The 576,716-nt window shown below is 34.8% G+C and overlaps 20 protein-coding genes, 2 long non-coding RNA genes, 2 other non-coding genes and 1 pseudogene across 39 annotated transcripts in view; 19 read left to right on the top strand and 6 right to left on the bottom strand.

Moving 5' to 3' along the window:
* Positions 1-17,197: 17,197 nt before the first annotated feature.
* Positions 17,198-83,664, top strand: LOC149906880 (uncharacterized). Of its 5 annotated transcripts, none has more exons than XM_090103934.1 (15): positions 17,198-17,284; positions 17,436-17,532; positions 61,296-61,408; positions 65,459-65,599; positions 71,525-72,000; positions 72,694-72,901; positions 73,847-74,483; positions 75,109-75,285; positions 75,950-76,112; positions 76,512-76,675; positions 78,083-79,931; positions 80,483-80,600; positions 80,957-81,111; positions 81,524-81,668; positions 82,116-83,664. In XM_090103934.1, the coding sequence occupies exons 1-15, from the start codon at positions 17,222-17,224 to the stop codon at positions 82,308-82,310; spliced, it is 4,701 nt and encodes a 1,566-aa protein (XP_089960060.1). In that variant the 5' UTR covers positions 17,198-17,221; the 3' UTR covers positions 82,311-83,664. The 5 variants fall into 5 exon arrangements, with proteins under 5 accessions (XP_089960060.1, XP_089960061.1, XP_089960058.1 ...); XM_090103932.1 differs by lacking the exons at positions 17,198-17,284; positions 17,436-17,532 and adding exons at positions 29,271-29,417; positions 37,038-37,638; XM_090103933.1 differs by lacking the exons at positions 17,198-17,284; positions 17,436-17,532 and adding exons at positions 29,278-29,421; positions 37,038-37,638.
* A 6,977-nt stretch (positions 83,665-90,641) lies between these two features.
* LOC149906879 (MD-2-related lipid-recognition protein-like) lies at positions 90,642-94,666 on the top strand. The gene is made up of 4 exons (XM_090103715.1): positions 90,642-90,759; positions 93,378-93,491; positions 93,974-94,152; positions 94,561-94,666. The coding sequence occupies exons 1-4, from the start codon at positions 90,681-90,683 to the stop codon at positions 94,648-94,650; spliced, it is 462 nt and encodes a 153-aa protein (XP_089959841.1). The 5' UTR covers positions 90,642-90,680; the 3' UTR covers positions 94,651-94,666.
* Positions 94,667-95,854: 1,188 nt separating this feature from the next.
* On the top strand, positions 95,855-98,393 carry LOC149906878 (MD-2-related lipid-recognition protein-like). The gene is made up of 4 exons (XM_090103818.1): positions 95,855-95,977; positions 97,253-97,369; positions 97,750-97,922; positions 98,255-98,393. Exons 1-4 carry the CDS (start codon positions 95,896-95,898, stop codon positions 98,342-98,344), a joined length of 462 nt encoding a protein of 153 aa, XP_089959944.1. The 5' UTR covers positions 95,855-95,895; the 3' UTR covers positions 98,345-98,393.
* Positions 98,394-114,232: 15,839 nt separating this feature from the next.
* Positions 114,233-192,600, top strand: LOC149906876 (echinoderm microtubule-associated protein-like 2). The gene is made up of 20 exons (XM_090103946.1): positions 114,233-114,499; positions 130,040-130,133; positions 165,302-165,490; positions 165,770-165,881; positions 168,100-168,237; positions 169,235-169,348; positions 169,897-169,968; positions 175,273-175,437; positions 179,632-179,842; positions 180,214-180,417; positions 181,125-181,311; positions 181,856-182,064; positions 183,886-184,012; positions 184,551-184,681; positions 185,491-185,612; positions 186,233-186,365; positions 188,302-188,389; positions 189,405-189,549; positions 190,466-190,547; positions 190,950-192,600. Exons 2-20 carry the CDS (start codon positions 130,070-130,072, stop codon positions 191,073-191,075), a joined length of 2,619 nt encoding a protein of 872 aa, XP_089960072.1. The 5' UTR covers positions 114,233-114,499; positions 130,040-130,069; the 3' UTR covers positions 191,076-192,600.
* Positions 170,898-172,406, top strand: LOC149906877 (uncharacterized). Its single transcript, XR_016456947.1, has 2 exons — positions 170,898-171,110; positions 171,667-172,406. It is a non-coding gene; the product is annotated as an uncharacterized LOC149906877 (long non-coding RNA).
* A 2,250-nt stretch (positions 192,601-194,850) lies between the features above and the next one.
* Positions 194,851-205,125, bottom strand: LOC149906875 (mitochondrial import inner membrane translocase subunit TIM44). Its single transcript, XM_090103924.1, has 7 exons — positions 204,977-205,125; positions 204,802-204,897; positions 204,419-204,722; positions 197,602-197,708; positions 196,931-197,020; positions 196,353-196,475; positions 194,851-195,794 (listed from the first exon to the last, which is right to left on the bottom strand). Exons 1-7 carry the CDS (start codon positions 204,977-204,979, stop codon positions 195,207-195,209), a joined length of 1,311 nt encoding a protein of 436 aa, XP_089960050.1. The 5' UTR covers positions 204,980-205,125; the 3' UTR covers positions 194,851-195,206.
* A 479-nt stretch (positions 205,126-205,604) lies between these two features.
* On the top strand, positions 205,605-242,319 carry eIF5 (eukaryotic translation initiation factor 5). 11 transcript variants are annotated; one of them, XM_090103917.1, is made up of 14 exons: positions 205,605-205,796; positions 206,005-206,128; positions 227,028-227,133; positions 227,563-227,714; positions 228,706-228,946; positions 230,879-230,996; positions 231,905-232,091; positions 232,180-232,275; positions 232,709-232,856; positions 238,434-238,593; positions 238,804-239,011; positions 239,292-239,462; positions 240,959-241,087; positions 241,178-242,319. In XM_090103917.1, exons 5-13 carry the CDS (start codon positions 228,790-228,792, stop codon positions 241,073-241,075), a joined length of 1,362 nt encoding a protein of 453 aa, XP_089960043.1. In that variant the 5' UTR covers positions 205,605-205,796; positions 206,005-206,128; positions 227,028-227,133; positions 227,563-227,714; positions 228,706-228,789; the 3' UTR covers positions 241,076-241,087; positions 241,178-242,319. The 11 variants fall into 11 exon arrangements, 10 of the variants coding, with proteins under 10 accessions (XP_089960043.1, XP_089960048.1, XP_089960045.1 ...); XR_016456946.1 differs by having other exon boundaries at positions 205,606-205,796; positions 240,959-241,208; positions 241,240-242,319; XM_090103922.1 differs by having other exon boundaries at positions 205,606-205,796; positions 227,602-227,714; positions 240,959-242,319.
* Positions 212,962-214,204, bottom strand: LOC149906874 (uncharacterized). The gene is made up of 3 exons (XR_016456937.1): positions 214,078-214,204; positions 213,786-213,924; positions 212,962-213,432 (listed from the first exon to the last, which is right to left on the bottom strand). It is a non-coding gene; the product is annotated as an uncharacterized LOC149906874 (long non-coding RNA).
* Positions 242,320-250,714: 8,395 nt separating the features above from the next.
* Positions 250,715-265,964, bottom strand: LOC149906871 (uncharacterized). The gene is made up of 8 exons (XM_090103913.1): positions 265,630-265,964; positions 262,869-262,873; positions 257,184-257,255; positions 255,339-255,455; positions 254,156-254,272; positions 252,071-252,138; positions 251,639-251,812; positions 250,715-251,028 (listed from the first exon to the last, which is right to left on the bottom strand). The coding sequence occupies exons 1-8, from the start codon at positions 265,791-265,793 to the stop codon at positions 250,828-250,830; spliced, it is 918 nt and encodes a 305-aa protein (XP_089960039.1). The 5' UTR covers positions 265,794-265,964; the 3' UTR covers positions 250,715-250,827.
* Positions 255,847-256,190, top strand: LOC149906872 (cytochrome b-c1 complex subunit 7 pseudogene; annotated as a pseudogene).
* A 14,046-nt stretch (positions 265,965-280,010) lies between the features above and the next one.
* LOC149906870 (23 kDa integral membrane protein-like) lies at positions 280,011-285,850 on the top strand. Its single transcript, XM_090103911.1, has 5 exons — positions 280,011-280,242; positions 283,653-283,844; positions 284,457-284,609; positions 284,964-285,149; positions 285,583-285,850. The coding sequence occupies exons 1-5, from the start codon at positions 280,183-280,185 to the stop codon at positions 285,652-285,654; spliced, it is 663 nt and encodes a 220-aa protein (XP_089960037.1). The 5' UTR covers positions 280,011-280,182; the 3' UTR covers positions 285,655-285,850.
* Positions 285,851-288,549: 2,699 nt separating this feature from the next.
* Positions 288,550-295,526, top strand: LOC149906869 (tetraspanin-18-like). Its single transcript, XM_090103811.1, has 5 exons — positions 288,550-288,675; positions 293,701-293,889; positions 294,225-294,383; positions 294,709-294,954; positions 295,388-295,526. The coding sequence occupies exons 1-5, from the start codon at positions 288,610-288,612 to the stop codon at positions 295,448-295,450; spliced, it is 723 nt and encodes a 240-aa protein (XP_089959937.1). The 5' UTR covers positions 288,550-288,609; the 3' UTR covers positions 295,451-295,526.
* Positions 295,527-296,600: 1,074 nt separating this feature from the next.
* LOC149906868 (leukocyte surface antigen CD53-like) lies at positions 296,601-299,225 on the top strand. Its single transcript, XM_090103813.1, has 5 exons — positions 296,601-296,719; positions 297,299-297,487; positions 298,102-298,260; positions 298,565-298,768; positions 299,150-299,225. Exons 1-5 carry the CDS (start codon positions 296,669-296,671, stop codon positions 299,216-299,218), a joined length of 672 nt encoding a protein of 223 aa, XP_089959939.1. The 5' UTR covers positions 296,601-296,668; the 3' UTR covers positions 299,219-299,225.
* Positions 299,226-307,758: 8,533 nt separating this feature from the next.
* Positions 307,759-311,161, top strand: LOC149906867 (uncharacterized). Its single transcript, XM_090103910.1, has 2 exons — positions 307,759-309,460; positions 310,938-311,161. Exons 1-2 carry the CDS (start codon positions 307,783-307,785, stop codon positions 311,075-311,077), a joined length of 1,818 nt encoding a protein of 605 aa, XP_089960036.1. The 5' UTR covers positions 307,759-307,782; the 3' UTR covers positions 311,078-311,161.
* Positions 311,162-312,744: 1,583 nt separating this feature from the next.
* Positions 312,745-342,613, top strand: THADA (Thyroid adenoma-associated protein homolog). Its single transcript, XM_090103841.1, has 27 exons — positions 312,745-312,902; positions 313,254-313,431; positions 313,971-314,204; positions 314,678-314,930; positions 315,357-315,532; positions 315,931-316,148; positions 316,390-316,574; positions 317,380-317,564; positions 318,963-319,137; positions 319,732-319,887; positions 320,401-320,594; positions 321,010-321,124; positions 321,814-321,944; positions 322,721-322,891; positions 323,431-323,589; positions 324,581-324,656; positions 324,895-325,076; positions 333,914-334,052; positions 334,582-335,004; positions 335,848-335,994; positions 336,698-336,817; positions 337,552-337,655; positions 338,442-338,526; positions 339,033-339,205; positions 339,576-340,261; positions 340,925-341,358; positions 342,047-342,613. The coding sequence occupies exons 1-27, from the start codon at positions 312,800-312,802 to the stop codon at positions 342,320-342,322; spliced, it is 5,478 nt and encodes a 1,825-aa protein (XP_089959967.1). The 5' UTR covers positions 312,745-312,799; the 3' UTR covers positions 342,323-342,613.
* A 7,936-nt stretch (positions 342,614-350,549) lies between these two features.
* On the bottom strand, positions 350,550-394,135 carry LOC149906865 (poly(A) RNA polymerase, mitochondrial-like). The gene is made up of 7 exons (XM_090103909.1): positions 393,994-394,135; positions 393,751-393,926; positions 391,721-392,041; positions 391,044-391,172; positions 389,523-389,734; positions 386,809-387,041; positions 350,550-351,315 (listed from the first exon to the last, which is right to left on the bottom strand). Exons 1-7 carry the CDS (start codon positions 394,085-394,087, stop codon positions 350,660-350,662), a joined length of 1,821 nt encoding a protein of 606 aa, XP_089960035.1. The 5' UTR covers positions 394,088-394,135; the 3' UTR covers positions 350,550-350,659.
* Positions 394,136-394,441: 306 nt separating this feature from the next.
* Positions 394,442-395,410, top strand: mRRF1 (mitochondrial ribosome recycling factor 1). Its single transcript, XM_090103726.1, has one exon. It carries the CDS (start codon positions 394,545-394,547, stop codon positions 395,298-395,300), a length of 756 nt encoding a protein of 251 aa, XP_089959852.1. The 5' UTR covers positions 394,442-394,544; the 3' UTR covers positions 395,301-395,410.
* A 662-nt stretch (positions 395,411-396,072) lies between these two features.
* On the top strand, positions 396,073-503,655 carry LOC149906860 (uncharacterized). The gene is made up of 5 exons (XM_090103906.1): positions 396,073-396,570; positions 396,801-396,933; positions 398,191-398,212; positions 500,510-500,603; positions 500,720-503,655. Exons 1-5 carry the CDS (start codon positions 396,127-396,129, stop codon positions 503,267-503,269), a joined length of 3,243 nt encoding a protein of 1,080 aa, XP_089960032.1. The 5' UTR covers positions 396,073-396,126; the 3' UTR covers positions 503,270-503,655.
* TRNAF-GAA (transfer RNA phenylalanine (anticodon GAA)) lies at positions 397,769-397,841 on the top strand. The gene has a single exon. It is a non-coding gene; the product is annotated as a tRNA-Phe (tRNA).
* On the top strand, positions 398,315-398,386 carry TRNAT-CGU (transfer RNA threonine (anticodon CGU)). The gene has a single exon. It is a non-coding gene; the product is annotated as a tRNA-Thr (tRNA).
* Pits (Protein interacting with Ttk69 and Sin3A) lies at positions 492,836-498,917 on the top strand. The gene is made up of 4 exons (XM_090103907.1): positions 492,836-493,700; positions 495,531-495,764; positions 496,177-496,418; positions 496,529-498,917. Exons 1-4 carry the CDS (start codon positions 493,034-493,036, stop codon positions 496,652-496,654), a joined length of 1,269 nt encoding a protein of 422 aa, XP_089960033.1. The 5' UTR covers positions 492,836-493,033; the 3' UTR covers positions 496,655-498,917.
* A 7,851-nt stretch (positions 503,656-511,506) lies between the features above and the next one.
* Positions 511,507-520,084, top strand: LOC149906859 (uncharacterized). The gene is made up of 7 exons (XM_090103839.1): positions 511,507-511,515; positions 512,889-512,924; positions 513,265-513,749; positions 513,933-514,190; positions 517,772-517,885; positions 518,788-518,898; positions 519,948-520,084. Exons 1-7 carry the CDS (start codon positions 511,507-511,509, stop codon positions 520,060-520,062), a joined length of 1,128 nt encoding a protein of 375 aa, XP_089959965.1. The 3' UTR covers positions 520,063-520,084.
* A 6,068-nt stretch (positions 520,085-526,152) lies between these two features.
* LOC149906858 (uncharacterized) lies at positions 526,153-550,101 on the top strand. The gene is made up of 3 exons (XM_090103908.1): positions 526,153-526,362; positions 543,292-545,825; positions 549,347-550,101. The coding sequence occupies exons 2-3, from the start codon at positions 543,292-543,294 to the stop codon at positions 549,456-549,458; spliced, it is 2,646 nt and encodes an 881-aa protein (XP_089960034.1). The 5' UTR covers positions 526,153-526,362; the 3' UTR covers positions 549,459-550,101.
* A 1,833-nt stretch (positions 550,102-551,934) lies between these two features.
* Positions 551,935-566,951, bottom strand: LOC149906857 (uncharacterized). The gene is made up of 17 exons (XM_090103838.1): positions 565,999-566,951; positions 565,643-565,682; positions 565,531-565,563; positions 565,415-565,441; positions 564,817-565,004; positions 561,286-561,432; positions 560,360-560,562; positions 559,674-559,780; positions 557,265-557,377; positions 556,853-556,949; positions 555,996-556,108; positions 555,719-555,796; positions 555,216-555,338; positions 554,097-554,240; positions 553,225-553,439; positions 552,498-552,627; positions 551,935-552,111 (listed from the first exon to the last, which is right to left on the bottom strand). The coding sequence occupies exons 1-17, from the start codon at positions 566,914-566,916 to the stop codon at positions 551,935-551,937; spliced, it is 2,853 nt and encodes a 950-aa protein (XP_089959964.1). The 5' UTR covers positions 566,917-566,951.
* Positions 566,952-568,270: 1,319 nt separating this feature from the next.
* Positions 568,271-576,716, bottom strand: part of LOC149906856 (V-type proton ATPase catalytic subunit A) — a 12,378-nt gene continuing 3,932 nt past the window's right edge. For both annotated transcript variants that reach the window (XM_090103903.1, XM_090103904.1), the window contains exons 5-14: positions 576,318-576,455; positions 575,826-575,977; positions 574,557-574,681; positions 573,906-574,052; positions 573,011-573,226; positions 572,153-572,312; positions 571,564-571,633; positions 570,754-570,890; positions 569,706-569,895; positions 568,271-568,810 (exon numbers count right to left, since the gene is read on the bottom strand). In XM_090103903.1, the coding sequence (XP_089960029.1) occupies positions 568,718-568,810; positions 569,706-569,895; positions 570,754-570,890; positions 571,564-571,633; positions 572,153-572,312; positions 573,011-573,226; positions 573,906-574,052; positions 574,557-574,681; positions 575,826-575,977; positions 576,318-576,455 (1,428 nt within the window). In that variant the 3' untranslated portion in view covers positions 568,271-568,717. The remainder of the gene's footprint in view (positions 568,811-569,705; positions 569,896-570,753; positions 570,891-571,563; positions 571,634-572,152; positions 572,313-573,010; positions 573,227-573,905; positions 574,053-574,556; positions 574,682-575,825; positions 575,978-576,317; positions 576,456-576,716) is intronic.

The raw sequence follows: 576,716 nt of genomic DNA, 5'->3' as shown, positions 1-576,716 counted from the left end.
ACTTTAGGTTAGAGTTGTATATAAAGGGTACAGAGATCAACTGAATAGGTGTAAAATATATTATTGTCAGGAAATATTATTACGTCTTCACATATTGTTTTACCCAGATATACCTTGCTTTTTAAGTTAGGTATAAGTATTTTCTGTTATTTAATGTACTGAATCATTTTTTGGGAATAAATGTGTTCTATTCTATTCTATTCTATTCTAAATAAATATGTTTAGTAAGGTATATGTTAAGTATATTTTGTACAAATAAATGTGTATTCATAATTGTGTAGATCACATACAAAAAAGTGCATTAAAAATAAATCACGTACCTACGAGTACAACGATGAAGAAAAAAAATGCATCGATAGTTATCACACTGTAATCCTTTCAATGTAATTAAATGTCCGAACAAATAATTCTTCTTTAATATGGTTTTATTACGGAATTGTATCTCTTCTTTTTAAAGTTTTTTACAGAACTCATTTTAATTCCTTCTTAGGAGAAGGATATAGGTATCGGAGTGGCTTTACAAAAGATGCACTAAGTTTGATTGAATCATTTATTTAAATGCAATTATTTTATCCGAATGAAATTATTGGAAAAAACGTTTACGAATAAAGGATCAGCGCAAAATTGCAGTCTACAAATCCGTGATAAAATTTGGCTGGATTAGTATTGTATTTTTATATTGGATTTCGTTTTTAAATGAAAACGTTTTAAACAGATTTACGAAGAGATCTGATCATTGCGATTACCTTCTATATTTTGTTGTTTTAAACATAATATTTTATTAGTCACCTATATGTAGTGAATATACGATAAATTAATGGGTGTGGAGAGCTTTTCGCTCAAGTATATATTTTTGTATAATATAAAATTGTGCAGTGTAAAATTCTTGATGAATTGCACATTCAGTATAATTTGATTCATGTGATAGCGACACAGGTAATGATATACATATTATAAAATTAAAATAGCAAATATTGGGTACCAAACATGGTATTACCAACCAATTTACTTGAAGCTTTTTACTTACCTATTCTACCACATAAAGTAAAAAAAAAATATAACACTATGGCAGTGCCGTACTAATTCAATTTCTAACTTAGTCAATTTTGTTGCACCTTTTGTACCCTATGAAACATAAATCATAATACCAAGTTCTCTATCTCTACATAGTAAAAAATCTCTTCCAAACTCAAGAAGCTCTAAAAACAGTCTAGCCGTATGCTCCACTCGATTGACTCACGTATCCTTTTTCGTCAATACGTTACATATTAATACCGAGTCCTCATTCCAACAACTTAATCAACAATGTACAAAAAATGGCGGAATATTTGGAAACTATGTCGCATGCCGCGGTGTTTCGTACCAATTGCGTGTTCGTAAAAACACACGACACCACTTACGGAGAAAAGTAATTAAAATACAATATATTATAATACGAAAACCGCGGGTTCGTAGAAGCCTTCGGTTATAGTAATAGGCCGAGAGCTGCTGTATAATTCGTTCAGGGATAATAAAACTTATTATAAACCGTGTGCCAAAAGCGCGGCGCGGCGTCACATCATTTAAAAGCTTTATATTTATTAGCAAATTTTGTTCTTATAAGTATTTAAATCTTTTTGTATTTTTTTCTCACTTTTGTTATCGTCTCACTGTCTTATTTTGAGTTTCACACGACACAAACAACTCTGATCATTTTATAAACATCACTAATCAGCATCATTTAATTAAGAAGAATACAAATCTCACGGTTTATTTCCTTGCTTAACTGTTTAAAGTCCAATTAACTTTTAATTGTGATATTTTTGTATGTTTTATACAATTTCTAAATGTATATTTACAGTTAAGTCGTAACCAGATGAACATTTTGGCCATTCTTAACATTCAAGTTTATTTATTTAATCCATCAGTCCTCGGAATCACAGACACAATAGAAAATCTATTGTGTCGCGCCCCGATCGGGCCTTACGGTGGTCAATGGGTTAATACTAAAAGTGCTTAAATAGCAATGATGTCAGTTGCATTGAAAACGAAATAATAAAAATGAAAACTAGAATAAATTCTTATATTTTAATTTATTCCTACACGTTGGGTAAAAAACGTTTGATTTTGAGTGTTGAGTACTTAAACTTTTATATACTATACCATATACCTACGTTATATTGTATTGTATACAAACTAACTTTCAAATCAATTTATATATACACAATACAATGTATGTAGAAACTAACTTTATAAATAAAATTTAATGAAGAATACAATTATTAACATGAACAATATTTGATAATTGTTTAAGTGTACAAGACTAACTTCATAAATATGTACAATTTAATAAAGAATACAATTAATATCATGAACAAAATTGTATTTGATTAACGACTTAAACTTGATAAGATTATAATAAAGCTCTTAGTCCAAAAGCCCATTGAACACATCACAGTGAGCGAAGTGCGATCGCCGGCCGCGCACGCCTTCTCCGAACTGCGCGCGCGCACCCGTGACATGAATAAGTGTGTGTGTGATCTAGGATAGTGTGTGTGTTGGATATTTGTGTGTGGGTGAGTTTTGGACTTTTGGGGTTTGTTTAATAGGTTTTTGAAAATGTAGAGCTATTTTTTTTTTCACCTATTATAATATTTAATTAAGAAATTGTGTTTCGTATTTGAAAATTCTTGAAAATTACTAACGATATTCAACTTAACTTTGGAAAGGTTTGTCCGATTATAATTTTTAAGGATTTTTAATTTGAAATTGTGTTTCATATTTGAAATTTGAATATTCTTGAAAATACTTATGATATTAAATTTAAGTTAGGAAAGAAAAAGTTGTTAGAAACGATGTTAACAAAGCATTGTAAAAAAAGCTATTTTAGTCCTCTTCTCTATTTTAATTAAACAATCCGCATCAGTTATTAGTATTTATCTGCATCATTTACTTCTTAATAGAGCTATACCTATTACTTTAAGTGTAATATTTGTTAAGAAGACATACAGCTTTCGCTTTATTTCCGGCCGCAAGCTATCTCCCCAGCAAACTTTTATAAATATCGGTGCAGTAGTTTTTGCGTTCCCAACAGCTTTACATCCGTCCTTATTCATTATCATACACAATAGCTATATCATAAGGATTCATTTGCATTACTTTTTGTTATTTTTCTCACAAAAGCTTCAAGTTATTAAGCTTAATTATAAGCTGTGTATGATTCATAACTTAAAATGAAAGAATGCATTAAGTTGCTTAAGTAATTTCCTGCCTTTCCTCTTACAAACTTTCAACATTTCGATACTTACATTACTCATTGTTACTTCGTCTGTTTGTAACGTTAACATCTGTAACGCTGTACAAATTTGAATAAAATTTTACGTATAGATAGAGTAGAGTAGATGCTTTAGGAAAGGACATTTTATTTGCCAAATCCAATTTTACGAATTCAAATTGGACATACATAAACGACACATTATTTAATTATAATAACAAGCACGAACACAAAGGAAGCCGCAAGCAAAAACTAGTCTAAGTTCAAAATATACATAAGATCGTACGTGATAACTCCACGTAAGCAACACCGCAGGCAAAATATATAGAACTAATTTACATCCCTTATCAATCATTTTTGTCAGTCCCTCCTGTAAACCCTTATCTGTTCCAGCTGTTAAAACTTTCTTTACGTAACACTAGTAGCTTGCCCCGGATTCGCATGGACTTGAAAATCTCGTCTCTCATTGGATGAATTCTAAAACGTATGCGGGAACCCTCTGAAAACAGACAAACAGACAATTTATTATATATTGCAAAACTTAATACGGGATCTTAATATATAAAAATACGTTAAAACATTATTTATATATCTACTAGCGGTCCGCCCCGGCTTCGCTCGTGGTACATATGAAAAATAGATGTTGGCCGATTCTCAGACTTACCCGATATGCACAGAAAATTTCATAAGAATCGGTCCACCCGTTTCGGAGGAGTATGCAGACTAACATTGTGACACGAGAATTTTATATATGTATAAGATAAGATTATTATGACAAACTAACATACAGAATTACATATGTATAATAACTGTTTAATAATAGGTGTACCTATCTACAAAAAAATGTTGTATTACTTCGTCATTGTATATAATTATTGACAAAATCGGTTATTTTACCGTCTTCATAACGCAGCAACTCTCTCTATTCTCTATCTAACGGTGCATTACCATCAAACGAGCGAATGCTCATTCTAACCCCACTATGTTAAATTCTCTTAGTGTAAACAGGCTTTTTTTTGTGTGGTGTCTCTCAATGTTAGCCAGAAGGGCTTCTACATTATAACGCGGACGCGGGGGTGAACTGAAGGTTCACCGTGGTAGCGACATGCACAAGGGCGTCCCCCCCTTAACGGGGACCACGAACCTCGGCTTGAGCTGTCGCTTGAGTGGAGGAGGCCAGAAGGGCCCTAATCGGACGGGCGCTCACCCGGGTGGGCGCGGGAACGCGGAACAAGGGACCTCGTCTTCGCCGGCGAAGACGGTGTACGTTTTCTGCTGTGGTGATAAACAGGCGTAGAGCGTTCGTTGTTCGTAGTGCGTTCGAAAACATTCTATGCAATGTTTTAATACTGAACTACACTGAATACGAGTTTTCGTTTACACTACAAGATCACGAAAGAATGCTCAGATTGCTCTTGCTCTAGCTCTATGTTCGTTTGATGTAAATGCACGGTTACACCTTACATTAGAACGAGACAGGAAATAGATTGTCAAATTGAAAATGACAAACAAGGATACAAAATGCAAATAAATATATAAATAATTATATAAAAAAACTAGGTTAACCGGATAGTAGAGCCTCAATAATTTTTTTGTTATTATATTGATATCAAATCTACCGTTATTGGATGGCCTCATTTTTAACATCAAAAAGGAAGTTCTCAATTCGATTGTATGTTTTTTATTTAATTTGTTAGTTAGCAATTCTTTCGCCAATTACGAATTGGCGTTGATTATTATTTTGTTTGTAAGGTCTTGTTTGAGGAGATGTTCAATATAAAATTTATCAACATTTTTTCAAAAAATATATGTCTAAAGTTTTGGTGTTGAATATGTGTTTCTTCTGTTTTTTTTTTTATTGAAATGTTATACCATACACTGCTTTTATTAAATAATAAGTACCTAATAACTTTATTTGAACTCTCCTCAAGGACGTAAGCGTCCTTCAAAAGCCCTGGAGGTACTCATATTATTTTCCTTGAAAATTAAGATAAACACTCGTCCATTAAGACTCACCAAATGAATGAACCAATTCCAGGAAAGCAGGAAATTATTATATGTTTGTTTGTTTGCTCATAAAACGTTATAAAGGCCTAAAGAACGTACATACGAAGTTTGCTTGAAAGAATATTTATTTATCAACAATTTATCTCATTAAGAAAGTGATGATGATGTTTAATGAAAATTTAAGATAATAGACAAAACAAAGAGATAACGAAATTATTTTAAATTGTCTTTCTATAAGTTACCACTTCCACATGCTTGAACTATACAGTATTATTTAATATTTTGATATAACCAATTACATAACATAATACTTATTGCTTCTTTTTAATAGATATCGACTTAAATTCCATTGATCTATAAGTATAAGCCTTCCAATATAACCTCAAAACCGTACAAAACCAATACAAAATCTTTACATCAACAATGAATGAATAAAAATAAAATCTACACAGCAAGTAGAACAAAATAGTGAATGTCCACGCCACTCTTCCGCGGAGGTTCATACATTTGCGCGTGCGCAGACTGCCGATGGAGCTGATTTAAATTCGTACTCATTGTAACACAGGCACGGCTCGGGGCCTCCGGAATTTGTGGCCTCTTAATGTTGTGTAGATAATAGAATCTATACTAATATAATCCACATATTGGTATACTAAATAAGTACCGGACATATGACTGATAATAATAAGTATTTAAAAGGGAAGCAAGGTGTCAATATACCAATAATAAAGAGACAAACTAATAACGTTGAATGATTATAAAAATTATTATATCAGAATGGTTGAGCATTATATAAAAATATAAGCAACACTTTTACCTGCTAATATAATAAAAATTCACTAATCAATCTCTCGTTCTCGTTAAAAATTAAATACCTATATAATTATACTGAAATTTTGTAAATAATTTTCATAATATTTAAGAAACCTACGAATATCAGTCTACTTATGTCTAAGAATAAGCATCTGCTTATTCTTGCTTGCAAGCAAGCTCTCTTCTCTCCTCTTTAAATCATTATGAATATAAATATCTTCATGTTTACATTATAAAACAAAAACGAATATAAGATTATATTCTATACTCCGAAAAAAAAACTTATAACCACGGGGCCTGAAATTAAAACATTAATGAATACACACATCAAATCCGGCCCCTTTTATAACGAATGTAAAAATCCGAACACATAGATAACTAGCTATGTTTATAGTGCTTATCTGCTATTTTGGCTGCATACTCTATTAGGATACAGGTTCAAGGATAAATATACAGGATAATGCTTACAATATTGGGATTAGAAACGGTTTAATATTAAGGTATTGTTAAGTAATACAAGGGTTGAGTAAACAAAAGTCGATTAACAATCATAGACACAGTCATAGAGATTTAGATTTTTTAATGTGTGGTTCAAGTGTGGTTCTATATCAATTTTAAATTGAAAGCAGTACACTAGGCAGCACAAAGTAACGGTCACAATCAGTTCATTGTTTCAGAGAAAAACATACTAATATTACTGCGTTTTTACAAGTTAGTATTTTGATAAGCTCTGGCTGTCAAATTTCCATTAATTTCTTCATGAAATTTTATTTTCCTTTTATAAAGATGTTATTATTACAAGAATATAAAAATGAATCGCAAAATGTGTTGGTAAGCGCATAACTCGAGAACGGCTGAACCGATTTCGATAATTCTTTTTTTATTATATTCCTTGAAGTACGAGGATGGTTCTTATGTAGAGAAAACGTAAACATGTACCACGGGCGAAGCCGGGGCGGACCGCTAGTTACAAGATAATGATAATTCCAAAATAATACCATTTACACGAGGCTTATGTAAATGAGCAAAGTTAAGCTTGAAGAAGCCACGGTAGCTATTATTAATCTCTAGGGTCGTTACTCAATTATTGCTTCGTTTAAATTATCCTACATTGTAGTAATTGCGAAGCAATTTTCAGTAATAGCGATGAAGGAATGTTGTTATAAATGAATAAATCAAGGAATAAGTGTTGAAAAAGTATGCGGTTTTTTTTTAATTTTGTAATTTCCCCTATTGAATTTTGTCCACCAGATTTTTTATTTTGACATACAGGATCACTCTCACATTTAAAAGAAATGTAAATACAGCTTTCGTGCTAAATTTCAAATTGCTCAAACATTTAAAATAACTACTACAATAAACTTTTAAAACAAAACTCTACTTATACGAGATAGGTATGTACTTATTATACGAGAGTAACAGTAATCTATACTAATATTATAAAGCTGAAGAGTTTGTTTGTTTGTTTGAACGCGCTAATCTCGGGAACTACTGGTATGGTCCGATTTAAAAAATTATTTCGGTGTTTGATAGCCCATTTATCGAGGAAGGCTATATAATTATCATCACGCTAAGATCAACAGGAGCTGAGCAATGTGAAACCGCGCGGAACAGCTAGTATTTAAATAAAAGCTACAGCTACATCGTTTCCACTACAGAATTAACGAAAGCTCGCTTCCAGCTTTCAAACCATTTTTTTTTAATTTGTGATTGTTAAACCTATAGACTAGAGTAGATAATTTTTGAAACAAAAAAAAATCGCAGTCGGATGAAACCCATTAGAAAAGGAGGGGAATATGATAAAAATGTAAGGAAAAATAAATAACGGTCAATCCGAGTTCGGGAAGCGGGAGGGGGGAAGTTTTTAAGAGAAAAAAATGGTTTCTCTCGATTTCTGACAAAACTACAAGTCCTATAGAAAAATGTTCAATGGCAAAGTTGTAGGTAATTAAAAGTTCTACAACTTTTGTATTCACAATTTTTTCACATAACCTAAAAATTTAGGTGAAAAATTCAAAAAACCAAGTTTTTGGTCTTTTATTTCTATCTACTTCAAAATTTATTTTTTTTCTACGAAATTTGGTGGAAACTTACATTATTATGTCCCAAATACACTGTAATTTATTTGATTGAAAATATTTATTTTTTTGCCTTATTTTGAATTAATACCAAAAAAACAACCTAATTTTCAATCGAAAAGTCACCCGTCAAAATATCAGCTTTTTTCAAAAACTTGGGGTGCCTTTTATTCATTGAAATCTCTACTTTCATATGGTGTAAAAAAAATAAACACCACTATAGTAAATGTTCTCAGGAAATGCATACAAACAGTGTGATAATGAGCTTTTACTAAATCAGGCACACTTCTTGAACTCTATATCTTCTCTTGTATCGGCTTTTCGGTAATATTTCAAAAGAAAAATAATTATCTGTTCTAAGTTTAATATTTTACAGCATATTCAAAAGCAAAACGATGTCGATAAAAACATTTCAGGTAGTTCGAAGACCAAAAACTTGGTTTTTTGAATTTTTCACCTAAATTTTTAGGTTATGTGAAAAAATTGTGAATACAAAAGTTGTAGAACTTTTAATTACCTACAACTTTGCCATTGAACATTTTTCTATAGGACTTGTAGTTTTGTCGGAAATCGAGAGAAACCATTTTTTTCTCTTAAAAGCTCCCCCCTCCCGCTTCCCGAACTTGGATTGACCGTAATTTATTTTTCCTTACATTTTTATCATATTCCTCTCCTTTTCTAATGGGTTTCATCCGACTGCGATTTTTTTTATCTTTTCATTATTTTCAAAGGCTTCTACCCCAGTCTACTAACCTTCTTTTGCCACTGATTTGTTTTATAATTCTTCTTTGACATGATTTTTCTAAGTAGACATTGTAAACTAAATAGAAGGAAATAATTGTAGATATTGGCTGCTTTTTACCGCAAGCACCTCCATTCCCACGGAAGCGGTACCGCCCCGGCTAACTAGTGCTCGAATACATTATAAAATTGTTATTTTTAAACAGCACTTGTCATTCCGTTGCTTTAAACACTCGACAAACTAAACAAGATGCTACAGGACCACATGAGAACCACGCAAGGACTTTAAAAGCTCTCATTGTCAAATGTGTGTGTTTAATTATATAAAAAAGGAATGTTGTTATTTATTAAGATCCGTAAATAAAATGACTTTTCTATTAGGGCTGATTTTTCAATGCTTGGATAAAACTTATCCGTCCAATAAAGTTACACGATAATATTAAAATGTAAAGTAAACTGTCAAATACGGGCAATTAGAATACGTTTTTAAAATGGTATTTTTATACATTACTAGAGGTCCGCCCCGGCTTCGCCCGTGGTACATATTTCGCAATAAAAGGTAGCCTATGTCCTTTCTCGGGTATCAAAATATCTCCATACCGAATTTCATGCAAATTGGTTCAGTAGTTTAGGCGTGATTGAGTAACAGACAGACAGACAGACAGAGTTACTTTCGCATTTATAATATTAGTATGGATTCGACGAATAAGATTGATCCAAGCATTGAAAAATCGGCCCTAAATGTAATTTTATTTCAATTGATCCAGTATGATGATGATGGTTTTAATTATAGTTTTTTTACGTCCTCTTTTGGCGATATTAATAATTAAGTTGAAAAAAAAAAAGTTTAAGTCTACTAATTTCAAGACAAAAATTTATTTTCATAGTCACTCATTAAAAAGTCGGTGTTCTATAGACTGAAAGATCTAGAACTGTCATCATAACCTCCATTGAAGTTCAATCTCAATTATAACTCCCACGCCACTTAATACTTATAATCTTAGCTTATAATAAAGAGCTAAAAACGATGTATCCCGTTCTAGAGCGTGGGCAAACAAATATATTGAGAAAATATGAAAATAACAATGATTCTCTCCTAAGTAACTCTCATATAAAGTTCACGAAACACAAGTTTATCTATACCAATAATAAAATTGGAGTGTCTGTTTGTAATATTAAAATAATCGCTTTTACTAAAATATGTAAGGATTTATATACGGAACACATCTTCTTCTCTTATATATAAAAATGAATCGCAAAATGTGTTGGTAAGCGCATAACTCGAGAACGGCTGAACCGATTTCGATAATTCTTTTTTTATTATATTCCTTGAAGTACGAGGATGGTTTTTATGTAGAGAAAACGTAAATATGTACCACGGGCGAAGCAGGGGCGGACCGCTAGTACCAAAATAGTAATTTTTAAATTTTTGTCTGTCTGTCTGTTCAGGCTAATTTCGGGAATTTTTGAAGGATTTTCACTGACACATAGCTGATGTAATAACGAGTAACTTGGCTTATTTTAAATCTGATATTTCATATGGATTAGGAAGATTAGGATTAAAAGGAAAAACTCATTTACGCGGGTGAAACCGCGGGACGTAGCTAGTAGAAAATGTAATCCATTCCTTCACAAAAACAATAAAGAAGTGCATTCACACGACTTATAAACTATGACGTTACGTAAAACAAAAGCTCGTTCCACAAGGTCATGGGTTTGAGTACGATCGTATGTAAAAAACACTTCAATTATCTCATAGTGCCCATTAAACGGAGATTAAAATTTAACCGAACCAGACTTTAACTGCTAGCACGAACGGGTTAAGGACCGTTTACATGATCAGCTACGCATGTGAGGAAATTTTGGAAATGTTAGCTTGATAAATCGGGAATTAGCTTATTCTGATAAATTAAGAATGTAATATAAATTGGGACTATAATTATTACAGACTAAAGTCAGTAGCTTTATCAAATTTATAAGATACTAGATTTCCGCCCGCGGCTTCACCCGCGTTTTCAAAGGAAAACCCGCATAGTTCCCGTTCCCGTGGGATTTCCGAGATAAAACCTATCCTATGTGTTAATCTAAGTTACCCTATATATGTGTGCTAAATTTCATTGTAATCGGTTCAGTAGTTTTTACGTGAAAGAGTAACAAACATCCATACATCCATACTTACAAACTTTCGCCTTTATAATTATTTATATATATTATTTCGTATTAAGATTAAGATTTTTCTTAAAGAACATTTTTTCGATGCATACACCTACACTAGTTTTTATAATATAAAAACATATTATATATACAAAAAGATAAAAAACGGTTTTATTCAAGGAAATAAAAAGCCTGTAGGTACACTAATAATTGTCAAATGTGTTTCCTATCTCGTGAATTTTTGATGTCACCAACTTCCTAGTTCCTAACTTAAACAGAATGTGTTGACCATCTGTTAGGAGATGTGCAAAACTTTTTGTGACCATAACAGTGACCGTTAAATAATGGACCATTTATAACGTAACTTCGAACTTTGTAACGCTCAATCAGTAGTAACAATTGTTATGTGGAACTAATTTCTGGAAAATCCATTTTAGACAATATTTTTTGTTAACCGACATTTCGAAAAATATATATTTTTTATATAATTTATAACTTTTACAATTTTATTGTTTTAAACCTTAAAATAGGTACAGACGGATTGATAATAATAAGTAAAAAATCTACATGAGTATGATTATTGGCTATTGAAAATCCATCACTAATTGTGCTATTAAACAAATCAACGGATATTTAATATGCCTACTTTGTTTGATATTGGCATAGCAAAACAATAAAAAAAGGAAATGACTTCTGAAATTTAGTTCTACATTAAGAAGATCTTCTCAAAGACTCACACATTATGGATAAAGTAAAATACACATACAGTTTCGCTCAAAGTGAAAGAAATGGAAAGATTTAACGTTGGTAAGCTTATTGGCTTTATGCAAAGCCTCACGGAAACCACAAAGTTCATTTTCCTGACGTTTATTGCTATTTTTGGGAGCAAAATATGTACTTATTGAGATTTATATGAATTTAATTAAATTCTCAATCTTATTCCTTACGGTATCCTCAAATCTTTTCTTATTACATGAATATGAAATAACTTATATACTTATAGTGTTGACTAAATGTTCTATTTTCTCTTACGAACCTCTAAAAATGAAATTCTATGGCATAATAAATATTCCACGGATATATAAACTGCATACTTAAATTTGAATAGATACTTAGTAAACAAGATTTATGTAAGGATGCGTTATCAGTCTCCATTAGATGAAACAGCGGTCAAATGTTAAATTGAAATTGATTGAAAAGAAAAAAATACATCAGAGGCATAAGAGAATATAGTGATAAGGATAATAATGAAAAACATAATGTATGTGAATTAAAGTTAAGAATTAAGATATAAAATCAGAATATCAATCGTTATTTCAGTAAAATTTCGTAAAAATCAGCGGTCTGTTTCTTAAAAAGATAGTGATTTGTGACCAATCATGCAAAAAAGAGTACATTATTAATCTAATTCAATTATGTTCAACCTTTAGTTATATTGTTCTATAAAAGGGAAATAAAGTTACAACGGGTCCCTAACCCAACCATATCATCATCATTGGCCTATACGTCTATTACAGACGGTTTATGGTGCTATGCCTGAGCAATGCTTTTGGTGTCCAAACAATCCGATGCGAGATCGACATACTTTTCCGCAGGTCGGACAGGGGAAGTTTGCTGGAACAGGTTCGTTTTCGGCTTGGTGACGTTTCATCCTTTTGCTTGCGAGTACTCTGAACCACGCTTCGTCACAGAATCTGCAGCCCTCGGAAACAAGTTTGCGCCAATCAGATCGATCATTAGCGAGTTTCTCCCAGTTTTTATAATCAATATTGAAAGAAGCCATGTCGCGTTTTGCACAGTCCTTGAAGCGGAGCAGGGGTCTCCCGATGTCTCTCTTTGCATCGGCGAACCAACCCAACCCAACCATATAACAACAGATAATATATAACTAAAACACCGCATCAAAAAGCGCGTTCCACTAGCTCATAGTAAACGGAGCTTAACCAATCTTTCGAATAGCGTGGCGTAGGTAGTTGAATGGGATATAATTGGCCCAGAGGCGAAGTTAACCCGTCCGAGCCATCCGATAATATTGTTACGGGTTAATTTGTATGATTTGGAACACGCTCGATTCAGCGGTGGATTAGTTAAGCCGTGGTTTTGGTTTTTATTGGCTACTTATTAATGGGTATTATTAGGTATTAGGGCTTTGATTCGACCGACATACAAAGGTAGCCTATGTCACTCGGTAAAGATGTAGGGTCCTAATAACAATATCGTAAAGTTGTAGAGTAGGTATGTTTATTTGGTTGAACGCGCTTGTCTCAGGATCTACTGGTTCGAATTGAAAAATTATTTAGTGTTGAACTATCCATTTATCGACGAAGACTATTAATAATAGAGGCTATTATAACAGTATACGACCCATAGAAGTAGAGCAATATCCTAAAATTATCGCGTTTAACCAAACAAATAAAAAGTGCAGCTTCATAATATGTATAAGTGTAGAGTAAATTAACTTTAATATTTAGAATAATGTTACGCCCTTACGCGCAGATATTATTATTTATATAGGTATTATCTATTTTTGTGCTATCTATTAATTTGATAAGTTTCTCATTGAACTTGCAAACAATTACCATCAATTCAAACAGAACAATAAACAAACAAAATACATCAAAAACATAGAATCCACACATGTTCACCTCAAATAATAAAACCACATCACCTGTCGACGAGAAGCCATAATGGAGCTTTTATCAATACACCATGAATGAATGACCATTTCATTCAAAAGCCCATCATAATGTGCACAGGAAATACTGAGAGGCATTCCCACAAACTTACAGCGGGTCAATTTAATCTTACTTATTTGAGATCGCTTGTTTTAATGATGGTAATCAAATTTTATGTGCTCATTATTTGACATTTATATGTCATAATTGATGATTTTTGTTCGTCTTGATTTGGGACAAAATAATTTAAAAATTTTTAATTAGATATGAGATTAAGAAACTGTTACCGTACTTAACCACTTGTGTTTCTTCATTGCCAAATTCATTTTTGGAATTCAAATTGTCTGAAATAAGTTGTAAATACGGTCAATCTAAACATATTACATAGGAACTCAGCCCTCAGGTTACCCTTTAGTCATCTGTTACATGGTAGTCTTTTGTTTAAATCTTCAATTTCCAAAAACAAATGTATTCAAGTACCTACCTAAAATCGAACACAAGGTACGTCACAGGCATATAGTATATTTATATTTAAATCCGATGGGAACAACAATCGTAAGCGACGGAAGTGGCCTGTGGTTGAGGTCCAATCGATCCAGTGTCCCCTCTTCCTAACTTGGTTACACTGTTGGGTGTAAAATCGATATTTCCACAATAAAAATAAAGTATAATTTAACAACGTTATTGATAGTTAATATTTACGCAAGTCAAATTACCTACTCAAATATTGGTGGTTGAGGTTCAATCGCTCCAGTGTCCCCTCTTCTTAACACAGACGTGTAACAAAATGGAAATCTATGGAATACAATATACCTATTGTAATATTAAAAGAAAAAGTTATCTAAATATGACGAGTTAACGTTCAATCGACTCAGTGTCCCCTCACAGCAGCATACAATTTTACCTAAAATCAATATTTATAGAATAAAGAATACAGATAAATACGGAAATAAGAGACTGTAACGGGTCTGTATTATCGAAGTTAAAATTTCAATACAGTGTAAAATAAATACCTAGTCTTATAGCACAGATAAATAGTTACTACCGCACTGCCCCATAAGTATAGGTAGTATAGTAATATCGACACGTACTTGACCGTCTATAATCCCTTCCCTACTATATACGTATAATATTATTATAAAAGCTAAAGTAACTCTGTCTGTCTGTCTTGTTACGCTTTCCCGCTTAAACCTCGATTTTGATGAAATTTGGCACAGACAATCTTTAGACCCTGAGAAAGAACATAGGCTACCTTTTATCAAAACACCACGCGGGCGAAGCCGTGGGCGGAAGCTAGTTAATAATAAATCCTACAGTGAACATTCTAACGGTTATCGAGTTTGTAATACATATAATCGGAAGGTCCTAGATACGACTCCCAGTGGAAAAAAGAAAGTCTACCTGGGGAGTGGGGACTGATGACCTAACAGAAATTGTTATAGTCCTTTGGGACTTAATTGTTTTAGTAATAGAATTTATTATTTAAACTAATTTGTAATTTAGGTTTGTGTGTTTCGATTTTATACCAAAAGAGTTCAATACCGACGATTTTAAGTAACTTATACAAATATACAGAATTAGGTCTGCAAATATTTTCAATCTAAATTTCATCCAAATCGCTGTAACGATCCTGCAATCCATGTTATCATAACAAACAGACAGACTTTAACATTTACATTAAAATTAGTATCTATGAATATAATATTTTCTTTACCATACTCTTCACTCTCAATCAAGTCAAAACTTCATAACTCCTTTGAAAATAGCACCTTTAACAAATTCAAATTTCAAATCAAGAGGAAAGCAATTCAAATGGAGATTGGATAAAGTTGAAATAAGCTTTACGAACTCTTGATATAACCAAGTTTAATAAACTTCATATTGGCTCGGTGATTTTATTAAGTAATTTCATAGAATCATCCTTATGAAAAGGAAATTTGGTATTTCGATATAGCGGTGTGTTTAGGTATCTATTTCAATTTCATGGAAATAATTTGCTTATTAATATTGTTATTTTGTTGAATAAACAGTTTTACGAAGTAGTTTATAGGATTCTGAATACAGTCTATGTATACCTACGATCTAATAATTGAAATTTGAATACACCACAACAATGACAACATGTACATATCAATAATAATGTACCGTCATATCCTCCAACATTGCCTTTCCAGCCTATCTTTGCCCAAATAGAAATTTTAACTTTCCCGAGTGTTTATGTGGAGTAGCATGACATTTAAGACTTGTTTTGTTTTTTGGTAGAAAATGAAAGTCTTTTCTCGCAACACTGATTAGATAGCATATGTATAACGTCAATCAGTCTGCTGCTACATGTCGACAAAGAAGGAGGTGTTTTGGTGGTGCCAAATTTTTCTAAAAAAACTTGTCTCTGATCACTGGGAATCAATTAGAATACGTGAATATTTCTTATTATTTATTAAACTAGCATATAAAAAAGGAGGTTATTTGTTATTTCCAAGCAAAAATACGTAGTATTATAGGAGTTTTGTCGCTGGGCAATGTTAGGTTAATAAACGTAGTGTGACCTATCCCAACATTGCCCAACCGTTTTGAGGTGCTAGGGCTGACACATTTTTAACAGACTTCTCAAATAGGTAGCAAGGTAATTTTTTTTAGGTATAAATTAAGTACACAGCATGTTTTTTCTTTTAGGTACCTAGGTATGATTGTACGAGTATGTATGCCTACCAAGGTACTTTTTAAATGTTTAGTAGAAGTAACGTATAGGTACATAAATATTCATAATTTCAGTTTCATTTTAAAGATATACCTAGAAACAGTACGAACGCAATATTATTGCATGTGTACCTACCTATTACTTGTTACCCACCTACATATTTTATTAAACTTAATTTTTTCATCCTTTACCTAGTTGATTTTTTTGTGACAACCCTAAACCCTAAAGATTTTTGTATGAAGATAGTGAGAAAATTACACCTAACTTTGCCCATACAATTTAATGAAGATCTACTTAATTTGGATCATTTTTTGTAAGAGATTCGGCATCTTTGCCTTGTCTTGTACTTTGTCTCTTAAAAACAGCTACGTAAGTCTTAAAATGGCTGAAATATTAAAGGTGGGCAAAGTTGTATACTTTTCCACCTTACTTCGCCCACCTCTTTCTTCCTTATTTTTAGAGAAACTATTAAGAATATGATTATTTCAAGTATATCTATTCATTCTATATTCAATTCCCTACTCAAATAACAGCATCAATTCTGTCCATATTTTGTTTTTTCTTGTATATGATCAAAACACTGTGAAAAGCGGGCAATGTTGGAGGATATGACGGTAATCAAATCGATTAAATATATCGCAACTAGAAATTCACACTTACCTTATAATTGTGGGTGGATTGTAATCATGTAGGTACCTTAGGTAGGTACCTACTTACATGAAAAAATAATTATGAATATTGTTTTTATAAACTTCAATATTTTATTTTCATTCTTTCAGGTGTTCCTGTGAAAATAAAGAAAATGCAAACAAAAAACATAAACCTGACTCAGGAGCAAAGGAATCAAGACAGCTGCGATCTTGATGTAAGTAAATTACCGCCATCTATTAGTTCTATTGCGAAACACGTCGTTCTATTCGAGCGGCGAATTTATGAAATCATAATTTCATGCTAGTGTCAGCGTGATCCGCTAGATGGCGCTAAACACAAAAGTTGAAAGTGAAACCTTGTTACAGAAAATGTGCCGGCAAGATATCTCTCCTATCGAAACGCCTGGAAGTCACTGTTTTCAGAACCAAGTCACGGGCGCCACGGTCGGTTCTACGTATTACGGTCAGTATGCAATATGAAATTAAATTCAAATGAGCATCGGTTATTTCTCACGTGGCCACTTCTTTGAATACTTGGACAGTTAGAGATAACATCTAGTGACATTTTGACTTATTTTGCGCCAAGACGTGAAACTGGCCTTAAAATTCAATACACATTTTTGTATTGACGTTTTATTTTTTATTTGGTGCAAATTCAGTACCTACTAACTTTACAACCTACTAATAATAATTATCTGGGCTGTATCAATAAAACGTATTGTATTGTTTGATTAAATCAAGATAAGCATCATGTTTACCTGCAGAATATATTTTTTTTGTTTTGCGTTTAAATTTAATATTCCTAGCTCTTTTCCCAGCTACACAAATGGCCAATATCTAAAAAATGAATCGCTAAATGTGTTGGTGAGCGCCACAGAGCGCAAAACTCGAGAACAAACGTTGATTATTTTTTTATAATATCCCTTGAAGTACGAGGATGGTTCCTATGGTGAGAAAACGTAAACATGTACTAAGTGTCCGATTTGTAAAATGCTTTCGGTGTTAGATAGCCCATTTATCGAGGAAGGCTATACCTATGTATATAATATAATCATCACGCTTTAGACCAACAGGAGTGGAGCACTGCGGGTAAAACTGCAGGGCACAGCTAGTAAACTATAAAAACTTAAAAAGTATAGTTTACCATAAGTAGGTACTTACTTACCTATAATTTATGTGTCTGTGTGATGTCCGAAAACGCCGATTTTGCATATTTTACCATGTGGTAAATCGGCGTTATAAATGTTTACCTGAATATCTGTATCCAAAGATCAATTTAATAACATAATAATGTTCTATCTTGTAATTTAGGTAAGTAATAAGATCTTACATAAAGATGAAGCATATCATTTTTACTTAAAAATTGTATTTTTTATTCTGCTTTAGCGTGTTTAATTGTTTAATTAAAAGCATAATCATTATTTACTTACCGCAAACTTTGAAGTATTTCATAATTATTAACAATTCCAATACAATTCTGTACCGATAGCGTAGCTGAACTAAACGAACGCTAAAAACGAATAAATTTCAATAATTCGCGCATTATAAGTAACGCACGAGAAATTCCACATTTCCTTCCTGCTTACCGCGTGGAACAGTGTGTAGGCTGCTGAAGATTTTATTTACCACAGAGTATAAAATTTAAAGTATAACGTCACAGATAACGAAAAAAATACATGTGAAAATTTGCGCGCCAAAAGTGACATAAGAAGTTATGCATAATCTGTGAAAGTGAAAGTGTCAAAAATGGATCCCCGAAGAAGAGCCATTGTTGGCTCGCCACTTTTATATTCCATGCTTGGTAAATATTTATTTTTATTTATTGAAACGTATCAATTAATTTGAATAGTTTATTTTTTGACGAAAAGTAACTTAACTAATAGGTGATTATGATACAATAATTAGGTAATTTGTTTTTAATAATATTTGAAAATCATCATGTATATTTTTGTAAGAAAAATTAGTTATATTAACATTAAGAAATTAACATAATAAAGCCGTAGTAAAAAGCGAATATAAATATAAAAATAGAATTTCAATACAAGTTAGAATATGTAGAAACATCTTCATAGGAAGATAAATTGCTGAATTTAAATTGAAGAAGTATCATTAAATTTAAAGTCACTGTAGTAAGATAATATAATAGAAGAATATTAACTAGGTTTAGATAAAAAGTAATATAATATTTTCCACTTGCGTGATTTTAAAGAATCAGCTTGCGTGCTATTGTCGAAGGCTTAGTTTTTACCTGACCCTTTCTGTAATGACTGCATTTTATGTTACGTTTAAAGTTTATTAAACTGTCAATACACAGAACGCCTAAAAACAAAAATTAACTGAGGAAATGTTCAGTAGTCTTGTGTAAACTGAATAATATGTCATTACAATTAAAGTATTTATTTTAATGATATGCTAACTTTGTTTATTTGTTTGTAGAAAAAAGATAATAGGTAGGTAACGTTGAAGCACACCCCGGACACTCCATACAAAATTATCGTTTTGACAGTCACACTGTAGAGACTGCAAATGTGTGTGTTAACGCTTTATGGTTGTTACTTGGTTGTTACCTGTGGTTGGCACATTTGTGACTAGCGTAATCACAAATCCAAAATAATAAAATTACTTTAAGTCAATTTGATTAATGTTGTCAATCTTCGTTACGTCGGTGGTATCGTCCTTGAAGAAAATGTGGCCCATTTTAATCACGATCGCGCGGGGTGAGGTAAGTGTTTAATTTTGGCGGGAGGCGGAGAGTGTCCGTTCTGTAGCGTTTAGCTACTATTATGTATTCTGTGGTTGAAGAAAACAATGCGACATTTAACTTTCTATTAAATTAAATATGTTATATGACAACTTCACGACATTCAAAACTGTTTATATTTCAGCATATTATGTCAAGAATTCCTATACAATTTGCCCTAAAAGGACTGAAGGTCTTAAAAATGTCATGCTATTTATAATCATTATTTCTATTGCAACATGTGTAGATAATTTTTACTGCATTATTACGCAGGATAAACAAGCTAGCATTTTATCAGATCTGCATTTTCGTATGTAGGTGTGTCCGTACCTCGTTTCTGAGAACTGATGGGAACAGACCTATTAGCGTATAATGATGGTTTGAATGCAAATTTATAAACAAGTTGCTTTTGTAAGATTACAACTTGCAATTTTCTATGGATTTGATATCATTGTTACCAAAAAGAAAAAATAATCTCTAGGAAAAATAATCTTCTTATATATAAAAATGAATCGCAAAATCTGTTGGTAAGCGCATAACTCGAGAACGGCTGAACCGATTTCGATAATTCTTTTTTTATTATATTCCTTGAAGTACGAGGATGGTTTTTATGTAGAGAAAACGTAAATATGTACCACGGGCGAAGAATTAACCCGTTAATTGCATTATAGAATTTATAGAGGCAAAATTTTTCATTTCATTATTTAAATAATTTTTTTGCTTTTAAGATTAAAACAATGTCATAAACAACATGTTTACAAGAAACAAGGAAACAAACTTAAAAAATAACTGGCCCCAATGCTTTTAATGAGCATTAAAAATGCTATGCTACATGATGCGAATATTTTGCAAGCAATAAAGATGATAAATTTAAAAACCTTTTCAATCTACGTTTTCGTAATAAACTATGACCTAGTGCCAGTTACATGATTCAGATTAAAGATAAACCTAAGATTTCTGAACGATTTTTAGGATTCGATATACCTACGCATATTACGTGAACAAAGACGGGCAGAATCTAACTATTACGTGATTTAATAATTTTAAACTAAAAATATTGAGTCATTATTATGCAAAATTACAACAAAGACCATCACGACCATATTTTAGCCATTGGTCATCGCTCATGAATCCCAAATGTATCAAGAAGAATATCAAAAACAGAACGTCCTATTACATCTCAAAATAATATAAATAGTTAAAAAAAAGACGGGTTGCACTCCGGGAGTGCCGGAAGAAGTGAAAACTTGATTATTAACGTTGAGCATGTTTGATATTTTGGAATGGTATCCGTCTTACGCTTTTTCGATCAGGTCACGTGTCCTGAGTCCTGACGCGAGTTTAAGATTTTATACCCATTACAGAAAAAGTGCTCAACGCCGCTAAAGAAGTTTTCACTTCAAAAATAAAATTACATTAAAACTCATAAAATTATTGTATTACCTATCAGTTGAGGTGTGTACGTTTGTTTAAAATTGGTCTAAATAGATTTTAAAGTAGTATGTTACATAGAAACATACTATAAATTTACATGTGAAGCTAATTTAATCGTGATAAGAACACTGAACAGAGAGTATAACATGTAAAAATATATTAGCTTTTTCACGTGTGCAACCGGCCTATAACTAGTACATTTTTCCAAGGTCACCATTAATCTTAGGCAACAGATTATGTAGGCGTCGTCGAATTAACTCTTATAGATCAAATGCAGGCAGAGCCGCGTCAAGGAAGTGTCATTTCGTTCAACAATTTATAATTTTGTCCGCCCACAAGCTGTCATATCAAGACATATCAAGTATTGGGAATAAATTGAACGAATTAAAAGTAATTTGTATTTACTTGGCGAATGTCTTTATTAGGTTACTGGTTCTTTAATTTGCTGATATTTTTATTTAGATATCTCATAGTACGTAAACTGGTTCAGTATAGTAAGACTTGTATCAAAATAGAGGAGAATAATACCAGAAATGTTTTAAGTTTTTAGTATGATTGAGATATAAACCCAAATTGGTTCTAGAAAATACTAGATATACGGAATGTATAAATTTTAACACCGTGGACTACACATTTATTTCATAATAATATTATCTGATCAAACAATCTAGGTAATAATGGGATAATCGAAAATATGCTTCTTTTAATATTTTTATAACATATTTTGTAACCTAAAACTATTTCTAATCATATAAAATACTAAAACACGGCCAAGTGCGAATAAGAATTACCTAAGTACTAGTTTTGTTAACACGCTGTTATCATTAAAAGCTAAATAAAAAAAATCATTTATAATATTGCCCTCAGGGTTCAATTGACCTTAAATTCACTATTAAACGTTTCTCTGTCTACGCTATTAATTAGGGTGCACTCACACACATCAGTCACCGTCACGGCACGTCACCGGACAGGATTAAAAAAAAATATGTATCAATAGTTCTAGTATGACTCTGTTCCCACACGACAGTCGCCGGCACGAAATCTATCAGTGACGTCACCGGTCAGGCACGTCAAATAATCTTTCCATACATGTATCATACTTTTATCCCCACTCACCCGGTGCCGTCACGTCTCAGTTCAGTCAGCGTCGTGCTACCGTCAATAATTGCTACATGTTCTCTAGCGTGACACACGTCTAATCACTGACTAACCTGATGTATGTGTTCAATGATTCAGTCAAACCGGCGACGTGACTGACGGACAACATGACGGTGACTGGTGTTTGTGGATACGTACACAAACCGTCACCGATCAGTCATCGGTGCCGTGACGGTGACTGATGTGTGTGAGTGCACCCTAAATGTCACATTGTCCATCACATCTATTTATGTATAATCAGCAGCAATAAAGGGTTAAAATAATGCGTGCTATAAAATGTATCAAATGTCAATTTTAATATTACCTTTTGTCTATTTTTTTTTAACACTGCAGTATTAAGTCATATAGTTTATACTTTATGGTGCACAACCTCTTTGATGATACATTGCGTTATCTGTGGTTCGTCTTTTTGGCGGAAACATGTTATTTTTTTTTTTGTATAATAATATGTCAAATATACAACTTATTTTTGAGTATCATTTAAATATCTTAAAATACGATTTTCCTATCCTTTTTTTAACGTAACATCACAGGTTTAGGAACATCAAAACAAATACTATTATTACCTGACTGTTAGGCACCTGCCTGCCGGCTGAGGTCACAAATACAGGGACCCTGGTGGGGTAACACCTGTATTAACTTAGGGTTGATTGGGCTAAGAAAAACGCGATTTTAAGGTAGGTACATAGATAAACATGTTTGCGGGTTTTGAAATGATTAGGTAATAGGTATACATATTGAATTTAAATAGAAGAGAAGGTATGTATTTAAGTAGGTAAATATTAAAAATGCCTTAATTAATAAGGGTAAATAAACCCTTATTAATTAAGGCATTTTTAATACTTAATACTACTACGCAAATTTCAAAGATTTTGCTATTTTATCGCCGTCCGCGTCGTAGGACGTCGCGGTCGTCGACGGTCGTCGTTTTAATTTCATTGTTCAGCACAAGTTCAGCACACACTGGGATAGATATTTATATTTTATAACATTATTTTTATCACTCTTACATAATTCATAATTTAAAAATCGCCCTTTTCATAGCTTTACGTAAAAGCAGTGACGGTTAGGGTTGATTGGACGTATGCAATCTATTTTATTTTACAACGCGAATATCTTTAACGAGGGCACATGGCCATCTTCGATGACACCATTAAGCGCGTCACACACGGTGAAGATACTATAATATTTTATCTTAAGATACTGTTATATTTTATATTACAGTATCTTAACGCATCCGGTATCAGCGTTCGGACCATCATTTTTCTTTTTGTCATTGCGTACTAAGACCCCTGTAGAAGAATATTTTTTCTTTGAACAAATTTATTTTCAAAAGTATATCAAGGGTAAAAATATAGACGACATACCAGCATGAAGTAGTAACAACATAAGTATTTTTTGCACATTCATCTAATGCAAACCTATTATTTGAACATTTCAATTTTATTCATGTACATTACATGCTAGATAGGTAGTATCACTTACAAATTTCAACACAACTAAACCAAGGTTAAGTTTAACTAAAGATTTATTCTAATCGTAATAACAGGGTTAGCAGCCTTGGTGTGGATTCAATGATTGATGTTTATTAACCGTTCAATAACAATCTAAACGACATTTCAAACGCAATATCTCTATTCGATAATTATACAGCAACTAATTATTCTAAACTCTTAATGTATTTTTAATCGCAGTTTATTTTAACACAAAGCTTTTTGGTCTTTGTAAATTATAATGTAAGAGATATTCATGTCAATCAATCAATATAAAAAATTCATTGAATTGTTAAAACAAATGTTGTATAAAACATTTATTTATGTTGTATTTTTATAAAATGTTGAACAAAATTTATAGACGTAGATACTTGATAAAATCAATCAATTTGATACATGTAAAGTAATGATAATAATATTTATTATATACTAGCGGACCGCCCCGGCTTCGCCCGTGGTACATATTTACGTTTTCTCTACATAAAAACCATCCTCGTACTTCAAGGAATATAATAAAAAAAGAATTATCGAAATCGGTTCAGCCGTTCTCGAGTTATGCGCTTACCAACACATTTTGCGATTCATTTTTATATACAGGGTGTAATCGTTAAGTGTGCACAGGCGATTTTTCCGTAAGTATTACAGATAACAAAAAACGTTAAACTGATATTGAAAGTACATAACCTAATGAGTAAAATGACCGTAATAAATTTTTAAAAAGAAATCGAGAAATATCAAAAAAATTATCTTTAAACCCTCCCATACATTAAGTATGAAATATGAATATCCCATATACATTTAATATGAAAGATATTAGCTTTCTTTTTCTTTTTTTGGTTTTTTCACATGTTGACAAAACATGACATTTTCCACGTTTTTCCGGACATTTTCGGACACGCATTTTCCGGGAATTTTCCGGACATTTCCCAGGCATTTTCCAGGCATTTTCACGCATTTTTCGGACATTTTCACGCATTTTCCGGGTATTTTCCAAATATTTTCCAGGCATTTTCCGGACATTTCCCTGACATAGGCTGTAAATGTCTGGAAAATGTCCGGGAAATTCTCGGAAAATCCCCGGAAAATACCTGGGAAATTCCCGGAAAATAACCGGAAAATGCCTGGAAAATGTCTGGAAAATATCCGGAAAATGCGTGGAAATTTCCGGAAAACCCGTGGAAAATGCCTGGAAGATCCCTGGAAAATGCCAGGAAAATATCCGGAAAATGCGTGAAGATGTCCGGAAAATATCCGGAAAATGCATGAGAATGTCCGGGAGGAGCGTGGAAAATGCCTGGAAATCCCCGAAAGATGCAAGGGAAATGTCCGGAAAATGTCTGGAAAACATCCGGAAAATCCCCGGGAAATGCTCGGAAAATCCACGAAAAATGCCTGGGAAATTCCCGGAAAATAACCGGAAAATGCGTGGGAAATGCTCGGAAAATGTCTGGAAAATATCCGGAAAATGCGTGGAAATTTCCGGAAAACCCCTGGAAAATGCCTGGAAAATATCCGGAAAATGCGTGAAAATGTCCGGAAAATATCCGGTAAATGCGTGGAAATGTCCGGAAAATGCCTGGAAAATCCCCGGAAAATGCCCGAGAAATGTCCGGAAAATGTCTGGGAAATGCGTGGAAAATGCGTGGAAAAATCCCCGGAAAATGCCAGGGAAACGTCTGGAAAATGTCTGGAAAACATCCGGAAAATCCCAGGGAAATGCTCGGAAAATCCCCGGATAATGCCTGGGAAATTCCCGGAAAATGCCTGGCAAAATCCCGGAAAATGCGTGAAAATGTCCGAAAAAAGCGTGGAAAATGCCATTTCATTTCATTTCAAAAGCAGAAAACCAAAAAAGAAAAAGAAAGCTAAAATCTTTCATATTAAATGTATATGGGATATTCATATTTCATACTTAATGTATGGGAGGGTTTAAAGATAATTTTTTTGATATTTCTCGATTTATTTTTAAAAATTTATTACGGCCATTTTACTCATTAGGTTAAGTACTTTCGATATCAGTTTAAAGTTTTTTGTTATCTGTAATACTTACGGAAAAATCGCCTGTGCACACTTAACGATTACACCCTGTATAAGATTTATTACGGCTAGAAACTTATTTCAAAAGTATACAGGTGTCCCACTATTTTTATACTAAGCGCGAAGGGATTTGGAGTTTTTTATGCACTGATCACGTAAAAAATACTTAAACAACAAAATTACGTCAAAATTTTTTGCTAAACTTTTCCTGAAAATCCATGTTTTCTTCTCTAGCTTCGCGCAGCCGGCCGCGGCATATACCGCTTCTCTAATGTGAGCATTTTGTCTATGAAAACATAATCTTAAACGATAGCTCACGTGCTGATGGCAAAGTTGGGCGGGTTGCTTGTTGTTATTTGAAAAAAATGCGTCGGGAATTTTATAAGTAGGTATTTTTTACGTACTCAGCGTATGCAAAACTATAACCTCCTTTGAGCTTAGTATACCAACAGTGGGACACCCTGTATAGGTATTATCTGTGTAGTTAATAATAATGGATCTATCTATGACCCTTCTTTATATATCTCAAGATGACTTGATAACATTTTCTTATAGCTACAGCGAAACTGAAAAATCAACATAATTTAAGCACGATCTAGCCTCGAACCCCTAATATTTTAACCTCCATATAATTCTAAGCCACTGGTACATACACATCAAACACTGATTATTAATTAAATTACAATGTATTATAAAACTATACATATATGAACGCAATCGCGAGTTTGAACGTAAGACGTTATTACGCCACGACACGCTCCGCAGTGCGTGGCGAGCTTCTTGTAAGCTTTTATTTAAAAATACAATATGAGTAGGTATAGTGTGGTGTTAATGTTGATGAAATAATGTGTATTTGATGATATTTTTCAAGTTAATGTCTAAAGATAAAGGCAGTTTTCAGAGGCATATGACCGGTTCCTGAATTGAGAATTGATTTTATTGAAGGCTTATAAAAAGTTAAACAACTTAGTATGTCACATACAAGAAAAAAATCAAGCAGCATTGAATTATGGTTTTAGACATTATACGATACGATACGATAGCCTCTATATTAACTCTTACGGGAGTAAATAGATGGAACTTTGATCTATTTTTCATTGGGAAATACAACCTTGATACAGAAGTATTTTATAAGCCCACTTAATTTTAATGTCTTAAAGTTTTATGTCTTACATATTAATATAATCAATAGTTGTCGGTAATAAAAACCGAAAATTTGGATATGTAGGTGTTTATTGCTTTTCAAACAAAAAACGAAACGCGGATATTTGGTATCCAAATATATCATGACCTAGAAAAAAAATTACGAGTATCTGATTTCCGCTGTACAAACTTTCCATGGTTTAAAGATATGGAAATCTTACCGGCCACTGAAATCTTCCAAGAAATAAACTGATCAGCAAGAGACTCTTCATTCACGAGCATAGAAAATGACACTAAATCGACGCACTAAAAATCATCATCATCAGCTCATTATGTTCCCACTGCTGGGACACGGGAGGCCAAAATCCACCATTCTGGCCATGTGCGGGTTTGCAGATGTCACATGTCGTCGAATATTCTTCGACATGTCGGTTTCCTCACGATGTTTTTTCTTCACCGCTCAAGAAGTGATGATGTTTTAATGAGCAGAAAATTGAAAATTCTCTTTATTATAATATCAGTAAGCCATTATTGACAACAAGAAATAACCCAGATTTATCAAACACTAGCTGTAACCGCGGTTTCACCCGCATTGCTCTGCTCCTGTTGGTCTTAGGGTGATGATATATAGCCTATACCTTCCTCGATAAATAGGCTATCTAATACCGAAAGAATTTTCACCAAATCAAACCAGTCGGTTTCAAATCGGACCAGTAGTTCCTGAGATTATCGCATTCAGGCAAACAAACTCTTCAGCTTTATAATATTAAGTACAGATTCGTGGGCAGCACTCAAAACATAACAATGTCTTCAAAAATACATAACCGTGTGTAATTACGTCCATGTAACAATTACAAGCTATTCTTTATTAATAATTATCCACTGTAATGTGGAGCGTGCGAGTTTTTGCAATCACTCGATGAGGAAATACTTATAGCATTATGTGGATTACTTTTTGTTCATCTAGGAAGTTTTGTTGTCTATACTTTCATAGATCTTTAAAAGAATTTATTTTTTAAGGAAAATTAGATTGAAATAAATATGGAGAAATACATTATTCAATGAAGTTGTTATATCAATGCTAATGTAAATTGAATGTAATTAAGTAATTATATCGTTTAAAATGCACAAATTTATTATAAAAAATAGTGTCTGTAAAAGAATATGGCATGCAGCCTAGCAATCTCTTCCTATCTGATAAAAATAATAAATAATGCAAGATAAATACTGTGAATTAAACCAAAACCAATTAAAGAATACCAATAATAAATTATCATTTATTCACCTTCAAATCTTTCTGTAAGAAACAATGCATCTACCCCAAACCCCACAAGAGGATACGGGAATTCAATTTTAAAACCTTCTAGAACCTTCTACTACATGGGTATATAGCAGTATTTGACGATACAAAAAGCGCTTCTATACGAAGTCTGGTTGAATAAATAAATGTTTGAATTATCTGTGGTATCAAGAAATCACAAAGAACCCCAGATATAAACCTCATAACTCCCCCAAGTGACCACTGGACCCAGACCTCAACTCATTATATGGAGCAGCCACGTGTGACAGACGGTACTGCACTGTTTGAGTGATTTTTTACAGAGCTACGTAGATTTAGAACTTCCATTTTATTATTGAAAAGGAATTATTTCACTTGAAGTCTGTTCTTGAGTCTTGCCTAGAATTATTAAGCTTCACTTCTGGGGAGAACGCTGAATAGCAATTGATTTTATAATATTTCGCTTTGTAATTTTGAATGAATTAAATGCCTTTAAAAATATGTAATAAGATAAATAATACTTAAATATTATTCGAAAACATATTGTGGTGATCAAATTAAATGAATCTAGGACCTATGTAATATATTAACAATCTTATCAAAATATATTATTCTTTTGAAACAAAAAACTACAGATTTTAAAAGCATTTTTACCTTACAATAACAGTTACTCAACTAAAAAAATACTTAAAATAGCCGCTTAATTGGCACTTAAAAAGTTTAATTCGCAATTTAATACAATAACATCACAAATGAACAATGACTGAAATAACTTCTTAATTAGCTCTATCTTAAAATTTAAATTAATTATAATATGGTCCCGTTGTTATTACTCAATTGTTTCCAATGTCGCGTCTATTTTTCTCAACTCTTCACGTCACAGTATGGGACTACGAAAGTTGTGGTTTGAAAGACGCTCAGTGTTATTTCTGCGCTTGCGACTCTATGTCCGCCAATCAAGTGCAGTTCCAAATTCAAATTTTAATTCTTTTTTAACTTTTCCGCCAATCAAATGCAGTTCCAAATTCGAATTTTGTTTTTTTTTAACAGTGCAATGTAGTGATGTGCGTATGTGATTTGTGTAATGTAGTGATGTAATCAATTGTGTTGGATTTTTATAGAGGCTTTTAAATTTAAACGTTTTTATTTTTTAATAATAAAATACATATAATGGTGTTTAAATTAAGGACAACGGTATTATTATTAGATGATGCTACGATAAACTTATATAGAGCATTAAATCACCAAGCTAAACCAATTTTGAAACTCCACCCTCATTTTTTTATAATAGGATAAATCATAGACGCGTAGTCAATTATTTTAATAGTTATCTTATAATAGAAACATAAATACCTTTTATTTTTAATGGTAAGGTACCAGTTTTGATACGAAAAAGTTTTTATAAAACAATTATAAATATGATTATACAGTAAAGAATATAATATATTTTTGAGGTATAAAATGTTTTGTATACTTATTAAAAAAATATATGAATATTATAATGTAAACCTGCTTAATCTTTAAAGAGTAACATAAACAACGTCACGCGCTAAAACTAGTTAGGAGATTAATCAATCGGATGTCACATCAACGCGACGCATTAAACTTTTAATTTTTAAATATTCAAGTTTTTACAAATGTTTGCTCTATACTTGACACACAAACAGACATAATGAATATTCAATGCTATATATTTATTTTTCTTGGCTTTAAATATGCGACGAAATTGCTTAAAAAATGCTAATAAATAATTTTTTATCACTTAACTACCTTAACCATAAATCACAGAAGCGGAAATAACCTGCTTAACCACTTTTGATGAATAATTTTACTTTAGATATAGATCTTGAGAATATGGGCTTCTGTTATTATTATCTTATATACATAATACATATATGTAATAATACTATTAAAAAGAAAATATCAACAACTGTAAGTCGACGCAAGTAGGTACAATTGGTTTTGTCTGTCTATCTGTCTGTGAGATTGTCATGGCTAAACGCCTAAACCTAAATAGATTTAACGAAATTTAGCATTATGATAGTTGTAGAACAGTGAGACAAAAGCTTATAATCTGTTATAAGTGAAAATGATAAAACATAGCACGAGCTTAGTTATGACATGTTACACGCATGTGAAAAGAACACAATAATTACCTCTAATAATTTTTAATTACAAAAGCACTTTGGCAACATAAACTAGATTTATGTGATGAAATAGATAATATTTTCTAAAGATCAGTGCATCCGCTCCTTACTTAAGAGTCCGTTTATGGCACCCAGCGAAGCCTGTCGTTACGTTAGCTATGTAAGAATTACGCTGTTATATGTTGCAATATTACGTACGAATATTTGCATATCTTCTTATTCAATGCAATATAAAAAAGGTGTTTGTTTCTTCATTAAAATAGATGAGTCTTACTTATGAAAGGACTATGTCTAATGACTAAACCTTAGTAGCTTTTATTAGACAAATGTTTGCCATGCAACATACACATTTCTACTTATATGCATCATATTTTACTGTTTTTCAAAACATCGATGTCAATTCAGGCTGACTTACATAACCCTAAAATACGAAACGAAACAGAATTTCAAACAAAAGTTGCAATATAATATTGCACCACACATATGGAGATTACCATAATCTAGAACAAAAGAACGCTTAAGAAATCTGCAATATGTTTAACGGACACTTGCTAATTAGGACACCTACCGTTGCACGTCTACGTGAGGCCAATATTTGTTCTATACTTCTGTATACCACATACGTTTATAAGTATTCCAGTATTGTGTGATTGAACGGTATTCTTATTTATTTTTACCTAAAGTTCCGGATCCGTAAAGTAGAGCATCAGTAGTTAGCAGTCGTTGGCAGTTAGCATCAGATTCGAATAAATTTCCTCAGTAAAATACAAAATTATGTTACAACTAGCGGTCCGCCCCGGCTTCGCCCGTGGTACATATGAAAAATAGATGTTGGCCGATTCTCGGACTTACCCGATATGCACAGAAAATTTCATGAGAATCGGTCCACCCGTTTCGGAGGAGTATACAGACTAACATTGTGACACGAGAATTTTATATATAAGATATGTTTGTAATTGTGTTCAATTCAATAGAAAAAAGCTATCCCCGGTTTTTAAAAGAACTGTCCTCATAAATTTTCCTTAAACCTTCAATAGGTTCAGATAGTCTGTGTTACATTTTAATTTTTAACATAAATATTTGATATATTATTACTTAAAACAAGAGGAAGTTAAATATTGTATAGCTGAAGAGCAATCTATACTAATATTATAAAGCTGAAGAGTTTGTTTGTTTGTTTGTTTGTTTGTTTGTTTGAACGCGCTAATCTCGGGAACTACTGGTCCGATTTGAAAAATTATTTCGGTGTTAGATAGCTCATTTATCGAGGAAGGCTATAGGCTATATACCATCACGCTACGACCAACAGGAGAGGAGCCACGGGGGTGAAACCGCGCGGAGCGGCTAGTTATTAAATAAAGCACGCAACTCACAAGAAAATATTATGTTCCTGTTATTCTACAACGCACATAGTAACAATAAACATCAATCAAAAGTTAATATAACAATATACAGTTATAATATTATGAATTGAGTTCTAGATTCTAGTTAAATCAATAGGTATTGTTTTATTCCCAAGGTTCAGCATGACAAAGTGACAAAGTGACATATGACAATGGTTCTTACGCCTTTTATAGTCAAGCATAATTCGAGGTCATGACATAATAATCTTATATATAAAATTCTCGTGTCACAATGTTAGTCTGCATACTCCTCCGAAACGGGTGGACCGATTCTCATGAAATTTTCTGTGCATATCGGGTAAGTCTGAGAATCGGCCAACATCTATTTTTCATATGTACCACGGGCGAAGCCGGGGCGGACCGCTAGTAATTTATATAAATGCTATTCCTCTCTATAATATAATTTAAATCCTGTATTTAGCCATGTCATTGATTCTTATTTTCATAAACTGACTAACGCCTGAAGAAATATCCGATATACTACGGTATAAGTTACTAGAGCCCTTTGTTTTTTTCTTGTTTTAATTGATGTACGATCGATTATCGAATATATAAATAAAAGCAATAAACCTTTTAAAAGAACCATTATTCCTTTTAACTTTAGTCATGCGTCATATAAACAAAGCTATGAGATTCTTATACATATAAGATACGTTAGAAATCGCGTGCTGTCTCTCCATTAATTGTTATTTACGTTAAACCGTCTTCTAGATCAAGAAGCAAACATATAAAAAGCTTTTTATACATCAGAGTAACAGAAACAAGTAGATCAACTATACAACTAAACTGTATAAACAGATTTTAACTAAAGCTCAAACCTTTATTACTCGATCATGCATTTTTGTAGAAAATAAAAACTTTTATTTATTTACACTATTTACTTATTATCTATATTATTAGATTCTTTATTCACAAAAAAATGAAATAAAACGCACCTTTTTACGCTTCTTATAAGGTCAAGTCTTGTAATTGCAACTATCTCTTAAATAATGCCTTCTAGGATTGCTGTTCTGCACAACAACAGGCGTGATATTGTTCTGCTAGTAAAAATATTAATAAAAAAATATATATGGCGCTCATCGGTCAAGAATTGTGTGAGTGACAGGGCTTTTTGTCATTCCACCATTTTGTTAGTGCCAGCGCTGAATGCACGCGGTGCGTAATTTGATCAAAAATACTGTTTTTTGTGGTTTTTCGCCGGTTTTTTTACAAGGAGTGTATTAATCAACCACGGTAAGTCGTTTTGTACGTGCTTGTTTTATTCTACGATGCTTCTACTCCGAATTTTCTGTGCAGTTACATTTACCAGACCAAATATGAAAAGTCTTATTAATGCAACTATTTTTTTATTTTTAGGTTAGTTGCAATTATCTGACAGTTTTTGTATGAAGTATGAAAATGTTAGTGATGTGACAGTGGACATAAATATGTCGATGAGGTCGATACAACCCAATGATATTAAACTTAAATTATAAAACGCCTGATTGCTATTTTTCGATGATTGTTACTCAGTGACTTATTGATATAAGTATTTCCATTATAGAAAAAGAAGATGTGATCTCACGATTACCCGATGCTGTGATAAATGAAGAAGACATGGTAATCTTTCCTTACAAGGTAGAGATATTTGAATGTAAGTAAACAAGTACTTGGAGTTCTTCTGTTGGGAAATTTGATTAGGTATTCTGATTGAGATTTAATTATTCTAATTAATTAAAATGAAGCTAGGTAAAATAGTAAAGAGTTCAAAGGAAGAGTAAAATAAGACTGTTTGATAACTAAAAGGCTTTTAGTGTGTTTCAAATAAAGTTAAAAAATAGTGTAGAATTTAGAAATAAGAGTAAAAACAGACTTTTTCATTACTAAATAATTGTTAAGTACCTACTGTGTTTAAATGTTTCGTTAATTTAAATAAATTAAGAATTTGTTATGTGATTAGATAATATCTAATCACATAACATAGAATATATTATATTCTAATTAAAATATATATAAAACAGTTATATCCCTGAGTTTTAATTCTGCTACCATGGCAGTCGATAAAATTACGATAAGGTTCCCATCACTATTTTTGAGAAAATAGTTGCAATATCCCGCCCCACAGCTAAAAAGTATTTTTTTGCGAAATTGGTCTTTATTTCAAGAGCCTAGATGTCATAATCCTATGAATATGTTTCAAAGCTTGTTATTAAAATACACGCGCAGAAAACACACATAGAAAAATAAGTAAAACAAGCAATTAGTTGCAATTACCCGCCAGGACGGGTAATTGCAACTATTGCTGTCTTTTTAAGAACTTTTGGAAATACTTTTTTATTCTTCACAGTTTTTCGTGATTATGACGGTGAAATAATATCCGCATTAAATTTACTTATTCACAAATTTTTAAGAAATATTTTTTTCCGTATATTTATAGAATTATGTTGAGATGAAGTAATGACTCCAATATTTTTAGTTGCAATTACAAGACTCCACCTTACCTACCTGTACCTACCTATAAAGTTTGTACATCGAATGCTTTTTGGTCCAATTAAGAAAGTCCAAGAAAACGTTAATTGTTAAGGCGATTGTATTCACTTTACTACGGTATAGTGCCATTGTTAAGTTCCTAATAATTAATTGCAGATCAACACATTGTTCTAAACTGGTTGACCGGAGTTCCGCTCGTGTTTCGGTCAACGCCTTTGCTGATATATTTAAACAGTTATATAAGAATGAGGTAATTTTGGATATATTAAGGTGCTAATTACTGGTCATAGACAGAAGAAAGGGAATATTTTCGGCGTGTATTTTATATTGATTTTATCTTGAACTAGCTGCTCCACGCGGTTTCACCCCCGTGGGTCCACTCAGTCGTAGCGTGATAATATATAGCCTATAATCTTCTTCGATAAATGGACTATCTAACACTGAAAGAAATTTCAAATCGGACCAGTATTTTCCGAGATTAGCGCGTTCAAACAAACAAACCAATTTTTGATAGCGATAAACTTTCATTTATGATAGCGTAGATTCAATTTCCGATGTAAATCAAGATTTCAAAGTAAAACATGTAACAAATTGATTATCAACTATTTCGATGTTTCATACTTACTTTTTATAAGGGAGTTTTCCATTTTACATTACAATACAACCTTAAATATAAAATACAACATTATTATACGGATAGGGAAAAACGTGAACTAGGTAATAAATTTAGGTGTTAAGTTGAAGTAGGTACCTACTTACTTATAATTTATTTGTTGTTTTTATTATAAAATCTCAAATCTTATGTTAAATAATAAATAGTATCGTAGTTAGAGTGAAAATGCAAGTTTTAATAAATTAATTGCACTCGACTCTCGATGTGAAGTAATTATAGCAGAAATCAAGATGGCCAAGATTCCATGTTACTTAAGTGTCATTAAACATACCGTACCTAATTCCAATACTGTGAAACGATTCGCTTTTCTTTCGAACTCTAATTAAGACATTGCAAGATTTTATAAAAAAATTGCTAATGCTTTGAATAAACTCAGAGTTAGTGGACCCTTTTTTTAGCAAACCTCGCGATACTCTACTTAAATACCTTAATGTAATATAAACTAAAGTACATAATAATACTTAGAAACTAAATATATTTTTTTTCAAAATAAATATAAGCTTATCTAAATTATAAAACATAACTTCGCCTTAAGTTCGCCCCATACTTGGTACAGTAATAAATTCAAGGCGACACGTTATTTGGTAACTGTCTGAAACTCGATCTAGTCACCTAGGCTACACTAATAATCATGGCCTTAAATGCTAGATTTAAAGTTTAAATGTTAATTGCCGAATGAAAGGGAAATTGGTAATTAGTAATTACATACTTACATAAGTTTTAAGCAGGTAGGTATATCATGTGGGTCAGCGTTTAATTTCCGGAAAAATTATTTTATTTTATTTCAACGAAAAAAAATATATAATAATAGGTACCTATATTGAATACAACTAAAATTATAGGTAAACAATTTTTGAAATTCGAACACTAAAAATTTATAAAGAACTGCGTTTTTTCAATGTGACACACCTACTCAGACCTTATTTTTATCCCCATTCGTGCCAGATAGACTTTTTCTTGTCTGTGGTCTAAAGAAACACTTTTTAACAGTCACTATTATCTATGCACCTATCAATTGCAACACCTTATATCTACATCAAACAATAGACCAACACATGTAATATTTCGCCAAACAAGGCGACAATGGCTTGTTATACCTTTGTTAGTACAATTCAATTCAATTTCGTCACAAAGATATGAAGAAAAATGATATACACACGAATATACAACTACCTATACATATGTCGTAACTCGTAATTCCTTTTGATTTTGTCATTGTATGAATAATAGCGTACCTACCTGGGTAAGTGGGTACCTATCTATAGGATGTCCCACTATTTGTATACTAAGCGCGAAGGGACTTGTAGTTTAGCATACACTGATCACGTAAAAAATACTTAAACAACATAATAACGTCAAAAATTTTTTGCTAAATTTTTCCTGAAAATCCATGTTTTCTTCTCTATCTTCGCGCAGCCGGCATATACCGCTTCGCTAATGTGAGCATTTTGTCTATGAAAACATAATCTTAAACGATAGCTCACGTGCTGGTGGCAAAGTTGCGGGGGTTGCATGTTATGAGTGTACACATAAAGTTTTAATAAATCATCTATTTAAAAAAAATGCGTCTGGAATTTTATAAGTTATTTTTTTACGTATTCAGCACTTTGATAATTGATTATATTCAAAGATTCAGCATAATTTGCAAAACTATAACCTCCTTTGAGCTTATTATAACAACAGTGGGACACCCTGTATAATTGGCTATGCTATGGCCAATTATACAGGGTCACAAAGCTTTTCATTTAAGCTGTAAGAACTCAGATTAAGTAGGTAAATTTCTAACTTTCAAAGCTACAAAATAATATAAACAAATGAGAAACTAGGTAATTGGAATGGAACCGTAAAGCCGGGACTCCGGACTAGTAATTAAACTGTACAGCCTATACCTATTAAACAAGTATTAAACCCAATTTGTTTTACGTTTCAATTTAAAAGCCTCAATAAAATGTAAATTACGGCCATTTATTTTTTTTATCCAATTACCTATAGAGCTAAACTAAAATAGACATTGAAAATGAAAACAATAAAAACGCGTAACAATTTTACAAGAATGTCATGGCTAAAACGGTCAGAAAAGTGAAACGTGGTAAAGCGAAGGAAAATATCAAACCACCAGCAATAATAGTCACATCACCGGACAATACAGAGATGACAGTTAAAGCAATCGACACAGAAAAAGCTAACGACCTAACTACAAAACCATTTATAGACGACAACAACAAAAACATGGAATTCAACGTGAATCAACTCATCGCTGAACTATCGGAGAATTCGCGAGCTTCTAAAGGAGAGATAGAGCACATACAAAAGAAGCTCTTGCAACAAGCAAATGAGTTTTTAAAAGTGAACGCATTCGCAAACCAATCTGAGCCCAGGGTAATCAGCACGATGCAAAAATACCCAGTGTATGGCGTGCCAAACGGAGCCTCGAATTGTGTTCAAGAGGCTCAATTAGTTCCAGAGAAGTTAACAAATAATTCTAGTGCAATGATAAGCACGCAAAGGGTCACAAGCGAGGCGGGAAGAAGTTTTTTCTCGGAAACAGGTTTCGCCGCGCGCGTCGCCAGTCAGCCCGCCGCGTCCATGCGAGGTGAATGTCTAACGTTTTATTCGGTTCATTAATTGTAGAAAAATGTGTGTTATTTGTTAAGTGTTACCGTGGATTGTTCAAATACGACGCTACGTTTGGGTATGTATTCTTTTTTGTATATCCTTGATTGAATCACATAATATATTATCTTCTACTCGGTGATCAGTTGCAGATCAGACATTCAGGTTTTCTTTTAGATGTGAGAGAATTTTACGATATGATTGTGTAATCGATCTAGCTATCGATTAAGGTGTTTGGATCCGCTGATTTTGTTTATTAATATGTTCGTCAATTTCACCACACCAATTTGTAAAGTTCTTGTATTATTTTCTTACGTCTTTGTTGTAAGTTATCGTTTATTTGAATATGGAACGTAAGGTTCAAAATGTGGAACTTAACGACTTTACAAAGAGGGACGTATTAAGAGGTTTTATTATGACACACCTAATGTACGTAAATGGAACTCACGTTTTTATTATAAGTATTATATGTGAAAAATATAGTTTCCATTGACCACCTGTTTTGTGGTTAGCATTGCTACCGCGAGGGCTCGAATTGTATTCCTGTTTGAGGATACAACTTTACGCTGATAACTGATCGTCAGACAAGTGATGAAATATATTTTATTAGCTTTTGAATTTATATATCTTGAATTTAAACACGTGTAAAAGCCTTTAAATTTTGAGTAGGTGTAAGCTAGAAAGTTGACATGTATTATGTATTATATGTGAGTGTTAAATTCAGATTATCTTATCTTACCTTCTACAATTCTCACCATCTATGAGCCAGTCTTTCCACGATTACAACGATAAGAATTTTCACATGGAAATTGAACAAAAGGGCAGTATACTATCACAGTATTACCACAGTATTACCATCCTACAGTATGGCGACGAATGTACTTGTGCAGAGAAACGGAGGGGAACTGGCGGGGGGTCGGGCGACGCGGGCCGCTTAATGCAATCACGCTGAGTTTGCATTAACTATCGCGAAAGGACGACGCAGTCGTATTTTTTGTGTAATAATTTTATTATACATAGGTACTTACATATTCTATTATGACGCGCAAAAACTGTTCCGTTTACGTATGTAAATCTACATTGAAATCCCAGAAGGAAACAATATTTCAGAAAGATTGTATTAATTGTATCTGTTGAATTAAAATCAAAGCTATGTATATGTTGTCCTCATTATTTTCTAATCAGATTGTACATCCCAATGCGAATGCATTACTTAGTTAAATGGTATAATATACAATTAAGAACATCCAAAAATAAAGTGTCCACGTAAATAATATTTAGCAGTGCAATATCTGTAATTATATATTTATGAACAAATAATTACATCAGATTTAATAATCGCAATTATTTTGAATGTACATATGAATAAATGATTTCATCATTTAAATATTAATAATCAAAATTGTTTTATTTCCCATTTGTTGCAACCCTAGCGTATTTTCGTGTGGCAGCGTAAGTACCTACGCTGGCGGCGGCATCGCGCGACATCAAAGGCGATTCCTTACTGTAGGAAATAATATTGTAATACTGTGGTATTACCATTATTTCCTACAGTAAGGAATCGCCTTTGATGTCGCGCGATGCCGCCGCCAGCGTAGGTACTTACGCTGCCACACGAAAATACGCTAGGGTTGCAACAAATGGGAAATAAAACAATTGTGATTATTAATATTATGATGAAATCTTTATTCATATGTACATTCAAAATAATTGCGATTATTAAATCTGATGTAATTATTTGTTCATAAATATATAATTACAGATATTGCACTGCTAAATATTATTTACGTGGACACTTTATTTTTGGATGTTCTTAATTGTATATTATAACATTTAACTAAGTAATGCATTCGCATTGGGATGTACAATCTGATTATAAAATAATGAGGACAACATATACATAGCTATGATTTTAATTCAACAGATAAAATTAATACAATCTTTCTGAAATATTGTTTCCTTCTGGGATTTCAATGTAGATTTACATCCGTAATAGACTACAAGCCCGCATATGAAAAAAATATGGGTCAAATGAACCACCAGGGGTCATATCTAGAACGAAAGAAGAGCAAAAAATAATAAGATTCATCACTATGCCGTCACTTGTAAGCTGTCCAACTGAGTGCAGATGAGAATTGAAAAGTACAGGTAGACTCGGTAAATTTTGGTCATATATTTTTGTACGACATTCTTAACCATCGATAGATCCATTAAAAATAATAAGAAACCGCTCAGTGCCGTATAAAAATGTTGGTCCACCAAGTCGGAATTTTTATTTAATTTCCGAGAGTTACCGGGGGTAAATTTGGTCATTTGACCATGTACGGCATCTGTGTCATACTATTGCTATACTGCTTTTAATCCATTATTCCGCAACACCGTACAAAAATCATGGGGACAAGGGGAAAAAATCGAGAGTTGCAATCCCCTCTCTTTCCCCACTCCATGGGGTCATTTGACACAACACGAAATAAATTTATTTTTAAAGTATTTTATGCATAGATAATATTTTTTCATGTGCCGTACATTTTCGTTGGTTCAAAGGGGAAAAATCTGAAAAAGAAAAAATCCATATAACGAAATGTTTGCTTTATATTTTGATAATAAAATATAAATATACATTAATATTAAGAAGCTCGAGGTGGTTAATTATCACCTTGGAAAGTCGGAGTCAAGTGGAATGGACTCCGTTAAATTGATGAACTAATAAAAAAGCTATGAACGAAAAGATGTGAATTATATATATGCGGGCTTGTAGTCTATAAACCGAACAGTTTGTGCGCGCCAAAACAGAATATGTAAGTACCTATGTATAATAAAATTATTACACAAAAAATACGACTGCGTCATCCTTTCGCGCTAGGTAAAGCAAACTAAGCGTGTTTGCTTTACGCGGCCCGCGTCGCCCGACCCCCGCAAGTTCCCCTCCGTTTCTCTGCACAAGTACATTCGTCGCACTACTGTAGGAAATAATGGTAATACTGTGATACTATCATGTAATGTAGGTACCTATATTATCTGTGCCGGGGCTGAATACCTACCTACATGTGTAAAAAATGTATCGAAACTAGAAATATCACTAAAATCTAATAGGTGTACCTAAATGGAGCTATTGTCTACTTATTGTAAAAATAATCTAGGCACCTTCGTGTTCGAATGCGATAATTTTCAAGCAAAAGTTTTCCACTTACAATCTTTATAAAGAGGTCAATATCCGCGCTTAATTTATAGCGATCTTAATCCTTCATCGCGTAATTAATGTCTTTGACGCCATGATTTATTGAATAAATAGCCGACTAGCTTTTTCTGCCCTCAATAGGTACCTATATTTTCCCATTCTTGTAACTTTTTTCTTCAATCTTCGTTTCTGTTAGCCGAAGCGTGATGTTTTTATCATTCCTCGACAAATGCTACCTACCAATACCAAAAAACAACTGTATCAACTTCCTGATAACACTATCACACAAAGAAGATATCTTCAGATTATACTAGCTTCCGCCCACGACTTTGTACGTGCATCCCCGTTTTTCCCTGTTCCCGCAATAATTTCGGGAAATCCTTTCTTAGCGGATGCCTACATCCTAACATCTACCTGCATGCCAAATTTCAGCCCGATACGTCCAGCGGTTTGGGCTGTGCGTTGATAGATCACTATATCAGTCACCTTTGAGTTTTATATAATACCTAGGTACTAGCTTTCCGCCCGCGGCTTCGCCCGCGTTTTCAAAGAAAAACCTGTTCCCGTAGGATTTCCAGGATAAAACCTATCCTATGTCCTTTCTCGGGTATCAAAATATCTCTATATCGGGAAATCCTTTCTTAGCGGATGCCTACGTGTCCTAACATCTACCTGCATGCCAAATTTCAGCCCGATACGTCCAGTGGTTTGGGCTGTACGTTGATAGATCACTATATCAGTCACCTTTGAGTTTTATATATGTATATAGATATATATAGATGTTTAACTACCCTTTAGTTATAAACTTTTAGTGCTTTCAAAATATTAAAAACTAGCTTTTCGACCGCGACTTCGCCCTATTTGACTAAAACCTAATTAATGTACATAAGTTACCTACCTATATTATGTTAATGCTAACCTTCCTCTTCAAATCAAGAGTAGGTAATTGCGTAATTTTAAAGATCAAAGCATACACATCACATAGACGACAAAAAGGGACTTTGTTTTATACTAGTTAAGTAGTGATATAATAGTTAGATTATAATATGCATACGTTTAAAATAAACCAAAGGCGTGTTTATCAAGAAAATTGAAAACACAAATAATAATATGTAAATAATCATGTTTATATTCAACTCAGAAAATTCCAAGAAAGAATTGCATAGGAATGTATTCAATAATATAAATAGTGTAAACACATTTGTATATGGATTTACTTTTGCATTAAATTGTGAATTTCTTCGAACCGCTCTTGTGTGACACTTGATAATAAACAAACGGAGATACAATCTTGTTTAATATTAACAAGATATTCATATCTACTGATATTAAATTGCTCTATGATATTCGGAGAATTGTCTCTATTGGTATGGTACATTATCATCACTACATAGTATAAAACAAAGTCGCTTTCTCTGTCCCTATGTTCCTTTGTATGCTTAAATCTTTAAAACTACGCAACGGATTTGGATGCGGTTTTTTAATAGATAGATTGATTCAAGAGGAAGGTTTTAGTATATAGTTTATTGGGTTTTAGACAACGCGGGCGGTAAGCTAGTTATATTAGACATCGAAGAATAACATATTTACATAGCTATACCTTTCGTAAATTACATCTTTTTCTCTCCGAAAATATATTAGCACTTACATACCAACTCCACCCTACACCTTTATATTTTTACACACACATGAAAGCTAAGGAACATTCAGCCATCATATTGTAATCTATACTAATATTATAAAGCCGAAGAGTTTGTTTGTTTGAACGCGCTAATCTCGGGAACTACTGGTCCGATTCGAAAAATTCTTTCGGTGTTAGATAGCTTATTTATCGAGGAAGGCTAAAGGCCCATCATCACGCTACGACCAACAGGAGTGAAGCCACGGGGGTGAAACCACGCGGAGCAGCTAGTATTCTATGTTTCCCGTAGGCCAAATTTCGGGCTCTATAATAAATTTGGTTTATGAACCGCTGCTATCTTTAGGGCCTAATTTTTTTCAGCAAAATGCAATTAAAATTACCCATTGTAAATGGGCATTTATAATCTCAAAGACAACATTTTGTCATTGCAATAAAGCAAAACCATTCAAGCCAGTACGATAAATCAAGATTTTTATAACTTTCACGTTCGAAGAGTGATTTTTCGCGAAAACATTCATTATTCAATGTCATCTTTCTATGCAAAGATTATGCAAATTGGCCTATTAAAAAACATACGAGTGCGAGTTTTAGAGTGGGAGTCGAGCATTGCTTCGGCACGAAATGGGTCAAGCTCGCACCGGGGAAGTTACCACACCCTCACAGAAAACCGGCGTGAAATGGTGGCATATTAACAGTATGCTACCGTGTTTCGTACGGTGAGTGAGGGGTCCGGTGGCCCAAAAACTACCCCCAAATATGAACGCGGTATTATCAGGCAGAATACCCCAGGAGGGTACCGGCACCTGCGGTGCCGGAGAATCCCTCCCGCAGCGCCTGCGCTGCGGCAGCCCGTCGTATTCTGGGGCGGGCATAATTCCGCTCGGTCATGTGCCAAGGGGTTCGCAGAGCAAGCGAAGAAAATCACCCCCCTCCACTCTCACGGTGGACTTTTGTAACATCCGGGGGCTGCACACTAATTTAAACGCCGTCCACTACCATCTTGAGACGGCTAAGCCGGCCTTGCTCTTCCTGACTGAGACTCAGATATCAACTCCGGCCGACGTATCTTATCTCACATACCCTGGTTTTAAGCTGGAGCATACTTTTGCACCGCGTGCCGGGGTATGCGCATACGTTAGGGAGGATATCTGTTGTCGACGTCTTGGCACCCTTGAAGGTGAGGATCTGTCCATTATCTGGCTGCATATTGACTGCGGCGACCACCCTCGCGTCTATGCTTGCCTGTACAGATCCCACAGCGGGAATACTGGTACCGACCGTTTATTTGAGCACATCCAAGAGATGATCGACACTTTGCTTGTACAGTTCCCTTCTGCAGAGCTTGTGGTTTTAGGCGATTTCAATGCCCACCACGTTGAATGGCTCGGGTCGCGTACAACTGACCACGCGGGACGAACTGTGCACGATTTTGCTCTAGCCTATGGCCTAACACAGCTGGTTTCATCGCCTACGCGAATACCGGATGTGGAGGGCCATACTCCCTCTCTTCTGGATCTTCTGCTGACCACACACCCCGAAAACTATCAGGTCTCCGTCGTGGCCCCTCTGGGGTCATCAGACCATTGCCTGATACGGAGTATGGTGCCACTTATGGGTTCGAAACAGCAGACACCTGCAGCTCGACGCCGTGTGTGGCACTACAGGTCGGCAGACTGGGACGGAATGCGTGGTTTTTTCGCTTCCTACCCATGGGGGCCTGTTTGCCTCTCCTCGGAAGATCCCAACGCTTGTGCTGAGTCTGTCACTGACGTGGTGCTGCAGGGTATGGAACTTTTTGTGCCATACTCTGTTGTGCCCGTCGGTGGCAGATCCAAGCCTTGGTTTGGACGTTCCTGTAACATGGCGTCTCGCCAGAAACAGGAACTTTTTCAAGCCTGGGTTGCAGCAACGGCGTGTCGCGATCCAAGCGTTGGTCTCATCAGGAAGAAGTACAACTCTGCCTCCAGATCCTACAAGAGAGAAATCGCTAGGGCTAAATCTAGTTACATTGGTGCACTTGGCGATAGACTGACGCGACTTCCTTCGGGAACACGGGCGTTTTGGTCCCTCGCCAAGGCCATCCAAGGTAACTTCTGTCGTTCATCCTTTCCACCTTTGCACAAGGACGAAGACTCTCTGGCCCATTCCGCTAAAGAGAAAGCCGAACTCTTGGGCGCTCTCTTTGCTAGGAACTCGACTCTTGATGACAGGGGAAAGACACCGCCGACCATCCCGCGGTGCAACCATTCAATGGCAGATATACGTTTCACACAACGTGCCGTTCGAAATGCTCTCTTTTCCCTTGACATCCATAAGTCGACAGGGCCGGATGGAGTCTCCCCTATTGTGCTCAGGACATGTGCTCCTGAGTTGGCACCGGTTGTAACGCGTCTTTTTCGGCTTTCTTACGCCAAAGGCATTGTTCCGAATTCGTGGAAGACTGCTCTTGTCCACCCAATCCCTAAAAAAGGCGATCGCTCAAATCCGTCTAACTACAGACCGATCGCCATCACTTCTTTACTCTCCAAAATAATGGAATCCATTATTAACTGCCAGCTCATGAGGTACCTGGAGGAGAACCAGCTGTTAAGCGACCGGCAATACGGTTTCCGTAGTGGTCGCTCGACTGGTGATCTTTTGGTGTACCTCACTCACAGATGGGCGGAGGCGGTTGAGAGTAAAGGGGAGGCATTGGCTGTAAGTTTGGATGTAGCGAAAGCCTTCGATCGGGTCTGGCACAAGGCACTTCTAGCGAAATTACCATCTTTCGGACTTCCTGCGAGGTTATGCGATTGGGTTGCCAGCTTCCTGGAAGAGAGGAGCATTAAGGTCGTTATCGACGGTTCTTGCTCTAAGCCTCTTCATGTGAATGCTGGTGTCCCACAAGGCTGCGTGCTATCTCCTACACTGTTTCTTCTGCATATCAATGATTTGTTACAAATCAGTAACATTCATTGCTATGCAGACGACAGTACGGGGGATGCTCTTTATCCCGGCCGTGCAAACACCTCAAAGGAAAGCCTCAATGAGAGTCGAAACAAACTTGTGTCTGAAGTCGAGTCTTCTCTCCAAGAAGTCTCGGATTGGGGCGAACTTAATCTTGTCGAGTTCAATCCCCTAAAGACACAGGTTTGCGCGTTCACCGCTAAAAAGACCCCATTTGTCGTAGAACCTCGGTTTAAGAGTACTCCCCTTAGTATATCGCCGAAAATCGGAATCCTCGGAGTCGAAATCTCGAGTGACGTTCAATTCCGCAGTCATTTGGAAGCGAAGGCTAAATTAGCCTCGAAAAAACTTGGTGTGCTCAGTAGATCGAGACAGTACTTCAAGCCGGCCCACCGACTTCAGCTTTACAAGGCTCAGGTGCGACCGCATATGGAGTACTGTTCTCATCTCTGGGCCGGAGCCCCACAGTATCAACTCCTTCCTCTTGACCGCATCCAACGTCGAGCAGCTCGAATTGTCGATGACCGTAGGCTTTCCGATAGGCTCGATCCTCTGTCAGTGCGAAGAGACGTTGCGTCTCTCTGTATACTGTACAGAATCTACTATGGGGAGTGCTCTGAGGAATTGTTCCACCTACTACCAGCCGCACAGTTCCACCACCGGACCACACGCCGTAAAAACCAGTTCCATCCGCACCATCTGGATGGTTGGCGCTCCACCACTGTCCGCTTCACCCGCAACTTCCTTCCGCGTACGGTGAAACTGTGGAACGATTTGCCACCTGCGGTGTTCCCGAACAACTACGACATTGGGGCCTTCAAGAAAAGAGCTTATTTGTCCATGAAAGGCCGGCAAAGCACCTGTAACACTCCTAGTGTTACAAGTGTTTATGGGCGGTGGTGACCACTTAACATCAGGTGGCCCATCTGCTCCTTTGCTTGCTCTAACATAAAAAAAAAAAAAAAAAAAAAAAAATACGAATATTTGTCACTTTGCTTTTAACAAATTCGATTCAGAAGCTGGTTTTAGGTTATTTACAAACTATGCGGGCACACGCCAAAAGATTTATGTTCAAGTTTTCTTAAGTGTTAAACATATTATTCCCAATTGTAGATAATATAGCATAGTATATGTGAAGTTGTGAAGAGATAAGATTTCCGTTTTAAATTACAATTTTATAAATATTAAATTATATTAGGTAGGTACTTTCAAACCCGGTCCCTTTTAAAAATGAATCCGAATCCAATTGTACATCTCTTATTTGAAATATTAGTTTGTCTCTAACAAAAAATAATTTAAGATTGAAAACTCAGAACTTTTTAATTTGTGTAAAATTTAAAAACGTTCTTGTATAAAAGCTTAACATTGGTTTAAATCGCTTTATTAATAAAAAAAATACATAAATACTAAGCCGCTTAGTGAAATGTTGAGCCAGTTTAAAAGCACAATTGTTTATTTATGATATACATATAATACACATTTATGGCTCTATAAAATGATTTCAATAATTTGTTAATAATATAATTTTAAAGCTGAGTAGGTAGGTAGTCGTAAATTTAAATTTTAAACGAAAGCGTTCTGGGTGAAAATTTGTAAAATCCATACTAATATTATAAATGCGAAAGTAACTCTGTCTGTCTGTCTGTTACTCAATCACGCCTTAACTACTGAACCAATTTACATGAAATTTGGTATAGAGATACTTTGATACCCGAGAAAGGACATAGGCTACTTTTTATCCCGGGACCTAGGATAGGTTTTATCCCCGAAATCCCACGGGAACGGGACCTATCACCTATGCGGGTTTTTATTTGACTGCGCGGGCAAAGTCGCGGGCGGAAAGCTAGTTTCCAATATTTTTATTAGTTGTTTTGTTCTTTATCACATGTTTATTGGTAGATATTTATAAATAGTTAGCTGTTAACTTAGACGTTTGTGTTATGATTTTATCCCCATACGGATTCAATCATAATCTAAAGAATGCACAATTTTTTCAAGCCAAGTCTGTACTATTAACTATTCTTTGGCCAAGTCAATCGTTAACTTTTTATATATCTTCTAGACGAAGCTGACATTTCACAAATACATTGACGAAATAACGTACCAAATGATCATTGAAAACATTCATTATTTGTATGTTTTGTTAGTCTTGTGTGTTTATCTCGGTGTGCCACAAAAATATTGCGGTACCTGCTACGGTAGATGTACGGTGTTTGTATGCTAATGCAGTAAATACTTACTTCAATTTAACTTATTTATCTAAATGCTAATAAAGTAATGTTTATCAGGGCATGCTTAATGTCTCAAAAATGCAAGCTTGAAGCTCTAATTTGACAAATTTAAAAAAAATATTTTTTACATAGACAAGTAAGTACAATTTACTTACAATTCATCGTTTTTTAATAAAAAAATGTGTACAGAAACTAATAAGAAAAAAATAAGAACATAATACATAATATGAGTAAAGATATACTCCTACTTTCTTGTTTAAATCATTGGAATAGTTTTTACGTATTTGCGTATTCCACAAACTTTCTTAAAATATTTTATTAACTGCCGTTAAAAAGTTAAACCTAATCCTCAAATCTTTGTCTGCAGTCTATATTATTCTGAACTTTCTCCGATATGAGCTATAAGTAAACACTATACATTCTACAGTAAATGTAAGAGGACAGGTGCACGGTATGGTATAGTATGTCGGATATTCGATACGATTTGAGAGCACTGACGCTCCTAGCGCTCGTAAAGTGTTGAGCTAGAATAGAGGTAATATGTACCTAGTATATTATTATTAGTCTGTGTATGTACGTACATATAATATACTAGTTGCTCCGCGCGGTTTCACCCCCGTGGCTCCACCCCTGTTGGTCGTAGCGTGATGATATATAGCCTATAACCTTCCTCGATAAATGGACTATCTAACACCGAAAGAATTTTTCAAATCGGACCAGTAGTTCCCGAGATTAGCGCGTTCAAACAAACAAACAAACAAACTCTTCAGCTTTATAATATTAAGTACTAGCGACCCGCCCCGGCTTCGCACGGGTGCAATGCTGATACTAAATACACTACAGAAAAACTGTGAACGTTGTATATAAAAACATAGCGGCCCGCTCCGGCTTCACGGGTATAAAATAGATAACCGGGCGGCCGGTCGGTACCCACCGCAAACGCTACGTCCCGCAATTTTTAAATCTGTAATATCTTCGAAAATATTCACTTAAATCATACGGTGTAAAAGGCCATATAGATCTATATTAAATGAACAATGTTTTCAAGGTATTTAATTGGTTAAGGATTAATGCTGTATTGGTTAAATCGCTTCGAAAATTAGCCATTAATTGTCATAAAAGGTAAATGACAAAAAAAAGTTATTGTGGGTTATCCATAAGAGATAGACATACCATCGCGGAATTTTCTGTGGACCTTTTCAATGTGTATAATACTTAGTACATTATTTTGATAAAACTCGTAGGGTTCAGCCTGCGTTTGCAATGTAAGCGGAAAAAATGTAATTTTTTACGACATCACATTAGAAACCTCAAAAATAACAGTACTTCTCCACTATTTAATGGATGTTATTATACGTGATAGGTATAAACCTTCCTCTTGAATCACTCTATCTATTAAAAAAAACCGCATCAAAATCCGTTGCGTAGTTTCAAAGATTTAAGCGTACAAAGGGACATAAGGACAGGGAAAGCGACTTTGTTTTATACTATGTAGTGAAGTATAGATTAAAATTTTTAAAGAGGAGGCAATGGAGTAAAGACCTCACCTGATGGGTTAGTTTACCAATCACGCAAAGGACGTAAAATTTGTGGTGTTAGCTAATGCGCGTTGAGATTAAAATTTCAAGGTCATGTCAATACCGTCACGTCATTGAATAATGCGAGGATCTTTGAATTTTTTCAAAGAAGTTTCACTTCTGACACGTGTGCTCGGCACACACGCTCTTTTTTTATTTATTTCATCATCACAATAAAATGTGAATGATCTTTTTTTTAAGAGTTTTTATGTCAGTAATAAAACTTTATCTGTTGAGTAGCGGCGTAGCTTTGGCAAGAAAAAGACCAGAATCATATTTGAATCAAGTGTATCTTTCTTTTTCTGATTTCCACCACACATAATATAAGAAGTGAAATTACCAATATTTAGAACAACGAAATTGAAGATGTTTTGACTGAGACTATTGCTAAAAAGCCTATTTTAAATCCGTTAAAAGTTTCTACCAAGTAAATATACAGACGAACTATTTGAAAAATGAAGTAAACAGACAGATGTCGGTTACAGGTAGTATTCGAACAAAAAAATGGTATAAACATCTGCTGTCACTCCTTCATGGGAAATTAACTTTAACCTGCTTACGTTAGAGTCTCATTTCATTTAACAATGGAGCCCTTTCTTTATTGTGATTTCGCAAAAACATAACCTATGTGTATACCGTTAAGGTTAACATTCGTATAAAGTTATGTAACGGAAGTTCCATGGCTTAAGGACTTCTTTGTTTTGTTTCGATTATATTGAGCCTATTATAATAATACTAGTGGTTCGCCTTGACTTGGATCGGGTGGAAATTTTGAATATCCATACAAATGTGCTCTAAGAGCGTATACGCACTATGCGGCTAGCCGCATTGCGGGTAGCCGTCCGGCTGACCGCAAGCACAATTATGTACGTATTCATTTCTATGCGCACTGCGATGCGGCTACCGCAGACCGTACAGTGCGCATAGAAATGAATATTCCGTACATAATTGTGCTTGCGGTCAGCCGGACGGCTACCCGCAATGCGGCTACCCGCATAGTGCGTATACGCTCTAAAACTTAGAATTTTATGAAAAAGCTTCTGTGAAACTTTTCGCTAAGCTATCAGAGAAAAAAACATCAACATAGGTACTTCATAATTTTTTATCCAAACTAATTAAAAAAAGTATTTATTAGTTATTTCGAATAACGTCTCTTTATTTCACACGACTGAAAAAAAAAACATGTTTGTACCTCTGTCTATCTTATCTCAATCTCCGAAACGGGTGTTCCAATTTTGATGTGACTTGGCCTTTTCTTGTTCAATTTCTTTAAATATCCTTGACCCAAAATACCAAGAAGAAAATACTAAGAAAAAAGCTAATGACCGTAATAATTGCAATCTAGTATAATGACTAAGTATTATTCGGCATTTCTTACTGTACATTTTTTGTTGAAAATAAGTGCTGTGTCACCGTAGTCATCAGCTGTTTTATTCGTTAAGAAGTAAGTCTATATTTAGACACACATTTTGTTGAGAAAATTACAAAAAAAATTACCAGAAACTTACGTAGATATGTATAGAAAAGTGTTGTCTATTGGTCGTTTCCTCTTTTATTAATAATAATAATAAAAAAATCTTTTTTAATTTGTAATTAATGTGTATGTTATACGTATTGTAAATGTGCTAAAATTATATATTACATTGTAATAAGTTATAACTAATAACAGAGTTTCTGCATTATGGAATAAATTTCGCAAAATGTAAGGTACCAAAAACCAATACATATAGGTATACAAAACGAAAAAAAAACAAGTTCATATAAAATAAATTCTCGTCCAAATTCATAAGACAAAGCGATAAGAATCTAGAAGTCTAATACCTATTTCTACAAGAAACTGATCACTAAAGCGTCTTCGCAAATTGTCTAATGAAGACATCAACTCCTTAAAATTCCATACAAAATATAAATATTCATAATGCTCTAAAATAGAGCATCGTTAAATGTTTTATTTTACGAGTCTAGTCTAAAACTGATAAAAACAGAACTGTCTGCTGTCATAGGAAACAACACTTTAATGAGCTGTGAAAGCTTTATATCTTTATTCTTTACAATATAAATCTTCATCATCATTCTAGACTGAGAATAGGGTTGCCACCTGTGCTAAAAACTGAATAGAAATTGTGAATACATAAAAAAATACTCCGTCAAATTGAGAACCTCCTCCTTTTTTTGAAGTCGGTTAAAAATGCTACAAAGGTTTTAAATAATGTAAGGAGATTCATATTTTTAATTCTTTTTTTTTATAAAATAAATAAAAATTAAATTTAACAAATAAAAAACAGCGTGTGTGCCGAGTACACGTCAGAAGTAAAACTTCTTTGGCAAGATTCAAAAATACCAAAATCGTCGCCATACTTCATGACGTGACGGTATTTCAATGACGCGACCTTGAAATTTTACTCTCTACGCGCGTAAAGAAATTTCACTTCATGTGATGTTTAATCCTACTACATTATAAAATTATTTGTCGTGCAATAAATCGCTTGGGTGGCAACCCTGTCTGCGACACATAATATCTCTAACAATTTAAGAAGCTTTTAGAAAGTAAACATTATAAGTAATAACAATATTTTCCAATACATCTTCGTCTAAATAATTACTTCTTTATTTCAATTATCGTGCAATAAGATTACTTTAATAAAAGCTCTTTAACGCTTCTTTCTCTCAGAAGTGTAGTCATTCCTCTTTATAACGAAAAATATATTAAAATGATTTAAAAAATAAAATCACACTTAGATTTTTCGTGAATACAATATGTACGTAGATATCTTTCTCTTATTTACATAATACATGATGTTCTTACGTTTTTAACTTGTAAATCAGTCGTTTAGATAATGTCGAACATAATACAAGGTCTATTTTTATAAAACAAGAATTTGTAACTACTGTAACTCGTTCCGATGTATGGTATTTTGCATTGAAGTGAGATGGATGGATGACAAACGCATGAAATTATTGAAAAGGTTAATAAACGTTAAGTACAACATTCATTCATTCTTTTCATTTACTGAAAAGACAAAATAAACCTCAAGGAACCGTTTGATTTAGGACTTTTTTTAATAAATGTTAAAAGAAGTTCGTATAACTTTTTGAAGTGAAACTTCTTTATCGGGGTTGGAAAAAAATTTAGTGTAACATTTTTTCGTTACGCGTGACATTTTTCCGTTACGCGCCATCTTTTTCTTATCCCTACCACGCGTGATTCGACGTATTTCTGTAAAGTTGCATATAGTAAATTATTTGTTGAAAAATAAGGTCATAAAGAAGTTTCACTTCTTACGTACACTAGTACTCGCACACATTTTTTATTTTTTTATCTTTCATAAAAAATAATGCAAAACGTCTCGTATTTTTTTTGTATCTGTGATGTTATTGTCATCTGTCTTCTAAATAACATAGAAATGGAAATAAGTGTGATTAGGTAATAAAAAATGGAATCGCGAATTCTTATTTATTACCTACGTGATCATAATCGATTTTCTAAATACTTACATCACACAGTGATTATAAAAGGTGACGTTAAAATATGAGCTTAATTGATCAAAATCAAGATGTATTTCTATTGTGACTTGAGATGAATGATAGATGATTATAATAATATCTCTATTGGCGGGTCATAAATAATACTATAATTATATAAGCTGCAACGAGTTGAGATTTCTATTTGATTTTATGTATAAGTGTGAAAAAGTGAAGTCCCGTGTCCCCTAGTGGGGTAAGGGGCATATGCATTATTCGTATATAATACATCTGCCCCTTACCCAACTAGGGGACATGGGACTTCACTATGATTACTACTCTATGGCAATTTGTAAGGACAAGCTTGTATTGATGATGTAAGAACTAGATTAAGTATTAACCTTATTTATGTGTTTAAATAAATATTTCTCTATGAATCCAGAATTGTTGCCCAAATTAGTCCATTGAATGAATCCCTCCAAGGGGGGTCTAGAGTGCGTGAGTTAGTAACGTAAGATGTTTCTTCGGAAACATGTCAAGAGTCCCTAGGTAATAAACATACTAAAACCCCGGGACACTAGGAGGAGCCCCGGAGTGGGGGGAGGGGGGAAATGGGTCCATTTTTTCATTTTTCGCTTAAATCTCAAAAACGGTACATGTTAGAGAAAAACTTTCAAGGAAAAGTTGAAAGGCCATAAAATTATCTACAAGTTGTACCTAAATCATTTTTTCCTATATCCTACCGTTTCTGAGTTATACGCAGTAAAAAATGATTTGAAAAAATGATTTGGAAGAAAAAAATAAAAAGATCAAGTTCAGTAACTACCCTAATCAAAATTCAATTCCCCGTAAACGCCTCCGTGGTGGAATCTGGTATTTTAATCAATGATAGACCTAATTATGAGCAATCTATCTGTACCGGTCATAAGTTGCACTTTTGAGTTTTTTGGAAGAAAAAAATAAAAATAATTTGGAAAATCCAAAAGTGCACGCCTCATAATTTTTTTTTAATAAATATTTATTAATTATTATTTTTGTTTATTTAATAACAATTAAACCACATCGAATCAGACCCTGAAAAATGAAAGGGTTCTATTCCTGAGCATACTCAAGCGTAAGAGAAAAAAAAAGACTCGATTAGTAAAGTATTTCGGTCGCTATCGTGTTAACAAGAAAAAGGATCCGCACATACAGACACACGGACGTCCAAGACAGAACTTTTTTAAACTGTTTTTTAACTAGTTTAAATAACAAAAATGACATCAAAAATATCATGAACGTTAAAAATAGTGTTTTTTCTTAATATGTGTGTGTATGTATTATCTTACAAGTGCAATGCAAAATACATAAAGACATTTTAAGTTTGAAAAATCAGATGTTTTGCGCGAAGTGACAGTAGTACCCACCTCAACGCTTCGCTTATGAGGCGTGCAAAATTTGGAAAATCCAAAAGTGCACGCCTCATAATTTTTTTTTAATAAATATTTATTAATTATTATTTTTGTTTATTTAATAACAATTAAACCACATCGAATCAGACCCTGAAAAATGAAAGGGTTCTATTCCTGAGCATACTCAAGCGTAAGAGAAAAAAAAAGACTCGATTAGTAAAGTATTTCGGTCGCTATCGTGTTAACAAGAAAAAGGATCCGCACATACAGACACACGGACGTCCAAGACAGAACTTTTTTAAACTGTTTTTTAACTAGTTTAAATAACAAAAATGACATCAAAAATATCATGAACGTTAAAAATAGTGTTTTTTCTTAATATGTGTGTGTATGTATTATCTTACAAGTGCAATGCAAAATACATAAAGACATTTTAAGTTTGAAAAATCAGATGTTTTGCGCGAAGTGACAGTAGTACCCACCTCAACGCTTCGCTTATGAGGCGTGCAATATCAAGTTCAGTAACTCAAACTACCTTAATATAATATTTTGACAATCGATTCCTCCTAAAGGCTTCCATGGAGGAATGTGTTTATTTTACCAATGGAGAATGTTCACTAATTTTGATTATTAGCACTCCATATTCTCTGTCAAAAATAAAAAATACTAGTGAAAAAATTACTTCGATACGTCAATTAGTTTCCGATTTAGAAGTAAAACAAGTTGTAAACGCCCGGTGATGGTGTGACGTCACACCACAACACGCTCAATCTGGCTCACTCAGTCCGCTAGCGATCGCGCGCCCGTGCCGTCGAAATTATAATTAAATACTTTTAAAAATGTCCAATCCAAATACCAGAAAATCATGTGTTGTTCCTAAATGTAAAAATACAACTACCAATTCGCTGGATAATTTGTTTTTTATAGTAGCAAAGGACGTAAACAAAAAATGGTCAGAGGTGTAAAACCTTTGGTGTCAGAATTTTCCGTGTTCTTACATAGTACTACATATTATAATAACATATTACAAATCTGCGTAGGAGAAGTAGCCTGTTCAGAACTTCTTAGCTTAATAAATTATCGCATCCCATCCAGATCAACACGCTCAAAAGACTTATTTCATATACCAACCGCCAGAACCAATATGGGTCTTCGTGTGCCTCTTCACAGAATGTCTAGTTTTTATAATACCTATATGAATGATCTTGATATGTTTTCTTGTTCCTCTTCGTCTAACAAAATGAATGTAAAAAAATTGCTATTGAACATATAAGAATGTTAATATGTAAAGATTTTGCAAATACGTAGACCTATTTACCTCCGTCTTTATGTACGCATGAAAATATTAATCAACGATTGTCTTTTGTGGTTTTTTCCTTGTCTAATATTATATGTTCACAGTGAAAACACTATAAGGAGGCATTTTCATGTATTTTTAGTTAATAAGATTTTTTTTTGTTTTATATATCTCTGTCTTTGTCTCTGTATGTTTTCCAATAAAGAAAATAAAATAAAAAGTATTTTGAGAACATTGCAGCTGTTTTGCGTTATCCTTTGTTTTCTATACAAGTTTTAATATACAGGGTTACAGGTTAAGTCGACCTATTCCTGTTAAGAGCGTATAGTAGGGGTCAAAACAAACTGATTTGATCATATAATACCATATCCAAAAGTTAGCCGTTGAAGAGTTATTGCAATTTTAATTTTTTTCTTGAAAATGCCACTTTATCTTCGCATTAAGCGTTTAATTTTTTATTTTACTTATTTGGTCTGGGTTTTTTTGAGATTTTATGTAAAGGTTGAGTTAAACAATAATTCTCAGCAATAAAAATCCATATCGCTGCAAACAATACAAAGAAATGGCTTTTAAACTAAAAATAATAACATTAAAGTAATTAAGTTAACTCGTTTTAAACAAAAATATTGAAAAAAATCTCTATGAAAATGTGTCTGCAGATGTTTTTAAAAACATTTGCATGTTCTTAGCTATGTAAAAAGGTATGATAATCTCAGGTAGCATTCGTAGATTCCAAGAAATCGGGGATAAACATGGGACAGTGTTAGTAAAGTACAACATCAGAATAAATTTTGTCATAATTTATTTTTCTTAAAAACTTAATGCCGGGTCCAGACTGGTGAAACGTAACATGCAATGTAACATTCTGCCTTTCATTGCATGTTCGCTGCTGGTGTGGACGCATAGCGCGCTCATAACGCGCATTCACTACGAACATCCCGCGTTCGTCTGTTTCCGCCATTCTGCCGCGAACACGGCCCTTCGATACACGTTTTTTTCGTGCGCGTCAAACCGGTAGATCACACGAAGCATGGAGTCCGAAGACCACGTTCTTGCTATGACGATTATCAGTACTTCATTATTAATAATACATCAACTCATGAAAACACGCCGAAGACCCTTTCTTTTGCTCATTCCACGCAGTCTCGTCCTCCATGTTCGTTGCGTTCTCAAACGACCGTCCACATTGGCTGCTCCGCGCACGCTACGCGCCCCTTTGTGTTCGTCGAAAAACCGACAAATTTCGGATCGCTCCGCGCGCGGCTTGTAATGCTCGTAGCATGCGCGTGTAATGCACAATTCGCGCGCGCAAGACGTCCAAACTATGAGAAATTGTTACAAAGTGTGTTACCTTTCATGATACATTGCAGCAATGTGGACGGTGAATTCTTTCATTGCATGTTACATTGCATGTTACGTTTCACCAGTCTGGACCCGGCATTACAGTTCCTGCTCAACATGTCTTCCTCTATTGCGAACACATATTCGAAACCTTTTCCGCAGAGAACTCTTGACTACCCCAGTTGTTAATTGGTTCCTCATTTTATTGGCTGCATCGATAATTTTTTGTCGTAAAATATCAACAGATGGAATCGGGTTCGGCTCATAACTCATTGTACACCAGACTCTTCATATGCCCCCATACGTAAAAGTCCATGGGGGTTAGGTCTGGACTTCTAGCCGGCCATGGTATGGGCCCACCTCTTCCGATCCATCTGTTTGGATGATGTCTAACCATTCTCTAACACTTCTTCTGTAATGTGCAGGGCAGCCATCATGTTGGAACCACATGTCTCTTAACAAAGTCAGGGGTATGTCTTCAAGTAGGTCGCTTAAATGTTGGCGCAGAAAGGTCTCATAATTTTCACCATTTAGGTTGTCCGGAAGGAAGTATGGTCCAATTAATTTATTTGAAATTATCCCCATCCACACATTAAGACTGAATCGTCTTTGTGATTTTTTTGGTTTCTTCTTGTTAGGATTGCCACGTGCTTTCGGAGCCCAATAGTGAGCGTTATGGTAGTTTGTGATACCGTCTTGATCAAATTTGGACTCATCTGTCCATAAATTTTTTTTGAAAAACGAGGGGTTTTCCAGATCCGCATTCAACATGAATCTACAAAAATCTAGTCTTCTTAAAGGATCTCCTTCTTCCATCACGTGCACGGGCGTGTAGTGATATGGGTAATATCCTGAAGTGTTCATTGTGAACCATACTTTCCACTGAGACAGACCAAGTTCTCGGGCAACAATGTTTGTTGATGTCGTGGGATCCATTCGGAAAAATCGCTTAATTTCATTTTCCTCTTCGTCTTCCTCATCCCGGACAGATGGCCGACCAACGTCTGTTCGTCGTCTTAGAATCGAACCAGTTTCTCTAAGGCGACGATAGGTCCCTTCGAAGACACTAACATCTGGTGCACGACGGTCAGGATAGCGGGTCATGTATTCCGCACGAGCATGTGCAGATACACCTTGACAAAACCCGTAACACATCAAAATGTCAGCATATTCTTAGTTAGTATACGAACTCATATTGAAAATTCAAATCGCAAGCAAAAATCAAAGTCCAGTTTCGAGCCACGGTCACAGAATCGGAAGAAAATCAGTCCAAAAAGAAAGCCAAGTCTCGTTGTCAATACACAGAGGAGCACAGAAATCGCATCTACTACGGACGAATCACATCAGCAGACTAAAAAATACAAAGCGGCATCCTTCGCCCCATACAGCTTCGTCCATCACCTTGCTCGCTCTCTCCAGTAGGTGGAAGCGAGATAGTTGCAGCGTGTGAGTGAGACATCATAATCACGCGGCACAACCCTTTATTATTCGCATAGGCAGATAATAACTAGACCGATGTTAATGAGCTATTCTAAGAATTATTTCCCCATACCAAGTTTATCCCCGATTTCTTGGAATCTACGAATGCTACCTGAGGTTATCATACCTTTTTACATAGCTAAGAACATGCACATGTTTTTAAAAACATCTGCAGACACATTTTCATAGAGATTTTTTTCAATATCTTTGTTTAAAACGAGTTAACTTAATTATTTTAATGTTATCATTTTTAGTTTAAAAGCCATATCTTTGAATTGTTTGCAGCGATATGGATTTTTATTGCTGAGAATTATTGTTTAACTCAACCTTTACATAAAAACTCAAAAAAACCCAGACCAAATAAATAAAATAAAAAATTAAACGCTAAATGCGAAGATAAAGTGGCATTTTCAAGAAAAAAATTAAAATTGCAATAACTCTTCAACGGCTAACTTTTGGATATGGTATTATATGATCAAATCAGTTTGTTTTGACCCCTACTACACGCTCTTAACAGGAATAGGTCGACTTAACCTGTAACCCTGTATACTAGACTGTGCTTCTGCTCTGCTCGTATGGGCTAGTATAGGTAGATGGCTAGTAAGATTTTTTCTTGTTTTAAGTTGAGAATGATATGGAGAACTATACTAAAATATAAGTTGGTCGGGGGAAGAATTAAACAAAAACAGGGTATAGTTCCACACAAATTCAAATGTCAGCAGGAAAATGAAGATAAACGTCAGAGATCAGCAGTGCAAAAACGCAATCGTATAGAATATTTTGAGAAACTATTAAATAAAGATGAAACTTTGGCATGACTGTTATTTTATTAAACGAATAATAATTACTATTATTGGACTATTAACGAAATTTGCGGACGAAAACCCATCAAAATACTGCGCAAGCAATATAACACCTACTACAGCGACCGACTTGATACTAAGCGCGGGAGCGCGGCCGCGCGGCGCGTTGTGACGTGACGTCACAAGCGGTCACGTGACTTTAGCGGGACTCGATATTTTTCGAAACTTTGAATGCGTATAAAATCAAAACTACTTGGTATTTTTGAATACGACAAAAACTAGTGTATTTGTATACATACAGGCTTTACTGAGACACAATTTCAAGGGATTTGGCATACCTAGTAACATTCTTCATTTAGGCCTAATTAAGAGCAATCTATCAGTACCGGTCACAAGTTGCACATTTGAGTTTTTTGGAAGAAAGAAATATTTTTTGATCGATTGATGTGTAGTATGGGGAAATTGTTTGGGCGAAAATCATTTTTTACTGCGTATAACTCAGAAACGGTAGGATATAGGAAAAAATGATTTAGGTACAACTTGTAGATAATTTTATGGCCTTTCAACTTTTCCTTGAAAGTTTTTCTCTAACATGTACCGTTTTTGAGATTTAAGCGAAAAATGAAAAAATGGACCCATTTCCCCCCTCCCCCCACTCCGGGGCTCCTCCTAGTGTCCCGGGGTTTTAGTATGTTTATTACCTAGGGACTCTTGACATGTTTCCGAAAAAATATCTTACGTTACTAACTCACGCACTCTAGAACTTTTTATTCAATGGACTAAATCTATTGGTAGGTACCATCTTTCAAGAAAAGGATATATTAAAGGGGTTTTCACTATATATTTCACAAGTATAGTTTATATAGAGATCTCTTTCAAGATCTACTTAAAAACATAGGATGAACTTTTAAATGCAAAAATAATTGCGAAATTGACAGATGACCAACGGAAATAATTAAAGAACATGTGTAACATAATCCATACTAATATTATAAATGCGAAAGTAACTCTGTCTGTCTGTCTGTTCACGCATCACGCCTAAACTACTGAACCAATTTGCATGAAATTTGGTATGGAGATAATATTTTGATACCCGAGAAAGGACATAGGCTACCTTTTGTTGCGAAATATGTACCACGGGCGAAGCCGGGGCGGACCCCTAGTATATAATAATTTATGGTTATGAATTGCAGATTTGCGTATGTATGTCGTAAGTTCCTTTCTCATACATTTAGAATAATCAAATTAATTGTAACAGTGGAAGTAGGCTTCCGTTATGGCATTAAATGAGAGCAGATGTTAGAGATATTATTTTCCGTTATATTCTTTAAGTATAGGAATTAATGATGCGATTGTCTTTTAATGTATTGGCAAATTCAAATTTGATTTGATCAATTTGATTGAATTTGATCATAAGATGAACTATAGCAGTGTTGTGCATGAGGCCATGAAGGTTTCCGAGTTGTTAGGATCAATCTTCGAAATTGTACCTACCACAGGCAAAGCCGGGTTCACAGCTTATCTAATACCTATATACAATTTTCGTGTCATGGTGTTTGAAGTTAAACTCCTCCGAAACGGCTTGACCGATTATCATGAAATTATGTGTGCATATCGGGTTGGTCTGAGAATCGAACAACATCTATTTTCGACAGACGTGCTAGTTGCCTATAAAAAGTGATTATAACATCTTATTAAAATATAAATTAGTTCTCGGACTACAGTTCTTGATACTCCGTTTAAAACGAGACATATACGAGCCTAATTACTTTTTTCGTATTAAAATGTCCATTATATATATGTCATAAAAAGGGGTGATTACAAAAGCATGCGTCTTCCTAGGAAGCCATCTTTATATAAGTATGTAGTAACCACTTTATTGGATGGAACTAATGTCTAATATAATATGTGAGGAAAAACTTAATTATGATGTACGGAAGTTCTTTTAAAAGCAATACTTCATCGGGTTACCGATTTTCTGTTTTTATTTTGTTTACTTGCTGAGGTTGTTTACGAGCAGAATAAGATTTTTTCCTCGCTTTCTTAATGATATGCCTATGATAAAATGAAAATCATTTTAATTTTGAACTACTTTATTTTAGTAGCAATATCCTTTCAGACTTATATATTTTTTGCCTGTAGTTTTAAACTTATTGCCTGAATAATGACCAGAAAATCAATTTAACATTACGGGTTTCCCTGAGTTGTATTCTATTTCTGTAAGAAGTAATTTTTCCTCTGTGTACAAATGTATTTAAGTGTTAAATAATAATAAATCTTAACATTACAGGTACAATAGAATCAGTGCCACCATACAGAATGCCGCCCGCGCCTGAGGCCGCGCTGCCCGGCGCGCCCGCACCTTCCCTGCCAGCTATACACACACACTCTGCTAAATTTCCCGTGAGTTACATACCTTTCAGTTCTAGTAATAGAGAATTAAGATACTTAAGGCGTTACCCGGCAATTTCGACTATGTTCAACCTCTATAAAGTCTGGTACAACATAAAGCACAATACCGAAAAAAATATATAAAATAGGATGGTCTTTGATCTTTAATTGCTCGCGAGGACTTTTTTCCAAAGTTAATAGATTTTTAGAAAAAAAATGTGCCGTGGTCATCGATTTTTCCGCAAATACTCTATAAACTTCGTAACCTGCTGAATTAGAGCTCTGAAAATTTTATGTTTAATGAATTATCAGTTACACAACAGTCCCTGACGAGGATATTTTGTTTCACTGATTAGTATCTTTTTAAATACAAAATGCGAGGAAAAAAGAAGGTGCAGCGGGAGAGGTTTGAGATCCGTCAAGTATGGTCAAGGTTATTAGCGCATGTAAAAGCCTTAATAGATCAATTTTTGGCGTACGTCTCACACGTCGTAACATCTGACCAAGCTAATTAATATCCTCGGGAATCTATTTTGTAATTGCTTTGATTGTGTCAGATTTAATTTCAACGTGTTAATCTGCTTCTATAGGGAATAAGCCGTAGAAATAAACATTTCCGTTAATTATTCTGAAGACATGTTGTTTATTCGTTAATTAGATGCTGTGTTTATTTAAGATCAATTATCACTTTATTTCTTAAATCATGGTAACAAAAACAGAAGGTGAAAATAAAAGTCCTCTAAACTTTAGTTTACTATAAGACTGACTCAATGTAGTCTTCAACTTGGCTAGTTACTATATTGGCTGCTAATAAGAAAACCCTGGTCAATAATCATAACTCATGAACAATGTGTGCTCGTCCGTGCGTGTTGTCATTAATACAGTAGCGAGTAGCGACACGGTAGGCTGAGGTCAATGGCGTTGGTAATGAGTAACCTTACAGCTTTTGTTTTATGGTCTCATATATGTATGTAGAAGAAAATCGTCTAACCTTAAAGCCTTTTGTTTTAAGGTCTCATATTAATGTAGAAGAAAATTCATGGTCCAACCTTATAGATGCTTATACTGTTTTAAGGTCTGAGTAGAAAAAATTCCAAAGATTCTAAGCTAGTAACGAAAGTGTCTAAGTAATTAGGGATGTATGAATCGTTTTGACGATAAAAATAAAAGTGTAATTTCGTTATGTAAGAAATGTAACCGTTGCATATTTTAATGACTTCCTATTTCTACACATTTATTACATTTTAATTGAACGTCGAAAATAAAATCAAACCAAATCTCCATTTTACATATACTTGTGAATTACACTCTTTCCTCTTGTTCAATTTTGATTTAGGAAAAAATTCTTTGGTGTGATTGTAGTAACCTTTAAAAAAGCGTTATTATTATTTCTTCGAATTATTATAGAGCTTTTCTTTAGCATATAATTTTGTAACATTTACTATGTACTTACAACAAGTTACAACATAACAAAATCAGCCAATATTATTCGCACAATAACCCGCAGACGTTGTGCTTTCAGTTCATTTGCCTTTCATCAATCATCATGTCACAACGCCGGTACTGTTAGCCAAAAGTCCCCATTCTCTGATTATGACTAACCGAATCTTGGTGTTGCTATTAAAGGCTTATTGCATATTTTAACACCTTGCCTTTCTGTGATTCAAATTGTTCTTGATTTGTCTTCGATCTTTGTATTGTGATTATTTTAACGCTTTTTACTTAGAGAAAATGACTGCAACTTTGAACTACTAATCGCCGTAGTTTTTTGGCTTTAGGAATCTGTGCATCAAATTTTATACTTTTTTTTACTTGTTCGAAGGACACATGTTTTCCGTTATTCTATTTCCTAATAGCGTAAGAGGCTAACGAATTTCATATTGTTTCTTTAAGTTATGAATTGTAAATACTATCTGTGTTAAAGTCTTACTTTTATCTGTTTAAAATTTCTTTAGTAGGTAGGTAATCAACATTGGAATGTTTATCAATGCCTTATTAGTTATTTTCTTTTATAATCATAATTAACATTCCTTAAAATAAAAAGAAGATGGGCAAATCAAAAACAACTGATCAAGCGCTAATTGTATCCTCATAAAATATACCTAGACAACGAATAATTATTTTATCTGTTACATGTTCTTACTGCACAATCGTATATACCTTTTCTACAGTATCCCTTTTTAACTTTCTTATCCTCTTTAGCAACAAAAACCTGTTAATATCCAATATAAAAGTACTTATCCCAGTGCAACGGACTGTGTCAGGCGAGCGCAATTAGCTTCCCCATGATAGGTGACAATCCGCACCTGCGTTTTGCAACGTCTTTATAACATTCAGTTTTATTGCAGCAGTGGTTAATAACGCTTTTATTTCTTGCAGTGGAGTGTTTGCTTTATCTATATTATATGGCATTTTTTTTACATTTTCTATTATATTTGAGTCTTCGATCAGAATAAGATTTGGAGCAAGGTAAATGTGCAGTTCGTTAACGTTTTGTGGAAAGGAATAAAGGTGTGATTGTGACGTATCTTATTGTGTTTATGTATGTTGTAACTGGAATATCAGTGGTATTATCTTCGTGAAACACACAGGTGATAAAATTTGTTACATGACTTATTAATGAAAACTTTCGTTTAGAAAAAGATGTAAGAACTTTCAAGAGCATGTTTTATTTCTATAAATAGGCAAAATATAATTTACAATATTCCCCTTATTAACCTTAGTTTACAAGCAGCAATATAATATACGAAGGTATTCTGAGCCTAAAAAGAAGTTCTTAGGCTCAGATCTTATAATCTGGATATCCTTTATAATTGGAAAATTTAGGATTGCTTTGAGCATCAACCTTTCTTTTTCACACACAGCAACCTTTCTTTTTCACACACAATTCTTATGAATATAATATTTCTACAGTTCACCAAAGTTCACTTAACATATGCAGAATCATGTAGTTTCTCCAATCACAAGCTTTTTGTAGGCTTCTACGTAATGGTCGTAGATTTCTAGAGAAAGTGTTCATTGTTCCAACATTTATCGGTTTGGTGTGTCGTGTTGTTTAATGTGTTAATTATTCTATTCATAAATATTATTAAAAGTGAATAAAAAGTTTTTCTGTTTGAGTATATTGGTGATTAATTATTATTAGTGAAAAGTTTGGTAGACTGATTTATTAGTGTATAAATTACCATAAATGTTTTCTTAAATAATGAAACAGTGAGTAACGGTTTAGATATCACACATATACACACATATATATAAACTCACTAAAACTCACTAACGAGCTACAAATACAAAAAGCCCAACAACAAATAATATATATAAATAATATATATTCATAAATTTGCCACTAAAATATTGCGTCCATTATTTTACAGAGGTGCCATATTTTATCGCCTTTAAAATGTTTTAACAATTTATCACTGAAAGCAAAATATCATTTGTATTTTTCACCACCAACAAAAAATGTAAATATTATCATTTATAAGTTTCCTAAAATAGAAGTTTATTATACTTAGATCCTTCCACATAACCTTTACCAAGTAAGCGTGAAGTTTCGAAGGTCTATCTAGCACTAATCCGTAACAAAAGTAAGGTGACTCATATAAATTCTTCATTGTAAAGCATTCTGCACTTTTCATAATTTATGTCGATAAATCTGTATGACAAAAGCTTAACGGTCGAAGTCCGCAACTCCTTAGATTCGTACGCTATAACTAATTAACCAACTTATTAAAACTATTGTTTTAACCAACTCATTTTGAGTATCTAATATTTCAATGAAATAAAAAACATATTTGTTATAGAAGCCTTTACCGGTTCAAAGGCTTAAGCTTCTATAATATTTGAAATATGAGACACATACAAACCTACGACAATTCCAAAAAAATCAAAAATCTATCCTTAAGCACGGTACAACTAACGCTACTTTGCAACTTTGTTTCATAACTAAGATTTTGATTTAAAATGATTTTTCCATTATGACTTCACGGCTCATATCATAAATTTCAAACATATGAGCAATTTATAAAGAAAATCTTAACCGACAAGGCGTATCTGTTACAGATAGAGCGCGAAGTGATCCTGTCATCAGGCGACAAGAACTCCAAAGTGCCGATCCTGCAGGAGGCCAAAAAGCGCGGGAGACTGGGCGCTGTCGCCCCTGATACTCCCCCTAAAGCGCTGTCTGCTTGGACTCATGCTGAGGTGAGAGAAATATAAAACTACAATATATCCCACTAATATAAATGCGAAAGTTTGTTTGTTTATTGGTTAGTCCTGCGCTGAACCGATTTTCATGAAATGGCACGCACATAAAAGGTAATTTGGTTTAACACATAGGATAGTTTTGATCCCGAAAATCTTACGGGAACGGGAACTATACGGGTTTTTCTTTGACTATGCGGGCGAAGCTGCGAGCGAAAAGCTAGTACGTCATATTAATTATGAATTTTTGAAATCGGTCCAGTAGTTCAAGAGATTAGCGCGATTATATTAATTACACCATAAGTACGTATATTTTGGTGTAAAATTTAGCCATGTTGAAATGAAATAGAACAAAAGTACTATTTATTAACTTATTTATTTAAAGAAATTAGGTATCATAAAGTAAGTTTACATAAGAGCTTAAAACCTAAATATAAAATCTAACAACTTCAAATTAGATACTAAAGTCTATGCTATTTATTTAACTAAAAATCTACTTCAAGTTACTGTCTATGCGTATAATAATACGTATGTCCTTAATGTTATTATATATACAAAGCAATTTAATTTTTAAGACATTTCTCTATTTACAAAATTCACAGAGCATAACGCAGAAGATACCTAGCATCTTATACAATTCTAGCTCTTATATCAGCTATTGAAGCAAGACCCACATTACCATACTCAACATAATTTACTTATGTAAGGTACACTAAGGCAATTACTTTATAGTTTATATAAATTGTGGGTAATGTAGCCTGTATTTTCAATTACCTAGAGACATAAATGCACGTAGAAAATCAAGTCAAATATTAAGTGGATCAAAACTTAATTTTAAATTCAGTTGGTGTTTGTATCCAAACAGCGGGAAAACCACAATTAGGAGGCCAAAGAATAAATTTAGCACAAGAAGCTAACAAAATATAAACGAAATTTGTAAGTTATAAATTTAAAATACACAAAATTGCAAAGGAAAACATAAAATACGGTTATTACACAGATACATTATAATCTGGATTGGCAAATATTAGGCATCATAGAGTATGATGATGATTGATGATAGGATATGTAATGAACTCTACCTCTAGACCCGATTTGTTTTAAAAATTAACAAACATGTATCCAAATTCACAAATTATCCATAAAAAAAACTTTTTGGTATAATACTCGTAATATAAATATTTTTTAGTGGACAATAACTATGACTTATTCTTAATTTGTATCTTTACTCCTTATACGACTCTTTTCCCGTTTAAATACAAACCTAACCTTATTCTACCAGAATACCATGCGTTCAAACTTCAAAGCCTTGATGATACACGTTGTGGCAGTGCCTTCCTGCGTAACAACCGTGACGACGAGTCAGGCATAACTATCCAGTTCTTTGCCCTTGCGAGACTATTTTATAGGCGTTCATAATTTTATTGACCCATTTATAATGTGGTTCGGGCCAATTTGTTGCTGCCTTTGGTTCTTTGAAAACAAAGGTTGTTGTGGTGAATGATTTGAAATTAGGTTGGAAATTTTTAATATTGTAAATTTTCAATTCCTTATTCAAATTCCATGTAGTAAAATAGAATTTAGGAAAAGAGTTTAAACTTAAATGGTAATTGAAAAAATTTATTTAACTTAGGTTTTGAAAAAAGCTATAAGAGACATACTATTCTGTATATTTCGTCTGTGATTATGTCAGCTATCACTATCCAAAAATTTGCAAAATTGATAATTTCGAATTTCCATTGCCTATAATAATTATCATCAATTTATTTAAACAATAAATAGCATGTGCGCTGCCAAGTAACATCAATATTTGGTATTCATACCGCGCTAGCACGGCTAAACGGTTGTTGATCCACGCGCGACCCATTTAGGACAATTATTATTACATACATTTCCTTACACGTTTAGTTCCATTATGGTATGCATCGGTTTTCCCACTTTTTCTAGTTCGTTTGCCCAGGCTTCGTCCGCGTGATACGGAATGAAAACAACAATAATATATATCCTAGGTGTGTCGCAAAAAATAAGTATTCTACTGGTGAAGGAATTTTCAATTTTATCTCTCTCAATATTATCTGAATACTTTGTGATAAAATACAGCAAAATAATATTGAATCCTATCTTGGCATTCATAAGAAATTTATTTATGTGACAAACAATTTGGCCATCAACCTTTCATCAACCTATATTTATCACTCGTCTCCCTTTAGATCTCCCACGAGCAAATCCAGTGAAAGTAGTAATTTCTGTCGTATCGAATCTTAAATTAATTTATCGTTTGTGCGTGATTGAAAACGTGATCATTCGTCTTAATTGTGAGTGCTCTCTCACCTTGCTTTCAGCTTTCATTGATGTTATAGATTTTCCTTTACATCATCATAAACAGTTTTATGTTTTGCTTCAATTATGTCTTCTCATATTTTACTATCGTCACTAACATTATCATTTACTGTTTGATGTTTTGCTTTATAGACTAGAGTAGATAATTTTTGAAACAAAAAAAAATCGCAGTCGGATGAAACCCATTAGAAAAGGAGGGGAATATGATAAAAATGTAAGGAAAAATAAATTACGGTCAATCCGAGTTCGGGAAACGGGAGGGGGGAGCTTTTAAGAGAAAAAAATGGTTTCTCTCGATTTCCGACAAAACTACAAGTCCTATAGAAAAAAGTTCAATGGCAAAGTTGTAGGTAATTAAAAGTTCTACAACTTTTGTATTCACAATTTTTTCACATAACCTAAAAATTTAGGTGAAAAATTCAAAAAAACAAGTTTTTGGTCTTTTATTTCTATCTACTTCAAAATTTATTTTTTTTCTACGAAATTTGGTGGAAACTTACTTTATTATGTCCCAAATACACTGTAATTTATTTGATTGAAAATATTTATTTTTTCGCCTTATTTTGAATGAATACCAAAAAAACAACCTAATTTTCAATCGAAAAGTCACCCGTCAAAATATCAGCTTTTTTCAAAAACTTGGGGTGCCTTTTATTCATTGAAATCTCTACTTTCATATGGTGTAAAAAAAATAAACACCACCATAGTAAATGTTCTCAGGAAATGCATACAAACAGTCTGAAAATTAGCTTTTACTAAATCAGGCACACTTCTCGAACTACCTGAAATGTTTTTATCGACATCATTTTGCTTTTTAATATGCTGTAAAATATTAAACTTAGAACAGATAATTATTTTTCTTTTGAAATATTACCGAAAAGCCGATACAAGAGAAGATATAGAGTTCAAGAAGTGTGCCTGATTTAGTAAAAGCTCATTATCACACTGTTTGTATGCATTTCCTGAGAACATTTAAGTACTATGGTGGTGTCTATTTTTTTTTACACCATATAAAAGTAGAGATTTCAATGAATAAAAGGCACCCCAAGTTTTTGAAAAAAGCTGATATTTTGACGGGTGACTTTTCGATTGAAAATTAGGTTGTTTTTTTGGTATTAATTCAAAATAAGGCGAAAAAATAAATATTTTCAATCAAATAAATTACAGTGTATTTGGGACATAATAAAGTAAGTTTCCACCAAATTTCGTAGAAAAAAAATAAATTTTGAAGTAGATAGAAATAAAAGGCCAAAAACTTGGTTTTTTGAATTTTTCACCTAAATTTTTAGGTTATGTGAAAAAATTGTGAATACAAAAGTTGTAGAACTTTTAATTACCTACAACTTTGCCATTGAACTTTTTTCTATAGGACTTGTAGTTTTGTCAGAAATCGAGAGAAACCATTTTTTTCTCTTAAAAGCTCCCCCCTCCCGCTTCCCGAACTCGGATTGACCGTAATTTATTTTTCCTTACATTTTTATCATATTCCCCTCCTTTTCTAATGGGTTTCATCCGACTGCGATTTTTTTTATCTTTTCATTATTTTCAAAGGCTTCTACCCCAGTCTATTAAGTCTATCTGTGTTTTCTATCTTGATTTATTTTATACATTCGAGATTACCTTTAGTTAAATTAAAAATATTTCTTACTTACTTTATATTTACTACAGTGGCGCAGGGACACAAAGAGGGTCTTTCGACAATAAGAGCCAAATAAATATTTCTTGCATGGATAAATTAATCCTGTCCTAATACTTAGTGAACATTTAAGTATATAAACTCTTGCATATAAAAACAGCTGATCGTTTAATAGAATCTAAGAAATATAAATAATAGTCTTGATTAGCACTTAAGTTTTTAAACAAGTAACAACGTGAATGAAGTCGCGGGCGCCAATGAGTATTAAATTCTTCATAAGTACCGTTTTTCCTAACCACCGGAACACAATTAGCAAGTAAAAATCTATGTTGATTAAGCGCTTATGCTAAAATTTCTTAAATTAACATACGACCACACAGAAGACAAAATTAACAAACACATTCATGTCATTGCATTGCCTGGCTTATTAGGGGGCTTCCATAAATTACGTGAGATGTTTTGAGGGGGGATGGGGGGTCGAGTTAAATATATTATATAACATAACGTTGGGGAGAAGGGAGAAGAGGATCTCGGTAAATATCACGCAATTTTTTAAGATCTCACGACATCTCACCGGGGGGGGATACCTATAGGGAAAAAAAATTGAAAATAAAACACCCCACGTAATTTATGGACGCCTGATCAAACATAATCCTATTAGGAACTTTATTTGCAAATTAACGATTTATCGTCTACAGCCAAACCATTTTGGTTACTACTTGCATAGATATAAATTATAAACAACGGAGTCAATTTAACGATATAAATTCATATTCATAGTAACGTCGTCACGTTATTGCGCCGGCACGGTCGGGCGAGGTAGCATGCGCCTGCGCATCCGGTGACGCGTTCTTAGTAACTTATTGTGTTTGTTTTCGTGTTTTTATTCTGTTTTATAGGGATTAGTAAATAATACTTATTGTGTTTGTTTTTTATTCTTTTTATAATAGAGTGAGGTGAAGGATTGTGACGATGTGATTTTTGGATTGATCGTGACTGTGATTTAATTTAAGATGGTCGAATTTGCTTTGGAAAATGTACGTATTTCTTTGTGTTACATTTAAAAATAATTTGAAAACAAGAATCTGAAATCTTAATAGGTACTCTATCTTAAAATTTCCAATTAATTGATTTCCATGAAAATAGAGCAACAAAATATTTAATTTCTACATAAATGTATTCCTTTTTTTATTTTTAAATTAATTACATAGTTCCCTAATTAAGATGACTTTTATTTACATAACAGATGGAGACAAATTAATAATTATTTCTTTATTTTGTGCTATTTTATTACCATGTCATAAATCTAACTGCAAATACAATTTAAGTAACAGTAAAAAACATATCAAACATTCAAAACAATTCCAAACAAACCCGCAGTATGTACTAGTGAGGCCTTTCATGCCTCGCCTTTGTTCCGCCGTTCCCACCGTAATACATTGTCTTATTAACGTATCTCTCACCTGTACTTGTAATTATGGTACCAGAGTTTGATTCCCATGTCAAACAATAAGGGACATTAACGCTGGTTGCACAACAGATACAAGCTTCTAAGATTTACTATTTATTATTTACTAATTATAATTAAATACACCTTAAGACGCCTTCGACAATACTCATTTTAGTAGCCAAAATAACTGTCTTTAACCCATTGAGCCACGAACGGCCCGATCGGTCCACGTCACAATAGATTTTCTATTGTGTCTGTGATTCCGGGGCCTGAGTTAATAAGAAATTAGTATTATCATTGGAACATTAAAAAAAACTTTTTAAAGATAATTCAACACTAATTCCTAATAATGAATCGGTAAATCCCGCATAATGGTTAAAAATTAATATATTTTTTAAGCCTAGTTTAAGCCTAGAACTTACTTCACAGTGCTGTATGCAAACAAACTAAAAATAAATGCGCATACAATAAAATCGGCGTAACAAAACATTCCTTACAGAACCAGCAAGCCGGCACATCAGGTGACTTCAGACAATACCACGAGCAGTACAGCTACGCTATCCACCAAGCACAGAACCTACCTCGCAATCAAAACTACGACTCCCCAAAACCACCGATACCCGCTAAAAATGCCTACAAAACTGACACACCAAATAACTCACACATGGTAACAGTAGTAGAAACAGGCAAGGACAGTACAAGAGACGCGCCTAAAAGTACCAAGTCCGTCAGCAAAACATACCACACCTTAAAGGACATGATCTCAAGTAGATTTAAGGGTAAAGAAACCAACGAAGGCGAGAAAGAAGAAGCTAGTTTAAATAATATTGAGGAACGGAAACGGGAACCTGAACAAACTCCGCCGAAGGAAGTGAGAAAGGAAGGGATATATGGACGGCCGATGCAACGACCGGAAATGCAGTATAACCACGGGATGACAAATAATATGGCGTACCCAAGCCCATCGCCACACAGGTAAATAAATTAGCTAAAAGTTAAAACTATGATTAAAATAGATAAAGATTGATAAATTATCTAAAAAATAAATGTATAAAAAGTTAATTAACTGTATTAGTATTCCTAAGTAGGCAATTTCTTTCACCAATAAACATTCTAATTTATTTATTATTCTACGTCCGATAACTCTTTCATTTAAACATACTCATAAAATAATATAAAATAACTTATTATAATTAAGATTTTCTTCAATAATTATAAAAAATGCATGATTATATGTCACGTACGAAGCTCTAATTTCAACGAAATGCATCAAACTCCGAGACACAAACATTCGCTTTTTATCAATCATAAATCCTAGAAACATGAGGTGAATGCAAGTCTCAAGCACACGATACAATTCACGGCTATAAAAGTGTGTTAAATAACGTATTGTAACGGTTCAATACCGTCGGCTGTGTTAACCTGAATTTAGTTGTAATTGCACTTCATATTTCAATAGAAAAAAATCTTTATTGACATAATTACATAGGTCAAAGTAATAAATCCTTCGGCTCCCGAACTAGTTTAATACTGTGTCTCAGGAGCCAGAGGCTTCTCCCATTATTGATCATAATATTATGTCTATAAACTAAACTAAAAGCTCTAAAATAACAAAATTAATGAAGAGGTAAGTTAAATTATTAAATGACAAAGGCAATCTCTTCACAGGCAGTTAATGCAACAGCAGATGCAGCATCAGATGATGAACCAAGCAAGGTCACAAGAGATGTTAGCGCATAGACCACAAGCGTTAGGGGCAGATGCTCTTTACCAACAATATGGTCCGCCTGGAAGACGAAGCGCAATGTACCAACGGGATCTTGATGTTAGGTCTATGGCTAATTTTACGTCTCTTAAAACTGGCCCGCAAGCTCAGGTGAGTTTATTTAACTAGCTTTCCGTGCGGTTTCGTTTGCGTTACCTAAAATGTGACATAATTTGTGCATGTTGACAACGAACGAGTCATTTGATTACTGAAAAGTGAATGAAAATCGGTGCAATAGTTATTGAGTTTATCACAGAGAGAAAGACATGCGGCGGATGTCTTTGTTTTATAATATGTAGTGATGTTTCATTTTTCTAAATGAAGTGTATAATCGTCATATCTAGATGTTTTAATTATGTGATGTTATCTAAAGCTGATCTTTTCCTAGAATGTTTCATTAAGTTAATTGCATTTTATGTCACAAATGATACATTTTATCTCTGTTAAATACACGAAATAGCTAACAAACGACCTCAAAAAACAACCCAGTGGCGCCTTTCTACAGACAGTTGTTCTTAGATTCCCAAGAATAAAATCTTCCCACGAAAATGTACAATTAAAATAATGGGCGCTTGTTTCTGAAACCGTGTTGTGGAATAAAATTGTATCGCTTTGTCCGCTACATAATGGATTTATTGGATCATTGTTTTAGTGCTAATCGAAAAATCCTTAATGATGATGTAATCCTTATCTATTTCATTTTTGCTAACATACTATAGAATGAAAAGAGTTCAATTGAGAATACGGGTTTCTAGAAAGCTGTGACTTTTTATATAATTAAATCAATTGCTCGCAAGAAAGACGGACTTCGTTCACTCCTATGGAGTGTTATACGCGTATGTCGTGACAACTAACTGTAGCATACAGCTATTGCCCATAAAATAAACGCTCTTCGAATCCAATTACATTGTATGCCACATAAAGTCCATAAAGACTTTTACATAAATGTATCAGGTAATAAAACTTCACTGACGACTTCATTCTCGTCGCAAACGCATCTTAGCCGTTAAATATTTACTGCGTGTGGATTGAATTGACATATAATATTTTTTGCAGTTTGACAACTCACATTCGCGACCTGATTTGAGAAGTCCGCAACAGTTAGAACGGGAGATTATTCAACAGCGAAGGTTTATAGAAGGAAGACGTGCGTCGTCTCATCCACATTTACTGGACGAACCTCAGAGGCCAGAAGTGAAACCTCAAGTGTACGATCGGTCAAGAAGGAATTCACACGGAAATTTATTAGACGGGATGCCAAATGAAAACGGCCCGCCCAGAAGTAATGATGACAGGGAGTCAGATGATGGAGGATTTAGAATGCGATTAGCTGCCCAGGGTCGATCAAGCTTCGAGCGCATAAGAACAAGCGGGAGATCTGTAGAATCAAGAACACCAGAGGAATATAGAAGAACCCCAGACAGTCATAGAGAACGTAGAACACCAGATAGCCATAGAGAAAGAAGAACACCAGATTCTGTTAATCAAAGACAAATTGAAGAGACACCAAATGAAAATGAAGCGGAGAGAAATGATGAAAACATAAGTCAAAAGTCGGCAGATAGTGTTTATAATTCTAGCAAAACAGAGGCTTATAATCCACAACCGTCGTCGTCGAGACAGACTCCAAATAGGATAGAAGATTTGAAAGCGAGCGGAAAGAAAGGCGCTGGCGGATCTGCTGCGAGTTCAGGTATGTCAATTAATAGTTATTTAAATCATCTTTCTGAGTTACAAATAATACTTTTAAATAGTTATTGCATGTACTTGTAACAAAAATAGTTTTTTTTTAAAGAACATAATCAATTTTAATAGGACAGTTTCTTTATCAAATAAGTATATTATTATGTTGATTGTTTACCGTATACTCGAATTGTAACGAAATAACCAACTTATGAATAGAAAATTTACATTTCTACTAATAGTAATTAATTTTGAAAACATTCATCAGCAGTAACAAACATAATTATCGAGTGTCTCAGGCTATCTTTTTTTAAATTTTTCATCCCAATTAAACTCAATATACAAATAGCGACATTATAACGATGTCAAAAGTAAACATCACTGTTAAATATACTATAATGATAGTATAAAATATCATATAATAAGGGCCGATTTTTCAATGCTTGGATAAAACTCGTCGAATAATGTATAAAACTACCATTTTAAAAACGTATTCTAATTGCCCGTATTTGACAGTTTACGTGACATTTTAATATTATCGTGTAATACTTTATTGGACGGATAAGTTTTATCCAAGCATTGAAAAATCGGCCCTTAATGTACAAATTAAATTCAAATAGCAAAACGACTTCCAGACTACGACAAAAACGGTGGCCAATCATCTAACGTGGACTCCGGCAGAGGCAGCGTCGCCTACTCGAGTGGGCGACGAGCTGATGCCAGTCTACATGATACATCAGCAGACTCTGATGGCGCTACCAGAGATAGAGCACAGCCTCAACCTGGTACCAGTCAACAGAACCCGCAACCTTGTGAGTATAGACTTAGAGTTCAAAATTGCATATTCATTTACTCTGTTGTTATACAAAATAATAAGTTTCTATGTTTGGATGAATATTCGTTATTATATCAAAATGAATATCACTATAGTATAAAACAAAGACGCTGTCTCTGTCCCTATGTCTTGATTCTTGATCTATGATTGTTTAAGTATATAATTTATTAGGTTTTAGACAAAGGGGGTGAGGCCGCGGGCGGTAAGCTAGTGTATCTATAATTAAACTCAAAATTGACAGTGTTATAGGTTATGTACTAGAATTAAACATAAGCTTTAGAAAAACTAGCTTTTGTGCGCGGAAATTTGTCTTACAATTACATTTATTAGTAAAAAATATTAAAGAAAATATTTATTAAATAATAAAATATGTCTTACTGCCTTACACTAATTATACATAATATACTGGATATATGATACTAGCGGTCCGCCCCGGCTTCGCCCGTGGTACTTATTTCGCAATAAAAGGTAGCCTATGTTATTTCTCAGGGTCTAAAGATCTGTCTGTCTGTGCCAAATTTCATCAAAATCGGTCCAGTAGTTTATGCGTGAAAACCATACATACATACATATATAATTACAAACCTTTCCTCTTTATAATATAAGTATAGATAAATAAACATAATTATCCCTTATTCCAGCAGGTGAAAACGAATGGGCCGATCTCGTAGAATGCGAACTCCGACAGATCTTAGAACCCAAACTGTCCAACATGCGGCTCGACAGCTCCGACAGTTCAGACAGTTCGATCACACCCCCCCTGCCCCCACTATCGCCATCTTCTGATCTGCATAAACGGAACAGGTACGTTTTAAATAAAAAAAAATTGGTTGTCTGTAAAGTCGGTTTACTGACGATAGTTCAACGTGACAACGTCCGATTGTGCTTCTTTGTCGCTCGTTCCGCGCTCTCGCTTGCACTTCAAGCCTTACATGGAACGCCTCAGAGCGAGGTAACGCCGCATGAGTCATGTTTTGTCGTGCGGGCTTTATCGAATTATAAGACCCGGGGCAAATATTTGCGTGATGAACATAGATGTTTGCTCTGTGTCTGGGTGTTAATTATCTATATTAAGTATTTATTTAAAATTATATATGTATGTTTATCAGTCATCCATAACACAAGCGACAGCTTAGTATGGGATCAGATGGTGCCGTGTGTGAAAATTGTCCTGAAATATTTATTTATTTATATTGATTCCAGTCTACCCGGCCGTTCCTCCGAGTACCCGGAGGAGCGTCGTCGCGGGCGCGAGTCCCCGCGCTGGCACACGCACTCGCACTCGCACGCGCACTCGCACGCGCACTCGCACGCGCACTCGCACAAGAAGCACTCCACCAAACGGGACCAGCATTATAAGAAACATTGTGAGTGCAGTTATTGTTCAAGTTAAAAATAAAATAAATAAATTATTAAGCTATTGCATAGCTTCTATCGCGGGCCTTGAGCGCGGGGACCGAATTCAGAAATTGCGTAACGAAAAACCTCACGCTCCCCACTCCGACGGGTGCGGAGGTGTGGCTTGAAGGCATAGCATGCAATAGCTTTACCGCGGCAGTCCCCGAGTGCCACACGTCTTTTTATTTATTGACACCACTAGCGGTCCGCCCCGGCTTCGCCCGTGGTACATGTTTACGTTTTCTCTACATAAGAACCATTCTCGTACTTCAAGGAATATAATAAAAAAAGAATTATCGAAATCGGTTCAGCCGTTCTCGAGTTATGCGTTTACCAACACATTTTGCGATTCATTTTTATATATAAGAAGATTATAATATGTTACAAACATTTAATGACCCAGGTTCCTAATATATGTTCGAGTATCGAACAAACATAATATTATATTATTTTAACCATTTGTAACTTATACGTACAATATAGTTATAAACTGTTTTTCAGGAGCCTGTGTTCATACTAATTTATAGTATAATTAGTTTAACGTAGCGTAATAGGCCCATAACATCTTGTCAACACATTCCAGTGTTCGGTCTGGACACCTCCGATATGACATCGACTTTTCCAAACCAAACAAAGTTATGCCCGGTATACATTATTCCAGTCCAGTACTGGATTGCTTACTGAAAAAATGTAAACTGGCACTGGAATGAACTTAATCCAGTAAGCATTCCAGTCTAGTAACTGGTTTCGCGGTCTATTAATAACTGGAATAATGACGTAGACGTTACAGACAGCACTGGACTGGAATCTCGCTAGATCACTCGACTGGAATAATATAAACCGGGCATTAGCGTATAGACCAGTGCCGATAATTTTTGAAACAAAAAAAAATCGCAGTAGGATGAAACCCATTAGAAAAGGAGGAAAATATGATAAATATGTAAGGAAAAATAAATTACGGTCAATCCGAGTTCGGGAAGTGGGACCCCTCCCACTTCCCGAACTTTTTACGAGAAAAAAATGGTCTCTCTCTATTTCCGACAAAACTACAAGTCCTACGGAAAAAAGTTCAGTGGCAATGTTGTAGGTAATAAAAAGATCTACAACTTTTGTATTAACAATTTTTTCACATAACCTCAAAATTTAGGTGAAAAATTCAAAAAAACCAAGATTTTGGTTTACGGTTCGGGAAGTGGGAGGGGTCCCCCCCTCGAATTCGGATTGACCGTAATTTATTTTTCCTTACATTTTTATCATATTTTCCTCCTTTTCTAATGGGTTTCATCCTACTGCGATTTTTTTTTCACTTTTTATTATTTTTAAAGGCTTCTACCCTGGTCTAGTAATAAGTTCAACATCTTGTCAACTCATTCCAGTGTTCGGGCTGGACACGACCGACATGACGTCCACGACCACGCGCAGCCTGGACCTGTCGTCGCTGCTGGACGCGCGCACCGACAGCGACGCGTCCAGCGGCGACGCGCGGGCCATCCGCCGGCAGCTGCGCGGGCTCGAGACCATGTACGCCGAGGTGCTGCAGCTGCTCGGCGTGCGCAAGCCCCCCCTCAAGCAGCCCGCGTGGGAGCCCAGGTGTGTACATCCGCCGGCAGCTGCGCGGGCTCGAGACCATGTACGCCGAGGTGCTGCAGCTGCTCGGCGTGCGCAAGCCCCCCCTCAAGCAGCCCGCGTGGGAGCCCAGGTGTGTACATCCGCCGGCAGCTGCGCGGGCTCGAGACCATGTACGCCGAGGTGCTGCAGCTGCTCGGCGTGCGCAAGCCCCCCCTCAAGCAGCCCGCGTGGGAGCCCAGGTGTGTACATCCGCCGGCAGCTGCGCGGGCTCGAGACCATGTACGCCGAGGTGCTGCAGCTGCTCGGCGTGCGCAAGCCCCCCCTCAAGCAGCCCGCGTGGGAGCCCAGGTGTGTACATCCGCCGGCAGCTGCGCGGGCTCGAGACCATGTACGCCGAGGTGCTGCAGCTGCTCGGCGTGCGCAAGCCCCCCCTCAAGCAGCCCGCGTGGGAGCCCAGGTGTGTACATCCGCCGGCAGCTGCGCGGGCTCGAGACCATGTACGCCGAGGTGCTGCAGCTGCTCGGCGTGCGCAAGCCCCCCCTCAAGCAGCCCGCGTGGGAGCCCAGGTGTGTACATCCGCCGGCAGCTGCGCGGGCTCGAGACCATGTACGCCGAGGTGCTGCAGCTGCTCGGCGTGCGCAAGCCCCCCCTCAAGCAGCCCGCGTGGGAGCCCAGGTGTGTACATCCGCCGGCAGCTGCGCGGGCTCGAGACCATGTACGCCGAGGTGCTGCAGCTGCTCGGCGTGCGCAAGCCCCCCCTCAAGCAGCCCGCGTGGGAGCCCAGGTGTGTACATCCGCCGGCAGCTGCGCGGGCTCGAGACCATGTACGCCGAGGTGCTGCAGCTGCTCGGCGTGCGCAAGCCCCCCCTCAAGCAGCCCGCGTGGGAGCCCAGGTGTGTACATCCGCCGGCAGCTGCGCGGGCTCGAGACCATGTACGCCGAGGTGCTGCAGCTGCTCGGCGTGCGCAAGCCCCCCCTCAAGCAGCCCGCGTGGGAGCCCAGGTGTGTACATCCGCCGGCAGCTGCGCGGGCTCGAGACCATGTACGCCGAGGTGCTGCAGCTGCTCGGCGTGCGCAAGCCCCCCCTCAAGCAGCCCGCGTGGGAGCCCAGGTGTGTACATCCGCCGGCAGCTGCGCGGGCTCGAGACCATGTACGCCGAGGTGCTGCAGCTGCTCGGCGTGCGCAAGCCCCCCCTCAAGCAGCCCGCGTGGGAGCCCAGGTGTGTACATCCGCCGGCAGCTGCGCGGGCTCGAGACCATGTACGCCGAGGTGCTGCAGCTGCTCGGCGTGCGCAAGCCCCCCCTCAAGCAGCCCGCGTGGGAGCCCAGGTGTGTACATCCGCCGGCAGCTGCGCGGGCTCGAGACCATGTACGCCGAGGTGCTGCAGCTGCTCGGCGTGCGCAAGCCCCCCCTCAAGCAGCCCGCGTGGGAGCCCAGGTGTGTACATCCGCCGGCAGCTGCGCGGGCTCGAGACCATGTACGCCGAGGTGCTGCAGCTGCTCGGCGTGCGCAAGCCCCCCCTCAAGCAGCCCGCGTGGGAGCCCAGGTGTGTACATCCGCCGGCAGCTGCGCGGGCTCGAGACCATGTACGCCGAGGTGCTGCAGCTGCTCGGCGTGCGCAAGCCCCCCCTCAAGCAGCCCGCGTGGGAGCCCAGGTGTGTACATCCGCCGGCAGCTGCGCGGGCTCGAGACCATGTACGCCGAGGTGCTGCAGCTGCTCGGCGTGCGCAAGCCCCCCCTCAAGCAGCCTGCGTGGGAGCCCAGGTGTGTGTAGTAATTAATTAATAGATTCAACAGAGTACAAGAAGGAATAAATCGACGTGGTCACAGATACGTGGGACAGGACGCAGATTCAAGAAGGTCTTCAACTTGTATCACACACACGTATCCGAATAGAAAAAAAAATGTGTCCGTGTACTAGTGTACACACGTAAGAAGTGAAACTTCTTTATGACCTTATTTTTCAAAAAATAATTTAATATATGCAACTTTACAGAAATACGTCGAATCACGCGTGGTAGGGATAAGAAAAAGATGGCGCGTAACGGAAAAATGTCACGCGTAAAGAAAAAATGTTACACTAAATGTTTTTCCAACCCCGATAAAGAAGTTTCACTTCAAAAATATTCCAAATGGGGAACAAAACCTTTAACTTCTATCAGACACAAATTAGAACAATTTCATCAAACCTATAATACTATTCTAGGTTATCATCAAAGCGTCGTTACGGCAGCATGTCGTCCCTCCCGTCCAGTTCCGTGAGCAGCCGCCCGCAACGGGACAAACGACGCTCTTCCGACCATCGGAAGAAACATGACATCAAGGTATGTATTGAAATTCTCTATTATTTTTGTTAACAATTACTAAAAATTATTTGTAATTCTTGCTTTCATTCATTTCTTTGTTTTCTCAATTTAAAAATAACTTTTAACTATTCTTTTCATTTTTAGCTTAAATTTGACGATAATCTTTTTGCCATTGATGTTATACCATTTACATTTGCTTGCACGCGTACATGCACGCACTTGCTGCTTTTGTGCTATTTCCATACCCACCCACCCACGCACTTACACATACACGTACTTTCACATAAGTTGCGAAAATTTCCTCAATTCTGAACTCATTTTTGCGACCCATTCATACCAACATTCCACTTTATACAAACTTACCTCCACTCCAGGGCATCAACAAGCGGTTCCAACGTCTGGAATCACACGTGGTAACGTTAGCACGCTCCGTAGCGCATCTGTCCAGTGAGATGCGCACACAGCATCTCGTTATGCAAGAGATGGACAACATCCGCGCGGAGATCGCGGCGCTCAGACATATGTACAAGTGAGTAGGGTTAAGAGAGAAATAACACGAGATTCCCTTGGAGAAATGATCATTTTTCTGAATTTCTACTATTTATAAAATACCTAATAATCTTAAGTAAGTTCCGAGCTTTCGCCATCCTTGACCTCTGTAGTCAAACAAGACATAACCACAGAATACATAATAGTAGCTAAACGCTAACATAACCACTATTGTAATATAAAAAAGTGTGTGCGCCGAGCACACTTGTCAGAAGTGAAACTGCTTTAGCAAGATTCAAAGATACCAAAATCGGTACCTTAATCTATCACTTGACAGTATTGCCATCAATAAAAGTATGCCAACATTTGTAAATTTTAATTCTATGCCAGTATTTTTTTAAATTTCTGCCAAATTTGTGCCAATTTCCTCAATTTACCCTATTTTCCCCCAGATCGCAGCAGTACATAAGATCAGGGCATTCCCGACACTTGGACCCATACTCGTTCAGCAACCCCGACCGGGTCAAACGGCTCACCAAGTTCTTTGGGGACGAGCCACCGCTCATGCGGCTGTTCTTGAAGAAACTGGGTTATGAGGTAGGGAAATATATATCTGATTATCGTCTTTGAGTACTAAAAATTATTGATTGATTGATTTTTATGTCAGGACAAGAAATTTTAAGTGCCATGTAGAATTGAATAAAATATGAGACACAATAATTATGTGATTGTAGTATTTGAGTAACAAATACTGAATTTCAAGGACAGGAAAGGAAATTTTTATTTCCATGTAGAATTTCATACTGAATTGAGGAAATGTTGACCTTGAAAATAATTTTGTTTTGTTGTTGTTTCTCAAATCTGTGTGTGAATTTAAAAAATATGTTAAATTCACACACAATCTAAATTTTACAATGAAAACGGTCTATGAAAATACTACCCTAAACCAGTGACTAATCGAGCCCATAATAACTTGTCTCTCTATTCTTAAATTCAACTTCACCCTAATTTAACCCCTTATTAATCATCCATATACATTTTCAGAAATACGCAGCACTGTTAGAAAAAGAAAAAGTAGGAGCAGCAGAACTACCTTATGTCGGTGAAGACAAGTTAAGATCCCTCGGGGTACCTCTTGGACCTCGAATGAGAATATTGAAAGAAGCCGGCATTCATCATGACATACATTTTCCTAGAGACGACCCTAATACCACTACAACTACTTTGGCTATAGTTTAATTGTTAGTGTTGTTAATAATAGCGCCATCTAGTTCTAAATTATGTGAACTTAGTTAATTTATAGCATCAAAGTTAGTATTCATGACACATTTTCCTAGAGAATAACCTTATGTAATTCTGGCTTTTTGTTAATATCTATTTCTGAATGATATAAACTGAATTGTTAATAATAGCACCTGAATGATTAAAAATACAGTTAGTCCACTTAAACTTGCAGTTAATAAAAACATGTTTGAAATTTAGAAAAAAGAAACAAAAATGCTATCATGACATACACTTTCCGAGGGACGACCCTAATACTGCTTACAACTTTTTCTATAGTTTAAGAAAAACATTATTGGTACATAGCGCCATCTAGTTGTAAACTTAGCAAACAAAAATATTGAAAAAAATAAAACGACAAAAAATCAAGATGAAAAAACTTAAAAAACCTTGTACAAATCACAAAATCTTTCTAAATTTCATCTTTTATTATGTTACATACAGAAAAGGTCTGATAAATACAAAAAAAATTAACTCATTTAAAACTCTTGACTGAGATGTAGGCTATATTGAAGCTAACAAATTTGTAAATATAAATAATTATGAATTTAAGACAAGTCTTACTTCGTGTTCAATTATGTACTTAGAATAAAAAGAGGCACATGCATTTACAATACTGCGTAAATAAATGTTTATATAATATAAAGTATAAACCAATGTTAACTTTGAAAAAATCTAAAAAAAACGATTTTCAAGTTTTATTTTACTTTTTACCCACTTAGAAAAAATTTGATTGTTACACATTTTTATTATCAAACATGATTTTTTAAAAAGAATACTTAATTTTAATCGTAATTACGCTTCTATATTATAAATGTATGAGCCTAATTAGTTTTAAAACGACTGTTGATTGTTTATAATTTTCAATAAATAAGCAAATTTCTTATATGTATCTAATTTCAATCTTACATCATGAAATACAATCGTAATATTTAATTGAAAATATATTTTATCTGTAAAGTAAGAAAGAGAGAGCAGACAAATAATTTGTTTTGATATCTTATTATAAATTATTTTTAATCTTGACTTATATAAAATGCACGCATGATTTATCATATATTTTTATGTAAATCTTCATATTATATTTTATTGTATATCGTTGAATACTCATACAAATCTCAATTAAAATAAATGTATACTTAAGATTAGTTAATTGTTATCTTCTCTATGGTATGCCAAAGACAGAAAGCGGCATAATTTAATGTATATAGCTGTATATAAGTAATAAACACAGGTAATAAACAACGAATTACAACTCAACTTGTTATTAGATGTATTTTTATATTTTTGTAAATAAACACTCTTATACTGATTTATGTTGTTTTATTCCCGAATACCTCCTACTGATATCAGGAATCAAACCGAAACCGTTTTTTTTAACTATTTCATATATTATATTGAAATATTTCACAGAGTTTAAATACTTTAAAATAGTGCTTATTCTCAAATAAATCGAGCTAAATTGTTGCATTTGTCAGAGTATGGCTGTATATGAAAGTTCCAAAATTACTATTTATTTAGTAAATTGCCATTATATGCCTTACGTCCGTTAGACTCCAAAACTAACGATCCGATTTTAATGATCAGTTAAATCCAACGAGAATGATAGAATACTTTATATTTAAATTCTGATATAATATAATGGGACTACCCAGTCACAAGTTTACAGAATGTTCTATTATATACTAAAAAATGAAATGATAAGTAAATAAGAAGATATACAGTTCAATATTTTATTTTATTTAATATCATTAATCAATTTATTTTAATCAATTTATTTTATTATATTTAATATCATTTTAACGTCACTTAAACCGTCAATTAACAGTAATAAAGGATGTAACTGTTTGCAAGTCGCCTGAATAACAAGTCATTATTGATACCTCGAACCAACTCGCATAAACTAACAAATATCACTTGTATGTTCGTTCATAAATGGGATTTTTAAAGTGTATTGGAATACTGACTGCTGACTAAATTACCTTGCAAAACGAACTTTATAACTGAATTTAATAACCTATCTACATGCAGTTGTTTGTCTTCTCGTATAGAAAAATACCGACAGAATGTTACTTAATACTTTATAAAGTGTGTGGCGTTGCCACTTTTGTTATCTATGTTTTTTTTGTCTGTGGCGTTCCGAAGCGGGACGCACTTGACAGAGTTTCAAACGGCTTCGACCGTTAATTTTCTTAGTTAAGACGCGATAGCCACTTCGCGGTAGATACGTAAGCTATTTTGATTGTCTCAACGCTTGCTTGTGATTTGTCTCCTATAACTAGACTCTTTGGTGAAACATTCGTATAGATTTAAATAATATTGTAACAGTGAAAGGTTGAATAAATGTTTAATACAATTTACTACTTTCATTCTACGTGGGTAACAAAACCCCATATTGGTGACCCCGACGTGATCGTCGAAAGCAATCTATACGTTTCACCATCAGTCACCTCGTGCTTTCTTCACGGCCTGCTTTTCGGTTGAGCACTAACGAGCTCCCGAGAGGTGGTCTACAGAATCTGTTGCTACGCAATCTTCACGTCGCTAACTGTCGACCTGCTGTCGACACATTGCTGCGCATATTCGAGCGTGCCTTGCCTGCTTGCTGCCTGCCTGGTGCCACTGCTTGTGGCTGGGTCCAGGCCCCTGCCTACGTGGTGCATCTCCAAGTTGTGTTCAGTGTTGTGTTATTGTGTGGTGCTTATCATGAGTGAGAGGCAACTTATATTAGACTAATAACATGAAGCTTATGGGTTTGGAATTTCAATTCTATTAATACTACTATACTTCTTACTTTTAAATAACAATAATTTCAATATAACATCTAACTGTCATTATTAACTATTAATTGCATAGGTATTTAACATTGAATAATTAGTTGTGCATTAAACTAACATTGCATATTCTTTCTTATTTGTTGATCATATGTTAAAACTTACCTTTGTTAGATTTAGTTAACATGCTTGTATACTAACTGTTATTATGTCATAATTTCTTGTTATAATTTTAAAACTTACATTATATTGTGTGCATTATTTGTTTTTAAAAAAAAATCTACAAATATATGTGTTGTTGTATTGCTCTTATGTGGCATGAATAATGTTTAACTTTGTGTTTATTGTAAAATTTTATATACAATTGTTGTAGCTAATCTAAGTATAGAAAAACTTATTTTTAATTTTATCTGATGTTTGTGCTTATGAATGTTAGTTTTTAATATTGTTTAGGTTTTTATACAAGCACTACATTAAGATAGTATTTTGATATTTACAAATAATTGATTATATTTACACCCATCCTTCAACGGTTTAAATTTTTAAGTATTTCCTAATTTCACTCTGTCTGTCTGGCTGTTACCATGGCTGATGAGAAAGCTCAAATTGAGCAGCTCAAAGCTGATAATGCTGCTTTGCAGTTACAGCTTGCTCAGGGAACTCAAACGTCTCAAATTTATAAAGTTTCCGCTAAAATACCACCATTTTGGCCTCATAAGCCTGCGGTCTGGTTCGCTACAGTGGAAGCACAATTTGAAATAGCTGGTATAGTGACGGATAGCACAAGATATAGTTACCTTGTAGGTCACCTCGACCAAAGGTATGCTCAAGAAGTGGAGGACATAATTACCAGGCCTCCGCCAGCTGGTCAACGGTATGAAATATTAAAAAGAGAACTTATTAGAAGACTTTCCATGTCAGAAGAAGAACGAGTGAGGCAGCTTATATCTGATGAGGAGCTGGGTGACCGTCGTCCCTCCCAATTCCTCCGGCATCTGCGTTCGTTAGCTGGAACTACGCTTACAGATGAAAGCATTGTGCGCCAATTATGGATGCGCCGCTTACCTCAACAGGTACAAGCTATTCTAGCATCACAACAAGAACTTGCTCTGGATAAATTGGCAGAATTAGCTGACAAGGTCGCAGATGTAATTAGCCCGAAACAGGTATTCACATCTTCTGCTCCGAATCCTTCCGAACCTTCAGACTTGGATAAATTGACACAGCGGGTAGAGGAGCTGTCGAGACAGGTTTGTGCTTTATTATCCTCTCGCCCCACTACACGTTCTCGATCTTCATCTTCTAGACGGTCACATAGTTCCACACCTTCTCAAGAGAGAGTTTGTTGGTATCACAAGAAATTTAAGAACAAGGCCAACAAGTGCATCAAGCCTTGCAACTGGAAGGCGGAAAACTAGAAAAACAATCAGTAGAGGCGGCATCTGATTGTTTCTCTCCCGGCCGCCGCTTATTTGTCACCGACCCAAATTCTAAGAATAAATTTCTTATTGATACGGGTTCGGATCTATGTTGTTTCCCTCGACGCCTATTAAAGGGTCCACTCTCTTCAGCAGACTATGAACTCAGCGCAGCGAACGGGAGCAACATCAAGACATACGGTAATATTCCCCTCCATCTCAATTTAGGGTTACGCCGGGATTTTCGCTGGAATTTCGTCATCGCTGACGTCAGCACGCCCATCATTGGCTCCGACTTTTTAAGTTATTACAACTTGTTGCCGGACTGCAGACGCAAGCGATTGATTGATGGAAACACCAGCCTATCTGTATGCGCTTCCATCGCACAATCTCAGCAGGACAGCGTGAAAGCTGTGTCTACTGCACACTCGCCGTTCGCTGAAGTCCTTGCTGAGTTTCCTGATACAACCCGTCCACCAGGGTTGCCCAGGGTCGTGAAACACGATACGGTCCACTACATAAAGACCACAGAAGGACCACCCGTGTCGTGCCGCCCTCGTCGTTTGGCTCCTCATAAACTGGCTGCTGCAAAGCGAGAGTTCGAGGATATGGTGCATTGCGGTACGGCTCGTCCCTCTAAAAGTTCATGGGCATCTCCTCTGCACATGACAACAAAGAAAGACGACACCTGGCGTCCATGTGGCGATTACCGCGCCCTGAATGCCAGAACTATTCCGGATAGATATCCTGTGCGGCACATTAATGACTTTGCCAACAGTCTTGCTGGAGCTAAGGTTTTCAGCACAGTCGACCTTGTGCGCGCCTATCATCAAATACCAGTATTTGAAAGTGATATTTCGAAGACGGCAATCGTTACGCCGTTTGGCCTCTTCGAATTCCCATTCATGACATTCGGTCTGCGCAACGCGGGACAAACCTTCCAACGTTTTATCGATGAGGTCACACGAGGTCTCGATTTCGTTTTCCCGTACATCGATGACGTGCTGGTGTTCTCACTTAATGAAGAACAGCATAAAGAACATCTTCGCATTCTTTTCCGACGTTTTCAGGAATATGGAGTTGTAATAAACCCCTCTAAATGCGTGTTTGGTGTTGGCGAGGTCGTTTTTCTGGGATATCTCATCAATGCCGAAGGCACACGTCCGCCACAGGATCGGATTCAAAACCTGCTAAATTTCCCGCCGCCAGAAACCGTGCAAGGGATGCGGCGATTTCTTGGAATGATAAACTTTTATCGCCGCTTCATCCCACAAGCTGCACGGTTTCAGGCCCCATTAATAACGGCGATTGTGGATACTAAGGGTAAAGGCGCAAAGCCTTTCCCTTGGTCCCCTCAGCTGTTGGAACAATTCGAGGCATGCAAAAGAAGTTTATGTGATGCCACGCTTCTTCAGCACCCCATCGCTGGTGCGGCACTTGGGCTTTTCACCGATGCCTCTAGCGTGCATATCGGCGCCTGTTTGCACCAACAAGACAAAGGCGAGTGGGTTCCTCTAGCTTTCTTTAGCAAGAAACTCACTCCGCCACAGTCGCAATGGCCTGCTTACTATAGAGAACTCCTAGCGGTGTACGAAAGCGTACAACACTTCCGCCATATTTTAGAAGTTCAGCACTGTACTATTTTTACAGATCATAAGCCCTTGTTGTACGCGTTCGTACAGCGCCGGGAGAAGCTTCCTCCTTCGCAACTGAACCAGCTGACTTTCATTAGTCAATTCACAACAGACATTAAACACGTTAAGGGTGAGGACAACGTCGTGGCCGATGCTATGTCGCGGATCGATGCCATATCCCTAGATCAGGAATATCAACGCCTGGTACAATCACAAAAAGGTGATTCTGAGTTGGCAGACCTTCTTCAGTCTGGTTCTTCCAACCTTAAACTGCAAGAAGTGTCTGTCCCGGGCACTGATATGGCATTGGTTTGCGACATTTCCACCGGAAAAGCTCGTCCTTACGTGCCCCCTGACTTACGACGTATAATTTTCACAAAATTTCATAGTTTAAGCCATCCCAGTGGTAGAGCCACTGTCAGACTCATCACCGAGCGGTACGTCTGGCCTTCTGTTAATAAAGACTGCAAGGAGTGGGCTCGCACTTGCGAGGCATGTCAACGTGCCAAAGTGTCGCGCCACAATTCTGCTCCACTTGGAGATTTTAATCTTCCACCTGGTCGGTTCCGCCACGTCCATATCGACATTATCGGCCCCTTAACAACATGTGACGGGTATCGATATTGTTTAACGGCAATTGATAGAGTCACCAGGTGGCCAGAGGTCTGGCCAATGCGTACCATAACGGCGGATGAGGTTGTCGAGACCTTCACGAGAGAATGGGTGTCGCGTTTTGGTGTCCCTTCCATCATCACGACGGATCAAGGAACGCAATTTGAGTCCGATCTTTTTCGTCGGCTGATGCAGCGATTCGCCACAGAACGCATAAGAACAACAGCCTACCATCCTTGTGCTAACGGCATGATTGAGCGAGTTCACAGGCAACTTAAGGCTTCTCTTATGTGCCACAGTGACACATGGGTCCGCTCTCTACCGTTGGTTCTTTTAGGCATGCGTGCCGCGTTTAAGGAAGATATAGGAGCCACTGCAGCCGAAATGCTGTATGGCGAACCTCTGCGTCTTCCTGGCGAGCTTCTTATGCCAGCTGCCGATACTGACACCATATTTGATGCTGCTGATTTTGTTTCACAATTTAAACAAAGAATGGCCAATTTACGCCCGATCGCAGCCTCTCGTCACACGCAAACCCCTAGTTTCGTTTTCAAAGACATGAAAACAACGTCACATGTTTTTCTACGAGATGACAGCGTAAGACGCCCTTTGCAACCGCCTTACTCGGGTCCATTCCAGGTAGTTGATCGAGCCAGTGATGGCAAGACGATTACTCTGGAAATAAAGGGCAAACGCACAACCGTCAGCATCAACCGCGTGAAACCGGCATACATAGAATCTGCTCCAGTGGAGCAACCTGCCGAGATACCTACGGCAAGAAATTCTCCTCAATCACCTCCGCAGCTTCCCGCGCCCATTCCATCCTCACAACCTTATGTCACAAGGTCAGGTAGACGAGTGAAATTTAAGCATCCGTAAAAATTAGTTAATTGATTTGTTTTATTGCTTACTTATTATTATTTTAATTATTTTTTTTTTTTTCTCTCACCGTAGCCTATTTCTCTCCGTAGGGGGGTGGTGTGGCGTTGCCACTTTTGTTATCTATGTTTTTTTTGTCTGTGGCGTTCCGAAGCGGGACGCACTTGACAGAGTTTCAAACGGCTTCGACCGTTAATTTTCTTAGTTAAGACGCGATAGCCACTTCGCGGTAGATACGTAAGCTATTTTGATTGTCTCAACGCTTGCTTGTGATTTGTCTCCTATAACTAGACTCTTTGGTGAAACATTCGTATAGATTTAAATAATATTGTAACAGTGAAAGGTTGAATAAATGTTTAATACAATTTACTACTTTCATTCTACGTGGGTAACAAAACCCCATAAGTGTATACATTGGCAATTGACTGTATGTAATTTATATAATATGCTTCATAATATTTTGTACACTAGGGAACACTAGCGACTTACGTAGGTAGTAACTAATACTTAATCTGTACTAGCGACAGGCGAAGCCAGGAAAAGCGGATAGTTTTTAGAATTTCAATTTATTACACATTTTTAATGATTCTTAAAATTTCTAAAATGAAATATGTATTCAATTTCATTTTAGTAATTTTGTATTCATTTATGTACTATGTACCTATTCATTTCACAAAACAATTCCTTGGCTTCAACAATTCCTTCTCATTAAATTAAAATCGTATCAGACGTAAACAACATTATTATAGGAAACATTCATAATAAATAAAACTTTAGCAATTAATCATCATTTGCAAAGCCAGCTGTAAAAACAAACACGAACAAACAATATCATTAAGCTGCTATTAAAACTTCGTTTAAACAAAGCCGGGTTGCACGCATAGCGCGTAAAGTTCTCAATTAAAAACAATTTCTGGAGAGCTCATTATAGATAAATCAAAGGTCGCATGTCAAGTGATAAATTTGATCATTGGCCATCAGTGCATAGTGCGTGTACGACTGTTCTTCAAAATGGTCAAGTACGTGGTACTTCTGGCGCTCCTGGGCCTTGCGGCCGCTGAAATAGCTGAGTTTAAGAAATGCACTGAATGTGAGTAACTATTATATTTTCAGTTATTATTAATTCATACTAATATTATAAATGCGAAAGTAACTCTGTCTGTCTGTCTGTTACTCAATCACGCCTTAACTACTGAACCAATTTGCATGAAATTTGGTATACAGATATTTTGATACTCGAGAAAGGACATAGGATAGGTTTTATCCCGGAAATCCTACGGGAACGGGTTTTTCTTTGAAAACGCGGGCGAAGCCGCGGGCGGAAAGCTAGTTTAATATAAATAGATATATGCAAATTATAATTTATTGAATAAAACTCTAATTATACTTTATTGAATAAAACTTTATTAAGTTTAAGACTGCGTTATTCCTGTATTTTGTTTTGTTCTTTTAATATCGTTTTCGAGCAAGTTTCCACTACTTACATATTCTTCGAGGTTTTTTCATGAAAGAGTAGTATTTATGTTATAGTCAAAGTCCGATACACAGTCTCTTCGCGGAAGGACTGGTTTATCCTAGGTTTGGCCAAAGCCATCAGGCAATCCCCGAAATACATTTCAATTTCGCCCTTTGCCTGAAGTATTTTTAGTCAAACCCAGGAGCTCCTAACTTTTCAGTCAAACGTCGAAAGTAAATTATTCTGTTTCGGTTTTGGCCTAGTCAATCCTAGAAGCGACTGCAATTCTCGGTCAAACGTTGATCTGAACTAAGAAATTATTAAAACAATTAACATTAATGCCTCACGGCTCACCATGTCAAAAAAATGATTAATTTTTCATTTTAATTACTTAAGAAATTATTAAAACAATAAACATCAAAATTTTAAAAATGTTATTTTTTTATACTTAATCTTTTACAAACTAACCTCCGTATATTCCAAAGCATTTATTTATTTATTTTATACTTTATTGCACATCGTACAAAAGGCGGGCCTAATGCCACACGGCATTCTCTCAAAGCATCTCAAATATAAAAGTGAAAATCATGTAAGCTGACCAATCAGGTGTCAGAACTGGCAGAGTTAAGACTTGAAAGCTGCTTAAATGATAAAATGCTTCCAAATATACGAAGATAAGACACTTCATAGGTCTATATCGGAGTTTGACTCGTCAAACCCCGATTTAATAAAATTGTGTTTTGACGTTTGCCTGACCAAATTAGTCTCTCCCAGGTTTGACGAAAATTGTTTAGTCAAAGGCCGAAAATTTACATTTGTTTGGGCTTTGACTAAGTCATTCAGTCTGACCTGAGGATTGACCAGTCCAACCTAGGAGCGCCGGAGCTTCGGAGTTTGCCTATAACATTTATACTTCTCCTTGTTCCTGATAGATATTGGCTAGATCTATATATTATTATTTTTATAAAATTTATTATTTTTTAGTATTTTTAATTCACTTTCATAGTATTAGTTACTAAGCTACGGAATATGGACGTAAAATCGTAACCAATTTACTAATGTCTGTCTCGGTGCGTTTTAAGTTCAATCATACTCTTTGAACCGAGATCATTGTCTTATAATATCTTATCATCTATTGTTTCTACAAATTATAAGAATTCATGCACCCAAAGTACTGACAGCGATTAAACATTAGAGGGTCAAATGGTTCATCGTATAGTCTCGAATGATAATGCTTAAAATCCGGTTCATTTGTTATAATTATGAAAATGACCTCTTTGATATAAAAAACGTCAAAAAAAATTAAAATTTTCCAAAATGCAGTCTACATCGATTTTTTTAATTATTTAACTGCAATTTTGGTAGATCTGGGAAAAATTTAAAAGTAAAAGTAAAACACTAAAATTGAAAGTTTGAAGTAACTTTGATCCAATTTTTGGTTGTATGACCATTGACCATCCTTTCTTGCTCTGGGACAAAATATTCGCAAGCTTTTCGTTGTACTGACAAAAATAATTGAATAAGAACACGTTTTTTTTATTAATTTTATCACTATATATATTTCTGGTTGTTCAATTGAAACTGGTGCTAAATAATCCATACTAATATTATAAATGCGAAAGTAACTCTGTCTGTCTGTCTGTTACTCAATCACGCCTTAACAACTGAACCAATTTGAATGAAATTTGGTATAGAGATATTTTGATACCCGAGAAAGGACATAGGCTACTTTTTACCCCGGGAAATAGGATAGCGTTTTATCCCGGAAATCCCACGGGAACGGGAACTTTGCGGGTTTTTCTTTGACTGCGCGGGCGAAGCTGCGGGTGGAAAGCTAGTTTAAAATAAAACTCATAAAATGTTTGCATATTTTATTAATACTTCGTTGCAATCTCAGGTACAGAAAATATTTGCGACATCTCTTACAGTAAAATTTTCCTTTTACCCGACTACAAAAAAAGAGGGTTGTATTTTTATATATCTATGTATGTTACATAGAAAACCTATATGTTTATCAATTTATGTATATGTATGTATATTCTGTGCAATTTTTAGAGAATAGAAAATAATCGATCATGAGGCGAACCCGCGTCTTTCTATAACCTTTCCGGGACGAAGCCTATTTCGATTTTTCTATGCTATAATTTTTTTCATTTATTATTATGTAATTGAATAAGTATAGTAGGTATATATCATAAGTATTTGAATGTTATAAAATTTGATATCAAGTTCTTCATTCTTATTACTTTCAGCTCCAGAGGATGTGTGCGTCATCAACGAGGTCCGTATAACCCCATGCAAGAAACCAAGCTCGTGCAAGCTGAAGCTGGGGACTGTGTCTACCATCAGCTTTGATATGACACCCGGTAATATAACTTGTGATAACAGTAAAATATCTCATAGGGGCTACTCTATTAATTGTATATTTGAAGACTCTTTCAGAGCTTATCCCTAAAAGATAAGTCCAATTCTTTCATAAATCTAAAACACTAAATGAAGTGTAACAAAATCTTGATAGGTTCACTGTAGTAAGCTCCTAATGTCCAATCCTATCATATTCATAGTTCCTTTATCATCCTAAATAAAATAATCAAATCACAAGTAATATATTAACAAAATATACGTATGTACCTACTGATACTTACTTACTATGTATAACATACCTACCTACCTACGAAACACAAATTATTTTTAGCATGATTTTTTTATTAACGGGGCATTCGTTGTCACCTTACTTATAAATGATCTAAGTTGTCACCACATGAAATATAAAATTCTCGCGTAAAATCAGACACAAGAATGTAACACCGTGTAAATCTTGTTTCTAACATATTCATTCTGTTTCCAGGATTCTCAGCAACAAAACTGAAGACCGGTCTCTTCTTGGCGAAGGAAGGCGAGGGCCAGGATGTGCCGTTCCCCGAACTGTATGAAGCTGACGCCTGTCAGTACACCGGCTGTCCTATGGAAGCCGGCAAGAAGCAGACTTTGGATTACAGCTTGCGGCTGGGCAAGAAATTACCTTCTGTAAGTATCAGTCAAGGTTTCACGACTACCTGATAATCTAGAAATTACCATATGTGAGCAAAGAATAAACTTTGAAATAAATGCTGATAATTGTGCTTAGTGACTAAAAAAAAACGCTTTTTTGAAACAAACGTACCCTTGTTGAGCTTCACTTAGTTTGGATAGATGGCGTTGTATAAAATTTAGAGAAACCATACTCTCTGATTGCTTGAAGAGAGCAAAAGCACATTTGCACCTTAATTTCCAAATTTCATAATTTATATTTTTAAATTCTTATCTACATTCTAATTCATTTTCACGACAAAGATTAGAAAAGTCTTTTTCTATTTTGGATACCTCTACTGTAGAGTCACACTTTTCAACAAATGTTATATGCAATGCTAAACTATTATTATTATTTGTTTCCAGGGTAAATTCCCCTTCAAATTCAAGGTTTGGGATGAGGAAGACAAAACCAAGAATTGCTGCTTCAGAACCAATGTTGAACTTAGAAAATAAATACATTTCATAATGATTTGTTTCTTTTATTTTATAGTATCCTAGCTAACCTTTTGTCACTTTTATTTTACTTCTTTAAATTCATGATTTGTTTTACATATTTGTTTATGAATAAAATTGGATAGGAACGTGTGCTTTTTACGACTATGCAGTTAATTTATGATATGTTATAAAAAAAATTGTTTACGACGAGTTAATATTATAGGGATACGTCTTTTTAAAACCTCTTTAAAATCTGCTTAATTATTGCTTCATAATATTGGAGGTCTTGTAGAAAAGCATAGGTACTTAGCAAATGCTGTGAATCTTCTAATGGATATAGTATGTATAGAATGAAAAATATTGTTAAAAAAAGCATGCTTTTATGAGATAAACTCATGAAATTATTCTATTGTCATCGATCTTTGACAACTCACAACTGTACAGTAAAGTTTGAATTAAATATGTCCATTTGAAGTGGGCCAAAGTAAACTCTCAGCTAGATACAAACAAACAGGCTAATACATAATATAATATTCGTGTGAATTAAACTGTTCTAATATACCTACACGAGCTAGATTTTATTAGCTATATACCTACTTTAAAGTTGAGTCTGTAAGTACTTAGGTACTTCGATCTACAGTCCAAAATCCAAATACCTAATAACTATAGGTCATTAATAATTATTAAGCTATAATTTCTAAGCATAAAGATTCATTGTACAACGAGGATCCTAATCTAAAAATAAAGAAAAATAATATAAATATAAATTTATTACTAACTGCTCTACAAAAGCTAAAGCTAAAATTCTACAACGAATAAGCTTAAATTTGGACCCGTCAAATATTGTTTTCACATAACTTAACACGTTTTCCCATATTTTAACATGCTTTTAAAAGCTTCATCTGTATGTTTGAATGTAACTGATTTGAACGCCCTTTAGACTCGATTTCGACTCACTTAAAACGGACAGATTTAATTCAAACTTTGTACTTATAAAGGATCGATGACCATATAATAATTTCATGATATGAGCAATGAGCATGTGAAATGTGAAAAATCACATTAATTCAACCATAATGTACCACAGTGCAACATGGCCGGGTACTTCCAGCTATTACTGTATATTTACTTACACATAAATTACTCTGTAAATCCTGGTTCATTGTAATATTAATTCGTATCACGTGTGATATAAATGTTTTGGTCTATTAATATACAAATAAACACAAAGATACGGCTATTTGCAGTCGATCCGCATCAACCATGGACGCGCGTCTATTTTTATTGTATTTGTTTGTTTCTGTTGTAAGTTCAGAATTAGTGAGAAAGAAGATATGTAAAGGGGGTAAGTATTTTTTTTATTATTATTTGTTCTTATTCCATTCGATATAACTGTGTAATGGCTGGGTCAATGTGTAGTACCTAACTTCTTCTTCCTTGGTGATTAGTTCTAAACATGTTTGAAAAGAGATCATAACTAACTAGGTTAAATATCAAATGTTACCTAATGGTACAGAAATAATCAGCAGATCCTCGTTCTCCCTCAGATCCTATCCATCTTGCACGATTGCTCCCTCTGTTGCAGCATCGAAAATTACGAATCACGTTATAATGAATGTTCAATGTATTAAGTTTCCGTCTGTTAAATGTTAGATATTTAAAAAAATGTTAATAATTGTTAGATGTTCTCGATATACACCTGTAGCTAAAATTGCTCTTTTTAATGTTTTTACAAGGAATCCTTATGCTGCTTTTAAATTATTGCAATTCATTTCAACATAGAAACACAAGATAAAGCCCTGGCCCTGTAGACAAAGTAACAATTGAAAAACGATAACGAAGTTAGAAAAGGAAAAATATATGGGATTGACATTAGATAGACCACGTGATCTGACGCGGCGTATGTCAATCCCATACATTTTTCCTTTTCTAACTTCGTTATCGTTTTTTAATTGTTACTTTGTCTAAGGCCCCTGGTTATTTAAACATTTCGATAATTTAATTATTTTAGGAATTAAACTTTGGAGCTTTGATAACCTTATTCTGGGGTGTTTGAACTATCAAATAGGAGCTATAAAGATAGTGTTTGGATGATAATATGAGGCCTAAATGCTTGTTGTAATTGCTTAAGAAATGAACATTAATAGATATAGGTACCTTATATCTACACTCGACAAATATAAGATAACTTCCGGTGGATTGCAAGAAATGAAAGGAGCCAGTTCGATTTCAGGTGCAAATGAATTTTTCAAATTCAGAAAATCTTTAAATGCAGCTCTATTTCTTTTTGAAATTCAGCAAAATTTGCTATCCCCAGTATTTTAATTAGTTACACCAGGGCTATAAAAACATTAGACACTGTATGTTTTATCTTACAGGCTTCGGATATTAGTGCCAATGATTATTTTTCAATTAGAAACTTAATTTCCTAAAAATTAAAATTAGCTTATTCCAACAAGCTTTTCGGCATAGTCTCGCAATCATAGATTTTTTTAACACGTAAATTGTTAAAATATATATGTAAATAACACAAGTATAATCTATATAATTATCTAATATCTACGTTTAGATCATTCATATTTTATTAGCAATACATTAAAATACTTATTTTTCAATACAGTTGAGACGCCAACGTGTAACATCCATAACGTACATTTAGACCCTTGTCCTGAAGGACCTGCCTTCTGTCTCATCAGACGAAACAAGCTTTACCAAGTCACTGTGGATTTCACTCCGCGTAAGTATAAATATTTTTAGGATTGTTATAAATATTAAAAGAAAGAGATGGCGGCCATCAGCGCAGTTTAGGTATGCACACAGGGTATGCATATTGCATAGGTTTATGTCTGTAATTATTATGATAAAGGGCGTTGGTTTGATCTCAACGTGCTAAGACAAGGCAATAACTATTTATGTATATGAATTAACAAAAATTGATTGTTTAGTTTAAATGTGTGTAAAATTTAGAGTCATGTAGCGTTGAATACATTCACGGTAAAATTTTATATTTTAATGGTTTATAAATTTTAGTGTATTAATATCTGCAATTCTTAACAAACCCTTCAACATAAACCTCTGGAGTAAAATGTTAATCTTTTACCTCTTCCCATTTGGTAGAATTTTCATCAAGCAACCTGAAACTGGCAATAAATGGAGACAGTGCGAAAGACGCTTCCTTCAGCACTGCCATACTCCCCCCCACCAGAGGGTGTGACGTCATCACTTGCCCCCTACAGAAAGACACGCGGCAAAGCTTCAATACAACAATATCTTTGAATAAAAGGAGCCGGGTAAGTTTAGTGTAGTTGGTATAAAAAGGGAAAAAACATGTAGGTAAAATACAAAAATACTCATTACTGTTGAAGATTAATGTGTACATGGGTACTTACATTTGTTATTTCATTTCCAACTCTAAACGGTGAAACAATTTCAGAATAGACCTTGGTGATAGACACAGAATAGAACATGGTATTTTGTCGTCACCTGATATTTTAATTCAATTAATATTTATCTATACCTAATTTATATAAATTACAAATAATGAAAAAGTGTCCTCTTTTTCCACGGTACAGTTTCCATTTAAACTTTTAAACCAATAAAAGCTTATGAATTTTATTTTCAGGGCAAATTTCCAATACAAGTAAAACTTTGGAATGAGGACAACAGCGCCGACGTGTGCTGTGTTACATTTAATGTTAGAGTTTTGAAATAAGTTAAATAATATGTACCTAAGCTCATTGATAATAAATAAAAATTTAATTATAAAATACTCATATTTTTTTTTTACTATACAACACGTGCTTTAAAAAAAGGTGTATTAATTTGTTAAAGGCGTTAGTAGATTTAGGTACAATGAATGCGCCTATGACATAAAAATAGCAAAAAGTTCACTAATGTTTTTCGATTAACTTTTAAGTAATAAATCATCCAAGTACCTATCTCTATATACTTATAAATAGTTAAATGCTGTTATTTTATTTATTTCAATCAACAGAGACCTCAAGGAACATCCTATATTATCTATGCGGTATGCCGAATTCGAGCTTTGCTTTCGTTCGCTTGTAGTCCGGAAATTAAAACAATCATTAATAACTATTACAGAGTTTGCATAAACGGTATTTTCAGATAACCTTTCTATAAATAAACTATCAATTATTGCTAAATGTGTATCTTTTACCTTTAACGCGGAATAAACAGCAGTTCAATGTACATATTAATATGCTATTTTATTCGCTTGCCAGTTTATAACTAGTTAAACCGCAAAATACCATTTACAGGCGACTAGAAAATTACAAGGTGCGCTTAAAGTTTGATGGTATCTTACCTAGGGCAGATCGTGCTTTAAATCGGCTTTATCATTTCAGGATTTATTGTCTTGTATTTTGTGATAATACGTTTCTCAGTTTTATAACTATCACGGATGTGTGGAAGGGGTAATTGTTCTAGATTTGTGAAAAGCACCTTGCAGATAATGGGTTTCAATTTATTTGATAGACTTTCTTTACTTTTAATTTTATTTATAAGTGTTGTGTGTAAATTAATAGTTGAGTAGAACCATTCACAAAATATTATTTTATAGTTACAATCATTTACAATTTCAAATCTCTTACACAACATTATATTATTTCTATCAATACATAGCTAAGCCTATTTTACCCGCGGGCAAAATCAAGTACCTATTCCAATAGCTCGTGTATTATTTTGATGGTATGTAGTTACTATACCTATATTCCTGTAAGTTTCATCCAAATCAGTTCAGTACTTTTTCCGTGAAAAAGAAACAAACATACATACATCCATCCGTCCTCGCAAACTTTCGTTATGATGTATCATACCGGCCGCCGCACAACAAATGGAAAGATATAATTAAGGCTGATCGGATACCAAATGAATGAATGATTGAATGAAAATGCTTTATTGCTTTAAAAATATATAAAAGAAAGACAAGACTACAGAAACAGCAAAGGATGGCCTTATCGCTAGGTAGCGATCTCTACCAGGCAACTCAACAATCAGAGGAAAAATAACAATATGTTGTGGGTAAGCCAAAATAAGGCAATACTTGTAAGTTGTAACACATTGGTAAAATGTCCAAAATAAACATATAAGTATACAATAAACCACCAAACCGCTGAGAGTATTTAAAACCAATAAGGTTTTAAATCAGTAAGCCTTTCTATAAGTAGGTATATAAATGAAACATTACAAACAATACACATTTCTCTTCACAACCGCTCACCGGATACATTACACCACTTTTTGCAATAATGATAAACTGTGGGAAATACGATTGTGCTGTTGAAACGTATTGTAATTTGTACTCTACTGTCGCGAACAATTAAACGTTTAGAAACAGTGTCGGAGTTAGAAACGTTGATTATTGTTACTGCATATTTAAAGTTTATATTTATATTTTATTATTATAATTAAAACGGTATTACACCAATAATTACATTAATTATAAAAAATTAAGTACATAAATTATATTACAATATGAACAAAAAAATAAAATTAAATCAGATTACAAATTATATGTATATTAAAAAAAACCAATAAATTAATATAATTAATTATTTCTGTTCCCAACACCAGCAATAAAATATATTAAGTTCAACTGTTTGGGCAGTATAGAGGCCGTATTATGACCTCTTATTTCCAGACAGATTACGCCGTGAATTAAACTGACTGGCAATTTCATATTATGATCGCAATAACCAGCCATGGTTATTATGGTATTATACGAGTTTGCCAGTCAGTTCAATTCACGGCGTAAACTGACTGGGAATAAGGTAAGGTAATTAATACGGCCCCAACCATGAAAAAGATACGTACGCAACGCGAAAGTACGCAGTACTATTTGTATACGTAGTAAACTCAAACTCAAAACTCAAACATTTATTTATTCAATTAGACTTCTTAAAGAAGCACTTTTGAAACGTCATTACATATTTTAAAATTTACCACCGATTCGGAAAGCAGTATCTACGGAGAAGAACCGGCAAGAAACTCCATAGTTGCTCTTTTAAATCATGTCAGTTTTACAATTTTACAAAATACATATGTAACAACATATAAGTATTGTAATAACATGCCAAAGAACTGTCCTGTGGTTTTTACGCGACAACCCTCCATGGGTTTTTATCGTCCATATATTCCTGAATACTGTAGTACGCTCTCTGAACTAGTACATTTTTTATATAAGTTTTAAATTTAGAACTACTAAACTCTTTAATATTATGAGGAATTCTATTGTAAAAGCGTATACCTTGACCCATAAATGAATTTTTAACTTTAGCTAATCGGAAAAATGGCATTTCAATTCTATTTCTGTTCCTTGTGCCATAACAGTGTCTATCTCCTACTCTTGTGTGTAAGTCGGCGTTTTTGTGTACATGCAAAATATTATTAAATATATACTGTGATGGTACAGTAAGGATACCAGTATTCTTAAAGAGATCTCTTAGTGAGTCCCGAGCAGTATATTATTATTAGTCTGTGGTACTATTATGTATTCTGTGATTCAAGATTGATTTGCTTGATCGATGAGTGTAAAACTAACTATAATTATATACATTTTAACAAACAAGCTACGTAGGCATCTACAACAGCCAGCAGGTGAAACAGCACGGTGCGGCCAGTTCAATGAATGAATAAAATAACGTTTGAATTTGAAAAAAAATCGCACCTGTAGGTAAACATTATTCTACTCAATGACATTCTAGAAACACCTATAATTACAATAATAAAATGGCGGAGGAAAGTCAGTGGGCGCGGCGCAAAAACAATAAAGTTTCACATCTAACACTAGGCTGTAAACCGGGACCTAACAGGCTGGTCCGGAATGTGTGAGGTTACCATGATTTGAGAGATTCGTGAGACTATTTTTATTTTCTATATATACATACATAATAATAATTGTTACTACTGTAATTACTGATTGAGTTTCTACACTATATTTTGATTAGAATAGCGTGATGAGTACCTAACTATTTTAAATTATTTTAATATTATATTCACAAAATACATTTTTACTTACCTCAAGTATCCACCTCATATTATACGTAAATAATAATAAACTAGGTACATCTCTACCCGATTATTACCTAAGAACTAACCACGATACAAATCTACTATCTGCAATTTAATTTAGTAGTTATCTATAATTTATTATAAATTTATAAGACATGGACACAAAGCAGCAATCCCTAAAAGAAATATAATGAATATTCTTATCGCTAAATAGCAAATATATTAATTATATTGCTATTTTAGTATTATAGCATTAAAATTTAAAATGTTTTATAAACTATATAAATAAGTCTTAATTTCTTAAGACGTGTGGACACCACAGAGGGCTAATAACCTCTCCTGCCCTGTCCAGTGACGTCCAGTTAGCGAAGGACTTTCTAGCCATAAATGAGGGTAAAATATCAACTTGACAGATTAATTTAAAAATGTTGCTTTCTTTCTAATTTTAATATAATCGACAAAAGCAACTTATAGATTTGTTAAAAACTAAAATTGCAAATAATTTAAGTATAAAAATGATACAAAATTTGATTATGATTATTTATTTTTTTAATGAATTGGAAAGTGTTATCATTAAAATTTAAAATAGCAAACCCGATAGTTTTATAGATAATTTTACATAGGTATTATTTGCAAGATGTCTATACAGGGTGTCCCACTGTTGGTATACTAAGCTCAAAGGAGGTTATAGTTTTGCATACGCTGAGTACGTAAAAAATACTTAAAAAATCCCAGACGCATTTTTTTTTCAATTAGATGAATTTTAAAAACTCTATGTGTACACTCCTAACAAGCAACCCGCCCATTTTTGCCACCAGAACGTGAGCTATCGTTTAAGATTATGTTTTCATAGACAAAATGCTCACATTAGAGAAGCGGTATATGCCGGCTGCGCGAAGCTAGAGAAGAAAACATGGATTTTCAGGAAAAATTTAGCAAAAAATTTTTGACGTAATTTTGTTGTTTAAGTATTTTTTACGTGATCAGTGTATGCAAAACTACAAGTCCCTTCGCGCTTAGTATACCAATGTACGGACACCCTGTATAGCTAACAATAACATAAAGACAGGGTCACATTTAATTTTATCCTTGCTTTGCCGCTTTTGTAATCCATTCGATGAAGTCAAATCTGTGGTCAAATATAGACAATGGACTCTATGCCTTACTTACAGAAATCACCTTTTTAGAACACGAAAACCTTATTGAGAACCGAGAGTTCCTAAATTCTAATATATGGACGTAGGTACTACAGATAATATTATAATAATTTGTCTACTAATGATATAGGTAGCAGTGCAATCCAGATCATTCCCTACTTGCAAAAATTCTTCTATGTTTTGATTGAGTACGTTCCTATTCATAGCTGAATCCACAGAGTAGGTATGTAATATTGGATCGCATACTTGCCAATTCATCGCCAACTTGCCTGTAAAGAAAACCAACCACACAAAAATCCCATACCCACTAAAGAACGGGGCTGCTGGCTGCACTACATTAAGATCACAAAGAAAAAGTGAAACCATCTCATCCCACAAACGTAACTATATTACTTTCACACTCATCCGTTCGTCAAAAATACTCTCTCTAGATTATATTACGATTCTAGAGTTACATTATATGTTGATTCCGATTCCGCGTTTAAATTGAAAGGCAAGTTAATCATATTAAACTATCGGTTTTATTAATATTATGTAAGAGATATTGTGCGTAAACGGACTTATTGTTCTACTTTAAAATTGGCATATTATGCTCGTAATATATACAAAAATACATAAAATTGTGTGTTTGAATTTAAAGTGTCGAAGTAACAGCTATTTCTTCTTACGGTGCATTAAAGACGGTAGCGGGCGACCAAACGAATATAGAGCTAGAGCTCAGCTAGGGAATTCTCTACGCTAGAGCGTTTACACTAAAAGAATTTGACATATTTTATTAGTGGAGGTAGAATGAGCATTCGCTCGTTTGATCTAAATGCATGGATGCATGGATCTAATTTCTAAAACACTAACACATTTCTGTTTCCAGCTTTTTATAAATTTTAAACAAGGTCGTTGAATTAAGTATCAAAAACTTTCATCCTATTAAAGATTTAATGCTATTCAAACCGATCAATTACCTATTTACCTACCTACTAAAGTCTAAACAATTTACATAAATGAATATATATGTTGGTTTATTCTAAGTTTAAACATAGCTAGATAATATTATAAAGAGTTTTCTAACTATCTTATACGACTATATTTACCTAATAATACAATTTTTTTGAAAAATTGCAATCTAAACGTGTAAAGTCGATGTTGTCAGCTTTCACAGCTTTTGCTCATATACTTTATGTTGACTTTATGCTTAATCAAACACTTAGAAATTTCAAATTTCATCATAATTTTTTTACATCAAAAGTACTTTTATCTTTATGTTTAAATCTTAGGTTAAAATATTGACATTGTTAACACATATGCCATAGGTAATGTCTTTCATCTCTCAACAATCCACATATAAAAACTTACCATGTTTTACATCCATACAAAGGTATATGAATCACAGAGGTCGGTGGGTCCCACAATTGGACAAAGGCCACGCTGTGTATGGGCACCGTTATTGGATGGTCATATTTGGCACAGATTGTGCTAGATCGTGGGCTTTGATAGGTACAATAGAATATACAGATAAGGGGTATAGTATTATATTCTCTGTGAATAAGGGTCAGTACCACGTCAAAATTACAAATCTTATATATAAAAATGAATCGCAAAATGTGTTGGTAAGCGCATAACTCGAGAACGGCTGAACCGATTTCGATAATTCTTTTTTATTATATTTCTTGAAGTACGAGGATGGTTCTTATGTAGAGAAAACGTAAATATTATGTACCATAAAAAATTTGTTGGTAAGCGCATAACTCGAGAACGGCTGAACCGATTTCGATAATTCTTTTTTTATTATATTCCTTGAAGTACGAGGATGGTTCTTATGTAGAGAAAACGTAAATATTATGTACCACGGGCGAAGCCGGGGCGGACCGCTACGCTATCTGTGTATTTGTAATGTTCCGTATAAAAGCCAAAATTGAGTTAATTTTAATGCATTAACCTATTAATAGCACCTATGAAATAAGTATTTACCAAAATAGACTTAAAACCATTTGAATATTGATAAGGCCTTTTTTAAGTGGGGAAATCTTGCATGTAGATACCCATATTATGTCGGATTCCTACTAACCAAAACCCCAGTGTTCCGTCCACCGCTTCAATGTTGGTAGAATTCGTCCGCGACCTTATCCGCGACCCTATCAACATATTGAGACAGCAATGTAATTACGTGAATTACACGCGTGTGAAGTCACGGGAGAAAGCTAGTATAATATAGTTCGCAGCTTAGTCAAGGTAAGCAAGTGCGCGATCTATTTGATAACTAGTTAGTGAATGTTCACACATTCGGTACTTGATTTTGTCAAATCTAGGTTGATTTATTTAGTAAGTACTAGGTAATACTTACTACTTGCCCATTACCTGAGGGCTGAAGCATCTTAAATATTGATTAGCCCATCCTACTACCTAATAGGCTATTTTTTACTGTTGTTTAATTTATATTCACCTTACTTACTGCAGACGCATTGTCAAAAAAAATGCGTGGTTCCCCTTTGAGTAGTAGGTATGTTTATCACTAAAATGTATTGTATTCTCTTATTATTTCTACTCTATTCTAAAAATATGTTTTTATTTTGTCGGACAACATTTTGCGCCTCTTTGCCTTTCTCCCCGTGGTTGCCTGGCAGAGATCACTGCATAGTGATAAGGCCGCCCTTTGTGCTTTTTAATCTTATTTTTGTAACCTTTATGTATATTTTGTTTTTTTGCACAATAAAGTGTTAAATGAATAAAATAAATAAATAAAATTCGCACTATATCCACAGTATTACCATCCTACAGTATGGCGACGAATGTACTTGTGCAGAGAAACGGAGGGGAACTGGCGGGGGGTCGGGCGACGCGGGCCGCTTAATGCAATCACGCTGAGTTTGCATTAACTATCGCGAAAGGATGACGCAGTCGTATTTTTTGTGTAATAATTTTATTATACATAGGTACTTACATATTCTATTATGACGCGCAAAAACTGTTCCGTTTACGGATGTAAATCTACATTGAAATCCCAGAAGGAAACAATATTTCAGAAAGATTGTATTAATTGTATCTGTTGAATTAAAATCAAAGCTATGTATATGTTGTCCTCATTATTTTCTAATCAGATTGTACATCCCAATGCGAATGCATTACTTAGTTAAATGGTATAATATACAATTAAGAACATCCAAAAATAAAGTGTCCACGTAAATAATATTTAGCAGTGCAATATCTGTAATTAAGTATATATTTATGAACAAATAATTACATCAGATTTAATAATCGCAATTATTTTGAATGTACATATGAATAAATGATTTCATCATAACATTAATAATCAAAATTGTTTTATTTCCCATTTGTTGCAACCCTAGCGTATTTTCGTGTGGCAGCGTAAGTACCTACGCTGGCGGCGGCATCGCGCGACATCAAAGGCGATTCCTTACTGTAGGAAATAATATTGTAATACTGTGCTATATCTTATGCCAATGTAAAGCCTTCGGCAATCAGCCGTAGGCTCTGCACAACGGATGGAAAGTTAACAATATAATAGAAAGGTTAACGTTGCTTTGATTGATCCAATTAGTTTATGGGATTGTGGTCCACTGTGTACTATAATATAAACATAAAGCTTAGTTAGTTAACTGAAGTCTGAACCACATGGCATTTAACACCGTGTATTTTCAATATTCTATCCTATTACTAGCGGTCCGCCCCGGCTTCGCCCGTGGTACATATTTACGTTTTCTCTACATAAAAACCATCCTCATACTTCAAGGAATATAATAAAAAAAGAATTATCGAAATCGGTTCAGCCGTTCTCGAGTTATGCGCTTACCAACACATTTTGCGATTCATTTTTATATATAAGAAGATTGTTACATACTGCTTCGGTATCTAAAGTATCTTCATCTTTTATTTATTTCCATAAAAATTATATTTTACCTATTCTCGAATTATAAAATGTAGATCATTCAATACCTTGCTTCATTTGTCGGTTATATCCTTAAAAATCGGAATAATTAAGAATGAAAACAAGTTGAGATTACATTCACCTTCAATAAAAGTTCACGCATGACGTACCCTGTTCCAACATTGCTGAATTTTTTGTTGAATTTGGTGATTGTTGTTAAAATATGCTTCAGGTGTGTCCTTACTGTTTATTTGTCAATCATTTTTAACTTTCTTGAGCTATTTTTTATACCTTCCACTATAATTACAAATATAATAGCAGTACATACTACATACTATAAAAGAAAAGAAGCCCAGAAGAGGGATTACGGAATTTAGGTATTCAACGGATAAACATAGGTATGCAGTATGCTAGAGGCTAGAGCCGCTGACTGTAGTGCAGTTGATGAAACCTGTAAAAAAGTCATTGGTCAAATCAAGTCATATCAAAAGTATTTTTTATTATGCATTAGTTATATCTATATATTCTCTTTTATTGGATTCGAAGCTTAGTAAAAAATTTGATGGTTATCAATGAGTAGAGTTGTCGAAATATTTTATAATTGTTTATTTCATCTGTTATTTAAATAATAAAACGTCGTATAAAAATATAGCTAAGATAGTTATCAGTTATCACTAACTAATAGCTATATAACGAACTAGCTGTGTCCCGCAGTGCTCCGCTCCTGTTGGTCTCAGCATTATGATAATACTAGCTATCCGCCCGCGGCTTCGCCCGCGTTTTCAAAGATAAACCCGCATAGTTCCCGTTCCCGTGGGATTGCCGGGATAAAACCTATCCTATGTGTTAATCCAAGTTACCCTCTATATGTGTGCTAAAATTCATTGTAATCGGTTCAGTAGTTTTTGCGTGAAAGAGTAACAAACATCCATACAAACTTTCACATTTATAATATTAATAGGATATAGCCTAGCCTTCCTCATTAAATGGGCTATCTAACACCGATATAATTTTTCAAATCAGACCAGTAGTTTCTGAGATTAGCGCGTTCAAACAAACCAACTCTTCCGCTCTACAATAGTAAGTATAGATATTAGCACAGATTAATAATAATATACTACGTATATATTAGTATAGATAAATAAAAGATTTTATGCAAATCGGACTTATTGTGTAAAATGAAAGTAAGGAGAGTTTTTAACATTTATTCTTTATAACAGTTTTATCCGAATATCTTACTAGAAATATTTGCACACCATTAATCAGTGAGTAATTTTTATAAATGGTGTGATTTACTGTCATAAATATTAATGAGTCATTAATATGTTAGAAGCATCGATAGTTTTTCACTTTCAATATTGTAGAAAGTACTTTTTTTATTGGTATGCAGTCATGTCATGATTTTTGGTTTTCTAATTTTTTCTCAATAATTATCGTTTTGAATATTCATCAAAATTAACACAATTTTGTCGATATATTTATTCATTGCTTACTGATGCTTATGTTTATAATGCACTAATATAAACTAATTGCTTTGTTGAATAATTTAGATGGTGAAAACTGTCAAATTCATTTGCATGTTTCTGTAGAATAAACAAATAACAGTCTAATAATTTATTATTAACCTAGATACACAAAATATGTGTTACAATCTGAAATTAAAACCATCTAAAACTTACAAAAGCCTTAAATTTAACAGAACAGAAGAGAACAAAAGAAATACAAGTCATTATACTGAAAGATAATCTATGTAAAATTATCTAGATGTTTTCCTAAGAATTGCAACACTTTCAAGAACAAATATTAGCATACGTAAGTCGTGATTGTCACACTGTATCCATTACCTAGTCTATTATCGTAAGTATCTGCTTTTGTTATAATCCATCGCTTTTCAAAGTGTGCAAAGTTTATTTTATTTTAATTTATATTTATATGATAATTTTGATACAGATTACAGAGGCTAAAATTGGCTAAGTATTAAAAATATATTAGGTATTTATTCGTTAAATATATTGACATAATGCTGCATAAAATGGTTAATTAATAATTAAATACTTACACACTTTTAATGTTGATGTTGATGTGGCCGAGGTCATTCATCGCCACGCTGGCTGGCAATGGAAGCGAATTCAAATCCCGCATTTTATACTACTTAATTAGAATTTAGATAAGTTTTAGAAGCACTGACTCATTCTTACCACAAGACCTTGGAATCGTGTTACTAAAACGCTAGGAAATCCGATCAATTGTCCAACTATTGAAGCGGTGGCTGAAACAATGGATTTCGATTTGAGTTATGTACCTAATAATAGTACAATTGCAGTAGGTACTCATTTCTCTGGCCAAGGCTTTATTTTGTAAAAATATTTGTAGTATTTTAAAGGAAATTTTAAATGACAAGTTGTTTACGTCATAACTTCTATATTTTTTTATAACTACATAATAGCAAGGCAGATAAGTCGGTGACCAATGTTGAACATATTTATGTTAATTTAATAATAAAATAATGAATGTGAGGAATTAAAAATATACTTGATTAATTACCTACCTACTTATTACTACTACTATATTGTACTATACATTAATCTACTATTATATTATTTGAACTTGAATAAAAGTTCATTTATAAACTAACAAAAAATTCTAAACTTATTTTTTCTACTTTAAAATAAAAAAATAAAATAACATTTATTTGCCAAAAACATGGTACAGAGAGGTGTGAAGAGATAATTGTTCAACATGTTTCGCTTTGTATAAAGCATGCAAATATATGCGTAAAGCAGATAGGTACTAGATCTAATACACTACACATGCATATTATACAATCGATTTAGCAATTATCATTTAAGGTCAAAAAATTCTTTTAGGCTATAAAAACAATTAATAATCAGCCATTTCTTTAACTTATTTTTAAACACATTCAATGTTTGGTTTCTTATGTATTTAGGAACATGGTTAAATATTTTTATAAGCATAATAGGTCCACTTTTAGAGAAAAGCGCAGTTTTACAACGAGGCATAATTAGTTTGTCAGGATCTCGAGAGGGAACAATACTCACGTCAGCCGCTTTTGTGAAATATTGGGGGTGTTTTTTAACAAAGACACAACACTCCAGTATGTACATAGAGGTCAGTGTCAGAATATTTAATTTTCGGAATAGTGGGCGACAGCTTTCTAGCGGCCCAACCCCGCAAATAGCTCTTATACATTTTTTTTGTGCCAAGAATGCTCTATTCATACTTGTTGAATTGCCCCATAATATAAGTCCGTATCTTAGTAGGTATAGATGACACATAGCCGTGGTATGCGGTAAGAGCAATTTTTTCTGAACTTATGGTCCTTAAACGGCGTAAGGCGAACACAAATTTGTTTATACGCGAACAGAGATGATTAATATGTGATTTCCAATTACAATTGCTGTCCAATATAATGCCTAAAAATTTTATTTCATCAACTTCTTCCAATATAATGTCTTTATAAATTAAATTAATGTCACATTTTCTTTGTTTGTAATTATGGAACTGCATTACTTTCCATATCAAAAAGGAATAAGTAAACAATCTTGTATTGATGTATTTCGTTGTTACGTTGAAATAATTATGTGAATATCTGGTTTAGTAGGTACCTACCTAGTTTAAATATAAGTTTTAACCCAAAAATGTAGTAAACAGTTAATATCGTTATTTTACTCTGCAATCTATAAATAAGTTGAACACTAGGAAATGCTATCCACCTTGCATTTAAATTTTAAAGCCTTATTTCATACATGGGCAAATTCTTGTCTTTTTACATTCATGGTGAACCCGTCGGCGCGCGTCTTTCTCATTTTTTGTCGCATCCTGTTTTAAGGTGAATGAATGCGATAGCTATCTTGATGTTTTACACGGGTTGGTTTTGCCTCCTGTACATTACAGACATAAATTATTCAATAAAAAATTACTTTTACCTGTTAAAATGGAATAAATCCGTCCGTCTCCTTTATTTAGTAGGTAAGTAAGAATTCTAACTTAAAAAAATAGGGTGAAAATTGTGTTTTTTTTATCAACTGCACTGCTCTACGCTGCTCTACATTGAATATACATATATGTATCTAAAAAAAAATTGTTTTGCCTATTTGTTCTAACTTTTAGCAGAAAACTCATGTGATTTATGATGTAAGAAGAAATAATTTTTAATAATACATCGAAAAATAGATGCCCGAACCATTAATTAATTCATAATCAAGTCAAAATCACCCCCTGTGAAACCGAAATGCCCTTATAGAGGTATTACAGGTGAGCTCTAAAAAACTGCACTACAGCAGATGCCATCTCATGTCATGTGTTCGATCGACATGTGTTGGTACACATGTTGTTTAGCACGTGATGCTAGAATGACCTATCGATATATTTTAATTTAGAATTATAGGTAAAGATGATAAGAAAAGTCTTAGAGAAGAGTCAAGAGTTCTATGTGTAGGTGGAGTATTAGCACAGATTATCTACTATTACTAAACAGTTATTACGTAAGCAGAAGCCACAGATAATATAGTACAAACTATACTAGTAGCAGAAACATTAAAATATTGATCTTATTTTTTTTCAATTCCTGTAATACTGGAGTATTTACCGTGAGATGACTATAAAAAGACGTGTGGCACTCGGGGACTGCCGCGGTAAAGCTATTGCATAGCATGCCTTCAAGCCACACCTCCGAGCCCGTTGGAGTGGGGAGCGTGAGGTTTTTTCGTTACGGAATTTCCTGGAATTAAAAACGTAACTCGGTAAAGATAGGTAAAGATATTAGATATTTTAAATTTTATGTTTTTTTCATTTTTTTTAAAACGAGTAGGTAACCAAAGTTCTTGAAATCGATTTGGTGCAATCTTTCGTCCTTATAATATTCGATTGTATCATTGTATGGACCTACACATATTAGGTATCATAAAGAATACCTATACCTAGCATATTAATAATGTCAGAGCGTCAGAGTGTATCTTCTGAGTTCTGATGTTTGGTAAAAGCACAGAATAATAAGTGTTAATAACTACCTAGGTAGTAGCTTGGTAAAAGACACATAGATACATTTTTAATACCTAACATGACTTGTACCTAATTTTTAAGCACTAACTGTAATATTATATTACTTATATTGTGTCTGTTTAATATAATCGAAAAGTAATATGCAAAAAGTAGCGTAATTATCTCTATTGTAAACTAATGATGTTTTTAGTCGTAAACTAATTAGAAATGTGAAAGTTTGAAATCTTTTATTAGTGTATTGACATCACGAAACGGTTAAACGGATAGAAATGAAATCTATACTAATACATATTATAAAGCTGAAGAGTTTGTTTGTTTGTTTGTTTGAACGCGCTAATCTCGAGAACTACTGGTCCGATTTGAAAAATTCTTTCGGTGTTAGATAGCTCATTTATCGAGGAAGGCTATAGGCTATATACAATCACGCTACGACCAACAGGAGAGGAGCCAGGGGGGTGAAACCGCGTGGAGCGGCTAGTGTAACATAAAGATAGACTTCCTATTAGTTAGGTATTTACAATATTTTAAAATTACAACCTACTAGGTATGTAGTTATACGGTTTTGATTAAAATAAAGGAACTGGAGCTAATCCTACTCATATTTGCGAAAGTTTGGGGGGATGTGTATGTGTGTGTTTGTTACTCTTTCACGCAAATACTACCTACTGAACCGATTACAATGAAATTTAGCACACATACATATGTATAGAGGGTAACTTGGATTAACACATAGGATAGGTTTTATCCCGGAAATCCCACAGGAACGGAAACTATGCGGGTGTTTTCATTGAAAATGCGGGGGAAACCGCGGGCGGAAAGCTAGTATTAAAATATATTATTTATTTATTTTCCCCCAATTGCACTCCCGAAGTAAAAATATAATTTCACAATTAGTAATAAATACAAGCAAAACATCGAACCCACTTCCCGACTGTACCACTAAGACAATATTATAATATGAAAAAGGTCACCCGCCTCAGTAACTACCTGTTCTTCCAGTTTTTAGTCAAAAAAATTGGGCTCTTTTCAAGTTTAGGACACTGTTTAGACGTCAGCAAAACAGTCATTAGTCAATTATTATTTTTAATGTTATTTAAATTACATCTAAAACTTACTGTAATGATTTGGTTATTCCCAACATGAAACCTAAGAAGTAAGAACTAATAAACCAATAAGATGTTAAAATAAATAACATCTTTCATTTTCATCATCATAAACTTAAAAATACATTAATCGAAATTGCAAGCGAATCGTATAGATCTAGCAAAAAAATAATGAATCAGCTTTGACCACAAATTAGCGACTTGCCAATGCGGATTTTTTTATTACGTCAAACATTAGTTCCAGTTTACAATGAAAGTGAGTTTTGTATAAAAACTGATGTAAAAAGTTTCGAGTACTGTTTTTGTGATGCGAGCTGTAAAAACAACAAGCACAAAGAACTAAGAAGCCAGTTTCATGAATGTCATTAGAACTGAGAATTTATAATATAACTAGTAGTTCACGAGATTAGTGCGTTCAAACAAACAAACAAACAAACAAACAAACTCTTCTGCTTTATAATATTAGTATAGATCTTAATAGCATGTAGAAATATATGTGTATTTCTAGAACTAAGAATAGTTCTTTGTGATGATACTACTAGTTATGCCCTGCTACATTACTGTAGAAGTGTAGAACATTTTTCATTAGATAACGTAAAAAAGAATTGATAATCTAAAACAATGGCACAAATGACATAGGTATTAAATAATAAAATGTTCAAATTAAATGAGAGAACTTACCCATAAACATATATAGACATAGGTACTAAGCGAAATTATTTCGCGTTCTATAAAGTCCTTTTCATATTACATTCATGTTTATTTCAAGGTTTTCTTTCCCACTCACTACAGAACGTTGGCATTTAGTAATAACACTAATCTACATGTAAAGTGCTCAACTTTTTAAAATAGTCAAATAAAATGGACTCATTTAAAACCTACGTACACCCGGAAATCTTTAAAAGGATTGCTCTTCGAAGTTCGAACCAGGAACTCCAGTGAGTTGTTTTAAATACCGCGGCGCGACCGGTATGTTGTGAGCACTGGCCACTGAGCAAAGTACTATCCTGAAAAAAAAATTGCTAGTATTTATCTTAATATAAAATGTTTAAAAAATACATTATTAAAACGTGTTATTTTATCAAACACCATTACCATTAAAATAGTAATATTGAAAGTATGTAATTATTAAAATATTATTTAAGTAATATTTTTTAATAATTATTGATGGCCGTATAAAAAAAGAAAATAAAAAAATGAATTTTAAATTTGCGCGGACCGGTTCTACACACGTTCCTTTTTTAAAATTTCAGTTATTCACGTTACACAGGCCCTTAGGTGATAAATGATAATACCGTAATCTAATTATTTTGACAGCAATAAACATCGTAAAGATAAGTTTGCAAAATGTTTATGTTGACCTTACGCAAGTCGACAGGTTGACGAGTTTCCCAATACTGCCGCGGTTAATTCAACTGTCGCCAGTGTCGTTCTAATCGCTAGCGAAGGTGGTTGTGTTCGTTTATTGCAATCCCATTCAAAACTCTTTACGTAAAACGTATAGATACTTTGAATGATGAAAGGACAAAGTGCATGTATGTGATTAGTGAATTATAGTGCATGAATCAAGTGTCTATACTATTTAAGTGTAATATAACAGTTTTCTCGCGATTTTCATGGTAAAATCGCAAGCAATACGTAAACGGAACTGAAACTTGGATTTTCTGTATTTTCTGGTAAGTTAGTTTAGATTAAAATGAACACAATAATCAACTAAAACAAAACAGCGTTAATTAAATTCAAATAACAGGATCGAATTTGAAAATTTACGTTACCAACGGTCGCTTTAAATTTGAATTTTGCGTCACAACAACCTATTTTGAATTCACAATAGAATAAACATTAATGAAACACATTAATCCACGTCATCAATTGATTGGAAACATAATATTGTATCGGAAAGCAAGACTTCAAGGCCATCAGCATCATCTGCCTGACGTCACAACTCACATATGGCGTCGACAAAACCTGATAATATTTGTAAATCTTATATTATAATAAATGTCAAGAATATTTATTTGAGACGTACTTACATAAACTACTAGTTAGCTACCTATAATAGCTACAGTCTAAGCTAGCCGCTAGGCTTAGGGCCGATTTTTTAAACCCTGGTTAAAACTTATCCGTCCAATAAAGTATTAACTACACGATAATATTATTAAAATGTCACCTGTAAACTGTCAATTGCGGGCAATAAGAATACATTTTGAAATGGTAGTTTTATACGATATTCGACGAATAAGTTTTAACCAAGGATTGAAAAAATAGCCCTTAGTGTATTTTATAGTTACCTACAAGTTCTGAACATAAATTTACACTGTACCTACATACGTTCTAAAATACAATATAAAAATATTGGTTCTTACCTTGATCAATGGTTCTTACTTACAAATCAACCAATGTTAGAACTTATCTAGCATGTAGAATAGGTACCTATTCAATTGAATGTCGTCATTGAATGAACGCGCTAGTCATTCAGTCAAATAGCAGATTTAACCAGATGACGGCGCGGCGACATGTCCATAGGATAGAGATATTAGCCAAGTAAGCATGTAAAAGTAAATAAATACTTGGGCTTTTCATTTTTCAGCGGCGCGGCAGCCTGGCAATACCAATCATATCGTATTTTAAAATACAGCAGACCAAACCTATTTATAATATTGTTAATATTGTTTTAAAAATGTAAATTGAATATTTTTATCATTAATTCTATTCGTATACGAGGAAGTTTGAGTAATTGATATGCAAAAATGCTGATAATAATAATTATAGTTGTAGGAATAAATTTTATACTCGTGTTCTTACAAAGAATTTTTAATATTATCTAAAACCATAGGTACCTAGGTACCTATATGATAATAAAATGAAGATATTTTCAATCTTGACTGACTCCCGACGTGATCCACACGACGTGATTACGCTTGCTGAAAAGTTTTGGAATTAAAAAATACTTCCAGTTTAAAAAAATATACTCAACTAATTAACCATTAACACGTATCTATAATTCTATATACACATTCACAATCTTTCCTCATGGTTAGGGAGCCAGGTGCAAATTTGGTTCATTATTTCCTCTCAAGAGATAATTCGTCAGACGCATGAGAGTATAGTATTATAAAGCCTCGTGAACGTCAGCTGGCGCTCGGTTGGGGGGGTGAGCGGTTGTAGCCTCCCACGCACATAGGAAAAAAAATACATTCATTCATTCATTTCCTCTCAGCTAAAAATTTGTCAAATTGTAGCTAACCCAATATCTCAACGAAAAAAAATAGTCAGCTGGTTACAACATGGTGTATTATACGTCAGCTGGTGTCTCGAACATGAAAGTTAAATTTAAAGAAAAATTTATTTTCCGTTATTTCCTCTCAAACAAAAATTTACCTGATGATAGCTTATATGTAACTGTGGATAAATATATATGTCAGCTGGCTGTATCTTGGTGGAAAAACCGTCAGCTGATACGGGAGGCTACAACCGCTCTTCCCCCCAACCGAGCTCCAGCTGACGTTCACGAGGCTTCATAATACTATACTTTGATGCATTTTACTAATTACCGCTTGAGAGGAACTTGGTCATAAAATCTGCTGCTGGCTCCCGGACCATCATTGTATCTGTCACATCTTTATAGATACCTATTCCCTACTTCGTAAAATTTAAGAATACCTACCTCTCGACGAAAAATAGGTAGGTACGTCAGGAAACTATTACCAAAAATATTACATATTAATAATTGTGTAGATCTATTCATTTCTTTGCATATAGAAGCTAAATTGTACAAATTGTTCACATCACACATATTTTAAACCAATTTTAAAGTAAATCATGCAAAAATGCGGTTTGTTAAAGCCTTGCGGGGCGGTGACCTCTGCGCAGGTATCCTAGGCTAACCGCTCGCATGAGGACACGCCGTGAATAACCTTAGAGAGGACATTTATAGCTATAAAAGTTATGTAATGGAATCCTACTGCATATAAAAGTCTTTATAAAATAAGTTACTTGCTACTAATCCTTGTTTGTTAAAAATCTATGTTTAGATGAGCCGAAAACGTTGGAATTACCTACCTACTCCTTCTGTAAATATTTTTACCCTGTATTTTTAGTCTTCTGTATAATAATAGAAACCAATTATGACGAGTTTTCCACTGTAATAAATGTAACGTAGACTGCTAGACTGTAAGACTGCTTCTATTTTGCAAAAAATTGGCTTAACTACAAAACACACTCAACTAATGCCTGTTAAATTAAATCCGTTAAACGATGACTTGTGATTGAAAAAGCATTAAATATTCGCCAGTAAAATGTGTTCTAGACGTGAAATTTCCACACTGAGATCACCACATTACACCATACAGTATTCAGAATACATTAAACAATGGAACCATAACCATAACGCCATAAACTAGAAGTAAAACAGACTAAAAAATCACATATAACGAGACAGAGGTCACTGACCCGTAATCACGAGGTTAATCTCAGTGAAAGTATGTTTAGATGCACCTCTTGACCAATTTTCTTGTGGAATGTTACCTCTACTAGTTTTAGCCCGCGGTTCATATTATTTTCCCACACCTCTCTAATTTAGTCACATTAGATATACAAGCAAGTGTTACATGGAAAAAAGTATAATATTATGTAGGTATACAAATAAAATTTATAGTCATTGTATAAATTCAATCTTACATTTTCGAAGCAAATGTACATAATATGTTATAAATTGTGAACGGTATTCGTTCTTTTGAATATCATGCAATACAATGCTATAATTTTATGTAACGTACCTATTAATATATTTTTATACGGGCACTATAAATTACGTAAAGCTAAAAATTAAGTAATGTAGGTAATTAAATTCAATAACGTAATACATATTTATTTTTACACAATATGTAGGCAATACTCTTGTATATCATTACAGCAACAATTATCATTATGATAACTATGTTCATCAATACATCGATTTAAATTTAGAATTTCAATTATTCAAGGAAATGACGTCATCTGTAATTTACGCTCCGAATACTCGTGTATTGGTTAGATAAGATAATGATATCGATTAGTTTCTGTTTACAATTAATTTAGTAGATATATATTATCTATACCCGTGTGGGAAACACTGGGAAATAAGGAAAAGTAAAAGTATGATAATGTCGATATTGAAGGATTCTCAATGAAAAATACATCCATCAAAATCGATGTATCGATTCATTTCAGTTCAAATTTACAAATATAGGCAAGTAGATATGAAGATTTTGCAAATTATGAATAAAGATTTATCTAGTAAAAAAATTAATCTCTTAATTGAGATTGGAATACATAAAATAAGGTACATACTTCTGTTTTGTTTATACCCTAAAAATAGACCAAGTATAATAACCTAATTTTTTGCGTAAACAGTTTCATGTTATCAATACCCTGATAACGCTTATCAATTGATAATTCTGACAGGAATACAATATGGCGAAGTATGTAGATACCTATCATTTAAATTTGCTGTTTTTAAAGCTTCACCTTTGACTTTAAAAAACCAGAAGGCAGAAATAACAAGCAGGTCAGTAATTATTATCGTCATTAAAATATTCTTGATATAATTTACTTTCAAAAGCTACTTTCATAGGAACTTTAAATCTAAACCAATACCTATAACATATTATAAAAAAATAAACTTCGTTATTTAAATTATAGGTAATTCTGATAAAATAAACAACAACGAATATCAGCATATTTTATTACATATTGCACGCCTCATAAGCGAAGCGTTGAGGTGGGTACTACTGTCACTTCGCGCAAAACATCTGATTTTTCAAACTTAAAATTAGGGATGTAACGATACCGATACCGATACCGATATATCGGCCGATATATCGGCAAGCCGATATATCGGTATCGCCGATAATAAATCAGCCGATACCGATATTTTTTTATTAAATTCTTTCTTTTCTTTTATGTTTTTGCATTGTATTCATTCATATTGTTTTATTTCTGTTTCTGTAATAGTGTTAAGGAAGAGCGGAACCTACTGACACAAGCATTTTATTTGCTTACTAGGAGTGCTCCAATCACAAATTTGTTTATGTAAAGGAAATATATAATAGTCCGGGATACATCGCCCATTTTTGCAAGTGATTACTATCAAGCTAATTTTTCGTGAGTAGCTTTATTTTGATGAGATGCCCAATAATTTCATGTACAAAACTCTCGATTGTGGTACCTACCAGAGGAAACAAGGATAAAATATTTTGATTTGATGGTTCTCAAATATTAATTACTAACTGAATGTTTTTTTTGTTCAATCTCAAGATAATTATCTAAATTATTCGAAAAAATATTTGTCCTACAAAATCTATGGTTTGATCAAAGAGTCCCCCTTTCAGAAGAGTATCGATAACGAAGTCATCATAAATGATTACTAACCAGCTGATTTTTTTATTTTCACTTATTTAATACTTATATAATTCAACAGACATATTGTCCTACAAATTGCGTAATAAATATTTGAGAACCGTCAAATCAAAAATTTTTATCCTTGTTACCTCTGTAAGCTACCAAAATCGAGAGTTTCGTACATGAATTTATTGCGCATCTCATCAAAATAAAGCTACTCACGAAAAATTAGCTTGATAGTAATCACTTGCAAAATTGGGCGATGTATCCCGGACTATAAATAATTTTGAATAATTTTGAATATTTTTAACGTGATAACGTTTTTAAAATCGTTTTAGTCGGGTGACATGTTCATAAACTTGTGTCACACCAAAACCTCACGAGCGCGATCGCAGGTATAACGAGAGAGAGACGGACCAATCTCCCGTTTCATCTCGAGCGCTGCCACTGCATTATGTTATCACGTAAACAGCTCGATCGTAAACCTACTTTACAAACAACCAATTTTTTTGATATCAAATAATTCAAAAACCCGCGCCCAATGAACGATGCGGGAGGCCGCCCGCGCGTGCGCACTTTGTTTTCTGAAAAAACTCTACCAATAGTAAACTTTTATTAGGTACTGATTGTATGTGTATTACTTAAAGTTTAACTGAATTCGTAAAATAATAATCTATACTTATAATAAATCTGTAGAGAGGCCAATTCTGTACATGAAATATGTTTAAAAAAAACTATGAAGGGGTGATAAGGGATCGCTACTGATGCCAAAAATGCAATCAGTAAAATTTTTGTGTCTGTCTGTCTGTATATTCGTTATAGAAACAAAAACTACACGACGGATTTTAACCAAATTTGGCACAATTATTCTTCATACTCCTGGGCAGGTTATAGTAAAAGAATCATGTAAATCGGTGTAGAAACACCAAAGTTATACATGAAATACGCTATAAGTCATCGCGCGTGAATACAGAATCATGCCATAAGGATTATTTTTGTGTATCAGTTGCCGCGTTCGACGCGTTTCGCGTTGTCACGGCATCACGTGTGAACGGCTGAACCGATTTCGATAATTCTTTTCTATTATATTCCTTGAAGTACGAGGATGGTTCTTATGTAGAGAAAACGTAAATATGTACCACGGGCGAAGCCGGGGCGGACCGCTAGTACTAAAATAAATGGTTTTGTTGTTTTTTGATTTGGCATTTTTATTTTAAAGAATACGATTAACAGTTGTCTCTGTTAAATGTTGGTAACTTTTTATGCATAATTCACTATTTATTTTTCTACCAAGCCATCAATATCGGTATCGGTATCGGTATCGCCGATACATTACTACAAATATCGGTATCGGTATCGTATCGGCAAAATCATGTATCGTTACATCCCTACTTAAAATGTCTTTATGTATCATACATTGCACTTGTAAGATAATACATACACACACATATTAAGAAAAAACACTATTTTTAACGTTCATGATATTTTTGATGTCATTTTTGTTATTTAAACTAGTTAAAAAACAGTTTAAAAAAGTTCTGTCTTGGACGTCCGTGTGTCTGTATGTGCGGATCCTTTTTCTTGTTAACACGATAGCGACCGAAATACTTTACTAATCGAGTCTTTTTTTTTCTCTTACGCTTGAGTATGCTCAGGAATAGAACCCTTTCATTTTTCAGGGTCTGATTCGATGTGGTTTAATTGTTATTAAATATTTATTGTTTATATTTGAATGTTTCTGTTTTATAATTACAATGTTGTAGTTATGTAAGGCAAAAATATCCGTTGAGTGCGAGTTGGACTCGCGAAACTAAGGGTTCCGTACAAGCGATATAGAAAGCAACTGCAAAAAATTGTTCATACAATTTATGACTTGATCTAGATCGAACTTTTGTAACCTACAAATGAGTGCTAAAATGTTAATCACCTGTGCCCCAAGGTAGAAAGGGCACTTGCAACACTTGCGAGTTGCCGGTTCGATTCTCGCGCCATTCACACTTTCGTTTTCATCTGCATACAATGCTGTGAACGATCGCAATTTGAGATAAGGCGTTTTTATTCAATACTATTTAGATGGTCTAGTTCTTCACACACGTAAATTGGCCAAGAGTGAGATGTTTAAAAATTTAAAATATACAGAAAAATCAAAGAGTATTTAAAATATGGAATTTATGTTAATTTAAACGTCATCAACCTTTAGCAAAAACAAAAATTTTAATACAAGAAAAAAAAACGCACAAAAGCAAGTTTTCAAAACACTTTTTAAATTAATATTTCATCGACCTTTGCGAAATTTTTAACAACTGTATATACTACTAGATTTCCGCCCGCGTCTTCGCCCGCGTTTTCAAAGAAAAACGCGCATAGTTCCCGTTCCCGTGGGATTTCCGGGATAAAACCTATCCTATGTGTTAATCCAAGTTACCCACAAATTATAGGTGTGCTAAATTTCATTGTAATCGGTTCAGTAGTATATTCGTGAAAGAGTAACAAACACACACACATCCTCACAAACTTTCTCATTTATAATATTAGTTGGATAGTAGGAAGTAGGATATTAGAAGAAAACGAGAAGAACTTAATTGCATAAGTACCCACCTAATAAAATAAAATTAAATGTTAAAGAATTCACGCTCTCAAAAACACAACGATACAAACAGACGGTTATTAACACAGTTTCAGGTTGAGACAACAAAATTATCTGCTCGTTATCTATATCTTAAGTCTTAACTGATAAACTTATTTGGTTAATATTTAACAGTTTCTTAGCATTTCCTGTTTTATATTAAACTAGCGATCCGCCCCGGCTTCGCCCGTGGTACATATTTCGCAATAAAAGGTAGCCTATGTTCTTTCTCAGGGTCTAAAGATTGTCTGTGCCAAATTTCATCAAAATCGGTTAAGAGGTTCATGCGTGAAAACAATACATACATACATAATTACAAACTTTTCCTCTTTATAATACACATATACATATATACATATTAGTATAGATATATGTATAGATAGATATATGTATATTATAATAGATAACCTATTAACGCAATTAGGTATAGCTACATAAAAATTATATTATTATAAGATAATGTCTTATGTTTACAAGTTACAACCCGCTAAAGCCAGTTTTAGAAAATAACAGCGACCATAGAAAATAATTAACTAATTAAAATACAATTATGCTAGCAGCCTATCTTGTCGTCCAGAATTCGCGAAAAAAGTTCAATCGCTAACAGATTTCGCAATCTAGTTAATTAATTATATTCATATTATCATATTAAATAGGGTCATTGCGCCTGTTCGCGTCCACTTAGTGCAGTTGGAAAGTTTGAAGGAGAAAATAAAAATGTTCCAGAACAAATTTCAACGCAAAATTTATGTAACGTGTTCATTACATAGTCTATTTTAAGATTTACTTTCAATTGTGTTGGAAAAATCATGTGGTTTTTATTTATCTAGACAAATAGCAGAATTAGGCGTTTTACCCAGTTCGCGTCCAAAAATTCCAGTTTGCGTCCACCCGTGGACCAGTTCGCGTCCACCAGGTTAGAAAAGGAATTAAGAGTGTATTGGGTGATATTTTATCAGATAAATGCAAATAAAAATTAGATTTTAATAAATTATTTATTTACGAATATAGTTATTTAATAAAAACCGGACAAATGCGAGTGGGACTCGCACAGCGAAAGTTCCGTATTAACCTGTTTTTTTTCATATGTTTTAACTGTAAATGATTATTTTTTCAACGTTTCCCTTATTTGTGCTATAAGACGTTGCTTCGTACCAAACTTCAAGTGTTTGTGTTCACGTAAAGTACCCTGTAGGTTTTGATTCCCTTGCGAATGTCGAAGTTTGCGAAAATTTGCAGCATAAACGGCTGTATCTTTTGATTGCTTTAGCTTATAAGTTTGATTTTTTCACTGCTTCAAGGGACCGTAGACTTGAGTATTCAATATAAATTTGAGCTTTATACCTCCACGCGTTACGGAGAAAAAGGGTCTTGACAGAAAGACAGACCGGCAGACGGACATACAGACGGACGGATATAAAAGGATTCCGGTTTTTCCTTTTGACGTTCGGAACCCTAAAATCAACATTATTATTAATATAATTCACTTTAAGGGAACTGGAAAAACTTATTTAGGTATATTTATCTTCTCATCATTAATAGATCTAAAAATTAACAAAACACAAAGTTACGTAATGTAAATAAATAATAATCAGTTCTATTAAGATTACCTACCTACCCTATTTTTTAGTTTCTAATGAATTAAATTTCTTTTTTGTTTATATTATTTCCGTTTTCTAAACCACAGACTTATTGACTCTCATTCTCAAAGATAGTCTCATTCTTAGAATACCCATTTTAAAATGAAAAAATAGCATAAAAATTTGCTAATATGAATGAATATAAAATTATCAACTTGTAGTCTTAGTCAAAAATTTACAATCTATTTTAAATTACATATTTTAACAAACAATTCATTAATACGTAATGAAAAACAATGTGGACGCAATATGTTCTATTGTTATGCACTATAGGTATAGTTTGCGCCCACCTCGGACGCAAAATGGAAGTTGTACAAATTCGGTGTAGTAATTCGCGTCCACCTTATTTTAGCTATTAATTGTAAAAGAAATAAGCTGATTTATAATCCATACTATTCCATGTTTCGTTAGCAAAGTAAAGAAACAGTTACATATTCAAAAATTCACATTTAACAATAAGATACTAACCGTCAAACGCGACGCTACGCACTATTTTTTTCTTAAAATCCCGCGCGTTTTAGCTCTCTCGTTTAATAGCCAAAATTAAATATTTTTTTTAAATAGGATAGGCGGTTCGCAGGCATACTTTGAATATGTGTGCATGTCTCTTATATATTGAGGTATTATCGGAAATTTTTCTTATTACAATTTTACTTAAAGTATACTTATTTTCGTGAAATTTCTAAAAGATATCCGCAAAATGGACGCGAATAGGCATGTGGACGCGAACAGGCGCAATTACCCTAATCTATATAATATATAAAAAACTCAAAGGTGACTGATATAGTGATCTATCAACACACAGCCCAAACCACTGGACGTATCGGGCTGAAATTTGGCATGCAGGTAGATGTTAGGACGTAGGTATCCACTAAGAAAGGATTTCCCGAAATTCTTGCGGGAACGGGGGAAAACGGGGATGCACGTACAAAGTCGTGGGCGGAAGCTAGTACTAAATAAGTGAATACGAGCTAACGCTGGCAAAAGGCATTTTTCCAATACATTTTAAATAACTATAGTTTTTTGTCCTAACCTTGTACCATAACATGATAATAAATAATGTTCAGTCGCAAAAACAGTCATTACAATATAATGGATATTGTCCCGTGTAAGGACCTAGGCGCCATGTTTTTTTTAAATTCCGCATAGCTCAATGCACTGCGCCCGCGCCGACGCTACTGCCTACATCGCCATCTCGATATAGGGTTGCCATAAAGATACTTGTTAATATTTACATATTATTATTTAAATATGTATCATCTTTATTTTGAGGAAATATATTTTTTGTAGATGAATGTATTTAAATTTGCACATGAATCATATCATAATAGACGATCTAAATTCCCAGAAATTCCTCGCGATTTTTATAGTGTTGGTGTTGAAGTATTTTTTTTTCTCAAAAATTATTCGATTGATTAAAAATGTTACCGGGGCAAACAGCTTAAAAATTATATGATCTAAAAAATATTCATAACAAAAAAAAAATATGACTATAAAATCCAGAAATTGTGTAATATAAGATAAAAAATAATTTTTATCGCAACGACCTTGTGAAAGCTATCTGCCTTTTTTATCAATCAATACAACAATATATACGTATTATAATAAAAAAATGTAAATTCATTGTCGTTTACAAATTGCAAATACAAATAGACTAACATTGAAAAATATTTAATAATAGGTACATGCCTATTGCACGCCTCATAAGCGAAGCGTTGAGGTGGGTACTACTGTCACTTCGCGCAAAACATCTGATTTTTCAAACTTAAAATGTCTTTATGTATCATACATTGCACTTGTAAGATAATACATACACACACATATTAAGAAAAAACACTATTTTTAACGTTCATGATATTTTTGATGTCATTTTTGTTATTTAAACTAGTTAAAAAACAGTTTAAAAAAGTTCTGTCTTGGACGTCCGTGTGTCTGTACCTATGTGCGGATCCTTTTTCTTGTTAACACGATAGCGACCGAAATACTTTACTAATCGAGTCTTTTTTTTTCTCTTACGCTTGAGTATGCTCAGGAATAGAACCCTTTCATTTTTCAGGGTCTGATTCGATGTGGTTTAATTGTTATTAAATAAACAAAAATAATAATTAATAAATATTTATTAAAAAAAAAATATGAGGCGTGCACTTTTGGATTTTCCAAATTATTTTAATTTTATTTATGTTTTATCTTATCACATATCGCCGTATTAGAAGTTTTATTTCGCCGCAATACGTTTCAATAGTTTTGTTTTATTATTATAAGTATTTCTCAGAATTAGTTTCCTAAACTATTTATGATGTTAACATCATATCAATCTTTTTGTAATTAATATTTGTTTCTAAAAATTGCCACACCTGCTTGACTAACATATTTTCTTTTTACATTTTTAAATATTATAAATTATAATCTTCACGGGATTCACGAATCAACACATCTCGAATGCATCGGAATATAAACAGTTCTTTAAATAGCTAGTAAATAATAACTTCCTTGTCATAAAAAATAGGTACATAAATCACTATCACTACATAGTATAAAACAAAGTCGCTTTCTCTGTCCCTATGTCCCTATGTCCCTTTGTACGCTTAAATCTTTGAAACTACGCAACGGATTTTGATGCGGTTTTTTTTAATAGATAGAGTGATTCAAGAGGAAGGTTTATATGTATAATAACATCCATTAAATAGTGGAGAAGTACTGTTATTTTTGAGATTTCTAATGTGATGTCGTATAAAATTACATTTTTTCCGCTTACATTGCAAACGCAGGCTGAACCCTACGAGTTTTATCAAAATAATGTACTAAGTATTATACACATTGAAAAGGTCTACAGAAAAGTCCGCGATGGTATATGTCTATCTCTTATGGATAACCCACAATAACTTTTTTTGTCATTTACTTTTTACGACAAATAATGGCTAATTTTCGAAGCGATTTTCACCAATACAGCATTAATCCTTAACCAATTAAATACCTTGAATACATTGTTCATTTAATATAGATCTATATGTTCCTTTACACCGTATGATTTAAGTAAATATTTTCGAAGATATTACAGATTTAAAAATTGCGGGACGTAGCGTTTGCGGCGGTACCGGCCGGCCGCTCGGCTATATATTTTATACCCGTGCGAAGCCGGAGCAGGCATGGGCGTTGAATCAACGGACTAGTTAAATTAACCGTCTATGTACACTCAACGATTCGACTAGTCCATCGTTCATCAACGGACTAGTTGAATTCAACGACTAAACAAAAGAATCGAAACGCTCGTCAACGCGTCCGCGACGGTTAACTCTTCGACGTGGCCGTATAATAGTCCACCGTAGACGGCTAAACGACTCGTCGTAGACGGCTCGTCAGTCGACACGTTTGTATCAACTACCGTTGATAGTTCAATATTTTTAACGTTAATTCCCTTTGACTTTTAATGAGATTAATATGATCAATGCTCGAAATATTGAAAAAAAAAGGAGATTAATTTGTATTAATTTGATATAATTGAATTGTCTTAAAAATCTAAGATATTTTTTTTATTCAGTTAATTTATTACTATCATAAGGATTACCTACCTATAATAATATATTGAATAATGTTAAAATATCGACTATAACTAACGACTTAAAACGACAAGTTAAAACATAAACAAAAACTTGGTATATAATTCGTAATAACTTCGTGGTAAGAATGTGGAATTTTACATGTAGAGTGTAGACCTGTTCAAGGTAACGAACGTTCGATTACCAATACCGTCGCGCGTCGGTCCACCGTGTTAATTCGTTTCAGTTTACACATCGACTAGTCGAAGATTTTAACTAGTTGATCGACTAGTTGATGAACGACATTTAACGGTCTAGTCTCGTTGATGAAAAATGCGTCGACGACCCATTCCTAAGCCGGAGCGGGCCGCTATGTTTTTATATACAACGTTCACAGTTTTTCTGTAGTGTATTTAGTATCAGCATTGCACCCGTGCGAAGCCGGGGCGGGTCGCTATTCGTATATAAAAATGACTAAATGGAAAGATTCAGGTGGAATTATTATGAAATATTTTTTATAATTTACATTATTTTAAAGAAATATAAGTTTATCTAAACGAGTTTAACGAGAATTGTAAACTACAACTGTAAAACTAATCACTACATAGTATAAAACAAAGTCGCTTTCTCTGTCCCTATGTCCCTATGTCCCTATGTCCCTTTGTACGCTTAAATCTTTGAAACTACGCAACGGATTTTGATGCGGTTTTTTTTAATAGATAGAGTGATTCAAGAGGAAGGTTTATATGTATAATAATATCCATTAAATAGTGGAGAAGTACTGTTATTTTTGAGGTTTCTAATGTGATGTCGTAAATAATTACATTTTTTCCGCTTACATTGCAAACGCAGGCTGAACCCTACGAGTTTTATCAAAATAATGTACTAAGTATTGTACACATTGAAAAGGTCTACAGAAAAGTCCGCGATGGTATATGTCTATCTCTTATGGATAACCCACAATATCTTTTTATTTGTCATTTACTTTTTACGACAAATAATGGCTAATTTTCGAAGCGATTTTAACCAATAAAGCATTAATCCTTAACCAATTAAATACCTTGAATACATTGTTCATTTAATATAGATCTATATGGCCCTTTACACCGTATGATTTAAGTGAATATTTTCGAAGATATTACAGATTTAAAAATTGCGGGACGTAGCGTTTGCGGCGGTACCGGCCGGCCGCCCGGCTATAGGTATATTTTATAACCGTGCGAAGCCGGAGCGGGCCGCTATGTTTTTATACCAACGTTCACAGTTTTTCTGTAGTGTATTTAGTATCAGCATTGCACCCGTGCGAAGCCGGGGCGGGTCGCTAGTATTCATATAAATACAATTCGAACAACCCTATATCCAACACTTGTTTTTGGCTATAGTGGGCGTTGTAATGTAGGCTTCTACCGAGTAATTATTACGATACACGTATTATTATACAATGAGCTTAATTTATGTATGTAGGTATGCATTAAATACAATTGTATTATATTGGCAATGTATGTTAAGCGCCGTGTAACCATAGGTGGTATGGCAGATACATTTTTAGGGTCTTCTGTAATTTGTAAGTCTGAAACATATAGGTAGTGTGTTTACCTAATCATCTCTGGGGTTTGAACCCGTAATTTTTCTTTAGTATTTTTGTGATGAAATAAGCCCATAAACCAATACATACATACTTATTACATTAACATACCTATGATGTTAGAAATGTGAGTCTATCTTATAACTTACATGTTTTATAAGATAGACTGATATGAAAGTCATATCAGTCTATCTTATAAAACATGTAAGTTGTAGAACAGTATTGTTAATAGCGAACTGCGAAAGGTATTTGTTAATGATACAACGACTATTGCTTGTATTGTATGTCTCAAACATAATACGAAGCTCTTCATGGTCTCATAAGAGTAAAACCGCGGGCCTCATCCATTTTTTTTTAATTGCTTACACTACTACTTGTCTAAAAAATTAAAAATAATAGTTAGATATTTAACAATTACTATTACAAAAGTTGCACATCAAATCGTTTTTAAGATTACGCGAACTAATTTTTCGCGAATCGTAAGCATAAACTTTCATTTAAACAATGACAGTATTGTAACTTGTGAGTTGCAGTGTGCTGTGACCTAGTAATCATGTATTTCCGCTGAGGTAAACAAGTAGATTGGAACGTGAGGCTGCATATCAGCATGTGCAATTTATGATATTGCAAAAACTGCAAAAGAAAATCATTGATCTGGTGCTTGAAACTTCTTTTGGTTTAGGTAGGATCATAGAGAATGGTATGCCTCTCGAAAACTATAAAATAAATGAAAACAAAAAATACGATACAATCTACGCAGCATTTTGATATTTTTATTAATTTCATTCCAATCTTTACATTACTTCTCAATGCTAAGTCTCAATAGATGAGTATTTGAATATGCGTGCATTCAAGTAGATGGTAGGGACCTATATGTCTTTATTCAACCAATTATATCTACTGCCTTAATTGTTCGTCTTTAAATTAAGTGTAAGTTTATGGGATACAGCAGAGTAAGGTTAAAAATAATATAATATTTTCTGTATTTCGAGATTATTTTCGAAATTCTTCATGTAATTCTAGCACATAACAATATTCCATTAGCGGTGCTAATTGCAGATCCGTTATTGTAAATGTCTGAACGGTTTGTAACATCACCGCTATCCAATTTGGGACTGCTGTTTTACTTTTGAGATGCAACTGAATTTTTGGCAATGTGTGTTATCCTTATAAAGTAATAGGCGAACATCAGTACTAAACGTTTTGCTGTACAAAATAGAAACTTTACAAAAAAAGTATTATTTTTATTCGTAGTTAATAAAATTCATTAATATAATTATTTGTATAATTATGAATATGATTTGCGTTGTCTCATTGTTTAATTTATGTATATTGTAAGAAAGAAATATTTCTTACCAAGAAATGATTGGGGCAAAAAAATACTTTTATACGTAGCAGCATATAATAATTTTAAACAGAGGTCTCTTATTTATATGTTTTGTTTCCAGCAAGTCGCAATGCGGTGCTGACAAGCCGTGATGATGAGGCTCGAGGCGACCGACAAGCATCGCTACCACAATCTGCTAGATGACGACCATGCTAGTGAGTATAATTTAAATAAATATCTTTATTTCTTGATTTGAAAAGGTTCGACATTTGATAGATAGTAAATACAATGTGTACAATGTGTAATCTATATATATAAAACGCAAAGGTGACTGATATAGTGATCTATCAACGCACAGCCCAAACCACTGGACGTATCGGGCTGAAATTTGGCATGCAGGTAGATGTTAGGACGTAGGCATCCGCTAAGAAAGGATTTCCCGAAATTCTTGCGGGAACGGGGAAAAACGGGGATGCACGTACAAAGTCGTGGGCGGAAGCTAGTACAGACTATAATCCTGTACATTTCATACAGATCCGATCAACTGTTTTTGCGTAAGAGTAAAAAACTCAAAATTATTATTAACAGGTAGACAGGCTACTAGCGATCTGGGAGCGGCACATTGAAATGTGGCTAATTTAATCAGGATTTACACGTCTCTTTTTAATATCGAAATTGTAGTAGAAAGGATCTCGGTTTGCAATAAGAAGGTATATAGTAAACATAAGTTACGATAAATTATGATATTATCTGCACGCAAGTTACAATATAACTATGGGAACCTAAGTTTAGATTATGTTGTCTTCTTTAGCAATTTGTATATGTATGTAATAGCTCATACTGTCTCATTACGGTCCCGATTATTTTATGGGTTAATTAATGTACTTTACCAGACATAGAAATTGTTAAGTTTTTTCGTGAACGAACAAAGAAACTTACCATTTTAGGAATTAGCAACATTTAGGAAAATCATTAGCATGAATAATATGTTCACAAATATATTAGTTATTATAACCAAGTAGTTTTCTGATTATATTTATGTAAACAATATAACTAATTATCCATTTAAAACCAGTAACAAGGCTAGTACAAGTTCTCATGGGAACCAACGCACGCCTTCGCTTGCGAAATACGAGAATATGGGAATAAAGTCTTTGTGCATTTGTTATGAGAATAGATAGGGAAGGATAAGCAAATGTAGTTTTATTTGTTTACTGGCCCATGTCCAGTTCGCTGGGCGACAAAATTTAATGATTTTGACATTCATATTGAAGAGAGTTTGCTGCAAACTTATACCTGTTTTTAAGGAAAATTTCCAATCAAGTTATTTGTTACCAAAAATTTTCATTGTTAGTGCTAGTGTTTTTATAGGTATGTTTTTAAAATATTCTCCTATAGATGGTATTATTTGTTGACAAAAAACAATATGTCTTACACCAAAAAACTTTAGACAGGGTTTAACTTTAAGCGCGGGTTCTGGTTTTGTCGTATTTCACATAGTTAGACAACTATTAAAGTGACAGATCCCTGGTTTAAAGTTAGATTGTGTTTAAATTGTTTTGTGGTGAAAAGACCAAATATTTTTTTATTTATATCTACTATTGATACTTATATAGATAGTATATTAGTATTGCTATAGAGAAAGACCTGCTCCGCCACCCCGCTGAGTCACTAGTGCGTGACGTTGCGGGTTCGCTTCCCGCGCACAAAACACCGGATACGCTGACCGGAAACAGGTGTGCCGTATCATGGACCAATCAAATTAATGGCTAAATTAAACTGTAGCCACAGAGCGATATTCGCGAAGCAATTGCTGCGCGAAGCAGCTCCATGAATCTGCTTTTCCCGACGAGTACTATTCAAACTCAAACATTTATTTATTCAATTAGACTTCTTCTAGAAGCACTTTTGTCTTAACTGTTTTAACATTTACCACCGATTCGGAAAGCAGTATCTATGGAGAAGAACCTGCAAGAAACTCAATAGTTGCTCTTTTAATGGCTTATGGCTCAATCCATATTGTGAACGTGTACCTTCTGGGGAAGCGCGTTCCATCTTAAAGCCACATCTTAGCTTACCATTAGATCGTGGTCCAGCGCTTCCCTATCGATAGTAAAAAGCTGAGTCAGTGTGGATCTAGGCTTGGCCAAAAAAGCGGAGGCAGCGCCTATTGATGAATCATAAAATAAGACATTATAATGGTTGATTTATGCCCATCAAAGAGATCAGCTGATTAGAGGGTATTAGTATTTGAATGGTGTTGATAATGAAACTTTTTTTTATTTGATAAGATTGGCCTTTTCGTAATTTGACATTTTGTTTTTACAATCTGTATAAAATCGATTTTAAGGTTGATTTATTACATAATATATAAAAATCCCTATTACTCTCAATTAAAAATGACTGTTTACGGAAACAATAGTAAGGTAGATAAGTGAAGGCGTCTGTTACACTATTTTAGAAAAAATAATTAAGTCAGTATCTAGTCAAATTCCATCTTTTACGCTAAATTCCATGTTCTAGAACTCGTATCGTGGCACTTTCATATTAAGTTATCAGTCATTCAACTTTGCCGCTAGCTTACAAGACGATCCATTTTTAATGTTTGTTCCTATTCCTATTATTAATAGACTACAAGCCCGCATAGGACAAAAATATGGGTCAAATGAACCACCAGGGGACATATCTAGAACGATAGCAGAGCAAAAAATAATAAGATTCATCACTATGCCGTCACTTGTAAGCTGTCCAACTGAGTGCAGATGAGAATTGAAAAGTACAGGTAGACTCGGTAAATTTTGGTCATATATTTTTGTACGGCATTCTTAACCATCGATAGATCCATTAAAAATAATAAGAAACCGCTCAGTGCCGTACAAAAATGGTGGTTCTTGAAGTCGGAATTTTTATTTAATTTCTGAGAGTTACCGGGGGTAAATTTGGTCATTTGACCATGTACGGCATCTGTGTCATACTATTGCTATACTGCTTTTAATCCATTATTCCGCAACGCCGTACAAAAATCATGGGGACAAGGGGAAAAAATCGAGAGATGCAATCCCCTCTCTTTCCCCACTCCAGGGGGTCATTTGACTAAGTACGGCTTCGGTTCCAAAACATTATCTAGCACTCAAAAGTACTATTAAAAGCAATGCCGTCAAAAAATAATTGTTCTTTTAAATGTATACCAATAATCATCTTAATTTCATCGAATTCTTGATATAAAGAGCTGTAAGGTCATTTGACCCTGTACGGGAACTTTTTTTTTAACATGATATTGTAAAATTCAATTGTTGTATAGTATTGCCGTTCAAAAGAAACCGTTCTAAAAAAAGTTATAGAGAAATGCAAAACCAGAAATTTTGTTAAAGTTTAAACATCGTAGATTAATGAAATATAATAGTTTTCTACACTTTATCCGTTGTTTTAAATAGTATTAACATAGATAAATTAGGAAAAAACGATGCCGTACATTTTTGTGCAGACCACATCTTTTAGGCTGATGAAAGCGACGAAAGCTACAATTTTAAGAGTGCTTTATGGCCATTTGATACAGTACGGCATTAACATATTGCCGTATAACGGAGGGTTATGGTTGTTTACAGGTCATGTATGTATGTTCATCTATTCCCTCGTAACTTCTTAACTACTTATCAGAATTCGACAAATGACATATCATTAGAGGCGTCGGAATTGTTCACTGGATAACCAACGACCAGCTAGCTAAAGGCTATATGGGGTTTCACAAAATCTAATGTGGCGCCCTGTAGCGGACAAAACATACAGAGTAAAAAAATAAAGTTAAGATAAATATGCAGTGTTTGGTATCATTTGAAAGCGCTTTACTTGTACATTTTGAATATGTATATATTACTAGCATTTGCTTGTGACTTTACCTGTATTCATGGACTGATTGCATATAATTCACATCTTTTCGTTCATAGCTTTTTTATTAGTTCATCAATTTAACGGAGTCCATTCCACCTGACTCCGACTTTCCAAGGTGATAATTAACCACCTCGAGCTTCTTAATATTAATGTATATTTATATTTTATTATAAAAATATAAAGCAAACATTTCGTTATATGGATTTTTTTCTTTTTCAGATTTTTCCCCTTTGAACCAACGAAAATGTACGGCACATGAAAAAATATTATCTATGCATAAAATACTTTAAAAATAAATTTATTTCGTGTTGTGTCAAATGACCCCCTAGAGTGGGGAAAGAGAGGGGATTACAACTCTCGATTTTTTCCCCTTGTCCCCATGATTTTTGTACGGCGTTGCGGAATAATGGATTAAAAGCAGTATAGCAATAGTATGACACAGATGCCGTACATGGTCAAATGACCAAATTTACCCCCGGTAACTCTCGGAAATTAAATAAAAATTCCGACTTGGTGGACCACCATTTTTGTACGGCACTGAGCGGTTTCTTATTATTTTTAATGGATCTATCGATGGTTAAGAATGCCGTACAAAAATATATGACCAAAATTTACCGAGTCTACCTGTACTTTTCAATTCTCATCTGCACTCAGTTGGACAGCTTACAAGTGACGGCATAGTGATGAATCTTATTATTTTTTGCTCTGCTATCGTTCTAGATAATATGTCCCGTGGTGGTTCATTTGACCCATATTTTTGTCCTATGCGGGCTTGTAGTCTATAAATATAGTTTTCATAAATAATAGATGTCTACCTACGCAAATAATTGCGTTCTTGAATTTTTATGTTTTTCAGAGACAACCAACAAAACAGAAGCTAACTCACAGTGTAAAAAGCTCAGATATGTATTATTGGTATACAATAAAATAAATCTAAATTCCAGGGATAAGATTGCGATCCTACTTCTGAATACAATCAGCATGACTAGCCTACAAATGAGCATAACCTACATAACACAGACGGATTATGCAATCGGTATTGTACCAAAGAACCACGTTTGTCAGATGCATTCTTTAGCGTATAGGTATATTAAGAAGAGCTGGAACGTCAACACATTTACACATTGCACATGTTAGGCCGGGAGATACTGACACAAAATTTCGGGCCATTTGTAACAGGATGGCGGTCTAGAGGGGTCTTAGTACGCAATGACAAAAAGAAAAATGATGGTCAGAACGCTGGTACCGGCGGACTAGTCGCGTGGGCGTTAGTCACACTCGTCGGATAAATAGCGAAAGTCCAACGATTTGTAACACAAAAATTTTAGAATTTACCGATAGCCCTTAAAAAAGATGTAGGCGGAAGTGTCATGCCATACAGTTACGATGTGACTTACAGTCCGCCATTTTTCTTTTAGTCATTGCGTAATAAGACCTCTGTAGAACCGCCATTCTGTTACAAATGACCCGAAATTTTGTGTCAGTATCTCCCGGCCTATGTATATGTCATTTTTTGCAATTGTTTATAAATACAGGATGATGTAATTGGTGTAGTACGAATATCTAAAAATCTATGAAGAATTTTGTGATACAGTAAATGGAAGAATTATAGACTATTTTACAGTATTTAATAAAATCATTTAATTTTTTGTTCATTTTCATTAGAAATGTCAATTTTTCTCACCAAGGTGGAAATTTGGATGATAAGGATCTTGTTAGAGAAATATAAATTTTGACTAAAATCGGCATTTTTTTTTTCAAAAATCAAATAACTAATTAATAATCAGAGTTATCACATTATTAAAAAAAATAAGCCAAACTATACACAATTTTTACCTACTTGATGCAATCCTCAAAGATCATGGACATAGTGTATTGCGCCTTCAACCATACCATCCAGAACTCAACCCATAATTAAAGGGAAAGTAGCATCACAAAATGTGAACTTTAACTTGAAAACTGTGGAAGAATTATTTAGAAAGGAAGCAAATGCTATTAGTCTGGATATGTTTAGTGACGTTTGGAGAAAGACGCGAGAACATGAGGAAAAATATATTCAATTAGAACCAAAAGTAGATAATTACACTGACTCATTTATAATAACATTAAGAAATTCCGACAACGAAACATCGAGTTCTTCGAGCTCGAGCGATGAAAGTTACAGTGAAGTAGAAGATTACGATTATGATTAAATAGATTCTTCTTCTTCTCTATAGATACTGCTTTCTGAATTGGTGGTAAATGTTAAAACTGTTAAACTGTTATGACGATTCAAAAGTGCTTCTAGAAGAAGTCTAATTGTATAAATGTTTGAGTTTGAGTTTAAAACCAATAGTGTGAAAATCTATACTTACATATAATAAAATCGTAGGGAAGTCAAAACTGTACATTGAATATTTTTTTAAAAGAATACATAATCCATGATCTATAATCGATATAGAAGCCAAAAACATAGTTTTTAGAATTTTTGTCTGTTTGTCTGTTTGTCTGTTTGTCTGTTTGTCTGTATGTTTGTCCAGGCTAATCTCGAAAAGTACTGCATAGATTGACTTCAAATTTTGCATGAATATTACTAACAGGTCGAGTGAGGCTTTTTTAAACATATTATCATGCTATCACCTCCGGGGGAGGAGCTGTGAACCTTTTTTTTTTCTTACGTATTCCGTGTATTACGACAGCGTACAATCTAAAGACTCATGTTTAAATGTTGGTTTCGGGTAAGCCATGCTATTATCTAGCTTTACACAATAAAAACTATGTCATTTACGTAATTTGGGCAGAGAATCAGTTTAATGAATTTATTAGTAAACAAATTTGAAACAGCGCCATCTATGAGATTTCGTAAAAATCAAATCAATTTACATGTTAACACTACTGGACACAATGTTAAAAATTAATAATTTAAATATAATTATGTTATTTATTTATTTAACTCTTTAACCCTTAACTTCCCTTCCCTATAAGGTGCGCTTATAATTCGTGTGAACTGTGAATATACTACATTTTTAAAAGTGAGGGTAGATGTTTATTATTTTAAGTCAAACTAGACACCATTACAGTTAATCTAATATTGATTGTGTTCATTGGTTACATTTTTAAAAATCTTCGTGTTTTAAAAATTCGATAACGAGGCGGGACTCGAACCAGCATTCTTTAGTGGTCGAATTTTTTCTATTCTTTATAAATTTATTGTTTATGAATTTATATTTATAAACAATAATACAAAAAGGTTAGTTCGTTGATAATTATTATTCCTTCATCATTTACATGTTGTAAGTAAAAATATACTTTGACTGTTAATACTTTTGTTCAGTATTTACCTGTATGATTATTGCTTGGTAATTAATATAATATTTTCATGTCGTATACCTAATTAAAAACATAAGTTTGATGTGAAACTAGCTGGATTTATTTTTACACACTCACAGTCTTATATTTTGTGTGAATGTTAAAATAGTATTAATAGTGTAAATCATAATATTTTTTCACAATTAAAAATATTTCCTTTTTTTGATGGTGTTGGCATCGAATTAAACCGCGCTGTCGTTTCGTTCACAAAAAGTGAAGTTATGAGGACCGAATATGTAGCCGCCTCAACTTACGGAAACGAGAGTAACCTGCGTTGTCTGTTAGTTATTGTATAGTCGAATTTAACGTTACATGGAAATTGGAATCTAATTATATGTATACTTATATACTTATATTAAATCTGTAGAGGTCAATTCTGTACATGAAATATATTTCCTAAATAACTATCACGAGGTGATTAGGGATCGACACTGACGCCAAAAATTTTTCCATCTGTCTGTCTGTATAACCGTTATAGAAACAAAAACTACTCGACGGATTTAAACGAAACTTGGTACAATTATTTTTCATATTCGTGAGCAGAGCAGTAACTCCATTTTTAAGCTTTCGTCGCGTGTGCAACCTACGGGTTAAAGCTACACAGAAATCAAGTATGAAAGAAATGTTCTCCATATTATATAAAATATATCTCCTGACATCATAAATGTCTATCTTTTATGGTTGAGCTTAGGAGTTCAAAGCTTTCTGATTATATTTGTCTACTAGCTGTGCCCGCGACTTCGTCCGCGTGGAATAGTGACTATGGGACCTATGACCATGGGCTCAGGGTGGGGCAAGAATAATTGTTTTTATTTTCATGCTTCCACTCCCACGCCCACTCCCAGGCCCACGCCAACGCCCACGCCCACTCTTCCTACACTTCACAATTGGTACCTACCAGATCAAAGCCAGGGTAAGCGCCCCACCCAGCCCCACCGTGGCTACGCCCATGCTGAATTACTACTTAACATACAATTATTGAGTAAATACGTACTACCATAAATAATTAAAAGAATTGTTATTAAAGTTTCTTACTAAACTGAGCTAAAAAACTTACGTACCAACTTATTAAAGAAAATCAAGAAATGAAATGCCTAACCTATACCAAATAGTTACTACATAATATTGTAATTAAAAATTATGATTAGTATATAATATCGAAAATCAAAAAAGAAATGCCTAACTAATTCTACGAAAAATTTATTTTAAATTATGTCATATTATTTTTTAGGAACCAGGGGGGGGGGGGGGCAATTCTATTTCCTTCCTTTCTTAAATGGATGTTTTTAATAATGTATGGTGTAGCCACTGATCAGCTTAATCGATACTCAATTTTTATCAAATCCAGCAACAAATCCAAATTAGATGTTTCCTGTCTCACGCACGTAACTAAAGGCTGAAGAGAGAGAGAGGGAGCACGTAACTAAACCGTTTAATCGAAGAAAAGTGTATAGAAAAAGGAATAAATAATTTCATAAACTTCCCGACGATCTTTAAAAATAAATTATTATATCATTTTTTTCATTCCCACTTTTACCCCTATGTAGGTATAATAAGTGGATGAACCGATTTTGATACAATTTATCTAAGAACCAGCGTCGGAAAATATGCTGCCTAACAAAAAAAAAGCCGCATCTAATTCGGTTTACCTGTTAGCCAGCTACGGTGCCATAGACAGACACACACACACACACACAGAAATACATAGTCAAACACATAACACCCGTCTTTTTGCGTCGGGGGTTAAAAATATAATACGACATAATTTAAAGGACATTTTATGTGGAAAATTTACCTATTAGAAGTAACCATAATGTTAATTTGACCCCGCCCCCCCCTACTACCTCAGCTTACCCCCAAACCCTTGGGGAATTTTGATATGATCATCTGGACATGTAAAGGATAACTAATAACTGTAGCGTATAACAGATAAATTACGTTTTATCGTACACTGTACAGTGTACAATAGAATGCCTTAGCAAATGTTCGCCGTGATTACTTATAAATTGTCATAACTTTTTTATTTATGAACCGATTGACATGAATTAAACACTAAATGTTAAATGAAGATTACCACAATACATTAGTGAAAACCGCATCTAAATCAGATAAGCCGTTTCTGAGATTAGCGTGCACAAACATACATACAAACAGACAAAAAATTTTTTAACTACAGTTTTGGGTTCAAGATCGATTTAATAATAACACCTGCTAATTTTTTTCTACATATTTTCATTGTACAGACATCGCTTTTCCACAATTTTATTATATGTATTGATGATGATGATGATTGATGATTATAACACTCTCAGTCCGTTTCAACTTAATTTTTATTCACTCGCATCAGTGCCACCTAAAAAATCTTTATATCGAAATTCGAGCAAAGCTAAGAAAATGAGAAATAAGAGTTCTCAAGGATCGTTAGAGGTAAGAGGCTTACTATTGACCGAAAACAACATGTGTTATGCCGAGAACCTGAAACCGCTTCACAACGAGAATTGCGGCTCACAGCTGACCGCAAATGGCATATTTTATCTCGATAATCTGAAACTTTTACTCAATATGAAGACCGTTTGACAAATGATAGGGTGCACCATAATATTATTCGATCTCTTGAAGATGAACATGAGCATAAGCAATGACTAGAGTAAGGACGCGAATATTACCATTATTTGAGACAAGTACGATTAATAAGTTTGTTTAATGAAAGATTAAGAATTGAAACTATTTGGTCTCTTGAAACGGACGAATAGCGAGAGGCCCGTCTTACTGTAGACAGATTTCGAGTCTTAATGACTTAGAGGTAAACATAGAAGATCAATCTACGAATTCGGTGGTGTGGTCCGACAAATATAAAAGTGGGTTTGCTTATAACCTCACAATTGATTACAGATCATCTTCTGTATAGGCGATATTAACGTAGTATGTTCTTTTTGTAATGCTTTAAAGAGGAGTAAGGAGTCGGCTTTCGTTTGAAGATACACCAGAACCTTTGAAATCACTACTTTTAGAGGAACATGTGCAATCTAAACAGTTCTTAGACAATATTCGCTCTTATAGTAGTGCGTTTTAAATGATCCTTTTGTGCTCAACAATTATCAGAGGATCCTTTCATGCTTACTTTTAAGATACAAGGTCAAGTTTATCATTTGATAGTATCCCTTTTGCCTGAAGGCCAACCTAAGTTTCTTCAAATATATTTTGTATTCGACTACAACGAATAGTCGAATACAAGAAATCAATATTTCTCGAATTTAAAATATTACAATTTTTCCCACGGTAGGGCGACGAATATAATATTTTTGCATAGTAACGGAGGGGAACTCACGGGGGGGTCGAGTGACGCGGGCCACCACCACCACAAACATGCTTAGTTTGTTGTACCGAGCGCGAAAGAAAGTCATCGTGTTTTTAGTAAAATTACTATGTAAACTAACGTAATTTAATACTTAGGTACATATTATATAATGATGCGCTCAAACTGTTAATCTACATTTAATTTAGATTATTATTTGAATTACTAAGTAATATAGAATTTAAATCAAATTCACTCATGTTTTCCTCAGATTTTCGATGTCCTCCGATTTTAAGATTTTCTTATCAGAGTATTCAATTTTAATGTAGTTAATTTTTATAAGAGACAATTAAGAACACTCAAAAATAAAGTGTCACGTATTTTTTTAAACGACGAATGACGAAAAACGACGTAATCGCGGACGAAGTCGCGGGCAACAGCTAGTTATACAATAAACATGTAACACATATTTGTTAGCGCGTATTGGTAGGTATTACGTACTTACTACAAATATAATATTTCTTAGATATCTTTACTCGACCAAAGTCAGGAATTTAATTATTATTTGATAATTGAATGATTATTAATACTTTTATCCAATTGATTATTATTAGAATAAATAATTAACTTCATCAATTGATTTACTTTTAAATTATAATTTTACAGGTAAATTATGGGAGCTTTCATAAGTAATTATATTTGCATATACATATCTACAACGCACCCATTTTACAATTCAAGTCTAAAATGAAACTAGAGTCGCATTTATTTTTGAACATACTGTAAGTGAAATTGCATAAGTGTGAGTACTGTGAACATGCCAGCTTTCCCTAATTGACCGATACTGATAATTTTGAATAAATGACGATGAAACTAGTAACAATGTCTTCTAGTAATCATTAGGCACCGACGTCGGGTCTTTCATTAAGTCAATTTATTGTAAACTCAAAACTCAAACATTTATTTATTCAATTAGAATGTTAGTTACTAGGTTTTTTGAATCGTCATTATATAGTTTTGCCAGTTATCACCGGTACGGAAATCAGGTTCTACAGAAAAGAACCGACATGGAACCATATCTGCAATTAATAAACATAATATTATTATTTTTATGAGTATCTAGATGGTGTTGACCCGTCACAAACTTAGGTCACAAACCTCATAAGTCGACGCTATACGCCAATATTTCTACAAAAACTTCATATTCACATAAACAAAATTTTCAAACATCCGCACTCATATATTGTACCTATAATAACAAACGTAGGTACGTGCAATTACATATTCATTAGCCATTCTAGAAGCGTCCACCATTAAGAGAACAGATAAACATCGTCCAAAGCCCGGCTTTGCTAATTATTTACCTTATGGAGGTGCAATAAGGCACGTGATTCGAATCTTAAATTTAATAGATGAACTTGATAACGATGGCGCCAGATTTCATCTTACTGCGTGTTTATGTTTAAACATCTCGGAAGTACTTGCTTTTCTATGTGAATCTGCGTTTTAGAATAATAAAGATTTTAAAATTGAATTGAGAAAATTACAAAAATACATACAATGTTCATTGTAGATATTGATACAATGAACATAGAAGATGATTATATTTTTGGCAAAAGAAAAACTCTAAAGGTGGTAAAAGAAGAAAATATAGCATACTAGTGGTCCGCCCCGGCTTCGCCCGTGGTACATATTTCGCAATAAAAAGTAGCCTATGTCCTTTCTCGGGTATCAAAATATCTCCATACCAAATTTCATGCAAATTGGTTCAGTAGTTTAGGCGTGATTGAGTAACAGACAGACAGACAGACAGAGTTACTTTCGCATTTATAATATTAGTATGGATGACGAAATAGGAAATGTTTGCGAACGAACCTGGAGTAAACTGTAAAATACTAATTTCATTTTTACACGCTTTATATGTATTAGCTTCACCTGTATGTTTGTAACCGACTTCTTTGGGCGCGATTTTGACCCACTTTAAACGGCCAGATTTCGTTCAAACTTTGTAGATTTATTGAGGACCGATGACAATACACTAATTTGATAAAATAAATAATAGTTTAAAAAAATAAAAAACACGTTTTTTATAGAAAACCGAACTAAAAGCGTGTTTTTTAGGTTTTTTTAAACTATTATTATTATTGGAATCAAATAACAATATTTAACCTCGACAAATCACGTAATCTACCCCAACTATAAGGAAGTAATTTTTTATTTAGACGTAAAACTATTATTCCGCCTTACGTGCTGGCCACGAACAATTCGCTATAGCGAAAATTCGCGCGGCGCGACTGGCGGCGCGTCTTGCGAATGAATCAAATGTATGGAAATGTACTGGGCATGCCACGCGCAGCGGCGACCAGCGAGACGACCGGCGAATTTCCCCGAGCGAATCGCGCGGCACGACTAGCGATCGAAACAAATGTATGCAGTATGAGTTATTACGGCGCAGGCCACGGAGTCGAGCGGCAGACGCGGCGACTACTCCCGGAGCGAACTTAATTTAAAATAGTTTGTTTTTTTTTTCGCGAAAATGGAGACGGAAGCTTTTATTGCAGAAATTCTAGCTAGACCAGCTATTTGGAAGTCTAGCCACCCGCAACATAATTTTTCATCGTGCCTATATTTTTCATATTTTTGGTGGAATTCTCCGTCTGTAACACGATTTCTATTTAATTCGTGTACTCCACTATATCTTCCAAACATTAAATCTTGAGCAAAAAAGCTGCTACTCTCCAAACAACGTCGAGCTAACTTTGATAAAGCCATCTCGTCTCCTCGTCTACACTGGTCGCGGCGGCGAACGCAACTGCCCGTGGCGTGCTTACCGCGCCGCGCGAATTGCCGCCCCGCCCGTCGCGCCGTCGGTCGCGCCGCCGGTGTCCGTGGCCAAGGTGTTAGTCACACTAATAATTAATTAATACTGAAGATATTATGAAAGTGAAATCAATTGTGTTGAGTCATCGTCGAGATCAGAGGAATTTATCGTGAGCCAATAATCCAGTTTGTTGGCTCATAACATTGAATTGTAATGACTATCAGTTTTGTACTAGTTCATAACAGTATTTAGATTGTATGACTATGATCTACTTTTGTTTTATGATCTGTTTTTGTTAGTTATTCAGTAATCATAACATTCATAACAGCAATCCATGCATGAAATTTGGTATGGAGATATTTTGATACCCGAGAAAGGACATTAGGCTACCTTTTATTGAGAAATATGCACCACGGGCGAAGCCGGGGCGGACCACTACGACCACGGGCGGCCGTTTTTGTTAGTATAATTAAATAAATAACAAAATTATTAATTTAATAAGAATGTTTTTACAATATTGGACTTATAATCATGATTATTAATCCATTAAAATTCTTAATTACATACTTTTATAAGATATTTTTACAATAAAAATAAATATAGAATGAAAAAGTGTACTGCGTGTGGAAAGTTTACGTCACCAACAGATGGCGTAAAATGTAGTGATTGTTCTGGCTTCTATGATAAGGTATGCGTAAAGCTTCCTAAATCTGCACGATGTCCCCCTGACTGGTTATGTCCGGCGTGCGTGAGCAAAGCTCCGCGTCGGGACAATACCGAAACTCCTGTAAAAGGATGTTCATCATCGCCCATAGATTATTTGAATTTAGATGTTTTGGAAGAATTAAAGAAATTTCGTACTGAAATGGGACAGGAAATAGGAGAAGTTAAAGCGGGAATTTCCAACTTATCCACCAGAATGAATAAGCTTTTCGAAACTGTTGAAAGTCTATCGTTGAGGTTGGATACTGTTGAACAAAAGGTATCCATGCTGGAGGAACAGCGTGCAGCATATTGTTTGTCAGAGGGCACAGATTTATCGGATACGGTAGCGTTATTAAAAACTCAATTAAATGATAGAGATCAAGAATTACTCATGACAGATATTGAAATCAGTGGATTACCCGAATGTGAAAATGAAAATTTAACTCATGTATTAACTCTCATCGGCACTAAATTGGGCGTTGTGGTGAGCGAGAACGACGTTGTAAATATTCATCGTGTTGGCCCACCGCGTTCAAAAAGTCCCGGAGATCCTGGACCATCCTCGCGTGCAGTGTCCGTTCGTCTCACGCGGCGTTCATTACGGGACCAGCTATTAAAAAGTGCTCGTGTACGCCGAGGTCTAGATACAACGAATTTAATGATTCCAGGCCCTATCCGAAGACTTTATCTGAACGAACGCTTAACGAGAACGAACAGGCAAATTTTTCGAAAAGCACGAGAAGAAGGTAATCGACTGCATTGGCGTTATGTCTGGACGCGAGATGGGCGAATATACGCCCGGCAACAATCCGGTACAACTGCGATAAGGATTCGATCAGAAGCAGACCTGACTAAGGTTTTTGGAGGTATATAAATTCGTCACTTCATAGTAAGGAAACCGCCTGTATAGTCCATATTGTATTTTTATTTATAGAAAAAATGCATATTTTTATACAAAGTTTTTATTCATATTCTATAGTTTCAAGCCACGGTGTAAGTGTAGTATTGTATTTATTTTTAATCTATAGATGCCTAAAAAACTTGCGAAAGTGTTGTTTAATTTCACACGTTATAAAATACACTGTAACGGAATATCAAAAATCTTACATTCATAAGCTGTTTTATATTCTGTACACGATTGAAGCTAAAATATATAGTTTTAGGTTTAATTTATTGTCTAGCACACTCCTTAAATATGGTCAAACTGTATTATGTGAATACTTTTTAATATTTCGCATGAGGAATGATGGATCTATCAAATGTATAATTTTAAGTAATAATCTTTTTCTGGAACTCTTCCGAAAGCATTACACTTATATCTGGCATGTACAGAGTTTATCATTGTGTCTATCATATTATTTATACTGTGCTCATATGCATCAGGAATTCACCTACCGTAAAATAATTTTTGAATCACAAAATTTGTATCGCATATGCAATTTCAACGCTTTTTTTCACAAATTTACTTTATTTATATCAATATACCATATAATCTGTTTTATATCTTTGCGATTTATATTTAAAATAAATTATAATGATTACTACTATAAAATTAAAATCCTATACATATACGCTGATCTATGGAGCAACCAAGTTGATAATATATACTTAATAACGATAGACATGCAATATATATTTTTACTTTTATTAAATGAATAGCATAAATACTAAAAAATTTGTCCTGGGGTTGCTAAATGTACAATCGCTAAATACGGGCTGTGACGAATTACAAGTAACCATAGAAAAATATGCTCCAGATATATTGGCACTAAATGAAACTTGGACGAAGGAGGGAATGGAGAAACTGTCACCAGTGATGCCTGGATATAAATTTATAAACAATCCCCGACCGCACGGGGCTCGTGGGGGTGGTGTGGGTTTTTATGTAAACGAGCGCTTACGAGTGCGAATTCGGCCACACCCACATTCAGAGCTAGAGCAGATGTGGATCGAACTAACACTATCACATGTAGGCCCAATTGCAATCGGAACCGCTTACCGGCCTGAAACTACTAAGGTCGGAGTGGCCATAGACGCACTCAGTGAATCTGTCAGTACTTTTGGGTATTGTAAACATATTTTTATATTAACAGATTTCAACATAAATATGTTAAAGTTGGACAAAAACCCAGCGTCTGAATTTCGTTCCTTTCTGTTGCAACAAAATCTGCACCAACTAGTGAAAGAACCGACACGCATATACAAATCATCACAGACCCTTTTAGATCTATTCATCACAGATTCACCAGAAATTTGCGGAAACATCAAAATCGTCCATAATCCCTCCTTAAGTGATCATGGCCTCGTTGTATGTGAATGTCATATAAAGAAAATTAGCAAGAGCTCACAATATAGGTACGCGCGTTTGCTAAAAAATATAGACCCAGAAGCTTTTGACAAAGATTTAAAAGCTTTACCATGGAATAGTGTACAGCTAGAAACGAACGTCAATGAAATGGCGAATAATTTCAATCAGTTGCTAATTTCCCTCTTCGATAAATACGCACCGTTAAAGAAAATTAAAATTACTGACACACCACGTCCCTGGATTACTGGTACAATAGTAACTATGATGGATCTTCGAAACAAAGCACTAGAAAAAGCACAACGTAAGAAAAATGACACTTGCTATCGGTATTACAAAGACCTCAAAAATCTCGTAACAAGCGCTATCAAACGTGAAAAAACTGCATTTTTCACTTATTACATTAACAATAACGTTGATAAACCATCTATTATGTGGAAATATTTAAGAAAAATAGCGATAACTGGTAATGCAGCTAAAAGATACACCATTCCACAGCATCTGAATAATGCAAATAAAATTCAAGATTCTTTCATCACAATAGATGGCTATAGTTCAGCGGACAGGAACTTGATTAATTACTATAATAGTGAATGTTGTAGCAACCGTGAATTTAATATACAGCCATGTGAAATTGATGATGTTCGCAAAATAATCAACGGGATATCCACAAACGCTGCTGGACACGATACGTTGACAATTGAAATGATACGAATGACCCTATCAGTTACACTGCCCGTTATCACTTCAATGATTAACGTGTCTATTTCTGAGGGTATTTTCCCGGACTGCTGGAAAGTTGCAAGAATTACACCATTACCTAAAAAAGATATAGTCAACGATTTCAAAGACCTACGGGCCATTAGTATTTTACCTGTAATGTCAAAAATAATAGAGCGTATAGTGTGTAATCAACTTACAAAGTTCATTGAAAAGGAAAATATCCTACCTCTTGTCCAGTCAGGGTTCCGAAAAGGACATGGAACGGCAACAGCTTTAGCACAAGTCACAGATGATATAATATCCAACAGTGACGAAGGCAATGGCAGTCTCTTGGTTCTTTTAGATTTCACAAGAGCATTCGATTGTATAGACGTGGAGATGATGGTGGCAAAGCTCAAATACTATGGGGTCAGTACGAATGCATGTAAATGGTTTCAGTCCTATTTAATGTATAGAAAACAGTACGTTATTATACAAAATGGCGACAACTCCGAGAGATCGGTCGATAGAACACTGTCCCGTGGATGTCCCCAAGGTTCTATACTAAGTCCTCTTTTATTCTCTATATACACAGCAGATTTGGCTAAACAAATAAAAAATGGCAAGATTCATTTATACGCTGATGATACTCAAATTTATTATCCTATAAACACGAAAGATCCGAAATGTTTAGAATTGCAAGTAAATAACGACCTGGAAGTAATTAATGTGTGGGCCAAAAGAAATGCGTTATTACTTAATCTCAGTAAAACGAAATTAATGATATTGGGCACTAAAACCCAATGCCAAAAAATAAAAAAACATGATTTAAAAATTGGGTTAGGCAATATACAAATAGCGCGGGTGGATTCAGCTAGAAATCTAGGTGTTTTGATGGATGAAGAACTCCGATATGAGGATCACATTAATCTATTGGTGAGGAATGCTTTTTATAAACTCAAAGTTTTTTACCAATTTCGAGAGCATCTTACGGAGAAAGCCAGGGTAACACTTACAGAATCACTGGTGCTATCAGCCCTCAACTATTGCGATACGGTGTACGGGCCGCGACTCTACGGTAAAACCGAGCGCGCCATCCAACGCGTCCAAAATGCTTGTGCCCGCTTCTGTTTTGGTATACCGAGACGCGAACATATTACACCGTACCTCAATAAAAAGGGCATCTTAAAGATGAAGGGAAGACGAGAGCTTCATCTAGCGGGCCTAGTGTTTAAGATTATTAGAACTGGTAAGCCTGTTTACCTGTATGAGAAACTGTCGTGGGCTAAAGATTCGCATGAACTAAATACACGAAGTAAAGCAGATAATAAACTGACCATTCCAAAACACCGATCCACAGGTTTCAGAGGAGGGTTTAAGTTTTCTGCCACTAAAATCTGGAATGATCTCCCTCCCCCACTAAGATTAGATATGGCATATGTAACTTTTAAAAAAAAACTCAAGATCTTTTTAATAAAAAAACAGATTAGTGGTGATAATTAAAAACTCAACCTCTTTAGCGTTGAATATGTATTATGTATAATATGTGAACGTAACATAGTAGTGAACTGACGATTCCTTTTTATTGTATTGTTTTTCCGTTGTTATAATATATATATATATATAAGTATATAGTAGATTTATTACGTAGGCAGATTGTTGGCGGCGAACCTCAACTCCAAGGCCAGACTGAAAATCAGCGCTGTAGTAAGTACTCTCGAGTCAAACAGCATAGCTGAGTCTGGGCCTTTTGCCACAAAAATACTTTTTTTTTATTTTCTTATTTTTGTTTATTTTTATTTTCAATTTTGTTATTAGGTTAAGTAGATTTTAAGTTTTTTTTGTATCCAAATTATTGTGGCAATAAATACATTTCATTTCATTTCATTTCATTTCATATCAAATATTGGAGTTTATATAAATCTCCCAAGGGAAATTAACTAAAAATTTAGACGAGCGACTTTTCAAACATACAAATAACAATAACATTTTTATTTATAAATTACGATAATATCAAATGGATTCAGTCTACAGTGCTCTTATATTACAGACTACAGTACTTGCAAGGTCGTCCACTGCAACGGATATAAATAGACGCTAATATCTATTGTCTAATCCATTTGTATCACTTTATGTAAGAAATAAGCCTATCCATTATCTACTAATCCTGTCTATTTACATTACAGTTGTGAAAATTTTTATATTTTTACCAGCCATCTGGTTTCCATAACACAAGCGAAAGCTTAGTATGGGATCAGATCGTGTCGTATGTGAAAATTGTTCTGAAATTATTTATACTAAATTTATTTATACTATCCTACACGTGTTAATTAATTTGCATAAGCTCATCCAATTTAATGCAGAAGCCTTGTAAAATTCTCAATGCGAGTAAGAGAAATAAGCATATTATATGTAATTATTATTCAATTAACAGCACTTTCCAAGTGTTAACTCTTATAAAAACAAGACAAGCTTCGGAAGTCAATAAAAACAAAACAGTTACATTATGAGTAATTACTAGTTACAATTATCATGTTAACTATCGGATAACGGTTTGTCTTTAAAACCGGGTCTGATCATTTCTTCACTACTACAAGATTAGCCCTTGGCTTGCGTTCTAACTTCTAATACTTCTTACAGTTTCACTATGGTTTCACGATTATTTATTTTGTGACATAATATGACTGTGACGAAAGCTAGACTTGCTAACTAATTTGTACATGATTTAGGTTCTATTGTTGTGTTTTTCGTATGTGTTACACACGAAATTATTTGTAAAACGGTGGGATGATTTTAAACGAAAATAATTTTGCTTTGCTGTATTATTCTGTAATTTTAAATGAGTAAGAATATCACTAATTGTGTTAAATATGTACTTACAAGATATAAAATACGGTAAATAACAGGTTTTGTTGTGATGATGTAAAGACTATAGAGTATTATAGACCATCATTCATGTATCTGTCAAGTGCTATTGCGTAATCTTGGATATTATTATAATCTCAGGTTGTAATATTTAAAAGCATTGCTCAGAAACATTTTGTACAATGTCTCAAAGTTAATTTTAAACAAATGTTCCGAGTCAGGAATGCAATAGACAGAATCTCACGCCACACTGGCGAATGTACAGACTACAGACTCATATAACAGATAAAGTGAACTTCCCGTGTAAGTTATAATTACCCATTGGAAAACCGTTGTCGTGGAAGGATCAATATTATAAACGTAGCGAGTTCAACAATGTAATCTTATGACAAAACATTCAATTTAAAATTGCCAATTTGTTCAGTTAAGAATTTATCCAATTCAAATTAACGAAACAAGGCGGATGATAAATTAGATCAATTTAATGTGCCCAATTTCGAACAACTTGAGATAAGACCCTAGTTAGTGTAATTGACAAACAGTCGACTATCCGTCTAATTGCTAATCGATGCCGTTGGGAATTGATCCAATTAAGAACCCTTTTAATCGCCGAAATAGTCCGTTCATTACCGGCAATTGTTAATCTATCCCTTTGGAATGAAGCCTCACAATATCACTATAAATAGCTTTCTAGACCAGCACGTGGAATGTTGACTATTTATTGTCTGAGACGCCATCTTGAGATAAAAGGGATTTAAGTATAATTGCAGCAGACCTAGAAACGTAGCGATAAGACGCGTTTCATTCATTGTATTGGTACTTATGATAATGAGGTGTCTATTACGTCGTGATCTGTCTCTTGATAAGGAAACCTTAGAGATAGCAGATCGTTTGGTAATGTTCAATATTCGTGACAAACTAAGTTAAAACCTTCTCGTACCAATTTAATTTGCAAGTACAAATCAAAACCAATGTTGGAAAATTTTCCATATTTTCTGCGCATTGGAGCCGGATTAGCATTTTTTGTAAAGGAACGTACGCTTCTTTAACCAGCTTATATGGTAACGTATTTATTAGCATTGATAAATCTTCTTATATCACTGGTTTATAAAAAATATAATACGTTGATGTAATATTTATTATTAGATATTGGACAATGCTGGCCTGCGTTATAAGATTACTTATGTATCTGATAAATCGCTCAGTTTGCTTCGTATCTTGACAACTCATGGATACTTTTGGCACGGAACTGCGAAGGGCAAATAAACAAATATTTTGATTCCTATAATTGCAAATTTTGACCTCATCCCAGAAGGAAATATACCTGAAACATTACTACAAAATGCAACGAACCCAGATAGAATACTTAGGTGCAGTTATATAATCCAGGGAAGCAAATGTTTTGCCAAATATATTACGTAGGTACGACTCAAGGCTCTTCATCTTATTTGGTATTCTTTTGTTGTCCGTTTGTGTAATTTCCGACCTAGATAACCTGAAGGATGCTCGCGAATTTGTTTTCGACAGTGTTACATGTAATGATAAGGATTTTATTGTCTTATAGGTTCCTGAATTCTAATGATTCATAAATTTGCATAACCTGATTGGGTGTATTTTGTTTCATTACATTAATGTTTTACAAATCACAATTACACAGTACATGAATAACATTTTTATTCTTTTGTTAGGTATATGTATTTATTTCATGCAAATCGAAAATCTTGGATCGAATTGTGTAGTTTTTTATCTACTGATGATGTAGATTGTTTCTATCTGATTATTTACCTGAATGGATTACTATTACATACTAATGTTTGTAATTTGTTCGACAAAATATACTAAAATTATAATTTGAATTGTAATTAAATAAAGCAAGATCTGACTCACAAAATATTAACGCTATCGACACAGTCAACCGTTTATTAATTCAGGTGTTTTTTTCTATTTACTGATCATTGAAAATTTCAAAACCATGCAACTACACGCAGCACGCACGCGTAATTTACAGTTGCCCAAATTTATACGCTATTGTAAGCAGACAAAGTCCATTTTCCACATTTAGGGCTTCAATTCGGAAACCCCAGGGTTCATCACGCATGCGTGCCATCTTCTTTCCCGGAACTAAGCCGCAGCTTTTCTCCGCGCACAAATAGAGATCTTAATTATAAGTTAATACGGTTTGTTTTAAATCCTCATTTTCGTACAATATTTGATCAGCTGTCCGGCGTGACAGTAATTCAGTTAGCTATGCAACGTCTACCGGCTTACCTGAGCCTGGGTTTTTATCAGTTTTTCATGTAATGTTAAGTCGAATCAGTTCTTATTGTGCTTGTCGTGTTGTTTTATGGTATCGTCGTAAACTGTGATCTTGTTAGCAATGTTTTGAGGTTATACAGCGTTGTTAGAGCAACTAATTTTCGCAGTACCTTGGTTACCATGTTTTTGTATCTACTGCGTCAATAGGTGCATTCAGTTTTAAGGATATCTGTAAAATTTTCCATTGATTGTTTATAAAATTACGTTTTATGTAATGTAAACATTTATGTTTTTAGAATTTTTCATAAATAACGCGTAGATGTGAGATGTAAATCTTTTATCATCTTTGAATCGCAAAATGTGTTGGTAAGCGCATAACTCGAGAACGGCTGAACCGATTTCGATAATTCTTTTTTTATTATATTCCTTGAAGTACGAGGATGGTTTTTGTGTAGAGAAAACGTAAATATGTACCACGGGCGAAGCCGGGGCGGACCGCTAGTTATTAACAGAGGCGGCTCGCCCTAAGGAGCGCTGGTGCAGTGAACTCCCATAAATAATTATAATAAAATCATAGTCCTTAATTTAATTATTACCATTAATTATTACTATTTAAAATCAATCGTAATCTTTAAAACTACTGTTAATACCAATGAATATATCCATCATTCCATCATCCCATACACCTGTATAATACCTACTGTATTAATGTAACGCGCGAAGCGGTGCGCTCACGATTGCGATCCAATGAAAAAAGATTTAGTACATTTCCTAATACGAAATCCAATAGGAGTGAAAGAGAGGGTTTTGCCAAAGCCCTGCGCGTGAAACAAAAGATTTTCTATGGAAAAGTAGCAAAATTCGGAGCGGCGCACCCGCAAACGTTGCCGGTTCGTTTTTACCGCCCGGCAGGACAGCGATAGCGCGCGCGGCGCGGCGCGACGTTGCCAGTTACCACTTCTATTAATATAAACAAACACTCGAGTCAACTTCAATGCACGCGCGCGATTCATGCAATTTTCTAATTAAAATTATAAAATACGTGTTGAAATAGCCTGTAGTTATCAGTATTACTTGTGAGTGTTAAAATGAACAATAATTATAATGTGGCGTTCATTAAAAAGTGTGATAAAACGTTACAAATTCGGCTTGAATGTAAAGCTAATGGACCGCCACGGCCTGAACTTGATCTTACGCAAAATGTACGACAAAAACGAAAACATATACGCGTGTGTTTAAATCTGAACAATATGTGAAAACACCGTGGTTGTGTGGTTGTGATGAAAGCAACAAACTATTTTGTTTTCCATGTCTTTTATTTAAAGCGGGCGCGGCCGGCGGAGGTGAGAGTGCTTGGACTGAAACGGGCGTTGACGACTTAGCTCATCTTTCAATCAAGATGAAAAAACATTCACAATCTCGGTACCATATTTTGTTGAATGAACTGCAATTGGCGTCTATCGGTCTTGTCGCTTTAGGTTATAGATATTTTTGCACACCAAAAAGAAAGACGTATCACGTATGCATTTTCTTTATAGTTAAGTAATTTTTTTGATAAATTGTACTGCTTTACACCATGTATTTTCAGTGTTTTATTTCAAGTGAACACCCATAAAATTTTGTCACGAGCCGCCTCTGGTTATTAATATGAATGACTCTGTGTTGTTGTTTAGTATTCCTTACGTTAACATCATTTATATCTCATGCATGTTGTTTTGTATCATGCCATCTAACACGTTTATAGATATATTTCCTTCCGTATTAATTTGAATGAATTATGGATAACCTTTTAAAATATGCGAGAGATTAATAATAATTTAACATAAGACCTCGATCAGGAAATGCGTCATGAAATGCGTCTGAAGCGTTATAATCTATGCAAGCGAAGTCCCGTTTTTCTGTGCAGGGTGCGAATACATTTAACATAATTTTTGTATGGTAAACTCCAACTCCACTCGATTTTACTTTCTTGCCTTTTGTTTACGTCTGAAATATATCTATTTGGATACCTGGACCTCGTGTTTTAGTGCCCATACGACTATCAAGGCGTGTTTCATGAAACTAGTCAACATATTATCATCTAAAATAAATTTTTTGATTTTATTTTTACTTTAAATTCTGACCTAATACTACGAAGGGTTCTTACTTCTTAATAATGAAAATTTTAAATCACTAGTCTTAGGAATATAGCTGTTTCAATATCTCGTTCGTTAAAAGCATGTCTACAATTACATCTCTTAACTAGCCACAATCGGATTTTAGCACAAGCTCTGTATTAAAAAAGTATTCCTTACACCCGTCATATTACATAGTATTATTTTATCTGTGATATTACATAAAATATATAGGTACATTTCCATGTCTATTATCGATAAAAACCTCTTATAACGTGTCCTGCAGTCACGCAATTTGACCGGCCACACCTGATTGCCACATTAGCTAAATTTAGACTCCACGTATTTCTATTATTGCCTAATAAGTTAAAAAGTTACGGTAGCTTAGTGTTTCAATTCAGACAAGTCCTTGGTACGAAATTTAATATATGAATGGTACCTAATTGCTCTGTACCATTCGAAAAGGATTCTAAAAGAACTTAGGTTTACCAAGTAATGTTTGAGATGAAGGTATGAGTAGATGATTTTTGATTAATTTATCAGTTTATATAATCAATTATTTTTTAACTGCCATCAATTCGGAACGTTTCTTGTACGATAAGAATTTCAATATATTTTTCTTTTTTTTCAAAGTTACTTGGTCCATTTAGTAAACTAAAATAGGATTTATTTTCATTCTCTCTTATTTCATTCTCATTCATTAACAATGTCTTTGTATACTTCATTTATCATACCTCGTGCATCATTAATTCACATGAATTAATTTAAAAGGAAAAAGATGTCAGTTATATAAGTTAAGAATACGATCTAGGCACTAAGGTGACCTCAATGACGGAGTCTAATAGCCTCTATTGTCAATGATTTATGGTCAATGTTGTATGCAATTGTTTCCATATTATTACATACTACATACAATAAACTTGGTGATTAGCTAATGTAAGAAAAATGAAGCAAAAACAGAATGAATGGAAATGATTTTGGAATTAGATGCGCCCGTGATTTCGACCCCGTTAATGATAGTTTTTGTGGGCAACACTATATTTAGCAATTTCATGAATAGCCGGAATCAGTAGTACTTACATTTATGATGTAACATATATTAATCTATTATTACATAAGAACGTAGTTTATTCAAATACCAACATACGAGGTCTTATGAACTATTTATCTTCGTTTCGTTACTACAATATTAATGCTAATTAACCATTGTGACAACTTTCTTTCATTACGCGATTAAGTGCTATCACGCCGTTCCCAACTATGTTCTAATCTAGACGTGAAATCATACTACGATGCCCTTGATAACCCACTAAGTAAATATTATATAACCATTGCGTAAATCTGAGCCAGAACGTGAAACTAATATTTGCATTTCAATTGACAGATCAAATACATGTCCAGGGACATGCGCATGACATCACCGTATTGTCCATGTTTCAATGCATGACAATATATGCGCGTTTGAAGAATAAATATTATTGTTTATCTTGTCCAATTTGTTTTACGTTCCATTGTGTTTAATGAATAGATTGTTATGAGCACTGGAGAAGTGAAAACTAATGCTGCAAAGTTGATAGCTATTCTATGTTGATAATACTTTCGAATTGGAGCCTGGTGGTATGTATTTAGACTATTTTGTTTTGCGTATTGCATTGGTCGTCTTGTATGTATTTAAGTGTACTCAATTCGTAACACTCGTTGTCTATATTATGAATTATGTTGATTGTATATTGAGATTTAACGAATATAGGTAAGTATATCGTGAGCTGATAAACAATATTCGCGGTCTCGCAACTAAATGCACTCCGGTTGGAGCATATCAGAGTTTAATTATTTATAGTCCACTGTGTACTGCCTAGTGGCTATAGTAGGAGTCCGACCCAACATAGGGACCTTTCGAAAGATTTTTGAGGCTCTAGGAATGCGAAATCGCATTCTCCATTAAAAGAAGTGGAACACAGGTTCGGGTCTTTTAAATAAGACGGTCGCATATCAACTCGCGTTATCTATTCGCATTACACATTATTGTGTACCTACATCGACTACATCTACATGCTTATTTTACGAATAAGGTAACTAGTCTAATCAGCGCTTTAGTTATAAGATCTGGGTCGTGCTGAGCTGATAAAAGCTCACAGGTATGGTGATAAGTACATTCCTTGCATACATTGAAACTTGAAAGTCCTCGAATCCCGCGTCAGGGTATTTATTAGTCTAACATTCTTTAGCATTTTGCAACTAAAAGTATTCACCTCAGAAATGTTTCAGGTACGTTTTGAATAGCTAGGTACCTAATTGTCGAAATTCACTTACCATTTCGATCACGTGGCTTGATTCATGCAATGTCGCCGATGTAGATGCGTGTTGCATACTGATGGCCTGACGCTCGTCAGTACCTGTGACGTCACGTCCGGTCACGGTCAGTGTTAGAGAACCAAAATAATAGGATTTGTGGAATGATAGGAAGTGTGGTAATAGTAAATGATTAAGTGGATGGGTTCCGCTGGGTCGGTTAAGGCTTTGTGTCATTCATAGTTGGTTACAAAACAGTAACGATTTTAATGAAATGCGTAGTTATTATGCGTCTGGAACTACATTGTAGTTACTATCGTAAATCTTGTTAGTAATTACATATTGTATCGATAAATCCCATACAAATCACGCGCAATCAATAGCGTTGAAAAGCGATAACAAATACTAAGTCATGAAAGTTTTTGTTTATCATTTCTCTAAGAATTTTCACACGAACTTTCCCAAACGTGAGAACATCGCCCATCCCTCTCGGATGGGTGCCGTGGGAGGGAGATATAATGGTCGTGATTTATCTTCACTGCAATCAGCTGTTTGTCGAAATTGCGGTACCTACATCCGTTGTTGCTTTACTTTTATATGCATTGTTATAACATGTGTTAGGTAATTGTGATGATTCGGCGATGATAAGTTGGTCTTTTTCATTATTTAAAATTTAAATTGAACATCCAAGAACGAAGGATAAAACATAACAGTACCTACATACATATTTTTATGAATCTGCATTGTAATACAATTAAAAATATTCTAAAATAATTACATGAAGAGGATATACCTACTACGTATTAAAAAATCGGATTAATTTTATTTTAAAGAAAAATAGTTCAGAATATACCTTTAACTATTATAATTGTTATTTCTTTTTGCATATAAAAAAACCGTTCAAACAAATACCACATACAACGGTAATTACGAATTAACTGTTTAAAGAGCTTTCGAACTTCCTGTATTATGTGGTCTCAGCCCTCAGGTGCAAAAATAATTAATATTTTTTATGGTTATGTCGTGTTTAATGTAGCGGTTCACAGAAGTTTTGTTTTTAATGCACTTTGTATGTACAGAAGAGCACTACATTTCTCTTAATTGTCGTAATGTTTAAAATTTCAAGCATTTAAGGTAAAATAAAAAATTTTATTTTTTTAATGAAAAAGGCACTAAGTAAATATAAAATGCAATTAAAACATAATTAAAATATCGTTTATTACTCCAATACAATTATACTAATGAGAACGTAATATAAAAATACTTTTAATTTTATTATTCTAAATATTGCATAATCTGTGGTCGCAACTATGTTGCATATTTAGTATTTACGCAGTGGAGTATGACACGACATAAGATCTGCCCTACTAATAACATCTCAAAGGCTTCGTTAATCTTATCTCTTATATATAAAAATGAATCGCAAAATGTGTTGGTAAGCGCATAACTCGAGAACGGCTGAACCGATTTCAATAATTCTTTTTTTATTATATTCCTTGAAGTACCAGGATGGTTCTTATGTAGAGAAAACGTAAACATGTACCACGGGCGAAGCCGGGGCGGACCGCTAGTGTTTTAATAAATACATATTATGAAATAAACATTGTTTAGTCGAGAGTCGAGACATGCGAAATCAGAAAAGTGCGATATTTTCTTATGTCGATAAATTATAAATTGCTACAATTGTTAACTGCGATTGAGAAGATCAATGCCATTACAATGTACATTGTACTAATTATAATTAAAATTTGTATTTCAATTCCACTATTATAAAATAAAACCGAGTACCTACTTTTTCTCTTCCTTTTTTTTAAGACCAATGTGACAACTAATATTGAAAAGTAACATCGTTAGTATTTCAAACAGCACCTCACTAGACACTAAGGATAAACCGTTACCATCCAGTTTAGTTCTAAACGATTCCGTTATTTTACAATCTCGGAAAATAACCTGCGAGTTCCTGACTGGTTAAGGAAAAAGAGAAAAATACTTAAAGCATTATTAGCTTTAACAAGTGTGTTTGTATAGGCAATTTATTCTACATATTCAATTGATACCAAACTAATCAATCGTTAATAAATAAAAGTAGTAAAAAAGGGTATTTATTTATAAGATGCACCAATAATGGCTCAATTACTTCGACGAATGACGAGTACAATATGGAGGTCTTCAAGCGTAGAGTGAACAGCCCCCCTATGCAAGTGGCTTTCTGTTAGCGTAGCGTTCAATAGAATAGACTACAAATGTATGAGATTGACGTAAGCTGTAGATAAACGTATCAACAGCTTACGTCAATCTCATACATTCGTAGTCTATTCTATTGAACGCTACGCTAACAGAAAGCCACTTGCATAGGGGGGCAGGTACCTTCTAGGGAAGCGCGTTCCATCTTAGACCACATCTCAGCTTAACATCAGGCGAGATTGTGGTCAAGCGCTTCCCTATACCCAATAAAAGAAATACTACAATTCACATGAAGCAGGCGCAAACAACATTGATAACAGTAACTCGAAAATCTGTCTAAGCATATACCACACATACCTGCTTATGTAATCAATACGTAGTATAAAACAAAGTCGCTTTCCCTGTCCCTATGTCCCTATGTCCCTTTGTACGCTTAAATCTTTGAAACTACGCAACGGATTTTGATGCGGTTTTTTTTAATAGATAGAGTGATTCAAGAGGAAGGTTTATATGTATAATAAGATCCATTAAGTAGTGGAGAAGTACTGTTATTTTTTAGGTTTCTAATGTGATGTCGTAAAAAATTACATTTTTTCCGCTTACATTGCAAACGCAGGCTGAACCCTACGAGTTTTATCAAAATAATGTACTAAGTATTATACACATTGAAAAGGTCTACAGAAAAGTCCGCGATGGTATATGTCTATCTCTTATGGATAACCCACAATAACTTTTTTTTGTCATTTACTTTTTACGACAAATAATGGCTAATTTTCGAAGCGATTTTAACCAATACAGCATTAATCCTTAACCAATTAAATACCATGGATACATTGTTCATTTAATATAGATCTATATGGCCCTTTACACCGTATGATTTAAGTGAATATTTTCGAAGATATTACAGATTTAAAAATTGCAGGACATAGCGTTTGCGGCCGCCCGGCTATGTATTTTATACCCGTGCGATGCCGGAGGCCGGAGCGGGCCGCTATATTTTTATACCTATACAACGTTCACAATTTTTCTGTAGTGTATTTAGCTGTGGTATTTAGTATCAGCATTGCACCCGTGCGAAGCCGGGGCGGGTCGCTAGTTAGAATATAAAATAATTTCGCAAGTGACATTATAAAGCGATTACGAACATAATTGAGTCAGAATGACTCTTGGAATGACTTATTTCGTGACATCTCTTCGCCAATTAAACTGCAGTGGAGTTCAAGGAAATGGCATTTACATTTAAATACCACGGGGTTACAAGGTTTAGTCGGTTCTAGACTTTTAATGGCCTTATTCACTGTTATATAATGAAAACGACGGTATATTTTGTACTAGACTCGCTCGGAAGTCGAAATTCGACATTCTTACACGAACGACTATCTGTGTACCACTGCATGTACCGCGATCAGCAATACTTGGCAGATTACTGTGTAGTAGGAATTGCATTTTAAAAACTATAACTACATATTTTTAAACGTATTTTTTTACATTTTTTATAGTATGTATTTGCAATTACCTACAACCTACATAATTAAGTGTATCAAGGTTAACATTACTCAAACAGAGGTTTGGCACACGCCAATCCCTCAGACCAACCCTACCCTTCAGGTTATCAAGGTTAGCTCGTAGATATTGTCCAATTTATCATCATTATGTGTACGACCTTAATATGCCAAAAATATGTTATACCTTTGGCACAGATTAAGTTACTACGTAACCTTTGGTAGGAAATAAGTAATAATAATTCTTATTTTTTGCACAATATACCTAAACTATTTTCATACATCGATCGATATAATATTATGATCGAGATATTATGAATTATGATCATTCCGCAAATGACTTCTGTAAACAGAAGAAAATAAAATTTGACCTGGAATTCTTATCTTAACTCGTACGTGTGAACTCTCACTTTATCCTATCAGATTCAGAGTATTATAGACTTCCGTATTACACTTTATTCATTGTCATCCTACGGAATCGGGAACTTGTCGATTGTCGTCGCTACCGACCATCGATATTTAAAAGAGGACTTTTGTAAATTTTAGTAACTTATAAATGATGTACTTACTAAATGAATTAATTCATACCCAAATAAAAATAATTTTTATTCCTAAATTTTAAATTATTTGAACGATTGTACTTATTAAATTTCAACGTAAGTTCTAACACGTTCTGGATTACTAGGTGTCTCCTTTATCGATATTTAAAAGAGGACTTTTGTAAATTTTAGTAACTTATAAATGATGTACTTACTAAATGAATTAATTCACACCCAAATAAAAAGAATTTTTATTCCTAAATTATTTGAACGATTGTATTTAACTTCAACGAAAGTTCTAACACGTTCTGGATTACTAGGCCTCTTCTTATTAATATTTTATTTGTTGCTATTACATTATGCCATTAACACGATGAAAATTACATTACATTATCTTTCTAAACTGTATATTATTAATTGACCCTTATTAATTAAAAACTATATAAATAATTCGTTAAACATCATTTCCTAAAACATGACACGGTGTCCAAGAATTTGACCTAAAGTACAGTTACGTATGCACATGGGAACTGTTGAAATGCTAAACTCGACACAAATCGGACCGTTATACGGAATTCTCTTGAGTATAGAACTAATGCTTATGGCCAATTCGAATGCCTTGCATTTGTAAGCGGTTAATTCTTAAAACACAGAATTTACCGGTCAAGTAACGCTTTTTTCAAATGAAGTTAATAAAAAGAACATAATAATTTAACTATGTAGTAGAGTTTTTTATTTAGGGCATAGGCTATGCTTGCTCATATTTAAAGAAAATTATAAGCGAAATACTCTTCCCTACGAACCCATGTGCTTATCTTAGGACGTGGGTTTTATTATATGTGTCAGGTCAATCTCTACTTATCCACTTTTTAGATTAAATACTAGTATGTATTTACTATTTAGTAATTTTAGTATCGCAACGAACGATATAATTGCACAAACGACAATTTAATTATTCAGTAAAAACCGTAATTAAAATAAAACAAAGCACCAAATAACTGGAACATATGTTTCGTAAATACCAATTTGCCGTAATGTTTCTTTAAGTATCGTTTTTTGAGTTAAGGAAAACCTGAACATGTTAACAATGTAATTCTTTTAACTTCAAAATATGAATGCTTTGGATGCATACATTAAAAGTTAGTCGAAATAATTTTTATTGCAAGATTATTATAAGCTAATATGTATTTACAATATACAGTATGTTAGTATGTAATATAGGGCCGATTTTTCAATGCTTGGATAAAACTTATCCGTCTAATAAAGTATTACACGATAATATTAAAATGTCACGTAAACTGTCAAATACGGGCAATTAGAATACGTTTTTAAAATGGTAGTTACATTATTCGACGAATAAGTTTTATCCAAGCATTGAAAAATCGGCCCTTAGTCTTTAATAAATCTAACAATCAAAATATAGGTAATGTCGCTATTTTGTAATGAGAGGCATTCATATTAATTTCTCTAATTTGTAATCCTATCATGCACAGAAAATATTTGTGCTATGTATTATTTTAGGCTAAGTGGTTAAGTATTCTGTGTGTGTTCGCTACGAATTAATGACTCATTCGTTATAGGTACAGACTACAGACGATAAAAATAAAATTAATAAACTCTATGTACATAAAGGAACCTGTTACATAATCAATGTATGAAATCATTAAAAATGTTTGTATTCAATTGTAAATCCCCTTAAATCCCTCGTAAAAATAATAAAAAAGGTCCTCAAATTACATGAAAGTTGCTGCGTTACTTTTGGTACCTATTCTCTAATATTTTTCATACTTATTCAAATATTCACGGACATAGATCTAAATACTGTATTCCATCATAGAATATCTGCGAAAATTAGTTGCTCTATTTTTATTTTCCCTATTTTCTCTACGTTTACGTAAAGCTTAACCTATACCGATAATATATACCCATATATTATGAGTGTATAAGTGCCAAAAACCATGGATAGCCACGAATCAAGAAGTTCTAGGGCGAGCGAATCGCCAGGAGACACCATGAACGACGTCTATGCGGCTTGGCGTAAGTTCAAATTTGGCAGCCATCTTGAAACAAAGGATTCTATTGTTGTGTAACTTTTGAGATCTTATAACTTTAGTTTTAGTTCTTACCTACATAATTTTTTAAACATTTTCTAGAGAATTGTGGAATCCATTTTTAACTCAAAATGTTCAACGAAATCAATACATTTAAATCGATTAAGGTACTCAGAAGAATATATTATAATAGCTACATTTTCGTAATTGCTCACTGAAGTTAAAATTATTGACTGATTATCAGTCAATTTAAATATTGTTTGATGTGTCATATTCAGCTTGATTGATGATCAGCATTGTTGACAACAACTACCACGTCCACTTTAAAAGATTAATAATGTAAATATATTTCAGAATATAATATTATGTCGATTATATTGAAATATTTTCAAGCATGCATCTATTGATTATTATTAGTTAAATTGGTGCAAATTAAATAGAAGATCTTATTTGGGCTTTAGTACTTATTTTATATTAATGTTAAATAGCATTTATTAAATACCTAAATACTTACAGAGTTAGATAAACAATTGTACTTTTTAGCAAGACATATTAATATAAAATTACATACGTTTAATATGTTATTAGATTTTGCACAACCTTCACGTACTATTGCAATGTTGTCACATGTGTTGGCAAATTTGCAATTGATACAAGGCTGTTGGCTAACTTTGTGAAATATCTTTATTATTTTAGACTGCGCAATTAAATCCTCCTACTGATTATAGGATAATAATCTTTTCTTTTATCGTCCTTTGATGTACGTTGATATTTTCTTTTTGTTATAAATTATATTTTATAGAAGATATTTTTGTTCTACTGTGATTTCTACTTATTTGTTGTTTGTATACTTATTAGTTATTACTTATACCTACCCATAGTATGATAAATATTTATCTTATATACTATTCAATTCGAATCACATCATCATTACCTCAGAGGTTATTATTTTGTATTTGTGTACCTGTGTACCTACATAATATTATGTAACTACGTACATATACTACGAAGACTTCCACTAATTCTACAATTCGCAATTAATCAGCAATTTTTATTTTTAGATGAACTAAAAATAAAAATTGCTGATTAATGATTAATGATCAAGTGGGAAAAAACACCGGTAGTGCGTAACAAGTATGACTAGCCCATATGAGGCATTTCCTCAACTTACACTTTCGATATTATATCACATGTGACCAAGGATTTCCTTTTAGTTTAAATTAACACGTCATTAAAACGAAGTAACAAGTTTTCGAATAATTAAATGTATCAGTAATTGGTTGTTAAAATTTGTCACAATATAATATGTATGTGAATATTATTCCAGTCTCGGTGCCTTATCTGTATCTTTAAAATACAGAATTTCATATATTTTTATTTTTAATTAACATTACGAAAACATTATGTAGCTACTTAGGTATTTATTTCCAAAATGCCTCAAAATATTCCACTTGTAAAACTAATAAGGCATGATAGAAAGTTTAGGTACATTTTCAATGCCATCAATAAAACTTTTAAATTCCACTTGTTTATAAAATGTTTTTCTATGGGCCTCATACACGTGATGTATATTTTAATGTTTAAAAAACCGGTCAGTCGTAACGAGGGACACTATTAATATTCGTAATAGCCGAAATACTGATAAAACCTATTAATATGATAAGCACGGTGTGTTTCATGTTTCGTTTGAATTAAATACTGATTGAGATAAATAAGAATGTACTAATAGTGTAGTATTATATTATGTAAGTATCTGTTATATGTTTTGAACGCATTCATATCACAACGAAATTAACAAATATTACAGGCATAAAAATTCAGAAAGAATCAATTTTATTGAAAAAGCTGCTTATTAAAATAAATAAAATATATAAAAGATCGTCGTCGTTTCTATAAGCACATTGTATTGACTTATTCCTAATTTTTAAACTTATCTACGCATACAAACTAACGACTATAGAATATAGTCACAATAATATAAATTACAATAAGAACAAGCTGAACAACATAAAAGGAATATGTTTAAGTGTAAATTAGTCGTGCCTTCCATGAAAGGATACATATTATGTTACATACTTTAATTTGGAAATTCCAAAACGAGGATAGTGAAATTATGACTTAGGTTTTAACAGGTGTGAGGCGATATAATAATAATTAATAAGTATCATTCTTATTTGTACGTGATAATCACAAGATATTAATTATTTTTTTCTGTGAACCGTAAAGTAAAGTTATCTCTATTTGTTATTCAATTTACTTTGGAAAGAAATTATACTAAATCGATGACCTAAAATGATAACTTGATGCCCTTATTAATAAATGTTAGGATATATGAATTTAATAATAGTGACATCAAGTGTGAATGAAGGAAGAGCACGTATATAATTATCTCTTCCATTTATTTAGTCACGTGCATAAACAAGACTGTGAAACCATTAGGCTTTAATCATACATGCTGAAATTTATGTTACATGGAAATTATATACCTAATAACAATCAAAATCTCTTTATTCCAGATGAAATGCTAGAGAGCGAAGGGGCCGGGCTGGCCGCGCGGGTGGCCGAGCTAGAAGTGCGGTGTTCCCGCCAGGCGGAGGAACTACTCTGCCTCCGCTCCACATTGGCCGATGCTCTACGAAGGTTGAACGCGCTGGAGGGCCGCGCGCCGGCTACAGCAAGCGCACCTAGAAACGGCACATATACTGGTAAATATATTTAACTGCTTGTGCTTAAATTAAATAAGTATAATAATTTTATTAAATTATATGAAAACAACATGCGATCTAACTAATAATATGATCGACTCAGCGTCGTTTTATGATGTCGTACATATTATTTAAAACGAATTAATAATTTTAATTTATCCAAATTTTTGCACTTTATGATGTCATGCAAACACCGTCATAAAAAGGTCATTTCTTTCCCCTTAACCCGGTACATAATTTCGTTTACAATTCAATTAACAAGCTATATCTAAATTCCAGGATCAACAGGCACCCCCACACGAGAGCTGCGCATCACAAGACAGTCCACATACCGGGAGACAGCGAAACGCAGTTCCAGCTATGGATCCAGTGCATCATCATTACCTCAGAGGTTATTAGCACTTCATATTACAGACAAAGTTCTCCATCAAGTCTGTCTGTCTATTCGCGATTTAATCAAAAACTACTACATCCATTTACATTCCGTTTTCGCCAATGAATAGTGTAATTTTCGAGGAAAGTTTTACTTATAGACTTTCTTAAGTAATAGACAACATGGGCAAAGCCGCGAGTTAAAAGCGTTTCACCGAGATTAAAAGTAGCCTATGTCACTCTGTAGCCTCCTAAATATCTCCGGCCAAAAAAAAATCGCACCGTCGGGATATCAAAGAGACACAAACACACTTTCGTATATTATAAATAATCAGTAAGGAAAGGATTTATAAGCAGAAGAAATAAAAATATACGAGAAATCTATCTCGTATAGAAATCTTAACTATCATCAGCATAAAGGTTTTGTTGATAATACACCACATAGTATCAAACTGGTTTAAGGACATTATCTAGTTTTATTTTTAACTAACATGATGTTTTTGATAATGATGTCATACAAAATGAGCGGTATAGAGTATACACATGAGAATAGTATCATAGTGAGAATCTAATGCTTTTCAAGATCCGGATAAAGATTAACAAGCTTGTTCAATAAACCGCATCATATACATAAAACTCCGACACAACACACATACTATATACAATTTCCTATTTCCTGCAAATATTTTAAATGCGAAAGTTTGTGAGAATGTGTGTGTGTTTGTTACTCTTTCACGAAAATACTATTGAACCGGTTACAATGAAATTTAGCACACATATAGAGGGTAACTTGGATTAACACATAGGGTAGGTTTTATCCCGGAAATCCCATGGGAACGGGAATAATGCTGGTTTTCCTTTGAAAACTCGAGCGAAGCCGCGGGCGGAAATCTAGTACGCTATAAATCTACTGTATTTTTTGGTCTGAGTCAAATTTATTTCATACGAATGCATTTAATAAATTAAGAAACCAATATTAAACTGAAATAAAGTAGGTTTGTTGAGACGATGTAATGCTTACAATCTAAAGTAACCCACTTTTCGTCTGGATATCGGATATCCACGTTGCGAATAGATGAAACATAATATGATTTTTTTTATTTTATTTGGGAAACAAACACTGGAAATTGTAATCCTTAGTTATGAATAATAAGAAAATTTGTTTTTATATTTTATAATTATTTGTCAATAATTTTTTTTAGATTCCTCACATCGTAGACTATCAGAATATATCCCGATTGTTTGTTATCGGATCAAAAATTGAAATCAAAACATTTCATTCTAATGGGAAGATCCATACCATGATTATGTTCGTATTTGTATCACTTCGAAAGTAATTTCGATAGATGGCGCTGCGCTGGCTTATATTTTTGACCACGCTAAATCGGGCGCAAATCTAGAAAGATGGTCGGTTTTAAAACAAAAATAAATAATCTAAAGTATATTTGTAGGAATAGGACAGAATTTTAATCGTTCATCGGTTATACTGCGAGTGTTAACTTAACAATTACTGTTACATTTTAAATTAAACAATGGTGAACTAAACGGAGAACAGTTCTGAGCAGTGGAGGCTCGGAATTCTTCGATGTTCAAATGACGTGTCGTTTCTCTGGCGCGGCTCCACGAGCTAGGCTCTGTTGAAGTAAAGTTGAAGTACGTACCATGAATCAACCGTCAATTTCACTGTAATGACGGTGCTGCCACCTACGTTAGAAATCCATACTAATGACCGTCTTCAAAAGCGTGTTTTGAGTCAAATAAACTTAATTTTATTCATTGAGTTACTATGTACTACGTACTAGAGAGGCCATCGCTACTACACTATTTGTAACACGAGTTAGAGTCAATCGTCTCCAAACAATTTTCTTTTGTTATATTGATTGGTTTAAATTGATAAGTTTATTCATATTTTTTTAATAATATAAACAATATTTATTTGTTACATTGATTGGTTTTAATTTATAAGTAACTAGATTTCCGCCCGCGGCTTCGCCCGCGTTTGCAAAGGAAAACCCGCATAGTTCCCGTTCCCGTGGGATTTCCGGGATAAAACCTATCCTATGTGTTAAGTCCAAGTAAATCCAAGTTATCCTCTATATGTGTGCTAAATTTCATTGTACAATCGGTTCAGTAGTTTTAACGTGAATGAGTAACAAACATCCATACATCCATACTTACAAACTTTCGCCTTTATAATAGTATTTATGTATTATTATTTTTTATTGTATCTTCCCCAGACGCGGCCCGCAGCACCAATCAACGGGCTCCCTGCAGTCGGACTCGCCCGCGTCCTCCTCGTCCCTCTCCCCCGCGCCGTCCCCCTCGCCCCGCGCGACCCCCGCACCGCACCACGTGCCCGCACCACAGCCATATAGGTAAATATTGAATGTAGATATAGTAGAATAGAGATATATAGTAAACTACCAAACCGGGCGAACTCCGTTTCGCCACCAGAGACACCTTTTCTTTGCTATAAACCTCACGGAGCCCGAGACCTTTCCAACGAATGCAAAACCGAGGAAATCGGTTCATGTGTTCTGGGGTCAGGAAGGAAAACCCGACTTATTTTTATATAGTAGATATGTAAACTTAGATATATGTAGTATAGTCCGGGATACATCGCCCATTTTTGCAAGTGATTACTATCAAGCTAATTTTTCGTGAGTAGCTTTATTTTGATGAGATGCCGAATAATTTCATGTATGAAACTCTCGATTGTGGTAGCTACCAGAGGAAACAAGGATAAAATATTTTGATTTGATGGTTCTCGGTCCATATTAGAGATGCTTTTAGATTCTTATCGCCTCTATTATTTTTTATTATTTTTTACATGTATTATTTAGTTGCTAAGTATAATTATTATTTAGATGCTGATTGCAAATAGTTTTTAGTTTTCAAAACTGTACTATGACGTTTTTTTATTCAATTAAAGACTATTATCAATTATTGAATATTCTAACAATTGTGCGACAGAAGTAGCGATGATTATTTTGCATTTTTATATCTTTCTGCTGAAATTTAATATACGATTTTTATTATTAAGAAGAGTTATTCCTACGCAGAAAAGTGTAATTCTTTGCATGTTTTTGAAACGATAATCAGTTATGACAAAATTCCTTTAAAAATGTAATAGAAAGTACTTTTTAAACTTCGTATCAAATTTTATCTCAATCGTTCCAATATGAATAAAATAAAACCATCACCGCCTAAAAAATACAAATTTCTGTTCAAGAATTTTTAATTTTTTGACCATCAGACATGACTGTTATTTTTTATACTGATGAAATCTGAAAAAACGTAATAGCCACAGTAAAAAAAGTCAGTATATAAAAAAACGTCATAGCCCAGTCAAACACGCTAGTACACCCGTAGATCGCGCAATAGCTCGACGTCCAGCAACCAAAGCCCATCACCAGGGGCGACCCTCACCAAGCGATGGAACTCCACCGGCGACTTCACGGCGCAAGGACTGCTGCCGAATGCGAGGTATGTATGGAAAATAGGAAGAATGTTTCAGTATATGAAAAATAGGAAAAATATTGCTAGTAAGGTGAATTGCGTGACAAAAATGAAAAAAAAAAAAAATTTTTTTTTGAAGTTATGAAGGTAATCGATTTTTGGACGCGTGTATTGTGGTTACGAAAACTAAGAGATTAGATGCTGATTTTAAAAATCCCATGTAAATATACTTAGCATTTTATTTCATACTTGTTTTTTTATGCATTTAAATTTTTTACATTAGTGTTAGCTATATTGCACTGCACAATTATTTCTCTTTTGTTTTATTTCGTTCGAAGGTGTCCAAATATTTACAAATAGGCAGCCTTTATTATATTTTCAATATGGTTGCTTAAAAATTGATACGTTATTAATGACTCTCATTAAACTTGGTCAATATTAATCCCAAAAAGGTTCTGATACATAGTTTGTTAAGTCTTGTTTTTTTTCGCTTATCGTATGCTATAATTAGAGCGCCTGATTTCTCCTGTTTTGCACTTTTTCTTTACGCTGTGTGTTTTTTGTTGATCCCTTAGGTTTACAACAACCAAGTCGTTGCTAAATTTGTATTCTAAGCCGTCGCAGAACGGGCCTATTTTAAAACACGGGTAAGTTATATTTTCTAAGGTTGTGGCTTCGTGGTTAAGGGTTTTTGCATTGATAATGCTGCTTACTAATATGTATTATATTTACTAATAAAACGGTGTATAGTTGTTTATTCAATTTAATGAAAACACAAAAATGTAGGCAAGTAAATTAACTCATAATTCTAATCATTAATATAGAATATAAATAACTCACAAACCATTGACATTAATAATTAAAGTAATAAAAACAACAATTGTTGTCTGTAAGGCAAATATCATAAAAAGACGTACTTTTTAATTTTTGGGTTATATTGACCGTTCTATTTTATTCAATGTTGCATTTTCCAACACCAAAATGTTGTGTATTGTACCTATTTATGTACATGTATTGTGAGTGACATAATTCTGCAAACAAACGCAAACAGGTCGATATTCGTTATCAGCTGATAAGGATAGTTTTTTGTATATGGGTGTGTAATAATACTCATGAGGTACCTATATAGATTAGAGCTCTAGTTTTCGGTTGGGACTTAGTCCGTGTAAATTTGTTATTTTGTGGGCAGGATCGATTCATTATATATTATGGAAATGATATAGAGTATAACCCTTCCGAAGGGCTTCTTTAACTTTAAACTGCCTTATATTATGTAACTCAATAATTTTAACAATAACAGTCAAATTAATCAAAAGTCAAAACAACCTAAGTTGAAAATAAACAACAAAACCGGCCGCGGCGATTGACTTAAAATTAATGATTTAACTTTTGATATAAAAATCCATAGATAATGTAATTTAATGTTAATAAAATCATCCATTCACACCATAAACACAGTTTTCCATCTCAATATTGTACGGTAAATACTAAATAATCTGAAAAATCTAATTGCGTTACAAACTTACTTTCCTAGCAAAAAATCCCGGTCAGAGACATTGAGATAATATTGATATGGAGTCGATACCGCCTACACCACTTATGTTCCACTCAACATACGTCATGTGGCGTAACTGCACTCAGTCGCTTGCTCGCTCATTGGCGCGAACGTCACGCTCATTTTTTATTTGTTTTAAAGTGAAACGCATCAAATATGCCTACGTGTGTGTTACGATATTGCACAAATAATACAAATAATACGGAAGAGTGCAAAGGAATAACTTTTCAATCAGTAAGTAACTAGATTATAATTTTTAAAACTTAGTTAGAACAAAATTTTTGGCGGGCGACATTTTGCGTCATTTGTCATAGATTAAAAATTTAAGATATGACATTGGGCATGAAATAAGTGTTGTTAGTAATATTTGCTGGCGTATATTTTTATAGTATAAAATAATAATTTTACATATTTAGAAAAGCATAGACTGGTTGTTAATTGAAAAAAGGTGAAATCATGAAATATGAAAATCAATTACTTAATCACCAATTTTTTTTTGTTAATTGATTTTAATCAATTTTAATTGATATTGTATAAGCTACTGACTTGAACGTATAATTGAATTATTATTTATTTATCTGCACTAATATTATAAAGAGGAAAACTTTGTTTGTTTGTTTGATTGTAATAAATAGGCTCATAAACTATTGGACCGATTTTGATGAAATTTGGCACAGACAATCTTTAGACCCTGAGAAAAAACATAGGCTACTTTTTATTGCGAAATATGTACCACGGGCGAAGCCGGGGCGGACCGCTAGTTCAGAGATTAATATTTTTTCTATTCAAGGTTTCCATGGGCCGTGAAGAAAGGGAAAAATGGGTAAAATTTGTCCAAAACAACCGCAGTGAAGAAACCTGGTTACCATCCGATAGAACTTGCGTCTGTTCATTGCATTTTCGCGATGAGGATAAATATACCACAAAAGCGGGAAGGCGTATTCTAAAGAAGTCTGCTGTTCCTTGTATTGATGTTAGTAATAATAATAAAATTTTACGGATTTGTATAACAAATAAAATATTATTTTAGCCATCACTAACATTATTATTATTATATTTATTTTAGCCGAAGGTGTGCTACAATAGTACTGGAACAATACAAGCAATTTCTGAGCCGGGAACATGTTCTGAGGATGATGAACTAAATATAAATAAACACAATTTTTACACGGCTTTTATTTTTTTTCTAAAAAAGGCCCAATTTGTAAGGAATAAAACTTCCCATAGCCCTGACTGAACCTCCTCATCCTATATTATATGCCAGATATTGTTAGCCCCGCGTAGTAAAGTCAGTTTATATCTAAAATAAATATTAAGTAAGTACAAAGAAAATTTCAAGTCAACGTGCATGTAAGGAGTGGCACCCAATAAAATAGACAGAAAGAAACAAAGTGTCGCCTCTATAGCGGTGAGTCAGTGACATCGCATAATCTATGACTGTCTAGCCGTCATTCGCGCGCCCCGCGCCGCCATCTTGGCGCACAGATTTTGTTCGTGGTGTCTGCTCCATATCAATATTATCTCAATGGTCAGAGAAAGGAAAAGTTAATGAAAGCCGTTCACGCGACAGTTATTTAATAATATTATTTTCTTGTCATTCCACTTGCACAATTGTTACGCAGATTATATAACTGTTATAATCTACCAAAATCTACCACGGTCTACCATGACCGTATCAACATTTCAAATGTCATATTTTACACATTTTATTAACTTTGTCGTTTTATCAATAAGTGCTACATGTTGCGGTTTATGCAAGTTTAATTTATATATATATTTCTTATCCATTTTGTAATTTTGCACTTAATTAAAATATAAAACAATAAATAATATTCAACAAACATTTCCTACTTTTCGGTAGTTTTAAATAACAATTGACCTCCCTCAAGGTTACTCATATAAGTAACACTACATTAAAACCACACATAATTATCAATCACCTACTGTGTTCTTCAAAAGGTATTTAGTTTCATAACATGTTAATTTTTTTCCTCTCATGAGCATTAAATTTATAAATAATATCAAAATCAATTAACAGTGCTCTTTTGGTCTAGCCACTAAAGACATTTATAAGGCTAAATTGAATCTAAATGATCTGCTTCTACATGACCATAATCACCCAATCTAAAACAATTGACATTGACCTTCTAGTTACTACACACCTACATCAATACAAACAATGTACGGCTAAAATCCGCAATTTTCTTACATCTTGTTTTGTTACTGACGAAACGTCATGATTCACTATACTAAGGATAGATAGCAATTTCGCTACACTCCCACAACCAAGCAACTGGTAAAAGAACATCTATTCGAATTACATTGCGCAATTCAGTTGAAGCTAAATCGCCAATGAACGCTTCAGCCCGCAATGGTCAATTCACATTGTGATACTATTGCTGTAGCTATAAATAAACTGGTTATAATACAAGTTGCCGGTTCACGCGCAGTCTGTTGATGTTCCTCTGAGATACTGGTTGTATCATTGCTTAAACCGGTTTACACAATTCGCTAGTCTGTGCCCATTTTTGGAATTAAAAAATCAAGTGACATAATTTTGCGCGCCATGGATGACAGGTATCATTTGTTTTGATTTATCTGTGGTCATTTTTAAACTATTTTTTATTTATTTATATCGATCTTGCTTTTATAAATTTTAGATCACTTGCATAAATGCTTTGGGAGCTTTCATCGTTGGTTTTATTTTGGAATAAGGCTGTCCTGTGATTCTTGAGCTACAGAATTTAAAACCGTTAAAAGATGTCGTTCACCTCTATGTAAGTTATACGATAAGAATACTGAGAAATACGCCTGTTGTTTATAACATGTGCCTTAGAATTTAGATTTTATTTCATTCATTCTCCGAAAACAAAAAAAATCGGGTTGATAGATGTAGTGGCAAAAAAACTGGCTTATTTAATCTGCATGAGATTTTTTTTAAACTGCCTTTACGATACTAATTAACATATCTACTTAGACCATTGCTATGTTCATTGTTTCTCACGATACAATAGTTTTACCTACTTATCAGTACCTTCACGTATTCATTGAACAAATTAAATATTTACCTTGTATTATGATTCATAAAAGAAAGTACGTATTACGAATCCATGATAGGACCAAATATAGCCTTCGAAATAAGAATGACTTTATATGGTATTGAAACGAAAAACGTTTCAACATTTTTAGTCTTTCATGTGTTACTATAAATATTGAAATACAAAATTTATATAGTTAGGTACATACTAAAAATGATTAGGTTCATATTTACAGGTAGGGCGCCAAACGGTCTCATTTGAATAAACGCGATATTAAAAATTATGTAGATATAGACAATTACACAATAGCTGTAAGGTATATTAGTAGAAAAATACAATTAACATAAATATAACAAGGTCAACAAACAACTAAAACAAAAAAAAATACTGAAGTAGATACTAAAACAATAGTATAAAGAGAACAAGTAGGCCGTCTCCAAGCGATGTACCTCTGTTCCTAGAAAACTTACTTGCTCTCTTTAAACTATGCTAAAACTTAGCATTATATCAATGTTTGAATCTTAACGAATTAACATATGTGTGTATTTATACTAACCTCATAACCACAGGATGTAAATAATTGTTTAATCGTTTGCTATTAACTATTAATTGGTGCATGATTAACAAGTACTTACTTACATACTTTATTTTTATTGAATTTATCTGTACCTAGATTATTTTTTTTAATTGTGTGCTAAAAAAATGTTGATTTATTTCAGACAATATTATATTACTCGTATGTCCTTACGATCGCATCCTTTTGTTTGATTAGCCTTTACGAAATAGATTAATTTGACCATCGAACAAATATTTCAATACATCAACTATATCATAGACCATGAACACATAAAAAATATTGTGGTTGTAACTTGACTAAAATGTTGTGGTTAATATTAAATTTCATAGCGCAATTAGCTTCATAGTTTTTATGCGCTGGACCAGTAATGGAAGGCTGCGCCGGCGCCGTTCTAATAAACACGTTGAATGATAATCCGCATCAGATAATTTAGTTGATGTCAAAAGCCTCTCATGTGCATTACTGGAAAATTGGACGTATGTGCGATTGTAGTAAAAAGTTTGAAGTATCAGCAATGTTTAAATTAGGTACTGACAAAATATGAGGTCTATCTGCGTAAACATTTTCGAATGTTAGAAAAATTTTAATCAGTTCTTTTTTAATAACGAAAACAATTCTAATTCTACAATGAATATGACATTAGGCACGAAACGATTCTGTTTTAAAATTTCAAAGTTTCAGCAACTTTTTGCGATATATTGGCCACTATGTTGTTGCCATTCAATTTGTAGATGGCAAAAGACACCTTGTTAACGCATTCTAAATCTCATAACCCTTCCAGCACGCACACCTGTCAATACAATGAGGAAGATGGCTCCATACGGATGTACCTCCGCGGTAGACCCGTGGTGCTGTACGGGCCGAGTGAGCACGATACCCTGGACCCCGCGAAGGTGGCCCCGCCGCCGCAGAACAAACTCAAGCTCGAGTGGGTTTATGGGTATAGGTAAGTTATGAATGAATGAATGAATAAATACTTTATTTGCACCAGAAACAAAATAATAACAAAAAACACAGACAATAGAAAAACGTACAAAAAGGCGGCCTTATCGCTAATACAGCGATCTCTTCCAAGCAACTTTAGGTCAAGGATCATGAGAATTACAATTACGTCATATATTGAGTTATCTCTGGCTCCATAGGCTTATCCTGCATGGTAGACACGTGGTGCTGTACTGCCCTATTGCCACTTTATCATATTTTGACTCCATATGAACTTGTGCCTTAGCAAAAACGTAAAAAAAATTGTCGTATTGTTCGATCCGTTCTCAACTTTTATTTTTAGCACATGGCAATTGTACCAATATAACTTCTTATTTGTTTAAATTTTGAATTGTACTAAAATTACTTGCCTACAAGGTCTTAGGTCCTAAGTCCTAAAAAATGTACAGATGGTCTTTGACAATTTTGGCCTTTTAAAGTGAAACTTTTATTACATCGTCTCAAACTTTTTGGTCTGTGTAGCGCATGTCGCGTGTATCGCGGCTGCCGAGTAGGTATACCTACTCGGCAGCCGACCGCCACGCGACATGCGCTACACAAAGCAGTGTTCGGAACCGTTCGAACAGTTTCACTTTTACCGTGGTTTCATAAAACCACACAACATTTTTTTTTCAATTTGAACGGAATTTTTTACTGTAATTTTGATGGGATTAATACCCCAATTCCACTAAATGTTCAACTCAGTATGCAAAATTCATAAACGTAAATTGCATTACAGAATAAATAATAAAGTTGTATTGATTTAGTTTATCACAAGGTCATCTATTATATCAATTTCATTAATGACACCATATGCTACGAGTATTATGTACATAGATTTTTATCAAAACTCAATTTATATAATTAGTACACTTTATTATGCCGTTACATTATAATGAAACACTATTATCCGTTATCACGTTATTATTTCGTCCTTTGTAATATTAGTTTCCAAACATATTTGTAGTACTAGGTTTCCGCCCGCGGCTTCACCCGCGTAATCAAAGAAAAACCCGCATAGTTCCCGTTCCCGTGGGATTTTCGGGATTGCGTCATTTTCCCGGGATAAAAAGTAGCCTATGTCCTTTCTCGGGTATCAAAATATTTCCATACCAAATTTCATGAAAATTGGTTCAGTAGTTTAGGCGTCATTGAGTAACAGACAGACAGACAGAGTTACTTTCGCATTTATAATATTAGTATGGATTTTAGGTTGATTAGTTAGGAGATTAATCTTACTTTTTTGTAGAATTATCGTCAGAAAATTATTTTATTCACCTTAATAAATTCTACGCGAATCGAAACCATCAAAATCTATGACATCAATAAATTCTAGACAGCAGTTATTAATTTTAGACACCTACCGCAGACCTTAACTAGTATATTATTATTAGTCTGTGCCTTAACTTATCTAGACGTCTATTTCTAAGAAATAAATAGACGCTATAATCACTTCACTACATAGTATAAAACAAAGTCGCTTTCCCTGTCCCTATGTCCCTATGTCCCTTTGTACGCTTAAATCTTTGAAACTACGCAACGGATTTTGATGCGGTTTTTTTTAATAGAAAGAGTGATTCAAGAGGAAGGTTTATATGTATAATAAGATCCATTAAGTAGTGGAAAAGTACTGTTATTTTTGAGGTTTCTAATGTGATGTCGTAAAAAATTACATTTATTCCGCTTACATTGCAAACGCAGGCTGAACCCTACGAGTTTTATCAAAATAATGTACTAAGTATTATACACATTGAAAAGGTCTACAGAAAAGTCCGCGATGGTATATGTCTATCTCTTATGGATAACCCACAATAACTTTTTTTTGTCATTTACTTTTTACGACAAATAATGGCTAATTTTCGAAGCGATTTTAACCAATACAGCATTAATCCTTAACCAATTAAATACCATGGATACATTGTTCATTTAATATAGATCTATATGGCCCTTTACACCGTATGATTTAAGTGAATATTTTCGAAGATATTACAGATTTAAAAATTGCGGGACGTAGCGTTTGCGGCCGCCCGGCTATGTATTTTATACCCGTGCGATGCCGGAGCGGGCCGCTATATTTTTTTATACCTATACAACGTTCACAATTTTTCTGTAGTGTATTTAGTATCAGCATTGCACCCGTGCGAAGCCGGGGCGGGTCGCTAGTAATATTAATAAATTGTAAAGCACCTACGTATACGGTAGATGAATTTTACGCATTGCAATGTACGCCTACATATGCGCCAGAGAGGTTCTTGAACTTACCTGCAAAAAATACTTCGGAGGTGTAATAATATAATGCTATTTTTATCGCAAAATGAATTCAAATTAGAGAGATACGTGTAAATAATGAATTTCTTTAAAAAGTTGTTATCTTACAGACTCCATACAATCTCCTTGTCGGAAGACTTATTTAATTTTTTTTTTAATTATTGTACCTATTTTGTTATTCTCTGCCTGGTATATATGTACAATAAAGTATAAATAAATAAATAAATAAATAAATAATTTAACGGTAATTATGCAAAAGATCGCTTCAGATAAACACCATAATTAACATCACTAACAGTAATTATTTAATGGAAAACATATGTACACATTACGCAACATGCAACACTCAAGAATAATACTTAGATTCGAGTGAGAAAATAGCATATGAATATAAGAACGCCCTTTTTATTTGCTTGAAATGTTTGCAGTTTTATATCGATACCATCATATTTACCTTCTTTGCTTAGACCGAGGACAGGTAAGCAGATTATACAAAAAATAAAAACATGCAAGCACACCCTCAGTTTATAACCTAAGTTGACGACATGTTCATTTGTCCTAAATACAAAGATTACACTCCTCTAATTACTTAATTGTCTCTACCAAGGTTAACCATTCACGAAAGGTCAAACAATTGCCACATAATATTAAACTAATTTGTTAAAAACCCTTTAAAATAATTACCATAATGTGTACCAAGGGAGCCATAATGTAATATGCTACCACTTTACCAATTGACTAAATTTTGGACAATTACCACCCACATAAGTGGACAGTGTCATAAACATTATTGTTTTGTTCCTTAAAGATGTACCACAAGGTTACAAAACCAATACATGTAATTATTACCTTTCAAACAGTGACTATACAGTTTAGAGTAAATGACCGGTTAGGAAATTCCATAATCAACTATAAAAACCAATATGCTACCGTTGACCGTATGCGGATGACGGCAAATGTAAAAGGAAACTAAACCACTAAGCACATATTTGTGCACATTTCTGACCACCTATAATATCTATTTCACTCTTACTATATTGTATATTGTGAGGACTCAGTAAATCCGAGATTTGCTTTACTAGATAATGACGTTTCAAAATTATCATACCTTTTGCATCATCCTAGAATACTTAATGTAATCAGATGACCAATGTCTTTTGTATTGTCGTTAATTTGACTATTGCTTAGTTATTTTTTCAAGTTTATTACAACGAAATTATTGCAGTCCAAGGCTAATGCAGTTTGTAAATAAAACTGTATCTTTATTTTTTAGTGCTTTGTCGAATCTGGAACATGTTAACTCATTTTTTTTTATTAATTTACTTCCTAGGACAATCTCAATATCCCAATACCTGAAAATTCCTGAAGCTTACAGCCATTGTTTTGTTGCTTATAAAACAGGCAATTTGCATACAAGTCCAAAAACGACTTAACAAAATTGAGGATCAATAATGACAAATGCAAATAATCCTCTCAGTATTATTCATTATGGCTGCAAAAACGTAATTTCCGTTGTACACAAAAGCAAGGCCACCGTTTCGCTCTAATGGTTGACTGGTGATGAGAAAGGTTCATTCTAATAAGTTAAAAACGGTTATTTCAATAAACCTTTCTCATTATTTTCCATTTTTACTATAAAATTATTATCATTAATCATATTTGTATGAAAAATTTGATGAATTTGAATGAAATTTGAATTTACATAAAGGAAGGAAATATATATTGCATTATTCATTCAATACTTGGAATTGACACAAATAGGCTTACAAACTATTTACTAAAAACATTTGTGGTGTAATTTCTAGCAAATCATTCACCTGAAATTCTATAGATAACATCTTATTTTAGCCATTTCCGTGAAGTAAAAACTGATTAAACCCTCCACTTCTAGAGGCAAAGACTGCCGCAGCAACCTCTACCTCCTCCCAACCGGGGAGATAGTGTACTTCGTGGCTGCTGTAGTTGTTCTCTTTAACGTGGAGGAACAATGCCAGAGACACTACACTGGGCACACTGATGACGTCAAGTGTATCGCTATACACCCCAATAAGTTGATCATTGCTAGTGGTCAGTGTGCGGGACATGATCGGGTTGATGCTAGGGTGAGTTTTGTTTCAAATTAAATAATGCATTTTTTTATGTACCCCCAATTAACTATAAGTGGATACGGTGAAATGTCATGGCTTTTGAAGATTAGGTACATCGTACAATATTTTATTATGATATGTATTTTCCTTAGTCGATTATTAGAATCCATACTCGTAATCACTTTTAGTTTAATCAAACATATTGCAATCCCATAGCTGCAAAACGTAGTATCAAGCAACGCTGGTGACGCTTTCACAATTATTACGTTTTAATTTTTATAATTAGAGTGGTCAAAATTGTAATAGACGAGTATTTGGCTGGATGTTATGTCAAATACATCTTTAACTTGAAATTATTTACTTAATAGACTATTACCAATTCACAGCCACACATCCGCGTCTGGAACTCCGTCTCCCTAGCTACCCTAGCAGTCCTTGGTGCTGGTCAACTAGACCGTGCAGTCTCCTGCCTTACCTTCTCTAGAGCGGACGGTGGAACGTTATTAGCTGCTGTGGACGATGGACCCGACCATGCGATCAGTGTGTGGGACTGGCAGAGACCGGATAGACCGTGCTTGGCTGAGACTAAGGTAAGTGACGTCATCAGTGATAGCAACATTGCTTCATAATCATGAAGGGCGGGTCGACTTTACCGCGCAGTCTCCTGCCTTACCTTCTCTAGAGCGGACGGTGGAACGTTATTAGCTGCTGTGGACGATGGACCCGACCATGCGATCAGTGTGTGGGACTGGCAGAGGCCGGATAGACCGTGCTTGGCTGAGACTAAGGTAAGTTACTTCTTGAGGGATAGTAAAACGATCCATTGCTTCAAATCACATGCAACATGTTTATAATCGTTATGTTGATCATCAAATTAATAATAATTATTAGCATTAAAATCATAGTAATCATCTTTTTCATCATTATAAGAATCGTTATTACAATCAAAATCGTTATCATCACCATCAACACTTTTTTTACCTTCTGCATCATCTTATAATCGTAGTCATCATCAAATTAATAATCGTTGATATGACTATCATCCTTATTAGCGAGATCGTTATCATCCGCCTAATTTTCTCTAACTACAAACAGACACTTATGAAAGTAGAAACTTTGTTTATAATGCATCGTGCAAATCACTTAGTACTATTTTAATAATAAAAACGACGAAAGTGATCAAATCAGTCAGTACGTAAATGAAATTATAGTAGTTCAGTTATTTTTACACAATTACATTATTCTCCGATATAGTAACACTTTTCTCTGTAGATAACGCAAAAATCTCCCATTCCAGTGTTCAGTAGACACAGTGATAGCAGCTGAATTCCACCCGCTAGACAAAAACCAAATAGTGACCTGCGGCAAAGGTCACATAGCGTTCTGGACACTGGACGCGTCCAATGTGCTCTTCAAGAAGATGGGCATCTTCGAGACACGAGATAAACCTAAATACGTTACCTGCCTGGGATTTAATCATAATGGTGAGTTTGAATTTTTAATGTGTTGTATTGGCAAGTAAAATTATTTTTGTTTGTTATAATTTTGTGGGTAGAATAAGGATGCTTAAAGTTGCTAAAGTTAGTCTTTGGAAGATCTAATTTAATTGTTGAGAACAAAGTTAGAAAAAATTATAAATTTTGTCAATCGATAATATGTCATTAATGTTATAAATTAAAAACAAAAGTGGTCCCGGTGTACTGCCTTGAGGTACACTGAATTTGTTAACAATATAGTTAGATTGATACGCTCGGTTTTCATTATTGTTTTTTTGTTTTTGTGATTGTAATGTGTTGTTTAGTATATAATTAAAATACTGGATACTTCTTATTTTATGTAGTTTCTTCATTTATTCGTGAGTGAGTCGTGTATAACGTACTCAAATGCTCTACTCATGTCGAAAAATAAAGTTTTATTTTTAATACAATTTATCAGGGTTCTGCTATTATTTTATGAATTCAATATAGCTAGTAACTTCAACATGGATCCGTCGTCGTCTGCATCATTACCCGGTATATTTGTTTTCAGGCGACGTAATATCGGGCGACAGCAACGGCAACCTAATCGTGTGGGGCCGCGGCACGAACACGATCAGCAAGCTCGTGCGCGGCGTGCACTCCGGCGCCGTGTTCAGCGTGTGCGCGCGCAAGGACGGCGCCCTGCTGTCTGCGGGCGGGCGGGACGGGCGGCTCGTGCTGCTGGACGCGCTGCTGCAGCCCGCCGGCACCGAGCGCGTGGTGAGTGTGCTGCTCTCCGCCGGCGGGCGGGACGGGCGGCTCGTGCTGCTGGACGCGCTGCTGCAGCCCGCCGGCACCGAGCGCGTGGTGAGTGTGCTGCTCTCCGCCGGCGGGCGGGACGGGCGGCTCGTGCTGCTGGACGCGCTGCTGCAGCCCGCCGGCACCGAGCGCGTGGTGAGTGTGCTGCTCTCCGCCGGCGGGCGGGACGGGCGGCTCGTGCTGCTGGACGCGCTGCTGCAGCCCGCCGGCACCGAGCGCGTGGTGAGTGTGCTGCTCTCCGCCGGCGGGCGGGACGGGCGGCTCGTGCTGCTGGACGCGCTGCTGCAGCCCGCCGGCACCGAGCGCGTGGTGAGTGTGCTGCTCTCCGCCGGCGGGCGGGACGGGCGGCTCGTGCTGCTGGACGCGCTGCTGCAGCCCGCCGGCACCGAGCGCGTGGTGAGTGTGCTGCTCTCCGCCGGCGGGCGGGACGGGCGGCTCGTGCTGCTGGACGCGCTGCTGCAGCCCGCCGGCACCGAGCGCGTGGTGAGTGTGCTGCTCTCCGCCGGCGGGCGGGACGGGCGGCTCGTGCTGCTGGACGCGCTGCTGCAGCCCGCCGGCACCGAGCGCGTGGTGAGTGTGCTGCTCTCCGCCGGCGGGCGGGACGGGCGGCTCGTGCTGCTGGACGCGCTGCTGCAGCCCGCCGGCACCGAGCGCGTGGTGAGTGTGCTGCTCTCCGCCGGCGGGCGGGACGGGCGGCTCGTGCTGCTGGACGCGCTGCTGCAGCCCGCCGGCACCGAGCGCGTGGTGAGTGTGCTGCTCTCCGCCGGCGGGCGGGACGGGCGGCTCGTGCTGCTGGACGCGCTGCTGCAGCCCGCCGGCACCGAGCGCGTGGTGAGTGTGCTGCTCTCCGCCGGCGGGCGGGACGGGCGGCTCGTGCTGCTGGACGCGCTGCTGCAGCCCGCCGGCACCGAGCGCGTGGTGAGTGTGCTGCTCTCCGCCGGCGGGCGGGACGGGCGGCTCGTGCTGCTGGACGCGCTGCTGCAGCCCGCCGGCACCGAGCGCGTGGTGAGTGTGCTGCTCTCCGCCGGCGGGCGGGACGGGCGGCTCGTGCTGCTGGACGCGCTGCTGCAGCCCGCCGGCACCGAGCGCGTGGTGAGTGTGCTGCTCTCCGCCGGCGGGCGGGACGGGCGGCTCGTGCTGCTGGACGCGCTGCTGCAGCCCGCCGGCACCGAGCGCGTGGTGAGTGTGCTGCTCTCCGCCGGCGGGCGGGACGGGCGGCTCGTGCTGCTGGACGCGCTGCTGCAGCCCGCCGGCACCGAGCGCGTGGTGAGTGTGCTGCTCTCCGCCGGCGGGCACGTCTTTTTTTTTTGAATCCATAAAAAAAAGACGTGTGGCACTCGGGGACTGCCGCGGTAAAGCTATTTCATGCTATGCCTCCAAGCCACACCTCCGTGCCCGTCGGAGTGGGGAGCGTGAAGTTTTTTCGTTACGGAATTTCTCGATTCGGTCCCCGCGCTCAAGGCCCGCGATAGAAACTATGCAATAGCTTAAAAATTGGTTACAGCAATCAATCTTGGTGAAGCAGTCTCTAACAACGTAAGAAGCATAATAGATAAGTATACGTGCAAAATAAATTTCCTCACTCGTTTTCTAATGAAAAAAAGCATAAACAACAACACACATCCATAACATTATGAATTAATACAAGGTAAGTTATAAAAAGTAATAAAAACATAAATTAATGTCTCTTTACGTGCATCAATTCTATGATAATACATAAAACATCACTTCAACTTAAAACTGCACAAAAAAGTAGATTCTCACATAAAATTTTCTCAATAGATCGAAGGCCACTACGGCGGTATACGCGTGATAGCGGAAGGTCGCGGATCGCAGCTATATATCGGCACTACACGAAACTGTATCTTGCATGGGGATTTGGAACTCGGCTTCACACCTGCTGTGCTTGGTGAGATATAAAAAGACAAACACAAAAAATAAGAATATTATAAATAATTGAAAATAAGTCAAATCAGATCCTACTCGAAGGACCATTATGTTTAAGCTCGTGAAATACACTTAAACAAATGTGTCATAATTTATACCGCACGGTGATCTCGGCTAATAGCCCGCTGTATTCGGTACGATCTAACCATACTTATGTTATATATTATATAACATAAGTATGGTTAGATCCGGCTCGAAGGACCATTCTGCAACGATCCTTCGAGCCGGATTTGCTTTAGTTAGAACTTACAATAATCGATGGTGTTATAGGAGAAATTTATTGTAAACTAACAAGTGGATTGACTAATTTTAAAAAAATTGAAATATTTTATTTTCAAAGATTCAAAGCTGAAGATCCATTTAAAATTAAAGTTCTTGTTACACTACACTTAATTTATGTGAAACATTTTAAAATTGAAAAAAATACGAGAGAAATCTGTCTGCAAGTAATTTTTCCTTAAACGACAACATTATTTTGAAGTATATTATTTATATTACAGGCCACGTAGACGAAGTATGGGGTCTAGCCGCTCATCCAACATTACCCCAATTCGTGTCGGGCGGTTGGGACAAACTACTTCAATTATGGGACGGGCTTAGCCATTCTACTGTCTGGAGTAAGGATATTGAGGTATATAACATTTCAGTATTAAAAATTGTATAGGAAATGTCTGTATTTAAGTGGTGTGCCACAAGGTTCTGTTATGGGTCCATTGCTATTTGTATTGTATGATCCATACTAATATTATAAATGCGAAAGTAACTCTGTCTGTCTGTCTGTCTGTTACTCAATCACGCCTTAACTACTGAACCAATTTGCATGAAATTTGGTATAGAGATATTTTGATACCCGAGAAAGGACATAGGATAGGTTTTATCCCGGAAATCCTACGGGAACGGGTTTTTCTTTGAAAATGCGGGCGAAGTCGCGGGCGGAAAGCTAGTATTGAATAATTTAACATATAGGTGCAAAATGCAAGTGAAACGTTATTTAGTTAGACAACATACAAAATATCAATATGATTTGTTACGGTTTGAAAATGCATTTGTAAATGAACCAAAGAATATAAATTATGTATTAGATTTTATAAAGGATAACTTCATTAAAATAGACACAATTCACAATTTATAACCTGACCTTTTCTCATAAATTTTCTGCGTGTTTTTTCAAATAATACAGAAACCTGCTTTATTTACTTTTTGAAGTGAAAACTTCTTTAGCGGCGTTGAGCACTTTTTCTGTAATGGGTATAAAATCTTAAACTCGCGTCAGGACACGTGACCTGATCGAAAAAGCGTAAGACGGATGGATATCAAACATGCTCAACGTTAATAATCAAGTTTTCACTTCTGCCGGCACTCCCCCAGTGCAACCCGTCTTTTTTTTTAATTCTATACTCTGATAAAAAACCGCTTTATTTATTAATATAATGTATACAGGAGCGTGCTCAAAGTTGCGCTTGGTCATCTGACGGTAGTGTGATCGCAGTGGGCTGTACGAGCGGGAAATGGCTCGTTTTTGACCCACTCTCTAGGGATTTAGTTTCACAGCATCAGGATGGGTTAGTATTTGCTTTAGAATCATTGATAATGTAGTGTTTATCAACAAAACGCTCATTCATATTGTTAATGTTTGAACTATTTTTTGTCAGTATAGTATTTTTGTTAGTATAGTATTTTTGTTACAATCATGTCCGACATTATTTCCAAAATATCTATCATCAAGCTCAATCACTATATTACTTATGAATAATATTTTTTAATCTAATACTTTTGTTATTCTATTTTTTGTGCATAAGTACATATATTATAATGATTTTGACATTTCACATTCTTCATTCAGATTTATAAAAGTATTTCGAACCACTTTCCCTGTTTCTCTTATGTCACTACAATGAATTAGTTTTTGAAGTGAAACTTCTTTATCGGGGTTGGAAAAAAATTTAGTGTAACATTTTTTCGTTACGCGTGACATTTTTCCGTTACGCGCCATCTTTTTCTTATCCCTACCACGCGTGATTCGACGTATTTCTGTAAAGTTGCATATAGTAAATTATTTTTTGAAAAAATAAGGTCATAAAGAAGTTTCACTTCTTACGTGATTACACTTGTACACGCAAACATTTTTTAATTCTCTCTAAATGCTAAATAACCGAAATTTAAATAATATTACTATTTCCAGCACGGAGCCAATCCAGACCATCCAATATTCACCAGACAACAAGCTGGTGGCCATCGGCTCGAGAGATAACTTCATTTATATTTATCAAGTTGATGACGATTGTACGAGATATTCCAGACTTGGCAAGTGCTTGGTGAGTGAGTTAGTTAATTAGTGAGTGAGCTATTGAATAAGTGAGTTGGTGCGTTTGTGCGGCAGTTGGTGGGTTCGTGAGGGATCTATTTAATGTGTAAGCGAGTGAGTGAGTGGGTTGGTAAGTGAGTGAGTAAATGATTGTTGTTTGGCTTATATTTTGAAAATGTGTATGCTTTAATGATAAACCAACTGATATCAAATAGTTTTAACGTTGAGATTGGCTGATGTCGTTGTACTAAATAATTAATCTAACAACCGTAATTTTTACCTTCATCTCTAAAGTAAAAGATTAAATTACTAAATACATCGAGAATATTTATTTTGCAAGTGTAAACGTAAAAATAACACTCAAAAATAGAAAAGCTAATGATATTTAATATTGTAGCGTGTGATAGAAAATGTATTTTACATTAATATTGAATTTCACGCCACACTAGTGCACGGAGAGAAAGCGTAGACGGGTAAACTTATAGATGTATAGTGTAGGCAGAATACACACAACATATTGACATGTTATTTAATTATTGTTTAAATCGACTTTAAAAATCGATTTGGTAAAGTACGTTTTTGTCCAAATATATACAGGGTTACTTGTAAAACAGCAGCAACCTCGCAGGACAAGATAGCTAACATCATATGTAACAACATTTGTTCTACGACTATTGGCATAACGCAATAAATTACTTTTAATGATTTTTTAAGCTTTTATTGTACTCTCCAAACATTTGTAAGTCTATGTTCTATAAATTTCGGGATTCGAACCCGCATCCTTTCGCGCCATTCCGGGGCGGATGCCTAACCAACTCAGCCACTCGTGACCCGCCAGAGCAATCGAATTTATTCTATTCTTTATAAATTTATATTTATAAAGCATTTGAATGCCTTAACCAAAAAATATCAGTCTATGTTCTGTTCATTATCGAAAGGATGATATACCCCTCTCGTTCGCTTCTTGTTTACGTAATTTAAATGAATACAGTAAAAGTTCCTTATTCGCGGGTAATAGGTTCCGTAAATGTGCCGCGAATAGAGAAACCGTGAATATGGAATGGTAATTTGTATGGGGTTATAGGGGATACGTTCTTAGGTGACGAAATAAAAAAGCAATTACATAAAGAAAACAGTTTAATTTAACCAAACATATTTATTAATTACCATTTAATTAGGTATTATCTTCAGGTTTAGGCAATTGCTTGTCACTTTTTACTCGTTTTTCATTTTTTTTAGTCGACATTATAAATTCGTAGTTGTAGTTCAAGCGTTTACTAAGGATAACGAATGGTTTTTATTTAGGTAAATACATATATGTATGTACCGATGTACCGATTCGATCCGCGAATAAAGAATTTTAGGCCGCGAATACAGGATTTAGGTCGCATTTTTTCCATCCGCGAATAGTGAAACCGCGAATGAAGGAAGCGCGAATAAGGAACTTTTACTGTATTTATTTTTGTATGAAAAAAAATCTACCAAATTATTAAAAGTCGTAGAATAAATGTTGTTACTTATGATGTTAGCTATCTTGTCCTGCGAGGTTGCTGGTGTTTTACAAGTATCCCTGTATATTTATACGATTGATACGCGAGTGTATGTAGTTGCTACAATATACTATTAATTTTAAGTTTATATGTCATTATGTTATGTGTGAGTTAGCAAAGCTTAGTGCATTATTATTTATTTTAATATTATAAACTTAGTAGAACATAGAAAACATAGCTTAGGCAATAATAACATATTTTGCTTGTAGTGTAGATAGATGTAGACTAGAACTTTAGATGAAAATGTATTATGAAAAGTAGAAAGATACATTTTTAAATACTGTTTCATTTTCTTTGTAGTTCCATCTATATAGCTAAGTTATATTACGGCTTTGACGATACTAGTTATAAATTATATTAAATAAATTTATAATTTTAATTAATTAAACTTAACAGGGTCACTCCAGCTTTATAACCCACCTGGATTGGTCTGAAGACAGTCAGTACATCAGAAGTAACTCTGGAGACTATGAATTACTTTATTGTAAGTATATATCTTATTATAATGTAATTTAAGTTACATTTGTAATAATCAAGTTGCATGTTTTTGTATACTCAGGAAAAACGATAGTACATATTATGCTTTCCAAATATTCATGTACAAGTATCATTTGTTTGGCATACATTTGGAAAATTTTTAATGAATTTACCGGTATTAGAGATTTGTGCAACGCATTAATTGTAATCCATCTTTTATTATTCGTATTTTATATTAAAACTACGTTTCTTATAACTTTGTTTATACGGGTTGATTAGACCACCGGTGGCTCGTGTTTGGTCCCATTTAACCTATTTCTGACACTTTGAAATCTTTAAGTTTTTTGTTATTAAATAAATAAATATTCCCGGACAATTTTCACACACGGCATGATCTGATACCATACTAAGCTTTCGCTTGTGTTACGGAAACCAGATGGCTGATAAACATACATATATAATTTAAATAAATACTTACATAGATAATTAACACCCAGACACAGCAAACATCTATGTTCATCACGCAAATATTTGCCCCGGGTGGTAATCGAACCCACGACCTCTGGCTTGGAAGGCAGGGCCACTACTAACCAAGCCAACCGGTCAGTCAAGTTAATAATTATGTTATCGCCTATTTTTTTTTTAAGCTATTGCATAGCTTCTATCGCGGGCCTTGAGCGCGGGGACCGAATCGAGAAATTCCGTAACGAAAAAACCTCACAGTCCCCACTCCAACGGGCACGGAGGTGTGGCTTGAAGGCATTTTTTTTTTTTTTTTTTTTAAGTGGGGAAATCTTGCATAGATACCCACGGCCTCCGGGGAAGGGGCCGTGGGTTATGTCGGATTCCTACCGACCAAAACCCCACTGTGTTCCGTCAAGCCGCATCAACGACGGGGCCACGGGTATGGTAGAATTCTTCCGTGACGTGGCTTGAAGGCATAGCATGCAATAGCTTTACCGCGGCAGACCCCGAGTGACACACGTCTTTTTTTTGTCTTAAGTACCATTTTTGTCTCCCAGGGAACGCCACCACGTGTCGCCAGATCCCCACTCCCACATCAATGCGGGACGTGGTGTGGGCCAGCGCCACTTGCCCCATCACCTTCCACTCGGTCGGCGTGTGGCCTGATAACGCGGACGGCACTGATGTCAACTCGTGTGTGAGGTGAGACATACACATACATATCGGTGACGGCTGGATTTTAAAACTATGTGGGCTGGTTATATCCTCTACATTGGGCGTCTTGGGTAACTTCGAGCATCAAAAGACATAAACGGAATCTAACACTCATAATCACTAATGAACTGAAATGAATACTTTGTATAGCGAATCTAAACTCAAACTATTATAGAGACTGATATAGACTCGAACAGACAAGTCCGCTCGGCACGAGCTCCAACACTTGAATGCCCGTCCGCTACCACGGCCATGTCCAAGTGCACTTCGTGAGTCATGCGCTTGCGTTCGGTAATATCAGCCCCCCCCCCCCCTGATATTACCGAACATCCGACATACATAATAACTACACAAAAAAAAACGTGAGGTGTCATGGGCTGAAACGAAGTTCTATGAGAGAAAGAGAGACAGACACAAAAACACGCCCACACCGCACGACTCACAACTATAGTAAAAATGTCGTTAGAACTTTTCGTCTTAATTTTTTCATCTAGCCTCCTTTCGCAACGCGCGTTAAGGAACTTTGTTCCAATAAAACCAAACATATTATGTACCATCGCCACACTATAACCATCTAAATTCTAAACCAACCAACCAACGACCCTTAGAGATTAACACACACACATAAAAACCACTACAGTAACCATCACCGCACTATAACCACAGATACACAACAATGCTGACAAAGATAACCGCTCCCATACAATAACTACCCCAAATGTTCGCACAATCACCACCCGACACACGACAACCCATATAATAACAACCACACATTAACTCCCTCACAAGCACATACACACACGAGGTCTAAGAGCTTAACATCAACAAAGTAAACAAAAATATTGGATAAAAAATATTTATCTTCTATCACGAGACAAACAATATTTTATTCTTATATTTTCAGATCCCATGATGGCCGTCTGGCCGCAACGGGCGATGACTTCGGCAAAGTGAAACTCTACGCCTATCCTGTAACACAACCTAAGGTGACATAACATTTATTATATTAATCCATAACCATTATTAGTCGCTTTATGTAATGTCGATTTATCGATTGATCTTTATATTATCTTGACCAAAGGTGCCTATAATTATTTTAGCAGTTTTCCATTACAAACAAAAAAAATAATATTGCTTTTAATGAGACATGCTAATGTTATAAAATCTCGTTTATGACTGCTACTTTTTATATTAAATCCTTCTCAAATAAGAGTATCTCAATAATATTATTTATTTACTATTAACTTTATTCTTATCAACCGATTGAACAGTTTGAAAACTACTGCCTTCCGGTTGGTTTTATTTAAACTTTGTCCAGTTCTCTCGATTTAAAGGTCATTTTTTTTAATATTAATTCTATAAATTAATAGTCAATCCTATTTTTCCAGTCGCTATGTCACCAATACGGCGGCCATTCCTCCCACGTGACAAGCGTGCGGTTCTTACCCGATGATTCAAGACTTATTTCCGGCGGAGGACTCGATACGAGCATCATGCAATGGATCGTTGATTAAGTGTTGCCAGCTTCTTCATAATCAACTGCCATACAATAATAACTGGCAACTTTAAGAATTAGCAACATTGATTACACTGTAGCTGGAAACTTCTCGGATTGACTGAACAAAACTAGCAACATCGCCAACAATGAAAATGAGAAACGATGTATTTCAATTTTATGTGTTTAGAAAATGTTACCAAAAAATAAAAATAATTGGCAACAATCGACATTATGTTAGTCAATATACTGTATGGGCAACATTATGTGCTGCCAGAATAAAAATATAAAGCTATAATTCATTGATTGTAATCTTATTTTAAAGCAGCACTTCAATTAGAAACATAATTATCACGGAAAGTCAATTGTATCGCAAAATGCTAAAATAAAAAGCATTTCAATGTATGAAAATCAATATTGAACAAATTAACTTAAATCAAATTTTATAATGGAATCATTCATACAATAAGATGAATGTGATTGTACCAAAACCGCATTTTACCCCAATTTGATATTTATTTTACCTTCTGGACCAATATTCAAAGTTTGTACTAAACAACACTAAATAAAATTTATGCACATACTTTGACATTGAAATTCAATTTTAGATTAATATTCCTTGTAATCGATATTTGTTATTTATATGCGTACAAAGAAGTTAATGTAATCAAATAATAAATCGGTGTTAATCGGAAAATAGTTAATCTATGAATAATCGGTCTAAATATTCTTTATATTCTTAATAATTGGTGTTTATCTCGATGTAATAAGGTAATAAAAACGCTTCAGAGCTTATTATGTATAAAATTTGCAAGAGATCATTTGTATTTAAGATTTGTGTATTATTTTCACTTAAATTTCGTAAAATAACTTATTATATTTTTATGTTGACGGTACTGCGAACCGTATTTATTACTAACAATTTGTTTTTATTGAATATTGGAATAGTACAGTTAGCATATTAATTTCGAGTACAAATTATTTTTTTGTCTGTTTTGTGGTTGTGAATATGTTTCGTATGTTTCTCGCAAAGGATATTCCGTCGAATTGATTTCCTACAAATAGAAAATTATTTACATTAGCAACACTGAATTAATATAGTATTTTTACACTTGCAACACTACGAATATTGTCAATTGTGATTTGAGCTTTTTGAGTGTATTTTTCTTGATGCATAATATTTGTGGCACTTTTATCTGTATTATTTAGAATAAGATTTACAAATTAGGTTATTATTATTTGTATTAAGTTTTATGTGATTTATGGAAAACGTTGGTGTAGAATTATTGGCGTTAATAATGATTTAAAAGTTATTTATTTTTAAGTTTTCCATGGATCAGGTTTTAAGATAGTAAAGTGGCAACATTCCTTATTTTTAGCATTTCTTTGTAACCTAGTCACGGTTGGTTCATTTCATTTTAATTATTTTAACTCTCATCGCGTAGCGTAAGCACTAATATTGTATTTTTCTGTATATACAAATATATACGATGGATATGTCCGTCTTTTGAATGTGCCTCTAATAAATACAATGTTTACTGAAATTTTGTTTTATTTATCTTCACACAACGCATAATGGGCTCAACATTTACAAAGAACCCTTTTTTTATTAAAAATTGTATTATTGACGTAAGACAAAAGAAAGGAAATGAGTGGTTTAACAAGCCTTCTGACAAAAAAAAATTGAACCTACAAAATTATTAAAATCAAATTTTATGTTCTCATTGATTTCATAATATATGTAATTAGATCAGTAATATTAATGGTAGTAGTATGGAAAGTGTTTATAACATATTTATCTATTGCAACTTGTAACTTAGACGTTGCTTAATTCTTAAAAATAAAAACACAACTAGGTATGTCATCCACGGTCCAGCTTAATGCTACTGATTTTTTTTTCAAAACAGTCATATCTGTATATTTTAGGTATATTATTGTAGAAAATACAGGAATCATACGAATAAGTTTCAATTATGCATAAGTACATAAGGACTAAGACATATAAACGCACTAGAAAATACGTCCGAAAGACTGGTCACAAAAAACTCTTCCTGAAATAGGCTATCTTACCCCGCTTTATTAAAATTAAAACTAACCAAGATATAATAAAATTCGAGCTACTAGTAGCAAAGTTTGGTGGGTAAAACGTTTTCTTGGGAATTGGGAATGAAACTTATAAACTTATAATCGCATAAAACCAAATTTATGTTAGCATCCCTATGTGGCTATTTTCATTCGAAATTAACTAGTAAATTACTTTAACCAATTCAAAACCTAGTAAATTTCTGCACATACCTACTTACTAGGTTTTAAAATGGTCGGTACACCTTAGAAAATAGCCAAGCATACGAAAGCAGAGAAGGGATGGGCGCAAACCTGCAGGCTGCAGCTATAACTTACAACTTATTTTGCTTTAAATATATTTCTATCGTACTGTGTAGTATTGTTTGTATTCTGCGGTTTGATTAACAATATGTAAATATTTAACATTCATTTTGTGTTTTTGTGATATTAATAAAATTATTCATTAAATTACTCCTTATTTTATTTACCTAACCGATTGCCTATAATCTAAAACTAAGACAAAGAGATAGACGAGTAGGTAGGTAGAGATTGTCTAATTTAAAAATGAACGCCCCTCCACTAAACTTAATTGTTTCAATGTGTGAGGACAAATAATTATTGAACCACTTTATATGTGTGCGCGCGTCGACTCTACTGCAAACTTTGACACTCGCGCACTGATTTGTCAACTAATCGGGCGATCAGTTCAGGTGCCTAGCATTGTATGGCGGGGAGAGCGCGCTATGTACGGAATGACACGTCCGTTCTGTCGTGCATCGCGTCATTTATGCACTAGTTGGCCAACTGGTCCTGTCGTTCGGGCATGGACGGGACTGGAGGACTGAACGACCAATGAGGCAGACCAATTTGTGTGTATTGCGTCTATACACGTACTTTGAATGTGAGCGTAAACACAGTGGAGGGGCGTTCATTTTTAGATTAGACAATCTTTACCATGTTCATGTTTAAAATAACATACACACATTACTATATGTATTATATTATATCTCTTGTGTATACATACTGTGTATTCACTTTTTTGTTTTTTTCAAGCAATAGAATTTATAATAAAATTTCTTGTAGTTTAACTGTTTAATGTTAAAAAAATTTAAAATATTTGTTAAATTATGTTTATTTAAAAATTTAAACGAAATTTAATACTGATAATACTAATGAAAGTTAATACTGATAAAACCATAAGAGGTGATAGACAGCAAATATATTCAATTTCTGTATGTGATTAGTGATAGGTTTTGATTTCCTTGCGAATTGCGAAATTTGCAAATAACTTATCACCATTTACGGCTGTATCTTTTGATTGCGTTGGTTTATAAGTTTGATTTTTTCAATTTCATCTTGATACCTCCACTCGTTCCTGGGTGAACAAGGGTGTTGACAGACAAACAGACGGAAAACAAAGTGATCCTATAAGAGTTCCGTTTTTTCCTTTTATATTTCGGAACCCTTAAAATGACGTAAACACAAAAGTTAACATGAATGAAAAAGTTTTGATTTTGAATTTAATTCACAGTTTGTTTTGTACTAAAGAACGGTAAGGTAATAGCCAATAGGTACGAAATATTCAATATAACGTATAGAGATAAAAGTATGATGTGTTTTTATAATTCTTGATCTAGCTCATGTTTCGAAATCAATGTTGATATTATTTAATTTATGTATGAAGGGGATAGCGGGAAAATCCAAACACATTTATAACCAAAACAATTTATTAACAGAAAATACATATAAAATGAATAGTTTATAAATATAAACATAAATTGTTTTACTAAACATTGCATCGGTAGGTTGGGCTTTATATGATGTTTTTACATGAAAATATACATATTCACGTACGTGAAATCTTTCGTACGTGCTTTAGGTCAATTTATTAAGATTTTTACAGCATTATGGCATTTGTACACTTATTCGATCCTTCTTAATCTTACAGCAACTGCCGTTTACAGTATTCGTGTGCCGATCTAAAATTTCTTCAACTATAATAAATTATTTCTCGGTAAACCAGCAACACAGAGGAAATAAGTTTGTATCGATAGCAACACAGTTCTACTAGTCTATCAACGGTCTACTATATCAATTGTTCTACACTATTGGCGGACAGTTCGAGCAGTCTCCAGGCCGCTTTGGGGTTGAGTTCCTGCGGGTCTCTGCACAGCACCCACACGTAATTTACCCTCATCACTTTATCTGGACTTCCTTCTATCACATTATTCTTCCCGTCTCTCACGCACATGATCTGCTGCGACTGGAATGTCAGAACTAGAACGGGCCCTTGGTCCATCATCTTGCCCATGACCAACTCAATGTTTTCAATGTCTAGAATTTTCGAGTCTAGTCTATATCCGAGCTGCTTGCATTGATTTATGGGTGTTGCTAGGATATTGTAGACTCCTTCGTAACACCAGTCTTTTAGAATCTCCAAGTCACCTCGGACCATGGCTTCCAGTATGTTCGGTATGATGTCGTTCGCGCAGTCTTCGAGGAACTTCTGTGCGGTGAAGGTGGGATCGATTTTGCATATTTCCGTTAATGTTTTCGATAATTCGGTCTTTTCGAAGAGGTTTCCGAAGAGGTTGCCAACCTTTTCAGTGACGAAACGTGCGCCGCGTACCATGGGGTTTTCGGATTCTTCGTAACGAATTTTCCAGTCTAATACCTGAAATGATGAATAAAGTTGTTAATAAATAATTTATACACATAAATTGCTGTTGTGGCTGAGTTATTAACTAAACTAACAGATTCATTATTTTCGAACTTATTTATTATTATTATTGAAGTGAAACTTCTTTATCGGGGTTGGACAAAAATTTAGTGTAACATTTTTGCGTTACGCCGTACGCGTGACATGAAGTTTCACTTCTTACGTGTGTACACGCATACATTTTTTTTATTTTATAAGAGACATTTAAAATCAGATCTTAAGCAGTACGAAAATACTGCTTAAGTCGTTCAACGAGTGTGTAGTGTGTAACGTATCATGTATGTTTTGTATGTGTGCGTCATACTATATAGTCCGTTTAAGAGCAGTTGTAATAGCAGTTGAATACATTATTATACACCCTACAGTCTACTAAAGTGTTTCATTACCACCAACCATTGCAAGTGTACAGTGAGAACCATTATCAATGATTGGGCCAAATACATAATAACATATAGAGTATTTGCTTAAGTGCGCAAACTTATTTATTTAAAGTATAACATATAAAAATTATACCTTATTAACATACTGGTTGTTGTTCTTGAAGTCCTCCCACTGCTGGTAGAACTTGGAGTCCTTGTGCAGTTCCACGCCGAGCGTTTCCGTGTCCGGGGCAAATGTGCGCTCTTCTTCTGCGACCTGAACAATAAATTAAGTATTAAACGTACTCAAATTCAAAAAAAATCAGACTTATTTCGAAAACACTTCTGAATATTCATAATGTGCGTACATATATTACAATCAAAAAACTCATTGCCGATAGAAATCACTTTTGACAATTCAGTCAGAAAAGTTTTTGACCAGTTTTTGATAAGAAACGTATGAAATTTGATTATTTAAATTATTATATTGAATTCGCACAAATGCTACTTTATACCCACGATAGACGATTGGTACCGAGCGATTGACATCGCAGGCTCTAGCTAGTTTGTCTTGTTTTTTCTTCTTTATATTTCAAGAGACTTGTAGTCCCGTGAGATCCATTTACAATAAATCAACACTTAAATATAATAATATTAATGCATGTTATAATTTAAACAAGCCAATCATTGTTAACTGTATAATAGATTTATAGGCTAAATGAATGATCTCACCTCAACACGTTTCCTGAGCGACAAGGGCGACGTGTAGACGCGCCCCTCGAGACCTCGCGGGGACATTTCATTCTTCACAACCTCGGTAGCCTGCCAAATTATAACAATATGTAATATATGCCACCAATAATATAAACACGAAATTTTGAAGAATGTATGGATGTAACTAGGTTTGTTTGTATTTTACGTTAAAACTTTTGATGATAATTAAGAATTGTATTTTAATGAATTCTAGGTTTGTGGCCTATTTGTTCGGTTGAGCTTGAGTTTGATACATATGTTTGTTTGTCCTCAATGGACTCCTAATCCACTTAACCGATTGTAATAAAATTCGCACACCAAGTGCAGTTCGATCCAACTTGAGAGATAGGATATTTTAAAAATGTAAGTACCACGGGCGAATCCGGGGCGGACCGCTAGTATTTATATATATCAAACTCAAGCTCAACCGAATAGCTAGTTAAAAATTACTAAACGAACCTCAATAAGAAACTACGTTATGTATTTCTGCAGATTTTTTATTAATGCCTCAGCCCCCGGAAGCTATGTAAAAATGAAACATATCTAAGAAATCTTAATTTTCCACGTACTTTTTAAGTACGTGGAAAATTAAGATTTAAGTGTCATACTTATTTATTACCAAACTAAGGTGAATTGTACGAATTTATTACCTGTGAAATAGTCCTAAAAGCAGTAGTCTGTCCAAGCTTTTGACTTTTGTCGGCAATGCTCTCCGCAGCATCTTTCGCTGTCTTCGAAATGTCTTCTGTTAGCTTTCCTGTAAGAATAATAGTCATATTAAAAGTATAGTAAAAAAATAAATGTTAAATAAATGAAAACACGCTTAATAGACTACAGGCCCATGTTGAAAAAGTTATGGGTCATTTGAACCACCAGGTGAACTATCTAGAACGATATAAGAGCATAAAATAATAAGATTCAGCACTATGCCGTCACTTGTAAGCTGTCCAACTGAGTGCAGATGAGAATTCGAAAGTACCGGTAGAGTACATTTTGGTCACATATTTTTGTACGCACTTGACCGGTTTATTATTTTGATATAATATACACATAGTGTTATTTAATTACAAATACTACCGAAAAATCAATGACTGTATCATCGTCACTTGGATGTAAAAAAGATTAAATTTAAAAGAAATTTAATATTTATACAGTACCTGTATGATAAGAAAATAAAAATTTATCATGTAGCAAATGTAACTTTGTACCTTTAAATGTAAAAAAAACAAACGGTCGACTCTATAATTCAAAGTTATCGCCAGTTCCCTACAAAATCTCTTGATATATCGAACTATACCTATTCATACATTTTTATACACTCGGTTATTCGAACGAAAAAATCATTAAGTAAATTCAAATTACAGACATACAAATAAATAAATAAATAAATAAATATTATAGGACATTATTACACAAATCGACCTAGTCCCACAGTAAGCTCAATTAAGGCTTGTGTTGTGGGTACTAGGCGACGATAAATATAATATTTAATAAATACATATATAGATAATAACACCCAGACCCAAGAACAAATAATTGAGTTCATCACACAAATATTTGCCCTGACCGGGGATCGAACCCGGGACCGTCGGCTCAGTAGGCAGTTACTTTACCACTGCGCCAACCGCGTCGTCACGTCGCGTCGACAAATGTACCTCTAAAGTCTAAACGTTTATCATTGTTATAAAATAGGAGTTAATAGTTATTACATAAATAATAATTGATGAACACTTAATAATTCGATGTTTTATTTATTTACTCTAACAAATTTCGAACCATTTGATATTTCTAACATTCGATAATTCGAAATATTTTAAGAGTCCCTCGAGATTCGAATTAACGAGTCGACTGTATGATGTATAATAATTCATAACGAAACCCTAATACAAGGCTGAGTCGACGGTTCGCACGGGAACGACCATTGATAGCGAATTCCTTTGGCGTAATTTTAAGTTTTCATTTTAATTACTTTTACATTAAAACATTAATTATTATAAGCACTTGCCTCGTGCAAGACCTATTGCAATTATTAGAATTAAAGTATGTATATACCTAGGTATAAGTAAAGATTTAAGTGTTAAAACAATATTCTATTGAAAATAACTGGTCTGTTTCATGGGCGGCATTCGCCACAAAATCAACGCAGTCTACGAAATAACTTAAAATAATCGCGACGTATAATTATTATTTAAGTAAGTATAATTATTATACCTAATAATTATTAACAATAACGTATAGCAAATCCATACTAATATTATAAATGCGAAAGTAACTCTGTCTGTCTGTCTGTTACTCAATCACGCCTTAACTACTGAACCAATTTGGATGAAATTTGGTATAGAGATATTTTGATTTTTATTGCGAAATATATGTACAATAATATCAAATAGTAGTTAATAATAATATCAATTTTTTTTTAATTTCTTACCTTTCCGTTTTTGAAGTCGGTTGTTTTTAACGCAGTTATTTTTATTTATTACTTTTTAGTGTATTTTCAACACGAACCAAACGAGCCCAAACTCGATAAAGTTGAGTCAATATATTACTGAGTTCCTATGGCCACCTTCCGATTCCATCATCAAATCAGCTTCATGTCATGATAATGTTTCATCGCTATCAAATTTTTCCTAACCTACGTATACAAAATTTCAATCGGTTACCGGGAAGTGAATCAAAGTTACTTGCTACATATCAACTTAGTCATCGAGTACAGACAAAAATGCTCATAAAATAAAAACTACTGGGCCTATCCGAAAAAAAAAATTTATGGGACCAATTCGACACTATCCCGCATCGAACAAAAAAAGAATCACGTAAATCGGTTCAGAAACCTCGGAGTAATCGGTGTGCAATGTGCATACATAAAAAAAAAATTTACCGGCCGAATTGATAACCGCACAAAATCGCATGGAGAGCTTAATTTTCATTAAAGGCTCTAATCACACGGAAAGCTAAATTTTCACAAAAAAGCTCTAATCGCACGGAGAGCTTAATTTTCACAAAAAACTCTCATCGCACCGAGAGCTTAATTTTCAGAAAAAGCTTTAATCGCACGGAAAGCTTAATTTTCACAAAAAGCTCTAATCGCACGGAGAGCTTAATCCATAGAAATCTAAATAACAAGACACATAGAAGTGCTATAATGTCATAATTCGTATGAAAACCGCTGTCGCCAAAATCAACACATTCAAACCGAAAGCTAAACAGTACACACAAGTAAACTATGCCTTTTATTGGACAGCTTGATTTTAGTGAAAACTAACTTAACTATTAAATTAAGCTTTTGAATATGTATCCTAACGCACGAATTTACGGTTTATTTTAGAATAACATCCCTAAGTATATGAGACTTTTTGCTCCAATACGAACAAACGTGATAATAAGAATGGTCGACTGTGTCATTCATTGTTATTTCGATTACTATGGTGACACTCGTAATACTTGCAAATATTCTATAATTTTAAGGAAAAACGGCATTATTTCTAAAAAAAAATATTTTCCGATGAAATATTATTCCTTTATAAGTATAATTACAACTTGTGGAAGAATTTCCGCAATGGGAATTGCTGAAACACACCATGTATACACTCATACGTCTCCAGAGCAACTGAACAGTGACGAATGCACTGGTGATGTGCAAATCACCTGAGTGGCGACAAGGTCACGCACGCTTACGACTTCTAGTGTCTTGTTATTTAGATTTCTATGGCTTAATCGCACGGAGAGCTTAATTTTCGCTAAAAGCTCTAATCACACAGAAAGCTTAATTTTCATAAAAAGCTCTAATCGCACGGAAAGCTTAATATTCACTAAAAACTAATCGCATGGAGAGCTTAATTTTCATTAAAGGCTCTAATCGCTCGGAGCTTAATTTTCACAAAAAGCTCTAATCGCATGGAGAGCTTAATTTTCACAAAAAGCTCTTATCGCACGGAATGCTTAATTTTCACAAAAAGCTCTAATCGCACGGAGAGCTTAATTTTCACAAAAAGCTCTAATCGCATGGAGAGCTTAATTTTCACAAAAAACTCATCGCACGGAAAGCTAAATTTTCACAAAAAAGCTCTTATCGCACGGAGAGCTTAATTTTCACAAAAAGCTCTAATCACACGGAGTTTAATTTTCACAAAAAGCTCTAATCGTACGGAGAGCTTAATTTTCACAAAAAGCTCTAATCGCACGGGGAGTTTAATTTTCACAAAAAGCTCTAATCGTACGGAGAGCTTAATTTTCACAAAAAGCTCTAATCGCACGGGGAGCTTAATTTTCACAAAAAGCTCTAATCGCATGGAGAGCTTTATTTTCACAAAAAGCTCTAATCGCATGAAGAGCCTAATTTTCACAAAAAACTCATCGCACGGAGAGCTTAATTTTCACAAAAAGCTCTAATCACACGGAGAGCTTAATTTTCACAAGAAGCTCATATCACACGGAGAGCTTAATTTTCATAAAAAGCTCTAATCGCACGGGAAGCTTAATATTCACTAATAAAAATAACTACGTTAAAAACAACCGACTTCAAAAACGGAAAAGTAAGAAATAAAAAAGATTTGACATTATTATTTACTACATATTATTTATATGTGCTATTTATTAAAAAGGTTTGATGTCGGAACTTCAAACCTATTTAATAAATAGCACATCCATACTAATATTATAAATGCGAAAGTAACTCTGTCTGTCTGTTACTCAATCACGCCTCTACTTCAGTAGTAACCAATTTGCATGAAATTTGGTATAGAGATATTTTGATACCCGAGAAAGGACATAGGCCACTTTTTATTGCGAAATATGTACCACGGGCGAAGCCGGGGGGACCGCTAGTATAATTACAATTAGATAAACATTTATTCAACATACAACAAGTGGGAGTTATAAAAGCAATAAAATAGTGTAGTAACTTTAGCTTTAATAATTTTTACAATACATCAATCCCGCATAATACAGGTTATAGCGCCCTTCAATATAGTAGGGGAATGTATAAATACAGTGTTATCTCACTAATCCGGCACGTCAATACACCGACACGGTCATTAAACCGGCACCCTCCGCCCGCGTCCCCTCTTTACTGACTACTCACACGCGCCCGGCGCCGTCATTTTGCAGTCCAACCTCAAAACTTGTCACGTGCGCACGTATTTAACTGTTTATTTTTCAAGTGATTGTTGAGAGTTGTCGAGTGAGTGAATAGTTTGTAGTTTAAAATGTCAAATAAACGGAAACACAAGACACTACATTTAAGAGATAAATTGGACATTATAAAAAAGTTAGACAGTGGAGAAAACATTTGCAAATTGGCTAAAGAATATGGTATTGGACGTACTACTGTACACGACCTTAAGAAAAAGAGGCAAAAGATACTTGACCACGTGAAAACGATGGGAGTTGAAGCAGGAAAGCGAAAAACATTACGAGCTGGTGCTTGTCCAAAGATGGAAAAGGCTCTCTACACGTGGTTCAAGCAACATCATTCTAAAGACACTCCTATAACTGGAGAAAACCTAAAAGAAAAAGCAATGGAATTTTACAGAAAAATCACGAATAAATATGATTTTCGCGCCAGCGATGGATGGCTGGAGAATTTTAAAAAGCGATTCAGTATCCGTTTGTTAAACGTATCAGATGACAAATTTTCAAGTGACGAACCTGCAGAGCAGCCATCTATTCAAAATTTGATTGAAAAAATAGAGGATCTGGGTCTCGTTCCTGACCAAATCTATACCGCAACTGCGAGTGATTTGTTCTGGAAACTGTTGCCTAATAAAATATTTGTATCCTCTAAAAAACGGGGCAGACCAGCTCTTAAAGAGAGTAAAGATTTAATCAAATTTATGCCATGTTCTAATGCTTCTGGAACGCACAAATTGGATTTGTTAGTGATCGGTAAAGATAAAAATCCCAGCGCTTTCAAGAACATTTGTATGCCAGTTTGCTTCAAGAAACAATTGAAAAATTTAATCACAAGTAAGGTATTTAGCGAATGGTTTCATAACGACTTTGTTCCAGAAGTGTATAAATTTATGACGAAATCAAACTTGCCTGTAAAAGCTTTACTTGTACTTGACAACACAATAGGCTACCCATATGAACAAGAAATTAAATCAAGTGATGGGAACATTGAAACTATCTTCCTACCCCCAAACAGCACACCATTAATTCAGCAGATGAATCTAAATGTGATCCAAAGAATACATTGCTCATACAAAAATAAATTGCTGATCCATATTATATCACAAGATGGTGACATAGCGCAGATCATTGAAGAATTTAATTTGAAGGATGCTGTATTCTCTCTCGCTCAGGCTTGGGAGTCTATTTCATCTTATTTAATACAAACTTTATGGAGAGAGTTATGGCCCACTATGAATGCTGTATCAAAAGTGGAACATTGGGAACCTGAAGAAAATATTCCTACTGCATATTGGTTGGAAAATCTATCAAAAAGAGGATTGGAGACGAGTGAAGAAAAATTAAATTCTTGGTTTGAAGGGACTGAAGTAAAACCGGAAGAAATATGTGAAGAAGTAATGGAAGAAGATACGGAGCCTTCTACAAAAGTTAAAACAGAAACAGTATTTAATTGTTTCAATACTTGCATCACTTGGGCAGAAGAAAATGGCATATCTGCCAAAGATATTATACTTCTTCGCAAGATGCGTGAAAAGGCTTTTAAACAAGGACTACAAGCTGGACCAAGGCAGACCTCTATCAAGGATTATTTTAAAACTATATAATTACACTAGCGGTCCGCCCCGGCTTCGCCCGTGGTACATATGAAAAATAGATGTTGGCCGATTCTCAGACTTACCCGATATGCACAGAAAATTTCATGAGAATCGGTCCACCCGTTTCGGAGGAGTATGCAGACTAACATTGTGACACGAGAATTTTATATATAAGATGTTAATTTTGAGATATTTTACAGTTATGAATAAGTGATATTTGGAATAAGAATAAATAAATAAATAATTTTCTAATAAATGCTTTATTTTACTTATTATTGTTTTTCGTCTATAATCCAGTTATCTGTACTTGAACTAATCCAGCATTCTCTGGATTTTAAAAGTGTCGGATAATTGAGATTTTACTTACTTTTAATAAAATATTTATTATTAACATGGTTAGGAAGGTAATAAAAATATTACTAGTATTCTTTAATTATGCTTAGAATAACTATTCTTAAATTTAAGGATTTATTTCTACTATCATGATGTTTCATACACCTTGCAGCGAGCATGGTCAAGGAGAGTCTAAATGTGTGTAAAATCCAACACAAAAACTAATTAGAACATACAGATTGTTCTTCTTATTATCAGCTACAGCCTGGTCAAAGTACCATCAAAATTAGTCCAAAGCAGTAAATAACAGCAAATAACAACAGAAAATTTATGTTTGTCACATAAATTATGATTAGAAACTTCAATTGTTCTTATTTTTATAGATAAACGAAAATATTGACGCACTTACCAGCTTTTTTGGCGATGTCAGTTTTGCCAGCCTCTTCCAATACATGTCCAACCTTTCCTTTAATTCCTTCCAAGGTCTCTTTCAACACTTCAGAACTTTTAGAAGCCTCTGACTCCACAGCATGAAACTTCTTTCTCGCCGCCTGCAAAGCTTCTGAATTTTCCAACTTCTGAGCCTCTTCCCTGAATTTTTTAATATTCTCCTTCATTTCCTTGTTTTTCGCTATGTCTTCCTTTATGTTTTCTATGATTGACGAGAAAAATCCTTTCCGTGCTGAGTAGTGGCGGCATTCTTGAACCGTATACTATAATAATACAGCAAAATATGAGGAAATTTTAGACCTAAGATGATGGTAAAGATTAAGTTTTGTTGTGAAAATATACCTGGTCTGATTTAACACTAAGTACAACTGGCTTAAGATGAACTGGTACTGCGCTTTTCCAACGTGCAGGACTATATAATACTTGCCGACATGCATGCTGTAATACAAAAAACAAATTGAACTTCTATCCATAACCTCCATCTGGATAATAATTAATTTATTCGTAAGAATATTACCATGGTTGAGCTTTTTGTTTATCTGTTTCTGAACGAACAATTACAGTTTCTCGATAACTCTTCCTTTTAATATAGTCAGGAAATAAAAACACAATAAATTCATACGGGCTCCATAAAACCAAATTTTTATAACCTGACAAACTGCTGATAACCGAAATGACATAAAGTGACATATGACATTTAAAATTTGACGTCTCTAGATATTGTCTCTGTACACGTTTTAAATCACTGAAATGGATTATAATGTATACGTCGGAAAAAAGATTCATTTACATTTAAATTGGTTCATTTAGTAAAATCACTCATTTTTGTTCTATCAATTACTGCAAATTAATATTTTTATTAATATGTCCTTTTTATTTCACAGCATAATGAAAAGAAAAAAATATAAATTTGTACACATAGACAATACAAAGTTTGAAAGCTTCCGGTTATCATTTTTATTTTTAATTGTTGTTTAAAATACTTAACTTTGTAAAATTTTTCTGTATATTCCCTGCAAGACTTTCGAAATCCAAAAAATTAGCAATGTTAAATAGATTTTATCAAAATTATTCAGTAATAAAATATGTGATGTTATTTGTTTCCAATTCAAATAAGTATTCATTTCCGGTGTGAATGTAGTTTCAGAAACATATGAAAGTGTGCATTTTCATTTATTTTCTGTCGTCATTTTTAGCCACGGTATCGTGTGCGCGTTTGTAAAATTGAAGATTCGTTTTATGTTCGTTCATAACTGATTCCGAACCGTGGTGTACACACGCGTTTCGTGACTATTACGTGGATTCAGGACTTGCCAGGCGCATCGTCATAGGGGAAGGTATATAACTACATAATATCGAATATCTTCAGGCCATATTTAAGTACTTATATAGGTACATAGGTGTTAGGAAGTAGATACCACGTTTTCGCCAGCTGGTGCGTACGTTTCGGCTTAATAGTTTAGTTGAAATAGCCTACAATTGACGTAGTACTGTGATAGAATTGTGCTGAGAGTGTACGGTGAAGTAAATATTGCATTGTGGCAGGTTGGTGTGGCCGACTCGCATTTTCCTGGTGCAAGTTTCGCCGAAGGATCAACAATTAATCCCATCAGTGAGCTCTCGTCCAGTGGGGCGCTACCGTTTTATATGACTTTAGCAAGATTCACAGGTGAGCTATTTTATTAATTTGACAATCAATATTTTCAGGTTATTTTTGGCCAACTTTTAACCCAATGGTCCCGTGTTTCCAAGTAAAAGTTTAAAATTTTGCGTCAAATTTAACATCTTTTATTGAGAGATGTCTGTGTTCAATAAAAATTTATAAAATCATTATCACTCATTAATAACCAGTAACAATGTTTTGAATATAGTAATTACTGCATTACAATATTGCATTAAGTATTTGCACTGATAATCCTGCACAGTCATTTTGCCCTCTTATTAATGATTATTAAAACGTGAAGAATGAATGCAGAATATATTATCTCTATAATCAAAATCCTTTTATCATTTACTTGAGTAGATTTTATATACTTAAATAAACAAGAGTATATAAATAAATTAATAATGTTCAAAGGAACAAAATATTCACTCCCAAGTGAACTACACGAGTCTTTGCTACTTACTTATAAAAAGTATCTGATTTGATTAAAAAATGATCTATCAAACTGCAATGTATAATTATCTACAATCTGAAAAACAACAATATGTAACAATACTAAATATGCTGAATGATAATGCTTTTAGCAGTAATTCAAAATACTCTTAATGCAATGTAAAAAAAGTCAAGTTTTCAAGCGATAAACATCACACCTTCACAATATACATAAACATAAGTATTTTCCCTCAACACGAAGCACTTGTGAAAGACTTCATCCATTGCCAAAATGTTCTTTAAGATGCAACAAAAAAAGCTATTATTTCTAAACAAATAAGTTGGTATTCTGGATGTTTCTGGAACAATTCCGGTCCCTACTTGTATAACTCATTATAGAGAGTATTGCTCAATCTGCTTGGGGCTCTTTGTTACATGTGATTTCCTACTAATGCTCATTATATTTGAATGTCTTTATCGGCATTGAAATATATAATTTTTACACATATTTCTTGTATAACAAAATAGTTCAATTTTGATTTTGATATTCAAAGATTTTGGTTAAATATTCTTACAAGTTGTTTAAAATCTCACTAAGGTATATCATTTTAGTAAATATGTTTGTTTCCCATACATTAAAAGTGAATACAATATATATTTTAAGTGTTGGTGCTTTATCTATAAGCCCACTTAACATTCTTCATTATAATTGACACATTTTGTTAAAATATTAACTGTTTGGAATTTTGATAAAATTGGAATATTGTTATTAATAAGTTAACAAAATTTGATTTGTTGTTTTAACAAGATCCTCATTTAGTTTATTGAATCAGTTTAATATGTGTTGGTCTATTAACTCATTTTACCTCACTATATAAAAATAAGTCGGGTTTTCCTTCCTGACGCTATAACTCCAGAACACACAAACCGATTTCCACGGTTTTGCATTGGAAAGGTCTCGGGCTCCGTGAGGATTATAGCAAAGAAAATGTGTCTCTGGTGGCGAAACGGAGTTCGCCCGGTTTGCTAGTTGTTCTATAAATTTGATTGATCTTAATTTCTAAAGTAATATTACAAAGTATGTATCTTTCTGAGGCCTATGTCCAGCAGTGGAATAACATGGGCTGATAATGATGATGATGATGATGTATCTTTGCTAAAAACCAAAACTACTGGACTTATTTAAAAAATTCTTTCACTTTTAGATAAGTATGTGATCCGGGATCCCCATGTTATATGGGGACCTGTGTACCGCAGGCTTTATGTAGCAGGATGGAACAGCATTAACATATAAAACTGGCTAAGTTTCGGCTACTAGAATGAATTGAATCCAGATATTTCTAGTATAATTTCTTCTCTTCTAGTACATTTATTGCATTTAAATATCAACCTAATGTTTCCCATAATAGTCCCAATGTTTATTTTTACCTATTTGTAGTCAAAGATAAAACGACTGCCTCCTTGGTATAATGGGAAATGAGTGAGCGTAGAACATAGGGATTCTGGGTTCGCAAGCAAATTGAAATTACATGTACATGATTGTACATTCCCTAGTGGCTTATAGAAAACAAAAGTTTTGAGACATCTGTGCCAAAAAGACACTCGTCTTCTAATTCAAGTTAGAATCTACCAATCTCTTAACTACGAGGCCGTAAAATTAAACACCTCTGACTGCGCCAACCAAGCCAAACTTGCTAGAAACAAAATTACGTTTTTCGCCACCATCCAAGTACCATATTAAAATTACTCAAACGGTACATTGTCGATTGTCGCAATGCGGATTATTTTGTTACAGCGTAACATACTAGCGGTTATACCCGTATTTTTTCGCTCCTATTTGGTCTTAGTGCAATAATATAATGCCTGTAGCATTCGTCGATAAAAAGGCTATGCAACGCTGAAATAATTTTTCATTTCGAACCCGTAGTTCCTGAGATTATCGCGTTCAAGCAAACGAACTCTTCAGCTTATAATATTAGAATAGATAGATAGATAAAATAGCTGTATATTTTCCTGTATTATTTATTACGCGATTCAACTTTCATAATATTACGTGTAAGCCCTTTAAACCCACGTCGACTTCCTTCCTTGTTATAAGAACTTTGTCTTGGAATTACTTATGATTTACTTGCTTTAATGACGTATCCATCGTAATGTAAAAACTTTTTCCAATAAATATTCGTATTTGAATTTTCTGTTTTTTTGAGTGGAGACAAATTTAGAAATTACTAAATGGAAAAACGTGATTCGGATTGCATTTTTATCCAAGTTTTAATAATATGTGCTAGTTTTAATCAAAACAGCCGCATACCCCGATAAGGCATTTATTGGAAACTAATCTGAAATTAATTATGCTCTTTGACCACTCGTCACGGCTCGTTTAATGAAGGTGCAGTCATTAATGGATATATCGAGATTTTTCCACTATAAACTTTATGGAAAAAGAGTACATTTTTTCGTATGTCAAGCGGTTGCTTTTTGGGTTGCTTTGTATGATCGTAAACACGACTGTAGCTTAATTTGAGACATTGAGCCTAAATTACATTAAGTTTGTGAATACACCTTGATTGTATAAAAAAAATACAACTATTAAGAAATGCGGCAAGAAACTAATACAATTTCATGTACATTTTTATTTTTCAAATAAGCTTGCCACTGGGGAACACGATGATATTAAATTCACGTACATTTTGTAAGTTGGTACATTTTGTAACTGTATTCAGATAGAAAAGAAATTGCATCACTAAAAAGATGTAAAAAATTATAAACTAAATTTTAAATTCACTCATTTCTTTATCGACACATACTTTAAGTACTTAAAACTAAGCATAGTTAGTACACATCTGAAATCCTGCCTAAAGATCGGCAGGATTTCAGATGTGTACTATCATACTCCAACATTCAAAGTGTTAGATTTAAATATAATACATAGAACGTTTTGCAGTCTGGCTGTGTAAGGCAGATTACAGGCTCTACGGCGATCGATAGTCATTTCACACCGAGTTGCGATATGGGATTACCTCTTCCATTAGGCCGCCTTGGAGTGGAAATTCTTTATTGAATCGACCATCCAGCCCCAGAGATTTCATTTTGTCATCTAGATAGAGGATGATTGATTTTGTATTATGTTTCTACATAAATATATCGCGTACTTCTAGGATTATAGATGGTAGGTACTAGGTAGTGTAGTCGTATTTTAAACTAGCTGTTCCTCGCGGTTTCACCCGCATTGCTCCGCTCCTGTTGGTCTTAGCGTGTTGATATATATAGCCTATAGCCTTCCTCGATAAATGGGCTATCTAACACCGAAAGAATTTTTCAAATCGTACCAGTAGTTCCCGAGATTAGCGCGTTCAAACAAACAAACAAACAAACTCTTCAGCTTAATAATATTAGTATAGATTTATTATAAACTTTCTAATTTGTATATTTGAAGCATTGCACATATGCATATATTATTATTTGTAATTATGCAGAATATGACGGTTCAACGAGTGATAAACATTATATAATCGGTATAATATCCTAGAACTAAGTTTATCTTTCAACCTATCTATGGTACTTAACGAGTAAATAGATTAACTGCCAGCCTAAAAGTAAATAAAACTAGTTGAAGGCAAAAGTTCTGTAGTTTCTTGTAGTCTGAAATAGTGTTAAATATGAAATACAAAAACCACTTTTATACTCATTTCAGTTATTCAGAACAAAAGCGTAGTTAATTTAAACACGCGCACCTCTAAAATAAAATGTTATCATCATCATCAATTATAAAGTTACGTTCACAAACATGTTTGATGAAAAAACGACGTCAACAACTTTGTTCGTAAAAATTTTTTTCAATGTTGATTTTCTAACATTTTTTAACATACGAGTTGCAGTCTGCGTTGGCCACATTTATTTTTAGCCTTGTTTCTTATCACGGTTCGTGTGGCTGGACGGTTCGTCATTCGATTATTTTCAACGGCTACCGTAAAATTAGTTTGATCTTTCTATTATCATTGGGGGAAATATTACAATGCGTTTTTCACTTTCTAAGTATAGGGGAGCTTGATGGTTACTCTAGAACTAAATTATTCTTTGCTTAATCATGTATCTTGGTATCACTACAAAGATCAAAGTAGTCCTATCCTTATTCTGGGTCATAACCTACCTAGCTACCTATATCGATGTAAAACTTAGCGATCGATTTAAAAGATTTTCTTTGTGGAACAAATAAAGATATCCTGGTAGTTAGGGTGCTATTGCTAATTTGTTGGTAATTGATGTGCAGTCAAAACTGAGAATATTGATCACCAATTCAAAAATGTGTCAAAGTTCATACATTTTAATAATAGGCCATTAGGCCTAACTGAATATAGTTGCGGATGTAACGTACCTATCCACATATTATCAAACTTTTTTTGGCTTCCTGTCCTAGTTGGATTTATTGACAAAAAGATACAAAAGCATTTTACCGACCAGGGTTACTTTGAAACTAACCAGGCCCTATTTACTCTTCTGTAAGAAATTCTCATAATGAAATTATCATAATGAAGACCCTTGCCAATCTGAAAGGGCGTATACTGCCCCACGTTGTTGTAGCTGACCTAATTCAAAGCATCTCGAATCGTCCTTTACTCTGAAGCTCACAATTACAAGACCCATACTAGATAGTAGATACTATCGCAACATCGCTGCCACCAATGTTGCGAGTGTATTTCGCCGAAACATGTTATGTCACAGAGGTCAACGCACTCGCCTTTCTCGTCTAGCACACAAACCTCATTCCCTCCCTCCCCCCTCCCCTCGCGGATGATTGATCGACGGACGCTGGCCATTTTTCATTACAAGAATCGTACTCGTTATTACCTGGTAGCGATAAGATGTTCTGGATAGGACGAGGAACAAAGTGACTTGATCGGGTTCAATCCAATTTTGAGGAGGATAAATTTTATTAGTTGCAATTACCATAATTTTAGACTTGGACTACTTCTCCTACGGATGTTACGAGTATACGGACTTGGGTAGATTATTTGTAATGACCCATTTATCCAGTCTTTGAAATTGTACCTGCAGCTCGTCTGTGTGTGCTAATTTTGATGGAAAAACGCTTCCAATGGTCCTTGATGATAAAGGCTTATCTAGATATCCAATAAATTAATTCACATGAAACCGTATAGCAATGCCTGAACATGACACCGAGAGTAGGAATTCACGCACTTGCAAATCTGCGATTCTGAACACTTGATAGTAAGGATGAATATAAGTATTATGTAGTAATGTCCGATAACATTTGATAACACTAAGCAAATGTTCGGACACGATGACGCGGCACTTAGACGTTTTCTTGTGTGGACTGGGGGGTAACCGGCATCTCTTATAGCAAGCTTATTATAACATTACTATGTCTTTTCGTACCGTGACACCCTTAACGCAAGCTTGTTGCAGCGTTAAACTGATTTTGTTTTTCTAGCAATTTTGACGACGTCACTCGTAATAGTTCACTCAATTATTGGGACCGGTGCGAACTGCGATCTATTTGACAATTTGACAGTTATCAGATAATAATAGAACTTTACATCGGCTTGTTCGAAGAAAAGGCTTCAAACCTTTTGATTTAAAAAGAATCGTGTACCTAAATAGTAAACAAGTGCGTAATCATCACGAGTCCCTATGAGATATGGGGGCATCATATGAACAATTTGAAAATACAATATAACCTACAGATTTATCTGTGTAAGATAAAAGTAATGTAAGTACCATACCCAATGCAAATCTATTTAAAAATACGTCTGTATAAGTACACATTCTCCACTTGTTATTTCTCTGTATAATAAAATGCAACTCTACTTATTCCCTAAACATAAATATTATCTAGTTAATACTTAATGTAAATCTATAAAAGATTGTTTATTATTTCTTCATGATTCAATATATTTTATCATGTTATTATTTACCTATAGGTATAGAATATAAGACTATAAAAGTAAATCTACACTCAAATATTATACTTGTGTAGTCTGTTGTTAAGGATCTCATTTAATTTTGAGAAATAAAACCATTATTTATTTCCAGATTCTACAATCAATTCCGAGCACAAGGAATAAGATTACCCAGAGTAACCACATGGAAGCATTGATAGTATTCAAGAAGCTATAAAGTGCCAGCGCAACATGAATATATTTTTTTCAATAGGAAGCAATATCATACTTTAAATGTTTAAGTGCAATAAAAAACATTTATAAATCCAAAATCTTTATTTAGTTCTTTTTATTTATTTATTGACAAATCATTTGCTCCTTTACTTCTCTTGATATCATTTATATAAAAAAAAGTGATAAAACATGGAAGTATTCGAAATTAGATTCAATTCTATTTAGCTTAAATATTTATTAAAAACAATTAGGTATATATTACTCAAATCCAAATTTGTAAGTAAATAGCATATTAAAAACACCCTTGATTAAAAAAATTAAGTTTTATTTATAGTATCAGCCTTTAAAACTTAAAATGCAATAAACAAAAACTTTATATTTACATCACAATGAATAATTCCTACACTAATAGATTAATGGTATTTATATTTTTATTTTAAATTTAAATCAATTATTGTATTTGCATATAAATAAAGAGTAGATAAATAATTTAAAAACTTGCAGTACTTATGTATACTTTTAATTTCATTTTTATTAAACTTAAAATGAAAACAATGTAGGTACTATATTAAGGTACAATTAAATTTTTACATTTTCAGATGTATGATACAAATATGAATATTTTAAGTGTAGACTGTAGACATGGTGGCGCCTCCCCCAACTTGAAGTTCTCACTACCACATGATCATCTCCCAAGCCGGTACTTCCTTGTTCAATGTTTGGGCAAGCCGGCAATCAACACAACTGTGAAAGATAAATTGGACTTAAACTGATTCTTTGTTGCTTTAAAATTTATAATTAATTTATAATAAGTACTTACATTTAATATGTTTACTTTTATTATTAAAGGGCTTGTCATGGTGTATGTAAACGTCTAAAAAGAAGTTTTTTAAACAATGTCGGTATGGTTTGTTAAATACCTTATTTGTTAATCATTTTTCAAGTATTTCAACGTTTTAGTTGTTTATCTTGCAATTCTTAATATTGTATTAAAATAAACTTAAATGTGTAGGTACAATGCCTTAGAAAACTTTTAATATAAGTAGCTTCTAACCAAACATAGATAGGTTTGCTTATAAATTAATATAAATATTTACTTTTGACCAGCTGCTCTAGTTTTTGTGAACTCCCAAATCATTTGCACTTATACTTTCAGAGAATTCTATCAACTTCGTCTCAGCATAACTTTTAACTCGTTGGGAGTTATTTTCTTCGCGCACTCTGCACAATGTTCTGCTGCAAGTTAAATAAAAATTACTTCAATTAACAATAATCAAAACAGACGAAATCATGCAAAAACCAATACTTTATTCGTAAAAATATATCTGTGTTATCATAAATCGTCCAAGGTTTTAGATATATTTATTACCTACTCATATATTATCTTACCTTGCTATTTCAATTGCTCTTTCATGCCTCTTTCATGCATTCTTTAATGCATATTACGTATCTTTCGCAATTTTTCAATTTGATTTATCCAAATTTTAGATAATAATACGAGGACAGTGATTACGACATTTGGATTTTTGACGTTTAATTTTCAATCACCGCCATTTTTATAATAACAACCTTGTTTTGTTGAGTTCACAAAATAATCTTACTTTATTTTGGTACCGGGAGCATTTTCAACATGATTACTATACGATTGCCTACAATGTCCAATGACCGAATGAATTCCGAAGTTTTGTCTATTTTTTTAAGATTAATGGCTTGGCTACGAGGCTTTTAGGCCAAGTCGTAATGATTTGTATCGAACATTAAACGTCAAAAATCAAAATGTCATGTCACTGTCCTCATAATTCATATTATTATCTAAAATTTCAGATAAACTTAAACTTAAATATGTGAATCTCATCTCTGGATAAATGAGAAAGTGCGAAAAAGCAATATTGAAATAGCAAGGTAAGATAAAGTACGAGTTAGGACGATTTATGATAACAGACTACAGAGATATATTTTTACGAATAAAGTTTTGGTTTTTGCATGATTTCGTCTGTTTTGATTATTGTTACTTAATTGAAGTAATTTTTATTTAACTTACAGCAGAACATTGTGCAGAGTGCGCGAAGCTCCCTGACCCCGAAATTACAAAGACAAAGATAGGTACATGAATACTCCCAACGAGGTAAAAGTTATGATGAGACGAAGTTGATAGAATTCTCTGCTGAAAGTTTAAGTGCAAATGATTTGGGAGTTCACAAAAACTAGAGCAGCTGGTCAAAAGTAAATATTTATATTAATTTATAAGCAAACCTATCTATGTTTGGTTAGAAGCTACTTATATTACTTAACAGTTTTGTAAGGAATTACACACCTATACATTTAACTTTTTTTTTAATACGATATTAAGAATTGCAAGATAAACAACTAAAATGTTAAAATACTTGAAAAATGATTAACAAGTAAAGTATTTATTATTTAACAAACTATACCGACATTGTATAAAAAACATACACCATGACAAGCCCTTTAATAATAAAAGTAAACATATTAAATGTACTTATTAAATTTTAAAGCAACAAAGAATCAGTTTAAATCCAATTTATCTTTCACAGTTGTGTTGATTGCCCAAACATTGAACAAGGAAGTAACGGCTTGGGAGATGATCATGTGGTAGTGAGAACTTCAAGTTGGGGGAGGCGCCACCATGTCTACACTTAAAATATTCAAAGAAAATGTAAAAATTTAATTGTACCTTAATATAGTACATACATTGTTTTCATTTTAAGTTTAATAAAAATGAAATTAAAAGTATACATAAGTACTGCAAGTTTTTGAATTATTTATCTAGGGTAATTCCGGGGTAGATGGCCATACAGGAGAGATGGCCTATCGAAATATTTCAGGGATTCATTCACAAGATGTCACTATTTAACGCATAGTTCGCTGCGCGTAGTGTGTGAGGGCAAACGTACGCCAAAAAATTAAGCGAAAAACAAAGAAAAAGTAAGTAAATCCTTTGTTTTTTTATTCGAATAACATGAATATTTTTTAGATGTCAACTGTTTTTCACAACTGTGGTGTTAGTTTCTTAAAATAATGGTGATATTTGTATTTGTATTAAAGTATACGAACAGTGTTACGTTTTAACCTCAAAATTATTTGTTTCATGTCATTACTTGTTTTAGTTTTTGATGTGGCCATCTCTTCCGGAATATAAGGACAGATGGCCAATTCTAGTCGGTATATGATGGCCATAGTGACATGATATATAAATTATGTTTTGTACAAATAATTGATTTATTTTTATATTTGTTTTAGATGCCTAGTAAATACAAGAGAAAGGCCTATGCCTAGTAAATACAAGTGGTTGTGAGAGGTCGGAAGAATCGTAAAAAAGCTATTAATGCTCTAATGAAGCTTATCCGCACGCGCGGCAGGGCTCCAGTACCAAATACCTAGAAAAACATTAGAATGAAGAATAAAAATAAAAAGAGCGTGTGAGCCGAGCACACGTGTCACAAGTGAAACTTCTTTGGCAAGATTCAAAGATACCGAAATCATCGCCTTACTCTATTACATGACGGTATTATCGTGATGCGACCTTGAAATTTTACTCTCAACGTGCTTGAAGAAGTTTCACTTCAAAAATAATGTCAAGAAAGGACCAATGGGACCTACTTCATTTGGATAAGAAAACGAAAATAAATTTGTTACTTCTATCAAAACAATGCAAGCTAAAGGCCTTGCTTTAACGATGGATGACGTGAGATAAATAGCTTACGAATTAGCCAAACAGTTAAATAAGAAGTAAATGCATAATTTCAACTACTTGAATGCGTCCTTATCCAAGACAGTGAGATATTATCTCCTAACTGCCTCTTTAATATGGATGAATCTGGATTACAGCTAAACAGTCGTCCGGGACACGTGCTTGTTAAAACGATCACTTAAAACTACAAAATGGGACTAAAAAGTAATCGAAAGCCTATAATTGAGTTATGGCCATCTTACCTCTAGTGCCATGGCCATCACGCCCGGACACCTCGGGAGAGATGGCCAATTGTGATTTTTTAAAAACTTAAATTAATAAGGTGATCAGATTAGAAATTATTACTTTTATGTTTAGAATAACATAGTTGAATCTTTAAAGTTTAAGAATAAATAAAAACAATCACAAAAACAAGAGTATTTCATTTCTGATAGAGCTTAGAAAAAACTATGGCCAACTACCCCGGACTTACCCTACTCTATATTATGCAAATACAATAATTGATTTAAATTTAAAATAAAAATATAAATAAGTACCATTAAACTGTTAGTGCAGGAATTATTCATTGTGATGTAAATATAAAGTTTTTGTTTATTGCATTTTAAGTTTAAAGGCTGATACTATAAATAAAACTTAATTTTTTTAATCAAGGGTGTTTTTAATATGCTATTTACTTACAAATTTGGATTTGAGTAATATATACCTAATTGTTTTTAATAAATATTTAAGCTAAATAGAATTGAATCTAATTTCGAATACTTCCATGTTTTATCAGTTTTTTTTATATAAATGATATCAAGAGAAGTAAAGGAGCAAATGATTTGTCAATAAATAAATAAAAAGGACTAAATAAAGATTTTGGATTTATAAATGTTTTTTATTGCACTTAAACATTTAAAGTATGATATTGCTTCCTATTGAAAAAAATATATTCATGTTGCGCTGGCACTTTATAGCTTCTTGAATACTATCAATGCTTCCATGTGGTTACGCTGGGTAATCTTATCCCTAGTGCTCGGAATTGATTGTAGAATCTGGAAATAAATAATGGTATTACTTCTCACAATTAAATGAGATCCCTAACATAAGTATAATATGGGTAGTGCATTTGAGTGTAATTTACTTTTAATTGTTTTATTATATAAATAATGTAACATGATAAAATATATTGAATCAAGAAGAAATAATAAAGAATCTTTTATAGATTTACATTGAGTAGGTATTAGCTAAAATTTATGTATAGAGAATAAGTAGGGTTGCATTTTATTATATAGAGAAATAACAAGTTGAGAATGTGTACATAAACAAACGTATTTTTAAATATACTCTTAAGATTTGCATTGGGTAGGTATGGTACTTACATTACTTTTATCTTACACACATAAATCTGTAGGTTATAATTGTATTTTAAGATTGTTCATATGATGCCCCCATATCTCATAGAGACTCGTGATGATTGCGCACTTCGCAATAATAAATTATTTACACGATTCTTCTTAAATCAAAAGGTTTGAAGCCTTTTCTTGGAACAACCCGATGTAGTTATGTTAATTTTGCATTTTTAATATAATAAATGTATTATCTTCTTTAAAAGCTTCATTTATTAAATAGATTTCCAACTACATACGTTTCACTTAAATTTGATGTGTATTCTTTTAATAATATTCAAAATAATGTTATAAAAGTTCCATATTTACAACTTCACTAAAATTGCTTAAAACTGTCATTATTGACATTATAACAAGAATGCTAAATGTCAAAGAGAGCGTGCCGGTTCCAATTTTTCGATTGACGTCTCGAAACCGCTCGAAACAGTCTTGTTGCAATTGGTTTTCATATGTTTTAGAAGGTCCCGGTGCCAAAAAAGTAAGATTATTTTGTGAACGCAACAAAACGTACCCATAATAAGACTGTTATTCTAAAGGTGCCGGTTACCCCCCTGTAGATTGTAGGTACATTCTCTTGCTATGTAACACACTTGGCATTTATGTAATATGTACGGTCTGTGCGAGGTGACAACATAAAACAGAAAACTTTTAACAGAGATCAAATATTAAAAGTTAGGTTGGTCATTTTAATGACTAAAATTGTTGTATTTAGTTTTTGACCTACAAGGTGGAATGGACGTCTAAGTACCTATACCAAAAATATGCTGTACAAGCTAAATAAATATGCCAGTCAAGTACTTCAATTAAGAAACTATAATGTTAAAACTATCAACAATTTAACAAGTGTGACGACTTACGAACATAATCATACAAAACATCGCAAATGTTGTAACTAGTAACATAATGTTTCAATGTTGTTTCTGATATGAATTATCAGTGGAGTATTTGCCTCGAGTAGCTACAATATTGTCAACGATGTTTGTATAAAATATAAATTGTTATCAAGAAAAAAAAGAAAAGGTCTGGGTAATTAACATTCATTTTTCCTGTTTACGTTTTAATTTTTTGACATCCTAATATTTGGTTCACGAGTGAAAATAAGACCATAGATATTTTTCCGGTACAGGCTTTTAAAAAATATACACATCAATACGTCCGGTGATATAGCTATAAACAGATTCGATTTAACAAAATAATCATCCGAATGTTTTTACTTTTTAATATGATAAAGCAAATTTGAATAAACACTGCAGAACCAAGTGTATGACTTTCCTTATAGATTTGAGCGGATTTAGTAAGTTTAATCTGATTTTCTAGAGATACAATAAAATCTTTGGATTAAGTAATTATTGTTCTTACAGAACATTCATTATGGGGTAATATAATAATTGCGTGGGATTTCTTTCCACGTGACTCAGCTAAAGTTTCCGCAATGATTGATTGTTTCCGTCCATCATAAATCTACTATTAGCTCTGGTGGTCAGCCATTAGACTAAGTTCCAAATGAACGCGATACTCTGCTGAAAAGTTTCAAGCAAATTGCTGAGGAAAAATATAAATCTAAATATTCTAGAGTATTAACTATTAATAAAAATATCAAAGGTATTTTCTGAAAAAATGAACATGAAAGAGACTCGAGAGTCTCGATGCATTGTATTTGTATAGGTCCCTATTTTGTTACTTGAAGTGTAAAAAAATTAAACTCTGCTAAAGTTTTCTATGAAAAAGTATAATGCACGAAGAATGACGCTATTTCCTGAAAAAGATAAACAGAATCCAAAATAGCTACAAGTCTGAGCACAGCTAGTTTAACAAATAAATCTTCAGAAGTTGCAATAAGCTGATCTTTTTACCTTCTTTATCCATTTCTTGCTCGCGTCTGATGAATCATTATTCATTACACAATTAAACTAGACTCGATGGCCGCGTTGTTTGAACCATCTGTAATTTAGATTAATTTTCATTAGGCCACTGTAAAATCTGGCCACGAAAATATTGCATTCGGTTTAGTAGAGCAGAATTGAGTACGCGACCCATTTGACCCTACCGACCGTAACTTTGCGATTCGCGCACGGTTCAACGACCTTTGCTTTCCAATGCTGTGCTTGTTTATTATTATATTTGTAAAGTATTGCATCTAGTACTTTGTAATGCCCTCATCTAAAAGAAAACTACTATCAAATCTCAAATGTACCCTGGATACTACTGTCGAGCTTACTTAGTTTGACCGATCGAATCTAGACCAGTACCAATATACATATATTTTAGATGTATTATCTACTAGCGGTCCGCCCCGGCTTCGCCCGTGGTACATATTTACGTTTTCTCTACATAAAAACCATCCTCGTACTTCAAGGAATATAATAAAAAAAGAATTATCGAATTCGGTTCAGCCGTTCTCGAGTTATGCGCTTACCAACACATTTTGCGATTCATTTTTATATATAAGAGAAGATGCATCATGTTAGTCTTCCTTTTTAAACGATATTTTGTCTTAAAACAGTTAATAAGATCTAAAATCTGTTACTTAAGCTGGAAACTAAAATATGCCATCATTCACATTTTTGGTTAAAAAGTCCCTTTTTGTGCAACAAACTCGTGAACGCAGTTGCCTTGCATGGCAATGCAACTATCAGCAAGATCTAACCATTTTGCATCTTCTCACTGGCTGACTCACTTGGGAAAAACTTGAAGGCCGCACAATGCAGCTTTATAATGGATCTTCTGCATACACATGTAGATATGGCCTAATTGTCTTCCGCTTTCTTATCGTCCTTTAGAAACGGACCTCATTTATTTTGCCCAATTTTATATACGATAAATAAAGTTTCGTGCCATTGAACTAATCGACAAAGACAAAGCTATACACCAAAGATATACGAAAAGCGATAAGGTTACAACTTATAATTACTTAGAGCGTATACGCACTATGCGGGTAGCCGTCCGGCTGACCGCAAGCACAATTATGTACGGAATATTCATTTCTATGCGCACTGTGCGGTCTGCGGTAGCCGCATCGCAGTGCGCATAGAAATGAATATTACGTACATAATTGTGCTTGCGGTCAGCCGGACGGCTACCCGCATAGTGCGTATACGCTCTTACGATGCCAATAAAATTACTTTTGTGACAAGAAGTTCAATATAGGGCTGTTCACACTCGTGCAAATGCGCAATTTCCTTGGAAATTTAATACCGAAGTAGGTATGTTTAATTTATTACGTACGACGTCACAAATAAAAACCACTAATAGATACTCTTAATTACATAATATAGATACGTTCATTTGCTATTGTAATAGTGGAACTTCTAAGAAGTAAATGTACAAAGGGCAAAGAACTGAGAAGCAATATTCTCTCTAGGAAAAAAAGTATTTTTCGCATAGGCTAACCTAACAAAATGATCTAGGGAAGCTCTCCGTGGAATGTTTACTATTTGCTAAAAAAACTTCCGATCAAACAAGGCGTAGGAGCTGCAATGAGTTCGGAAAATGATCAAGTTCATGAATACTGTACGACTTCAATAGCGTGTACGAAATATAACTCGTCGTACGGAGTTCAAACTAAATGAACGTTTTAAAATGTACGGATTATAAATTTGTAAAAAAGGGCTGATAGCTTAGAATTGTTAATGACTGATTGGAAATATATTCATCATTCGAAAAATTTAACTTTTGCAACAATTTTCATACTAAATTATGGACATAGTTTCCAAGAATTTGATCACATATCAAAATAATTCAATATACGTCGAACTTTTAATAAATTGGAAAGGTCCTTACACCTTGTTAGGTACCTAGACCTATACAGCCATTTCTCGAATCGTCACTCGCCTGTAAGGCTCTAGCGCCGATCGATAGCACGGCGCATGCGCGGTCGCCTACGCTAACCTAACCCTTCTCCCGTCTCCCCTCTCCTTTCTCCCTTCCCGGCTAGCGTGTCCTGGGGAGCCTGGATGACATCGACGTGTTCGATTTTTAGAAAATTCTCGAAGCTTCCGCTATGTATTTCTCTGTACAATGATTGTCTTATCGTGACCCAGAATGGTTAATGATCTACAAATATGTAATTGTATTTTTAGTATGTTTTAATTTGGTAATGATGTTGTTATGTTCGTTTGAATAATATAATATGTTCTTTTTGATAATATGATATTGGTCCGGGAGCCAGCAGCAGATTTTATGACGAAGTTCCTCTCAAGCGGTAATTAGTAAAATGCATCAAAGTATAGTATTATGAAGCCTCGTGAACGTCAGCTGGAGCTCGGTTGGGGGGAAGAGCGGTTGTAGCCTCCCGTATCAGCTGACGGTTTTTCCACCAAGATACAGCCAGCTGACATATATATTTATCCACAGTTACATATAAGCTATCATCAGGTAAATTTTTGTTTGAGAGGAAATAACGGAAAATAAATTTTTCTTTAAATTTAACTTTCATGTTCGAGACACCAGCTGACGTATAATACACCATGTTGTAACCAGCTGACTATTTTTTTTCGTTGAGATATTGGGTTAGCTACAATTTGACAAATTTTTAGCTGAGAGGAAATGAATGAATGAATGTATTTTTTTTCCTATGTGCGTGGGAGGCTCACCCCCCAACCGAGCGCCAGCTGACGTTCACGAGGCTTTATAATACTATACTCTCATGCGTCTGACGAATTATCTCTTGAGAGGAAATAGTTAACCAAATTTGCACCTGGCTCCCTAACCACAATAAAGAAATAGTATTTTTTTAAATTTATAGAAATAAATAAAGAGGAGGTTTTCAAATCTCAATTTGACTAGGTATATTTTCCTTTCTTTTTGTGTTTGTTACTTCAAAACTTTGTGCTGAGTGAACCGATCTTGGAGATTATTTTTTTATTTGAAAGCTAGTACATCTCGAATTTTAAATTTGGTCTAGTTCTGATTAATTGAGGGCGTTTTAGTTTTGTATTAAAAATAACTATTAATGAGCATGATGGTGCACTTATATCGTACATTATCATATTATCGGTGTCTCGTATTGTTTTATTTACGTTCGCGTTATCGGAACGGTTTTTAATAAAAAAAGCAGCGAAGAATATTTTCACTATAATTGATTAGCGTGAAATCGATTCGTGGTGATGTGATTTCTTTAGTAACGGTAATATTTTTGTGTTATCGCATGTCGCGTGTTGCACACATTAGAGTCTAGCCGTTTTTAAATGTGGTTGAAGAAGTTCTTTATACTCAAATATTGGATATCGACTGTATGGCGCTCATTTAGACGCAAATGTTATTTTTATACTATCTATTTATTAAAAAGCAAGTAATGTTAACATGTACTTTAATACTACGTTTTCAAAAACCATGAAAAATGAAACATATCTATGACAGAAAGTTGCACTATTCAAAAGTGGGGCTTTTTTCTAATCCCTGGTCAATCCGTTCAAAACCGGGGCAAAATCATACTTGTAACTGCTACTGTATTTGGCGATTGTTTTAACGTCGCTGCTTCGTTTACCTGCGTTGGTAGACGTGTTAAAAGGGCAATTAGGTGATTCTAATGAAGCGCGTGGACCTTGACTCGTGTGACGCGTCGCCCGACGTCGTGGTGTTAACCTGCGGCTGTCGATCACGATTCGCGACTCGTTATCTTTGTGACACTGATAGTAGGAACGATAGCGAAGTAATGCTTCAATAGTTTTATAGACGATGCTTGTCGTTCGATAGTTTCGCAAATAAACGATTGGGAGCATAGAGAGTTCTCCGGAGAATCTCTGAAGCAAGGAAAACGATGGAAGCACTTTTCATATATTCAATTTGAGTTCTGTTTTCTGTTTGTTTTTGGTTGTGGTCTTGTACCAACATTGCGACTTGCGTACTGTATCATACGCATATCGTAGCAACAAATAATACAACATGGATTTAGGCTTTTATGAAAACCTTTCTCTTTAGGCTTAATTTCATGCGAATTTGCACGATTCCTATTCAGAATTCAGTCGGTTAAATATCAACAATAACATGCTTTGAGCCTACAACACACACAGTTAACAAAAGTGGTACATATTACATATGTATATTGTTCGTACGCTGACAATGGAAATTATAAGCAAGCCGTGTATTGTCAATAATGTGTATCTAACGGAAGCCGATGGCAGGAGTGGGCCGGATGTTGGTGTACTCGTAAAGTTAATATCGGTAGACAATGATGACATCGACGTGGTTGAAGATGGAAAATAGCCGAAAATCTGATTATAGTAGTAAAACCACATATTTCGCAAAACTGGGATTTGTCAGCTATTTATTAAAGACTAGATTTCCGACCGCTGCTTTATCCGAGGTTTCAAAGAAACCAGCATAGTTCCCGTTCCTGTAGGATTTCCGGGATAAAAAGTAGCCTTAGATGTCTTTTTCTGGGTCTTCAGTTACCTATATACCAAATTTCATTGGTATCGGTTCAGTCGTTTTTACGAAAAAAAATAACAAACATCCTTCCATCCATCCATCCATCCATCCATCCATCCTCACAGACTTTCGCATTTATAATATTACAGTAGTTAATAGCACACGTTTTACTTGCTTCTACAGTAGTTAAATTGTGTAATGTAGGTATTACAAAATATTCAAACTATTATCAATGTAAAAAATGTTATAAAAAGCTTTGCATCACAAATAGATAAAGAGTGTAACGATAGTGAGTAGATTGTACAATATATTTTTATAGTTTGACTGCTCTTTATTATTATCATATACTAGTACATATGTATAACTTTTAAATAGAGCGTTATTTTTTATCTGAATAAAATAAACGTTAGGTACTAACTTGTAATATATTATCTCATTCTCTTTAGATTTTAGAACTTTGAAATTAAGAAAAGAAAGTCAAAGCTTAATTTAGACACATTTTAGTGAACGTTATTGTAGTCTGATATGCAAACAAGTCCCTAACGTGTACTATGAAATAATGAAAAGTATGGCATCAATGGAATTCTGCAACAAGATCACAGTTGCATTGTTTTACCACTGCGGAGTGCGGAGACTTCCTGTAGCAATGATGTTGTATAATTGTATGTAATACGTCGGATAGTGTTGCATACATAGTTGGAATGCACTGTAGTAATGAGATGTTTGGGAAACGAGCGGATATTGTAGGTACATACTATGTTTGGTCACCGTCATACGACACCTACTCACAAAGTGTCGTCTGACGACGATCGTGAATGAAAGATTGATAAAATAATGCTACACAATAACAATAATATACACTGAATGAATGATGATTGTATGTTTTGATGATGCTCGTAGTGTGCAATGTTACTATTAATCTTAGGTATAATAGAAGCTATTCCAATTTACGTAAGAGTGTAGATGGTGATAGGCGATCATTATTTTAGCCTTTTTAGTAACTTAATAATTGAGTTATATTAAATGGAAATGTGTCAATGGTTAACAAAGTTACAGTTCTTCTTAAAATAATAAAAGTCTTCAATAGATTCTACAATTTATTCGAATAAACGTTGGATTACCGTTTTTTCAGCGTGATTTACTCGCTCCCGAGTCCCGACATGTTAAAATAATCTGTTTCATGTGCGCTGCATACAAAGTAGTGGGACCCCTGCATTGGCCGTTTATTTAACGTTTTGTCGCAAAATAGGCAATGTGACCGCATTGCGGCAACCCCTAGACGCGAGGTCATCATGTCACCACTCCGCTCGAGTGTTCTTTGTATTTAAAGTTTAAACTTAACCCCTGTTATCCGAGAAACTATTTTCTTTTTTATCACAATCGGCGATAGGTGGCCTCTTGAAAATATGTATGTAGTTTTATATGATAGTTACTCTGACCTGACGGAGATGTACTTAATTAATGTCTAAATAAAACAGTTCTCCTCCTAGTTGAAAACATTTCATTCATAAATTACGGCAAGGCTTGTTTTGTATCAACTATCAAGCTCCTTCCATTTACTCGTCATATTATGACGGTGTCGGTGACGTATTTGCTAATAAAAAGCTCGGCGTATACTGACGTCATTGAAGCAATTTACACTACATTATCCGCCTCCATGTTAGAATACTGCTTACGTATGCTCTGCTCACATTTCAACTTGGTTTAGTTAATCCATACAATGTTCAAAGGAATCATTTACAGTACACCAGACTCGTAATCTACACCCAACATACTAACGAAGTGTAACACAGCATTAGCTACACAGACTGTATGCGGAAGATATAAATCTTCAACTCTGAATGCGGCAACCGAAAGTAATATACCATTTTACGACAATACCACTACATGTGTGTGTTGTACATTCACATTGGCCAATGAAACACACGCGTTCCAAGGACGCTATTATGTGCGCAATCTTCGCCGATGTGTTTGCGATTTTTTTCACGGCAATTTCAATTTTACCGGTTTTGGATTAAGCGCCGAATTGCCTGTATGCTTATCGATATGGTAGTTACACGTGGTGTTGTTGTGAACTTCAAGTTAAGGTTTTTCATGGCCAGTTTAAATTGACCACTTGCGACATGCGTGAGCGATAGTGACGGAGTGGATTTTGAGTAAGTCTGTGTTAATATTTTGGCGCGATCACGTGGCCCTGACATTTGATACGTACGAGGTACGCGACGTTTGCTTGCATCGTATATTAAAGCAGATTAAGCGTGGCTATAGAATAGAACGCTCACTAAAATTAAATGTTATCGGGGAAGCACGACGAATACAGCGTTGTAAAATGAAGCCGTACAAATTAAATTTAATGGAAAACATGTGAGATGATATGCTAGATTTAATGTTCTATTGTATCTAGGTAATTGTTATCAAACATAATTTTTAGGTTTTATACCAGATATGATATGATGAAAATTTAAGATCCAAGTAAAAAGAAGAGACGCTTATAGTGTAACAATTTTGATGAACCAAAACAATTTACAAACGTTACATATTGGCTTATTCGTATAAAAGTAATAAATCGTGATAACTTCTATTTGCGGGTATTATTATGATTACGTCAATTTGGAGAGTGATAAAATGGTTACCAAACTTGAAATAGATAAAGCTACTACTTACACTATTTCATTTTAATATTTTTAGTAAATAATGATGAGTAAATCCTTTCAAACTAGACATTTTGATCAATAATGGCACACAAGTTCAAATTGCCCTATTGTTTTTACCAGAAATGTATGAATTCTTAGTACTTAGATTGAACGAGAATGAGGCTGTCACCAACCTAATTAGGTTTACTATTGACCGTATGTGTTATCTCGTTGCAGAGACTACAGTACAGTGCGAGGAGAGTGGTCGGTGTGTCGTCGCGAGCAAGGCCGGCTGTCGACGAGCGTGCATGACGCTTCACATAACGAGCAATACCGCCCGCAGGTTAGATACGTAAGCAGAACATGTCCGTATGGTTTATAGCTCCCACCCACTCCAAACAGCTACGAAATTATCATTAGAAACCCCTGACCCCTCTACATCTACATGTTTTTTTCCTTCTTATCTTACCGGTAGCAATTATTAATAATGGCAACTCGATAAAGTGCATAATGCAGTTGCGGGTTTTATGACTAAATAATTCTAATAAAAATATATATAAAAATAAAATAAACCGTTAAAGTGTTGCTGCTGATAAGAATGTTATCAAACTTTTATTCTACACGAATCACGATTTCAAAATAATAATTATGGTTCGATTTTCCAAAACTTCTATATGCTAAAGATCGTTTGAGATAAAAAAAATTAAAAGTAGAAAAAAAAAAGGTTGTAAAGTAGTAAAACGCGCGGGTTATCGCCGGTTGCGTCGAGTAGCCGCGACGCTATATGTTGCAGAAGAACAAAGTTTTGCAGTAACAGACATCGGAAGCTGCTGCCGCTGCGGCAAACGTGACTGGCGCGCGCCGCGGGTGCACTCGGCCCGCATGCCGTTGTAGACGCGAGCAGCTCGCGCGAACACGCTGCCGGTGAGTGGCCGTCGGTAGGCGCTTGGGGAAGATGCATAGTCACTTGTAGACACTACGTAGTCACCTGTGGTGAAACTGTAATCGTAGTCTCTTGTAGTGAAGCTATGTTGGGGAAGATGCATAGTCACTTGGGATAGCTACGTAGTCACTTGTAGATACTACCTAGTCACCTGTGGTGAAACTGTAATGTGGCTAGTCACTTGTAGAGACTATGTAGTCACTTGTAAAAAGACCTCGACACATAGTGACTTTTAGAGCGTATACGCACTATGCGGGTAGCCGCATTGCGGGTACGCTCTTAGAAGTCGCAAGTAGAGAGACTGCGTGGTCGCACGTATTTGCTAATAGAGAGACTATGTAAGTTCTTTGTAGTCGCTCCCAGAGAGACGACGTAGTTAGATTATATTTTGATATATGTATACTACATAGTCACTTGTAGAGAGATTACATAGTCGCGTGTAAATCTGGGAAGTACCTTATTGTTGTAGATAGTTGACCTTTAGTTGAACAAGTAGTCACTTAGATAGAATTCACACAGTATCATATTATGTGTCTTGTACACACAAATCGTCACTTCTTCACACCTAAAATTAATTTAGGTATAATTAGGTTACAAAAATAGGCAAATATTTTATTTTGGTTGCTTTATTATTATATTCTTTGCCACATAGTACATCAACCGCCTACATACGCTTTTATATATTTACTGATTCCTAGATCGACATGACAACACACCCCGGTGCGCGCTGGTCATCTGAATTTTTCGTTATTTTTCTCTATTTTTTTTTGTTAATGCACTGTAGTAATACTAGAGCAGCACTATAGTTATTTTTATTATTGTTTTCCATGATTCAAGTGGTTACCATGTCACCGTCACCTTTTTTTTAATCAAAGAAAATGTAAATTAGTTAATCATTCCACAACCCATTCCTAATCATTAATTTACAATAACATTATACTATAAACTGTTAAAAATGTTATTTTTTTCCAGATCCAGTGTCAAAAAAAAACCACCCCTGGAATAATTAGTTAGTGTTACCGTTATATAAGTGAGAGTAAATAGCAATAATCAACCATGGGGTCCGTGAACGTGAACCGCAACGTGGCGGACGCGTTCTACCGCTACAAGATGCCGCGCATCTGCGCCAAGGTGGAGGGCAAGGGGAACGGCATCAAGACGGTCATCGTCAACATGCCCGAGGTGGCCAAGGCGTTGGGCAGACCGGCTACGTGTGAGTGTCGTACATATAATCGTCGTATAAATAATTATTTTGCCGTTTAAGGGCCGATTTTTCAATGCTTGGTTAAAATTTGTCCGTCCAATAAAGTATTACACGAACATTTTAAAATGTCACCTGTAAACTGTCAAATACGCACAATTACAATACATTTTTGAAATGGTAGTTTAATACGTTATTCGATGAATAAGTTTTAACCAAGGATTAAAAAATCAGCCCTAAGCATAGTAAAAAGAGAGAAGTAGGCCAACTCCCGCCGTTTAAGAGCGCACGGTACCTAAACTCGCGAGGCGTCACTTGTCACATATATTATGATATTGTATTTTCAGGGCTCCGTCTTGTCGCCCCTCCTATTCGCGCTATACACTAGCGACATCCCAAAGCACGATAAAGTGCAACTATCCCTCTTCGCGGACGACACGGCACTCTACGTGTCGAGTCCACACCGCAAAAGAATAGCTCCACTCCTACAATCCGCGACCGATGCATTAGGCAAATGGTTTCGCAAATGGGGTATCACTGTGAACCCCGACAAGAGCGCCGCCGTGCTCTTCAGGCGCGGCGGCCCCGAGGCCATAGATAGTGTCAAACTCTATGGCCAAGTCATTCCGTGGCAAAAGCACACCAAATTCTTAGGCGTCACTCTAGACGCGCACATGTCATTTAAAGACCACATTAAGGCAGTCCGTAAGAAAGCCAGCTATGTTCTTAGCCGGCTCTATTACCTTATTAACAGTCGCAGTAAAATGTCCCTTAGAAATAAGGTGACACTTTACAAAACGGTGGTCCGTCCAATCCTCACTTATAGTAGTGTAGTTTTCGCGCATTGCGCCCCCAGCTCCATACACAAGCTCCAGACGATTCAGTCGCGGTTCATGAGAACGGCGACTGGAGCGCCCTGGTTCGTGCGTAACGTGGACCTACATAGGGACCTAGAACTCCCCACTATAGCCCAATGGATGAAGCAAGCGTCTAAGCGCTACTTCGACAAGGCTAAAAACCACCCCAACCCATTGGTGACAAAGGCCATCGCATACGTCGCGAATCCCGATCCCACTCGTCGTCGCAGGCGGCCGAGACACGTCTTGGACGACTCCGACGACGACATTACCAAAGCTAACGCACGGCTAGACGCGGCGATTGAAGCCCAACGTCGAAACAACCGCGACACCGCACACACCACAGCAGAAAGCGTACACCGTCTTCGCCGGCGAAGACGAGGTCCCTTGTTCCGCGTTCCCGCGCCCACCCGGGTGAGCGCCCGTCCGATTAGGGCCCTTCTGGCCTCCTCCACTCAAGCGACAGCTCAAGCCGAGGTTCGTGGTCCCCGTCAAGGGGGGACGCCCTTGTGCATGTCGCTACCAGGGTGAACCTTCAGTTCACCCCCGCGTCCGCGTTAAAATGTAGAAGCCCTTCTGGCTAACATTGAGAGACACCACAAAAAAAAAAAAAAAAAAAAGATAAGTATTGTATTTTAGATATTTTTAGACTGGCCACTGTGAGTGTGATCACAAAATATAAAGAAATTTATATAGTTGGTTCACCCAGTTGAAAGAACTGCAGGGTTTTGTCACTTACGATAAATGGCACGAACGATCGATTCGCTTAATTTTGATTGGTCCGATCCGACAATCCGTCAGTCATTAATAACTTTCAAATAGCCAAATTTAAGCGAAATGTTTCGAGCCATGTGTCAAAGGAAATACTAACCCTGCTGAACTCAAAAGATAAAAAGTAATTGAGAACCCCTAAAATCGAAATAAAATAATTTTCTCAATGTTGCTCAATTGCGATAGTAAATTGAAACTTAAAACTTGATATTAAATGTTACGTAAAAATGATCACTGTTGACTACCGGAATGCTGTCAAGAAACTGCAGTTGCTCTTTCCTAAAGGACAATATATTAATCGAAACAATTTTTTCAGATCCAACAAAGTATTTTGGCTGTGAATTGGGAGCTCAAACGCAATTCGATTTTAAGAATGAGCGCTTTATAGTTAATGGAAGCCACGATTCGGCTAAGTTGCAAGATCTGCTAGATGGGTAAGACATATTCCATATTCATTAAGGTCAAATAGAATTACTAGTGTAAGTTAAAATATCTTGTTAAAAATGTTAATAAGATCTTGTTCTTGTATATTGAAATTGATCTACACTAATATTAAACAGAGGAAAGATTGTTTGTATGTATTGAAAAGGCTCCAAAAGTTGTAGACTTTTTGTATGTTCGACGTTGAAATGTCGGTGGATATTCAAATTTAAATGAAATGTGTTTTATTTATAATTATTTTTTCTACTATAATTTTGTAATGGGATCTAGTGTCGTGTGGTATAATATTGTTTATTGTAATTTATAATATACTAGCGGTCCGCCCCGGCTTCGCCCGTGGTACACATTTCGCAATAAAAGTTAGCATATGTTCTTTCTCAGGGTCTAAAGATTATCTGTGCCAAATTTCATCAAAATCGGTCCAGTAGTTTATGCGTGAAAACCATACATACATACATACATACATACATACATACATACATACATACATACATACATACATACATACAAACCTTTCCTCTTTATAATATTAGTATAGATTTGCACGCTCAAATACGAGCCAGAATGTTTAAGAATTTATGTAAACGTAATCTGTATCATCTCAATAGATGGCACACGGTGTGTCCCTTAGACACATAAAACTGAAAGAATAGAATAAATTCGATTGCTCTGGCGGGTCACGAGTGGCTGAATTGGTCAGGCATCCATCCGCCCCGGTTAGGCGCGAAAGGATGCGGGTTCGAGTCCCGCTTCGTGATCGAATTTTTTCTATTCTTTATGAATGTATATCTTTGTAATTCTACATTCTGCAAATAAAGAAATTTGAATTCGGTGGATACTGTTTTGTTTCCCGGCTCTTGCAAGGGTGTAGCGTGAATCATGCTCTATCGTTCGTTGACAGCTTCATCCGCAAGTTCGTGCTGTGCCCCGAGTGCGACAACCCGGAGACTGACCTGATCGTGTCGACCAAGCGCAACACGATATCGCAGGGCTGCAAGGCGTGCGGCTACCACGGACAGCTCGACTTCATACACAAGCTCAACACGTTTATATTGAAGAACCCGCCCGCTGCGGACCCTGCCATGCAGGTGACAATATATATAAGTTTAGAATTAAGTTTAATATATGTGTGGTTTGGCATATGCCGTAAATAAATAAATAAATAAACGTTTGCAGGGCTCGTCGCTGACGGAGGGCAACCGCGGCAAGCGGTCCAAGCGCAGTGGACCGGCCGCTAACGGGAACCACGATGGTGATAGCGAGGCTAAGACCGTGAGTACTTAGTATTAGAACACAAATTGTGTTAAATGAGGTGGAGATTGTAGGTGGTGATAGTTGGCTTCTCGTAACATTAAAGGAGAGTCAAATTTAAATAGAATCAATCGCTCTATTGACCAGTTACGTGCCTCGGTAACAAAAAATAATTATAAAATAGGGCATTACCATCACACAGAACCACACTGGTTACCATTTTTACTGTATTTTATTTCTTGTGTGGTAAATAAACCCTTTCTTTCTTTTCTTCTTCATTTTAAAATTGTTGAAATTATTAGCCAATTATCCTCCTTATTTATTTTACATATGATATGACGTGAAGAACTTTAAAGTTTGGTAGAATAAAGGACTAAGCAATTTCCAAGACCGAGCCAAACAGAATCGAACTGAAAATCTGAATAAAAAGTAAAAATTTGTATGTATGTTCCAGGAGAGCGACGCGCCCATAACGCCCACGACGCCGAACGCCAAGAGCGTTAAGAAGGAAAAAGATAAGAAGCGCGGCGACGACGACGACGACGACGATTGCAGTTGGACCGTGGACGTTAGCGAGGCCGCAGTGCGGGCAAGGATGCAAGGTGATTATCTATTTTTATTATTGAAGTGAAAACTTCTTTAGCGGCGTTGAGCACTTTTTCTGTAATGGGTATAAAATCTTAAACTCGCGTCAGGACACGTGACCTGATCGAAAAAGCGTAAGACGGATAGATATCAAACATGCTCAACGTTAATAATCAAGTTTTCGGCACTCCCGGAGTGCAACCCGTCTTTTTTTATTTTTGGTATGATGGTGGCCACATGATGACAAGTGGTCATTGAAGCTTGTGGCAATTATGGAAGAGTTATATGTCAGTTGTGAAACAAGCAAATTGTTATTTTTGTATTTAATACATAAAATACGCAGTAATAAAACTGTTCTTTTTGTTAACAAAATGATATGAATAAAATAAAAGATGGAAGTGTGGATATGAGACTGCGTGTGAGCGAGTGAGACTGCGTGTGAACACGTTGGGTATCATCAGAATTGTTCTATTATTTATAAATTTATATTTATAAAGCACTAGCTGCTCCGCGTGGTTTCACCCCCGTGGCTCCACCCCTGTTGGTCGTAGCGTGATGATATATAACCTTCCTCGATAAATGGGCTATCTAACACCGAAAGAATTTTTCAAATCGGACCAGTAGTTCCCGAGATTAGCGCGCTCAAACAAACAAACAAACTCTTCAGCTTTATAATATTAGTGTAGATTTAAATGCCATAAAATAATAAATATCAATTTCAACAAAAAAGGTCGTGCTCCATCGTTACAATATTGTATTCACTGAAAAGTGTTTCATATTGGTTGAGATGGTTGTTAATCATCTCAATAGATAGCGCGCGGTGTGTCCCTTAGACACATAAAACTGAAACTGCCTCCAGATCCTACAAGAGAGAAATCGCTAGGGCTAAATCTAGTTACATTGGTGCACTTGGCGATAGACTGACGCGACTTCCTTCGGGAACACGGGCGTTTTGGTCCCTCGCCAAGGCCATCCAAGGTAACTTCTGTCGTTCATCCTTTCCACCTTTGCACAAGGACGAAGACTCTCTGGCCCATTCCGCTAAAGAGAAAGCCGAACTCTTGGGCGCTCTCTTTGCTAGGAACTCGACTCTTGATGACAGGGGAAAGACACCGCCGACCATCCCGCGGTGTAACCATTCAATGGCGGATATACGTTTCACACAACGTGCCGTTCGAAATGCTCTCCTTTCCCTTGACATCCATAAGTCGTCAGGGCCGGATGGAGTCTCCCCTATTGTGCTTAGGACATGTGCTCCTGAGTTGGCACCGGTTGTAACGCGTCTTTTTCGGCTTTCTTACGCCAAAGGCATTGTTCCGAATTCGTGGAAGACTGCTCTTGTCCACCCAATCCCTAAAAAAGGCGATCGCTCAAATCCGTCTAACTACAGACCGATCGCCATCACTTCTTTACTCTCCAAAATAATGGAATCCATTATTAACTGCCAGCTCATGAGGTACCTGGAGGAGAACCAGCTGTTAAGCGACCGGCAATACGGTTTCCGTAGTGGTCGCTCGACTGGTGATCTTTTGGTGTACCTCACTCACAGATGGGCGGAGGCGGTTGAGAGTAAAGGGGAGGCATTGGCTGTAAGTTTGGATGTAGCGAAAGCCTTCGATCGGGTCTGGCACAAGGCACTTCTAGCGAAATTACCATCTTTCGGACTTCCTGCGAGGTTATGCGATTGGGTTGCCAGCTTCCTGGAAGAGAGGAGCATTAAGGTCGTTATCGACGGTTCTTGCTCTAAGCCTCTTCATGTGAATGCTGGTGTCCCACAAGGCTGCGTGCTATCTCCTACACTGTTTCTTCTGCATATCAATGATTTGTTACAAATCAGTAATATTCATTGCTATGCGGACGACAGTACGGGGGATGCTCTTTATCCCGGCCGTGCAAACACCTCAAAGGAAAGCCTCAATGAGAGTCGAAACAAACTTGTGTCTGAAGTCGAGTCTTCTCTCCAAGAAGTCTCGGATTGGGGCGAACTTAATCTTGTCGAGTTCAATCCCCTAAAGACACAGGTTTGCGCGTTCACCGCTAAAAAGACCCCATTTGTCGTAGAACCTCGGTTTAAGAGTACTCCCCTTAGTATATCGCCGAAAATCGGAATCCTCGGAGTCGAAATCTCGAGTGACGTTCAATTCCGCAGTCATTTGGAAGCGAAGGCTAAATTAGCCTCGAAAAAACTTGGTGTGCTCAGTAGATCGAGACAGTACTTCAAGCCGGCCCACCGACTTCAGCTGTACAAGGCTCAGGTGCGACCGCATATGGAGTACTGTTCTCATCTCTGGGCCGGAGCCCCACAGTATCAACTCCTTCCTCTTGACCGCATCCAACGTCGAGCAGCTCGAATTGTCGATGACCGTAGGCTTTCCGATAGGCTCGATCCTCTGTCAGTGCGAAGAGACGTTGCGTCTCTCTGTATACTGTACAGAATCTACTATGGGGAGTGCTCTGAGGAATTGTTCCACCTACTACCAGCCGCACAGTTCCACCACCGGACCACACGCCGTAAAAACCAGTTCCATCCGCACCATCTGGATGGTTGGCGCTCCACCACTGTCCGCTTCACCCGCAACTTCCTTCCGCGTACGGTGAAACTGTGGAACGATTTGCCACCTGCGGTGTTCCCGAACAACTACGACATTGGGGCCTTCAAGAAAAGAGCTTATTTGTCCATAAAAGGCCGGCAAAGCACCTGTAACACTCCTAGTGTTACAAGTGTTTATGGGCGGTGGTGACCACTTAACATCAGGTGGCCCATCTGCTCCTTTGCTTGCTCTGACATAAAAAAAAAAAAAAAAAAAAAAAAATTCGATTGCTCTGGCGGGTCACGAGTGGCTGAATTGGTCAGGCTTCGAGTCTCGCCTCGTGATCGAATTTTTTCTATTTTTTCTATTCTTTATAAATTTATATTTATAAAGCATTTAAATGCCATAAAATAATAAATATCAATTTCAACGTTGGGTATCATTAGAATTGTAGCGATGCCAATTCTTAAACATATACAGATCGCGCGGCGAGAGTTTGGCTTTGACCTTCGCGTGGAAGGGATTACTGCGCAATGCACACAATACTTTTCCCCGCCCCGCACCCCGCTAATTGCCCGTTGATACCCAATTTCTGAGGTACGTAAAGCTGGCGATGAAAAATTAGCGAAATTAAAAAAAAACAACACCAGAATTTGTTGCTTATTTGTTGCTAATTAGTTGCTATAATGACGATTTTGTTGCTCAACCCGTTCGCTGAAAATCAGCAACAGTTCTAGCTTAACGTTAAGGTAGCGTGAAGAAATCGGAAAAAGGGATGGATCGTTGCAAAAATGCAGGTGAATTTGTTGCTAATTTGTTGCTGCATAAAAACAGTGAAAATTTTGAATTTTTTTCATTGGCGCCAAAAATAACACAGGCCACGTCAACTTAATTGTCGATTTTCGGTAGTGAAACATAAAAAAAAATTTGTTGCTCCTCACATCGTTCACTGGCACAGTGTACAGAGCCAGCAACAAAATAGAAACCGGAAGTAGAGTTAATTTTGAAACCAGTTTGCTAGAAAATCGTCCACGCCAGCTTAACTGTCAATTTTCGGTAGTGAAACATAAAAAAAAATTTGTTGCTCCTCACATCGTTCACTGGCACAGTGTACAGAGCCAGCAACAAAATAGAAACCGGAAGTAGAGTTAATTTTGAAACCGGTTTGCTAGAAAATCGTCCACGCCAGCTTAACTGTCGATTTTCGGTAGTGAAACATAAAAAAAAAATTTGTTGCTCCTCACATCGTTCACTGGCACAGTGTACAGAGCCAGCAACAAAATAGAAACCGGAAGTAGAGTTAATTTTGAAACCGGTTTGCTAGAAAATCGTCCACGCCAGCTTAACTGTCGATTTTCTCTAGTGAAACATAAAAAAAAAATTGTTGCTCCTCACATCGTTCACTGGCACAGTGTACAGAGCCAGCAACAAAATAGAAACCGGAAGTAGAGTTAATTTTGAAACCGGTTTGCTAGAAAATCGTCCACGCCAGCTTAACTGTCGATTTTCGGTAGAGAAACATAAAAAAAAATTTTTTTGCTCCTCACATCGTTCGCTGGCACAGTGTACAGAGCCAGCAACAAAATAAAAACCGGAAGTAGAGTTAATAAATTGACGAATTTCTAGCAAACCGGTTTCAAAATTAACTCTTCTTCCGGTTTCTATTTTGTTGCTGGCTCTGTACACTGTGCCGGTGAACGATGTGAGGAGCAACAAATTTTTTTTTTATGTTTCACTACCGAAAATCGACAGTTAAACTGGCGTGGACGATTTTCTAGCAAACCGGTTTCAAAATTAACTCTACTTTCGGTTTCTATTTTGTTGCTGGCTCTGTACACTGTGCTAGTGAACGATGTGAGGGGCAACAATTTTTTTTTTATGTTTCACTACCGAAAATCGACAGTTAAGCTGGCGTGGACGATATTCTAGCAAACCGGTTTCAAAATTAACTCTACTTCCGGTTTCTATTTTGTTGCTGGCTCTGTACACTGTGCCGGTGAACGATGTGAGGAGCAACAAATTTTTTTTTTATGGTTCACTACCGAAAATCGACAGTTAAGCTGGCATGGACGATTTTCTAGCAAACCGGTTTCAAAATTTACTCTACTTCCGGTTTCTATTTTGTTGCTGGCTCTGTACACTGTGCTAGTGAACGATGTGAGGAGCAACAATTTTTTTTTTATGTTTCACTACCGAAAATCGACAGTTAAGCTGGCGTGGACGATATTCTAGCAAACCGGTTTCAAAATTAACTCTACTTCCGGTTTCTTTTTTGTTGCTGGCTCTGTACACTGTGCCGATGAACGATGTGAGGAGCAACAAATTTTTTTTTTATGTTTCACTACCGAAAATCGACAGTTAAGCTGGCGTGGACGATTTTCGAGCAAACCGGTTTCAAAATTAACTCTACTTCCGGTTTCGATTTTGTTGCTGGCTCTGTATACTGTGCCAGTGAACGATGTGAGGAGCAACAAATTTTTTTTTATGTTTCACTACCGAAAATCGACAGTTAAGCTGGCGTGGACGATTTTCTAGCAAACCGGTTTCAAAATTAACTCTACTTCCGGTTTCTATTTTGTTGCTGGCTCTGTACACTGTGCCAGTAAACGATGTGAGGAGCAACAAATTTTTTTTTATGTTTCACTACCGAAAATCGACAATTAAGTTGACGTGGCCTGTGTTATTTTTGGCGCCAATGAAAAAAATTCAAAATTTTCACTGTTTTTATGCAGCAACAAATTAGCAACAAATTCACCTGCATTTTTGCAACGATCCATCCCTTTTTCCAATTTCTTCACGCTACCTTAACGTTAAGCTAGAACTGTTGCTGATTTTCAGCGAACGGGTTGAGCAACAAAATCGTCATTATAGCAACTAATTAGCAACAAATAAGCAACAAATTCTGGTGTTGTTTTTTTTTAATTTCGCTAATTTTTCATCGCCAGCTTTACGTACCTCAATTTCTGATTTCTGCGCAATAACGGTCAAAGCCAAACTCTTGCCGCGCGATTTGTACTTATTTAAAGTGATCGCAAGAGTAATGCGATATGGTGCGGTACGCAGATCTGACGGAGGGCGCGAAGAGCATGACGGTGTCGGAGGACAGCGAGAAGAACGAGAAGCAGCGTATGGACCTGTTCTACTCGTTCCTCAAGCAGAAGGCCGACGCGGACGACGTCAGCGGCACAAGGGCTGTCAACGAGATCGTGCACGAGGCGGAGCGGTGAGTTACATATTGTTTGTTACTTTTTTGTCATATTCTTGTTTTAGGGGTGTTTTGGTGGGGATTAAACAATTATAGTGGATTCTTTAAGTCATTTACTACTTACATATTAAGTCATTTACTAGTTACGTATTAATTGCATTTACCCCTTAATTCGGAATTACACTTTATGGGAATCCGTCAATCAATTAGTTATTTTCTCTTGTGCAGTCTGGACGTGAAGTCGAAGGCGCTGCTGGTGGCGTTCGAGATCCTGGTGCGAGCCAACGCGCTGGCGGTGGACGTGCGCAAGCACCGCGCGCTGCTGCTGCGCCTGGCGCGGCTCGACCCCCGCGCGCCACGCGCCGCGCTGCACGCGCTCACCGCGCTCGCCGCGCACCACCCCGTGCTGCTGGCGCGCGTGCCCGCCGGGCTCAAGGTGCGCCACACCCCGGACACTCCATACAAAATCATCGTTTTGACAGTCACACTGTAGAGACTGCAAATGTGTGTGTTAACGCTTTATGGTTGGCACATTTGTGATTAGCGTAAAAAAAATTCGCGTTTTTCTGATGAAATACATCCGTAAACGGCACAATATCTAACCATTTTCTACGAAAGACGATAATCACAAATAAAAAAAACGTTATCACGTTAAAAGTTGACAACCCGACCCTACCCCGCTCTAACCCACACTAATCCACCCCCCACTGTTGCAGCTGCTGTACGACCTGGACATAGTGGAGGAGAAGACGATACTAGAGTGGGCCGCGAAGCCGTCCCGCAAGTACGCGCCCAAGGACGTGGTGCAGGAGGTGGTGCGGCGGGCGCAGCCCTTCATCGACTGGCTGCAGCAGGCCGAGGAGGACTCTAGCGAGGAGGACATTGAGGTGGGAGGATTAATTTTTTGACGTGACAACGTCTTATAATTCGATAGAGCGGGTTGCACGCACGAAAAAACATGACTCATGCGGCGTTACCTCGCTCTGAGGCGTTCCATGTAAGGCTTGAAGTGCGAGTGAAAGCGCGGAACGAGCGACAAAGAAGCACAATCGGACGTTGTCACGTTCAACTATCGTCAGTAAACCGACTTTACAACCAATTTTTTTTAATTATTTATGTCTAGCTTACCGCCCGCGGCTTCACCCGCTTTGTCTAAAACCTAATAGTCCGGGATACATCGCCCATTTTTGCAAGTGATTACTATCAAGCTAATTTTTCGTGAGTAGCTTTATTTTGATGAGATGCCCAATAATTTCATGTACAAAACTCTCGATTGTGGTAGCTTACAGAGGTAACAAGGATAAAAATTTTTGATTTGACGGTTCTCAAATATTTATTACGCAATTTGTAGGACAATATGTCTGTTGAATTATATAAGTATTAAATAAGTGAAAATAAAAAAATCAGCTGGTTAGTAATCATTTATGATGACTTCGTTATCGATACACATTGGAAAGGGGGACTCTTTGATCAAACCATAGATTTTGTAGGACAAATATTTTTTCGAATAATTTAGATAATTATCTTGAGATTGAACAAAAAAAAAACATTCAGTTAGTAATTAATATTTGAGAACCATCAAATCAAAATATTTTATCCTTGTTTCCTCTGGTAGCTACCACAATCGAGAGTTTTGTACATGAAATTATTGGGCATCTCATCAAAATAAAGCTACTCACGAAAAATTAGCTTGATAGTAATCACTTGCAAAAATGGGCGATGTATCCCGGACTATAATAAATTATATACTAAAACCTTCCTCTTGAATCACTCTATCTATTAAAAGAAACCGCATCAAAATCCGTTGCGTAGTTTTAAAGATTTAAGCATACAAAGGGACATGGGGACAGAGAAAGCGACTTTGTTTTATACTATGTAGTGATAATCGTTAACTATGATTGGTTGTTCTTGTTAAAAAGACTTCAAAAATAATAGCAATGTGATGATTTAAATGGCGAAGCCACTCAAAATACTATGTTATGAAGATTTGCTTGACATAAAACTGGATTTAAATCTACAAACGTCGCAACTTTATTTTGCACTAGTTGCTCGTTCCGGCTCTGCCATAGCTTCGGGATATAAACGACAAAAAATAGCCTAGATTCACACAAAATAGGCGCTTGACGTCGATTTGCGGAGATATGCCCGTTATTATTGTTTTTAGCCTATGTTGCTTCCTCATTTTCATTGTGAAAAAAATCATTAAAATAGGCCCAGTACTTTTGCAGCATATTCAATATTAACAACAAAAAAAAAATTTCTTTTCCCTTTTTACAATCTATAAAATCTTTCCTCTTTATATTACTGTAGACTATGTATTGATATAATTTATCAATCATATTATGTACAGCAATGTACAAGATGACACTATCTCGGGTTACAGATCGAGTACGACGACCGTGCGGCGGCGACGCCGATCAAGGCGGTCAGCACAGCGCCGCCCGCACGGCCCAAGCACGACGACGAGCCCGATATTGATGTGGACATCGATGCGATATAGACAGACATACACGCAACATATACACGCAGGCTGATATACACGCATACACACGCAGGCTGATATACACACACACAAGATTGATATACACGCATACACACGTAGACAGACATACACGCAGCATATACACACGCAGGCAGATAAACACGCAGCATATACACACGCAGGCTGATATATACACGCAAACATACACAACACGCAATAAGACATACACACTTAAAGACGGACACAAGCACTCAGACACAAACAGATACAGAAACACGCAAGCATACGACCAAAATACACGCAGATATACGATATCAGTTGTGTAGTATCTATATAAAGTAAAATGGCGCGACGCACACGTGCCCGCGTAGCTAATACACATATAAATACTACACTACACTACACTACACTACACATCAAAAGAAACTGGCACTTCACACACAACTACCTACACCGTGTATGTCTACACACACACACACACACCTACATCAAATACTTACACAACACACACAACGATGTCGCGTGGGCACACTTACAAATTGATACTTACAGTGCGATGGATCGTTGCAGCGATGTGTGCTCAGTCGAGTGACGTCACAATTATATGTATACTGCTCACGCAAATGCAATAATCTTCACAAAATCAACACTTTGGAAAATAGCGCACGCATTCTTGAAATTAGTGTTAAAATTGCGTATAAAGTGGTCCCAAGATTATAATGCAGCAAAGACAAATATATTGCAGTAGACCATGCAAACTACGTGCTGGCAGGTCACTCATGCGGCATGACAATTCACGTAAACGCATGTCATGCTTGCATTACCGTCTAGGGGCTACTTTAAAATAATAAAAAAATGTAGAACTCGCCTAGTGACGTCACTGCGACTGATTGCCACCCGGAACGGGCCCCATGCTAATTGAAACGTTAGAATTTTTCTACAAGTCATTAAATTTATACGTGTAAAGATTATTATATTTAACCGAGCGCTTCTTTAGGATCTTAGATTATAAAATTTTCAATACGCTAAGTCTAAAATGAAATTGCATCTCTAATATAAAATAATATTCGTCTCGAGTTTTAGATTCCGCTCAGACATTTTTAATCGAATATACTTTATTAAATATTACTTTGTGTATAGCAAACCATTTTAAAAAATATGGATTCAACTGTGAATCAATAATGTAATTAAAATTGGTTCCCCAGCATTTAACTTGGTGATTTTATTCGAGTTTTGGATATAAATATTTATTTAATAATTTCTATTAAGTATATTAAACCCACGCGTTCAAGATTCGCTAAAATGTTAAATCGCACGTGATCTCTTTTGTTTTGTCACAAATGTGACCTTTTTACCGATACCGATATTGTATCTGTTTGTATGAGTTTTTTTTGTTAAAGCCAATTTCACTACTTTTAGATGTGTTCTGTTAGCCTATCTGTCAGTTAAAATGAATTTGAGAATATACGTCGTAAAATAATTGTAAATTGGCTAGCAGTTTATCAGGGAGTGGTAAAAGTGGCTCTTGATTTTTAAATATTTAATTGTAAATCGGGTATGCTCATAGTTTTTTGTATGGCAATTTTTTATATTTCAGAACACGAGGTATATCGTATCTAGAAAGTTTTTTGCGTACACTGGCATTTGTTTTGAATCTGGTATTAAAATGTTGCCATATGATTTGCTTTTGATTTTATAATTATTTAATATTATATAAGTGGAGACGCGTGCGCGGGTTGTATTTAGGGGATGCGTTCATGCAACTGATACTATAATTAATGGATTATTTTGAAATGGCCACCTTTATTAGATTTGTTTTTTATTCAATACATTTGAAGTCTGAAAGTGTTGTTTTATTTATTGATACCCATGTCACAGAATATATACTACGTACAGAAGGTTCACTCCCTAACAAAAGTCAACTTTAGGCATAAATAATAGCTCGCTGTCATCTCGCTGTATAGCTATAATAGATTAGGGTTGGTTCTCGCCGCCGATTTATCATAAGTACGCGAACACACGTCACGCGACCATCGCAGTCGGCAACGGCACGAAAAAAACCTAAACTTCGGAGTGAAACCCTCCTGCCCATGTTCAAATAGGAGATGGAATATGATCATAATATGATAGATAATATAATATGAGCAAGATTATTTGCACGATTTTGTCTAAAACAAAATCGTACCACAAGGCTCGAGTGTTGAGTGAAGTTTTTAGAAAAAAATCATAATTCATAATTCTTTATTTACGTTAAACATGGTATTTTTAGATGTTACATTTTTACTTATAGTAGGTACTTACAACATGTTTAGCCGTCATTAAAAAACAGCATGCAAATTTTTAATAGACCGGACTCTCAGTGGAGTTTCGTTTGCAAAAATCGCGGACCTAAATCTGACTTCTGATATATATTGTATAGATCCCAGACATCCTATAGACAGATGTTGCCAACCAGTTTTGTGGTCCCCCTGCCCGCACCCCGGTAATTAAATATGGCATACAAAGAAAAAAATAAAAATTTCCAAAACATGCCGTGTGGGGTATCAAATGAAAGAGCTTATTGAGTAGATCACGAATATATAGCATACTATATACATTTCTTACACTTTCTCTAAGATTTTTTAGAAAATTTACGAAAATGGTCCATTTTTGAGTTAACTTTAAACCACTATTTATTTATTTATTTATTTACGGCATACGCCAAACCATACATATATTAAACTTAATTCTAAACTTATCACTATGTTCTTAGTTCTAGGTACCTCTTACATTCTTCACCTATCATTCCCATCCCTGACACAAACAAATCATATACTGGTGCAGAATTGAGGATTGAGTTCAGCAGTGAAAGCATGCGAGGCACCGGAGACTGCTGGCGTTGAACCGTGCGTGTGCGCCAAGCAGCTAACAGTCGGTGGCTACGAGCCCGTGTATAATTGTCAGGCACATTAAGCCGTAAGAGCATTTCTACTAAATCATTAGAATCTATTTTATTGTATAAAACGTTAAGAGCAAATTTAACAGTTGATAGACTTCTACGAAGTTCCAGCGAGTTATAACCCAAACTACCCAGCAAGAATTTTGTGGGATACAGATATGGGTAATAATTAAAATTTCTCGCATACAAGTACCTTAAGAACTTCTTTTGGACCTGCTCCAACATAAGGACATATTTTTTCTCGTAGGGACTCCAGACAATGGAATTAGTCTCTAGAATACTCCTAACAAGTGCCGAGTAGAGAACTCTAATAGCGCTATCTGAAAGTCCGACAGAGTTGCGCAGTAAGAATCCTAAACGTTTGTATGCAGCGTTAGAAACATTGTGAATATGCTCATGAAACGAAAGATGAGGCACGAATGTGATACCTAAGTCGCGTACTTTATTCACACGTGATATTCGATCCTGTCCCAAACTATAAACATAGTTCCGTATATAGGCTGAACGACTAAATGTCATAAATTCACACTTGTCAATATTAAAGTGTAGTTTGTTCTCCACACTCCACATATAAACTGCATCTACGTCTGTTTGCAAGCGGCAGTAATCTTCATCCGATTTAATGACCTTAAATATTTTAACATCATCGGCAAAGAGTAAGATATCCGACTTTTCAATTACATCCGGTAAATCGTTTATCAGTAATAAAAACAGCAAAGGACCAAGATTTGATCCTTGACTTATACCAGATCGAGTAGAATAAGAATCTGAAATATACGGGCCATATTTTACAAATTGTTTCCGATCCCTAAGATAACTAGAAAACAGCTTGAGCAAAGTCGGGCCACATCCATGATCTGCTAACTTCAACAACAGTACATCATTATCAACACGGTCAAAAGCTTTGCGGAAATCGAGATAAATAACATCGACTTGATTCTGCTTATCCATTTCACGTGATAATGTCTCAACAAGTGAAATGAGATTTGTAGCGACCGACCTGCGTGGTAAAAAGGCATGCTGAAAAGGAGAGATGTATGGCTTGCATTCATGTAGCATTTGAGAATGCAAACACATCTCAAATACCTTGGCTAGTGAACATAAAATCGCCACTGGTCTATAATTTTCAACTTTGGTTCTACTGCCAGATTTAGGAATCGGTATAACTCGCGACTTCTTCCATAGTGTAGGGTATACACCTTTCATCAGAATAAGATTGAATATGTGCATTATAGGTTCAATTAGGTATTCCACAAGACCCTTAATGATATAAGCAGGTATCATGTCAGGTCCAGGAGAAGCGTTAGATTTTAATTTTTTTATACATCGAGTGATTATATCTTTATTTAACACCTTTATATCGAAGAAACGTGAACTGGACCTAGCCTTAGAATTAGCAGAGTCAAAGTCCAGTTTTGGTGAATTAGTTAAAAACACTGATTTGAAATGCTTAGCAAACGCTTCTGCCATGTCCTTACCCCGGTACTCAGTATCATCAAAAGTCACCATTGTTTCTGTATTATTTCCTTTGCGCAGTGAATTAACATATTGCCAAAATTGTGTTGGTGTATCAACTAAATTTGTAGATATTTTATCTAAGAAATCCTTATGTGCTTTATTAATATCATTTTTAATTTTTGACCTTAAAAATTTAAATTCATCATAAGCTCCACGGTTATTAAGAAATTTCCACTGCCAGTGTAATTGAGCTTTGATTTTTAAATTGTGTATGATTTCATTATTATAATATACTGGATAAATACGACGATTCGTCCTAGGTTTTTTATTCGGAATACATTGATCAAAAAATTCATAAATAGTACAGTTAAAGTATTCAAGTGAATCATCTACCTCAGGAATATTATAAATCTCTTTCCAATCAAAATTTTTAACATTGTAATGTAACGATAAGTAATTCCCTTTACTAAAATCCCAGTTTCTAGAGGTTTCTGTAACAATAGGCTCTAATGTTGGGCTCCGAGAGAAAATTTTATAAATTATACTCACGTTTAATGGAGGATGATGGCCATCAATCCTAGATAATTCCTCACCTGGATTCACGGCTGACACACAAACATTATGCACACTCAATTCTGCATCAGTAAGAACTGCATCTAACACTCTTCCATTCTTATTCACAATGTTATTGCATTGACTCAAATTACATTCAACTAAAAAGCTATTAAAACTCAACATAACATTTTCACTACAACTATAAAAATTAAGATCGCCCATAATTAACAATCGTTCACTGTTAAGTTTCTTATATATACTAGACACATTATTGAACCAATTCAAATACATATTATCTGAGGCAGAAGGTGGAATATACGCAACACAAACATAAATAAAATGTCCATGTAACTGAAATCGCGCCCATAAGTCCTCTACCTCTTGACTTTCATATTCGGGTAATCGTAAAAGCGTTAAAGGTGCCTTAGCCAACAACATCACGCCACCACCAGCACGCCCACGATCTCTTCGAGCAACAGACCAGTCACCAGCAATGATTTCTGAGTCTTCTACAGATTTATCGAGATTAGTTTCCGTTATAGCAATCAGATTAATGTTCATAGTAGTAACCAAATTCGTCCTCCAGTCATATAACTTAGTTTTGAGCCCTCTTACATTCTGATAGTATGCATTAAAAGTTATCTTTTTGCCGTCTCTACGTTGTAATTTATTAGGATTCTTTCTTTTCGAATTTACCACGAAAAAGAGACTTCCAAGGTTTAATGCATATTTCAGCAGCCCAGTTATCTTCGATCAGAACCTTACTGCTCAATTTATCGGGGACTCCAATCTTGAACGAAGCATAGTTACCACGTGACTTTAATGCTTCCACTGAACAATTATTGGTAGCACAGATATTAGCCAAGTGCATCCGAACCTGATCTTCTGTTGTACCATACTTAACATAAAACAGATGGAAGAACTTTACTTTCTCAGATGCCTCCAAATTTGAAATTCCCGGTTTAGCCGTTCCTCTAATAATATCAGCTGATTTATAACGACGGACACTCTTACGTTTCACTTCAGTCCAGCGTGACTCTGTTCTCGGATTATTGTCGGTCGTCACCAGGGATTGATTCTTATATGATATCTCTTTATTGTCACATTGAAGATCTGGCACCTTTACAGTCTCAGGCGCCGGCTGGCAAACTGAAGCTCGTACTTGTTTACGTTTAAGTCTCTTAGACAATTTTTTCGTAATAGGAGGCTTTGGTGCCGGCTCTGGATCTGATATATTAGGTAAAGGTTTTGCACTTACGGTTGAGTTACTTTGTGGGTTTGAAATCGGTACCTTTTCCGCAAGTATTCTTTCCTCTAGAGCAGTTAACCGGTCACTAAGAATGTGAAATGAATTACTCCATAAACGCGTCAAACTATCAGTTAACTCACGTATAGCATTTCGCATCTCATGTGCCATTACTTCTCTAATTATTTGTCTTATCTCAGAAGTTGAAGGAGATAAAGGGCTTAATATTTCCTCCCGGCGATGTTGTCGAAATGTTATGTTATCGACAGAATGACTGCGTTCAGTTTTATTCAAACTTTCAACCGAGTTTTGTTCAAATTCTTCAATTAATGTACGTATCGGCGTGTTATTCTGAGTATTAAGTTGATTTCCCTTGCATCCCGGACACATCCAAGAACGCTCAGGGTCAAATTCGTGACCTCTAAAATAAGCCGAGGTCATATTTAAACAACGAAAATGGTATTTTCTCTGACAAGTTTTACATCCCAGTAACTCATTTAAATCAACAATTTTATCGTTGCATTCGTAACAATTCATTTTATAGTTCAAAATTGCCGTTAACAAATCTTCTAATTATAAAAAAACTATGCAGGTAATCCAGTAATCGTATTTGTAATCTTCGTATTTGTTCAACGTTAGATCACTTCACAGCTGTGAGAAGAAGGTCGTAAGCGCCATGCAAATCACGTCGCTTACGCGTTTTTACAAAACACACAATTGGACCTCGATAGAAATGTAAAAATCCACACAACTTTCTTTAGTTTATTAATTATTCGTTATAATATTGATAATTGCGATAAGATATTATTCACTTTTAGTCTCATTCACATTCAACAAAGTTTTAACACAAATTAAACACTTATTAATCAGTGGATAAAGAGATAACAATTATTTCACTTATTCGATCAACGCGCACGCACTCGCGGTTGATGGAGCAGTAAGTAGAAGAAGAGTAGATTGAAAACTCATGAATATATTTTTTAAATTATTATTTTAAATAATTAACAATAGTCCATTGTTTACGATTCAATATTTCGTACAGTGAAATAGTTGCATGGGGGAGTGGGGGGAGCATTCAAAGATGGCGAGTATATTTTCAAGTTCATATAGTATATAGTTATTTTCATCAAATCCACCACATAGCTCACTTATATTATATTACGAACTATTGAATCATAAACAATGGACTATTGTTAATTATTTAAAATAATAATTTAAAAAATATATTCATGAGTTTTCAATCTATAGTGGTTTAAAGTTAACTCAAATATGGACCATTTTCGTAAATTTTCTAAAAAATCTTAGAGAAAGTGTAAGAAATGTATATAGTATGCTATATATTCGTGATCTACTCAATAAGTTCTTTCATTTGATACCCCACACGGCATGTTTTGGAAATTTTTATTTTTTTCTTTGTATGCCATATTTAATTACCGGGGTGCGGGCAGGGGGACCACAAAACTGGTTGGTAACATCTGTCTATAGGATGTCTGGGACCTATACAATATATATCAGAAGTCAGATTTAGGTCCGCTATTTTTGCAAACGAACATCTCCTTGGAGCCTGCTCTATAACCCATTGACCACCGAACGCCCCGATCGGGGCGCGACACAATAGATTATCTATTGTGTCTGTGATTCCGGGGACTGATGGATAAAAAAATAATAAAAATCACATTTCCTGCCTATTAGAAAATCAACGTAATCTATTCAGTACCTACACTTTTACTTACCGAAAATACTTTTTTTTATTTTATTAATTTACACATAGAACTAACTATCATTACAGGTTAACCTAATTCGACAGAGTTCTTTTATAAATTACTATATTATATCTTATCATTTTATAATCTTATAGACGTAATATAATATGTACAACTTCTTATTGCATTGAATTATGGATGGCTTATCAAACGAGTGCGTCTAGGCGCAAGCAACAAAAGTACAATAGTACCATTGAGTTACCATGTAAATGCTCGGCAGAGACTAAATGAGTTTGTGACATTCGCCTCTAACTCGTGTTACAAAGAGTGTAGTAGCGATGCCCTCTCTAGTACGTAGTACTTGTATACGTAGTATGTATATTATTATTAGTCTGTGGTAGTACATAGTACTAAATGAATAGTACCCAGAACATTCGCAACTAATGCCTTGTAAATTGTCATTAATGTGAGGTGCGATCACCATTTGCCCCTATTTGAATTTTGAGTACTATACATATTTCAATATTAAATAGCTTTCTATCTTACGTAATCATTAGGTACTTCATCGCTCGTGCGCTACAATAGCTGAACAAAATTAAGTAGTTTCCTGTACATGCTAAGACCAGCTAAAAACGCCTTTTTGTACATTCTGTAGCTGCAGTAATAGGTACTGACTACTGAATAAAACTTATCGTTAAACTAATGGCACACCAATAATCATAATTGATTCACAATTATTGTGTATTCTGTTTGTATGTAATACAACATTAATTTATGGTAGAAACATAGGTCGTCAGACGTGAAATAAAATTAAAAAACAGTGTAGTATTTACAAAATATTTATTCATAAATAAATTCATCTCTCAGAAAATACAATAACTAAGTAATAAAACATTAAATTAGATTATTATAGGTACACCTTACATAACTACAATGTTTTACATAATAGAGATTCTTAAGTACACTAGCTATAACTTATGTAATAGTAAATGCGAATTAAACAGTCTGGTTTCAATAAAAAGATTCTTACAGTTGAGATTTCGAGGTAAATATATTCGATATTGAGCATTTTTAAAAATTATTAATAATATATCCTAATAAAAGGAAACTACAATACGAGCCAACTAAGATAAGGATCGACTCGGCGCCATTTTTCATACCTGTTAATACAAACGAATTAATAATCTGTTATCGATATGCAAATGGATTTTTTTTTAAATAAACGATAAAAGGTCTTTGACGTCCTTATTCTTAGTTCAATCGTATTCTACTTTTTACAGTATAATTACATTACATCGCAAATTCAGATGCGTGTGCAATGTGCATCAGGATAATCGGCTTAAATTTCCAAACGACGATATTATCAAACAAGATAATCCGCATATTAGCACTGAATTTTTTTGGTGATTGTAATTTTTAATTAGAGATTCAAAATAATTAACTGAGAAATACCAACTATTATCCGTAACTTAATAAAACAGTAGCACCATACATTCCTTCAATGCCTCATACACTGATTTTTGCCGACTAGTTAGAATATCTTTTCACTGCTATACACTTTTAACATATTATGACAATCCATCTTATCAACCTTATTAAATACTAGCAGTCCACTCCGGTTTCTCCCGTATTACATATTATAATATAGGTAGCTTATCTGCCTATAGGACTGAGGGACCACGAACAAATCTAACGGTTGAAGAATTTTTTTAAATAGGTTCAGGAGTTCCAGAGATCCCTTTCGAACACACAATTATTTTAAGTAATGGAGCAAGTATTTTAAGCAATAGTTCTTATAGATTTTTAATTTTGCCGCCATTTTTGACAATTACGTCAAACCGAGATTCGAATTAAGCTTTGCCTACACAGTCTATCCGCCTTGTTGAACGGTCGCTTGCGGTATCGTCGCCGTTGGAGAGGCCACACTGAATGAAGTTATAAACACATTGACTATTGTTACAAGAAATACGCCCAAAACTGTGAAATTGTTTATCTTGTCCGCTTTGCAGATGTCCTTATCGTCTTTAACATTATACCGACTGTTCATTATTAAACCAACGCCAACTCCGATCTGAAAAAAATAGTGGTTATAAAATAAAGATCTCTCATAAATATGATTTTACACATACATATTAGACCTTTCCGTGGGAAGCTAGCACTTAAACAGCTGTCTCCAGATACAAAAATCATAAAATAAAATAGTTCCATTATGACGCGTAAAATAGACAAACAAACACATTTTCACAGTTGTGGTATATGGTATATATAGGACTAGGTTTCCGCCCGCGGCTTCGCCCGCGCAGTCAAAGAAAAACCCGCATAGTTCCCGTTCCCGTGGGATTTCCGGGATTGCGTCATTTTCCCGGGATAAAAAGTAGTCTATGTCCTTTATCGGGTATCAAAATATCTCCATACCAAATTTCATGAAAATTGGTTCAGTAGTTTAGGTATGATTGTGTAACAGACAGACAGACAGAGTTACTTTCGCATTTATAATACATATTATATAGTATGGATTACTGTTTAGGATTCACGATTTTCTGATAAGGTGAATGATGATAATATTCGGTTATATTTATAGATACTAATTTAATCGACACACGCAATTTTGCTTAGCCAAGGAAAAAAAATTCTGTATGGTTGCCATTAGCAACGGTGGTAAAACATCAAATTTTACGTACCTGTAACACAATACTTAAAGCGATGAAAGTCAAGCTAGGATAGTAGTATGGATGAGATGAGGCAGACTCCAGGACATATCTTAGTTGGTTAGCATTCGCTGATAATAAGGCCAAGTCCATCATGCCTTGAGCTAGATTTTTCTTCTGTTGGTATGTGTTGACATCTGGGATCGACTGCAAAAAAAAATTAACGTAAAACTTTTTGGAATAAAATATCACTATGTTTTTTTTTTTCAGTTTATATTTACCAGTCTAATATTTTAATATTATTTATAATGTTTGAATAATATAATTTAAGTAGGTACATTTTTTCTGTTAGAAAAAGGTTAATTAGAAAAGCTTTGTCTGGGTTGAATAAAAAAAATGTCAAGGAAAATAATACTTACTTACAGTTAAATAATTCTATAATAGGGATATTAAAAAAAAACTTACCCCAGGTATCATAGGCGAAATGGGCCGATCGTCCATACCGAATCTATACCCAAAACCGTTTGCTGCATCTAAAATAACATGACAATATTTATTATTAAAAAAACTATCAATTAATGATAAAATAGCGCGAATTTATCCTGCAAATTAAATTTTTAAATAAACTGAAAAACAATGAACACATTTTTTTATTATGGTTGTAAGGATCTATGCAAAACACCACTTAAAAATCGAGATCGGCTTGCATTTAAATTGTTTTTGGTTTGCTGGATTTGTATCCGTCTGGATGGATGGATAAATATATGTTTTGATTAATCACCAATAACAAAACATAGTTCTTATCCAACAATTGAATGAATATCTATAGTTAAAAATCTAATCATAAATTATCATTTAATATTTTACAATAAGATGACCTATATAGGTACTTAGGTACTTTCATTGAATACCCTAAGTAACACAATGAATGCATAATTTTATCAATGCTAAGCAGGTACTTCATTGTGCATACGATGTTTATCATTTCAATATAAATTATTTATCAATGTGTAGGTATTATTTGTCAGGATAAGGGCTTAGCTATATCTTGAAGATGGTACGTACGTTCCAATTTCTTAGAATTCAATATAAAAAGAGATAATGAGATTCTAAATCATGTTATAAAAATGTGATAGTAACTCTGTCTGTCTGTCTCTTCTGCCTCAACCACTGAACCGATTTGGATTAAAATTTGGTACAGACTACAGAGATAGCTAAATAATTTTTAATGAATTTTATTCTACTTATGACCTTTTAAAAATAATTAACATATACCTACTTAATAATACTGTAAAAATGTTTATGTTTATAACGTAGGTACACAAATAAAATAATAAACATATATGTAGGTACAATGGATAAAATGCATTTTAAAGCGTAGGTAATATTATACATAAGTGCATAATTATTAAGGCTAATTAGAAAATTGTATCAAGCATAATATGTAAATATTTAATATATAAATGATAATACATATTATAAGAATAAGTGTATAATATAATTACTTATACCGGTGCGTTTACATCAAACGAGCGAATGCTCATTCTAACCACTATGTCATACTTTCGTTGTTCTTAGTGCGTTCGAAAATATTCAATGCAATGTTCTAATACTGAACAACAATACGATTCGTTTACACTAAATGACTAAAAGATCACGAAAGAATCATCTTGTTCTAGCTCTATGTTCGTTTGATGTAAATGCACCGTAATATGTACATACATGCATCATGCAATAATAATGTTTCTGAGACTAAGTATAAGTAATTAATAAAACTTCATGCATAGATTTGCTAGATATTTGAATGGAAGAAATAAATCGATTTAGTTATTTTAATTCATTCGTTAAATTATATGTTTTGTGTTAAGGAAAATACATAATTGATTAATGTAGTGTAATTATAGTATTAAATATATCTATTATTCATATACAAATACTTGAATAAATAATATAAATAACTTAATTAGTAATAGTACAGTTACTACCTACATAATAAACATATATAAGTAATATATTATGATAATATTCTTTAAAAAATTTAAAAACTCAAAACATAATATTATATGCAAATCGTACTGCATATAATTATGTCTACAGTTGCCTACTAATTATTGTGCCTAATGCCTAACAGTTATTTCTAATGACGCCTAATTTCGTCATAAATCGGTCTGTTTTAATTAAAAAAAGATAATATTCTACTTATTACCAGCCAGTTTTATTTTAAAAATGGAATTCCACTTATTATTATAATCGGCTAGTTCAAAAGTTAAATATTAACTCAGGCCCCAGAATCACAGACACAATAGAAAATCTATTGTGTCGTGGACCGATCGGGCCGTTCGGGGCTCAATGGGATATTGCTCTGTGGTATGCTCAGGGCTCGGAGCGCTCAGGGTCGTATTTGACATCTAACCGGCCAGTTCTAATTTAAAAATGGAATTCCATAACTTGACACTAGCAAAAAATATGCTCGCTGAAAAAAGCGCTCAATGCCATAATAAAAAAAAAGTGAATGAAATGACAGATGTGTGTGCGTGCGTGACCAATCACCGTAAGGATAGTCGGGCTCGTCTTGACTGGTGTAGAGCCATTTACCGTCTTCAGTGCCGACCCCATCGTCCTTCGTCGAGTGGTGGGAACCCTCGCGGTCTGTTTTGTCGTCTCCTTCTGGAATTAATAAAATAATAATAATATGAAAATTGCACAGAAAACTTATTACATATTTGGATGAAATTTATTATGAAAGTCAGGAGTAAAAAAATAACGTAGTGGAAGATTATTATAATCAATATCCAGGTATCCAATGGTATCGAAGAATCACTACTATAGTATAAAACAAAGTAGCTTTCTCTGTCCCTATGTCCCTTTGTATGCTTAAATCTTTAAAACTACGCTACGGATATTGATGCGGCTTTTTTTAATAGATAGAGTGATTCAAGAGAAAGGTTTTAAAATATAATTCATTAGGTTTTAGATAAAGCGGGCGGCAAGCTAGTACTTATACAAATAAATGAAAAAAATATTATAAATTGAAATATAATATTTGTGGCTAGTATGATAACTATATTATTATCTATACAAATATTATAAAGAGGAAAGGTTTGATTTTTTGTTTGTTTGTTTGTTTGTATGAATTGAATAGGCTCCGAAACTACTTGGCAGATTTGAAAAATTCTTTCACTGTTGGAAAGCTACATCATTTCTGAGTGACATAGGCTAGGTTTTATCCCGGAAATCCCACGGGAACGGGAACTATGCGGGTTTTTTTTTAAAACGCGGGCGAAGCCGCAGGCGGAAAGCTAGTGTATTATATGTAGGTATATATTTTGTATTGACACATGCAAGTATGCGGTCAAGAGCAATATCACAAATGAGGTTAAACACAATTTCCGTCAGATAACCTAATTTGAATATACTCAATACTGCGTTATAAACAAAATAAAATACAATTTAAGTAAATATTTTTTCATTCCTTTAGTCATTAGTGCATATTTTAACCAAACAATATTTTTATTAATACCTAATCCTAATATAGGCAATTCATAGAATAATTTTGACTGATTAAAATATTATATATGTAGGTATCAATAAAATAAATACTTAATTTAAGTAGGTAACTACTTAACTAGTTACTTTTAAAACGAAATAAAATTTCATACTATTTGTAATTTTCTTCAAAATAAATTGTAACGTTACAAATAAATCATTAATAGAAATAAAGTATTTTTCCTACCATTATTATCATGTTCGGTGTTCTTCTTATCGTCTGGCTCCAGAAGACCATCATCAATGCCAGGGTATGGCGTGGAGTCTGCATGCGGAATGTCCTCCAAGTCATCTATTTCTGGACCTGAGAATTTTAATTATTTTCAATATTAATTATACGTATAATACTTATGAATAACTTCACACGGAGTAGGAATATTTTTCCCACCTTTTTAACATTTTTCGTAGCTAGCCGTAGCGTGTACCTATAGGTTAGGTAACACTTATAATGTTTTTCTCGATAAATGGACTATGCTAACTGGTCTGGACTATGAAAATGGTTATTAAAATTCAAACCATGTTTGAGATAAAAAAATGAAACCTCTTCAGCTCATTACATCAATGCTTGATGCTGCAGTTCATAATATTACTATAGATAACCTTTTTGATGCATTTATCTACAAAACTGTACGATTAAATATGACATTTGACACACAAACAGGATCTATCAAGCTTACTCACTTCTTACTCAATTTCCCAAATCATGGCATTTAGAGTGACCAAAGTTCTTTTCGACAAAAACGCGCAACTTCGAAAGTGGTGTTACGAGCTGGCCGGTTTCCATAAATACGGTTTACTTCGCGACGACTGTTTATATGAGAACGAAGATGTCCAGGAGGCGTTGCGTCGTCTCCCACCTCATGTGTTGGACGAGAGGAACTTCAGGCTGATCAGGGCTATCCAGCTATCTGGTGCCAAGGTTCTGATGCCGAAGGATCAATGGACCAAGTTTGAGGAAGACAAGTTATACCTGTCTCCGATTGTGGAGCAGGTGGTCAAGGAAAGGTTAGAACGGGAAAAATGGGAGAGCGAATATTGAGTTACGTTGGTCGCTTTGATGTTCTAATATAGTTGTTGTGATCTTTATGGTGTTTTATTTCGATTATTACTACTGTTACTTTAAAGGTTTAAGTCAACAACCTCTTTAACTAACTTAAACAACAATCTTTGACTATAATTTTTTTTATACCTATATTTAAAAAAAAAATTTTTTCATTAGACTACCTATCGATCCGCTTACGTGGTAATGGGTAGCTTTTTGATTTAGAGATTCCCTTATTTCACATCTTATGACTAACTCAATCTTTTCGAATAGAATCTATATTTTCTATACGCAATAATGACGCATGAAATTCATCAAAATCGATCCCGCTATTTTTAAATACACATGCATAACACACATATGTATGTTGTTTATAGTATCTATATTCATATTATAGTTTACTTTTATTATCAACTACTAAACGCCCTCTATTAAAGTTTTCATAGAGCAATGCCCTCTTGACCGTGAAGTTTCTTACAAGAATGATTGTATTTAATCACATTTATTTTTGTACATGATCATTATTATATTTTTGTAGTTGTATATCTCCACCTACACGTAACGTTACCCAATATTAAGCAAGTAGCTACTACTACTACGATTCATGGTGTTATGTGTGGTGTTATGATAGATATTATATCGTAGGTACTATAGCTTTCCGAAAGCTGCTTCACCCGCGTATTAAAACCCCGCAACGCTCCCGTTCCCGTGGGATTTCTCGGGCCTCATACAAGTATAATTTACCAAATTTCATCTAAATCGGTTTAGTGCTTGAGGCGTGAAAAATGAACAGACAGAGTTACTTTACATTTTTAATATTATAATGAAGGAATAGTCTCGATGAAATGAAAGTCCAAAATCATCGTTAAAATAAATCGGGTATCATTCATTATTTTGTAAAGAAAGAATTGGCCACAAAAATTATTAAACGCAGCGAATTTTCAGCTAGGAACTTGTATAAGTAAAAATATTATAAATGAAATACTATACCAGCAAGAGGTGGTGTTTGTGGCTGCTTGTCGGGCTCCAGAAGAGGTTGTGATAGAGGTACAGCTTCTGCGTCTTTCGGCTTGTTGCCGTACTGCAACAATACAAAATACAATTATACTTTTTAGAAATTATTTATGCTATGCTCGTACTATAAATTACAAAAAAACCTAACAAAATTGAATTAGGGAAAGATCTATATAAGATTTTGTTGCATTTATTAAAACGTGCTCTTACAATATGTTTGCCAAAGCATATTAGATTATCTTCCATATTAGTCTAGATATATTAGATATATGGATGGAAGACTAATATAATATACTAGATATATTAGTCTTCCATCTTTGAACTTATTCTAAGTAAGCATATTTTTGTACACTAAATATAATATTAAGAAAAAAAATTTCAACTACTAACTAACCACAACAAAAAACGCAAAATTCCAATAAAATTCCTGTTATGCTAGGTCAGTTACCACTACAATACCTTGATCTATATGACTGATGCATTTTAGAAAGACACAGGGTTTTCCCATTATGATTCATTTTTCTCGTTTGTTTGTTTAACTTACGTAACTAGTAAATATTTAATAATCAGCCAGTTACTGTTCATATAGAGTGAAAATGATTTCGCGAGGCTTGCTCGCTCTGTAGATCCGCTTATTCAAATGATGTTTTTCAATTATTTTGAAAAAAATTGTCCAAATTAACTACATATTATTAATTAAAAATTAATGCAATAAATTTTATAGTTATGATGCAATTAAATTAAAATAGAAAAGAGAGTAGAAGAAAATATAAATACTATCTATTTATAGCATTGCACATGCAATTTATATTTTCTACACTGTAAAAATTTTTCAAAAATGCTTATAAATTTTGAAATACATACCTACTTCCGATATCTCATTTAACATTTTGGAGATATTTCGAGATGTTTTACGGATCCATTGTCTTGTCTTCTAAAGTAAGTTAGCACTTAAAATATCTACTTTAATTTTATTATAATTTTGAGCCAAAAAAAACAAAACAAATTCTGATTGCAAAATTTAAGGGGTTTAACAAAAGAGGTCGCGGTCCAATAAAAATACACAAACAAGACAAAAGGGTTTTCCCTTTATTAATGACTCATTTGACATTTAATTATTGCACAGAATGCCACGGAATCTCACGATTAATATTGTGCTAATAACCTAATTGCATGGTGATACAGCCTTGTATCCGTTCTGAGTATGATTGAGGGAATTACTCTGGGGGAAGTATGGACTGATGAATTTGTCATCAAACAACTTATTATCTAGATTTTATTTAGTAATGTGTAAAGGTGAGTTTTAGAATAAAGCCGCCAAAAACCCTAGACAGATGATAAAAATTAGAATATTGGCGCTAAATTTGGTATACACAGCGCCATCTTTTAGGAGAGATGCTGACTTAGAGAAAAGAAAGATCGCTCTGCTGGGTCAATAATATTATTTCTTTTTTTTAGAAGCAGCTGAATTTTTTTTTAATATTAATTGATTGATTGCAATTAAGATCAAAAATTACTGTTTCCTACAAATAATGAATACGAATAAATTAATCTAAAGGAGCTAAAAAATAAGCTTTAGGTACATGGATCTGTATCTTAAATAATTATACAATAAAAAATGTTCAACTGCAAAACCTCAGGTAAACCATAACAATGATAATTAGCAATCAGGAAAACGCCATAAAACTGCATACAGGAAACTGTACAACAAGTTATTTTCTTATTTAAAGAATAAAATAATGTTAATTCCAATCCTTAAGTAGCGAACAAGAATATAGATTATATCTGTACAAGATCTGTACGTACTACACTGTCATACATTCATAGATGAGGTCATTTCCCATTCCACGTTTGCAAATAATCATAGTTCAATGAAAACCACTTCAACTACATGAAAAAGAAAATATTTTAAGGAAAGCTCATGTCTGGCTAGACCATCTATCCTTTTCCCGACTAGACAAAAGTTCTAAATATCCCATATCCCGCTTCCAGACGCATTTAGGAAATCAATAATTAATTTTCCACTTAATAAAATATCATAAATACATATAGTCTCATTGATGAAAATAATAATATTTTAGAACATATTAATATCGTCAGTGTAATGTATTTATTCGTCCTTCCACATTTATTACAATGTTTACAAAAGTAATTAAAGCTGGACACTCACTACCCGACCGGTCACTTTTACACACTCTAAACTGTCTAAAGTGTAAAGTACCCTTCGCCAACATTCGAAAAAAAAAAGCAAAATGCCAAAAAACTCACAGGGCGCATGTCTATTATGCGATATTCCGCGCGCTCCATCGCGTGTGACATGGACACATCTGTCGCTCACAGTGCACAGATACACTATGACAAACCAGTTTACAACAAAGTACAATACAGTATGAAGGTCAAGGTACTATTAGTGTCGAATCAATTAGCCCGCCTAAATCATTATCTGTGTTTGCGGATATTTTTGTTACTAATTTAAAAAGTATTTAACCTACAGAAAATTATTGAGTAGCTGCTTGCCCCGGCTTCGCCAGTTTACTTGATATAATTAATAATAGTCTGTTTCTCAGTAAAAATGTAATTTTTTGGTGAAATAATGTTTAAAATCCATCTAGTAAATATTTATTGTTTTAACACATTACAAACATACATACAAAAACACAAATGTTACCCATTTATAATTTTATATGAATACTTGGGAAAAAACAATCGATTTGTTAAATTTTGAATGTGAGGACTCGTCGTTTTTGGCACCATCGATAAAAACATAATTTTCATTTAGGAAAATTTGTTGAAACCAGAAGTGAGAGTGAAAGGGTTTATTTATAATTAACTATTGGCTGATACCCAACATTTCACGAGATAAATTCTCATAATGTATCTTTTAAATTATTATGTGTTCGAGTTTTCCTCAAATACAAAAGAATTCTCCTCATTATCGATTTTACTAAATATGGAGTTCTACGTACATATTCCATTCTTAGAACAGGAAAATCTTATGTTAGACGTAAAAATAGTATGTATGACGATAATACTTTTTACATCACTATAATAATTATAATAATTTACACCATATCTAATTATAATAATTTACACCAGTACTTCAAAAAATCAAAAGGTAATCAACTGAAACTTTCCTTTGAAGTCAAAAACATTAAAAATTGTTAACTAAAAAAAATAGTTTTTCCTAATTATTCGTATTATCACAAAATTTTAAGTGTAAGAAAACACACTAGATCGAATCTCTATTCCTAGCACATAACATTTAAGATAATAAATGAGAATCAATCTTCAAGAACCTACCTATACAATGACAATACCCCGGTTCTAGGAATCATTATTTGACAACTAGGAAGATAATTTCGCAATAAATCAGCATGAGTATACAGTTCATTGAACTCTACGTGAGATGAGTGATGACGTACCATTGAATACGGCCTTCAATTTATTTACTAAACTTCCATTGAACTGTGTTATGAAATTTTTAGAAGCCTGTTTATTATCACGTAGATGTACCCAACTTAGCAACAACGAATATAGAGAATAATTACTAATGGCTGCAAAAGTAGAGTAGAGTGGTAGAGTACCACAGTTAGAGTACTAAATATCCTAATTACTATACATCAGTAGACCATTGGTAGAGTAGACAGTTATACTCTAGAAAAACTGGTAGAGTAGGTACTGAAAACTGGTAGAGTACCTACTAAGAACTGGTAGAGTAGAATGCTAGTTCACTTTCTCGTAAACAAACCGATGTTTTTTGAACGCGCTATTCTAAGGATTTAGAAAATTATTTTCACAAGTACCACATAGATTATATTCTTATGGCTCATTCATTTCAAACCCCACCAGGTGGAACCAGGGCGATCAGTTAGTATTCTATAAAATTCCAGAAACATAGATGAGTCATTACTTTACAAATACATAGGATGTACGTCAGCTGTTATACCTTAAAATTGTCACTAAAAGCGAATTCCCGAAGTCATGATTAGCGACCCAGCTTTACAATATATGCCATAGATAGAGAATATGCTATCAGATGTCTGCACTGGGAATCGGAAGTCGGAACCCATTGTTCAAATGCTAAAGACTCATCAATGTACCAACACAGCAATCTAAACTTGTAAATATGTACATCCATACCTTTTTATTACGAAAAATATAAAGAAAGAAAGAAGCAGACGCGTCTGTTCAAATTAAAAGTGAGTGAATGATACCTTCTATCATAAAAAATAAAATTTACAATTTTAGAATAAGGAAAGCAACTTTAAAAGTATTTTCTATGAAGTGCTAAATATTATTTGTTAAACATCACATAAACAGCCAACAGGATAATAATTCTCAGGTGTTGTTAATGAACAGTACAAAATTTATTGGTAACGGGCCAAACATAACAACGCGAAAACACGATATATTTCGTAGAAGTGAACTTCGCTATATATTTATCATTCTAGTGTGTAATTATAGATTTGTGAATTTACTGCCGCGGCTGCTCTATGTCGTTACATATTATCACGAATGCAACTTACTTTTCGCAGAGACAGCCGTCTGAATGGCTACTGAGTAGGCTACGTCTACCTCGTTTGGCGTCATTTTTAGGTTTTGTTTTTTTAACATTTTATTTTTACTATATTATTTTGTAGGTACCTATTATTTATTAAATTTTATCTGTGGATATGAAATAAAGACTTAAGTATTATCTTTGTTTGTTTAAAACTAGCGGTTCACCTTCGCTTCGCCTGCGACACATACATAAATAATCATAGCCTATACGTGGCACTTATCCAACAGTGTAAGAATTTTTGAAATCAGTGCAGTCGTTCCTGAGATCATCGCGTTCAAACAAATAAACAATACCGATATAGATACGATACCGTTCAAGTTCAACACACACCAAGTTCAACAAAATAAGAAGTCAATGGTCTCACAAAAACGTGTAGGAGTAGTTTAAAGTTTAAAACGTAAAGATACAATATAATTAGAGAATCGTTAAATTAGAAAAAAAATTAAAGATTTTTATAAGTAATAGGTATTCAAAATATTAAACTAAAATTGATATCTCTACATAATGTATTTAATATTTTCATACAATTTATAGGAACAACTCGCTCAGATACAGGAAGAAATAAATACATAATTACTTACCACGAAATACTTATTTGAAATAACCAGTTAAAGTATAATGCATTGTATAATATAAAAAAACTATCGTAAAGCCAGCCTCGGAATATTATCTATACCAATATTATAAAGCTGAAGAGTTTGTTTGTTTGTTTGAACGCGCTAATCTCGGGAACTACTGGTCCGATTTGAAAAATTCTTTCGGTGTTAGATAGCCCATTTATCGAGGAAGGGTATAGGCTATATATATCATCTAGCACCAACAGGAGTGGAGTCACGGGGGTGAAACCGCGCGGAGCAGCTAGTCTCTAATATATTATGTCACGCGTGAATGGCTGAATCTTGAAGCATTTCCCGCGAAAATCTCGTTTCCGAGGGAAAACGAATTTTAAAAGGAGTTACCACACAAACGTTGTCACGGTCCAGCCATTTCGATTATCCCAAAAACGACCGAGAATAATTCTCATCTTTCATTTTTTAAATCATAAATTGCCACTTCTTTTTAAAATGTAATGTACAAGTCCTTTTAAGGTCACTGAAAACCGTGACTCATATAAAAGCACTCGTGCGTGTGTTTTTACGTTATAGGTAATATCTATTATATTGAATCACGATAATCGTAACAACTTAGAAACAGTAATTAAAATAGAACATAAATGGGGGAAATACTCAGATTACGGTGAAACTATTTCTTTCTATTTGATAGATATACCTAGATAAAGGAAACCCGCGTAGTACGTAAAGGAAAACGATTTCCGGTAGAAAAACTATCCTATGCCCTGCCTCGGTTCGCAAAGTACCAAATTCATCTAAATCGGTTCAGTAGTTGTGGTGTGAATAAGAGACAGACAGAATTACTTTCGCAGTTGGTTATTTAGTTCGGATAGTGATTATCAATTGCATGATTTAACATGAACTAGAGGAAGATCTATATTTTATTTAAAGATAATATTATAATGATGTACGTAATCTACATAGGGGGGATGATGTTAACAGTATTTTTCAAATCTTAGTTACCATTTATTAGTTTTTATTTCTGAAATGTTTACCAGTATCTGCTGCTCAGGATTTTCGGACAATAATAACTGAATGAAAAAGCTCACTTGCAAATTAAAAATGTTTTCCGACTGTCGTGTCCAATTAAAATATTTAGCAGACCGTACCTTAGCTATAACGAAAAACAGAACAATGCATGTGCATTGCATGCAAAACGACACGAAAATATTAATTGGTGTTGGTGTTTTTAATAACGAAATACCATCGAATTTTATCGAAACTGTTAATAATATCAATCCGAAAACCTAACTACTTAAATCTTCTTGCTAGTAAGTAATTAACGTATTGTCTTCTCAACTCTTAATACGTTCACTGCGGCATGTCCAGTATCGGGCCATCAGCGACTACACCACAGTGCGGCGCCCAAAATCGTAGTTTTCACCGTGGTGCGGCGAGGTTTTTTATATGTTAATCAATGACTAGAAAAGAGACAAATATATTTTTGTGATCACAGTTTGAAGTAGGACTCAATTTCGTTTAAAAATTGTATGGCAAAATATTGGACTAACGCATAGAAAAGAAACCATTTCTTTTGTGTGCGGCATGTCAAATATTTTGCCATGGACAAGCACCTCATGCCGCACTGTACTGCGAGCGCGCCGCGTGTCAGTCTCGCATAGTGATGCACCAGTACCGAAGCACTTTTCTTTTGGGTTTTTTTAAATGACAATGATACCTTAGAGGCTTTAGTTTTTTTACTTTCTTTTATTTCGTAGCATAAATGCAAAAATGTGATGACAGTTGTGAAAATAATATAAAACATTAAAACAATAATTACTGAACAATTTCCTGATAGTACTCTATCAAGTACCTTGTTTTATATAGGATGTGTTTTTTTTTTGTATCGACGATCTCGTTATCTGTTAACAAACAGACTGAAATATACAAAACTGATTTATATCGATATCGATGTTTTATTTTACAGTGTTTCCCATCGCTATTACTGTAAACATGCCGTACCAACGAAGTGCGGGATGGCAAATATTTTTTCACAAAATCAGGGGTTTACATTTTCCCTCATATCTTTTAAACTATTGGGTCAAACTAAAAGCTATTTATGCGGTATATACTAGACTATATATACTATTATCTGTAAAAAAAATTTTTGAAATATCTTGAAATTTCATGAAATTATTAACCTTCAAAGTCAGAAGGTGCGATGTGATAAAAATGGCTCATGACGCACAGTGGTGAACTTGCCGATGTGAAGTATGGAAGACATGCCGCAACAACGGGATCCGGGTTCGAGTCCCACCTCGTGATCGAATTTTTTATATTCTTTATAAATTTATAAAAAAAGATATCTTGATAAATTGTGATATCTTCAAAATCTTTAACTAAAACTTTTTACGTAGTTATCTACCACCTAGGTACCTACCTACCTATGTTCCCTCTAATTTCTAAAACAACTACTAATATCCCAAAAACAATTTTCATTAAAAAAACCGTTAACAACACGTGTGATAATTGTATTCATTGTACGAGACAATATTAATGGATTCCATTTTCCCCCGCGATTTCTCGCAAGAAATCCACTTTCCAATTGAGATAGGTATTTGTAATTGTGAATTTATGATCTTCGTGTCTGCTTCACTCGTAATTCATAATTAATATTTTTTAGAGGACATAGATAATTAAGCAAGCAGGTCATTTTATCTATTTGCTGTTATCAGTAGTAACTAGACAACTGTAGGTATTTCGAGTCAAAATTAATTAACTAGTGCAAAGATTTTTTTTTAATTTATCAATTAGAACAACTGCTAGAATAGAACTATGATTAACAGGATATAGCCTTATATTATTTCTAAATAGTGAACTCGAGGATTTTTTTTATAATTAGTATTATGTTCATTTTTATTCCAATTTGTTATACAAATAATACTATTAATTTTTTAGTTATACAATACAATTAAAAGTTTTATCTCTTTAAATTCATCATTCACTGTTGTTTTTGGAGAAGTTTATTTTAGCTGGTTTAGTTTTAAATATTTGAAAAGCTAATTCCCAGACACTTGAGTTATGGTTTATATGATTTTATTTTCAGTTTCCTTTTTATATCTTTATAAGAACCCTTTAAAAAGTAAAGTAGGTAGGTATATGGAACAGTCGCTAGTCGCTACTACTAAGTTCAACCACCTCAGTTAAATATTTCTTAAATAATTCACAAATAAAACTGGACTTTGAACACTATACCTAATCTTCATAATATAAACAAATAAATAATAATTTAGAATGTCAACAACAAAACGAATTACTCACTATGTCTTTTCCATGATTCTTCTCATTTTCAATCATAACATCAGGTTTAACATTGAGATTTGGCGAAGGTGGCTTCCCAAAAACTTTTTCGATATCTGCCATATCAAGTTTTGGGACCTTTTGCGTCTCCTTTGGGGACTCCTTGTTTTCCATTGAAATATTTGTATATAAAATTAATCACAACACAATGTTATCAAAACCACACTCGATAAAGATGTACTGGGTGATGTTTGCAAGAACAATTTAATTTAATTTTGTTATAAACAACTTGTCATTTAATGTGTATGTGTGCCGAACGCGTGTGCTCTTTCGCGGGCGTTGATTTACACTAACTCACTAAAGTTTGCAACAAATGAACACAAGTCATCGAACGATATAATGAGTTGATCTCTAAGGCCCTTCGCTCATGGAGCTACTCAAAAAAAACTAGTCACAAACTCAAATTACTAACGAGTTGCCTGAGCGTCACAGCCCATACCAGTTCTATGGAGATTCGCACACGACGCGACTAGTTACTAACTGGTGAGTAACGCGTTAGCAACCAATCACGCGCGACGCGTCGTGCCGGTCTCCACGCTACTGGTTTCCCGGGTTTCTTTGTTTTTTATGATAAAAATGAACGAGCAAACATTGACAAGTGACTGAAACCTTATGGCCCTTCGCTCATGGAGCTACTCAAAAAGAACTAGTTACAAACTCAAATTACTAACGAGTTGCCTGAGCGTCACAGCCCATACATGTTCTATGGAGATTCGCACACGACGCGACTAGTTACTAACTGGTGAGTAACGCGTTAGCAACCAATCACGCGCGACGTGTCGTGCCGGTCTCCACGCTACTGGTTTCCTGAGTTTCCTTGCTTTTTATGATAAAAATGAACGAGTAAACATTGACAAGTGACTGAAACCTTATAACTTGAGTAGCGTTGTATGCGAGATACAATTTGTAACTGGTTTGTAATCGTAATTACTGATTAGTTCAGTCATTTTTGAGTAGCTCCATGAGCGAAGGGCCTATAACTTGAGTAGCGTTGTATGCGAGATACAATTTGTAACTGGTTTGTAATCGTAATTACTGATTAGTTCAGTCATTTTTGAGTAGCTCCATGAGCGAAGGGCCTAAAAATACCGGTAGATATACATACAATTATTGTAGTGTATGCTGTGTGGGCTTTCCTTGAACTGATGTTGTTGAATATTCCCCAATTTGTAGACACCACTTCCTGAGAAATGCATTTTTATTTATTGTAAATATGTATTTCGTCTTTAGGTACTCTGCCGAGCAAAACTCCGTTTAAATCACATAGGTATATAGGGAGAGATTTTCTTTTTAACTTAATTAAATTTTTGAAAAAGTTACAAATATTTCGACAATTTATAACGCTAATCAAAGAATAAAGTGGTCAAATATTGTATACCTATTTTCCACTTTTTCCAACGTGCCCAGAAACGAGACATTAGTATTTTTCAGTGTATTTTATAAATATCATTACTCTCTCTAATTACATAAGAAATGCATGTTTCCTTGTCTTTCTTTCACATCGCAACGGAACAATTCTAGGATATGATTTTTGTGTCTGAAGATAGTAAAGACTAAGGTAGCTAGATAATGACATAGTCTACTTTTTACCGCGGTTAAACTTCTCATTCCCAGGGAATTCCCTGTGACTACGCGGGCGAAGCAGTGGGCGGCATAGCGTTATAATACGTATTATTATACTTTAATGAAAATGTTAACAAAACTCGTTATACGCGTATTTGCTATTAAAAAAACCGTATTATCCGCCCGACCCACGTTATTTAAAAGGAATGCAAAATTACGTCCAAGTTCACCATGTGTGACATTAAGGCCCTTCGCTCATGGAGCTACTCAAAAAGAACTAGTCACAAACTCAAATTACTAACGAGTTGCCTGAGTGTCACAGCCCATACATGTTCTATGGAGATTCGCACACGACGCGACTAGTTACTAACTGGTGAGTAACGCGTTAGCAACCAATCACGCGCGACGCGTCGTGCCGGTCTCCACGCTACTGGTTTCCCGAGTTTCTTTGTTTTTTATGATAAAAATGAAGGAGCAAACATTGACAAGTGACTGAAACCTTATAACTTGAGTAGCGTTGTATGCGAGATACAATTTGTAACTGGTTTGTAATCGTAATTACTGATTAGTTCAGTCATTTTTGAGTAGCTCCATGAGCGAAGGGCCTAAATTTAAAACGAGTTTGGTATCCGTATCGAGGCGGAAAATCTGTTTCGTGACGTTGTATAATGTATTCCGGTTTTAATGTGTAAATTTTAGCGGGTTTTCTGTCCTCTGATTACATATTATTTAATTTGGTAATTTTAATAAAAGTTACCCAATGTTTTTGTCTAGACTTTTACATAGACAGATATTTTCATAGTGCACAAAATGCACATGTTAACGGAAATGTATTACCTAAATCTGAATTAATATTAGAAACTGCATAAAATGAATGCTTTTTGTAAATAAAACTCGATGTTAAACCGAGAATCTAAGTACATAATCATCGAGAGACATTATATATACGACATATTATACATATAAGACATATTTTTAACGTTCACCTTAATAATTAATGTTACTAATTACTTACTGACTACATACGTACCTAGTTTTTTCCTGTTTGAGTGAAAAACACCCTATAGTCATTTCTGAATTCTAAAATACAAAGATTCATTTTGAAACTATTTTAAAATCCTTTCGGTTCATTAATTTCATTGAATTATTTAGCATCCAGTATTAGTTTTTATTTCAGACATTTCAGTTTTATGGAAATGGTATTTTTGTCAGTTTATTAATTTATTTGCGATATATATTATATGGTACCTATTTTAGTCATGATATTTAGCATCTAGTCAAGTAACTACTTCGTCGTCGTCGTCGTTTCAGCCGTGGGATCGTTGTCCACTGCTGGACAAAGGCCTCCCTCAAGGATTTCCAGTACGACCGGTCACCGGCGGCCTGCATCCAGCGGCTCCCTGCCACTCGGACCAGGTCGTCTGTCCATCTTGTGGGAGGTCGTCCCACGCTTCGTCGACCAGTTCGTGGCCTCCATTCCAGAACTTTTCTGCCCCAACGGCCATCGGTTCTACGGGCTATGTGCCCCGCCCATTGCCACTTCAACGTGCTAATCTGGAGAGCTATTTCGGTGACTCCGGTTCTCCTACGGATTTCCTCATTAGTAGCTACTTACCTATTTAGTTTTTATTCAGACTTTTCAGTTTTATTAAAATGGTATTTTTGTTCGTTTATTCGTTAGTTTAGTTATCCATCTCGGCATCGAGTATGTAAAAAAAATACCAGACCTGATATTATACACAGAACTATTGTTTTTGAGATTTTTCCGAAGTACCATAATAATTATAAGCCCGTAGTTTTCTAGCGACAGAAAACAAAATGGCCACATATTGAGGATCTATGTCAATCGAATCTAAATTTATATCTGCAAATAAACATATTTCTATCTAAAACGATATACCTTCGCTTTTGTATGTATGTAATTGGATGATAAAAATATAATACTCAGTATTAACTAGTTGATAGCACTAAGTAGATAATAAATGATAGTCAAAGGAATCTATCTTTTAAAAACATATATAATTATTAGTCACAAAAACTTAAAATAATAAGGATCGTTATCTAAATCTAGAGATAAAATGCTGATTAAGTTAACCCTTTTTCTTCCGTGAAAATCGTTACATTATCTGTACTTAATTATTTTTTAAATTGCGTGACTCATATACCGACTTCTTCCATATAATTATTTATATGTGGCAAAACTTAAGCCACTCGTGATTTTTCATTAGAAAAAAAAGACGTGTGGCACTTGGGGACTGCCGCGGTTAAGCTATTGCATGCTATGCCTTCAAGCCACACCTCCGCGCCCGTCGGAGTGGGGAGCGTGAGGTTTTTCGTTACTAAATTTCTGGATTCGGTCCCCGCGCTCAAGGCCCGCGATAGAAGCTATGCAATAGCTTAAAAGCAAACTCTGCCAATTATATTGTCACTATAGCTTTACCCCGCGGTTGCCCTCACGGTCAAAACCACAAGCGAAACTTTTCATCCCCTTTTTCAATCATTACTGGATTGAAAAAGAATTTTCGGAAGATAGTAATCTATATTTGACTCCCAGTCTTCATCTGTGTTTATACACTACTAGCGGTCCGCCCCGGCTTCGCCCGTGGTACATATTTACGTTTTCTCTACATAAAAACCATCCTCGTACTTCAAGGAATATAATAAAAAAAGAATTATCGAAATCGGTTCAGCCGCTCTCGAGTTATGCGCTTACCAACACATTTTGCGATTCATTTTTATATATAAAATAAAGATACAGACGGACTGGCAAACTTCCATGTATATGATATTGACATGTTATTTCTATCTATCTTATTATGTAATGGAAAATTTTGGAAAAAGTAATCTAAGTAAGTTATATAAAATAATTAAGACTGATAACTCCGAGTCTTCATGTATTTTATATTATGCAATTTATTACAAGTTTCGTGAATACCTAACCTAACAGACACAGATACAGGCAAACTTACACTTTTTATCATAATATCATTGGTATGTTATTTATAAATATCTATCTATATTCTATATTATGTTTATAGGTACATAGCATCAGATTCTGCATTATCAGTCCAGTCTAGGGCACACCTGGGTCGGAAAAATGCTGAAAGGCTAACCAAAATGACGGTTAGATTTAAAATTTCACGCCAGATTTAAAACACATCTACTATATAAAAATAAGTCGGGTTTTTCTTCCTGACGCTATAACTCCAGAACGCACGAACCGATTTCCATGGTTTTGTATTCCTTGGAAAGGTTTCGGGCTCCGTGAGGTTTATAGCAAAGAAAAGATGTCCCTGGTGGCGAAACGGAGTTCGCCCGGTTTGCTAGTTATTTTATAAACACACGTTACACATTATTATATAATATTTTATGTATAACTAGTTACAACTTACAATGTTTTTAAAATTATAGACTTATAAAATTCCAATATATTAGTTAGTACATATCTAACATAACGCACTAAAATACTTAATAATTACTGTACTATTAACTATTCTGTGTAATTAGTAACCCAAGATATACCCAGTTCTGTACACAAACAAGGAAACTATTGAAACAAATCTCTGTTGTCAATAGTATTCGTCACCTACCAACAATTAGTCATATCGTCTAGTACGTAAATTTTGCCCTTATAATTATTGATCATTCATATAGCAGTGACCAACGCGTTCCCAGAAGAACTAAACCTGTTATCTACAGCTGATAACTGACAGGGTTACCAGATTACTAAATAGATACAACGCGTTACCGGCTCATTTTTTATTCAGTTGATATTCGAAACACGGCGAGTACCTAAGGCCTAAGCTAATAAGTTTTCGTTAAAAAGTAAATAAAATACATCAAAATGAGTTGTTGCCAATCCCTTGTCAAATATATTTTGTTCTTCGCAAATCTTTTCTTCGCGGTAAGTTTTACTTTTGGCTTTATGCTTCTAAAAAGTTAAATTCGTTCCTAAATATGATGATGATTATAGCCTATAACCTTCCTCGATAAATGGGCTATCTAACACCGAAAGAATTTTTCAAATCGGTCCAGTAGTTCTCGAGATTAGCGCGTTCAAACAAACAAACTCTTCAGCTTTATAATATTAGTATAGATTATGGTATCATCACTACATAGTATAAAACAAAGTCGCTTTCCCTGTCCCTATGTCCCTATGTCCCTATGTCCCTTTGTACGCTTAAATCTTTGAAACTACGCAACGGATTTTGATGCGGTTTTTTTTAATAGATAGAGTGATTCAAGAGGAAGGTTTATATGTATAATAAGATCCATTAAGTAGTGGAGAAGTACTGTTATTTTTGAGGTTTCTAATGTGATGTCGTAAAAAATTACATTTATTCCGCTTACATTGCAAACGCAGGCTGAACCCTACCAGCCGTACAAATAAACGAGTTATAACATTTTATGCAAAGAATAAACTAAGAATAAGGAAAAATCATACAAATAAACACGAAATAAATGTAACCTAGTATAACTTCGTAATAAGTATTCATACTAATGCTATTCCGTCCTTATTACGGCTACCACCCTAGTATAAGTCTGACATAACCGAGTTATAACATGTCTTTTAGTACATTGTGCTGTGTTTTACAAGTTTTAGAAGCAATTTTCAATCTAAATTTGAGATAATAGCAATGAGAGTAATACGAGAAGTAGAAAAAGTTGAGCAAATTAATAATTTCATTACGTACCTATTGAAATGGAAAATTTTGTATGAAATGTCAAAATATACGAAATTATGAAAAACGCTTTTGATATTTATAATGATTTATTTATTTACAACATGCGCCAAACCATACATACATACTCAAATTTCGACGGACCGAAGGACGATTTTTAAAAACACAAGATTTAATTTACACGTCTTTAATTAGTGCTTTCTACATTCAGAATGAATTAAACTAAAACTTAAACTAATAAACTTATCTCTAAACAAAAATGCAGCGTTTGAAGAAATACAATATGTATGCATTAAGGCGATGCAGGGTGGCCATAGTTTGCTGCGTTAACAAATATGACATCGCTCGCATGTACTGCGGGTGGCCCCGATATAACTCCTCCATCCTCAGTTTCAAGAAAATCTGAAGGGTTTTCTTGAATACATATTTTTCTTAATTTAGACTTAATAACTATGACGATGACAATTATAATTACGATTAATACAAAAGTTATAATGTTAATCACTCCGACGGCACTATTCACTGTACTATTAAACTGGTTTTCACTATTTTCACTATTTTCAATTAAATGCCTAAGCATATTTATGTCAGTTAAATTTGCACCCTTCAGGTTAACAGGCTTCCTGTCGGTCTGGGAGTTCATCAAATTTGGTAATATAATTTTTGGTAAACTTGGGTATATAATATCATTTCCATTCGTTTCATATTTCTTTAGTGTTATATCTCCGATTTTCACGTAGCAGCCAATCTCGTCTAACGCCAATAAATAAGTACCACGAAGAAATTCTTGGGTTACCTCATTTTCACAGACCTTAGTAAGTACTGTTTCCACATTTACGTAAAGTATCCATCTATTTGGTAGTACATTGTCGATTTTCACGTCATCTATGGAAATGGGAATCGGCTGACAACTGGAAACATTTGTAGATAGTCGCAGAAGATCGGTTAAACAATCGTCTTTGTATAGTGTTGATGTCAGTATTTCCGGGCATAGGAACCGGTCTTCGTCAATTTCTTTGCATGGTTGTGAAAGTGGCATCGTTTTCAACCCCTTCACAAGGACGTAAGGGTATTTGGGAAGGATAAAGGAAGTCTGACCTTTTTCTGTGTTGAATATAGGTAAAGGTATTATTTTAAAATATGAGTAAATATCATCAGTAATTAATGGAATAGTCATTACGAATTTTATTTGACTTTGTTTTACATAAGTTTGTACTTCTATTAATTGTTCAATTTTAAGAACATTATCTAAATTTACTGGAAATGGTAACTTAGAGCTAGTTTCAATATTTTTTAATAAAAGTAATAATTCCTTCGTATCTACAACGGATTGGTGTAAAAGTTTAATTTTACTAAAAGCTACAGCAGTTTCAATTTCACTTAATCTAACGTAAATAGGCATAAAATTATGTAAGAATGCGGAATATGTATGTATAATTTCATTAGTCCTTTGATGTAAATTTGTGTCATTTAAAAGTGAATCAATTACATTTAGCTTATTCTGGATTGCAATGAAATTGTTATTAGATATTTCAGCAACATTTAATAACGAACCCACCATCTCAGTAACGATCGTCATCTTATGTATTATAGAGTCTTGTTTAGTCTTTAATTTTTCAATAGTGTTTTCAAATTGTATAGCATCTTCGTTGTCGAGGTTACCGGTGATAATTTTTATAACTGAACCAAGTGGATTTAATAAACCACGTTTAGATCTAGAAGACGGAATTAATTGTTCAAATTTATCAATAGTATAATTCATATGATAATCTGTTTGTATTTCTGTTGTAATAAAATCGGAACCTAACGCTTTTACATCAATACAACTATGAACCTGATTTCTAAATGATAGATAACTATTTATATTAAATTCTAAATCGTCATATATTAACTTTAAATCTAACACCTTAATAACTCTCCATGTGTCATTGCTGACGACTGCATAGCCTTCACGGAGGGGTAGTATTCCGGGATTCCGTTTAATCTGGTGCAGCTGAAGGCCCTGGTTTTGGATCACATGGATCGTCAGAAGCAGTAACCTGCGGAGGACGCTTAATGTATTTAATTGGAACTTTAGTTTCACGATTGTGTGTCGTTACTGGCACAACATTTCTATGGATCGGTCCCGTGACTATCGCTTTCTGATACCTAGGCTTATCTTTAGCACGTCTCGTGTTAACTCCCTTAATGTAAACTGAATCTCCTATGTCTATGTTAAAATCATTTTCACCGCCATGCTTATCCTTAATAACCTGTTTCTTATGAATAATTTTGTCTGTAAGATATTTGTATGAAAATTTAGTACGTTTGTGGTGATCTTTTACGAATTGTTGAGTTAATTGTTTATTAAAATCTCCAGCTTTATCTAGAATCAGTATGCCTTCCGTATCAAGATTGCGAGTTGAGTGAACCGTATCTGTATTTTCGCTATTATTGCTAGACGCGGTCAAGGTGCTGCTTTCCGCGGTTATTGTACTACTATCAGGTAACGGAATCGAATATGGGGACCTCGGGCGATTATTTTTAGTGATAGGCACTGTTCGGTCTGAATCAGACGAAATTGTAATCGGCGTCAAGGGTCGGTCACATTTTCCCGCCTGATCGTTACTAACTTTTACTATTTCATCGGTTAAGTGTTTTTGAAGATTTCGCTCCTTTTCATCTACATTAACTTTCATTGACACGTCGACTATTGCTGCTGGCATACGAACGCTTTCACGAAAAGTCTGAAAATCTAATATAGCGTCACCGTTCTGAAGGTTAGTTGGAATTGATACTCTAGTTTCTGATCGAGGCTCTAAGGTGATTTTTAACGGAGGGTTATACGTATATATAATCGGTATTTTGGCATTAAATGTTTCTAAAACTTGGTGCTTCATATCGATATTTGCATCTAGTTTCTTAAGTAAATCAGATCCGATTAATCCATCATACTTACTGTCTACATTGTATACATAAAATTTGTGGGAAAGTGAGCTTCTAAAAGTTTTTAATAATGGAATTTCTATAACCTCATCATGAGTGCTTTGCGCATGGGTACTAACAACTGTAAATTGTTCATACTGTTTATGATCTCTAAAATATTCTTCTGCTTTGGCCGGACTTATAAAGGAACGACTACTTCCTGTATCTATGAGAAACTTTGCTTTTATTTCGGGAACTATAATATGTGGTAATTTTAAGAGGCTGTCACAATAATTTAAATTTATTATTTCACTGTCTCGTCGGAGGCCGGTAACAGGAAATTCGTTATTGTCATTAAAATTGCTTTCAGTTACTTCCGGATCGGTATACTTGTATAACTCGTTCACGGCGTCTTCTTTATAATCTAAGGGTGAGTTATCGTAATTTTCATAATTTGGTTCATCGCAGTAATATATGTTATGAGTTACGTTTTGCCTCATAGGTGCCGTACGCATTGATACATCACTATTTAAGCCGGGGTTCGGTGCCTGGGCATGTTGTATGCCAAATTTAAAACGAGGTTGGTCTGTTTGTTGATTTGGGATTCCAAATTTATAACCGGAATTTTGAAAAGGTCGCAATTGGTGGTTATTATTAGATTGTGTGCCAAATTTATAGCCTTGGGCTTGTGGTGTTTGCCTTAACTGTTGAATAAAATTTGGTCGAGGTGGTTGCATTAAATTTGGTCGAGGTTGTTGAGCGAAATTCGGTCTATAACCAATTGGCTGTTGAGGACTGCCGTATTTAAAGTTTTGATTTAAAGGCATCGTAATAAAATTAGGTTTGAATGAATTTTGAAAAGTGTTTTGGGTTATAGGTTTTGGCTTACTAGTCTTTGCATTATATTGTTGTATAAAATTTACTTCTTCCGTAACTACGCTAAGTGCATTTTCTAAGTTTTTACAACCCCTTAATCTAACAATCCGGATCATGTCCTCCGGGAGGTTGTACAGAAAAACATTTAACGCAGTATTATTGTATATGATCATTTTCGCGGCTTTGACCCCTTCATCCGTGAAGCGGTTCACCTTTGAAAATAGGGAACTTTTTACGTTTTGTATTCTGTGGCAAAACTGTATGTAACTTTCACCTTGTTTTATTTTTAACCCTTCTAACTCTAATGCTATACACTCTTCCGATCGCGGGTCTCCGAAATGTTGGGTAAGTATTTCCTTCAATTCAGCCCATGAAGTTATATTTTGGTAATCACTAAGCAGTGAAGCTGCCTTACCGATAAGCCTGCTCGTTATGGCATGGTATACATATAAGTTTTGTGCGTTATTACTCGCATCTTGGAATGACCTTATAATATATTCACTTTTATTGATAAATAGGTTTAACAGTTTTTCATCCCCATCAAATTTGGGAATGATACATAGTATTTCTCTAGGAATGAGTTTAATCTCTTCCATTTTGCGTAGTTTTATCGATTAAAACACGAAATTAATGAAAGTACCTAACACTTAAAATCACTAACTAATAACTAACAATTAAAATTAAACACTAAAAATTACGACTTATCACGATAATTGTAATGAACAAAATCAAATAAACGTAATGATTAGGCCGACTATTTTGGGTCGGGGATTTCGTGAAAAACAGGGACTATGAAAAACAGGAGTGAAGAGGTCTACTCACAGTCTGCTCGCTCCCATGTCCTTCACTTATGATCCTGAATGCTCGTCCTTGAGGTCTCCGTACGCGTTTCACTGCAGCGATTCAGTTTTTTACGCGTACGCGTCGCGGGAGTTATTTATTTAGTTCGAGGATACTCGTCTGTACCGCACTATCACAGGTCCTTAATTATGGCTTTACTGATAGCTCGGCAGCAGGATATTATCGAGTATCCTACCGGCTGCGCCACTCAAATTTCGACGGACCGAAGGACGATTTTTAAAAACACAAGATTTAATTTACACGTCTTTAATTAGTGCTTTCTACATTCAGAATGAATTAAACTAAAACTTAAACTAATAAACTTATCTCTAAACAAAAATGCAGCGTTTGAAGAAATACAATATGTATGCATTAAGGCGATGCAGGGTGGCCATAGTTTGCTGCGTTAACAAATATGACATCGCTCGCATGTACTGCGGGTGGCCCCGATATAACTACATAAAACTTATTTCTAAACTTATCACAATAATATATACACTTTCGTTGAAAATATAAATCTTCTAAGCCTGGAGTTGTATGTTTTGAGTACCAGTTATTTGGCAACTCTCTATCTCAAGGTGGGTTTATCTTCGTATAGCGGATCGCGTTATCTATCATTTGCTTGCATATTTAATGATATATTTAAATTATTTCCAATAAATATTTAAAAAATAAATTAACAGAACATCGTATGATGAAACTTCACAACAAATTCGACGAAGTCAAACGAGCGTCAGCAAAATGACAGCACCAAGGCTTAACCGTAGACAATTTCAATGTTTTTCATAATTTTGTGAATGAATTGCGACGTTGCCGCTTCGCGCCTATTGCATAGCGTGAGCATAGATACATCGACGTTATTCCAAATTTATTTGTAAGAAATTATGACATCCTTATTCTTTATTTATTCTTATCATATCTATGCATTGCATAAGGTTTGAATAAGCAAGTTTTTATTTGTACGGCTGTACGAGTTTTATCAAAATAATGTACTAAGTATTATACACATTGAAAAGGTCTACAGAAAAGTCCGCGATGGTATATGTCTATCTCTTATGGATAACCCACAATAACTTTTTTTTGTCATTTACTTTTTACGACAAATAATGACTAATTTTCGAAGCGATTTCAACCAATACAGCATTAATCCTTAACCAATTAAATACCATGGATACATTGTTCATTTAATATAGATCTATATGGCCCTTTACACCGTATGATTTAAGTGAATATTTTCGAAGATATTACAGATTTAAAAATTGCGGGACGTAGCGTTTGCGGCCGCCCGGCTATGTATTTTATACCCGAGCGATGCCGGAGCGGGCCGCTATATTTTTATACCTATACAACGTTCACAATTTTTCTGTAGTGTAATATGATCAGCATTGCACCCGTGCGAAGCCGGGGCGGGTCGCTAGTATATGATATAATAAGTACCTATAGATGATAAGAATAATTGTTTTAACCGTTCTTAAAAATGGGAATATTCCTTAGCATTAGACATTACAATACGCAGTGGAATCATAACCTACAATAGCAATAATATATCTGTTGTGTTGTAAAACGTTTTTAAGCCTCACATTGGATTCAACTTTGCGTCCAATATTGGCTATAATTTGAAATGATCAAATTACTGCACTATACATTGGCTTCAATGTCAACTTTGTAACCAATCAATGGAAACAGACTAGCTCATTGGGCCAGTCCCAACTGTGTTAGCAGAGAAGCCAAGACGATGAACGATAATTTATTTGCACTAGCGGCCTACGCGTACAGACTAGGTACATATGCTTATTACTTGCATCAGACAAGTAATCAACGAAAGAAAAAGCGATGGTGGATGATAAAAATGCACACTTCAGGCGACTGACAGAGACGATATGTGTGGCGCGAGCGCGGCGTTGTGTCCAAGATGCCCCCGCGCACTCCCTTTTCATTCCCCTCTCCTTTGAACGATCGAAAACCGACACTGAGCGCGTTAGTATTGGGCATTGGACAGTGATTGGACGCAATGTCTACATTGTGTCAAAGTACTGATACATACATTGGTGCATTGGGCGCAAAACGTTACGTTGGTGCAAATATCTCCAATGTGTGGCCGCGGCAATATAGGTACTATATTATATACCTAAATAATCTCTTATATGTTTAAATTTTTTTATATAATACATATGTTAAATTAGTTAGTTAGTTATTAGTTTATGATAAAAACGAATCGCCAAAAGTGTTGCCACCACTTCGGCACTTTTTATACAATGTCGCTCATGCACATGACGTGACCACCCGTAATATTCTGAATATTCATGAAGAAATATCGAAAATAAACTTCAAAAGGTGGAGTCTATCTATAATATTTTTCATGTTATTCAATTTTTATTTTTTTGTAGACTTGCTTTCTATTTTTTGATACATCTCCGAAGTTTATGGGTCGATTTCCAAAAGCTTATGAGTTATTTTAACAGGTTAATTAACATTTTGACTAAAAATTATCGACTACGAAAAAAAAGACGGAATCAAAAATTGTGTATTTATTAAAAAAATAACTAGTATACTTAAGTCCATAAATTATCACCATAGGACGACTTTTTTAATCATTATTTGTAATCTACTACATAATAGCTAAAAATTCACAGAACATGTAGCTTTTCGCCGCTGCGCCGATCTTGGCTCACAGATTTTGTTCGTCGTGTCTCCTCTATACGTAGACTTAATAATTATCAATGATTTGACTCCCAAGTCCCAGTCTTCGTCTATGTTTATACCAAATTTCGTGACAACCTAACAGACAGGCAAACTTTCAGTTTTATGGTAGGTATTGTTATGTTATTTTTTATCTACCTACCTATCTAATTATGGAATGGAAAATTTTGTAAAAAAAGTAATCTTTATTTATGACTGATAACACCAATATTTTTATATCAAGACGTTTCAAACCTAACCTAACCTAACAGACACAGATACAGGCAAACTTACACGTTTTATCAAAACCATATGTCTAGACATAGCATCAGATTCCTTCTGCATTAACAGTCCAGTCTAGGGCACACCTGGGTCGGAAAAATACTGAAAGGGGGAAAGCTAACCAAAATGGCGTGGGCAGTTATATTCAAAAACTCACGCCAGATTTTAAAACACATTTTATAAACAAACGACACGTTACCACAGATTAGAGAATAGTTACTTGACGTTACACATGATTATATAATATTTTATTGGTATTAAAAATTGAAACATAAAAAAAATCCAAGTTAGATAACTAACTAACATAACTAAATATGTATTAATATTAATACATAATAATTATTAACCATAGATAAACCCAGATCTGTAATACACAAACAAGGAAACTATTGAATCAAATCTCTGTTGTCAATATTATTCGTCACCCCGACCATTAGTCATAATATCGTTCGTAAATTTTGCCCTTATAATTATTGATCATTCTTATAATTTATTGGCAGTGACCAACGCGTTCCCAGAAGAACTAAACCTGTTATCTACTGATAACTGACAGTGTTACCAGATTCCTAAATAGATACTACGCGTTACCGCCGCATTTTTTATTCAGTTGATATTCGAAACACGGCGAGTACCTACGCTATTAAGTTTTCGTTAAAAAGTAAATAAAATACATCAAAATGGGTTGTGGCGAATTCCTTGTCAAATATATTTTGTTCTTCGCAAATCTTTTCTTTGCGGTAAGTTTTACTTTTGACTTAATTATGCTAAGTTTTAAAAAAGTTTGTTACTAAATAATAATGTTTCAGACTTCAGTAATCTTATCTGAAAAACGAAATGCACTAATATTATGAATATATATAGGTACTTATTCTATTATATGATATATAATAGAATAAGTACCTATCGATGATAAGAATATAATTCAACCGTTCGTAAAAATGGGAATATTCCTTAGCATGACATTAGAATACGTTGTGGAATCATAACCTATAATAGGTATTAGGTATATAGGTAGATAGGTATAATAGATCCATTATGTAGTAAAACGTTTTGTAGGTACCTATTATATGTACCTATATGTATACGTAGGTATATAATTCGTTTAGGTAGTCATTTGTATGTTTAAATTTTTTACATGGTAAGTACATTATTATTACTAGTTTATGATAAAATCACAAAAATGAATCGCCAAATGTTTTGCTAAGACTCGAGAACGCCGCGCCATGGCGACCGATTTGGAAATTTTTCTATATGGCATTTTATTGGCATTGGAATTTATAAGGCTTGAGGAATGTTCTTTTGGAGAGAAAACACGAAAAGGGGCAATATGGCAGAACAACGTATTTCAGGGAAGCTAGTACTACTTTAATATGATATTAGATTAATTAATTACCTACCTAAATCTGTTGTGCAATGTTCGATATAGGTACTTACAGTTTACACCCACTAACTGATTCATGTTTGAATCATCAACACAATGCCATGTTTTTTATTAATACAAAAATTTAATGATCATAATTTGCAGATTTTGAACTTTTATATGGTAAGACTAGCTTTTCACCCGCGGCCGCGGCCGCGTAGTCGAAGTAAAACCCGCATAGTTCCCTTCCAGTGGGATTTTCGGGTGAAAACTCTATGGAATATATTCCTATGTGTGCGGCAAATTTCACGAAAATCGGTTCACCAGTTTTTGCGTGAAGGAGTAAAAAACAAACATACCTACAATCCCTACAATCATTCTTATTTAAAATATTATTACTACGATATTATCTATCACTAGTTGATTATTCTAATTCGACAATGCTCTCCGAAAACTGGTTTGAAAATATCGCTAAATTATTCATTGTTTCGTTAACATAAAAGGATTAATAGGTATTCGTTGATTGATTTTTATTTGGATTAAACCAAGGGCTTAATAATACTGTAGCATCACACCTTTTACGTAAAAATTATAACAGTAGTCTGCAGACTGCAGTACCTACTCCTCTGGATGAATGATATCTCCCCTTCGAGAATATTACATATTACCACAGACTAATAATAATATACTACGTATATATTACCTATTTTTTTAGTAGAAAACTAATTTGATAATAAAGTAGGTACTTAGTAGTTAGTACATGACACAAACACACAAACTCACCGATTTATCGTATTAGTTTCTAATAAGATTCTTACCACGGATAATACAGTGTAAACTCTATATAACGACACTCCATTTAACGTCAAACTCCGTATAACGTCAAGATTTCTCGACTTTGGTTGGTTTATATTGTTGTCTATACAATAATACACTCCATATAGCATCACGCTCACTCTAAATAACGACCACAATAAGACATTACAACTAGGAACTAGGACAAGGAAGTACTGACTAAGTTGCCGAAATCAATGAAAATGTAGTTGTTTATATTCTTTTTTACTGACATACCGAAGATTCTCAGAAATGCAGTCGTAGAAAAATAAAGAAAAAATTCTGCATGCCGAAGAAGATGGACGATCTGCTAAAAAATTGAAGAAACCTCAATATGAAGACCTTGATCAAGCGATGATAACATGGTTTCATAGGCAATGTCAAAATAATATTCCTGTCTCGGGACCAATCATGCAATTTTCCCTTTCTCTCCATTTAACGACCACTCTATATAACGTCGAAAAATGCACGGTCCCTTAAGTGACGTTATAATATAGAGTTTACACTGTACATAGTTTTGCTATACAAACACTTTTGACTGCAAAAATCAGTCAAAAACCGTTTTGACCGACGCCCTTAGGCCGCGTTTCCATCTGCAAGAAATCTTCCGCAAGAAAATATGTCCGACAGTCTGTCTGACAGCAGCTTGCAAGTCTAACGCCGCCTACCTGCAAGTAGACTTGCAAGCTAAGTACATTTCTTGCGGAAGTTTTCTTGCAGACGGAAAACCGGGCCTTAGTCAAAATAGATAAGTTTATTCAATGAAGAAAATTATCAAATAATTCCGCTGAAATTTGAAGGTCAAGAGGTCGTTGTATACCGGTATAGTTGGGTTTGTTTGATCGGGAAACGCCCTAAAGTCGCGTCTGACGCTCGCCGCGCCGGTCTCTGCTGCGGCATGCTCGCTCGACTTGTATCGCTGTGTAGATACTATGTATTATCTTTGCACTAAAAACGATCTTGACTTAGGGCATTGATCATCTAGGAAATGTATATGTTACAGTCAAAGACTATTACAGGTCAAAACTATTTTTGACTGCAGCAATCAGTTAAAAACATTTTAACCAGTGCGGGAGCCTGATCGCATGAATCATCCTTTACTCTTCTGAGAAATACCGTTTCAATTGAAATACCTATCATTCCGAATCTAATGATATTGGCATATTTACAAAGAAAAACAATATTGTCGATAATAGTTGTGTAAAGGAATAGCATTTGTGTGCGTCGCAACTGATAAGAGATAAGATAGGTACCCCTGATAGTTGTTTTTAGGGCGTAGATAAAGTCTGCATGCATAAAGAAACAGTTTATTTAGAATGATCTCAATGTGTATAAATGATATCCATAATTATTGCAAAATGACTCCTGATCAAGATTTAAGAATGAAAAATTATTTTTTTGCGTAATAGTCCCTTCAAACAAAGTTGTAAAGTTTTGTTTTTATGAAATAAGAATAAAGTCACTCTCCAAAGGTTTTTATAGGGAAAAATCCAATCTAATTTCGAATCAAAGCACAAAAAACAGGTTATATTTAACTTGTATATGGCAAGCAACGCCATCTAGTAGGGAAATGGATGAAAATATTTTAATTTATTTATTAGAATATACGTACGCACGCACCTAAATACAGATATTAATAATTGTAATATGTACGAATTGACACAAATAAACACAAAATATAATAATACGCTTTTCAAACATTGAACAGTAATTCATAATACCTACCACAATATTTAAACTAGGTTTATGGCCCTCATCGCTTTTAGATTTTGTAGCGGCCACCTTTCTAGAAATTTAATAAAATCAATCCTTATCCAAAAGTCACAACCCATGTAGCGATCCGATTTCTGAGAAAGACAGTATTGATGCTAACCGCTAATCCTTGATAAGATTATCGATTTCGGCCGTGAAACCGTTAAACCGTTAAATAAATTATTATTTTTATTATTACAGTTGGCTGGTTTAGCCCTCGTTGGTTTGGGAATCGCAGTGCAGCTCCAAGTATCGGAAATAGTGGATGCAATCGAGTCGGCTAACTTCCAGTTAGCTCCCATTACGGCCATCGTACTTGGTGTTGTCGTCTTCTTGATAGCCTTCTTCGGATGCTGTGGTGCCATCAAGGAGAACAACTGCATGCTCATTACTGTGAGTATACTGTCCTTGATTAATGATTTACCTATACAATTTTGTTCAAAAACTGATTCGTTAAATCTTACGAGTCGTAAACCAAGGTAGACCTTAAAAAATATGTTTAGTAATTATAGAGTGACGAAACAATTGAAGTGAGTGTAATATAGGGCTTAAACTTGTAATATCGTATTTCGAAATAAGACAGATTCCGACGAATTGAGAACCTCCTCCGTTTTTGAAGTCAGTTAAAAATAAGAACACGTCCGCGACGTAACATTCTGCCTACTGCATGTGCATTGTGCACTGCCAGCGACTGCTTCGCTACTGCATGAGCCATGAGTACAATTAAAGTCGCCGCGAGCGAGGAGCGAGGAGCGTAATGAGATATAATGCGATTCACACGTTCGGTTACATTTTTCCTAAATAAATAATTTTCAGATTTTCATACTATTCTGCAATCTGCATAATCTGTAACACATGTCAACTGTCAACAGTCTTGCAACTTGATAAAGTGTAAACCTGAAACTGTAAACTCATATTTTGATTTTTGATATTCAATAAATCTCAGCTCACAACAGCTGTGATTTGTGATCATAATATTTATATTGTCTTGAACGTCCATTTCAGTACTCAATATTCATGTTGGTGTTGATGCTAGCGAAATTGACATTGGCTATACTTATCTTCGTGAACCTGGATAGCTACGTACAAGAGATTCCGCGCTGGTTGACCGATTCCTTCAACAAGGATAGACAGGCATTCCAAGGAATTGAAAGAACGGTGAGTGAAAAGTACTCACAACTTACTAAGAACACAAATAACACATATCTAAATATTAATATATTAATGATCAACATATGGAATACCAACTGGATACCAAAGCTAGTTCAAATATTGTTCAACACCTAACTAATTCATTTAAACCCTTTACCATTGAATTATTATTATTATATATTGAATTTAAAACACTCAATATAATTAAACCTATTTAATTATATCAAAATTGTTATCACAACTGTTCATTTTTAAAAGGATTCTCCAACCACCTAAACCAAACAATACATAATTAATGTTAATTATAAAGCATTTGAATCCTATAAAACTAAGTAACAATTCGACATTATTTGATTCCAGTTCAAATGCTGCGGTCCCCAAGGTGCAGCGTCTTACATGAACTTCTCACTACCGGATACCTGCTGTGCGTCCCTCCCCTGCACTGCCCTTAACGCTTACAGCGGCTGCTCCAACGCTGTCGAGGACTTCTTCCAGACCTTCGGAGTGGCTATCGGCGCTGTGGCTATCAGTGTTGTCTCTATTGAGGTATGACTTTATGGTTTATTTTTTCAACTAAACTAAGTTCAATATTTAATAATTCAACTTCTAGATTTATTAGTTTCAAAGATTTTTCCATTATCAAGTGGTCATCATTTCTTTAAAATCATTAGAGGATATGCATTGTAATTTGCCTTTCTTTATCATCAACTCACAAGCTTAACATCGACTCTATCAAATATTATTTAATACTTGCTGTGCCCCACAGTTTTACCTTTATTGCTCTGCTTCTATTGGTCTTAGCATTATGATATAAAATAGCCTATAGCAATCCTCGATAAATGAACTATCTAACAGACAATAATTTTTCAAATAGCACCTGTTGTTCCTGAGATTAGTGCAATCAATCAAGAAAACCAACTTCAGCTTTATAATAATAAAAATAAATAAATTTATTTTTACTAAACTATTTTTTTTTCAGTTGGTTGCAGTTATTTTCGCTCTCTGTCTCGCCAACCACGTGCGCAATCAAAGCAGAAGAACACACTACTAGTTATATTATATACTAATATAATTTAGCATTAGTTTTAATTCTTAAGTTTATGTGTTACCATGTTTTGTATTAAGTATTTACCGTTTTTTAACACCGAAGTATTTATTTGCAAGTTTTTATCGATTTTATTGAGAAAAATACTTATTCGTAAGTAGGTATACACAGCCCGTTCGCGCTAAGTTTGTTTTGTATTCCACTGACTGACAAACTCAGTGTGAACGGGTATACATTTTTGATTTACTTTTACAATTTTTGAAGTGAAACTTCTTTTGGGGTTGGAAAAAAATTTATTGTAACATTTTTTCGTTACGCGTGACATTTTTCCGTTACGCGCCATCTTTTTCTTATCCCTACCACGCATGATTGGACGTATTTCTGTAAAGTTGCATATAGTAAATTATTTTTTGAAAAATAAGGTCATAAAGAAGTTTCACTTACGTGTGTACACTAGTACACGCACACATTTTTTTACGCTTTTTCTAGCTTCACCTGTACGTTTGTATGTATCCGATTTTCACTTTCTATGGACAGTTTTAATTCAAACTTTGTACACTTATCAAGGTTCGGTGACAATATCTAAACAATTTCTAAAAATTGTTAAAAAAATAAGTGTATTTTAAGTTTTTTTTAACTATCTATATTCTTTTAAGAATGAAACTCGATTTCTAAGCAAGGTGTTTGTATGTATGGTATAGTATACCTAATAAAAAGTATGATTTCCTTTGTTTAAAACAAAAAAGTTAAAATAAGTAAAGTTATTTATTAAGTTTACAAATGCATGAGATTGTTCCTTCTACCCAAAAAATTGTTTTATAAGTTAAATTTTAGTTACCTTATGTTTGTAACAACTACGCATAAATAACCAAATAGTATGTGTATTTTCATATATTATACTATTAAAATAAATATAAAAATTAAAATGTCGTTTTATTTTCCACCCAACATTCGTTATATTCCTGAAATATCCAACATCACACAAATTTTATTATAATTTACTAAATATAGATAGAACACTGCTTCCTAATTTTAAACCATTCCTACTAGTATATTTTATTATAACTTATTATATTATCAGGTCAAATACATGTCAAATACTTATTACTAAGTATACATTACCATCAATTCTTGAAAATGTTAAAAAACGGCAGTAATTCAAATCTTATAGTTGTTTTAAAGTGAAACTTTTATTATATCGTCTCAAAATTTTTGGTCTGTGTAGCGCATGTCGCGTACGTATCGCGGCTGCCGAGTAGGTATCTACTCGGTAGCCGACCGTCACGCGACATGCGCTACACAAAGCAGTGTTCAGAACCGTTCGAACAGTTTCACTTTTACCGTGGTTTCATAAAACCACACAACATTTTTTCTTTTTTTGTTGTATTTTCTATGTATTATATACAATGTAATTTCAATAGCGTTAGCTATTAAGTATTCTGTGACAACACTTTACCTAGACATAATAATAACTAATGAACACTAGGACTTATAATAATTGCACTTGAGCAGGTAGGCACATAATAAATAAATAGTAAAAAATATTTCCTTATAATTTTTAAGGCAAAATGACGCTCAAGATGTTTGCTTCTCACTTTTAGATGGACCAACTCAATACTCAATATTCTCGCTCAAAAGTAATGATGAAAATTGATTCTGCTACTCCTCCTTGTTTATTAAAATCATCTGCCACTGTATCATCAAAGCTTTTCTCTTTTATTGTCATAGTTCATCGTGATAAACAGGTCTCAAACTATCTTTAAACTAATTTCATCCAAATCGATTCAGTGGTGTAGACGTGAAGATACATACAGTTTCACATTATTTAAGACGGTAGGGATTAAAAATATAAGGTATGTTCTCAATCTTGAAAGTAACAGAGACTTATGCTGAACATTTTATAATTTTATTCTCGTATAGACGCTACATTTTCTGCGTAACAAACATGTATGGAAGTTTGACATTGTTCTTGGAGAGTTACAATATGCAATTATTAAATTATTAGCTGTATTACTTTTGTGTCATTGGCTCTCAAGGGTTTCATTTGTTTCCCTTAATTAAATTTAACCTCAGTTTCTAAGTATTCTAACAAACAAAATATTAAAGCAACAAGTGTTCTTATAGATAAATAACAATTAATAATAATTTTAATACCTATTACAATTGCTATCTTAATTTCCTGATAATTCTGATTTGTTATATTGTGTCCTGGAGTTTCGTCCGGAATATTTCATATTAATTTTATTTAAACAATAAAGAAGGCTTTTAATATTATTATCATCAATATACAAAAAATGAGATGACGTGATTGATTTAGAGGGCTATAAAATACATCTTTACTATTTTTAAATAAATCACCATCATCAGCCCATATACGATCCCAAACAAATAATTAAATTAGAATGAAAAATTTTCTTGCGATGTTTCAGTTTTCACGCCGTGCAAAGTAAAAGTAAAACCGGCCAAGTGCGAGTCGGACTCGCGGAATGAGGGTTACGTACAAACATGTTTTTTATTGTATGCTTAGGATCTGCTATAAGACGTTGTTTCATTATAAATTTCAAGATTTGTAGCATGAACGGCTGTATTGTATGTGTATTTATTTTAATTGCGTTGGCTTAGAAGTTTGCTTCAACTAGAGAGTAGTATTTGATATGAATTTCAGCTTGCCTTGCCTCTCCTGCGTTCATGCGTTCCTGAGAAAAAGGATTTTGATAGACAGACAGACGGACAACATAGTGATCCTATAAAGTTTTTGTTTAATTTTTATTTCTCATAATTCAATGACCATAATAAAAATTATACTTTTATATTATTTTAAAATAGTGACGCATCTCACCACTTATCCTAGAAAGGTATTGATCTAGTTTAAAGTGGCATACAATTAGAAGTGCCCTTGTATGATAGTGTTATACCTCACTGAAGCAGCAATAGTTTAGTTCAGTTAGCCAAGTTCTAAACATGTGTGTCTGTCTAGGGAAATTCGTAGTGAGATACATTTTAGTTAGCATTAATTTATTTTTCTTTGTAAGTATTCATTCACTTATTTAATAAAGTAAACATTTGTAAGACATTACTAAATTAAATATAATATGGCCTTTGCCTGAAGGTTGCCTGGTAGAAATGGCTTTGAGATATAAGGCCGCCATTTGCACAATTAACTTTTGCATAGTTTTCGACGTTTTGATTTTATTTTATAAGACCAATAATTATTATACAATCTTATATATAAAATTCTCGTGTCACAATGTTAGTCTGCATACCTACTCCTCCGAAACGGGTGGACCGATTCTCATGAAATTTTCTGTGCAAATCGGGTAAGTCTGAGAATCGGCCAACATCTATTTTTCATATGTACCACGGGCGAAGCCGGGGCGGACCGGTAGTAATTGTTGGAATATGTGTACATTTATATTGGCAACACTGTATCGTAGTCGATTAGGCAAGATGGCAGATGCCGGTTAGCAATGTTAATTATGTAAAACTGTAAACTGTTCTTTTCTCAAATAAAGCGAAGTGAAGCTAAAACATGGTGTTTGAATTAATTATTTAACATGGTAGCAGTCCGTGGTTAAAAAGTTTCGAAAAGTACTATAACGAGAACTACAAAAAGTTAGAAGAATTAAAACGAACGAGAACAAAGGAAAAAATGGCGACCAAAAGTAATGATATTAATATTCCAATTTTCGACGGTACGGAATACAGTAATTGGAAAATAAGAATATTGAAATTTCTACAGTTCAAAAAGTGCAAAGATGTTGTAATGCGACCGAAAAAAGCAACCGACAATGATGAGTGGGACGACAAAGATGTCCAAGCAACAAACTACATTTATAGTGCAATAACCAACAAGCAATTGGAATATATAAGTGAAATCGATTCAGCCTACGAAATTATAAAGAAATTCGACGAGATGTATCTAAAGCAATCAACAGCGTTACAAATAGTTTGTCGACATAACCTCGAAAATATTAAGTTGAAAAATTATTCTGAAGTGTCACTTTTTTTCGACGATTTTGAAAAGTCTGTAAATGAGTTGAAACAGGCAGGTGCAACGGTATCAGAAATAGAAAAACTTAATTATATGCTAAAAGCATTACCAGCAAGTTACAGCTATATAGGTGATTTAATTGATGTCTTGCCAGAGCGTGAAAGAACAGTTGATTATTTAAAGAGTAAAATAAAAGTGAAAAATACGGAAAATGTGAGCGAAACTTCTAATGATACATCAAATGCTTTTAAAGCTGACGCCAAACCATCATATAATTGTTATAGCTGTGGGAAACCCGGCCACCTAAGAAAAGACTGTAAATCTGGATATGTAAACCGTGGTCGAGGACGTGGTTTTTCTAATTTTCGTGCAAATGGTTCATATAATAACAGAGGACATGGTTCATACAATAACAGAGGACGTGGTTCATATAATAACAGAGGACGAGGCGCAGGACATTATCACCGTAATGCTCAAGACAGTCAAGGTAACAATTTTTATACTACTATTGTTAATAATACAACAACGGAGAATGATAAGCCACAGAATGGTCAAATAAATTGGTTACTAGACAGTGGATGCACAGACCATATTATTAATACTGATGAGTACTTCAATTCCTGTGAGATATTAAATAAGCCTGTTAAAGTTAAAATTGGTGACGGAACAATATTAGAAGCTACAAAAATTGGTAATATTAAAACTTATTTCCTAGTCTATGGACAAAAAATTGAAGTGACTATTAAAAATGTTTTTTATGTAAAAGAAATGAAAGCAAATTTATTAAGTTATTCTAAAATTACTGATAAAAACTCAATTAGTTCAAAGGGGAGATTGTCAAAAATTTACAACAATTATGGAAAGGTCATAGCAATTGCATTTAAGGAAGAAAGACTGTATAAGATGAAAAGTTACATGTATGAAGAAATATCAGAAGCAAATATGAGTAAAAAGGATATGACTGTAAAAGAAAAACTACATCGTACTATGGGCCATATTAATTTTAAAAGTTTGGAATTAATGTGTAAAAATGAATCGTTAGATGGGTTACCTAAAGAGATTGAAAATGAATATTTAAAATGTGCAATATGTATTGAAAATAAAATGCATAACTTACCATTTCATAATAATAGACGAAAAGCAGAGGAGATATTAGATATTGTTCATACTGATTTAAATGGGCCACATCAGACTACAGGACATAACGGAGAAAAATATTTTTTGAGCTTTATAGATGATTACAGCAAATTAGTTAAAGTTTATTGTATCAGATCAAAGTATGAGGTTTTTGACTACTTGGTGCAATATGTTAATGAGGTACAGAACTTGACAGGAAAAATGATAAAGGAACTGCGATGCGACAATGGGAAGGAATACATGAATGCAAGAGTTTTTCAGTTCGCAAAAGAGAAAGGAATTATAATAAAACCCTGTCCAGCATATGTTCATCAATTAAATGGAACGGCAGAGAGATACAATCGTACATTAATGGATATGGGTAGATGTCTTTTATCCGAAGCAAAGGTAGAAAGAAGATGGTGGCCAGAAATAATTAAAACAGCTGCTTATCTTAAGAACAGAACTTTGACTAATACTATTGAAAGGAAAACACCATATGAAATATTTTTCAACAAGAAGCCATCTGTCAAAAATTTGAGAATGTATGGAAGTAAAGTGTTTGTTAGAATACCCGAAGAACGGAGAAGGTCTAAATGGGATAAGAAATCAGAAGTTGGAATTTTACTTGGTTATACTGATACTGGATACAGAGTGCTAATTAACAACAGAGTTACTATTGCTAGAAATTGTGATATAATTGAGGAAGAAGTTAAATTGTGTGGTTTTGAAGGAAATGATGAAAATAATACTGAATATGAAATAAAAGAAAAGGAAATGGAAGACAAAAAGACACAAGAGGAAAGAGATACAATTAAACACTCGGAAAATGAAGAAAAGTATAAAAGATCAAGAAGAGAAGTCAAACCCCCACTTCGTTTTGATGAAGAATTTGGTTATTATTGCATATACAGTAATTACTGCGATGCTTTGACTCCGGTTGATTTTCAGGAGGCGACTACATGTGATGAGGCAATGAAATGGAAAGAAGCAATGGATAAAGAGATGGACAGTTTAATGAAAAATAACACATGGACTCTAGTTGACAAACCTCCTAAGGACAAAAAGGTAATTGATGTGAAATGGGTGTATAAAAAGAAAAGTGAAAATGAATACAAAGCTAGGTTAGTAGTAAAAGGTTTTCAACAAACAAATTGTATTGATGATACTTATTCTCCTGTTGCTAAAATGCCAACACTTAAATTATTATTATCTTATTGTTGTCAAAATTCTTTAGTCATTCATCAAATGGATGTTGAAACAGCATTCCTAAATGGTAGAGTGTTATCTGAAGTTTATGTAAAACAACCAATTGGTTATGAAAATAGAAGTGATAAAGTTTATAAACTAAATAAATCATTGTATGGTTTAAAAGAAAGTCCCCGTGCTTGGTATGAATGTTTTAATGATTTCTTAACTAATTTAGATTTTTACAGAAGTAAATATGACTATTGTTTGTATGTTAGAAGGGAGAAGAACTTAACTGTTTATATTCTTTTATTTGTTGATGATTTATTAATATGTTGTGAAAATGAAAAGGTCATTGCTGATATAAAAATTAAATTGTCTGAAAAATTTAAAATGAAAGATATTGGAATAGTTAAAAACTACATTGGTATTGAGATTGAATATATGTATAATCAAAGTAATATCCTAACGTTAAGTCAGAAATCTTATATTGAGTCTTTAGCTAAACGTTATAATATTGAGAATGCAAAATTGTTTAAAACTCCTATAGAAATAAATTTAAAATTGGAACAATCTGATATTAATGAGGATGTAAAATATAGAAATTTGATTGGTGCTCTTTTGTATATTAGTTCAGGTACTCGACCTGATATATCTTACAGTGTAAATTACTTAAGCAGATTTCAAAATTGTTATAACGAAACACATTTTAAGTATGCTTTGAGAGTTTTAAAGTATTTGTATTTGACAAGAGATCTTAAATTAACTTATTGTAATAATAATAATGCTGATATTCTAGATTGCTTTGTTGATGCCGATTGGGCTGGAGATATTGTGGATAGGAAATCTACGACAGGATTTGTCATAAGATTGTTTGGAAATGTTATTTATTGGAAATCTAAAAAACAAAGTTGTGTAACAAAGTCTTCAACATTTGCTGAATATGTAGCTTTATCAGAAGCAGTAACAGAATTAAATTTTCTTATTTGTTTAATGAATGATGTATTTACTAAAGTTTGTAAACCAGTTAAAATCTATGAAGATAATTCAGGAGCTGTAATAATTTCTAAATATGGAAACTTTACTAAGAATTCTAAGCACATTGAAGTTCACTATCATTTTGTAAATGAAAATGTTAAGCAAGGAAGTATTGAAGTAGTCAAGATAGAATCAGAAAATAATATTGCAGATATATTTACAAAAGCTTTGGGAAATGTTAAGTTCACTAAATTTAGAGAAATGTTAAATTTAAAGGAGTAAATGTTACTAAATGAAAATTACTGTAGTTCTTAAGTTTTGTCTTATTGTTATTATTTTGTGTATCTTATTGTTTTACAATATAAATGTAAGGAGGCGTGTTGGAATATGTGTACATTTATATTGGCAACACTGTATCGTAGTCGATTAGGCAAGATGGCAGATGCCGGTTAGCAATGTTAATTATGTAAAACTGTAAACTGTTCTTTTCTCAAATAAAGCGAAGTGAAGCTAAAACATGGTGTTTGAATTAATTATTTAACAGTAATAATATAATATTGTACAAAAAATTTAAAATGAGGTAGTAAATGAGAGTAAATGCCTCGTTTATAACATGAATTCATAAATCAAAGAAAAATACGAACCACAGACTACAATCTACATAGGTATCTATTAATATCCATAAAAACAAAATTATGAGTCCCAAAACAATAGCATAAAAAACCATATGAATAAACTGGACAATTCAAACATAAATTAAAGATTTCTTCTCATTACAGTTAATAGGCGCTGGTCTTGCAATAGTTGGTGGAATTGCTCTCTACCACCTGAGCTCAAGTCCTCAAATCGATGTTTATAGTTTGAAATTCGCAGTCATTCTGGCGATAGTATTAGGATGTGTTATAGCAATCGTTAGCTCTCTAGGTTGGTGCGGAGCGTGTGCTGAGAGGAAGAATTTGCTTTATATTGTAAGTATTTTCCGATATTAAATTGTCTCATATTGTATTTTGAAACAATAAATCGTAGTCGTAATAAATAAATAAAGATAATTTTGCATACGTATTGTTAAAAAACAATGAAATAAATTCGGGATTATGTAAAAAAATACGTGAAGTTTTTATCAAACAAACTATAAAATAATTATTTATTGCTGAATATTGGCAACCTTAAAAATAATAAGTAAAACAATTTCAGACTTATAAGTTATCAAGGACAAATCTGTGTTGTATTTTTGGCTTTTAAATAATAATAGAGCACGTGATAAAAATATCTTAGTATAAAATTATAGATATTTTAATTTCAGTATTCTGCCATAGTATTGATCTTAGCTGGTCTACAAATCTACGGATTAATGACCATAAGGAACCAAGAGCAGGAGGAGTTGAGGGACATGGTCGTAGATTCGCTGAAAATGGCCTTTAATGATAGCGACCTGCAAAGTTTTCATGCTATGGAAGCTTCCGTAAGTTTCATTTAATATTTATTGCTATTACATTACATGAAATTTTTTTAATTCGTAACTAAGGACGCGATAATCCTACATCGTGATTCGTGATCTTATGGTAACTTCTATTACGTTTTGACTTACGCAAGTGATGTAAAAGTTTTTGCTTTTTGTGTATGTTTGCCTCTGCTTACATAATCGGCTGAGCTGATTTGAATGAAATGAAAAAACATTTCGAACGCGAACGAAGCCGCCGGCAAACGCTAGTTACAGCTCACAATATATTCCACGATATCTTACCAACTTTTATATCCCACAAAACTAACCATTTACTCACTCACAGCTCAAGTGTTGCGGGACCACGGGGCCAGATTCCTATGCCGGCGTCTACGACAGACTTCCAGCATCTTGCTGTAAAAACGCCACGATACTACCAGACTTCGACACTCCTATCGTAGTTGATAGAGATATGGCTCTATCCTGTTATGCTGATGACGCTCATCCAGGGTGTAATGACGTGCTACTGGAAGCTCTGGGCGTGTTAGCACATTATGTTGGAATGGCTTTCATTGTTGTTATTGCTTTTGAGGTAAGTTGAATGACCAGAATAATTAGGTTAAAAGATTTGATTGATGAAGGATGCTCCTGGGGTAATAATGTAACTTTTTTTGCTCGCCTTATTAGAAGATGTTTTGTTCAATTTGAGGCTTAGGGAAAGTCTGATTAAAGGGCAGTTGATGTTGATTTAAAATTACAAATTGGAAATCAAATCCATTTATTAACAGTGACTGTCGAAATATAAAATTAGTCCGATGGAAAGACGATTAAAATAAATATTTGTTAAAATCTCATAGAGCACGGAAGAGCTAATTTAGTAATTTGCCTTATTATTTTTCTCGCTAATCATTAATTGATTTTAATTATTTCCCTCCTTAGATCAGGTCGGAAATAATAAGAAATCCTGTTAGCGGACTGATACAGAAACAACATTTATTTTATGAATGATTAATTACTTGTTACAGTTTCTAGCTATGGTTATGGCGATGTCGCTCTCCTGTTGCATCAGAAGCCCGAAGACTGTTTAATGTTTAATATTGTTAAAAATAAACCTTGTTAATGTTATATTACCTATATTATACTATAGATTGTTACGATTGAAATAAAATTTGTTAAAAAAGACATTTGTTTAATTTTAAGATAAGTCTGTGATAAGTGATAGGAAATCTCTGGTTTCGGGGATTCACCTTCACCTCTATACATATCTTTATATGATCTTATTACCTATATTATAAAACATCAGATAGTAATAAAGGGTTGCTGTTAATTAACAGTTTAGATTACAATTGCATTACACTGTATCGTACCAAGAAAAATCGGACCTAGATTTTAAGATATGTGGAAAATTTTCAGTCTTACATGTGTTAAAAATTATACCTACTTACCATTAGGTACAATAAAGCGTTACCCGCATGCAACTGCTGCAACAGCAATACTGCATGGAAATTACGGAAGCTTTCCGCCTTCGGCTTCGCCCGCTTTGTCTCAAAATTCGTTGCATAGTTTTTAAGATTTAAGCATAGGTACATATGGACATAGGGACAGAGAAAGCGACATTGTTTTTAAATACTATGTAGTGAAGTACAGTCTATATCAAAGGATTTAATAGAACCTTTTGAACAAATGAAACAAATTTTCGATAAACGAGAATGGTATACTTTTTACTTATAAAGATAAATACTTGGTCTTATTGTTGTTCTTCTTCTTCTTCTTAACAGCCGTGGGACGTCCACTGCTGGACAAAGGCCTCCCTCAAGGATTTCCAGTACGACCGGTCACCGGCGGCCTGCATCCAGCGGTCTTATTGTTAGTTTTAAATAATTTTTTCGGTCCGGGTTACCTTTATTTTTTTTACCTTCATTAATCTTATTCTGGTAGAGTCTCAGGTCCTATAATTTACAACAAGTCAACTTAACTTGCTTTTGGAAGTAATTTGAATGAAACTATATTTCTACTTTTTACTGATATTCTAGGTTTTCTTTCTACCATTTTTCCGAATATAATTTGTCTCACATAATTTTGTGACTAGGTAATTCTAAGCATCATTTTTATATTAATTTTTACTATATTTTTAATCCACATTTGTTTTATATAAATCAACCAATGCAGAATGCTTATCGCGTTACGATTCCCCGATACAAGATAAGTGTTTATTTTCTGTTTGCATTGCAACCAGCAGTCCGAACTAGTGATTACTGAAACCAATATATTAATTATCTGTGCTTAAAATAATACAATATACAAATATGGGTTTATTAGCAAAATATGTTTTGTTTTGTGCAAATTCTATTTTTACGGTAAGTTTATCTGCGTATTACTGATCTTTTTAATCATTTGTTGAGCTTAGAATACAGGTTGATCAAAATTCTATGTGAAAACTCGGAAAATTAATAGAAGTAAATTTGTTTTTAAAGTGAAACTTTTATTACATCGTCTCAAACTTTTTGGTCAGCAGTGTTCGGAACCGTTCGAACAGTTTCACTTTTACCGTGGTTTCATAAAACCATACAAAATTTTTTACTTTTTTATGTTAAGTAATTACCTACTGATATCGTCATAATTAACTTGATAGTTGACATCTCTCTTATTATAGAAAAAAAGTTAAAGCATAGGTATATACTTAATACTATGGAGATCAAATTTTTATAAAAATTCATGAACCTCAAATTCATTTTCAAAAAACTGGTAGTCTACGTTGAAGTTATGTATTCCTTCTTACATGTAAAATAATAATTATTTGAATAAAAAATTAAATAAGCCAAACAATGTACAGAAAACCTGTAAAACGATTCTTTATCTTTATTTTTGTTTTAAAGTAAAATTTTAATAAGATCAAATTCTGATACATTAATACAGTTTTTTTTCAACTTTTTCAGCTTGCCGGACTCACTCTAATAGGTCTAGGAACAGCAGTGGTAGTGCATACAGTTGAACTAAAAGTTTTGATGCCAATCGCCATAGAAGCCATCCCTATATCAGTGATTATAATAGGCGTTTTAGTACTTATCATATCATGTTTTGGGTACTGCGGATCCATTCATGAAAATCGATTTTTACTACTCGTGGTAAGTACCTACCAATTAAAATTAGACAATTGACCGAGGCAATTGAATTGAGATTTTCTTTCTGTGTCTTCGTAGTTAAATGTTTCCATAGCGTTTATAAATTAAGTTTATTGTGATCTGTTAACAGCAACAGTGCTTCCGAAATGTTTATCGGAAGAAGTCGGTTAAAAAGAAAAACGACAAAGTTACAGGCATACACGTGACAAATTAATAAGATAATAATTATATAGAAACTCATCAATAATTGTAATGGCAGCGATCCTTGATAACAGCAGTAGAAAGAATTTAATCTGACCTTTTAAAGTGGGTCAAAAATCAAAATCGAGTTCCTACAGTATAATCCATACTAATATTATAAATGCGAAAGTAACTCTGTCTGTCTGTCTGTTACTCAATCACGCCTTAACTACTGAACCAATTTGCATGAAATTTGGTATAGAGATATTTTGATACCCGAGAAAGGACATAGGATAGGTTTTATCCCGGAAATCCTACGGGAACGGGTTTTTCTTTGAAAACGCGGGCGAAGCCGCGGGCGGAAACCTATAAGTCGGTTACATTCAAACATACAGCTGAAGTAGATTCGTTAACATAATAACTAACATATTTTTCAGTATTCATTGAGCACGGTTCTACTAGCTGGAGGCAAGATATACCTAGCGATCGTGATATACAACAGTGTGAACAGAATGCCTGAGCTCGTGCTGGACTGGCTTGGACAGGCTTTCAATAATAATCAGATGAGGGAATCCTTCCATGCTATGGAGGCAGCGGTAAGTAATTGCTTCTAGAAAAATTTTCTACAACTTTTTCTTGACCAAATTTGGTAACCAGGAACACTTGTAACAAAAAACAACAGCTTAGATATAAGAGATAAATGGACAGAAAAAATACCTTGATAAATAGTTTTGTTTTTTCATGACAATTTTTTAAAGAATAGAAAAAAATTGATCTCGAGCCGTGATTGAAATCGCGCCTTCTGCCATACCAGGGTTATTTCTTATCTTACGGTTTTATGTGCCTAATGGACAGCCGGGGCCATTTATAAGTTCCTATATTTCATCAAATATTTAACAGTTCAGTTGCTGCGGCACAACCGGTCCGGATTCTTATACAACTGGCGTGTTACCAAGTTTGCCAGCAACATGCTGTCCAGATGATATCGACGACGTTTGCAATAGTACCAACGCGTTCGACGGTTGCTATAGGATAGTAACCGTGTATTTGGAGTCGTATGGCTTGGTCCTTGGAGGGCTCATGGTCATGCTTATTATTGTTGAGGTGGGTTATTGTGAGGTAGTTAGAGTATACTTTCGAAGGAAGCTTGATTTTCATGCATAGTGTGATTCATGCATAGCATAGTGCGACTATGCTATGCATGAATCTATAGGTATATATATTTTGGAATATGATTTGTAGTTTTCCCAAAATCAGGAACTTCAGGATAACAGTTTATGGCTATTAGCACTTCAAAAAGGATGTAAAAAAAATAATCAAATCAATTATTATAATTTATACATTACATTCAAGCGAAATAACTTAGTAAATTCGTCTCAATGTCTAATATATCACTTGGTAGGTTTCCAATACAATATTGTAACTTCATTAAGAATCGAGTGTTCTTGAGGAATTCTTTACTTTATTCAATTTATTTTTTTTCAGTTGTCAGCTTCGTTATTTGGAATGATTTTATGCTGTTGGATTGGCAATAAACGACGTCGTTCTGTGTGAATAAACCATTAAACCCACAATTTACCTGAGTGAACTCTAAATCAATCAGACGTCTGGTTGGTTCTGAAAGGTCTGACAGTATCTATTTTGTTGAATCAGACCTTGACTGCAAATATTTGTGTTCTGTATAAATACTTATTACTACTACAAAGGTGCTCTTGTTATAATTGAATATACATATTTTTAGTCTGCGAAAACATAGTACTGTATACGTTGCCATGTATTTATGCTAAGGCTTTGTACATATTAGCGTTGTGAACGTATTTTTAAATTCAATAAAATGTGTATTCATGATTTTATGTGATAATAAATTAGTTAAGTTTTATCATTGTGGACATAACCTAATCTTATCTTTATATTCCGCTCGTATTTAGGGAAGTACCCGCCGAGGGTTTATAAACCTATATTTTGTAATTTTATCAGTTCATTGTGACGTAATTGTGATTAAGTATTTGATGATAATGTAAATAACTAGTGCAATTTGTGTAAAATGTTCAACGGAATAATTGTTAAACTATGTATAGGTACCTACACAGTAGGAAAAACGCCTGTATTTTTTAATTTTATATCATTTTTATAAGATAGTTTATTATGATTTTTATTTTTTACGCTTTTTAGTTTATTAAATTTAATATAATTTAGATTAATATAACTAATATGTGAACATGTATTTTTTTTTAATTTTATAGATATTAAATTATCCGTATATCAGTTACCTATCCTATTATAAATTATAAAAAATCCATTTATTACCTGTTATCGCTTTCTACAACGCCCAATAAATTTAAAAATATTCCAAAAAAACGCTGAAAATAAAAGCTTTTCTTACATTGCATGGTGACGGTGTACATTATTATTTTTCCCATGACAGACTTTCAAGGTTTAGGTACCTACGTGTGTATACCTACTGGACTGAATATTTATTCGATTGACACTCGTAAGTAATTGATAGATTGATATTTGCAACTCTCTTTCGCTCAAAATCAGTTTATAGATCTGTATATTTTGTTCTTTTTCTATGTTATATGTAAATCTTGTGTGTGTGCAATAAAGTATTATCTATCTATCTATCTATATTTTGCTAAATACAGAGAAAGACTATCTATAGGTTTGATTATAGCAAGAGCTACTTTTGATCGGTGCACCACGTACCAAGTACTTCATGGTGCAATGAACAATATGACGCAAGTAAATTCTTATACAAATAGCCAACAACTTCCATATCTTACTTACAATTATATTCCACCAGTTCAAAGCCTGTACTAATTAATATTCCAATGCATTTTATAGTTAAGAATAAAACGCAACGTTGCAACTGCTCGTGTATAAAAAACCTTTGCTGTCTCGACGTGTATGCAAACCGGTCAGTATGCCGTTACACGATGACTTGGGGTCACTCAACTAACACTGTCTTAAGATGTAACTTAAAATAACTAAATGGGTAGAGTTTCGATATCTGTAAAAGTTACAATTTACAATTTTTATTATGATTATTTAAGTGTAAATTAAGCCCCATATCCATGGTAAACATTTTTTGAGCATCAGTTTAGATCAACAAAGTTCCCTTCACATGCGATATCAACACTGCAACGCGCAGGCCGCAGCCATAGCACCATGATGACAGCAACTTCACAACGTAATATCCACCTTTACCTGCTAAGCCCATAAAACATTACCGACTAAGGGCCGATTTTTCAATCCATGGATAAAACTTATCCGCCCAATAAAGTATTACACGATAATATTAAAATGTCACCCGTAAACTGTCTAAGACGGGCAAAGAATACCTACATTTTTGAAATGGTAGTTTATTACGTTATTCGACGAATAAGTATTAACCAAGGATTGAAAAATCTGCCCTAAGACTAAGCCAATACTACAGTATTGGCTTATATCTTAACATAAACACTATACATAGATATTAAGTATTAAAATAGTAGGTATGTAGATATCATACGAATGTGACATTTTTTATTTGTGAGCAGGTTTATTATAAGGATTATTGAATTTTTAAACTTCACAAAGTAGAAACTATAGAAAAGGACAATCGTATAACAACTACATCAAAAATATTTATAAATGAGCTCTACATAGTCGGCCATTATCATTATAGGTAATTTTAGCTATGTGTTGAAGACTGGATTAGAATGCGAACTGTTAACCACAAAGCCAAAATAGAATCTTAATATTTAGTTTGTATGGATGTATGGATGTATGGAAGTTTGTTACTCTTTCACGTAAAAACTACTGAACCGATTACAATGAAATTTAGCACACATATAGAGGGTAACTTGGATTAACACATAGGATAGGTTTTATCCCGGAAATCCCACGGGAACGGGAACTATGCGGGTTTTCCTTTGAAAACGCGGGCGAAGCCGCGGGCGGAAATCTAGTATTTCATATTTATACATTTTTTCGCAACATTACTTACACAAGAGAAAGCTAAGAAAGTATATTGTATTTTTGCGTGATGGGTAACCGTTTAACTATGGAATTAGCACTAAGCTTTCTAAGTTTTTCTTATATCTAATACGTATTGATACTGTAAATCCGAAAGCGGGGTATATATTTTTACGTAAATCCATGCTTGGTAATTTTTCATACTCATTTTCCTAGTATATAAAAGATCTATGTTTTCATAATAATAAGTCGCAAGCATTTTCCTTTTAAACTGTCTTTATGATAACAAGCCTTACTATTATGATAAAAAAAATACAAAAATATTGAAAAGCTTTTGTTGGCGAAGGAAAATTAAGCTCACTTATACTCAAGCAAAAATTAAGGAAGGTTGTGTATGTTCTTGTAAATTTTCCCACACACACATGTAAACGATACCCATCTTAAAATTAAACTTTATTTAGAAGACTTTAAAATCGTCAAAATACATCTATCGATATCGATAAACTAGCTGACCCAACAGACGTTGTCTTCGCGCAAATTGTCAACCCGTGAAGTCAAAATATCTTGAGGTTTTCTTTCATCCTTCTCCTGACAATAATGAACACATCAATATAAGAATTATCGAAATCGGTCCAGCCGTTCACGCGTGATGCCGTGGCCAAGGGAAATAGAGATGAAAGTGCCAAAGATTCACCCACATATAGGAATGATATCTAGGACAGTGCATAATTCGTATTGTATTACGATATTTGCGCAGCCCGTTACATCGAGTAAAACGTGTTTAGAATTGTAAGTGGCGTTTAACTATGCATAAGGTTCGTTCATAATGACTTTTAATATGCATTATTCATTTATTATCTTAAATATCTCGGGAACTACTGGTCCGATTTGAAAAATTCTTTCTGTGTTAGATAGCTCATTTATCGAGGAAGGCTAGAGGCTATATATCATCACGCTACGACCAACGGAGTGGAGCCACGGGGGAACCGCGCGGAGCAGCTAGTCTTAAATAACTTTAATGGTTCTCTTTAAAGGTACTTCTAAAGTTCAAGATGCTCTTTCCATCGGTTAGAAACATACACAAAGATAGATAATTATATAAGAATTATTTACAGAATAAAGATAACGTTGGTAAAGGGGGTAGACAGTAGTCCCGATCCTAGAAGGACACTTTGTAAAGTTCTTAAAAGATTCTTCTAATACTTCTATGTATAGGATATCCAATTGAACACAAAACAGTTCACTTAGACGGTACTAACGGAAACGGAAACAACTAGCTATAGCTATTATTAAAGAAATAGACCTTTTTATCACAGCTTTAACAGCGAACGCCCACCACTTTTAAACAATGACAAAATTGTTGACCATGTAAAAGTGCCCTTAGAACACTCATTCAATGTTTCTAGTTCAATGGAACACAGGCAAGCGCAGGTTTGCAAATTATTCCCATATCTGGAAATGCTGCTTTTTCTACTGTTACTTTTTGAAGAGAGACTAAAACAATTCACTTTAATTTTTCAATGGGTTTATTAAATGTCTATACTATTGTATATTGAAAAAAAAAACCACTAAGACTTAAAAAAAATTCGCATTATATAACCTGAAATAGCATTGACATTGGTGATTGGCGCCATCTTAGCGTTGATAACGGTACCGGCTGTGTGGACTGTAGAGGTCAAACACCCAGTATACGTTTACTTTAAATTTTTAGCTTTGGGTAATTAAAAAAAGTTTAATATAGACTGTTGAACTCGCGAAAAAGCTGCTGTTGAAAGTATTATATTTGCGATATTGAGACCATATCGGCACACATAAGTATGTTTGTGGTTTTTTAGTTGCCATGTGCGACCTTATGTTTTCTTTCGGTTTTATCACGGTTTTATACTTGTTTTTGTTTTCTTTATTCCGATTAACAATGTCCTAATTTGATAAGAATTTCACTAGCTTATAGATACTGATGTAAGGAGTATCTAACATGCACTGTTGCACTTATAACAGATAAAGTAAATTAAAATCTACAATAACTGTAGATCATCATATATGTATATGAAAGAAAAATAACCATACTACTAAGCTAAATGTAAATTAAATTTTCTACTAAAAGTTTAATGCCTATATCATCACAATTATTTAACATTTAAAATTAATTGCCCTCTTGAAGATATTTTACATATTAGCAGACATAACTTACTGTGCATTGCACCGGTTCACATCTCGTTATGACATAAATAGCGATATAATGTCTGTAAGAAACTGGTCATTCCACTGTGACAGATGCTTGTTAAAATATTGTGAAGAACCTTTATCTTTTTGTAATATCATGTTGTATTGTACATGTGAAGTCCCGTGTCCCCTAGTGGGGTAAGGGGCAGATGCATTATTCATACATCTGTTTCACTGATCGATTTTCTTTAGGGACAAGCAGGTGATCAGCCTTCTGTGTCCTGCTAGATCGAGAATTTTTGTTTCTTCGTCTCCATAGATAATGGACCCGACATAAAACCCAGGACCCTCGTGGTTCTATGATAACGCGTTAGCCACTGTACCAAGGAGGTGGTCAACGTATTGTATGACATAGTATTATGTATATTTATACTTATAGGATAGCCAGAAGAGCTGACCCAGTGGCTATCAGATCAGTCTAGGTCACTTCTCTACAGAATAATAATAAACGGTGACCTGCTGCTCTTGGATCAAACAGCATTCTCACGGCACTTTACTTTACTTGTTAATATTATCTCCGTGTACCCTCAATTTTATGAGTTCAAAACAATACTCCGAACTGTACTAATTTTTATGATCAAACATTGTTCTATGGGATAAAATAGGACTAGAAAATATTTATACATTTAAAGGCTGTTCCAAATAAAAACATTTAAAATATTTGTTTTGATTTAATAGCTCCGTTTAATATTTTCAATCAAGTTTTGCCCCAATAGTAGCGTTAGCTTATTCTGTGCCAATAGGTTGCTGTGGACAGATTGTCAAAATTTCACATGTATCATTTATTTTGTACTAGGTTTCCGCCCGCGCAGTCAAAGAAAAACCCGCATAGTTCCCGTTCCCGTGGGATTTCCGGGATTACATCATTTTCCCGGGATAAAAAGTAGCCTATGTCCTTTCTCGGGTATCAAAATATTATCTCCATACAAAATTTCATGAAAATTGGTTCAGTTGTTTAGGCGTGATTGAGTAACAGACAGACAGACAGACAGAGTTACTTTCGCATTTATAATATTAGTATGGATTTGTGTTCCAAAAAAGCTACATAATAATGTTGAACGTATTTTTCCGTAGCGAAACCAGGGTGTTTTGTAGGTTAGTCTAATAAAATCATTTAAATGAATTCAGTATCACATTTCGATGTTTAATAATTTTGTATAACGGTATACAAAATATCACGAATTCTTATCGACGTTTAACTTGCGTTGAATAAATTTAATAAATATTTCCATAGTTTAATTAATATAAATATCATAAGAAGTACATTTATCGATCGTTAGTTTGTTTTGGACATTATTGGGCTTATTTATGAGCTTTCTGGCGCGGTCAATAAACTTGACCGATAAACCGGATTTGGTACTGAAAAAGTTTATTTACTCCATTTGATTTTAATTTGTATGATAATACGTTTTAAGATTGATAAAGTTATAAAAAGGGCATTATCTATATGAGGACGTTTTATCTTTTGACTTGAATCTCTTCGATAACTTTAAATTTTAAAATGAATAGATCAATTATTATACCTATACGATTTCGTACTATTGCATTAGGTATATTAATTACTAGCGGTCCGCCCCGGCTTCGCGTGGTTCATATTTCGCAATAAAAGGTAGCCTATGTTCTTTCTCAGGGTCTAAAGATTATCTGTGTCAAATTTCATCAAAATCGGTCCAGTAGTTTATGCGTGAAAACCATACATACATACATAGGGGAAGCTGAGGTAATACGATCCCTGGAGGTCAAATGATCCCCCGGCGTAAATCAAAGACAAGTAGTGCCATCTATCTAAATACGCATGTAACATATTCCCTGCACCCCTGCCAGTTGCCTCTTAAAGTGTCATCGCGGTGTGAGCTCTTGGCGTGATTTTATTAAAAAATAATCAAAAAGTGTGGCTCTGATCTAAGGTAAGCCTGTTTTTGGACTTTCATTACTTTTTACATGTTCGTGTTTATTGAAATTTTGTTTTATTTGCGGGTATTAATAACAGTTAGCTAATATTTAAGCAATTTTCGATCACTACACGCGATATTTGAAGGTTATGTTTTTATCGATATCTTGGAATTTGGTGTTTGGGGAAAAATGATCCCTTTCTGTGTGTATAAAATGATCCCTGGAATCATTTTACCACATTAGTATTTGTTGTTTTTACAGATCATGCCGAGAATTTATATACGTGAATATATAAACGAAAAGGTGGTGGGAAAGGAAAAGGAGTCGGGAAAGGAAAAGGAGCCGGAAAGGGAAAAGGCAAAAAAAAGCAAAACAGATCAGAAAAAGAGAAGAATCTTCTTCTGAAGAGGAGAGTGATACCGAATGCCTCTTCTGTACTGAAAGCTACACCAAAGACATTTGCGATATTTGCCTTTCTGGTAATCAATTTGATAGTGTGAAAAAAATTTTAAGGCTAGGTATAGGTCTATTTCTAAGTTCCTAAGCAAATTATTATTTTTTCAATGAAGAGTTGATTTTTTTATTGCATTTTACATTGATAGAAAAACCTTTGAAAGGGATGAGTATTATTTGTTTTTTTTTATTTAGAAGAAGAGTTTATTTGTTTACTTATTGCTTGACTAGTTGTTAATTTTCCAAACCTTTTAAAAGTTTGGTGCAAAGTTTAATGTTTAGTTTTGTTGATTGAGTATTAAATATATAAAAAAAAATCTCAAATGAAACTAGAAAACTTCAAAAGTTTTGTGTAACTTGTGATAATACTTAAATTGTTATGAACAATACATATGATTAAAATAAACAGCCGAGTGTTTTATTTCACTGATATTTATTAACTTATGGTATAAAATGATCCCTGGGATTATTTTACCCCAACCTCAGGGATCATTTTATACATAGGTGTGTATAAAATGATCCTTTACTAAACTTTAACAAAAGCCTCTAATACGAAAAAACTATATTCCTGTAATAAAAAATAAGTATGCAGTTACAAAGTTAAGTAAATTCACTACTTCCAACAATAGAAATCTTGCGATTTTGCCTTCAACTTTAGCCACAGTTAAATTTTTTCCCTTAAGGGGATCATTATACCTCACCTTCCCCTACTTACTTACAAACCCTTCCTCTTTATAATATTAAGTATAGATTAGTATAGATGTAACTTCATTCCGGACAGATACGAAGGCTCGATCTATCTCGTTTTTAATTCAAGAAAAATAATAATAGTCCTCCAATGATTAATAAAAAATGCCATAAAATAAGTACCAGTGTATGAGAAGTTAATAAATAATATTGACATCAATTCAATGATCATAATAATATCCCCATTGCAACACTAACATGATTCAAAAGATATTCAAGGATTTGTCCCCAGGTCCTTAAAATAATAATTCTTTGAATAACAAAATTACCAATTCACAAAATTTTGGCCTTTATGTATTCTTAAGGAAAATAACACAATGTGGGTGTATAATATACATATTAAAACAAGTTTTTATAACATCTGCCTTTCTATTGAAAAATTTTTAAGCATAAATTAAAATTTATTAATGGTTTTTACTATTAGGTAACTACTTTTAAAGAAGTTCCAAAAAATATAAATAATTTTTCTTAACTACTCTAATAATTTTTATCTGGTTCAACAATAATGTAGAACAATTCCTAAATATTCAACTTCAACTTGAAAAGTTGTTTGCTTACTTAAACCTAAACATAAATAAAAGTTAAAGCACCATGATGTTATGACACTGAACTATTTTCAATAATGATGGCACCGTCATAAATAATTTCACTCACGCATAAAACTTTTACTAGCGTTGCAGTTTTAAAAGGAAAAGCGATGCGGCGACTGCTAGTTTATAACACAAATAATGACAAAAACATTTAGCGTGAAGCGCCGACCGGCTGCATGCGTACACCGTTAGCCGTCAGCTCTCTGCGCTATAAATGTACACTTCCCTCGCCTCGCCGCTCAGAGTCCATCCGACATGAGGCTGTTCGCGCTGCTCGCTATATGCGTGCTCTACGCACACGCCGCCACCATCAGCGCGCCGCCGAAAAAAATCGATGACCTTGATGACGTCGACCTAGACAACGTAGTCAGTGAACCCGAACTCATCAACCCCTTCAACTCGATCAAAGACGTCGACAACAACCTCCGAAACTCCCTGGGCATCCCTGTGAAAGTTATCGAAGAACCCGCAAAGAAATTGGACGAAAACTCCAACGATTATGTGCCCAATAATGATGACAGTATCAATTTGAAGCGAGCGCCGATCGATCTCAGGAATCCCGGCCCCCCGCAACGCCAGGAGCACGAGACTCAGAATCCTGAACATTACAGCGATGCTCAGAAAGCAATATTCGCCATTAAACAAACGATCGACGACACCCAGAACGTTTTTACTCAGGGCTTAAAAGGAATTTCTGAAGGTTTCAATAAATTGTTCGCTAATAACGAACAATTATCCACAATCCAGCAGAACATTCTGACTTTAAGGAGCACATTTAGCGAACAAGTATCAAAATTAAACAGCACCATTAAATCTTACATCAAGCCCGAGAAAGAAGAGGAATCTGCAAAAGAAATAAATGCAGTACAAAATCGCCTTAGATTATTAGAGAATAATTTTGAAACTGGTGTTAATACTTTATCGGAAGGAGTTGAACTTCTTGCCATTATAAAAGAAGAAGATGATGCGGCAGCAGCAAAAGCTGAGGGTGATGCAGTAGCAGCTACAGGAACAACAAGTGCTCCGACAGGCACAACTCAAGCTCCTGTAGGTCCAGTGTTGCAATTTTTGTACAACTTCCAGCAAGGTATTTTAGGATCCCTTACCAATGTTAATAATGCTGTTCAAAACTATTGGAATCAAGGACAAAACCAACAAAACCAACAACCACCACAGAATGACCAAGCACAACAAGCACAGCCTACTAATAATCAAGGTAACTTTATTGGTAATCTCTTCCAAGGTATCCAATTACCTTTTACCGGTCAACAAAATCAGCAACCTGCTCAGCAAGGCCAAAACCAAGAAAAGCCTCCCGGTGCGGCTGCCGATGAACCCGCACAGACAGGATGGAGGCCTCCCAACATTATCCAATCAATTCAAAATTCCTGGAACAACTTAGTGAACCCCAATCAGAACCAGCCGCAAGCTGATACGCCATACAACCCACCAAATCCCATACAACAAGCGTTTAACAACATCGCTAATGTATTTAACAGACCGCCAAACCAGACGCCTCAAAATGCGGGCCAAGTCGTTCCTCCCGCGTCAGGGAATAGCGTCCCTGCTGCTGTTAATACTGCTGAAAAGCCAGCTGATCAGCCGCAAGGAGTGAACGCTGTTCCTGCCAAACAAGAGTCTGTTCCAGCGGAAGCAGCTCAAGCGCAGCCAGAAAAAGTACCAGCTCAAGCGCAGCCAGAAAAAGTACAAGCTCAAGCGCAGCCTGAAAAAGTACCAGCTCAAGCGCAGCCAGAAAAAGTACCAACTCAAGAGCCAACGAAGCAGACTGGACCTATTCAACAATTGGTTCAAAACAACCCCATTATCAAGGGACTGCAGACAATGGCCCAAAGGATATCAAACCCAGAAAGGCCGAGAGATACTGTGAAAGAAAATGCTGACGGCAAAGGTCATGGTGGATGGGGTCATGATGGTGAGTTTTGAATTATTTTTTCATAGTAAGTTTTCTTTTACTTTAAAAATCTCACATTTCTGTACCTATGAATGATTTACTATTTATATTTAATTAATATCTACAATATATTTTATTATTTTCAATTTTGCATGTCAAACTCATCATGTACTTCATACATACTTGAATATTAATTCTTATTACTATTACTAAAGCTCTATTTAATTTTCTTCATTGATCACTGGGAATATGAATACGCTAGAGATATCACAATGCTGAAATATTTCACATATTAAAAATAATATATATTTTAGTAGTTAAAATAATTATCACCTTAGCTACGGCGCAGGATATAATACTCATTATATCCAATCATATTACATTTATTATACCAATAACCAATTGAATAACAGAGGTCACGAGTTTTACGAAATAATAACAATTTATCAAGTGATCATAAGAAATAGATGAAAAATTTTATTTAGTTTACTTTTTTATACCATTTATTGAATAGAAGGACAAAAGATAAAAATATACAGTCAATCATCACAAATCAGTACGATTTGATCGTGAAAAGTAAATACTAAATTTCCAGTTAGCAAAAGCTCTTCTTCTCTTTATTGTAAACTAGCTTACCGCCCGTGGCTCCGCCCGCTTTGTCTATCTAATACCTAATAAATTATATACTAAAACCTTCATCTTTAATCACTCTATCTATTAAAAAAAACCGCATCAAAATCCGTTGCGTAGTTTTAAAGATTTAAGCATACAAAGGGACATAGCCCATAGGGAAATAGGGACAGAGAAAGCGACTTTGTTTTATACTATGTAGTGATAGTGATAGTGAAGCATATTCCCAGTACATAATATATTTATTATATCTATCTCACCTTCCTTTCCATAGTGACAGCATGGAGCAATTTTGTTAACGGTCTCATAGGTACCATAGGTGCCGTTATAAATGGGTCCACAACATCGGTTTCGACAGCCATTAATGGTGCCATAAACACATTAGGCACTAATATTCAGGTATACGTTGGAAAACGAGTATCTGTCGTGTCTAATACCGTTTATAACAGATTTATGTTTTACTAATGATGTTTCAGACCGGTTTATATTTAATCTATCCAACGTTACTTTGTTTACAAAACCGTTGTAAGCCCGTTAAAGTTGATAGATTGAAAATGAACATTGGTGGTTAATGTTTGTTCTTATAACTTCATCTAGGTACTTACCTACACCCATTTTGACTTTCGTTATATTTTTGTGATAACAGAAAACTTACATTGCAATTGTTTACTAACAATATTTTTACTTGTTTAAGTACTTATAGTTAGTTATTATTTTTTATGACTAACAACTCGTCGATAAAATATCGTTACATAAACATTTTTCAAAATGTGTTAACTGACTAGTTACTAATAAGTATCTTAAAAAAAACTGTTATTGTTTTGGCTTTATTAAAATAGTACTCAAACTCACATAATTTATTTTACAGGCGATAATTCAGACGGCAGCAGGATAAAGTCCGTTGCACCAGAAAAGGAAATTATTGAAGAAAAACCAGTAGAGTGTGACAAGATGAAGGAAACGGTCAAGGAGAAAGAAATCTCTTCAGAGCCCGCCAAGACTGAGTAGGACTTAGCATAGATAATTTATTTTAATTTAATCTGTAAATAAAACATGATGCATTTGAGTGAAATAAAAATGCATTCATTTTAATGTGTCTTTAATTAAAAATCCCACTATGCGTAGTATATTGCTAAATCTCGCAATTTTAATATTACTTGTAATGTACATTTACATTTTAACACGTAAGTAACTAAGTACATAAGTACTTAAAAATGAGAAATATTAAAAATTTAAAATTAAGCGCGGCAGGTTCTGTGAATGTGGAACATTTTTTTTTCCACTAAATTATAGATGTTATAATCTATGAAATGTTAAAAAAAACAAAGGATAAAAATTCTGTTTTTGAATGTTTGAAAAAGTGAAACGTTAGAAAATATGATTTCAAAAATCTAAAATTATTTTACCTGCAAAACACGCAGTTAGGTACCTACCACAAAGTCATTTTATTCCTCGGGGATCGAGACATATTGTAAGTTTTATCCACAGAATTTATCTTATTTCAGAGCTTGTATTATTATATTTCTTCTAGACCCCGCCAGAGGCGAAATGCAAGTTACGCATAGGTACCTAGTTGCATATTATGAACCTAACTGAATTATTTCATGAATTTATAGATTGCTTTCAAGTAATATAGTGTAATATAGTAGGTAATTTCAACTTTAAACTACGTTAAACTTTTCAACAAACACATTGTTTAAACTTTAAAGTCACAAATCATAGATAAAAGTCAAAGTTACCCTCTTATCATTGTTACTTGAACCCTATATACCTAGTACTGACTACGGGCTCTGATGAAACGATATTTTGGTAACGAAGGTCGAATGCTTGCGTGTAATGAATGTGTGTCTAGTCCGAATGCTAAACAGCTGATATAACACCTTTTTAAATAATAGAGTAAACATTTTGATACACAAACAATAAAGCGGTATTTGCTATGATCATTTCCAATCCTATTTTAGGGGAATTTAGGGAATTTGAATTAAATATTATCAGGCCACATTATAAAGGCTGTGTCAAACAGAACGCATACTTAGCGCATTGTGCTACGCGGTTAGGGTAATATACCGTTATGAGTACACTACCCTTAGACACTACCATAATATTATATGAATATTATTTGTATAGGTACGCAGCGGTCTGTCGCGGTGTTAGGTCGCTTTAACGTCGGATGTTTCATGTTTTATTTTGCTTCAAACTGAATTTGATTTTAATTTGGAACTGCAAGTTAACAAAAAAAATGATACAATTAGTTAAAAAAGACCTTTGCCTGACACTAACGATGAGTTTCTCCTAATTATTGCTCTTTTTTTTCCGTAACCGTGATAAAGCATGAGAATTATTTTAAATGCCTAATAAAACTAGAAAATAGATCATTAGGCGGGATCGAACACGTGTCTTTCGCCATGCCGCGGCCGGGAATCGGGATGACCCACGGCCATCCGTGATAGACCATATAAAATTATAAATTCTTCCACATCAGAATCACTCGATAGATATAACGAACAAAATTTTACAATCTTGACATGACTAGAACATATATTTATTAGTCCATGCTAGAACGGAACTTTATAACGCAGCGTTTTAGGCGTTCCATTTGACAAAGCCCTAAGTGGTTTAGCAGGTTTTAGGTTATCTTTACTCTATGGTCATATTTATAAACACATATGACATATGGTAGAACGTCCTGTGGTTCTTGTTGTTAAAATTAATTAAAAATAACGCGTTATCATGAATGGATTATCATTGAGGATAACTGGTGGTGGATCTAAAATAAAAAATCCCCTCGGATTTGAGCCGGTTTCTGTCCCACGAGATATTATTAAAAATATTGGTGAGAAACTTTGTTCTTATTTCTTTAATTTATAATAACTTAGGTACAAGTAGTATAGAAATATTTGACTTTCTATCATCAAAATATACATTTCGTAAATCAAATAAAATTTACGCCTTATATGTTTTAAAGTACGTTCCAAGTACGTTCCTATAAGGGCTGATTTTTCAATCCTTGGATAAAACTTATTCGTCGAATAATGTATAAAACTACCATTTTAAAAACGTATTCTAATTGCCCGTATTTGACAGTTTACGTGACATTTTAATATTATCGTGTAATACTTTATTGGACGGATAATTTTTATCCAAGCATTGAAAAATCGGCCCTAAAAATAATAACATATTTCAGACAAAAATGAACTCCACGAAAACTTCTTCAATTCAACAAGTGTTGACAATCAACTGAGTATTTTGAAAAGTATAGTCGATAATAATGTAGATGCTTATGATGTACAGACCATAAAATTCTTTGTGATCGTATTTTTGCATGCTGAGGCAAAACATCCGGTGAAAAGCTTTCTGTCGAGGTAAGGAATTAAAAGTTAAATAAGGTCACTATTCTATTGAAATTAGTAAACAACATCCAAATAAGCCATATATTATGTATACCTAAGTAAGTTTTGATGTAAAGACTTGTTGTTGATGACTTGCTCATCACTACATACTATAAAACAAAGTCGCTTTCTCTGTCCCTATGTCCCTTTGTATGGTTAAAACTTTAAAACTACGCAACGGATTTTGATGCGGTTTTTTTTAATAGATAGAGTGATTCAAGAGGAAGGTTTTAGTATATAATTTATTAGGTTTTAGACAAAGCGGGCGAAGCCGCGGGCGGTAAGCTAGTACAGTATAATTAGGTAAGGAATAACTGGAATTTATTGATATTATTTATTTGTTTCACAGATTTTACATCTTTCTTTAATGACTATCCTAAGCATACTCATTTCATTCACTTACAGAATTTTATGCTTTAAATTGAATATTTTACTACAAAATTTGAGAAAACAACACAGATAGAACAACCTATTATGTCCTTATTTTTATACATTTTTAACTCTATTTCCAGATGTGTAACGAAAAACAAAAGTATCGAAGAACCATTTGCCAAAGTTCTATCAATAGAAATAGAATCTATGGTCAAGGAAAACCCGACAGACTACAAAAACTATATCAATACAGTGTCCAAAATAGGCACATGTGTGGAAAATTTTCCAGCTGGAGCAATAGCGATTAAAAATGTGGAGTTATTTTTGGCAGTGTATTTAAATAATTGTTTGAGCTGTGGCGTGGAGACACTTAGGTAACAGTTTATTCATATTTTAAGCTAATGAGTATGTTTAGTTTATAAAACTAGTAATAATTATAATGATGAAAAATTTACTTGCAAACATTTACTTGCAAAGTTGAAATAAATCCCTACTATAATATTATAAATGCGAAAGTAACTCTGTCTGTCTGTCTATCTGTTACGCTTTCCCGATCAACCGATTTTGATGAAATTTGGCACAGACAATCTTTAGACCCTGAGAAAGAACATAGGCTACCTTTTATCAAAGCACCACGCGGGCAAGGCAGCGGGCGGAAGCTATTTTTTTTATATTAGAGTATAATTAATGATTTATTTATAATTAATGTATAATTTAAGGAAAAAGGTAGATTCACAATACAGCCTAACTCTGTCTCAAGTTACTAAGAAATAACATATGATTATACCGTTATTATACCGTTTATACAATTTAACTTTAACATACATTTTCAATATATCTCTTTCAGAAATAACAGCCTATCGCCAACAGAAAAGAATGAATTATTTAACCTAGTACATCTAACACTACGTCTCTTACTCTACATAGTACAAAAGGTTAGCAACAACAAAGAGGCAATGCTTCCATTGTTCCAAAGTATAAGGAACTCGGTGAAGGAGATATTGTTTGACGATGAGGCTCCAATGGACACAAAATCAGTGTGCGGAATGCTACTGGTTGGTATGCATGTTTTGGAGAATGGTGAAGATTCTTGGGTTGATGTGAGTATACTTTTAATATTTTATGCAATATTCCAGAAACTGAATATTTTTGTACAAATCTAAATTTAGAATTTAAAAACTTTTTAACGGATTTTAAACACGATTTATACATTATATTATTTTCCCGACGTTTCAAACACTTTACAGCGAGCATGGTCACGGAGAGACTAATCTAAATTACTAGTATTCGAATATTTATTTAATTGTAATTTATATGTAGAGAAAAAATTAGATTTTTGGTGTATTTGTAACATGTCAAACATGTTAAGTAATTGAATAACTAAATAAATATACAAATTTTAGTTTTCATCCATCTTTTATTTATTTTTAAGGGTTATTTCTCCCCTCTATATATTTTCATAACATTATCATAAAACACAAATAGACATAGAAATAGAAATTTTATATTTCACCCTTTTATTTTAGATTTTATCAGAATCAGTGACAAATCTACAAGACATGTTATCAAATGACGCAGCTAAACTAAGCTTATATTCTGCCATCGCTACAGTTGTGCCTGTAAATCAATTGCACACAACAAAAGTGGCCGACGATAAAGCTGTTATTGTTCTTTTGGATAATATAATGGCTATCGGAGAGAGGTAATTAGCCTGTGTTATTTTGAAATAAAGATTCCATTTGTACATTCCCGTGAGAATTTCCTTTAAACACAAAAGTGTAAAGCTAGTAAAATATATGTCGGAGAATTGAAAAAACTCTCCATAATTAATTTTAATTAGGTAGATATGTGAAATAATATTAAATAACGACTCAGTGCGCACACCTTTCGCGGTCGATGGTAGTCGAGACTATATCATCAAGCTACTGACTCAAGGAATAACCATAGCATAGCCCGTGAACCCATGCATTCCATATCAATTCAATATCGACATTATGTTGTACACCATAGAGTACATTCTAATAGGAAGGTATAGCCACATAACAACTACTCTGTTGTAATCCTCTCACATATATATAAACAAAATATTTTTCTTTTTAGAATGTCAGCAGAGTCCGCATTCACACTCGGCGTCACGCGCAGTCTAGTTCAAATTAGCAAAAGTCTAGAAAAAGCGAACAATCTGGGTCTAAAACTTATAGACAGGCTGTTAATATTTGTCTGGTCACATCTAGAGCATTATATGGACAGTGTGAGGCATCTTACAGCACAGATGTTGAATAATATCGTCAAATATTCAGCTGTATTGAAGAAACAAGGTTTGTAATTCACATACCATATACTTTTAATATAGTAGATGTTTTTATAGTCTTGCTTTGCTTATTTGCTTGAAATTTTGGGCAATAAAAAACCCGTAAGCTTATAACTGAACTACTGAGCCTATATTTTTCTCTAACTTTTCTTTTTGCTTCTGCTTTTCTACTTCTACTACTACTTCTTCTTAAAATCCATAAATATATAATTCTAAAACTAAAAAATAAAGTATAAAACTATTTTCAGGCGATGACACAGCAGTGAACAACATATTCAAAGCGCTCAACACACTGGACAGGCACAGAAAGAGTTTCTACCTCACACTCACCTCACTCACCAATGAGTTGGGTGCGAGTTATGTAATGGAAGTGTTCCCCGATATAGTGAACGATGTCATGTGCGTGTTGAACGTGCAAGCGGTGCAGGCTAGTGTGAGTTTCTTGAATATTAAACTCATTATGATCCTCACTCACTCACCAATGAGTTGGGTGTGAGTTAAGTGATGAGTCTTGCAATTATGTGTTTAAAGTGTTCCCCGATATAGTGAACGATGTCATGTGCGTGCTGAACCTGCAAGCTGGCTAGTGTGAGTGACAACTTTATAGTATATTGTATATGGTCCATACTCACTCACTCACCAATGAGTTGGGTGCGAGTAATGTGATGGAAGTCAAAGCAGCGATGCAGGCTAAATTGTGTTAATAAATTCCAAATTGTCGTATTTCAGAAATACCCGAATCATTGAATCGGAATAACCCTAAACAATGCACTTGCATTTTGTATCTTGTCCGAAAGAAATAGGAGTCAATTCACTGTCATACACAATCAAAAACAATTCTCTCTGTGTGGAATTATATAGATCTGCTGTTACATACGCTTCTTAGTTTTGTTTTCAAAGTTGAATTCTCCGATGAAATGATAATTTACACAGGTAGCAGATAGCAGTGGGGAAAGTGAAAATGAATAAGAGCATAATGAAAGTTCTGATCATTCTACGATATCAAAAATAGAGATATTCCCTGATTCTTTAAATACTGTGTTCAAAAACTATTTTTTTCTTAATATAATCTTTGTGTTATTTTTAACCTTCTTTTCATTCATCATTACACCATCCTCAGTAAGATACTTTAATAGTTCTAACTCACACTCCAACTCACTCACTCATACAACCAACTCACTCACACTCCAACTCACTCACACTCCAACTCACTAACTCATTCACCAACTCACTCACAGGCGCGCACATGCCTCGAGGCGCTAGTCCGCTCCCACACACGCTCCTGTCCCGGCGGCGCGGCGCACGTGTGGCTGCGGCCCGCACTGCGCCACGTGGCCGCGAGGGATATCGACTCGAACGTGATGCGCGCGCTTGAGGGCCTGCTCGCGCTGGCTGTGAGGGACGAGGAGGTTGTGGGATTCGTGTGAGTTGTTCTTGTATTGAATTAGATGTAGGATTATTAGTTTTGGGTAGCTATACCTAGTAAATAAATAAATGGAGGGTGTAGGCATCTGTGTTTTAGAAACGATAAGACTGAAGTAAATGTTAAATAATTTGGAAAATCCAAAAGTGCACGCCTCATAATTTTTTTTTAATAAATATTTATTAATTATTATTTTTGTTTATTTAATAACAATTAAACCACATCGAATCAGACCCTGAAAAATGAAAGGGTTCTATTCCTGAGCATACTCAAGCGTAAGAGAAAAAAAAAGACTCGATTAGTAAAGTATTTCGGTCGCTATCGTGTTAACAAGAAAAAGGATCCGCACATACAGACACACGGACGTCCAAGACAGAACTTTTTTAAACTGTTTTTTAACTAGTTTAAAATTTTAAATAACAAAAATGACATCAAAAATATCATGAACGTTAAAAATAGTGTTTTTTCTTAATATGTGTGTGTATGTATTATCTTACAAGTGCAATGTATGATACATAAAGACATTTTAAGTTTGAAAAATCAGATGTTTTGCGCGAAGTGACAGTAGTACCCACCTCAACGCTTCGCTTATGAGGCGTGCAATAGTCTAGTTACCTTCAATGAATAGTTATTTCTTATTAGTAATTTTGAGTTATGCTAGTTATCCTCAATAAATAGGTAGAGATTGTCTAATCTAAAAATGAACGCCCCTCCACTGTGTTTACGCTCACATTCAAAGTACGTGTATAGACGCAATACACACAAATTGGTCTGCCTCATTGGTCGTTCAGTCCTCCAGTCCAGTCCATGCCCGAACGACAGGACCAGTTGGCCAACTAGTGCATAAATGACGCGATGCACGACAGAACGGACGTGTCATTCCGTACATAGCGCGCTCTCCCCGCCATACAATGCTAGGCACCTGAACTGATCGCCCGATTAGTTGACAAATCAGTGCGCGAGAGTCAAAGTTTGCAGTAGAATCGCCGCGCGCACACATATAAAGTGGTTCAATAATTATTTGTCCTCGCACATTGAAACAATTAAGTTTAGTGGAGGGGCGTTCATTTTTAGATTAGACAATCTCTAGTGATTTTGAGGTTGTCTAGTTAATAGTTAACATCAGTGAATAAATAGTAGGAACTGTGAGTTGGTCTATCAATAGTTATCCACAATGGTTAACAGTTACCAACAATAAATATTATGTTATGGTAATTGTGAGTTAGTCTAGTCAATTGTTATCCACAATAAACATATATTAGTAATTTCACAATTACTAATATCAATAAATAGTTATCAGAACCTGAGTAATTCTAGTTATCTGTACTAAACGTATAAAGATGAACGTGATTTATTGATTTATTTGTTTAAATAAATATATAAAATGATATATTTCAGTTTACCATACATAAAGAAATCAGCCCAAAACGCGAGCGATCTAAAATGCATTCTATTGCTATTGAGCGTGGTGCGAAAATCGCGTGGCCTCAATCTACCTGATACTGACGACATGTGGAAAGGTGTTCTGAGTTACAATATTCTGGACAATGCAGCTGTTGATGCTAGGGATGAGGTAAATATTTTTTTCGTTAATTTGTATGTCTGTATCACATGAGTCCTAAATGGATGCATTTTGAGTGTTTTTTTTTTATTTATTTTTTATCGTAGGGTCTTGCCTGTGGAGTTAGTTATTACGTATTGTAATGGTACAGGAAAAGACAGATTTTTTTAAATATAATATCTTAACGTAAAATTTTGAAGTGAAACTTCTTTAGGCGCGTTGAGAGTAAAATTTCAAGGTCGCGTCATGGCAATTCTGTCGCCATGGAGTAAAGATTTTTGTATCTTTTAAACTTGCCAAAGAAGTTTCACTTCTAACACGTTTGCTCGGCACACACGCTATTTTTTATGGCCTTGTCTGTGGAGATGGTTCTTACGTAGTGTAATGATATAGGGAACAACAGTCATTTATTTATTCTTTATTGTACATTGGGTTTTATTTTATAAATATCTTAATTGATTTAAATGTACAAATGGCGAAATGGCTTTAAGCCATCTCTGCCAGGCAACCTGCAGGTAAAAGACAGGGTATTTTAAATTAGTATATAACCAGCATATTTTTCTATAAATAGTATTCACTCAATCGGTCGATTAATTATTATTTCAGACTCGAATCCTCTCACTATCATTGATAGTAGAATCTCCAAAAACAACAGAAATTTTCACGGAAAAAGAGCTAGATTTTGTCCTGCATTTCTTAAAGTATAACTGCAACGCGCAGGCGCCGCATTTTAGACAGCTCATGTTGTCTCTGCTCAAAAAGGTATGGACATATTTTAATAGTTTTTGGTAAATACTTATTAGTTTATGGTTAGATATTTGATTATTTTTGAAGTGAACGCTTCTTTAGCTGCGTTGAGCACTTTTTCTGTAATGGGTATAAAATCTTAAACTCGCGTCAGGACACGTGACCTGATCGAAAAAGCGTGAGACGGATACCATTCCAAAATATCAAACATAATCAAGTTTTCACTTCTGCCGGCACTCCCGGAGTGGGACCCGTCTTTTTTTTTATTGACGTCATAATTAAGAATATCCTCTTTGCATTGGGATATTTTATAAAGTTTATTTATTTTTATTTAACTGTTATTTCTTTCTAAAGTTAAATTTCATTGAGCGCTACCAATTCCTTCGATTATATATTTCAATACTTGTCTTTTCATGTATTTTAAGGAACTATTTATTTTCCTCACTTTGCTCAAAATCATCTTTAGCTTAGAGAAAAATTGAATAAGAACACTTTAGATTTTTTACATAAAAATATAAATTTTCCCAGTTCATAAAACGCCTAGACGACAGTTACAAGGTCCTCAAGCGTACTTCAAAAATCGACTACTACCCTCAATTCGTGGAAAAACTTCGTGCGCAATGTTTCTCGAACCTTCTTCGCGGCGCGAACTACAGTCGCCGGTTAGTCGCGCTCCAGACGTTGAGCTGGTTGGACGCCCTGGAGTTGGATGGGTATCAAAGGTACGATTTATTGGAAAAACTACCCACATCAATTAAAAAAAGATCGCGTGTGCCGAGCACACTTGTCAAAAGTGAAACTTGTTTAGCAAGATTCAAAGATACAAAAATCGTCGCCTTACTCCATGACGTGACGGTATTGCCATGACGCGACCTTCAGTTTAAAACCTGTAGGCTTTAGTACATTACATGGTCGGATTTTTTAAAATTTTCCTTCTCTTTTAATAATTATAAACATTTGAATGCTATATAACTAAAGATACATATAATTTAGAAGCTACATTAGGTACGTCATGCCTATGATCATGTTTTAATTAAAAATTTCATGAGAATCGGTTAAGCCGTTTAAGAGGAGTTAAACTACAAACACCGTGACACGAGAATTTTATATATATATTAGATTTATTTTCACTTACAGAATATGGAAGGATCTCTACGTAGAAAGACTGCTAGCTCATTTGGAGGACAGTTACGAAAATAACAAGATATTGGCCCTAGATATTCTCGATAAATGTCCTAAGGATATGTTGCAGGTGAAATTATATCATTATATTTAATTTATTGTATTGTAATAGTTTTTGACGTGACAACGTCTTATAATTCGATATAGCCGGCTGCACGCACGAAAAAACATGACTCATGCGGCGTTACCTCGCTCTGAGGCGTTCCATGTGAGGCTTGAAGTGCAAGCGAGAGCGCGGAACGAGCGACAAAGAAGCACAATCGGTCGTTGTCACGTTCAACTATCGTCAGTAAACCGACTTTACAGACAACCAATTTTTTAATAATTTAATGCCCCTACAATTTAATGTGAGAAATATGGATTTTTAGAAACTGGTTATATTGTTGTCTTATGAAGTTTATAAGTCGCTTTTGTTCTTTTTTTGTCTGTATGGTGTTATTGCGATTAATTGGCAGCCGATGAACAGATTTTGATTGATTTTTAACTCGGGTATATTTATGTACAATTATTGTTTTGTCGCAAAAATTACTTAAACTTTTGTGTAAATCGAGTCGTAGTCACGGGCTAATGTCATAAAATTAACAAATTTGATGAAAAAATCGCAACAAAAATAAATCTGCTCTTTTTAGTATTTTTTGTGTTTGATTTTACGCGAATATTATAAGTACATTTATAAAAGAAACGTCGGGATAATAATATAATGAACAAATCGCGTTTAAAATCCGTTAAAATATTTAATTTTCTGTCTATTTTTTTCAGGAAGAATATCCGACAAGTCTAAAATTAGATGACATAATACGTGAAGCTTCGTCCGTCAAACCCACGGACTGTACAAGCGCAGCTTACAAATTGTTACTGTGGAAGAAGGTCCAGAGCAATGGAGCGGATAGGTAAGAGGAGAGTGAACAGAACACATTATTATTAAGGTATTGCATAGCTTCTATCGCGGGCCTTGAGCGCGGGGACCGAATCCAGAAATTCCGTAACGAAAAACCTCACGCTCCCCACTCCGACGGGCACGGAGGTGTGGCTTGAAGGCATAGCATGCAATAGCTTTACCGCGGCAGTCCCCGAGTGCCACACGTCTTTTTTTTGTATTGTCATAATCTATACTAATATTATAAAGCTGAAGAATTTGTTTGTTTGAATGCGCTAATCTCGGGAATTACTGGTCCGATTTGAATTATTTCGGTGTTAGATAGCCCATTTATCGAGGAAGGATAGGCTATATATCATCACGCTAAGACCAACAGGAGCGGAGCCACGCGGGTGAAACCGCGAAGCGCAGCTAGTTATTATTATTTGTAATGTCATAATGTTAAATGAAGTTATATTTTTCTTTACTGCTTCACTTGTGTATAATTGTGTAAAATAATGTACCGTGAAATATGCCAACATTGCCGACTTTTTTGGAATAATTGTAATTTTCGCAAACATTTTCTATGGAAGAGTTAGTATTTTCTGTTAGTATAATATGTTTTTCTTAGATCGTGTGCATATATTGTTGTAGCAAATTTCGTTATTCTTCAACATTTAATTCATTATTTGTCTGTTTTTTGTGTCAAAGTTATCTACACTTTTTGCCAACATTGCCCACGTTGATTTTTGACGTAAATATACGTATTTTGTACTGTAAGGCATAGTGATAGAAATATAAAATTTTCAGCCAAAAGGACAAACCGGAAAAAATATCGTACATTTTAATAAAAAAATTAGTTTCTCAATTGGAAGTTGAGTTAGAGATTTGTACGAAAAGTGTGATCCGAGCGGCTCGAGATGCGCCGATGTATGGACTGGTGCATTGTATACGATATCTTGTAGATAGGATCGATGCTGGGTAAGTTATTAAACGGTTTTTAAGTTTATTTTTTCAGTGATGATACCAATTGGTTAAAAAAGATTACAAAAAGGGCGTGTGTGCTGAGCAAATGTGTCAGAAGTGAAACTTCTTTGGCAAGATTCAAAGATACCAAAATCGTCGCCGTACATGACGTGACCGTATTGCCATGACGCGACCTTGAAATTTTGCTCTTAATGCGCCATAAGAAGCTTCACTTCAAACAAACATAGAACCATACCATATTTCCTTTTTCCTTCATAGACTTTTTGTCAAGAATTAATATCAAACTTGTAATTGAAATATTTCTCAATGTAATATTAATTAAGATTTAAAATATTACAATATTTTTATTTTGTTTTGCTCAACATTTCCTCAACATACTTCGGTTTTTTACCTTTCTCCCCTGATTGCCTGGCAGAGATCACTGAACAGTGATAAGGCCGCCCTTTGTGCTTTTATTATGTGTTTTTGTTACCTTTATGTACTTTAACACAATAAAGTGCTAAATCAATAAACAATACATTTTAATATTTCAGAGCGATATCCCCTGACGATGATTGGACACAACTAATACGGCATATAATAAGTGTATGTTTGTCCGTCAATAGCGCCGTTTCGTGTGTGGTGAACAATTCTTCGCCAGAAGGCCACTTGCCAATGGACATGGGCAATGTGGTCACTGACCATAATATGGCGTGAGTATTTTAACCGACTTCAAAAAAAGGAGGATGAGAGATTAAAATATTATTATTTCAGCACTCTACCAAAAGAATGCAAGTGTAATGTGTGTAAAGATTTTTAACCATATACCAAAACATATAAGGGAACTACCAAAAAATTTAATGCACAAAAAATTAAAAGCGTGGCTTATTAATCGCTGTTTATATTCCTTAAACGAATTTTTTAGATTATAATTACCGAAACGATAAATGTTAACCTAGCTTGACAAAATTGACGTAAGAAATCAATTATAATAAAATTAAAATATTTGTATGCCAATTGTTGGCGAATTGTGCGGACGTGAAATTTATTATAACTTTGCTTTGTAACCACAATTCATACAAATAAATCATTTCATTTCATTTCATTATTTCTTTAGGCTTGGCACCGACTTCAAACTCAAACTCAAACATTTATTTATTCAATTAGACTTCTTCTAGAAGCACTTTTGAAACGTCATTAAGTACATATTTTTAACATTTACCACCGATTCGGAAAGCAGTATCTACGGAGAAGAATCGGCAAGAAACTCCATAGTTGCTCTTTTTAATCATGTCAGATTTACAATTTTACAAATTACATAATATGTAATATTCATTCATTCAAAGGAATTCCCATTCCCTTCAAACTTATTTAGTACATCAAATAATATGTAATAAATGAATACCAAACGGCTTTTTTAACGTAGTTATTTTTATATGAGTTTTAATCGACGTGTTACCTATACATAAACTGTACATTGAATAGTTTTTTAAAGAATACTTAATAGTTATAAATGCCTTAAACCTTTTGACCATCTCCTATTTCTATTTTCTAATTACTAAGTTTTAAATGAAGTTTCATTAAAATCGGTTAAATAGTTTAAAAGATGCATTTTTTATGAGTTTGGCTTACCTTACATGACCTTGATACACAGTTTTTTTGTTTTATTCGAATAAATTGTAACTTTATTATATTTTGCGATAGAAACGCGTGTTTACAAGATGGCCGCCCTGTGACAGCACAAATGGTGTTGTTATGTGCTTGGAGATCCGTCAAGGAGGTGAGAGATATTATTATTCGTATAATAAAATTATTATTATTTTCTTGTGTATGATTTTACTCGAGTATTATACTTTTAATTTTTTTTTTATTGATTTTAACTGGGATTAATTCATTATATTATATACTGACGTTTCGCACACTTTGCAGCGAGCGTGGTTACGGGGAGACATGATAATTAATAAATCACGTTTAAATTCCGTTAAAATCTTTAATTTATATAAAAAAATATTGTTCAGGTATCCCTCCTCCTCGGCGCAATAACATCGCACCTCTCAATAGAGAAGGAGTGTGAAGTTGGCACGCTCAGTGTGAAGTTGGTGCGAGATATCGGAGCTCACTTCACGACGTTACTCGCTGAAACTAAACATAGAGGCGCGTTTGAACAGGCCTATGTGGGATTCACTAAGTTTTTAACACGGTAAGTTATATATACAATGACGTCACACCTCTATAGAGATGGATAGTGAAGTTGGTGTGAGATATCGGAGCTCACTTCACGATATACTCGCTGAAACTAAACATAGAGACGTTTGAGCAGGCCTACGTTGGGTTCAATAAGTTTTTAACACGGTAAGTTATATATACAATGACGTCACATCTCTATAGTGAAGTGTGAAGTTGGTGCGAGATATTGTTGCTCACTTCACGTTATTATACATATTATATACCCGCAGAGACGCGCTTATTTGGTAAAAGTTTTGTTATCTTTGATTCGTTTCATAATTGTTAGAGAAACCAAGATTTTTACAAATACTATTCTAAGGAAATATTATTACCATTAAATCTATAACTAAAGTCGATTTTTCAATGCTTGGATAAAACTTATCCGTCCAATAAAGTATTACACGATAATATTAAAATTTCACTGTCAAATACGGGCAATTAGAATACGTTTTTAAAATGGTAGTTTTATACATTATTCGACGAATAAGTTTTATCCTGTTATTTTATATCGACAATATCACTCATATACGAACTATTTAGTAGCGACATGTAGCAAGATGTGTGTTAGGTTTTGATATGTTCGGTTTTTAAAATATAGTTTTTGTTCTTGTCTGTCGATCAAGCGTTTTAATTTTATTAGAGGTTATGGGCCCAGATTTTTTAGTTGAAAATGACGACGAATTATCTTGTTAGTGTGCCTAAATTGAAAGGACGTGAAAACTACAGCGAATGGGCTTTTGCGGCTGAGAATTTTCTGGTGCTGGAGGGATTGTCTGATTGCATCAAGTCGGAGACTGTACCAGCAGAAATAGGAGCAGCAGGTGACGCGAAAACCAGAGCTAAGCTGATCATGACAATAGATTCGTCGCTTTATGTGCATATAAAAAGTGTACAAACGACACATGAGCTGTGGAAGAAATTGAAGAACCTATTTGATGACTCAGGATTCACGAGAAGAATCAGTTTGCTGAGGAGTTTGATTTCAATACGACTCGAAAATAGTGCTTCAATGACTTCGTACGTGACACAAATCATTGAAACAAGCCAAAAATTAAGCGGTACGGGCTTTAATATCAATGATGAGTGGGTCGCATCGCTTTTGTTAGCGGGATTAACAGAAAAATATTCCCCTATGATAATGGCGATTGAACATTGCGGCATACCATTGACATCAGACGCCATTAAAACAAAATTATTGGACATGGAAGAAAGTGGAAATGGCAAAGACAGTAGCGCTTCCAATTCCAGTGGAGCATTTGCGAGTTATAAGATGAAACGGAATGTTGGTAACACTGAACAGATGTCAAACTTGTCAAAGTCAAAACCAAAAGTCATTAGATGCTACAAATGTAAACAAACAGGACATTATCGCAATCAGTGTACATTTTCGGACAAAAATGCGTCGAATACAAATAAAAATGAACGCACAAGAAATAACGCGTTTAGCGCCGTGTTCCTGAATGGTGAATTTTGTAAAAGTGACTGGTATATTGACTCCGGGGCGAGTGTTCATCTTACCGCGAACGAAGAATGGTTGTCAAATGTGTCGCGAGATGTTATGATTAAAGAAATTGTCGTGGCAAATAAAGATAAAATACCAGTAGTATGTACTGGAGATGTGCAGATTACGACAAAGGGATAAAATTTAGGATGTGGACCGTCGAGTTGGATATCAGCGATTTTATAGCAATAAGATAAGACTCTGAGAAGTAATTTTACGAAGTTTCAACCTGCGACGCCGCTTATTTATTTTATAATAAAATAAACAAATTTGTATAATTTTGTAATAATTTTCGTAATTTTGACGTTGACAGATGCCTGTCACTAGCAAAGGATTCACATATATACAGCTTTAGAGATATTTTTATCATAATAATCTATACTAATATTATAAAGAGGAAAAGTTTGTAAGTATGTATGTATGGTTTTCACGCAAAAACTACTGGACCGATTTCAAAAATTCTTTCACCATTAGAAAGCTGCATCTTTACTGAGCAACATAGGCTATATTGCATTTTCAAAAAAATTAGAGATCCTTACCAAAAATGCAATAATGTAACCCAAGGTGTAAAAAAATCCTCAATAAAACTTTTGTCATCGCGTGCGCTGCGGAATCTATTGAAGATAGAACAAAAAAATGTTCTACGGTATTATAGAATGGATCAATATCTACAAGAAAGTCCGCGATACCATATGTCCATCTTCAGTAGTTATGTTACTACAACAACTTTTTTACGTTTTCAAAGTAAATAGAAGTGCCGACAGTAATCAAACCATGTTATGTTAATGATGTTTTATTATAGACTGTTTCAATACCAGCAAAATACTTTTTAAATGAAAAGAATTGGATATTCCATTCAAAAGATATAACGAATTTTTAAAAGTGTCAATCTACAGAAAATAGTAGGTATACTGTTCGAGCAGGCCGTAGTGCGGGGGTCACGGAGGAATTCTACCAATATGCGTCTTGACGGAACACAGTGGGGTTTTGGTCGGTAGGAATCCGACATAACCCACGGCCCCTCCCCCGGAGGCCGTGGGTATCTATGAAAGATTTCCCCACTAAAACAAAAAAAAAGGCCGTAGTGCGGGACGGGGTAAAGGTGATTTTCATGTGATTAAAAATTAAACCTATAGTCCGACCTATAGTAGACTTTTCACTGTAACGATATCGCTATTTATGCGGGTGAAACCGCAGGGCATTGCTAGTACTTTATAAAATACATAAATTGATAGTAATATTACAAGAATTTATCACAAAGATTCGTTCATAAAGTTTTTTGTATCTGTGTTTTTATTGTTCCAAATAAAGAATTTTGAATTTTTTTGAAAGATCCTTTTGAAGAGTTATTAAAAGCTGTGGAGTATGTTTATAGAATTCAATAAATTTTTATTGCATTAAAATAATTGTGGATTATTATATTATTTCCTCTAAAATATAAACTTATTGGATAATAATAACAACGCACAAAGTTAAATAAAGTATTTTAGTAGAGATAAAGACATTACCTACACAAAACACTAGTTTACATATCATCTCGGCTATTAATTAATAATTCAGTTCAATTACATTTCATTCTAATTCAATTTAAGTTAGTAGGTAATTCTAACAATAACAATTATGGGTAATGTAACACACATAAATCCATTACACAAAAGATGAACAGTCACATAACCAAATCTGTCAACCCCGACTCCACGTGGTCCTTCCGCTGTTACCCCTAGAGTGTATCTAAAAAATCGGAAGCGCGGAGGGAGAGCAGCCCTCACCCGCTGTAGCTAAGTGCAGGCACCGTACGAGCCGAAGCGGCTGAGGCTGGTCGCCGAAGGCGACCAAACAGCCGAAACTGCGAAGGCGAGTTAAGTGCCTGTACTTAGCTACGCAAGGGTGATAGGGCTGCACTTCCCGCAGCGCTGGAGCAGAAGCAGAAGCAGTATAGTGAAACTGGAGGGAGTTTGGGAGTGGAGGGAAGGGAAAGGTTTATCCTACCATCCATTATTTGTAACTTTAGGCCCAATTATAACCTCAAACTTTGACCTTGAATATCTCAGGAACTACTGGTCTGCGCCGGTGGGGGGTGGTACCTAGGAGTTCCCCCCGACCCCCCCTCCCCTCCCCTCCCCCTCCCCGCCCCCCCCATTGACGGTCCACATTCTAAATTTTTACCCTGTTGTCTGTTAGTCAACTTATATCAAAAGGAAACAAAGTTTCATTCAACAATAATGGATGTCAGATTTTCAACCAAGCAGGAGTATTAGTGGCTACAGCGAGTCTGTTGAATGGTGTGTATAAACTAAACATGCCTGAGTGTTGTTCATCGGCTGCAGTGATGGTGTCCAGTGAAGTTTGGCATCGACGTCTAGGTCATGTCAACAGCCAGTATTTGAACAAGATGCAAGATGCTGTACAGGGATTGACACTTGATAGTAAGACTAATATATCAAAGTCATCATGTGTTGCATGCTGTGAGGGGAAGCAGAGCCGCTTACCTTTTCCCAAAGAAGGTAACAGAAGTACTGAGTTGCTACATATTGTGCATACTGATCTCTGCGGACCAATGGAAAACCTATCTCTAGGTGGTTCTAGATACTTTATGCTGTTCATAGACGATTTTAGTCGTATGACATACATTTATTTTTTGAAAAGTAAAGATGAGGCATTAACATGTTTTCAACAGTATAAAGCAGAGGTTGAGAATCAACTTAATTGCAGCATAAAGATCTTGAGAAGTGACAACGGGACAGAATTCTGCAACAGTAAGTTTGACAATTTTTTGAAGTCGCATGGGATCGTACATCACAAAACGAACCCATACACTCCCGAGCAGAATGGCCTCTCGGAACGATATAATCGGACTGTCGTTGAGAAAGCCAAGTGTCTACTGTTTGATGCAGGTCTCGAGAAAAGGTTTTGGGCAGAGGCGGCACACACAGCAGTGTACTTACAGAACAGGACTGTGACCGCATCATTAAATTATAAAACTCCTTTCGAGATATGGACAGGCAGAAAGCCTGATGTAAGTCATCTTCGTGTTTTCGGTAGTACAGTCATGGTACATGTGCCGAAACAAAAGAGATTAAAGTGGGACAGAAAGTCTGATAAATGTATCCTTGTCGGCTATTCCAATGAGGTCAAAGGGTACAGAATTTACAACCCGAAGACTAATGCCATTACTACCAGTCGAGATGTTATAGTGTTGGAGAAGATGGAGACAGAGAGTGATCTGAAGGTACAGGAAAATTGTTCAGATGAAGTGAATATGGTTCCAGTGGAGGAAAAAGACTTGACACCTCAGGAAGATTCACTTGAACAATCAGAGAGCTCGAACACAGATGACAGCAGTGAACTATATGTACCTTGTGAAGAAGACACATTAGATAGCTCTGAGACTGGTACAACAGACAGTGAAGACTCCATTATATTGAACAATGTCAACATAATATCTGGTCCCCGGCGTAGGCAGCAGCCAGACAGATATGGATTTGCAAGTGCTTGTATAAAAGATGACAACATGTTCATGGATGAGATATCCTTGCAGGAAGCTTTGGAAGGTCCAGAGAAAGAACATTGGTTAGCGGCAGTACAGGATGAGCTACAGTCATTCGAGAATCATAGTGCATGGGAACTCGTAGATGTACCAAAAGATGGTACTATAGTGCAGTGCAAGTGGGTGTTACGAAAAAAGTACGATAGTGAAAACAATGTGCGTTATCGTGCTCGTTTGGTCGCAAAGGGCTTCACCCAAAAATATGGTGTAGATTACACAGACACATTTTCGCCTGTAGTGAGACATACAACCCTTCGACTATTATTTGCATTGTCTGTAAAGTTAGGTATGGATGTTCACCATTTAGATGTCAAGACTGCTTTCTTGAATGGTGATTTAGAGGAAACCATTTACATGAAAATGCCAGATTGTTATAATAGTAGTAGTTCAGATCATAAAGTATTGAAACTTAAAAAGGCCATTTATGGACTTAAGCAAGCCTCTAGAGCTTGGAATAAAAAGGTTGATAATTGTTTGATCAGTAATGGTTACAAAAGGTCAAAAATAGAACCATGTATGTATACAAAGAATATTAATAATTGTAAGACCATTGTGACAGTCTATGTCGACGATTTCTTTATATTTTCCAATGATATAATTGAAACTAATAACTTGAAACAGATTTTATCTAATAATTTCAGCATTAAGGACTTAGGTGAAGCTAAATTATGTCTTGGAATGAATGTAACCTTCAATAAAGATAAAGGATATGTAACTTTGAGTCAGGAAGCTTATATTGATCAACTTTTAAGCAGATTTAATTTAAGTGATTGTAAGACTGTTGATACTCCGATGGAGGTCAAATTAAATGTAAATAAAGGTCCAGTAGGGGCAAATAGTCATGTGCCCTATCAACAACTAATTGGTAGTTTGATGTACTTGTCAGTCTTAACTAGGCCAGATATTAGTTACTCTATAAGTTTTTTAAGTCAGTTTAATAATTGTCACACAAAAGAGCATTGGGAATATGCAAAAAGAGTATTAAGGTATTTAAAACGAACTAAATGTTATGGAATAAAATATTGTAAAGAAGGTAATTCAGAAATAACAGGCTATGTAGATGCTGATTGGGCTTCTAACTCTGAAGATAGGAGATCATATACTGGAATGTGTTTTTTGTTATCTGATGGTGTAATATCATGGGAGTGTAAAAAACAGAAATGTGTAGCCCTCTCTAGCACTGAATCAGAGTATATTGGTCTATCTGAAGCATGTAGAGAAGCATTATATCTTAAGGAATTACAATATGAAATAACCAATAAGATGTACACTATTTGCATATTTAATGATAACCAAGGTGCGCAGAAGCTGTGTGCAAATCCAGCATTTCATAAACGTACAAAGCATATCGATATTAAATATCATTTTTGTTGTGATCTAGTAAGAGATAAAATTGTTAAGGTGCTGTATTTGCCAACAGCTGATATGCCAGCTGATATTCTTACTAAAAGTTTATGTTCAGCAAAACATTATAAATTTATGTTGCTTCTTGGCATAGTTTGTATAGAATAATTTTGTATATGATTGTTTAGTGAATATTGTGATAAGTAGGGGTGTTATTTTATATCGACAATATCACTCATATACGAACTATTTAGTAGCGACATGTAGCAAGATGTGTGTTAGGTTTTGATATGTTCGGTTTTTAAAATATAGTTTTTGTTCTTGTCTGTCGATCAAGCGTTTTATTTTATTAGATAAAACTAAACTTATAACTTATAACTTGAGATAAAACTAAGTTTAAACCGAATCACTATTAAGGCAATTACACGGTTCAACGACCTTAATGATTCTGTCACTACATTTGAATTTGTTTTTTTAACCGCCCTCTATAAATATACATCGTTGTTGAAGTAAAAGTGACCAAAGATTATGGAATTGTATACTGTATCGTATTGTATCGTAATGTGTTAGTGGTTTCTACCTAATTTATGTTTTCTCTGAGAGGCAGTAACATATTACATTTATGAATAGTAAATATTGTGTACTATGTATGTTGTAAATGTAATGTAGGAAGACTCATCTTTCAACATTAACCGTTATAAGCAAAGTCTCTACTACATGACCCATTCTGGAGACCTTAAGATGACTAAGCAAGTAATTATAAGTTCTAGAGTGGGGAACAGTTAAGAAAACACCGATTTAGAAATTAATTTTATTCAACACGGACTCTACTATATTCTGGAGACCTGATGATGGCAAGGGTGGAGAACATCTCACCTACAAAGATATAAAAGATGGAGTACATTATTTGACGTAATTCTATAGAACGGCCTCTACCATGTCATGGTGTATCGAATGGTAATGGTGACCAGGCAAATGTATTTAGCGTTCTCTGTATATCTCTTCATACCTAGTAGGAATATATGCATGCAACCTACACACACCGAAAAAAAATTTCGTCCTATAATGGCGTCGGCTAAAAATGTTGCTATACGTTTATGTCAGTTTTGACTTTCCTACGATTTTATACAATAATATAAAATTAAATGATTTTATACAATATTAAAAAAAATTGCTGATTTTCGGCGGTATGGCGACCATTTGGAACTGTCTGAAAAGTATGGCATGGCGATTTTCGTACATGGCTACTGGACTATGATTACCTGTGCAAAAATTAGCCTGGTACAAATGGTTGAATTTTTTTTTTAAATCAACGCATTCACGTCGGTATTGTGGGCTGTAAATTACACCGGAAAAGTATGGCATGACACTACCGCCTACTTCTTTTTTATGGGCTATCGGTAAATCCTAAAATTTTTGTGTTACAAATCGTTTGCCTTCCGTAATTTATCCGACGAGTTCGATTACCGCCCACGCGACTAGTCTGCCGGTACCACTGTTCTGACCATGATTTTTCTTTTTGTCATTGCGTACTAAGACCACTGTAGAACCGGCATCCTGTTACAAATGACCCAAAATTTTGTGTCAGTATCTCCCGGCTTTGGATTGTTTTTGGACCCTTAAAATATACGATAGAACAGCAATTAATCTTTTTTAAAAAATATTCAAGGCACAGGGAAAGTCTGGTTACTGTTTTATAGGTATGTGTTTTCTGATAATATTTTACTGTCAAAAATTATCAACACTGGATATTATTCAATGACGCCTTTCAAAAACAAAACCAATTTACAAACAGATTTTTATATCTTTACATACCTATTTTTAACTTTCATTTCATGAACTGCTCATGTAAATACCTATTACAATCTGGTTTAATTTAACAAAACATTCAATTCGGTGAATTTTAGCGTTATTTTGCAAAAAAAACCGCACGTACAGTCCCCCGTCCGAGTCGAACTGACACCGTCAAATTTCGTCGAAAATATGCAATAGAGGTGAGGTTTTATGTGGGTTTTATTATAAATTCGAGTTTTTTCTTGATAATTTAACGATAATAATGAAAATTGAAAAAACAATCAATACAAATTGTTACAAATATCATAACATATTTTTTGGTATAAATTTCATGTATAAATATGTAGCCGTTTTCCTAACAAAATGCGTTTTATGTTCAAAAAGGGGTTGATTTGTATGTATTTTTTTTATATTTAGGCCGTTCTAAACTGAAAAGTAAACAATACACTTTGTTAATTATATCCTTGAGTATCACATATATTTTTTTTAAGACAATCGTACCAACAGTTTCCTCAACAAAATTCAATATGTATAAGGTGTTTTTCGGTTTTGACCATAGTGATCACCTTAAACATATTCCACAGTTTTAACTAAATCTAATACTACGAGAACATAAACATTTCAGTCTATGGGGCTGCCGCAGTCCCGAACTGCACGAGCTGCCCAAGCGTTGGCTGGAAGAACTGCTCCAGGCGATACAAGCCGGCCACAATGAGAAACTCTGCGCCACGCGGCGGAGTGCTGGCCTGCCGTATATGATACAGGTATTATGTTATTCTAGCGGTCCGCCCCGGCTTCGCCTGTGGTATATATTTCGCAATAAAAGGTAGCCTATGTTCTTTCTCAGGGTCTAAAGATTATCTGTGTCAAATTTCATCAAAAACAGTCCAGTAGATTATGCGTGAAAACCATACATACGCCCTTGGTACATAATATATAGCCTACAACTGATTACTACGTATGTACGTTTCGCGCAGCATTTTCTGAGGCTCCGTTATAGTTAAAATTGAATAATTACACTATGTAAATGTAGTCATTTACATAGTGTAATTATTCAATTTATAATTCAAAAATTAAAAAAAGTAAAATATCTAAATTTTTTATTTGGAAAAAAAACAAAGTACATTACGATGACACGCGTAAAAGCATAAATTTCATTTACCTTTATAACGCATGTATTTTGCCAATTTTTTAAATCATTATTATTTTTTTTTAAATAAAAACTAATTTGAGGTCCAATGTATTGTTTGCTTTACTCACTAAATGTCATTAATTCTTCGTTTTTCTTTACAGGCGTTAGTTATAACCGAATTGAAGGTGACTGGTAGTCCCAAGGGATTGACTCGTTGTATGCGACAACTGCTTCAACTGGCCACAAGTGGGGAGAATAGTGGGAGTGGGGGAAATAGTGGGATTACAGACCAGTGTGCAAGTGGGATTGGGAGGGAAAATGTGACAAGTGAAGTGGGAAGTGGGATTCAAGATAATAAAAGTGTAAAGAGTGAAATTACTAGTGGGACTGAAAGTGGGATTCAAGATAATAAAAGTGTAAAGAGTGAAATTAGTAGTGGGATTCAAGATAATGAAACTCGTGCGCACTGTGCGAATATATTACGTGCGTTGTATCGAGATGCGACTTTAGATGATGTAGTGGCTCCGTTTATAGCGGATGGACTGATGCTTGCTATTAATGGTTTTGATGGAGAAACTTGGATGGTAAGTACTTTTCTACCAACTGTCTTTAAAAAGAGCGTGTGTGTCGAGCAGACGTGTCAGAAGTGAAACTTTGAAAAAATTAAATACATAAAAATTGGTCCGTCCGATCAAATATTCTAAAAGTTCTTGAAGTAAAATTTCAAGGTCGCGTTATGGCAATACCGGTTATAGAATATAGCGATGATTTCGGTTTCTTTGAATCTTGCCAACATGCCACATGCTCTTTTTTTTCTATAGTATTTATACAATAGTTTGATTGACTAATAAGTACAAGTTTTAAGAATTAATGCGTTTTCTTTGGCTTATGTTAATGTTTATGTATTATGAAATGAAATGATATGAATTTTTTAAGTGAAACTTCTATAAAGGGGTTGGAAAAAAATTTTGTGTAACATTTTTTCGTTACGCGTGACTTTTTTCTGTTACGTGCCATCTTTTTCTTATCCCTACCACGCGTGATTCGACGTATTTCTGTAAAGTTGCATATAGTAAATTATTTTTTGAATAACAAGTTTCACTTCTTACGTGTGTACACTAGTACTCGCACACATTTTAATTATGAAGTGTGTATAATGTGTATGTTTGTAGTATTTTATGTAGTGCTTTTCTGTATTTTTTGATGTGACAACGTCTTATAATTCGATAAAGCCGGCTGCACGCACGAAAAAACATGACTCATGCGGCGTTACCTCGCTCTGAGGCGTTCCATGTAAGGCTTGAAGTGCAAGCGAGAGCGCGGAACGAGCGACAAAGAAGCACAATCGGACGTTGTCTCGTTTAACTATCGTCAGTAAACCTACTTTACAAACAACCAATTTTTTACATATAATTTACTTGAAACAGGAACGCAACTCATCAACCCTGCTCTTCAGTGCGTTATGCGTACGCATTTTTACTGTATCCCGTTCCCGCTCACAGGAGAGCGCACGTGATCGGATGACGGGACGGATATTCTTTTTGAGATACCCGAAAATGGCGGATTTTATGTTGGTATGTGTAAAAATTGCGTATTTATACTAATACTAGCGGTCCGCCCCGGCTTCGCCCGTGGTACATATGAAAAATAGATGTTGGCCGATTCTCAGACTTACCCGATATGCACAGAAAATTTCATGAGAATCGGTCCACCCGTTTCGGAGGAGTATGCAAACTAACATTGTGACACGAGAATTTTATATATAAGATAATAAAGGTGAGAGTTTAGTTTGTTTCTTTGAACGCGCTAATCTCAGGAACTTATGGTCCGATTGGAAAAATTGTTTCGGTGTTAGATAGATATCGAGGAAGGCTATAGGCTATATATCATCACCAAAAAACCACGAGGCACAACTAGTATTTCGATAATAATAATGTTCTATTTTCAGTCGACTTCAAAAAAGGACGAGTTCCTCTTTTTTCACTTGTCCCTGAACTTTTGACTGGGCGAACCGATTTTGAAAATTCTCTTTTTATTTCAATGCTAGTGCCTTTCGGTTGGTCCCTTTTGAAATTTGAGTTTTGACAATTTGAAGGTGAAATTATTCAATTTACTAAAATTTAATAATGTTTTAATACAGTGTTAATCTCAAATAGGTAGTTAATATTAAGAGAGCTTCTGTGCTATTCCGAACCATAGTTTGCCAATTTTTGTCAATTTTATGAATAAATAAAGTACAAAAAAAGACAATTATATATTTATTATTATTATTTACAGAATAAGCTAAGTGAAGCGCACCAGAGCGGTGTGTTAGTCCGTCAGTCCGTATACCCGGTACTGCTGCTGCTGGCCAGACTTTATCCTTCCGCTTTGGAAGGAACTGTATCCAATATAAAGGTATGAAGATATTTTATTACTCTATTTTTTTAGGATTTGTTAACTATCCAGAGGACGAATCGATTTTGATGATTCTTAATTTATTTGAAAGCTCGTGCCTTACGGTAGGTATTAATTTTGTCCAGTTCTTAAAATTATTTATTTATCTAAGACCTAAGTATACTTAGAACACTAGAAAGTGATATAGACATTTTACTACTCTGCTGAGCGAAAAGATAGTGTAAAATAAACGTCTTAAAAAACAAACAAAAAAGCCTTGAAATCACATATAAATATACTAAATGGTTTGTATTTAATTATTTCACAATAAATGTATCACATATAGGTATTATATTATGTGAGTTGTTTGTTGTGTTGTAACCACGTTTAATTGCAAATAAATGATTTGATTTGCTGTGGCTGTGTCCGTTTGCCTCGTTTAATTATGAGATAAATTGTTTTCAGTGTTTTGGCAAAATAATTATTTTCTTTCTTTCTTAATTAATCAGTGGCACGGATGATTTTATTATCGTTCGTGCCGAATACTGAGTTGGTCCCTTTTGTCAACATGAAAATGCCCAATACCTTCCCACATTAAATGAATACATATTTTGATGATAATTACTTATTGATGATAAATTTAATGTGTGTATATGTGTGTGTGTGTGTGTTTATATTGTGTAAAATCTCATGCTCTGGTGTATTTGTGTTATGTTGACAATAAACGTTTATTTATTTATTTATTTAATTTGCAGCTAACAACATTCATCCCGTCAGTGTTGCGATGCGCCGGCAGTTCCGTGCTGAAAACTCGACAATTGGCAGCCAGAGCCATCGTACCGCTTGTGTCACCTAACATGTACGTATAAATGTATTTTTAAATGACCTCTAGGTCATGTACACGTATCCGTACACGGGCAGCTCAAACAGTTAACGGCTGAGCGACGTACACGGACTGCTCGAGCAGTCGCTACAAACCGCGCAGTTGACGGCTTGAAGCGGTCGTGACTGCTCGAGCTGTCCGTGTACGGCGGTGAATTAATGTCTATAGTTCACCGGTTGCGGCTTCAAGCCGTCGGTCTCAACTGCTTGAAGCGGTCCGTGTACGGCCGCCCTAAAAAGCACGCTTCAATAAGACTAGCTGCTCCGCGCGGTTTCGTGGCTCCACCCCTGTTGGTCGTAGCGTGATGATATATAGCCCTCCTCGATAAATGGGCTATCTAACACCGAAAGAATTTTTCAAATCGGACCAGTAGTTCCCGAGATTAGCGCGTTCAAACAAACAAACTCTTCAGCTTTATAATATTAGTATAGATAAACTCATCAAAGAGCAACTATGGAGTTTCTTGCCGGTTCTTCTCCATAGATACTGCTTTCCGAATCGGTGGTAAATGTTAAAAATATGCAATGACGATTCAAAGGTGCTTCTAGAAGAAGTATAATTGAATAAATTAATGTTTGAGTTTGAGTTCATGAAATTATTGAAATGAAACTTCTTTAGACGCGTTGAGAGTAAAATTTCCGTCACGTCATGGAGTAAGGCGACGATTTTGGTCTTTGAATCTTGCCAAAGAAGTTTCACTTCTGACACGTGTGCTAGGCACTCACGATCTTTTTTATATTAATGTAACATATAAAATTTCAGGTACATATCTCACATTGAGTCCATGTTGAAAATATTGGGCGATCGAAACATCAAAAGGAATTATTGCCATGGTGTTATTTTACAGGTAAAATTGATTTATTTACTGTACATTTATCTGTGTAGGTAATAAAAATGAATCACCTTGTTGAATTGTCTTGTTAGAGGTTAAACTCGAGAACGGCTCGACTTTTTCGGCTAATTTTTTAACGTTTTTGTTAAGGCATAAGGAAGCTTCTTATGTTACGGAGGGAAGATAAAAAAGGGGCAATAAAGCAGAACAATGTTTGCCGGGGCAGCTAGTTCATAAAAATATAATTATTTGAAAAATTCTTAAAGAATAGAAAAAAAATCGATCACGAGGTGGAATTCGAACCCGCGTCTTTCGCCCAATATGTGTTGTAATTTTTTCTATTCATTAAAAAAGCATTTGAATGTTTTAATACTAAATATCAAATATTCTTTTTTTATGTTAAGAAAACTTACTTCTTCAAAGTGATAACTCAATATATCAAAAAAATGTATGTTTTTTGTGTGTAAACTTTATTTCAAATAACTAAATGTATCTATAAAATATTTTTTTTTATTTTTCAGCTAATAAAACTATTAGAAGCGAAACCAGACATACACACAGACGAACATACACAAAGAAATCTGTCTCGTCTCGTATTGGGAAGCTCCTGGGTAGTTAAACAGACATTATCCAAACTGCCCTGTTATTTAATCACTGATGACTATGTTAAAATGGTCGATCTATTTATATGCAGGTATTGTAAATAAATATAATCTACACTAATATTAAAAAGTGTGTGTGCCGAGCACACGTGTCAGAAGTGAAACTTCTTTAGTAAGATTCAAAGATAATAAAATCGTCGCCTTACTCAATGACGTGACGGTATTGCCAAAGACGCGTCTAAGGAAGTTTCACTTCAAAAGTTATGTTTTGTGTTTGTGTATTACATAGGCTCCAAAAGTACTGGACCGATTTAATGTTTTTTTCACTTATAGAAAATAGTTGGTCGGTGAAGGGATGTAATTTTTGTATAGATTCAAAATAAATAGATATTATATTAGATATAAAGTAAAAGCGTAAAGTAATATGAATGTATTATTTTAAGAAAACTATTATTTTTACAGATTCCCTTCGCCGTTAAATACGGAATTCATCAAAGAAATGAAACCGCTCTTACACGATATATTATTCAAACGACCGACATCACAAATAACCTCCGGCAGAGAAATGTGTCTCTCGAGCATCGTCAAAATATACCTCAGAATACTCAATATACATAACGATGTTCCCGAAACTTGTCTGTTTGTACAAAAATGCCTAAAACACGACACCTACGAAGTGGTTCTCGTTATAATGAACTATTTATTAAGTATTCACGAAGAAACAGAAGAATATGAAAAAATGTCAATCCTGGAAAACTGCTTACAACAACTTCGGAAAGATTATAACTATGTTGAATTATTGTGTGATATATTGAAAAATGCTAAATATCTAGAGTGCTCCCAGACTGCCTTAAAATTACTGAATTTAGAAGATTCAGAAGCGAATATTGTAGCGAAAAATGATTATTTAAGCCAAGAACAGAATGAGGCAGTGACCCATATATGCTTGAAGAGTTTGACTAATTTTGTGAGCAAAAAAATTAAAAATAATCGTGTGGATAAAACGATTTTGGAGGAAATAAGGACGATCTATGGATGCTCCTTTTCTGATAAAAGCGAAGAGACGAGAGGCGTTGTTGTTGAGTTTCTGGAAAAGAATTTCGATCGTTTGCTGACTTTGAATGTCGATTTGAAGGGAAAGGAGTTATGTGAGTACTGTTCGACATGTTTAACTTAAACTAACAGTTATATTGAGGCTGGATCCTAATCTTGGCCAAACTAAAATAGTTAATTTTCATTTTATGAATCTATACTTAATATTATAAAGCTTAAGAGTTGTTTGTTTGGAACTACTGGTCGATTTGAAAAATTCTTTCGGTGTTAGATAGCCCATTTATCGAGGAAGGCTATAGGCTATATATCATCTCGCTAAGACCAACAGGAGCGGAGCCACGCGGGTGAAACCGCGAAGCGCAGCTAGTATAGTATTTGAATTTATATTTTCTGATGCATTGCCTGATGGCAGAAATTGGCGAACTTTTTATTACAATAACGGTTTAGTATATTTTAAACACGCTATTATTAGATTCATCTGTATGTTTGTATGTAACCGAGTCCTTTATACCGGGTTCTGACCCACTCTAAATGGACAGATTTCAAACTTTTCACACTTATCGGTGAAAATACAATAATATCATGAGTGACGAAGCGTGAATTTTATATAAAAATGTATATTTTTTTTAATTCCATTTAGATTTTTAATTGAATCTCCCCTCATGATCGATTTTTTTTCTACTCTTTAAAACTTTATATTTATAAAGAATTTGAATACCATAAAACCAAAATATCAACTTGAAATTGTTTTATTCCAGTCGAATTCAGAGCCACGGTGTGGGCCACGCTAGTTATACTCCTAGAGGACGACGAACAAACATACAGACAGAGAATCTCAAACGTCATCACCAACTCGACTCTACTCGACACATTTGACAAGGACCAATTGGGCACAGCTTATAAATTCGACATGTCATTCGACACAGATAAAAAATGCACAGATAGCGAAATGTCAATTATGACAGGTCACGGGTGCACGTCAAATTATACAGACTATAAATTTGACACGTCATTCGATACAGATAATAAATGTGAAGTATATGAGGGTATGGTTGAGGTGATACCGAGCAGGGCTGTGGAGTATTTGATGAAATTGATTGAGAAGACAAGCGATGGTATGGAGTTGTTGTGTTTACTGGCGCTGCTGGACTTCAAGTCGGAAGTATCGCTGTATGATGAAATAGATGATGAGGTAAATAAAATTTTCTATTAATTAAATATGACTTTATTAAATCTAACACCGAAAGAATTTTTCAAATCGGACCAGTAGTTCCCGAGATTAGTGCGTTCAAACAAACAAACAAACAAACAAACAAACTCTTCAGCTTTATAATATTAGTATAGATGACTTTAAAACTCAACATACATACACATTCTTCATTTATTATTATTCTGCCTTCATTTCTACAATTGTTGAAACTTGAAAATAATAAAGACTTAATTTATGTTGTACGCATTGAACCATACAAATCAATTTGTCAAATATTTTAAAAAAGGTACGCTATTTACTACATTATAGTAGAAAAAAAATTGACTATAATCGTGATATCAATCTTAATACTATTATAAAGGCGAAAGTTTGTATGGATGTTTGTTACTCTTTCACGTAAAAACTACTGAACCGATTACAATGAAATTTAGCACACATATAGAGGGTAACTTGGATTAACACATAGGATAGGTTTTATCCCGGAAATCCCACGGGAACGGGAACTATGCGGGTTTTCCTTTGAAAACGCGGGCGAAGCCGCGGGCGGTAATCTAGTTTTAAATAATACTGAGCATAAATTATTTATATTCTAGTTTTTCTCGTTAACAAATATCTTCATACTTGAATATTTAATAAAGTTACAACATATAATAATAATAATTGTTCCCAGTGGCGTGTGTTCGACACCAACGAGCGATACAACATATTCTCCGAAGAGACTTTCCTCACGGCGACCTGCGCACGAGCTCTCAAGCAAAATCACGATAAATCTATTTGCGATTATATAAATAAAACTATTAAAGATCCATTGTATATGGAAACCTTTGAAAAACTGTGCAATCAGAACCTTGTCGCGTATAAAAGTTTAATTTCCAAAAATAATACTAATGGCGTGATCAATCCGAAGATAACGATGTTATTTGAAGATTTATTCACTTCAAATTAAGGTTTTACTTTTTGCACTAGCTGTGCCCGGCGGTTTTACCCGCATTTCTCCGCTCCTGTTGGTCTTAGCGTTATATTATATAGCCTATAGCCTTCCTCGATAAATGGGCTATCTAAAACCGAAAGAATTTTTCAAATCGGACCTGTAGTTCCTGAGATAAGCGCGTTCAAACAAACAAACTCTTCAGCTATATAATATTAGTATAGATTCATATTGCACTGTACTGTGTACTTCTATTCATAACCACTAAAACCTCTCCCCGAGAACTAACTTAAAAATTAAATCTAATTTATAATTATTCATACAATAATTATATCCAAGTGATATGGAATGCAATAAAATTTTACTGTTTGTACTTTCAATAAATGGCGTAAAATGTATTTTATAGTCCATTGAATAAAAAGTTCTAGAGTGCGTGAGTTAGTAACGTAAGATGTTTCTTCGGAAACATGTCAAGAGTCCCTAGGTAATAAACATACTAAAACCCCGGGACACTAGGAGGAGCCCCGGAGTGGGGGGAGGGGGGAAATGGGTCCATTTTTTCATTTTTCGCTTAAATCTCAAAAACGGTACATGTTAGAGAAAAACTTTCAAGGAAAAGTTGAAAGGCCATAAAATTATCTACAAGTTGTACCTAGATCATTTTTTCCTTTATCCTACCGTTTCTGAGTTATACGCAGTAAAAAATGATTTTGGCTCAAACAATTTCCCCATACTACACATCAATCGATCAAAAAATATTTATTTCTTCCAAAAAACTCAAATGTGCAACTTGTGACCGGTACTAATAGATTGCTCTTAATTAGGTCTATAATTGGTAAAATAAACACATTCCTCCATGGAAGCCTTTAGAAGGAATCGATTGTCAAAATATTATATTAGGGCAGTTTGGGTTACTGAACTTGATCTTTTTATTTTTTTCTTCCAAAAAACTCAAAAGTGCAACTTGTGACCGGTACTGATAGATTGCTCTTAATTAGGTCTATAATTGGTAAAATAAACACATTGCTCCATGGAAGCCTTTAGGAGGAATCTATTGTCAAATATTATATTAGGGTAGTTTGAGTTACTGAACTTGAACTTTTTATTTTTTTTCTTCCAAAAAACTCAAAAGTGCAACTTGTGACCGGTACAGATAGATTGCTCATAATTAGGTCTATCATTGATAAAAATACTAGATTCCACCACGGAGGCGTTTACGGGGAATTGAATTTTAATAGGGTAGTTATGATACTTGAACTTTTTATTTTTTTTCTTCCAAAAAACTCAAAAGTGCAACTTGTGACCGGTACCGATAGATTGCTCATAATTAGGTCTATCATTGATAAAAATACCAAATTCCACCATGGAGGCGTTTACGGGGAATTGAATTTTATTAGGATAGTTAGTTAAAAAGTTCAAGTATCGTAACTACCCTAATAAAATTCAATACCTCCAAAACGCCTCCATGGTGGAATCTGGTTTTTTTATCAATGATAGACCTAATTATGAGCAATCTATCGGTACCGGTCACAAGTTGCACTTTTGAGTTTTTTGGAAGAAAAAAAATAAAAAGTTCAAGTATCGTAACTACCCTAATAAAATTCAATTCCCCGTAAACGCCTCCGTGGTGGAATCTAGTATTTTTATCAATGATAGACCTAATTATGAGCAATCTATCAGTACCGGTCACAAGTTGCACTTTTGAGTTTTTTGGAAGAAAAAAATAAAAAGATCAAGTTCAGTAACCCAAACTGCCCTAATATAATATTTTGACAATCGATTCCTTCTAAAGGCTTCCATGGAGGAATGTGTTTATTTTACCAATTATAGACCTAATTAAGAGCAATCTATTAGTATCGGTCACAAGTTGCACATTTGAGTTTTTTGGAAGAAATAAATATTTTTTGATCGATTGATGTGTAGTATGGGGAAATTGTTTGAGCCAAAATCATTTTTTACTGCGTATAACTCAGAAACGGTAGGATATAGGAAAAAATGATTGAGGTACAACTTGTAGATAATTTTATGGCCTTTCAACTTTTCCTTGAAAGTTTTTCTCTAACATGTACTGTTTTTGAGATTTAAGCGAAAAATGAAAAAATGGACTCATTTCCCCCCTCCCCCCACTCCGGGGCTCCTCCTAGTGGCCCGGGGTTTTAGTATGTTTATTACCTAGGGACTCTTGACATGTTTCCGAAGAAACATCTTACGTTACTAACTCACGCACTCTAGACCCCCCTTGGAGGGACTCATTCAATGGACTATTAGCGGAATTTTTTAAAGTACAGAAAGTCGATCGTAGAAATATATAGTGCATTTTTTATCTTATTAATTGGAGGTTGTATTAGAACGTGGTTTCATCACATATAGTGAGAGACAAAATATAATAACGATTTTACTAGAACAAATATTAACATTTAGCACTAAATTTTCCCGTTATTTGGAGATAAAACAGTAGGTACTCTATTTGGGGCTATTAGTCGTTTTGTTATTTTCATCATTTTAATTTCATCAGAAACTTCCGAAATATGCTAAACTTATGTTTTCGAATTAAAACGCGTCCTTATTATAGATATCTATTTATTGTTACTTTCTCATTATTAAGTAGAAATAAAAAACTTTTAAATATTATTATAATTTTTAGATATTAAGATAATTTAAATACTACTAAGAAGATAATACTCGTAATAATTGTTTAACAAGGCAATAAAATGCAATAAAGAACATAAGAAATAATAGTAAATTTTAGGCTCGGTTGCACCATGTTACTTTAGCAATTAGAAACATGTTAAAGTAACGGTTAGGGAAAATATGAGTTGCCCCATTTGAAAATTTTATAGATGACGTCATAATTTAAATGCTTACCACAAAAAAATTTTAACAGTCTAACTTGTCCAGAGATCTGTTAATTTAATAGTTGTCTATGTGAAATACGACAAAACCAGATTAAAGAGAACCCGCGCTTAAAGTTAAATCCTGTCTAAAGTGTTTTGTGGTAAGACAGTAACCATAATCGCTCGTGTTTCTCCAAGCTATAGTTATAGTCCTTTCCACCTAAGATGATTTCTGTGACACATCGATTTTTGACACGTATAGAGATGTCGGTTACTGAAATCGTATCAATTGTTTCCGATAATCGATAATATTCTATATGGAAATGAAATCGATTTGAATAAAGTACCAAAATTAGTTTTTTCGTCATTTCGCCAACAATTAACTAAGGAAACTTAGCAAACAACAGCAACAAAAAGTCAACAATAACAATTAGTAACAATAACAGAATACCACGTAAAGTATCAATATAAAAATGCAACTTGTATATAAGGCTGACGCACTCGTACAGACGATTGACTCGATTGACAAACGATCACAAAATGGGCGCCGATTATATGATTTTCCAACTCTATGATTTTTCAACGATCCATTTCATGTACACGAATTGCGTAGGTATTATATTTTTGTGTTATTTTATTTTATTTTTCATTATATTAAACTAAACAATACTGTTTTTTATTTATAAGCTTACGATGTTTCATTTTTATATTTTTGGTAATAATGCCGCCATAAAATAAAAATATTATGCACTAAACTTATTTTGACTTTTTAAACATAAAATACGTAATTCGGAACACGATGAAGTGTCACAGGAATCATCCTAGGTGAAAAGGACTATAATGTTAAATAACTGTCAGAAGTGTCAAATACAATGCTAAAAAATACGTTAGTGCAACCCATTTCGCTGTCACTGTTCAAGTCACCGTTACTGTTATTGTTAAATTTGACATTAACCTTAACTATAGCTAAAATATGGTGCAACCAAGCATTAGAGTAGATTTTGGTAGGTGGTCTATTTTTTGTTTTAACGTTGTTATTTTTCATTATTTCATAATACTCTATAATTCTATATGTAAAATAAATTAAAATAGCACAAACATCTGTGTTTTAGATTAATTACTTAAGGTGAATCCATTTCTGTCCTGACTTTGTGATTTTTTATTATTTCGTAGTACAAACTTTATTTATAAGTAAGAAAATAAATATACTCAGAAAATATGTTGTTTTATTTACACCTTAATCACTTCGTACTGAGGGCTGATATGTAATGAGTTGGGACCGCGAGATTTCTCCCACTGGCAAAAGCAAGCTATAACTTATTTAACTTAGTCTGTTGATCATCAAAATCCATTCAGTGAAATTCGTTTGACATAATATCAAGTGTAAATACATCCAAACATTCTCATAAATTTAAGTTTTTGATATTTTTGTAAGATAAAATATATAAACGTAATATTTAAATTTCTGATAGGCAGGTTCTGTTTACAGAACAAATCCAAAAGCTGAAGCTTATACTGTGCCAGTTAAAATTATAATGAATGTATGAAAATATCAAATATGTGTCAAAAAGTTTTCAATAATTATGCTCTCAATCATTTCATCAGCAAGTCGTGAAAATGGCTCTTAACATATATTTGAGGTACCTTAAAACATACGACAGTGCATCGTGCATACAAAAAAAATATATTGAGATATATGTATAGACATTATATATACACTAGCTGTCCCGGCAAACGTTGTTCTGCCACTCTTATCACTTAGGGTTATGAAAAATAGATATTAGCCGATTCTCAGACCTACCCGACATGCACACAAAATTTCATGAGAATCGGTCCAGCCGTTTAGGAGGAGTATGGTAACTAACATTGTGACAGGGGAATTTTATATATAGATTGAATTTGATTGATAGAAGATGTATTATGACCGTTTTGATAATTGCCCAGAGCCCTGTGATGTTGCCTATGATACTGTTAAACATCTGACTGAATTGTTCCAAATTTAATATGTTCAATTTTGATAAACGAAATCTTGTACTAAAATCTACATCATAATATTCTTCGGAATAATGACGACGTTCTTTATAAATTCTGGGCCGTCGCGGTCGCACTATATAACCCAAATTATCCAAATCATCCAACACATCTTCATTTTCAAAAATTAAATAGTATGCAGAGTCCATCTTGACAGCAAGACAACACCAAATTATTTTTTCTAATCGTCGGTTAAAAATTTAACGAGCCTCTATACCAGTAATTTAGTAAAATGCCGCGTTAAGGAAAATAATCCTCCGTTAGGTCATGGTGGGCAATCCCTTACATCAACGATCCATTAAAAGAATTAACAGCGTGTTAAACTAACTGAGCGATAAAATATAAATATGTAGAAACAAGCCTACTATTACAGAAGCCTAACTACACAAAAACGAAATTAACATATTCACTGCTGACCCCATATATGTTTAATAAAGCGATTCGACTACGAGATGCGTGTTTCAACACCATCTATGTTGAGATCACATCATCGTCCACACATAAGCGCGTCACACACGGTGAAGATACTATAATATTTTATGTTAAGATTCTCTAATATAAAATATTACAGTATCTTAAGGTATCCGGTATCAGCGTTCTGACCATCATTTTTCTTTTTGTCATTGCGTACTAAGACCCCTGTAGAACCGCCATCCTGTTACAAATGACCCGAAATTTTGTGTCAGTGTTTCGGGCGAAGCGCAGCACTGCTCATACTCGCGCCAGCGCATGACGCTATGCGCTAGACTGCGCTTACTCGACACACTCATCATCATTCGTTTTGCAATTTTTCGAGAGATACACGTGTACCAAGGCGTATGGGCGTTAATGAATTGTAGGCATACGAATTAACTGTTCTCAAAAAGTACCTAGTTTAATATTATACATATTATACTAACTCTGCCGAGTGGTTTTACCCGCATTTATTATACCTACTGGCCAATCAATATTATGCTGTATATATAGTACAGGATTAGAGCGAGCGCGCACGAGCAACTTAGTTGCCCGGCAACTATTTTGTCTCTGTCGCTGTCTCCTCGCAAAGTTTTGAACGATGCGCTCACGAAAGCGACAGCAACGCAACTTTTTCTTTAAAATTTTCTGCATTTATCAACATGGTTTTCGAAGAGGCGGTTGTGGTCTGTGCTCTTGTCCCGCATAGTTCCCATTCCCGTGGGATTTCCGGGATAAAACCTATCCTCTGTGTTAATCCAAGTTACCCTCTATATGTGTGCTAAATTTCATTGTAATCGGTTCAGTAGTTTATGCGTGAAAACTGAAAATCATACATACATATAAACCTTTCCTCTTTATAATATTAGTATAGATATGTTATCGTAATTGTAAAAGTAAAGTAGTTTTTATTTAATACTTTTTAGTGTATTTTTCAACACGAATCAAACGAGCCCAAACTCGATAAAGTTGAGTCAATATATTACTAAGTTTCTATGGCCACCTTCCGATTCCATCATCAAATCAGCTCTATGTCATAATAATGTTTCATCGCTATCCAATTTACATGCGTATACAAAATTTCAGCTCAATCGGTTACCTGGAAATGAATCAAAGTTACTTGCTATATTTCAATTAAGTCATCGAGACCAGACAAAAATGCTCATAAAATAAAAACTACTGGGCTTATCGGAATAAAATTTATGGGACCAATTCCACACCATTCCGCATCAAAAAAAAAAATAGAATCACGTAAACCAGTTCAGAAACCTCGGAGTAATCGGTGTACATACATAAAAAAAATACACCGGCCGAATTGATAACCTCCTCCTTTTTTTTGAAGTCGGTTAAAACTACTGTGTACGAGAATAAATACGTTGACATAAATACGTACTATCGCTACGCCGGTTACGCGGCAACTGGCCGGCGGCCGCTGACCGGCAACGTTTTTGTCGCCGTGCGCGCACTTGCATTGAAACCAATAGATAGGGCGACAGTTGCGTCGCGGGCTTGTCTCCGAACCCGCGGACAAAAAAGTCTGCCGGGAGTTGCGTCGCTACGTGCGCGCACTTTCATACTAGCCCATGGGTGGAGAGACAAAATAGTTGCGGAGACAAAATAGTTGCGGAGACAAAGTTGCTCGTGCGCGCTAGCTCTTACTGTATTTAAGATAATTTCTACAAAGATAATGTTAATTTATTTTTTCTTAATATTTCTAATTATTGGTTTATTTTTAAATAAATAAAAAACGCAAAAAATATTTCAATTGTTTTATTTACTCTAATTCTTAGGTCACTAATGCATACATTAGATTTTGTTTATAAAGGATATACACACACCGGCACAATTAGCGGAACAGAAACCGATGCGCGAGAACATCGTCTGGGATTTGAACGAATGGCAGCAGGTTCTCTTTACTGATGAGTGCAGAGTTCTTTTAAAACATATCGATGGGAGACAAAGAATATGGAGACGCAAAGGAGAACGCCACATACAGTCTAATTTTGAACACACAGTGGCTTTTGGTGGCGGCTCGATTAGGGTTTGGGGAGGGATATGTTTGTGAGCTCGCACGGAGTTCGTGATAGTCACAGGAGGGACCATGACAGCAGATCGATACATCAGAGACATTTTAGAAGAATATGTTGTACCATTTGCCCCATTTATTGGTGACGACTTTATTCTAATGCAAGATAATGCTCGTGCTCGTAGTGCACAATCGGTACAGGCATATCTGAGCCACGTAGGTATACCGGTGATGCAGTGGCCAGCAAATTCCCCCGATATGAATCCGATAGAGCATGTCTAGGACTTGCTAAAAAGAAGGGTTAAATCCAGAATGCCACCCCCCAACAATCTGAATGAACTTGGAAACGCATTACTTGAGCATTGGGAGCGGTTGCCTCAAGAAATCATCGATAACATAATCTGTAGCATGCCCAGACGAATGGAAACCGTAATCAGAGCAAGAGAGGGAAACACTCGTTATTAATTTTGCTTTAATTTTATTGTTAAATCATTTAATGCTTACTTTTTTTATTTTTTGTGATGGTTCATAATCATCTGAAAATTTCACTTATTTCAAATTTCTTTATTTTTCAATAAAAAATAACGAAGACTTTTCAAAGTCGTTGTTAAAAGATGTTAATCAATTTGTTATTTTGTGTCTAATTACATTTTCGTCAAATATATGCGTTATTATCTCATAGTCTCACTTTTTTTTCTGTTCCGCTAATTGTGCCGGTGTGTATATTTACAATACTTAGAGCAGATTCACACTGAAGATACAGGAGAACATGAAAGTATGGAACTCAATGCAACAAGAAAACTACCAAAGCAAATATATTGAGATGGATAGGATAATACGATACATATAGTAAAAAACTTTAATTTCTTCAAGGACCATACACTATACGGTAGCAAAAAAAGGAAAAAACACTGCTTTTTTGTATAAGACTATTTATTTACACCATCAAATACAGGTCAATCAAACACATTCAACAATTTCGCTAAAAACCCATCATACAAAAAGCAACGATCATAACAATTTATTCCTCCGTATCCTATACACCTCCTTCGCCACTTGCGTGTTTTTGAACTTCAACCTCCTCTCCTTTTCCTTTACTTCTTTGACCTCCTCTTTCATTTCCTTAACACTTTCCTCTATTTCCTTGTCAGTCTTAACCAATTTCTGCAATTTGCTCTTAAATCCCGCTACTGGAGAGGTTTCATCGTCTGCGAATAAATCTTTTACCGATACAAGTCTATGCGTATTTCCGACTCGGAGTATTTTTTTCAAATCTCGAGAAGATCGTCGCTCTATAAGCCCGAGGATGCCCCAATCTTCTGTTTTCTTTCCATCCAGGATACTTTCCAAGTGCCAAGCCGCATTTCTGACTTCTGTTTTCAGCCGTTCACATTCTTCAAAGCTGACATTTCTGCTCACGTTTAACGCTGGTTCTAGTGGGTTCACTATGTATAGAGGTTGTCCGTTCGGTTTTCTCAAGGCTACTCCTTCGTTGATAGAGATGGCTTTGTCTTGGAAGTTAAATTGCGCGTAAAACTCGAAGAAATGGTATAAGAGAGTTTGTAAATCGTCGTCGCTCTGTCCGTAGCTGTCTGCGGGCAACTTGTTGAGGTCGCGGAGGAATGTGCAGTTGAGATTCTCTTCCGTTATACGGATGTCTTCTTTCCCTGAAGTAAAATGCAAAAATTAAAACAGATCGTAACATCCTTAGTTTTAAAGACCACAAAGATTAAACTTCAGAAACGAAACAGATTATAATTAATATAAGTAACTTTAATTTTGGCAATAACTCGCTCACTGTCTGTCAAACAGTGGCGTTTACAGTAACAGTACAGTGTCTACTCACTTGCTGCTTCAACCAAGAGCTTTTGCAATAATAATACAGTGTCTACTCACTTGCTGCTTCAACCAGAAGCTTTTGCAATAATAATACAGTGTCTACTCACTTGCTGCTTCAACCAGCAGCATTTTCAGTAACAGTACAGTATTTACTCACTTGCTGCTTCAACCAGCAGCTTTGGAGGAACAGTACAGTGTCTACTCACTTGCTGCTTCAACCAAGAGCTTTTGCAATAATAATACAGTGTCTACTCACTTGCTGCTTCAACCAGAAGCTTAAAAAGTAACAGTACAGTATTTACTCACTTGCTGCTTCAACCAAGAGCTTTTGCAATAATAATACAGTGTCTACTCAATTGCTGCTTCAACCAAAAGCTTTTGAAATAATAATACAGTGTCTACTCACTTGCTGCTTCAACCAGCAGCTTTTGCAGTAATAATACAGTGTCTACTCACTTGCTGCATCATCCAGTAGCTTTTGCAATAATAATACAGTGTCTACTCACTTGCTGCTTTAATCAGCAGCTTTTGCAATAATAATACAGTGTCTACTCACTTGCTGCATCAACCAGTAGCTTTTGCAATAATAATACAGTGTCTACTCACTTGCTGCTTCAACCAGCAGCTTTTGCAATAATAATACAGTGTCTACTCACTTGCTGCATCATCCAGAAGCTTTTTCAGTAACAGTACAGTGTCTACTCACTTGCTGCTTCAACCAGCAGCTTTTGCAATAATAATAAAGTGTCTACTCACTTGCTGCTTCAACCAGCAGCTTTTGCAGTAATAATACAGTGTCTACTCACTTGCTGCATCATCCAGTAGCTTTTTCAGTAACAGTACAGTGTCTACTCACTTCCTGTTTCAACCAGCAGCTTTTGCAATAATAATACAGTGTCTACTCACTTGCTGCTTCAACCAGCAGCTTTTGCAAAAATAATACAGTGTCTACTCACTTGCTGCATCAACCAGTAGCTTTTGCAATAATAATACAGTGTCTACTCACTTGCTGCTTCAACCAGCAGCTTTTGCAATAATAATACAGTGTCTACTCACTTGCTGCTTCAACCAGGAGCTTTTGCAATAATAATACAGTGTCTACTCACTAGCTGCTTCAACCACCAGCTTTTGCAATAATAATACAGTGTCTACTCACTTGCTGCTTCAACCAGCAGCTTTTGCAATAATAATACAGTGTCTACTCACTTGCTGCATCAACCAGTAGCTTTTCCAATAATAATACAGTGTCTACTCACTTGCTGCTTCAACCAGCAGCTTTTGCAATAATAATACAGTGTCTACTCACTTGCTGCTTCAACCACCAGCTTTTGCAATAATAATACAGTGTATACTCACTTGCTGCTTCAACCAGTAGCTTAAAAAGTAACAGTACAGTGTCTACTCACTTGCTGCTTCAACCAGGAGCTTTTGCAATAAGAATACAGTGTCTACTCACTTGCTGCTTCAACCAGCAGCTTTTGCAATAATAATACAGTGTCTACTCACTTGCTGCTTTAACCAGCAGCTTTTGCAATAATAATACAGTGTCTACTCACTTGCTGCTTCAACCAGCAGCTTTTGCAATAATAATACAGTGTCTACTCACTTGCTGCTTCAACCAGAAGCTTTTGCAATAATAATACAGTGTCTACTCACTTGCTGCTTTAACCAGCAGCTTTTGCAATAATAATACAGTGTCTACTCACTTGCTGCTTCGACCAGAAGCTTTTGCTGTAATAATATAGTATCTACTCACTTGCTGCTTCAACCAGCAGCTTTTGCAATAATAATACAGTGTCTACTCACTTGCTGCTTCAACCAGCAGCTTTTGCAATAATAATACAGTGTCTACTCACTTGCTGCTTCAACCAGGAGCTTTTGCAATTATAATACAGTGTCTACTCACTTGCTGCTTCAACCAGCAGCTTTTGCAATAATAATACAGTGTCAACTCACTTGCTGCTTCAACCACCAGCTTTTGCAATAATAATACAGTGTCTACTCACTTGCTGCTTCAACCACCAGCTTTTGCAATAATAATACAGTGTCTACTCACTTGCTGCTTTCACCAGCAGCTTTTGCAATAATAATACAGTGTCTACTCACTTGCTGCTTTAACCAGCAGCTTTTGCAATAATAATACAGTGTCAACTCACTTGCTGCTTCAACCACCAGCTTTTGCAATAATAATACAGTGTCTACTCACTTGCTGCTTGCACAGAAGCTTTTGCAATAATAATACAGTGTCTACTCACTTGCTTCTTCAACCAGAAGCTTTTGCAATAATAATACAGTGTCTACTCACTTGCTGCTTCAACCAGAAGCTTTTGCAATAATAATACAGTGTCAACTCACTTGCTGCTTGAACCACCAGCTTTTGCAATAATAATACAGTGTCTACTCACTTGCTGCTTTAACCAGCAGCTTTTGCAATAATAACACAGTGTCTACTAACTTGCTGCTTCAACCAGCATCTTTTGCAATAATAATACAGTGTCTACTCACTTGCTGCTTCAACCACCAGCTTTTGCAATAATAATACAGTGTCTACTCACTTGCTGCATAACCAGCAGCTTTTGCAATAATAATACAGTGTCAACTCACTTGCTGCTTCAACCACCAGCTTTTGCAATAATAATACAGTGTCTACTCACTTGCTGCATCAACCAGTAGCTTTTGCAATAATAATACAGTGTCTACTCACTTGCTGCTTCAACCAGCAGCTTTTGCAATAATAATACAGTGTCTACTCACTTGCTGCATCATCCAGTAGCTTTTTCAGTAACAGTACAGTGTCTACTCACTTGCTGCTTCAACCAACAGCTTTTGCAATAATAATAAAGTGTCTACTCACTTGCTGCTTCAACCAGCAGCTTTTGTAGTAATAATACAGTGTCTACTCACTTGCTGCTTCGACCAGAAGCTTTTGCAGTAATAATATAGTATCTACTCACTTGCTGCTTCAACCAGCAGCTTTTGCAATAATAATACAGTGTCTACTCACTTGCTGCTTCAACCAGGAGCTTTTGCAATAATAATACAGTGTCTACTCACTTGCTGCTTTAACCAGCAGCTTTTGCAATAATAATACAGTGTCTACTCACTTGCTGCTTCAACCAGAAGCTTTTGCAATAATAATACAGTGTCTACTCACTTGCTGCTTTAACCAGCAGCTTTTGCAATAATAATACAGTGTCTACTCACTTGCTGCTTCAACCAGCAGCTTTTGCAATAATAATACAGTGTCTACTCACTTGCTGCTTCAACCACCAGCTTTTGCAATAATAATACAGTGTCTACTCACTTGCTGCATCAACCAGCAGCTTTTGCAATAATAATACAGTGTCTACTCACTTGCTGCTTCGACCAGAAGCTTTTGCAGTAATAATATAGTATCTACTCACTTGCTGCTTCAAACAGCAGCTTTTGCAATAATAATACAGTGTCTACTCACTTGCTGCTTCGACCAGAAGCTTTTGCAGTAATAATATAGTATCTACTCACTTGCTGCTTCAACCAGCAGCTTTTGCAATAATAATACAGTGTCTACTCACTTGCTGCTTCAACCAGCAGCTTTTGCGATAATAATACAGTGTCTACTCACTTGCTGCTTCAACCAGCAGCTTTTGCGATAATAATACAGTGTCTACTCACTTGCTGCTTCAACCAGAAGCTTTTGCAGTAATAATACAGTATCTACTCACTTGCTGCTTCAACCAGCAGCTTTTGCAATAATAATACAGTGTCTACTCACTTGCTGCTTCAACCAGCAGCTTTTGCAATAATAATACAGTGTCTACTCACTTGCTGCTTCAACCAGCAGCTTTTGCAATAATAATACAGTGTCTACTCACTTGCTGCTTTAACCAGCAGCTTTTGCAATAATAACACAGTGTCTACTAACTTGCTGCTTCAACCAGCATCTTTTGCAATAATAATACAGTGTCTACTCACTTGCTGCTTCAACCACCAGCTTTTGCAATAATAATACAGTGTCTACTCACTTGCTGCATAACCAGCAGCTTTTGCAATAATAATACAGTGTCAACTCACTTGCTGCTTCAACCACCAGCTTTTGCAATAATAATACAGTGTCTACTCACTTGCTGCATCAACCAGTAGCTTTTGCAATAATAATACAGTGTCTACTCACTTGCTGCTTCAACCAGCAGCTTTTGCAATAATAATACAGTGTCTACTCACTTGCTGCATCATCCAGTAGCTTTTTCAGTAACAGTACAGTGTCTACTCACTTGCTGCTTCAACCAGCAGCTTTTGCAATAATAATACAGTGTCTACTCACTTGCTGCTTCAACCAGCAGCTTTTGCAATAATAATACAGTGTCTACTAACTTGCTGCTTCAACCAGCATCTTTTGCAATAATAATACAGTGTCTACTCACTTGCTGCTTCAACCACCAGCTTTTGCAATAATAAAACAGTGTCTACTCACTTGCTGCATAACCAGCAGCTTTTGCAATAATAATACAGTGTCAACTCACTTGCTGCTTCAACCACCAGCTTTTGCAATAATAATACAGTGTCTACTCACTTGCTGCATCAACCAGTAGCTTTTGCAATAATAATACAGTGTCTACTCACTTGCTGCTTCAACCAGCAGCTTTTGCAATAATAATACAGTGTCTACTCACTTGCTGCATCATCCAGTAGCTTTTTCAGTAACAGTACAGTGTCTACTCACTTGCTGCTTCAACCAACAGCTTTTGCAATAATAATAAAGTGTCTACTCACTTGCTGCTTCAACCAGCAGCTTTTGTAGTAATAATACAGTGTCTACTCACTTGCTGCTTCGACCAGAAGCTTTTGCAGTAATAATATAGTATCTACTCACTTGCTGCTTCAACCAGCAGCTTTTGCAATAATAATACAGTGTCTACTCACTTGCTGCTTCAACCAGGAGCTTTTGCAATAATAATACAGTGTCTACTCACTTGCTGCTTTAACCAGCAGCTTTTGCAATAATAATACAGTGTCTACTCACTTGCTGCTTCAACCAGCAGCTTTTGCAATAATAATACAGTGTCTACTCACTTGCTGCTTCAACCACCAGCTTTTGCAATAATAATACAGTGTCTACTCACTTGCTGCATCAACCAGCAGCTTTTGCAATAATAATACAGTGTCTACTCACTTGCTGCTTCGACCAGAAGCTTTTGCAGTAATAATATAGTATCTACTCACTTGCTGCTTCAAACAGCAGCTTTTGCAATAATAATACAGTGTCTACTCACTTGCTGCTTCGACCAGAAGCTTTTGCAGTAATAATATAGTATCTACTCACTTGCTGCTTCAACCAGCAGCTTTTGCAATAATAATACAGTGTCTACTCACTTGCTGCTTCAACCAGCAGCTTTTGCGATAATAATACAGTGTCTACTCACTTGCTGCTTCAACCAGCAGCTTTTGCGATAATAATACAGTGTCTACTCACTTGCTGCTTCAACCAGAAGCTTTTGCAGTAATAATATAGTATCTACTCACTTGCTGCTTCAACCAGCAGCTTTTGCAATAATAATACAGTGTCTACTCACTTGCTGCTTCAACCAGCAGCTTTTGCAATAATAATACAGTGTCTACTCACTTGCTGCTTCAACCAGCAGCTTTTGCAATAATAATACAGTGTCTACTCACTTGCTGCTTCAACCAGATGCTTTTGCAATAATAATACAGTGTCTACTCACTTGCTGCTTCAACCAGAAGCTTTTACAATAATAATACAGTGTCTACTCACTTGCTGCTTCAACCAGAAGCTTTTGCAATAATAATACAGTGTCTACTCACTTGCTGCTTCAACCAGAAGCTTTTGCAATAATAATACAGTGTCTACTCACTTGCTGCTTTAACCAGCAGCTTTTGCAATAATAATACAGTGTCTACTCACTTGCTGCTTCAACCAGAAGCTTTTGCAGTAATAATATAGTATCTACTCACTTGCTGCTTCAACCAGCAGCTTTTGCAATAATAATACAGTGTCTACTCACTTGCTGCTTCAACCAGCAGCTTTTGCAATAATAATACAGTGTCTACTCACTTGCTGCTTCAACCAGCAGCTTTTGCAATAATAATACAGTGTCTACTCACTTGCTGCTTCAACCAGATGCTTTTGCAATAATAATACAGTGTCTACTCACTTGCTGCTTCAACCAGAAGCTTTTGCAATAATAATACAGTGTCTACTCACTTGCTGCTTCAACCAGAAGCTTTTGCAATAATAATACAGTGTCTACTCACTTGCTGCTTCAACCAGAAGCTTTTGCAATAATAATACAGTGTCTACTCACTTGCTGCTTCAACCAGCAGCTTTTGCAATAATAATACAGTGTCTACTCACTTGCTGCTTTAACCAGCAGCTTTTGCAATAATAATACAGTGTCTACTCACATGCTGCTTCAACCAGAAGCTTTTGCAATAATAATACAGTGTCTACTCACTTGCTGCTTCAACCAGCAGCTTTTGCAATAATAATACAGTGTCTACTCACTTGCTGCTTCAACCAGATGCTTTTGCAATAATAATACAGTGTCTACTCACTTGCTGCTTCAACCAGAAGCTTTTGCAATAATAATACAGTGTCTACTCACTTGCTGCTTCAACCAGAAGCTTTTGCAATAATAATACAGTGTCTACTCACTTGCTGCTTCAACCAGAAGCTTTTGCAATAATAATACAGTGTCTACTCACTTGCTGCTTCAACCAGCAGCTTTTGCAATAATAATACAGTGTCTACTCACTTGCTGCTTTAACCAGCAGCTTTTGCAATAATAATACAGTGTCTACTCACATGCTGCTTCAACCAGAAGCTTTTGCAATAATAATACAGTGTCTACTCACTTGCTGCTTTCACCAGCAGCTTTTGCAATAATAATACAGTGTCTACTCACTTGCTGCTTTAACCAGCAGCTTTTGCAATAATAATACAGTGTCAACTCACTTGCTGCTTCAACCACCAGCTTTTGCAATAATAATACAGTGTCTACTCACTTGCTGCTTGCACAGAAGCTTTTGCAATAATAATACAGTGTCTACTCACTTGCTGCTTCAACCAGAAGCTTTTGCAATAATAATACAGTGTCTACTCACTTGCTGCTTCAACCAGAAGCTTTTGCAATAATAATACAGTGTCAACTCACTTGCTGCTTGAACCACCAGCTTTTGCAATAATAATACAGTGTCTACTCACTTGCTGCTTGCACAGAAGCTTTTGCAATAATAATACAGTGTCTACTCACTTGCTGCTTCAACCAGAAGCTTTTGCTGTAATAATATAGTATCTACTCACTTGCTGCTTCAACCAGCAGCTTTTGCAATAATAATACAGTGTCTACTCACTTGCTGCTTCAACCAGCAGCTTTTGCAATAATAATACAGTGTCTACTCACTTGCTGCTTTAACCAGCAGCTTTTGCAATAATAATACAGTGTCAACTCACTTGCTGCTTCAACCACCAGCTTTTGCAATAATAATACAGTGTCTACTCACTTGCTGCTTGCACAGAAGCTTTTGCAATAATAATACAGTGTCTACTCACTTGCTTCTTCAACCAGGAGCTTTTGCAATTATAATACAGTGTCTACTCACTTGCTGCTTTCACCAGCAGCTTTTGCAATAATAATACAGTGTCTACTCACTTGCTGCTTTAACCAGCAGCTTTTGCAATAATAATACAGTGTCAACTCACTTGCTGCTTCAACCACCAGCTTTTGCAATAATAATACAGTGTCTACTCACTTGCTGCTTGCACAGAAGCTTTTGCAATAATAATACAGTGTCTACTCACTTGCTTCTTCAACCAGAAGCTTTTGCAATAATAATACAGTGTCTACTCACTTGCTGCTTGAACCACCAGCTTTTGCAATAATAATACAGTGTCTACTCACTTGCTGCTTTAACCAGCAGCTTTTGCAATAATAACACAGTGTCTACTAACTTGCTGCTTCAACCAGCATCTTTTGCAATAATAATACAGTGTCTACTCACTTGCTGCTTCAACCACCAGCTTTTGCAATAATAATACAGTGTCTACTCACTTGCTGCATAACCAGCAGCTTTTGCAATAATAATACAGTGTCAACTCACTTGCTGCTTCAACCACCAGCTTTTGCAATAATAATACAGTGTCTACTCACTTGCTGCATCAACCAGTAGCTTTTGCAATAATAATACAGTGTCTACTCACTTGCTGCTTCAACCAGCAGCTTTTGCAATAATAATACAGTGTCTACTCACTTGCTGCATCATCCAGTAGCTTTTTCAGTAACAGTACAGTGCCTACTCACTTGCTGCTTCAACCAACAGCTTTTGCAATAATAATAAAGTGTCTACTCACTTGCTGCTTCAACCAGCAGCTTTTGTAGTAATAATACAGTGTCTACTCACTTGCTGCTTCGACCAGAAGCTTTTGCAGTAATAATATAGTATCTACTCACTTGCTGCTTCAACCAGCAGCTTTTGCAATAATAATACAGTGTCTACTCACTTGCTGCTTCAACCAGGAGCTTTTGCAATAATAATACAGTGTCTACTCACTTGCTGCTTTAACCAGCAGCTTTTGCAATAATAATACAGTGTCTACTCACTTGCTGCTTCAACCAGAAGCTTTTGCAATAATAATACAGTGTCTACTCACTTGCTGCTTTAACCAGCAGCTTTTGCAATAATAATACAGTGTCTACTCACTTGCTGCTTCAACCAGCAGCTTTTGCAATAATAATACAGTGTCTACTCACTTGCTGCTTCAACCACCAGCTTTTGCAATAATAATACAGTGTCTACTCACTTGCTGCATCAACCAGCAGCTTTTGCAATAATAATACAGTGTCTACTCACTTGCTGCTTCGACCAGAAGCTTTTGCAGTAATAATATAGTATCTACTCACTTGCTGCTTCAAACAGCAGCTTTTGCAATAATAATACAGTGTCTACTCACTTGCTGCTTCGACCAGAAGCTTTTGCAGTAATAATATAGTATCTACTCACTTGCTGCTTCAACCAGCAGCTTTTGCAATAATAATACAGTGTCTACTCACTTGCTGCTTCAACCAGCAGCTTTTGCGATAATAATACAGTGTCTACTCACTTGCTGCTTCAACCAGCAGCTTTTGCGATAATAATACAGTGTCTACTCACTTGCTGCTTCAACCAGAAGCTTTTGCAGTAATAATATAGTATCTACTCGCTGCTTCAACCAGCAGCTTTTGCAATAATAATACAGTGTCTACTCACTTGCTGCTTCAACCAGCAGCTTTTGCAATAATAATACAGTGTCTACTCACTTGCTGCTTCAACCAGCAGCTTTTGCAATAATAATACAGTGTCTACTCACTTGCTGCTTCAACCAGATGCTTTTGCAATAATAATACAGTGTCTACTCACTTGCTGCTTCAACCAGAAGCTTTTACAATAATAATACAGTGTCTACTCACTTGCTGCTTCAACCAGAAGCTTTTGCAATAATAATACAGTGTCTACTCACTTGCTGCTTCAACCAGAAGCTTTTGCAATAATAATACAGTGTCTACTCACTTGCTGCTTTAACCAGCAGCTTTTGCAATAATAATACAGTGTCTACTCACTTGCTGCTTCAACCAGAAGCTTTTGCAGTAATAATATAGTATCTACTCACTTGCTGCTTCAACCAGCAGCTTTTGCAATAATAATACAGTGTCTACTCACTTGCTGCTTCAACCAGCAGCTTTTGCAATAATAATACAGTGTCTACTCACTTGCTGCTTCAACCAGCAGCTTTTGCAATAATAATACAGTGTCTACTCACTTGCTGCTTCAACCAGATGCTTTTGCAATAATAATACAGTGTCTACTCACTTGCTGCTTCAACCAGAAGCTTTTGCAATAATAATACAGTGTCTACTCACTTGCTGCTTCAACCAGAAGCTTTTGCAATAATAATACAGTGTCTACTCACTTGCTGCTTCAACCAGAAGCTTTTGCAATAATAATACAGTGTCTACTCACTTGCTGCTTTAACCAGCAGCTTTTGCAATAATAATACAGTGTCTACTCACTTGCTGCTTTAACCAGCAGCTTTTGCAATAATAATACAGTGTCTACTCACATGCTGCTTCAACCAGAAGCTTTTGCAATAATAATACAGTGTCTACTCACTTGCTGCTTTCACCAGAAGCTTTTGCAATAATAATACAGTGTCTACTCACTTGCTGCTTCAACCAGAAGCTTTTGCAATAATAATACAGTGTCAACTCACTTGCTGCTTGAACCACCAGCTTTTGCAATAATAATACAGTGTCTACTCACTTGCTGCTTGCACAGAAGCTTTTGCAATAATAATACAGTGTCTACTCACTTGCTGCTTCAACCAGAAGCTTTTGCTGTAATAATATAGTATCTACTCACTTGCTGCTTCAACCAGCAGCTTTTGCAATAATAATACAGTGTCTACTCACTTGCTGCTTCAACCAGCAGCTTTTGCAATAATAATACAGTGTCTACTCACTTGCTGCTTCAACCAGGAGCTTTTGCAATTATAATACAGTGTCTACTCACTTGCTGCTTTCACCAGCAGCTTTTGCAATAATAATACAGTGTCTACTCACTTGCTGCTTCAACCAGAAGCTTTTGCAGTAATAATATAGTATCTACTCACTTGCTGCTTCAACCAGCAGCTTTTGCAATAATAATACAGTGTCTACTCACTTGCTGCTTCAACCAGCAGCTTTTGCAATAATAATACAGTGTCTACTCACTTGCTGCTTCAACCAGCAGCTTTTGCAATAATAATACAGTGTCTACTCACTTGCTGCTTCAACCAGATGCTTTTGCAATAATAATACAGTGTCTACTCACTTGCTGCTTCAACCAGAAGCTTTTGCAATAATAATACAGTGTCTACTCACTTGCTGCTTCAACCAGAAGCTTTTGCAATAATAATACAGTGTCTACTCACTTGCTGCTTCAACCAGAAGCTTTTGCAATAATAATACAGTGTCTACTCACTTGCTGCTTTAACCAGCAGCTTTTGCAATAATAATACAGTGTCTACTCACTTGCTGCTTTAACCAGCAGCTTTTGCAATAATAATACAGTGTCTACTCACATGCTGCTTCAACCAGAAGCTTTTGCAATAATAATACAGTGTCTACTCACTTGCTGCTTTCACCAGCAGCTTTTGCAATAATAATACAGTGTCTACTCACTTGCTGCTTTAACCAGCAGCTTTTGCAATAATAATACAGTGTCAACTCACTTGCTGCTTCAACCACCAGCTTTTGCAATAATAATACAGTGTCTACTCACTTGCTGCTTCAACCAGAAGCTTTTGCAATAATAATACAGTGTCTACTCACTTGCTGCTTTAACCAGCAGCTTTTGCAATAATAATACAGTGTCTACTCACTTGCTGCTTTAACCAGCAGCTTTTGCAATAATAATACAGTGTCTACTCACTTGCTGCTTTAACCAGCAGCTTTTGCAATAATAATACAGTGTCTACTCACTTGCTGCTTCGACCAGAAGCTTTTGCTGTAATAATATAGTATCTACTCACTTGCTGCTTCAACCAGAAGCTTTTGCAATAATAATACAGTGTCTACTCACTTGCTGCTTCAACCAGCAGCTTTTGCAATAATAATACAGTGTCTACTCACTTGCTGCTTTAACCAGCAGCTTTTGCAATAATAATACAGTGTCTACTCACATGCTGCTTCAACCAGAAGCTTTTGCAATAATAATACAGTGTCTACTCACTTGCTGCTTCAACCAGCAGCTTTTGCAATAATAATACAGTGTCTACTCACTTGCTGCTTCAACCAGATGCTTTTGCAATAATAATACAGTGTCTACTCACTTGCTGCTTCAACCAGAAGCTTTTGCAATAATAATACAGTGTCTACTCACTTGCTGCTTCAACCAGAAGCTTTTGCAATAATAATACAGTGTCTACTCACTTGCTGCTTCAACCAGAAGCTTTTGCAATAATAATACAGTGTCTACTCACTTGCTGCTTCAACCAGCAGCTTTTGCAATAATAATACAGTGTCTACTCACTTGCTGCTTTAACCAGCAGCTTTTGCAATAATAATACAGTGTCTACTCACATGCTGCTTCAACCAGAAGCTTTTGCAATAATAATACAGTGTCTACTCACTTGCTGCTTTCACCAGCAGCTTTTGCAATAATAATACAGTGTCTACTCACTTGCTGCTTTAACCAGCAGCTTTTGCAATAATAATACAGTGTCAACTCACTTGCTGCTTCAACCACCAGCTTTTGCAATAATAATACAGTGTCTACTCACTTGCTGCTTGCACAGAAGCTTTTGCAATAATAATACAGTGTCTACTCACTTGCTGCTTCAACCAGAAGCTTTTGCAATAATAATACAGTGTCTACTCACTTGCTGCTTCAACCAGAAGCTTTTGCAATAATAATACAGTGTCAACTCACTTGCTGCTTGAACCACCAGCTTTTGCAATAATAATACAGTGTCTACTCACTTGCTGCTTGCACAGAAGCTTTTGCAATAATAATACAGTGTCTACTCACTTGCTGCTTCAACCAGAAGCTTTTGCTGTAATAATATAGTATCTACTCACTTGCTGCTTCAACCAGCAGCTTTTGCAATAATAATACAGTGTCTACTCACTTGCTGCTTCAACCAGCAGCTTTTGCAATAATAATACAGTGTCTACTCACTTGCTGCTTCAACCAGGAGCTTTTGCAATTATAATACAGTGTCTACTCACTTGCTGCTTTCACCAGCAGCTTTTGCAATAATAATACAGTGTCTACTCACTTGCTGCTTCAACCAGAAGCTTTTGCAGTAATAATATAGTATCTACTCACTTGCTGCTTCAACCAGCAGCTTTTGCAATAATAATACAGTGTCTACTCACTTGCTGCTTCAACCAGCAGCTTTTGCAATAATAATACAGTGTCTACTCACTTGCTGCTTCAACCAGCAGCTTTTGCAATAATAATACAGTGTCTACTCACTTGCTGCTTCAACCAGATGCTTTTGCAATAATAATACAGTGTCTACTCACTTGCTGCTTCAACCAGAAGCTTTTGCAATAATAATACAGTGTCTACTCACTTGCTGCTTCAACCAGAAGCTTTTGCAATAATAATACAGTGTCTACTCACTTGCTGCTTCAACCAGAAGCTTTTGCAATAATAATACAGTGTCTACTCACTTGCTGCTTTAACCAGCAGCTTTTGCAATAATAATACAGTGTCTACTCACTTGCTGCTTTAACCAGCAGCTTTTGCAATAATAATACAGTGTCTACTCACATGCTGCTTCAACCAGAAGCTTTTGCAATAATAATACAGTGTCTACTCACTTGCTGCTTTCACCAGCAGCTTTTGCAATAATAATACAGTGTCTACTCACTTGCTGCTTTAACCAGCAGCTTTTGCAATAATAATACAGTGTCAACTCACTTGCTGCTTCAACCACCAGCTTTTGCAATAATAATACAGTGTCTACTCACTTGCTGCTTGCACAGAAGCTTTTGCAATAACAATACAGTGTCTACTCACTTGCTGCTTCAACCAGAAGCTTTTGCAATAATAATACAGTGTCTACTCACTTGCTGCTTCAACCAGAAGCTTTTGCAATAATAATACAGTGTCTACTCACTTGCTGCTTTAACCAGCAGCTTTTGCAATAATAATACAGTGTCTACTCACTTGCTGCTTCGACCAGAAGCTTTTGCTGTAATAATATAGTATCTACTCACTTGCTGCTTCAACCAGAAGCTTTTGCAATAATAATACAGTGTCTACTCACTTGCTGCTTCAACCAGCAGCTTTTGCAATAATAATACAGTGTCTACTCACTTGCTGCTTTAACCAGCAGCTTTTGCAATAATAATACAGTGTCTACTCACATGCTGCTTCAACCAGAAGCTTTTGCAATAATAATACAGTGTCTACTCACTTGCTGCTTCAACCAGCAGCTTTTGCAATAATAATACAGTGTCTACTCACTTGCTGCTTCAACCAGATGCTTTTGCAATAATAATACAGTGTCTACTCACTTGCTGCTTCAACCAGAAGCTTTTGCAATAATAATACAGTGTCTACTCACTTGCTGCTTCAACCAGAAGCTTTTGCAATAATAATACAGTGTCTACTCACTTGCTGCTTCAACCAGAAGCTTTTGCAATAATAATACAGTGTCTACTCACTTGCTGCTTCAACCAGCAGCTTTTGCAATAATAATACAGTGTCTACTCACTTGCTGCTTTAACCAGCAGCTTTTGCAATAATAATACAGTGTCTACTCACATGCTGCTTCAACCAGAAGCTTTTGCAATAATAATACAGTGTCTACTCACTTGCTGCTTTCACCAGCAGCTTTTGCAATATTAATACAGTGTCTACTCACTTGCTGCTTTAACCAGCAGCTTTTGCAATAATAATACAGTGTCAACTCACTTGCTGCTTCAACCACCAGCTTTTGCAATAATAATACAGTGTCTACTCACTTGCTGCTTGCACAGAAGCTTTTGCAATAATAATACAGTGTCTACTCACTTGCTGCTTCAACCAGAAGCTTTTGCAATAATAATACAGTGTCTACTCACTTGCTGCTTCAACCAGAAGCTTTTGCAATAATAATACAGTGTCAACTCACTTGCTGCTTGAACCACCAGCTTTTGCAATAATAATACAGTGTCTACTCACTTGCTGCTTGCACAGAAGCTTTTGCAATAATAATACAGTGTCTACTCACTTGCTGCTTCAACCAGAAGCTTTTGCTGTAATAATATAGTATCTACTCACTTGCTGCTTCAACCAGCAGCTTTTGCAATAATAATACAGTGTCTACTCACTTGCTGCTTCAACCAGCAGCTTTTGCAATAATAATACAGTGTCTACTCACTTGCTGCTTCAACCAGGAGCTTTTGCAATTATAATACAGTGTCTACTCACTTGCTGCTTTCACCAGCAGCTTTTGCAATAATAATACAGTGTCTACTCACTTGCTGCTTTAACCAGCAGCTTTTGCAATAATAATACAGTGTCAACTCACTTGCTGCTTCAACCACCAGCTTTTGCAATAATAATACAGTGTCTACTCACTTGCTGCTTGCACAGAAGCTTTTGCAATAATAATACAGTGTCTACTCACTTGCTTCTTCAACCAGAAGCTTTTGCAATAATAATACAGTGTCTACTCACTTGCTGCTTGAACCACCAGCTTTTGCAATAATAATACAGTGTCTACTCACTTGCTGCTTTAACCAGCAGCTTTTGCAATAATAACACAGTGTCTACTAACTTGCTGCTTCAACCAGCATCTTTTGCAATAATAATACAGTGTCTACTCACTTGCTGCTTCAACCACCAGCTTTTGCAATAATAATACAGTGTCTACTCACTTGCTGCATAACCAGCAGCTTTTGCAATAATAATACAGTGTCAACTCACTTGCTGCTTCAACCACCAGCTTTTGCAATAATAATACAGTGTCTACTCACTTGCTGCATCAACCAGTAGCTTTTGCAATAATAATACAGTGTCTACTCACTTGCTGCTTCAACCAGCAGCTTTTGCAATAATAATACAGTGTCTACTCACTTGCTGCATCATCCAGTAGCTTTTTCAGTAACAGTACAGTGTCTACTCACTTGCTGCTTCAACCAACAGCTTTTGCAATAATAATAAAGTGTCTACTCACTTGCTGCTTCAACCAGCAGCTTTTGTAGTAATAATACAGTGTCTACTCACTTGCTGCTTCGACCAGAAGCTTTTGCAGTAATAATATAGTATCTACTCACTTGCTGCTTCAACCAGCAGCTTTTGCAATAATAATACAGTGTCTACTCACTTGCTGCTTCAACCAGGAGCTTTTGCAATAATAATACAGTGTCTACTCACTTGCTGCTTTAACCAGCAGCTTTTGCAATAATAATACAGTGTCTACTCACTTGCTGCTTCAACCAGAAGCTTTTGCAATAATAATACAGTGTCTACTCACTTGCTGCTTTAACCAGCAGCTTTTGCAATAATAATACAGTGTCTACTCACTTGCTGCTTCAACCAGCAGCTTTTGCAATAATAATACAGTGTCTACTCACTTGCTGCTTCAACCACCAGCTTTTGCAATAATAATACAGTGTCTACTCACTTGCTGCATCAACCAGCAGCTTTTGCAATAATAATACAGTGTCTACTCACTTGCTGCTTCGACCAGAAGCTTTTGCAGTAATAATATAGTATCTACTCACTTGCTGCTTCAAACAGCAGCTTTTGCAATAATAATACAGTGTCTACTCACTTGCTGCTTCGACCAGAAGCTTTTGCAGTAATAATATAGTATCTACTCACTTGCTGCTTCAACCAGCAGCTTTTGCAATAATAATACAGTGTCTACTCACTTGCTGCTTCAACCAGCAGCTTTTGCGATAATAATACAGTGTCTACTCACTTGCTGCTTCAACCAGCAGCTTTTGCGATAATAATACAGTGTCTACTCACTTGCTGCTTCAACCAGAAGCTTTTGCAGTAATAATATAGTATCTACTCACTTGCTGCTTCAACCAGCAGCTTTTGCAATAATAATACAGTGTCTACTCACTTGCTGCTTCAACCAGCAGCTTTTGCAATAATAATACAGTGTCTACTCACTTGCTGCTTCAACCAGCAGCTTTTGCAATAATAATACAGTGTCTACTCACTTGCTGCTTCAACCAGATGCTTTTGCAATAATAATACAGTGTCTACTCACTTGCTGCTTCAACCAGAAGCTTTTACAATAATAATACAGTGTCTACTCACTTGCTGCTTCAACCAGAAGCTTTTGCAATAATAATACAGTGTCTACTCACTTGCTGCTTCAACCAGAAGCTTTTGCAATAATAATACAGTGTCTACTCACTTGCTGCTTTAACCAGCAGCTTTTGCAATAATAATACAGTGTCTACTCACTTGCTGCTTCAACCAGAAGCTTTTGCAGTAATAATATAGTATCTACTCACTTGCTGCTTCAACCAGCAGCTTTTGCAATAATAATACAGTGTCTACTCACTTGCTGCTTCAACCAGCAGCTTTTGCAATAATAATACAGTGTCTACTCACTTGCTGCTTCAACCAGCAGCTTTTGCAATAATAATACAGTGTCTACTCACTTGCTGCTTCAACCAGATGCTTTTGCAATAATAATACAGTGTCTACTCACTTGCTGCTTCAACCAGAAGCTTTTGCAATAATAATACAGTGTCTACTCACTTGCTGCTTCAACCAGAAGCTTTTGCAATAATAATACAGTGTCAACTCACTTGCTGCTTGAACCACCAGCTTTTGCAATAATAATACAGTGTCTACTCACTTGCTGCTTGCACAGAAGCTTTTGCAATAATAATACAGTGTCTACTCACTTGCTGCTTCAACCAGAAGCTTTTGCTGTAATAATATAGTATCTACTCACTTGCTGCTTCAACCAGCAGCTTTTGCAATAATAATACAGTGTCTACTCACTTGCTGCTTCAACCAGCAGCTTTTGCAATAATAATACAGTGTCTACTCACTTGCTGCTTCAACCAGCAGCTTTTGCAATAATAATACAGTGTCAACTCACTTGCTGCTTCAACCACCAGCTTTTGCAGTAATAATATAGTATCTACTCACTTGCTGCTTCAACCAGCAGCTTTTGCAATAATAATACAGTGTCTACTCACTTGCTGCTTCAACCAGCAGCTTTTGCAATAATAATACAGTGTCTACTCACTTGCTGCTTCAACCATCAGCTTTTGCAATAATAATACAGTGTCTACTCACTTGCTGCTTCAACCAGAAGCTTTTGCAATAATAATACAGTGTCTACTCACTTGCTGCTTCGACCAGAAGCTTTTGCAGTAATAATATAGTATCTACTCACTTGCTGCTTCAATTAGCAGCTTTTGCAATAATAATACAGTGTCTACTCACTTGCTGCTTCAACCAGCAGCTTTTGCAATAATAATACATTGTCTACTCACTTGCTGCTTCAACCAGGAGCTTTTGCAATTATAATACAGTGTCTACTCACTTGCTGCTTCAACCAGCAGCTTTTGCAATAATAATACAGTGTCTACTCACTTGCTGCTTCAACCACCAGCTTTTGCAATAATAATACAGTGTCTACTCCCTTGCTGCTTCAACCACCAGCTTTTGCAATAATAATACAGTGTCTACTCACTTGCTGCATCAACCAGCAGCTTTTGCAATAATAATACAGTGTCAACTCACTTGCTGCTTCAACCATCAGCTTTTGCAATAATAATACAGTGTCTACTCACTTGCTGCTTCAACCAGAAGCTTTTGCAATAATAATACAGTGTCTACTCACTTGCTGCTTCAACCAGAAGCTTTTGCAATAATAATACAGTGTCTACTCACTTGCTGCTTCAACCAGGAGCTTTTGCAATAATAATACAGTGTCTACTCACTTGCTGCTTCAACCAGGAGCTTTTGCAATAATAATACAGTGTCTACTCACTTGCTGCTTCAACCAGCAGCTTTTGCAATAATAATACAGTGTCAACTCACTTGCTGCTTCAACCACCAGCTTTTGCAATAATAATACAGTGTCTACTCACTTGCTGCTTCAACCAGCAGCTTTTGCAATAATAATACAGTGTCTACTCACTTGCTGCTTCAACCAGAAGCTTTTGCAGTAATAATATAGTATCTACTCACTTGCTGCTTCAACCAGCAGCTTTTGCAATAATAATACAGTGTCTACTCACTTGCTGCTTCAACCAGCAGCTTTTACAATAATAATACAGTGTCTACTCACTTGCTGCTTCAACCAGCAGCTTTTGCAATAATAATACAGTGTCTACTCACTTGCTGCTTCAACCAGGAGCTTTTGCAATAATAATACAGTGTCTACTCACTTGCTGCTTCAACCAGCAGCTTTTGCAATAATAATACAGTGTCAACTCACTTGCTGCTTCAACCAGCAGCTTTTGCAATAATAATACAGTGTCTACTCACTTGCTGCTTAGACCAGCAACTTTTGCAATAATAATACAGTGTCTACTCACTTGCTGCTTCAACCAGGAGCTTTTGCAATAATAATACAGTGTCTACTCACTTGCTGCTTCAACCAGGAGCTTTTGCAATAATAATACAGTGTCTACTCACTTGCTGCTTCAACCAGCAGCTTTTGCAATAATAATACAGTGTCAACTCACTTGCTGCTTCAACCACCAGCTTTTGCAATAATAATACAGTGTCTACTCACTTGCTGCTTCAACCAGGAGCTTTTGCAATAATAATACAGTGTCTACTCACTTGCTGCTTCAACCAGCAGCTTTTGCAATAATAATACAGTGTTAACTCACTTGCTGCTTCAACCACCAGCTTTTGCAATAATAATACAGTGTCTACTCACTTGCTGCTTCAACCAGAAGCTTTTGCAATAATAATACAGTGTCTACTCACTTGCTGCTTCAACCAGAAGCTTTTGCAATAATAATACAGTGTCTACTCACTTGCTGCTTCAACCAGCAGCTTTTGCAATAATAATACAGTGTCTACTCACTTGCTGCTTTAACCAGCAGCTTTTGCAATAATAATACAGTGTCTACTCACATGCTGCTTCAACCAGAAGCTTTTGCAATAATAATACAGTGTCTACTCACTTGCTGCTTTCACCAGCAGCTTTTGCAATAATAATACAGTGTCTACTCACTTGCTGCTTTAACCAGCAGCTTTTGCAATAATAATACAGTGTCAACTCACTTGCTGCTTCAACCACCAGCTTTTGCAATAATAATACAGTGTCTACTCACTTGCTGCTTGCACAGAAGCTTTTGCAATAATAATACAGTGTCTACTCACTTGCTGCTTCAACCAGAAGCTTTTGCAATAATAATACAGTGTCTACTCACTTGCTGCTTCAACCAGAAGCTTTTGCAATAATAATACAGTGTCAACTCACTTGCTGCTTGAACCACCAGCTTTTGCAATAATAATACAGTGTCTACTCACTTGCTGCTTGCACAGAAGCTTTTGCAATAATAATACAGTGTCTACTCACTTGCTGCTTCAACCAGAAGCTTTTGCTGTAATAATATAGTATCTACTCACTTGCTGCTTCAACCAGCAGCTTTTGCAATAATAATACAGTGTCTACTCACTTGCTGCTTCAACCAGCAGCTTTTGCAATAATAATACAGTGTCTACTCACTTGCTGCTTCAACCAGGAGCTTTTGCAATTATAATACAGTGTCTACTCACTTGCTGCTTTCACCAGCAGCTTTTGCAATAATAATACAGTGTCTACTCACTTGCTGCTTCAACCAGAAGCTTTTGCAGTAATAATATAGTATCTACTCACTTGCTGCTTCAACCAGCAGCTTTTGCAATAATAATACAGTGTCTACTCACTTGCTGCTTCAACCAGCAGCTTTTGCAATAATAATACAGTGTCTACTCACTTGCTGCTTCAACCAGCAGCTTTTGCAATAATAATACAGTGTCTACTCACTTGCTGCTTCAACCAGATGCTTTTGCAATAATAATACAGTGTCTACTCACTTGCTGCTTCAACCAGAAGCTTTTGCAATAATAATACAGTGTCTACTCACTTGCTGCTTCAACCAGAAGCTTTTGCAATAATAATACAGTGTCTACTCACTTGCTGCTTCAACCAGAAGCTTTTGCAATAATAATACAGTGTCTACTCACTTGCTGCTTTAACCAGCAGCTTTTGCAATAATAATACAGTGTCTACTCACTTGCTGCTTTAACCAGCAGCTTTTGCAATAATAATACAGTGTCTACTCACATGCTGCTTCAACCAGAAGCTTTTGCAATAATAATACAGTGTCTACTCACTTGCTGCTTTCACCAGCAGCTTTTGCAATAATAATACAGTGTCTACTCACTTGCTGCTTTAACCAGCAGCTTTTGCAATAATAATACAGTGTCAACTCACTTGCTGCTTCAACCACCAGCTTTTGCAATAATAATACAGTGTCTACTCACTTGCTGCTTGCACAGAAGCTTTTGCAATAACAATACAGTGTCTACTCACTTGCTGCTTCAACCAGAAGCTTTTGCAATAATAATACAGTGTCTACTCACTTGCTGCTTCAACCACCAGCTTTTGCAATAATAATACAGTGTCTACTCACTTGCTGCTTTAACCAGCAGCTTTTGCAATAATAATACAGTGTCTACTCACTTGCTGCTTCGACCAGAAGCTTTTGCTGTAATAATATAGTATCTACTCACTTGCTGCTTCAACCAGAAGCTTTTGCAATAATAATACAGTGTCTACTCACTTGCTGCTTCAACCAGCAGCTTTTGCAATAATAATACAGTGTCTACTCACTTGCTGCTTTAACCAGCAGCTTTTGCAATAATAATACAGTGTCTACTCACATGCTGCTTCAACCAGAAGCTTTTGCAATAATAATACAGTGTCTACTCACTTGCTGCTTCAACCAGCAGCTTTTGCAATAATAATACAGTGTCTACTCACTTGCTGCTTCAACCAGATGCTTTTGCAATAATAATACAGTGTCTACTCACTTGCTGCTTCAACCAGAAGCTTTTGCAATAATAATACAGTGTCTACTCACTTGCTGCTTCAACCAGAAGCTTTTGCAATAATAATACAGTGTCTACTCACTTGCTGCTTCAACCAGAAGCTTTTGCAATAATAATACAGTGTCTACTCACTTGCTGCTTCAACCAGCAGCTTTTGCAATAATAATACAGTGTCTACTCACTTGCTGCTTTAACCAGCAGCTTTTGCAATAATAATACAGTGTCTACTCACATGCTGCTTCAACCAGAAGCTTTTGCAATAATAATACAGTGTCTACTCACTTGCTGCTTTCACCAGCAGCTTTTGCAATATTAATACAGTGTCTACTCACTTGCTGCTTTAACCAGCAGCTTTTGCAATAATAATACAGTGTCAACTCACTTGCTGCTTCAACCACCAGCTTTTGCAATAATAATACAGTGTCTACTCACTTGCTGCTTGCACAGAAGCTTTTGCAATAATAATACAGTGTCTACTCACTTGCTGCTTCAACCAGAAGCTTTTGCAATAATAATACAGTGTCTACTTACTTGCTGCTTCAACCAGAAGCTTTTGCAATAATAATACAGTGTCAACTCACTTGCTGCTTGAACCACCAGCTTTTGCAATAATAATACAGTGTCTACTCACTTGCTGCTTGCACAGAAGCTTTTGCAATAATAATACAGTGTCTACTCACTTGCTGCTTCAACCAGAAGCTTTTGCTGTAATAATATAGTATCTACTCACTTGCTGCTTCAACCAGCAGCTTTTGCAATAATAATACAGTGTCTACTCACTTGCTGCTTCAACCAGCAGCTTTTGCAATAATAATACAGTGTCTACTCACTTGCTGCTTCAACCAGGAGCTTTTGCAATTATAATACAGTGTCTACTCACTTGCTGCTTTCACCAGCAGCTTTTGCAATAATAATACAGTGTCTACTCACTTGCTGCTTTAACCAGCAGCTTTTGCAATAATAATACAGTGTCAACTCACTTGCTGCTTCAACCACCAGCTTTTGCAATAATAATACAGTGTCTACTCACTTGCTGCTTGCACAGAAGCTTTTGCAATAATAATACAGTGTCTACTCACTTGCTTCTTCAACCAGAAGCTTTTGCAATAATAATACAGTGTCTACTCACTTGCTGCTTGAACCACCAGCTTTTGCAATAATAATACAGTGTCTACTCACTTGCTGCTTTAACCAGCAGCTTTTGCAATAATAACACAGTGTCTACTAACTTGCTGCTTCAACCAGCATCTTTTGCAATAATAATACAGTGTCTACTCACTTGCTGCTTAAACCACCAGCTTTTGCAATAATAATACAGTGTCTACTCACTTGCTGCATAACCAGCAGCTTTTGCAATAATAATACAGTGTCAACTCACTTGCTGCTTCAACCACCAGCTTTTGCAATAATAATACAGTGTCTACTCACTTGCTGCATCAACCAGTAGCTTTTGCAATAATAATACAGTGTCTACTCACTTGCTGCTTCAACCAGCAGCTTTTGCAATAATAATACAGTGTCTACTCACTTGCTGCATCATCCAGTAGCTTTTTCAGTAACAGTACAGTGTCTACTCACTTGCTGCTTCAACCAACAGCTTTTGCAATAATAATAAAGTGTCTACTCACTTGCTGCTTCAACCAGCAGCTTTTGTAGTAATAATACAGTGTCTACTCACTTGCTGCTTCGACCAGAAGCTTTTGCAGTAATAATATAGTATCTACTCACTTGCTGCTTCAACCAGCAGCTTTTGCAATAATAATACAGTGTCTACTCACTTGCTGCTTCAACCAGGAGCTTTTGCAATAATAATACAGTGTCTACTCACTTGCTGCTTTAACCAGCAGCTTTTGCAATAATAATACAGTGTCTACTCACTTGCTGCTTCAACCAGAAGCTTTTGCAATAATAATACAGTGTCTACTCACTTGCTGCTTTAACCAGCAGCTTTTGCAATAATAATACAGTGTCTACTCACTTGCTGCTTCAACCAGCAGCTTTTGCAATAATAATACAGTGTCTACTCACTTGCTGCTTCAACCACCAGCTTTTGCAATAATAATACAGTGTCTACTCACTTGCTGCATCAACCAGCAGCTTTTGCAATAATAATACAGTGTCTACTCACTTGCTGCTTCGACCAGAAGCTTTTGCAGTAATAATATAGTATCTACTCACTTGCTGCTTCAAACAGCAGCTTTTGCAATAATAATACAGTGTCTACTCACTTGCTGCTTCGACCAGAAGCTTTTGCAGTAATAATATAGTATCTACTCACTTGCTGCTTCAACCAGCAGCTTTTGCAATAATAATACAGTGTCTACTCACTTGCTGCTTCAACCAGCAGCTTTTGCGATAATAATACAGTGTCTACTCACTTGCTGCTTCAACCAGCAGCTTTTGCGATAATAATACAGTGTCTACTCACTTGCTGCTTCAACCAGAAGCTTTTGCAGTAATAATATAGTATCTACTCACTTGCTGCTTCAACCAGCAGCTTTTGCAATAATAATACAGTGTCTACTCACTTGCTGCTTCAACCAGCAGCTTTTGCAATAATAATACAGTGTCTACTCACTTGCTGCTTCAACCAGCAGCTTTTGCAATAATAATACAGTGTCTACTCACTTGCTGCTTCAACCAGATGCTTTTGCAATAATAATACAGTGTCTACTCACTTGCTGCTTCAACCAGAAGCTTTTACAATAATAATACAGTGTCTACTCACTTGCTGCTTCAACCAGAAGCTTTTGCAATAATAATACAGTGTCTACTCACTTGCTGCTTCAACCAGAAGCTTTTGCAATAATAATACAGTGTCTACTCACTTGCTGCTTTAACCAGCAGCTTTTGCAATAATAATACAGTGTCTACTCACTTGCTGCTTCAACCAGAAGCTTTTGCAGTAATAATATAGTATCTACTCACTTGCTGCTTCAACCAGCAGCTTTTGCAATAATAATACAGTGTCTACTCACTTGCTGCTTCAACCAGCAGCTTTTGCAATAATAATACAGTGTCTACTCACTTGCTGCTTCAACCAGCAGCTTTTGCAATAATAATACAGTGTCTACTCACTTGCTGCTTCAACCAGATGCTTTTGCAATAATAATACAGTGTCTACTCACTTGCTGCTTCAACCAGAAGCTTTTGCAATAATAATACAGTGTCTACTCACTTGCTGCTTCAACCAGAAGCTTTTGCAATAATAATACAGTGTCAACTCACTTGCTGCTTGAACCACCAGCTTTTGCAATAATAATACAGTGTCTACTCACTTGCTGCTTGCACAGAAGCTTTTGCAATAATAATACAGTGTCTACTCACTTGCTGCTTCAACCAGAAGCTTTTGCTGTAATAATATAGTATCTACTCACTTGCTGCTTCAACCAGCAGCTTTTGCAATAATAATACAGTGTCTACTCACTTGCTGCTTCAACCAGCAGCTTTTGCAATAATAATACAGTGTCTACTCACTTGCTGCTTCAACCAGCAGCTTTTGCAATAATAATACAGTGTCAACTCACTTGCTGCTTCAACCACCAGCTTTTGCAGTAATAATATAGTATCTACTCACTTGCTGCTTCAACCAGCAGCTTTTGCAATAATAATACAGTGTCTACTCACTTGCTGCTTCAACCAGCAGCTTTTGCAATAATAATACAGTGTCTACTCACTTGCTGCTTCAACCATCAGCTTTTGCAATAATAATACAGTGTCTACTCACTTGCTGCTTCAACCAGAAGCTTTTGCAATAATAATACAGTGTCTACTCACTTGCTGCTTCGACCAGAAGCTTTTGCAGTAATAATATAGTATCTACTCACTTGCTGCTTCAATTAGCAGCTTTTGCAATAATAATACAGTGTCTACTCACTTGCTGCTTCAACCAGCAGCTTTTGCAATAATAATACATTGTCTACTCACTTGCTGCTTCAACCAGGAGCTTTTGCAATTATAATACAGTGTCTACTCACTTGCTGCTTCAACCAGCAGCTTTTGCAATAATAATACAGTGTCTACTCACTTGCTGCTTCAACCACCAGCTTTTGCAATAATAATACAGTGTCTACTCCCTTGCTGCTTCAACCACCAGCTTTTGCAATAATAATACAGTGTCTACTCACTTGCTGCATCAACCAGCAGCTTTTGCAATAATAATACAGTGTCAACTCACTTGCTGCTTCAACCATCAGCTTTTGCAATAATAATACAGTGTCTACTCACTTGCTGCTTCAACCAGAAGCTTTTGCAATAATAATACAGTGTCTACTCACTTGCTGCTTCAACCAGAAGCTTTTGCAATAATAATACAGTGTCTACTCACTTGCTGCTTCAACCAGGAGCTTTTGCAATAATAATACAGTGTCTACTCACTTGCTGCTTCAACCAGGAGCTTTTGCAATAATAATACAGTGTCTACTCACTTGCTGCTTCAACCAGCAGCTTTTGCAATAATAATACAGTGTCAACTCACTTGCTGCTTCAACCACCAGCTTTTGCAATAATAATACAGTGTCTACTCACTTGCTGCTTCAACCAGCAGCTTTTGCAATAATAATACAGTGTCTACTCACTTGCTGCTTCAACCAGAAGCTTTTGCAGTAATAATATAGTATCTACTCACTTGCTGCTTCAACCAGCAGCTTTTGCAATAATAATACAGTGTCTACTCACTTGCTGCTTCAACCAGCAGCTTTTACAATAATAATACAGTGTCTACTCACTTGCTGCTTCAACCAGCAGCTTTTGCAATAATAATACAGTGTCTACTCACTTGCTGCTTCAACCAGGAGCTTTTGCAATAATAATACAGTGTCTACTCACTTGCTGCTTCAACCAGCAGCTTTTGCAATAATAATACAGTGTCAACTCACTTGCTGCTTCAACCAGCAGCTTTTGCAATAATAATACAGTGTCTACTCACTTGCTGCTTAGACCAGCAACTTTTGCAATAATAATACAGTGTCTACTCACTTGCTGCTTCAACCAGGAGCTTTTGCAATAATAATACAGTGTCTACTCACTTGCTGCTTCAACCAGGAGCTTTTGCAATAATAATACAGTGTCTACTCACTTGCTGCTTCAACCAGCAGCTTTTGCAATAATAATACAGTGTCAACTCACTTGCTGCTTCAACCACCAGCTTTTGCAATAATAATACAGTGTCTACTCACTTGCTGCTTCAACCAGGAGCTTTTGCAATAATAATACAGTGTCTACTCACTTGCTGCTTCAACCAGCAGCTTTTGCAATAATAATACAGTGTTAACTCACTTGCTGCTTCAACCACCAGCTTTTGCAATAATAATACAGTGTCTACTCACTTGCTGCTTCAACCAGCAGCTTTTGCAATAATAATACAGTGTCTACTCACTTGCTGCTTCAACCAGAAGCTTTTGCAGTAATAATATAGTATCTACTCACTTGCTGCTTCAACCAGCAGCTTTTGCAATAATAATACAGTGTCTACTCACTTGCTGCTTCAACCAGCAGCTTTTGCAATAATAATACAGTGTCTACTCACTTGCTGCTTCAACCAGCAGCTTTTGCAATAATAATACAGTGTCTACTCACCTTCTGCTTCAACCAGGAGCTTTTGCAATAATAATACAGTGTCTACTCACTTGCTGCTTCAACCATCAGCTTTTGCAATAATAATACAGTGTGTACTCACTTGCTGCTTCAACCAGAAGCTTTTGCAGTAATAATATAGTATCTACTCACTTGCTGCTTCAACCAGCAGCTTTTGCAATAATAATACAGTGTCTACTCACTTGCTGCTTCAACCAGCAGCTTTTGCAATAATAATACAGTGTCTACTCACTTGCTGCTTCAACCAGCAGCTTTTGCAATAATAATACAGTGTCTACTCACTTGCTGCTTCAACCAGGAGCTTTTGCAATAATAATACAGTGTCTACTCACTTGCTGCTTCAACCATCAGCTTTTGCAATAATAATACAGTGTGTACTCACTTGCTGCTTCAACCAGAAGCTTTTGCAATAATAATACAGTGTCTACTCACTTGCTGCTTCAACCAGAAGCTTTTGCAATAATAATACAGTGTCTACTCACTTGCTGCTTCAACCAGAAGCTTTTGCAATAATAATACAGTGTCTACTCACTTGCTGCTTCAACCAGCAGCTTTTGCAATAATAATACAGTGTCAACTCACTTGCTGCTTCAACCACCAGCTTTTGCAATAATAATACAGTGTCTACTTACTTGCTGCTTCAACCAGGAGCTTTTGCAATAATAATACAGTGTCTACTCACTTGCTGCTTCAACCAGGAGCTTTTGCAATAATAATACAGTGTCTACTCACTTGCTGCTTCAACCAGGAGCTTTTGCAATAATAATACAGTGTCTACTCACTTGCTGCTTCAACCAGCAGCTTTTGCAATAATAATACAGTGTCAACTCACTTGCTGCTTCAACCACCAGCTTTTGCAATAATAATACAGTGTCTACTCACTTGCTGCTTCAACCAGGAGCTTTTGCAATAATAATACAGTGTCTACTCACTTGCTGCTTCAACCAGCAGCTTTTGCAATAATAATACAGTGTTAACTCACTTGCTGCTTCAACCACCAGCTTTTGCAATAATAATACAGTGTCTACTCACTTGCTGCTTCAACCAGCAGCTTTTGCAATAATAATACAGTGTCTACTCACTTGCTGCTTCAACCAGAAGCTTTTGCAGTAATAATATAGTATCTACTCACTTGCTGCTTCAACCAGCAGCTTTTGCAATAATAATACAGTGTCTACTCACTTGCTGCTTCAACCAGCAGCTTTTGCAATAATAATACAGTGTCTACTCACTTGCTGCTTCAACCAGCAGCTTTTGCAATAATAATACAGTGTCTACTCACTTGCTGCTTCAACCAGGAGCTTTTGCAATAATAATACAGTGTCTACTCACTTGCTGCTTCAACCATCAGCTTTTGCAATAATAATACAGTGTGTACTCACTTGCTGCTTCAACCAGAAGCTTTTGCAGTAATAATATAGTATCTACTCACTTGCTGCTTCAACCAGCAGCTTTTGCAATAATAATACAGTGTCTACTCACTTGCTGCTTCAACCAGCAGCTTTTGCAATAATAATACAGTGTCTACTCACTTGCTGCTTCAACCAGCAGCTTTTGCAATAATAATACAGTGTCTACTCACTTGCTGCTTCAACCAGGAGCTTTTGCAATAATAATACAGTGTCTACTCACTTGCTGCTTCAACCATCAGCTTTTGCAATAATAATACAGTGTGTACTCACTTGCTGCTTCAACCAGAAGCTTTTGCAATAATAATACAGTGTCTACTCACTTGCTGCTTCAACCAGAAGCTTTTGCAATAATAATACAGTGTCTACTCACTTGCTGCTTCAACCAGAAGCTTTTGCAATAATAATACAGTGTCTACTCACTTGCTGCTTTAACCAGCAGCTTTTGCAATAATAATACAGTGTCTACTCACTTGCTGCTTCGACCAGAAGCTTTTGCAGTAATAATATAGTATCTACTCACTTGCTGCTTCAACCAGCAGCTTTTGCAATAATAATACAATGTCTACTCACTTGCTGCTTCAACCAGCAGCTTTTGCAATAATAATACAGTGTCTACTCACTTGCTGCTTCAACCAGGAGCTTTTGCAATAATAATACAGTGTCTACTCACTTGCTGCTTCAACCAGGAGCTTTTGCAATAATAATACAGTGTCTACTCACTTGCTGCTTCAACCAGCAGCTTTTGCAATAATAATTCAGTGTCAACTCACTTGCTGCTTCAACCAGCAGCTTTTGCAATAATAATACAGTGTCTACTCACTTGCTGCTTCAACCAGCAGCTTTTGCAATAAAAATACAGTGTCTACTCACTTGCTGCTTCAACCAGGAGCTTTTGCAATAATAATACAGTGTCTACTCACTTGCTGCTTCAACCAGGAGCTTTTGCAATAATAATACAGTGTCTACTCACTTGCTGCTTCAACCAGCAGCTTTTGCAATAATAATTCAGTGTCAACTCACTTGCTGCTTCAACCAGCAGCTTTTGCAATAATAATACAGTGTCTACTCACTTGCTGCTTCAACCAGCAGCTTTTGCAATAATAATACAGTGTCTACTCACTTGCTGCTTCAACCAGGAGCTTTTGCAATAATAATACAGTGTCTACTCACTTGCTGCTTCAACCACCAGCTTTTGCAATAATAATACAGTGTCTACTCACTTGCTGCTTCAACCACCAGCTTTTGCAATAATAATACAGTGTCTACTCACTTGCTGCTTCAACCAGCAGCTTTTGCAATAATAATACAGTGTCTACTCACTTGCTGCTTCAACCACCAGCTTTTGCAATAATAATACAGTGTCTACTCACTTGCTGCTTCAACCACCAGCTTTTGCAATAATAATACAGTGTCTACTCACTTGCTGCTTCGACCAGAAGCTTTTGCAGTAATAATATAGTATCTACTCACTTGCTGCTTCAACCAGCAGCTTTTGCAATAATAATACAATGTCTACTCACTTGCTGCTTCAACCAGCAGCTTTTGCAATAATAATACAGTGTCTACTCACTTGCTGCTTCAACCAGGAGCTTTTGCAATAATAATACAGTGTCTTCTCACTTGCTGCTTCAACCAGGAGCTTTTGCAATAATAATACAGTGTCTACTCACTTGCTGCTTCAACCAGGAGCTTTTGCAATAATAATACAGTGTCTACTCACTTGCTGCTTCAACCAGCAGCTTTTGCAATAATAATTCAGTGTCAACTCACTTGCTGCTTCAACCAGCAGCTTTTGCAATAATAATACAGTGTCTACTCACTTGCTGCTTCAACCAGCAGCTTTTGCAATAATAATACAGTGTCTACTCACTTGCTGCTTCAACCAGGAGCTTTTGCAATAATAATACAGTGTCTACTCACTTGCTGCTTCAACCAGGAGCTTTTGCAATAATAATACAGTGTCTACTCACTTGCTGCTTCAACCACCAGCTTTTGCAATAATAATACAGTGTCTACTCACTTGCTGCTTCAACCAGCAGCTTTTGCAATAATAATACAGTGTCTACTCACTTGCTGCTTCAACCACCAGCTTTTGCAATAATAATACAGTGTCTACTCACTTGCTGCTTCAACCACCAGCTTTTGCAATAATAATACAGTGTCTACTCACTTGCTGCTTCAACCACCAGCTTTTGCAATAATAATACAGTGTCTACTCACTTGCTGCTTCAACCAGCAGCTTTTGCAATAATAATACAGTGTCTACTCACTTGCTGCTTCAACCAGCAGCTTTTGCAATAATAATACAGTGTCTACTCACTTGCTGCTTCAACCAGCAGCTTTTGCAGTAATAATACAGTGTCTACTCACTTGCTGCATCATCCAGTAGCTTTTTCAGTAACAGTACAGTGTCTACTCACTTGCTGCTTCAACCAGCAGCTTTTGCAATAATAATACAGTGTCTACTCACTTGCTGCTTCAACCAGGAGCTTTTGCAATAATAATACAGTGTCTACTCACTAGCTGCTTCAACCACTAGCTTTTGCAATAATAATACAGTGTCTACTCACTTGCTGCTTCAACCAGCAGCTTTTGCAATAATAATACAGTGTCTACTCACTTGCTGCATCAACCAGTAGCTTTTGCAATAATAATACAGTGTCTACTCACTTGCTGCTTCAACCAGCAGCTTTTGCAATAATAATACAGTGTCTACTCACTTGCTGCTTCAACCACCAGCTTTTGCAATAATAATACAGTGTCTACTCACTTGCTGCTTCAACCACCAGCTTTTGCAATAATAATACAGTGTCTACTCACTTGCTGCTTCGACCAGAAGCTTTTGCAGTAATAATATAGTATCTACTCACTTGCTGCTTCAACCAGCAGCTTTTGCAATAATAATACAATGTCTACTCACTTGCTGCTTCAACCAGCAGCTTTTGCAATAATAATACAGTGTCTACTCACTTGCTGCTTCAACCAGGAGCTTTTGCAATAATAATACAGTGTCTTCTCACTTGCTGCTTCAACCAGGAGCTTTTGCAATAATAATACAGTGTCTACTCACTTGCTGCTTCAACCAGGAGCTTTTGCAATAATAATACAGTGTCTACTCACTTGCTGCTTCAACCAGCAGCTTTTGCAATAATAATTCAGTGTCAACTCACTTGCTGCTTCAACCAGCAGCTTTTGCAATAATAATACAGTGTCTACTCACTTGCTGCTTCAACCAGCAGCTTTTGCAATAATAATACAGTGTCTACTCACTTGCTGCTTCAACCAGGAGCTTTTGCAATAATAATACAGTGTCTACTCACTTGCTGCTTCAACCAGGAGCTTTTGCAATAATAATACAGTGTCTACTCACTTGCTGCTTCAACCACCAGCTTTTGCAATAATAATACAGTGTCTACTCACTTGCTGCTTCAACCAGCAGCTTTTGCAATAATAATACAGTGTCTACTCACTTGCTGCTTCAACCACCAGCTTTTGCAATAATAATACAGTGTCTACTCACTTGCTGCTTCAACCACCAGCTTTTGCAATAATAATACAGTGTCTACTCACTTGCTGCTTCAACCACCAGCTTTTGCAATAATAATACAGTGTCTACTCACTTGCTGCTTCAACCAGCAGCTTTTGCAATAATAATACAGTGTCTTCTCACTTGCTGCTTCAACCAGGAGCTTTTGCAATAATAATACAGTGTCTACTCACTTGCTGCATCAACCAGTAAGCTTTTGCAATAATAATACAGTGTCTACTCACTTGCTGCATCATCCAGTAGCTTTTTCAGTAACAGTACAGTGTCTACTCACTTGCTGCTTCAACCAGCAGCTTTTGCAATAATAATACAGTGTCTACTCACTTGCTGCTTCAACCAGCAGCTTTTGCAGTAATAATACAGTGTCTACTCACTTGCTGCATCATCCAGTAGCTTTTTCAGTAACAGTACAGTGTCTACTCACTTGCTGCTTCAACCAGCAGCTTTTGCAATAATAATACAGTGTCTACTCACTTGCTGCTTCAACCAGGAGCTTTTGCAATAATAATACAGTGTCTACTCACTAGCTGCTTCAACCACTAGCTTTTGCAATAATAATACAGTGTCTACTCACTTGCTGCTTCAACCAGCAGCTTTTGCAATAATAATACAGTGTCTACTCACTTGCTGCATCAACCAGTAGCTTTTCCAATAATAATACAGTGTCTACTCACTTGCTGCTTCAACCAGCAGCTTTTGCAATAATAATACAGTGTCTACTCACTTGCTGCTTCAACCACCAGCTTTTGCAATAATAATACAGTGTATACTCACTTGCTGCTTCAACCAGTAGCTTAAAAAGTAACAGTACAGTGCAGAGGCGGCTCGCCCTAAGGAGCGCTGGTGCAGTGAACTCCCATAAATAATTATAATAAAATCATACTCCTTAATTTCATTATTAATATTACCGCCAAGACAAGCCAAGCGAGGCGCACGGGCACTACCTACCTTTTCTCGAAGCGCTTCGACGTTTTTTTGAACCCTCATAACTTGGGTTTGGATTATGCTAGATCAACAAAATTTTCGGGATATATTGTCAATAGCGGACTTATTGAACATATTAAGTTTTAATTACATTAGCTTTTATACTTCAGATTTTATTTATATCTAAAAAACTCTAATTTCGTCACTGACTCACTGATGATCATCAAAATTCTTAAGGTATTTCCTAATGTCCTAGAAAGCTGAAATTTTGTATGTAAGCTAGTATTAGCACACAAACAACAAAAAAATTATAAAACTTGTAACTTTCATCCCCCAACCCCTTAAACTAGGGGATGGGAGTTTGTATGAGACCTGTAATTTTAAATTAAATTTTGATGACGCTAGAGGTCTAACAAACAACAAAAAAATTATAAAACTTGTAACTTTCATCCCCCAACCCCTTAAACTAGGGGATGGGAGTTTGTATGAGACCTGTAATTTTAAATTAAATTTTGATGACGCTAGGAGGTCTAATCTAATAATCTAAAACTTGGTTCCCCTAGATATATATATGTATAGGTACTCCTTGTTAAAAAAAAAATTGTTACAAACAACCTACAAAAAGAAATGAAATCCCACCAAAAACATTTTCATGTAAAATGTTGCCAAGACGAGCCCATATGACTCGCACTGTCAAAAAGTTATCAGATCTCATGTAGAGCCAAGCTTCTAACACTACACGCCCTAACTCTACAAGGCCTAACTTCACAAACTCTACACCTTAGTCAAAATATGTGGCTTGGCCGTTCGTTACTACAAGAACTATTGTATAACACAAAAGTAATGAACAGTGAATTAATTTTTCACCTTACGCCGATGTGAATGTAGCGAAATGGCCAAGCCACATATTTTGACTAACGTGTAGAGTTTGTGAAGTTAGGCCTTGTAGAGTTAGGGCGTGTAGTGTTAGAAGCTTGGCTCTACATGAGATCTGATAACTTTTTGACAGTGCGAGTCATATGGGCTCGTCTTGGCAACATTTTACATGAAAATGTTTTTGGTGGGATTAATATTAATTATTACTATTTAAAATCAATCGTAATCGTAAAAAACTACTGTCAATACCAATGAATATATCCATCATTCCATACACCTGAATAATACTGTATTATACAGTAACGCGCGAAGCGGAGCGCTCACGATTGCGCTCCAATGAAAAAATATTTAGTACATTTCCTAATACGAAATCCAATAGGAGTGAAAGAGAGGGTTTGCCAGTGCCCTGCGCGCGTGAAACAGAAGATTTTCTATGGAAAAATAGCAAAATTCGGAGCGCCGCTCCCGCAAACGTTGCCGGTTCGTTTTTACCGCCGCGCCTGGGCGCCCGTACACAGGACAGCGATGTTGCCACTCTCTATATTATAAACAAACACTCGACTCTCGAAGTCTCGAGTCAACTTCAATGCACGCGCGCGATAGCAAATTCGGGAATTTTTTAATTAAAATCATAAGATACGTGTTGAAATAGTCTGTAGTTATCAGTATTACTTGTGAGTGTGAAAATGAACAATTATAATGTGGCGTTCATTAAAAAGTGTGTTAAAACGTTACAAATTCGGCTTGAATTGAAAGCTAAGGGACTGCCACGGCCTGAACTTGACCTTACGCAAAAATGTACGACAAAAACGAAAACATATACGCGTGTGTTTAAATCCGAACAATATTATGTGAAAACACCGTGGTTGTGTGGTTGTGATGAAAGCAACAAAGTGTTTTATTTCAAGTGAACACCCATAAAATTTTGTCACGAGCCGCCTCTGGTACAGTGTCTACTCACTTGCTGCTTCAACCAGGAGCTTTTGCAATAATAATACAGTGTCTACTCACTTGCTGCTTCAACCAGGAGCTTTTGCAATAATAATACAGTGTCTACTCACTTGCTGCTTCAACCAGGAGCTTTTGCAATAATAATACAGTGTCTACTCACTTGCTGCTTCAACCAGCAGCATTTTCAGTAACAGTACAGTATTTACTCACTTGCTGCTTCAACCAGCAGCTTTGGAGGAACAGTACAGTGTCTACTCACTTGCTGCTTCAACCAGGAGCTTTTGCAATAATAATACAGTGTCTACTCACTTGCTGCTTCAACCAGGAGCTTTTGCAATAATAATACAGTGTCTACTCACTTGCTGCTTCAACCAGTAGCTTATCACTAACAGTACAGTCTCCCTCACTTTAAGCACCAGCAGTTTTGTAACTTGTAAGTTAACTTATAACTAGAACATTTTACACACCAGCCCTATCAACAAGCAGCTTCAAATTTGGCAGGATCCGGGATCCTTGTCTCGGTTGCTGCAGGAAGAACAGCACGAGCAGCGTCAGCGGGAAGTTGGTGATCCACCGTCCCGGGTGCGGTGTGGTGAGAGCTGTGGCTCGGGCCCAGCGCCGGACTGCGACTGTGAGCGGCCGGACCCTAGGGTCCAGGGATCCGAGCTGCCAGAGCAACTCTGACATGTACACGCCGGACCTGCATATTTAAAAACGTCTTTGTTACGTTACGTCATTGTTTCAAGCAAAATATTAACACAAGTAATTGCGTTGTCATTTTTACTGCTGTAACAGGAAAAATAGCAACATGACATGAAGTGAGCGAAACATATTATGTAGCCTTTTTAAACATTTTTAAATTAATAGCAGTTGAAAATTTAAAGCGGCGCTTAGTTATTTGTTTCTTTTTTTTCCCTATTATTTATATTAGATATAGATATTGCTGATAATATAATTTGCACGCCATTCATGGCTAATGTGTTGATTCGACCTATAATGTAATTTGTTATCTTTGTACACACATTATGCAAATAAAGAGATTAATTTATTTATTTATTTATTTATTTGTTATGCTGTTGCTTTTTATTTTCAACTTATTTAGTCACTAGCGGTCCGCCCCGGCTTCGCCCGTGGTACATATTTCGCAATAAAACGTAGCCTATGTTGTTTCTCAGGGTCTAAAGATTATCTGTGCCAAATTTCATCAAAATCGGTCCAGTAGTTTATGCGTGAAAATCATACATACATACATACAAACCTTTCCTCTTTATAATATTAGTATAGATGAATGAAGAGAAGTTGCACTTTTTAATATACGAAATAAATTGAAATGAAACTATAATATGATAAAAACCTGTCAATTTATGAAAATGCACAGGACTTTTTTACCACATAAATACCAGTGGCGGTACGTTCATACAAGCCGAAAAGCCCGGCTTGCCTTAGAAATTCGCTACGAGACAGGAAAATACCCATATTTACGTTTGAATATTCGCGCGCAATGAGCAATTCATAATCTGCTCCGAATTCAATGAAAACTCACCTACAATATAATATATAATACGCCTAGCATAAAACAATGACGAATTCGAGTAAACTTTTTAATTTCATCCTTCTTCCTATCGGAATAAGGTCGTACCTTTTATATGGACGTTACAACCTAAATTGGATGGATTATAAACAGTGCGGTGTCTCGCTTGCACGCGTGGGCTTTTACCGGGCTTTGCGCTCATCTCTTCTAACGTATGAAATTTCGTCGGAATAGATACATACCTAGCTATAGAACTCTATAGCAATTTGTAAGGAGCATGAAGCCCGGCTTTTTAACAGTGTGAAGATAGTTACGATTGCGCGAACGAACGTCGTGAATATTATTGTTAAATTATAGTTTGTTTGAGCGGGTGATTATACCGGTGTAATTTAGGTTAAGTTTTTCGAATTTTGTGGTAAAATAAGTGTCGCGACAGCAGATTGTGTTGTAAATTGTGATGGTTTACTTTGTGCTCAGCGGGGAAAAGGTAAAATCATTAAACTTTACTGAAAAACAATTAATTTCTTCATCAAAACCAACTCCCGATTTGTGCATTACCGAAACTAGTAAGTCACATATAAACGAAATTTTAATTGTAATGTTTACGAACGATTTCATGAATGAGAATTGCTTAGAAGAAGCCTTTCCCCAGCTGTTGAAATTTGCACATATTTTGGTAGTTACGATTCCTGCTAGTAAATAGGTAGTAGTTCTTCCACGGAGCGTGCTTTCTCATCGTTAAATCGTATTCATAGGTACGTTTATTTAATTATTAAGAAATACTTGTGTATTTATTTGGCCAAGAACGCCTTTCTGAATTAGGGTGCACTCACACACATCAGTCACCGTCACGGCACGTCACCGGACAGGATTTTAAAAAAATATGTATCAATAGTTCTAGTATGACTCTGTTCCCACACGACAGTCGCCGGCACGAAATCTATCAGTGACGTCACCGGTCAGGCACGTCAAATAATCTTTCCATACATGTATCATACTTTTATCCCCACTCACCCGGTGCCGTCACGTCTCAGTTCAGTCAGCGTCATGCTACCGTCAATTGCTACATGTTCTCTAGCGTGACACACGTCTAATCACTGACTAACCTGATGTATGTGTTCAATGATTCAGTCAAACCGGCGACGTGACTGACGGACAACATGACGGTGACTGGTGTTTGTGGATACGTACACGAACCGTCACCGATCAGTCATCGGTGACTTGACGGTGACTGATGTGTGTGAGTGCACCCTTAGGTATCAATAATTGCCATAGAAAAGGAGCTGTTAGGTAATTGAATTCTAAAATAAACACCTACTTTCTATAATTCCGATGTTATAAAATCTTTCCTTCAGAAAGATTGGCGTTTTGAATTAGAATATAAATGATCTGTACAATTTTCTACAGTTTTATATAATTTATCGATTTCAATGATAAACGTTTGACTCAACTGTTTGCGGGCGCGCGTGAAAATTTAAAAGATTTGATTCGGGATATGTTCACGTTTTTTTATAAGTTTTATAACGAACATAATTACACAGTATACCTAGGTAGGTATATTATTCATGAAAAGGGTACCCATCAAACACTTTGAAAAATTTGGGCTTGCCCAGTCCTTACACCCTAGGCACGCCACTGATAAATACCCACATATTATTATAGCAAAGATCGCATTCCAGATCGCTGATCTCATGCGAATACTTCACAATCGGGACCCTAGCGTTCAGGATCCTGGTGACCCTGGCGGCTCCTGGGATCCTAAGTTCCAGGAGAGATGCTACCAGCTCCATGTGCCTTTGCCAGGGGCTGCGACCACCTTCGTACTTCCTCTCTTGGTACACCAGCCGACGGTTTTGGTCCATCTGAAGATTATAATTCAAATAATTAAATATTAAGAATTATATTACATCGTTTCAATCTTTTTTCGTCTGTGTGTTGCATGTCACGTGACGGTCGGCCGCTAAGTAGGGATAAAAATGATGTTTTTCTGTTAATGGAATATTATTCCGAATTTTTTTAGTTAAATGTTAATGTGTGTTAAATGAGAAAAGTTTCAATTATACCGTGGTTTAATAAAACCATACAATACTCTATTTGTTTGGTAGTGAGATGAAATTTTTTAATTTGATTATCTCAGTATAATATATATGCGATATATTGGTATTTTTACGAAATTAAAAACAATGCGTTAAATTGCAAGCAAATGTTACGGATCACAAATTATCAATAGTTCAGCAGTGTGGCGAGCTAGGTTATAATATAATCTAGCCCACCACACAAAATATATAATATAATCTAAATTCTAAGGGGTTTTACAATCGGTGACATAAATAAAATAAAGTCGTGCTAGTTACACCACTATACCACGAAAATGGCTGAACAGATTCTGCTTGGATTGGGATAATAATTTAAAACATTTAAAAACTTACACAAAATTATCTACCCGGCGAGAAGCGCGGCGTCTTTGCACCGGCCGGGTAGTTAAATATAAAAAGTGATTTTATACACACGTCTCTATAACAGATTTGTTTGTTGCAATAAATATTTCTTGAATAAAATTGTATTACAGTTAAGACATTGCTTTTATTTGCATTGGATGTCTATGTCTGTTTTTATGATTTATAGAAATAAATATGTATTGCATAGTTTTCAACACAGAGCATAATCAAAGAAAATTTAAAATAACTCCATACATCGGAAATTATTAATTAAGGGGAGATTCAAATGCCCGTCATAATAGATTAACCCAAGGAAAGGAGATGTTTTATTGTGGTAAGCCTATGCCATTCTCTTAGTGCCGGCGCAGATATAGCCAACTTATCTTTTATATCATACTAGCGGTCCGCCCCGGCTTCGCCCGTGGTACATATTTACATTTTCTCTACATAAAAACCATCCTCGTACTTCAAGGAATATAATAAAAAAAGAATTATCGAAATCGGTTCAGCCGTTCTCGAGTTATGCGCTTACCAACACATTTTGCGATTCATTTTTATATATAAGATTATAGATGAACAAACAAACACATTTTCGCATTAAATAAATATAATAATATAAGTAACATTTTTTTTTTTTAAACTAAACAAAATATGTACCACGAAAGCGACAATAACGACATATTTTAACAGGCGTCAATTTTTTTTTATCTAAAACATATACAAATACCCTTACCATCTCCTGTGTCACACTATTAGTCAGAACGAGATCCAGGTCACATCCCATTTTGCCAAAACCGTTGACTGACGATCCAAAGGGCTGTATCGCTATGTTCGCGTAGAGACTGTTTATTACTACTTCTAGCTGAAATTTGGGGAAAGTGTTCTTATTATTTGTTAATTACAAAAGCAGTTCTTTTTAACTAGCTTTACACCCGCGGCGTCGTGCGCATTATCCATTACTTGAAAAATTATATACATACTACAACCTTCTAGAGAACTACGCTATCTAGTCGTGAAAACCAAATTAAAATTGGTGAAGTAGATTTTGAGTTTATCGTGAATTTTATAACATGCAGTGATTCAACATCATCAACTTTATTTTATTGGATATTTTTACTGGATAAACTTATACACAATTTTTGCATCATAAAAGTAGGCTATATTTCATTGGCTTTGCCCGCGTTATAACAATAACAGCACAGTTTATCGAAAAAAAATATAACTACAAATATAACGGATTTTAAACAAGTTTTTATAATATAAGTTTTTACCGACATTTCGAAAAAATTACTGCTTGCGTCCTCGCGGGAAAACACGTAGTAGTGAGTCAAAATCCTGTACTATTCATTCATAAATTAATGCCTGACATTTCTATGAAAATATATAACAGTAAATTCCATAAAAACTAACCTGTCTAGCGACCATATACCTCAGCCTTACGTCCATGTCGTTCAACTTAGTTCTATCATATAAAAGCTGTATCTGTTGCGATACTGTTTCACAATTCAACAGTTCCTCAAACAGCACATCGTCTTCCACCTGTGCGGTACCATTTGTGATCGCCAACGTCTTGTTATTAGCCGGAAACCTTTGTTTCCCATCAGGAGCTGCTCGGAACCACAGGAAGGGAGACTTTACGGCCATCACGTCAATGTCTTTTTGGTGCGCGCTGCATGCGTTAAGAACTTCTTTCATGTTATCTTCTGTATTGAACTCGATGAGCATGAAATGCTGGAAATTTAATAAAAAATTGGGTGTTGACAGTGTGTTTTATTTGTTTTTTCATCTTTCCCTATAGGTATGTATGTTTTAGACGAGTCATTATTTAAAAAAATCTGTTATACATTTATTAAAAATATACTGGCCAAATTGATAACCTCCTCCTTTTTTTTTAAGTCTGTTAAAATGCAGCCTTATCTTTACTTAATATTACACAGCTGATGTTTGCTTTGTTGAATGTGCAAACCTAATGTCTCAAAATAACGTTATTTTGGATGGTCTTTTTATCAAGGCTTAAATCACATACAACTAAAAGGAGAGGATTATAAATAACTAGCGGTCCGCCCCGGCTTCGCCCGTGGTACATACCTATTTCCCAATAAAAAGTAGGGGTTGGCTTTAGTTAACTGCCGCACGAATTTGTTGGAAATATTTATATTTTTAGTTAGCTAGGTAATGTAAGATTGTAATTCCAAAATATTATCGTTAGGAAACTTGTAGTTTTTTAGTTATTAATTTTTAAAGTTAATAATTTTTTGTGCGAAAAAAGTGCATTTATCCGTTTTGTTGTGCAAAAAAGCGGACCAAGACGTTCTATTTCACTGTACTGTGACTTTACGCTGCGGCCGGCGAGTGCCAAAAGCGATTTTAGGGCGATTCCTACTCAAACAAAAAAAAATCTACGTAGGTAGGTTAAAAAACTATTAAACTTTTATTTTTAATATCCAAATAGGTAGCGAGGAGCGAAGCGACGAGCGTGTTAGGTTTACTCTTGAACTGCCGCACGAGCCGAGCGAGCGAAGCGAGCGTGCCGCGGCAGCGGCCGGCGAGTGCCAGAAGCGACTAAAGGGCGATTCCCACTCAAACAAAAAAGACGTGTGGCACTCGGGGACTGCCGCGGCAAAGCTATTGCATAGCATGCCTTCAAGCCGCACCTCCGTGCCCGTCGGAGTGGGGAGCGTGAGGTTTTTCGTTACGCAATTTCTGGATTCGGTCCCCGCGCTCAAGGCCCGCGATAGAAGCTATGCAATAGCTTTAAAAAAATCTACGTAGGTTAAAAAACTATTAAACTTTTAGTATTCAAATAGGTAGCGAGGAGCGAAGCGACGAGCGTATTAGGTTAACATTTGAACTGCCGCACGAGCCGAGCGAGCGAAGCGAGCGTGCCGCGGCAGCGGCCGGCGAGTGCCAGAAGCGACTTTAGGGCGATTCCCACTCAAATAAAAAAAACTACGTAGGTTTTCACAACTTGTTTGTATTTTATTTATGTATCGTAAAATTTTTGTTACACCAATTCCATACATTTTGAGGTTAGAATAGGAAAATTGATTTTTCTCCAAAACTATTGGTTTCCTAACTTTCCCCTTTTGGTGGGAGGGTCCCCCCCTCCTCCCCCCCATCCCCCACCCACAAAAACCTATAATTCGTGCGGCAGTTCTCTAAAGAAACCCCAAAAGTAGCCTATGTCCTTTCTCGGGTATCAAAATATCTCCATACCAAATTTCATGCAAATTGGTTCAGTAGTTTAGGCGTGATTGAGTAACAGACAGACAGACAGAGTTACTTTCGCATTTATAATATTAGTATGGATTACTATTGAGTGCAGCCAATAGTCATGAACATGAAGTAGCATGGTTCAGCTAGTTGCTTACGAAAAAACAACTGTTACAAAGTTTACAATAGAGCAAACTGTCTAAAATATAATGTATAAGTTTGATTACCTCATCATTTGAATTTTTGTAGTGGTGTACATCATTAATTGTTGCATACTTAGAACAATATCCATACAATTCATTGAACGAAGATTCAGAATTCACTTGTACTACGAGGCTTCGACGTGCCTCAGCTTTCCTTTGAGCCACAATCTCATCAAAACTGATAAACTTCTTCGGTGTATCTATAAGTATACATAACCTCAATCATATTTCGTTATATAAAAAGCAACTTAAAATAACAAAAAATACCTGATTGATTTCTAAAAAATAAATATTTGCAATATGACGTATTATAGGATTTCCTATTAAGGCAAAATTTTGCTGTCTGAAAAATTACAGACATTTTTAAAATTGTTTATAAAAATAGGTTAATGTTATGATCATGATCATGTCAGTTTTGACATTTGTCGCAATTCAATTTGACATGACACATGTTTAGGCGGAAAGTATAAGCGGAAAATGATCAAAATCCAAATAGAAATAACAGAATACATATAAGAATTATAAAACGTATTCCCAAATATTACTAATAATTTATTTTATTGGTCTACCACACGGAAATATAGACATAGACATACATATACTTCCATGGTCTACCATTATCCGTGTACCTTTCCTCTGAGGTGTACCTTGTTATCTGTAGGATAATGTGTCAAAGTTCCACTGTCATTGACATTGACAGTCTGTCAAAGTCAAACCCATTTATTGTCATATCACATTTTTATTATTTTGAATTTGAATTAGTTTTATAATAAAATAAACACGTTTATTGTTGAATCTTACAAAATTGGTTACTGAAAATGGGGACACGATTACTTCAAAGATTGATTATACCTATAGTAACGAATACAAGAAATGGAACCCCTAACCTTTTTCGAAGTAACGTAGGAATTATTTCTGTGAATACAAATACAATCGGAATAAGGAACTATGCTAAAAATAAAGACAAAGGTAAAGATAAGAAAGGTAAGGGTGCGAAAGTTGAAATAAACCCAGCTATGATGGCGGAATTAGTAGATGTCGATAAACTAAAAAACCGGTGCCAAGCAGCTATCGAAAAAATGAAAGATGACTTTGCGAAGAATCTCTCATTACGATCAACAACTGGCTCGATTGAATCTCTCGCAGTCAAATATGAAGGCAAAGATTATGAATTACAGGAGCTTGCTCAGATAATAAGAAAAAATCCAAAAACACTTGTCATAGATTTTACATCGTTTCCTCAAGTTATACCTGATGTTTTAAAGGCAATATATGGTTCTGGTTTGAATTTGAACCCTCAGCAAGATGGAACTAGGTTATATGTTCCTGTGCCTAAAGTGACAAAGGAACACCGTGAGGCTTTAGCAAAAAATGCCAAAGCATTATACATAAAGTGCAGAGATGCTATGAAAGATGTACAGAATGAATTTGTTAAGAAGACCAAGAAACAGACTGGTGTGTCTGAGGACTTAGTTTTTAATGTCACTAAGCAGATTGGAGTTTTATGTGAACAGTATCAAAATGATGCAAAGAATATCTATGAAACCAAACATAATGAGTTGGTTGGAAAATAATATAGATCTAAGCATTTATTTGAAAGAATTGATTTTTCTATGAATTATGTTATTCAATGAATAGTTATTTAGTATAGGACTTAAGATCATAATAAACTTTGTTGAACTTACGTTTTTTTTTTATTACAAAGGTTATCTATTAAAAATAATATGTATGAGACCAATGTTATTGTATTATGATTATATATTATCTTATATATAAAAATGAATCGCAAAATGTGTTGGTAAGCGCATAACTCGAGAACGGCTGAACCGATTTCGATAATTCTTTTTTTATTATATTCCTTGAAGTACGAGGATGGTTCTTATGTAGAGAAAACGTAAACATGTACCACGGGCGAAGCCGGGGCGGACCGCTAGTAATCATTATTTATGTGATTGTGTACTATGTGGATGTTGCTTTTCAGTTTTCATATACACCTATAATTCTAAAATATGAGATTTAACTATGAATGAGTCTACTAACATACCTATGGCTATGATTTGTTCTATATGTACAAACAAAAATCCGTTTTCAGTGTCGGGGTCGCGGTTATTTATAGAATTAATCAGCGGTAACAAATACCCCATTAAAAACCTTGTTATTAGATAAAATCCTAATTTAGGGTATGTAATAGTGCAGTCTTCTCTTTTCTTTTAGAACGTAGTCAAAGTTATATTAATATAAAATTACACAGTCTACGAAATTGTATTAACAATATAACTGGCAATGATATCGCGTTTCAGTCAATGTCAACTGTCAATTGTCAAATGCTTTCGTGTTTACTGTTTTGATTTGAAATAAGTGTATTGTTGTTTTACGTACGCGATAATTTCATAATTATAAATGGATAAAAATCCACAGAGACCTAAAAACGCTTACGAAAGGGTTATGCCCCGTGTTAGTAAATCTCGTATTAGTTTAAATTCGAATCCGACTGTAAAGCGGCATGAATCTCCCGCGCGTATTGGCGCGAAGCAAAGTTCTTCAAATTTTACCTCGGGTGTATTTAGTGAACTGCCGACCGTTTTAAACGACTATACACCTGAAAGTGATGTAGTTAAACCCAAGAGGCCTACTTATGTTGTTAAACCTAAACGAACGTTAAAGTCAATTGAACCGATAAAGTCGCCACTGCAGAAAACTTATAAACGAATCGAAAGTGTTCAAAAACTTCACGCGCGAGCTTCTGCCCCTAGTGTTTTAAAGTTAGATAGCTGGTGTTGGACCGATAGTCATGTTAGACAGTGTTATTCTAGTAGATCTCACACAAGATTAAAAGAACTGAAGGTAAGCAAGTTCAGTGATTTTTTTGTTCATGTATTACCTAACTAAATTGTGGCGAACTATTAATATTTGTAAATTACATAGGTAAATACTGTAAACTTTATTATAATCTACTGGTAGATCTTAGTAATAAGAAAATACAAACAAATATATAAAGACAGTTGGGTGTTAGAAAGAATTTATTTTCTTTATAGTTTAGACCAATATAATAATTACCTATTTGTTATTTTCAGGAAGAAATAAAGGCATATGAAGAAATAGAGAAATCAAAGAAGTTCCGTGACAGACTGTATGAGTCTTGTGGTGTTGTCCTCAACGACGGAGGACAAGTGACAGTTGACAAAGCAGTGCAGGCTCAAGAATTGGGTAAACATTAATTTAATTAAAACTAGCGACCCACCCTCACTGCACATGGCTGCAATTATGCATGTTATATACATATAAACCTTTCGCTTGAATTCTATGTAGAAAAAAATTGAATTTCTATTTGAAATAAACCATTCTCTAACTTTTAAAAATTCCAAACTTTGAATACTGAAATTATGGTAGTATTTATCAAATTTTTGTACATATATTCCAATCTGTTATTTACCTATTAGTCCAATGTCTCTGCATGACTAAGGAAATAATTGTTACATGGGAAGACACAAACTACTAAGAATGAAAATATGAATACTTACCATGGATACTTACCAAAAACTAATTTAGGTAGTTTATGATACCTTTTGCATCAATTTACTGTTAACTGATTACTAAATTCATATAGTTGCTGATAGATTTAACCTGTAGAAGAATATAAAAGTTGAGTACAATCTACCCTGGAGACAGTGAAACTTAGGTCCAACTTGCCAAATGCCATCAATCATTAATTTTAGATTCTCATGAAGTTTTACTTCAGAACCCTTATGGTTTTATGTTGCTAAAAAAAAATTCAAAGACATTTTTAACTAAAGCGCCATCTATCCGCCGTTTGTTGTATTATTATAAAACTATTTTATAAGGTTCCATACAGAAACTTCAGAGGTCTCTATTTCCATTGTATATGAAATCGTTATACATGATTATTACTACTGTATATAAAATATATACAAAATATTATTTATTGATTATATTTAGAATACCAATAAATAAAAAAGATACTAAATAGTAAATACAAATTCATGCTATAAATAGAACAGTTATTTCGAACCACCTTACATCTGCCGAAATAGCTCAGTTGGGAGAGCGTTAGACTGAAGATCTAAAGGTCCCTGGTTCGATCCCGGGTTTCGGCAACTCTTTTGCTTCTTTAAATTTTTAATGTAAAATTTTTATTTTATGTTAATTATTATGCAATGCTTTAAAATTTGAGATTATATCGATTTTAATAATGATAAACTACGATAATAAACTAAAGACCTTAAGTATCAATTTACTAATTCTTGCCTTGCAGGCTTGCATATTTTTGTGTGGTGAAAATTGAAATTATCATCAAAGGTTTCATAAAAGTATACATATCTTTTTATGTAATAGATAAAGAATATTGAATAATTTTATTTAACAGGATATGATCAAAATTACGTAAAATATTGAGTTTTTAGTCATAAAACTACACTAAACTAATTAAGCTTTCTTTTTTTGCAGATAAAAATACTATCTTATCAAGGTATGTTTACTTTTACTGTTAGAATAGAAATTTTATAAAATTGTTTGATTAAGGGAAAATTCTCAAAATAATATCATGCCCTATTTGGCGAAGCCTCACATCGCCTCTTTAGCTCAGTGGTAGAGCACTGGTCTCGTAAACCAGGGGTCGTGAGTTCAATCCTCACAGGAGGCATCAGTATGCAATTTTTATTTTTATTTACCGTAAATTTCCAAAATATTTTATATCACATTTGAGCTTATCGAACTTTTTATTTTTCTTTCTCATTAATATTCTTTCATTTACATATATATTTTTAATATTTGTTATTTGAAGATTTTAGAATGTACCTATATTTTATTACTATTGCTAATTTGCAATTAATTTTGTTGTTAGTCTTCGTCTTATTTTTATGAGCTATAAAATTTGATAAATTTTGTCCATAATTTGCTATTTTACTAAATATTTGTTTTTCAAAACACTTGTACCACAGACTACTTGTACAATCTATAAGGTATCTATTTACTTAACTGCGTACAATAAAATGTTCTATGGTCCTTTCTCAAGGTGTGTTAGATACAGTGTTACCGTTAGAGGCCCGTTAGGTGGTAGGGCTGGCATCGAAGAAATAATTTATGGTTTTTCTGAGATTTTATCTAAAATTATACGTTATTGTAATTTTTACTATTTTTTTCACAATTTTAAAACATAAATTTTTAATAATAACATGTAGATCCGTCAATTGAAAATGTTAAAAAATGTCTAGTCCATGAACTATAATTATATACCTACCGTGTATTCTATAATACATAGTACTTATATATAGCAAAGTGAGCAGTGTGTGCGAATATAGCAGTTTAGATAGAAGTCAGATATAAAATTTATGTAAATTCATAGAAAATACCATTACAAGTAACTACCACACTACATATTATTTACTCGCACCATCTATTCGTTTACACATTTTCTTAGATTATCACTTAGATATCAAAAGCTCTACCAGAAATTAACTAAAAGCACCAGCTAGCAGCCCTAATCATGATCGTATTTACCTGACATATCCTGTTTTATTATCTGCCACCGCTAATGGTATCCAGTGGAACCGGCTGTGCCAAGACAAGTAGCCGTAAAGGCTATCTTACACCCGTAGTTTATATTAAATTATAGAAATGTATCGTGGTAGTAATAGTCCATTGAATAAAAAGTTCTAGAGTGCGTGAGTTAGTAACGTAAGATGTTTCTTCGGAAACATGTCAAGAGTCCCTAGGTAATAAACATACTAAAACCCCGGGCCACTAGGAGGAGCCCCGGAGTGGGGGGAGGGGGAAAATGGGTCCATTTTATCATTTTTCGCTTAAATCTCAAAAACGGTACATTTTAGAGAAAAACTTTCAAGGAAAAGTTGAAAGGCCATAAAATTATCTACAAGTTGTACCTGAATCATTTTTTCCTATATCCTACCGTTTCTGAGTTATACGCAGTAAAACATGATTTTGGCTCAAACAATTTCCACATCAATCGATCAAAAAATATTTCTTTCTTCCAAAAAACTCAAAAGTGCAACTTGTGACCGGTACTGATAGATTGCTCTTAATTAGGTCTATAATTGGTAAAATAAACACATTCCTCCATGGAAGCCTTTAGGAGGAATCGATTGTCAAAATATTATATTATGGTAGTTTGAGTTACTGAACTTGATCTTTTTATTTTTTTCTTCCAAAAAACTCAAAAGTGCAACTTGTGACCGATACTGATAGATTGCTCATAATTGGGTCTATAATTAGTAAAATAAACACATTCCTCCATGGAAGCCTTTCGGAGGAATCGATTTTCAAAATACTATATTAGGGTAGTTTGAGTTACTGAACTTGATCTTTTTATTTTTTTCTTCAAAAAAACTCAAAAGTGCAACTTGTGACTGGTACTGTTAGATTGCTCTTAATTAGGTCTATAATTGGTAAAATAAACACATTCCTCCATGGAAGCCTTTAGGAGGAATCGATTGTCAAAATACTATATTAGGGTAGTTTGAGTTACTGAACTTGATCTTTTTATTTTTTTCTTCCAAAAAACTCAAAAGTGCAACTTGTGACTGGTACTGTTAGATTGCTCTTAATTAGGTCTATAATTGGTAAAATAAACACATTCCTCCATGGAAGCCTTTAGGAGGAATCGATTGTCAAAATACTATATTAGGGTAGTTTGAGTTACTGAACTTGATCTTTTTATTTTTTTCTTCCAAAAAACTCAAAAGTGCAACTTGTGACCGGTACAGATAGATTGCTCATAATTAGGTCTATCATTGATAAAAATACTAGATTCCACCACGGAGGCGTTTACGGGGAATTGAATTTTATTAGGGTAGATACGATACTTGAACTTTTTATTTTTTTTCTTCCAAAAAAACTCAAAAGTGCAACTTGTGACCGGTACCGATAGATTGCTCATAATTAGGTCTATCATTTATAAAAAAACCAGATTCCACCATGGAGGCCTTTAGGAGGTATTGAATTTTATTAGGGTAGTTACGATACATGAACTTTTAACTAACTACCCTAATAAAATTCAATTCCCCATAAACGCCTCCATGGTGGAATCTGGTATTTTTATCAATGATAGACCTAATTATGAGCAATCTATCTGTACCGGTCACAAGTTGCACTTTTGAGATTTTTGGAAGAAAAAAAATAAAAAGTTCATGTATCGTAACTACCCTGATAAAATTCAATTCCCCGTAAACGCCTCCGTGGTGGAATCTGGTATTTTTAGCAATGATAGACCTAATTATGAGCAATCTATCTGTACCGGTCACAAGTTGCACTTTTGAGTTTTTTGGAAGAAAAAAATAAAAAGATCAAGTTCAGTAACTCAAACTGCCCTAATATAATATTTTGACAATCGATTCCTCCTAAAGGCTTCCATGGAGGAATGTGTTTATTTTACCAATTATAGACCTAATTAAGAGCAATCTATCAGTACCGGTCACAAGTTGCACTTTTGAGTTTTTTGGAAGAAAGAAATATTTTTTGATCGATTGATGTGGAAATTGTTTGAGCCAAAATCATGTTTTACTGCGTATAACTCAGAAACGGTAGGATATAGGAAAAAATGATTCAGGTACAACTTGTAGATAATTTTATGGCCTTTCAATTTTTCCTTGAAAGTTTTTCTCTAACATGTACTGTTTTTGAGATTTAAGCGAAAAATGAAAAAATAGACCCATTTCCCCCCTCCCCCCACTCCGGGGCTCCTCCTAGTGGCCCGGGGTTTTAGTATGTTTATTACCTAGGGACTCTTGACATGTTTCCGAAGAAACATCTTACGTTACTAACTCACGCACTCTAGACCCCCCTTGGAGGGACTCATTCAATGGACTATAAGGAATTGTTGTTAAAAATTGTGTTATTAGGAAAAAAAATAAACGCTATCTGGTCTATTACTTAGCGCACTAAAGATATATTTCTCTTGTCTGCAAAAAAGTCGATCTGTATCTGACTATAAAGGGATAGGTACAGGACTTTACCAATTTATTTATTTTAATTGAATACACATAACAGATCACGATCTTGTTGGGCTTATAGGCGTTACATTAATTTCAGGAGCAGATCGCAACCCAACAAAATGTGGGGAAAAACAATTTTTATTACAATGCGTTACAGTTATCAAAAGCCGGCGTAATAACTTTACGACTTGCATAATGATACCTAAAATAATTTCTGCTAAAACTGCACTTACAATATAACCACATTCAATAAAATTATTGTAAATCATAGCTAATTTCTCGACAAAAGTTTTCTCGAAAGAAAATATTCCATTACTTCCTTTTGGGCACTATGGGCATTATAGAAGTCAAACTCCTGAAACCCAAATCACCAATACATAATAAACTTCATCTTATATTTCTAACCTATTAAGTTGACTCAATATACGCTACCAAAGCCAGCAATACGGTAGTAGAATGTTTTACAATCGATAAAGCAATACGTCATATCCGCTTCCCGCTGGCCCAGCTCCAGGGATCTGGCTATTTCTGATATCGACTTAATATATAGCCGGGGATTAGCCATTTCCGATTCAATGTTTTCCCTACGTGACGCAAGAGGAACAATAGTTCGTGTAAGATGGCTTACAAGACCACGTCATGAGGTGATTTTGCATTATAGGTAGTTTTGGGATACAATTTATATTGGTGCTTTGAGCGAAACAAACGACGTGTCATGTAGCAATTATGAAAATAAATATGGTTGTATTGGCTATTTGAGAACGTAAAACGAAAGTGAGTAGAGCTTTGTGGTAATGAATTCACAGTAAGCATCGACACCCGGAATAATAAAATAAAATATATTTAACTTCGGTATATAGTATAGAAAAGTTTAAGGTTCCTGTCTGATTTTTATTGACAAATTATTAATTTGTCTTAACCTTATTTATTTGGGAAGATAAATTTGTGTGCCTTATCTATCAGAGTAGTAAATAATATTAAATAGAGTAGATCATTTAAAAATCTTCCAAGAAGCTATAAAATTATTATTGTAACAAGCTTAAACTTCGCGGCTTAATAAATAGCTTACGGTGTCAAATCTATCTATTGGTGTCAAAGCATTTATTTTTCCTTCCTCCTTTCTATAAACATATTCTGGGATAACCAAGTGGGTTTTACCAAGACCCACGAAAGCTATACACGCGTATCAATCAGAATGTAAACCCTAGTACTGACGATCGAAGTCTCTAAAATAGCCAAGGGAAACAATATAAACATTGCTTGGCACGGGCCTTATTAGGGCAACGGACTCGCACTGAATGGAGTGACGTCACCAACCCTTTGACGACTTATATCCCTTTTATTTATACGACGATAGAACGAGATAGATAATAAAGATGGTGAATCAGTGATGCATTTGACGGTCAGCCAATAGAGAGTTGACGTAAATTGTTGTGGTATTGGTGGTATGCTGGTACGTGTCACGTTGTTTTGATTATAAATAAAGATTTGATCTTAGTATTGAGAAAGTTTGTTTTGACTTGATGGATTAAAATAATAGAGTCCGCTAATAAACTTGTTAACAGTACCATTGAGGAAGGTTAAGTAGGTTAGCCTATTTACTAATCAAAACAGATCTATCAAAGTTCGCTTATAATTTTGTTTGTTTAAACTTTATTCTGTTTATAGGTAACAAAACGTATTAAAAAATCGTCACTTACGAGCTACTTGCACAAATAACTTTTTATTCGATGTTGCGTCAATAATTTTTGTTACCGTTTTTGCAAAGGTTTTTTGTTTTACGCTTTTAACTAATCTTGTTGTTTTGATATTGTGGAGACGTTTTTTAGGTTCTAATTTAATAGATAGTTTAATTCATTGTATAAGTAGGTATTTTATTCGATGTTGCGTCAATAATTTTTGTTACCGTTTTTGCAAAGGTTTTTTGTTTTACGCTTTTAACTAATCTTGTTGTTTTGATATTGTGGAGACGTTTTTTAGGTTCTAATTTAATAGATAGTTTAATTCATTGTATAAGTAGGTATTTTATTCGATGTTGCGTCAATAATTTTTGTTACCGTTTTTGCAAAGGTTTTTTTTTACGCTTTTAACTAATCTTGTTGTTTTGATATTGTGGAGACGTTTTTTAGGTTCTAATTTAATAGATAGTTTAATTCATTGTATAAGTAGGTATTTAGGGCGTATTTATACATAGGAATAACAAGTGTTGAAGAAAAAGAACCAATATAACTAATGAACCTGTTGAAAATAGTAGCTTTACTTTTAACATACTTTTCCGATCTATACTAATATTATAAAGCTGAAGAGTTTGTTTGTTTGAATGCGTTAATCTCAGTAAAAATTCTTTCGGTGTTAGATAGCCAATTTATCGAGGAAGGCTATAGGCTAAATATCATCACCCTAAGACCAACAGGAGTGGAGCCACGCGGGTGAAACAGCGGGTCGCAGCTGATGAAATATATTAGTGTAAGCTATAAGCATTACAAATAAATTGTTAAACCATTTAAAACAATATTCTCGGTAATGAGTAACGAAAACAGTTAAAAGTTTGTTTTCCTGTAAATTGACACTCCAATAATATTGTTGCAATGGTTTATGTTTAATCTCTTTGGGTAATTCCGCCAATTTTACTACTAAACTAACTGTAAACACTGTGTAATTTAAATGTGTTAAAATATGCGTCATTACCGCAAAAGTCAATGCTTGTATTGCATTCGTCATTGTTGTTTTTACTCAAAATATAGATATGTATAATAATGACCTATGTACAATATGGGGGTCTTCAAGCGAAGAGTGAACGGGTACCTTCTAGGGAAGAGCGCTCCATCATAGGCATCATCACATCTCAGTATCATACAATAAAAAAAAAGACGGGTTGCACTCCGGGAGTGCCGGCAGAAGTGATAACTTGATTATTAACGTTGAGCCTTTTTTTATATTTTGGAATGGTATCCGTTTTACGCTTTTTCGATCAGGTCACGTGTCCTGACGCGAGTTTAAGATTTTATACCCATTAGAGCTAGCGCGCACGAGCAACTTTGTCTCCGCAACTATTTTGTCTCTCCCATCAATTGTATGGGGAGTTGCGTCGCTACGTGCGCGCACTTTCATACTAGCCCATAGGTGGGAGAGACAAAATAGTTGCGGAGACAAAAAAGTTGCGGAGACAAAGTTGCTCGTGCGCGCTAGCTCTTACAGAAAAAGTGTTCAATGCCGCTAAAGAAGTTTTCACTTCAAAAAAAAGACTGATGATAGGCGGTGGCTTATGTCAAATGCATTAAGACTTAAATATAGTACTAATTGCTATAGTATAATAAAGTACGATGCTCAGATGTAAAATAAATAGTTTTACACAATAAACTCCTTTAGTGCTGAATCTAATTCAATTGCAGATATATTTTAACAAACCGCAGGCGGAAAGCTAATGAGCATAAGGAAGGATATAAGTATTGACTGCAGTGCTCATTTCTTCGGGTTATTTGCGGTAAATAACTTATGTATTTCGTACTTCAAGTGGGTAATTGTCAATAAATTTTGCCGGATCGTTCGGATTCAGTGCAGAATTCCAATTGTATTTGCGGTTGCGTGGTCACGTACTCGCAAACACTTGAGCGTCTGCGGATCGTACGTTTTAGGGTTCCGTAGGGGTAGAGGATTTTGATTGAAAAATATTGCTTATTTTTTGCAGTATCAAGTTTGAATTTTCAACCTTCTTTTTAACATATTTATGTATGAAAGTTACTAATTTGAAATATTAGTTGCATGGTGCGTTGGCTTGTTTAAAAGTTTATTTAATGCACTAAATTTACAGAGAAAAATAACTACGCTAATCTACACTAATATTATAAAGACTTCAGATTTTAATTTTTGTATGCAACGAATAAGCTTTTTTACCTTGAATATATTAGGCAAACCAACACCAAGCAGCATGTATGAATTATCTAATTTCACCGAATTAATATGGAACCCACACTAACTTATAACCCGGCTTACTTACCCTTCAAAGTGACCGCTATCACGTACGGCGGGTAAACGCTCCCCGGGACTACGTGACTGTCACGCGTCACGTATTCCAGATGATAATGTACTTCATTATGTGGGGCATTGCAAATTGGTTTCAATGTGTGGCCAAATATCAAAGGTTGGACGACTGGTGATGTTACTCAGTTGGTAAAGGAAAAGATCGTGGTACTGGTATGGCCAAGAGTCGATATATAATATGATCACGCACTTGGCCAGCATGGTGGACTATGGCCGAAAGATGGTGATAATAAATGGAAATTATAATAATAGGTGGTAAATTAACTCGATTAAGTGATTGAGTATAAGGTTAGACTCTATGATTTATGAGAAAATGTTTTATATTATTCTCATATTAATACTTTAAAGGAAATAATCATCATCGTCATGCTCTAAATAGATATATAATTAATTGATAAAAATATGAAAATAAAATTGTACATTGTACGATATACACACATGAAATATATTCTTGAATATTTCGCTCAACAACGCTTCTTACACGTCTTAGCAAAGCTTTTGCCATGGAAACTAGACAAATGATAAATATACTTATGTTTCGTATATAAAAATCATTATTTGAGCATTAGTATAGAAAAATACAATGTTGCCCACGCAATATTTTTGCCAATTAAATGTGAACCCACGCTATGGATCAATATTTAGAGTCCGTACAGTCAATCATTAAGAAAATTAATTATCAACAGATTAAGTTTTATTAAATTGGTTTAGACTCTAAATCAATTCAAAGCGATCATAAATACTGTATTTTTACAATTCAAAAGCGCTTCTGAAGGAAATTATTTTTTAACTGAATTATTTAAAACACGATTTTTTGTCATCATCGATATCAAAATAAAATAAAATAAACCTTTCTTGTCTTTAAATCGAGGTTTTTAACTCGACTAGTCTCTTAATTATTTAACTTTTTTAGTATATACAAACATCCCTACATACACACTAAGCTTAAGACTACCCGTCCATATAAAGAGCTATTCAATAAACTTAAGCAAAGCCAGCGCATAATGCATCACATGTCACAGTGCAGCAATCAACATGCGTACAGAATGCTAATGTTGGCGAGAACGATGCTAATCTTCGGCGGCTGATGAATAACAATGTGATGGTGATGTGGTCACAGGCCTTACGATGCGAGGAGCGGGTGATGGTTGAAATCCATACTAATAGTATAAATGCGAAAGTAACTCTGTCTGTCTGTTTGTTACCCAATCACGCCTTTACTACTGAACCCATTTGCATGAAATTTGAGATATTTTGATACCCTAAAAGGACATAAGCTACTTTTTACCCCGGGACATAGGATAGGTTTTATCTCGGAAATCCCACGGGAACGGGAACTATGCGGGTTTTTCTTTGACTGTGCGGACGAAGCCGCGGGTAGAAAGCTAGTAATTAATCCATCAGTCCTCGGAATCACAGACACAATAGAAAATCTATTGTGTCGCGCCCCGATCGGGCCTTACGGTGGTCAATGGGTTAATATAGTTAAAAAAGAGCGTGTGTGCCGAGCACACGTTAGAAGTGAAAATTCTTTGGCAAGATTCAAAGATACTAAAATCGTCGCCTTACTCCGTAGCGTGACGGTATTGTCATGACGCGACTTTGAAATTTTACTCTCAACGCGGCTTGGTTGAAGAAAACGCGTGTGCCGCCGTCACCATAAACTGAGTATTGCTTCTACGCAGTGATCTACGTGTGGATCCGTCTTTTGATTAACATAAATAGCTAATATCTGTAAAAGTGGAAGAAAGAAAGATAACCTGTGTCGTATTTATATGGATGTTTGGATTATAGACGTCACTCAAAAAGCGAAGGAAAATAACTGAAAAGATAGTAATGTTTACAACAAAACATGTATCTGTTGTGTACAATCGAATAATAAATAGAGCTCAACATTAAATCTAAATCCAATTGTAAATACGATTGCATCATGTCTAATTACCCGTGTTGATATAAACCGCCAAAACTCTGATCGCTCCCTAATTCCTAAACTTGGCGATGGTGCCAAGAACCCGCGTGGTTTTACGTTTATAAATGCAAAAATTGTGAGGATGGATGGATGGATGTTTGTTACCCTTTCACGCAAATACTACTGAACCGATTACAATGAAATTTGGTAGGTAGCTGAAGACCCAGATATAGGCTACTTTTTATCCCGGAAATCCCATAGGAAGTATGCGGGTTTTTCTTTTAAAACGCGGGCGGAAATCTAGTGTTCATTTAAACGCCAAAGCTTTTCAACTAATCGCTCCCTAAACTTGGCGCTGGTGCCAAGAAACCTCCCGCGTGGTTTTACTATTATGGGAGAGAATGCAATGAACTTCATTTGTGTACACAATATGCATGAGGAAAGGGAGAGTTAGAGGTTCGTTGTTTTAAGGTTTGAGGTTCTGCGGTTGAATTATGGATATGACGAATGATAATGCGGATGACGGATTGTTTTTATTACATTATGTTTGTTTAATTTTTATTAAAGAGTCAATTGGATTTGATGCCAAAGAATATTATAGTTGATAATACAGAGAAAAGGTGAGTTTGCATGAAAAGTATTTCACAAAAATCGAATAAAAGAGAGAAAGAAACACAGAATGTTGATGCAGATCATGCTCTAAAACTTACATATCTAATTCTATTCGAAGTCGAATTGATATAAGTGCTTGGATTAAATTCGGGCACTTAACTATGGTACAGAAATTCCAATTCCTCCCAAAATTTTAATTAAACTGATGCCCCAACATAAACTCAATCTAAAGACTAACCCACAAGGATGTTTGTATTTAGGAGTATTTACAGAAGACTGGAATAGGATTCCGAGACTAAACCTAAGGCAATGTATTCAAATCGAATGCCACTATTTGAAATTCAAAGGGCGCTATGTAAGGGCAACTTCCGATTGGCTCCACGATCTCGCTCCACTTCCGGTGGGATAATCGAGTTGTCTCTAGTCTATGCACGCATCGCAGTCTAGATTGTCTATTGATTTCCTATTAACTACGAATTCAGTATGGTTTATTTAAATTTCTGGTTTGTAAAGCTTGTAGTAAAATTTTCTACGTCTTTCGAAGTAACTGAAGGAATATGAAATTAGGTATATTGGGAGCATAAACTTCACAGTTTGAAAATAATCTTACAATTTAATAATTAATTAGTACCTAATTTCGAAGAATAATTCGCCTACATCTTTCAACAAAAGTTTGTTTACAACTTACCAACTTAAAATGAATATATTTAATACTAATTAAAGCAATAAAATATCGATCGAATTTTATTACTTTTTATCAAAATGTATCCTCAAATATGGAAGTAAAATAACCACAGTATCATAGCAGATTAATCTCGTATCAGAGGAAGGTAACTAACCAATATTTAGTATGTCCATAGTCTCCCGGGTATGCAGCCGATAGGCGTAAAATACAAAGAGCCTATTCCACTAGTTACTGGTCCTTTGTGTTTCAGAGCCAATCAGCTTTTGAGTTGTTCGTAAGATCCTTGTGTTTGTATAAGCATATGATATCGTACATCTATATAAAGAAGATATTATAAAACTGAAAGATTTGCTTGTTTGTTTGAACGCGCTAATCGCAGGAACCACTGCCCTGATTGGAAAAATTATTTCACTGCTAGATAGTCCATTTATCGAGGAAGACTAGTATATATGTACTACATATTTTAAAAGAATATCACGTTAAATGTATGTTATAAGTAATAACTTATTAGGTTTAAATATAAAATCAATAAAGTAAGTAACTGAGTATGAATAAATAATAGTACTTTTTAACCCACATAACAAATTGTGTGGTAGCAATCAATAATCCATAACTACTCACGTGGAAATAACAACCTTATGAAGAATAACAATACACATTACATTTTCCATAAATCAATGTTTATCAAACAACTAATAATAGAAATAAATACACACTTTATTAATCCATTCTTTTGATATATGAAATTTTATTAACAAAAAACTAAACCGCTTCGATTTGTCAGAACCAACTTAAATACTAAACTATATTTAAACGGGACCACATGGAAGGCACTAGCTTTAAAATAAGAAACGAATTAGCGAAAGGTCACCCAATCCATAGGGCTGAAATAACATATCAACAAACACAAAACAAAAATTCAGTAGCATTAAAATTTTCTCTTTTTTTGAAGTCGGTTGATTAAATAACAAAAAAATACGCAATGCAGTTATATATGATGTGAATTTTCACCTGTCACTAATATAATAATGTATCGAATAGCGTAAAGGATCCATGAATTATTCCATCGAATGGTAATATTATGGTTTATAGTAAAACGTGGTTTTTTTGATTGATTTACGATGATGAAACACAGCCACACTTTGCGAATAGAGCGAGTTATTTATGGAAATGAATCCTAATAAATATTGTAGTTTACTTCTACAGCAGTATGTTATGAAATTTAATGGTTACCACGCTTTTACGCATTTCTTTTCTTGTTTATAAAATTAAGGAATTGCTAAGGTTTACGAAGACGAAGGATTAAGAAGACCGCTATGTTACGTGTAAAGCTTGATAAACAGGCAATATACTAATAATTTAACAAAAAACTTATGAGTTATGACAGAAGATAACTTACTAGTTTTAACATTATAAACTAATGATGATTATTCAAATCTGTTTAAGGATTTAGAAGACATGGTGAAATAAAAGAACAAAGAATAATGTAATTAAATTTGAAAATATTCTATCGATTATCTTATCTTAATATTATAAATCTCGTGTCACAATGTTTGTCCTCAATGGACTCCTAAACCACTTAACCGATTATTATAAAATTCGCACACCATGTGCAGTTCGATCCAACTTGAGAGATAGGATAGTTTAAACATGTAGGTACCACGGGCGAAGCCGGGGCGGACCGCTAGTATATATATATATAAATCTCGTGTCACAATGTTTGTCCTCAATGGACTCCTAAACCACTTAACCGATTATAATAAAATTCGCACACCATGTGCAGTTCGATCCAACTTGAGAGATAGGATAGTTTAAACATGTAGGTACCACGGGCGAAGCCGGGGCGGACCGCTAGTATATATATATATATAAATCTCGTGTCACAATGTTTGTCCTTAATGGACTCCTAAACCACTTAACCGATTATAATAAAATTCGCACACCATGTGCAGTTCGATCCAACTTGAGAGATAGGATAGTTTAAACATGTAGGTACCACGGGCGAAGCCGGGGCGGACCACTAGTCTTACTATAAAAATTTCAAACAAAAGTTTTATAACATGTCATAATATACATTACGTTGTCAAACAAACATAAAAACATATGAATAGGTACTGACGCCAATTATGTTAATTTAGAGAATTACATAATATATTTATTAATTCCATGTAAGACAATCGTTTAGATGAATAATACACTTCATCAAAATGACAAGCGTTCACACTTTTTACTAAACGAAAAAAAAAATGTTATGGCCGTGAGCATTATTTATAGTATCATGAATTTGTTACATCGAATTATAAAAACATGTTATTTTTATGGCCTGTTTACTATCAGATGATGGAAAACCAACGTCGTCATATCCATTACAGTTATGTTGGTCGTATATCTTTCATTTATTTATATCTGGACGAAAATAGTTGAATCATAAGAATACAGTATAGAAAAAAGTTGTACCACCCATAGTTTTGTGCTTTTAAAGTGAAACTTTTATTACATCGTCTCAAACTTTTTGGTCTGTGTAGCGCATGTCGCGTGTATCGCGGCTGCCGAGTAGGTATACCTACTCGGCAGCCGACCGTCACGCGACATGCGCTACACAAAGCAGTGTTCGGAACCGTTCGAACAGTTTCACTTTTACCGTGGTTTCATAAAACCACACAACATTTTTTTTCTATTCAATTAATAGAAAAAGGAAAGAGAAATAACTGTCATATAACAAGACATAGAATAGATCAATTTCCAATACATCGTTGTCATATGAAATACACAAAATTGCGAAATATATATAAAACATTGAAAACTTCTCGGTTAAACCAAATTAGGATTTGGGACACTTAAAATTCGATTAGGCTAAGCAAAGTCAAGACCAATCGATGTGTGGACTTTGATGAAGGTATAGCAAAAAGAGGGTCACTTTTTAGCTCCTCATGTTTGATCCTCACACACATAATAACGATTTAGATTTTAGACAGTAAACAGTTTTGTTTTTCATGTAACTCGGTGGGAAACTTTCGTCATTGCTTACAGTCTTATCAATAACAATTTTAATTAAACCAAAATAACAAACACCCCAAAAAATGTATTGTGGAGCATTCTATGGCTTCTATGAATAAATATAATATCAGATCATTTTACAGTAGTGACTTATTATCACTGACAAAAGAATAAAACTCTTAATAAAAAGAAAACGTGCCACCAACTGATCCAGCACCATAAGTGTGAATGCAATTACCCGGGCGAAACGTGAACAGAAATTGCGCCACAGCAGCGATCACGTTGAGTGATGCAGTGATATCATCGGAATGCAATTATGTGCCGTGACGAACGGCTTATCAGCGGCCTTGGCAGTGACATTGCGAAAGTGCACGCCACGGAGTGTGGGCCTTTGTTCGCTGATAACGTGTACTGGACGTGACGCAGTTGCTAAATTGGGGTTTGCAATGCTAAATTATATTAAGGAAGATTTCGTGTCTTCGAATAAAAAGGTTACGAAATGCTGGTTGCGACTCTTTTGGAAAGAGTGGCAATGATTATGCTATGTGCAGATGAAATACGCGTGTAAGGCTACGAAATTCTAGTTGCAGGACTGCTTGAAAGATTTGCTATGGCTATGCTATTGCGAGAAAGGTAGATAGGCAGATGTCTCGTAGTAGTTGAGAGTTGAGACAAAGGTTTTGTGGTTTGCAAGATACCCGGTGTCTTGTCTAGAACTCTGCAAGTCATCTGACGTTACCCTTCTACTAGCCAGCAAAGAGAAAGAATCTAATAATCTTTTATTCGATAAGATTCTATTCCATGATAGCATGCTTATTTTACGTAGAATTTTCTCATGTAACACATTTTGTTTTCTTGTATATAGTATCTATTTAAGCAATGAAGAATTATTAATAATTTGTAATAATTTACAAAACCTGAAGATGTATTTATCATTTCCATTGAGCTTAGCGAATTTGTATTTATTTCCAAGATGCAATTTGCATCCATAGATGTTGTCATTCATATTACGTAGCTTACTAAATGATAAGCTATTACTTTTTCAAATAGCCAATGTTTTTACATCTAATAGCATAGTTATTACCTCAATAGAAGTATTATACCGACAGCTCAAGTAATGACCGCTCGAAACATCCATACTAATATTATAAATGCGAAAGTAACTCTGTCTGTCTGTCTGTTACTCAATCACGCCTTAACTACTGAACCAATTTGCATGAAATTTGGTATAGATATATTTTGATACCCGAGAACATAGGCAACTTTTTACCCCGGGAAATAGGATAGGTTTTATCCCGGAAATCCCACGGGAACGGGAACTATGCGGGATTTTCTTTGACTGCGCGGGCGAAGCTGCGGGTGGAAAGCTAGTTGTATATAATTTGAGATTACGCAACAAAAGTAAATATTGCTCTCGTGATTTTCCTACTGTAAATATTAAATACATTACAGTATACGATTTGTACGGCTGTCACGATCTGTTTGCGTTTTGTATGTAAACATTTAACAAGTATGTGGCAATTTTCATTCATCGCTTTTGTGGTTTTTGGCTTCTGTTTTCATAGCATTGATTGATTTGTAGATAGATGTTTTAGTACGATTTCTATATCTGCTTGGAATTCTGTATGAACATTGGCATTATCAGTTATTTGCAACTTACCTGGCCTTAATTGAGTATATTTAATGTCCCAAACCATTTTGAATTTATTAATTTATTACATTACTACCGAAAGTGGTAACGCTTACATCAAAGAGACATCAACTCCTTTGTCAGAAGTCCTCCACTGCTATAGAAAAACGTATTTTAAAAGTCTATAAGTTGAATGGCTTACTTTGATGAAATAGATGAATGCATCAATATTCTCTTTGAGATTTTTCAACTATCTTTGACTTCAATAATATTTTTTATTGAATACCGCGTAATAATAAAAGTTTATTGACTCAATATTGAAATCTGATACAGAATAACCATATAAGTTTATCTAAGAAGCAGTACAAAATATAATCTGCATGAGCGCATGTGAACACACCTTGAACACACCCAATAAAAATGATTTTTTTACATATAGGTGTGACTAAGAACATCTAAAAATATTTACACTATAAATCACATTAACATTAAATAAATTTCAAAACTTTTGTATGTATCTCGGTAAACGATGTAAAATATGTACGTATGTTATATGTCCATAAGGTTTATTCCATTGATTTGTAATTATTAGTTTTAATTACTAGATTTAACATAGAATATTATATTTTTAACCTAGTAGATAGTACAAACCTAGTAAAAATTAACCACATTATTACAATATTAATAATCAATAGATCGGCTCATTAAATATTTAGACAACAAACATAAATCATTTTTATACAACTAATCATATTTGTTTGAAATTACAAAATTAGCCAAGTCTAAAACAACCTCGTCTCAGTTTTCGTATAAAGTCAAAACTTGAAACGACAGCTTGTCTATATCCAGCACACTGATGTGATTGATTACCTATTTATTTGACACTAGAAAACTTGGGATAAACCGACAAGCGCTTCGAAAACAGTTTTTTAAGGGTGCTATAACAGTTTTTTAACAAAAACCGCTATTTTACGGTACAATTTTAACTCAAAGCACTTACACGTGAGAACAAAGTAATATCTTAATTTAAAGATAATATATTCAGTTCTACGATCATCTTATAAAAATTGTACGACGTCATACAAAATTGTCACTGAAATACGATTTTCCCAGCACAATGATCGCATAAAATGCAAAAAAATGGGGTCTAAACCGGTACACTTTTAAGAAAATTAAAAGCCTAATCTATCTTCTTACCTATAAATTATTGAGGGATATATAGTCCTTTATAGATTGTGATAATTTTTTTGTATCTAAATCAAAATTTTATTTCAATTATAAGCTAAATTAAAAATACTTGTCGATTTCTTCATACATTTTGCTCTCGCGGGTCGTCAGACCGCGCTCAGAAGCGCTCTTGGAAGGACGGGTGTATCGCTCCTCGTCCCAAAAATAAAAACGAATTAGAAAAAGATTATTGTGCGTATACTGTCGTTTTCGTGATTTGAAATATTTGATACTTTATAAGAGTAAACTGTATAAGTTTCATATTCCAGTTATTTGTAATTTAAAATTATGTTTTAAAAATTATGTTGACTGAGATCCTCTTTTTTTATGGGTTGTTGAACGGATTGGTGGAGTAAAGCAATTTGACAAAACTTAAATCCAAAATGGCGCCGACGAAAATTTGCCATCTTTTCGTCATGGGTGTCATTTTCATGGTTTTTGGGGTAGCTATTAACCAATATGAGGTCAAAAATAAAATCCAAGATGGCGCCGACGAAAATTTTACATCTTTTCATCATGGGTGTCATTTTCATGGATTTTGGGGTAGCTATTAACTAATATGAGGTCAAAACTAAAATCCAAGATGGCGCCGACGAAAATTTTACATCTTTCCGTGATGGGTGTCATTTTCATGGTTTTTGGGGTGGATATTACGCAATATGAGGTCAAAAATAAAATCCAAGATGGCGCCGACGAAAATTTTACATCTTTTCGTCATGGGTGTCATTTTCATGGTTTTTGGGGTAGCTATTAACCAATATGAGGTCAAAAATAAAATCCAAGATGGCGCCGACGAAAATTTTACATCTTTCCGTGATGGGTGTCATTTTCATGATTTTTGGGGTGGATATTACGCAATATGAGGTCAGAACTAAAATCCAAGATGGCGCCGGTGAAAATTTGACATCTTTTCGTCATGGGTGTCATTTTCATGGTTTTTGGGGTAACTATTAACCAATATGAGGTCAAAAATAAAATCCAAGATGGCGCCGACGAAAATTTTACATTTTTTCGTCATGGGTGTCATTTTCATGGTTTTTGGGGTAGCTATTAACCAATATGAGGTCAAAAATAAAATCCAAGATGGCGCCGACGAAAATCTGTTATTTTATTTTAGTTTACTTCTTTATTATTAAGAAAATTACACCTATGACGACAAGATGTCAAATTTTCGTCGGCGCCATCTTGGATTTTGGTTTTAACCTCATATTCGTTAATAGCTACCCCAAAAACCATGAAAATGACACCCATCACGAAAAAAGTCAAATTTTCGTCGGCGCCATCTTGGATTTTGGTTTTAACCTCATATTCGTTAATAGCTACCCCAAAAACCATGAAAATGACACCCATCACGAAAAAAGTCAAATTTTCGTCGGCGCCATCTTGGATTTTAGTTTTGACCTCATATTTGTTAAGAGCTACTCCAAAACCTTGAAAATGACACCCATGACGAAAAGATGTAAAATTTTCGTCGGCGCCATCTTGGATTTTAGTTTTGACCTCATATTGGTTAATAGCTACCCCAAAAACTACCCACACTTGCAAATGTGTTTGCTACGTAGGAAAAGTTCAGATTTAAGAGTATCCTAGGTAATGTGTTATGTGACGAATACCTATAATTTATTTCATTCCGACTATTTTTCGGAATAACATACATTTACTAAGAATTGTATACAATGCCGGATTTAATACAGTGCCGGTAACATCATATGTATGATAATAATTCTACATTTCTTAAAAAGCTTTGATATTGTATACAATTCATAGATTATTATTCAATGAAATAATGATGTAAAATAGTCACACTTTTTTAAGTTGTTTGAATATACTAACATACTTATTAGGATCGTACCTACTAATAAAAGTAACAAAATGAATTTTTAAAGTTCCTAGTAATCTTCTGGAATCAATTTCAATAAAAATACATAATATCAAAAATTAAAAATAATATCAAGTATGAAGATGGTCTATAAAATGGAATGCGCTATGTTTACGTGAGCGTGATATTGCCGCGAACAAAGTTACGTCGTTAGATACCTAAATTTGAGTAACGCAGATTTGTGACAGCGTCCTTAATAAAAACCGCGAAGATTTGGAACTCCCTACCGCCAACCGTGTTTCCCGATAGATACAATTTTGATCTGTTTAAGGCCAAAGTGAATAGGCTTTACCTTACTGATCAGGCATGCTAACCTGAAAGACCGCATCTCCACTTACCATCAGGTGAGATGGCGGTCGAATGCCTGAGTAGTGTTATAAAAAAAAAAAAAACAAGCGACTCAAATGTCACCAGTTTTATATTATGGTACTTATCCATCTACTTAAACAAAAGAAAGTAATGTTAGTACTCCACTTGTACACACAAGAACGGCTGAATAGGTTTTAATAATTCTTTGTTCATTGGTTTCCGTGCTTCGATTAGAATAATACAATCAAAACGCCCCGTGCGAATCCAGGTCGAGCAGTTTGTGATATATTGCTTGTTCCCTCATTCCGCCAACTAAATTCCACCCGTATTTTCTTCGTTCCCCGCCTCTTAATAATTATTCAAATTTTCAATATAATCGTCACTATGAATAACTAGTTCCTTCATTAATTCGCGAACGTTTTCATTGTCTTAACTATTTAATATTCACAATACATAACCGGTTTCCTATTTAGGTATACTTTTATCACCATTGCAATATTGTGTTCTTTGCCAAGGTCAAACGATGTGAGTCACTACGGCTTTGTTACGTTGTGTTTAGTGAATACGTTATTTGTATATGATTTAAGTGTATGTGAATATTAATTGCTCGTTTGTTAAGCATTGAATTGATGGAAGACAATCAGGAAATGTTTCCAGAAAATTGAGTCATCATTTGTAGCTTAAATTCTCAAATACGTATACGTGGTATCTATCTTGTTACTTGTCTTTAAAATAACAAGGTACTAAATCCAAGATTAGTAACGCCAACGCAGTTTTTTTTCCGATCGGTACAAAAACGTATGAATTATATACCTATCAACCACACTGAGAATTGCAATGATATTGAGGTTGCTTTATTATTACCATTTTTACCTTACCATAATGTTTTCATGACCGCCTCCTTGGTACAGTGGTTGACGCGTGAGCGTAGAACCGAGGGGTCCTGGGCTCGATTCCCGGTGGAGACGAAGAAAAAAACATGTCTCGGTCTGGTAGGAAAGGTACAGAAGGCTGATCACCTACTTGTCCCTAAAGAAAATCGATCAGTGAAACAGATGTATGCATAATGCATCTGCCCCTTACCCCACTACGGGGACACGGGACTTCACTTTACTTTTTACTTATAATGTTTTCATATGTGTTTGCTCTCGAAATATTTGCATAAAAGCGATTTGCGGGAACTCGGCACAATTAAGAAAAAAGATAAGGAGTTTTAGGACCAATGAAATTAAATTCACAACATAGAACCGGTTACCGGGTTAATACTGCTAACGTGTATCCTATATAAATAAATAAACTAGGTTACTAGGCATGTAACAAAATAATCATTTCTCCAGCAATGTTTCTTGCCGATCGTAAAAAGTGCATAAATTTTAATGGCGCAGTGAGCTCATAGGACATAACCAACGTTACACAACGATGGATGTAATGTATTACGTAATTCTGTTTATAAAACTTCTGGTTTCCGTAAAAATGGGAACTTTGTCTTCACTGCTTTGGACATTAATTGGGCAAACATCTCAATTTGTGGTATCAGGTCGCTCAACTAGTGGAGTATAGTTACGCTTGCTAGGGGAGTGCGACTTAACCCAAAACATTTTTCCGCGGGCCTTCTGCACTTAAAACGTCTTCCGACTAATGGTTATTTATCAATTTATTTTTAATTAAGTCAATATTAGATATGCAGTAATGAAAGATAAGTTACTAAATTCAATTTAAAAATACTGGTAAATGAATATAGTAAATAATTATTTTACGTCAGGAATAAGTAAATTTTCTCTTTGATGGGGTGCAATGACATCAACTTCCTACGCTGACCAACATTTTGCGATTTCTCATTATCTGAAGCCTTACGAGCTAACCACTAGACCAAAATGCGTCGTTCACACCAGTCTATCGTCATATAGAAAGAAAGAAAGAAAAAATATTTATTGCCACATGTTACACACACTTAATAACTACTTATATTACTAAAAAAAAAATACACAATAGTTTACATGGCAATCGGGTCGGACTCAGCCATGCTGTCGGGCTTTAACACCTGAACAGCGCTGATTTTCAGTCTGCCCGTAAGTTTTTATTTCCGAGGCTCACTAAGTTTACATGTAAATACAAATACCAACCAAAAAACATTATTTACAGTTCTAAAAATCTTTTGCCTTGTTATTATTGATAATTAATCACAAATAATATATATTTTAATATATAGATATAACAGATTTATACATAACTAGCGGTCCGCCCCGGCTTCGCCCGTGGTACATAATATTTACGTTTTCTCTACATAAAAACCATCCTCGTACTTCAAGGAACATAATAAAAAAAGAATTATCGAAATCGGTTCAGCCGTTCTCGAGTTATGCGCTTACCAACACATTTTGCGATTCATTTTTATATATAAGATTAGGCACATATTATGATTATATTAAATAAAATAAACAGATATTGCTATGTAAATACTCTGTTACTTAAATACTAAAAACATATAAATAATATATAGAAGGATATATTATATCATACATTCGCAATCAACAATTTGCTTTATTGGGGTGTCCAGTTTGATATTTGTTTGCTCAAAAGTATCACTCTGTATTTATGCTTGAACGATATATATGACATATTAAGTTTCAAGGGTGGAGGAAGGTCATTCCAAATCTTCGAGGCAGAATACTTGAAACCACCCTTAAAACCCGACGTGTGGTGCTTCGGTATTACCAATGCATTGCTACTTCTACCTCGTGTATTCTTACCATGGTACTCCTGGGTCCATTTCAATTTTTCATAGAGGTAGACAGGAACTCCAGTGTGTACCAATCTATGTACCAGGCCAGGTATATGGGAATTGCAATTGTGCTCAAATGTTTATTTATTCTTTGACTTCTCAGGGCTTTTGAACCGTTATCGTCACAATATTAAAAAGAAGAAAATTATTTACTTTGACATTTTTTTTTATGAAATATCCTGGTAACGCCTAGGCTTTGACCACACTTTATTAAAATTAATCAAAACTTCAGAATCATTAATTTTTACTGTAAAGCTTAGAGTAAATTGATTTACTAGTTTTTTCTCGTGGTAAGAAAAGCGGATAATGTGATATTCCAGATAATATTTATTATTGTTTTGTATATGTACTTAGAATAGCAAACAATTGCTCAAAGAGCATTACATACTTTATCTTATAAACTAATCATACATATTACACAACTTACGTCGTGATCCAATTAGTAAACTATAATACTATTATCTATACTATTAATAAGGCTGAAGGATTTTTTGGTTGTTTGAATATGCTTATCTTAGGAACTTATTTTTGTGTTTGATTAGGTTGTCTGTATACTATATCTTCATGTTCGACGAGGAAGAAACCGCGGTGCATAGTTAGTTTATAATAATAGATCTTTCTTTAGGTGTTTGAACAATACTGTGTTTAGATTTCAGAGAAGTTACAATTATAAGATTAATGTATTCATCACACTTCATCTGAAGAGTCAAATTCCGCGCTACATTTATTTCAATATTTTTCCTTTTACATAATTATTAATTACTATAAAATGTGTTGAGCAGTTATTGATTAAAGTAGCAAACATTGTTTCAATGCAATTAAACTATCGTTTAAAATAAAAAATACGAGTACATCTTCTGTTATTCCGAATTACTTTATTATATTTTTTATACCTGCGGGATGCAACTAAAACTACGTCGAATTAAAAGCAACTAACTGCATATAATTCTACAATAATACTATTACCTAATGGTCTATTTATGTAAACCTTGTACATTCATGCTCGTAGCGAGAATATTTCACGTGCTTTCTCCACGTGATCTCTATGTACAGTACTTTTATTTTCCTGCTTATAAATCGTGTTACCTCGTTTAGAATATTTTGAAGTAAAACTTCTTTAGGCGCGACTAGGGAGTAACTCAGATTTTTTTTCTGACGGAAGTAAGGCTGTGTAGTTTCCGCCATTTTAAAATAATAATTCTGATTGGTTGTAAGTATATGTCATATACTACACGCTTCTTGACTTATACGCCAGCTAGTGGCAAATATCATAATCAATTAGGATTATTTATTTTCAAATTTTCAAACGGATCAATTGTGAATAGCAAAGTGAATGAAAAATTCAACAGTTTTAAAAACATTATTTTAAATTACAAAATTTTTTGAAAATCTCTAAATATACTTGTTTATTTATTACTTTTAAAATAAGTAAATTAAAAATAAATTTTCTGACAATTGCGACATTTTATAATATTCAATAACAAGGTTATATTGACATGTGCGTTTTACTTCAATCGCGCGTAAAGGTTACACGCACACACTTTTTTTAAATAGGTCGGCTGTAGGTAAATTTTTGAGGATATTGATTTTTTAGAATGGAATATGTATGGAATTTATTCTTCTATTTTCATACTGTTTTTTATGAAAATATTAATTGAAACTTGTTGCATCAAAATTAACAGCTTTGGTTTACATTTGACGCTTATTGAAATGTTAATGATCACGATCTGTGATCACGATTCTCAAGTTACCTTGATCCCATGTGCAATATAGAATGATATATTATGTAAAATATAATTATTTTTAAGTAACATGAATTCTTGTAAAGTATTAAATAAGTATACAATTTAAAAGGTGACAATTAATCGACCAAACTTTTAGACATTTGACAAAAAAAACTTATTATTTAAACTGAACAAGCAAGTGTGCACATGCAAAAAAAAAACATTGTGACAGCAAGTTTAAATTTGTGTTAACTGAAGCTATTCATAATTAAATTTTCTGTTAATAGTGATTTAGAAAAAAAAATAATACCTATTACTCGCACATACAGCAAATTTTAAGTGTTTTTTTGTTTGCTTTGCGTATGCGCTTTTCGAGTTCATAGACACCAATTGTGTTTAATTGTATAATCAGAATATTAAAAAAGAAGCACTTTTGATTCGTCATAATAAAATAGTTTTACCATTTACCACCGATTCGGGAAGCAGTATCCATGGAGAAGAATCGCCAAGAAACTCCATAGTTGCCGCATTTGTTATGCGGAGAATGCACCTTAGTAATCGAGTTTCTAGAAGAACCTGCAGGATTTTAACTTTAAGCTTTATTTATCCAATTAGACATCTTCCAGAAACATTTTTGAATAGTCATAAATCATAATATTATAGTTTTACCATTTACCATCGATTCGGAAAACAGTCTACGGAGAAAAACAACTTATTTTGTATAGCTAGATATTCTAGAAAAACCTTCAGAATCAGAGCTTTATCTATCGCTAGATAATATGCTAGAACAACCTGCAGAATCTAGTAATACAGAAAACGCAGCCGCAGTCGCGGGCTAGAATCTAATTGCCGCTATGCGGAGAATGCACGGCCTTATTCCAACGTACAGTGATCGGATTGGTGGGGACCGCCTCCGCTCACCACTAGGCTAAGGCCGGTCGTTGACCCGAGACCTGTCTCGATGGCGTGTCACGGACTTTCACGAAATCTTTCGGTTGATACGTAGATGTTGCGAAATAAGGTTGTTGATGATGTGGATGGGTATTTTTTTGCGGTTTGAAGTGCTAGTGCTAGTTAGGTATTTATATATGTGTTATCAGTTGGGTAAATCTCCAATTTCGTATAAAAAAGACAATTTTCACACACGGCACGATGTGGTCCTATACTAAGCTTTCGCTTGCGTTATGGAAGTCGGATGATCAATATACATAAATATAATTTTAAAAAATACTTTAATATAGATAATAGTTAACAAACAGACACAGAGCAAACATCTATTTTCATCACACAAATATTTGCCCCGTGTGGGAATCGAACCCACAACCTCTGGCATATGATATGATAGTAATTGAGAATATCGATCAGCTATAGAGGCATAGGCATATTATTTAAATTTGTGTTTATGTTCAACTAACTTACCATGTTCACATGCACTGTTTCTGCTTACTCTTAACTCCTTCAAATCTATCTATATGTACGATCCAGAAATTATTTAGTCTTTTTCTATTGAGATAAATAAGGTAAATAAGGCATATGAAATAGAAAACATGTTCAAAATAGCATGGGGCTTTTACATAAGAGACCTAAACAAATTCTACATCACTACATAACCCATTATACAATGTTGTTAGATACATTTTACACGATAGGAAAGTTAGGTAACTTGGAAGTTGTAACTTAAATTTTCTATGCATTGATAACTAACCTGTAATGTCCATTTTTATCGTAGTAAGAGTGATGTATGGTTTCCTGAAAGAGAGGAAAAAGTTTTTGAGCGGATAGTTTTATCGGATAGAATTCGGGAAAGACTTGGAATTCGATGGAAACAATTCGAGCTATCAAAGTAATGGTTCCTGTAAATTGTAAGAAACGTCTTAACATTCATACAAACTTATAGTTGATGATAAATGATAATCTTTGGTTCATAACAAAAATGTTTAATAATTAGGTATTTTTGTTTAGACATGCCTTTATTTATATCTCTACGTTCAATTTCTGTTTTTGCGTGGAATTCCGCTATATCTAATCGATCAACCGGTCAGTCTGCCTTTCTAAAGAAGCTGAAATACACAAAAAACTACTGACTATTAAGTAATCTGTCAAAAGCGCAATACAGTCATCGTGAGCCCCAAAAACATGCATCAGACCTTCGCTGACGTTTCGTTTCGCAAAGTGTGATGCAGCGACGCAAATAGCAACGTTTGTCAATCTATTTAAGTATTACATAACAATTTTTATATAACGCTTGACGTAGCTCAGTCCAACGAGGGCGAGGTCGATGAACCTCCAGTCGTGACGCGGTGTGGGCAACTTTCTAAACATCAGCATTCTGAGGCCGAACCGCCGGCACCATGACGGGGCGATTTTTAACTTGTGGTTTTTGAGCTTGAGGTTTTCTTGTTGGTTACTTTTATCACTGTATAGAGAGGCTTGGGAACTCCAAATGATAATGGGTATGGAGTCACGGTTTACGGTGTCAGCGTGACATAACCAGATGGTGGTGTATGATATAATATTGTACGGCTTTCCAATGTAAAGGTTATATGAGTTTATTCTGGGATAAACTCGTTCTTTCGAGATTATTAGGTGAGAGAATCTGTTGTATTTGTTCTTAAAATATTTAAAGAAAGTTACAAACTACAGTTTTGTATATGCAGGAGAATTTATCATTAATATTGTTACATATACAGCCGTACAAATAAACGAGTTATAACATTTTATGCAAAGAATAAACTAAGAATAAGGAAAAATCATACAAATAAACACGAAATAAATGTAACCTAGTATAACTTCGTAATAAGTATTCATACTAATGCTATTCCGTCCTTATTACGGCTACCACCCTAGTATAAGTCTGACATAACCGAGTTATAACATATCTTTTAGTACATTGTGCTGTGTTTTACAAGTTTTAGAAGCAATTTTCAATCTAAATTTGAGATAATAGCAATGAGAGTAATACGAGAAGTAGGAAAAGTTGAGCAAATTAATAAAATTTCATTACGTACCTATTGAAATGGAAAATTTTGTATGAAATGTCAAAATATACGAAATTATGAAAAACCCTTTTGATATTTATAATGATTTATTTATTTACAACATGCGACAAACCATACATACATAAAACTTATTTCTAAACTTATCACAATAATATACACTTTCGTTGAAAATATAAATCTTCTAAGCCTGGAGTTGTATGTTTTGAGTACCAGTTATTTGGCAACTCTCTATCTCAAAGTGGGTTTATCTTCTGTTCTCCAGATATTGGATAGCGTTATCTATCATTTGCTTGCATATTTAATGATATATTTAAATTATTTCCAATAAATATTTAAAAAATAAATAAACAGAACATCGTACGATGAAACTTCACAACAAATTCGACGAAGTCAAACGAGCGTCAGCAAAATGACAGCACCAAGGCTTAACCGTAGACAATTTCAATGTTTTTCATAATTTTGTGAATGAATTGCGACGTTGCCGCTTCGCGCCTATTGCATAGCGTGAGCATAGATACATCGACGTTATTCCAAATTTATTTGTAAGAAATTATGACATCCTTATTCTTTATTTATTCTTATCATATCTATGCATTGCATAAGGTTTGAATAAGCAAGTTTTTATTTGTACGGCTGCTAGTAATTATGTATCTCTTATTCTTTTCCCCCTCTCATTAAAGCTTATATTATGTTTCCAAACCCATAATAAGCATAGTGCATGATGAGATCATTTCCAAAAGCGCTTCTAAAAGAAGTCTTGTTCCATGAATGTTTGACTTTGTTTAATTCATCCTTGCATTCAAGCATTTATTGGTGTCACTTCGCCTCCAAAGATACCTATGTAGTAAATGAATAACTATTTAAGTTGATTTAAACTCAATGTTTAATTTATGATAATACAATATTGTAAGATTAAACATTACAAATTGTCTAGCTCCCACACTTTGATAATTTGTGGGAGAACATATCGTTATTCATTACAGATGTCTTGTTTATCACTGTAGGATTTATGTTATAAGTATTTAAACTGTATGCTATTGGCAGAATAGCTCTGTGACAGAAATTCGTCTTTTTCATAGTCACCTTGCATATGTATTTTGCATACGCCTATCACGATGCAAAATCTGTTTTGCGTACGCTATTTAACACTACATAATTTAAAAACTCGAAGCTCATATAACCTTACAACTAATTAATAATAGGCATGACGACAGTATCCATAAATGATCGTATTAGTGTTTTTAAGGGAAAATGTATAATAGATAAATTACATATAGTGACATAGAAATCTTAAAAACATTAAGATTAATGAGATTATCAATAAAATAAAACATTGAAATACTGCAGTTGGCCATTTTGACTAAAATACGCGTGACGTCACGCATAAGTAAACAACTCAAATCAGATGTTTTTTGTTGTTATGAATATGTTGAGAATACGCATTTTTATTTATTTTCTATTATTTCACGTATGATTTATCGACTCAGAACAGAAATATAATTGCGAATTCACGAATACATGGTTCGGGGTTCTCCGCGCCAACTTTATACAATCATTTCTTATTATTTTCTCGCTTAAAATAATTACTAACACATTTTTGAGCATTATTTTTATGTGGATTCACACTGCAATACTGCACACCACTCATAAACTTTGAAATTCGTTTCCGTAAAACATATTAAATAAATATTTTTTTAATTTTCTTCGCAATGCGTACAAATAATTACGTATTTACCAAAATGTGACGTCACGCCTACGCCATGACACCTACGAGCTGTTTTGGCACAGTTAATAAATATTTTTTGGAAAATGGCTTTTATCTTCGTTAAATTTAAGTATATTACCGAAATATAGGGTTTTTCTTGTATAGTAAACGTATACACACATTATGGAAGAGGATTTCAAAATCTTTCGTCATGCCTATTATAACCAGTCAATTATTAACACACCAAACTGTTCTCAGAATCAACACGAAACTTCATATTTCATTATAACCCAAAACTCTGCAACGATGCACCTCGATTCAGTTGACAACAGCGGTGGATCCCTGGCAGGTCGCCAGCACGGAATGGGTGATGATGAATTGGTGTGTGATGTGAGGAAGTGGATGTCAAGTGTAATTATGCGATCATTGGCAGGTTATTGTGGTTTCGGGAATTGTGAATGATTGTTGGAGAAAATCGTCAAAAAGTACCTACTGTTAGGAGTAGCGAAGGCATTTAAAAAGTATTAAAATGATGAGATAAAACCTAGTACAAAAAGCTTTCTACTCCTAAAAATCTTATGTACAGCAGCGAATGGAGTTAAAAAGCTTTAATAGATAAAACCCAGCTTAAAAAACCATTTTCTACGCTATCTTAAATTTTCATCATCTCGGACATCATGACTTAAATTATTTCCTTAAATTTTCATAACGTTATTTCAATAATCATGTAATACTGCATAGCACAGCCATAAATATATATTAACTAGCTACACCAGCCACACATTTTATTCATTCCAATTTCCAACAAAGAGCATAAAAATAAAACAGACGAGCGCGTCATCCATCAGGCCGGTGGTATTCCGAGAGACGTAGGAAACAAAAAGAAAGTCGGCGTACCGTTCGACGACCCACATGCAAGCAATGGATAAAAACGAAATTGAAAAATGTTATAACACGCTCGTTCGTTGGTAACGGATGTTGTAGACTAGCTGGAGAGGTTCTTGAGTTGAATAAATAAATACTGGTAGGACACTCAAAAAGGTGATGTAGCTCCTCAGGGAATACGGTATTTTATTTATTTTAACACCTAAAGTGCTGCCAACGTAAAATACGATAACAAACCTTTTGTACTAAAAACAAGTGCTGCAGTAGTAGCAGTGATCTTCCAGACAAACCAACTACATAAATAAATCATATATTTTTATTCAAAAATTGTATGCAAGCTCTGTAACTGCCTTGAATATTACTCCACTGACTTAGTATGAGTCATATAAAACTGAAATATCTTAACATACTGACCACATTATGACATCATTCTTTGAACACTTGGTAGTAATGTTAATTGAGAAAACATTAAGTCATAACATATATTTTTAACTATTTACCGTATGAGTGTGAGCCATAGCTTATTCATTAATTTTGGAATATTAATAATTGACTTTAATATCTACAGAAAATAAATGTAGTTTGTGGGTAAACACATCAATCAAAAGATTAGCTATTTACTAAATATACATCTAATAGTTCAGTTATAGAAAAAATGAATTCAGAAAGCAACGCCCTCATAGTGTCTGTTTTTCAAAAACATAGTCAGTCAGATTTCAAAAGGTAAATAAACAACATATTCAAAATTCTAACACATCAATCTTGTGGATCATTTTTAGCCCAGTCTAGTTTTGAATCTAGGAATTGGCGAAATAGAAATGAATAAGTGAGGAGTCATAGATGAAAGAAAAATTGTGTAATATTAAATTGAAATTTGCTCCGCTCCTATTGGTCTTAGTGTGATGAAATGAAATATAGCGTTCCTCGATAAATGGGCTATCTAATACTGAAAGAATTTTTAAATCGGACCCGTTGTTTCGAAATAAGTGCGTTGAACCAAAAAAACTAACTTTTCACTTCTATAATATTAGTATTGGAATTAAAAAAAAAACCTTTACTAGGAAGAAATAACTTAAGTCTCGAAGCCAGTTTATTGTCGGTACATAGTTCTCCATTTACTCCATGTTCCGGAGGTAGTTTCTAAAACAAGATAATTATTCAAACTTTAAACATGACTGCAATTTATCTTAGTATAAGTAGATTCTATCGATGCCATAGAAATCTAGACATTTACACTAAATAAACTCACGAATACTGAATATAATGCAATTTTATTTGAACAGGTGCAATAAAAATTTGTTCCGGTAAAATTCATACGCAGTATGATACCAAATAATGACGTCATCACCATAGAGAGAAAAACTTCTCAAAAACTATTTGTAGATCTGAACCACATCTAAAAATGGAAGAATTAAAGATAATGACGCACAGGATACAAAATTGTTTTATTTTGTTGTCAAGGAGTCTAATTCAGTACACATCCGTTGGTGTGGAAACCAGTAATGCTTGTAAGGTTAACTGTATCTCGTCCCGTGAGTTGAATGTCTTTGCGATCCCATTCTGCGACGTGGAAATATAAGGTTCTGTGCTAAACGTGGTACTGAGCTGAATGAGTTATAGTTATTCTAGTAGTTTTAATATTTATGTGTCTAGCTAACTTTGTAATGGAGTTGAATTATCTAACCCGTCTGAGCTAAGTATTTATTGCAATATATTTAGTTTAGTAGAAGAAAAGTTTGAAACTAGAGATTTGCAAAAAACCTGCATATACATGTTTTTCATCCACCATACCATTCGCATTTGTTTAGGCACATTAGAATTGATACTATCAATACCTCTCCATGAGTACTTATTTAATCTAGTACGTACATCGTAAAAATAAATTATACAACACTTTTAGATGTAATTACAATAACCGCCTTTCTTGTATATTGATACCCAAGTGCAGTAAAGCAATTGAATCACTTGAACATGTAGAGCGTTATCTTTATTGACCAATAACCGATTAGCCGACCGAAATAGCCACTTTCATTTGTTGTTTACTATTTATGGAACATGCTAGTTCTTTGGACTTGTTTGCTACGATAGTCTGGGGATATCTGGGGATATTATATCGTCTATATCGGAGACATTATTGATGATTATTCTAAAATTTAGAATCCCAACACACTTAGAAATCCAGTATTTAATAAAACAGACATTTCAGACACTTACTTTTGTAAATAAATGTCTGTATTGATACTTATATCCCGTAAAGCGGGAATTAAAACGCATCTGGCGTAACATGTCGTCACTATCTATGTCGTCAAATGTGTATACGTCCAATTTGATCTCAAGAAGTTTCGAGTACATTGCGTAATGTACTAGTGTTATCGATAAGCCTCTTATCAGTGTGGCAATGTTTGAACGAGACATTCCTGCATGCAGCGCTCCTCGAATTATTGGACGATGACGTGATTGTCTGTTATAATAAATGTTCGCAGCTGCTTCATTTACTTGAGCAAGGGTAAACAATAAGGCTCGCTTTGTGCTTTAGCATAGACACACAGATAAACTTTTGACTTTAGTCAGGACAAATGGTTCTAGTCTGGTTAGGGAGAGAAATAAATGGCCAACCAATATTTGGTGTTATCTATTTTGATGTCTTCGGCGGTGTTTATTTTGTAATTTTGCGCTGAATGAAACATTAACTGAATTTGTCTGAAAATGTGCAATCTGCAAACAAAGGTCGTTGACATCTTTAAATTGGTCTAGATTTTGACGACAGATGCTAGCAATCGAAATTTAAGATCGAGTCTCTTTCTTACTTTGATAATGAAGTTGAGAAATTTTATTTGTACAAAAAAAAATCCTAATGATTTGAAAATGAAACAACTCAATATTCTTATCACAATTGAACTATCATCTAATATTTCGGATTAATTTATAAAATATTTTTTCATGATTTTTTAACAAAAATTTTCTTATTTTTTATGTAAATTGAAGTCGCATTGCATATTTTGCAATAAAATCAAACGTTATCTAAACATTTTCTTCATCCACCAGAGATAGAAATAGAACCACTCAAAGTTATCTTGCAGTCTAACGAAGCAGTTAATATGTGCATTATATTTATTTTATTAGTCCAGTTCGTAACATGGGCGTTAAATATTATTGGCCACTATTTTCTGCGCTAATAGTGTTACAAGGACCTAAACTGGTTCCATGTAGAATGTTGGTTTTTATCTCACATACCCAGCTGTTGAATTACATGTGATATGTGAGATACATGGAGGGACTCATAATTTATGATTGTGACTCCATTGCAATGGGAATTGTTTAAATGTAAGAATGTTGTTCAAAGTAATTGTTGGTGGGGTGTTTTGATATATCCGTTTGCAATTTATGATGTAGATATGTGTAGTGTCGGTTGTAATTATGGTTAATAGCTTTAATTATGGTTGTTGTTGGTACATTGGTACATTGGGGAAATATCAAAATGTTTAGATCAAAGTAATATAAGAGGGGTTTGTGTTGCATTGCTAGTGTGTAATAAATCATAATTAAAGAATAGCTGGCAATCGTAACACAAATGCAAATCGAAAGGCGCGCTCACACTGCACCGCGACGCGTGACGAGCGTCACATCCCGTGACGCCGCGCCGCCGATGCGTGACCGTTCCGTTCGCCGTGACGGGCATTCGAATTGTAAGATGTTGCGTTTCTTCAATTCGCTTTTGTGTTTTGATGATTTGATTTAAGGATATTTTGCGAGGACTAGAATGAATGATTTTCTTGCGATGGTAAAACGTATATGTATATTTTGTATTAGGTTTATCGATATGTATGTATTTAATTATATGCTATTTCAATTATAAAAACCTCAAATTTGTATAAAATATTGCAAAATAAAAAAGCTGATATAAAAACTTTACTTCATTAAAAAATAATTTGCTAAATATTTTACAAACAGACAATGAAATTATTTTCACACGCATTGACATTCCTCTACGCGATCTTCGATTCCCATTACAAACAGATCCATATAAATCGCACAACATAGCAACAATCTCGGCATTGCGCATCGCTCGAAGGACATCTGTCGGTACCGGTGCGGGTGACCGGTAGAAAGCGCAACGTTGCCGCTTGGCTCGCGGAGCGTGGCCACGCCACTGACCGAGAGTCGCTCGTGCGTGACGCGTGTGGTGATGGCTTTATAGTTATAGATTGTAGCGTTTTTCCTCGTCGATTGTTAATGTATTTGACGTGGTGCTTTTTGGCTTTTGTTCTTCTTTCAAAAATAATTTATAAATTGAATGTTTTCGAAATTTATTTTTTTCTTAATAAACTTAACTTACTTCGAACTTCCATATGGAATAAATTAAATTTTTAAGAACATTAAGAAACTCAATTACTAGGTAGTTTATCCAATACTTGTGTAACGGAAAATTTAATTTATGGCTCTGATAAAAAAGATGTATCAAATTTAGTCTCCATTAAACTGCCCATGAAATAAAATTATACATATAGGTACTCTTGAACACCAATCAAGTCATATATAATTTAACCCATTGAGCCCCAAGCGGCCCGATCGGTCCACGACACAATAGATTTTCTATTGTGTCTGTGGTTCCGGGGCCTGAGTTATTAAAAAGGTATTTAAATAAAATTATGAAATGGTGTTGATGAGTGGAAAATTAATCGAATGATGATAGATGTGACCACAGTATTACAATATTATTTCCTACAGTAAGGAATCGCCTTTGATGTCGCGCGATGCCGCCGCCAGCGTAGGTACTTACGCTGCCACACGAAAATACGCTAGGGTTGCAACAAATGGGAAATAAAACAATTTTGATTATTAATATTATGATGAAATCATTTATTCATATGTACATTCAAAATAATTGCGATTATTAAATCTGATGTAGTTATTTGTTCATAAATATATAATTACAGATATTGCACTGCTAAATATTATTTACGTGGACACTTTATTTTTGGATGTTCTTAATTGTATATTATACCATTTAACTAAGTAATGCATTCGCATTGGGATGTACAATCTGATTAGAAAATAATGATGACAACATATACATAGCTTTGATTTTAATTCAACAGATACAATTAATACAATCTTTCTGAAATATTGTTTCCTTCTGGGATTTCAATGTAGATTTACATCCGTAAACGGAACAGTTTTTGCGCGTCATAATAGAATATGTAAGTACCTATGTATAATAAAATTATTACACAAAAATACGACTGCGTCATCCTTTCGCGATAGTTAATGCAAACTCAGCGTGATTGCATTAAGCGGCCCGCGTCGCCCGACCCCCCGCCAGTTCCCCTCCGTTTCTCTGCACAAGTACATTCGTCGCCATACTGTAGGATGGTAATACTGTGGTGACAGAATATATATCATTTAACAAAAGGATCAGTGATGATGTATAACTTTAATATTTACATGTTAGGTTATTTTTTAGTTTAAGGTACTACCTAAAATCCAATTTGCACTAAACCACCATACATATACTATATGCATTTCGCATTACAATCCATTCCACATCCAAGCTGTACACATCACCGTTGCCGCTTACAAAACGCATCACGTACGCACCGGAGGGAAACGCAACGGAGGCGCGACGCAGCGCGCATCTGCCCTCGCTGGCCTTCGGACGCGATACGAATAACACAGGGACGGACTGTTTGCAATTCGCTTTAAAATACGTTTTTTTGGCTAAGAAATATAATGTCACATAGATGATAAATTTTCTCTGAATCATCATGTGATATTATTCCCACAAAATTCCAGTCACTATATGTCCCATCGTGATAATTAAGCAAGGGTTTCAACGCAGTCAAAATTACTCTTAACTATATAGTTAAGAGTAATTTTGACTGCGTTGATATATATAATATATATCCACCCAACTGCATTAGAATATATAGAACATACAAGCTGAACACACATACCGTTGCCGCTTACAAAACGCATCACCACAGTATTACAATATTATTTCCTACAGTAAGGAATCGCCTTTGATGTCGCGCGATGCCGCCGCCAGCGTAGGTACTTACGCTGCCACACGAAAATACGCTAGGGTTGCAACAAATGGGAAATAAAACAATTGTGATTATTAATATTATGATGAAATCATTTATTCATATGTACATTCAAAATAATTGCGATAATTAAATCTGATGTAATTATTTGTTCATAAATATATAATTACAGATATTGCACTGCTAAATATTTACGTGGGCACTATTTTTGGATGTTCTTAATTGTATATTATAACTAGGGATGTAACGATACCGATACCGATACCGATATATCGGCCGATATATCGGCCGATATATCGGCAAGCCGATATATCGGTATCGCCGATAATAAATCAACCGATACCGATATTTTTTTATTAAATTCTTTCTTTTCTTTTATGTTTTTGCATTGTATTCATTAATATTGTTTTATTTCTGTTTCTGTAATAGTGTTAAGGAAGAGCGGAACCTCCTGACACAAGCATTTTATTTGCTTACTAGGAGTGTTCCAATCACAAATTTGTTTATGTAAAGGAAAGAAAGAAATAATTTTGAATTTTTTTAATTTGTAACGTGATAACGTTTTTAAAATCGTTTTAGTCGGGTGACATGTTCATAAATTTGTGTCACACCAAAACCTCACGAGTGCGATCGCAGGTATAACGAGAGAGAGACGGACCGATCTCCCGTTTCATCTCGAGCGCTGCCACTGCATTATGTTATCACGTAAACATCTCGATCGTAAACCTACTTTACAAACAACCAATTTTTTTGATATCAAATAATTCAAAAATCCGCGCCCAATGAACGATGCGGGAGGCCGCCCGCGCGTGCGCACTTTGTTTTCTGAAAAAACTCTACCAATTATAGTAAACTTCTATTAGGTACTGATTGTATGTGTATTACTTAAAGTTTAACTGACTTCGTAAAATAATAATACTAAAATAAATGGTTTTTTTTGATTTGGCATTTTTATTTAAAAGAATACGATTAACAGTTGTCTCTGTTAAATGTTGGTAACTTTTTATGCATAATTCACTATTTATTTTTCTACCAAGCCATCGATATCGGTATCGGTATCGGTATCGCCGATACATTACTACAAATATCGGTATCGGTATCGTATCGGCAAAATCATGTATCGTTACATCCCTAATTATAACATTTAACTAAGTAATGCATTCGCATTGGGATGTACAATCTGATTAGAAAATAATGAGGACAACATATACATAGCTTTGATTTTAATTCAACAGATACAATTAATACAATCTTTCTGAAATATTGTTTCCTTCTGGGATTTCAATGTAGATTTACATCCGTAAACGGAACAGTTTTTGCGCGCCATAATAGAATATGTAAGTACCTAGTATGTATAATAAAATTATTACACAAAAAATACGACTGTGTCGTCCTTTCGCGATAGTTAATGCAAACTCAGCGTGATTGCATTAAGCGGCCCGCGTCGCCCGACCCCCCGCCAGTTCCCCTCCGTTTCTCTGCACAAGTACATTCGTCGCCATACTGTAGGAAATATGGTAATACTGTGGCATCACGTTCACGTACGTACGGATAGAGGGAAAACGCAACGGAGGCCCTCGCTGGACGACGAACGCGATGCGAATAACACAGAGACGAACTATTCGGTTTAGGACCGATTTTTCAATGCTTGGATAAAACTCATTCGTCGAATAATGTATAAAACTACCATTTTAAACACGTATTCTAATTGCCCGTATTTGATAGTTTACGTGCCATTTTAATATTATCGTGTAATACTTTATTGGACGGATAAATTTTATCCGAGCATTGAAAAATCGGCTCTTAAATATACAGTTGTGGGAATATAATTAAGAGAGATTTGAAGTTTGAAAAATATAAGGTAAGTAATCTAAATGATCATCTTCCAAATGTATAGAGTAAATAATAGATTTGCCATGTTTCAAGTTGAGGGTAGTTACTTAGTTATAAACGTAATTTGTTATAATTTTTTTTCATTCTTACCAAGTTTCGAAGGCGATTACTCACAGTGAAATTAAATAACGATAAAAGTAATTTAAATACACCTGTGTTTTAACGTTTCTCTTTGTTCAATAAAATATTATATACGAATCACAAATTAAGATATCATTACATCCACTAAATGCGTGACAAACTTCGGAAGTGTAATAAAAAAGCTATAAAGTAAGAGTGAATCTTTATAAATATTTTGATGTGCAAATTGTTGATGAGTTCCAATAGATTTTTCCGCTCAATTTTATAGTTTCCAAGAATTTTATACTTGCAGGTGATCTTGGGATTCGTCCAAAACATGAAAATATTCTATTAATTTGACAAATGCTAAATAAAAAGCTTACAAATGCTACAATTCACTCAACAATGCAAAATTTGATCGTAAATTCTGCTAAGATATTGCTGCAATTCGTCGTAAGATGTACACTCGTTTTTAAATTGATAATGTCCCACATTCGATTATCCAGAGCTTTGTCACTTTTCTAAAAATAAATGTATGAACGCTTTATTACATAATGATACTCTAATAAATATTGTTTTCTGAGATCCTTCGCTTTGAGTCTAACTTGCTTTTCTATACTAATATTATAAAGAGGAAAGGTTTTCACGCATAAACTACTGGACCGATTTTGATGAAATTTGTCACAGATAATCTTTAGACCCTGACAAAGAACATAGGCTACCTTTTATTGCGAAATATGTACCACGGGCGAAGCCGGGGCGGACCGCTGTGTGTGTGTGATATAAATTACATCATATCGATGATGATACAAATAAAACACAGAGGAGTTTAATTCTGTTGTTACTGTTGAGTTTAGTTCTGTGTAGTGTATTAAGTACTGAACAGGTCTAGCATTACATAAATATCATGGTTCATGCCATCGCACCTCTGTTATACATAAAAATATTTAGATCTTTATTTATTCATATGATTTTAAACACACCTGATTAACGAATTCGTCGGGAAACCTTAGTTGCGTTGTATATTATAATTGCATTCAATATACATATATGTAATATAATTTATCATTATTTATTTATGTTATATAGGTATTGATGTGTATTTCATTAATTTGTAAATGTTAATATTTTATAAATACAAACACTCATTTATTTATTTAAATTTTTCTACTTTGTTTTATTTTATATTATTTTATGTTATATAACTAAATTTTATTATTAGGGACACTTTAGACTTAGACTTACGCGTCTGTTGTCTGGTTGGGCCCTGAAAACCAGCGCTATGCCAACCATACCGGTGCGGCATAGCATACGCTGAGTGGCCTTACCCTTTAGGTCACCAGTCGCCACACAAATATGTATTAGATTTTTAGCTTTTAAGTTTTTTTTTTTTATCTTGTTATTTTCTATAGTTTTTAAGAGTGCTTTTGTTATTGTTTTTTTTTTATGTGGTGGTGGTACTTTGGTGATGCTAATAAATGTATTTTATTCTTATTCTATTCTTATTTTCCAACAAAGGATACAGTCTATATTATTTTACATAGCTTACAATTGAATACGTTGCGTCTCCCGAGATGCCCGTGGGCCGTGAGCTTAATATATCTTTAAGATCATCTGTTAGTTTTTGCTTCTTAGTACCATTACCATATTCATACTTTGATTTGACAAAATTGGCTTTAACCTTAACTCTTGTAATTTTATTGATATTAGAATAGGCAAAGCAAAGCTGTTAAAATTTAAATGGAACCAATGTTGTACTTGCTGATCATTTATCATTGGCGCTAATTCATTCATGCACTGTGGTATATATCTTTAACGTGCAAGACATAATAAAAATTAATCCAAACCATTGTTAACACTGTCTCCAGTAATAACTTTTTTTAATACTGATGTCAAGCGATTTATTTATCTGTTATTAGCGGTCGTTGCCAATTTTTGTTCCCCGAATAGCAACGTTTAGATTATAAATTCGATGTAAAAACTAGTAAAATATACACGTTAAACAACGATGAGTATTATCGTAAACAGAATTACGAATTCTTCCATTCATTATTTGATCATTATTTGAACAATAAATTGGATTAGTAAAGAATTTGTTTATGAAATCTTTCGCGTAACTTCTGCGTTTAGTAGTCTGTTAATCTCTTCTTCACAGAACTGTCACTTTATCTTAATTCACACGATGCTATATAAATATTGTGTGTCTACATAGGCATTATTTACTAGACTCTAAGTTTACATAACCACTTATTGTCAATTTGTATAAAAAAGGTCTCTAACATCATCATAACATAATAACACAACAGTTTCTGAATTCAGAACTCAAGCCTCATCAAGCAAGTGTGTTACTTGTAAATAATATAGGATGAATTTGCAATACGCGACTTGCGTCAATGCTTGTGTGCACAGTGTTTAACAGCATTACGCCAAATGCCCTAACTTCAAGTGTTTGCGTTACATTTGCAACCACGCGTGCTCTAAGATCACGACTCTACTCCGGATCCATCGTATTATCTGATACATCGTAATGTAGATTGATCCTATCGTGCTAATTGAATTAGAACACCACTGAAATGGAGATAACAATATTTTTTGTATGTTCAAATATTACGACAAGGATGTATGGTTGTTTGCTTTGGTGAATCCGGTATGAAAAATGACATAACGAGCTCGTGAGTCAATGTAATTTTGCGAAAAGCAGTTATCAGTGATAAAATTAAAAGCGTATCTATGCTATGGCTTATTATATTGATGATTACTCATTTAGTGAGTTAGATCCACGTGGCAAATGTACGTTACGTTCGTATGTAAGGTACACAACTAAATTTTGCTCATGCTATATTTATGTTACTTACGTCATTGTTTATTTTCACAGTAGAGTATGGTACTTATCTTTAGGTAGTGGAGATAGGAGTGTAGATATATTATGCACAATGCATATCGTCTGTTGTAAACTGTAAAGTGTGCACAATAGTCCCTGTAGAAATCTGTAAACAGTAGCAGGAGATTTGAGCGTAGAAATTCACAATGCAACAGGACACGTCCTGTAAATTACATACGTACAAAACTATTTCTGGAATTGTTGAGTTGCTCAGTTAAATCAGTTATTTCAATATGTTTTTCTAAAATGTCCTCTCCAATCCATGCCTGTGTTCCATACACCTTGGTACAATCATGACGTAGAGCGAGTACGTTGGTCGTCGATCGGAATACTAACTGGTCGCCTACGGGCCTTGAGAGGACGTGAGGGGAGTGCCGAATGGCTATTATGAGTTCCTTGGATTTATAGCAGTGCGCTTTTTACGAGTGCCGGGTTGGTCTTGAATATAATGTACTCGATTTACTTTCTATGGATGGGTGTTCGGTTGAACGGTGGGTTTATTGTTATCGTTATCGTTATGTGGATTTCGTACTTATTTTGTTTTGAGAACTCAAAATAATCGAAATGTTATCATGAGGTAATGCTCTTATTTTAAGATATTTTATCGCAATTATGTTAAATATTGAATAAGGAAAAGTAAGCCTATCATTGTTTAATTAATGTTGTTATCGCGAATGTCACAAGTCAAAACCCAAAGATCGGCGTGATAAGAGGTAAATTATCTTGCATGTTTAAAGAATAGAAGCTATTAGCGCTTTTTTATTGCTCTTATATCAACGTAATACAGATTTTTATTTATAACAAAAATATAACTACGTTGCTATCAGAGAGCGCCTGCATACATACATGTTTGAAAACTTGTATAACAGTAATAATATTAAAAATGTGATATAAACTCGAGCAACCATGTCGTCACACAAGACTACGTGTGATGAATTTTAAGTGTAAGCTGTCCTTGTTGAATTATGTTCCTTCCTGGCGCCTAAAAAACCTTTCAGGGGTGAAACAATACAATAAAAAAGAGCGTGTGTCCCGAGCACACGTGTCAGAAGTGAAACTTCTTTGACAAGATTCAAAGATACCAAAATCGGCGCCTTACTCCACTGACGCGACCTTTAAATATTACTCTCAACGCGCCTTTAAAAATTACTTTCACTTCAAAAACCTTTTAAAAATTTTATTGAAGTAATAAATATATAGAACAGCTGTGTACACCATAACCTTTCTGTAACAATCGACTCATCAAATAATGCGACAGGACGTAATTGCAGTCTCGTGAGCGATGTACGTAGCAAATTGCGCCAATTGCGAACCCAATTGACGGCATTATCTGTAACAGGGCTATTTATAGTACGTATTATCCGCTTGCGGCTGAGTGCGTGAATTACGCGTACTCGTAGTAAGAGCAGAACGGTCACATGACTCAAATGGTTCCGAGTAAGCAGATCTTCTTAGCGAAGTTTTGAAGTGAAACTTCTTTAGGGGCATTGAGAGAAAAATTTCAAGGTTGGAAATACCGTCGCATCATGGAGAAACACGACGATTTTGGTATTTTTTAATCTTGCCAAGGAAGTTTCACTTCTTACGCGTGTGCTCGGCAATCACGCTCTTTTGTTATTAGGTTCGAAGATTAGTGGAACAAGAACAGAAAAAAGGTGATCAACCAATTTATAGGGATCTTAACCAATTTAATTAATGGGTTGTATTTTGGGAAAGAGTTTTTTACGTTTATATTCAGGGAGTTGTTATTGTTTAGATCACGGAAATAGGTGGAAAGTTTTTACCCACTTGTTAGTGTATTTGTGGAAACAAACTTTTATTATTTGCAGATAGGTTTATGGCAATCGAAATAATCTTTTGATAACACGAATGCGTCAAGGTTATAAAGTAACGTAATAAGATATTTGATCCTAAGATTAGATTATCGGTCAGTCATATTTGATCAATCTAAGTTTTTATAGGAAAGTTTTTCATCTACAACAATACACTTAAAATTATAAGGAGAAGCTGCTTAAATGTTCAATATTTCGAGCTTATATCATTTTTTTTGTAACTTTACATAGGCATTTATGGAATTGTAAGATTTAACATCTTTAGACAACAATGTAAGTATCTGACATACTCGTACTTGCAATCACTGGTCTCATCACAGACCTTCGAAAATTTCAAAAATAATATTAGCACCAAGTATTAGCATTCATGATAACTAAAATATAATAGACAATCTAAAAATGAACACCATACACATGTGATACACGATACCCAAAATATAATAGACAATTAATAACAATATTCAGACTGCGCGGGACCACGCGGCGGCGCCGTGATCACTGCAATGTTTACATTGATAGCCGCTATCTGTTTACCCACTGTGTTTATATTTAGCGATTGTGCTACCAAGGGGCGATGGACGTGACATTTAACTTGTGGATACGATGGAGTTGTTGATTGTGTGGGTTTTGCTTTGCTTGTAATGATAAAGGCTACGGTAACTGCGTGTAGGATTCGCTATGTTGTACATTTTTCGCTTGACTGTTTCGTCGATCTTTTTTTTAAATATTTTTACCATTAGATAGCCGGTAAAATTTTGATCATTTTAAAACTTCTATGTCTATTTCCGTATTGTATAAGAACCATCAAACATCACTGGTATATGGTGTTTCGCGTTTCAAAATAATTTATAAATATCCCATCACTTTTATAAACAAAGAATTGAATCAACCCCAAAATTGACATGGTCAAGTAACAATTATAAATTCAAATGAACTCGAGTAATGACGGAGATTCACTCGCAAGGGACAAAGGCAGGAAGGCGTTATCAACATAATATCTTGTACAAATTGGCCGAGGGCTACTTGACCTTGGCGGCAGCTGCTCCAGCAGATGTGCGCAACGGACGTCACGACGTCAAATATTTATATGTATAAATATTTGGAGTATGTATTTGTATCGTACGATGGACGCGCTGGAGGATTTAGAATCTTTGCCACTTTTCAAATTTCCTGATGGGATTTTGTTACAAAATTCTAAATTGTTGCTCTTGTTCCTATCATTATAATGCAATGTACTTGAATAATTTTATCTGATATTTCTCGTTATGTAGCTAACACCAACTCTGAAACAAAATAATGTATATTTAATATTTTTTTCATTGTTGCAGGTAAATCACAAGTTGATAACAGCACTACGAGATTGGGTTTGTTTTATTTGTATTTAACACATTTGTATTATAAATTTGAATGATCAATTTAACTCGGATCGTTTAAAGCAAAACGATTGATTGTTGTGTTCTAATTTATGGAATACCAAGTCATTTAAGTGCCCCATTAACATCTCTCTAGAATGTCTTGATGAGCGTTGAATTCCTGAATAGACTCATAAATATATTTGTGTTCTTGCACGTCGTACTTATACAGCTATGTCATTTATCATTTACTTATTTTAATTTATAAAACGTCCCCATTATCTTACCATCTATAGCCATCGGTAAAGTCGGTTTATATTTATTCATTCCTTTGTTTTCCTTCCGCCCTCATACTTATAACTAGTTCACGTTAAATCGATACAATCATTAATGAGGCAGTCCCTCATGTTGTTACAGGTGTATTTGATGTGACGTCATCATCGGCCATTTTATTGTTCTGTGACTAATGCATGATATAACTCAATATCGCTTGATTATCTACCGATTGACCTAATGATAGATCATAATTTAAAATAGAACTCTGTCAATGTTTGTTTATAGGATAATGCTATTAAATTTAAACGTTCACAGCATCACGTATATTTACGGGAATAGGAAAATCAAACGGAAAGCTATGTACTTGGAAATAATGTGTTTTTATAAAGCGGTAAAACTTCTGGATGTTATCATAATTATTTTTTTTATGTAGGCAAATCTTATACCTACAAATTAAAATAAGTGGCCGAAAATAGAAAACAGAGATGAAACGTACCGTTGACTGATGAAAGCTGTTTTACATATTTTAAGGAGCAGTTTTATAACTGTAAGAGTCATGCTTCCTTCTCCTTATACATATATTTAAGTTAACTTTTGAATAACTCATAAATAAACTCAATTATTTTATTGTTTGTAGCGGCTGCTTTGTCTCCTTTCATATCATTGTTTCATTCTAATCCTTTTGTTTCCATTTATACATTTATATCGTTGAAAGTAAGTCCAGTTATAGTATTGTCCAATGCGTCTACTTTGTCTGCCTTTTCGGTAACATTTTACAGCTCGTGTTATAAATCTAAATAAGGATACGAAAGTAAGAGTACATCGTAAAAGTTAACTGCGTCTAACTGGTTTGGGACCGTTATCCTGACGATTACAAACTTTTCGGTTTTCGGAGTAACGTTTGGATTGTAAAAGGGAAAGTATCGAGAATTGGGGTGTTGAAGCAAATGTTTTGTCTAATTGTTCTATTTGTCATCAATAGTTTTGGATAAGAATAAGTCTCGCTTCCAAGTTTTCTATAATATTTTACGTCCACGCATACGAAGCATGGTGCCTTTTTATTATTTTGATAAATTAGGTTACTGAAGAATAGAATAGAACTATAAACATGATTTCATAGACCGTTTGATATCATTATTTTTGTTAACAGTAAATAACAACAGAAAGATTGTTACAATTGTATTAAAACTTTCTCTCCGTTGAGGATAAAAGGATTCAATGCTTTTGTTCCATCTCTTTGTCATAAAGCGAAAGTTTCTCGGAATGTTTAGGGAGTTTTTATTTACTGTAATAAAAATTTACAACTGTTTTGTAAGCTGAGAATAAACTTTGGGAGGTTTAATTTTAATTTTAATTTCTGATACTTGTTCTACTTTATTATAATTGATAGGAAGATATTACAATTTCTTTGCTGATTGAAACTATAGAACTGTTACTGATGTAACTGATTGTACCCACTATTCAAATTTCAAACCAATACATTTGTTGTTTTTGAGCAATATGATTTCTTACTTCTAAAAACATAATTTATACTTAGAATATGAAAATATAAACACTTCTTCATTACCGGTTTAACACTGCTTTTTCGTAACGGAACTAGCGATTAGCAATATCATCTACACACCCTTAAATAGGTGGGTATATCCACCACAAATTTTTAGAAAACACAGGAATAGTTCATTCATAGTTCGATAGCCGTCGCCAAGCGTCGTGTGTTGTCGGCTTGGCGTGGCCTTGGCACTGAATCGAGTGACGTCAAACGGCAATCAACGTATCGCCAGATGGGTATTAATATATGTAATGTGAGATCGATTTTTTGTTACGCCAAGGCCTTTTATTTGTGTTGGTTTATCTGGAGATATGTTGGATGTGAGATTAGAGGTGTTATGTTTATTAGGAGTATAGGATTTAGGTGATTCGAAGTTATGAGGGAAATGCTAGGTTGAATATCTTTATAGACGTAAATCAGTAAATCTCAGTAGTTTTATGTATTTTAGATAAAAAAATAACGAATTAAATTTTATCATTATAGATGTTCATTTATGTTTACCGTGTAGAATATAGAACAATCAATTCTTTACAAGAAAGTCGAATGAAAAGTTTTCTTGGAAACTATTACACTATCACCGTCACCAGAATGCTTTGACACTATTCATTTTATCACCCATTGTTAAGAAATGCGAAATTTATCCCTCATAAATGTAAATACGCTGTGTAAATTTATTTAGAAGATAAATATACACTCCTTTCTGATAATATGTCATTTAAAAATAACTCATTTATCATAAAGAATCTAGCTGTAATACCTTGTTTTGTAATCTTAATTGGCTTTTAGTTTTGTATCAATATATTAAGAAATGTTATTTATTGTAATGCTGTATGATTACGAAGAAATAAAGAAATAAATAAAATTCACAATTTTGCAACGCGTTTTGCTCACTGATAGAATTCTCTGAGACGATCATTTTAATATTTGTTTTCATATTATATTTTTTATTTAATGCTTGTCATTAATTTTAGTATTAAGAGTTTTAGAATCACATTATATAACAAGTATTAGTAACAACCATCGAAAAATTTTAAAAAATATGTATCTAATAGCAACCTTATCCATTGATTACGATTTAAAACTCTGATCTGTATCGGAACATAGCGACTACTTCAAAATCGATGTTTATCAAAGAAATGTCAGTATTATAAACATATAATAACTATTGTCAATCTAAAACTGTTCCTCTTAAGAGCGAGCGCGCACGAGCAACTTTGTCTCCGCAACTAATTTGTCTCTCCCATCAATTTGTATGGGGAGTTGCGTCGCTACGTGCGCGCACTTTCATACTAGCCCATGGGTGAAGAGACAAAATAGTTGCGGAGACAAAATAGTTGCGGAGACAAAGTTGCTCGTGCGCGCTCGCTCTTACACATATCACCTTTGTAAATATGTATTTACTCAGCTCATTTAAATGAAAACAATATCGAAAATAGTTTGACAATAAAAAATGTGCTGCGCTGCGCTTCGCCTTATCTGCGCCGGGCTTAAAGAAGTTTCACTTCAAAAAACAAGACTTTTCAACGGTTTCTTAAACGCTATTGCACGCCTCATAAGCGAATTCTATAACATACAAATTATAATGTAATTATGTATATTGTATATTTATGTAATATGTTTTTCTTTTTTAATATATTAATTATTTATGTATACCTATTGCTTTCTCTTAACTATATAAATATATTATTTAAAAATTTACACTGTTCCTTTGACTGTCGAGGAGGGCCCACTGAAAACCGGTGCTGCGATGCCTCTGCATCACAGAATATCACCGAGTGGTTCCCTTTTTTAATGTTTGATGCTGCACAGACCCTATGTGTTAATGTTAAAATCAGTATTGAATATAATTTTCTGTTTTCTTCGCACTCCAAACTTTATTGTATTTTACTATTCTCTGTTTTTTTCCTGTGTGGCAAGACATTAAAATAAATGTATTTTCTTTCTTCTTTCTTTCTTTCTTTCGAAGCGTTGAGGTGGGTACTACTGTCACTTCGCGCAAAACATCTGATTTTTCAAACTTAAAATGCATTTATGTATCATACATTGCACTTGTAAGATAATACATACACACACATATTAAGAAAAAACACTATTTTTAACGTTCATGATATTTTTGATGTCATTTTTGTTATTTAAACTAGTTAAAAAACAGTTTAAAAAAGTTCTGTCTTGGACGTCCGTGTGTCTGTATGTGCGGATCCTTTTTCTTGTTAACACGATAGCGACCGAAATACTTTACTAATCGAGTCTTTTTTTTTCTCTTACGCTTGAGTATGCTCAGGAATAGAACCCTTTCATTTTTCAGGGTCTGATTCGATGTGGTTTAATTGTTATTAAATAAACAAAAATAATAATTAATAAATATTTATTAAAAAAAAAATTATGAGGCGTGCACTTTTGGATTTTCCAAATTATTTAAATATTCGTTTAAAATAAAACACAAGAAGAAAAAAAAACTTATCTATCCACGATCCCAGTAATTTAGACAGTACATCGAGCGAGTGATCGCCAAGTCGCGTCACAGATTGCTCTCAATCATCGAATGTTTAGTTATGAAATGTTAACAGTGAGAAACATTTATTTTTTTTCCGAGCTGGCGCTTCGCCACGCGTGGGCGTAGCTAATACAAATTATATCGGAAATTCCGTATTAACCGCTAGATGAGGAAAGTTATACATACCTTCAGTAACATGTTCTACAGTAAGATAGCGATGTTATGAAGCTTGTAGTTTTGTGATTGAAATTGTGGCGCGTTTTTCGATTATGATTTGGGTGAACAGACTTTGGAGAAGCTTTTGATATAATCCACCTATAACTTTTAAAACAAAACTATCCCTTTTAAAACCAACTAAGCAGAAGGCGACTAGTAATCGACCAAAGTAAAATTAAAATGAAAAAAAAAATGTACCAAGACCTAAGTATAGGTAATCGATACACAATGAATGTGAACAACAAACGAGTGACAAAAAAACAAACAACTTATATATCTCATTGTAATCCTCTACAAATTTTCCTAAAGAGTTAGGTGTACTAAATATTCTGTACTAAAACCTAAACTACAATCGTTTAGTTAAATAACACCACTGGAAGTACAAGTGACACAGTGTTTGCACGTGCCCAACGAATATCTTTCGCACAAGGTCACCGTTAAGCTGGCCACACATGTTAGCAATGATAACAGAATTGATAAAAATAACATGGCTACAGTATAAACAATACTGTAGTAGTTTTTGTAACCGAAGTATGAACGTGTTTTATAGTTTGAGTGTTTTAGGATCGCGTTCTGTTGTAATGATAATTTTTAAGCAGTTAAAATTAGCTCATGTGGAATTGAAGTTATTCAGCGTACTTTTTGGGACTTACTACCTTTTCCTATTTTAAAAGCTGAAAAATATATCTGCCTTCTCGTAAATATACACTTCACTTCTACTATATTATCTAGAAGAAAGACATCGTATTGAACCTAATAATAAGTTTCGATCAAATATCCCAGAAGTAATATTATTTTGACTATATGTATCTACTGTAATAAGTAAGGACATTATAAAGAAATAAAATGTGTATTCTGCAAAATATTTCCCTACATTGTAATTAAAATCATATAAAGTTATTTTATTTAACTACGCAAATAAATAGCTACATGTATTGGTCCCGATCACTAATCAGAGAATCACCAGTTTCCACGCAATGTAACGACAAACCGTAAATCTGTATTTTGTACCATGCCTTAAATTTTTTTTGAATATAATTAAAATACCACCAAACAAATAAAACAATGGTAATAGAAGCTGAAGTAAAATTATATTTGTCGCAATAAAAATGCTGCGCAATTGGCTGACTTGTCTAGGTCGTTAAAACCTACACCAATAAACTGTGGAGCGAATGCACCGATGACTATAAATAAATACAGCACACCACTAGAATAATACATTGCTCCTTCTCTTGGAAATTGCGAAATAGTTTCACCAAATTCTCCATCAATGAAGCTATGTAAACAGAACAGGTTGTGTCGGCATCTAACGATCGCAAAGCAATGGCGGACGTAAATCACGTATGCACTCTGAGAAAACGTGACTGTGTTTATCTCAAGTGTTACATAAGTGGATAATTAATGTTATTATCGCTTGCAATGTAAACTAGTTGTCTAACTTTACGTCTTCGTGGTATTTACCAGGGCATGTAAAGTTCCGCGTTTTGAAAGAGTTGGTCTGATGATAGGGTTTGTTGCAACCGAACGTTTACCTCACTGGAACAATAGAAAGCTATTGTGGTACACACGTTATTATATTTAAACGATTATGTGTACATATTTGTAACAATATTTAGCGTTCTAACTATAATTCAGCTCCTATTCGTCATGTGAGTTTTAGAAGTGAAGGAAGAAGTTTTCAACTAGATTTTGTCTAATTAAATGGACAATCTCGTTAATAAATACCAGAGATATAAACAAAACATGACTAATTTACGACACTTGATGTAAAATAAACAGCAAATATGACTGCATGCTCCGACCACTTCGGTTAATGGGTCGAAGAATAGCTGCATTTACGTAAGCAATTAAAATTATTCAAGAGCTGACCGTTAATTGACGCAAATCGTATTAAATAAGAGGTTTTAATAAGAATGTATGCTAATTCTGTGAGCAGTTACATGCATTCTAATTGCCACATCGAATTTCCTAATCCAACGGAAACTTTTGGATAAAATGTAAGAGTAACGGATTTTATAATACTGGTTATTAATTTGACCGTGGCGACTGACGTAACATTGCCCTTTGGATGTTTTCATCTTTCATAATGTGGACGATTACTTAATCTTAACTGAAGACCTACAATATTACGGTAACTAACTCTTCTTGAGACAATTTCATTGCTTGAATTAGTTATGTGTATACTTACAAGTGACGAGTGTACAACTTATAGACGATGATCTCACGAAAATTGTCTTTCAATTAAAAGAAAAGAATATTAATGAAGTTTCTACCAAATTGGAGACAACAGGAACAACTGGGTGTACCTAATAAAAGTGTCACAAGTAAGTTGTAAACCTGGTTCTCAAGGCAAAACGTAACGTTGTTTATCCTACACAAGAATATTCCCCTCTTCAACCATAATCGCATTGCGTCGCGTGACGTTATATAAATAAGTGTGCGCTAACTGGCCGGGGTCATGTGTCAGGGCTCCAGATATCGATACAGTTGTGATGACGTGGCGATCGAGTGTGGAGTATGGAGACGTGTGTGTGTGTGTGTGGATGTGATGGTGTTTGTTTATGTGTGGATGTTGAATATTGTTAGGGATTGTAGGTTATATTTTTTACCAGCAAGATAGATGACTTTTATAGAAAATAAGATGTACACAGTGATAAGTGTTGCCAGTATTTTCAGGAATTTTCTGAAAACTAGTTTTACATGACCATTGTTTGAAATTTTAATTGCTTATAACATTCAAATGTAATGTATAATATAAGATTTTTGTTTTAAATAGATTTTTTGCACGCCTCATAAGCGAAGCGTTGAGGTGGGTACTACTGTCACTTCGCGCAAAACATCTGATTTTTCAAACTTAAAATGTCTTTATGTATCATACATTGCACTTGTAAGATAATACATACACACACATATTAAGAAAAAACACTATTTTTAACATTCATGATATTTTTGATGTCATTTTTGTTATTTAAACTAGTTAAAAAACAGTTTAAAAAAGTTCTGTCTTGGACGTCCGTGTGTCTGTATGTGCGGAGGATTTTCTTGTTAACACGATAGCGACCGAAATACTTTACTAATCGAGTCTTTTTTTTTTTCTCTTACGCTTGAGTATGCTCAGGAATAGAACCCTTTCATTTTTCAGGGTCTGATTCGATGTGGTTTAATTGTTATTAAATAAACAAAAATAATAATTAATAAATAATTATTAAAAAAAAATTATGAGGCGTGCACTTTTGGATTTTCCAAATTATTTTTGTATTGCTATTGAACTTTTGTATATAGTGTATCGGGAAGGCACAGGCTCCTGAAACACAGCGAAAGCTATATTAGGAGTCTGGGGTCCTCTTTTTTGTGTAATGTATTCTGGTTCAATAAATCTTTTTTTTTTATATCTCCTCGTATTTATCTGTGTATAAAGTTTGTCCGTTATAAAACGTAAACAAATCATGTACAATCTATAAACAGCCGAGTATGTTAAACATCTCGGAAAACTTGATCAAGCTTGACAACACTACTACAAAATAGTAAAATTTACCAAACGAGTTCCATCAAAAAAAGGCATTATGGCATCATCATATTAATCCGTATAAGTGTATATCCGAGCTAATAATGCTTATTAGAGCTGCTGATTCAGAATCCTTGGCCGCAGATTACGCTCAGCTGAGGTTAATTAACAGTAATTGTTGATAACTGCGTAGCGTATATTGTGAAGTCCCGACCCCATGACGTAGGGTAGTGACTAACTATACAGGACAGATGACAGAGGATATGGTTATAGTTCGTTTGAAGACAAGGCAAGGTTGAAGGTTCGATGTGTATTGGAAACATGGGAACTTAAAATTTTTCGTTAATTGAAAATGTGCAGAAAGTTAAATAAAACTCTTCCTTCTTTCTTCCCACTTTCCTTCTTACGTCGCAATTAGTTTTGCGGGATTAATAACATAAATTATTACCAAGAAAAATTATTTACTAAGTTTATTTTAAACAAAGCTTTAAATCTTAATCTTAATATCTTAATCTTAATCTTAATACTATTATAAAGGCGAAAGTTTGTATGGATGTATGGATGTATAGATGTATGGATGTATGGATGTATGGATGTTTGTTACTCTTTCACGTAAAAACTACTGAACCGATTACAATGAAATTTAGCACACATATAGAGGGTAACTTGGATTAACACATAGGATAGGTTTTATCCCGGAAATCCCACGGGAACGGGAACTATGCGGGATTTCCTTTGAAAACGCGGGCGAAGCCGCGGGCGGAAATCTAGTTACTTATAATCTGATAAATTATACTTTACTTATTGATAAATTGTAGTTTAATAAAAACGATCAATTGACTACTATTAAAACAATATTATCTTGTCTTGATCGTATGTCAAGGCTTGGCTAGATGTTTGAGATTAGTTGATTCACTTGACATTTATCCTGTGATTTATGAGCACATACCCTCGAACATCAGTAACTTGTGATCGTGACACTATTTTTGACGTGACAACGTCTTATAATTCGATAGAGCCGGCTGCACGCACGAAAAAACATGACTCATGCGGCGTTACCTCGCTCTGAGGCGTTCCATGTAAGGCTTGAAGTGCAAGCGAGAGCGCGGAACGAGCGACAAAGAAGCACAATCGGACGTTGTCACGTTCAACTATCGTCAGTAAACCGACTTTACAGACAACCAATTTTTTTTAATAATTCAAGTGCTTTTTAACACGCACGATTTGATACCAATTGCTAAGTATGTACTAGATAGACATAAGTAGATTCTACGCATGAAGTATCCTATTAAGATTTTTTTGCTAATAATTGAATCAATACAAGACTGCGAAAAGCCTTCCGGGTTTATTATTTATCTCAAGAATTAAATACTCAAGCCAAGGCAGACAGCTTGGTTGCTCGATAGGTACCAAATGTCAATTTTTATGACACATGCGCTTTTTTATGTTACACCAATAAACACAAAATTAATAAAGATTTCAAACTATTCAACATTTTTGAACGGAGCATCAAACTAAAATGCTATATCTAAAAATACATAAGTAGGTACACTACAAATACGTAATATTGAAGAACGAGAGAAGGGAAGAGAAAGAGAACTTGCTAAAAGCTACTGAATAATTCAGAATATAGTTGAGACCATAAATAATGGAAAAAATTGAATACCAATTCCATTCTATTTTTGTGGAACCTAGTCGCACGCTATCCGTACACAAGGGGCCATCATTATAAAACTTTCAACTAGCGACACGCCATTTCACGGAAATCCATTCTGACATGAAATGTCAGAGATTAGATTAGTCGCAGGTCATAACGATGCTCTTAATAGGTCAATAGCTTTAAATGTCAGGAAAGTAGAAGACCACATGCTTTGAATGATGCATTACGTAGTAATAATAGATTCATCAAATTGGCAATACATTCTTGACATTTACAAAAGTATAAGAAAACGTTTCAGCGTGTTTTTATCAAATATAGGTCAATTAAATTTCATGTCATGCTTTTCGTGAATTGCTTCATACTCCTGTGATTCCTTACTCTTATAGACCGGGAGATATTGACACAAAATTTCGAGTCATTTGTCTATTATAGAAGTTCGATTTAAATATATAAAGTACAGTACCAGTTTTGCAGCTGTGTAATATTTTTTTTTATATTTGGATCTTGGACTTGTACTAAGGAGCAAACACTTGACAAGGCAATTAATGATAGTTGCACTCAACATAAAAACAGACAGCTCGACGTAAATCTTACATCAGAATCAGGTTTCCCAAACGTGTTATGCCTGCCACTCTATCTGCGGGCTAATCTGACGCTGTAAAAACGTTTCATTATTACATCTGCTTCATAATAAATAGTGTTCAATGGCTAGATAAGCCTAGACCATGTAATGCCATCGGGTACATCGCGATTGAGGGCTTAAATGCCTAAGTTCAACAAAGGGCGCTCTTATTCGTGACGGCTCAGGAGCTCTTGTCACGGAACAACAATGCAGCACGAAATGTCATGGTTGATGTCAGCTTAGCATGCGATGAAGTGTGGACCGTTATTTTTGTTCATTAAGCCCGGGTTGCCCGGGAAATATATTAATGGAATGTTGAGTGAGAAAGTACGGCACCAACGTGGGTTTGGTTTATGTAATAATAGAATGCAAGTGGTATAAGAGGAGGTAATAAGCCAAAGAATATGATTTCTGATGGATATTTTTCTTCTGTGCTAAACGATATGAAGAAACAATGAAACTTAAAAAGAAGAGCATGCGTTTATGTACTGCATAAATTACTGGGCGTTTTAATCTCTAGTGAGGCAGAAATTAAAAAAAAATCATGAATTCTCATTTTCCCCGATGCAATATAAGGATATTATGTTTATTTTTATGATTGCGAATTTAATATTTTGACGGTCGTATTTCTAATGCAGGAAAGTACAGTATCCGAGCAACAGGAAGGTAAGAATCCTTCATGCCGCAATTATTCATCAAGATTTTTGTATCGATTGAATTTTTTCTACACAAAACGGTTTTGCGAAATGGTACAAAAAATATCGGACAAACAATTTGCGCGTTAAATGTGTGCCAATCTCCAGCTATTATCACGGATTAAGTGGTGTATTCTTACGCTTTCTACGCGTCGCGTGACACGCCTGCCGACGAATATCGCGTGCAGTGACATGTTATTTACTGCAATCTGCTCATACAATGTTGTGGGCCTGGTGCGAATACGGTTGGAGATAAATGCTCTCACGCACAGTCTGCTCTGGTCTGGGTTTTGTAACGCTGTTGTAATTGGCCCTAATCTACAAATGGTGTTGATGCAAGGTTTTCATTTCTATGATGATATGTAGAAATAGAAGAAATAGCTGTATGTTATTTTATTTACATTATGTATGAAAAAATGATTAGATCGGAATTTCTCTTGGAACTTTAATTGCTATAGCAACAAAGTTGTGCAGAAAAGGCCAGTTTACTATTGGTTAAGAAACTATAGGCGTCAAACATACGGCATATCTAGTGATTAAAAACATTTAAAATTATTATGAAGCCACATTCCACCACCGTTCTGATTACAAGAATATACACTTGAGCATTTACATTGTCGCCAACGTTACACTACCAGCGTACGGCAATCAAACATATCACGTGCGAATAGTCAGGTAAAGAAAAACACGAATAGCATCACGGTAACAGTTAATCCCATTTAATTCCATAAGATTTGATACACGACAGTCCACGGTAGCGTGTCGCTCCACGATACAGCCGGATGCTAATGCGCGGGTGACGTGTGTCACGCGAGCGAGCTCGTCACGCGATCTCAGACCAGACCAGTCCACCTCACAATACAATACAGTGTTCTCTAAGTGTGCTTTTCACCATTTCATTTGGCGTTTAAAGCGATGCTATTGGCTCTTTACAAACACATCCCTCGCTACGCATCCTCGCACATCTCTGGTGGAAACGCAGCCTAAAGCCGGCAATGCGTTCGCAGTGTTCCCTAAGACCTCATTCACACGAGAGTTAAAAAAGCGTTGCGTTAAAACCCGGCGTTGGCGCTTTTTAAACGTTCTCTCTGTGGTTGTTCATACTAACGCTTTAAAATCACTCATGTCTCGTCTCTGGCTTCAGTAAGACGTGGAAATGGTTTCTGCTAAATTAATGGCAATGGCGATTTGTGTTATTAAAAGACGAAAAAGAAAACAAAAGGCATTCTGGGTACATCCTCTGAATGAACAGAGATACTTAAAAGGGCAGTTTGTGACACTGTACGAAGAGTTAAGGCAATACCCCGGAATTTTTTTAATTATTTTCAAATGTCTATAACGATTTTGAATACAGGAACGGACGAGACTCCACATCTATAATTAATAGTTCGGGATCAACAATCCACGACATCGTATCGATTTTCTGATGATTATAAGCACAACAAACACGTGCTACCGCTGAGCGAGCGTGCGGCATACTGAACGCAGCGCCGGCGCTTTTTTAGCGCTCGTCTGAATAATAGTAAGAAGTTTCCTATGGTCTATTTTATTTAACGCCCAACGCCGAGCGTTGAAAATAGAACACTGCGCGATAAAAAAGCGTCGCGCTTTAAAAGCGCTGACGTGTGAACATATACTTGGGAATGCATTTGTTCTATTTGGACGCTTTTTTAACGGACGTTAAAAAAGCTCTCGTGTGAATGAGGTCTTATGCTGTGAATTGTCATGGGCGGCTATCAACTACTATCGAGTAAGGCGCCTGCTCCATTGTTGGGGTTGCAATAAAAAAAGAGCGTGTGTGCCGAGCACACGTGTCAGAAGTGAAACTTCTTTGGCAAGATTCAAAGATACCACAATCGTCGCCTTACTATATGACGTGATAGTTTACGTGACCTTGAAATTTTACTCTCAACGCGCCTAAAGAAGTGTCACTTCAAAAAATACCTTCCAGTTTTGTAACGATTAGCCACTTCGTGTACAATTAACTTGAGCAGCGTGTGCAATAATTTCTACACGAGATGCGTGATTGAGGCGTTGTAATTGCCGTTTTTGCGAGACAATGTGACACGTCACGCGGTGCCGAGTTTATAGCAATCAGCCAATTTGATGGATGGGGTTTCTCTTTGGAATTGAGGAAGATATTTGTGGTAATTTGGAACAAGACAGTTCGAATTATAGAACAATTTTCATAGTTGCCAATGAAATGAGTATATAGATCATACTGCAAGTGATCATAGTATTTAAAGCAACCTATTTAGCAGGATTAAGGATTAATTAATTCAGAATACAACTTTATTAACAACATGAAATACGGCAGGTTTTGCTGTTGATTATTCCAACCCTACAGGATTCTGTGAAACGCTCGCTCTAATAACATGTCGATACCATACAGCGAATAAAAGAGATTTTAAATATAGTTTATTTACGTACATTTCGTTGCAACACTAATTAAAATTGATATATTCTCCAGGAAAAAGCTATCACGGAATATAATTTATTTCTCGTCCATTTATAATTAAGTTCTGGTTTTCCTTTAATTGTCATTATTGGTGAAATTTATATTCTCAGTGACCTTATAACAGTTAAAACACTCAAGTTTGTGTCTGCAGTGTAGACCGTGATCTATTTGCCTATTATTATTACCTGATTTTATAGTTTTTAATTAGCCTTTGAATATTTGGAACATGCTTCCTGAATCTGTGTTCCCCGACGAGTAGGTACAATTTGGAGGTCTTCAAGAGGAGAGTGAACAGGTACATTTTAGGGAAGCGCGCTCCATCTTAGGCCACATCTCAGCTTACCATCAGGCGAGATTGTGGCCAAGCGCTCCCCTATTGTACAATAAAAAAAAAAAAAAAAAATTAAATTTTAAAAGCTTGTAACTTGCTTGTTTGGATTTACAATCTTAATAAATATACATTTTTTCCTTGTCTTCTATCATTATATTATCAGGCATTACTATATGTTTATCATTGAAGGTCTGGATTTAAAAGCATTAATTATTTATAAGCAGCATTTACAATTCTAAGAATAATTATATATTTAACAAATAAATTTAACTAGAGTTACATTAAAATAACGGAAATCTAAAGGGTATCAGAGATAAGAATTCGGCGAAAAACTCAATGTTAAACAACATATCAGCGTATGATAATAATTAAGAGGAACGGGTTAATATTTATAAAAGCAAATTGTATGAATTTGTTAATGTAATTGTTTAATTACGAGTCCAGAAAGTGTATTTTTTCACCCTGTCTAAATGTTATATCTATACTAATATTATAAAGCTGAAGAGTTTGTTTGTTTGTTTGAATGCGCTAATCTCAGGAACTACTGGTCCGATTTGAAAAAACCTTTCTGTGTTAGATAGCCCATTCATCGAGGAAGGCTATAGGCTATATATCATCACAACAAGACCAACAGGAGCGGAGATATGCGGGAGAAACCGCGGAGCGCAGCTTGTGTAATGACACAATAATGATAAAATCAGTCAAATTGTCTTTAATTTGAATCCTGAGTCTTCCACTTACACTGGACATTGGCGAAAAAAGGGACCTTTTTTGGGTGGGGCCATAAACAAAGAAGAATTCCAGAAAGTGAACACAATCGTGGTTAATATTTGTATGTAGGAAAGATGTTAAGGAAAACAATATTTATTTACAATACACTGGTTTTCCCGACACCTTTATATAACTAAATTAATTGCAATTGTTCCATGATAGGTATTGACCACAACCTCAAACGTTGCCGAAGTATGTTAAGATGTTCAGGGGTAAATCCCGACCATCTTCAAATAGCTTTGGGTAATTTTGAAAGAGTATTGTGTTACTTCTAAATATAAACACATCGTCAATCAATTATTGAACAGCGAATATTATAAAGTTACATTAAGATTTGTTTCTCGTATTTAAATGGTTGGATTGTATAAAGTATATCACACACATTTTTCCTGTAGTTTTTGTTGTATTCAGTCAAAATATATCTTAAAACATTTGTTATACAATGCAAATATAATCCTAAAGTAATTGATGTAAAAACTAATTGCTTTCACAACCAAATAAAATTAAAAATTTAAATACTCTTCACTCCTGAACGTGTTTATATTTCGCGTAATTTAAATTCTAAACATGTTCACGAAACAGTAAGCAAAAATGTCGGACTCTGCGGAGTTCAAATCACGATTTTAATGTCAACAAATGCTTTAGCCGCAGTGTCTGTTGACCATACTGTTGCCATAGTATAAAGATAACTAGTAGGTCGACTCCCGGCGTTTAGGAGTGCATGGTAACTTAACAGGCGAGGCGCAGGGTTGTCACTGTCATGTTGATATTTTAAATATGTAATTGTATAAACAAACACCGCGCGTTAGCGCGTACATGAACGGGGAGCGTGGCCAAGCGCTGCGCAACATACAAACGGCGCGATATACCTTTCGACGATAACTTACTCGTTCTCTTTATACTATGGCTGCAGTGTCTATTGACCACACTGTTGCTATGTCATTCTCTACGACTTTGCTCGCTTTTGTTTTCGCAATACCAAATATAGATAAAGCTACGTAACCGGTATCCTCAAGGTCGTCATGTATGTTGTCTGTTTTTTGCTTATTAACTCGAATTTTAATATTATGTGGTTTTATATACGACGCTCTATTCGCCTGTTTTAGTGTTAGACTTACTGTTATCATTTATTTGGATATTTATTTTGAATAGAATAACGGAGGGTATTTTTGATTTAATGAAGTTTTTGCAGTGTCTGGTTTAATATGCATGACATTTGGCACAGGTTAATGTATGACTTTAAGTGACTCTTCGCTTTCGTAAGGGAGCTATCAATTTTCTGTTACATCATTAACAGCAGTTTTATCATTATGTTTTATATCGACTAATCATATTATGAGGGGAAGAAATACTGGGACAGATTGGTTTCGAATTTATTATACACACCCTTATTACTGAATATGTTATGGCCGTCATGTTGGTTCTTTTATTTTTGTTCTATTACGAAAGTGGAACATTACTTGAAAGACTCGTAACAAAATGTAATATGACATAACAATAAATTAAATACTAGGATAATGAAAAATTAGTCTTAATTTTTCATTTTCAACAAACTTTTTGTACTGTAATAACGATTTAAGCGTTTATAAATTATCACAAAAAAATACATTATTCGTTTACATTCCGAATACTTAGGTCTCAGTAATTTTCCATGCCTTGAAACAGGTCTTACTTTTATAACATTTATTATTTAGATAGGCAAAACCAGTTTTTGTGAATTTAAATTTCGTAACCCGCAAATATTTTTACTCTAGTAAATCAATTAACACATTAGAATTACTACATCCAAGTAAAATTTAAATAATGATTCTGTTTGAATAGTTCAAAATTGGATTTACTTGTAAACAAGTTTCTCAAGACTCATTATCATAAATATTTTTATTATTGTTGCTCACCCACTAAATTATAATGTAGTCATAATTTAAATGAATTCATTTAGTTTTGTTTTGTTCTTGTAGTTTCTTAGATAATTATTATTCAAATGGTCATATTATGAAATCGGATTGAAAATTTTCCACACTCAAAGAAAAAAATCTATCATACCATCGTCACAGCTTCACACATCGATTAACTTCTAATATTATTAAAAAAAACATCATCTTGACCATAAACGCGAGCTCACACTTCATTACGATGCTAAGAAATTCAATTAAGTATCGGTCGGTTGCCACAAAAACATTGAGAAAGTGATGTGTTCACACCGTGGGAACGTTCACACGAAGTTGCTCGAACGCCTTCAGTTTTTGCCGGTGTGATGGCAAAATAGTGCAATTAATTAGGCACAGGTTACTTGTGAATGGTGTAAGGTTTCGTACTGGATTCTTCATATGAGCTTCTGGGAAATTAGTGATCATTACCAACTGCGATGACGTTGATATAATTAAGGTTGAAACTTAAGTTTTAATAATTTATTTTAATGGTATAATGGAACAAGCTACATTTTTAAACAAGTCAAATATTTAACAGAATGCCTCTATTTTTATTGAGAAATGTTGTAAAGAATACAGATACAGAATAAGCAATATAGAAAATAGGGTTCAAAATGCTGTTGCTTGCAATTAAAATTCAACTGTAAAGTGTTATACATTAACAGCATGAATCATAGTAACAGAATATGTGAGAATTTAAACATTCTGACGTTATACAAAGTGCTCGAGAGGTCAGCCGGCACAACCTAGCGCATTATTTATACCTCTGAATTAATGGATTGTGATTTCTATTGTCTAAGAAAAAACGCTCGGTTCGTTTCGGTCGTTAATTGGCTACATTTTCCAGTTCGCTGGCTTCGCACAATGCCCGGGAATATTCGAAACAATCAGCTCACGCAACTCGTGAGAAATTGTGGACTGGATGTTACAGAATTTGTTGAGACTTGAGACGAGTGGAGTGTGAGGCTATAGATGATGATCGTGATACCAAACTAGATCATATTGAGAACTTAATCGTTAATGGTAACGTCTTTTGCAAAGCACAAAATAACAGGCGAAAATACAAACATCTTAAAGCTACAACCAGATCAGATTGAGGACTTAAACCCAAAGTAAACAACTACATACATGATGATCGATGCACTATACCATCGTATTGAGAAATTAATCCTAATGTCCTCACATTTGTCCTCACCCTTGGTGAGGTGCAAAATCAATCAGAGGATATCGTAGTTCGTAACCGGATTAGATTGAGAACTTTAACAATTAAGCGTTCCATTATCATTGGCAAAGAAATCTATTTATTTATTTAAAAAAATTGCCTTACCAAACTATTTTAATAAATAAATATCAGATTTTGTTGGTGTAGAATCCCTATTTCCCTTGGTCACAGCGTCACAAGAGCCGCGATTGCGCTAATTTTGCTGTTTTTATTATTCTCAGGAAGTTTTTCTTTCATATCATATGGAAGAAAAACATCCTGTCAATAACTAAATTTTAAATTGTGTAATATATAATATAAAAATAAGCAAACTTAAAGGCTATTTTAAGTTCGCGCGTTTAATATTTCGTATAAGCTAGTATATCTAAAGTTATAGTATCATTGAATAACAAATTTTGATTGAAATACATTCAAGGTATGTGTGGCAAGTGAAATGGCCACGTAACCGAATAGTATCGATTCGGGTGATTGCAATGCCTTCGATTGTTGTTCAGTTGATTGAATGCTATTGTCATTGAAGACAACAGACTTGACATTGACATTGAATACACTTCTCCATTGATTTGTATCAAAATAACGCTGTAAAGAATCTTCATGTTAATATTACATTGGTTATAACAGGTTATTAAGCTTTCCAAGATTCAAGATGGTATCGAGATGTAATTATAGCATTACATGAATATAATGATTTACGATTGGAATACAGGATATCACCAGTGTCCTGTCGACTCGGACAGGTGTGTTGGACTCCTCATCAGCTGTTATTTAATGACCCGCACTCAATGATAGAGGTGGAATGAAGTTAATTAAACATTTCTAGGGAAGGACATACGAGTACGAGGTATAATTCCAGACTTGTCAATTTGTATTAGTCTTATTATAGTGTGAATTATAAATGTTGGAATATCGTTTTAACTATCTATTGCTTGAAAAAGTCTGAATGTTGATATATTTTTTTTTGGAAATTGGTGTTTAACCAATTCAATGCTTGCCAACAATATTGTTTCAAAAAGTTTATACAGCTGATGTTCTCTTTACTCACAAAATAACGCCTTGTTTAAATATTTGTACATGAAATCTACAAAATATAAATTAACTTTCTTGCATCAGCTTAAAAAGCAACACAAAACATTTCAGTCATTCACTAGTAAATAATTGTCGATTACATTCAGTCGAAAACCGACAACTGGCTAATAACTTCTCTCGGCCTCCATAGTGAACCGTCACATTACCGCGCAGTGCTGAGCGTAGCTCTGTCAGTCTATATCAATCCCGTCTGTAATTATGCAACGCGCGTTGCGGCCGCGTCAACACGTAGAATCAAATCTAAATGTCAAGGTGAAGGCGGCGAAAGGAAACGCGGGTGACGTCACCGCCGCCATCTTGGATCCGCGCGCTCGTGTGTACAGAATAGTTTTATTTGGGACAGTACAATCAATGCGAATCTCTTCATTCACGCGCGCTAAATTTAAAATTGGAACGCTTGACGTTGCCAGTTAATTAATGAATTTCGTGGCGGTTTGAATTTCGTATGTAGTTTGATTTTGGAACAGATGGTGGGCACTGGGCACCATTTTAGTGAAATAATTATAGTTATTTTTACGAGTTTGTTTTGCAATTGCAGTTTATAAAAGTTAATTTCGTATATTTGTCAGTATGTTCTGGTATTTTAATATCAACAAAATAAGACGAAACGTAAATATAATATTATACAGTAAAAGTAAAAGATTATACACAGATAACACGACTTGACTATTGTAAATTCTACAACATTAAATGCGCAAAGGATTAAGTGTTATAGTAAAAGGCTTAAAATATTATACTACGCGCAAAACCTTAAGGTTTTTGTAGACACGGCTGTAAACCGGTTTTATTACATTCTAAAAACTGACCTGACGTTCACTTTATTACATTTTTTATACGTGCAATATTTATCAATATAATTTTATCTAATGTAGTCTAGGTAATATTTTTTCTATATATCAATATGGGTACAAAGTCCAAGAGATCGACTGTACATCGAACTAAAAAGCTTTATAAAATATACTATTGGGACTGGTATCCCGATAAAAGTGACTAAACAAGTTTTACAGGTATTCTTGGCAGAAACATCTTGTAAACGGATAAAAAGTGTCGATTTAAGACGGCTCCTCAACGTTTCATTTACGTTAAAAGTCATGTACCTATTAAGTAAGAGTAATACTGAGTTTGTTTGTGTGCACACACTGATCTGCAGGACAACAAAGGTTTAAGTGGCTCTAAATATAAGTAATATTAATTGCTTAGCTCTTTAGCACTTTCTAGGCTTCTGTCTAGTCTAGTTAGTCTGATTGTGGCTAGTAACTAAATAAGTGATATAACATTACAACGGTTACTATCATACTACATAGCATAACGTAAATAATAACTATTTGCTAAATAGTATTTTATGTTATCAGTGATGGTGTAAATGATTTTCATACCTGTAGTCTCAATGGACGATAAAAATCATGACGCAAATAGTAACTGAGCAACAGAATAACCAGAATAAGATACATCTCCATATGAAAGGAACAAAGACGATCCAGTACATGGAAACAAATTTATAAATAAACCAACACATGATACAACAGTTAAACGTTATCCGTTTATCGCTAAGCCTTTAAGAGATTACGTTGTTCTATATACAGTTCTCGTAAAACAATCACCATCTGATAAGGTTGGGCCGATTGACGCAAATGTCTATCTTATCGATATCGATGTTAGTGATGGCAATGACTAGTCACGAGGTGTCAGTAAAAGTGATTATCGAATGATAAGAGGAGTGCCCAGATATGGTTTTGTTTGTTCAATCATTAGCGATGTTAATTGATATTGTGGTGGTCATAGTCTGCTTTTAGACCAAGTGGAGAATGATTATTTAATCCTGGTATAAAACGTTGCTGACAGCGCTGATGATATGAATAAATCTGTCACGATTTTCATTAATTTTTCTTTATTGAATTATTTCACTAATGGGTCTTAAGTTCTAGAAATATACAAAAGAAAATTTAATAAACTATTAAATAACTGTTGCGTACATTGAAATGCTGAAAAAAGCTATCTAATTCTGAACCCACTATAATAAAGTTAAAAATTTAATTAAACTAACAAAAAAAAAAAGCTTTTAACAATTAAAGCAAAGGCAAATAGTAATAATATAACATTGTTATTCAAAAGCCAGAAAAAAAACATCGAAATACATATTATGAAACTTATATGCAAGATCACGTGACGATGTTACTGTGCCTTAAAAAGTTAAAGTTAACACGTAATATGGTATGATAAATAATATTAATGCGTATTAACTGTAAATAAATGTTATCAATAAAACCGTAGCAGTCGTTATCACCTACACGTCTCACTGCGATTATGAACTTTATCTTGTTTATAATTAGATTCAACGTTAATTACGTTTCCATCAGTTTCAATACAGGATCCAATTATCATCTGTTGATATTTGCACTGCAGCGTTTAACGTGAACCTAATGTAATAAGTCACGTAAGAGATAGAGTATTATTAACCTTTTGACTTTCGATAAGCGTTGGACCAAGTTCCACGGATGCCACTATGTATGCCTGTATATTTTACTATGTTTAAATTATTTTGTTGTATCGGCTATGATAACAAGTAGACTATGCGTGTTGTGTTACATAACATTTTAATATTTCATGTTTTTATCGTGTTATCTCATGTCTATTTTAAAATAATGTTTGTTTCGTTTTATTATCTCAAATGTACGAATTTGCTCCAGATTGATAGCTGTTGCTACATTGTAAAACTTTAATTGCATTTTGTTATTGTTATTCCGTATTTGTCACTCAGTCTAAGATTTCTAGTAAAACTGTAAAACTATCTTCTATTTTAAAATGTAGTAACAAAATTAGATTCGGTTCACATTTTTACAATGCTATTAGCCAACTCGTTAACTTTTGTTGCAATTTTTCTGTATAAACGAATTGCTTATCAAAATAGTAGATAATTTAAGTCGAAAATACCATCTTCTATATCTAATACTTTAAATGTTTACAATTCGCGTTAAAAATATGTAGGTACTTGTAGCGGATACCTCGTGATAATCGCCCACTATCAGCTCCTGATAACGATGGCATCTTATCAGTTGTTTGTTAGACACCCACTCATCGCCGTATCGTGCTGCGGAATTGTGACAGCGTTTCGTTTCTTACACATCATTGCATGACTGCCTACTGTCTATGTTTATTTTGACATGTTTCCTTACATTGTCGTGATTGCACGATTTGTGGGTTCAATCACTTTTGACTGCTGTTTAATATAATAAATGTACATTAATAACAATTAATTCATATACGTGGATAATTGTACCTATCAGTAGTATATTTGGAGCTTATATACTATCCCAATTCCTTGTTTACGAAGTCATTAATAAGCCTGTAAGATTAGTTAACAAGTGTAAAAATTATGACCTTCTTTAAATGATTTCTACGAAACCAGCCGCTCATTTCTAGGCAAGTGAATCATAACATAGACAATTCCTTTCAAATGCGTCTCGCAGTTCATATAATTGTCATGTACACGATTACGTTTGTTTTGTTCTGTTGTCGGCTGCGTCACCACGGCCGCCTCGCGTGGCTGATAAGCAATCACCCTAGGAACTTTCCACCAGCGTATCACTTGAACCCGATTGTGCTGTACGTCTTAGCCGGATGTTTGCAGCGTACAGATATATTACGCAAATATGCATCGTACGTGATAATGGTCTGATAATTCCAAATGTGGAGGGTGTGAATTGCTGGTATTGATGCGATCTAGTACATTGTATAGATGTCTTTGTTTGAAATATCGTGATCTTTCTAGTAACCAAAATCTAAAACCATGAATCATAATTTGAAAATTTTAATGTATTACATGCAAGGAAATGTACATTGTAATAATAATATTGCGTAAGAACGTTGGTGACAAACATGCTAAAAATCTTATCAAAATTATATAGATAGTCTGCCCGTCTTGTTTTTCAGTAAAATTGATAATGCGAAGAAAATTACTATCAAATTCTTTCGCTATGAACATTACCCGTCCTGTTTAGTTATAAATTATCAATATTGGCCATAAATAGACTATTTTATCAATATACTTGTTGTACGATATGAACATTTGTTCCATCTATACCTTTGTACGCGTTTACACCACACACTTGTTGATTATAAGTTCGTAATATATCGACTATATTCCACCTCTAAACTTAGTCTATTAACCTGTTTTATTAGACTTGGATCTTTTAATCGCTATTTAAGACCATCATATAAATTCTTATATGGATGCAATAACTCAAGATGTTTATTACATATAACTTTTCACCTACAGCTTCGCTCGCGTGTACTTCACGTTTAGACTTAGGCAGGTTTAGACTTTAAAACAGACAAATAGACATTTTCACAGATATTTACCACAGCATTTATAGTATTAAGAGCTAGCGCGCACGAGCAACTTTGTCTCCGCAACTATTTTGTCTCTCCCATCAAATGTATGGGGAGTTGCGTCGCTACGTGCGCGCACTTTCATACTAGCCCATGGGTGGAGAGACAAAATAGTTGCGGACACAAAATAGTTGCGGAGACAAAGTTGCTCGTGCGCGCTAGCTCTAATAGGTATGACATGACCATCTGACAAACATGCATACGATAGCATTTCCAGCCCATTACGCACATCAACATAAGTGAATATTCATAAAGAGCCTCCTCATTACATCACCGGTGTTATCTAACCCCTGTGTTTTCTATATTTGCTCTGTTCAAGGTCATTTTGCACGTGCTGCTTCTGTAATAGGCTAAACTGTTCCTAAATCGATGATTGTATTGACTATTCAGGTGTTTTTGGTCGTTCTTGTTTTGGTGTTGAATCGTGTTCGTATTTTGCTTTATAATTTTGTGTGTGTTGAACTAAGTTCTTTTTTGAATATTTGTGTTTGTTTTGATATGATATTGTTGGAACACATGTTAATATTGTTGGTCGTTATGTCCTTGCCTCTGATTTGTTATAGAGGAAACAGGGATTATATTATTATGATTATGATTATTGTTATTTTGGTCTGTTCACTTTTTAGCTGCTCACTATATACTTAATTTATACTCATTGAATAATAGTATGAGGTAGTTATGATTTCTTCCAAAATTCAATAAAAAGTCTAGGCGTGCAAATGAAATGAATGTTTTGCATATAAATCTTTCTCTTCGAATGTATATTTATTCAATGTGTAATGAGGAATGAAACAAATAACAATTATCAATTTGAAAACATAACTATTTGTAATAATTATTCTCATAAAAGTGACCAATACATTGTAGGTATAAATCTAAACGCTTAAATTATCCTTATTACTTTACACAATTAACGTACAGCATTAAATTTAAATTAAAATTCTCGAGATCTCATTAGAAACGTATTCTGTATGATCAAGTCAATTTTCTGTGTGGTATGCCATTAATTAAATGTTCTTTCTTTCTAATCAAAACTCGTAATAAGCCATCGAATATAGTGGTTCTTGTATGAATAATGTATAGGCTACTATCCTCTGAGGTCATCATTCGTTTTCCTCGGCGGGTTCAACGCATGCAGTATGCACATAGCAGCTTCCATGCCTTTCTACACCGGTACTGCCTTGTTATGTAATGTGAGGTATCGAAACGGAAGTGAATTCAAACTCGAACATTTATTTATTCGATTCTTCTAGAAGTAAATAGTTTTACGACGTCGTACCGATTTAAAAGTCGGAGTATACCTATGATGGTTTAGTTTGAGTTCGAGTCTAAGATCCTGAGTAAAAAGCCATCTGCCTATCAGATGAAAATTGTTAAAAAAATGATTCTAAACATATAACATCATGGTTAAAAATATTGTACATAATATCTACAAAATATTAAAAATAGGTAGATATTAATATGAAAATAAAACGTTACTAGTATAATTGAAAGAATTTCGCCTGATGATACAGTAGCGTTGTTTAAACGATTAGCCGGAACATACAAACAGATAAATGTTTCTCTAATGTAAGTTTGGTATCGTAGAAAACAAGTCGATTCAAATAGTGACTCCAAATGTATAAATTGTTAAAATGTAAATTATACTGCGCTTTTTCATGTGAATTTGCAAATGCGAACTTATCAACAGCATTACAATAATTGTATTCAAGGACTGTATTTGAAACCTAGTTTGCCTTGAGTTCGGTGTTATATCTTTTGAATTCATTTTATACGTCATTCTTTGCCTACTTTTTATCAAACACAGTCTTCGTATTTAATTTATTTAATACATATATTTTTGTCATTTTTTTTTGTCTCCACCGGGAATCAACCCAGGACCTCTCGGTTCTACGCTCATACGTCAACCACTGTACCAAGGAGGTCATATTATAATGGATTCGATCAATTCTTAAAAACAATCAAAAGATGAACTTTCAAATAATCGTTTTTTCATGAAACACACCGTACCTAAAAATCTTTTAATTGATTATGATATAAATATAACCCCTAATAATAAAATCGCTTCCTCCCATGACATAAACCACAAGCGTATCTAAGGATATGAGCACAAAGCCCCTCTGTTCGTAACAAAGCCACGCTTGATCACATGACCTCCAAACTACGTCAAATATTTCTATACTTCTCATGGAAAAAGTCGAAACACTTTAGTTACTGTTTAATGTATTGGAGGTATATAAACTCAATTTGAATTTAGAACATTAAAATTAGGATCTAAAAATCTCGACGTTTAACATTTATTCCTAAATATACATATTTTTATGATAATCCTTATCAAAACATAAATTGTGGTGTTTCTGTTTTTTGTATGAGCAGTATATTGCGTGTTGTTTTCATTCCACTTTATTAATTGCCTTCAAAGATATTTAGGTAGAACGACCTAAAATTGAGGTGATGTCTGATGATAATACTGTTATCTTTAATTTGGCTACGTCAAATATAGGGATTACTTTCTTATACGATAATTAGGTCTAAGTAGAATTTATGGAAGATATGATAAGAAGCTATCTATGGTCTACACAGAAAGTATAAAGAAAGAAATAGTGAATTCGATGTTTAGATATAATTCTTGTGCTAATATGATTGAAGAATCTATATAACTAGTGAAAGAACTTTCTCGAATTCCAGAGATAAAGTGACAACTTATACAGCCATCAATTCTTGCAGGATTCTGAAAGGTCACTACACTAGTGCCATCAAATATGCATTAAAAATACTACATTACTATAAACAATTTAGCTCTAATGTCAAAAATTACTAGTTCAACATACTTCCCACTACCATGACCAAAAAAGAGCATGTTCGTTCCGCTCTCACTCCTGACTTGTGGAACCCAAACGCATACAATGCCTAGCTGTCTACGACACAAAGGCTGCTTGTCCGCTTAACATCAACGCTGTGGAATATTCGCTATCTTTTATCTACATATACTATCATTCGCAACTGATAACAAGAATTTACAATGTTTAAGTTATGGTAACCTATTAAAAACTCGAATTTCTATTACCCGAATCTTAAAACCCCGAAAACGGTTGTTAGAACTTATAAAAGACAGATGTAATGAATGACAAATTTTTAAAATACCTTTTTTAATTTCCCAGATGAATCAATTTCCAGATGCACCAAAACCAGATTTTTAAAAAGTATTTTTTTGTTTCCCGTATTCTCATAATCCAGATCTCATTATTCCAGATTCTAAGAATACTTTTTTTTGTTTCCCATCGTACCATTTTCCAAATAAACTATTGCCAAATTTTCATAATCTTTTTATTTGGTTCCCATATAATCGTATAACAGATAAACTATTGCCAGATTTTCATAATCTTTTTATTTGATTTCCATACAATCGTGATTATACCTTTACTATCGACTGAAAATAAATATTGTCAGTAAGTAAATTTATTGTTTTACTTGTCCATTACAGACCGGATTTAGTGTCAAAGTCGACTCAGTAGGTTAGGTTTGAACTACGACCCCCACGCTAGAACTGACTCGCTATTGTTTTACTTGCCTATTACAGAAAGGTTTAAGTATCAAATTCGACTCAGTAGGTTAGGTTAGGTTTGAACTGTGACCCCCCATGCACGAGCCGAGCGAGCGAAGCGAGCGTGCCGCGGCAGCGGCCGGCGAGTGCCAGAACCGACTCGCTTTTGTTTTACTTGCCCATTACAGAAAGGTTTAAGTGTCAAATTCGACTCAGTAGGTTAGGTTAGGTTTGAACTGTGTCCCCCCATGCACGAGCCGAGCGAGCGAAGCGAGCGTGCCGCAGCAGCGGCCGGCGAGTGCCAGAACCGACTCGCTTTTGTTTGACTTGCCCATTACAGAAAGGTTTAAGTGTCAAATTCGACTCAGTAGGTTAGGTTAGGTTTGAACTGTGACCCCCCATGCACGAGCCGAGCGAGCGAAGCGAGCGTGCCGCGGCAGCGGCCGGCGAGTGCCAGAACCGACTCGCTATTGTTTTACTTGCCCATTACAGAAAGGTTAAAGTGTTAAAATCTATTCAGAAGGTTAGGTTAGGTTCGTGCGGCGTCCCCCTGGAAGGATTACGTTTTGCTGGATATCGTTTATTTGAATTTCAAAAATCTGGACATTGTTTGTCTGGATATCAATTAACTGTATTTCAAAAATTTGTGTTTTAATAATCTGGCTTTCGTGCATATGGATTACGGTCATCTGGATTTTGTGCATTTAGATTTCGTATGTCTGGAACTCATTCGTCTGGATTGTAAAACGTCGAACAAATAAAGAAATGGGCAAATGAAATTCGGAGTTGCGATTATATGGCAAACAAAACTTCGAAATTTTAAAATTCGGGGTTATGAAAAAATGTCCAAACGTTTTCTGGATTATGATATTCGGAATATTAAAATTCGAGATTAAGATAGGTAACCTTAAGTTATGTGTAGCGTGTTTTATTTAGGTAAATGGTTAGTCAAATATAGCTAGGAAATAGATATCATCAATGTTAGGAATTTTACCTGAAGTTGTAATCTTCACGATGTAGAAAGGTTGCGAAGAACCTTGCTTCTAAACAATTCCCTCATAATAAATTCCATAAGCTCTATAATATATTTCTTTGTAACCCAAAACTCATACCAATTAGGAAGCAATCATATGAAATATTCGCAATCGTTTGCAGAAAAATTACACAAACCGAATTACGAAAAATAGTTACGAAAAACAACGCGCCCTTCGAAAAACAGGTAAACCGCAATAGGTATACAGTAGGAAAAATATGCTCAAGCCTTTATTGTTATTATTATATTAAAATGTATATAATGTTTATAAACTGCGCAGTACGCGAGGAAAATAATTAATCGTCTCATTCGATAGGTTTTCCTCAACTACAGTATGGTTGCGGTGTGATTGTCATAGCAGTGACTCGTGAAGACATGCTTTAGTAATTGCTATCTGACCTTGCGTATGAAAGTTATGTATTATGAACATCTATAGATTCTGATGTATGTTCCGAAATATATCCCGAAACTGTTATATACGGTAATTTTTGTCTCTCTCTGTGATCTTGTACGGATGATCTGAAGATGTACCTAATTATATTAAGAATTCCAATATTTTCCGAAACTATATGGTAATTCTTATCAATCTGCATTTTAATTGATATTAAGTCCAGTTCTTTTAGGTTTCTTCATTCCAACGTTTAGCCTACTGTTATATTTATTAAAATTTTATAACTAATTATTTATATTAACATTATTAAAAACTATGCACATTTTGCCTAAAAGCATCGTGCTAACTACACATAATTCGTGGGGACGAACCCACGACCTCGCGTTAGTTACATGAATCCCCTGAGGTTCCAAACGGGACAAGGATCCCGGTTCACGCCCGGGTATCGATCTCGTAACCTGGTTACTATGTTTTAAATTCCGGATTAGGTTTCATTTTTTCCAGTTTTAAGTCTATTCAGACTCTTCATTAGTTTGCTATTCTGTCCGTCCACTGTTGTCTTCTTTTCTATTAGTAATAAAACAAATACAGTTCGATATGGTGGATAATAAAGAATGGCAATTGGCAATATGCTTAACATAAATCAATTCTCACACTTTTGATCTGCCATAGTCTTCACAAGTTTTCCTATATCTCGGCACTTAGAGGGTCCATACTCCATCACAATATACAGCGGTCTATAGAAGCTCTTCCTCATCAAATATGTTTGCCAATATCTTAAATTCATGTTCCCAGAACTGGGCCAAGGATGTAGCTGGGTCACAGGGTATTGATCCCTCGTGATGCTGGCCTCTGTCACTGATCAAAAAGTAAGGCCAGGATTTTTTTGTCCTATCCATTTTTAATATTTTTCTTATACGAAATGTTTTATAGAATAAGTTTGATTCTATTATCAACCCGGTAATTATGGATTTAGTTGTTGTTAATTGTTGAGATTGACAGGAATAGTCATCAGCAGAGATAATCAGCATTCTGAATCTATATTCTACACACATTTCTCAGAAAATATGTGATTGGTGTATAATAACCAAATATACGTTAAAATATTAAAAGCACTGTCTTAGTTAATTAGTATGAGTTTTTATCAGTATATACATATAATAATAACTGGAACAGAATTATAGCGTATCTATTAAAAACACAGATATATTAGGCATGCAAACATAACACGCATAAACAAACGTATAACAGAGATAAGTAAATAGTAACAGAGTTTTAATTTTAATTACATAACGCCATGATGTGATTAGTGGGGTGACGTCACTTGTTTATGTTAGCTGAGTATTGTGGCAGTTCGTCCGTTTGTAGTTTTAATTATTAAAGTGTTGTAGTTCATCGACATTACTTGTTTTCATGTGGAGAATGTAGGAATTTAGCCAAATTTTGAATGTATTTTTTAGGGAAGTCTATTCAGTATTTTTTAGTTGTTTACTATGCAATAGCATATGTTGCCAATGTTGTGATAACGTAATCAAGGCTATTTTATAGTTATCCTCTTGTTAGCATCTTCCTAGTCGCCTTGATCAATCTGTTTCTTGCCTCCGAAATAACCCTACTAAATATTAAAAAGTTAATTTTTAATCGCGTTTCCGTAGTATATTTACAGAACAATTATTAAAATTTATTTCCGATATAAACAGCCTCTGCACGATCTCAGATCAAAAAGCCCTGTTATGTAACGCATGGCAACGGTTATTAAAAAATACCCTCACGGGATTGAAAAGTGTGTCAAGGATTTATTAGCACGTGTTTTTATATAAGGATATAAGTCCTTGTGCTGTGTGGGGTGGAGCTTTTGATAGAAGCGCAAAAGTTTCGTAAAAAACGTGAGGATTTGAGAGACCCTAACGGGGTTTTACGTCACGCTAGTTTAGAGTTACGTTCCCAAAAACGATAGCTATTTGAATGTGTAGCGATTTTTTTATTGCACTGATGCCATCTTATCTGTAAAAAAAAATAAAAAAATATATTTAATTGATTTAATCGATTATTCATAAGTTGTATGAAAACAAATGTATACAATGACTGGCATTTTCTAAATTATATGTGACAAATTATAATAATTGACAGTCAGGTTTTTTAATTGACTCGCTTATCAGAAATTTCTGTGGTTAATGTTAAAATTATTGTCCTGTATACATCTTTAACTTGTCTAAAATAACATGTACATGTAATATTCGTCATAAATTATTGTTACTCATTAATCTGAGTATATTAAAAGAAATGTTGATATTCTGTCCTATAAAATTCTAGCAAGAAAAAAAAATTAAGGTAAGAACTAAAAAGTACGGGTAGGTATATATTATAAAAGGTACCGTTTTGCTCAGGATATAGGGCAGATGCAATTCACATTCGTTTCTCTTGTTGTTTTTTTTACAAGCCGTTTAAAAAACAGTTTTAAAAGTCGGATCTGCTTGTTACTCAATGACAGATTGAAACATGAGTGTTAAAGGTATTTCGTCTATCTCAAACTCAATACCAAAGACTTTGATAACAAATACGGCAAAGGCTTGAGTCTGTGTGACAAGAGGGATCTTGAATCTTGATTCTTTGAAAATCTGTTCTTATGTGTGTTAGAGCACCAACCTCATGCACGGTTAGCTGCAAAAGACCTTTGTCGGCGGAACTGCGTGACACTATCTTTTCATTTTACTCTAGTTTTTTACCTACCTACTTTATAATTAAGAAAAATATATGTTATTTTTCTTCATTTACCTTCTTGGTAGTAACCGTTTCCACTATCAAACAATAATTCGTCTTTCTTCTTTTACAAACCGTTCCAAATCAAAACATAAATTTCTTCTTCTCTCTTTACTAATGTCGTAGTATTACACGAACACACAATCACAGTAAGACATTGAGCTAGCATCCTTGGCCTATTTACCCGTGACCCGGTCCCCGCTCCGTATCCCGGTTGTAGCTCTTTCTTATTGCAACTAGATATCGATTTATTGTTTGTTGATGATTATTTCAAGGCCAGGTAAGGCAAAGTTTAATCACTTAGTACGTAGACATTATGCTTCTTATAACGAACTGGAGAGTTGTTTTAAATATTGCATAGATAATGTTGATTAGCGTTTTACTCATTACTTGTTGATTTTGTTTTATATCTAATTCTTTTTAAAATATGATATACCTATATGAAAATATTGTTTTTCTAATATGCTTCTCTTCACGTTTATACTACTTCTTTCTGTAAGAATGTTCATTGTATTTGTACGGTCCGTAAGGATTATCTTCACCATAACAAATTCGTAGTTCTAGAAGTCTTTTTAATAATCCGCTTACCTACTTTGTTCAACTACTTACCCCACAAAACTTCACGCAAAATTTCCTTTAGATCCAGCTATTTTGACCATCCCTTCACACATAAGACATAACCAAGTCATCACACAAAATAAAGACCAAGGACACAGCATCTCGCCCAAATAAAATCTGTCCTTAACCCAATTCAGAGCGTGGCCTATTCAACCCGGTTTTTGTGAAAGGTGCACCAAATAGTATTCATGTAGTTGACTTACCGTGGGAAAAGATCAGCAGATGCTACAGGTGGCAATCATATCCTTTGAAATCATATTTGCCAGCTGCTTGAATTTGATTATGTATGTTGATATGAATATTGTAAATTGTAAATTTGTAAATTGAAGTTGTACTATCTAGTAAATTTTAAAGTTATACCTAGTACCTAAGTATCTTTAGTTAATGCTTATGTTCTTGTCTAGAATAAGATCTGAATAGAGTTTGATTAACTTTTAAATATTTCTGTAATTCAAAACACTTTTTATCTTGAACTTCTACACATAAATCATTGGTTAATTTAAAAATTTTGAATACTTGACTAATAGAGTTAATTTTTTATAATAATAATAATAATAAGGGCGTAGGGATGTGACGACCCCATCGCCCACGGTTGGAATATCTATTGTCTACGTGACAATAGATATTCCACCCGTGCAATCAGTCAACCCGCAGGACACCTTGTGGCGGGGTGTCGGGGAGTAGCGACCCCGCGGGAACCGAGTGCTCCCGGGGGAGGCCCCTGTCTTCATCTCCGGCTCGCCTTCAGCGGCCGGTCGGAGTGAAGCCTGACGAGTGACGAGGACAGGACCCCCACCTCTGGCTTGCCTTAACCGGCCGGCCAGAGTGGAGTCGCGAGAGCTTTTAGCTCGAAGGGTGGATGCGAAGCGTAAGTGGCGAGTGGGCACGTGATGCTGGACCCTCAGGGAGCGCGTGATCGTAGTTTAAAGTCCAGGGACGCCTCTCCACCCTTAGCTGCTCACAATATGTTGCCCCCTTGTCGCACTATTGCAGCGACTTATTTCGGGGGCCAATACAGTGAGAGGGCGAGTCACCACCTGCCAACATATTTTTACTTTCTTTTAGTAGAAAGGCAGGTGCCATAGTTTCCCATAGTCCTCAGTACCAGTCCATTTAGCATCCCAATCCATAGCCCAATCATTAAATTTCCATACCCTGCAATAGTCCTACATCGGCCGCGGACTGCCCAGGGCTGTATCTCTATAGTGCAGTCATGGGCAGGCTGCGGCTGGTGTCCCACAACACATTAAAATTCTCGAAAGGGCCTCTGCGTGTTGGATCCGTGTCCCCACGTAAGCCTTCCAAAGATCCGGGTACTGTCCTTCTGGTGGTACCCGAGTATTATGGAAATGAGAAACATAATAATAAAGCCTTCTTTATTCCATAACTCAAATTTTTTACATTTCAAATGGTGTTAGTATTATTAGTAGGTATTTATTATTATGCTAGTTAGTAAGTGTTAGTTTTATTGTATATTTAGTTGAGGTATGGATCTCGTTTGAGTAAAGGCCTCCTCCATTTTCTTCCAAAGATTTCTGTCTTTTCCCTTATAAATCCAATTTTTCCCCGCGACCCCTATAAAATCATCAGACCACCTTTTGAATGGACGTCCAACATTCCTTTTGCCCCATACTGGTCCCTTCCATCTGGTAGTAAGCAGTGTCCACCTTTTGTCAGTGAAGCGCGAAATGTGACCTGCCCATTGCCACTTAAACTTCAAGGCATGGGTAAGTGCATCTAAAATTTTTGTTTTTTGGCGTATTGTTGTGTTACTTATTTTGTTCCTAATGTTTATATTTAAGATACTTCTCTCCATTGCCCTTTGTGTTGTATTTATTCTTTGCTTAACTTTATTGGTGTAGGTCCATGTTTGACAACCATACAGTAGACTTGGCAAGATACATGTATCCATTACCGTTCTCTTCATCTTCATACTGTAGTTTCCTTTTAGTATTTCTTTATGTGACCAAAACTTTTTCCATGCAATATTTATTCTTCTTTCTACCTCTTCTTCGTTATTGTTTCTATTGAATGATATTTGTTTTCCTAAATATATGTAATTATTGACGTATTCTATTGTGCCTCCATTTATGTTGATAGGTATTTTAATGCTATTGGTAATGATTTTTGTCTTACTTCTATTCAACTGTAAGCCTACTTTGCCACTTTCTTTATCAAGCTCCCGGAGCATTTCTTGTAATTGTTTGGCTGTTTCAGAAAATAATATGATGTCGTCTGCAAACCTGAGATGCGTCAAGCGTCGTCCATCAATATTAATACCATATTTTGCCCACTGTAAGTTAGAAAATATACTTTCCAGCACAGCTATGAAAAGTTTAGGCGACAAAGGATCGCCTTGTCTAACTCCCCTTTCTATTCTAATAGGATCACCTCTTCTTTCTAGTTTTACCTTACTGGTACTGTTGGAGTAGATGCATTTTATAATATTAATGTATTTGTCTTCCACGTTTGATGTCCTTAGTGCGTTCCATATTGAATTGTGGCTAATGCTGTCGAAGGCTTTACTATAATCGATGCAGGCTATATAAAGAGGCATATTATATTCTTCGTATTTTTGGATTAGTTGTTCCACTGTATGAATATGGTCGATTGTACTAAAACCTGAACAGAAACCCGCCTGTTCCACCGGTTGCGTGAGGTTAATTTTATTAGCAATTCGATTTAATATAATAGAAGAGAATAGCTTGTATGCACTAGGTAGAAGGCTGATGGGTCTGTAGTTACTCAATTCTAGCGGGTTCCCCTTTTTATATATCAAAACTATGTCAGATGAGCACCATTGTTTCGGTATTGTTTCCGTATCTAGTATCATATTAAATAGTTTTGTTAGGTGTTTCAGTAAGAAAGGAGCTCCTAATTTAAGAGATTCATTCGTCAATCCATCAGGTCCAGGGCTCTTCTCGTTTTTAAGTTTTTTTATTTGTGAGTATACTTCTCCTTCTCTTATTGGTTCAATTGAATATTTGTCTTCGCTATTGTGTCCATAGTATTGTATCTCCTTCCCTTTTTTGCTGTATAATTCTCTGTAAAATTCTGTCGCATGGTCTATCACGTCTTTTCTTGTCTTGGTTTCATTTGATTCGTATTTTAGTTTTTGTATCCATTTCTTTTGAAGGGTCAATTCTTTATAAGCTCTTTTAGCGCTTCTATTCGTATTTAGATTCCTTGTTATTATTTCTTCTCTATGTTTATTGTAGTCAAGTTTGATTGATTTATTCGTGGTTTTAAATAGTTGGGTAAGTTCTTTTTTCTGTTGTTTGGTTTTATTTTTAGAAAGTATCAATTCCGAGCGTTTTTTAATTAGGTTTATGGTATGGTCACTTAGTATTCTATTCTTTTTCTTTTCAATCTTAGGGTCACTTTGTAGGCTATCTTTTATGTGTTTTTCCAATGAATTGTAATATATTTGAACGTTTTTAATTAAGTTTGTGTCTTTTAAATTGTCTTTCAGGTTGTTGGTGTATATTTTAATTTCATTTTCGGTTTTTAGGTTTGTTGTAGAGTTTTTGAAGTTTCTCCTACTTTTCGTTCTAGGATACATGGTGAGTGTTGCTCTTAATAACCTATGGTCAGAAGCAGTAATTTTTTATACTTGCAATTAATTATTTTTACTTGCAATTAATGTATTGATAAACACAATTGCAAGTTCCTGTTCAATAATCTAATCTTTATTATTTTAATTATATTGCAATAATTGAATACTGGCTACATTATCTTTTAAAAGATTTACGTCACAGTGTTTCTCCAGTCATAAATTTTACGTTCCAAAGTAATAAAGAAATATATTTTTAACCGTAAAATAGGTATTATGTCTCATTTAAATACTACATATATGTGTTAAAGACAAAGCCATAAATTTATACAAAAATCTGCGCAGAACGTTTGTATACGTATCATCAATTTTAGCTGACACAAGTCAATAACTGCGTTAAAAACAACCGACTTCAAACTTGCACTTGCAACATTTACAAATACAGACAAAAATGCTCATAAAATAAAAACTACTGGGCCTATCCGAATAAAATTTTTATGGGACCAATTCGACACCATCCCGCATCGAACAAAAAAAGAATCACGTAAATCGGTTCAGAAACCACGGAGTAATCGGTGTACATACATAAAAAAAAAACATACCGGCCGAATTGATAACCTCCTCCTTTTTTTGAAGTCGGTTAAAAACCGTAACGGGCAATTATATTTTATTTATGAATTATCCCTTACCCTTTACACCTGAAAATTAAAAATAAACAAAGTCCTGTGTGTTTTAGCTAATTCGAAAAGTATAGGGTAATGCTGTATGTATGAATTATTGAACCAATGAATAAAAGTCAGTATGAAAGGTCACACATTGTTCTATTCATCTTTCCCTATAATAGAATAAGAATTTCACATCTTATATTTTATAACGAGCTATTATATTATTTAACCAGGTATTCTATCTTCACCATTCATAAATAGTGAAAGTTTTATTAAAAAACTGTAAATTGATAACAAAAAATAACGCCCAGTTCAGGTTAAAAATGTGCATACAGAATATTACCTGATAATGTTTATCAGTTCGTTCAACCAAGGCGTTGTGAAATAACGAAAAATTGAGGAAAGTTTATCAAAATAACAATATGATAATCGCGGTATCGAGATAGGGATCGATAAAATGAATATACGCAGTGCGTAAGCGTTTACTTATCTTTATATGCTGGAAAGTTAAAACGATATACTTGAGTTTATCTTAAGATTAGCAACTTACCTACGTGTCTATCTTTAACATCTGGTAACAATACATCTGGTGATAGGGACAAGAAACGTTTATGGATAAACTAGCTATGCTTCGCGGTATCGCCGCGTGGCTCCGCTCCTGTTGGTCTTAGTGATTATATAGCCTATGCCTTCCTCGATGAATGGGCTATCTAACACTGAAAGAATTTTTCAAATCGGGCCAGTACTTCTTGAGATTAGTGCGTTCAAACAAACAAACAACAAAACAAACTCTTCAGCTTAATTATAATATTAGTATTGATTAGCAACTTATCTTTAACATAGGTAACAATACATTTGGTGATAGGGACAAGAATAGTTTATTGGATAAATATATAATACTAGTGGTCCGCCCCGGCTTCGCCCGTGGTACATATTTCGCAATAAAAGGTAGCCTATGTCCTTTCTCGGGTATCAAAATATCTCGATACCAAATTTCATGCAAATTGGTTCAGTAGTTTAGGCGTGATTGAGTAATAGACAAACAGAGTTACTTTCGCATTTATAATATTAGTATGGATTTATATTTGACAAAGAGATAGACGAAGGTCGTTCTTATTTTGGATCATAGACTATAAAGTTTAGTGATTATGACACTATCAGAGTTCCAGCGTATGCTGATCACGCTATTACTTGTAAATAGATATTAATCGGCAATACGGATGTAAAATGCTTCCTGCTCGTAATTAAAGTCGTTTTATCACAATGATATTTTATATATTTGTAAGTGTAACTTTCAATGTAACTAAGGCTAAAGTAGGTTTCAACTGCGATCAGCATATTTCTATTTATTTCAGTTTTTACGTATTACAGCAAAACTTTCCATTTCATTTCTATTTTAAGTATCACTTATATTAGTCTAATCATCATGCATGTTTGAATCATAATTCTCTACAGTGCTAAGCATACACGGCGTCTAAAAGCCAACATACAGGGCATATTCAAAAGCTGTCCCGACCCCAAGAGCCTGGCTGTTCTTTCTACGCCTATTCACAAGCAACGTAACGACCTATCATAACGTTAGGGGTAAACGCTCCAAAGACTGGGGGTGACGTGGTTCTATTGATCCAGGTTCGAACCCAACAGCGCATGCGCTGTATCGACCGGGTTGCGCAGACTTTTGACTGCCGAATTTCTTCATATATATACTAGGTAGTGTATAATTGCCTAATGCTCTGGAAGATGTTGTGAATAATAATGTTGAAACTCGTTGGTTTGGTGTGGTTTAGCGGGGTTTCATGCATGATGGAAGACTTCTGGTTGTTTTGCTTAGGATTTTTTGACTAAAAATTTTACGAAATTGTTGTTTTATTATTTCCATTATAGGTAAAAACCGCACGCGCTAGTCTTTGATATTGATTAATGGATTTGCGATACATTAAACGGGATGATATATAAAACAATGTAAATTAATATGTATCAAAATACTAAATAGTTAAGTACACTAAATTTAATATGAATTATGAGTGAACTATTACTGTGCTATTACTAAACATTTAACTTTTACTAACATTTACTATTCGATAAAATTTTATTAAAAAAAACATCTATTTCAAGGGCAGAGACAGCATCAATACAAAAATATCTAACTTAAAATTAAACAGGTAGATCTGAATTCATTACTAAGCATAGTAAAAAGAAGGAAGAATGTTGTAGTCGAACAAAGGTACATCGCGCAGTTTATATGCACGCGGAGCGCCTGGCCACGATCTCCCGTTCATGAACGTACGCATGCACACAACGCCGCTCGGTCCCCACTCTGGTGCCTGTCGAGATCTTGTGAAGCCCGCGCCATTCCTGTGAGCGGTGTTTGTTTAATATACAACAAGGTATGCAATGTATGTCTTCGCAAGCAAAAGACTTTATTGTCAAGTTTATGGCTGTTTAAACGAGACTATTTCCAATCCAGAACCCTTTAAGATACCCTCTGAAAACGAAAGGTGCGTTAATAAAATACTTATCATTTATAAGCAAGTTATCTTCGCACAAAGGTACATCGCGCCGTTTGTATGTACGCGGAGCGCTTGGCCACGCCCCCCGTTCATGTACATGCACGCACACAACGCCGCTCAGTTTCTTCTCGGATAAAGTAGTGCGGGCCGCGCCATTGATGTGAGCAGTCGGTATTTGTTTATACAATTAGATACGGTTAGGCGCTGCACTGTAAAATGTCTTCGCAAGGCAAAAGACTTTATTGTCAAGTTTATGGTTGTTTAAACGAGACTATTTCCAATCCAGAACTGACGTTCTTTAAGATACCCACTGAAAAAGAAAGGTGAGTTAATAAAATACGTACTAATTGATAATGTAGGTATGTGTTTTAAAACGCCGCCGGCGCCGTGCCGTTGCCGCGTTGGTTTATTTCACAAAATTTATGTTAAATTATAAATTTGATGTGTCATTCAATTATTTTTATTTGAACCGACATGTAAGTCCGCGATGATCTTTTTTTTTCTTTTCTAGATGTTCACAATGGCTTCGTCTCATCGACCGTAACGATTTGATAGGAAAAATTAAAGACCATTATCGTGTATGTGAAGTTCATTTTAGCAAAGAAGTGGTAAAAATGAATACCCAACGCAAGTTATTGGCAAAAGGTGCTGTACCAAGTTTGTTCCTACCTGTAAGGACAAGGGACAACCAAATACAAACTGATTTACCTATCTCAAGATTAACAATCTGCCAAATAGAAAACATTGATATACCAGCGAATCCTTCATGGGATACAGAACCGAGTATCCAAATAGAACCAAATGAAATATTCGTACCAGCGATATTTTCAAATGTAACAGAAACGAGTATTAAAATAGAACCAAATGAAACACTCGTACAAGCGAATTTTTCAGAGACAGAACCTCGTATTAAAATAGAACCAAATGAAATACTCGTACCAGCGATATTTTCAAATGATACAGAACCGAGTATCAAAATAGAACCAAATGAAATACTCGTACCAGCGATGTTTTCAAATGATACAGAACCGAGTATCAAAATAGAACCAAATGAAATACTCGTATCAGCGATATTTTCAAATGATACAGAACCGAGTATCAAAGTAGAACCAAATGAAATACTCGTACCAGCAAATTTTTCAAAGGAGACAGAACCCCATATTCAGTCAGATGACAATACCAAAACTATCCTTTCGCTTTCAGCAGACAATCCGCGCAAAAGAAAATTGAGAACTATACTCTCAAATGCAAGTAAACGTATGAATATACAAGAAACAGAAGAGTCATCTACCGAATCTCACGAACAAATGTTTGAGAAACTATGTGACTGCTTTTTAACGAAAGATTTAGCCGAAGTTGTTAAAGACCAAATTAAACTAACTTCCAACAATAGAGGAAACATGTATACACTTGAATATAAAATGTTTTGTCTGAATTTATACTCCGTAAATCCACAAGCGTACCGCCTTTTGCAAGATATCGTTTACTTACCAAGCCCTAGTACACTAAATAAACTTTACATTCCAATAACTACACAAATCAACGATGAACTATTTGCAGCACTGAAAGTGAAGTTAACCAATATGTCAGACAGAGAGAAAAACTGTTCGATTGTAGTGGATGCGATGACACTTAAAGCGAATTTATTTTATGACTTAAAAAATGATAAAATTATCGGTTTCCACGAAGTGGATGGTGTTCAATCACCATCACCTGCCAAACACGCTTTAGTGATATTGGTTCGAGGTATTTCTATAAATTGGCACCAACCTATCGGATTTGCATTACTATCTGAATGTAAAAGTGACCATGCCGTATCAATATGGATCGATAAATTAATATTAAAACTTTTTGAAATTGGCCTGAAAGTCAGAACTTTTATATCTGATCTTGGATCTGATTTATTGAATGCAGCAAAACAAAGAGGAATATCTGTCGCAAAAACGTATTTCAGTATAGAAAATCATAAGATATATTACATAGTTGATGTGCCATATTTAATTAAATTAGTTAGAAACGACATGTTAAATTATAACATCCAATTTTCCGACAGCCGCATTGCAAAATTTGAACATATTGTTAAGTTTTATGAACTCGACCATGTAAAGACTTTCAAACAAGCATACAAATTGACCAATAGCCACATTAACCCAACAACACTTGAAAGAATGAAGGTTCGATATGCTACACAACTGTTAAGTAGAACTGTCGCTTGTGGTATATCGACATATATAGATTTTAATGTTCTGAATGAATCGGCAAAAGAAACTGTGGAGTTCATTCAGAAGATGAACGACTTATTTGATGCTCTCAACTCTTCCACTTTTCGCGACCATTATCCATATAAAAATGCTTACAGCGGAGAAGATTGGCAAAGAAATTTTTTCATTGAAATGTTGACATTGATTAAAAGTATTAAGTTAATTCACCCTATCAAGAAAAATGATGTTACGAAGACGGTAAAATTTATTCAGGGATTTCAAATCACAATTCAGTCGATCTTAGACTTATTTGATGACTTAAAGCAAGAAGGTCATAAATTTTTATTAACAAGGCGCCTCAACCGGGACATATTTGACAATTTTTTTGGAAAAATCAGATCTAAAAATGGCAACATATCTAAACCTACAGCTAGAAAATTTATATCCGCATATCGCAAAATATATTTTACAAATATTGCAAAACTACCCAAAGAAGGTAATTGTTCAGAAGACTTGAGTGAATTTCTATTTCATCTGAAAGATTTACCGAATAATGATACAAATAGTATAGAAGAAAATAATTTACGAGACATAACGCGGTCTCAATACACACAAATGGAAATACCAGAAAAAAATGCCTTCTATTACGTTTGTGAGGCTCTATTCAAGAAATGTGTCGATCGCCACGGAAGTTGCGAGCTTTTAAAATCTTACATGAATGAATATTGGCGTAATTTAAGTGCCGAGACCCGAGACGACATAACGTCACCTTCCTTTGTTGTCCCGCCTGACAATTTCGTCAGAAATATAGAGAGAATGGAGAAAATATTCTCTGAAGTTTTTAAAAGACAACACATTTCTGCAAACATTGGAATGTCGATTTACAACAGCCTCCTGGACAGCGTAGATTTTGCGTCGCCTTGCCCATGTTTCCCAAAAACATTCTTGTATAAGCTTTATACAAGAATGCGTATTTATTTTACTTTATTAGAAAATAATAAGGCGTTTCGCACAGGACGGAATCGCAGAAAATATTTTTCTGTTACAAAGTTGTAATTTTTATATGCTTATTTTTCTAAAATAAATGTTTTATTTTTTATAAAAAAAAACGCTTGTTTAATTTAATTTAATAAATTGTATTCATTTAAGTATAAATAAATAGTTTCACTACAGGTAATTTAAAATATAAATGTGACAAGTGAAGTGTAGGTTGCACCCCGTTTAAAAGCGTACTAGCCTATGTCACTTTCGAGTCTCCTGGCTATTTCCAGACACAAAGATTATATCTTAAAATCGTACCTTTGCTACGCAAAAGACAGACAAATAAGCAAATAAGCAATGGTTTCGGTTTCGGATGGTTCCTGTAACCACCTGTAACTGTTTAAAAATTGTTTACATTGTAGAAATTAACGGGGTAGAATATTCAGTACTTTTTTGCTTATGTTTAGTGATCTGATATAACGTAGAAAGTTCGACGACGTGTGAGTTGTGACATTTGCCAACCCGCACTTCGCTAGCGTGGTGGAGCCTGTACCGTCATAACCCCGTGTCCCAGCAGTGGGAACGTATATGGGCTGATAATGATGATGATGATCTGATATTATATCACCATTTTAAATATTAACCTTTAACGAACGCAAATGTAGTAAAAAGGTAGGTATATGGATGCTTTCCAATGTTGAAAGTTTCAGCTTCACGTCGCGTTGACGCTAAAAGCTTTCGGTCTGGCAGGACTATCAGCTCTATTTTGCGTCACTTTTTTAAAGCAAAAGATTTTTCCAACACAGACATGTAAAATATAACTATGGTTGGGAAACGTTTATCTATAGATAGGTATTTCGAATAGTGATTTTCATGTTCCAAGGTTTTATTATTTTTGATTAAGTTTTATTCCAAAACGTTTATTATATTCGAGCTTATATGCCGATTCAGGTTCTAAAATGTCGAATAGCTAAAATGTATTTTTGAATGAGGCGGGGTCATTATAAAAAATACACACATCAAAACTGGCCCAAGAATTACGCATAAACAGTTTTATAAAACTAGTTTATTTTTTTCAAAATGATTTTAATTTGCACGCCCGCCGCGTGTTTAAAGACGTGTACCGTAAGGTCTCTAACCTCTGCACTACGTATCATGTAATGCGACCTCTGAGTTAAGGGTGACCTGTATTCCTGCAATGCACAGATTTGAGATATATACAGGGTGTACCAAAAAGTAGTGATGAACGGAAGCTGAGAGGTAGAGGACCTAGAGGGCTATCCGAATCACCCCCATGTATGTTATGCGATTTTTCGTATTTTCGGAGTTATGACGTTTTTTTCAATTTTTCACCTATCGCCGAGTACGATGATATTTTCACTCATGCTGACGTCAATGATTGCGGAAGATGCTTGATTTTTTTTTGTGTGCTAAGCTGAAAGATAGGCCAATTCAGTATGGTAACATTTACTATCGTTAGATCTTTGAATGGAATAAAAAAAAGAATTAAATGGCAAGAAAGATAAAATTACCCAGTATGTTCACCACTTCAAGGGCCCGTAAAAAAATAAAATCACATAAAAAAAGTTTTCCGTTTGACTTTTAAAAACTTGCTCTATCTATCAGATAGCTACCCTGAAAATTTCATTTTATTATTCAGAAGGCTTCAATCGAAAAATTTAAATCTAAATGTGGTAAGTGCAAAAATTGAATTAACATGATGATCATTAAAACCAATAAATAGGTGTTTATTTACCAGAAATTTTTAAAATAACCCCGCTGTTGCTCAATGCAAGTGCGACATCACCGTAAAAAGTTGTCTTTTAAATGTCTGAATGCCCTTTTATCATTTTTAATGGTTTCTTCTGCTACTATGAATTTCCGGGTTATTTCGTCCAAATTGTGGCAGTCTCTCGTCTTTGTAGTATCCCCACGGAAAAAAATCAATAGGGTTTATGTCCGGAGACCGTGCAGGCCAGGCTAAAGGGCAAAGATACCCTGAAAGATGGATTGGTCGTTGCAGCCTGCGCATGCGCCGGTGACGCCTGCCTTAAAGCCTGGCCTCTACGGTCCCTCGACCTAAACCCCATTGATTTGTTTCAATGGGAATACTAAAAAGACCTCGGCTACTTGAGAGAATGCCACAATTTGGACGAAATAACCCGGAAATTCATAGTAGCAGAAGAAACCATTAAAAATGATAAAAGGGCATTCAGACATTTAAAAGACAACTTTTTACGGTGATGTCGCACTTGCATTGAGCAACAGCGGGGTTATTTTAAAAATTTCTGGTAATTTAACACCTATTTATTGGTTTTAATGATCATCATGTTAATTCAATTTTTGCACTTACCACATTTAGATTTAAATTTTTCGATTGAAGCCTTCTGAATAATAAAATGAAATTTTCAGGGTAGCTATCTGATAGATAGAGCAAGTTTTTAAAAGTCAAACGGAAAACTTTTTTTATGTGATTTTATTTTTTTACGGGCCCTTGAAGTGGTGAACATACTGGGTAATTTTATCTTTCTTGCCATTTAATTCTTTTTTTTATTCCATTCAAAGATCTAACGATAGTAAATGTTACCATACTGAATTGGCCTATCTTTCAGCTTAGCACACAAAAAAAAATCAAGCATCTTCCGCAATCATTGACGTCAGCATGAGTGAAAATATCATCGTACTCGGCGATAGGTGAAAAATTGAAAAAAACGTCATAACTCCGAAAATACGAAAAATCGCATAACATACATGGGGGTGATTCGGATAGCCCTCTAGGTCCTCTACCTCTCAGCTTCCGTTCATCACTACTTTTTGGTACACCCTGTATACAAAACTAGCTTACATGAAACGAGATGAAATAATAAAGTCTATGTTATTTGGAAAAGATGTATGTAGCTTACTAATAATTATAATTTAAATAGTTAGAGAAGTTTTTGAGTTGATTCGTTACATACAAAAATACAAATCTATCCTTTTTATAAAATTAGTGGAACTTACAACACCCACCTATCAGATACCTTGAAAGTTCTGACTTCGTTTCCTGGTACACATAAAATCTGTCTAACAGGTTTATATAGATATACAATGTCCTTTGTCTAACCTACCACAAAAATGCTAGCTAATAAAAAATAAACGAAATCAGAAATACCCACGCAACATAATGCAATACAAAACACTACACACATGGCGATGTCATTGAAATAGGTCAAAAAACGATAAATGTATACAAAATAGACGTTAAGGAGTACCCTCATAATCTGCCCGGGACGCGTGACGTCACCGATCAATACCACCCCCCGTCCCCATCCCGCTGAGCGTGATATAACATGTTTTTGGGTTTTAATCCCCTTTTATTCCCTATTTCAAGGGTAAACGCTAGCGGTGTGAACTAGAAAGTATTGTAATGATAACAAATTGTTTACGTTTTATATATTTTGTATAAATTAGTTGTGGTATGTTGCTATAATAATGTTGAAGATGGAATAACTGCTTGCCGATCCTTCTCGGTAGATGCTTCTCGACATTCAGAAAATAAATAAGGGGGTAGTTTTGAAAAAATGACTTTGCATAGATATGTACTTGTTAAATGGAATGACATTACGCAAGTAAAGTTATCAGTTTTTGAATTGACAAATTTTGTATTGTATGAAAATCATAAAATCATTTTTTTTATAAATAACCAAGTCTACAATAAAAATTTATTTGCGCAAATCTCATGACCAATAAAAATTTACAAATGTGGCATTAACGCACAGCCCACAAATTGTTTTAAAACGTGAAAAATTTGTTCAGTAACAGCCCGTCGAACGTCGGGGAACGTAAATAAACAGTGACACGTGTTAGGGAGTGGGCGCATGCGCGCTAGCCGGTCAACGATCGATCCAGCATGGAGTGCGTGCGGTATGGTATAGACTATAGCTGCACTATGTGGAAATGCGGATCGTATGCTTATCTATACTTCTATACTAATATTATAAAGCTGAAGAGTTTGTTTGTTTGTTTGAACGCGCTAATCTCAGGAACTACTGGTCCGATTTTAAAAATTCTTTCGCTATTGGATTGCCTATTTATCGAGGAAGGCTATATATCATCACGCAAGAACTCCTGGTTCCATTTGAACAATTCTTTCGGTGTTGGATAGCCCATTTATCAAGGAACTGAGCCACGCGAGTGAAACCGCGGCGCAGTAACAGCGCAGCTAGTTGGTAGGATAAAACGCGAAAATGTGGAGTGTGGATGCCAACTAACTGCGATGATTCTGCACTTGAAATTTATATAACGTTAAAATTTGTGAGGATGGTTGGTTGGTACATATTTGCTATATAGAAGACAGGAAGTTTGATGGTTAGATGTTAGTGAACTTAGCAGATCATTTTTAGCAGATCAAAAAAAAAAATGTGAGTTCTTATCGCGTGCAGTTGAGTTCTACAGTTCCTGATACTTTTTAGAAATACTCGCGTAAAATGAAACACTAGAAAATTTATTTATGTCATATTTCATCACGCCGTAGCACCATGCCGTAGCATCATGCCGTAGCATCATGCCGTAGCATCACGCCGTAGCATCACGCCGTAGCATCACGCCGTAGTTTCACGCCGTAGCATCATGCCGTAGCATCATGTCGAAGCTTCATGCCGTAGCATCATGCCGTAGCATCATGCCGTTGCTTCATGCCGTAGCATCATGCCGTAGCATCACGCCGTAGCATTACGCCGTAGCATCACGACGTAGCATCATGCCGTAGCATCATGCCGTAGCATCACGCCGTAGCATCATGCCGTAGCATCACACCGTAGCATCACACCGTAGCATCACAGCGTAGCATCACGCCGTAACACATGCCGTAGCATTACGCCGTAGCATCACGCCGTAGCATAACAGCGTAGCATCACGCCGTAGCATCACGTCGTAGCATCACGTCGTATCATCACGTCGTAGCATTACGTCTTAGCATCACGTTAAGCCGGGTCCAGGTCGGGTTTTTTCAAATGTCGTTTGTTAAGGTAAAAACGCCAGAACTATTTCTAAAAAGTATCAGGAACTGTAGAACTCAACTGCACGCGATAAGAACTCACATTTTTTTTTTGATCTGCCAAAAATGATCTGCTACGGGAAGTTGGCAGATCATTTTTTCAAATGTCGTTTTTTAAGGTAAAAAGGCCAGAACTATTTCTAAAAAGTATCAGGAACTGTAGAACTCAACTGCACGCGATAAGAACTCACATTTTTTTTGATCTGCTAAAAATGATCTGCTAAGTACACTAACATGATGGTTAGATGGTGGATTGATGGACGAAAATGTGGAGATGGATTCCAGCTTACTAATCTTTCGCGTTAAAATAGCTTATCAGAAGAGCATGAAAATTGACGAAGGAATAAAAGTGACAAAAATCTTATTTCTGCACATAGGGTATATTTTACTAAGCCTTCGGTTGTTCGGCTTTATCTACATACTGTAGTCATCACTATTCTTCATGCGAAAGTTTTTGAGGATAGATGTTGCTCTTCAAAGCAAAATCTCTGTTCGGATTGAAATTATCTTTAGAAAAGAAAAATGTAGATCAGAACATTATTAAATCTGACATTGTATTTACCATTCTCTTTATCATTCAAAAGCGCTTCTATAAGAAGTGTAATTCTATAAATAATTCTTTGAGTTTGAGTTTAAGGAACTTTTTCTGGAGTTTATTCGCGGAGTAATGCTTTTTATGTTTGTTGGTCGATACATTTCACATCTATTTCTATAATCTATGACACTTGAGAAATCTCGCATGTGCTTGAGACTGATATACGTTCGGAATTTATCTCAGCACAACACTATCACACTTTAAAATTTACCAATCATGATGAACATAATATACCAGGGGAAAAAAGGAGTAATAAAACCCTTGATAATCTTAAAACGTCGTAGTTGAAGTGACTCCGCTAGCTAGCTACTTGTTATTATTCTGTGACTCCGCTGAAAATCTTTAAATTTTCTTATGCGTAATATAATATACGATTACTCAACACTTAACCGTAATTCATCGTTTTTTTATCTTAAAACCAGAATTTAGTGGGTATATACAATCTTTACTGTCACGATTAGTTGACGTAGGAAAAAAATGTAAATCCTAATAAACACACTTTAAAAATGTATACCTACTGAATTCCATTTATATTTATGCAGCATTTGAGAAATGTAACTAATATTCTTAGGCACATAAAGCACAGAATATTAGAACAATGCTAAAAGATATTACTTTTTGCCACTTGCGGGTAGATCAAAAAGAACCACTTTGTTATATTTTTATAACAGTAGCTTAAAATGTTCGAAGCTTAGGTTCTGTGAAAGTCATATATTGTTCATGTCATACATCTACACCACACTATGATATTCAGAAGCGCTCCGCACCCTTATTTAGATGTGGGTATGTAAAGGTATCTTATATATAAAAATGAATCGCAAAATGTGTTGGTAAGCGCATAACTCGAGAACGGCTGAACCGATTTCGATAATTCTTTTTTTATTATATTCCTTGAAGTACGAGGATGGTTCGTATGTAGAGAAAACGTAAACATGTACCACGGGCGAAGCCGGGGCGGACTGCTAGTTATTAATAAAACTCCCACCAGTTAGGCACCAAACTATGAAGTTATCACCTACCCTCATATTTATATGAGAAGAAAGAAATATTCTTCTGCAGAAGATAGTCTAAGCGTTAGATAGACTATTGAGATTATCTTTAATATATTGCAAAATATAATCCGTGACAAAATTGACAAAGTCTACGTCTATAGAAAATATATTCAAGTCTATAAAAAAGATTAAAGTAATGAACACCAGTCACCCAGGGTCGATAGCGCGTCCTCCGAATTGTGATAGTGAGCTGAAAATCAATACGGCAATGTCCGCGCCGGTTGCGCCGTGAACCTTCTCTGTGATTACGTATTACCACGTATTACTTGGTAATTCTTGGCCACTATAATCTGGTGAATTGTGATTACGTATTACGGTAATACTTGAGCATGATCGGGGTTCGTGTGAAGGTTGTTTGTTGTATGATGGGTATGGAATGTCAAATTTTTGGTAAATGTTTTAAATTACGAATTACTTAAATATTTAGTAATCTGTGGGTTCAGGATTAAAGGTCTGGTCATGTGGTGGATAGACTGTATTGGAATTATGATTTATGATCAGATTCTTATTATATGGCAGGCGTATTTTGGATTGTGGTTTATGTAATAGAGCTGCAGACCAGACTAGCAGTAACAATATTTGGCTGGTACAATAATTAAGTCTATAATATGAGATATTGGCGATAGAAATACAAAATTTGCTTGACACCAGTACCAGTACTGGTGTACCAATTTAATACTTATATCTTGATAAGATAAAGGCCGAAATTTATCACATAAAGAAAACAGAGCAAAAAGTTGTGATTAACTTTTACAAGTGAATATCGAATGATTCGGAAATCGGAATGTATGAGGAAACTGATCTTCTTTATTCTAACCTATAATAAGATAGCTATCAGTCATTGATAATAGAAATTATAAAGGAATAATGAATATTAGCGACCGATATAGAAGCCAAGGGCGTACATGATGGATCTCATGTCAGCTATAATCTCATAGATGTAAATAAACAAACTAAGCACGTGCAATGTGATATAAAACAAGCGAACGCCACGCATGCGCAATGCCCCCTCAGCGATGGATTTTTTAATTAGCCAGAAATCGGTATTTTGGTGTGACATGCAATATGCGTGCTATACGTATAGAAATTATTGCATGATGTACCTCCTCGTTCGGTTTTCTTTTTGTTACATAGTAATTTGAGTTTTCATAATATCAAATATGTCGTTTGAAGTAGTATTCGAGAATGTTGTCTTTATTTCAGCACTTTTGCAGTATTTCCTAAGTTAATTTTAAATTATAGGTGGACGTGTAATGCGTAAAATGAATCAGCATGATTTGGGTGTTTACTATCCGTTTTTGTAAACATTGTATTTTTCCGAGTAATGAAACACAGGATATATATCTCCTTCGTAGAATGAAAAAGTAAGGCTCCTTATTACGAAAAACTTACAAATAACAAATAGAAGTAACATGTGGACTGATGTTTATTTTCAAATATTTTAAGAGATCTATGGAATTTGAATTTACCGGAAAGATTTTCAGACAAATCATCATATTAAAATTAAACCTTATTTAACTATTCCTAGCAATTGCATTTACTACTTTAAAGCGGGTCTTTTTAATTCTACATTACAAATTAATGCAGACAATGGGCTAATCCAATTTCCCTGAAACTTTATTACATTGGAAGTGGCCTGCGCTCAAATCGCAATCAGCTAATTACATTCGTGTTCCCTTTACTTCATCATGGACAAAAGAATAGGTAATCGGATTTGACTGAAAACCGTTGTTGTAGTCCATAAAGATTTGAAGATAACCATTTACCGTTTACAGTATCTTTGTTAACGTTACTGTTTACTATTGTCGGCTTATTCAGGTAAAAAAACTATGGTTTTTACGGATTTCGAATTTGGATGAGCTATTTTTTAATATTCGACATAATACGCTTTTAAAACGTCTTTTAGTTTTTTCTTATGATTTATTTGTAAGAGTATTAGTACTTAGTTAATTTGGAAACTTTGCAACTGTTAATCTTTTTTATATTTTAATCCTTATGAAATAGATAATGATACTTTTTAATTGTCAATACTGAGTCAGGCTTAAATGTGAGTTAATGGTTTCCTAAATTAAAGAAAATTATTCATACTTAGATTATTTATTTTACCAAAAATGGAAGTTAGTGTAATCAGGCAATAGGTACCTTTAGGTTTAGGTAGGTATTTTCTTTTTAGAAATCGTAATTATTTTTACTAGAATAATATTCTAATCTCTAAGTTATTATTTTATAGCGCAATAAAAATCTTACTTTATTTGGTGTCATAAAATTGAAATGATGTTGCGATAACATTTATTGTCGGTTAATAATAATAAAACTTGCTTTATTCAATAAATCTGTGTCAAATCATATTAAACAATAATTGTATTACAGTCTTTCTACTTTATCGTTTTGTTTTTTACAAACGTTCACTCCCAAATTATTCTCCAAGACTTTCAATCCGTTCAACATTACCTGCCCGCATAACTGTTTTCCACGATCGAGCGCATACAAAAAAAGATGAGTCTGTATTATTATTAAAATACAACGAAATGAGAGGAAACATGGTGGTTCGGCGCGAGCGACGTTGCCGCGCCGCACCTCGGCTGACTCGTCACGTGACGTCACGTCTCAAGATGGCCGCCGTACCGGTTGCGTTCCCCCGCTCCCGTCCTCCAGCCGGATCCGTCCGCGTTACTTGATAATAATAATAATTCAGAATGCAGCCGTTCGAAAGGAAACCAAGTGAGAATAGATTGACTTTTAATGCATCGAGCACGTCGGTTATACGTGTTAGCATTAATTGTTATTCTAGAGCGGCAGCTGTTTACTTTCGTTGAATAATATGAGTTCTGTTAGGAATCTATGGGTCGTTTGTGCGACCAGTCGACGGCACTCCGCCGAGGCAATGATTCACTCCGTTCTACGCTGTTACGTTATGTTACTGACCAAATTACACTCGGACCTGTTACTGTATGCATAGCTACGTAGGTATGTCAAGAGAAATCTATCTCCGCCCATGCAGATTTTTATGGGCAGCAATAAAATTATATCTGGACGCCCGTTTCTCATACAGTCAAATTGCATCTCAGACCTAATTCTTAATTACATACATGAAATACAATGTAATGTTATTGCTTACTGATATTCCTGATTAACTAAAATGGTATTTCTATCAAGTTTCCTTATTTTGTATTGGCTATAGTGTATTATTATAGTCCTTCTAAAAGTTTTGTGAACTAATTGCATGGTAATGTCCTCAAGATTAATATAGAGTAGACTAACACTCTAGTGCGTTATCAATGTTTAATTACGAAGCAGTTCAATTTCCTGTTTTAGCTCACTGAAAAACAAGTAATTAAGTTGCTCGTTAATTTGTATCGATTACATATTGTACGGAGTCTGTTTATTGGAGTACAGTGGATGTACCGCGTTCGTTATCGCGCGATAAGCGCTGCGGGCGGCGGCGCGGGTACGGGGGAGCGCATCCGCGTCGGGCTAACGGCTCGTCCTCGGCGCGTCGCGGTGCGCGCGCTGACGTCACCGCTCGATAATGGCTGCCGCCGCCCGGTCCCCTCTGCCCCTCCGGCCGACCCAGCTCAGTCTCTCGTCAACCCGCGACCGCAGCGAGTGCTTCTAAACGCCGCCGCGCTACTGCGTTACATGTGATACCAGTGATCCCGTGTACCATGGTGACAGTGTTTTATTCGACAAAAATAAACAAGTGACAATTTTTCTAAGCGAATATCGCCGATTACGTTACACACCAGACATCGAGATGTCGGTGATGCAGAAGAGGCAGCACTGCTATTTGTGCGATCTTCCCCGGATGCCATGGGCAATGCTGCACGAATTTTCGGAGCCAGTGTGCCGTGGATGTGTCAATTACGAGGGTGCGGATAGGATAGAGGTGGTTCTCGATACGGCGAGGCAGCTGAAGCGCGCTCACGGTTTCCAGGAAGGCCGTGGACCTACACATGCGAAAGGCGCTCACCGTGCACCTTTGGAAGCGCATCAGAATGGTGCAGAATCATCAGCGAGGGGTCAGCCGGCTCCACCGGCGCATCATGCTCCCACAGCTGGATTTACGCTGCATCATTCGCGACCAGCTACAAACGCTGGGCTGTTAGCGGAGTACGGAAGTCGGCGGGAAGAACATGAGAGCCGGCGACTCGCCCACCTGCCTCTGGCGCACTTGCCGACGCACGGTGGTGCTCGCCTCGCTCCTGGTCTCACGCTCAAAAGGCCCCTGGACGATGATGATCACCAGAATCATCATGAACCAGCAAAAAGGCTTTTGGAAGAGCACTCCCGCCCACCCCTAACCCGTGGCGAATCCTTGCCCGCAGTTTCCCTGGCTGCTCCTTTTGCGCCTGATCGTGTTTTCAAACAAGAAAAGCACCCACTGCGTACACCATCATTTGATGCAGCTTTTAAAACTAACGGTAAGTCCTATTTTTGATCCTCTGTTGTATTTTAAAATATTTTATTTATTTCTTTTACGTGGCACTAGAAATGATTCTCTTTTTGTCCGAATATTTTACCGTGATGGATACAAAATTAATGGGAAAGATTAGGAATAGGATAGGAATAAAAAAAAAATCTCAATTCCTGGCTTGAATTGAAAAAAAAACACCTGAATGTTATTTTTTGGTCCTCTGATTTAAGAAATAAAATGCTAGTTTATTTAATAAATATCCCAAATATGATTTTAATCTTGTTTATATTTTTTCTAAAAATCTTCCGTTCCAGACCTAATTTTTTGTCTTATTTTATAAACTACCTAAGGAAAGAGTAGAGAAATATTCTGAAATAAATAATTTCATTAAAAGTATAAAATGTCATAAAAATGTATCGTTAAATAAATTTTAATTTTATGAATAATGGAAAGAGACTCATTAAAGCATTAATCATAGGATACTTGAAAACAAATCAAAGTTCACGTTCATTATTCCGCCCATTCGCGTCGTCAAGACCAAACAATTGAGTGACGCAACACATAAAATAGCTTTGTTTATCATCGATTATGTAGGTTAATAAAATTAAAATAAAAACTGAAAATAGTCACGCATTTCGCGATAACGAAAGCGACACTCGGCCGCGTACGTGTTAAAACGCTGTGTTTTTGCGCAAGTGTTCACCGAGGGATTCATATCTAGGTAGGTGCATTAACTCGCTCCATAAATAAAAAACTGGTCTGACCGGTTGGCGTTCTCGAAAGCGAGCACTCGTGGCCTCTCGCACACTACAGAAGTACGTACAAACACCCACGTAATGTAAACGCGACCGCGCCGTGAATGCAAGCACGACACGAACGGAGCGGCAACGTCGCGTGACGACATTTTCGCTCGCGTACGTATGTAGGTAGGCCGCCGAGCGAAAAAATATAGCGCCTGCCTACGCTTGGCAGAGTTGCTCGACCACATTCCGTTGGCGTGTGTGTAGGGAGCGCGGCTCGCCACGAGCGCACGGCCAAAAAGGTCACCGTGACGTCACCAGCGCCATATGGGCCGCGCCTCAACCGTTTGCCTCACTAGCCATCATTACTTACCCTTTTGGATGATCTGTGATAGACGGTCTTTATAACTATTTGATACAATAGCAGTTTAAAGAGGTTTAGCGTAATAGCATAGAAGGTGTATAAACACAGCTACCAAAAAAAGTATACAAAACAACTGAAAATGATTCTTTGTTCGTCTATCGTTTGTTTGGTCTTCAAATTCGAACTCGCTTTGTTCTGCAGTAACTTTAAACATAAACAAAGGTAACTATCAGAAATAGTTCGCCAATTCCCTAATAAATAGAAAGACTTTTTACTAATTTCTAACCAGCTGACAAAAATTGGCGGCAAAGAGCACTACGTTGCGATCAGCCACTGACACATAGTGGTTCTACGTAAGCGTGTATTAACAATGCTATTTATACGATATTGTTTGCGTGTGTGAGTGAATGTTTACTATCGTCGCTTCACCGCAAACGATGTGTCATCCAATATTATATGTTAACTCGATTAAAGAATAGAAACTGTCTTTTAATTGCCTCTAGCACACGATTAAAGAAAACATTTCGTAAATCATTCCACCGCAGGTTACCTCTTGTTATTCAAAGATTGGAGTACATTGGATCGTTAATAAAATGAATGATGACCAATAAATTATATTACATTATTTAGAACTTATTACTTTCTATTATTTCTAGTGCCTCAGTAACCACATATTTTAAATACAGATTTGACAGTTTAATAAATGATGATAATATATTTATTTCTATTTTAGGTTATGGAAATAGTGCTCCACTAACGAATGGTTCGGCTGGATCTCCTTTGGGTCGCACAGCAGGATCTCCCCCAGTGACAGGGGCTGGAGCAGGGCCGTCCCCAATGGCCGCTCTGATGTCAGTGACCGACACATTACCCCCCGGATCTCCGAGATCCGCTGGAGGATCACCCCCACAGCCGCCACCACAGCGATCAGCTAGTCGCTCTAGCCAGCACTCGCCCAATTCTTCAGGTAAATTTATATTGAATAGCAACATTGTTTTTGAATATTAATATTTCTGTATTATCTTCTTATAAATTTATATTGAATAGCAACATTGTTTTTGAATATTAATATTTCTGTATTTAATCTTCTTACATACCGTACACGAACTGAAATGTTGTTAAAGCAGAATCGATTTGGCTATCGTAACTGTCCCTTTTGAAAGTAAACAAAAGAATTTTAAAACGCGTTAACCGTTTTATTTGGTCGGACTCGGGCGGGCGTCCGATCGCCGCGTCTGCCGCATCACGGCGCGGCGCCCGACGACCGCTTCTGCCTATGTCCTCTGCTACAGTCTGCTGTTTTCCAATCGATTGTAGTTTGATATATCCTATATAAATATCTGCAGACAGTAGCTAAATGTTGTTATCCGGTCCGACAGGGTCGAACGGCGGGCGGCGGTCGTCGGGCTCGCGACACGTGTCATCAACGACGTCAGTTTCTTCCACGGAGGCCAGTGAAGGCACCGAAGCGGCTGCCCCTGCGCCAGCTCCTCTGCTGAAATGCACCCTGTGCCAAGAACGCCTGGAGGACACACACTTCGTGCAGTGCCCGAGTCAACCACATCACAAATTCTGCTTCCCGTGCTCCCGGGATTCAATCAAGAGACAGCAAGGATCTGAGGTTAGTTAATATTCTTCGTAAGCTTTTAATTGTATGGGAAATAGCTCAATTACTTAATCTTATAATCTTAACGATGACTGGTGATTTAATTTACGTTTCCTTCTTTACAGGTTTACTGTCCAAGTGGCGAGAAATGCCCGTTGGCGAACTCGACCGTGCCCTGGGCATTCATGCAGGGCGAGATCGCTACGATCCTAGGAGAGGAGTTTAAACCGAAGAAAGAGAGGGAGACCTAGGGCAGCGTGCCGCCGCGTAGACTTTATCTCTTGTCCCTCTCACTGTGAACTGACCAGGGGAGGAGTGTCGGGCGGCCGCTTGGCGCCGACAAGCGCATCGCGCACTTTGCTCGCGGCCCGGGGCTGGGCCCGCCGCGTCGGAACACTTGTATATACATTGTAAATAACGTAACATTAGTTGGCACCAACCGGTGTCTCGGAATGGCTCTCCGCGACCCCAGCGGCCGGAGGACGATGGACCGTATTCAGCGTAATGGATCCGCAAGCATAGAACCATCTCACAAATCGGATGTTTTCGTGTTTTAATCTGTGAGTTATGCAATATTCTGAATATAGTACATATCCGTTTTCGAATCATTTTACGATTATTGTCTCGTTGTAAAAAGTCGATTTAACAATAGTTTTTTTGATCTGAAGTGCTTCTCGTCGACAGAAGTAGGTCTGGCATTTTTTTATCGAGAACTCTTCGGATGCCATTTTCTTAGTTACCTTTAGGTCCTGAACCATAGTGAACTTGGCATTTATTTATGTGATTTTATATACTGTACGAGTATTATACTATATAATAATGATCATGACATTTTATGTAGTTGATTACTGACTGTAAAAATGTAGTTACGAATATTGGAAGCGCATCGCTCTTTGTACAGATATTAGCACTTATACTTAAAATATTATATTAATTGCATACGGCGCATAAATAATTTTCTTATTTTCTTGTATTGGAAGCGTATTTTTTCCGAGTGGCTCGAGTTCCGTTAATGTATTGGACGACATTCGGCCTGGACACGATTCAAGTTTCGTTAGTCGCGTATAAGTAGTCGTTGTTTTCGAATTGGAAGTCAAATCGAAATTGGATTGTAAACTCGTTTCGCTCCGCAGAGCACTAAGTGTTGGGTTGATTATTTTGTAAGGTTAAGTGTGGTTTGGTCGGCTGCAGTATTAGCGAGACGTGCGCACGTCGGGGCGCGCCTAGTCATTTTGTGAAATGTCAATCTGATCCGCGAACGCGCGGCCGTTATAGGAACTCTTAAAACTCGCTGCTATATTTGTATAAAGTGAAGTAATTATCATTATATTATTATCATTGTATGTCATAATGTTATTACAGTTAGTGTGTCAATTTCGAAGGCTATCAGATGGCGGCCGGTTGGCTTTTTCGTTTCGCTTGGCCTCGTAGGAAGGGAATTGTTTCGATATCTGTTCGACAGATAGCTCGTATTAATAAATCGGTTTAGCGTTTTCTATCTTTGTATAAGTACAAGTCGTCTTCTCGTTTCTGATGTTTAGTATCGTTTGGTCGATTTATTAATGCGTTGGTTACATCGTTAGGTGTCGTGTATGTAGGGCAGTCATCAGTGTGCCGGCGTACAGTCCGGTTATCTAGTGTCATATCCGTCAGACGCGACATGACCTTATCTTACTGTTTAGCACGTTCAATTAAATTGACATGTCCATTATTTATTTTAGATTCGTGTACATATATTATTATTATCTACGGTACTTTGTATATAATTAAACTTGTAAATAATAATGATTTAATGGGTTCTAGCCGCTAGATTATTCAAGGCTATCCAGTCAGTATTACTAAGTACTGTGAGTCTTGTAGTTATTTATAAATCACATAACTTGCAATCGATTTTGTTTTACTCGACGTGAATATTTCTATAACTGCTGTATTTATGGTGAGATCGAAATTATATACGTTTATTTATTGAAACGCCGAGATGGCGGGTTTTATTGCTTTTCTGTTTGTATAACTGTCTAACAAAAATGCTGTTAATTTATATTTAACGTTTTCTGATAGATTCGAAATTGATGTATCGTTTTTACACTACCCAATGTTTGGGGTCTGTCTGTTTACATTAAATATTCAAGGGGTTTACGCATATTTGTTGCAATTAACTATTAGTAATACGTATGTATGATAATTGCGACAAATGTGCGTGAAGCGTATTATAGACGGGGTCTGAGCACAAAGAGTGCAAATTTTTCTTTTTCTTTTATACTTTTAATGTATGCATATATGAATTGTCTAAATTATTTTTATTGTTTTGGTTTTCGCTCGCTTTATTACGGATTATTTGAGCTATCCATGAATGCGTACATTGACTGTATTTAAGTTTTAGTCCGCCTCTATCGATAGGCTCGTAATAAGGTTCTCGATAATCGAGTTATATCTTTCTTACTGCAAGCAAGTGAAATGCTTCGATTAAGACGTTATTGTAAATGTTGGTGAAATACAATTGATGTGATTTTATAATATTGACCTTTTATTTGCACCTGTCCTTTATTTCCCCTTTAAAACTACTATAAACTTCGAAAGTAAACGAAAGAAATGGTCTTAATGCTATGAAAACCGAGAAATAAATAAACAAATTAGTAGTTACATATCTGAATAAATGTTATGAATTCGTACAAATCGCACATAGGCCCATGTTGAAAAATTTATGCCATACAAAATTTACCCCGGCAATTGTCGGAAAATAAAAATTCCGACTTTATGGACCACCATTTTTGTACGGCATACAGATGCCGGACGGACACAGGTCATACTATTTCAATACTGCTTTTAATCCATTATTCCGCAACGCCGTACAAAAATCATGGAGACAAGGGGAAAAAATCTCTACCTGTTCTTTCGAATGCTCATCTGCACTCAGGTGGACAGCTTACAAGTGACGGCATAGTGCTGAATCTTATTATGCTCTTATATCGTTCTAGATAGGTCACCTGGTGGTTCAAATGACCCATAAATTTTTCAACATGGGCCTGTAGTCTAACAGTTTGTGTGAGCTTGACCAATATAAATGAATTGCATGCCAAATTACATTTCATAACAAAGCATAAACATTCATATGTAATCGATGGAAATAATAGTTACACGTGGATATTAAAATTTACAAAACAACGGATTGTTAGTTTATTTTTGCGTGTAACGGTTACAAAAAAAGAAATTTTAATTTTGAAGTGTGTAAAGAATCGGTTACTGCAAGATTATTAGTTTTAAATTTAAATAAAACTGCATTAATAAATTTTCCAGTACCTACAGACACAGGGATACTAATTTCAGAATTATACCTATGCAATGTCAAAAATTTCGATTGTTGCGCAAATGTTACAGTTATAAAGTGAAAAGAAATTAAAATTATATAATGGTTAGGGAGCCAGGTGCAAATTTGGTTAACTATTTCCTCTCAAGAGATAATTCGTCAGACGCATGAGAGTATAGTATTATAAAGCCTCGTGAACGTCAGCTGGCGCTCGGTTGGGGGGTTGTAGCCTCCCACGCACATAGGAAAAAAAATACATTCATTCATTCATTTCCTCTCAGCTAAAAATTTGTCAAATTGTAGCTAACCCAATATCTCAACGAAAAAAAATAGTCAGCTGGTTACAACATGGTGTATTATACGTCAGCTGGTGTCTCGAACATGAAAGTTAAATTTAAAGAAAAATTTATTTTCCGTTATTTCCTCTCAAACAAAAATTTACCTGATGATAGCTTATATGTAACTGTGGATAAATATATATGTCAGCTGGCTGTATCTTGGTGGAAAAACCGTCAGCTGATACGGGAGGCTACAACCGCTCTTTCCCCCAACCGAGCTCCAGCTGACGTTCACGAGGCTTCATAATACTATACTTTGATGCATTTTACTAATTACCGCTTGAGAGGAACTTGGTCATAAAATCTGCTGCTGGCTCCCGGACCAAAATTTATTACTCCTACCAAAATTAAAAATAGGTACACATTCCGTAAATCATCAATTATACTATTGATGTTATTGCGAGAGAATGTAAAATTATTTTTTAAATCGCATTTGTTTTAAAATTATTAATTTTTATCAACAGAAAGGAGCGGAACAACGGAGAGGATGCCGGAACCCCTCTGCCTGACCAACAGATGAGACCTGCCCCTCCGCGCTACCCAGTCGATCGATATTTGGTAAGATATGTCCACAATTCAATTTATTTTAATTGGAAAAAATACCAATATAATTCACTCGATAAATATTTACTTACATATTATAATTGGACTAACAATAGATCTTTATTTTTCAGGTTGAGAGCAGCAAAAACTTGGATATGGTTAAAATTATAGATGATGATTTATGGAAACCTGAACCATCATTAAGGTCCGAGGACGAAATCATGTTAAGAAAATTGCATGGAATGCTGCAATCGACTGCAGATGACCTGAAGTTGCTTTCTGGAGAGTTGTCGAAATATCACGAACCCGGGGTACAAGTCAAAACGCTACCAATGCCGCTAGATGAAGATTTTAATGAGAAAATACATATAGAAGAAGTCGTTCATGCTAAATTTCATGGCCATAGAATCATTAGCCCCTCACAATCCATTGTGACGCCGCGTACGAACGCAAATGCAGTACAAGAGTTAATAGCTAATAAAATAGCGGAAAATAAGCCCGTTAGTAGTTCTAGAATAAGTGTAACAAAACCAGTAGTACAAAAAAAGCCTTTAAAGAAATTAGGAATTTCTAAAACTAAAACAATAGAAATAGCAGAAGGCATAAGTAATAATGAAAATAACAATACAGATAAATTAAGATTAAATCAGACACCTATAATTAAGGACAACGCAGTTACATACAAAGAAATTGTTCATGAATACGAAGAACCTAAACAGAGGAGTATTTTTACACGTCCTTTGAACATACAAGAAATGCCTTGTATCAATATAAGAAGCGAATTAAGAACACAAAATGTTTTACAACTAGATATAGTACCCGATAATACTGACTTTGTAAATAATTCTGAAAAGAAAAATAACGTTGCTGTTATAGCAGTTTCACACGAAGTGCCATCTACATCAGATAAGAAAATACATGAAATAGACGTTGCTATAGAACAACCATCACAACGTAAAGTATCTAAAATGAAAACTTATGAAAGTAGTGAATCATCGAACACTAATAAAAAACGAATATCTTCAAAACAACATATAAGTTACAAACCATTAGATAGGCGTAAAGTTCACCATGATTACGATGTTCCTAAAAAGGATGTTAAAAGAACACGCACAAATTTAAATGAATGGAAGAGAAAATTAAACGCAGTATATGGCCAAACTGTAAAACCCAAAAATACAAAAGTCATCACAAAAAATCAAACCTCGAAAGTGCCAGTCTTACAGCCCAAAGAAAATAAAGTTTTAAATAATACCGAGTATATTCCTTATACAAAGTTAACGTTAGGTGGAGTTAATGTTAAAGAAATTGAGAGGGAACTATCCCATGTATCAAACAAAAGTGATGTGCCGTTAAGTCCTATTTTAGATAAGATATTGAGTCGTCAGAATTCATTCAGCAATGATAAATCACAAAAAGGAAAGGAAGAGGAACAGAAAATATTAAGTACTTCAGATGAAAATTTAATGCAAGAAGTGTTAGATTTAGAAGAAAAAGTGAGTAGTACTCTGTCAAAGAAATTCAATAAAGATAACACCGATACACCTCCGCTTACATTTAATAAACTGTCTAATGATGATGATGATGATAACACATATGCTGATGATTTTGAAGTTGATAATTCTGAACCACCATCCGAAAAAAGCCAGTCAGTTGGTGTGAGGTCTCTGGGTTCTGTTAATTTAAATGTAAGGAATGAAGCATTAAATATTAATGATCAACAGAATACTGAACATAATAAAACATATGTGAAAATATCAAATCTGTCTTTAAAAAATAAAATCGATACGTTTGAATTCATTCATACAGTAGATACCCAAGATACTGCAACACAAAGTAACGCAGTGAATAAAATATCCTTAAAAGGAACACAAACATCACCTAGAATCGAGAATGATATACAAACAATACGCAATGATTTATCAATTGACCCTCGACATGAAGTTGAGAATATGTTTAAATTAGAAAAGGAATTCATTAAAAAGCTGATAATCGATGAATACAGCGACTTGCTTGAGAAGAATCTGAATAAACCATCTACATCCAATGATTCCAAACTATATTCTGATTGTAAAAACGTATCTTCCTTACCGAAAAATACACAGACTTCTCCAGCACGCGTCAAAAATGTAATGACGTCACCAACTAGGACCAAAACCAGGACGACTTCCCCTTTTACCTTATCTGTCACATTAAATAAGCAAACGAGCCCTATGACTATCGAGTCGCATAGAAAAGATTCCGACCAAGGAATAAATGTGCAAGAATCAAAGGTTTCTCTAGAAGAAGAACACAATATAACGATAAATTTATCATCACCTCGATTTAGCCTGCGCCTGCCGCAGTCTTCCGGCAATCTATCCAATTCTCACAGACATATTCATAGCAAGAGATTTATTAAACCTAAACCAGTTAGAATAATAAGTAGCTCTAGTTCTGTAGAAGATTATACTTCATCAGACATAAGTTTTGGTGAAATTAACAGAGAGTTTAAAAGACGATTGAGAAGACACAAAATACCATCTATATCGGAACCTAGTTCGTCATCTCTATCCAAATATTCAGAACACTCAAGCGCTGTTGTTCCTTTAAAAAGCGAAGGAGAAATAAGCGCTTATCAGACAAAATCTAATAAATATAGTAAAAGTGAGGGTGAAGTCAGTTTGGGTCAAATGAAGTGACGTCAAAATTATTGATCATTTTCTTATTTGTTTAGTTGTTTTAGATATGTACGAAGTACCTTTTGACTAGTTTACGGAGTTAGCAAAATGCATGCTGTTTCTTTCTCTCTTACGATCCTTTTGTATATCTATTTGCTGTGGTGTGAGAGAGACGAATGCTTGTTGTCTTTGTTTGTATCCTAGATGTTAAATGAAAGTGCTATGTAGACTTAATATTTTTATATTATGAAATAATGATACGTTTATTTTTAAGATGAATTTGTTCTCACCGTTAGTACAAACATGTAGGTTATTGCAATTTTAATTGTCAAATTATTATTGATTATTTTAAGTGAATCTTCTTGTGGATACTATTTTTTTATTATGATATATTTATAATGAAATGATGTTGTTGTTTTATTTTACGTTTACTTCCTTGTTATTTTCTACCAATGATCATCTTTTACGTTCCCTGCCTGAAATTTAAAGAAAACAAATGTGTGCGTGTACTAGTGTACACACGTAAGAACTGAAACTTCTTTATGACCTTATTTTCCAAAAAATAATTTACTATATGCAACTTTACAGAAATACGCCAATCACGCGTGGTAGGGATAAAAACAAGATAGCGCGTAACGGAAAAATGTTACACTAATTTTTTTTCCAACCCCCATAAAGAAATTTCACTTCAAAAATATGCAATGATTTATAATTAACAAATTTAACTATCGATACAAAATGTCGATCCTAATCCCACACAAATGATATGCAAAATGACGATAGTACCATACAGATAAATGTACATAAACTGCGCCATCTTTAGAAAGTAATATGAAACAATTTGGTCATTGTATAAGTGGACTCCACTTTGATTCTCTTAATACTCACTAGAGGTCCCCAAAAGCTTTTACATAATCTTGGAACATCTCCCTTCTTTTCTTTATGCTTTCAAGCCACTGATCAGAAATTGTACATAGAGATACACTGGCTATAAGAGGGGATACAGACTTTTTTGTCACAAATCCAAACTGACGCGCTATGAATATATGTATGCAGATCGATTGTCTCGTAAAAGAGTGAATATAGACACTTTTTTTATATGTCAGAGCAAGCAAAGGAGCAGGTGGGCCACCTGATGTTAAGTGGTCACCACCGCCCATAAAATATAACACTAGAAGTGTTACATGTGCTTTGCCGGCCTTTTGTGGACAAATAAGCTCTTTTCTTGAAGGCCCCAATTAGCTTTCTTTCTTTCATTAGGCCCCATCTTTGATAGCTCCCCCCACTCCCCCATGCAACTATTTCACTGTACGAAATATTGAATCGTAAACAATGGACTATTGTTAATTATTTAAAATAATAATTTAAAAAATATATTCATGAGTTTTCAATCTATAGTGGTTTAAATTTAACTCAAAAATGGAGCATTTTCGTAAATTTTCTAAAAAATCTTAGAGAAAGTGTAATAAATGTATATAGTATGCTATATATTCGTGATCTACTCAATAAGCTCTTTCATTTGATACCCCACACGGCATGTTTTGGAAATTTTTATTTTTTCTTTGTATGCCATATTTAATTACCGGGGTGCGGGCAGGGGGACCACAAAACTGGTTGGCAACATCTGTCTATAGGATGTCTGGGATCTATACAATATATATCAGAAGTCAGATTTAGGTCCGCGATTTTTGCAAACGAAACTCCACTGAGAGTCCGGTCTAAATGTCGTAGTTGTTCGGGAACACCGCAGGTGGCAAATCGTTCCACAGTTTCACCGTACGCGGAAGGAAGTTGCGGGTGAAGCGGCACTGGCACAAAACTAATAAAAATCAATTAAAGGAGGTTCACCCTATCTAAACATGTTTATAGGCGATTGAAAACCACCAATCCAACACGTCTTAAAATATTCAGTGACAAATTAAATACCTTAACACCTACCTATATCATCAAAATCTTGGGTACCACCTGTATTATATCACGTTTGACAAATTTACATTTTCGGTATAAGAATACCCTTATTTAATTGAGGTGAACCATATAATCTCATTCCTTAAACAACGATATCTTATGTAATAACAAACGAATCTAGAAAGCTAATTAGGCACGCGCTTGAATTTGCAAATCAGGCCCACTTCATATATTCATAATTTATATAAATATTCAATAACGTAACGGTCTAGAAAGTTGTCTAAAATATTAAATAGTATATTATTAACATTCTTCGAATAATAAACCTCTGCAATTCTGCATGGTACGTGACACTGCTTAATTTAAGACCATATGCAAGATAAAGAATACAGGGGTCAAATTGCGCTCACCTTTTGCATTTTTTTACCAATACCCTCAAATTTACTAACATACATTTTTGTTGTTTATTTTTGTTCTTAAAAATGGGTTTAGAAATAATGTAAAAATATGCCCTTCTGTTAACTAGGTATGTATTGTCACAGCATTATAAATACTATAAGATGGGTTCTTAGTCCAGCAAAGATTTTTCTTTTCACTAGATTAAGTTTCATGCATTCCCCATTACTAAATGCGTCCTCCTTTCCATCACCCTTGGGAATCACAAGCCTACATGCATATCATTCATTATCAGTTTATCCAATCCTATGATGTAAAGATCTAAACGCAATATGTACACCTAATATATTGTTGCATCAAGTAATACGTTACTATGTATGTACCTGTATTGTTGCATAAAGTAAATGCAAATACGTGCTATGAGCTGGCAAATAGGAGCCACGACTTCCTCGAGCGTTTAGGAAAAGTTATAATGACTCGAGTTACGCACACTGGCTCTAATTACACACGAAACAATGCGACGCGCGAGCTTAGCCGCCGGAAAATTGAAGGTATAGTGATGTTCATAAGTATCGATAAAGTGTAAGTATCGATATTTGTGTAATTACTAATTATCGTCTTTTGCGTAATAAATGTAAAGCTCTGTCTTAAAATTATGAAATATTTTCAATATAAAAACGCTAAACAGAGAAAACTGTCATGAGTAGTTTTTTAGTATATTTTTTGCATGCATGTAGCATCAGTGTAAAAAATATAACTAAAGTAAGCAGTAAGGATATAAAACAATTATAATCCAAAGAATAAATAATATAAATTATAATGAAAACAATGAATTTGAAAATTAATGCTTTAGTAATGAAAATAAAATACAATTAACATCTTTTAAATATTACAAGGATAATGCAAGGTAATCGTTATTGAAATAAAATAACTTATTAATGTTTCTTCACATTTTATTTAAATTGTACTTACACGATTTGTATAGATGCTAATTTTCTATCGATATCATGCATTTTGAAATCCTGATATAGAAACAAATATTCTTAATCCAGTTGTTACTTTTACTATCGATAAAACTTTAACATCACTAATATTTTCATACAACAATGGTAGAATCTTGGCAAGTGCAATATTATAAATAAGAAATGCCATAAAGTTCCTAGTTTGTGTCGACACCCCACGGAGTTTTGATCATGGTGAGTTTATTATATTTTAATGCATTACTTTTTAACTAATTCTTTCTTCATTAGATAAGAAACATTGTTGAATTCTGTACTAACATATGTGGTATAGGGTACTACAGCCTAATTGGGTGTATTACCAGAATTTACTATACTAAAGATAAAGACTCACGGATATTAATTTTTGCAATTCAATCTAACGGATATAAAAGATCTTCTCGATATAGAAAGTACTTTGTATAAAATGTTTCGCATTTGTACAATATTCGACTGAACTAATCTTAAAAAGAAGCTCTGTGTATAAGCAAAAATGAACAAAAAATAAAACAAGAAATTCCCTTCTCATTTCTCAAATTAGCAAGAATGGCCATCGGAATTCGGTTTAATCATCAACTTATATAACATCACAGTCGAGCAAACCGCATACAGAACAATAAATAACAATTAATTTAAGATCTTCATTGCGACACGATCGTGACCGGCTTAGCGAATATCGACTAACGGTTGTCGATATTTGGCTGTTATCGATAAATCATAGTGAAGTGCCGCATCGATACCTTCACTTTAAGGTACTTACTTGACCGTAATAGCCTATCGTTAAAATTTATTTGAAAGCTATAGTTAATGTATGAATGCTTTTTAACAAGATCGATTTCTTAATTATAAGCTCTGATACTTTTACGATTATTTTATGTTACACTGTAAGTAAACTATACCTAAGTGTATTACAGCCTTAACTAAAGTAAACGTATATTCCGCTACACTTACAAATAATTAATCTCCGTCTTTTATTTATTTATTTATTTCTAATTCCTTACCTACAGCTATTCTTACAATAATTACATAATAATTGAACAATACGCCAATGAAAAGGAATTCCTTTTATAGAATTACCTATTATTAAAAACATGTGACAAAGAAAATTGAGTAAGAAAGTAAGAAATAGCTAATATTAAGTAATAAATAGCTTAATTTTTTTCTAAACCTGTTAAATTATAGTGACCTTATAAGTGCTAGTTAACGCTCCTTCAAATTGTTTATATTTGTTTGTATTTTTCTCGCATTAAAATCGTTTATTTTATCTTAGAGGGAAACTCAACAAATCAATCACAAAACCCAACCGTTTGACATCACATACCTATTTGAATAGCTTCATTCAACACAGAGATAGCCCTCACCATTACACACAATATCTATTACGTAACCACGACAGCGAAGCACATTCCCATAGCTTTCACTGCACCTGTCCGAGAAATAGCTTACCTTATCTGTGCTTAATTACACGATGTTCTATTGTTTGTGGTTGACCGTCAGATTTTTGAATCTGTGGTTGTGTAACCGTCGATCGAGACATGACGTCTAGCCGGAGAGATTTAATTAATATATTGGTTTGTTATGTGCACAATATACAGATACAACCAAGATACAGTGCACAATATATAGATAGGGAAACTTCATACAACATTTTTGAAATGGCTCACATACACAAGAAAGCATGTTTACCAGAATCGTAAGGGTATTATGACAATTGACAGATATAGGAATACTCTTAGACACGCTTGCTTGTGTGCGTGAGCCATTTCGAACGTTTTGTATGAAGTTTCCCTACTGAATGTATGTATGTATAATATTGTGTTATGTGGCTCAAGTATTTGCCCTACCTGTATTTTGATTCGTAAAGATTTGAAGAATTTAAATAATAGAAACTCTTAAGAGGCCCGAGTCCCATCAGTGGCAACATAATATATGGGCTGATGATGGTGATGATGAAATAATAGAAATAATTCGATTATGAGGCGGGATTCGAACCTGCGTCTTTTATCTTCCATAGAAAACAGTCCTACTAATATTATAAATATGCAAAGTTTGCAAGGATGTGTATGTGTGTGTTTGTTACTCTTTCACGCAAATATGTACTACTGAACCGATTACAATGAAATTAAGCACACATATAGAGGGTAACTTGGATTAACACATAGTATAGGTTTTATCCCGGTAATCCCACGAGAAGGGGAACTATGCGGGTTTTTCTTTGAAAACGCGGGCGAAGAAAAACCCGCGGGCGAAGCCGCGCGCGGAAAGCTAGTAATTTATATAGTAATTTATATACAAAATTACCTATATGCTTTAATAATTTTACAATAATTTTCATAAACTGGATCGCCTTAGCATATAGAAAGCAAAAAAATATATATTATGTATACTTACAGAAATATCTAAAAAAATGTCCATAACAATATAACGAGATGATTGTGAACGTCCCTAATTGTGTAGTAGGTCAGTTAATTTGAAAAATTTCGCTAGCTTTAATTGATGAAGCACTTTCGAGATAATTAACGTTATACACTATTATATTAAATTGAGTATTTTGTGCCGAATACTATGTACAAAATCTCACTTATTATTTAGTAAAGAACAATTATGTTTGAATGATGAGATGAAAGCTCGTAATTTATAATGGCATTATTCAATATCACTACATAGTATAAAACAAAGTCGCTTTCTCTGTCCCTATGTCCCTTTGTATGCTTAAATCTTTAAAACTACGCAACGGATTTCGATGCGGTTTTTTTTAATAGATAGAGTGATTCAAGAGGAAGGTTTTAGTATATAATTTATAAGGTTTTATACAAAGCGGGCGAAGCCGCGGGCGGAAAGCTAGTTTATAATAATAAATTGGTATATCAATCAGTTTTAAAAAGGACAATAAAATAGTAAAAATTTCCATCTACAAGCAATCGTAATTGTGGACCAATTTTTAAAATACGTAAAAAATAGGTACGTGTGGCACTCGAGGACTGCCGCGGTAAAGCTGTTGCATAGCATCGCATCGCTGTGCCGGTTGGAGACAACTAGGGTTGCCAACCGTACTATAATATATAGTATTGTACTATATTTCGGGTCTGCGTACTATATACTGTTGAAAACATATATAGTACGCAAAAATACTATATTTTCAACACCGACAAATGTTACAAACAAATCCTTCATTAAAAAAAAATAAGAACGCGCCTTTTAATTATTGTTAAGATGGCTAAGTCATATAACCTATTGCGCATATACCAGTGGCGAGAAGAAAGAAACAGAAGTAGTGTATCTATTTATACTAATCTATACTATCTATATCTATACTAGTATAATATTATAAAGAGGAAAGGTTTGTAATTATGTAAGTATGTATGTATGGTTTTCACGCATAAACTACTGGACCGATTTCAAAAATTCTTTCACCATTAGAAAGCTGCATCTTCACTGAGCAACATAGGCTATATTGCATTTAAAAAAAATTAGAGATCCTTACCAAAAATGCAATAATGTAACCCAAGGTGTAAAAAATTCCTTAATAAAAATTCTGTCATCGCATGCGCTGCGGAATCTATTGAAGATAGAACAAAACAATGTTCTACGGTATTATAGAATGGATCAATATTTACAAGAAAGTCCGCGATACCATATGTCCATCTTCAGTAGTTATGTTACTACAACTTTTTTACGTTTTCAAAGTAAATAGAAGTGCCGACAGTAATCAAACCATGTTATCCATACACATATATTAATCCTTATCCCATTAAATGATGTTTTATTATAGACTGTTTCAATACCAGCAAAATACTTTTTAAATTAAAAAAAATTGGATATTCCATTCAAAAGATATAACGAATTTTTAAAAGTGTCAATCTACAGAAATTAGTAGGTATACTGTTTAATACAATGAGCAGGCGTAGTGCGGGACGGGGTGAAGGTGATTTTCATGTGATTAAAAATTAAACCTATGTCCGACCTATAGTAGACTTTTCACTGTCACGATATAGCTGTCACGATATAGCTGTCACGATATAGCTATCTATAAAAAATTGAATGTGACAAAGCTTGACACTTTTATTTTAAACAAAAAGCTGTTACACAGTGCAAGAAGTGCAAAAAAATATAGTTTTTATAAAAAAAATATATAATTGTCTATTTTTTTTTTGTTTTTCCCATAAAATGCTATATTTTTTTTAAATGTACTATATTTTTTAAAATATAGTACATTTTGGAAAATACTATATTTTGATGATGAAGTGTTGGCAACCCTAGAGACAACACCCCCCGTGTTAGGTTTTTTCGTTACGGAATTTTTACATTCGGTCGCCGCGCTCAAAGTCTGAGATAAAAGCTATGCAATAGCTTAAAATTACATAATATGACATTAATCTTTTGTAGATTGATCATTGATATTTCATTTTATAATTATCAGTGATTTAAAATATTCTTCTGTACATTTCTCAGTTGTCTTGTTAAAATGAATGATATGTTATATTATGTATAGATAGTTATTTATTTACGCCTACCTTCTTGCCCTTTTCTATTAGTCGTATCAATTTCATTATATAACTATTCATCATTTTCAATTGATTTCTATAAAAGGCAATGCTATAATATCAATAATGCTGTTAGATATCACCTGTAACGACACTCCTACTATTATTAAGCTAATTTATTTTTATAAAATTTATAATCGCTAAAGTTTCTAAAATATATGGTTGGATGTATGTTTGTTACTCTTACACGAAAAAACTACTGAATGTATTTGGATGAAACTTTACAGGAACATAGAAAGTAAATCTAGTAAAGTGTAAGTAGGTATACGAAGAAGTAAATATTATATCTCTGTACACAACACATGCAATCATAGTCTGATGCAATTCAAATAGTGGGAATAAATCTCTATAGTTTTTGCAGCAATTTGCAGTAACCGCGATCGTTAGAAGGAATATTCGAGAAAGTCAAGAAATGGCAGAGGTTAAGGGTTAGTCATGTACCACAGATACCGAATTTGTACTGAAGATATCACGATATAGATAAATAAGGTCTAGACGCTGAAGGTCTTACTGTATTGTTATATAAGTACTTTCTACAATTCATCGATTAAATAATATTGAAAATGAAAAATAATTTTCTGTTATATTTTAAACACCAGCCATTTCCCAAGATTTTTCCCGGATTGAACTGGAAAAAAATATTATAAGTTTATAAAATATGACAAATTCCAAAATTCATCTGGATATGAAATAGTTCGAAAAACAATATTCTTTTAGTAGGGATAGTTTTTAGGAGAAAGTACGAAGTTCTGTAACTTTCTGTGTACATAATATCTAGTCAACGGAAAAACTTTTTGGGCAGTCAAACTTTTATAATATACCTATGTTATTCCTACATCACAAAACCTTAAACGTTCAAAATTTATAAAAAAATACTATACTAGTCTCTAGCATGTAATATTTTCAACTGAGGTCGGACTAAATATTTTCATACGCAAAGTATCTTAAGACTTAAAAGATCTCTCATTTTTTTTGACCGTCTAAGTATAAATTACAAATTATATATTTGGAACCATTGCATTTATTTCTCACGATATGCAAATTTTATCGAAATCGTGTATATTTTTAACTGTTTAACTAACTTTAATGTACCTAAGAAAAAGCGATTTGAAAGTAAAAGCAAGTGGAAAGCTTATATATTTTCTAGATGTTTATCTTCTATTGAATAATCATCCGTAACGACCTTAGACCTAGGTATAGCATGTCTTAAGTATTTAATTATTTAGACTAAGCTAGCTATCCTATATCTTCCTTTTCACTATGCAAAAATTATGAGTAAGTAATTATTTTTAATAAAACAAACATGACAAATAATATGATAGTGAAACATGAAAATATTTGTAACATATTTCATCCTGTAAAGTTATAACATAATCGTTAAGAAGGTATCTCTTCATATTGCCAACTTCCGTTCCGGCAATATGAAGATGAAATTAATACGCCAATAATATAAAAAAATCATACCTTTCATTCATATCTGAAAAAATCCATGTTGCTAATTAGTAATTATTATAACCTATACAGTATATAGTGGAGAGAAGCTACTTGTTCCTCTTCAGAAATATTTTAAAAGTCTAATGCAAGGCGATATAATTACAATATTATCATGCTTACAATATTGTCACTAAATATAAACAGCATCCGCCCGTCCCACTTCCGATATCTTCAACTACCAAACTCGCTTATTTCGAGTACAGTACTCAAAATAAGTTCATTTCAAGAATACATTAGCACGATTGCATAATAACTCCCATTGACCTATAAAGCGACGCAAAAACTCGCGCTACGTAACAGCCAGTGCTCCGACGTGACGCAAGGCACTTTCTCTCGGTATGTCACTGACCGGCGCGGGCGCATGGATCGTACGGATTTGTCCAATACGTTTTCAGTATCTTGCATAACATTCGGATCTATTTACCTTTTGAATTCATTTAAAGGTTAGAATAATAGAGATGGAATGTAAAGTATGATTTGAAAGTATTTAGATTGGCATTGTTTTTTGAAATAACAAAAATTGTGATTGGAATGTCGATTCCGATTTTAGCACCTCTTCAAATATAGTTAAAACAGTTATCTGACACTGAAGTAGTCTGTATTTATACTATCTACATGAACTTGACTGTTTGAATACGCGTCATGTTATAATTAATAAAATTCTATTTCTTTGCAGATAGTAATATACGCTGTATGCATCTTAACAAGTGCCGCATATGAGGTTAGAAGCGATGACGAATATAACACAACCACCTTGTTCCCTGTAAATAAAACATTAAATAAAAAAGAAGCGAGCGAAGAAATAATTACAATCACAGATGAAACAAGTAAAGAACACAGAGAATCAAATGAAATAGATTTAGATACAGATAACAAACAAATAGAAACAACTACAAATAAATCTAATCAAGAAAATGTAGATCCGATAAAATTTCATAAAAGTGAAACTACAACATGGAATGTAGATGCTACTTTAACTAATCCCAAAATAAAAGAAGAAGAAAAAGAAGAAATAGAACGTACTGATAAAAATAAAACTGATGACAGTAAAGTATTTAAACCAAGTCAGCAGTTGGGAAACTTTTACGATGAAGACGCTTTTATTATTCCGACTGTGAGGCATACTGATCCATTCACTCCTGTTAAAAGTGGTTTTATCAGGTAAATATATTTATCACAACTACGATAGTCAAATTATGATACTAAAATAGTAGCAGTATAAAATGAATACCTATCTACTACATATGCAATCTTCAGCTGTTTCAATTCTTCTTTCACGCACAGATTAAAACAAAATTTAGTTGTAATATTATACATTAGATGATGTACCATTTATCATTTCAGTTCACCAAACGATTTCTTCAAGCTGGATTACAAGAAACCCAAAGAATATCTCGACAAGCCGTTCAAAGAGAACAATTTCTACAAGCCAATAAGACCTGATTATGATTCCAAACCAACTGTAGAAGTGCCTGTAAAGTTACCAGCTGGTTCTTTATACAAGAATCCAGGTCCTTTTAAAGATAAACCGGGCTCTGATGGGGATGGAGATGACTTTGGACTTGAATTCCATGATGAGAAGGAAAAGGAAGTTAAGAAATAGTAAGTAACTAATTATATCGTTGTTGATTGAAGTCATGGTAAGAATTTTATTGATCAGTAATATAGGTTCTTTTGAATAATAAGGACATTAACTGTAATTTGTTTTATTTGTTGTAATCTTATTATTTTAAGGCTTTAGGAATATTTAAAGATGCCTGGAGTGGCCACATAGTCCTTTTTAGATTTTCTGTACTATTTATTATTACAAAATGCTATGGTATTTATACCATTAGCACCAATATTATTGATTTTAAGGGGGCGTCCATAAATTACGTGAGTTGTTTTAGGGGGGGAGGGGGTCGAGTAAAATCTCATCTAACCTTACGTTGGGGAGAGGGGGGGTGTCGGCAAATATCACGCAATTTTTTTTAAATTGAAACAAAACAAATTATACTCTTTTGGTCCATTTAATCCAAATAACATGCTTAAGATTTTAATGTTACGGTTAAGATTTAAATATTCTATTGTTACCTTGTTACCTTATTTGTGGAATAATGTATTTAAAACTACCATTTCAAAAACGTATTCTAATTGCCCGTATTTGACAGTTTACGTGACATTTTAATATTATCGTGTAATACTTTATTGGACGGATAAGTTTTATCCAAGCACTGAAAAATCGGCCCTTATTATAACTTTCAGCAATATTAATTACTATTTTTAACTTGTCGTAAACAAAAGCACGAAGCAATTTTTTTTTCTTTTTACAATGACATATAAACATAAGAAACATAAGAAATCCACATTTTGAAAAATCTCACGTGAGATGGGGGGATGGGGGAGGGGGTTCAATAAAATCTCATGATATCTCACCAGAGGGGGAGGGTGGGTCAAAAAATGGCCAAAAACACCTCACGTAATTTATGGACGCTCCCTAACTTCGATTCGACCATAACTCGAAAGTTTTAATTTCCACATACCAAGACCAAATTATAATCTGGGGCAAAACAAAAACAAGTGTACCTACTTTAGTTACTTTAATAGAATTAGCGAAAGGCAGAATGTTTACAAATAACATAATGAGATGTTGTGATGATAATCCGTAACAATTACTGATGCGGATGAAAGCTCATAGTTAAGTGGGAAGTGTAGTGATGGGAGAAATTTTAATCATTATTTTATTTTAATCTTGAATCAATGAATACAGTGTTATAGTGCTATAGGCACTAAGAGGACTTGGACATTTCGTAAACTAAATTTGTAATAATAATTCTATCTGATGATATTGTAAATAGTAATATGATTTAATGGCATTCGTTTCCAGAAGATACAAACATAAACTTACAAGTTGACAAAACCACAAACTGCATACCGATTCCTTGAAATTAAAAAACGGGATATTTGTTAAATTTAAACTTATCACTATCGAATTTAACGATAAAATTCCATGAGAATATCCTTTAGTCAGAAAAAGCAAATGTAAACCTTTCTGCTCAATCGCTTTTTATTAATATTAAGCACATCACTACTCCATGCGTACATACATCACTAGCCTACAATTATTCAGAGAGTACATACCGACGTATCCTTTCACTTAGTAGAGAATTAATAATTTCGCCGATGTATGCTAAATGGTCTTTGGATTGCAATAAATCTATACGATTTTAACGTTCATTTTATGTTGAGACTAGCTTTCCACCCTAGGCTTCGTTAGCTTCGTCTTAAATATAATCTTTACTAATATTATAAAGCTGAAGAGTTTGTTTATTTGAACGCGCTAATCTCAGGAACTACATGGTCCGATTTAAAAATTATTTCGGTGTTAGATAGCCCATTTATGAGGAAGGCTATAGGCTATATATCATCATGCTAAGACCAACAGGAGTGGAGCACTGCGGGTAAAACCGCAGGGCACAGCTAGTAAAATATATACTTAATACTACAACCTTCCTCGAGAATCACTCTTTTTATTAAAAACTGAAAATCTAAATATAAATTTATAAAACACTTGAATGCCATAAAATATCAATTTCAACTGAAAATCTGTTCCGTAGTTTTAAAGATTTAAGCATACATAGGGACAGACAGACAGCAACACTGACTTTTTTACACTATGTAGTGATAGTGATACAACGCTGCATAAAATTCAAATTCAAGAATATATTAAAGTTTTATAACTTCTTAAAATCGCAACTGTAAATTGATTTGGTGCATAGAATATTATTATGCAGCTTTCTTAGTTTTAATAACTTATGTTTCATTTGAAAGAAAAGACTTTTGAATTAGATACGTATATGTTATCTATATATAAAAAATGAAACCCGTTTCGCGTTGTCACGGCATCACGTGTGAACAGCTCAACCGATTTCGATAATTCTTTTTTTTAATTATATTCCTTGAAGTACGAGGATGGTTCTTATGTAGAGAAAACGTAAATATGTACCACAGGCGAAGCCGGGGCGGACCGCTAGTTTAATATAAATAAGTTTTCAGTATCTAATTGCTTACTCAATTTAATTTAATTGCAGTGTTTATTTGCTATTATATTGTTAATTGTTCTACATTCGACATGATTTTTCTCATTCTGTAGTTAGGTATTTGAAAGGAAAATACCTTTGAACTGCATAAAATTGTATCTATCTTATTTAAGAACTACGGATGCCAAATCTTGCCTTGAAAGCAAAAAAAAAAACATGGCTAATTTATTAAATTTGTTTATTTAAAATGATTTATAGCTTTCAAAGCTTCAAACAAAGCCGAAAGCGTACAGGACGTAAAATTTAATAGCTTTTGAGCAATGTTTGTCATAAGTGTGCCACTTTTCCTTCTAAATAAATAAAAAACCTGATCTTTGAGCATCCGCCATGCTCTATGCGGATATTATGACATGAGTGTAATGGCATATTGATGATTCAGATGTGTTTTGATGGCTCGTGCTGATAAGGTTATAGTTGGACTACTAGTATAGTAGTATTATATTTGTGACTAGCTTCCGCCCGCGACTCCGTCCGCGCGGAAAAATTAAGATTTATTTATTTTCTACGTATTTTCCGGGATAAAAAGTATCCTATTTTATGCCCAGGATAATAAGGTATAATTATACCAAGTTTCATCGAAATCGAACCGTTAGTTTTCACGTGATGCCTTCGCATACAGACAGACAAAAATTTTTTTTATCACATATTTGGGTTTGGTATCGATCCAGTAGTTATCCCCCTACTATTTATTTTTTCAATATTTTCAATGTACAGAATTGACCCGTCTACAGATTTATTATTGTCGAGTTTCGGATATTGATATGCTTTCATACTTCATATTACTGTTTTTTGAGTATTATATTTTGAGTATTTTTCAGTTTTGTGGATTTTGCTACTTAGTAGAGGTGTGATAACTGATAAGTGTTTTTAGTTTGAGAAAAGAATGTTCATATATTGTTTAATGTATCCTTACTTTTTTGTCATTTAAATATTAACGACATAACGCTGAAAAACTATTTAAAGAAATATTTTTATCATGTAAACACTATTTTAACTTTTTTACACAAAGTTTTACAAGTAGTTCTTAAGGGACGAAAGTTTTTATTGTTTCCTTCATAGTTTACTACACTTTACTATTATCTATAAGCTAATATATTTCCACAGTAAGAACCCCTGGCAGGGCCTCCTCCACCTGATCACAGCGCTGGTGCCGGTCGGCATCATAGTGTCAGCGCTCACGCCCAACCTGATCGAACTGCACACTGTTGAGAATACACCGTGAGTATTACATATTTATTAATTGATTACTTCGTAACCTTTCCCGGGTTGCCTGTTAGAGATTGCTGTTCAGGAATAAGGCCACCAATTGTGTACAATTGATGCCTTTTTGTAATTCATTTTCTGCTTTGTCCTCTCTTGTTTGTACAATAAAGTATAATAAATAAATATTATTCAACTATTTCATTTATTTTTAATTGCAATTATAATAAACTGGAAGGTTTTTTTTAATTCGTCTAAAAAAATATCTAATTCCATTAAATCCATGGCTTTTCCATAATAAATGATAAGGATTATTTCTCTATAACCTTGCCAAGCGTCCTTGCTTACTTGTCTTCACGTTAGCCTGCAAGTGAAACTAAGTTACGTAACTTGACGTAAGGCTGCGTGTGCAAGTTGCGTGCTGCATCGTAAGCTCGCTATTGTACATGTTTTATGTAATTTTATTAATTTTCCTTGTAGCTTTCCCCGGTGGATATTTAGAGTGTTCTACTTTTGTGTGATTTCGGTGCATAGAATCGAGAAGATCCGGGATAGTATAAATATAATGTTTTCTTTATTTGCCTCATTTTGCGTATTTGAATGAACATTGAATGAAAATTGAATTAACTTTAAATATAATCAGACACTAATTATTATAAAATTTTCGATTGAAGACTTTTGAATTTAAAAAATATAATTAGATTTACTATTAAACAGTTAGGAGAATTGTCGTTTCTATTATTCATCAATCCTGGTTGCTGAAATTAAGAAATTTAATCCACATATTAAAACTTATATGACTATGTCCCTCCAATCTCCATAAATATCAAGAGGCTTATCCAAGAGTTTATATTGTGAAAGTCTATCAATTCCCTCGACGACATTAAAATATTCTTATTCATAAAGACATATCCTTTCAGCTATGGAAACCATTTCACGCGGCGCTCCGTCGGCGACAACTTGCCGCGCATCAGCGAACGCTGCAAGCGCAGGCTGCTCTGCGAAATACATTCTGAGAGGAATTATTTACGGTAAGTAAATATAAGAGTTATATGGATCCTTTTCCACCAATAATCTGCGAGGATGTGTAGCGAGGAATTTGTTTTATAGAACCAATTATATCGCTTCATTTAGTTTGAAGTTTGAAGCGATACTATTGGTTACTAGATTTCCGCCCGCGGCTTCGCCCGCGTTTGCAAAGGAAAACCCGCATAGTTCCCGTTCCCGTGGGATTTCCGGAATAAAAACTATCCTATGTGTTAATCCTAGTTACCCTCTATATGTGTGCTAAATTTCATTGTAATCGGTTCAGTAGTTTTTACGTGAAAGAGTAACAAACATCCATACATCCATACATCCATACATCCATACATCCTTACAAACTTTCGCCTTTATAATATACTATTGGTTATTGGTTATTTACAAACACATTCCTCGCTATACATCCTCGCATATTGGTGGGTAATTATTACCCTAAAGTATTTGATATGTCTTAAAACTACAATATTATGTGTCTGTGTGTGTAAAATTTGTTGGTTGTGAGTGAAAGTGTGCAGTTGTGTGAGTGTTATACAAACCTAATTAGAAATTACCAGAATTTGTGCGTGGGTTAGTGTATGTGTATGTGTGTGTATTTAGTTTTTTAATATCTGAAAAAAAGATGTGATCATGAAATTTGTTTTGTATTTCAACTTTTAAGTGCCTGAAAACATTTGAGTAGCTACAGTAATTGTTATAAATTAAGTCATAAGGTAAATGGTAAATCTTATAACTAGCTGTGCCCTGCGGTTTTACCCGCAGTGCTCCACTCCTGTTGGCCTTAGCGTGATGATATATAGCCAGCTATAATATAAGCCTATAGCCTTCCTCGATAAATGAGCTATCTAACACCGAAATAATTATCAAATCGGACCAGCAGTTCCTCAGATTAGCGCGTTTAAACAAACAAACTCTTCAGCTCAACGCTTGAAAAGCTTGTATGTTACAATGTTGTTTCTTAGTAGATAACAAATATCTAGTAAGTAACTAGGCACCCAAAAGAAATTGTTATTTATTATTCATTACTTTCATTTTATTTCAGGCAAGCAACCCCGCGACAAAAGCACTGCTATAAAATCCCCTGTGACGATCCCGGCGCTATGAACGAAGTGTTATCCTGGTTGTTAGCTTATCATAGTAGTGGAAAGAGACCTTAAGTTAAATAAATATTATGTTATACTTTGTTGTTTTATTTTACGCCTGACTTAAAAGTGAAATTTTATGTTATTTTACTGCGTGCATTTCATTACCTGTGTAAAATTAAATTACAGCATATTATTAAAAAAAATATACATATATCTATAAACAAATATACAGTACAGTTGTTTGCAAACATTTAACGCACAAATCTTATATCTATAATTGTGTCCAACACCACGTAGAGAAATAAAAAGCTTATTATAGAAATCGTAGATATATTATTGGCATAGTTTTTGGAACCCTGACCCTTCTATACCATAAATATTAACCATTGAACTGTGATGTTATTTTTCTAAATATACAACCGTTATTCAACCGGATATCCGAATTATATTTTACATAATAACGAGTTCAACGCGCGTAACGCAACACAAATTATGTGGTCTCAAGTTTATCGAGGCTTACTTAACACTGATTTCATTTTACTTCATCAGCGATAATAAACTTAATTATTTACATGCAATAAAACTGAAACTTTTTATCAATAATGAAATCGGTATATGTGTTGACTTTTAACTCTTTAATTTATTTTTTTGTTGAATTAAGATTTCACGTAAAGTAAACCTTTGAATATTTTCTATGCTTTTTTTTCTAGAATTTATATTGAAAAACTTATCCTACAAGTCCTATCCTACTAATATAAATTTCGAATGTTTTTGAGGATGGATGTGTGTGTGTATGTTTGTTACTCTTTCACGCAAATACAACTGAACCGATTACAATGAAATTTAGCACACATATAGATGATAACTTGGATTAACACTTAAAATAGGTTTTATACCGGAAATCCCACGGGAACAGGAACTATGCGGGTTTTTCTTTGAAAACGCGGGCGAAGCCGCGGGCGGAAAGCTGGTCTATTATAATAAAGCTATTGCATTTTGTTTATTTTTATGTTTTCAGTAGGAAACGTTATTATGCCCAAGTGACATAGATTATAAATAAATTTTAATTGGACGAGCGGCTTTTTTAATAATTAGTTGGTTAAACTATCGCAATTCTTATCTAAAACACACTTGGAAGGAAATCCGTTATATTATTAAGTACTCAACTTTCGATACAATTAACACAAGAAATTAATTACATTTGTCATAAAAGAGTTCAACTAATAGTTTAATTCTTGCCGCTTCCTCAATACATCGCTTTTATGAAGATTCTTTAATAAGTTCGGCTCATTAGAGACAGTTGTTCTCAAACTTTGTTAGATTTTTTATCTTTTTAACATATAACATAAAATAAATATCATTCTGAATTAAATAACGTTATAAATGGATAGAACTAAACCGCAAAAACATTTAACCAATACCTATACCTTATTATGATGTATAGTTTTAACATTTTTGGTAAATGATAACATTATATTATGGAAATATATCATATTTTTATTGTTACTACTTACTACTCGACTATATCGAAATGCGAAATGTCTTAAATTTTTGGACAACACGTTTTTTTAATATGTAATTGATATTTTACTATAATTCAATATCTATACTAATATTATAAAACTTCGAGTTCGTTTGACCGAGCTCAAAAGATAAACTAGTCCTAGTCCCAGATAGTTTACTTATCGAGGAAGGCAATCTTCAATCAATATCAACATCACGCTGCGATCACACATCGCTACATCATCATTAGGAGCGGAACATCAATGAAAAATGTTTCTTATATGGAAAGAAAATGTTTCCTAGCAGAGCTAAAAATTCTTTTATTTGATGTAGATAAATAAACTTCATAATCCTTATATTATTTTTGCAACATATTGAGAATCAATGCTCTCAAAGTGACAGTGGCGGATGTGTCGCGCATCCGTCAGCTCGACCTGATTGCCGCGCTTGGCCACGCGTAGAAACTGGACTCGTCGACCCTTATATTATCTGCAATCAGCTTCAATTATATGAATCATATAATCTATATCATGTTGAACTAAGACTGTTTGAACCACGTTTGAACTAACACTAAACTAACTCACTAAACACTTGTTGTTTTGTAGTATAGAGTTCAAGTATTGTTGAGTTTTTTATTTATTATTACTAGCTGTTTCACCCGCATTGCTCCGCTCCTGTTGGTCTTAGCGTGATGATAAATGGGCTATCCAACACCGAAAGAATTTTTCAAATCGGACCATTAGTTCCTGAGATTAGCGCGTTCAAACAAACAAACTCTTCAGCTTTATAATATAATATAGATAAATATTTATGACGACACTAGCTTTTCGCCCGCAGCTTCGCACGCGTAGTGGAAGGAAAACCCGCAAAGTTCCCGTTCCCGTGGGATTTCCGGGATAAATACTATTCCATGTGTTTATGCAAGTTACCCTCACACACACCACACACGTGCCACATTTCATTTAAATCAGTTCAGCAGTTTTTTGTGAAGGATTAACAAACAAACGTTGCATTTAAAATATTAGTAGGATAGTGGTTTATACTTTTTTCAAACTCGATGTTTTATCTAATTTGTCACTAATTACATTAATTAGATTTAATTGCCTTTTTTTTGTGATATTTGAATTAATGCCAAAATTGTGTGATTTATTTAAATTATAGAAATAAATGCTTGCCGCATTAAGGCTTATTTTAAGCAGCAGTCATGACTGTCAGGCTTCCTATCGCAAAAGATTCTTCCTTTCATAATGTATTTTTTCAAATTTCCATATTTTGATTTCAATCTTCAGATAAAAGCCAAACTCGAAAGCTGACATTACAATACACATTAAAATGTAAACAACAAAACATTTGAAAGTTCACATTTATCGAGATGAATCCGACAATTTAATTGCTCATTTTCCAATGACGAGAACACATTATGCAAATATATCAGAAAGTTGATACACATCTTCTGATAGGTTGAAGGATCTTTTTATTTCTTAAAACATTGCGTAAGTCACTCTTGTTTTATTGTCTACATCATAGCCATCTTTCTACATACTATACTATTTCAATACGCTTTTAATCCATTATTCCGCAACGCCGTACAAAAATCATGGAGACAAGGGGAAAAAATCTACTACCTGTACTTTCGAATTCTCATCTGCACTCAGGTGGACAGCTTACAAGTGACGGCATAGTGCTGAATCTTATTATTTTATGCTCTTATATCGTTCTAGATAGGTCACCTGGTCGTTCAAATGACCCATAACTTTTTCAACATGGGCCTGTAGTTTAGTAGAAGACGATTTTTTGAAAGATTTTATAATTTATTTCTACACAATTATTTTGCTAATGCAAGCTGAAATGCAAATCCTACAAACTAAAAATTTGTAAAATCCCTTCAGTCGTTCTTGGGTAATTTGATAATAGTTAGATTGAATGTCGAATTTTATCCATCGATCCTAGCTTTAAATTTTAATTTGTTAGATATGGACGTAGCTAAACTTATGTGCATGTTATAAAATACAATTGTGTCTCTTGAGTTGAGAATAATGAGCAGTCCTTACATCAAATATTTAGTTAGGACGACTTAACATGTACCTATGAGGTTATGAACAATGTACCTACATTATAATGTTATTATCCTATTACTTCATCCAAATACAGATTTAAAAGAAAAGGACATTACAAGCTTCAATTCAAACCTATTTGAATAATTAACCCCATCCATCAAAGCAACAAATTCACACAGCTTAAACATCAACAACTAAACAAAATTAATTACCATTCAAACCTCACAATGGCTATCAGAGCGTATCAAAAAAGGCTCATTATGGCTGCCATTCATTGACATATGCCGGACTTGTCGCTGTCGACAAGTCCGCCGACAAATCTATGTGTGAATGTACAACGTGTGCGTGTGCCACACTTGAGTGTGTGGACGATGATGGTCCATGTACAGGACAATTTTGGAATTATTATTATATGCGTATTATGTAAACTTGACATAATTTGAAAAGAGCATCTACGGAATTTCTTCTTTGTTCTTATCTGTAGAAACTGCTTTCCTAACAAGTGGTAAATGGTAATACCTCAGGTAATATAAAATTGTACTAACTACCTAAGTCAAACTATGTTATGACGATTTAAAATTACTTCTAGAAGAAGTCCAATTAAATACATAGATGCTTGAGTTTGAGTTTGAGGTACGGTTCGGTGCTCAGCTCATAGTAGTGAATGGTAGACATTAGTCACAACTCACAAAGCGACTGACGAACCCATCGATATCTGTCATCGAGCAGACGAGCGCGTTACATAAACACTTGTGTAATATATACATGCCTTTGGGTGAAAGCATGGCCTTGTGGACATCCGCAGGTGGGTCTGGTGTGGTTTCATTCACCAACATTTATTGGGTGTTTATTTGCGGATGGTTAGAATAGGGATGGCGGGTATTTACTTCTAATAGAGTTGAAAGTATGTCGACTAAAATGAGAATGAGTTACAAATAACCCACAAAATTTCGCGTCATTTGTAACAGGATGGCGGTTCTACAGGGGTCTTAGTACGCAATGACAAAAAGAAAAATGATGGTCCGAACGCTGATACCGGATGCGTTAAGATACTGTAATATAAAATATGACAGTATCTTAAGATAAAATATTATAGTATCTTCACCGTGTGTGACGCGCTTAAGACGACAGGCCATATCTATCCCCGCTTGAAAAACCGTGTTATTACTAACTTACGACATAAGACATATCATTGATGTATTTAAATTGAAAGCCGATATCCTAATGCAGCTCAGTTCAATGTTCTTAGATGAGTACATACTGTGTACTGTGTACTGTGTACTGTAGGCAAGGCTAACTACGACTCTCTTTTCTGTATCGTTATGTCACGCGGCACCGCTTGTAATGGTCGCATTTAGATGACACTAGAGGTCCGCCCCGGCTTCGCCCGTGGTACATATTTCGCAATAAAAGGTAGCCTATGTCCTTTCTCGGGTATCAAAATATCTCCATACCAAATTTCATGCAAATTGGTTCAGTAGTTTAGGCGTGATTGAGTAACAGACAGACAGACAGAGTTACTTTCGCATTTATAATATTAGTATGGATTGTAGTTTTGTATAATTAAAGTTATTTAGAAGGTAATATGTGGTTATTTTACATTTTTTTTGCTTTCTTTTCAATCCAATTAAAACAGTATAAATATAACCTACTTTTAATTGATTAAATTATCCAAAATAGATAGCCAAATAGCTATATTTATACTAATAAATTGTACAAGTCGATGTTGAATTCTAATTATCATATTTAATTTTTGTTTGTTTCATAAAGATAGTATAAATTGAAAACAATTATACTTTCAGATATTAATTAAGACTAGTTATAAACCTAATGCTCTACTTTTTATATAACTTAAAGGAAATACGACAAATACTTAATTGTTGCAATTAATATAAATTGCCTTGCAAAAACAAATCAATCAATAAACAACATAAATGTATTTAATACAATTCTCGATTATAATTAGTAGCATGTTTCTCAGTATAAAAACAATACATGCACATATTACATATTGTAAGTTATATGTGTAAGATTGTAATACATGCTCTACATTTCCTTGAAATCATCCCTACTAATAATATATTAAATGCGAAAGTAACTCTGTCTGTCTGTTACGCTTTCCCGCTTAAACCTCTCAACCGATTTTGATGAAATTTGGCACAAACAATCTTTAGACCCTGAGAAAGAACATAGGCTATCTTTTATCAAAACACCACGCGGGCGAAGCCGCGGGCGGAAGCTAGTATTACATATAGCTCTGTATGATTGTAATATATGCTCTACATTTCCTTGAAATCATTAAATTATAAATTGAGTTCAATTTTTTTCGTTCATAGTTAACTTTCAATCATTTTACAAACAAGATTTACATTTAATTTATTTGTCCAATGAATGTTTAAAGATAGCATAGAACAAAATCATTCATTTCGTGGTTTTCAGCACATTTCCAGATATGAAAATAATATAATAATATATATTTTATTATATATTTTATCTAAATCATCACACAGTCTCTCCGCAAACAAAAGTAACTTCCCTTCGTCTCTGAATACCTGCGAAGCTCAATCTTATGCAACCTCCCTTCTTCCACCTCTTGCACAACGCTCGCCGCGTTCCGACCACAGTCGTTACCCACGCGCCTTACCCTACCGACGATCACACGGTATACGCGAAAAGTGTTGATACTAGCAACTATTCGATTACTAAGTCGAATTTTTATCAAATAGTGCAAGCCCGGGATAGTGAGAGTGTATGAAAGAGGGCGGAGCATGCGCTCAAGTTGTTAATTTCACTTTCTAGGGGACACTGCGCGGTAAGCTTAAGTAATACTCGTGTGTAAGCAAGTGAATAACTTTCTTTACTTAGGAAGTACTGTTTTAATATAAACTAGATACATATTACTTTATAAGTTGTGTTGTTAGAGTTTATGTGCATGTGAATAGAGTTTTTAATGCCAAATTGAACGATTTAGCTGAAATTTAATTTTCAAATAGATCTGATTTTTTTCAAATAAGACTCTGGGATTTTAATCCCAAGACATAGCTTTTGAGGCATATTTTAGTATAAACAACCTTTATTCATTATTTGAGTAAAATACGAACCTTAAATCACGTATTAATGAATTGAAATAACTAACATTTAGCTCAATTATAATACATGAGTGCATGGCAATTATAATTTATAAAATAAATACGCTTATCACATCGATTTATTTCAAATTATATATAACTTAATAAATTAGATATTTATTATTATCCAAGGTTGTATGTGGTATACCTATACACGAATAAGGTATACAATTACCTTTTTTGAAAACCTCTATAAAGTAGGTACTACATATTATCCATTCAAGTACCAACACGACATCGTCTCCATAATCCATTGCGTGTCTTTGTTTATTTTTCTATCCTGTATCATTACAAAAACGACAAATACGCTCTATGTTGAGAGACGAGACAATTCTTGAAAACGTCGGTTAAAAATCAAAATTATACTCTTCATAAGCCAGGGTTCTATTCAATTCAGCCAGGAAATAAGATACCTATTTAGACTATGTAATTTAATATGTGCCTCGTTAGTCAGAGGATGGAGGTCTTTCTATTTATGAAAATCGGTCCAGTAGTTTTTGCTTCTTATGCTAAACTTAAAATATAAGTATAGTTTACTATATATTCAATTACCAGCTATACCAAATAAAAAGTACCTACTTTTCACAAAACATTACCTAATATCAATAAAATCACACAGGCAAAACCTACTAATTATCTTAAACGCATTGTCTTATAAGCATTACAATAGTTTAACAGTTGCTTCAATACAAAGAATAAATAATGCATTACGTAATGCATTAGAATAACAACACATAAAGGGACAAATTATACACGAATTAATTAGAGAAAGTAATATAATATATTAAAAAAATATTATATAATTTATCGATTTGCAAATTAACTACGCTCAAAAACTGGATGAATTTTCCGGAATAAAAAGAAGCCCATGACGTTCAGAGCAAAGTAATATATCTATGTGTTAAAATTTATCAAGATCATTTCAGTTATTCTGTCATGATAAGCAAACAAGTCCTCAATCAAATTAAAAAAAACAAAACAAATTAACACTTTCGAATTCATACTGATAAGATATAGCTATAATTACATATTTTTCCTGTTGTAAATGATTTCAGCTATACACATGATAGTCTCAGTTATTTATAAATAAACTAGTTTACTAAATTTACATAAACAATAATAATTATTATAATCACACATAATTTTATTATAAAAAAATCGACTTTATTACAATACAATATGTACAAATTATTTACGTTAATACTTAATATCAATAGGATCGAAATGAGTCACTAGTGCAAGAAATGAAATAAATGTAAAACAATTCTTCCGCACAATGTATTACAATAACTTCCGGAGAAGTATGTAACAGTGAAAACTATTTTCTTTTACTCAGTTACAAGAATTTCAACTTGAATTAATTCTGCACAATGTAAGCGTGCGTGTTTGCGTATTTTGTATTCGTGTGAGAACTCGAGCAATACTTGAATTTATTATTTGAGGAAGAAATAGTATCTGATTTTAAAGTTATCATCTATACTCATAATATTATAAAGCTTGTTTGTTTGGTTGAACGCACTAATCTCGGGAACTACTGTTCCGATTTGAAAATTTCGGTGTTAGATAGCCCATTTATCGAGGAAGGCTATAGGCTATATTATAATATCATCTCGCTGAGACCAACAGGAGCTGAGCACTGCGGGTAAAACCGCGGAGCATAGCTAATTACAATTTTGTTTTTCATTCTATTTTTTATCAATAATTGTGTGTTTTATCATTGGTAAAAGCTGCATATCTTAAAATATAAGTATGTAATACATAGTAACAAAAAAAACTACCTTTTCACCCGTTCTATAAATATAAAAAAAATCCAAAAGTGCACGCCTCATAATTTTTTTTAATAAATATTTATTAATTATTATTTTTGTTTATTTAATAACAATTAAACCACATCGAATCAGACCCTGAAAAATGAAAGGGTTCTATTCCTGAGCATACTCAAGCGTAAGAGAAAAAAAAAGACTCGATTAGTAAAGTATTTCGGTCGCTATCGTGTTAACAAGAAAAAGGATCCGCACATACAGACACACGGACGTCCAAGACAGAACTTTTTTAAACTGTTTTTTAACTAGTTTAAATAACAAAAATGACATCAAAAATATCATGAACGTTAAAAATAGTATTTTTTCTTAATATGTGTGTGTATGTATTATCTTACAAGTGCAATGTATGATACATAAAGACATTTTAAGTTTGAAAAATCAGATGTTTTGCGCGAAGTGACAGTAGTACCCACCTCAACGCTTCGCTTATGAGGCGTGCAATACATATAGACAATTGAACCGAGATTAATATTCTATAGCGATGAAGATTGTAGAGCATAAAATAACCAGACATAATAGAAGTGTTAAAAGCATTAGATATTAAATAATATTTAAAAAATACAGGAATATCATCGTACAAAATGCAGAAAATTGCAAGCAAAACCTGCTACTATAAAAAGTGAAATACAATTTCGAAGCAGGCTCGCCCACTGCAATTAGAGTATGATAGTGTTTATCTTCATTGCATATTTATAAACTAAGACGTGTTCTTATCATTTCATTAAAATGTAGAAATTATTCTTGCATTTCATTTAAATCAAGTGAACTTGGTATTAAATGCATTATTTAACGTCTATAGCGAATTTTTTTCATGTATAAAAAAAATCACAACTCTGTCACAACTATGATGATACCGACTTACATACATATTATGATCATTCATATTATTGAAGTTCGCATATTATTATTATTCAATAACATGTATTCTTATGGATTTTCTATGGTTAGTTACAGGTTTCATTTCTGCCTAAATGAGAGCTGTGAGATGACTGTCTAACAGTCTAAAAATACAGTAGCACCTCGTTAAGTCGAACCTCGATAAGTCAAAAACCTCCAAATCTCGAAAAAATGTCTTGTTCCCTTCCCTTCAAACCCGAAAACCTCTATTACTTGAAATTTTGTCCCTCTGTTAGTCGAAATAATCACCGAGTCCCTCCAAGCCATTTTGGTACATATTTTCACTCTATAACTCGAAAAATCAAATTTGACCTCTGTATCTCGAACATAGCAACGTTTTAGAAAACATTTTAGGAGTATACGATAATTAATTTATGACTCACGAAACACGTGTTTGCGTTAAGTATCTGATGACGAAATTATCGATTCAGTAGCTCAGAAAACCGATACTAATGATTAAGATGACATAGAAGACGTGAATAGTACATGCGCTCCATGGGTTTCCATCGAAGAGTCAAGAACCGTATTGAAAATACCTTACGAAATTTTATAAAGCAAACCAGTATCTTTGAAAAAGAAGAATTTTCTGCTCTTTATAGATTATAAAATGCTAGAGAACAACCAAATTATCTAAAGCAAAAAAAATACTGACTTTTTTAATGCCATATTTTTTATTTTAAAATGATTTGAAATAATATTGATATAAATAAAAACATGTTTGTGACCTCTGCAAGTTGAATTTTAATTTATTTTATCTCTGTAACTCAAAATTAATAAGAATAAACCTCAAACTCTTTATGTCGAATCAAAATCCGCCTAAGTCGAAATCCTCCATAAGTTGAAAACTCTATAACTCGAATTTTTTGGCGTCTCCCTTGATATTCGACTTATAGAGGTGCTACTGTAGTACCTACCAACATAATAGACTACAAGCCCATGTTGAAAAAGTTATGGGTCATTTGAACCACCAGGTGACCTATCTAGAACGATATATCATATAAGAGCATAAAATAATGAGATTCAGCACTATGCCGTCACTTGTAAGCTGTCCACCTGAGTGCAGATGAGAATTCGAAAGTGCAGGTAGAGATTTTTTCCCTTTGTCTCCATGATTTTTTTTGTACGACGTTACGGAATAATGGATTAAAAGCAGTATTGAAATAGTATGACACAGATGCCGTATGACCCATAACTTTTTCAACATGGGCTTGTAGTCTATTAAGTTGACACCAAACATCGAGATATATGTACTATGACACCAAATACATTATTTACATAGAGTTAGATGCAAAAATAACACTGTATATTCTATCCTCTACCAAGTGTACAATAATACAATAGTAGTTTACACATAAAGGATCTCCAGTACATTCTGTTACATTACCTAACCGTCATTATTATTTAGGATAGCGCAAGGCCGAGTCTGACATGTGAATACAAATCAGTGCGCTCGCCATGCAGGTCGCCACATAAATTAGAGTGGCGAAAACTCCATTCATCTCACAAGTCATATGACTTTGTAGATTTTTGCAATAGGCCTATGTTTGTTTAAGGGAGTTTTTAAAAATATTCATTTAAGAAATGGAATCCATCAAAAAATAGTTTTCTCCTTTGGCGTGCTGAGAGTAAAATTTCAAGATCGCGTCATGGCATTATACCGTCACGTCATGGAGTAAGGCGACGATTTTGCTATCTTTGAATGTTGCCAAATAAGTGTCGTTTTATGTTTTGCACGGCACACACGCTCTTTTTTATATTAATTGACAATTGTTTTAAAGATAATATTTATATTGATAGATGAATAATGTTCTATTGAAACAAATGCAAATATGAAATTAAGCAAAACTTTCCTTGCTTTTCTTACCTCTTGCTTTTAATAAGATTTAAACGACTGTTATTACACAACAGCATATAAAATTGTAATATTTTCCACACTATGTATCGTAATTCTTTCTTCTAATACCTTGTGTAAGTGACAGTGTGTGAATTAGAACAAGTATTACCAACTTCTCATTGCCGTGTATTGTGAGTATAGATTAGAATTTTCCATGAGAATCATAGGAAACTATAGCTGCAGCCTGCGACTTCGCTCGCGTTCACTAAGTAAAGGCTGGCATCGGTTACATTTAGGTACGAAGAATATAACAATTGCCTCATAATAAAAAAATATACCGGCCGAATAGAGAACCTTCTCGTTTTTTTTGGAAGTCGGTTAAAAATATAGTCATACCACATAAGTAAATAAATAAAGTTCAAAAGTATGTTTTTACAACTTAACTAGGTATCAATAAAATATCTTAAACACTTTTTTTCAACTTTCCTAAAAAAAACCAATTCGTCTTATAATTGAAAATGAAAGCATCAAATCAAATATTTCGGTACTTAAAATGTCATAAACACCTGTTTTGAAAGCAGCCATTGTTATGCTAATGCTTATCAAGTGTGCCAAATTGTTCAAGTTACTATTAAGTTATTTGGAGCAACCGTCACACCTCTATCAGCGAATAAATCACTACAAACTTGTACAATTAACTAGTTTTTAACAATTGCCATTTGTTTTGGATTAACACGACTAGCTGTGCCCCCAGTTTTATCCGCATTGCTCCGCTACTATAATCTACTACATTATAACAGTAAAATTCAAATCGGACCCATGGTTCCTGAGATTTACATGTTCAAAAAAACAAAAGCTTTACAATAATAAGTATAGATTCAAATCTCTGTTACATGACGTATCACAAAGCATAAAAACCTAGAAAATGTAAAAAAAATACAAAATATTATAATTAATTCCATATTCTGTCTTACTTTTAATATTACACAGCTATAGTCCTATATTTTGTTTTAGAGTAGCATCTCGTAGTTTTTTATCAAGTTGTACTTGGCCAGGTTTAAATAAAAAAAAAACACTCGGAAACCGCAAGTTTGCAAGAAGCAAATAAATATAATTTAAGTCTACTAAAGAAGCCGTAAATACTCGACATTTATCACATAGATAAATTCTTTGTACATTTTTAATTTCAAGATAGACTGAAATTAAAAATGTACAAAGAAAATTCCTGATTTTTTATTCCTTCATTTTTTTCTGACGATCGGGTACCTATTTACTAAATAAGTACCTACTTCTTAAAGTAGGTACTTATTTAGTAAATAGGTACGTTCAAAACTTTGCAGCCGGTAAGACTTGAACATAATATAAATGGCTAAAGATGACTTTGAGCTTTTACTTATAAAACCACAAATTTCATTATTAAACAATAATTCAAGAAAGAAAGAAAGAAAGAAAGAAAGATCTTTCTTTCTTTCTTTCAATAATTCAGTAATTTTCTCTTACATAATTATTGTAAAGCAAAGTCCTCGATCGCATAAATGATAAAAGTTGGAACTGCAGCGATTATGATGCTGTTTTCAGTAATGTATAACGTGGTCCTCGAGTAAGGCATTAGACTTTTAGAGCATAATTAGTGAACAAAGCCGCGAGCGAAAAACTAGTTTAACATTTAATTAAAATTTAAAAACATGCCACATTATTGCCACCTCTCCATACATCTACGATTTGACATTTACCAGTAAAGATAAACCAGATTCTGTTTGCTCTTCACCATGTTAAATCGTTGTAATTAAACATATTGTTGTCTGAATTGCAACCGTTTAAAAGGTTTATACCATTAAGGGCATCTTGGACGAATAAGGTGTAGAAGGTTATCCACTAGCTTTTATTATATCCTTTTTTATTTCATAGTTTGGCAATTACATTTATTGTAGAGAATTTAGGACTTAGCGCTTTAAGAATCGTAAATAATTGAAAACTATGTTGAATTAGGAAAAAAATGCCGTCATTTTTATCCTTAAATGTTGATAAATTGTTAAAATGCTTTATTTAAAATAACTAAATTTCAGGGATCAATATTGTAAAACATTAATAATAATATAATGACCTACCCATTCCTTTGATGTCTCCATGGATAAAATAATTATCTCTTCTTATTACTTTTAAACATGAATCACATATAGATGTTAATCTTTTCGCTTCCTCATAGAGAAAAAGATAAAGCTATAGCCATATTAATTGTTATAAAATACAATTTATGAATAAACATTTAAATAATTATTACCTACAAGTGACTTTTAATTAAAACAACCCTACACTTAACAATATTATCATAAACGAAAGTGAAGTCGAATTAAACCAATGATGAATGATGGTTAAATAAATCAGAAGAAAGATATGAAAATATTCCTTAAAAAAAATAATCTAATACAGTATAAGCCTTAGAGACTTAGGGTAGAGCGCAGCCTCACATTTCATGAGAACTCTGATTCATTTTATACTCCATTGAAATGTTACATTTTTTAGGCCTAACCTTGCAGTTTTTAGAGGACGCAATTTTATGTTTTTGATGTGTAGGGGGGGTCAGTGAGTAGCTAAAACCAAGTTTGTGGGGTTGCCACCCTTGTCCCACGGCCGCCATCTTGAAAATAGCGGTTGAAATGGTTTTTACGATATATCTCTTAAACTATTTATCTGATAAAAAAAATTGTTAGCATTATTTGTTGCAAATTAAATTTTCTACAACTTTTGTCCAGTAACTTTTTGTCGTAGAACTATAAATAAAAAAGTTATAAGCGAAAACGTTCAGAAATTAGAGCTTTTTATATTTTTCAATAAAACTTTTTTTTATCATTTTACGAAGAAATTATATCAGACCATTTTTGTAGATTGTTTTTCGAGGAACAACTTTTATATACAATATTTTTTCATTACGTCAATAGCTAAGGTTTTACAGCGCTCTGAAGTGAGTACTATTTTTCAGTGCTCCTCAACACAGTGAAACATTCAACTATTGTTTTAGATTGCCGATATTTCTTACGAAAATTATATGTATGACAATTTATGCTATAACCGAACATATAAAATCGTAAATATTATTACCAAAATTTCCGTTTTAACTACGCTGGGCCCCACAACCCAGAGGTCGATGGATTTCTAACCACGCTCTGGTTACCAAAATGTCGTAAAATGATTTAATCATACATAGGGACAAAGAAAGCGACTATGTTTTATACTATGTAGTGATTATGAAATATATTATAATTATTATTGTAAATTGAAATAATCCACAAACAATGAACTCACTTACCTAAATGATCGTATGAGCGCTAAAACTTTCACTTTAGCGATTCCGATTTTGTAATTACATAGGAATGTACCTTTCTTATTTGCTTCCTTAAACACGTCAGTATTATAAATCGATATAATTATAATTTACATGTTAAATATATGTGAATCATTGATTTTATGATACACTTAAGAATATAGCAGCACTATAGTAGGTACCTAATATTGTAAAGTAAGTAAGTAAGGGATTGGACAAACCAGCGGGCAAAAGCAAGTATTTCTATAGCGTATTTGTTAATTGTTATTCTGAAATAAGTTTGAAACCTTTATTTTTGACGAGTATCATCAAAACCCGTTCAGTGGTTTTCACATGAAATAGTAAAACAACGAATACCTACATTGAAATGAAATTAATTTTTTCAAACGAAAAGTGGTGTTGTGACTTGTGAGTAAAATATGATCTGCACAAACTACTTACTGTTTCTTTTTAAACATTTATTTACCACTAGCTATGAGCTATCCGACTGCGGCTTCGCCCACGTTTTCAAATAAAAACCCGCATAGTTCCCGTTCCCGTGGGATTTTCAGGATTGCGTCATTTTCCCGGGATAAAAAGTAGCCTATGTCCTTTCTCGGGTATCAAAATATCTCCATACCAAATTTCATGAAAATTGGTTCTGTAGTTTAGGCGTGATTGAGTCACAGACAGACAGACAGAGTTACTTTCGCATTTATAATATTAAGTATGGATTTATCTGGACATGTCAACCATTATAACAAACACGCAACTTTCATATTTATTTCAAGTTTTTTATTTCCTTTTCCGTTACGTCGGACCTCCGTACGTGTATTTAGAGCACACATATACGGCCCCGGCTTGCCTTGACCTCCCACACAAGGACATCTGCATTAGATAATCTGCTAATCTTTCTTGTTTAATCTTTATTCGCTAATTCAGTGAAAATTTTATTAACACAAGGCGTCAAGGCGAAAGAATTAGCTGCTTATGTAGAATAAATACATTTTTGCTTTGATTTTATCTACGTATTGTTAATTTTACAAAATAAAGAACATAACTTAAAATTTAATTGTGTTTTGACAGTTTTCTATATTCATTTATTTTTACAACTTGATAAAATTTACTTGATAAAATAGATAAAAAATACATGATTTCTAGACTTTAAATTATGTATATTATACACAATTTAACCATAGTCAATAGATTTTAAGTATTCGTTTCCCTAATGCTTCATCTTTTCCAAGTAACATAAAAAAATTACCTCGCGTCAAGCCGAGCAATTACAGGACAAACGACAAGTTTTTCATATGCATTCATGAATTTTCAACAGAAAATATATTGCTGCGCTCCGCGGTTTCACCCGCGTCCCTCCGCATCCTGTTGGACTTAGCGTGATGATAGCTGCCCCCCTAGTCAAGTGGCTTTCTGTTAGCGTAGCGTTCAATAGAATAGACTACGAATGTATGAGATTGACGTAGGCTGTAGATTTTATCTACAGCCTACGTCAATCTCATACATTCGTAGTCTATTCTATTGAACGCTACGCTAACGGAAAGCCACTTGACTAGGGGGGCAGGTCTTAGCGTGAAGATAGCCTATAGTCTTCCTTGATGAATGGACTATCTAACAACGAAAGAATTTTTCAAATCGGATCAGTAGTTTCTGAGATTAGCGCGTTCAAACAAACAAACTCTTTCGCTTTATAATATTAGTATAGATTATTCAAAAATACTTAATCTGTATCTACAACACCATACAATAAATGATACCGATTTCGCAAATAAAACCGCCATTCACGGAACAATAGTGTTGCAACCTGCAACTGTATAGGAAACGCTTGCAACACCTATACAAAGCAAATATTTATTGACCTGTGGCACAGGGCTGGTAATGTCAAGCGATACATAAATACCTTCATATTCTCAGCAATTTGGCGCCAAAATTAGGGTAGGTATAAACTCAAATAAATGTTTGAGGTAATTACAGGAATTTTAAATATATAATTTGTTGGTTTACAAATGCTTATATAGAACAAAAATATTAAATTACTGATTTATATCATAATTCAACACGTCCATAATATAATTTACTAAAATAAAAAAAGGTTAAACCGCTTATCTACAAGTAGGTATCTAATTCGTTAAATAATTTTAATTTTTGCACATTTATATATTACTCGAAAATTTAATTCGTTTTATAATTATATTTTCAAACTTCCTTATTATTATTTTAAGGTCAAACGAAATTAAATTGTAATACTGCTTTTCTTTCTAATTCCTCAATATTAAAATGTTGTTTTAGTTTTGCATAGATTTAAAAAAAGATATTAGATGCTTTTCATTTATTGCACGCCTCATAAGCGAAGCGTTGAGGTGGGTACTACTGTCACTTCGCGCAAAACATCTGATTTTTCAAACTTAAAATGTCTTTATGTATCATACATTGCACTTGTAAGATAATACATACACACACACATATTAAGAAAAACAATATTTTTAACGTTCATGATATTTTTGATGTCATTTTTGTTATTTAAACTAGTTAAAAAAACAGTTTAAAAAAGTTCTGTCTTGGACGTCCGTGTGTCTGTATGTGCGGATCCTTTTTCTTGTTAACACGATAGCGACCGAAATACTTTACTAATCGAGTCTTTTTTTTTCTCTTACGCTTGAGTATGCTCAGGAATAGAACCCTTTCATTTTTCAGGGTCTGATTCGATGTGGTTTAATTGTTATTAAATAAACAAAAATAATAATTAATAAATATTTATTAAAAAAAAATTATGAGGCGTGCACTTTTGGATTTTCCAAATTATTTTTGTATATTTTTGCGTATTTTATTAACATTTACATTGACATAAGTAAGTATATGATAATAAATTGCCATTAATAAATAAATAAATACATAATAAAAACTTGATTATATAATATGATTTTGCCCAATGCTGAACTAAAATTGAAATAAGTAATAGAGAGTAGAGATTAATGAGTTTAAATATGTATACTTTATCAAATGATATAAAAGTTTTGAGTTATGATCACACGATGTTTACAATAGTGTTGTGTATAATCAATAATGTGTAAAAATTGAATATTTGGATGTAATTTCATATACCTACGTACCTACAGGCACGTCGGCACCTCAACTTTTTGAAAATTATTTAAATTTATTTATGATAGGTACTTTATTGCACAAAAGTAAATCTAGTGCAATCTTATAAGGTACAAATATTTTGCACAATTATTGCAAATTGGCCTTATTGCTATACAGCAATCTCTGCCAGGCAACCTGGTAGGAAAGGGAATGTAAGAAGTTATAAATTATCGTCAGTTGTTCCCCTCAAAACATTTAATCTCATGGCATTAGTAAAATGATGTCTAAAAACGTTTTATACGATACATTGTTTAGCTAATGACAGGTGAGGTGTAAGCTTAGCGAGAGATTTCACTCTTCATGGTGGCCGGATATCGGGGTCGTTCACCCGCGTTACGCTGCGTCTGTGTTACTGCGAAAGTATCCCTGTGTTTATCTGAAAACCTATGTGGATTAAAGTTACCTATGTTATGTTTAATATCGTAAATATACCTATTTTCAAACGGCTTTAAAAAAAAGGAAGTTTTCAATTTGACTGTGTTACCGTGTGTGTAAGTATGTGTTTTATTTGTTTGTTTGAGTTTCTTACAATGTTACCTCAGAACTTTTGACTGGGTAATCCGATTTTGAAGATTCCTACTTTCAATTTAAAGTGCCTATGCCTATATATGTTGACTCTGTTTATTTGTTCAGTTCGGACAATTTGAGGAAGGTTTAGTTCTTTACTGCAAAATGCTTTACGAAATATGAAGAAATTGACAATTTTTTCACTTATAAAACGCTTTTTTGTGAAAAATATATATTCTCTTTCTCTGATAGAAAATACATTATAATTGGTACACGCGTCATGCTCGACATTAGATAAATTACAGATAACAAAAGAACAGATAACCCTCCGTAATTAGTAAATTAAACATTTTACAATTATAATTTGTACAAGTGTAGCGCGCGTATCCGCTTACTAGAGCAGAACTAATTCATGGCTTCACAAACGGTTTGATAAACAATGCCTTGTATTCAAATGTATTGTGAAAATTAGCAAATATTATGCGCCTTTCACTGAGCGTGCAAGGGCAGTAATATAATTAGATACTTATTTTAAATCGTTTTAAAGTGAAACTTTGGCAGCGGTTATGGAAAATTGAGAGTCAATTTTAAGAAACCGTCACGTTTTACGTTAAAAGGAATGAAAAAGAGAGCTATATTTCTAAAAAGTTTTCTTCTATTACAATATTAGAGTTTGTTTTTTTTTATTATTGCATATATTAGAACTTTAAACAAACCTCAAATCATAAAAAATATAATTTCGATGTGGATCTACCAATCCGCAACATGCAGGTGAAAACAAAAATGTGCTAATGATAACAAATAGATTATTTGTTCCTAATTATCAGGAATCAATTTGACTTAAGTAGAAATAAGACCTTTTTGTACTTTCTTTTTTTGTACCTACAAGATTCTTTTTGGCTTGACTTCTATTAAATATTTTTAAAAAATAGTTCAGGAAAATTTTCACACACGGCACGATCTGATCCCGTACTAAGCTTTCGCTTGTGTTATGGAAACCAGATGGCTGATAAACATACATATATAATTTGAAATAAATACTTATATAGATAATTAACACCCAGACACAGAGCAAACATCTATGTTCATCACACAAATATTTGCCCGGGAATCGAACCCACGACCTCTGGCTTGGAAGGCCAACCAAACCAACCGGTCAGTCAAATTATTGCCTTGTAAATTTTGTATTTTTATAGCCTTCTCTACCTTTGTTATTTCTAGTGTGTACTTTAAATAATAAACTACGTGTGATAAATATAGTCAGCGCTCACTCTCACACGCAAGACGCGGAAACAACCAACAATTTCCATTCACACAATAACTTTTAGAAATTCATCGTAAATTATATAAAAAGCTTGTCGCTAGAACCATTATTATGTATATTATATGCATATTACATGACAATAGGTAACTTTTACATATAAACTAAAATTATGATAATTTATCTACCTTAATGTGATAAGCATTTTGCATACAAACAACTAATGAATAAATAATGAAGTTTAAACATAATTGAAAAATATAATAGCTTATAATTGGATGCAAAACAAATCCTACTATAAATATTATAAATGCGAAAGTTTGGGAGGATGGATGCTGTGATGGATGTATGTGTATGTTTGCTACACCTCCATAAAAAACTACAGAACCGATTACAATGAAATTTAGCACAAATATAGACGGTAACTTGGATTAACACATAAAATAGATTTTATCCCGGAAATCGCACGGTTACGGGAACTATACAGGTTTTTCTTCGAAAACGTGGGTGAAGCCGCGGGCTGAAAGCAGTATATTATCAAAACATTAATGAGTAACATTACATAAGTGTTACAAAAATCAAATCTGTTTGGGCTCTTAGAAACTATATTAGAATAATTAATAAAGAAACACAAACATGAATCCTAAAAACATAAGTTTCTTTTGTGCAGTCCTATAAAAGTACTGCTCCAGTATGTAAATTGCATATTTAGATGTGCATGCACAAATTGAAATTAAAACTTACCAACATAACAGCGACTGTCAACTTGCAATAACATAAAATCAGCATTACCCAGATTTTTATGCAAAACATTATTTTCTAACATTGTTGAACGTATGTGCACACGCAGCTTGATCAGCGGAACGATTCATTGGAACTTTTAATCCGATAATTTTTACTTTAAATCTATCCTTGGGTACATTAATAATGTTTTGCTTTCTTTAATTTCCCATAAATAAATATCTCTACTTCAATTATGTAACGAAATTTATATATATTTACTTCAACGTTAAAGGCGACATTTATTCATTAAGTCATAAATAAGAAAACAAGAAATAAAATATTTTTATCGGTTTTACAATGTTTTATGGCCACGCTCACTATAAAATGCACGTAACGTTAAGTTCATTTATTTAATGAATAATTAGTTATGTAAATAACATAATATATTTAACAATATCATGAAAATTATTGAAATTTGATTTTATAATCAAACTATTTTCGCGCGGCAAATTATACACTAAGGGCCGATTTTTCAATCGCGAGATAAACAGTCTAATAAATACCCATCGAATAGATTTATTCAATTATTTATCCAACTCATTACGGCTCGCCTATTTTTCAATCGTGATTTATTTGATGAATAACTATCTGACCAAATATTTCCATATTGGCAGCACTGCTCTCGGAGTGGCGAAACAAACATATTAAATTAGTCAAGTTAGAGCGGGATAGAGTCAAATCTTGCAATTTGTCAACAACCGTCATTATGACTAACGTCAGGAGTGCACTTGTCTTCTATGATTGTTGATTGTTGTTTTGATTCGAGTAAAGAGTTTGGTTAAATTTGTGTTTCAATTTATATATTTTACGATGGAAACGACATACTTAAAGGCAGCGTTCGGCAAATTTTCAATGGCATGGTCATCAATACTATCAAAAACACCAATTTCAATATGATTTTAATTGATAATAATTATATAGAAAGAGGTTTAATTGTTAATAATTCTACGCTCTATGTTATGACATACGAAAATATCTCAAATTTGACGCGTCAGTTGTCAACTCAAACGCCTAACAGTCGAATAGCGCGCTATCTGGCCGTTGGAGCGGCAAATAGATTTATTCCTCAAATAACGTAGTTATTGGATAGATAAGTCCTATTCGTCTATTGAAAAATTGAATATTTTGTTAACTGAAGAATAAAGTCTATCTAGCTGTTTATCTGGGCATTGAAAAATCGGCCCTAAAAAGAAAAACTCTATCTATAAAAATATCCATCAAAATCCGTTGCGTAGCTTTAAAGATCTAATACCTACATATATATATCTATTATTCATAAACTTCTCTAAATAAAAATCGAACCGATGATATGAATAATTTAACATATGCATGTATATAATTAAAAAATACTCAAAGTATCATTTATTACAACATATTATGTACAATTATTAACAGATTACGAAATAAAACCGGTTTCAAACATTCTCACAAACTTATAAATATAAATACGCATCTCTTTTCCACTAGTGAAAGTGAAAATTCATTTAGTTTCTTTTCTTTACACTTTACTGGGCACAGTTTAATCAAAATCTATTAAACTGGGCTTAGCTGTTACTATTATCACGTTAATTAATGTTCAATGGAGATTTATGTAAATAACTTATTATGGAAACGAAAATTTGTAAATTTTATTCTTTAGTTTCTTCTTTCGTAAGTTTAGCAAATTGTCGAAGAAATCATTGGTAGTATAGTTAAATGAACGAATAAATGTTATCTAAATCATCACGACATTATTATGAATTCGTAGGGAAGGTGTTATGGCTATCACACACGCTAAGGTACATCTGACAGGTCCACCTGTACAGTGTACAGGGGCCTTAGACAAAGTAACAATTAAAAAACGATAACGCAGTTAGAAAAGGGAAAATGTATGGGATTGACATTAGATAGACCACGTGATCTAACGCGGCGTATGTCAATCCCATACATTTTTGCCTTTTCTAACTTCGTTATCGTTTTTTAATTTTTACTTTGTCTAAGGCCCCAGGTAGTGTGGAACGTGTGTAGGAATCATAAAATGTTAATGTGAAATCTGAATAAACCTGTGCATTTTTTGTAAACCATAGTGTGTACTCCTTACATTATACTATATCTACGTCTACAAATATATATTATTACCTATATATTTACACATTAAAATGTCCGACACGAAATACGGACATAGCCGCACACATCCGAAAGTTTGAAAGTAACACATGTAAAAGTTATTTACATGTGTTGTATAATCACATGCCGCAACTGTCATGCGATGTAATGAGACACTTTATACAACTGATACCATAATTTCTTTACTACTTTAAATGCTTGAGTAACATAGAAATCTAAATAACAAGACACTAGAAGTCGTAAGCGTGCGTGACCTTGTCGCCACTCAGGTGATTTGCACATCACCAGTGCATTCGTCACTGTTCAGTTGCTCTGGAGACGTATGAGTGTATACATGGTGTGTTTCAGCAATTCCCATTGCGGATATTCTTCCACAAGTTGTAATTATACTTATAAAGGAATAATATTTCATCGGAAAATATATTTTTTTTAGAAATAATGCCGTTTTTCCTTAAAATTATAGAATATTTACAAGTATTACGAGTGTCACCATAGTAATCGAAATAACAATGAATGACACAGTCGACCATTCTTATTATCACGTTTGTTCGTATTGGAGCAAAAAGTCTCATATACTTAGGGATGTTATTCTAAAATAAACCGTAAATTCGTGCGTTAGGATACATATTCAAAAGCTTAATTTAATAGATAAGTTAGTTTTCACTAAAATCAAGCTGTCCAATAAAAGGCATAGTTTACTTGTGTGTAATGTTTAGCTTTCGGTTTGAATGTGTTGATTTTGGCGACAGCGGTTTTCATACGAATTATGACATTACAGCACTTCTATGTGTCTTGTTATTTAGATTTCTATGTTGAGTAACCTCTCAAATTACTTATAGTAGAAAACGAAGCATTCATAGGCTAATGTTAAAGCCGACTGGTTAATATTAATCTATGTTTGATTATATTCAAACGCGAGTCTTATTTTCAATTTTTCTATTACAGATGGCTCCCGTAAATTCACTACGGATATGTGCCATTCTCTGGCTGTTCTGCGCCGTCAGCGTTAGAGCCGATGCCAACGACAATACGACAACAACAAAGACAATAAGAACAACTATCCTACCGTCAAGGACAACACGAACTGAATTAAAAGTATCAAGGAGTCTCAACAACCACGACACGCAAACCGTTAACGTCAGAACGAAATCTGGCCACCTCACGCAGCTTATCGTTAAAAAGAAGGATGGAAAGTCTTCAACGCACGCTAGCAGCACCACCCCTGTGCCTACCACCGTTTCGGTCAAAACGACTTTACCTAATATCAAATTTAACACAACCGAAGATAACAAAAACAAAACAGACTCGAGAGATCAAAGAAAAATTAGCTTCGGCCCCGTCAATAGTGATTTAGCTGGTTTCGATTATTATATCAATCGCAATAAACACGACGAATTCAGTGACATCAAAGCTGAATACGGAAACTGGTCACCAGTATCCGTGTATCCAGAATCACACATTCAAGAAGATGGCGGCAAACCGGAAGCCGACCCTGAAACTTCTAGCTATTATCCCACGTACGATAATCAAGAAAAGATAGAAAATAAAAAGGTTTACATAACATCGACGAGTTACATGGACTATAACGGCCCTATTAAAAGTTATAGATTCGACCCACACAACCCTGTTATCAAAAATGATAGGAACCCGGTATACATAGAAGTAGTCAGTACTAAAGTTTCAGACGGTGAAGGTAAATATAAAGTGCCTGACCCAGTTATGGTGAGCTCAGATTCAATGTACGTGAAAAAGGCTTTTGATAAATTTAACAAAAGAGGAAGGTCGATATTAACTTTAGGTGAGGATGGAATACCAGAAATTCAAGGTATTAGAATGCCGGATGACGAGTCAGATAAGAAGACGTGGAGGAATGCACGCGTTGTTAATGGAGAACTTGTACCATACCCCGAAGGCTACACTCCACCCAAAGCTATACCAGAAGCCGATGTCTACCCTGACTTAGCGGCTGCTGATCCAGCTCAAAACTTGGGACCGTTTACTAAAGAAGACAACTTTGAACCTAAAGATGGACCGTTCACTAAATTCGACAACATTAAATTCGAATCGGATGACTTCGTCCCATCCGTACAATATAAACCCAAAAAAGAGAACCATTACGTTAAAACTGGATACGGACCTTTCACGAAAGCTGATAATTCTAAAGTGGCGAACTCTAAACTTATTGAATACATCAAACAGATCAATGACCAAGAGTTAAAACGCGATTACTTCAGCGGTCGCAGTTCAAGAGCTCACAATGGTGACCTAGATTACGCGGAGAGTCACATTCAAAGGCGTATGTTACAGCATCCAGGTGAAAATAATTTTCCCAATTCAATAATGTACACTCCGAAAAACGCGAAGCCAGGATTCGATGAAAGTGTAAGAAATCCAGTGCTTCAATATGCTCACCCAGATCTCGGAGTACAACCAGCTAAAGCTACTAGAGACAATATTGAGAATCATGAAAATAAACGCAAAATTAATTATTATACTAGTAGTGTTGTACCGAAAAGTGCTCATCCTTACCCAATGGAACCCATTAACGGATATAATCAACAACGTAGTCAGAATATTCCATCTAATAACCGGTACTATGAGGATGAATACAACAAGTTCTCATACTACGACCACAGCCCGGCAAAATATCCGTACGGATACGGCTATATCAAACGCGTTCCTGAGCCATCTCTATGGCAACGCTTCACAAATTCCATGAAAGATACCATCAATAGTGCAAGTCAAACAGTGCAACAATTCACTAAACCTTTAATCGACCCTATTGCTAAAGTCACACAGCCAATCTTTGATCCTCTCTCAGAAGCCACACAAAAAATATCTCATAACCTAGGTTTGTATCCCTCTAATTCATTACAAAGTCAGAGATATGCACAGGATAAGATTGGAGTAGCTGCTGCGGCTTCCGGCGCACCAGCGATGTTACCAGCTTTAGGACTAATGGCGGGTGGTGCTGCGTTAGGCCTCGGAGCAGTAGCCGTTGGAAGACTGTTTGACGTCAATCTAATGCGCAGCGCTGACGACAGCGCGGACGAAAAGGAACACAAGCGATCCTTCGGGGACGCAGTTTACGATTACGACAGAAAAATTCTCACCAGGCAAAAGTTCTACGACGACAATTACAAGATGCCGAGCGAGAACGTGTACGTGGTTATGTCTCCAGACGGTAGCGATAGGACGAAACGCCACGTCAGCTTCTACGAGCCCTTCCAAGTTGTTTCTGGCGTGAGACAGCGGCGGAGCGTGAAGCGAGATCTCGTGGACGACATGACGGACGACTTGCAGCACATAGACTCGAACCCGGCGCAGTCGAGCCTCACGTCCGCGGCCATGGACCTGGTGAAGCAGACGGACTGGAGGGACTCACAGTGTGCCAAATTCACATTCTGCAAGGTCCTCACCTCACAGCCCTCAGACTCTATATTTGCGATGGAAAAGAAAATGGAGTCGCTTCTTATAATGTGAGTTTAATTTTTATTTATCAAATTATTTGGGTTTCGATGCTTTCAAACAATCAATTCACTATAGACTCGTATCGTATATAAATTTTATCTAAAAAATCAAACTGATGTTAGAAGTTATCATGAGTGGTACATTATTCATGCGATGCGCATTCTTTGTATAATGTGATAAAGATGAAATGCAAGTATTTAAAAGCGTTTAAATTTCTAATCGAAAAACATTACATACTTATATATAAGCTTAAAATGTTAGAAATAATGTGATTAGTAAAAGATACAGAAGTCATATTGTACAAACATTTGAAAAACCATTCGCACCTTTCATGCACGCGAGATAAATATATAAGTATATAAGACAAGTTCTTTCAAACTAGTTATTTACTTCGACACTTTCTATGGGTCAATAAACATCGCTTTGTAGGCATGCTCGTTGCATAATGTTTTCTATATTATGATTTTGACATTTTACACGCGAAAGCAAGACATGAATTGTTAAAATTTCAAATAAATTTAAGGCAGAAATTTGATGAAAAAATGCGTTCGAAAAAACTGGAAAGTGTTCTGGAAGTTTTGAAGATGGGTAATAGATATTGATGTCTATCGAATTCGAATTTCCACTTACCATTAAAAATATTTGGAATATTAGGTAGTGGCAAAGTGAAAATTCGAAAAACAAAACACAGAGAAATCGATAAAACCATGATAAAACCCGCCCAATTTCAGAACTTCCGGAAACCTGATGACATGGGTTTATCTATTGAACTATTGGTTTATAATGAATACATTCATAGAATTTTGATAGAAATATTTTAAAATCACGGCCTCATTCACGTAAATATGTTATTCTACACCATCATCTGTCAAATATCAATCCAATTCAATCCATGCTTCATTTCACTATTTCTTTTTGTGAATATATTTTCAATGCATACTTTACTTTCGCGAATATTAATAGTATTCTTTTTTAATCATTGCAAAACTATTGGAAAGTGTTCTGTAATCATCATAATCTTTAAAATTAAAAGCACATTAGAGGCTTTAAATCAATAATTAGAATTAACCTCAATAATGGGTCGACCATAACATATTAATTTATGATTATGTATTGCTTACGCAAGTCAATAATTTTCTCTCGTCGAATTATATAATAATCCTCATATTAACCTCTTAAAATCTTGATCGACTCATTAAAAATGCATTTATGTATTTTATGTGTACACGTACCATTTTTTTATGCATTTAACATAAACATAGATACAAAAATTTTAAATTTATCCATCTTTTGATTAAACAAATACCTTCATCGAAATCTTTCAAATTTAAAATATATAGAAAAAGCACATTTATTAATAGGTTCTTGAGCTATATAAAACAGTGTACTTACTACTTGTATAAATAAAAGTTAAAGTTATAGTCGACTAAAAACAATTCAACCATGTATTGATACACTGAGATGCTTATACGATGTCCATAATTCATATTCATGAATACAATCTACTGACATACATACTGCGGTTAATGTTACTGCAAATTCTTTTAATTATTGTGCATTTGCATAAGACTTTCGTTAAAGTCATTGTTAATATCTCGTAAATAATATTTGAACTAAATATTGAACCGAAGAGTCAAAGAAAATCAAACGACAGATAATAAAGTTTATATTTTTTTTGTATGTTGAAAAATAGACATGTTTTATGTATATTTCTATAAGATCTCTTCCCGCGTATTTATTTATATTAAGTATAAAAACACAAAAAATCAACATATAAAAGTCGAATATCTTAAAGAGATGCGTGCAAAAATAAGTATAATTTAATTCGGCAACACGTCGAATGAAGCATTCCGAAGAAAATAAATGGAGAAAAGTGAAATGGTTACTATTTAATATTTTCCTCACGAATAGTTTCGTGTCCCCGCCATAATGACCACGCAATACGCAATGTCACACGTTTTTGCAAATGGCTACATTGTTTTCTATGTAACATTTAAGATTTGTGATATAGAAAATTTGACACATTATCTTGTACATTTCATTCTGTGCTTTTTCTTATATATTAAACATGTACAAAAAATGTATGTCTATACAAAAAATGCGTTGTATTTTATTTATTTAGGTCAACCTTTTTTAACACTGTGTAAACACGCATCACTTTTATTTGAAAGTGAAAGACTTTCGTTTTATTATTATTGTATGTATTACATTACTTCATTGTATTACATAAAATAAATGACGCTTGACTTGCGCTAGACAGAATAAATGCTGAAGTCTCTTATTCTTTACAAAAACATATTTAATTAATTCCAATTGTTTTTTAATTAAAATTGCAACTATTGTTGGAAGTGTTACACGGAATAATTTAAAATTAATAACCGAATATTGAAATTACATAACCGTCGCTGACGCAACCGCCAAATTTTACTTCAGACAGTTTGCCGCCAAAACGAACCGTTACATAAAATCGGATACGTGGACAGAGAAAGTGTGCGAGCGGCATTCCGAACTGGCTGGCGGAAAATTTGTACAATTTATTAATTATTGCGGAAATAATTTGTAAATCATGATACGGCGCATATATCTAATACTTAGTAATAACTAATTAATATTTTTGTCAGGTTTCATTGTTGCCGTGACGCAATTATCCAATGAATGTTGCAATTGCTTGTATGTACCTAAACGTGTTGTTCTTTTCACACGAAGCAAGCAAGCATGTTGTATGTGAATTGGCATATTTTATAAAATCTCATCTGTCGGTCTGTATGTCTTGTATACCTACGTAGCATATTATTATTAGTCTGTGGTATGAGTAATCAAATTTTATTATTCATTTATCACTATTTAATTTCTCTCATAATCTTATTCGAGCATTGATCCTTATATTTTTGTTAATCTTTAATGACCTATAACATTTATATATTTCAGTAAATATTCAAAGGTCGAGTGAGAGTTTCGTTCGGAAACAAAGGCGTCAAAAACTTTAGCGATAAGCTGATAAGATATCATGTGTTAATTTGTACACGTTTTTCGAATATTACGCAGTAAAAAACGTTGAGTTTCTTGTGAAAGCGGGACTGGCCCTACAGTCAAAGTTACCGCACCGCGCCTTCCTCGTGAGGTTTACGTATAAATATAGAGATTGCGAAGTCGGTCGAGTAAACAACCGCATGAAAGTACTTACCTATATATACTTTAACGAGGAAAATATCGTTAGAAATTATACGTGATTTCCTTGAAACGATTTTCAATATTAATCAGAATAGTAGAAAAATCAAAAAACGTAACACATTTTATTTTTATTTCAAATAGCTTGTCTTGATTAGCTGAGAGACTAATGCGACATTTGATTAAATAAACTTAAATAATTATAGATATCTATTATATACTTACCTATACTTTTATTCAAATATTTATATTGTTATAAGACATAACATAGGTACATTGTCGTACCTACATACCACAAATCGGAAATTTTTACATATTTAATTCCCTTATTAACACCATAACTTACTTACTTACTTTCCAGGTTATCAAGAGGAAACAGCGCGAACGCAGCTGCAGTGGCCCACCAGCTCGGAGACGTGATGGCGGCCAGCAGGGACCACGACTGTTCACGATTTTATTGTGATTCACAGTGATATCTATAGCTTACCAACTCTACAGAACCTAAAAGTGTTATAATTTATTTATTTATTCAACCAGGACTCATTCTTTAGTAACAAAATTCTTAAATAGCTATGTTAGTATGTCTTAAAATAGCTTAATTTTATTATGACTAATGACATTGATTTAAAAGTGAATCAAAACAATACTAAAAGAATTGTTATTTTATTGATGAAAAAATTAATCGCAAATAACTATATTTCCTGTGACACATTTAGGATTCGCAAAACTCTGTAGAGTTGGGAACTACATGTACATGTGGACACTAGATTAGGAAACAAATGAAAAATTCGTTATTTATCCGTCTGTATAGACAGATAGATATAAATAATTGTGTAGCTATATTTTACTAGCATCTATAGCGAATATCAACATCCACTATGCAAATGTTTTGTATTGTCGACATGGAACATGATATTGGCCTAAGATATTTGAATTAAAAGTTTAATTCTATCAGAAAAAAATAGTACATGCTTATGAACCTAAAAGAAATTGTCACTGCAATGAATTCGAATTTTAATAGAAAAAATGCAATTGCTAGTATCCGATTATATTACCCATGTTGCGTTTAAAAAAACAAATTGACATTTTGACGGTTAGCTTTCCCTCCATTTTGATGCAGCATTAGGCCGCCTGTCCATCTGCAAGAAAACTTCCGCAAGAAATGTGCGACAGTCTGTCTGACAGCAACTTGCAAGTCTACTTGCAGGTGGAAACGCGGAATTAGACTTGCAAGCTGCCTTATTAAACAGTTTTAAATTATATTACTACATAGTTAGTGTTATTTATTAATTGATGACTTTTATCGATAAATAATATAAGTTGTGATTATAATGTAATAATTTATGAGTGATTTTAACTTTAAATAAAATAATGTTAGATTTTATAAGTATAGGACATATTTAACAAACAGTATTGCCATGCCACTATAGTGAATAAATAAATTGTAATGTGGTGTACTAAAATCGTTAACATAATTTCAGGATCGATGGTTGAAAATATTTTTTACAAGTTCATTAAACTTAAAATCATTCCACTTAGAGCGAGCGCGCACGAGCAACTTTGTCTCCGCAACTATTTTGTCTCTCTTATTTCTCAATTTGTATGGGGAGTTGCGTCGCTACGTGCGCGCACTTTCATACTAGCCCATGGGTGGAGAGACAAAATAGTTGCGGAGACAAAGTTGCTCGTGCGCGCTCGCTCTTATTTCTTACTTTGTACTGATATAATCATATTATGTACTCTTTATAAATTATATTCATTACCTATTTCTGATAAGATAGTAGATAATAGAATGTGTACAATAATATTAAATTTCTAGAAATTATTTAAATACAGTGTGTTTCTTCTTTGAAAATTTTGTTGTAGTTTTTAACCCAGAGGATATTTTAACGTTTGAACGATTTCCATCGCTTTACGTGTCGCACAAAATTGAATATAACTTGATTACGTCAAGTACGAAGCAATTTTGTCAAAAACTAAAATATTTAAAAAATTGGGCTTCTTCGGTCAATTTTATCCATATTTTCTAGAGATAAAGAAGAACACGCTGTATATTATTTTAATTTTCCGTATAATCCAATACCAGTAACTTATATTAATTCCAAAGTTCTATATAAATTTGCTTTCAATATAAATGCTTAAATTATATTTCATAAAATAAAACTATTTATTTAAATTATTCTAGACGTGCGAATAAGGTGTAAATACGCTTCGAAAATGTAAATTATTTATTTATTTTTACAATAAAAAGTTCAATTTAATATCGCATTTTTATTTACCCACCTATTTACTAGTGGTTATTTTTTTGCAGGACCTAAACATAAAATTCAATTTATTTCAAATATGTAGACATAAAATAGAAAATTAGAGATACATAATAATTGATCATACATAAGTATGTGTTTCCATTTATGTATATAGATGTATGATGGTAAAGGTATTGGGTTACACACTAAATAACAAGAAAAATAAAAAACTGTCTGTTTCAATCAAACATAATTTTATATGCATATAAATACAATGGCTAAGAAATTTGTAAATTTTAAATCTTTTTTTGTTCTTCATAATTTCCATGTAACCGCATTTCATTGAGGATCTGTAAAGAAATATACAGACTTTATGTTGCAATAGTCAAGAGTAGTTGTTAAGCTCATCTATCAGATAAAATTAAATATAATGTGTGAAGATATAAGCCAAAAATAAGAAGCACATGTGTGACTTTACGTGTAGATTACGTCTCGCTCGGTCTCTTACCCGAGTCAGGCAATTACCTGACTTTTGTATTGCCATTCTGGAGTTTATACAACGCATTTCTACTATCCCTACTATATTATAAAAGCGCAAGTAGCTTTGTCTGTTGGTCTTTACTTCATCCCTAACCTACTTATTTGATGTAATTTGGTAAAAAATATCGGATATTTTTTTCTAGAAATCCTACGGAAACTGAAACTATTTTCCTTTACAATGCGAGTAAAGCCACGGGAGGAAAGCTAGTGTTACAGTAAATGGTAGTCTCCTACTTTGATCGCCAGCTCCAAGGTCCAGGGTCGGTACATCATCAGGCACCTTCGCGTTCACCTCGTTGCATTCGATGCACGGCTGCAACTCGTCTGCCATCATATACAGCTGGGGAGATAATTTATTGTAATAAAATTAGGAATTACAATTCGATTAGTCGAACATCGATAAATGAAAGTCCTGGATGTCCAAAATGGATTTCAATTATTTATCGATTTGTTAAGAAATTTTTGTAAAAATTAAATTTATGTCCGATTGTTGTATAAACTATCCACTGAAATTAGCACCTTCAAAATTAATCTTATTTCGTGGCTGTAACGCTCATAAGAAAACTCTGCCTCATACACATTTGGGCAGAGTTTTGCTGCCCAAATATTAATATGTATTAACTATAGTTGACCGCGCGGTCGCGGCTTCAAGCCGTTGGTCTCAACTGCTTGAAGCCGCCCGTGTACGGCCGTCCTAAGACAGATTATTTTTAAAACTAAACTCACCCGTCCATCAGTCCCATACCCAGTATACCGTTTAGTGGGCACACTGTGTTCAGTTTCCCGCGCTTGTTCCCGCCGCGTGCAGCCTGTGACCAGTGTGTGGGACCCGCCGCACCAGCGGTGGCAGATGTGCCTATAGACATACATACATTTTGTACTGGGAAGTATAGTAGTGGGAACTGGGAAGGGTATGAAATGAGGCAGATATAGTAAAATTTTTGATATGTCGTTTTATTAAACAAATCTAGTTAAATAAAGAATGATTGATTCAGTAAGAAAAATCACTATCGCTATCGCAAGTTGGGTTAGATTTAAAAAAAACTAAATTTTATAGCATTCAAATAACTAAATATCACTAAGTATTTTAAGTAAAAATGTATTCCGTATTTCGTGGTATTCCTGGTGATTTCGTCAAACCTTTGATATGCTCATTTTTAATTGAGAGCTTGAGAGTTGAACAGAACTTGGAATCTAATTGACTTGGCGACTATTTGGGTATACTATTGGTTTGTATATATATCCATATTATTAACTGCTACGTATCTAACGTAGCCGACGACATTGCCGTAGTATTTTGTTTTTTATCTATTTATCGATGTTAACGGAAGGGCTAGTATCTCACAGTGCGAACGAATGGGTGAACTATGTTCACCCTGGTAAAGCGTCTCACTAAGAGCTCTTAATATATTACCCATTCTATCTATCTATAGTCTCTCCCTCCCCAACTCACCGATCATCCGGCCGCTCAGCCGGCATCCACTCCTTCAGACACACCTCCCCCTTATTCTCCCCCTCCCCCTCGCCCCTCTCCCCCGTCACTAGCGCCCGCAATGCGGGTAGTTTGGGCGGCGCGCCGTGTGTGACGTCACGCGGCGACATGAGCGCGGGCGCTCCACACGCCGCACATGAAGCGCCAGTGGCGAGCTTGCGCTTTATTACCGCCGCCTGCGTGCAATAAATATAGACATCCATTTATTTGACCCCAAAACCAAAATACAATCCGTATACGCAACCTTAAAAGCAAGTGCTTGATTAAAAGCACCCACCTAAAGGCTCCCATAATTTCTGATTCATTCGCATCAAAATATTTTTCTCTATCCTCAAAGCCTCAAAAAATCCTATCAACGTAATTGTAATATATACCTAGATAAACAAAAAAAATTTTTTTTTCTTCAAAACCTTTTTATAAAAGCAATACCATTATTCATAAAAACATGACCGAGACATCTAAGAGTTCAAACACACGAACGGCAAGTTGCGAACGGCAGAGGCTACTTCAGCCGTTGCCACATATCGACGGCTGCCGTCGTTATTTACAAACACTTTCCTCGCTACAGACCACAAAAAAAACACATTTATGCAAATAAAAATTATTAAAGTGAAACTTTTATTACATCGTCTCTTCACTTTTTGGTCTGTGTAGCGCATGTCGCGTGTATCGCGGCTGCCGAGTAGGTATACCTACTCGGCAGCCGACCGTCACGCGACATGCGCTACACAAAGCAGTGTTCGGAACCGTTCGAACAGTTTCACTTTTACCGTGGTTTCATAAAACCACACAGTATTTTTTTTATTTTAAAACAACATTCCCACATCACTCACATTAGGCTCCCCCAGCACTGCAGCCAGCACCTGCAGCCTCTGTTGCAGCAGCCGCAGCTCCTTCTGCAGCTCGTCTCGAGCTGATAACAGGTCAATAATCTCCGACTTGCCGTCTGTTATCTTGTTCAGGTCTTTTATGGCCGTCTGTAATGAAGTATTCTCTAGAAGACAACTATTTGTAAAATCTTAACATTTTTTAAATCTTATGTATAGGATTAAAACAAATTTTGTGTTAAATTTTGTTAAACTAGATTTAATGAAAAAATGGGAAAAGTATAATGAAAATAAAAATGAGAGTGTCCATTGTCACTGAAATAAAGAATAAGAATTATTAATTTATTAATAATAATAAATATTAATTAATTAATAATTATTTATTTATTATTATTACCAACACAACATTCGACATTCAAAAACAGCAAACAAACGCACAGACGAACGTCAAAGTAAGATCGCACAGATTGACATAAAATGTGGGTAATTACCCACATTTCGACATGCGCCTCCCCCGGGGCGCTAATAATAATAATCAGTAAATTTTTTAGCAGATAACAATGCCAAAACAATGAAAATTTTAAAATAAATTAGATCTAGCAAAGATAGATAGCGAAAGAAACATATTTCTAATCTTATGACTGGCCGGTTGGCTTGGTTGGTCTCTGCCTTTCAAGTCTCTGGTCGTGGGTTCGATTTCCAACGAAACAATTAATATTTGTGTGATGAACATAGATATTTGCTCTGTGTCTGAGTGTTAATTATCTATATAAGTATTTAATTAAAATTATATACATATATGTATGTTTATCAGCCATCTGGTTTCCATAACACAAGCGAAAGCTTAGAATGGGATCAGATCGTGCCGTGTGTGAAAAGTGTATCGAAATATTTATTATTATTTATCTATACTAATATTTTAAAGCTGAAGAGTTTGTTTGTTTGTTTGAACGCGCTAATCTCGGGAACTATTGGTCCGATTTGAAAAATTCTTTCGGTGGATAGCCCATTTATCGAGGAAGGCTATAGGCTATATATCATCACCCTAAGACCAACAGGAGCAATGCGGGTGAAACCGCGGGGCACAGCTAGTCAGTTAATAAATTGACGAGGAAATAGCCGTACCATCCACACATTATCCTGCCTCTGAAACTTATCGTGACAAACAGCAAGTCGTCTCTCGAGATCAGCTCGAACTGTCGCAAATTCAGACTCTGTGAGCAGACCAGCCAGGCGGGAGGTGTCCGCCTGCAGATAAAATACTGGGGTTTGAATCTTGATATAAAATTAAGCTTAACTGATTGAGAAAAATTTTATAGCACTTAAAATAAATTAGGTTTTTTTAAATAGAAAAATTTTTATCACCGTCATTACTTATGCGAAACATTTTTAACGCGGGTTCAAAATTTTCGAATTCCTGCCTCGTGACTGACTTTTTATCTATTCTTAAAAAATCTGATTAACATAAGTGTTGCTTTTCTAGTATTACAAATTTTAGGTATTTAACTTTTCGCCACATCCTATTCATATGGTATTGAAATATTATGTAATGATAATATTTTATCTACTATCAAAAAGAAATTATTTCATGTTGTACCAATTTCGCTATTTAATTCAGTTTATATCACCTTATCTCTCAATCCGTCGACTACTTCATCGCGATCGGCCTTTTGCTCTCGAAGCATCTCCACGCATTCAACTAGACTCTGTAAACGAAAAAAATGCAAAAATTACTAGCTCTTTGTTTTTTTTTTAATATTTATGTGAAAAAAGATAGAAGTATCATTTTAATAACAGACATTTTGCTCTTTTCAAATTATTTCTTGGACGGATAAGTTTTATCCAAGCATTGCAAAATCGGCCCTTAAAATACTACTTTCTTACTACTTAATAATGCAAACTAACATGTAACTCATTAGCCAATTGTGTTTGGAAGTTAGTGAGCGAGCGGTGCGCGTGGAGCGTTGTGTCCAACTCTGTTACTAGATCTTGGTATCTCTCTGTTAATTCTGTCACCGCTATAAAGTGAAATTATTCGTTAAAGAATATTCTACTTATATATATGTAATTATATAAAACTCAAAGGTGACTGATATAGTGATCTATCAACGCACAGCCCAAACCACTGGACGTATCGGGCTGAAATTTGGCATGCAGGTAGATGTTAGGACATAGGCATCCGCTAAGAAAGGATTTCCCGAAATTCTTGCGGGAACGGGGAAAAACGGGGATGCACGTACAAAGTCGTGGGCGGAAGCTAGTAATAGATAAAGTCATAATTAATATGTCTTTCTGTGACTTAAATTCGTTTTTCACAATCACGGTTGTTCACTAAAGTTATGCAGTAAATACAGCACTTTATATGAGTCCCAGTTGAAATAACTTGCTAGTCTAGCAAGTGCTTGATTTCAACTTATCGTAATAGCTCTAAGTTAGATTTTTAAAATATTCAGAACTAAGTTATATCACAGACACAGTTATATGCAAGCTAATCACACACTATGGAAAAAAATAATGTATATGACGATGAAATTTTTCAGCAATACAATATCCGTGTCACAATGTTAGTTACCATACTCCTCCAAAACGGCTGGACCGATTCTCATGAAATTTTCTGTGCATATCGGGTAAGCCTGAGAATCGGCCAACATCTATTTTAAATTCATACCCCTAAGTGATTAGAGTAAGGCAGAACAACGTTTGCCGGGACAGCTACATAGTAATAATTAAAAACATATTTTACAAGTCTACAATCGTATTACCAGCAGTTTCAGCATTATTGTTAACACTCTCGAGTAGTGTGAGACCGCTCTTGAGATCGGCTCGCATTTGCACCATTTGCTCGCGGAAACTTTGCATCTGAAAAAACAATCAAAATCAAATCAAATTATTTTCAGCCTCCATACAAAATGTTTAAAAATTTAAAACAGTATTATTTCCACTGTGGACAACCGTAAATTCCTTATATATTCTACCAGCGGTCCGCCCCGGCTTCGCCCGTGGTACATATTTCGCAATAAAAGGTAGCCTATGTTCTTTCTCAGGGTCTAAAGATTGTCTGTTCCAAATTTCATCAAAATCGGTTGAGAGGTTTAAGCGGGAAAGCGTAACAGACAGACAGAGTTACTTTCGCATTTATAATATTATTAGGGATAGCAATTGTATAAAAATTACCTGTGTGGCCAACCCGGCATCGAACCCATGCAATTGCTCCGCGTAGTCCGTCGCTAGAGAGTGTAGCGTTGATATGCGCGAGTCCAATGATAGAGCTATGTCTAGCTTATCAGCTAGAGAAGGAATATACAATAAAATATTTAATAATATATTTAAAATAATTTGGAAAATCCAAAAGTGCACGCCTCATAATTTTTTTTCAATAAATATTTATTAATTATTATTTTTGTTTATTTAATAACAATTAAACCACATCGAATCAGACCCTGAAAAATGAAAGGGTTCTATTCCTGAGCATACTCAAGCGTAAGAGAAAAAAAAAGACTCGATTAGTAAAGTATTTCGGTCGCTATCGTGTTAACAAGAAAAAGGATCCGCACATACAGACACACGGACGTCCAAGACAGAACTTTTTTAAACTGTTTTTTAACTAGTTTAAATAACAAAAATGACATCACAAATATCATGAACGTTAAAAATAGTGTTTTTTCTTAATATGTGTGTGTATGTATTATCTTACACTAGCGACCCGCCCCGGCTTCGCACGGGTGCAATGCTGATACTAAATACACTACAGAAAAATTGTGAACGTTGTATAGGTATAAAAATATAGCGGCCCGCTCCGGCCTCCGGCATCGCACGGGTATAAAATACATAGCCGGGCGGCCGCAAACGCTACGTCCCGCAATTTTTAAATCTGTAATATCTTCGAAAATATTCACTTAAATCATACGGTGTAAAGGGCCATATAGATCTATATTAAATGAACAATGTATCCATGGTATTTAATTGGTTAAGGATTAATGCTGTATTGGTTAAAATCGCTTCTAAAATTAGCCATTATTTGTCGTAAAAAGTAAATGCCAAAAAACAGTTATTGTGGGTTATCCATAAGGCCAAGCGCGCACCACGATTTTAATTTTTGCGACACGATTTCAAAATCGCGCTGTAGAAAATCGCAGAGAGTACGGTGCGCGCACAGCGATAATTTAATAGTGATCATTACTCACTTCATCATTGATTTCGTACAAGTTGCTTGTCTTTATTTACTACTTCGGAGGATAAGAAAAAAAAAAGAAAATTCGTCAATATTGGACTCATCCTTTTACAGCAGATAGAATTGTCAATGGTTTCTTTTATCAGAAATACAATGAACTTCGGATGTATCCCAAAAAATTCTTTGGCTATTATAGAATAAAAATTCCGCCAAAAGGCCGCCCATTGTGCTTTTTTATTATTTTTTATTATTGTAACCTTTATGTACTTAGTTATATTTTGTTTCTTGCACAATAAAGTGTTAAATAAATAAATTCAAACTTTTGACAGATTACTGAGCTTATGTTTACCAAACAGTACCTACCTATACAACTACGATGTTTACTGTTGGACAGACGAAACACAAGTGAAGTGCCGGCCGAGCCCGAGTGTGCGATTTTATGATCGCAGTGCGCGCGGTACCATACAATTTCATATTCTGCATTTGATTTTCGCGACAATCGCGTCGCGAGCAGTCGCAGCAAAATGTGACAAATCACAATTTTAAAATCGCTGTGATTATTTAATCGCATGTGCGCGCATTGTCATAGTAACTCATACGTTGTATTTCTGCGATAAAATAATCACGCTGCAGAAAGTCGTGGTGCGCGCTAGCTCTAAGAGATAGACATATACCATCGCGGACTTTTCTGTAGACCTTTTCAATGTGTATAATACTTAGTACATTATTTTGATAAAACTCGTAGGGTTCAGCCTGCGTTTGCAATGTAAGCGGAATAAATGTAATTTTTTACGACATCACATTAGAAACCTCAAAAATAACAGTACTTCTCCACTACTTAATGGATCTTATTATACATATAAACCTTCCTCTTGAATCACTCTATCTATTAAAAAAAACCGCATCAAAATCCGTTGCGTAGTTTCAAAGATTTAAGCGTACAAAGGGACATAGGGACAGGGAAAGCGACTTTGTTTTATACTATGTAGTGAAGTGCAATGTATGATACATAAAGACATTTTAAGTTTGAAAAATCAGATGTTTTGCGCGAAGTGACAGTAGTACCCACCTCAACGCTTCGCTTATGAGGCGTGCAAAATGGTAGTGTAGTTTTCTGTGATGGATTAAATAAAAAAAAATTAAAGGTTTGAGCATAATATTCGTTTTTCGTTTGGTTCGGAATCGTTATTCCATTTCGTGTAAAAGTTATTAAGTAAAGAAATGAACATGGATTTATAGATGTTATTAATTATTAAAAATGAATATATTAATTGTCATTTATTTTATGTCTCATTAATTGCTGCATATTTATCTTTTATTATTATATCCAATTCTGACTGCATTAGTACATTGACAACTAATATTATGTAAAAGAAAAACCATCTTCTTTGATATATTCGTTACTTTCTTACCAACACTTTTAGCAGTGTACAAAGCATTGTCTGCACTCGCCGTCGCTTTATTCGTCATCGTGTTCATAGCTTTGATTAGTTCCTCTCGCAATTCGTGTATGGAGTCTCTGACAATATTAATAGCATTTATTCTTCGAAGATTCACGTGCAATAACCAAATTAACAAATCATAGTTTATAATTCGATATTTATTAGAATAATTCTATAAAAAAACACATCAAAATCCGTTCCGCAGTTTTGAAGATCTAAGCATAGAATAGGTATTAGGGACAGTGGAAACCGACTTTCCGTTCTACTTTGCAGTGATTTTACAAGTCAATATTACCACCAGTCTTATTTCTACGCGTACACAAAATCGAAATGGGTTCACGAGTCACGACTCGACATAAATCAATAATGACTATTCGCCAATACTTATAAATTTACATGAATAAAAAGTAAAAAAAAAAAAAATTGGTTGTCTGTAAAGTCGGTTTACTGACGATAGCTGTTAAACGTGACAACGTCTTAAGACCGATTGTGCTTCTTTGTCGCTCGTTCCGCGCTCTCGCTTGCACTTCAAGCCTTACATGGAACGCCTCAGAGCGAGGTAACGCCGCATGAGTCATGTTTTTTCGTGCGTGCAGCCGGCTCTATCGAATTATAAGACGTTGTCACGTCAAAAAATCAAATCAAAATAAACTCACGCCATCTCATCATGAGTGACAGCATCCGCATCAGACGACGTCTTAGAAGACGATGGTTTCCTCATTATAGACATGGACGGTCTTGGCATAGATGCCGTGGACATTCGTGACATGAGCCGCGTCATGCCCGTCGCCTCTGAGGGCTTGGCTGATGGGTCGATCAGTACTGACTTGCGAGCTGATGATGGCCGCGATTTTAGCGCCTGGAGCGAAATAGACGTCAAAAATGACAAATAAAATAGGACAATTGTAAAGGACGTTGTGTAGGGTAGGAGATGGAAAATTTAAAGCTACTTAGGGACTGAAGGAAATGAAAAGATTAACATAAAGCACTACTCTAAAAAATAAATTTTTATTTTTTGTGTAGTTCAATCCGCTAATTTCAGGTAGGTATTATTGTTTCGAATGAACACCAATTTTCAGCGGAGGAAAGTTGGTTTTTCCATCGCCAAATCGACTGCCACGTGTGCAAAGTTTCTAATTAGAATAAACAATTGGGTAAAGCTAGAAATTGAAACGTAAGGAAACGAAAGTAAATATTATTTTTATAGATTTTTGTTGTGCGCGTTAAAATATTTTTTTTTCAATATAGGCTAAACCTGTTGTGCTCTTTCTCTTTAATTAAAATATTGTATATTCTTATTTGTACGTACGTGTGGTGCACAATAGGTAAATATTTTTGAAGTGAAACTTCTTTATCGGGGTTGGAAAAAAATTGAGTGTAACATTTTTTCGTTACGCGTGACATTTTTCCGTTACGCGCCATCTTTTTCTTATCCCTACCACGCGTGATTCGACGTATTTCTGTAAAGTTATATAGTAAATTATTTTTTGAAAATAAGGTCATAAAGAAGTTTCACTTCTTACGTGTGTAAACTAGTACACGCACACATTTTTTTTTATTTGATTTTTGATAAACTAACAGCAGCCGCCTCAGCCTCCGCCGCAGCTCTTTTCTGTTCCACCTCCTGCAGCAAGTTGTCCAGATCGTCGGGCTCCGCCCCCGCGATGGCGAGCAGGAGCCCCGTCATGCGGCTGATCGCTTGCTCTGCGGCGAGCACTCGGGCGTCCACCTGAACACGTTATAGCTTGGGAATATCATCCATTTGGTGCAAATCACTAAATTTTTGTTCAGTAAACCGCTTGATATGGTTCCCCGAAACATTATATTGCATATTATATAAATATAGTTAATAGTTAATAAAGCTACACTACCACTCACTCACTGACTGACATCGGTTTTCTCGGAAACTACGGGGAAAGTGGGGGGGATTTTGACGTGATCGTGTAGAGGTGCGCCGAGTGACCAGAGGAAAAATATAGCGATCTCGATCACCTTCGAATACCAAGTGGACCCCTGGTGGTGCGCCAAAACGGTGGCACTTGGAGGGGGGTGTCTGAACGAAAAATGCTCGGAACTGGTGGCGATTACCAGGGGTGGTGGAAAAATGGGGATTTTCGCGAAAACAAGATGGCCGCCGTACTTTGCCAAAATCGCCGTTTATGAATCCTTACGTCTCAAATTCGGCACACGTGCTCTGTTCGAGCCGGCGAATCGATCGGTGCCCCGTTCGAGTGGCTCCGGGCTCCCGTTTCCGACTTTCATACATTGGAAAATCCAACGGCCTGCGGAAACGGTGCGAGTTGGGTGGGGGGTGTCGGAACTAAAAATGATCACCACCCTGGGACGCTACCAGGGAGCCATAGTGGGACGCTCGATTTTGGAATTTTCCCATTTTTGGCGCAAACATAAAAACGTAAATTTAGACGAGGTGGCGCAACGGAGAAATACACCAATAATGCATTCGTACTCGCCCAGCTCCCAGGATATCCAGAAAAATACGAAATCTTAAACTTTCCCTCATCTCTCGAAGACGGTCAACGGCCCGCGCAAACGGTAGCAGCTACATCTGGGGTGCTCGAACTAAACTTGGAGTAGACCTCGAGCAATTACCACAGATAGTGAAAAAAATTCAAAATGGCGGAAAAAATGGCCGCCGCCATACAATTTCTAAAACGGCCACCGCTGGGCCGATCGCGCTGAAACTTGGCACAGGGGCTTTAATCGAGCCGCACATTAAGGTGGGATACTCATCATCGAGTTTCCATCGCTGGTTTCCGAGTTTCATACAACGCGAAATTCGACGGCTCTCCGAAACGGCGCCAGATAGGTGGGGGGTGTAGAACTAAAAAATGATGAGGAACATGGGGCGCTACCGGGGCAATCGAGAAATTTCAAATTGGACGCAATTTTTTTTTCAAAAATGGCCAATTTTTCAAAGCAAGATGGTGGCGCCGGTTACTTTACGATCGGTCTGAAAATTGATTTATGTGCTCTAATCGGCCAGATTTACAAAACTGCATACTCAGAATTTCTCTCCGACCCTCGGTTTCCATTTTCCATACATCACGAAATTCAACGGCTCTCTGAACCGGTTGCAGGTAGGTCGGGGTCGCCGAAGTAAAAAATGCTTCAAAACCTGGTCCGCTTCCAGGCATATAAAAATTTTTGGTAAAAAGCGAAATTTTTTTTTTTCGAAAATTTTGTATGGAAATTTCCATAGTAGGAAGGGTAATTGAATAGCAACGGCAAAAGACGGCGCCGCGGGCTGCTTGCTGCCCGCGCACTGCGCAACCTCGAAGGTCGACAGCCTCCCGGAGTAGAAAATATTTATTAACTTTTGAACTACCGCACGAGCCAAGCGAGCGAAGCGAGCGAATCACGGCAGCGGCTGACGTAAATATTCAAATAGGTAGCGAGGAGCGAAGCGACGAGCGAGTTAGGTAAACTTTTGAACTACCGCACTAGCCAAGCGAGCGAAGCGAGCAAGTCACGTCAGCAGCCGGCGTAAATATTCAAAGAAGTAGCGAGGAGCGAAGCGACGAGCGAGTTAGGTTAACTTTTGAACTACTGCACTAGCCAAGCGAGCGAAGCGAGCAAGTCACGTCAGCGGCCGGCGTAAATATTCAAAGAAGTAGCGAGGAGCGAAGCGACGAGCGATTTAGGTTAACTTTTGAACTACTGCACTAGCCAAGCGAGCGAAGCGAGCAAGTCACGTCAGCAGCCGGCGTAAATATTCAAAGAAGTAGCGAGGAGCGAAGCGACGAGCCAGTTAGGTTAACTTTTGAACTACCGCACTAGCCGAGCGAGCGAAGCGAGCAAGTCACGTCAGCAGCCGGCGTAAATATTCAAAGAAGTAGCGAGGAGCGAAGCGACGAGCCATTTAGGTTAACTTTTGAACTACCGCACTAGCCAAGCGAGCGAAGCGAGCAAGTCACGTCAGCGGCCGGCGTAAATATTGAAATAGGTAGCGAGGAGCGAAGCGACGAGCGTGTTAAGTAAACTCTTAAACAGTTTATTATGAAAAGTCACTGCCCGTTATCGATTAGACACCTCAAAATGATGAAACAGTTTCGACTGACTGTAGAATCGCTGTTAGCAGATGTAACAAATGGACAGGAAATTCAAATGCATTTTCAAATGACTGAAGATTTCTGCCCTGGGATGAGCCGCGAGCTGCTTGCAGCTCGCGCACCACGCACCCTCGAAGGTGGGCAGCCTCCCGAAGTAGAAAATACTTGAATGGAGAATTTATAAGCATTACCGACTGAATGTAGAATCGCTGTTAGCAGATGTAACAAATGGACAGGAAATTCGAATGCATTTCCAAATGACTGCCCTATTGCTTCAACCCAGAGGCTAGAGAGGCTCGCGGGCTGCTTGCAGCCCGCGCACCACGCACCCTCGAAGGTGGGCAGCCTCCCGAAGTAGAAAATACTTGAATGGAGAATTTATAAGCATTACCGACTGACTGTAGAATCGCTGTTAGCAGATGTAACAAATGGACAGGAAATTCGAATGCATTTTCAAATGACTGCCCTATTGCTTCAACCCAGAGGCAAAAGAGGCTCGCGGGCTGCTTGCAGCCCGCGCACCACGCACCCTCGAAGGTCGACAGCATTTCAAAATAGAAAATATTTGAATTGGGAATTTATAAGCACTTCCGATTGACTGTGGAATCGCTGTTGGCAAATAATAACAAATTGACGGGGGATTTTGATGCATTTTCAAATGACTGCCCTATTGCTTCAACCCAGGGGCAAAAGGGGCTCGCGGGCTGCTTGCAGCCCGCGCACAACGCACCAGCTAGTTATATAAATATAGTTAAAAGATTATTGTATTGTTAATCGTCACATGTACTTTAGCTGTGATAGAGAGGGGATCCATGTATTTGTATATATGTAATTGTAAAATAAACTACTCTTACAGTCAACTCTCGTTAATTCGAACCTGTGATAATTCCAATTTCTGTATAATTTCAAGTTACCTAATCCATGTTAATTCTTGGAATAAACTTATTTCATGAAGTTTTTCGTCGGTAGATACTGGTACACATAATATTATATTACCTAATTATAAATACTTGATGACACAAGTCGCTTGTCATTTTGCCCACCTGCATTGCCCTCATGGTATCTTGCAAAGACGCACTGCCTCTGGCCAGCTCGCTCCTGAGCGTTTCATTGTCGGGCAGTTTCAAAGGCATGGGCGGAGCTACTAGATCCTTTAGTTCTTTTACCGCTGACTCCAAGAGCGCGAATTGAGACTGTGTTACTACTTCGATGCTTCCACGGGAATATGTTTCTAGTGACAATAATCATCGTAATGTTGTACAAATATTTTATATTATATATTATATAAGTACTAGCTGTGCTCCGCGGATTTACCCGCAGTGCTCCGCTCCTGTTGGTCTTAGCGAGATGGTATATAGCATATAGCCTTCATCGATAAATGGGCTATCCAACACAGAATTAAATTTTCAAGTCGGACCAGTAGTTCGTGAGATTAGCGCGTTCAAACAAACAAACTCTTCAGCTTTATAATATAAGTACAGATTACCCATTTTAAGAATAAAACTTTCTGTATCGATAAATTTTGAATCGTGGCAGATTAGACAAAAGCAAATGGGTATCAATGAGTACCTACTTCCTAATTAAGTCATAGATATTATGGAACTATTGCTGTAGCAAATAAAAATACTTAAACCAACTCACCAGGACGTGTTGTTGGACCTTTTTCCACTGTAATTTAAATGAAAAATGAATAAGTAACAATATTCCATATTTGAATATTCGAATCAATTTTGTATTATAAATCAATTGCATCTTACCAATAAGAACTTTTTCTTTGCCACGTTTTTCCTCTAAAAATAAATTTATTCTTATTAACGAATACACATAAGTCATAACAAATAATAGAACATGAAAAATAAAAATAAAGACCTGAAATTGCAATACTTGTTTCGGAGGGAATAGCTCTTTTCTGAAAAAAAAAAAACCATATTTTTTTTTGTGAGAGCAGGCCTTGAGCAGGCAAAGGAGCTGGCTGGATATATTTAAATTAATAATAATATGTACATATTGTATTTTTTTGTTTTAATTTCGAAAGTACTAATTGATTTTATTCTATTCTATTTCCTTTGCTTTTTTCAAAATGCGTTTAAATATATGTATAACTGTTTCTACTACTTGATAGTTTTAAGAGGTCAATGATTCCGAAATATTATTTAAAACTGTTTAAAGACTACTTCTAAAATTGTTCGTAATTATTATTTAGACAATATTATCGCAATGCTTACCTTCTCTCTTGGCGACTTTTCCGCTTTTTCTTTGTCCCTTAAAGCTTTCTCCATCTTCTCCTTTTCTTTCTGTGCTAACTTTTCAGCCTTCTCCTTTTCTTTTTGGCTGAGCTTTTCAGCTTTTTCTTTTTCCTTTAGACCCAGTTTTTCTGCCTTTTCCTGTTCTTTTAGCGCTTGTCTTCCAGCCTTCTCTTGTTCCTTTTGTGCTTGCTTCTCTGCCTTTTCTTGTTCTTTTTGAGACAGTTTTTCAGCCTTCTCCTTTTCTTTTTGGCTCATCTTTTCAGCCTTTTCTTGTTCCTTTTGCGAGAGCTTCTCAGCTTTTTCTCTTTCCTTTTGACTCATCTTTTCAGCCTTTTCCTGTTCCTTTTGGGACAGCTTCTCAGCCTTTTCTTTTTCCTTTTGAGTCATCTTTTGGGCTTTTTCTTGTTCCTTTTGGGAAAGCTTCTCGGCCTTTTCTTTTTCCTTTTGGCTCATCTTTTGGGCTTTCTCTTGTTCTCTCTGCGCTTGTCGTTCCGCTTTTTCTTTTTCTTTACGTTCTAGTTTCTCAAGCTTCTCTTGCTCTTTCAGTGTCAATTTTTGAGCCTTTTGTTTCTCTTTCAACGCAGCTCTCTCTGCCCTATCTTTTTCCCTCTCTTCTATTTCTTTTGCCTTTTGAGCAAGTTCTTCCGCCTTCTCTTTTTCCCTTTGTTCTCTCACCTTCTTCGACTCTCTCTCTTGAATACCACTCATCCGCCCCTTTGGTGATCTGGGGCTTGGAGAAGAACTTCCAGACTCTTCCATTATCTTCTCTTTCTTTACCTTTTGTCGCGGTGGAGCTATATCGGTATATCTAATTTCCACTCGTTGTTCCAGTAGCCGCTGTTGACGGGCCAGTATATGCAATACCATTTGTAATACTTTGAAATTGATGACGTTCATCTACAATCAAATTTGTATTACTTAGTTTATTATTTTAATTATTTATTTAAAACAAAAATATGTTATCGTTTTATGTTGCTTGTTATATAAGTTGCATAAACCCATTTTAGAATCGGTGCGTATAAACGTACAATGAACTATTATAGTCAATTCACTTCTGATATTAGTCACGATTTAGACCTCGGCATCAATATTTAATGGGTTGGAAACAACTTATTATGTGCGCATTAAAGTTTAGACGATATGGCCATATGAACTCTTAGTAAATACATAATATTCATTCTTAGCCTCAAGCTAAAACACGTAAGCATATTCCTTGTTCTGTATGTATAAAGATTTTTATTATTTTATTAATTTTTTATAATATTATATGAACAAAATTTGTTATAAATTGTAGTCTTAAAATATGTAGTCTATCAAAAGTTAGTAAAGTACGAACTTCTTGAGGTCCCATAGCCTGGTTGATGAGGTCTTCTACACTTATTAGTAGACCAGAATCGCTCATATTTGGTTCATCGAATACCATCTTGATTTTATTCTATTATCGTGCAAATTTCGCAAATCTATGTAAATCGTTATAAAAGCGTCGTTTTCTTCTGGCAGGTGTCAGTGAAAACAAATGAAGGATTAGAAAGTAATTCCGGCAGCAGTAGACAATGATTTATTTTGAAAAAGTTTTCTTTTGCTTAATGTTTCTCATTTTTCTATACTACTCTGTGATACTAATATTATATAGGCAAGATTCGTATGTATGTCTGTAACGAATTGGCTCAAGAAGTACGGGAAGGTTTTGTACGAGACTTTAATTTTATGTTAATCAGAAGAATAACACATGAGCTACAGAAACACTTGCCCGCGGGTTTGTGTGGCACAGCTTTTTTCTTAAAAATTGTACAAAATTGTTTGAATACGCAGAACTTTGAATGTAATATGCACATATGTATGGTGTATAATATGATCTATTTTGAATGATAGTTTCAACTTCTTTTATATTATATTAGAGCCTTTGGGCGTATTCAGAAAGAAAGCTTGAAACTTATAAGCTTATAAGCGCTTATCGGCGCTTATAAGCGCTGGTAACCCGCGCAGGAAAATATATGAACATGCGCTTATAAGCGCTGATCGGCGCCGACAAGTTTGTTGAAACTTGTTGAAACTTGTCGGCGCCTATCAGCGCTTATAAGCGCATGTTCATATATTTTCCTGCTCGGGTTACCAGCGCTTATAAGCGCCGATAAGCGCTTATAAGCGCTTATCAGTTTCAAGCTTTCTTTCTGAATACGCCCAATAAAAAGAAGCAGTTTCCTACAATATAGACAAATCAGCTAACGGAGGAGATCAATAAAAAGAACAATATTTTTCTGTCTTTTATTCACTTACAACAATCAATACAATTCATTCTAATCAGAATAAAACAGCGTTTCAATAATTAATATTTATTTATAATAACTCCTATCAACACGTAACATCAAACAGTAATATAATTCATGATGTAATTTCTGCTCGATAATACTGAAACGAACGGCAAAGCGAACTATAAAAACGTGGAATGCACGAATCGATCAAATAAATCACACTAGAAACCAGGCAAAAATAAATCTGTTTGTTTATAAATATATTTAGTATAATATCATATAAATAACAACTATGTCGCGCTATATATTTATTTACAAGTGGCGCGCTATGAACTTTCAACAATGTATTGGAATTTGGAAATGTCGATATCAGGGAGATATCGGCGAGATATCAGGGAGATATCAGGGAGATATCGAGGAGATATCGAGGTGTAAGGTGATATCGCCTAATCTTCGAGGTTGCGGAAAGCCGCGGACATATCTTCGAGAAGTTGGTCGAAGTCCGCCTTGATCTTGGCTTCACCGTCCTTTACTGGGTCCTGCAATACGAAATATTAGGTTTTAGAAAAAAAATGTATGCGTGTACTAGAGTACACACGTAAGAAGTGAAACTTCTTTATGACCTTAAATGTCACGAGTATGGCGTAACGCAAAATTGTCACGCGTACGGCGTAACGAAAAAATGTCACGCGTACGGCGTAACGCAAAAATGTTACACTAAATTTTTGTCCAACCCCGATAAAGATGTTTCACTTCAACAATCTTAATGCGTTGAGGCATTTTTGAATAATAAAAATTAGTTATTGAACATCATGACACGTTTGATTCAGATGCCAGATGCCATCATTAAAATTAAGTAAAAAAAAACATAAAATTTAAGTATTCATCCTTGGTTAATTAAATCGATTATATTTTATTATCTGATACTAAATGAAGTAAAATATAGGGCCTATTTCACAAAATTCTAGGGCATCGAATTTGCGGAGTGCCACCGGGATCCGTCCTTGGTCCTTTGCTATTCAAATGTTATAAGGATGCTACAACTTCACGGAGGAGGGCCACAAAGTTCAACTCTTGGTCCATTGCTATTCAACAGCTGCACCAATGCTGCAACTTCATGGAGGAGTGCCACAGGGGTCTATTCTTGGGCCACTGCTATTAAATAATTATGCTAATGGTAGAACTGACACGAATATTATTCTCTATAATATTGGTAGAACTAAGCTTGAATTTCATAGAAGAAAGCTGGTACAACACGGGTCCCATAGACCTTGTTGTAAACTTGATAGATATACCACATCGCGGTGTGCCACAGGGGTCCATCTTTGGTCCATTACCATTCCATACCTATACTAGTGGTGCAACTTTTTGGGGGAGTGCCACAGGGGTCTATTCTTGGTCCACTGCTATTAAAAACTTATTGGTAGAACTGACCTTGAACTTCATAGACGAAAGCTGATACAAAACGGGCCCCATGGCATCACGGATGACGTTCCACGTGACCTTGTTGTCAGACTGCGCGGTACTTTCTACTGCGTGACGTGACATGTCGTAGAACGAGATTATGTTCTTAAGCATGCCCACCGTCTTGTAGAACGGGCAGAAACGGTCGTACGCAGAGTAGCTGTAAAAATAAGAAATAATTGTAACAAATAATCATCAGAAAACACAATTAAATCAATAATAGGAACAGATCAAACTCAAACATTTATTTATTCAATTAAGACTTCTTATAAAAGCACTTTTGAATCGTCATTACATATTTTTAACATTTACCACCGATTCGGAAAGCAGTATCTATGGAGAAGAACCGGCAAGAACATAGTTGTTATATTAAAATCATGTAACAATAAGCATCATAATACACTTTTAAAGCAATAATTATAACAGGAAACAATATAGAACAGAATTCTTGTAAAATAAGTAATTATTGAATTGTGAAAACTGTCTTCGGAATTTAATGTTGTATCATTATCTGTCTGAAGAATTGTCTAAAATCTAAATCATTGAATCAATTGGCATTTGTCGATGCTGACATTATCATTGTAACTATCCCACAATATAGTTTAAAATTCTTGCAAAAATAAAGTTATGTCTATTCCCAATAATTAAGGTCTAGACAGACAACCAAATTTAATTCAGATCACATGGAAGGCATCAGATTTCATATAAAAAAGAATCATCAAGGTATAAATAGCCGTCGAAATTTCTGAAGTAAAAACGCTACAAAAAATTCGAATTGGGCATCTTTAGTCTTTTTTTGCAGTCGGTTTATAATTAAAATAGCTGTGCTCCGCGGTTTCACCCGCATTGCTCCGCTCATGTTGGTCTTAGCGTGATGATATATAGCCTATAGCCTTCCTCGATCAACGGACTATCTAATAGTGAAATTCTTTTTCAAATCGAACCAGTAGTTCCTGAGATTAGCGCGTTCAAACAAACAAACTCTTCAGCTTTATAATATTAAGTGTAGATATCCCACCTGTTCTGCTGCAAGAAGTCGTCCTTGAGCAGCTTGGCCACTTCGAGCGTGATCTTGTCGGTCTCAGCGAGCGACGCCTTGCCGACCAGTTGCACGATTTCTGACAAGTCCTCTTCCTCTTGGAGGATCTCCTTTACCTGGTAGAGAATTTATATTAATTTTACTGTTGCAATGGTTATTTGAAATCTTAATATTTAGCTTTATGCTTATTTGAAAAATAAAGAGTAATAACGGGCGAAAATAACCTGTATGGTCTACATAATCGAATTTAAAAAAATTTAAAAAAATTGTTATAATTTAAAGTTAGAATATGAAATACTAGATTTCCGCCCGCGGCTTCGCTCGCGTTTCCGGGATAAAACCTATCCTATGTGTTGATCCAAGTAACCCTCACACAACACACAATTTCACACACACACACACACACACATACACATACCTATTTTGAGTTGAAATTTGCTACTTAATTATAATAACCAATTCGAATTTGTATAGTATTAAGTACTTTAAGCACTGTTTTCTTTTTTTGTCACTTATGTTGAACTGATAATTGGTGTACCTTGTTATTGGCGTACTTAATTATTAATTTACTATTTATTGTATTATAAGCTGTAAGGTACCATTTTATAAATAAAATAAATAAATAAATAAAACCCTATATATGTGTGCTAAATTTCGTAATCGTTTCACTTCTCGTTCTCGTCTTTCGTTGTTACTCTTTCACGCAAATACTACATTTGGGTGAAAGAGTAACAAACACACACACACATCCTCACAAACTTTCGCATTTATAATATTAGTAGGACAAACCTTTGTTCTGAGTGGCACGAATTCGGGGTAGTTCTTGTCATAGAAGTCATCTAGAGCACGCATGTATTTACTGTGAAAAAAAAAATTGCATTTAATTTAAAATAATTTGTATATCTTTAATACAAGCTAAGTAAATTACGTTAAATTATAATTTCATATTTTTACACAACTACAATTTTACAACTAAAATTAAGTTCTTTATTCCGGTCCTTGGAGTCGGATTTATTAAAAAAATAATTATTTTATTAAATATAAAAACATATAATGATGATAATAAACCATTTCGAAACAATTATAAATGTAATTATTTTTTTAACTTCTCGATCCATTTAAGTTATTTTTTTACCCATCAATAAAGATGTTGACTTGTTTTTAGTTTTTTTCTCTCATTATTATGCACTATCTGCGCTTTGCGGTTTCATCTACATTTCTCCGCTCCTGTTGGTCTTAGCGTGATGATATATAGCCTATAGCCTTCCTCGATAAATGTGCAATCTTACACCGAATTTTTCAAATCGGACCAGTAGTTCCCGAGATTAGCGCGTTCAAACAAACCCTTCAGCTTTATAATATTAAAGTATGTTTTTACCTGTAAGAAATGAGCCAGTTAATGGACGGGAAGTGTTTCCTCTGCGCGAGCTTCTTGTCCAACCCCCAGAACACCTGCACAATACCCAGGGTTGCGGCGGTCACGGGGTCAGAGAAGTCACCCCCGGGGGGCGATACCGCACCCACGATTGATACGGAGCCTGGGGAGTAAATATTGTTTATTTGAACACTTTTATAGAATAACTAGATTTCCGCCCGCGGCTTTGCCCGCGTTTTCAAAGGAAAACCCGCATAGTTCCCGTTCCCGTGGGATTTCCGGGATAAAACCTATCCTATGTGTTAATCCAAGTTACCCTCTATATGTGTGCTTAATTTCATTGTAATCTGTTCAGTAGTATTTGCATGAAAAAGTAACAAATATCCATAAATCCATACTTACAAACTTTCGCCTTTATAGTAATAGGATTATATGACAGGATAAATTTTTCATTTTTAAATTTGAATTCTATAAATATTTTGTCGTTATTGTCGACCTTTATGAATTTAAGTGCTCATATTATGAGTGATGTATGTGGCTTATTTTCCAAAGCTATAACAATCAATATTATCTGTTCTATTACATTTATATAAAACGAATAACATTAATAATAAACATTACAAAAAATACAATCAAAATTAAGCACATACATTATTCAATGGTGCGTTTTTAATTGATGGTAAAAAACTTGTACCATCAATTAAAAATTACGAAAACGACCATTTCAACGCTATATATTGGACAGATAGAAGACATGACAATATGTCTAATTATCTAAAATGAATATGACCATTTAAACATTATGCGAACACAGAATGTCTGTCTTTATATAAACGGTTATTTAAAATGAATTGAACTCACCCTCCCTATCAGGGTTTCCAAGACACTTAACCCTTCCCGCCCTCTCGTAGAAGGAGGCCAATCGGGCCCCGAGGTACGCCGGATATCCGGAATCGGCGGGCATTTCCGCCAAACGTCCGGAAATCTCACGCAACGCTTCCGCCCAACGGGACGTGGAGTCCGCCATCATGGACACGTTGTAGCCCATGTCACGGAAATACTCCGAGAGGGTGATACCTGTATACAAAAAAAATTGGTTGTTTGTAAAGTAGGTTTACGATCGAGATGTTTACGTGATAACGTCTTATTGGTGGCAGCGCTCGAGATGAGACGGGAGATCGGTCCGTCTCTCTCTCGTTATACCTGCGATCGCGCTCGTAAGGTTTTGGTGTGACAAGTTTCTGAACATGTCACCCGACTAAAACGATTTTAAAAACGTTATCACGTTAAAAAATGTTATTTATTTAGTTAAACAATCAACACATAACAGGTAACATGGATAAATCGCCATTAATAGATATTGATATCTATATGATGATGTTATAAAGCTGAAGTTTGTTTGTTTGAACGCGCTATTCTCAGGAACTACTGTTGCGATTTGAAAAATTTATTCCAGAGTTAGATAGCCCATTTATCGAGGAAAGCTATATGGCTATATATCGTCAATAACTACCTACACTTAACACAATTGTTCTCACAATTTTTTTACCAAAACTACGCTCTAAATTACCTACCCAACTCAAACATTTATTTATTCAATTAGACTTCGGTAAAAGCACTTTTGAATAATCATAACAGTTTAAATATTTACCAATCTGAGAAGCAGTATCAATGAAGAAGAACCGGCAAAAAACTCAATCCAACTATCTTGACTTCTACCCCCAAAACACAAACAAACAGACACACATATACATACCAGTATAAATAGACGCTTCACGGGCAGCGACAGGCATGTTCGAGGTGTTAGCCACAAGTGCTGTACGTTTCATGATGGATTCTGTCACTCCGTCAATCTCAACGCTCAACTCCGGGAAGTCACGGAGTACTTCGGACATCTCGTTACCTTGTTAATAAAAAGTATAAAATAAATAAAAAATATACTCTATTTTGAAGTGAAACTTCTTTAGGCGCTGTTGGATTGTTTAAAATTGCAAGTCGCATCATGGCAATACCGTCACGTCATGGAGTAAGGCGGCGATTTTGGTGCTTTGAATCTTGTTAAAGAAGTTTCACTTCTGACACGTATGCTCGGCACACACGCACATTTTTTGGTAGTTTTTCAGATAGATAATGGTTATTCTATTCCATGAAAAGATAAATTAAACAAATCTGAAATCTTCTTTTTAATATTGAATCAAGGACCTTGAGTTATGGAACTAAACTTTACTTACAATATACATATTGTAATAAAATAAAAAATATACAAATTAAACTTATTCCCAGTACATAGAACAACATATAATCAATTATTTTAATGTTTTTTTTAAACTTGTGTTAATTTCAATATTAAATTATTGAATGTTGAATTGAATTGAATTGATTTGATTTGATTTGAAATAAAACTCACCACGCTCCCCGCACCCGACGTATACGATGACGTCAGAGTTGGAATATTTGGACAGAGCTTGAGAGATGACAGTCTTGCCGCAACCGAAAGCGCCGGGGATGGCTGTTGTACCGCCTTGTACACATCTATACAAAAATATCATAATATTAAACCATTGTGATATACATATGGAGACGACACCGCCTACATCACTTATGTTCCGCTCAACATAAGCCATATGGCGTAACTGCACGCTCATTTTTTATTTGTTTTAAAGTGAAACGCATCAAATATGCCTTCGTGTGTGTTACGATATTGCACAAATAATACAAATAATAAGTGCAAAGGAGTAACTTTTTTCGGTAAGTACCTAATAGTAGGGGAGGCCAAGAGGGGGATTTTGGGATTTACTCGAGCGCGTCAGATTACTATAAGGGACGGTACCTTAGCTATTCATTAGTACCTCTAGTCAATATGAGCAGTTATGGTTGGTGGGTGCGCTCAGGGGCCCCGCTGGAAAATTTGAATAATCCATAATTCCCTAAGGTTGAGCTCGAATCGTCAGATTAGCGAAATGGGGACTTCTTATATTGTAATTAACCCCCCCATATATTAATCTGACGCGCTCGAATAATATTACTTTAATTTTTTACCCTTTCTTCATAGCGATTAAATCGCCACTTAAATCGTCAGATTAACGTATACTTTTTTTCAGTGACGTCCTGGAGCATGCAAAATATCAATATCTAACGCGCTTGAGTATTTCCAAGCCAATTTTTTTCTTTTTTAAATTAAAAAAAATCAAAAAACCCTTCCCCACCGCTAAAAGTGAAAACATTATAGGACCTTTTTTTCTCGCTATGGTCTAATCTACCAATTCTAATAGGTTCCCGTGACGCTCGAGTAAATCCACATTTAGCATCCTGGGCTCCCCTACTATAACTGGATAATAATTTTTAAAACTTAGTTAGAGCAAAAAAATGGCGCACAGATTTTGTTCGTGGTGTCTCCTCCATACATAGTAATATTATCTCAATGTATTAAACTCATATTTACACTTTATGCCAGATAAAACAAATAACTTAACTTTTTAACGGGTTTTAAACGCGATTGTCGATCATTAAATGTCAAAATGTCGATCATAAAATATTCATTCATTAAGTTAAGTTACAGATGTTCAATGAGTTAGTGATATTCAGTGAGTGAGTAATGTTCAGTGAGTGATATTCACCGAGTGAGTCCACTGAGTTAGTGATGTCCACTGAGTGAGTGCTACCAATGTAAACTTACGGGAAGAGCGAGTCAAGCACACGTTGGCCCGTAAGCAGCGGATGGTTGGCGGGAAGCTTCTCTGTGACCGGACGCGGCTGTCTCACCGGCCACACTTGTAACATCGTGTATTGAGCTTTCTCACCGTCGAACTCGGTTTCTAGCACCATGTCCTAGAGAAAATATCAAATGAATGTTATGTGAATGAAAATATCAATAATGAATGTTATTTTTAGTACTCATATACAGAGAGGCCCGGCTATGTTTCGTCCCGGCAAGGCGAGACCCGAGTTTTATCAAGAACGCTTTAGAAAAATCTCAAATTTAAGATTTTTCAATTTTATTTTATAATTTGTTATATAAGATACATAGATAGATAGATATTTATAATCACATATGGAATTGTTACAATTCACACTATTAAAGTAACTACTAGCTAATATTCTTAAAAGATACACTAAAAATTATAATGTCAATAAAGTCAGTTTATTTCTATAATAAATGTATACTCACAGTGACTTTATAGTTGCCGGCTGGTGCAATATAAGTGACTGTACCCTTGGCCTTCGGTGGCATCAGCATCTTATGCTTCACCAGAGTGTTCTCGTGGACGATACCGTAGAGATCACCACCGGTGATGTGCGAGCCCACCTGTGGTGAACAAAGCGATGAACGGAAACAGGCAAGAAAGAATCATTTATTTTGAAAAGGGCCAAAAACATACAAAGATACCAATATGATGAAAATAAGTACATATAGAAAAGAGTATGAAGAACAATTGTTGCAGTTCATATTTCGGTTTCCATTTTTAATCAAATTCACTATTTCAGATGAAAATTATTTCACCGCATAGCTTTCGCTAGCTTCTTTATAAACATTATAAACAATAAATCAATACAATGTTTCCGCAAC

The sequence above is a fragment of the Colias eurytheme genome, chromosome 7 (assembly GCF_061535395.1).
Source record: "Colias eurytheme isolate Ceu_HAF_F1 chromosome 7, ilColEury1 Martin Lab GWU primary, whole genome shotgun sequence".
NCBI classification, from domain to species: Eukaryota; Metazoa; Arthropoda; class Insecta; order Lepidoptera; family Pieridae; genus Colias; species Colias eurytheme.
This window is presented reverse-complemented; position numbering and strand designations above follow the sequence as displayed.

What these genes read in the sequence shown, in the direction of transcription:
- LOC149906880 (XM_090103932.1), top strand. Translation starts at nt 37,104, where the DNA reads ATGGCTAAAACGGTCAGAAAAGTGAAACGTGGTAAAGCGAAGGAAAAT. An exon ending in CAGCCCGCGTGGGAGCCCAG is followed by an intron (nt 79,932 to 80,482) that starts GTGTGTACATCC and finishes ATACTATTCTAG; the next exon opens with GTTATCATCAAAGCGTCGTT. An exon ending in GCGCTCAGACATATGTACAA is followed by an intron (nt 81,112 to 81,523) that starts GTGAGTAGGGTT and finishes ATTTTCCCCCAG; the next exon opens with ATCGCAGCAGTACATAAGAT.
- LOC149906879 (XM_090103715.1), top strand. Translation starts at nt 90,681, where the DNA reads ATGGTCAAGTACGTGGTACTTCTGGCGCTCCTGGGCCTTGCGGCCGCT. An exon ending in GTTTAAGAAATGCACTGAAT is followed by an intron (nt 90,760 to 93,377) that starts GTGAGTAACTAT and finishes TATTACTTTCAG; the next exon opens with CTCCAGAGGATGTGTGCGTC. An exon ending in CAGCTTTGATATGACACCCG is followed by an intron (nt 93,492 to 93,973) that starts GTAATATAACTT and finishes TTCTGTTTCCAG; the next exon opens with GATTCTCAGCAACAAAACTG.
- LOC149906878 (XM_090103818.1), top strand. Translation starts at nt 95,896, where the DNA reads ATGGACGCGCGTCTATTTTTATTGTATTTGTTTGTTTCTGTTGTAAGT. An exon ending in AAAGAAGATATGTAAAGGGG is followed by an intron (nt 95,978 to 97,252) that starts GTAAGTATTTTT and finishes TTTTCAATACAG; the next exon opens with TTGAGACGCCAACGTGTAAC. An exon ending in CTTTGAATAAAAGGAGCCGG is followed by an intron (nt 97,923 to 98,254) that starts GTAAGTTTAGTG and finishes TTTTATTTTCAG; the next exon opens with GGCAAATTTCCAATACAAGT.
- LOC149906876 (XM_090103946.1), top strand. Translation starts at nt 130,070, where the DNA reads ATGATGAGGCTCGAGGCGACCGACAAGCATCGCTACCACAATCTGCTA. An exon ending in TCTGGAGTAAGGATATTGAG is followed by an intron (nt 184,682 to 185,490) that starts GTATATAACATT and finishes TAATGTATACAG; the next exon opens with GAGCGTGCTCAAAGTTGCGC. An exon ending in GATGTCAACTCGTGTGTGAG is followed by an intron (nt 189,550 to 190,465) that starts GTGAGACATACA and finishes TTATATTTTCAG; the next exon opens with ATCCCATGATGGCCGTCTGG.
- LOC149906875 (XM_090103924.1), bottom strand. An exon ending in TTAGTGTTAAATCAGACCAG is followed by an intron (nt 204,723 to 204,801) that starts GTATATTTTCAC and finishes GTATTATTATAG; the next exon opens with TATACGGTTCAAGAATGCCG. An exon ending in ACAACCAGTATGTTAATAAG is followed by an intron (nt 195,795 to 196,352) that starts GTATAATTTTTA and finishes TCATCATTTCAG; the next exon opens with GTATTAGACTGGAAAATTCG.
- eIF5 (XM_090103917.1), top strand. Translation starts at nt 228,790, where the DNA reads ATGGGGTCCGTGAACGTGAACCGCAACGTGGCGGACGCGTTCTACCGC. An exon ending in CTGCGGACCCTGCCATGCAG is followed by an intron (nt 232,092 to 232,179) that starts GTGACAATATAT and finishes AAACGTTTGCAG; the next exon opens with GGCTCGTCGCTGACGGAGGG. An exon ending in ATCGTGCACGAGGCGGAGCG is followed by an intron (nt 238,594 to 238,803) that starts GTGAGTTACATA and finishes TCTCTTGTGCAG; the next exon opens with TCTGGACGTGAAGTCGAAGG.
- LOC149906871 (XM_090103913.1), bottom strand. Translation starts at nt 265,793, where the DNA reads ATGGAAAACAAGGAGTCCCCAAAGGAGACGCAAAAGGTCCCAAAACTT. An exon ending in CACCGAACATGATAATAATG is followed by an intron (nt 254,273 to 255,338) that starts GTAGGAAAAATA and finishes TATTAATTCCAG; the next exon opens with AAGGAGACGACAAAACAGAC. An exon ending in CGAGCCCGACTATCCTTACG is followed by an intron (nt 252,139 to 254,155) that starts GTGATTGGTCAC and finishes ATGTTATTTTAG; the next exon opens with ATGCAGCAAACGGTTTTGGG.
- LOC149906870 (XM_090103911.1), top strand. Translation starts at nt 280,183, where the DNA reads ATGGGTTGTGGCGAATTCCTTGTCAAATATATTTTGTTCTTCGCAAAT. An exon ending in ACAACTGCATGCTCATTACT is followed by an intron (nt 283,845 to 284,456) that starts GTGAGTATACTG and finishes CGTCCATTTCAG; the next exon opens with TACTCAATATTCATGTTGGT. An exon ending in TCCAAGGAATTGAAAGAACG is followed by an intron (nt 284,610 to 284,963) that starts GTGAGTGAAAAG and finishes ATTTGATTCCAG; the next exon opens with TTCAAATGCTGCGGTCCCCA.
- LOC149906869 (XM_090103811.1), top strand. Translation starts at nt 288,610, where the DNA reads ATGTGTGTCTGTCTAGGGAAATTCGTAGTGAGATACATTTTAGTTAGC. An exon ending in GGAAGAATTTGCTTTATATT is followed by an intron (nt 293,890 to 294,224) that starts GTAAGTATTTTC and finishes TTTTAATTTCAG; the next exon opens with TATTCTGCCATAGTATTGAT. An exon ending in TTGTTGTTATTGCTTTTGAG is followed by an intron (nt 294,955 to 295,387) that starts GTAAGTTGAATG and finishes TACTTGTTACAG; the next exon opens with TTTCTAGCTATGGTTATGGC.
- LOC149906868 (XM_090103813.1), top strand. Translation starts at nt 296,669, where the DNA reads ATGGGTTTATTAGCAAAATATGTTTTGTTTTGTGCAAATTCTATTTTT. An exon ending in GTGCAAATTCTATTTTTACG is followed by an intron (nt 296,720 to 297,298) that starts GTAAGTTTATCT and finishes CAACTTTTTCAG; the next exon opens with CTTGCCGGACTCACTCTAAT. An exon ending in TCATGCTTATTATTGTTGAG is followed by an intron (nt 298,769 to 299,149) that starts GTGGGTTATTGT and finishes ATTTTTTTTCAG; the next exon opens with TTGTCAGCTTCGTTATTTGG.
- LOC149906867 (XM_090103910.1), top strand. Translation starts at nt 307,783, where the DNA reads ATGAGGCTGTTCGCGCTGCTCGCTATATGCGTGCTCTACGCACACGCC. An exon ending in TGGTGGATGGGGTCATGATG is followed by an intron (nt 309,461 to 310,937) that starts GTGAGTTTTGAA and finishes TTTATTTTACAG; the next exon opens with GCGATAATTCAGACGGCAGC.
- THADA (XM_090103841.1), top strand. Translation starts at nt 312,800, where the DNA reads ATGAATGGATTATCATTGAGGATAACTGGTGGTGGATCTAAAATAAAA. An exon ending in AGATATTATTAAAAATATTG is followed by an intron (nt 312,903 to 313,253) that starts GTGAGAAACTTT and finishes AACATATTTCAG; the next exon opens with ACAAAAATGAACTCCACGAA. An exon ending in GTCCTAAGGATATGTTGCAG is followed by an intron (nt 321,125 to 321,813) that starts GTGAAATTATAT and finishes TATTTTTTTCAG; the next exon opens with GAAGAATATCCGACAAGTCT.
- LOC149906865 (XM_090103909.1), bottom strand. Translation starts at nt 394,087, where the DNA reads ATGTCTGTAATTTTTCAGACAGCAAAATTTTGCCTTAATAGGAAATCC. An exon ending in ATTTTTTAGAAATCAATCAG is followed by an intron (nt 393,927 to 393,993) that starts GTATTTTTTGTT and finishes GTATACTTATAG; the next exon opens with ATACACCGAAGAAGTTTATC. An exon ending in GGTATATGGTCGCTAGACAG is followed by an intron (nt 391,173 to 391,720) that starts GTTAGTTTTTAT and finishes CCCAAATTTCAG; the next exon opens with CTAGAAGTAGTAATAAACAG.
- mRRF1 (XM_090103726.1), top strand. Translation starts at nt 394,545, where the DNA reads ATGGGGACACGATTACTTCAAAGATTGATTATACCTATAGTAACGAAT.
- LOC149906860 (XM_090103906.1), top strand. Translation starts at nt 396,127, where the DNA reads ATGGATAAAAATCCACAGAGACCTAAAAACGCTTACGAAAGGGTTATG. An exon ending in CAAGATTAAAAGAACTGAAG is followed by an intron (nt 396,571 to 396,800) that starts GTAAGCAAGTTC and finishes TGTTATTTTCAG; the next exon opens with GAAGAAATAAAGGCATATGA. An exon ending in ACCCAGTCGATCGATATTTG is followed by an intron (nt 500,604 to 500,719) that starts GTAAGATATGTC and finishes TTTATTTTTCAG; the next exon opens with GTTGAGAGCAGCAAAAACTT.
- Pits (XM_090103907.1), top strand. Translation starts at nt 493,034, where the DNA reads ATGTCGGTGATGCAGAAGAGGCAGCACTGCTATTTGTGCGATCTTCCC. An exon ending in GCACTCGCCCAATTCTTCAG is followed by an intron (nt 495,765 to 496,176) that starts GTAAATTTATAT and finishes CCGGTCCGACAG; the next exon opens with GGTCGAACGGCGGGCGGCGG. An exon ending in AGAGACAGCAAGGATCTGAG is followed by an intron (nt 496,419 to 496,528) that starts GTTAGTTAATAT and finishes CCTTCTTTACAG; the next exon opens with GTTTACTGTCCAAGTGGCGA.
- LOC149906859 (XM_090103839.1), top strand. An exon ending in ACGCAAGGCACTTTCTCTCG is followed by an intron (nt 512,925 to 513,264) that starts GTATGTCACTGA and finishes ATTTCTTTGCAG; the next exon opens with ATAGTAATATACGCTGTATG. An exon ending in GTTAAAAGTGGTTTTATCAG is followed by an intron (nt 513,750 to 513,932) that starts GTAAATATATTT and finishes TTATCATTTCAG; the next exon opens with TTCACCAAACGATTTCTTCA.
- LOC149906858 (XM_090103908.1), top strand. Translation starts at nt 543,292, where the DNA reads ATGGCTCCCGTAAATTCACTACGGATATGTGCCATTCTCTGGCTGTTC. An exon ending in ATGGAGTCGCTTCTTATAAT is followed by an intron (nt 545,826 to 549,346) that starts GTGAGTTTAATT and finishes CTTACTTTCCAG; the next exon opens with GTTATCAAGAGGAAACAGCG.
- LOC149906857 (XM_090103838.1), bottom strand. Translation starts at nt 566,916, where the DNA reads ATGAACGTCATCAATTTCAAAGTATTACAAATGGTATTGCATATACTG. An exon ending in AAAAGTCGCCAAGAGAGAAG is followed by an intron (nt 565,683 to 565,998) that starts GTAAGCATTGCG and finishes TTTTTTTTTCAG; the next exon opens with AAAAGAGCTATTCCCTCCGA. An exon ending in CGGCGGAGGCTGAGGCGGCT is followed by an intron (nt 560,563 to 561,285) that starts GCTGTTAGTTTA and finishes ATTTCGCTCCAG; the next exon opens with GCGCTAAAATCGCGGCCATC.